Raw genomic sequence first — 546314 nt, 5'->3', positions numbered from 1 at the left:
AAGGCTGTTTTATATATGCAGGCATATGTTACATTTCAATAATAACATCGCATATGAATGAAGGTTGTCATTAATGACAATCATAAAATCATACCATATCATAAAATGGGAACTCTACTATTCTCATACTACTTCCTTAAAAACGAAATATTGTTGATTAAGCAGTCATCACAAGAAAAATCCATGTGTTTCAACAACTGTACGTTTTAGGAGCAAACAAATTAGAAATTATTATGAAATAATGTCTCGTCTCAAAGCTTATGTAAGTCATGAGTAGAGTATCATAAATTACTGAAAACATTGATTTTGTTTTGTCATTGATATAAATGATGTTTATTTTGCTAGTTAAAACATTGAGAAGTAAGATGATTTTGTGCAAAAAAGTAACCCTGACATTCGAACTTTCAGCACAGAAAAAATATGTTTACCGTGGCATAAGCAGGTTTAGAAGAGAATGGCAACAAAACTTATCTCCATGTTGTGTGTGAGCCAATGCACGGAAAAGCAGCATTTTTATCTACAAGAATATTCATACTGAATGTAGGCGCGCAATCAAATTGTTCAAAACTCAATGCATGTAACTATGTAACAATGACTTAGTACATACCCACTAACGCATGAGTCATACCAGGCTAACAATTCTGTAGGATTAATTTAGAACTTATGAGGTAGTGGAATGGCGTAGCTAGCATCTATCTCGCTTAACCTACGCAATTTTGATAGAGCCATAAAGTTAAATTTTTTAAATTGTCTAATGAATACTATAAGGCAACTAGGGCTGGTAGCTATGATATTAGCAAACTAGGGCTTTTTCAGGTCTCAAATAGCTTTCAGTAAAATACTCATGTAGAAAACTTGCATTGATACAAGATTGCTTTAAGCTGGGTCTTTGGTGATAATGGTTGTCTGCTTTTTGCCAACCCGTCATACCCATTATTCAAAACAAAGTGGCTTTCTTGATTTCAAAGCACTTTTACAAAAAAGAATTATTACAAAAGCCATATTTACAGATTATGTTCTCGTCATTTAAAATTATTAAATGACGAGAACTAAATCTTAATCAGAAGTATTTTCGTCAGGAAACAACTCACAATCATCCGCTACACTTGCCCATGAGCAGTAGTGCACATTAATGACAAGTCATGTGCCATACTATCTATTTACAGCATGGTTTGTTGTTCACAGCCAATATTTGTCACGACAAACAACTTTATTACCAACATAATTATGTGTTCATTTAAATTTTCTCTAATTTTTCACACGTGCTTTGCACAACATTGCTTAAATCAATTCAATTGCTGTCTATTAATACGAGCAACTCTATATCGCTATTTTTATAAAGTAAAAGTCAAAGTTAAATACATGGATCTCTTAAACTTGTTTTGTTTTATCAAACAGTAAAAGCCAAACTTTTCCGTTTTTTGCTGCTCTAATTTATGAAAAGAGCTAATTTTTAAATTTTGCACACTGTGTATACATAAGTAATAAATTAAGTAATAAATAAGCTGCAGTAAAGATGCATAGCAGGCAGCAGTTGAATGTACTGTTGTGTAAAAGGCAGATCAGAGGAGGCAAGTCTAAAATAGGTTTTGACCTAAATACAGATAATTCGAAATATCTAAGAAAATTTATTGCTGTATGAAATCTGTAAAATTCTTGAGTGACACTTAATTATGTTCCAATAACCGATAACATGCTAAAATAATTTGTTTTCATAATCTTTGTATATATACATTATAAGTATGTATATGGGTGTATAAGGTGCGCATGCATGTGCATGTATGAGCGTGCGTGTGTGCAGAAAGTTTTTATTTGTTCTATTCAGATCTTACTGCATGGTGTGTTATATTCATTGAGATGTATTTTTTCAAATCAAGAAATAGCAGATTAGTTGGCTAAAGACACTAAATATGTTTTTGTTAATAAACCATGATCTAATAAAAAATGACGTAAGATAGCGACTCACAGCTGCACTCACACAAGCTTTTAGTGGCATAAAATAACAAATCATAGCTGAATTCACGCCTACCAACAAACCTAAAAGGTAAAGCACTCTGAATTAATTCTATCAATATTTAGAATGCAAAAATAACTATTATTGTACATTGTGTTGACCTACTATTTGCTCTTCAAGTTTCAAAAATACAGTAGTTATTTTCAGTTTAAATGGGCTAGGCCAATGTTCAATCAGGCTTTGTTTCTTGCATTCGGCCTCAGAAAGCAAGATTAGTGCTTGATCCAATACAACCTAGCCAGAACATAATAGGCGACCCAGCATTTGATCTAGACCAGCCAAAAAATCAGCTAATACCTGAGAAGTTTTCATGTTAGTTCCAAAAAATTGACTAATTGCCAAATATTTTGGCAGCTAGTTGAGAAGGATTTCAGGAATGTTTGTTACAAAGTAAAGTGAAAATCTGCTTTAACTAGTCACTTGCAAATGTGTACTGAGACCAAATTGTCTTATCACGAATGAGTATGGCTCTCGAGCACCATTGCGATTGCTGAAAACAAATTTTCTGGTTGCTTGCTAAAACTGGTTAGTAGTTGAGCCTAACTGTAGTGTTCCTTTAAATAATTGACTCAGAATGGAACTTTAACGTAGCGTGTTGAACTAGCTTGTTTAATAATTTTCAACTAGTTAAACTAGCTTGTAGTTGGTCAGTTTAATTGTTCTCTGTTTATTCTTTCTACACAATGCTATATTGCAGATGCTTATATTGCAGATGCTTATATCGCAAATGCTTATATCCTTGTACTTCATTTGCAGACTGGCTTAGGTAGCTTTTCAAAAGTATTAACCGGCCAATTTCCCAAAAGTATGCTCATCTGGAATAGAGCTATAGACTGCGGCTTTCATCATATAAAGCTTCGTTGTTGTCGAAAGTAACTCGTATCTTCAAAAATCAAGGAAGTTTACAAATACTTCTAGATTACCCTAATGAGATAGAATACTCTTTGTCATCGTTGGTGTAGAAAGAGTGTCTCACGCATTCAGCAGTGTTCTATGACGTATTTGGCACAGGGCTCAGCAATACCGCTGATCGTGTTTAGTTGTCAACTGGGCAGTCCCTCATTGCGCGCTTCGTCCTTAGTAGAAAGCTTTGGTAGTAGCATTTGAAGTTCGGAAAATTGATGTTTGCTTGCTATGAGCTACTGACCTTGTATTCATTGTCGTCAATAGTAATCTCGTATTACCTCGTAGTTGTCTTAAACACTAGAACACTCAATGTGGAAGTGGTGTGCCTCATATAATTTAGCTTAATTTATTTTGTCAGTGGTTTTCAATTTTCGAGTAATTGAGTTTAATGTTAGTCAGTAGTGCAAGCTTAACTTGCTATATAAGTTAATAGTGCTTTAGCTGAGTGGTTATTTGTAAGATTTTTAATGTCTCCTATGGTTCTAGGTAGAAAGCTGTTAAAGTATTCACTTTTAGTGGCATGTACGAATGATGGTAGTCCTTTATTGTTCGCTCGAGTTTGAATGTGAGGCTAGGATTGGTTAATAAGTTGGTCATATGAACTGTTCAGTGCTGAATGCTTATCCTCTTCACTAAGCTAAGCCTCATTAAAAGTCGTAGTCTGATGTCACGACGTCTCTTTTGTAGTAGCTCAAGATTTTCTTTCGCTTCACTAACACTTTTTCGTTCTTTAAGGTGGCTTATAAAACGTACAGCTTGATTTTGAACAGATTCTATATCTGCTATGTGTTTTTTTAAAACGGATCCCATATTGCTGCAGCAGATTCAAGATGTGGACGACAAAGTGACTTGTATGCCACACAATCGATTATGCTTCACGATGAAAATTTTAAGGGATTAAACAACTTCAATATTATAACATGTACCAGTATATAATAAAACCTAAGTGTAACTGAAAACCCCAAGCGTAGCTAAAATCAAATTATCGTATAAATCTATGAAATAAAACGAATTAAGTTGAAGAATAGAAGTCAGCTGTCTTACACGCCGCGGTGCAAGCATATGGCATTGACATAGTAACTGCTAAATTAGCACGATTTGCTTACCGTATAGATAGGTTACTCGGACGATCCACTACACACGTTAGGCGGTTCTATTTGTCATTAGCGAGGCCATATACTTTCGTTTGTTTGGCTCAATGAAACAGTTTGAATTTTTTTCACTAGTTCTCCCGTATAGCACTCGTTTTTAAGCGTTTTTATGCTAAAAGAAAGGCAAACTAAAGGTTATATATGCAGTTTATTGTATTGCTCCTACAAATTTAAATAATTATTTGACATCTTGAGTTCAACGGTTGTGCAGTGAACTCATACCTGCCAACTCTCACGCATTGGGCATGAGACTCACGCAATCACCCTAAAGAAAAAATAAAAATGCGTGAAGAATGCGTGCGATTTTTGTCCCAATTTCCACAATTTTATAAATACTATCATTGATACATCAATTGCCCCAAAACCAAATCTCATGCATTGCCCCACTCTTGGGTTGGCAGGTTTGAGTGAACTTGTGTTTGCAATTACATGTATCTCACAAGAAACTGCTTAGGTTAAGGATAAGCATAATTGCTGGTTCTTAATATTTGCATGTCAATTAACAATGTACCTATAATGTTTCAAGCTTATCATTCAATAGAAAAATTTACTGTATTTGGATATAGAATGATTGCAAATGTGGTAGTATTGTAGTAGCCATCTAAAAGTCTGTCATTAGCTAGTGCAATGTGTCCATAATGCATGTGTTATAGACATAGAGATAAGCTTTTTATCTATGGTCTTAAATTACGATGTTTCACCATAACCTTGCCTGTGTCGTTGGCTTGTTATGTCTGAGGACAATATTAATCCCCTAATACTAAATGGTCAAGCTTGTATTTCATCATCCTTACTAATTTAGTCTTACTACTGTAATTGTTAAATCACTTGTTATTCAAATAAACTACGAGATACATGTAAAACTCGGACAGCATGGTCATAGATTGCACAACTTTCATTACATTTTACATTTTTCCTTCTTTACAGCAGTCTCATTTTTTCAGCAGTCTACCTTATATAGACCTGAAAGGACATGTTACTGTTTTGTTGCACAAAATAACAAACCATTTTATGAAAATGAAAAGATATGGTGTCTCTTTTTGTAGCTTTTTTGTAATATTGCGATTAACTCTGTTCAATTGGTTATTTGAGGAGATGATAAGGATGAGAATGAATGATAAGTTTGCTTTGAAAAACATGCTTTTTTGGAATAATTGTTTTAATGGTTTAAAAAACTCTTAATCTACATTAGGTTTTTCTTTAAACATTGGCTAGACATTTCTTCGAAGTTTTGTTTACCATGGATTCTAAAGGGGAGAGTAGGGCACATTGCAACGCGGGGCACGTTGAAACACTCCTCAAGTTTCTTGCTTGTTCACATCATTTTAAATTCTTACCTCACTAATTAAAGAGCTTTCTAGGTCATCTTATGAGATATTTTAATTGCATGAAATAAAAAGAACAGCAATTTAGGTGAGCCATGATTTTGTAAAATTTAATGGTAACTTTTTGCCCTTTTATTTTGATATCCAAATTTAGAGAATGGCATATCTTCATTGTGCATCATCCCATGTTAACCCAGTCAGTGGAGGCAGCTATAGACATGGTCTCTTCACAATGCACTTACCAACTTCACGATTTTACATCATCCGGAGTTGGGATGAACATTTTGGTTACTCAGTGTCAAGTGGGGCACGTTGAAACACAAAGGGTAGGCTATGAGGCAATTTGCAACACGTTTTAATGATAAGAATAGAGGGGCAAGTTGCAACGTGTCGCAACTTGCCCCTCTATTCTTATAGAGAGAACAGCTCGAGTTGCATTGAAACTGCTGTTTGATACATACCTTGATGCCGTAGCTTAAAAGTTAATCCTCATGATGAACACTTAAATTTCTGGACAATATTGATATCATGACTGCAAATACTAATATATACGTTGAAAGAAAAGTTTCATTTTTATATCAACACTAGCTGTACTACCTAGCATTGCCAGGGTAATAAAAAAGTATTTGGACGGAAAATTGATTTGTATTTAACATATGACAACATTTTCCATTCTAACTTTCAAACTACATATCATGAGAAAAGTGTTTTGTGTAGTTGAAATAAATTAAGAGAGAAAATACAAACAACTGTCAAGGTTTTTAAACCTTGCCAAACAACTGTAGCTTTCAAACTTCATATCATGAAGAAAATGTTTTGTGCAAGGCAAATAAATTAAAAAAATAAACAACTATAAAAGGGTTTAAATGTAAAATAATTAGCAAGTAATAGCTAAATTAAGTCTGTTTTGCTATGATTACAATAAAAGATGATTCGGTAATGCTATAATACGAACTGAGAATACAGAATAAAAATCCTGAATATATTGAATTAATAATAATAGTTCTTGCATAGAAGTGTGTATGTGTGTATAAAATAAGATTACTGTTGCACTAGAAGCTATCCATCAAAACTTTGAATATGACTACCTCTCGATACTGGTACAAATGTAAAAATAAGATATCGTACTCTCTTTGTCTGACCAAACAGAGAGAGAATGTCGGGGCCCTTCCTTCGGAGACAATACAATTGTTTGCATGAAAAGAGTTGGCCTTGACTGCTATTTTTAGCAATGGAACCTTACGAAAAACCAAAAATAGCAGTTCAAGAAAACATGAAAAAAGCGTTGTTTCAAAGAGTTAATAGAATTCATAGTTTCAAATACATGTAATACATCATTTAGCGTGTTAATGATATATGATAGTCTCTTTGATCAACAAGCCTTGTGTAGCTCAGTCGTAGAGCGCTTGAATTTAAAACTTGTTACAATATCTGTGAGTTCAAATCCATCAGTAAGCGGAATTTTAAATTTTAATAACTATAGCTGGACAAGCGCACAGAAACACATACAGACAAACTTTGAGAGACATATAGATGTATATAGGTTTTGTTTTACTGTAGAAGTTTGTTTGTAGTGATTGTTGTACACAGTGTTTTGAAGTTCATAGTAAACTCTTTTTTAGTTTTCCTTGCTCAGATAATTGGTGGAAATTTGAATTGTTTAGCTGAAAATAAATTCAAGAAAACACAATTCTAAAACTAAAAGTTACTATAAAAATCAAAGACGTTTCAACGTGCTCCATAGGGCGTTTCAATGTGCCCCTACCGGGGCATGTTGACACACTAATTTTGCAATTAGTACTTTTGTGATATTTTCCAAAATATACAACCAGCAGAATTGGCATTTGGTATACAAACGGAAAACGTATTTCCACATCCTTTGTGATTATCTACATTATATTCCAATATTTTAGGAAAACGTTATACCCAAAAATGCATTTTTTGTTGCAACGTGCCCCACCCTCTCATAAGTCTGTCATAAGAGGACACTACCATTTATTTTTGTAAGTCATCTTTCTTTGGGTATCCATCGTTCTACATCGTTCCCACTGTATATTATGTGCAGTTTTTGTAACGCTGCTTCATGCACCATTGTTTGTACACTATTACCATCTAAAATATTGTTGTTTTACTTGAAGGTTGACTTGCAACAAAATTCACATTGCAGTTATTTGGTATCAAAAGATTCACCTTGTCTTACTCTGTTGTGTTGTAAGTGCCAAATATGTGGAAATGTGATTACAAGCTCTTAAAAGCTCAAAAACGAAAAGCCGCCGTAGATTGGGATCTCTTTATTTCGATGACGTAACCACGAAATTTGGTTATCGTCTTGTCATGTATGTTCTCACATGAATTCAAAGGCCAATAAAAAGCTCAATATAAAACTTATCGTAGTACTAGTTTATTACAAACACTTTGGGTTTTACTGAAGACCCCGTATCAAATATTGCTCGGTGCTTTACAGTTTTGTTTCGGCATTATTCAATCGTCAAGTCGTAATCTGATCATGTGACCCAATACTTCGCAAATAATTTTTGCAGCACTTTTCGATTATAACAGGTGACCAACAAGCTCGTCATGATTATCAGACGATGATATGTACTCATTCGAGCTAAGGTTAAAAAGTTTAACGAGTTTTTACGGTAAGTTATAAGATATCAGTGCTAAAACTGACAGCATTACAATGACGATAAAACAGACGCGTAAGAACAATAGGCCTAGTTTTATTGAATGCGTGAAGTATATTTGTAAAAATATTTCGACGAATAAGGTTGCAAGAAAGTGTAAACAGAAACCATCTCTCACAACTACATCACATTTGAGCCATTTTGGAAAGGGAATCCAAACTACGGCGGTCTCGTGTGGCTGCGATTAACTGTTCGTTTTTTAGCTTTTAAGAGCTTGTAATCACCTTTCCACATATTTTGCACCTACAACACAACAGAGTAAGACACGGTGAATCTTTTCATATCAAATAACTGTAATGTGAATTTTGTTGCGAGTCAACATTTAAGCATATTCATCCCGAGTTTTGAATATTTCATGCATTTTCTATCATCTTCATCACCAAGATGTAAGAAATTGTTGCTCCAAGGATGATGCATTGCTAGTACCATATTATTACATATGTTATTATTGATATATCATCAATAATAAAAGAACCAATATTACTGTTAGTCTACTCATCCTACGCTGCTCTGACTTGCTAACCTAAATATAATTTGACTATGAATACATAAAGTGAGAGTTAATGATGTGTTTGTATTATAGTATAACTAACCATAAAAACCTCAATCTAGGACAGTGCATCTGCTTTTTGGTTTTTCTATTTATTATATGTTATAACTTCTCACCTATTTCATGTCTTTGACATGTTTTCGAGGCTAAATTTCCTCATGAGATCGTATAAAACTCATAGGTGGGATCCAAGGGAAAGCAACTCTTTTGGAATTAATAATATGGTCCTTTTATTCCTGCTATATTTTAGCCTAATCTAAAAACCTTTTGTAAATTAATGTTGAAACTTTAAGTCTGTGTTTATTCCAACTTTGTCGGATTTTATTCCTTACTAGTACCCATGCAGTTCAGTACGCCGTGAAGGTCATCATCATCATGTGTACCGTAAGTCCTTATGCTCAAGCCGCGCGGCTTTTGCTCAAAACCAGATGACCTCACGAAAGAAAAAATAATCCTCCAGCAAGCCGCGTTTGCCCACAGACCGCGGCTAATGACCCAGGTTTTGTCATCCTTGACCCCTTCAAGAGCGAGAGTGTTGAGAAGAGTTTCGCTATACCCCCATTCTCTTGAATAAAAAACAGGCTACATCAGTACGCGTGAAAAGAATTTTCTTTTACTTCCAAGTTCGAATTAAAATTCCTAAACCCTTGCATCAAGAACTTACTTGCCATGTCTCAGCTAGATTTTTATTGCACTATTAGAGGCTTCCCGTTTATGGAAAGATGCGGTCAGGAAAGAAACGGTTTTAATGACCTATGACTGTGGTGAGTTAAACATTAGCGTTAAATTCTTTGTTAGTCTAAAGTATTCCATAAACATGACCTTGAAAATAAACGAGTAGCTTGCCAAAATCCTGTACGTAAAAGTGTATCATGGCTGCGATTCTATGGTTTTAGCGCGGAACTGAGCGGAGACCGCATTTATCGAGAAGCCGCCCTAAGCCTCACGTAAGTTTTAAAAACTTGGCTTCTGCCGCGGCCTATGACTTTGAACCAGAAGCCGCGCCCAACGACAAGCCGCGCGGCTTGAGCATAAGGACTTACGATAATCATTATTTGCCCAATCAGTCAATGTACTTCAATGTGGACTGGTGGCGCAGTTGGTAGTGTGCTTGGCTGTAACATTTGAATGCCTGAGTTAAATTACTGTGCAATGCATTTGTTGCCTAATGCTTTAAATTTGGCTCTGGACAGACATATATGGCTCTTGTTATAGTAAGGACTTGCCGAATGTCCTGCGTTGCGCAGGTAATAAAATAATTACGCAATGAATTTGAGTAACTTTACCTAGTAACTTTAGCTAGCAGTAAATAACCTATCTATAAGCTAGTAAATTAACTTACTGTAATAGGAGCTTATAATTGTGCTTATAACCATTGCATTATGATTGTGCTTATATCAAGGCGCCATAATCTCTCACACAATCAATCATGATCTTCAAGATCTTTAGCAGTAACCAACAGTATTTTCGCAAGGGCTTCAAGCGCGTATTTTAACTGGTGTAATAAGTATGGCCACAAATATTCCATTCTGTAGCAATGTGGCTGCTCGCCCTAGTGGTGTAAGCACGCCTGTCTGCAACCCTGGAGGTGTCAAGTTTAAATCCAACGTGAAGCAGATTTTTGGTTACTGTAGCTTTATTGATATAACTCAACATATGAATGACAGACAGACAAACACTGAGATTTATATATATATACCTAAATTGATTAGTTTGATTTTTTGGCAAATTTCATTTTTTTATAGTTTCAACATATTATTCGCTACTCATTGTTCTTCTGTTTTATGAAGTTTTCATCTGTGAAGTAGAACATATAATTTCTTTTTGAGAGTATACTATGCATATCAATAAAGTAATACTATAAAACTATGAACTATATTTGATATCCAAACATGCTATCACACATGCCATTGCTTGTATGTGTGCCATTATCAATAGCTGTTCTTAAAGTTTTATAATGCTGAATAGAAATATGAAATCAGAGCTGATTGTTCAACTTATTTTACCGCAAAATATTTATTATTTGGTGATACCAACACAATTTTCTATTTTTATATACTCAATGTTTTTCAGTTCATATTATATACAGATTTTTTTGGGTAGATTCTTTTGATTTAGCAAGCTACAAAGTAAATTTTATTGATTTTACTTGAGTGAGGAATCGGTGCCAAAACTTTTAGCTGTAAACTAAATAAAATATTGACTATATTTATGAAAAATATTTGTGAACATGGATGGATAATTTTGTGGTAATGTTAGGCGTTTGTTGGTTGGTCAATGAGTTTCCTTGTTAGAATTTTTGCCAATACCTTAGCTGACAACTAAATGATTGCTAAGTTGACATCGATTAGTCTTCTAAAAAAATTCATAATGACGCAAAGATCTTAAAATGCTCAAAATAAAGAATGAAATTTATATGTATTACAGAATATGTGCAATAATGTTGCAAAGTAATTGCGTGAGCAAATGGAAACAGTAACAAGAATATTTATGTGATATATCGGAGCAAATGTAAAAGAGCAATTGCGGTGCTCAGTCAGACTATCCAGTTCACCACCATAGCCGTCTACTGTCAGCTCATACTACCTCACTGCTTTACCTATCAGCTAATGCTGCCTCACTGTTTTACCCATCAGCTCATACTCCCTCACTGTTTTACCTATCAGCTCATACTCCCTCACTGTTTTACCTATCAGCTCATACTCCCTCACTGTTTTACCTATCAGCTCATACTACCCCACTGTTTTACCTATCAGCTAATGCTGCCTTAATGTTGTACCTATCAACTCATGCTGCCTCACTGTTTTACCTATCAGTTCATGCTACCTCACTGTTTTACCTATCAGCTAATGCTGCCTTACTGTTTTACCTATTAACTCATGCTACCTCACTGTTTTACCTATCAGCTAATGCTGCCTTACTGTTTTACCTATTAACTCATGCTTCCTCACTGTTTTACCTATCAACTCATGCTGCCTCACGGTTTTATCTATCAACTCATACTGCCTCACTGTTTTACCCATCAGCTCATACTACCTCACTGTTTTACCTATCAGCTAATGCTGCCTTACTGTTATACCTATCAACTCATACTGCCTCACTGTTTTACCCATCAGCTCATACTTCCTCACTGTTTTACCTATCAACTAATGCTGCCTCACTGTTATACCTATCAACTCATGCTGCCTCACTTTTTTATCTATCAGCTCATACTACCTCACTGTTTTACCTATCAGCTCATGCTGCCTCACTGTTTTACCTATTAACTCATGCTGCCTCACTGTTTTACCTATCAGCTAATGCTGCCTCACTGTTTTACCTATTAGCTCATACTACCTCACTGTTTTACCTATCAGCTAATGCTGCCATACTTTTATACCTATCAACTCATGCTGCCTCACTGTTTTATCTATCAGCTCATACTACCTCACTGTTTTACCTATCAGCTAATGCTGCCTTACTGTTATACCTATCAACTCATGCTGCCTCACTGTTTTATCTATCCGCTCATACTACCTCACTGTTTTATCTATCAACTCATACTACCTCACTGTTTTACCTATCAAATCATGCTGCCTCACTGTTACACCTATCAACTCATGCTGCCTCACTGTTTTATCTATCAGCTCATGCTGCCTCACTGTTTTACCTATCAGCTCATACTACCTCACTGTTTTACCTATCAGCTCATATTACCTCACTGTTTTACCTATCAACTCATGCTGCCTCACTGTTTTACCTATCAGCTCATGCTGCTTCACTGTTTTACCTACCAGCTCATACTACCTCACTGTTTTACCTATCAACTCATGCTGCCTCACTGTTTTATCTATCAACTCATACTGCCTCACTGTTTTACCTATCAGCTCATGCTGCTTCACTGTTTTACCTATCAGCTCATGCTGCCTCACTGTTTTACCTATCAACTCATACTGCCTCACTGTTTTACCTATCAGCTCATGCTGCTTCACTGTTTTACCTACCAGCTCATACTACCTCACTGTTTTACCTATCAACTCATGCTGCCTCACTGTTTTACCTATCAGCTCATGCTGCTTCACTGTTTTACCTACCAGCTCATACTACCTCACTGTTTTACCTATCAACTCATGCTGCCTCACTGTTTTACCTATCAACTCATACTGCCTCACTGTTTTACCTATCAAATCATGCTGCCTCACTGTTACACCTATCAACTCATGCTGCCTCACTGTTTTATCTATCAGCTCATGCTGCCTCACTGTTTTACCTATCAGCTCATACTACCTCACTGTTTTACCTATCAGCTCATACTACCTCACTGTTTTACCTATCAGCTAATGCTGCCTTACTTTTATACCTATCAACTCATGCTGCCTCACCGTTTTATCTATTAACTCATGCTGCCTCACTGTTTTACCTATCAGCTCATGCTTCCTCACTGTTTTACCTATTAACTCATGCTGCCTCACTGTTTTACCTATCAGCTCATGCTGCCTCACTGTTTTACCTATCAGCTCATACTACCTCACTGTTTTACCTATCAGCTCATATTACCTCACTGTTTTACCTATCAGCTAATGTTGCCTTACTGTTATACCTATCAACTCATGCTGCCTCACCGTTTTATCTATTAACTCATGCTGCCTCACTGTTTTACCTATCAGCTCATGCTTCCTCACTGTTTTACCTATTAACTCATGCTGCCTCACTGTTTTACCTATCAGCTCATGCTGCTTCACTGTTTTACCTACCAGCTCATACTACTTCACTGTTTTACCTATCAACTCATGCTGCCTCACTGTTTTACCTATCAGCTCATGCTGCTTCACTGTTTTACCTACCAGCTCATACTACCTCACTGTTTTACCTATCAACTCATGCTGCCTCACTGTTTTACCTACCAGCTCATGCTTCCTCGCTGTTTTACCTATTAACTCATGCTGCCTCACTGTTTTACCTATCAGCTCATGCTGCTTCACTGTTTTACCTACCAGCTCATACTACCTCACTGTTTTACCTATCAACTCATGCTGCCTCACTGTTTTATCTATCAACTCATACTGCCTCACTGTTTTACCTATCAGCTCATGCTGCTTCACTGTTTTACCTATCAGCTCATGCTGCCTCACTGTTTTACCTATCAACTCATACTGCCTCACTGTTTTACCTATCAGCTCATGCTGCTTCACTGTTTTACCTACCAGCTCATACTACCTCACTGTTTTACCTATCAACTCATGCTGCCTCACTGTTTTACCTATCAGCTCATGCTGCTTCACTGTTTTACCTACCAGCTCATACTACCTCACTGTTTTACCTATCAACTCATGCTGCCTCACTGTTTTACCTATCAGCTCATGCTGCTTCACTGTTTTACCTACCAGCTCATACTACCTCACTGTTTTACCTATCAACTCATGCTGCCTCACTGTTTTACCTACCAGCTCATGCTTCCTCGCTGTTTTACCTATTAACTCATGCTGCCTCACTGTTTTACCTATCAGCTCATACTACCTCACTGTTTTACCTATCAGCTCATGCTTCCTCACTGTTTTACCTATCAGCTCATGCTTCCTCACTGTTTTACCTATTAACTCATGCTGCCTCACTGTTTTACCTATCAGCTCATGCTTCCTCACTGTTTTACCTATTAACTCATGCTGCCTCACTGTTTTACCTATCAACTCATACTGCCTCACTGTTTAACCTATCAACTCATGCTGCCTCACTGTTTTACCTATCAGCTCATGCTGCTTCACTGTTTTACCTACCAGCTCACACTACCTCACTGTTTTACCTATCAACTCATGCTGCCTCACTGTTTTACCTATCAACTCATACTGCCTCACTGTTTTACCTATCAAATCATGCTGCCTCACTGTTACACCTATCAACTCATGCTGCCTCACTGTTTTATCTATCAGCTCATGCTGCCTCACTGTTTTACCTATCAGCTCATACTACCTCACTGTTTTACCTATCAGCTCATACTACCTCACTGTTTTACCTATCAGCTAATGCTGCCTTACTGTTATACCTATCAACTCATGCTGCCTCACCGTTTTATCTATTAACTCATGCTGCCTCACTGTTTTACCTATCAGCTCATGCTTCCTCACTGTTTTACCTATTAACTCATGCTGCCTCACTGTTTTACTTATCAGCTCATGCTGCTTCACTGTTTTACCTACCAGCTCATACTACCTCACTGTTTTACCTATCAACTCATGCTGCCTCACTGTTTTACCTATCAGCTCATGCTGCTTCACTGTTTTACCTACCAGCTCATACTACCTCACTGTTTTACCTATCAACTCATGCTGCCTCACTGTTTTACCTACCAGCTCATGCTTCCTCGCTGTTTTACCTATTAACTCATGCTGCCTCACTGTTTTACCTATCAGCTCATGCTGCTTCACTGTTTTACCTACCAGCTCATACTACCTCACTGTTTTACCTATCAACTCATGCTGCCTCACTGTTTTATCTATCAACTCATACTGCCTCACTGTTTTACCTATCAGCTCATGCTGCTTCACTGTTTTACCTATCAGCTCATGCTGCCTCACTGTATTACCTATCAGCTCATGCTGCCTCACTGTTTTACCTATCAGCTCATACTACCTCACTGTTTTACCTATCAGCTCATGCTTCCTCGCTGTTTTACCTATTAACTCATGCTGCCTCACTGTTTTACCTATCAGCTCATGCTGCTTCACTGTTTTACCTACCAGCTCATACTACCTCACTGTTTTACCTATCAACTCATGCTGCCTCACTGTTTTACCTATCAGCTCATGCTGCCTCACTGTTTTACCTATCAGCTCATACTACCTCACTGTTTTACCTATCAGCTCATATTACCTCACTGTTTTACCTATCAGCTAATGTTGCCTTACTGTTATACCTATCAACTCATGCTGCCTCACCGTTTTATCTATTAACTCATGCTGCCTCACTGTTTTACCTATCAGCTCATGCTTCCTCACTGTTTTACCTATTAACTCATGCTGCCTCACTGTTTTACCTATCAGCTCATGCTGCTTCACTGTTTTACCTACCAGCTCATACTACTTCACTGTTTTACCTATCAACTCATGCTGCCTCACTGTTTTACCTATCAGCTCATGCTGCTTCACTGTTTTACCTACCAGCTCATACTACCTCACTGTTTTACCTATCAACTCATGCTGCCTCACTGTTTTACCTACCAGCTCATGCTTCCTCGCTGTTTTACCTATTAACTCATGCTGCCTCACTGTTTTACCTATCAGCTCATGCTGCTTCACTGTTTTACCTACCAGCTCATACTACCTCACTGTTTTACCTATCAACTCATGCTGCCTCACTGTTTTATCTATCAACTCATACTGCCTCACTGTTTTACCTATCAGCTCATGCTGCTTCACTGTTTTACCTATCAGCTCATGCTGCCTCACTGTTTTACCTATCAACTCATACTGCCTCACTGTTTTACCTATCAGCTCATGCTGCTTCACTGTTTTACCTACCAGCTCATACTACCTCACTGTTTTACCTATCAACTCATGCTGCCTCACTGTTTTACCTATCAGCTCATGCTGCTTCACTGTTTTACCTACCAGCTCATACTACCTCACTGTTTTACCTATCAACTCATGCTGCCTCACTGTTTTACCTATCAGCTCATGCTGCTTCACTGTTTTACCTACCAGCTCATACTACCTCACTGTTTTACCTATCAACTCATGCTGCCTCACTGTTTTACCTACCAGCTCATGCTTCCTCGCTGTTTTACCTATTAACTCATGCTGCCTCACTGTTTTACCTATCAGCTCATACTACCTCACTGTTTTACCTATCAGCTCATGCTTCCTCACTGTTTTACCTATCAGCTCATGCTTCCTCACTGTTTTACCTATTAACTCATGCTGCCTCACTGTTTTACCTATCAGCTCATGCTTCCTCACTGTTTTACCTATTAACTCATGCTGCCTCACTGTTTTACCTATCAACTCATACTGCCTCACTGTTTAACCTATCAACTCATGCTGCCTCACTGTTTTACCTATCAGCTCATGCTGCTTCACTGTTTTACCTACCAGCTCACACTACCTCACTGTTTTACCTATCAACTCATGCTGCCTCACTGTTTTACCTATCAACTCATACTGCCTCACTGTTTTACCTATCAAATCATGCTGCCTCACTGTTACACCTATCAACTCATGCTGCCTCACTGTTTTATCTATCAGCTCATGCTGCCTCACTGTTTTACCTATCAGCGCATACTACCTCACTGTTTTACCTATCAGCTCATACTACCTCACTGTTTTACCTATCAGCTAATGCTGCCTTACTGTTATACCTATCAACTCATGCTGCCTCACCGTTTTATCTATTAACTCATGCTGCCTCACTGTTTTACCTATCAGCTCATGCTTCCTCACTGTTTTACCTATTAACTCATGCTGCCTCACTGTTTTACTTATCAGCTCATGCTGCTTCACTGTTTTACCTACCAGCTCATACTACCTCACTGTTTTACCTATCAACTCATGCTGCCTCACTGTTTTACCTATCAGCTCATGCTGCTTCACTGTTTTACCTACCAGCTCATACTACCTCACTGTTTTACCTATCAACTCATGCTGCCTCACTGTTTTACCTACCAGCTCATGCTTCCTCGCTGTTTTACCTATTAACTCATGCTGCCTCACTGTTTTACCTATCAGCTCATGCTGCTTCACTGTTTTACCTACCAGCTCATACTACCTCACTGTTTTACCTATCAACTCATGCTGCCTCACTGTTTTATCTATCAACTCATACTGCCTCACTGTTTTACCTATCAGCTCATGCTGCTTCACTGTTTTACCTATCAGCTCATGCTGCCTCACTGTTTTACCTATCAACTCATACTGCCTCACTGTTTTACCTATCAGCTCATGCTGCTTCACTGTTTTACCTATCAGCTCATGCTGCCTCACTGTTTTACTTACCAGCTCATGCTTCCTCGTTGTTTTACCTATTAACTCATGCTGCCTCACTGTTTTACCTATCAGCTCATGCTGCTTCACTGTTTTACCTACCAGCTCACACTACCTCACTGTTTTACCTATCAACTCATACTGCCTCACTGTTTTACCTATCAGCTCATACTACCTCACTGTTTTACCTATCAGCTCATGCTTCCTCACTGTTTTACCTATCAGCTCATGCTTCCTCACTGTTTTACCTATCAGCTCTTGCTTCCTCACTGTTTTACCTATCAACTCATACTGCCTCACTGTTTTACCTATCAGCTCATGCTTCCTCACTGTTTTACCTATCAGCTCATACTACCTCACTGTTTTACCTATCAGCTCATGCTTCCTCACTGTTTTACCTATCAGCTCATGCTTCCTCACTGTTTTACCTATTAACTCATGCTGCCTCACTGTTTTACCTATCAACTCATACTGCCTCACTGTTTTACCTATCAACTCATGCTGCCTCACTGTTTTACCTATCAGCTCATGCTGCTTCACTGTTTTACCTACCAGCTCACACTACCTCACTGTTTTACCTATCAACTCATGCTGCCTCACTGTTTTACCCATCAGCTCATACTACCTCACTGTTTTACCTATCAACTCATGCTGCCTCACTGTTTTACCTATCAACTCATACTGCCTCACTGTTTTACCTATCAAATCATGCTGCCTCACTGTTACACCTATCAACTCCTGCTGCCTCACTGTTTTATCTATCAGCTCAAGCTGCCTCACTGTTTTACCTATCAGCTCATACTACCTCACTGTTTTACCTATCAACTCATGCTGCCTCACTGTTTTACCTATCAACTCATACTGCCTCACTGTTTTACCTATCAAATCATGCTGCCTCACTGTTACACCTATCAACTCATGCTGCCTCACTGTTTTATCTATCAGCTCATACTACCTCACTGTTTTACCTATCAGCTAATGCTGCCTTACTGTTATACCTATCAACTCATGCTGCCTCACTGTTTTATCTATCCGCTCATACTACCTCACTGTTTTATCTATCAACTCATACTACCTCACTGTTTTACCTATCAAATCATGCTGCCTCACTGTTACACCTATCAACTCATGCTGCCTCACTGTTTTATCTATCAGCTCATGCTGCCTCACTGTTTTACCTATCAGCTCATACTACCTCACTGTTTTACCTATCAGCTCATATTACCTCACTGTTTTACCTATCAGCTAATGTTGCCTTACTGTTATACCTATCAACTCATGCTGCCTCACCGTTTTATCTATTAACTCATGCTGCCTCACTGTTTTACCTATCAGCTCATGCTTCCTCACTGTTTTACCTATTAACTCATGCTGCCTCACTGTTTTACCTATCAGCTCATGCTGCTTCACTGTTTTACCTACCAGCTCATACTACCTCACTGTTTTATCTATCAGCTCATGCTGCCTCACTGTTTTACCTATCAGCTCATACTACCTCACTGTTTTACCTATCAGCTCATGCTGCTTCACTGTTTTACCTACCAGCTCATACTACCTCACTGTTTTACCTATCAACTCATGCTGCCTCACTGTTTTACCTATCAGCTCATGCTTCCTCACTGTTTTACCTATTAACTCATGCTGCCTCACTGTTTTACCTATCAGCTCATGCTGCTTCACTGTTTTACCTACCAGCTCATACTACCTCACTGTTTTATCTATCAGCTCATGCTGCCTCACTGTTTTACCTATCAGCTCATACTACCTCACTGTTTTACCTATCAGCTCATGCTGCTTCACTGTTTTACCTATCAGCTCATGCTGCCTCACTGTTTTACCTATCAACTCATACTGCCTCACTGTTTTACCTATCAGCTCATGCTGCTTCACTGTTTTACCTATCAGCTCATGCTGCCTCACTGTTTTACTTACCAGCTCATGCTTCCTCGTTGTTTTACCTATTAACTCATGCTGCCTCACTGTTTTACCTATCAGCTCATGCTGCTTCACTGTTTTACCTACCAGCTCACACTACCTCACTGTTTTACCTATCAACTCATGCTGCCTCACTGTTTTACCCATCAGCTCATACTACCTCACTGTTTTACCTATCAACTCATGCTGCCTCACTGTTTTACCTATCAACTCATACTGCCTCACTGTTTTACCTATCAACTCATACTGCCTCACTGTTTTACCTATCAGCTCATGCTGCTTCACTGTTTTACCTATCAACTCATGCTGCCTCACTGTTTTACCTATCAGCTCATGCTTCCTCACTGTTTTACCTATTAACTCATGCTGCCTCACTGTTTTACCTATCAACTCATGCTGCCTCACTGTTTTACTTACCAGCTCATGCTTCCTCGTTGTTTTACCTATTAACTCATGCTGCCTCACTGTTTTACCTATCAGCTCATGCTGCTTCACTGTTTTACCTACCAGCTCACACTACCTCACTGTTTTACCTATCAACTCGTGCTGCCTCACTGTTTTACCCATCAGCTCATACTACCTCACTGTTTTACCTATCAACTCATGCTGCCTCACTGTTTTACCTATCAACTCATACTGCCTCACTGTTTTACCTATCAACTCATACTGCCTCACTGTTTTACCTATCAGCTCATGCTGCTTCACTGTTTTACCTACCAGCTCATGCTGCTTCACTGTTTTACCTATCAACTCATGCTGCCTCACTGTTTTACCTATCAGCTCATGCTTCCTCACTGTTTTACCTATTAACTCATGCTGCCTCACTGTTTTACCTATCAACTCATGCTTCCTCACTGTTTTACCTATTAACTCATGCTGCCTCACTGTTTTACCTATCAGCTCATGCTTCCTCACTGTTTTACCTATTAACTCATGCTGCCTCACTGTTTTACCTATTAACTCATGCTGCCTCACTGTTTTACCTATCAGCTCATGCTTCCTCACTGTTTTACCTATTAACTCATGCTGCCTCACTGTTTTACCTATCAACTCATACTGCCTCACTGTTTAACCTATCAACTCATGCTGCCTCACTGTTTTACCTATCAGCTCATGCTGCTTCACTGTTTTACCTACCAGCTCACACTACCTCACTGTTTTACCTATCAACTCATGCTGCCTCACTGTTTTACCCATCAGCTCATACTACCTCATTGTTTACCTATCAACTCATGCTGCCTCACTGTTTTACCTATCAACTCATACTGCCTCACTGTTTTACCTATCAAATCATGCTGCCTCACTGTTACACCTATCAACTCATGCTGCCTCACTGTTTTATCTATCAGCTCATGCTGCCTCACTGTTTTACCTATCAGCTCATACTACCTCACTGTTTTACCTATCAGCTCATACTACCTCACTGTTTTACCTATCAGCTAATGCTGCCTTACTGTTATACCTATCAACTCATGCTGCCTCACCGTTTTATCTATTAACTCATGCTGCCTCACTGTTTTACCTATCAGCTCATGCTTCCTCACTGTTTTACCTATTAACTCATGCTGCCTCACTGTTTTACTTATCAGCTCATGCTGCTTCACTGTTTTACCTACCAGCTCATACTACCTCACTGTTTTACCTATCAACTCATGCTGCCTCACTGTTTTACCTATCAGCTCATGCTGCTTCACTGTTTTACCTACCAGCTCATACTACCTCACTGTTTTACCTATCAACTCATGCTGCCTCACTGTTTTACCTATCAGCTCATGCTGCTTCACTGTTTTACCTACCAGCTCATACTACTTCACTGTTTTACCTATCAACTCATGCTGCCTCACTGTTTTACCTATCAGCTCATGCTGCTTCACTGTTTTACCTACCAGCTCATACTACCTCACTGTTTTACCTATCAACTCATGCTGCCTCACTGTTTTACCTACCAGCTCATGCTTCCTCGCTGTTTTACCTATTAACTCATGCTGCCTCACTGTTTTACCTATCAGCTCATGCTGCTTCACTGTTTTACCTACCAGCTCATACTACCTCACTGTTTTACCTATCAACTCATGCTGCCTCACTGTTTTATCTATCAACTCATACTGCCTCACTGTTTTACCTATCAGCTCATGCTGCTTCACTGTTTTACCTATCAGCTCATGCTGCCTCACTGTTTTACCTATCAACTCATACTGCCTCACTGTTTTACCTATCAGCTCATGCTGCTTCACTGTTTTACCTACCAGCTCATACTACCTCACTGTTTTACCTATCAACTCATGCTGCCTCACTGTTTTACCTATCAGCTCATGCTGCTTCACTGTTTTACCTACCAGCTCATACTACCTCACTGTTTTACCTATCAACTCATGCTGCCTCACTGTTTTACCTATCAGCTCATGCTGCTTCACTGTTTTACCTACCAGCTCATACTACCTCACTGTTTTACCTATCAACTCATGCTGCCTCACTGTTTTACCTACCAGCTCATGCTTCCTCGCTGTTTTACCTATTAACTCATGCTGCCTCACTGTTTTACCTATCAGCTCATGCTTCCTCACTGTTTTACCTATCAGCTCATGCTTCCTCACTGTTTTACCTATTAACTCATGCTGCCTCACTGTTTTACCTATCAGCTCATGCTTCCTCACTGTTTTACCTATTAACTCATGCTGCCTCACTGTTTTACCTATCAACTCATACTGCCTCACTGTTTAACCTATCAACTCATGCTGCCTCACTGTTTTACCTATCAGCTCATGCTGCTTCACTGTTTTACCTACCAGCTCACACTACCTCACTGTTTTACCTATCAACTCATGCTGCCTCACTGTTTTACCCATCAGCTCATACTACCTCATTGTTTACCTATCAACTCATGCTGCCTCACTGTTTTACCTATCAACTCATACTGCCTCACTGTTTTACCTATCAAATCATGCTGCCTCACTGTTACACCTATCAACTCATGCTGCCTCACTGTTTTATCTATCAGCTCATGCTGCCTCACTGTTTTACCTATCAGCTCATACTACCTCACTGTTTTACCTATCAGCTCATACTACCTCACTGTTTTACCTATCAGCTAATGCTGCCTTACTGTTATACCTATCAACTCATGCTGCCTCACCGTTTTATCTATTAACTCATGCTGCCTCACTGTTTTACCTATCAGCTCATGCTTCCTCACTGTTTTACCTATTAACTCATGCTGCCTCACTGTTTTACTTATCAGCTCATGCTGCTTCACTGTTTTACCTACCAGCTCATACTACCTCACTGTTTTACCTATCAACTCATGCTGCCTCACTGTTTTACCTATCAGCTCATGCTGCTTCACTGTTTTACCTACCAGCTCATACTACCTCACTGTTTTACCTATCAACTCATGCTGCCTCACTGTTTTACCTACCAGCTCATGCTTCCTCGCTGTTTTACCTATTAACTCATGCTGCCTCACTGTTTTACCTATCAGCTCATGCTGCTTCACTGTTTTACCTACCAGCTCATACTACCTCACTGTTTTACCTATCAACTCATGCTGCCTCACTGTTTTATCTATCAACTCATACTGCCTCACTGTTTTACCTATCAGCTCATGCTGCTTCACTGTTTTACCTATCAGCTCATGCTGCCTCACTGTTTTACCTATCAACTCATACTGCCTCACTGTTTTACCTATCCGCTCATGCTGCTTCACTGTTTTACCTATCAGCTCATGCTGCCTCACTGTTTTACTTACCAGCTCATGCTTCCTCGTTGTTTTACCTATTAACTCATGCTGCCTCACTGTTTTACCTATCAGCTCATGCTGCTTCACTGTTTTACCTACCAGCTCACACTACCTCACTGTTTTACCTATCAACTCATGCTGCCTCACTGTTTTACCCATCAGCTCATACTACCTCACTGTTTTACCTATCAACTCACACTACCTCACTGTTTTACCTATTAACTCATACTGCCTCACTGTTTTACCCATCAGCTCATACTACCTCACTGTTTTACCTATCAACTCATACTGCCTCACTGTTTTACCTATCAACTCATACTGCCTCACTGTTTTACCTATCAGCTCATGTTGCTTCACTGTTTTACCTACCAGCTCATGCTGCTTCACTGTTTTACCTATCAACTCATACTGCCTCACTGTTTTACCTATCAGCTCATACTCCCTCACCGTTTTACTTATCAACTCACACTACCTCACTGTTTTACCTATCAGCTCATGCTTCCTCACTGTTTTACCTATCAGCTCATGCTTCCTCACTGTTTTACCTATTAACTCATGCTGCCTCACTGTTTTACCTATCAACTCATACTGCCTCACTGTTTTACCTATCAACTCATGCTGCCTCACTGTTTTACCTATCAGCTCATGCTGCTTCACTGTTTTACCTACCAGCTCACACTACCTCACTGTTTTACCTATCAACTCATGCTGCCTCACTGTTTTACCCATCAGCTCATACTACCTCACTGTTTTACCTATCAACTCATGCTGCCTCACTGTTTTACCTATCAACTCATACTGCCTCACTGTTTTACCTATCAAATCATGCTGCCTCACTGTTACACCTATCAACTCCTGCTGCCTCACTGTTTTATCTATCAGCTCATGCTGCCTCACTGTTTTACCTATCAGCTCATACTACCTCACTGTTTTACCTATCAACTCATGCTGCCTCACTGTTTTACCTATCAACTCATACTGCCTCACTGTTTTACCTATCAAATCATGCTGCCTTACTGTTATACCTATCAACTCATGCTGCCTCACTGTTTTATCTATCCGCTCATACTACCTCACTGTTTTATCTATCAACTCATACTACCTCACTGTTTTACCTATCAAATCATGCTGCCTCACTGTTACACCTATCAACTCATGCTGCCTCACTGTTTTATCTATCAGCTCATGCTGCCTCACTGTTTTACCTATCAGCTCATACTACCTCACTGTTTTACCTATCAGCTCATATTACCTCACTGTTTTACCTATCAGCTAATGTTGCCTTACTGTTATACCTATCAACTCATGCTGCCTCACCGTTTTATCTATTAACTCATGCTGCCTCACTGTTTTACCTATCAGCTCATGCTTCCTCACTGTTTTACCTATTAACTCATGCTGCCTCACTGTTTTACCTATCAGCTCATGCTGCTTCACTGTTTTACCTACCAGCTCATACTACCTCACTGTTTTATCTATCAGCTCATGCTGCCTCACTGTTTTACCTATCAGCTCATACTACCTCACTGTTTTACCTATCAGCTCATGCTGCTTCACTGTTTTACCTACCAGCTCATACTACCTCACTGTTTTACCTATCAACTCATGCTGCCTCACTGTTTTATCTATCAACTAATACTGCCTCACTGTTTTACCTATCAGCTCATGCTGCTTCACTGTTTTACCTATCAGCTCATGCTGCCTCACTGTTTTACCTATCAACTCATACTGCCTCACTGTTTTACCTATCAGCTCGTGCTGCTTCACTGTTTTACCTATCAGCTCATGCTGCCTCACTGTTTTACTTACCAGCTCATGCTTCCTCGTTGTTTTACCTATTAACTCATGCTGCCTCACTGTTTTACCTATCAGCTCATGCTGCTTCACTGTTTTACCTACCAGCTCACACTACCTCACTGTTTTACCTATCAACTCATGCTGCCTCACTGTTTTACCCATCAGCTCATACTACCTCACTGTTTTACCTATCAACTCATGCTGCCTCACTGTTTTACCTATCAACTCATACTGCCTCACTGTTTTACCTATCAACTCATACTGCCTCACTGTTTTACCTATCAGCTCATGCTGCTTCACTGTTTTACCTATCAACTCATGCTGCCTCACTGTTTTACCTATCAGCTCATGCTTCCTCACTGTTTTACCTATTAACTCATGCTGCCTCACTGTTTTACCTATCAACTCATGCTGCCTCACTGTTTTACTTACCAGCTCATGCTTCCTCGTTGTTTTACCTATTAACTCATGCTGCCTCACTGTTTTACCTATCAGCTCATGCTGCTTCACTGTTTTACCTACCAGCTCACACTACCTCACTGTTTTACCTATCAACTCATGCTGCCTCACTGTTTTACCCATCAGCTCATACTACCTCACTGTTTTACCTATCAACTCATGCTGCCTCACTGTTTTACCTATCAACTCATACTGCCTCACTGTTTTACCTATCAACTCATACTGCCTCACTGTTTTACCTATCAGCTCATGCTGCTTCACTGTTTTACCTACCAGCTCATGCTGCTTCACTGTTTTACCTATCAACTCATGCTGCCTCACTGTTTTACCTATCAGCTCATGCTTCCTCACTGTTTTACCTATTAACTCATGCTGCCTCACTGTTTTACCTATCAACTCATGCTTCCTCACTGTTTTACCTATTAACTCATGCTGCCTCACTGTTTTACCTATCAGCTCTTGCTTCCTCACTGTTTTACCTATCAACTCATACTGCCTCACTGTTTTACCTATCAGCTCATGCTTCCTCACTGTTTTACCTATCAACTCATACTGCCTCACTGTTTTACCTATCAGCTCATACTACCTCGCTGTTTTACCTATCAGCTCATGCTGCCTCACTGTTTTACCTATCAGCTCTTGCTTCCTCACTGTTTTACCTATCAACTCATGCTGCCTCACTGTTTTACCTATCAGCTCATGCTTCCTCACTGTTTTACCTATTAACTCATGCTGCCTCACTGTTTTACCTATCAACTCATGCTGCCTCACTGTTTTACTTACCAGCTCATGCTTCCTCGTTGTTTTACCTATTAACTCATGCTGCCTCACTGTTTTACCTATCAGCTCATGCTGCTTCACTGTTTTACCTACCAGCTCACACTACCTCACTGTTTTACCTATCAACTCATGCTGCCTCACTGTTTTACCCATCAGCTCATACTACCTCACTGTTTTACCTATCAACTCATGCTGCCTCACTGTTTTACCTATCAACTCATACTGCCTCACTGTTTTACCTATCAACTCATACTGCCTCACTGTTTTACCTATCAGCTCATGCTGCTTCACTGTTTTACCTACCAGCTCATGCTGCTTCACTGTTTTACCTATCAACTCATGCTGCCTCACTGTTTTACCTATCAGCTCATGCTTCCTCACTGTTTTACCTATTAACTCATGCTGCCTCACTGTTTTACCTATCAACTCATGCTTCCTCACTGTTTTACCTATTAACTCATGCTGCCTCACTGTTTTACCTATCAGCTCATGCTTCCTCACTGTTTTACCTATTAACTCATGCTGCCTCACTGTTTTACCTATTAACTCATGCTGCCTCACTGTTTTACCTATCAGCTCATGCTTCCTCACTGTTTTACCTATTAACTCATGCTGCCTCACTGTTTTACCTATCAACTCATACTGCCTCAGTGTTTAACCTATCAACTCATGCTGCCTCACTGTTTTACCTATCAGCTCATGCTGCTTCACTGTTTTACCTACCAGCTCACACTACCTCACTGTTTTACCTATCAACTCATGCTGCCTCACTGTTTTACCCATCAGCTCATACTACCTCATTGTTTACCTATCAACTCATGCTGCCTCACTGTTTTACCTATCAACTCATACTGCCTCACTGTTTTACCTATCAAATCATGCTGCCTCACTGTTACACCTATCAACTCATGCTGCCTCACTGTTTTATCTATCAGCTCATGCTGCCTCACTGTTTAACCTATCAACTCATGCTGCCTCACTGTTTTACCTACCAGCTCACACTACCTCACTGTTTTACCTATCAACTCATGCTGCCTCACTGTTTTATCTATCAACTCATACTGCCTCACTGTTTTACCTATCAGCTCATGCTGCTTCACTGTTTTACCTATCAGCTCATGCTGCCTCACTGTTTTACCTATCAACTCATACTGCCTCACTGTTTTACCTATCAGCTCATGCTGCTTCACTGTTTTACCTACCAGCTCATACTACCTCACTGTTTTACCTATCAACTCATGCTGCCTCACTGTTTTACCTATCAGCTCATGCTGCTTCACTGTTTTACCTACCAGCTCATACTACCTCACTGTTTTACCTATCAACTCATGCTGCCTCACTGTTTTACCTATCAGCTCATGCTGCTTCACTGTTTTACCTACCAGCTCATACTACCTCACTGTTTTACCTATCAACTCATGCTGCCTCACTGTTTTACCTACCAGCTCATGCTTCCTCGCTGTTTTACCTATTAACTCATGCTGCCTCACTGTTTTACCTATCAGCTCATGCTGCTTCACTGTTTTACCTACCAGCTCATACTACCTCACTGTTTTACCTATCAACTCATGCTGCCTCACTGTTTTATCTATCAACTCATACTGCCTCACTGTTTTACCTATCAGCTCATGCTGCTTCACTGTTTTACCTATCAGCTCATACTACCTCACTGTTTTACCTATCAGCTAATGCTGCCTTACTGTTATACCTATCAACTCATGCTGCCTCACCGTTTTATCTATTAACTCATGCTGCCTCACTGTTTTACCTATCAGCTCATGCTTCCTCACTGTTTTACCTATTAACTCATGCTGCCTCACTGTTTTACTTATCAGCTCATGCTGCTTCACTGTTTTACCTACCAGCTCATACTACCTCACTGTTTTACCTATCAACTCATGCTGCCTCACTGTTTTACCTATCAGCTCATGCTGCTTCACTGTTTTACCTACCAGCTCATACTACCTCACTGTTTTACCTATCAACTCATGCTGCCTCACTGTTTTACCTATCAGCTCATGCTGCTTCACTGTTTTACCTACCAGCTCATACTACTTCACTGTTTTACCTATCAACTCATGCTGCCTCACTGTTTTACCTATCAGCTCATGCTGCTTCACTGTTTTACCTACCAGCTCATACTACCTCACTGTTTTACCTATCAACTCATGCTGCCTCACTGTTTTACCTACCAGCTCATGCTTCCTCGCTGTTTTACCTATTAACTCATGCTGCCTCACTGTTTTACCTATCAGCTCATGCTGCTTCACTGTTTTACCTACCAGCTCATACTACCTCACTGTTTTACCTATCAACTCATGCTGCCTCACTGTTTTATCTATCAACTCATACTGCCTCACTGTTTTACCTATCAGCTCATGCTGCTTCACTGTTTTACCTATCAGCTCATGCTGCCTCACTGTTTTACCTATCAACTCATACTGCCTCACTGTTTTACCTATCAGCTCATGCTGCTTCACTGTTTTACCTACCAGCTCATACTACCTCACTGTTTTACCTATCAACTCATGCTGCCTCACTGTTTTACCTATCAGCTCATGCTGCTTCACTGTTTTACCTACCAGCTCATACTACCTCACTGTTTTACCTATCAACTCATGCTGCCTCACTGTTTTACCTATCAGCTCATGCTGCTTCACTGTTTTACCTACCAGCTCATACTACCTCACTGTTTTACCTATCAACTCATGCTGCCTCACTGTTTTACCTACCAGCTCATGCTTCCTCGCTGTTTTACCTATTAACTCATGCTGCCTCACTGTTTTACCTATCAGCTCATGCTTCCTCACTGTTTTACCTATCAGCTCATGCTTCCTCACTGTTTTACCTATTAACTCATGCTGCCTCACTGTTTTACCTATCAGCTCATGCTTCCTCACTGTTTTACCTATTAACTCATGCTGCCTCACTGTTTTACCTATCAACTCATACTGCCTCACTGTTTAACCTATCAACTCATGCTGCCTCACTGTTTTACCTATCAGCTCATGCTGCTTCACTGTTTTACCTACCAGCTCACACTACCTCACTGTTTTACCTATCAACTCATGCTGCCTCACTGTTTTACCCATCAGCTCATACTACCTCATTGTTTACCTATCAACTCATGCTGCCTCACTGTTTTACCTATCAACTCATACTGCCTCACTGTTTTACCTATCAAATCATGCTGCCTCACTGTTACACCTATCAACTCATGCTGCCTCACTGTTTTATCTATCAGCTCATGCTGCCTCACTGTTTTACCTATCAGCTCATACTACCTCACTGTTTTACCTATCAGCTCATACTACCTCACTGTTTTACCTATCAGCTAATGCTGCCTTACTGTTATACCTATCAACTCATGCTGCCTCACCGTTTTATCTATTAACTCATGCTGCCTCACTGTTTTACCTATCAGCTCATGCTTCCTCACTGTTTTACCTATTAACTCATGCTGCCTCACTGTTTTACTTATCAGCTCATGCTGCTTCACTGTTTTACCTACCAGCTCATACTACCTCACTGTTTTACCTATCAACTCATGCTGCCTCACTGTTTTACCTATCAGCTCATGCTGCTTCACTGTTTTACCTACCAGCTCATACTACCTCACTGTTTTACCTATCAACTCATGCTGCCTCACTGTTTTACCTACCAGCTCATGCTTCCTCGCTGTTTTACCTATTAACTCATGCTGCCTCACTGTTTTACCTATCAGCTCATGCTGCTTCACTGTTTTACCTACCAGCTCATACTACCTCACTGTTTTACCTATCAACTCATGCTGCCTCACTGTTTTATCTATCAACTCATACTGCCTCACTGTTTTACCTATCAGCTCATGCTGCTTCACTGTTTTACCTATCAGCTCATGCTGCCTCACTGTTTTACCTATCAACTCATACTGCCTCACTGTTTTACCTATCCGCTCATGCTGCTTCACTGTTTTACCTATCAGCTCATGCTGCCTCACTGTTTTACTTACCAGCTCATGCTTCCTCATTGTTTTACCTATTAACTCATGCTGCCTCACTGTTTTACCTATCAGCTCATGCTGCTTCACTGTTTTACCTACCAGCTCACACTACCTCACTGTTTTACCTATCAACTCATGCTGCCTCACTGTTTTACCCATCAGCTCATACTACCTCACTGTTTTACCTATCAACTCACACTACCTCACTGTTTTACCTATTAACTCATACTGCCTCACTGTTTTACCCATCAGCTCATACTACCTCACTGTTTTACCTATCAACTCATACTGCCTCACTGTTTTACCTATCAACTCATACTGCCTCACTGTTTTACCTATCAGCTCATGTTGCTTCACTGTTTTACCTACCAGCTCATGCTGCTTCACTGTTTTACCTATCAACTCATACTGCCTCACTGTTTTACCTATCAGCTCATACTCCCTCACCGTTTTACTTATCAACTCACACTACCTCACTGTTTTACCTATCAGCTCATGCTTCCTCACTGTTTTACCTATCAGCTCATGCTTCCTCACTGTTTTACCTATTAACTCATGCTGCCTCACTGTTTTACCTATCAACTCATACTGCCTCACTGTTTTACCTATCAACTCATGCTGCCTCACTGTTTTACCTATCAGCTCATGCTGCTTCACTGTTTTACCTACCAGCTCACACTACCTCACTGTTTTACCTATCAACTCATGCTGCCTCACTGTTTTACCCATCAGCTCATACTACCTCACTGTTTTACCTATCAACTCATGCTGCCTCACTGTTTTACCTATCAACTCATACTGCCTCACTGTTTTACCTATCAAATCATGCTGCCTCACTGTTACACCTATCAACTCCTGCTGCCTCACTGTTTTATCTATCAGCTCATGCTGCCTCACTGTTTTACCTATCAGCTCATACTACCTCACTGTTTTACCTATCAACTCATGCTGCCTCACTGTTTTACCTATCAACTCATACTGCCTCACTGTTTTACCTATCAAATCATGCTGCCTTACTGTTATACCTATCAACTCATGCTGCCTCACTGTTTTATCTATCCGCTCATACTACCTCACTGTTTTATCTATCAACTCATACTACCTCACTGTTTTACCTATCAAATCATGCTGCCTCACTGTTACACCTATCAACTCATGCTGCCTCACTGTTTTATCTATCAGCTCATGCTGCCTCACTGTTTTACCTATCAGCTCATACTACCTCACTGTTTTACCTATCAGCTCATATTACCTCACTGTTTTACCTATCAGCTAATGTTGCCTTACTGTTATACCTATCAACTCATGCTGCCTCACCGTTTTATCTATTAACTCATGCTGCCTCACTGTTTTACCTATCAGCTCATGCTTCCTCACTGTTTTACCTATTAACTCATGCTGCCTCACTGTTTTACCTATCAGCTCATGCTGCTTCACTGTTTTACCTACCAGCTCATACTACCTCACTGTTTTATCTATCAGCTCATGCTGCCTCACTGTTTTACCTATCAGCTCATACTACCTCACTGTTTTACCTATCAGCTCATGCTGCTTCACTGTTTTACCTACCAGCTCATACTACCTCACTGTTTTACCTATCAACTCATGCTGCCTCACTGTTTTATCTATCAACTAATACTGCCTCACTGTTTTACCTATCAGCTCATGCTGCTTCACTGTTTTACCTATCAGCTCATGCTGCCTCACTGTTTTACCTATCAACTCATACTGCCTCACTGTTTTACCTATCAGCTCGTGCTGCTTCACTGTTTTACCTATCAGCTCATGCTGCCTCACTGTTTTACTTACCAGCTCATGCTTCCTCGTTGTTTTACCTATTAACTCATGCTGCCTCACTGTTTTACCTATCAGCTCATGCTGCTTCACTGTTTTACCTACCAGCTCACACTACCTCACTGTTTTACCTATCAACTCATGCTGCCTCACTGTTTTACCCATCAGCTCATACTACCTCACTGTTTTACCTATCAACTCATGCTGCCTCACTGTTTTACCTATCAACTCATACTGCCTCACTGTTTTACCTATCAACTCATACTGCCTCACTGTTTTACCTATCAGCTCATGCTGCTTCACTGTTTTACCTATCAACTCATGCTGCCTCACTGTTTTACCTATCAGCTCATGCTTCCTCACTGTTTTACCTATTAACTCATGCTGCCTCACTGTTTTACCTATCAACTCATGCTGCCTCACTGTTTTACTTACCAGCTCATGCTTCCTCGTTGTTTTACCTATTAACTCATGCTGCCTCACTGTTTTACCTATCAGCTCATGCTGCTTCACTGTTTTACCTACCAGCTCACACTACCTCACTGTTTTACCTATCAACTCATGCTGCCTCACTGTTTTACCCATCAGCTCATACTACCTCACTGTTTTACCTATCAACTCATGCTGCCTCACTGTTTTACCTATCAACTCATACTGCCTCACTGTTTTACCTATCAACTCATACTGCCTCACTGTTTTACCTATCAGCTCATGCTGCTTCACTGTTTTACCTACCAGCTCATGCTGCTTCACTGTTTTACCTATCAACTCATGCTGCCTCACTGTTTTACCTATCAGCTCATGCTTCCTCACTGTTTTACCTATTAACTCATGCTGCCTCACTGTTTTACCTATCAACTCATGCTTCCTCACTGTTTTACCTATTAACTCATGCTGCCTCACTGTTTTACCTATCAGCTCTTGCTTCCTCACTGTTTTACCTATCAACTCATACTGCCTCGCTGTTTTACCTATCAGCTCATGCTTCCTCACTGTTTTACCTATCAACTCATACTGCCTCACTGTTTTACCTATCAGCTCATACTACCTCACTGTTTTACCTATCAGCTCATGCTGCCTCACTGTTTTACCTATCAGCTCTTGGTTCCTCACTGTTTTACCTATCAACTCATGCTGCCTCACTGTTTTACCTATCAGCTCATGCTTCCTCACTGTTTTACCTATTAACTCATGCTGCCTCACTGTTTTACCTATCAACTCATGCTGCCTCACTGTTTTACTTACCAGCTCATGCTTCCTCGTTGTTTTACCTATTAACTCATGCTGCCTCACTGTTTTACCTATCAGCTCATGCTGCTTCACTGTTTTACCTACCAGCTCACACTACCTCACTGTTTTACCTATCAACTCATGCTGCCTCACTGTTTTACCCATCAGCTCATACTACCTCACTGTTTTACCTATCAACTCATGCTGCCTCACTGTTTTACCTATCAACTCATACTGCCTCACTGTTTTACCTATCAACTCATACTGCCTCACTGTTTTACCTATCAGCTCATGCTGCTTCACTGTTTTACCTACCAGCTCATGCTGCTTCACTGTTTTACCTATCAACTCATGCTGCCTCACTGTTTTACCTATCAGCTCATGCTTCCTCACTGTTTTACCTATTAACTCATGCTGCCTCACTGTTTTACCTATCAACTCATGCTTCCTCACTGTTTTACCTATTAACTCATGCTGCCTCACTGTTTTACCTATCAGCTCATACTACCTCACTGTTTTACCTATCAGCTCATGCTGCTTCACTGTTTTACCTATCAGCTCATGCTGCCTCACTGTTTTACCTATCAACTCATACTGCCTCACTGTTTTACCTATCAGCTCATGCTGCTTCACTGTTTTACCTATCAGCTCATGCTGCCTCACTGTTTTACTTACCAGCTCATGCTTCCTCGTTGTTTTACCTATTAACTCATGCTGCCTCACTGTTTTACCTATCAGCTCATGCTGCTTCACTGTTTTACCTACCAGCTCACACTACCTCACTGTTTTACCTATCAACTCATGCTGCCTCACTGTTTTACCCATCAGCTCATACTACCTCACTGTTTTACCTATCAACTCATGCTGCCTCACTGTTTTACCTATCAACTCATACTGCCTCACTGTTTTACCTATCAACTCATACTGCCTCACTGTTTTACCTATCAGCTCATGCTGCTTCACTGTTTTACCTATCAACTCATGCTGCCTCACTGTTTTACCTATCAGCTCATGCTTCCTCACTGTTTTACCTATTAACTCATGCTGCCTCACTGTTTTACCTATCAACTCATGCTGCCTCACTGTTTTACTTACCAGCTCATGCTTCCTCGTTGTTTTACCTATTAACTCATGCTGCCTCACTGTTTTACCTATCAGCTCATGCTGCTTCACTGTTTTACCTACCAGCTCACACTACCTCACTGTTTTACCTATCAACTCATGCTGCCTCACTGTTTTACCCATCAGCTCATACTACCTCACTGTTTTACCTATCAACTCATGCTGCCTCACTGTTTTACCTATCAACTCATACTGCCTCACTGTTTTACCTATCAACTCATACTGCCTCACTGTTTTACCTATCAGCTCATGCTGCTTCACTGTTTTACCTACCAGCTCATGCTGCTTCACTGTTTTACCTATCAACTCATGCTGCCTCACTGTTTTACCTATCAGCTCATGCTTCCTCACTGTTTTACCTATTAACTCATGCTGCCTCACTGTTTTACCTATCAACTCATGCTTCCTCACTGTTTTACCTATTAACTCATGCTGCCTCACTGTTTTACCTATCAGCTCATGCTTCCTCACTGTTTTACCTATTAACTCATGCTGCCTCACTGTTTTACCTATTAACTCATGCTGCCTCACTGTTTTACCTATCAGCTCATGCTTCCTCACTGTTTTACCTATTAACTCATGCTGCCTCACTGTTTTACCTATCAACTCATACTGCCTCACTGTTTAACCTATCAACTCATGCTGCCTCACTGTTTTACCTATCAGCTCATGCTGCTTCACTGTTTTACCTACCAGCTCACACTACCTCACTGTTTTACCTATCAACTCATGCTGCCTCACTGTTTTACCCATCAGCTCATACTACCTCATTGTTTACCTATCAACTCATGCTGCCTCACTGTTTTACCTATCAACTCATACTGCCTCACTGTTTTACCTATCAAATCATGCTGCCTCACTGTTACACCTATCAACTCATGCTGCCTCACTGTTTTATCTATCAGCTCATGCTGCCTCACTGTTTTACCTATCAGCTCATACTACCTCACTGTTTTACCTATCAGCTCATACTACCTCACTGTTTTACCTATCAGCTAATGCTGCCTTACTGTTATACCTATCAACTCATGCTGCCTCACCGTTTTATCTATTAACTCATGCTGCCTCACTGTTTTACCTATCAGCTCATGCTTCCTCACTGTTTTACCTATTAACTCATGCTGCCTCACTGTTTTACTTATCAGCTCATGCTGCTTCACTGTTTTACCTACCAGCTCATACTACCTCACTGTTTTACCTATCAACTCATGCTGCCTCACTGTTTTACCTATCAGCTCATGCTGCTTCACTGTTTTACCTACCAGCTCATACTACCTCACTGTTTTACCTATCAACTCATGCTGCCTCACTGTTTTACCTATCAGCTCATGCTGCTTCACTGTTTTACCTACCAGCTCATACTACTTCACTGTTTTACCTATCAACTCATGCTGCCTCACTGTTTTACCTATCAGCTCATGCTGCTTCACTGTTTTACCTACCAGCTCATACTACCTCACTGTTTTACCTATCAACTCATGCTGCCTCACTGTTTTACCTACCAGCTCATGCTTCCTCGCTGTTTTACCTATTAACTCATGCTGCCTCACTGTTTTACCTATCAGCTCATGCTGCTTCACTGTTTTACCTACCAGCTCATACTACCTCACTGTTTTACCTATCAACTCATGCTGCCTCACTGTTTTATCTATCAACTCATACTGCCTCACTGTTTTACCTATCAGCTCATGCTGCTTCACTGTTTTACCTATCAGCTCATGCTGCCTCACTGTTTTACCTATCAACTCATACTGCCTCACTGTTTTACCTATCAGCTCATGCTGCTTCACTGTTTTACCTACCAGCTCATACTACCTCACTGTTTTACCTATCAACTCATGCTGCCTCACTGTTTTACCTATCAGCTCATGCTGCTTCACTGTTTTACCTACCAGCTCATACTACCTCACTGTTTTACCTATCAACTCATGCTGCCTCACTGTTTTACCTATCAGCTCATGCTGCTTCACTGTTTTACCTACCAGCTCATACTACCTCACTGTTTTACCTATCAACTCATGCTGCCTCACTGTTTTACCTACCAGCTCATGCTTCCTCGCTGTTTTACCTATTAACTCATGCTGCCTCACTGTTTTACCTATCAGCTCATGCTTCCTCACTGTTTTACCTATCAGCTCATGCTTCCTCACTGTTTTACCTATTAACTCATGCTGCCTCACTGTTTTACCTATCAGCTCATGCTTCCTCACTGTTTTACCTATTAACTCATGCTGCCTCACTGTTTTACCTATCAACTCATACTGCCTCACTGTTTAACCTATCAACTCATGCTGCCTCACTGTTTTACCTATCAGCTCATGCTGCTTCACTGTTTTACCTACCAGCTCACACTACCTCACTGTTTTACCTATCAACTCATGCTGCCTCACTGTTTTACCCATCAGCTCATACTACCTCATTGTTTACCTATCAACTCATGCTGCCTCACTGTTTTACCTATCAACTCATACTGCCTCACTGTTTTACCTATCAAATCATGCTGCCTCACTGTTACACCTATCAACTCATGCTGCCTCACTGTTTTATCTATCAGCTCATGCTGCCTCACTGTTTTACCTATCAGCTCATACTACCTCACTGTTTTACCTATCAGCTCATACTACCTCACTGTTTTACCTATCAGCTAATGCTGCCTTACTGTTATACCTATCAACTCATGCTGCCTCACCGTTTTATCTATTAACTCATGCTGCCTCACTGTTTTACCTATCAGCTCATGCTTCCTCACTGTTTTACCTATTAACTCATGCTGCCTCACTGTTTTACTTATCAGCTCATGCTGCTTCACTGTTTTACCTACCAGCTCATACTACCTCACTGTTTTACCTATCAACTCATGCTGCCTCACTGTTTTACCTATCAGCTCATGCTGCTTCACTGTTTTACCTACCAGCTCATACTACCTCACTGTTTTACCTATCAACTCATGCTGCCTCACTGTTTTACCTACCAGCTCATGCTTCCTCGCTGTTTTACCTATTAACTCATGCTGCCTCACTGTTTTACCTATCAGCTCATGCTGCTTCACTGTTTTACCTACCAGCTCATACTACCTCACTGTTTTACCTATCAACTCATGCTGCCTCACTGTTTTATCTATCAACTCATACTGCCTCACTGTTTTACCTATCAGCTCATGCTGCTTCACTGTTTTACCTATCAGCTCATGCTGCCTCACTGTTTTACCTATCAACTCATACTGCCTCACTGTTTTACCTATCCGCTCATGCTGCTTCACTGTTTTACCTATCAGCTCATGCTGCCTCACTGTTTTACTTACCAGCTCATGCTTCCTCGTTGTTTTACCTATTAACTCATGCTGCCTCACTGTTTTACCTATCAGCTCATGCTGCTTCACTGTTTTACCTACCAGCTCACACTACCTCACTGTTTTACCTATCAACTCATGCTGCCTCACTGTTTTACCCATCAGCTCATACTACCTCACTGTTTTACCTATCAACTCACACTACCTCACTGTTTTACCTATTAACTCATACTGCCTCACTGTTTTACCCATCAGCTCATACTACCTCACTGTTTTACCTATCAACTCATACTGCCTCACTGTTTTACCTATCAACTCATACTGCCTCACTGTTTTACCTATCAGCTCATGTTGCTTCACTGTTTTACCTACCAGCTCATGCTGCTTCACTGTTTTACCTATCAACTCATACTGCCTCACTGTTTTACCTATCAGCTCATACTCCCTCACCGTTTTACTTATCAACTCACACTACCTCACTGTTTTACCTATCAGCTCATGCTTCCTCACTGTTTTACCTATCAGCTCATGCTTCCTCACTGTTTTACCTATTAACTCATGCTGCCTCACTGTTTTACCTATCAACTCATACTGCCTCACTGTTTTACCTATCAACTCATGCTGCCTCACTGTTTTACCTATCAGCTCATGCTGCTTCACTGTTTTACCTACCAGCTCACACTACCTCACTGTTTTACCTATCAACTCATGCTGCCTCACTGTTTTACCCATCAGCTCATACTACCTCACTGTTTTACCTATCAACTCATGCTGCCTCACTGTTTTACCTATCAACTCATACTGCCTCACTGTTTTACCTATCAAATCATGCTGCCTCACTGTTACACCTATCAACTCCTGCTGCCTCACTGTTTTATCTATCAGCTCATGCTGCCTCACTGTTTTACCTATCAGCTCATACTACCTCACTGTTTTACCTATCAACTCATGCTGCCTCACTGTTTTACCTATCAACTCATACTGCCTCACTGTTTTACCTATCAAATCATGCTGCCTTACTGTTATACCTATCAACTCATGCTGCCTCACTGTTTTATCTATCCGCTCATACTACCTCACTGTTTTATCTATCAACTCATACTACCTCACTGTTTTACCTATCAAATCATGCTGCCTCACTGTTACACCTATCAACTCATGCTGCCTCACTGTTTTATCTATCAGCTCATGCTGCCTCACTGTTTTACCTATCAGCTCATACTACCTCACTGTTTTACCTATCAGCTCATATTACCTCACTGTTTTACCTATCAGCTAATGTTGCCTTACTGTTATACCTATCAACTCATGCTGCCTCACCGTTTTATCTATTAACTCATGCTGCCTCACTGTTTTACCTATCAGCTCATGCTTCCTCACTGTTTTACCTATTAACTCATGCTGCCTCACTGTTTTACCTATCAGCTCATGCTGCTTCACTGTTTTACCTACCAGCTCATACTACCTCACTGTTTTATCTATCAGCTCATGCTGCCTCACTGTTTTACCTATCAGCTCATACTACCTCACTGTTTTACCTATCAGCTCATGCTGCTTCACTGTTTTACCTACCAGCTCATACTACCTCACTGTTTTACCTATCAACTCATGCTGCCTCACTGTTTTATCTATCAACTAATACTGCCTCACTGTTTTACCTATCAGCTCATGCTGCTTCACTGTTTTACCTATCAGCTCATGCTGCCTCACTGTTTTACCTATCAACTCATACTGCCTCACTGTTTTACCTATCAGCTCGTGCTGCTTCACTGTTTTACCTATCAGCTCATGCTGCCTCACTGTTTTACTTACCAGCTCATGCTTCCTCGTTGTTTTACCTATTAACTCATGCTGCCTCACTGTTTTACCTATCAGCTCATGCTGCTTCACTGTTTTACCTACCAGCTCACACTACCTCACTGTTTTACCTATCAACTCATGCTGCCTCACTGTTTTACCCATCAGCTCATACTACCTCACTGTTTTACCTATCAACTCATGCTGCCTCACTGTTTTACCTATCAACTCATACTGCCTCACTGTTTTACCTATCAACTCATACTGCCTCACTGTTTTACCTATCAGCTCATGCTGCTTCACTGTTTTACCTATCAACTCATGCTGCCTCACTGTTTTACCTATCAGCTCATGCTTCCTCACTGTTTTACCTATTAACTCATGCTGCCTCACTGTTTTACCTATCAACTCATGCTGCCTCACTGTTTTACTTACCAGCTCATGCTTCCTCGTTGTTTTACCTATTAACTCATGCTGCCTCACTGTTTTACCTATCAGCTCATGCTGCTTCACTGTTTTACCTACCAGCTCACACTACCTCACTGTTTTACCTATCAACTCATGCTGCCTCACTGTTTTACCCATCAGCTCATACTACCTCACTGTTTTACCTATCAACTCATGCTGCCTCACTGTTTTACCTATCAACTCATACTGCCTCACTGTTTTACCTATCAACTCATACTGCCTCACTGTTTTACCTATCAGCTCATGCTGCTTCACTGTTTTACCTACCAGCTCATGCTGCTTCACTGTTTTACCTATCAACTCATGCTGCCTCACTGTTTTACCTATCAGCTCATGCTTCCTCACTGTTTTACCTATTAACTCATGCTGCCTCACTGTTTTACCTATCAACTCATGCTTCCTCACTGTTTTACCTATTAACTCATGCTGCCTCACTGTTTTACCTATCAGCTCTTGCTTCCTCACTGTTTTACCTATCAACTCATACTGCCTCACTGTTTTACCTATCAGCTCATGCTTCCTCACTGTTTTACCTATCAACTCATACTGCCTCACTGTTTTACCTATCAGCTCATACTACCTCACTGTTTTACCTATCAGCTCATGCTGCCTCACTGTTTTACCTATCAGCTCTTGCTTCCTCACTGTTTTACCTATCAACTCATGCTGCCTCACTGTTTTACCTATCAGCTCATGCTTCCTCACTGTTTTACCTATTAACTCATGCTGCCTCACTGTTTTACCTATCAACTCATGCTGCCTCACTGTTTTACTTACCAGCTCATGCTTCCTCGTTGTTTTACCTATTAACTCATGCTGCCTCACTGTTTTACCTATCAGCTCATGCTGCTTCACTGTTTTACCTACCAGCTCACACTACCTCACTGTTTTACCTATCAACTCATGCTGCCTCACTGTTTTACCCATCAGCTCATACTACCTCACTGTTTTACCTATCAACTCATGCTGCCTCACTGTTTTACCTATCAACTCATACTGCCTCACTGTTTTACCTATCAACTCATACTGCCTCACTGTTTTACCTATCAGCTCATGCTGCTTCACTGTTTTACCTACCAGCTCATGCTGCTTCACTGTTTTACCTATCAACTCATGCTGCCTCACTGTTTTACCTATCAGCTCATGCTTCCTCACTGTTTTACCTATTAACTCATGCTGCCTCACTGTTTTACCTATCAACTCATGCTTCCTCACTGTTTTACCTATTAACTCATGCTGCCTCACTGTTTTACCTATCAGCTCATGCTTCCTCACTGTTTTACCTATTAACTCATGCTGCCTCACTGTTTTACCTATTAACTCATGCTGCCTCACTGTTTTACCTATCAGCTCATGCTTCCTCACTGTTTTACCTATTAACTCATGCTGCCTCACTGTTTTACCTATCAACTCATACTGCCTCAGTGTTTAACCTATCAACTCATGCTGCCTCACTGTTTTACCTATCAGGTCATGCTGCTTCACTGTTTTACCTACCAGCTCACACTACCTCACTGTTTTACCTATCAACTCATGCTGCCTCACTGTTTTACCCATCAGCTCATACTACCTCATTGTTTACCTATCAACTCATGCTGCCTCACTGTTTTACCTATCAACTCATACTGCCTCACTGTTTTACCTATCAAATCATGCTGCCTCACTGTTACACCTATCAACTCATGCTGCCTCACTGTTTTATCTATCAGCTCATGCTGCCTCACTGTTTAACCTATCAACTCATGCTGCCTCACTGTTTTACCTACCAGCTCACACTACCTCACTGTTTTACCTATCAACTCATGCTGCCTCACTGTTTTATCTATCAACTCATACTGCCTCACTGTTTTACCTATCAGCTCATGCTGCTTCACTGTTTTACCTATCAGCTCATGCTGCCTCACTGTTTTACCTATCAACTCATACTGCCTCACTGTTTTACCTATCAGCTCATGCTGCTTCACTGTTTTACCTACCAGCTCATACTACCTCACTGTTTTACCTATCAACTCATGCTGCCTCACTGTTTTACCTATCAGCTCATGCTGCTTCACTGTTTTACCTACCAGCTCATACTACCTCACTGTTTTACCTATCAACTCATGCTGCCTCACTGTTTTACCTATCAGCTCATGCTGCTTCACTGTTTTACCTACCAGCTCATACTACCTCACTGTTTTACCTATCAACTCATGCTGCCTCACTGTTTTACCTACCAGCTCATGCTTCCTCGCTGTTTTACCTATTAACTCATGCTGCCTCACTGTTTTACCTATCAGCTCATGCTGCTTCACTGTTTTACCTACCAGCTCATACTACCTCACTGTTTTACCTATCAACTCATGCTGCCTCACTGTTTTATCTATCAACTCATACTGCCTCACTGTTTTACCTATCAGCTCATGCTGCTTCACTGTTTTACCTATCAGCTCATACTACCTCACTGTTTTACCTATCAGCTAATGCTGCCTTACTGTTATACCTATCAACTCATGCTGCCTCACCGTTTTATCTATTAACTCATGCTGCCTCACTGTTTTACCTATCAGCTCATGCTTCCTCACTGTTTTACCTATTAACTCATGCTGCCTCACTGTTTTACTTATCAGCTCATGCTGCTTCACTGTTTTACCTACCAGCTCATACTACCTCACTGTTTTACCTATCAACTCATGCTGCCTCACTGTTTTACCTATCAGCTCATGCTGCTTCACTGTTTTACCTACCAGCTCATACTACCTCACTGTTTTACCTATCAACTCATGCTGCCTCACTGTTTTACCTATCAGCTCATGCTGCTTCACTGTTTTACCTACCAGCTCATACTACTTCACTGTTTTACCTATCAACTCATGCTGCCTCACTGTTTTACCTATCAGCTCATGCTGCTTCACTGTTTTACCTACCAGCTCATACTACCTCACTGTTTTACCTATCAACTCATGCTGCCTCACTGTTTTACCTACCAGCTCATGCTTCCTCGCTGTTTTACCTATTAACTCATGCTGCCTCACTGTTTTACCTATCAGCTCATGCTGCTTCACTGTTTTACCTACCAGCTCATACTACCTCACTGTTTTACCTATCAACTCATGCTGCCTCACTGTTTTATCTATCAACTCATACTGCCTCACTGTTTTACCTATCAGCTCATGCTGCTTCACTGTTTTACCTATCAGCTCATGCTGCCTCACTGTTTTACCTATCAACTCATACTGCCTCACTGTTTTACCTATCAGCTCATGCTGCTTCACTGTTTTACCTACCAGCTCATACTACCTCACTGTTTTACCTATCAACTCATGCTGCCTCACTGTTTTACCTATCAGCTCATGCTGCTTCACTGTTTTACCTACCAGCTCATACTACCTCACTGTTTTACCTATCAACTCATGCTGCCTCACTGTTTTACCTATCAGCTCATGCTGCTTCACTGTTTTACCTACCAGCTCATACTACCTCACTGTTTTACCTATCAACTCATGCTGCCTCACTGTTTTACCTACCAGCTCATGCTTCCTCGCTGTTTTACCTATTAACTCATGCTGCCTCACTGTTTTACCTATCAGCTCATGCTTCCTCACTGTTTTACCTATCAGCTCATGCTTCCTCACTGTTTTACCTATTAACTCATGCTGCCTCACTGTTTTACCTATCAGCTCATGCTTCCTCACTGTTTTACCTATTAACTCATGCTGCCTCACTGTTTTACCTATCAACTCATACTGCCTCACTGTTTAACCTATCAACTCATGCTGCCTCACTGTTTTACCTATCAGCTCATGCTGCTTCACTGTTTTACCTACCAGCTCACACTACCTCACTGTTTTACCTATCAACTCATGCTGCCTCACTGTTTTACCCATCAGCTCATACTACCTCATTGTTTACCTATCAACTCATGCTGCCTCACTGTTTTACCTATCAACTCATACTGCCTCACTGTTTTACCTATCAAATCATGCTGCCTCACTGTTACACCTATCAACTCATGCTGCCTCACTGTTTTATCTATCAGCTCATGCTGCCTCACTGTTTTACCTATCAGCTCATACTACCTCACTGTTTTACCTATCAGCTCATACTACCTCACTGTTTTACCTATCAGCTAATGCTGCCTTACTGTTATACCTATCAACTCATGCTGCCTCACCGTTTTATCTATTAACTCATGCTGCCTCACTGTTTTACCTATCAGCTCATGCTTCCTCACTGTTTTACCTATTAACTCATGCTGCCTCACTGTTTTACTTATCAGCTCATGCTGCTTCACTGTTTTACCTACCAGCTCATACTACCTCACTGTTTTACCTATCAACTCATGCTGCCTCACTGTTTTACCTATCAGCTCATGCTGCTTCACTGTTTTACCTACCAGCTCATACTACCTCACTGTTTTACCTATCAACTCATGCTGCCTCACTGTTTTACCTACCAGCTCATGCTTCCTCGCTGTTTTACCTATTAACTCATGCTGCCTCACTGTTTTACCTATCAGCTCATGCTGCTTCACTGTTTTACCTACCAGCTCATACTACCTCACTGTTTTACCTATCAACTCATGCTGCCTCACTGTTTTATCTATCAACTCATACTGCCTCACTGTTTTACCTATCAGCTCATGCTGCTTCACTGTTTTACCTATCAGCTCATGCTGCCTCACTGTTTTACCTATCAACTCATACTGCCTCACTGTTTTACCTATCCGCTCATGCTGCTTCACTGTTTTACCTATCAGCTCATGCTGCCTCACTGTTTTACTTACCAGCTCATGCTTCCTCATTGTTTTACCTATTAACTCATGCTGCCTCACTGTTTTACCTATCAGCTCATGCTGCTTCACTGTTTTACCTACCAGCTCACACTACCTCACTGTTTTACCTATCAACTCATGCTGCCTCACTGTTTTACCCATCAGCTCATACTACCTCACTGTTTTACCTATCAACTCACACTACCTCACTGTTTTACCTATTAACTCATACTGCCTCACTGTTTTACCCATCAGCTCATACTACCTCACTGTTTTACCTATCAACTCATACTGCCTCACTGTTTTACCTATCAACTCATACTGCCTCACTGTTTTACCTATCAGCTCATGTTGCTTCACTGTTTTACCTACCAGCTCATGCTGCTTCACTGTTTTACCTATCAACTCATACTGCCTCACTGTTTTACCTATCAGCTCATACTCCCTCACCGTTTTACTTATCAACTCACACTACCTCACTGTTTTACCTATCAGCTCATGCTTCCTCACTGTTTTACCTATCAGCTCATGCTTCCTCACTGTTTTACCTATTAACTCATGCTGCCTCACTGTTTTACCTATCAACTCATACTGCCTCACTGTTTTACCTATCAACTCATGCTGCCTCACTGTTTTACCTATCAGCTCATGCTGCTTCACTGTTTTACCTACCAGCTCACACTACCTCACTGTTTTACCTATCAACTCATGCTGCCTCACTGTTTTACCCATCAGCTCATACTACCTCACTGTTTTACCTATCAACTCATGCTGCCTCACTGTTTTACCTATCAACTCATACTGCCTCACTGTTTTACCTATCAAATCATGCTGCCTCACTGTTACACCTATCAACTCCTGCTGCCTCACTGTTTTATCTATCAGCTCATGCTGCCTCACTGTTTTACCTATCAGCTCATACTACCTCACTGTTTTACCTATCAACTCATGCTGCCTCACTGTTTTACCTATCAACTCATACTGCCTCACTGTTTTACCTATCAAATCATGCTGCCTTACTGTTATACCTATCAACTCATGCTGCCTCACTGTTTTATCTATCCGCTCATACTACCTCACTGTTTTATCTATCAACTCATACTACCTCACTGTTTTACCTATCAAATCATGCTGCCTCACTGTTACACCTATCAACTCATGCTGCCTCACTGTTTTATCTATCAGCTCATGCTGCCTCACTGTTTTACCTATCAGCTCATACTACCTCACTGTTTTACCTATCAGCTCATATTACCTCACTGTTTTACCTATCAGCTAATGTTGCCTTACTGTTATACCTATCAACTCATGCTGCCTCACCGTTTTATCTATTAACTCATGCTGCCTCACTGTTTTACCTATCAGCTCATGCTTCCTCACTGTTTTACCTATTAACTCATGCTGCCTCACTGTTTTACCTATCAGCTCATGCTGCTTCACTGTTTTACCTACCAGCTCATACTACCTCACTGTTTTATCTATCAGCTCATGCTGCCTCACTGTTTTACCTATCAGCTCATACTACCTCACTGTTTTACCTATCAGCTCATGCTGCTTCACTGTTTTACCTACCAGCTCATACTACCTCACTGTTTTACCTATCAACTCATGCTGCCTCACTGTTTTATCTATCAACTAATACTGCCTCACTGTTTTACCTATCAGCTCATGCTGCTTCACTGTTTTACCTATCAGCTCATGCTGCCTCACTGTTTTACCTATCAACTCATACTGCCTCACTGTTTTACCTATCAGCTCGTGCTGCTTCACTGTTTTACCTATCAGCTCATGCTGCCTCACTGTTTTACTTACCAGCTCATGCTTCCTCGTTGTTTTACCTATTAACTCATGCTGCCTCACTGTTTTACCTATCAGCTCATGCTGCTTCACTGTTTTACCTACCAGCTCACACTACCTCACTGTTTTACCTATCAACTCATGCTGCCTCACTGTTTTACCCATCAGCTCATACTACCTCACTGTTTTACCTATCAACTCATGCTGCCTCACTGTTTTACCTATCAACTCATACTGCCTCACTGTTTTACCTATCAACTCATACTGCCTCACTGTTTTACCTATCAGCTCATGCTGCTTCACTGTTTTACCTATCAACTCATGCTGCCTCACTGTTTTACCTATCAGCTCATGCTTCCTCACTGTTTTACCTATTAACTCATGCTGCCTCACTGTTTTACCTATCAACTCATGCTGCCTCACTGTTTTACTTACCAGCTCATGCTTCCTCGTTGTTTTACCTATTAACTCATGCTGCCTCACTGTTTTACCTATCAGCTCATGCTGCTTCACTGTTTTACCTACCAGCTCACACTACCTCACTGTTTTACCTATCAACTCATGCTGCCTCACTGTTTTACCCATCAGCTCATACTACCTCACTGTTTTACCTATCAACTCATGCTGCCTCACTGTTTTACCTATCAACTCATACTGCCTCACTGTTTTACCTATCAACTCATACTGCCTCACTGTTTTACCTATCAGCTCATGCTGCTTCACTGTTTTACCTACCAGCTCATGCTGCTTCACTGTTTTACCTATCAACTCATGCTGCCTCACTGTTTTACCTATCAGCTCATGCTTCCTCACTGTTTTACCTATTAACTCATGCTGCCTCACTGTTTTACCTATCAACTCATGCTTCCTCACTGTTTTACCTATTAACTCATGCTGCCTCACTGTTTTACCTATCAGCTCTTGCTTCCTCACTGTTTTACCTATCAACTCATACTGCCTCGCTGTTTTACCTATCAGCTCATGCTTCCTCACTGTTTTACCTATCAACTCATACTGCCTCACTGTTTTACCTATCAGCTCATACTACCTCACTGTTTTACCTATCAGCTCATGCTGCCTCACTGTTTTACCTATCAGCTCTTGGTTCCTCACTGTTTTACCTATCAACTCATGCTGCCTCACTGTTTTACCTATCAGCTCATGCTTCCTCACTGTTTTACCTATTAACTCATGCTGCCTCACTGTTTTACCTATCAACTCATGCTGCCTCACTGTTTTACTTACCAGCTCATGCTTCCTCGTTGTTTTACCTATTAACTCATGCTGCCTCACTGTTTTACCTATCAGCTCATGCTGCTTCACTGTTTTACCTACCAGCTCACACTACCTCACTGTTTTACCTATCAACTCATGCTGCCTCACTGTTTTACCCATCAGCTCATACTACCTCACTGTTTTACCTATCAACTCATGCTGCCTCACTGTTTTACCTATCAACTCATACTGCCTCACTGTTTTACCTATCAACTCATACTGCCTCACTGTTTTACCTATCAGCTCATGCTGCTTCACTGTTTTACCTACCAGCTCATGCTGCTTCACTGTTTTACCTATCAACTCATGCTGCCTCACTGTTTTACCTATCAGCTCATGCTTCCTCACTGTTTTACCTATTAACTCATGCTGCCTCACTGTTTTACCTATCAACTCATGCTTCCTCACTGTTTTACCTATTAACTCATGCTGCCTCACTGTTTTACCTATCAGCTCATGCTTCCTCACTGTTTTACCTATTAACTCATGCTGCCTCACTGTTTTACCTATTAACTCATGCTGCCTCACTGTTTTACCTATCAGCTCATGCTTCCTCACTGTTTTACCTATTAACTCATGCTGCCTCACTGTTTTACCTATCAACTCATACTGCCTCACTGTTTAACCTATCAACTCATGCTGCCTCACTGTTTTACCTATCAGCTCATGCTGCTTCACTGTTTTACCTACCAGCTCACACTACCTCACTGTTTTACCTATCAACTCATGCTGCCTCACTGTTTTACCCATCAGCTCATACTACCTCATTGTTTACCTATCAACTCATGCTGCCTCACTGTTTTACCTATCAACTCATACTGCCTCACTGTTTTACCTATCAGCTCATGTTGCTTCACTGTTTTACCTACCAGCTCATGCTGCTTCACTGTTTTACCTATCAACTCATACTGCCTCACTGTTTTACCTATCAGCTCATACTCCCTCACCGTTTTACTTATCAACTCACACTACCTCACTGTTTTACCTATCAGCTCATGCTTCCTCACTGTTTTACCTATCAGCTCATGCTTCCTCACTGTTTTACCTATTAACTCATGCTGCCTCACTGTTTTACCTATCAACTCATACTGCCTCACTGTTTTACCTATCAACTCATGCTGCCTCACTGTTTTACCTATCAGCTCATGCTGCTTCACTGTTTTACCTACCAGCTCACACTACCTCACTGTTTTACCTATCAACTCATGCTGCCTCACTGTTTTACCCATCAGCTCATACTACCTCACTGTTTTACCTATCAACTCATGCTGCCTCACTGTTTTACCTATCAACTCATACTGCCTCACTGTTTTACCTATCAAATCATGCTGCCTCACTGTTACACCTATCAACTCCTGCTGCCTCACTGTTTTATCTATCAGCTCATGCTGCCTCACTGTTTTACCTATCAGCTCATACTACCTCACTGTTTTACCTATCAACTCATGCTGCCTCACTGTTTTACCTATCAACTCATACTGCCTCACTGTTTTACCTATCAAATCATGCTGCCTTACTGTTATACCTATCAACTCATGCTGCCTCACTGTTTTATCTATCCGCTCATACTACCTCACTGTTTTATCTATCAACTCATACTACCTCACTGTTTTACCTATCAAATCATGCTGCCTCACTGTTACACCTATCAACTCATGCTGCCTCACTGTTTTATCTATCAGCTCATGCTGCCTCACTGTTTTACCTATCAGCTCATACTACCTCACTGTTTTACCTATCAGCTCATATTACCTCACTGTTTTACCTATCAGCTAATGTTGCCTTACTGTTATACCTATCAACTCATGCTGCCTCACCGTTTTATCTATTAACTCATGCTGCCTCACTGTTTTACCTATCAGCTCATGCTTCCTCACTGTTTTACCTATTAACTCATGCTGCCTCACTGTTTTACCTATCAGCTCATGCTGCTTCACTGTTTTACCTACCAGCTCATACTACCTCACTGTTTTATCTATCAGCTCATGCTGCCTCACTGTTTTACCTATCAGCTCATACTACCTCACTGTTTTACCTATCAGCTCATGCTGCTTCACTGTTTTACCTACCAGCTCATACTACCTCACTGTTTTACCTATCAACTCATGCTGCCTCACTGTTTTATCTATCAACTAATACTGCCTCACTGTTTTACCTATCAGCTCATGCTGCTTCACTGTTTTACCTATCAGCTCATGCTGCCTCACTGTTTTACCTATCAACTCATACTGCCTCACTGTTTTACCTATCAGCTCGTGCTGCTTCACTGTTTTACCTATCAGCTCATGCTGCCTCACTGTTTTACTTACCAGCTCATGCTTCCTCGTTGTTTTACCTATTAACTCATGCTGCCTCACTGTTTTACCTATCAGCTCATGCTGCTTCACTGTTTTACCTACCAGCTCACACTACCTCACTGTTTTACCTATCAACTCATGCTGCCTCACTGTTTTACCCATCAGCTCATACTACCTCACTGTTTTACCTATCAACTCATGCTGCCTCACTGTTTTACCTATCAACTCATACTGCCTCACTGTTTTACCTATCAACTCATACTGCCTCACTGTTTTACCTATCAGCTCATGCTGCTTCACTGTTTTACCTATCAACTCATGCTGCCTCACTGTTTTACCTATCAGCTCATGCTTCCTCACTGTTTTACCTATTAACTCATGCTGCCTCACTGTTTTACCTATCAACTCATGCTGCCTCACTGTTTTACTTACCAGCTCATGCTTCCTCGTTGTTTTACCTATTAACTCATGCTGCCTCACTGTTTTACCTATCAGCTCATGCTGCTTCACTGTTTTACCTACCAGCTCACACTACCTCACTGTTTTACCTATCAACTCATGCTGCCTCACTGTTTTACCCATCAGCTCATACTACCTCACTGTTTTACCTATCAACTCATGCTGCCTCACTGTTTTACCTATCAACTCATACTGCCTCACTGTTTTACCTATCAACTCATACTGCCTCACTGTTTTACCTATCAGCTCATGCTGCTTCACTGTTTTACCTACCAGCTCATGCTGCTTCACTGTTTTACCTATCAACTCATGCTGCCTCACTGTTTTACCTATCAGCTCATGCTTCCTCACTGTTTTACCTATTAACTCATGCTGCCTCACTGTTTTACCTATCAACTCATGCTTCCTCACTGTTTTACCTATTAACTCATGCTGCCTCACTGTTTTACCTATCAGCTCTTGCTTCCTCACTGTTTTACCTATCAACTCATACTGCCTCACTGTTTTACCTATCAGCTCATGCTTCCTCACTGTTTTACCTATCAACTCATACTGCCTCACTGTTTTACCTATCAGCTCATACTACCTCACTGTTTTACCTATCAGCTCATGCTGCCTCACTGTTTTACCTATCAGCTCTTGCTTCCTCACTGTTTTACCTATCAACTCATGCTGCCTCACTGTTTTACCTATCAGCTCATGCTTCCTCACTGTTTTACCTATTAACTCATGCTGCCTCACTGTTTTACCTATCAACTCATGCTGCCTCACTGTTTTACTTACCAGCTCATGCTTCCTCGTTGTTTTACCTATTAACTCATGCTGCCTCACTGTTTTACCTATCAGCTCATGCTGCTTCACTGTTTTACCTACCAGCTCACACTACCTCACTGTTTTACCTATCAACTCATGCTGCCTCACTGTTTTACCCATCAGCTCATACTACCTCACTGTTTTACCTATCAACTCATGCTGCCTCACTGTTTTACCTATCAACTCATACTGCCTCACTGTTTTACCTATCAACTCATACTGCCTCACTGTTTTACCTATCAGCTCATGCTGCTTCACTGTTTTACCTACCAGCTCATGCTGCTTCACTGTTTTACCTATCAACTCATGCTGCCTCACTGTTTTACCTATCAGCTCATGCTTCCTCACTGTTTTACCTATTAACTCATGCTGCCTCACTGTTTTACCTATCAACTCATGCTTCCTCACTGTTTTACCTATTAACTCATGCTGCCTCACTGTTTTACCTATCAGCTCATGCTTCCTCACTGTTTTACCTATTAACTCATGCTGCCTCACTGTTTTACCTATTAACTCATGCTGCCTCACTGTTTTACCTATCAGCTCATGCTTCCTCACTGTTTTACCTATTAACTCATGCTGCCTCACTGTTTTACCTATCAACTCATACTGCCTCAGTGTTTAACCTATCAACTCATGCTGCCTCACTGTTTTACCTATCAGCTCATGCTGCTTCACTGTTTTACCTACCAGCTCACACTACCTCACTGTTTTACCTATCAACTCATGCTGCCTCACTGTTTTACCCATCAGCTCATACTACCTCATTGTTTACCTATCAACTCATGCTGCCTCACTGTTTTACCTATCAACTCATACTGCCTCACTGTTTTACCTATCAAATCATGCTGCCTCACTGTTACACCTATCAACTCATGCTGCCTCACTGTTTTATCTATCAGCTCATGCTGCCTCACTGTTTAACCTATCAACTCATGCTGCCTCACTGTTTTACCTACCAGCTCACACTACCTCACTGTTTTACCTATCAACTCATGCTGCCTCACTGTTTTATCTATCAACTCATACTGCCTCACTGTTTTACCTATCAGCTCATGCTGCTTCACTGTTTTACCTATCAGCTCATGCTGCCTCACTGTTTTACCTATCAACTCATACTGCCTCACTGTTTTACCTATCAGCTCATGCTGCTTCACTGTTTTACCTACCAGCTCATACTACCTCACTGTTTTACCTATCAACTCATGCTGCCTCACTGTTTTACCTATCAGCTCATGCTGCTTCACTGTTTTACCTACCAGCTCATACTACCTCACTGTTTTACCTATCAACTCATGCTGCCTCACTGTTTTACCTATCAGCTCATGCTGCTTCACTGTTTTACCTACCAGCTCATACTACCTCACTGTTTTACCTATCAACTCATGCTGCCTCACTGTTTTACCTACCAGCTCATGCTTCCTCGCTGTTTTACCTATTAACTCATGCTGCCTCACTGTTTTACCTATCAGCTCATGCTGCTTCACTGTTTTACCTACCAGCTCATACTACCTCACTGTTTTACCTATCAACTCATGCTGCCTCACTGTTTTATCTATCAACTCATACTGCCTCACTGTTTTACCTATCAGCTCATGCTGCTTCACTGTTTTACCTATCAGCTCATACTACCTCACTGTTTTACCTATCAGCTAATGCTGCCTTACTGTTATACCTATCAACTCATGCTGCCTCACCGTTTTATCTATTAACTCATGCTGCCTCACTGTTTTACCTATCAGCTCATGCTTCCTCACTGTTTTACCTATTAACTCATGCTGCCTCACTGTTTTACTTATCAGCTCATGCTGCTTCACTGTTTTACCTACCAGCTCATACTACCTCACTGTTTTACCTATCAACTCATGCTGCCTCACTGTTTTACCTATCAGCTCATGCTGCTTCACTGTTTTACCTACCAGCTCATACTACCTCACTGTTTTACCTATCAACTCATGCTGCCTCACTGTTTTACCTATCAGCTCATGCTGCTTCACTGTTTTACCTACCAGCTCATACTACTTCACTGTTTTACCTATCAACTCATGCTGCCTCACTGTTTTACCTATCAGCTCATGCTGCTTCACTGTTTTACCTACCAGCTCATACTACCTCACTGTTTTACCTATCAACTCATGCTGCCTCACTGTTTTACCTACCAGCTCATGCTTCCTCGCTGTTTTACCTATTAACTCATGCTGCCTCACTGTTTTACCTATCAGCTCATGCTGCTTCACTGTTTTACCTACCAGCTCATACTACCTCACTGTTTTACCTATCAACTCATGCTGCCTCACTGTTTTATCTATCAACTCATACTGCCTCACTGTTTTACCTATCAGCTCATGCTGCTTCACTGTTTTACCTATCAGCTCATGCTGCCTCACTGTTTTACCTATCAACTCATACTGCCTCACTGTTTTACCTATCAGCTCATGCTGCTTCACTGTTTTACCTACCAGCTCATACTACCTCACTGTTTTACCTATCAACTCATGCTGCCTCACTGTTTTACCTATCAGCTCATGCTGCTTCACTGTTTTACCTACCAGCTCATACTACCTCACTGTTTTACCTATCAACTCATGCTGCCTCACTGTTTTACCTATCAGCTCATGCTGCTTCACTGTTTTACCTACCAGCTCATACTACCTCACTGTTTTACCTATCAACTCATGCTGCCTCACTGTTTTACCTCCCAGCTCATGCTTCCTCGCTGTTTTACCTATTAACTCATGCTGCCTCACTGTTTTACCTATCAGCTCATGCTTCCTCACTGTTTTACCTATCAGCTCATGCTTCCTCACTGTTTTACCTATTAACTCATGCTGCCTCACTGTTTTACCTATCAGCTCATGCTTCCTCACTGTTTTACCTATTAACTCATGCTGCCTCACTGTTTTACCTATCAACTCATACTGCCTCACTGTTTAACCTATCAACTCATGCTGCCTCACTGTTTTACCTATCAGCTCATGCTGCTTCACTGTTTTACCTACCAGCTCACACTACCTCACTGTTTTACCTATCAACTCATGCTGCCTCACTGTTTTACCCATCAGCTCATACTACCTCATTGTTTACCTATCAACTCATGCTGCCTCACTGTTTTACCTATCAACTCATACTGCCTCACTGTTTTACCTATCAAATCATGCTGCCTCACTGTTACACCTATCAACTCATGCTGCCTCACGGTTTTATCTATCAGCTCATGCTGCCTCACTGTTTTACCTATCAGCTCATACTACCTCACTGTTTTACCTATCAGCTCATACTACCTCACTGTTTTACCTATCAGCTAATGCTGCCTTACTGTTATACCTATCAACTCATGCTGCCTCACCGTTTTATCTATTAACTCATGCTGCCTCACTGTTTTACCTATCAGCTCATGCTTCCTCACTGTTTTACCTATTAACTCATGCTGCCTCACTGTTTTACTTATCAGCTCATGCTGCTTCACTGTTTTACCTACCAGCTCATACTACCTCACTGTTTTACCTATCAACTCATGCTGCCTCACTGTTTTACCTATCAGCTCATGCTGCTTCACTGTTTTACCTACCAGCTCATACTACCTCACTGTTTTACCTATCAACTCATGCTGCCTCACTGTTTTACCTACCAGCTCATGCTTCCTCGCTGTTTTACCTATTAACTCATGCTGCCTCACTGTTTTACCTATCAGCTCATGCTGCTTCACTGTTTTACCTACCAGCTCATACTACCTCACTGTTTTACCTATCAACTCATGCTGCCTCACTGTTTTATCTATCAACTCATACTGCCTCACTGTTTTACCTATCAGCTCATGCTGCTTCACTGTTTTACCTATCAGCTCATGCTGCCTCACTGTTTTACCTATCAACTCATACTGCCTCACTGTTTTACCTATCCGCTCATGCTGCTTCACTGTTTTACCTATCAGCTCATGCTGCCTCACTGTTTTACTTACCAGCTCATGCTTCCTCATTGTTTTACCTATTAACTCATGCTGCCTCACTGTTTTACCTATCAGCTCATGCTGCTTCACTGTTTTACCTACCAGCTCACACTACCTCACTGTTTTACCTATCAACTCATGCTGCCTCACTGTTTTACCCATCAGCTCATACTACCTCACTGTTTTACCTATCAACTCACACTACCTCACTGTTTTACCTATTAACTCATACTGCCTCACTGTTTTACCCATCAGCTCATACTACCTCACTGTTTTACCTATCAACTCATACTGCCTCACTGTTTTACCTATCAACTCATACTGCCTCACTGTTTTACCTATCAGCTCATGTTGCTTCACTGTTTTACCTACCAGCTCATGCTGCTTCACTGTTTTACCTATCAACTCATACTGCCTCACTGTTTTACCTATCAGCTCATACTCCCTCACCGTTTTACTTATCAACTCACACTACCTCACTGTTTTACCTATCAGCTCATGCTTCCTCACTGTTTTACCTATCAGCTCATGCTTCCTCACTGTTTTACCTATTAACTCATGCTGCCTCACTGTTTTACCTATCAACTCATACTGCCTCACTGTTTTACCTATCAACTCATGCTGCCTCACTGTTTTACCTATCAGCTCATGCTGCTTCACTGTTTTACCTACCAGCTCACACTACCTCACTGTTTTACCTATCAACTCATGCTGCCTCACTGTTTTACCCATCAGCTCATACTACCTCACTGTTTTACCTATCAACTCATGCTGCCTCACTGTTTTACCTATCAACTCATACTGCCTCACTGTTTTACCTATCAAATCATGCTGCCTCACTGTTACACCTATCAACTCCTGCTGCCTCACTGTTTTATCTATCAGCTCATGCTGCCTCACTGTTTTACCTATCAGCTCATACTACCTCACTGTTTTACCTATCAACTCATGCTGCCTCACTGTTTTACCTATCAACTCATACTGCCTCACTGTTTTACCTATCAAATCATGCTGCCTTACTGTTATACCTATCAACTCATGCTGCCTCACTGTTTTATCTATCCGCTCATACTACCTCACTGTTTTATCTATCAACTCATACTACCTCACTGTTTTACCTATCAAATCATGCTGCCTCACTGTTACACCTATCAACTCATGCTGCCTCACTGTTTTATCTATCAGCTCATGCTGCCTCACTGTTTTACCTATCAGCTCATACTACCTCACTGTTTTACCTATCAGCTCATATTACCTCACTGTTTTACCTATCAGCTAATGTTGCCTTACTGTTATACCTATCAACTCATGCTGCCTCACCGTTTTATCTATTAACTCATGCTGCCTCACTGTTTTACCTATCAGCTCATGCTTCCTCACTGTTTTACCTATTAACTCATGCTGCCTCACTGTTTTACCTATCAGCTCATGCTGCTTCACTGTTTTACCTACCAGCTCATACTACCTCACTGTTTTATCTATCAGCTCATGCTGCCTCACTGTTTTACCTATCAGCTCATACTACCTCACTGTTTTACCTATCAGCTCATGCTGCTTCACTGTTTTACCTACCAGCTCATACTACCTCACTGTTTTACCTATCAACTCATGCTGCCTCACTGTTTTATCTATCAACTAATACTGCCTCACTGTTTTACCTATCAGCTCATGCTGCTTCACTGTTTTACCTATCAGCTCATGCTGCCTCACTGTTTTACCTATCAACTCATACTGCCTCACTGTTTTACCTATCAGCTCGTGCTGCTTCACTGTTTTACCTATCAGCTCATGCTGCCTCACTGTTTTACTTACCAGCTCATGCTTCCTCGTTGTTTTACCTATTAACTCATGCTGCCTCACTGTTTTACCTATCAGCTCATGCTGCTTCACTGTTTTACCTACCAGCTCACACTACCTCACTGTTTTACCTATCAACTCATGCTGCCTCACTGTTTTACCCATCAGCTCATACTACCTCACTGTTTTACCTATCAACTCATGCTGCCTCACTGTTTTACCTATCAACTCATACTGCCTCACTGTTTTACCTATCAACTCATACTGCCTCACTGTTTTACCTATCAGCTCATGCTGCTTCACTGTTTTACCTATCAACTCATGCTGCCTCACTGTTTTACCTATCAGCTCATGCTTCCTCACTGTTTTACCTATTAACTCATGCTGCCTCACTGTTTTACCTATCAACTCATGCTGCCTCACTGTTTTACTTACCAGCTCATGCTTCCTCGTTGTTTTACCTATTAACTCATGCTGCCTCACTGTTTTACCTATCAGCTCATGCTGCTTCACTGTTTTACCTACCAGCTCACACTACCTCACTGTTTTACCTATCAACTCATGCTGCCTCACTGTTTTACCCATCAGCTCATACTACCTCACTGTTTTACCTATCAACTCATGCTGCCTCACTGTTTTACCTATCAACTCATACTGCCTCACTGTTTTACCTATCAACTCATACTGCCTCACTGTTTTACCTATCAGCTCATGCTGCTTCACTGTTTTACCTACCAGCTCATGCTGCTTCACTGTTTTACCTATCAACTCATGCTGCCTCACTGTTTTACCTATCAGCTCATGCTTCCTCACTGTTTTACCTATTAACTCATGCTGCCTCACTGTTTTACCTATCAACTCATGCTTCCTCACTGTTTTACCTATTAACTCATGCTGCCTCACTGTTTTACCTATCAGCTCTTGCTTCCTCACTGTTTTACCTATCAACTCATACTGCCTCGCTGTTTTACCTATCAGCTCATGCTTCCTCACTGTTTTACCTATCAACTCATACTGCCTCACTGTTTTACCTATCAGCTCATACTACCTCACTGTTTTACCTATCAGCTCATGCTGCCTCACTGTTTTACCTATCAGCTCTTGGTTCCTCACTGTTTTACCTATCAACTCATGCTGCCTCACTGTTTTACCTATCAGCTCATGCTTCCTCACTGTTTTACCTATTAACTCATGCTGCCTCACTGTTTTACCTATCAACTCATGCTGCCTCACTGTTTTACTTACCAGCTCATGCTTCCTCGTTGTTTTACCTATTAACTCATGCTGCCTCACTGTTTTACCTATCAGCTCATGCTGCTTCACTGTTTTACCTACCAGCTCACACTACCTCACTGTTTTACCTATCAACTCATGCTGCCTCACTGTTTTACCCATCAGCTCATACTACCTCACTGTTTTACCTATCAACTCATGCTGCCTCACTGTTTTACCTATCAACTCATACTGCCTCACTGTTTTACCTATCAACTCATACTGCCTCACTGTTTTACCTATCAGCTCATGCTGCTTCACTGTTTTACCTACCAGCTCATGCTGCTTCACTGTTTTACCTATCAACTCATGCTGCCTCACTGTTTTACCTATCAGCTCATGCTTCCTCACTGTTTTACCTATTAACTCATGCTGCCTCACTGTTTTACCTATCAACTCATGCTTCCTCACTGTTTTACCTATTAACTCATGCTGCCTCACTGTTTTACCTATCAGCTCATGCTTCCTCACTGTTTTACCTATTAACTCATGCTGCCTCACTGTTTTACCTATTAACTCATGCTGCCTCACTGTTTTACCTATCAGCTCATGCTTCCTCACTGTTTTACCTATTAACTCATGCTGCCTCACTGTTTTACCTATCAACTCATACTGCCTCACTGTTTAACCTATCAACTCATGCTGCCTCACTGTTTTACCTATCAGCTCATGCTGCTTCACTGTTTTACCTACCAGCTCACACTACCTCACTGTTTTACCTATCAACTCATGCTGCCTCACTGTTTTACCCATCAGCTCATACTACCTCATTGTTTACCTATCAACTCATGCTGCCTCACTGTTTTACCTATCAACTCATACTGCCTCACTGTTTTACCTATCAAATCATGCTGCCTCACTGTTACACCTATCAACTCATGCTGCCTCACTGTTTTATCTATCAGCTCATGCTGCCTCACTGTTTAACCTATCAACTCATGCTGCCTCACTGTTTTACCTACCAGCTCACACTACCTCACTGTTTTACCTATCAACTCATGCTGCCTCACTGTTTTATCTATCAACTCATACTGCCTCACTGTTTTACCTATCAGCTCATGCTGCTTCACTGTTTTACCTATCAGCTCATGCTGCCTCACTGTTTTACCTATCAACTCATACTGCCTCACTGTTTTACCTATCAGCTCATGCTGCTTCACTGTTTTACCTACCAGCTCATACTACCTCACTGTTTTACCTATCAACTCATGCTGCCTCACTGTTTTACCTATCAGCTCATGCTGCTTCACTGTTTTACCTACCAGCTCATACTACCTCACTGTTTTACCTATCAACTCATGCTGCCTCACTGTTTTACCTATCAGCTCATGCTGCTTCACTGTTTTACCTACCAGCTCATACTACCTCACTGTTTTACCTATCAACTCATGCTGCCTTACTGTTTTACCTACCAGCTCATGCTTCCTCGCGGTTTTACCTATTAACTCATGCTGCCTCACTGTTTTACCTATCAGCTCATACTACCTCACTGTTTTACCTATCAGCTCATGCTTCCTCACTGTTTTACCTATCAGCTCATGCTTCCTCACTGTTTTACCTATTAACTCATGCTGCCTCACTGTTTTACCTATCAGCTCATGCTTCCTCACTGTTTTACCTCTTAACTCATGCTGCCTCACTGTTTTACCTATCAACTCATACTGCCTCACTGTTTAACCTATCAACTCATGCTGCCTCACTGTTTTACCTATCAGCTCATGCTGCTTCACTGTTTTACCTGCCAGCTCACACTACCTCACTGTTTTACCTATCAACTCATGCTGCCTCACTGTTTTACCCATCAGCTCATACTACCTCATTGTTTACCTATCAACTCATGCTGCCTCACTGTTTTACCTATCAACTCATACTGCCTCACTGTTTTACCTATCAAATCATGCTGCCTCACTGTTACACCTATCAACTCATGCTGCCTCACTGTTTTATCTATCAGCTCATGCTGCCTCACTGTTTTACCTATCAGCTCATACTACCTCACTGATTTACCTATCAGCTCATACTACCTCACTGTTTTACCTATCAGCTAATGCTGCCTTACTGTTATACCTATCAACTCATGCTGCCTCACCGTTTTATCTATTAACTCATGCTGCCTCACTGTTTTACCTATCAGCTCATGCTTCCTCACTGTTTTACCTATTAACTCATGCTGCCTCACTGTTTTACTTATCAGCTCATGCTGCTTCACTGTTTTACCTACCAGCTCATACTACCTCACTGTTTTACCTATCAACTCATGCTGCCTCACTGTTTTACCTATCAGCTCATGCTGCTTCACTGTTTTACCTACCAGCTCATACTACCTCACTGTTTTACCTATCAACTCATGCTGCCTCACTGTTTTACCTACCAGCTCATGCTTCCTCGCTGTTTTACCTATTAACTCATGCTGCCTCACTGTTTTACCTATCAGCTCATGCTGCTTCACTGTTTTACCTACCAGCTCATACTACCTCACTGTTTTACCTATCAACTCATGCTGCCTCACTGTTTTATCTATCAACTCATACTGCCTCACTGTTTTACCTATCAGCTCATGCTGCTTCACTGTTTTACCTATCAGCTCATGCTGCCTCACTGTTTTACCTATCAACTCATACTGCCTCACTGTTTTACCTATCCGCTCATGCTGCTTCACTGTTTTACCTATCAGCTCATGCTGCCTCACTGTTTTACTTACCAGCCCATGCTTCCTCGTTGTTTTACCTATTAACTCATGCTGCCTCACTGTTTTACCTATCAGCTCATGCTGCTTCACTGTTTTACCTACCAGCTCACACTACCTCACTGTTTTACCTATCAACTCATGCTGCCTCACTGTTTTACCCATCAGCTCATACTACCTCACTGTTTTACCTATCAACTCACACTACCTCACTGTTTTACCTATTAACTCATACTGCCTCACTGTTTTACCCATCAGCTCATACTACCTCACTGTTTTACCTATCAACTCATACTGCCTCACTGTTTTACCTATCAACTCATACTGCCTCACTGTTTTACCTATCAGCTCATGTTGCTTCACTGTTTTACCTACCAGCTCATGCTGCTTCACTGTTTTACCTATCAACTCATACTGCCTCACTGTTTTACCTATCAGCTCATACTCCCTCACCGTTTTACTTATCAACTCACACTACCTCACTGTTTTACCTATCAGCTCATGCTTCCTCACTGTTTTACCTATTAACTCATGCTGCCTCACTGTTTTACCTATCAACTCATGCTTCCTCACTGTTTTACCTCTTAACTCATGCTGCCTCACCTTTTTACCTATCAGCTCTTGCTTCCTCACTGTTTTACCTATCAACTCATACTGCCTCACTGTTTTACCTATCAGCTCATGCTTCCTCACTGTTTTACCTATCAACTCATACTGCCTCACTGTTTTACCTATCAGCTCATACTACCTCACTGTTTTACCTATCAGCTCATGCTTCCTCACTGTTTTACCTATCTGCTCATGCTTCCTCACTGTTTTACCTATTAACTCATGCTGCCTCACTGTTTTACCTATCAACTCATACTGCCTCACTGTTTTACCTATCAACTCATGCTGCCTCACTGTTTTACCTATCAGCTCATGCTGCTTCACTGTTTTACCTACCAGCTCACACTACCTCACTGTTTTACCTATCAACTCATGCTGCCTCACTGTTTTACCCATCAGCTCATGCTTCCTCGCTGTTTTACCTATTAACTCATGCTGCCTCACTGTTTTACCTATCAGCTCATACTACCTCACTGTTTTACCTATCAGCTCATGCTTCCTCACTGTTTTACCTATCAGCTCATGCTTCCTCACTGTTTTACCTATTAACTCATGCTGCCTCACTGTTTTACCTATCAGCTCATGCTTCCTCACTGTTTTACCTATTAACTCATGCTGCCTCACTGTTTTACCTATCAACTCATACTGCCTCACTGTTTAACCTATCAACTCATGCTGCCTCACTGTTTTACCTATCAGCTCATGCTGCTTCACTGTTTTACCTACCAGCTCACACTACCTCACTGTTTTACCTATCAACTCATGCTGCCTCACTGTTTTACCCATCAGCTCATACTACCTCATTGTTTACCTATCAACTCATGCTGCCTCACTGTTTTACCTATCAACTCATACTGCCTCACTGTTTTACCTATCAAATCATGCTGCCTCACTGTTACACCTATCAACTCATGCTGCCTCACTGTTTTATCTATCAGCTCATGCTGCCTCACTGTTTTACCTATCAGCTCATACTACCTCACTCTTTTACCTATCAGCTCATACTACCTCACTGTTTTACCTATCAGCTAATGCTGCCTTACTGTTATACCTATCAACTCATGCTGTCTCACCGTTTTATCTATTAACTCATGCTGCCTCACTGTTTTACCTATCAGCTCATGCTTCCTCACTGTTTTACCTATTAACTCATGCTGCCTCACTGTTTTACTTATCAGCTCATGCTGCTTCACTGTTTTACCTACCAGCTCATACTACCTCACTGTTTTACCTATCAACTCATGCTGCCTCACTGTTTTACCTATCAGCTCATGCTGCTTCACTGTTTTACCTACCAGCTCATACTACCTCACTGTTTTACCTATCAACTCATGCTGCCTCACTGTTTTACCTACCAGCTCATGCTTCCTCGCTGTTTTACCTATTAACTCATGCTGCCTCACTGTTTTACCTATCAGCTCATGCTGCTTCACTGTTTTACCTACCAGCTCATACTACCTCACTGTTTTACCTATCAACTCATGCTGCCTCACTGTTTTATCTATCAACTCATACTGCCTCACTGTTTTACCTATCAGCTCATGCTGCTTCACTGTTTTACCTATCAGCTCATGCTGCCTCACTGTTTTACCTATCAACTCATACTGCCTCACTGTTTTACCTATCCGCTCATGCTGCCTCACTGTTTTACCTATCAGCTCATGCTTCCTCACTGTTTTACCTATTAACTCATGCTGCCTCACTGTTTTACCTATCAGCTCATGCTGCTTCACTGTTTTACCTACCAGCTCACACTACCTCACTGTTTTACCTATCAACTCATGCTGCCTCACTGTTTTACCCATCAGCTCATACTACCTCACTGTTTTACCTATCAACTCATGCTGCCTCACTGTTTTACCTATCAACTCACACTACCTCACTGTTTTACCTATTAACTCATACTGCCTCACTGTTTTACCCATCAGCTCATACTACCTCACTGTTTTACCTATCAACTCATACTGCCTCACTGTTTTACCTATCAACTCATACTGCCTCACTGTTTTACCTATCAGCTCATGTTGCTTCACTGTTTTACCTACCAGCTCATGCTGCTTCACTGTTTTACCTATCAACTCATGCTGCCTCACTGTTTTACTTACCAGCTCATGCTTCCTCGTTGTTTTACCTATTAACTCATGCTGCCTCACTGTTTTACCTATCAGCTCATGCTGCTTCACTGTTTTACCTACCAGCTCACACTACCTCACTGTTTTACCTATCAACTCATGCTGCCTCACTGTTTTACCCATCAGCTCATACTACCTCACTGTTTTACCTATCAACTCATGCTGCCTCACTGTTTTACCTATCAACTCATACTGCCTCACTGTTTTACCTATCAACTCATACTGCCTCACTGTTTTACCTATCAGCTCATGCTGCTTCACTGTTTTACCTACCAGCTCATGCTGCTTCACTGTTTTACCTATCAACTCATGCTGCCTCACTGTTTTACCTATCAGCTCATGCTTCCTCACTGTTTTACCTATCAACTCATGCTGCCTCACTGTTTTACTTACCAGCTCATGCTTCCTCGTTGTTTTACCTATTAACTCATGCTGCCTCACTGTTTTACCTATCAGCTCATGCTGCTTCACTGTTTTACCTACCAGCTCACACTACCTCACTGTTTTACCTATCAGCTCATGCTGCTTCACTGTTTTACCTATCAGCTCATGCTGCCTCACTGTTTTACCTATCAACTCATGCTGCCTCACTGTTTTACCTATCAGCTCATGCTTCCTCACTGTTTTACCTATCAACTCATGCTTCCTCACTGTTTTACCTATTAACTCATGCTGCCTCACTGTTTTACCTATCAGCTCTTGCTTCCTCACTGTTTTACCTATCAACTCATACTGCCTCACTGTTTTACCTATCAGCTCATGCTTCCTCACTGTTTTACCTATCAACTCATACTGCCTCACTGTTTTACCTATCAGCTCATACTACCTCACTGTTTTACCTATCAGCTCATGCTTCCTCACTGTTTTACCTATCAGCTCATGCTTCCTCACTGTTTTACCTATTAACTCATGCTGCCTCACTGTTTTACCTATCAGCTCATGCTTCCTCACTGTTTTACCTATTAACTCATGCTGCCTCACTGTTTTACCTATCAGCTCATACTACCTCACTGTTTTACCTATCAACTCATACTGCCTCACTGTTTTACCTATCAGCTCATACTCCCTCACCGTTTTACTTATCAACTCACACTACCTCACTGTTTTACCTATCAACTCACACTACCTCACTGTTTTACCTATCAACTCATGCTGTCTCACTGTTTTACCTATCAACTCATGCTGCCTCACTGTTTTACCTATCAACTCATACTACCTCACTGTTTTACCTATCAGCTCATGCTTCCTCACTGTTTTACCTATCAGCTCATGCTGCTTCACTGTTTTACCTACCAGCTCATACTACCTCACTGTTTTACCTATCAACTCATGCTGCCTCACTGTTTTACCTATCAGCTCATGCTGCTTCACTGTTTTACCTACCAGCTCATACTACCTCACTGTTTTACCTATCAACTCATGCTGCCTCACTGTTTTACCTATCAGCTCATGCTGCTTCACTGTTTTACCTACCAGCTCATACTACTTCACTGTTTTACCTATCAACTCATGCTGCCTCACTGTTTTACCTATCAGCTCATGCTGCTTCACTGTTTTACCTACCAGCTCATACTACCTCACTGTTTTACCTATCAACTCATGCTGCCTCACTGTTTTACCTACCAGCTCATGCTTCCTCGCTGTTTTACCTATTAACTCATGCTGCCTCACTGTTTTACCTATCAGCTCATGCTGCTTCACTGTTTTACCTACCTGCTCATACTACCTCACTGTTTTACCTATCAACTCATGCTGCCTCACTGTTTTATCTATCAACTCATACTGCCTCACTGTTTTACCTATCAGCTCATGCTGCTTCACTGTTTTACCTATCAGCTCATGCTGCCTCACTGTTTTACCTATCAACTCATACTGCCTCACTGTTTTACCTATCAGCTCATGCTGCTTCACTGTTTTACCTACCAGCTCATACTACCTCACTGTTTTACCTATCAACTCATGCTGCCTCACTGTTTTACCTATCAGCTCATGCTGCTTCACTGTTTTACCTACCAGCTCATACTACCTCACTGTTTTACCTATCAACTCATGCTGCCTCACTGTTTTACCTATCAGCTCATGCTGCTTCACTGTTTTACCTACCAGCTCATACTACCTCACTGTTTTACCTATCAACTCATGCTGCCTCACTGTTTTACCTACCAGCTCATGCTTCCTCGCTGTTTTACCTATTAACTCATGCTGCCTCACTGTTTTACCTATCAGCTCATACTACCTCACTGTTTTACCTATCAGCTCATGCTTCCTCACTGTTTTACCTATCAGCTCATGCTTCCTCACTGTTTTACCTATTAACTCATGCTGCCTCACTGTTTTACCTATCAGCTCATGCTTCCTCACTGTTTTACCTATTAACTCATGCTGCCTCACTGTTTTACCTATCAACTCATACTGCCTCACTGTTTAACCTATCAACTCATGCTGCCTCACTGTTTTACCTATCAGCTCATGCTGCTTCACTGTTTTACCTACCAGCTCACACTACCTCACTGTTTTACCTATCAACTCATGCTGCCTCACTGTTTTACCCATCAGCTCATACTACCTCATTGTTTACCTATCAACTCATGCTTCCTCACTGTTTTACCTATCAACTCATACTGCCTCACTGTTTTACCTATCAAATCATGCTGCCTCACTGTTACACCTATCAACTCATGCTGCCTCACTGTTTTATCTATCAGCTCATGCTGCCTCACTGTTTTACCTATCAGCTCATACTACCTCACTGTTTTACCTATCAGCTCATATTACCTCACTGTTTTACCTATCAGCTAATGCTGCCTTACTGTTATACCTATCAACTCATGCTGCCTCACCGTTTTATCTATTAACTCATGCTGCCTCACTGTTTTACCTATCAGCTCATGCTTCCTCACTGTTTTACCTATTAACTCATGCTGCCTCACTGTTTTACTTATCAGCTCATGCTGCTTCACTGTTTTACCTACCAGCTCATACTACCTCACTGTTTTACCTATCAACTCTTGCTGCCTCACTGTTTTACCTATCAGCTCATGCTGCTTCACTGTTTTACCTACCAGCTCATACTACCTCACTGTTTTACCTATCAACTCATGCTGCCTCACTGTTTTACCTACCAGCTCATGCTTCCTCGCTGTTTTACCTATTAACTCATGCTGCCTCACTGTTTTACCTATCAGCTCATGCTGCTTCACTGTTTTACCTACCAGCTCATACTACCTCACTGTTTTACCTATCAACTCATGCTGCCTCACTGTTTTATCTATCAACTCATACTGCCTCACTGTTTTACCTATCAGCTCATGCTGCTTCACTGTTTTACCTATCAGCTCATGCTGCCTCACTGTTTTACCTATCAACTCATACTGCCTCACTGTTTTACCTATCCGCTCATGCTGCTTTACTGTTTTACCTATCAGCTCATGCTGCCTCACTGTTTTACTTACCAGCTCATGCTTCCTCGTTGTTTTACCTATTAACTCATGCTGCCTCACTGTTTTACCTATCAGCTCATGCTGCTTCACTGTTTTACCTACCAGCTCACACTACCTCACTGTTTTACCTATCAACTCATGCTGCCTCACTGTTTTACCCATCAGCTCATACTACCTCACTGTTTTACCTATCAACTCATGCTGCCTCACTGTTTTACCTATCAACTCACACTACCTCACTGTTTTACCTATTAACTCATACTGCCTCACTGTTTTACCCATCAGCTCATACTACCTCACTGTTTTACCTATCAACTCATACTGCCTCACTGTTTTACCTATCAACTCATACTGCCTCACTGTTTTACCTATCAGCTCATGTTGCTTCACTGTTTTACCTACCAGCTCATGCTGCTTCACTGTTTTACCTATCAACTCATACTGCCTCACTGTTTTACCTATCAGCTCATACTCCCTCACCGTTTTACTTATCAACTCACACTACCTCACTGTTTTACCTATCAGCTCATGCTTCCTCACTGTTTTACCTATTAACTCATGCTGCCTCACTGTTTTACCTATCAACTCATGCTTCCTCACTGTTTTACCTATTAACTCATGCTGCCTCACTGTTTTACCTATCAGCTCTTGCTTCCTCACTGTTTTACCTATCAACTCATACTGCCTCACTGTTTTACCTATCAGCTCATGCTTCCTCACTGTTTTACCTATCAACTCATACTGCCTCACTGTTTTACCTATCAGCTCATACTACCTCACTGTTTTACCTATCAGCTCATGCTTCCTCACTGTTTTACCTATCAGCTCATGCTTCCTCACTGTTTTACCTATTAACTCATGCTGCCTCACTGTTTTACCTATCAACTCATACTGCCTCACTGTTTTACCTATCAACTCATGCTGCCTCACTGTTTTACCTATCAGCTCATGCTGCTTCACTGTTTTACCTACCAGCTCACACTACCTCACTGTTATACCTATCAACTCATGCTGCCTCACTGTTTTACCCATCAGCTCATACTACCTCACTGTTTTACCTATCAACTCATGCTGCCTCACTGTTTTACCTATCAACTCATACTGCCTCACTGTTTTACCTATCAAATCATGCTGCCTCACTGTTACACCTATCAACTCCTGCTGCCTCACTGTTTTATCTATCAGCTCATGCTGCCTCACTGTTTTACCTATCAGCTCATACTACCTCACTGTTTTACCTATCAACTCATGCTGCCTCACTGTTTTACCTATCAACTCATACTGCCTCACTGTTTTACCTATCAGCTCATACTACCTCACTGTTTTACCTATCAGCTCATGCTTCCTCACTGTTTTACCTATCAGCTCATGCTTCCTCACTGTTTTACCTATTAACTCATGCTGCCTCACTGTTTTACCTATCAACTCATACTGCCTCACTGTTTTACCTATCAACTCATGCTGCCTCACTGTTTTACCTATCAGCTCATGCTGCTTCACTGTTTTACCTACCAGCTCACACTACCTCACTGTTTTACCTATCAACTCATGCTGCCTCACTGTTTTACCCATCAGCTCATACTACCTCATTGTTTACCTATCAACTCATGCTGCCTCACTGTTTTACCAATCAACTCATACTGCCTCACTGTTTTACCTATCAAATCATGCTGCCTCACTGTTACACCTATCAACTCATGCTGCCTCACTGTTTTATCTATCAGCTCATGCTGCCTCACTGTTTTACCTATCTGCTCATACTACCTCACTGTTTTACCTATCAGCTCATACTACCTCACTGTTTTACCTATCAGCTAATGCTGCCTTACTGTTATACCTATCAACTCATGCTGCCTCACCGTTTTGTCTATTAACTCATGCTGCCTCACTGTTTTACCTATCAGCTCATGCTTCCTCACTGTTTTACCTATTAACTCATGCTGCCTCACTGTTTTACCTATCAGCTCATGCTGCTTCACTGTTTTACCTACCAGCTCATACTACCTCACTGTTTTACCTATCAACTCATGCTGCCTCACTGTTTTACCTATCAGCTCATGCTGCTTCACTGTTTTACCTACCAGCTCATACTACCTCACTGTTTTACCTATCAACTCATGCTGCCTCACTGTTTTACCTACCAGCTCATGCTTCCTCGCTGTTTTACCTATTAACTCATGCTGCCTCACTGTTTTACCTATCAGCTCATGCTGCTTCACTGTTTTACCTACCAGCTCATACTACCTCACTGTTTTACCTATCAACTCATGCTGCCTCACTGTTTTATCTATCAACTCATACTGCCTCACTGTTTTACCTATCAGCTCATGCTGCTTCACTGTTTTACCTATCAGCTCATGCTGCCTCACTGTTTTACCTATCAACTCATACTGCCTCACTGTTTTACCTATCAGCTCATGCTGCTTCACTGTTTTACCTATCAGCTCATGCTGCCTCACTGTTTTACTTACCAGCTCATGCTTCCTCGTTGTTTTACCTATTAACTCATGCTGCCTCACTGTTTTACCTATCAGCTCATGCTGCTTCACTGTTTTACCTACCAGCTCACACTACCTCACTGTTTTACCTATCAACTCATGCTGCCTCACTGTTTTACCCATCAGCTCATACTACCTCACTGTTTTACCTATCAACTCATGCTGCCTCACTGTTTTACCTATCAACTCACACTACCTCACTGTTTTACCTATTAACTCATACTGCCTCACTGTTTTACCCATCAGCTCATACTACCTCACTGTTTTACCTATCAACTCATACTGCCTCACTGTTTTACCTATCAACTCATACTGCCTCACTGTTTTACCTATCAGCTCATGTTGCTTCACTGTTTTACCTACCAGCTCATGCTGCTTCACTGTTTTACCTATCAACTCATACTGCCTCACTGTTTTACCTATCAGCTCATACTCCTTCACCGTTTTACTTATCAACTCACACTACCTCACTGTTTTACCTATCAGCTCATGCTTCCTCACTGTTTTACCTATTAACTCATGCTGCCTCACTGTTTTACCTATCAACTCATGCTTCCTCACTGTTTTACCTATTAACTCATGCTGCCTCACTGTTTTACCTATCAGCTCTTGCTTCCTCACTGTTTTACCTATCAACTCATTCTGCCTCACTGTTTTACCTATCAGCTCATGCTTCCTCACTGTTTTACCTATCAACTCATACTGCCTCACTGTTTTACCTATCAGCTCATACTACCTCACTGTTTTACCTATCAGCTCATGCTTCCTCACTGTTTTACCTATCAGCTCATGCTTCCTCACTGTTTTACCTATTAACTCATGCTGCCTCACTGTTTTACCTATCAACTCATACTGCCTCACTGTTTTACCTATCAACTCATGCTGCCTCACTGTTTTATCTATCAGCTCATGCTGCTTCACTGTTTTACCTACCAGCTCACACTACCTCACTGTTTTACCTATCAACTCATGCTGCCTCACTGTTTTACCCATCAGCTCATACTACCTCACTGTTTTACCTATCAACTCATGCTGCCTCACTGTTTTACCTATCAACTCATACTGCCTCACTGTTTTACCTATCAAATCATGCTGCCTCACTGTTACACCTATCAACTCCTGCTGCCTCACTGTTTTACCTATCAACTCATACTGCCTCACTGTTTTACCTATCAAATCATGCTGCCTCACTGTTACACCTATCAACTCATGCTGCCTCACTGTTTTATCTATCAGCTCATACTACCTCACTGTTTTACCTATCAGCTAATGCTGCCTTACTGTTATACCTATCAACTCATGCTGCCTCACTGTTTTATCTATCCGCTCATACTACCTCACTGTTTTATCTATCAACTCATACTACCTCACTGTTTTACCTATCAAATCATGCTGCCTCACTGTTACACCTATCAACTCATGCTGCCTCACCGTTTTATCTATCAGCTCATGCTGCCTCACTGTTTTACCTATCAGCTCATACTACCTCACTGTTTTACCTATCAGCTCATATTACCTCACTGTTTTACCTATCAGCTAATGTTGCCTTACTGTTATACCTATCAACTCATGCTGCCTCACCGTTTTATCTATTAACTCATGCTGCCTCACTGTTTTACCTATCAGCTCATGCTTCCTCACTGTTTTACCTATTAACTCATGCTGCCTCACTGTTTTACCTATCAGCTCATGCTGCTTCACTGTTTTACCTACCAGCTCATACTACCTCACTGTTTTATCTATCAGCTCATGCTGCCTCACTGTTTTACCTATCAGCTCATACTACCTCACTGTTTTACCTATCAGCTCATACTACCTCACTGTTTTACCTATCAGGTAATGCTGCCTTACTGTTATACCTATCAACTCATGCTGCCTCACCGTTTTATCTATTAACTCATGCTGCCTCACTGTTTTACCTATCAGCTCATGCTTCCTCACTGTTTTACCTATTATTTCATGCTGCCTCACTGTTTTACCTATCAGCTCATGCTGCTTCACTGTTTTACCTACCAGCTCATACTACCTCACTGTTTTACCTATCAACTCATGCTGCCTCACTGTTTTACCTATCAGCTCATGCTGCTTCACTGTTTTACCTACCAGCTCATACTACCTCACTGTTTTACCTATCAACTCATGCTGCCTCACTGTTTTACCTACCAGCTCATGCTTCCTCGCTGTTTTACCTATTAACTCATGCTGCCTCACTGTTTTACCTATCAGCTCATGCTGCTTCACTGTTTTACCTACCAGCTCATACTACCTCACTGTTTTACCTATCAACTCATGCTGCCTCACGGTTTTATCTATCAACTCATACTGCCTCACTGTTTTACCTATCAGCTCATGCTGCTTCACTGTTTTACCTATCAGCTCATGCTGCCTCACTGTTTTACCTATCAACTCATACTGCCTCACTGTTTTACCTATCAGCTCATGCTGCTTCACTGTTTTACCTATCAGCTCATGCTGCCTCACTGTTTTACTTACCAGCTCATGCTTCCTCGTTGTTTTACCTATTAACTCATGCTGCCTCACTGTTTTACCTATCAGCTCATGCTGCTTCACTGTTTTACCTACCAGCTCACACTACCTCACTGTTTTACCTATCAACTCATGCTGCCTCACTGTTTTACCCATCAGCTCATACTACCTCACTGTTTTACCTATCAACTCATGCTGCCTCACTGTTTTACCTATCAACTCATACTGCCTCACTGTTTTACCTATCAACTCATACTGCCTCACTGTTTTACCTATCAGCTCATGCTGCTTCACTGTTTTACCTATCAACTCATGCTGCCTCACTGTTTTACCTATCAGCTCATGCTTCCTCACTGTTTTACCTATTAACTCATGCTGCCTCACTGTTTTACCTATCAACTCATGCTTCCTCACTGTTTTACCTATTAACTCATGCTGCCTCACTGTTTTACCTATCAGCTCTTGCTTCCTCACTGTTTTACCTATCAACTCATACTGCCTCACTGTTTTACCTATCAGCTCATGCTTCCTCACTGTTTTACCTATCAACTCATACTGCCTCACTGTTTTACCTATCAGCTCATACTACCTCACTGTTTTACCTATCAGCTCATGCTTCCTCACTGTTTTACCTATCAGCTCATGCTTCCTCACTGTTTTATCTATTAACTCATGCTGCCTCACTGTTTTACCTATCAGCTCATGCTTCCTCACTGTTTTACCTATTAACTCATGCTGCCTCACTGTTTTACCTATCAGCTCATACTACCTCACTGTTTTACCTATCAACTCATACTGCCTCACTGTTTTACCTATCAGCTCATACTCCCTCACCGCTTTACTTATCAACTCACACTACCTCACTGTTTTACCTATCAACTCACACTACCTCACTGTTTTACCTATCAACTCATGCTGTCTCACTGTTTTACCTATCAACTCATGCTGCCTCACTGTTTTACCTATCAACTCATACTACCTCACTGTTTTACCTATCAGCTCATGCTTCCTCACTGTTTTACCTATCAGCTCATGCTTCCTCACTGTTTTACCTATTAACTCATGCTGCCTCACTGTTTTACCTATCAGCTCATACTACCTCACTGTTTTACCTATCAACTCATACTGCCTCACTGTTTTACCTATCAGCTCATACTCCCTCACCGTTTTACTTATCAACTCACACTACCTCACTGTTTTACCTATCAACTCACACTACCTCACTGTTTTACCTATCAACTCATGCTGTCTCACTGTTTTACCTATCAACTCATGCTACCTCACTGTTTTACCTATCAACTCATACTACCTCACTGTTATACCTATCAACTCACACTACCTCACTGTTTTACCTATCAACTCACACTACCTCACTGTTTTACCTATCAACTCACACTACCTCACTGTTTTACCTATCACTTCATGCTGCCTCACTGTTTTACCTATCAGCTCATGCTGCTTCACTGTTTTACCTATCAGCTCATGCTGCCTCACTGTTTTACGTATCATCTCATTCTACCTCACTGTTTTACCTATCAACTCATGCTGCCTCTCTGTTTTACCTATCAGGTAATGCTGCCTCATTGTTTCACAGGTAAAGAATAGCTCTTGAGTCAATCAAGGCAGGAATGTCATTTGTGCCGCCTTCCCTCTTCCCTGCACTCACGCCAAGTCAGCTCAACCAGGCTTGGTTCCCCGAGATTGATCAACTATCCGATGAGACAGTCATATCTAAAGCAGAAGAGATGTACGAAGCCTGGAGAGATTTGTATGCTAATCAGGGAGATGGGTATCTTCCTTATGGTACTGCTTTCGCTTATCTTGTGGTCGTCATCATGCAATTAGCATTAAAAGTGGAGTCAGCAAGATTAGCTGTCAACAGCTTACCCAATGACCTTGTTTCATCACGGCTCAATATAAGAATGCTCATGAGCTTCGTCGAAAGTTTTGATCAAACAATTAGTGCAAACTTAGTCTATTAGTTACCATGGTGACGATCGGTGAACGTTTCTTTGCTATTTCACTTTCAAGTTTTAGTTTGTGATGCATTCTTCAAAAGAGTTTTTGTTCTGCAGGTAAAGTAGGAGAAGAGTTTTTGTTCTGCAGGTAAAGTAGGAGAAGAAGCATCTACAGACCAGAGAGAGGAGACAAGCGCGAGTGATAATACATCTGATGATGATGTTGATACAGATGTATTGGATGATCAGGAATCTCTTCATGACGCTGATATAGAAATGACCCCTGTTAATAACAACGTCTCACCTGTTCTCTAATCTCATTTTGCATTACTGCTTCAAGCAATTCTAGTTAACATGTCAACTATATCTATGATTGTCAACCAGTTAGGATTCAACATCTGGTTAGAATTTTTGTCTTCACCAAATTTCACCTATTCAACCAGAAGCTATTCAAAAGTGCTTTCTAAGTTTACCGTGTTATTATCTAAAATCGCTGATCACTATTTTTTTATTTTCTCACATTTGCAGCAGTCCCTTGCATTCAGTCATGTATCTTTTAACCTTCGTGAATATATCGCTCTGCGTAATAAGGATGTTGAAACAGTATACCTATAGGCTAATGCCATGTGATTTTCTTGATCCTAACAACTATGACGATGATACTAAAAAAATGTCAACCGTGTGTGTAAGAGAACAAAAGTAGAAATTTTGCAAAAAGTAACCTTATGATTAGCAACGGTATGAGGCAAAGAAAAACTGTAAACAGAAAGACCTTAAATTCCCATGACTACTAATGTATGAATAAACTTGTTATTTGGTAACTTGGCCATTATGCATTAGATGTAACCAGATTGCATCCCAGGGTTGATACTACCACCCAAAAGGCCCATTAGGTTTTAGGGGGGTTTTAGACCATGGTGCACTGTCAGTGAATTTGCTACTTTAGAAAGGTTTTCACAGCCAAGCCAGTGAAAGGGCCCATGTTTCTCAGTCTTCTTCACACAGTTCAATGGTGATTTTAAGGTCAATTATTTTTATAGTTTCTGAATCATATTAGATGTTCAGCAGGGCGTGGAACCTGGGCGCCCCAAGGCAACTCCCAGTATTTAGTGGGAGCATTTCAAATTGACCAACCAGGTGATTGGGAGTACAATATCCAAGTTTGGGCCTAGCCAGGTGGGTGTTTTTTTCAGAGTATTAACCCTGGGCATTGCATAGCCTACTCTGTTATTAAACATGGGTGCTATCCAGTATTTATTTATTAACACAGTGGTCACAACACTTGCCACATTTTCTACTTCATGTTTCCAAACGAATGTTTTTGACAGTTAATCACAAATACACCACTCCTTAAATTTTAATCTTAGATGGGAAAACTTTCATTGTATAGCTTTGATTTGACTTTTTCACAGCCATGGCTGTTGTATACCGCTGTATAGCCTGTCTTGACAAACTGTTGTTTTTGCGAAGTTGTCCTCCCGTCGAGCAGACGAGCAGCTAAATTTTAGCAATTGGGCCATAATCAATTATCTAAATATAGAACAGCATTGCTGCATGATTGGCTCTAGAAAATAAGCGTTCTGAGAACCTTATCACTTTATCAGTAATAGAATTGTTATGTAGCGTCCCCTATATGGTACGTACTGAGCAAAGCCATTTAGTGTACTGGCACTACACTCAATGGCTCTGTTACTGAGTTGGAGGCTTCGCGAGGCGCATTGGCGCACGAGAATTGATTGCATAACGGAGTTGTCCGTTCTTATAAATATTTCCTAATGTGCGCATGCTTGAAATAGTTGTTTTCGATGGAGATCCTGTTTAATCGAAACTAGTTTCTTCGTGCATATTACGCTTCTGATCTATTTGTAAAACTGCTACGGTTATATATTCATGTAATAGTTTTTTAATAATAGTGGAACGAAGGTAAATAGTTGTTTTATACGTTGCTCGGAAAGTAGTAAGGGTTTATGGAAGTTAGCTATCGAGCACGCGAGTCGGCTGTTACAATCTCGTTTTAAACAGTTGCTGAAAAAAGATTTAATATTTGTCGCTAGCAAAAAATTTGAATGTAAAAACTTTAAACTAAAAATAAGTTTGTTGATTTTCAAATGTGTTCTAACGTAGAGACATATAACTACTAATAAATGAGATCAAATTGTTGCTGTTACTAATTTTAAAATACATGTAGTATGAAAACGTGTAGCCTGTAGGCCTACAACAAGATGTTTTTGTAAAAGACTACAATTCAGCATGATTATTTAGACGAATATATTTTCTGTAGATTTGCTTGTGGTAATTTTGACCAGGTAGTGAGTGGTAAGAATATCAAATTAAAACTTAATAGTCCTTCACTGGACAAAATCACTAGCAACTTGTTTTTTTACCGCTTTCAGTTGCTTAGATTTTATTATAACTGTACTTTTTCAAGTACTAGTTTTTGTACTTTTAATGATTAAGCAGTAGATTTTGACAGCAAAATGGCACCATCTCCACGTGATAGTTCTGCAAACATTCGTAGTTATGCATATCCATAATTTGGTGTATATGTCATATTATAATTGTGTCTTTTGTCCTATTGTTGTAATAGTCTTATTGTAATAGTCTTATTGAGTGTGTGCATCGTATTATATTTGTGTCTTTTGTTTTAGAGTTGTTGTCTTACTCTTGTCTAAAATCATTAGGTTATTATTATTTGTGCTCGAGATTATCTGTTAGTAAATTTATGTGTTATGTAGGTCTTGGTGAGTTCAGTACATTGTAACGGATTTTTTGTTTAGTTACAGACTTTGAGTAATTGTGATGTAGTACCCTCCCTCTGTGTATTCTTTTTGCGATTGCATAACCCTCTTTTTCATTCTGTTGTATATTTATAGCGCATGAGTTCAGTGGGTGATTCTAATACAAGTGCTCAGTCATGCAAGTGGTGTTGATCATTTACTGGAAATCGTAACCACATTGTTTTATCATCAAGTTGCATTGAATTGGATAAAAACAATGATATAGATCAAAACTTTCATTTAACGCAAAAACTAGAACAAAAATCTGCTTCTTTTTCTAACAAAGTATCTGTAGGCAGTGTCTGTAGTGTGTGTGTGTAGACACGGACACAGTCTGTCAGCGTGTTCACACTTGGCAATCTAGTCTCCATGAGCTATGTCGTACTTACTTGACTCATAAAATTTCGGAGTCTCATTCTGAGTAGTAGTATATACCGTACTCATTGCTATGATTGCTCCAGTTAGCTTTATTATTTTATCCATTTTTACTTTTTTTTTGCTTTTTATTTTCTTATTTTGGTAGCAAAGCCGATATTTATCACTGTCAAACATTTAATTGAGTGAACTAATTTTAACTGTTGTAAATTTTTCATTTCAGCACTTCCAATGGTAATGTGAAAATTATTCGTTGTGATCGGACAACTCATACAAGGAGATCAATATGGTAAGCTTCTAGTATAAGCAAAGTGAATTTAAATCTTTTGATATTGTTAGAACATAGCGTTATCATACAATTACAGAACAAAGCCACACTTGTGCAGCACACATGTGTCATGTCTGAAGAGTTTAAATTTTATTCGGTGAACCTATGTATTAATGTAGACCTAACTATATTAAAGTTGTATTTAATGTTTGCTAGAGTCTGGTTAACGCTATTGTACATATTTAAACTTTAGTCAAAGAAAAGCAGCAAGTCATCGGAGTGTGTGAAGGTGATTATTAGGTGTCGTCCTATGAGTGAAACAGAAACTAACGCTGGACATCAACGGTTGGTCTCATTCAGTTAATTTTCTTATTTCCAGTTCTATTCTAACAGGCTATTAAAATGTCTTGTAGGATCCAGAGCTGTGGGATACCTGCATAAATGTCCAACACTCTCACTATACTTGCGATGAGCTACATAAGAATTGTACATTAAAACCACATACTGTTTATCGATTGGTTTATAATGTACATTTTACATCAGCAGCAGCTTGGAGAAGTAGTTGTTTATAACATTGCTGCAGTGGAGAAATTTCTGGAGGTATATTTTTCTAGAGTGGTGGAAATGGACACAAAGCGTGGTATGGTTGGAGTGAAGAATCCAAAGGAGCCACACGCTCCACCAAAAGAGTTCACATTTGACGCTGTCTACGATTGGAAGTGGGTCTACTAACCATCTGTGTCGCTTATTGCTTCAACATTTAATGTCGATACATATGGTGAATAACTTTTCAAATACATTCAGAATAATTTGATGTTTCAATTGTATTTTGCAGTTCAAAGCAGTTGGACTTATATGAAGAGACTTTCCGAGACTTGGTTGACTCAGTTTTAGACGGTTTCAATGGAACTGTGTTTGCTTATGGGCAAACAGGTACTGGGAAAACATTTACGATGCAGGGTATGTCATGGGTATATTTTGCTTGAAATTGTTATTGTAGCTTAATAAGGAAGAAAAATACTCAAGTTGTGTTTTGGTATGTTTCAACATTGAAATATAACAATGTATTTAATATATTTGCATTGCTATTAAAGCTCTGGTAGACCTGAATTACATAATGATTTAGACTCTGCCAAAGAGAGCTAACAAAGGGACAAGCATACTTACTCATATTAGCTTGTGTTTCCCAGGTGTGAAGACAGACCCTGAACTGAGAGGTATGATTCCAAACTCATTTGAGCACATCTTTCAGCACATAAATCGATCAGAGAATCAGCAGTATCTCGTCAGAGCATCTTACCTCGAAATATATCAGGTATTTCTTTCTATCAGGTCATAAATTCTTTATATACTCTCAATGCGAAGGGGTTCTGGATTCTTAAAGATGAACCTGCATCAAAATTTAGTAGATTTTATCAAAGAATGTTGGTCTTTTTCTATTATTTGCGGTTACTTTTGATGTTTGAGGTCTGAACAATCACGAATGAAGGAAAAACACCGATATTTTCTGATAAAATCTACTAAAACTTAGTACAATATAAGTTGATCTTTGTCAGCCTCTGTTAAAGATACTACCATAGTGGGTGCTTCTTACTACTCTTAAGAAATACTACTGTATAGTTACTTCCATAAGATAAGTTTTAAGTTAGATCATGACTGTCAAAATTCATTTTGCATGGTTTTACATGTAATAACAATATTGCTATTGCTTTTTTTTACATACTGTTAGGATGAGACTTCTTTATTACTAATAGCTGATGTTGAGAGATTTGTTTAACCTATGTCACACATTCCTTGTCACGTGATCCTAAATGTTTCTTTTAGGGAGTATCTGCCAACCTTCCTGTTGAATTCAATATTTTTCAAAACTTTCTCTACAGGAAGAAATCAAGGATCTGCTGTCCAAAGACCAGGCTAAACGTCTAGAGCTCAAAGAAAGACCTGACACAGGTGTCTATGTCAAGGACCTCTCTTCGTTTGTGACTAAAAGCAGCAAGGAAATTGAGCATGTTATGAATGTTGGTGATAAGAACAGATCTGTCGGGTAAGAATCATATTCTGGGTAGTCAGTATGTCTCGAAACAATTGTTGTCAAGTACGCATTCTTTTTTATTCCTGCAGTCACAATATTTTCCAGTTGGTTTGTTGTTTTTGCTCATTACTCTTTTACTGCGTTTATTTATGTTAGTTTTGAAATTAGACATGAATATCTTATTTTTAGTGCTGGATAAGTAAAGGCTCCTTAGTGGATGATTATTATAAAAGCAGTTTTTGCAATTGTTTTGCAGTTTTGCAATTTTTTGCTTGCATCAATCTTAGCGTACATCATACATTACCACTGAAATTGGGTTCTACCAGCTCACGTTACTTTGTTTTTTTTTCCATTTGGCTTAAAAGACATAGGGTTGGTAAGATAAGTTGGAGTTATGTTCACCTTTATATAGAGTTTGTCAGTATTTTTTATTATTGCTTGGTGAAATGTCAGACAGTCTTCCAACATCTTAAAGATGTTTTAAGTGAGCTGGGAGGGTGTTTACTTTTACTGTTCATTGTTAACATGTAATAATGTACTTGCAGGCTCTATATATGGTTTTTATGTTTTTTTGCCGAGTCTGATGTTATGTCTAAAGTCTACTAGTTCTAGGCTTGTTTTGAAAATTATAAAATTATTTTTGAATGTTTTTTTTAATTTACGCACTTTTTTATTAATTCTACTTTGCAGAAGTTGGTTTATATGTGCTTGAGCTGCCATTTCTAAAGATCTTTTACACATTCCAGTTGTTATGATCGCGTGTATGAGTAATATCTAATACAAATGACTCTGTTTCAGTGTTATATCACTGTTTTTTATGTTAATCCTTTGGTCTGGTTGTGTATTAGTTGGAAACATGTAGCCTGTGTTATTATATTTTTTTGCTATTATGTCATTTTGTTATATTAGATGCAATCACTTTGCCTAGTAATTCTTTTGAGATTGATACGTCAAAAGCTATGAAGTTTGGGTTTTATGTAAAGTTTTATAACAGAATGTGAGTTTGTTCATACATGTACTGTTGCTTCATTGATTCTTTTATTATCGACTCGATAGGTACTCGTTATACAGACTTCTGATCTAGTTAGATCTATTAATTGGCATCTATGCTATATATATATATATATACATACATGTACATTGATACGCAGAATAATATATATATATATTAATTAGTGTAACAAACAGTTTGATATATATATAGATATATCTACAATCTTATATGTACATGTATATGACTACATGTATATATAATTATAAGTGCTCGTGTATATGGATATAGCTAGATGTATATATAAGTATATATTTTTGATTGTATTTATGATTATATATATATATATACATGTATATATACATTTTTGATTGTATATAGATATTGATTATGCCTGCACCAACCACATACATACATCTACATATAGCTGTGACTTACTTTACTTTTAGGGCAACTAACATGAATCTTCACAGCTCTAGATCTCATGCAATATTTATCATCACTGTAGAGTGCAGTCAGGTAAGACTTCAATGCTTTTAAGTCAATATTGAAACACTTTTAATATTTACCCATTTGTTCTTTTCAACCATTGATTTTTTCATTATTGCTTTTGTGTTTAATAGTATTTAACAACTAAAGTCCGTTTATTACAAATGCATAAGAAAGGACGTTAACCAATGTCTCTGAGACAGAAAGCATAGACATGGATATGTCGCTTTGTTGATACAGTTCACTGTGTTAAATTGAGTAATATTGTTCAGCACAGCTAATCAGAATGTAGCACGTCTTGTTGGTTGAACTCTAACATCTGCTGGTATTATTAGTGATCACTGTTATTGAACCTTTAATAGTATATCTTAACATGTTTTCAACCTTTTTAAGCAAGCTTTATTCCTTACTAGGTCCTTGTAAGGAACATATGCACTTAAATTATTATTTCCATAATTCTGATTTTAATAATTTGAACACCATTTTACTGATTCAATTTGTCATTTGTCACTAAATGTTTAGCTCTTCAAAACTGTGTTATAGTTCATCTATCGTCAAGTCAGTATAACTCATTTCGTCTTTGAACTGTTCTGTTGTTTTTTCGTTAATATACAAGCTGTAAATTTACATTGGCATTAGAAATGCATTCTCTGCAAGTAAAATTTAAGCGTTAAATTTAAGTTGATTATCAACTTAAACATATAATCTGAAGCTTGTAACTTAAGTGTAATATGATGTCATCATGAATACATTGTGTAATGGCCGCTTATTGCCAGTAATATCAGTGATATCATATCAGTGCTTATAGTGTGAATTGAGTCATATTCTTTTTATTCGGAATTACTTTTATCAAAAGTCATGTTCCTAGAATTATAACATAATAGATGTTGCAATCAGAGATGTGTCTTCTGCTTCATAAGCAATTCTCTACGATGAACTAGATAAAGGCAGTATGTAGTATTTATATAGGTTAGGCAAAGTTAGATTAGAAGCAAGAGAGGAGGTGCTTTGGTTGGGAAGAGTATTTCTAATTAAGAACATTTGACCTTAACAGATTACTTTTTAGTGGTTTTGTGAGTTATTTACAATTTGCGATTGTAGATATATGGCATGATAGTTCACTTACGATACTGTTACTGTTAGCGGATGGTCTACTTATTGAGAGTCATGTTAACTCATAGGTCAGCGGTAATACTGAAAGTAATATTATATTTCTTTTATTTCAAGTCTTCAGTTGACCGTTTATATTTTTATTTACACTTTTCATCTATTTTTATGTCAATCATCAGCTGCCATTTCCATCCTTGATGGAGCATAGGCCTATGCTGAAAGAGTACCTTCATAACAATTGTCTTTTGTGTGTGTGTGAACAGCTGTACATCAACTACAGCACTCTGCTGTAAGCCAACTACAACAGTGTATCATAGTTTAATAGGTACAGGCACACAATTTGTAGACTGGAGCTGATGACGAAAATCACATTCGTGTTGGAAAACTCAATTTGGTAGATTTGGCAGGAAGTGAACGACAAGCCAAAACAGGTGCAGAGGTGGGTGGGTTATCATTTTTAAGTTGGTGTTGCTTGTTGAGATAAACGTTGGCTTGGTTTTATTGGTGCTATTTGAAATTGGGACTATTGCTGTAGCGTGTAGCACAACACTTTCGATGTTTTACTGGAACAGAAGCTAAGGCTATTCTAGCTTGAACATAAATCGGTGAAAGGGAATGCATCAGTTGAGATACTAATGCTTTGTAATGGCACAGAGGTTAATGATATTGTCTTGGAATAAACTCTGGAGGTATTTTGTGTCTGTGAAAACTAATGGGATTGTATTGAACCAAGGCTAAAGATATTCTGTCGCTCAAAAACTAATGATCGTGTGATGGCGCAAAGGCTAAAGTAGCTGAACTGGGGGGAAGGTTATATACCATTATGTTCTCAATACAGGGACAGAGGTTAAAGGAAGCAACTAAAATAAACCTCTCACTGTCGGCACTAGGAAATGTAATATCTGCCCTTGTTGATGGAAAGACCACCCATGTGCCCTACAGAGACTCTAAACTAACTCGTCTTTTACAAGACTCCTTGGGTGGCAATGCTAAGACTGTCATGGTGGCCAATGTTGGACCTGCCAGCTATAATTTTGATGAAACGGTCACTACACTTCGGTAAAATAACTTTACCAAAAGTCTTATTTGCATATTCAATCTATTTGCGAGTGTTTAGGTTTATAGAAAAGAAATAAGGTATTTTTTGAAGGTATAATTTTCAAAAACAAGGTTTTATGATTCTCGAGCGCAATATGGAAACAAGTGGAATTGCACATAGAATCACTTCTCAACTAAAAGTTTAAACAGCCTATAGCACTTGTGTAACTAATTACATATGTCTATAGGCTGTCTATAATTCATTACTTTTATTTCACAATAATTATTCTTATTAGTGTGAGGCAAGCATAGCCTTAGCAACAAACTTTATATTATGCTATTTGAGAAAACACATTTTCACTATTTTCCTATCAATGTTTGGTTCATTGCATAGTTCTATCTGTGTTTGCATAAAGAATAATGGTTGTTATATAAATATCTATAATTATATATTTATGTGGGGATTTATGCGGTAAAATGTTGTTTGCTCATTTGGACAGGGAGTGCAAATGTTTACTTTTTACCTGGCAGAGCAAACGTTTAAATTACTAATCTTCAAAATTAAAAAAATGACCGCGTATCAATTTTTACAGGTTCCCAATGTGTCTTTGACTTTTCTTACACTTGGCATATTTCGTTTCAGTGTCTAATTTACTAAGTATATGAGGAAAGCTAATCAAGTGTTGTTCATGCGGGCTGTTTGTGTGGGCAGGTGGGCTAACAGAGCAAAGGCTATAAAGAATAAACCTAAGATAAATGAAGATCCCAAAGATGCGCTGCTTAGAGAGTTTCAGGAAGAGATCGCTCGTCTCAAAGCGCATCTCAATTCCAAGGGGGGAGGTGATGGAAAAAAGAAACGGCGCAAACGAACCAAACGAGGACCGGATGGTAGGCAGTCTTTTGAGATTATTTTATCATAGTGTTATATTTTTCTGTAACAAACACTTTGACACGATCTTATAAAGAGGAAATGTATTAACCGCAGGTGTGAGGAGAGGTTAGGTTTTGCCGAGTTAGGCATTGCTTAGTAACTCACCTGTCACCATCTGTCTGTACAGTTAATCTAGAAATGCTCATGTATTGTGTGTTAGGTAAACGCTATAACGAAGAAGGTAAGGCATGACCATAATGCAGTGCAGTGTATCTACACACGCTTCGCTTTCTTTTCGTTTACGATTCTTTAGTTATTTGGTTACACCAGGGCTTTAGTGTGACAAGAATATTCTCTGTTGTTTAGCGAGTGAATGTTGTTAATGCTGTCATCAATAGCTCAGGTAAGATGCAGCTATACCCTCAGCTGTACCCTCAGGATTGTCTAATCTGTTTCATCTTGCCTTAGCTGCTGTCTTTTTGAGGCTCAGAAAGTTCTATCAGCAAAAAATATTATTTGAGGTTTGGGTAATTTACTGCAAGCATTGATCTCCCCGAGTAATTTTTCTCTCTCAAGCTGTGTAGTGAACAAATGCTAATTTGGCAAATGAAGTAATTTGGCATGCTAGTAGGACTGAGTGATTGGTTATATTTACCATTATATGAATGTTCTTAAACCATGGCTTGACCATTTATTCATCCGTATCATGATTATCCCAGACATAATTAATGATTGTGTCATGTCAATATGTTATTATTTAGCACCACGCTCATTGCTAATGGCTGGCTAATAGTTATTCTGTGTGTTATCTAGGAGAGGTAGTGGAAGTATCAGATGAGGAAGGTGATGAGGAGTCAGCAGAAGACTTTGAAAAGCAGCAGTGGGCCAAATTAGAGGCGGAGAAGGACACCATCATGTCCAATAAAAACATGCTGTCCGAGGTTTGCTAGTTATTTCCTCATTTAGTTCAAGATCATTGTTATGTTGTTTATCATAACCAGACATTATGCAAGTGTTTTAGTCTCTAGCATCGTGAAGGTATTGAAATTTGTTATGGTTATTCTTGATACCTTTTAAAGGAAAAAGAGAGAATTCTAGAGGAAATAAAGCGGAGAGAAGAGACACTGAGATCTGAGCAGGAAGCCAAAGATGCTCTGAGCTCAAAGATTAAAGCTATGGAAGGGAAACTGTTGTCAGGGGGTAACATTGTTGACCACACGAATGAGCAGCAGCGAGCGCTAGACCAGAGGCGTCATGAACTCGCCGAGCAGAAGAGGAAAGAACGAGAAATGATACAGTCATTAGAGAAACAAGAAGAGAAACAAGTTGAAATCAAGGAAACCTTCAACTCCTTGCAACAGGAAGTGGATGTGAAAACCAAAAAGCTAAAGAAGGTAAAATAATGCTGGTTAAAAATAATCTCAAATGAAGTTGACAGACTCTTGACTACGTTCTTGAGTACTGCTAAAGTGTTGAAGAAGTCAAAAACTATTCCGTTCATGTCAACACTCTTTTTTAACTTTATTTAAATAAAATATTGTAGCTGTTCAACAAGTTGCAGCAAGCCAGGCAGGAAATTCAAGAGCTGCAAGAAGAGCATATCAAGGAGCGCCAGGAGCTGGAGCAGACGCAAGAGGAGCTAACCAGAGAGCTCAAGCTAAAGTTAGCTTATTTCCTAATGATTTTATGATTATACATCAGACGGTGTCTCGTTGCATGTGTCATTGACAGCTAAACAGTTGGCATTGAATATGATGAATGGGCGACTTTTACATATTTTACTCTAACAGTCAAAGGATTATAAAATAGTTCTACGGTCTTCTGCATACTTATCTGAGTGGTTCTTTATTCTGATAAGAGGACTTATTTGAGGGGTTCTTTATTCTGATAAGAGGACTTATTTGAGGGGTTCTTTATTCTGATAAGAGGACTTATTTGAGGGGTTCTTTATGCTGATAAGAGGTCAGTCGTGGTCTAGCACAGCTGACCTGCGAGCAACAGATTGAGGTGCGATTCACTAAAAAGGCCACTGGTGGTTACAGGAATGGCATCCAACATTAGATTACTCTCTGTAACTTGGCATGTCTTCAGTCATTGACATGCTTTTGCCACTAGACTTAGACATGTCCAGCCAAGATCACAGAGCCATTGATTGAGCCATTGATGGCTTTTTTAAAAACATGCGCAACCTCTGCTTGCACTAAGCTAAGCAGATACGTATATATAATCTTCGAGGGATTGTCATACATTGCTCACATACATGTCGAAAAGTTCTTTTCCTTCCAGTGTTGTCAGTAAATTGTAAGCAAGCAAATATTTGTGTTTAAAATTGTTTGTGCCATTAATTTAAAACACAAATACTTGCACCAAAATACCTTGGCTACACCTCGAGGTATTGTGGTGTAGCCATAAAGTAAACTATTTTGATGCATTTGTTATTATTATGGACCTTTCTTAGAAACAAGCATATTTGTCACTTCTGTCATTTCAATGAAATTTTAAAGACGCCATTTGGTTTGCTAGACTAGGTTACCCAGCTTATGTAATGTACTAGTTATACTCTTTATGCAATATTTTTGTCTGGTTGCTCATCACATGCAGTACATCGCACTAAATTCTCAAAGATCTTCTGTTAAATCATGCATTAGATATATTATGTTGCAATAAATTATGCATTAGATATATTATGTTGCAATAAGTTATGCATTAGATATATTATGTTGCAATAAATTATGCATTAGATATATTATGTTGCAATAAATTATGCATTAGATATATTATGTTGCAATAAATTATGCATTAGATATATTATGTTGCAATAAATGATGCATTAGATATATTATGTTGCAATAAATTATGCATTAGATATATTATGTTGCAATAAGTTATGCATTAGATATATTATGTTGCAATAAATTTTGCATTAGATATATTATGTTGCAATAAATTATGTATCAAGTAAAACCATTGCAATAAACTATCGATTATGTCCTAGGCACTACATTATTTGTTTCACCTGAACAGCTTTATTTTTGTGTTTAGCTGTAATACACTGTTGCAGAAGTCTACCAAAAAGTGCTTGCATAGAGCAAACTTGTGTATGCATTAAGATTTCATTTGCTGAAATAACAAAATGTTAAGTTTTGAGCCGAGCTGAGAACCCTTATCCGATTTGCTCTATTCAGCACTTTGCACTGATCGAGGGTGTAGACACTGTTTGATTAAGCATTATCATTATCAATCTTTATCATTTATCAAGCTTGATAATGAGCTTTCACCCTAAATAATCATTTAAACATGAGGAAATATCTGTGATCCAGGCTCATCGTTGTATCTATGGCATAGCTTAATAAACACCTACTTCTCATTTTAGAATGCTCATCATAGACAACTTCATTCCTCAAGAAGATAAAGTGAAAGTGCAATCGAGAGCTACATATGATGAAGATGAAGACACATGGGCTTTGTCTCCCTTTACAAAGGCTAAGTACGCTACTAGTCATTCGCTTTGACTAGAAATACATTTTTTGCAGTTTCTACTGCTGTGCTGTTTACTAAATGTAGCCTCCTTGTAGAACCAAAAATCATGTGATGTTTCGAAAAAAATATCATGGAAAGTATTTTTCTTCCGCTAGTAACATTACGTCAAGACAGAATGTCTCCGTGTTTATTCTCACCTATAAGTATCTTAAATTTATACAGCACTGACCAAATGATGAAGAGGCCTGTGTCAGCTCTCAATAACCGAAGACCCGTTACGCAGTACGCCAAGATGGCTGCTACTATGGGTGGGAATCCTCGATACAAGGTTAGTCTCGTTCTTTAAACAGGCACTGTGCAGCAGTTAATTAAAGTCATGCAATGTTTGGGGCTCCTTCATTGCGCTCTTCGACTTATACTTGTTTTCATATGTTACACCACCATATTTTACTATGCCTCCTTAGGTGAATGTGATGTGATGCGCTACTGTTCTGGTCGAATGTGAAGTGAGTCCTTATAACATTGCTTTAAAGTTTAAACGAAGCATGCGGTATAAGTAAAGCGTGTCGTTATTGTTTGTGCAGGGAGAAAACATCTTGTCATTAGAACTGGACATGCCTAACAGAACCACCAGAGACTATGAGGGGCCGTCCGTTGCGCCTCGAGTCCAAGCTGCTATCGATGCAGCTTTGCAGGTAAGGCTTCATTTCAATTACTATGTTGCTAAAACTGCAGAACAAGATATTATAAAGTAGATAGATAATTAGGCCATTTTTGATTAATCTTTTTATGACGGGCACCTAACAACTCATCATCATATCATCAACCTATAATTACATCATCACCAATCTATTGTCATACTATATGTCATACCATCAAATGCTACCACTAAATTGTCACAACATCATCGCTGAACCTTCACCATGCCATCCCTAAACTCTCACCACACCATCACTAAACCCTCACCGCACCATCACCAAACTCTCACCACACCATCACTAAATTCTCACCACACCATCACTAAACTCTCACCGCACCATCACCAAACTCTCACCACACCATCACTAAATTCTCACCACACCATCACTAAACTTTCACCACATCATCACTAAACTCTCACCACACCATCACTAAACTCTCACCACACCATCACTAAACTCTCACCACACCATCACTAAACTCTCACCACACCATCACTAAACTCTCACCACACCATCACTAAACTCTCACCACACCAACACTAAACTCTCACCACACCAACACTAAACTCTCATCACACCAACACTAAACTCTCATCACACCATCACTAAACTCTCACCACACCATCACTAAACTCTCACCACACCATCACTAAACTCTCACCACACCATCACCAAACTCTCATCACACCATCACTAAACTCTCACCACACCAACACTAAACTCTCACTACACCATCAATAAACTCTCATCACACCATCACTAAACTCTCACCACACCATCACTAAACTTTCACCACATCATCACTAAACTCTCACTACACCATCACTAAACTCTCACTACACCATCAATAAACTCTCATCACACCATCACTAAACTCTCACCACACCATCACCAAACTTTCACCACATCATCACTAAACTTTCACTACACCATCACTAAACTTTCACCACACCATCACTAAACTCTCACCACACCATCACTAAACTCTCACCACACCAACACTAAACTCTCACCACACCAACACTAAACTCTCATCACACCATCACTAAACTCTCACCACACCATCACTAAACTCTCACCACACCATCACTAAACTCTCACCACACCATCACTAAACTCTCACCACACCATCACCAAACTCTCACCAACACTAAACTCTCACTACACCATCAATAAACTCTCACCACACCATCACTAAATTCCCACCACACCATCACTAAATTCTCCCCACACCATCACTAAACTTTCACCACATCATCACTAAACTCTCACCACACCATCACTAAACTCTCACCACACCATCACCAAACTCTCACCACACCATCACTAAACTCTCACCACACCATCACTAAACTCTCACCACGCCATCACTAAACTCTCACCACACCATCACTAAATTCTCATCACACCAACACTAAACTCTCACCACACCAACACTAAACTCTCACCACACCAACACTAAACTCTCACTACACCATCAATAAACTCTCATCACACCATCACTAAACTCTCACCACACCATCACTAAACTCTCACCACACCATCAATAAACTCTCATCACACCATCACTAAACTCTCACCACACCATCACTAAACTCTCACCACACCATCACTAAACTCTCACCACACCAACACTAAATTCTCATTACACCATCACCAAACTCTCACCACACCAACACTAAACTCTCACCACACCATCACTAAACTTTCACCACATCATCACCAAACTCTCATCACACCATCACCAAACTCTCACCACACCATCAATAAACTCTCATCACGCCATCACTGAACTCTCACCACACCATCACCAAACTCTCACCACACCATCACTAAACTCTCACCACACCAACACTAAATTCTCACCACACCATCACCAAACTCTCACCACACCAACACTAAACTCTCACCACACCATCACTAAACTTTCACCACATCATCACCAAACTCTCATCACACCATCACTAAACTCTCACCACACCATCACTTAATGTAATTGTACCACTTTTAACTTGTCTTCATTGGATACCAGCCATCTCTAGTCTGTCACCATTTAGTCACTAGTGGTATGTAAAGAATAGCCGATGATAACCCGTAGTTCATGTTTTTGGCGTTAGAGGCTTCTATTGGGAGAAGCCGGTCAGGTAACTGAAGACTAAAAGCATGCAACCCAATGCTTCAGTTAAAGCTCCGCATTAGGTTCGACAATATATTATTAGCTAACGAAATATTTTCTCAAACAATGGATTCAATCGTGATTCAGCACACAACAAATGGTTTCGGGCAATATAGAACCGAAATTTTGGCTCTGAAGTGTGTCTCTGAAGTGTTCGGGCTCTTTGGCTCTGAAGTGTGAAGTGTGATAAGCTTCACTTTTATATTATTGACTCGTAGGATGAAGAGGATATAGACATCTATGGCACTCCATCTGTTGTTACGGGAAAAAAGAAGACCAATTCAAACAAAAGGAAAGTAAAGTCTAACAGCGTTCGGTCATCTAGAACAAATGCAGCAGAACTATTTCCTTCAGCTCGAGGCCTTGTGGGCAAATGATCATCATTTTAGTTCAGTTGTTATTTATCACTATTTATTACCGAGTATGTATATTTTACGTAACTGCAGTTGTCTCCTATCTATCCGGCCCTCGTGAAGCGATGTGTCAGGAGATCAACTGCAGTTGTCTACTATCTATCCAGCCCTCGTGAAGAGATGTGTCAGGAGATCAACTGCGGTTGTCTACTATCTATCCAGCCCTCGTGAAGAGATGTGTCAGGAGATCGGTTTGCTCCAACAAATCCGCTTCATTTATTTGAACCTTTGAATCAGGTTTTGCTCAAAGAGGGTTCAGTTCCTCGCTAACATTACTGTCAGTTATAACAGAAAGTCTTACTGCTACCTATTTTATCATTAATCTGTTTGCTTCAACTGTTCATACACAAAGATTGGTTAGGCAATGCTGGCTGCTCCACACGGTTTAGAATAGTTATACCCTGCGCTGACTGGTAAGAACTAGTTATACTATGCGATCCGTCATAGGAACTAGCTATGCGATCAGTCATAGGAGCTAGCTATGCTGTGCTGACTGGTATGAACAAGTTATGCTATGCGATCAGTCGTAAGAACTAGTTATGTCATGCGATCAGTCAGGAACTAGCTATGCGGAGTGGTGTGAACTAGTTATGCCATGCAATGACTAGTATGAACTAGTGATGTCATGCTTTAAAGACAATCAATTGTCCAATCCCTTTTAAAGCTCACAAGCTGAATGTTTTTACAATATCTGCTTTAGACCTAGAAAGTTCTACATTTACTATTTTTGTTGGTCAGAGACCGTTGTGTTTCCATATACTGGTTTCACATAATGGATGACATTATCATGAACATTATATAAATGTTATTTATACTTTGCTTGTTACAACAAATATAAACATTTATGTGTTATTTTCTGCGTTTCCACTTATAAAGTATTTCCGTTGCTCTGTGACTACCACAATTCCATTCCTATTTGTGCAATCTTATTAATTGCTAATGGGAGATGAATTGTAGCGCAACTACACATGAAATCATCAGCTCTGCATTTTCTGGTTTAAATATGTCAAGTATGTTGCTTTCCACATCATCCTACATAATGAGTAAGTTTTTTGTAGTACGTTTCTCTGAGTCATATCAGAATAAGCTGTTGTCACATCATGAGTTTCATCTATCTCATGATCAGTTGTCAAAAGTTGAAGTAGTTGGCTGAGCTTACTCAAATCTGATTGGATTAGGCTGGTTGCTAAGGCGTGCAAGTTCTCATTTGTGATCAGTAGCTGAAGGAGAGAAGATGTGCTGTGGTAAAGGTAAGTTAAATTACTAGCAGCCATAAGATTAAAGCAGTTGTCAGTGTAACTGTAAATCATGACTCGCAACAGATAGTTTTGCATAGTAAATGTTATCAATGGTAATTGCAGGAGTATTGGGGTTAATCGCCTTGTTCTTTACAACAACCTTTGCTAGCACAGATTTAAGCTCGATTCAGGTAAGATATGGGACTGTGACATACAGCACGACTGGAGAAGATTCCTACATCAGCAATGTCACTCTGACCAATGTTGGTACGGTTGATATAGACACAGGCAGCACGGCCGTCTCTATTTATGCTTGCTTTATCAGGTAATGCCAATAATTTATTTCTTGCCTTCTTTGCTTTCTATGACTGTTCATCTCCCATGTAAAAGGCTTGTTTTAACTAGAAATCTACATAAAAGTAACCATGGACAACTGGCAGGTAGATTTTGGCAGTTGGCAGGTAGATTTTAAAAACTGATAAGATGCTTAGACTCTGCTGTATATGTCTTACCCTAATCTTATGTCATGTCAAAGATGTCTAGCGTTTTTCGTAAATACATCTTTGCGCCAACTAGTTGACGCAAGGGAACTGTTCAGTTATATATACAGTCTCTAAGAGAATACATACAGAGCTTCCAATTTCTGTTTCGTATGTACATGTTTATAAGCTGAATGTAAGCGCTATCATTAATAAAAGCATGTGGTTTTTATTGAAGACGACTCTGCAACGTAAAGAGTTTACATTCAAACATTGACCTTGTTATCAGTATTTGATGACAAGATAAAAAATGATAAGCCTCATCAACACCCTAATGTTGCTAATCGTTGACAAATATTCTACTGTATATTATGTCTGCAGGTCACACCCTGATATTCATTGCGATGTTGAGAGGATATAATATGCCACTAAAATAGTTACACGCGCACACAACTGTAAACCGATTTTTGCTTTGAAATTTTCATGTTCTTTAAAATAGCTAAAAACAGAAGCAGAACTATTGCTAGTGTCCAATACCAGCAAACTGCTTCTAGGGGTAATCAATCACGGTGACCTATTCTCCTGATTGCAACGTATTACTTACTTGCAGGCTGGTCATCGGGTCCGATGCTCAGCAAGGTGTACAAATCAACTCATCTCCTGTGATCACCGTAATGCACTTGGATGGATGCTCGCACAGGATTGTTTTCTCAGCACCATTCAGATTGGCAGCCAAAACTAGTTTCTCGTTTAGTATGACCCAAAAGCATTGGTCTGTGGCTTACACAGATGTTATGAAAAATTGGTAAGACATTGTCGCTGCTAACTTGTTTGTCTCATAGAAAACTCGACAATGAGAAGTGTGCAGCCATTTTAGACACATTAAACTTGCCAGGCAGTGCAACTGTTTGGTTGTGCTCATTAGTTTCTGGTTTTTCATTGTTTTTGGACCGGTATCTTACTCATGTCTACATAATTCTACTAACTGCTGTTGCTATACATTGTTCAAGCTCTTGGGGGTATGGGTGAAGTATAACGTTTATTGAGTGCTCTCAGATACTCATTGAGAAGTCTTGACCTCCAAAATACAATCGTGGCTGCTTCAAAACATTTTTGAAGTTACATGTATTAATGAAACAGTAGCTGGCACTATATCTTTTTAAGAAAAACGTGTTAAAGTTGTAAACATGTCAAAAAGGCCTAGTAGTTTATCATTGCTCAGTTGTGAGGTTTGCTGGCTCCAAAACCCTAATGAAGCAAAGCGTGAAGAGGAATTCTTGGAAAATATAAGCGGATAATAATATAATATAGAGATATAAAGATTGATGATTCATCTATGTATGTATTATCTTTATATAATATTCATCTGATTATCTTTTGCCAAGAACTCCTCTTTACGCTTTGCTTCATTACAGTTTTGGCACGAGCAAACCTATGATGGTCTACCGATTCATACATATGTTGACCATCAGGATTATTGAATTATGAGCTGTTCAGACCTCTCTCTTTTGCAATAGATTATTCTTTAGTTGAAAACCAAAAAATTGAGTTTTGGAATAATAATGCTAAGAGGTCTAATACGTAACAATCTACAGTTTACTTTTTATTAATATCATCCATTAAATAAAAATATTCAGTTTTATTTGTTTACTTCTAAGCTTTGAGACAGATCACCAGTGCTGAAATGCAAATGGAAGCTGTCAAAGGTATTATGAGTTACTACAGCATGCGATGTCGGTATAGACATACAACTTACCTATTGACCACTTGTAGGTACATACAGCTTGGAGATGGAGAACATCAACCAATTACTAACACTGCCCGGGATCAGACTGAGTTTGTGGACCCGTATGACACAGAGACTAAGTACCTGGTGAGTTGCTTAGAGATAAGTCAGGGCAACAATTCATGAGGTTTATAATTTATCACTTGCTGTTTGCTAATAGTTATCCATCATTCTCTTTTGTTTGAAGCTAACTTGGTTACGATATTTCAGTACATAGATGTTGTCCAGTTCATCAACTCTTACAGATCAGTCCGCCAGGGCTGATCATCTATTTCTAAGAAAAATTTCAAATTGTTCAAGTAGGGTCTTATGAGTCAAACTAGTCTCTACTAGTGCTCATAGTTTTTAAAGTTTTGACAACAACAGGTAACCTAGAGTCACAGTGTTGGCTGAAAGAATTTTGGGACCACCCTGAATGTCTTTCAGTGACAGAGAAAATTAGATATGTGTCGTTGTCGCTCAAACTAAGCTTGGCAGATGCAGTGATGGATAGCATTTCAAACGAAACGGCTTTCAATAAGAAATTATGACTGACATCTGATCATGTAGGGACCATTTAGTGTGACACGGTTACAAATTCATCTGTTCATATATACAGTCATGTGCACCAGTTGGAGGATGTGGTGCAAGACTTCGCAATATTAAGAAACAGAAGCGATGGTCACTAACACTGGATGATGAAATAATGAAATCAGAATAACTAGAGAATAACAGATTAAGCCATAGTTAAGCTTCTTGTTTGGTAAGAGGTTGAAAACTAGAGAAGCTTTCAATGTTACTTTAGCCTTAATGCCGTAGTAAGCAGCAACAATGTGAAGCAAGATCAAGGAGCTCATGCTAAAATGTATGTTGATTGGCAAAAAATTATATGATTTTCCATGAGTTGTTGATGTATTAGTCTCACAAACATACTTTAGTATTAATTGTGACTGAGTCCAGTTCAGCATGTAGAATTCTTGTTAACTTGCAGGAGTGTACAACTCTAGTGCCCCTGATATTGCAACCGGTAAACCCGCACAAATATATTGGCATAGAGTTGTACAAAGTTTGTCAGCTAACTGCACCTGATTTGTAGTTCATTCCTGGTTCTGTGTTTAATTTCTCTATTCATAAATACTGAATTCTGATTCTGCTCACTAACAAAAATAACAAATGGCTTGCCTTAGGCTTAGAGCATGTAATCTGGAGCAGATTTTTAGGCTTGTTTATTATTTTCATACGTTTATGCTTGTTATCATAATATTCTACATTGCAGCATTTGTGTGGTGTATTTGTGTATTTTCAGCCTATTACTTGAAAATCATATTAATCTTCTAATAGTAGGTCATTAATGTACATTTAAGATGCATTTTAGAAAAAAGCTGCATGGAAAAGTTTTCTTTCAGAAGGCATCGACTGTAGAATTAATCACAAAGATTCAATCATAATACATAAATAGTTATTGCGTCTTAGTGCTAACTTTGTTCGAGACTATTATACGTGACATATACTTGGCCTTGATGAAATTCTTTTACCTTTGTGTCCTTCATTACAAATATTTTATAGAGAACAAGCACAGACCTCGTTATGCCTTTCACTGTTCAAGATCGACACAAGGAGCATGCTAAAGTGAACCTTGCTAGTGACAGTGACGTTAAGTCACGACTTGTTCCCAATTTGTTTGAGTCACTCGTCAACTCTGACACAGTTTATACCGAAGTTGATATAAACCAAGGTGAGACATGCTCAAAAAAACTTTAAAATAGTATGGCACAAGTTTGCCTCTCGATACATTAAATGGAGAAGTGTGCTGTTCTCAAATAAAACTGCTCTCTAATACACTTATGTGAAGAAAGCTGCATCCTTACTTTAATCACACTCATACCAACATGATTTAATGTACTCATAAAGCAATTTCTAAACTTTTTTGCAGTGACTTTTCAAACAGATGTCAGCTTGAAGAGAGGACAATTCAGGTTTACGGTGAGCAATTAAACACGAATATCCTAAATCTACTCTGTGACAATCTTTTGGATTTGATCTCTTGCAATTATCCGTAAGGCTACAATTCTTTGTTTGTCATTTGCAGGTTGAGAATGGCAATGCAGAGGTGATTATCCACATAATGTCAAACTCTACTGAAGACAAAGGTATTGCTCTGTCCACTATTCAGCAGCTTCTACAAAGATTCGATGGAAAGTTGCCAGTTGGTAGTTTTACATCAAAGCCTCCTCGGTTAGTCCAGTAGATTTATCTGAACAGCTTCTTGGTTATTTATCCTCACTGTGATAGGTTTAGTATTTATCCTTGCTATGATAGGTTTAGTATTTATCTTCGCTGTGATAGGTTTAGTATTTATCCTCGCTGCGATAGGTTTAGTATTTATCCTCGCTGCGATAGGTTTAGTATTTATCCTCGCTGCGATAGGTTTAGTATTTATCCTCGCTGCGATAGGTTTAGTATTTATCCTCGCTGCGATAGGTTTAGTATTTATCCTCGCTGCGATAGGTTTAGTATTTATCCTTGTTGTGATAGGTTTAGTATTTATCCTCGCTGTGATAGGTTTAGTATTTTGCGTAAAATGCGTATAAAATTATACGGTAGATCTTCACTTGCTCAGGTAAACAAGTTTACAAGCTATTTATTCAAATCATCCAACCTTCTTAGAAGATTTATTTCTGTACGATCGAGGTCTACTGATAAATAAGTATTATATAGGACATTTTTGGCAGTTTTCAGGAAGACTTCCTCGAACTTTCTTCGCGAAAATTTTAAAAATAGTTTCAAGTTATATTGCGACATAAAAATTGGCAGGTGTTCATAGCCTAAAAATTCTTAAAACAGTATTTTTGAACAGTATTCAATACTTTCTGGTTTCTTAGATTCAACTATAGAGGCTACATGATAGATCTCGCCAGGCAGTTTCACGATAAGGATGTCATTAAGAGGCAACTTGACCTGATGTACCGCTTCAAGCTAAATGTTCTTCACCTGCACATATCTGATGACGAGTCGTGGGCCCTGGAAATCGAGGGTCTTCCAGAACTTACAGACGTAAGTTGCTTCCATGAATATGATTTTAGAATAATAATAATTTATGTTGCTTCTAAGGCTGAAGATTCGCTTACCACGTCTTGGAGATATTTTGTCAAATGCATTTTGTTACTGGATTATCTACTAGTCTTAGGGCTGTTAGATCTCAAGGAATTTTGTAGCAAGAGTAGAAAAGAGCACTACTCTTTTAAAACTAAATTATTAGTTGTAGTTGCCCATAAGTAGTAGCTCTTATCAGTAGATCTCTTTGGTGGATTTTTGTAAGGCTTCATGAGAAATTAACTCTGCTGCATTTCCATTGAACACTCTTTCTTTCAGGTTGGTTCAAAGCAATGCTTTGACATTGACACATGTGCTACCTTTCCTCAATTAGGGAGGCAAGGTACTACAGCTCAGTATCTTTCCAAGGCAGACTATGTTGAGATTGTGCGATATGCGGACTCACTTGGGATTATGGTAGGTCACATAAGCGGTTCAGCGCATAATTAGGGAAAGTTAACATAATAATCAATAACAATGAAATACCGGAAAGACAAGTACTTTTCATATGGGATGTTAGAGGCTCAACCCTTGGTTACCCTAAAAAAACCTAATGGTCTCATGATGTTGGTCGGTAGAATGAAGGCAACTGGCTGTGAAAGGATTGTTCTAAACTGAATAGACAGGAATATCAAATCTCAAGACTACCAACTGACACATTATTGTGGTTTCTCTGATTTTTGCTAATAATGTTTTATGCAGATACTAATATAGTGCACAGCTTTGTTCTGCTAAAACAATCAAATTTCCAATTTTCTTATATATACATGTATGTCTCGTGTGAGGGAACACTGACATTTCTGTCTAAAAAGTTTAATTGGCCAGTAAATGTGACCATGTTGAATAGGAATAACTACACCATCTGTCCAAATCAGCTTGCTTCTATTATGTACTGATCATTACTAAATTTCAGTTTTTATAAAGACAATAACTAGCCTTCGTGTGGCTCAACATTGAGATGATCGGGTGACAGTTATGAATAACTTAGTAAAAATTTATTTATTTAGTAATTTTAGTAATTTCGGTCTTACTCATGAGTAAACATACAGAAACACTATTGTACCTGATATATAAGGCAAGTCGATAGCATTAAACTATAGTGTTTAAAAATTCGTAGCAAATATGAATCTAGGAGGAAACAACTGTGCATGTAATCTATTGGCATAAAAAGAGGCCGGCAGACTATTGCTGAGCTCCATTTAATTTACACATACCCTCAACTACGTCTGAATACTACATACAACTACACTCGACATAGCTTCAACTGTTATTTTGTGGTACAGATTCTACCAGAAATTGAGTCGCCAGGACACGCGACAGCCGCTGTCAATGCGATGAGGGTTCGACGCAGCAGCCAACCTTCCGGTGAGATGTCTCCTATCACGATATGTCCTAGCACATAAATGTCCTTCATACTAATACTTAGTACTTCGATTTTTTTATAGCTCAAAGTACCTTGACATTTATATTATTAGTAAATAGTATAATTGTTATTATAAGGCTTGTAAGTGCTTGAAAATTTTTCAATTGATGGCAGATGGTAGGTTAGTAATGGTATGGCAACAGATTATAATGATATGCATAGCGATGGTTTAGTGATAGTATAGTAACAGTTTAGTAATTGTATGGTAGGTTTAGTGATTGTATGGTAACAGTTTAGTAACTGTATGGTAAGTTTAGGCGTTGTATGATAGGTTTAGTGATTGTATGATAACAGTTTAGCAATGCCATAGTAACAGTTTGATAATAGTATGGTGATGATTTAGTGGTAGATTAGCGATGATATGGTTGCAACTAGTGATGGTATCATGATATGTTAGTGATTGCTTGGTGAGAGTTTAGTGATGTACAATAAAAGTTCAGTCATGGTGTAGTTATATGTTAGTGTTGATATAAAAATAGTAACAGGTATTGATAAGTTGGTGAAGATATGATGACAGTTAAGTTATGGCAACAAAACAGCCAATAAACTGGTGGTATGAGATTTGCTTGGTAACGCCTCTAGGATTTAAATCTACTAGGGTAAAAAAACTCACAATTTAATTACAGCAGTATAAAAGTCTAACAGCAAAACTTCTCTTGCTGTTATGTAATCTATTTAGCAATAGTAATTGTAAAAATACCTGTTGTGTTTAGTATTGGTTTAAGTAGCAACTATATTGTCATAACAAATCAATCAAACTGCAATGCTGAACTAACAAATTGTAAAACGTTGTCATGTTTTATAAGGTCTAAGCATTCTATATTTTAGTGGACTACAGTCTAGATGATCCTGAAGATTTATCCGAGTACCTGAGTGTCCAGTATTTTACGAAGGGCGCGATGAACCCGTGTATCCCAACATTTTATAATTTTACGGAAAAAGTGATTACAACATTGCAGTCTTACCACGCCGAAGCTGGCCAGAATTTAACCATAGTGCATCTTGGTGGAGATGAAGTTGCCTCGGGGGCGTGGATAGGTTCGCCAGCCTGCCAAAGGCTCACATCAAACAATGGTGAGATTATAAAACAAATTGTTTGCGATACCTACATAAAATTTCACTAGTTTAAAATTTAAAAATTAGGTAAATTTTTAATAAGCTTGAAAAATAAATAATGAAAAGCTCAAGCTGTAAGGATTGCTAATGCCATTTTATACGAGTTACTCTCTGATCATCTGTAATAGGAGTTGTCTCATCTATCTTTCAAACAATCTTGTCATCAAATCCAAATTTACCACTCATCATATAAATTCCACAGTATACAGAGTAAGTGTTGTTCATAATGTTGATGGCAATAGCATGCTAGAATTCATATTTCTCTGAAGTTGTTATAATATTATTAATATAACTTTATAGTTTGTTCTAATATTATTGATGTGAACATTATTTACAACCCGTTACTCTAAACTGCTAGGTCAGGGAATAGGGAATCTGAACTAGTTTTCTCGATGTCATCCTGTTTAATCTGTGCAATCCCATCTGTTGCAGCTGGTTGACCTTCTTCACAAGAGGCCAGCTTTGTTTTGCGCATTTATTAATTGCATCATTTAATAAAGGTTTAATCTGTCATAGAATCAAGGTTTGAGCTTGTAAATATTCCCTCACTTTTCTTTATCACCTGCCTTTTATTGTCTGTTTAACAGAGTCTCTCTACAGCGATGTAAAGATACACATGATGAGCGAACTTGGTCAACTAGCCGAAAGACTAAATGTTGACTTGGCATTTTGGGAAGACGGACTGATAAATAAAAGCTCATCACGGCCATTTGTAAAAGATGAACTATTTCCTAGCACAGTAGAAGTCTATAGTTTTACATGGCAGACTGTTTGGGAGTGGTGGGGAGGAGATAGAGCCTTTATCATGGCTAATGGTGGTTACAAGGTTACCTTATATGATCTATAATTATCTATCTAACCTGATTGGTTTTAGTGAGATTCGTTTGCACGCCGTTAAGTAACAATCTAGTTCATTGCAGCATCTATATGTTTATGACATGGCATGTTATACAGGTTGTGCTCACTCCAGCTACCCATTATTACCTGGATCATTCACAAGAGCCACATCCCAATGAGCGAGGTTACTACTGGGCGACGAGATACAGCAATCTTAGAAAAGCTTTTTCATTCAGACCAATAAATTACTATGCCAACATAGACGGAACCAAGTATGTATACAAAAGGACTTTAGCGCAATATAATTCAGATCCTTGTCGCTCAGCATAAAACAGAAAAATGGCTATGTTGAAACATGATATAAAGGTGGCAGGTTTTATATATTAGCCGGTGAGTCATGATCATCTGTGAATTAAACATTGGATCGTCATCTTCTGTTAGCTTCTCGGTAAGATTCACATTCTTTATCTAGGGTACTTGGAGAGCCAATAGATGAAAAAGGTTGGTGCAACCCCTCTTGGAAGTGCCCAGAATTGACTGTCCCTGAGAACATTGTCGGTATAGAAGCACCCTTGTTTGGTGAGACGATACAATCGCAAGAGCATATAGACAACAACGCCTGGCCAAGGCTGATGGCTGTGGCTGAGCGCGCTTGGTGCGAGGCTGACTGGGAGGAGTTAGATGGGGCCAACCCAAAAGGCCTCCAGACAGACTTTGATTCGTGAGTTTTTGGATATCTAAACATTTTTTCCATATACTTATTATTTCATGTTCTGCTTATTTATTTTGGGTCTCCGCGACTAGTATTCACTTTTCTCTTACAATTTTTGTAAACACCTCTTTATTTTCTCATCTCGTATCTCCGTGTCAGTCTTTTTCCTTCTAGTATGAACTTCGTTCATTTCTTTTCCTACTTTTCTTAACATTTTTCTTTTTCTAGGTGCTCCATAGCTTTCACTCTTCATCGTATTGTTTTCTTCTCACTTTTTTCTAAATTTTTTTCTCTCAGTTTTTTCTCTTACCCTGTCTTTATTGCTCCTATCAGTCATATTTCAACATATTCTTGTCAATATGTTGAAATATGAATGATAGGATTCACTTATCAATAATACACATTACTGTTTGATGTCTGAGGCACTCTAGCTATCTTTGTAGGTTTCGTCAGTCTATCGAGCGGTATGAACTTCCTGAGATTGAGCGGGATCATGGAGTCTTATATCATATCTCTCCTCCTGGAGCAACTATGTATGTGAGCCTAGCAATTTTAAACTTGCCTTATGACAGTACAGCTATTGATATATATGTTTGAGTTTATCATAAATGTTTAAATGTTTCTAAAATTTAAGTTTCTGAAGGATTCTTTACGACAAACAGTTTTACTCACAATATTCTAGTGTACGTATTCACCCTCATACGATTTTGATCCGTTTCAGGGTTGGCATCATATGGTGAAAAAATCATATATCAGGGTAATCGTATCCTGAGGGTACACCGTATTGTTTATTGACCTGCAGCTTGTCAGTTAAAATTTATTCAATTTACAGCTAGTAGGACACTTGTAAAAGGGTGACTTATCACCGCTTAAAGTTATCTCTGCTCAATCAACTTTCCAAATGCTTCGAATCTCATATACCTTCTTATAAGACTTTTCTTCCATAAGCTCACAATCTATCATAACCATTGCATTACAAAACAGCATTGCTAATTTTTGTAATATTTTCATTGGAATATATCTTCTGTGACAGAACCTCTAACAAAAAAAATGTCACAAAGCTAAATCTCAACGTCGAGTTTGAGGGGCAAAGAGTCTGGTGGAGAAAGTCTGGTCAAGATTGGCAAGAAGCAACCGATTTCAAAATCTCAGCCTCACCCGAGGAAATGATTGATCTTCGAACTAGGTATGGACCTCTGTTGCTGGGCTATCAGTTGCACATGTACTCTTATATGCTTGTAATATGCTTAGAAATCACATGGATAAAATATACCTGCAACTCTACTGCAATGTACGTCACGTCATACAAGCAAAAGCTTACACCTATAGATCACTTAACGCATATACAATATGCATGTATAATACGCAGCATGTCTGTTAGGAAATGCAGATTTAGCCATATAGGCTACTGATGACGTGTAATTCTGGTTGCTTGCTGTGTGACCAACTTGTTTGATGTCAGTGTACCTTTCACACACAGTGGCAAGGATTGAATTAAGGTAATCAACCTTAAACGCACTTGCACCATTCCACATGAGTGATAATTAAGGTTTGATTTTTGCAGCAACGCAGCAGGAAACAGATACAGCTATGAAGTGTCCTATGTTATACCTTCATCTTCAACTCCTCTAATTGTACCTTCATCTTCAACTCCTCTAATTGCCACACTCACTTCCACTACATCAGCACTTTTGGTGCTTCTACATTTGATCGTATAGCCATGGAAACCCTTGCTCAGCATGCTTTATCTTATATGCTTACATTACAATAATTACGTTCAATTCAGCATGATATCAGTAATATTTTAGCTAAAATAGTATAATAATTTAAGTGGAAATTTTAATAAGCTTGAATATGCTAAAATAATGTCGTAATTTAAGTGGAAATTTTAATAAGCTTGAATATGCTAAAATAAATACCATTATGTATGTTAACATTGTTGTTCAACTGCATGAGCACTCATTTGTTCATTGTTAGGTATTTATTTCATGGCATTCATAATTGGTAGATCTTGATAAACTGCCATAAAATTGACAAACTAGTGACTAAGGTAAAAACATGCTGTAAAAAATCTTGCAGTAAGAATGATTAGTATACAATGAAATCCTAACTAGCAATACCTACACTTTGCACAAGATATTACAACAAATTAGCTAAGCCTTGTGTCAATACGCTTTACAGAGAGTCAAATCCAGAAGATAGGTGACAAAAGTCTCAGTGAAATCTGAATGCTGTGCTGGTCCGTCATCTTATTGTTGCTTACATTCTTGTTTTCCTTGTGCCTACAAAAAGCATTGAGCGGGCTTAACGGAGTGAGAACAACCGTTCTTCCACAGCACATTCGTAGAGATAGGCAATGCCAGTAGAGCCACAACAACACGGAAGATGGAGCACAAAAAGAACGGAGACTCTCATGCGACAATATGAAAAAAATTATAGCAGAAAATATCACCAATCACATGTGATTAACGTGAACCATCATTTTTGTTAGTTGCGAAACATCGTTATACAACATGGTAGTGATACAGAGGCAAAACATATATCATGCACACAATGCAATCCATGACATTGCGATAGCAGACAAAGCGATGCCTCTTTACATACCACTGATTATTAGAATACTGTCACTGAAACACGGATACACTGTTATTCATAAACTTGCATAAAATAAAAAATCTGATATGAAGACAATGAGAAGACTGTCAAGCGCAAGGTTTCGTCAACTTAACAAACATAACAAAGTTGTTTCTTGGGATAAATGGGTGAATTTTAAGCTAATAGGGCGCTCTGATCAAAGATAACTCTGGAATAAAATACTTAAAGTGCCTCATAGAGGCGCTACTTCACTACCACCCATGAGACAACAACCCCTACAAACAACGATGTACTAAAAGCAAACAAATATACAATAATGCTGTCATCACTATGAATCATCGCAAAGTTTACATTTCACTAGATGGTTCGAGTTAGATATCAATGACAATGCAGACATGGTTTACACATATCTATCTTAAGCCGAGGGTTTACTTTGTGCTCTTTAATTTGTCAAGACACTCTGATTACAACGATTGGTTTCACTTAACAATTTTGATCATGTTTCAAAATTCCATCGTAACATCTTTCATGAATTTTTCGGTTAGCTAATGCCAGCTCACAATCATGTGCAACTATAGCAAGACTAAGGCTTGTAGCAACCTAGAAACCTTTGAACTGGTTACAGCCTATACGTCCTGTCATCTACGCTTTGACACTGATGTATGACAGTCTATTCCTACTGCTTCCTTGTCAAGGAGTACCGCAAAAAAAACCAACTGTCTGATGAATTGGTGTAAAGATGTCTCTATTCCATTACAACTTTTATTTGTGAGATGTTATGTACCGCGCTAATATATTTTATCTATTACATACAAAAGATTCAATATAACACATATTGAGCGGAGAATGCGTATTCTAGAAAGGCGTATGTTGATTCAATAAAATTATCTACCCAATTAACCAGTATACGTATAGCCTGTGTATATGTTTTGTAGGCAAAATGTGGATTGTTGGATGGCATCAACATGCATACATAACGCGAATAATACTCATCCAATGGTATTACATTTGCATTCACTATTTACCGAGTTTTCTCCAGAATCATGCACTGGCTAAGCTAGGAGAACATGGCTTAAACAATAGCCAATCACTTGCATGGCATATTAAGATTAAAAACGCAGTCTCTGCTTCGTTACACTACTACCGTGCAAGCATTTTATATTAAAACAAAAAAGCAACGTATTTGAACAAAATATTATTTTTGAAAACAGTGATATATTATGTTTGTGAATGTCTTCTCGTTAGGATTTTAGTGAATCTATCTTCTTACATTTACTGCAGCTGGATCAAAATCTTCATCATCGTCATCTTCGTCATCATCATCTTCATCATCATCCCCATACTCCTGAACACAAACAGGTTCAATTCAATGGCATTATCATTTGAGCAATAGGACTCTGACATGCAAGAAACCTGATAATACCACAGAGTACAACCAAACCCCGACATAAGTTTCCAACAGATGATGTAAACATGTGCAGATGTTTTACTCCTAACGAATTTCCAAAAGATGACGTTGTTTTTTGAAACTGCGTAGTTTTACATGTTGCAGTGAAGCGGCTAAGAAAACTTTAAAACAAAAACTTAAAAAGCAAAAGGCAACAAAAACTACAAGCTACATTAGTTACCTGGTCAAGGTCGAATAAGTTACACTGAATATGTCTATCAACCTTTTTTACTTGCAGACCTAGACCGATGCATCACCGAACTTGCACTCCCATTCGCTCATTTCTAAGGCAAAGTAACAATAAGAAACTTATTTTTTACATTTACTTTTTGATGTATTTTTATATAATATCTATGTTTTAAGGTGCGTGTGATTACCTGTAGTATTTATTGCAAAGCTTTTATAGGTTTTGGGCTCTGGAACAAATTAAAAAGATCACCATGTATTCATATAGTAATATTTAACACACAAAGCAAGTCTCAAAACAAATTAATTTTGTATGTAATGAGAAGTTTGATTGTCTATATATGTAAGCACAGGGAGCTAGCCTAAGCATACTGATTAGAGGCATAATCGATGTATAGCAGAGATATTTGCTGTAGCTAAACAAACTGGCGCCACTAAACGATGTGTCACATTGACAAATAGTACCAATGGGAAGTGACATCAGTTGTATGCAGACGATGATGCCCTTGCTGGATTTTTTTATTGTTGTTGAAGCATTATCAGCGAATTAATTATCTGTTATGGATAATGAACTAGTTGCGATAGCCGTAACATTTGTGCAGCTATTGCTATTTGCGCTGCAGTACTTTGAACACAAAAAGTATAATCCAGATTAAAAATAAAAATCAATTGAGCACAAAAAGCTCGGCTTCACAAAATTTATGAACTATAGAAAAACTTCAGGTTTCAATAGATTTAATTAGCTAAAGAAATATTTAGATGGTTTTGAGGACAGCTTCAATTGGCACCAGTGGTCTTCACTTATCTGTTACAAATGAGAATATATTTGTCCATATAGCAATGGTTGTTTGTGTAAAGCCAGGCTGCCACCGTTTTAAAGTGAATCTTGAAGAAAAATTAGCTCACGCTAGAAATCAATAAAATAGAATTGATTGTTTGCTGCAAACGAACCCTTTTGGTCAATCGCAGATGTGTCAGTTTATCATCTATGAACGTAGACAAATATGCTTGTTTAGACATAATCTATCAACATCGTAAGAAAATGTTGGTTATGCAAACAACACATTTTGTCAGACTGTAGCCAACCCTCAATAAAGACAGAAAAACGGACACATGTGCTTAGAAAATACAGGATGTTATTTACTATTTGCACATACCTCGCAAGCCTCTCCGGTGAAGAACAGCACCGCTCTTGGTACGACTCTCTCACGGATATAGTGACCAATCTCATAGTCAGCTTGAAGCAATGCCTCTGTTTCCTCATCTATTTCCTCTGATTCTACTTCTGCTGCTGTGAAAGAGTAATGCAGCAGTGCTCATGTTATAGCTAGAGGCCAAACATGAATATAGCAAACACTGATATTATCATTTATGATGTGTTGGTCCTGAGTGATTAAAGACAGGTCTAAGATAGCCTAATGCGTAGTCTATAAAATTCTTGATGTAAGTGAGATGTCTGAGAAAGTAATTTTCACAAGGCAAACAAAGTTGATGTGTACCTTCGGGCGGAGTGAAAAAGTTGAAGAAGGAGTCCTGATGCTCCTGCTTTGTGACAGTGCGAGTCGTACCAGACTTCTGATGCTTCTGCTTCTTCTTCACAGTCCGGACAGATACATTCTTGCCCTTGTTCCAGTTGATTACACATCTGCATGAGACAACAGCAATGGGATTACACATCTGCACGAGACAACAGCGATGGGATTACACATCTGCACGATACAACAGTGATGAGATTAAACATCTGCATGATACAACAGCAATGAGATTACACATATGCACGAGACAACAGCGATGGGATTACACATCTGCACGAGACAACAGCGATGGGATAACACATCTGCACGAGACAACAGCGATGGGATTACACATATGCACGAGACAACAGCGATGGGATTACACATCTGCACGAGACAACAGCGATGGGATTACACATCTGCACGAGACAACAGCGATGGGATTACACATCTGCACGAGACAACAGCGATGGGATTACACATCTGCACGAGACAACAGCGATGGGATAACACATCTGCACGAGATAACAGCGATGGGATTACACATCTGCACGAGACAACAGCGATGGGATTACACATCTGCACGAGACAACAGCGATGGGATAACACATCTGCATGAAACAGCAATGGGATTACACATCTGCACGAGACACCAGCGATGAGATTACACATCTGAGACAACAGAGATGGGCCGTTCATTTAAAATATCCGGACAGCAGTTTGTGATACATCTCAGATTGAGGAGATACACAATCAAAGTATAAGACTATTAATAAATTCCGAGAGTTAAAGATCAGCCTTGATGAATGATTCAGCTGTTCTAGGCAGCCATGTGAAGAAGCCGCAGTCAATTTCAGCAAGCTTGTTACACAAACAGAAACAATCCTTAATGTGAATGTAAGATGAAAGAACTGCTTAGCATGATGCAGCGGAGAACTCAGCAGGCCCAGACACAGTAAACACTAATGCAGTAGATATGGCTCAGGAGTTAATCTAGAGCATTAGGGCAGCTGCTAGTGAAGGCCTTCAGCTCCATCGCTACCAGAACTATGTTAATGCAATGATACAAATATTGGAACTGCCAACTGTAGAGCTGTAGAGTGTTTGTTAACTATCGAATTAATCCATTGAAACAGTATATTTAGATCTGAGTTGCTATTGACTAGCTTTGATGAGGACAACTTGTCAACAGATTGACAAACAAACCAATACTTGATACTTTGACAGCTCAATGTCAAGCATAAGATAACAATCGCTGATTGAACTAACAAATCAAATCACACCTCCACATTTTAAGGACTGTGTCAAGTTGTTTCAGAAATGAATGTCATGCAATATACACGTATTTACATGCAGACTTTAAACAAACAAACATAACTAAAAACTTAATCTACCAAAAGAATTAGGTGTTAATATGTGTGAGGACTCACCCTTGACAGGCAATGATCTCAGGCCCTTCGAATGAAAATGGATCATCTTCATCTGGTTCTGACCGCATCTCATAGCTCTTGGTTAGGACTTTATCAGAAAAATACTCATTGGCCGAAAAGTGGAACTCCAAGGTGAAGCCCTACAGATCAAATAGGCAATTATAGTGGAAGAGCTTACCATGTACCAAAGTTTGTGAGTGATACCAAATAACAAATGTATTTAATGCAATTGTTGTGAAACACATTTCTCAATCATTGATCAGTGTTTCCACATTTTAGTGTTTCCGTGTAATACATTTTAGTGTTTCCGGGTAATACATTTTAGTGTTTCCGTGTAATACATTTTAGTGTTTCCGTGTAATACATTTTGGTGTTTCCGGGTAATACATTTTAGTGTTTCCGTGTAATACATTTTAGTGTTTCCGTGTAATACATTTTAGTGTTAGTTTAGTGGCACTTCTAGCAGGTGATAGCTGCAAGTACAGAGACTAAACTAGAATCGAGTCAGCTGATGTTTGCATAACCAACCAACGAAGGGTAAGTATAATCACGTAAGTAATAATGTAGCTGTAATAATGTAATAATAGTGACAGTTGTTGAACTCAACTATCTTCAGTCAACAAGGGTTTAATCAGGACTAACTAGGACCGAACCAGTTATAGCTGCAACTATTATAGATAATAGCAGTATTATAAAAAGTGCTAATCAGAAATAGTTATAGAAATCGCTTCTTATACATCTATTCTAAAACTGGCTGTGCTACCCGGCGTTGCCCGAGTAATAAAAACGTCTTCGGTCAGACAATTGATTTGTATTTAACATATAACAACATTTGCCAGTCTAACTTTCAAACGACATATCATGAGGAAAGTGTTTTGTGTAATTGAAATAAATTGAAAGAGAAAATAAAAACAACCGTAAAGGTTTTCAAACTTTGTCAAACAACTTTTAAATTTCACATCAAGAGGAAAAGGTCGCGCAGGTCAAATAATTCGAAGAAAATAAAACGACCATAAAAAGGTTTAGATGTAAATGTGAAATAATTAACAAGTAATGGCTACATCTAATCGGTTTTGCTACGATTACAATAAAATATGATTCGGTAATGATACAATTAATACGAACTGAGAAAACAAAATAAAAATCCTGAATATGTTTAATTAATTATAACAATTCTTGCATAGAAGTGTGTGGGTATAAAAAAGGTTACTGTTCCATCAGAAGCTATCCATCAAAACTTTGAATATGACGACACAAAAACGATATAAATGTCCACGTGAGAAGAATTAGCATTGACCCCAGATATAGTAATTGAACCTTACGAAAAATATTGCTTAACAGGGGCATCGTAACGCGTGGCCGCAGCGGTAAAATAATCAGCAAGCGCTATAGCTATATCTATAGCCGGAATGACCGACATACTTTGAGAAATATATATATAGATGGATTCAGGCAGTTAAAATACAAGTACAGTCAAACATGGATAACTCGAACTTCAAGGGACCGAGCAAAAGTGTTCGAATTATCAGAGCATTCAAGTTATCAGAGCACTGTCACAAGTCCATATATTTACTTATTTATTAGTAGATACATGTACATATACAAACTATAATATAAATCAAAAGCACAAATGGCTTGTTTCAAATTAAATGCTTCTAATGTAAAGTTTAAAACGTTTTCATGAAAAAGTATAGAGATTTTTCTATCACTTGAGATTGGTTTGTTGTTTGAGGTGATGTTATTGCCAGGACGTTTTTCAGATCGACATTGGCAAAACTTGATCGTTGTTGAAATGCTCAAAAGAAAAGACATTTTTTTCTTTTGGGGTTTTACCCACGATCAATTTTGCCGTTTTTTCTTGAAGTTTATGCAGATTACCTTACTTTACCTGGGATTCGTTAAGAGCAACACTCCGAGGCAGTTCAATTAGAAGTTTTACGAGGTTTTACGGTACATTCTATATCACTCACGCTTTTTTAATAGATACTTATTGAATGTACACACGTATTCTGTGTTTAGGTCAAACGATGAATAGTTTTTTGTAGCTCAGACAACGTATACGTTTAATTACAACATTTTTAAGACGTTTTAAACATTCAACATTCCGACGTTGATTCAACACGGAATCAACGTCGGAAAACTATTCATCACGGGCTAGCCGAGTCACGCGCTCAAGGATTTTCGCCACGCACATACAAAACAACATGCGATTTTTGTTTTGTATGTGCGTGGCGAAAATTCTTGCGCGCGTGACCCGGCTAGCCCGTGCTATTCATCGTATCGCAGTATAAATCAAATTTCACCAAACTTTTAGAAAAGTCGTTGACAAAAATATTTTGCCGATGGTGGTAATAACGACGCTTATGAATTACAAAAAGATGAAGTTTACCTCTATGACTTTGAATAAAGTGATTTTCTAAAGCGAAAACAACCGTTTCGGTAGCTGTTGGGCAAAAAAACAGTTCGAATTAACAGTGTTGAGTTCGAGTTATCTATAGCAATTTATCATTAGGTGGGAACGGACCAAAGGAAATGTTCGAATTAACCATGTGTTCGAGCTATCCGTGGACGAGTTATCCATGTTTGACTGTACAAGTAATAAGAGCAATACCAAATATCTTATTGTTATGAAGAAACTAGTAAGGAAACATTTCTTATAAAAATTGTTTGCTCAGCGCGTTTCCATAAATGATTGACTAAAATAAGTTATAGTTACAGCTGGTCATGAACAAGCAATAAAATTTAAGTACCTTGTTTTTGGAATAAATAATAATACAGTCATACTTCGACTTACGAGCTTAATGCGTTCCGAGACTGAGCTCGTATGTTAATTTACTCGCATGTTGGTGCAATTTATTTATATATAGAACCATTAAATATATTGATTGGTTTCCATACTCTAAAAAATGCAAATAAAACACTCAAAACAAGATATTGTAACAGAAAGAACATGTTGGTTATTGCCCTAATTTACCAAATGCTTTCAAAAAGCAACAATTAAAAAATGATGCAAGGAAATGTGATTAATTAAAATGTAAAATTAAATACATACAATAGCAGCTAACGCTAGCATTTGCCAGAGAGGGAGATATAAGTTATCCTTCATTAAAACAGTTGACTTTGATAAATTTGGATTTTATCAATGTCTTAAAAGACAAACGTAGAAGCAAACCTGAAAGCAAACTTTCATTTTTAACTTAACGTAATTAAAAAAATTTTCAGCGTTCGTAGTTTGAAGTTTCTCACTGGTTAGCTAATGTTTCCTTTGTTTCACTTTCACGACTAGCCGGCCGTTTTAAGATAATCCTATCTAAAGACGTTTGCCTTTGTCGCCCTTTCAACATGTTGCGATTAGGACGAACGCAGGTGTCGTCACAAAAGGTTAATGCACGACCACTAACTAGCCAACTTGTCCGAATGTCTATTTTTATAGTTTGCTAGATAGCACCGGCCTTTTCATATAGCATCGTTTCAGTTACGCTGTCACCGGCCAATTGTTTATCTTTTATCCAATGCCTGAGCAGTCTCTCCATCAGCTGTCGAGAAGATCGCTGCGCCGTTTAGAAACTATGGCCAGTCCTTTTGCGAACTAAATGCCCTGAATATAATTCTTCGGTTTGATAATTGTGGATGTATTTCTGTCATATTGCTGAGCTAGCTCAATCACGCATACATATTTTGCATATTTTTCAATAATTTTCTGTTTAATATCAACTGTTATCATTCGCTTTTTCTTTGCATTATCTTTCATTTTACGGGCAAACTTTCGGTCAACGCAGAGTACTTTTAATTCACATAATTCTGCACTGAAAATCGCACACAAAAAAAAGCACGGTACAAATGTATAACCTGAGCAGTTGAAAAATACAGAGTGATGCTGTTCTCATAAAACACCTCCGGCATACTTGGCAACTTGACTCACGTGCTCGTATCTCAAACATGGCTCGTATGTTAGTGCTAAAACTCGCTTAAAAGCTGGCTCGTATCTCAAGTTTCTTGTACGTTGGAGCACTCGTAAGTTGAAGTATTACTGTAGAAGGAATTTTATAAGATTTGTAGTAGTTTTCAAGGCACGGAACTCGCATATTTCCGCGGAAAGCCGCTTACAATTTTAAAAGGCTCTAGATTATTAGGTCAGTACTACTTGAGTGAGAAAGTGAAAATACATGACAACTCTTTCAGCTGAGGTGTCCTTAGCCGTAACAACACTAATATTTAATAATGCACCTCATATTGATTTAGATCTGGGAAAGCCATTTACTGAGTAAAGCTCTTCTACATAAATATTTATTGTTATTGATGACTAAAGGGACCTTATAACAGACGATACTTGAACAGACAGGCAATATTGACCCGACTGAAAACTGAGCGAGACAACTCACCAGCAATTACTGAAGGCACTGCTAATGCGAACATAGTACCTTCGCACACGTGTTGACATCTGACACTAAAATAAAGAGATGATGAGAAAACTAATTATAGCCTACCATAGGCTCGGCCGAGAAGTCAACCTTTACATTGGTAAGGTGCTCCAATATCGGTTCATCGTGATCCTGAATCATGCTTGCTAATAACTCCACATTTTTAAATGCCATGAGCCAGAACCCCTGCACTCCCTTAACGTCTGCAACGAGTAAAGGCAGTTCTTCCAGATAAGACTCACAGAATGCAGATGTGAAGCGCAGTTAGATCATTTGTACGATCATTTGTACGAATGTAAACAACATAAGCAGAGGGAATTGTATCTACCACAGAGTTTGATTCAGTTAGAACTACTGGCTCACCATGGGAGTCAAATGACGCAAAAGTGGATGCAAGACTGCAACAAAGACAACCTCAATACCAACTAAACTCATTATATTTTACACTAAATGATTAGCAGCAGCAGTTGCAAAACATCTTAGCAATTCCTGTTCCCAACCTAGATGTCTCAAGCTAACGGAAGTTTGTAACTTTCTTCAGTGACGATAGCAGTTGCTGCACTGGTATCACGTTTTACGTAGGTGAGAGCTGTTAGCATGGCGAGCAGACGATGAGTTCTCACGAAGAGTACCAGCTGTGAGCGAATGTAGCTTGTAACAATGTATTGTAAGTAAGGTGAGCTGAACAGCTGTACCAAATCAATAACCAAAATTCATTTCATGGAGACCATTCACCTTAGTAACAAGCACCTGTCACCAGCGCACTGCACTCGTGCCACATTCCTCCACAAGTTAATTGTCAGAGTATTTTGATTAAAAAGTCAGCTACTGCAGCTCACCCTCACCCTCCTTGTCATTTTCCTTTTCACTATCCTCTATCCTCAACTTATCTGCTGCCTCATCAGCAAGAGACGAATCTTCTTCGTCATCTGACGGCCAGTCGCATTGTTCATCTGTGGGTTCCACTTCACCAGAGACTATCGCTTTCCTCTGTCAACACACAAGACTTCCTCTGCCAACAAGGTTAGCACACTGCACACAAATGTCTTTAATCACCCTCTGCATTCCATTCTCCAACATCAGAAGGTTACAGTAAATCTATAGCAGCACAACTGGAAACAGTCCAGTATAGCTCAAGTCCATTATTAAAACAAGTTAAACACGCCTAGAAAAATGCTCTATGCTCTATTCTCTTTCTTGTCGATAGGATAGAGCAGCGACACCGCTTGTAGTGTCGAAAATTGTGTGTGTACTTGCATGTTCGTTTGCGTAAGCGCTGTGTTTCCACGTATTTTTTGGCCGATTTTGTCTAAACTTCACACGCAAATGCTCCATGCCTTGCGCCAAGCCGCTAAAAAGATTTGGTTTTAAAACTCCGTCAAATTCCTGTTTGTTGTAAACCAGGATATTATCTATCTCTTACTTACATTTGAATGATATTACCATACTTTTCGGACTATAAACCGCACCCCTATATAAGCCGCATCTGCTTTATTTTCCAAAAAACGATAAAACAATACGTTAACCGCACCTTTGTATAGGCCGCAGAACTCAGGACGGTGCTTTTTAACGCGGCAGCAACTTTGCTGTTTAAAACAGAACAGTGCCTAACGGCACTGTTTCGTATTAACCGACGCTTTTTAACCTAATGCACAACGGAACGGTACCGTTAGGCATTTTTTCGTATTTTCTTTTACTGCTAGAGGCGTACTAACCGGAGATTCTGATTAATGCGCCCTAGCGATGAAAGAAAAAGCCACCGAATAGCGCACCCTTATATAAGCCGTATGGTTCAAATCATCAGAAAAAAGTAGCGGCTAATTGTCCGAAAAGTACGGTACATCACTATACACTTTTCATTTGCTTGCTTTCCTAGAAAACACTCTTCACCCTATGCAATAGAGGCTATTTTTAACCCTGAACTAGCAGTATGCTCAGCTATGGCCGGTATTTCTTCCATTTTCAATCAGAATCAGATAGCCTGTGGACTATCTGATTGAAAAATAAGATGAAGAGTATTTTCTAGGAAAGCAAGCAAATGAAAAGAGTATAGTGCAGTAACATCACGCAAATGTAAAATAAGTGATAATATCATGGTTTACAACAAACATGACAAATAGTTTTGACAGACAGCCCTACAACTAGTCAAATGTTAAAATTTTATCTCCACAAGGTATATAGCAATGATGAATCAAGTATAGGCAGGCTGTATCTGCTCAGCTAACATAACTCACAGCAAGAACAGATGTTTTTAGTTCTCCAGAAACGCTTTATATTATATGAACACATTGGTTGAACCCTCACAGACTTTTGCTTTAATTTTATCTCGCAGAATATTTTTTTAAATAAAGTGATTAACTAGGATTACTTTTAAACTACTTTTCATGAGCTCTAAAGTTACACGAAAAATAACAAAGGCACACTGGATCTTTGCTGACTCGACTAGGAGGCACAAACTCTACACAAACCGCCGGTAGAGTTATGTCCTTGAAGTGAATGTTAACTAGGTGACACTAACCAGGTCTGTTGTAGGAGGCTGTCACCAGCAATTAGTACTGATGGAGAAAAAGGCAGACAGTCACAAATATATGCTGTCACACAGTTCAAACTATCAAGTTAGTTCACTGTGATTGAACACACCTAAAGCTGTCAGGCTACCAGACTACAATTTAGCGCTAATGAGCTCTGAAGGAAGAGTAAAATAATCCATAATACGTAAACGATACAACACTTGCTAATGGATCAAATTCACTGCAGCCAAAAAGACTAATTACAAAGTTCAATGTTTCAATAAGGAATGTCAACATCAGACCTTTTGTATTTGAGTACTGATGTGAACAAATGTTACAATTAATTTTTAGCTGACTGTTGTTTTCTTGGTCACATTATTTAGGTAAGCTATCACATCATTAGCCACATTCACTAGAGTGCCAGTAGATAATCGTCCCTCGCTAGGAAGCCATTAACCCTAGTGAGAAAAAGCCAATATTACACTGAATCCAGCCTAGCTGGTTACTCCTACCTCCTCCAGCAGAGGGGAGTACAAGTCGGCGTATTTACACTCGAGCTGGTGAACCTCCTTGTAGAAATTGCTCTCTAGTTTCACCATATCATACTGGAGCTTCTTGAGAGCCTTCACCCTACGTCTCACCGACTTAGGCAAACTAAAAGAATGCATTTAATAGTTTCACTCAAACGAGCGCACATGGCTATTGCCGAGTGTGGTATTCACAGAGCATGGCGTGATAGTGAGGGTGTAGTGAACCACTAGAAGGATGTTCAATGATGCGTATGCATTTGGAATTTGTGGAAATCCTTATGGCTTAAAAATGAGTTCAATGTGTATGAGTCATGGCGGGCGAGCATGAGCACCACCACACTAGTCACGTCACAAAGTGCGCTGAATTTAGTTTAGCGTCAAATGTAGGCTAATGACACCAAACCGCTAGTATAGGGTTCCGCATGCACTACAGATCTGAAAGCTCAACTAGAGAATATTCGACTGCGAAGAGCACAGCTGACCAATGAATAGAAGTGGGAGCCTATGGTAAGTTGGTCGCACCTTTGCATGTGGGCATTGGGAGAGTTGCCCTCAACCATTCCAGCTAACTTGGATTGTACAGCTGAGAGCATTTCTGGATGGTTCATAAGCTGCTGGGCAATGTTGCTTGCTGCCACTGTAAAACAAAGCAAGCTCTTCTACACAGTCTGTACAACAGCAATCAGCACAATAAAAGCATATTGTGGGCAGTCTTGATTTTCAATTCTCACAAATAATGATCAGAATTAGAGACTGTCACATCTGCTGTACAAGAGAAAGTCGATGTTTTAAGTAACTTTACCCAGTGCATGCTCTGGCAACGCTGGTTGACCCAGTCATGCACACTCTTTTCTTGTTCTATGCTGCCACTAATTCGCATTGTCATCACCAAATTTATATCAATGTCCTGTGCCCAAAATAGCCTATATTGTAGTCTGGAAGATAGGGACAATGATTTATGACGCGATGAGTGCTGGCAAATCAATATTTCAATTCTAGCATATTGTGAAAGGAGTCAATATAAACAGGTGTTTATTGTGCCAGGACTGGGCCTCAAGGTGTAATTTAGTTTGCATCATCGATTAGACAGCTACAACCCTACATAGGACTATCTACTGGAAGAAGATCCAGGGGTGGACAGTTAGTCCTTCCCAATGAGTAGGGTCACTCAACCATCATGACCTGAGCTCTCGCGCATCTCATATAGGAACATTATCAAATGACTCTGGAATCAATATATCTTTTTGGAATAGCTTTTCAATCTACTTGGAACTTCACAAAGCCTGTTCGCCAATCGATAGCATCATTCTCACCCGCTCTTAAATATTATAATAAGCATGAGTCCCAATAAACTTACTCAGCTGTTAGGAATACATAACACAGAACACCGTATTGAGATGCAACATACCGACAATTTTGTACATAGCGACAAACCAACTCTTTTTCATGTAAGACTTGACAAGCTGTTACAAGAATGTACCAATCTATTCATAAAACAGAAATATGATTTTAAATAAACAATACAAAGAAAAGTGTACATAAATGACTCCTTGAGCACTTTTATTATGTTGTCAGGACTGAACAGGCACTATTTAGTTACCATCTTCTGGGTGGATTCCATCCCCTGATTCAACGGCAACTGCTTCAACATCGACATCTTCAGCGCTACAACACAACAACATTCAGCAGGTCATCAGACTACTTTACCTTTGCCATGTTTCTTTCTCAAGCTAATAAACATTTTTCGCCACCAGAGCCTTGGGTCTGGTTCATCTAGCTCTAGCATTTCATTCTCTCTGACTGTAGACAAGATGATTTCCCAGAGCTGGGTAAACGTAGCTAGCTTTGGCACAGGTGGCTCCTGCTCCAACGCAATCGAGGTAGGAGCATAACGCTGACGCAGTTTCCCCCACAATGCCTTGCCACCCTGCCCCTGCCGCAGAGTCATCCCTTCTATTGGGGACCGAGATTGAGCTGAACAAGGAGAAAGTGATGGACGAGACACGGTAAGACGATCAGAGCTGTGAGTAGAATAACTCCTTTCAGATCCATGTGTTGTCAACTTCTCTCGTCCGATGCTAGCCATTGTTGCAGCTCGTCGTAGTTCCTTTCTATTGCTTTCTCGAATTCCAGCATTGAGAGATTGTGAAGGAGAGATAATTTTTTTTGGCATTGGCTTGCTGTTGAGTAAATTGTTTTCATGATCATAATTTGCCAACTGCAGTTGCACAGATTTGAGCGAGTTTTTTCGTCCCAACGACTGCAGACTTCCATTTGCTGACATATAAGATTCGGGTACAAAGTCTCCATGACTTCTATTTCTTCGGATGCCAACACTAGGATAAACTTGTTTCGGATCCAGTGGATTTCGCCTCTGTACCACCAATGTATTGCCAGGATCTTTCAGGTTTAAATTCTTTTTTAGTCGATCCCATAAGCCGCTAGACTTTTCTGGAGACTTCTGAAGAGGCTGTAAAATTGCTGCTGCACTCATGTCTGAGTCAATTAAAAATTATGTATAACTAGAATTTAACGGCTTAGCACGTGTTGCCAGGCCTCATGCAATTCGTATTCTACTGATCAGTGGGCGAATATCAGTAGATTTATACGCGTGGCTTTTATGAGATTGACCAATGAGCGAGCAGTGACGCTGTAATGATGTAGCCATGATGATTGATACAATCGAGGATTAGCGCGTGGATGCTTGTCAAGTAAGCCCTATTTATCAAACAATTCGTGTAATAAAAATAATGCACATGTTGACCGTTGAACCTAGTAAAAATTATATCAGTTTCACAGCATACATGCAATACAGGTATTTATGACGATCATTATATGGGAATAAGAACATTCAGGCGAATGATATTTGCATCACTATTATCTGAAACCAGCACTTTTACAGATGTCTATGACTAAATAAGTGTCTATGACTAGATAAGTGTCTACAAGAGGTGAGGTTTCTATGACTATCCCTGTTTTCTTATCGTTAATTACAATAGTCAATGTATGATAGTTATTGACAGAAAAATGAATCATACAATCACCTGACCCTATAGAGCCTTCTACATAACAAAGTTTGCATAACAAACAAGGCCTTATAAGTAGTCTTTTGAAGGATTTTTCAATGAATGATACGTGATACATGCACTTGTAATCTTTTTACACCTCCTGCAATGATCATTCACACTATAATAACAACATTTTAATTAAACTCAATCTTAATTTAGAACAAAAAAACTGATTTTACCAAAGTTTACAGCAGAACTATAACCCTAAACACACTGCTATATTATTAGACATTCGCTGATAATAATATAATGTTGATTTACATGTCGAAACCCACTTACCCAGATAACTGAAAGTGAAGCGTGTCAATTTTCCTTAACTCAAGTACCGGCCATAAAAATTTCTCAAATGACCATCTATTTCAGGGATTATTGAGGCAAGTGGCTAATCCCCAATAGATCAAAAAGTTGTCAATTAAACCTGAACAATGCATACATTTTCTGAAAGCTAACAAAGTGAAGAATCCAACTACACCATAATCCAAGTTGTAGATGTTTAGTAGATAAACTATCTTTGACCATACATCATGGGGAGACAATTTCGTAAAATTTTTCTTCTCTTTTAGGAGTTGTGGAAAAAGGTAGTGTCCTTCTCTTGAAGGTTTTGTTACAGATTCCAGCAACACTAAGTGTAAAAAATATCTGCACAAAGTTTTAAGGATAATCTTCATGATTTTTCATGTTATTTCAGTTTTATTCAAAACCGACAAAGTTAAAAATAATGAGAGAAGACAAATTAATCATATTCGAGTGTACAGACTGCACTAGATGAACGTAAACAGAGAATTACAGTAAATAAATCAACCTTAATTTAGAACCTTTTTGTTAAATATTTTATTTTGCCAACATGGTAACAAAAAGTGCTAAGCAAAAAAGTCAATGTATCTATACTTTGCGCATTGCTAAAGCTATGTGAAGGGGCGCTCGCTACGAAGCTAAAACGATCCTCTACAATTACCCTTACTTTTACAAAACTATTACTTTCCCCACCATCAGAGTCAGTGCTGCTACTTTAATTATCTGGGTAATCACAAAAATCTGAATTGGCTATAATGTCATCAACATGAGTAATTCTCTGTTTTTTAACTGCGGGAGGTACTAAGGAAAGCCATAATAACACTAAATAGTTCGAACATCAGAAATAAAAAAATGTTTGTTTGTTAGTTAGAAATTCCCAAACAAAAATCTAAAACTGCTTCGTGATTTTAGTTTAATTTTGTAGATAAATCTTTGGACAGCACTGTCAATACCACAACAAGTTCAAAAGATCGTTGGTTATGTTGTCAATACTACGCAATTGATTTGAAAATCGCAAAAATAAAAAGCTATTTAATTTACTTACATTCTCTATTGTCCGATTTATAAAAGTTTTCGTAGTAATCATTAGTCTAGTTGGCTTCAAAGCTGCTGCCGTCGAAATCTAAATGACCTAAAACATCTTCCTCGTCCATATTCAGAGTGGCAATTACAATCGTTTTTTTTTAATATTTTTTATTTGCAAAACGAGTAAAACATGTTATCACAAGGACTCCAACTGCAAAGGTATCTGTTTTGTATTCTTACTATTATTGGGTTAATTAACCAGTATGAGCTAACCAGAAAAATCATAGAGCAATTTTGTAAAAGCCGATTTGATCAGCCCGGTCAAAATAAAATCAGCCTGAAAGACCAATTAGATCGGCTTGGTCAGAACTTGGGTTAACTGCAATCAGTGTAAAAATGAATATTTCCAAAGCGAGCATATTAGCTATAAATAACTAGATAACAAAAACACTAAACTGCCCCTACTGGAGATAGATTAGCCTAGCAGAAGACAAAGGAACAAGGACAGCCTTTAAAGAAGTAGCTAATTGAAGGAACAAGATTGTATTTCTTTTGTCGCTGTCATAAAAATGTTATTATTTTAGATTTATTCAAGAGGTTTCAACTATTTCAATGTAATTATTGAAATTAAAGCCGAAGTGGAATATGGTACCAATGACCTTGGCAGTGAAAAATTACTAGAATCGTCCGAGCTTATGATTCAAAGGGTAAAGCTACTTGTGCAATAATAGTGCATAATAATATGCCACTACATTTCTAAGACAACTAATTTGTAAACTAGACTAGCTTAAACTAAAAAAGGTTTTTGCGTAGAAAATTTATTTTTAATTTGCTTATGTTTCTTTACCTAATGAATTTGAGTAACTTGAGACTGTTTTAAATCTTTACTATGATAAGAGCTGTGTCTGTCCCTCTGAAGCCAGCGTCAGGAAAAAGATTGCATCCTGATCTCTCACGCAATCATGATATTCAAGCATGCTCGCTGAAGCATGAGTATTTTAACCAATCAACATTGAAGATTGGCAAGTGTAATAACTACGATGTGCGCAATTGTTCCACAGTATGGCAAGGACAGTGTAGTATAGTGCATAGAACGCCTGTCTGCAAAACGGGTGTATCCAAGTTCAATTCCAGTGCAAAGCAGGTTTTTCATTCCTAGATTATAATCGCTACAATTGGATCACGACAGACAGCACACACTCATATCTATATATTATCACTTTGTTAATACAAGCGATATTGTCACTTTGAAAATAGGTAAAATAAGTTTGATGCGTTATTTCTTTCTATGGATTGAAGCAATAGTTCAAGCTCAGTTATGCGAAAGAGAACCATTAATGTTGGTGTCTGGTGAAAATGTGCGATAGAGCAACGATACAATTCCAAAATATATCACTTTCTCTTTTAAAAACAGCTATTGCAACAATAGTTTTAATTTTGCAAGAAATATCTTTGTATAATTTTACAACTTAGCCAGTTTAAGGTTTTCAAAGTCATGTAAAGTATAGCCCAGAAAAGCCGTTAGGCAGTTGTTTTTTGTTCGAAAAACACAAAAATACTTTATGGTAAAACAGCACAAGAGCTAATAATAGCTAATAACTTTTAAGCACAACTATTCGCCTAGTAACTACAACCACGCAGAGAAAAAAAAGCAATAATTAGGTTTCATTACAATGCTGAGGTAACCAATCAAATGCTAAGTTTGAGCAACTTTTTTGTTGTTTGCCTCTCAATGTTTAGCATACTGAGAAGATTCTGCTCAAAAAAATCTTATTTTAATATTATTGATTTATTGTTAACAATTTGGTAAGTTTGCTGTGAATTAAATTTTGAAAACAGTTGCACTAATTTTTGTGACTGAGTTGAAGTTTGCCCAATATAATAATTTTATGTTTTGCCTTTCAAAACTTTTTGTAGCATCAGCTATGATCTGTGGTAAATGTCAGTTTAATACTTAGACTTGTAACTGAATACATTACGGTTTGTTAAACAAATAACAATACTCTTTTGGAACCAACGAACTTCTGACAAATTTGTGGCACCTAGTACGCCGATGGCCATCACCTTTTTTAAACGGTTTGAAAGCAAAATTGATCTTTGTGAGATTAACAAAATGAAATAATATCCAGTAGCTGTTAGAGTGTATTTCATTGGTTGTTGTAACCAAACAATTGTTTGATAACTGATGGTGCAATCTGAAATTCAACCGCTTGTTTGACAAGGAAATGATTGGCCGATCAAGTTATTGAACAATCTGGTTGATTATGAGCTAGTGCAACACCTGAACAGCTTACGAAAAACTAAGTAGCAAAAGTAATAGGATACTATGCACAACCTATAATTGCTAGAGTTCATGTGAGTATGATGACCAGGGAGTGTAATAAGATCGATTCACTCAGTATTTCATGTGTATGTCATTGTGTATGTGTATGTCTTTCTGACAGTGTAGGTCTTTTTTAACATTGATTGCCAAAGTGACGCTGACAGGCAGATCGACAGCTTCTGAATAATGATGAAATGATTCAAACTTGAAAATGAATTGACATTTTAACAATGTTCTGAGTTTTTTGAAAGTTTGCATTTTTGTATTGAATTATGAATTTCTAATTACATAACAATTTCACAAATCCTATTTTTCAAATTTTGCTATGCTTTACAACCTGGTATTTTAGAGACTTTCTATGAGTCATAGGTTGAGATATTAAATTATTAACTTAATGATGCGAATAAAAATATAAAAGATCATGTTAGAGTCGAATAGAAATGTTAATAATTCTGGCATAAAAAGTGCTAATAAAATATTTTGTAATACAAAGTTGATCGCAAAGAATGAGGCGCTATACCGATAGTTAATACAATGCAGACTTTAGAGGACAACCAAAGCATTAGTTATTAGAATCATGTAACAAAAGCATGGTCTACAAAGATTTGGCATGCGAATGTTGAAAATAAATTTGAATCAAATTCAAAGTGCCAATAAATCCATTTTCAAAAATAACTAGAAAATATAATTTTTTCATAACAGCTTGATATTGAATATTAAAAACTATCCTCTGCCAACATCAAATAATACAGATAAAGAGATAATACTGATTTATGGAAACCGAGTGAATGAAGATAACAAAATATTTATACACTGGGAGACTAATTATTTAGCACCATCGACCAAACTAAAAAGAAAATAACTAATCATCTGGAACCCATATTGATTTCTCACGATTAAGTGGTACATCCAGTGTTGATCGTTTACTTACAATTGTTTCAGTTGAAGTTTAAATTAATGAGGCTGGCATTGGTTGGAGTTGCCTTTACAACATTCCGTGTATGTAGGACAGAGACGGACATTACAAACTGTCTGAGAGTTCTCATCAAGCAGTACCAGTGTTTTGAGCCTGGCTGATGTGATAGTACTTATGGCTACTGAAGCTATATAGATTGGGATGGCTAAGGAGAGTGGGTAACAGTGGTTAGCCAAGCTAATACTAAATAATCTAGACTCAAATTAGGAAAAAAATTTTAAACGGTATACATACCATGTAAAACCTTTCAGTTCGAATTTTTTCCAATATAACATGAATTTTCAAAAGCTAACGGAGAACAAAGTTTATGGCCCAGTCTCTATATTTTTCACTAGATTGTCCAATGTTTTAGTCCAAATGCAATAACTTGTAGAGACAAAAAATAATGGTCAATTTTTCAAGTTTTCAAAGATAAAACAATTTTGACACTCAACAGATTAAACTTTTAGCGTTTTAGGAGTTGTTTGACAGTGAAAAATATGTCAGATATTTTAAAGAAAGAATTTTGGATTTAGGGTTAAATGAGTTCATTTTTGGTGAAGCATTCAATTTTTATTAGTGTGAAGTTCTATTCCCTTTCTTTTTTTACTTTTCTCTATTCTATAATTACTTTAAAAATTAGTTTTTATTTCACAAATTTTTTATTTTGAGAGGGCGCCGTTTCCGACTACAGTAGATGCTCCTATAACGTAAATAATCCGTTCCAGGAACGTTTACGTTATAGGGAACTTACGTTATAAGAACAGTAAAATACATGTAAACTGCCTAATCCGTTGCAAGATCTTTCCAAGCTCATCCCTTAGGTCATGCAAATAGGAAAAACTTTACTCAACTCTTTTAACTTGTGACTGTACCATAACTACAGAATTATTGGTTTGCATCAAAAAAGGTTTCATAGACCATGCTTGCGGTAAATTTACAACAAATTGATAGAGACTGCACATTTTCGACTTTCATTTATTAAGAGTTGCTTATTTTTATAAACAGCAAATTCTATTCTGCCAAGTAAGGCTAATAAGAAATATCTTGTACGTCTACAATAAGGCAAAACAACAAAATCTTTTCATAAAAAAACAGTTTTACCCGTTCGTCGTCTATCACTATCCATTGGTCAAGGTGAGGATAAAGATAATTTTCGACGATACTTCGACGCTGTAACACCTGCACCAGTCGATCGCCTTTGTATTTATGAACAATTGCGCAGCTATCCTATTCGCCTTTTTGTCGACACATTTAGCGATCAATTACGACGAACTAGAATGTCGCAAAAGTTACATATATAAAAACGCCCCTAAATGCACGGCGTCTCTTCTTTCACAAGTGCGGCGAAATAAACTAACATTCAAATCGATTTTGAAAACTCGCCTGACTTGACACTTTACGTTATATGGAAGTTTTTACGTAGTAGGAAGCAAAAACTTCAGATGAAATTTTTACGTTATCTAAAATTTACATTATCGGACGTCTAAGTTATAAAAGCGTCTATTGTACTAGCGAAAATGAGGGATCAGTGTACTCATGTAATGAAAAAGTAATTTTACGTAGCGCACCTCCTGCTCAAGAAACTATTTTAGACAAATGAGCCCTTAAGCTAGTCATCAATTAATTTTGTTTCAAAAGAGTAATATAAGGGGTTAGTAGTAGTCATTGCCCTAACACTATATGCAAGAAAATAATAACTGCAATCAAGATGCAATTATTTGACACGATAATCAGCTTCACCCTAATTGTGATGCTATTCAAGGTAGATTTTAGATGCAATCAAGTTACTATCTGAAGACACCAATAAATACAGAAAATAATGTCTTAACACTACTAGTCCAAAGACGTTATAGACCTTTCTGTTTTAGAACGGCTGTTGAGAATCTCGAGGGGATAAAGACAAAGATGTTTTAAACCAGCAACAAATCACGAGAAGAATATTTGAGTTCCTATTGGCACAATTTTGTAACCAGGTGGTTGAGCGTAGCTTCCTAGACTTTGTTTAGGAAGCCTAGCCTAAAATGTGTTATTTTCATCTATTATTAGCTAAAAGTGCAAAAGTAATTGGGTCTACATCCGACCAGGAATTTCCGGTGTTTTGAATAATAATGTCACAATGAGTTTTTATCGATATTTCTAACCCATAAGATTTTGGTAAAATTATATGTTATTCTACAAGTGAGCTCGATACTGAAATTAACAATGATGAAGGTAAGAAAATTCTATATTAACACTTCAAATTTTACTGAAAATGATAACAAAAGGTGTTAATATGTTGAAACAAATGCAAATAAAGCAGTCTTTTTACTATAAATGGAGTTGGTCTTACAATTTACATTGTCTGAGTGACACTATCATTGCGCTTTTGATAGCTTGATATCACGAGACAGTGATATAATTGATTTCGCAACTTACCTATGGAGTTGAAAGATCACGATGAAAGCTTTACATGCGTGTTGAGATGAACCAACTATTGATGTAATTCACTGAAATGACTAGCTGAAGCAAATAACTTCAAATATTTGGAGGCTTGCTATATAAAGACAGCGAGAAGCATTTTTATTGTTATTTATACTTTTCATTGCTGATAGAATTTCCTAATTATATAAATTATTTTTATTCCGAGTCTGAGGGGCTTCATCGTGTATTTCATGTTGGCTTGCATTTGACTAATGGTGTCAATATTAATCATCAACCTTCATTTTATTTTATTACAATATCATATTTTAGTTTCAGCCTTACGGTTGACAACTTTTTAGAAAAGGTTTTTGATGTGGTACACCGGTTGACTCCAACTGTTCATTTGATTGGTTCAACATTTTGGCTTTCGTTTCACAACTACCAGTGTTTGTGTTTATGATTGCTCTTTACTCGTGTATTACGATTAGATGATTTTAATAAACTCTTAAAACACTTTAGAAGCAAGCCATCGACTGAACATACTTGTTTGATTTTTTCTTTTATAAATTACTAATGTTCAAACTTTTCATCAAATGAATTAAAAACTTTAGCTCTCATTTCATAATTAATTCTTTCAGTATTTCTCATTAATTTTTGCTTGTATATTACATTTTTGTTTCCGCTCTATAACTATCAAAATTATGAACTCATTCACTTTTATTTGAATAAAAACACAAAAACATAAAAGACTGGGTGACAAAACATTTGGTTCATGTATCGGACACACCGATAGATCGGACACACATGTGTATCGCCCAGTCACACACCCATGGCGATGAGCTAGAAAATAGTGAGCCAACAACTTCCAAATCTATTGGATTATGTCTCTAATATATGCAAAACCCTTACAACTCAATAAAACTAAAACATATTTCATTTTATAAAAGTTCCAGACATATTCGAGCAAACAAGCCACATAAGATCATTTTTTATAAGAATTGCTTTCATAATAAATTGCCTGCATCAGGGATAACTATATTTATAGAGGTAAAGGTGAGCATTAGAGGAACAAAAAATAGCAACTGAATTTTGATTTACATCATGCGCGATAGTAGATAAAAATTCAAATGAATACAAATTTGTATAGCTGTCTACACATGAGATTGTTAAAAGTCGATTTGATCAAAAATTGTAAACTGAGCGGTAGAACATTAATCCTAAATAATTCTAAAACTCCAATTGTGAAACACTTTTTAACGAATTGTATTATACCATAGTGACATCTAGGGTATAAATTGTATTATACCCTGGATGTCACCATGTACTACAAATATGCATCACTAACCCTGTTAAGTGTTTTAGCTAGCGATGTTGACAGCTGACCGCACAGTCTTTGTCAATGACCTAGGCATTCCATATTAACTACACTACTAAGGATTAAATAACCTGGATTAAATACCCAGATTCATTTTCGTAAAACACAGACTTTTCTGTATTACATTGTTAAATGTTACCACGTTTTCAATTTACAATGAATGCTATGGGCTTTTGTAAATATCTACAGTGCATTAAAAATCTGCAATTAGTAATGCAATTGTGCTTATGCTCCACTTAAAGGTTGACTTGCAACAAAATTCACATTACAGTTATTTGGTATCAAAAGGTTCACCATGTCTTACTCTGCTGTGTAAAGCCTGGTTTCCATATGACAGCGCAAGGCGCGCAACAAGGCGCACGACGTCGTGCGTAGGCCGGCTGTGATATGGAAACGTCAACGCACGACGATCGCGCGATGTGCGTACGCTGATCGCAAGGATCCAACAGAATGGATCCTTGCGACGAGTGCGCGCGATGATGTATCCCACAATACATCGCTCGACCTTTTCAACCTATCCCACAATTCAAACCGAGGGCTGTTTTCCGAAGAAATCGGTCTCCCGTACGAAAGAGTAAGCCCGGTCTTCATATGACGGCTCAAAATCGCAACAGAAGACTGTTTATCCGAAGAAATCGGTCTCTCCTACGAAAAAGTAAGGAAATTACCCACACTGTCCAATACAAGCATGGCGCCTACACGCGATATGGAAACACTGCATCGCAGCCCAAAAAATGCATCGCGTACGATCACTGGGCCGCGCATGATCATTGCGCTGTCATATGGAAACCAGGCTTTATAGGTGCAAAATATGTGGAAATGTGATTACAAGCTCTTAAAAGCTATAAAACGAACAGTTAATCGCAGCCATCACAAAAACGCTGTAGTTTGGAATGCATTTCTTAACCTACCGAATGTAATATTTGACTAAATGACGAAAAACTAGAATCAAGAATCATTTTGTGTTGTTTTTAACAAAAGCGACAAATAAAACGGCTGAAGTGAACAAGCAAAGCGGTGTGCACCAAAACTGTAACACAGCATGGTAATGGAAGCAACATGATAATTGCTATAAATTTGCAAGAAAATTTAATCAAGTAACGATTTGGACACCTATTTGAATTTAAAAACATTAATTTAAAACATTAACACCACCCGTTAGCCTACTCTACACTTAGATGAGTGAACCTGAAGTTAGTAGTTAACTATTCCAGATCAAACCACCCGTTAGCCTACTCTACACTTAGATGAGTGAACCTGAAGTTAGTAGTTAACTATTCCAGATCAAACCACCCGTTAGCCTACTCTACACTTAGATGAGTGAACCTGAAGTTAGTAGTTAACTATTCCAGATCAAATATATGCAAACAATAAAAATAACTAACTTCAGCATAGCTGGTAAAGATTTAACATAGAAAATGTTAAAGTTGCAAGTCAACCTTTAACATAGAAAATAGTACTTCATCTACTTTAGCTGACAACATATCAAACATAAAATTTGCGACATGCCAAAGCCATTACCATGAGATCATGTTAGGCAAATTTAACTGTATACAACATAATTTTAACTAGCAAAATATAATTTTTTAAGTTGATCGCAAAATCGGTGTGCAATTAAACCACAAACTGAATTGTTAGTATAACAAGAGAAGACAACTTCTGAATATGGCTAAACGTTATTCGTACACAAAGACAGCTTTGGGCAAATGCCTTTACAAGTTAATCACACCATACAATGATTGTGTGTGCCTTACAGAAACCAACTTTAAGCTGTAGAAGTTCAAAATCAATTTTTTTGCAGCGTTAGAAAGTTTTGTAGTTTGTAGTTAAAGCAGATCAACTATATCAGTACTGTTTCAGCTTATTTAGGTTCTTCAATATCTTGGCTTACAAATGAGCTATTGTTTGACACGGACAGACATGGGTTGGTGTTTATAGGATTTACCCAGAGCTCTACCACAGAAATGTTTAATGGTATGTGCTCGCAAATTATGACGTCACAATTTTCATATTCGGTGTTGTGTGCTCTTACCGCTACGATTTATCAAAAACGATAATGACGCTAGTGGCAGGCGAAGGTAGGACAACTCTAGAAAACCAATGAAGATGACAAAAGAATCTCATTAGCTCTCCATGTACAGCTTATTTCTATGATAAATAGCTCAGATTCCAAGCACCATACTATGTTTTCCCGACGATATTATGCACTAGCCTTTTTTTATTGTGATGTTGAGGGGCATGACTGAGGCTAATTAATTTCAAGCGTTGCATAATTTCGCGAGAGTGCAATTTACATATCGTCCTAGGGCCACTGAAGGTCACAATTTAATCAATGTGATTTCATTAGCTTTATCAATGACAGTATATTTATTGAAGCATAATCATATTTAGAAAGCAACATGGAAGGCGATACGAATTCTTCAGACAATACTACTACAACTAAGGATGAAAAAAGCAAACTCTAACAATCACCCGAAATCTATTAACCCAGAAAACGTGTTTGTATTGGTCGGGCGTTAGCACGATCCCCGAGCATTGTTGAGTATCTAGAATCCTAATTTATTATTAGCGCTTTCTGGGTTTAAGAGCACCGATTGTCACAGAAATGGCAGCGAAAGGGATCGACGACCTAAGGCTAAATGCGAACTATGGCATCACATTGTGGGAACCGCAACCAAGTGTTTTTTTATTGCAGGACATACTTTTGACACCCTGTTTTTCATAGTTCTATCAATCTTTGTGTATCGTACATGGCTCATTCGAAAGCCAAGACTCTGAAGTACTGAAATATATGATAAAAGTACTGATATAATCGATGTGCTTTAACAAACATACTCAGTTAGTACCAGATGCGATGGGTATTCATTTGGTAAATAATATTTAATACGGTGTAAAAAAGGCTGAACAAAACATTTTTGCACAATTACTAAAGCAATAATTACTACTGTTTTGACAAATGACCGTTTATGAAATTTGAGATTACGTTATATATATTTTTGGTTTTTAAAATAAACAATAATAACAACAATACAGTTTAACTCAACTTTGCCAATTACAATCACCTTAATGTTTAGAGCAATCTTGAACATACGATGTTTGAAGTTTCTTGAAACATCAGCTTTGTAAATCATTACATACATGTATCTACCCAGTTCTCCTTCACATAGTTTGCTTCTACAGTGTTCCATTAATATTAAAGATGCATTTATGTCATCCATCTTTACTATTAAAATCATGCATCTCAGGAAAACTAATGCAAATGGCACTAGTCCAAAATGAAGAAGGCAATACTTTCCTTGAAATTACAACAAGAAATTATAAAACTACTAGAGCAAACATCTTTAGATGAACTCTTTGAAAAATCTACAAAACATCTAGCAGTTACTGTAGGTAAAAAGTAAGTGATGTGCGGAACAAAAGACTAATACTAGTTCATGTAAATGGGGCTGATCTTGATAGTTATAGATACGGTTTATTGTTCGCCTTACGAAGTGAAGTTCGAAGTTGTGCCGAAGTTCCTCGTTGCACCTTTTTCTCCGCCATACGGCATCATTAATTGGCCATTAAATGACCAATTATGTGAGAGGCCGCTTTGGGGAACAGCATCGCTCAGTTTTTCTTGTTAAATTAGTTTGAAAAAAGTTTTAATTTAATAAGGTCGGCTAAAAGTTATAGTGAAAGCGAGGCGAAAAGCACCAAGCTGGAAATGGACAGGTTAGTAAAAAATCAAGACAATTACGAAATTAAAGTTAAGTTTCATAAATTATCAAATTAATTAATTCATTAAAATTATATTCAAAGGCTATGTTACGTCGCGTCACAAAAGTCTAACGTTATCGCTCTGGATGAGCACGCTGGGTGAATTCTAGCGCAGATTAGCGCCACGCAGCGCGATATCGCTCTAAATATCGCCTAGTGTGTTTATACCTTTACACACGTCTATGGGCCCTAATTAAATTGTTAACACCCACTGAATGATTCAAATGCCAATTAACCAAACATAAAGACAGTGGATAATAAGATAATAAATATAAACAGTGTCTCGCATACCTCTCCTGAATCTGCATTGAAGTTATAACATCCTTAAAATTGGGTTTGTTATTTAAATCCGCACCTAAATCAGATTCTTAATTAAGAGCATGCTTATGAGAGAATACTCAGGTAAAATGAAATACAGTCGCCTTGGAAATCAATCGTCAAATCAATTTTGATTTGTTTAAAAATTATGGGAGCAGAAAAAAGAAATATTTTAGTATGATTAGGATAGTACATGAAGCAATTATGTTCAACTAAAACTTACACATGAACTGTCTTACATAATAGTCGCCTTACATCATAATTGCGTGACCTCATACCAGTCAGTCTACATCTTACTGTTACCAAATGAAACTTGGAAATTGAAATGAAATTTGGTGCCAGCAAATTTATATGCTGTTAGCACGGATGCCACTTTCTGTGTATTAGATACTACTCATAAGAAATTTTAATGAGGTAAATATGTTTAAACAAAACCTCATAGGTTGACATGTTATGAAGAGAACCAAGTTGACTTACTGACTTTTCAACTGCAGCTTAGCGATATCACGAACCCACTTCATAAGCTAAACTACCAATCTAGATGCCTTGGTAGAACGATTAGGCCAACACTCAGGTTTTGAAGCAGGTGAGGGTGATATGCCATAATATATACAAGTTACCCGACTATGTAAATAAAAACATATTTCAACTGCTTATGAAGAGAATATCTAATCAATAACAAGCAGCCTACCTTATTGGGAAATGCTATTATAATCGAAATACAATCTTTTTATCACAATAGGAATACTTAGGGTAGTGAATAAAGACAAGCTCAAAACCTGCAAAATGAAAGCTACTAACATTTTTTCTACAAAAAATTCACTTCAACCCATTCATAAGAGCATGACTATTTTCACAAAAATGTAGTTGCTATGAATTAATGAGTGGATTTTGGAATCGTCTTTTCATTTAACCTCTAACACAATATTTTGGCAACTGTTCAGTTATAACAACCTCAGGCAATGCGTGAGACTTTTACCATGGTAAAAGCTATGACATGTTTACACATATTTATTGGTCCTGATATAAAGGACTGATTAGCTTCTTAAGAAATAGCTATTAGTCTACAAAGAGTATCTATACTTGACATGAATGTTAGTAATCAGGTCTGGCCTCAACACGCTCTATATAATACCTCTAGGTGTGAAATCATTTATCAATCATTGGAAGAAATGTGCATATAGAAATAGGGTTTGCGAAAAGACTCCACTCCATGCTGCACATTACCACTTATACAGTAGATCTACTGAAAGTTTGGTAAGTGAAAAATATAATCTACCAGAAAACCTAATGATTCATGTTTTTCATGTTATAGCATGAATGTACGTATATAAACATGGAACAATATCACAATTATTTTGCTTTTATGATACAATTAGTGTCAGGTTTAGAGAATAACATTAAATAATTCAATGTGATTAGAGTCAGTGAATTATGACGGGAAGTTATCTGCACATGTAAATGTCAAGAATAAGTCACTCAATCTAGTACTGGAACTATGGAGTAAGCAGAGTTTGCTCGCTAAGTAAGTCTTGTTTGCTACAATAGAAACCGGATTCTAAATTTTGATGCTTACAATCTATATACCTACGTTATGATGTTTTTGATTACCAACTGCATAAATTTGTCTCTGCATGAAAACTTTATTAGAGAAACAACCTACAAGAACTAGTTACCTACTATTCAAAGCCAAAGAGCTGTCAATTTCATCACTTGATACAAAATCAACTTTTTTCAACTTCGATTATAAAGAGTAACGGCGATTATAGTGACACACCCACCACTGCTTATCATCTGGTCAATATTGGCAGGTTTGCAGCTCTACCATAGAACTAACAATGGCCAGTTGATACAGATGAAAAAGATTGATTTACCCAGATTTTATACCCAAACTGCTCATTCAGTGTCCAAATGTCAAACTACGCACTAAAGAACCACGTACCATGACTGAACAGCCATGACAAACAGTAACTGTCTTCAGCCATGCATTATTTTAAAAACTCGGCAGAGCAATCCTGTAAACTGTTAACTGATTTTGGTTTCTAAGCTAAAAGCCAATGCTCGCAGGAAAATAGGTACGATGGCCTCGCTTGATGACAGTAAATAAAGAAGGTTAGTAGTTCCGCTGTATTGACAAATTGGAGTTTTTAATACAAATATTTTCTCATCTGAATAGTCTGTGGTAATATCTGTGGTCAATGGTCTGAGATATGTGATAAATGAGTAGGCATAAAATTTTCGTAATACAGAAAAGTGGAGATTTGTTCTCATGCGTTAAGCAACTAACCAAAATAAAATCCTGTGTCACTCATTAAAAGCGTCGCTACAGGAGCAGTGTAGTTTATTCTATAACCCTCCTATAAAAATGGTGGTCTGTGATCCATGATACTTGTGCAAGTATATCTATTATATCATCCTAACGATTCGCCGACATAAAAATATGCTATTTTCTATTGGTGGTAACTTTATTCTGATATTTATGTAATCAAAATGCTGCACATTGTTTTGTGGTCTACACCACTATGTAGCAAATGTAAATTATAGTTGACCCTCATTGTTCTTCTTAAAGCAATTCGCTAACACTTTACGTTATATGACTTGAGGTACGCTTATTGAATCTGAAAGCACACCAAAAACTTATTGAAGGCTACTAACATTCCCTATAAGTGCAGAAACTTTCTTAGATGGTACACGTAGTAGTATTTGAAAAATTATTTAAAGCAAAAGTAACCTGTAGTAAATGAATTGATCGTACTAATTCATAATCCTAGCAGGACATTCAAAATATAATCTATATAGATATACATAATTTGAGGATGATTTAACTTCAACCAGCCACTACTACAGTTGATCAAAAAAATGCAACTTAGTCAACAAGACTGAAGATTTAGAGGAGGTTAAGGCAAGCATACATCTGAGAAAAATCTTCCCAGCATCGATAATAAACTTAACTGGCAATAAAACAGGGAATGATTACAATAACTTATTTAGACAGTTATAAGAGTCACAATATTTTAAAAGAATTTATAAACTACATTACAGACAGCTGAATTTCTAACGAATGACTCATTACACCTAAATTATAAGTTTAGTAATAATGAATTGAACAAGATTGAACATAAACGTGTGAAGTATGGAACAATAGAGATGTAAGAGTGTCGCAACAACTTACTCTTTTGGATTCATTCTAAAGCAGTACTTCGACCCTTCAGACTCTCCTAGTACAACTTCCTGGAAATATTTGATAGCGCGATATGAGTAATGATTAAACCATTTGTGAGTTAATTAGCTTAAATGCTAAGAGATGTGTCTAATGATCAACGTCTAGCAGCACAATCTTAATTGGATAGCTTTTACAACTATTTTAAGGCAGCCATGACAGCGCACGATGAATCAGAAGGGTCTTGAAGCCCTCTGACCAGCAGAGGGCTGGTCAGAGGGCTTCAAGACCCTTCTGATTTAACAACCCCTACAACCCTTTAACACGCGTGTATACATAATCTAGCCATGTGATAAGCAAGTTGCGTTATGCTTATGAAGTTAGTTCTGCTATTAGATCATAAAATGAAGCATCACATGTTTAAGTAGTGTGCACGCTGCTCTGACTCATATTACTACTGGATAGCCATCTTTCGGTGTTTGTCATTTAGTCGGCTTGTGAAAATTTTAATGAAAATCTTTTCCATAATAACTCTTGAAAAGTTTAGAACTTGTTTTCTAATACTAAATTCATCTTTCCACATAATGGAAGACTAGCTTTTTCACAAACAGCTAAATGACAACTTATTTAGTCTTCTAACATGTTGACGTAAGAACTGAGATTCGCCACAAGGAATTATATTAAATTTAGTCAAATCTCAACATGCAAAAGCAATCCTTTTCAATATTTGCTTCTTAAATGAAAAGCGGTCGCAAGCTGATGCAAATATTCTTAAGATATATTTAATATATTTTTAATTTATTCCAAAAAAGTTGACAATAAATACTTTGGGGAATAATAGTAAGCATTACAATAAATGCACTATATTAATGCTATGTAAACGTCTTGAAATATACTTAAATACCAAGATAGTAAGTAACAACACATAATAAGTTTTCATTGTTACTCCACCTTATGTACACTACCTCAGAGACGCTTTAACAGAAATGTAGACCGGGCAATATGTAGGGCAGATGTTGTAAGCGATGAGAAGAATGCATAACTTGCTCGAACATACTAAAGTTTCAATAGTTTATAAATTTTTTATAATTTTTATATTCAGTTTAAATTTTTATTAGCTCTATTACTTTTACTTATGAAACTAAAGTTTAGAGGAATTATTCAGTTGACAGTTATGCCAAATATTTGGTCAAATTTCAGGCCCAAAGTGATAAAATTGCATGTAGAGATGATCATTAGTTCAGGTTTGACTGTATATAGCATATTAGCAAAAAGGTCAAAAAATGTGACGACAAAAGACCAGCAACAGCATAAAGCAATGAGATTTTAAATGTAAAAGCAGCTAAATGCAATTCAAAAGGAGTGATAATGAATGATTTGAGCAAGGTGGGGGGTCCTAACTTTTGTTATAGCATGCAGAAGTTCACACTACCAGACAGTTATAACCAAAAGTTAGGACCCCCCACCTAACTTTTGTTATAGCATGCAGAAGTTCACACTACCAGACAGTTATAACCAAAAGTTAGTATATTCTTTGTTATAGAACCTACGCAAACTGGAACACAGATAATTATAATTACTCGTGCCTAGGCAGTCCCATGCACTGTGAGAGATTGTCATGGGTAAAAAGTATGTAATCAATTATTCTTAGATATGGAAAAGTGGTCGAATGGCAAAGATAACATGATAGTTAGCTTGGATGAGAATCTGAATATTTGGGTTCAATTCCTGTAATATTTTTTCCTAATGCTTTTAGCGTGGCATCGCGCAGACATGCTTCTTATTACAGTAAAGACTGTCAAACCTAAGCTCTACTTCTTTAATTTCATGTGATCGTTGCTTCAGTGTTGTCATTTAAGAATTTTTTATGAGCTAAAATCCACAAGTAATGGCAGTAGCATTACATAAACAGTTTATCATGATGGTACAGGCCCGGAGAGCTCAGAGTAAAATAGTTTTTATTTATATTCAGTTTTTTATATACTGAGACAATTGGCTATGGAAAACTAAAATAGTGTGTTAAAGTATGCCACAGTGACTGCGTTTGAACAAAGTAGAGAGATAAGATGCATGTATATAAAACATTGCTTGTGAGACAGCCAGTGTTTCCATTAATTTATTTCAGAAATCGCGCACATTCAGTTAAGCAGTTCATTCTAGCAGGACACTAGGGTTTATTGTTCGGAGACCAGTCTGATAAATATTACCCAGACAAGGTTGTACCAACGAACAGATCCCTGGACAAGCCAGTAAGAAAATCTTCCCAAGTGTGAGCCACAAACAAATTTTAAGCAAGCCATGCAAGTAGCAAAGCTTTTCTTACTAAAAATGGTGAGCGAAACAAATTGATATGCCTTAGCTTGGGTAATGCTGTAAGAACATAGCACTGCTATTTTTAATATTTCCGTCCTCAATAATTTGTCTTTTAATCGTAATTACGATGAAAAATGATGTGGTCGTTGACAAAACTACCGTTTGAACTAAAGAGGAGAAGCGCACTGCTTTTTTTTCTCACATGAGCAGCCTACTATATCAATCCAAAATGCTTGCTCTAAGATCATTCCAAAGCAAATTTCTTTTCACATGGCACACTCAACTCCTCACACCAATCTCGACAACTACTGAGAAGGTCATGTGACAATGATAATAGACATGTAAGTTTTTTTTCTAACTGGTCAAGCATGATAGCTGCTTTTTGCAATTCAAGCAGTACAACTAGACTATCAAAGAAGGATATCAGCAGGTCGCAAGGCTATATGTATGTACTAATGATTTATTTACGGAGTTTGAGCTCCAGCAAGTAGTGGAAACACGAAGTGAAAGGTCAAGTTGAATATATGATGAGCTTGGCGTTCTTTCCATCTGTAACGGGTGTTAATAAAGCTGACAATACACATGGTGTTTGAGAGTTTTTGTCGCACGTTCGAGCATCCTTGGAAGTCAACCTCAAGTGGTAATATATATCGCAACATAAGAAACCAGATAAACTCAAGATGAATGAGCCATGTGCACAACGAGCTTTAGCTTTGTTCACGTAAAAGGTTCCTTTTCAAGGTAGCCCTTCTCTGTTACCTTCATTTACACGATTGTTAAACCAAAGTTTCATTCGATAATTACTCGTTATAGTAGTAACGTTTTTTACGACTCTACTTGAATGGTAAATGAGCAGGCCTGCCAACCCAAGAGTGGGGCAGTGCCTGAGATTTGGTTTTGGGGCAATTGACGTATCAATGATAGTATATATAAAATTGTGGAAATTGGGGCAAAAATCTCACACATTTTCATTTTTTCTTTGGGATGATTGCGTGAGTCGCACGCCCAATGCATGAGAGTTGGCAGGTATGTAAATGAGTTCATATGAACAACAGAACTGATGTTTTAACTAAGACACGTGTTTATTTTTTTTATTTTTAGACAGATGCAAAATACGTGTTCTCTATAATTATCCATCTGAATTCTAACTAATCTAGGTTTTCATATTATTACAACAAAATTATTTTATAAGCCTTTATCACTAAATCACTAAAGAGCATACGTCTGAAAATACTAATTGAAGAGGCTAGTGCTAAAAGTGCTTAAGTCACAAATTCAAAAAAATTGAGTTGTCATCTTTTGTAAACCTTTCTGGGTGTAATCAACATAGTCCTCACTTGTTTTGTATGAAAAATGTGTCTAAGTCCCTGTTTAAAGCAGTGAGATTATGAGGGGCGGATCCTACTCCTAGTTAAAAGTACTTAAGTCCAAGGATTGTATGCTATAAGTTCATAAGTCCATAGTTGGCCAATCATGTGTATTGTTGAAGTCATGTGACTCATTGTTGATTCTCAAAATGGCTGACAATGTTGGTATAAATGAGAATAGAGAGAATGAGCAGCCAAATTCAGCTAAGAAGAGACGGTATACCCCAAGCAAGTGGAAGAGAAATGAAATAAAAACAGCCAAGATTGCAGGTAATTTGATAACAATACATCCAATGGCTATTTCAAAGCTTTTACCAACCTTTTTGAAACTAGCAATCTGCCTTGTCAGTGTGATGTGACTGTGAGTGTGAGTGTGATTCACTCATGGGCAAGCAAACAAGCTGACTCTTGTTCATCAATCATTCATTACAGCTTTATCTCAGTAAATAGAAGGATGAAATATATGGAGGCTATGATAATGAGCCCTAGAATAAAACCTTTACTACTAATATTATTATATAATTCTGGATAAATTTTTCAATCAATCCTGCAGCTTCCTGTGTCACTGTAACTGTCAGTGCACCTAGTGGAGTGCAGTGTCTGTTTTGTGATTTTTGTGTCAAGTTCATGTTGTTTATATTAATATTAATTTTCTTATATCTGTTCTAGGGAAGCAGCATGTGTCTTATGGAGGCAGAGCAGTGGCTGAAAGAGTCCAGGTGCTGGTGCAGTGTCACTGCAAGTGTAACACTAAGTTTTCGCCAGCTGAACTGTCTAAAATCCTTGAAGACTTCAATGCTTTACCAAATCACAATGGACAAAATATATATCTACGTGGCTGCATATCAGTGACACCTGATGCCCAGATTAGAAGAAGACCACGCAAAGATGACGCCAAGAAGCGCACTAGTTACACGTACTCTATCACATTACCAACATGTACAGAAGATGTCTGCAAGTCAGCTTTTTGTGGCACACTTGGCATCAAAGAGTCACGGTTGAAGAAAAAGGTTCTCGACTTTGCCATAGACATCAAAGATGGACGTGGCAATCATGGAAACCATCCAAAAATTGCAGAAGATATTCGAGATAAGATAAGATCTCATATCAGGCAGTTTCCAGCACGTGAGAGTCATTATAGTCGCTCAAAAAATGAGAATAAAAGCTACCTTGATGCCAAACTCAGCATTGCTGAAATGCACCGACTATTTATACGAGATACGCCAGAGTGTAACAATGTCAAATACTGGCTGTACCACGATATATTTAACTTTGAGTTTAGCATAGCATTCGGATATCCCCGCAGTGATATTTGTGACAAATGTGAAAAGTTCACCGCAGATATTAAAGCTGCCGAGGCGGGTGGGGATCCTAGGAAAGCTAGAGAGCTGACGGCGCAACACGAGCTCCACATTTGAAAGGCAGACGTCTTCAATGTCTAAATGAAAGAAGATTCGGAAGCAGCGAAACTGGCTGGAAATACAGATGTGATATGTATGGACTATGAAAAGAACTTACCACTCCCATTAACTGGAATTGGCCAAGAATATTACAAGCGGCAGCTATGGATACACAACCTATATATACACAGCATGGTTACCGATCAGCCCTACATGTACTTATATGCGGAACATTATGCTGGGAAAGGCCCTAATGATGTAATTTCAATCCTTGACAATTACATATCTAAGCTTCCGGACATTATTACTAAGCTGACCATCTTTGCTGACAACTGCTTCTCGCAAAATAAGAACAGGTAAGTATACGTCATGACAGTGTTAGTTACACATATCTCGTTTTAAAGTGTTGTACTGTTATATTTCTAGTATGAGAATGATAGGCTTATGCATGTGTTCTATTTTTTTCAGATACATCTACGCCTATCTCTGTGGCCTAGTCAACAAAGCTGGATGCACACTCAAGAAAATCGAAGTAAAGTACCCTCTACCAGGACATAGTCGTATGCCTTGTGACCGGTGAGTAGATGTTATTACTGGTTATGTGATTCTAAGTTCACGTTATTACGAGAAAAAGTATATTGCAATCTTGTAATCTTACACGTTCACCAACGTGAGGTGTTTATTATACAGATACTTTGGACGCATCAGGAAAAGAAAAAAGAAAAAGGACCGTGTGACTTCACCGTCGGAGTGGGTCAACCTAATAAAGACGACAGACCAACAGAAACCATTCCGGATAGCCTTTGTTGAACACCCGTTGACAGATGATATGCTACCAGATGACACACCAGTTATAACTGTCATGAACTATAAAGATGCTTACGAGCCCGTTGTAAAAGCAGTAACTGGTACTGGGGCATTTCGAGGGGTTCGATTCCAACTTGGAAAGACGGTGACAAGCCGAACTGCCATGACAGCTAACTGTACCACTCCAGTTATTATCTTGAAAAGAGGAATGAAGATGGTGAATCTTACCAACCCTACCAATCTTTGCCAGGCCTATCCACCAGGAAACTTCCTCGCGATCAAAGAGGCTAAATACAACGATGTGAAGGCGCTTCTCTCCCACGTACATCTAGATGCGAGAGTCACTTTTCAAGACAAACTTAAACCATACAGTGCTGCCATTGCAGATCTAGATAATGATGATGATGATAGGGAGTAGAGCGCAGAACTTTTACTTTATTACATAGTTTCATTTTATTATTTTAGTCACATTATACTCTCCAGGTCGCCTCTATTAGTATTAATTTATCTCAATATTTTAGTCTCATATTCCAGTCATGTATCATATTATCATAATATAACCTCATTATATATTCTGATCATACATTATATATATATATATTCTGATCATACATTATATTGCAAAGTCTCATATTATGTTGGATACTAGCATTTTAGCGGATTGTATTAGGGCACAGCGATATGTCGCGGTGCAAGAAGTACTCAAGTCCGGAATTTGAGTCAAAAGTACCTAAGTCCATAATTAATTTTTTTGCTTACCCGCCTACCGTTTTTAAAAAAACCTTGTAGCTCATGTCAAATGTCAAGTTAACATAGTAGTCAAGAAAGGTGTGAAAGATGTTTCAAAAAAGCTATTAGTATGATTTACCATAAACTTTAAATCTTTAATGAGCTGCTGATGGAATTGGACATTATGTGACTTGGGCACTTTTAGCGCTAGGCTCTTCAATTATTCTATTCACAAACAGGAAATCAAAATTCATTCTGCAGCAATATGAACACAGGTAATGGCGAAGGACAAATGCTAAATGAAGTGAAAAATTATTTAAACTACAATTCAATAAGGTTTCTAGAATTCTGTTTCGCTATTTCAACCAACCTGGCAGCACTGCAATATATCGGCAAGGCTAGCTTCTCACGTGTGATCAAAACGAATCGTTCATGTGAATGATCAACAGCCGCCGAGAACTGAAGTAGTATTTGAACAATGTAAAAGGAGGCTTGGTTGGTTATCAAAATTAAAAGACACCAATGAGAAGACAGAACGATTTGTTAACCATAAAACTAATTTCATGTACGTCGCCAGATGGATGCAGCTGTTTTTAACTCTATGAAAGAAGACTACTCCGTAAACAATGTACCGATACACAAAGTACACGTTTATATGATCTGCATTAATTTTATGGCATTGTATTTAGTACGCTGTTTTACAACTTGGGCACTCTAAAATGGTGCTAGTCAACTTATTCATTAACAAGTCACTTATCATTGTGGTTAGGAGTTGTCTTCCGTATCACTCTATGCTCGGATTCATTACTGATGATTCATGACAAGGATAAAACAGCTGGCTGTCTGGAGATGTACGTACATTGATATGTATGTATTTATGAATATTGATGTATACCAAGTACCAAACTGTCTTTTAGAGTACTCATACTGACCATTGGATCTGTATACCAGTTAGTAATATAAACAAATTTTGGCAAATCAAGTAATATTCCTTATTACACCTACATTATGTTTAAATGCCAACGCATGAAGCACTTGCCGAATGCAACAAACTAGTAAAGACATAAAATAAAACAATAAACTATATAAATCTTGTTATATTTACAAGATACAAATGTACAGATTGTGCACCACCACAAAAAGGGCTGCCATGCTAAAAGACTAGCGCATGAGTATCACAATAACTTGATAAGTTCATCACTAACAGCCGTCGGTGTGAGTATGCCGATGTCGGTGAAAAGCAGGGTGAGGTACTCAGCAGGTGTGTAGTCGATAGATGGATGCACCGCAGAACTGTCTCTGCACTGATTGTTACTTTGATTCTCAGTACTCTGTCAATTTAGAAAGCAGCAAAAGGATGTTGTAAGCGTCAATTCCTAGTTCTCGACTCCAGTAAAAAGTTTTGCTACTATATACTGAGCAAATCAAAGCCAAAAACATGCAAAATTTTATCAACTCTTTGTGCACTCTCTTTATCGAGCAGGTACTGCTGAGTTCTGTACACTTTTGTTCCAACGGTTTTTGTGTTAATTATTATTTATTACCATACAGTTATCGCTATCTACTAGTTCATTTGTTCTATTATTAACAAATAATAATAATAATTGTTTTTTGTCAAAGTTGAACACTTTCAATGAGTGACAAAGTTATGAATGACTGACAAATTAAGAAAACAAATTGCCTGTTGCATTACACAAGCTGCACTAACACTACAAAAATGACAGCAGCACACTAGTGCAGCAGCACACTAGTGCAGCAGCACACTAGTGCAGCAGCACACTAGTGCAGCAGCACACTAGTGCAGCAGCACACTAGTGCAGCAGCACACTAGTGCAGCAGCACACTAGTGCAGCAGCACACTAGTGCAGCAGCACACTAGTGCAGCAGCACACTAGTGCAGCAGCACACTAGTGCAGCAGCACACTAGTGCAGCAGCACACTAGTGCAGCAGCACACTAGTGAAGCAGCACACTAGTGCAGCAGCACACTAGTGCAGCAGCACACTAGTGCAGCAGCACACTAGTGCAACAGCACACTAGTGCAGCAGCACACTAGTGCAGCAGCACACTAGTGCAGCAGCACACTAGTGCAGCAGCACACTAGTGCAGCAGCACACTAGTGCAGCAGCACACTAGTGCAACAGCACACTAGTGCAGCAGATATATAGTGCTACCATTCAATAAATGTAATGGAAAATCTGCAAGAAAACCTTCAAATGACTAAGGGTAAAGTTCAAGGTCAACATAACACAGCATTTCGTAGCATCGGTGCTTAGCCACAACAAACATCCGCTGTTGCATTTTACCAATGAGTGTGGTTGAAACCTTGTCAAGAATACATATGCCGCATTGGTATAATTTTTTGAAGCTGAAAAACAAATACGTAAAAAGTGAGTGCAGCACTTGACTGACTAGTAGCAAGTCTGACTAATCAGGCCTGAAGCATCGGAGTGAGTGCAGCACTTGACTGACTAGTAGCAAGTCTGACTAATCAGGCCTGACTAGTAGCAAGTCTGACTAATCAGGCCTGAAGCGGAGTGAAGGGAGCTAGTAACTTACTAATCAACTCACCGCATGACTTTTGGGCAAATCTTGTTGATTCAATGGATAAAGAGAAGAGAATTTGAAACTTTCTGCTGCTACATAAACTGGTTTGTTGAAAGCTTTGGCAGCCATGGCAATCGAGAATGTACCGATCTGAAAATATGTGGTTTGTGAACGCTAAATCTATAAATTGAGCCATGAAAGCTTCCAAAATTAGTTAAAATATGTTAGTGAATAATAAAGAATTGCACGAGTAACAAAAAATAGTGAAAACCATCTGTACTTTATTAATAATGCCTCCACTGGCCACGACTCCTTCGGCTCCAACAAGCACCAAATCAATTTTCTCCATGATATATCCAATAGCAGCATCAAGTATCACCTCAGCTTCAATGTTACAGCCCCTCAGGTCCTCGGCCATTTCAGTCCTAGAAAGAAAGTGTTTCACACCTTTTAATCAGTTGCTAGAACAGCGAGCAACAATACTAATACAGAAATTAAAAAAACGAGTCAATTTGTACCAAAGATGTCAAACACTGAAAATAAATTATTCTGTGAAAAATTGGGTGAGTATTCAATACAGTTTCATAACAGATCAATCAGAAGTTTATGCCACTGATAGCATTACAGAATGTCATACGCGGCAGCAGGATTAACTGTAAAAATATACATGCCAACAGATAGCTTTAATTGGTGGATATACCTACAAACATGTTGAAAGCAAGGAGTTATTCATTAACACATGAAAAGTAATTGCCACAATAAGACACTTACCCTGACTTCCCTGGCAATGACTCTGTAACAAATACTTTAAATTTCTTGGTTTTGGAGGCTTCAGTTAACAGTGCAAGGACAACGCGAGACCTTGAGTGCGCAAGGATTACCTACAGATAATTGCAGTGATGAAACAAACATATTAGTTGAGGTATGTTAATAAAGATTAACCTACTGACAGAGCTGAATATATAATGATTAGGTCAGGTTCTAGTGGGCCATCACAAACCAGTCTGTACGGAGAAACAGACACAATGACAGCACACTTAATCTATGCTAGAATCAGAAACCTTAACTTGGCATATATGTATTATATGTATATATGGTATATACATGTATGTATATACGTACGGTATATATGTATATACAAATAGTATATAACTTATATATCATATATGTGTATACGTATATATGGTACATATGTATATGCATTATATGTATATATATAACATGCATGTATTATATGATATATATATATATATATATATATATATATATATACATGCTACAGACAGTACTGTTTCGGCTATTGAAGCCTCATCAGTGCAGCTCAGAGCTTAGGCAAGGGACACAAATCCCATTACCAATGAGAGTTGACTTCCTGCCATGAAGCAACTTATAAATATATATACATTATATGTGTATATAGTTGTGACACGGAAACATATAATTTATCTACAATGTACAATGAAGCTGACTTGATAAAGCAAAAGAAAAATATAGGGCAGTAAATAGTAAATCTTGTTGGATTGGTAGCTCCACTCGTCCTCATATTAACAATAAAATCGATGAGAAACTTTACAATCTTTGGCATTTTATTCTTAAATGGTTTATAGTCTTTTAAGCAATGATATTTATTGTTAATGTATTGGTTCATTTTATAAAAACGTTAGCTACTGATCGCAAGTTTTAAGTCGCTAGCTTAAAGTCTGAACAAAAATAAAACTTCTCTGAGCGGAACCCCTAAAAAGTTGTGATACCTGTTACAGTATCTAAAGATTCTTTCTCCTTTTAAATTTGTAACATCTATCAATCGATGGCCGAATATATTAAATTGTTCCATGACTTATGGTTATATTGCGCATTTTTAGATGAAAATGAACTTGCACCTATATAAGTATGTTATGCCCTTAAGCCTTAAGTATATACATGTATATAATTATTATTATTATACTATACATTATAATATATTGTTAATATAATTATTATTATAACATTAATAGTGATCAGCCTCCAAAATGAAATGATGAAAAAAATTATTCCTATGATATTAAATGCTCCATTATTCAATCATAAACTATTGTGACCTTTCTGGGACCTTTCTGTGTGACCTTTAGAGGATCTCTGAAACATTAGGGTTCATTTTCTAAGCAATTTTTCTTTTATTTTTTATTTTCTCTAAATTAGCATTGCAGCAAATCTTATATGCAAATATGTACATTTTTAGGAACTTGAAACTTATTGAGTTGGCTGCCTACAAGACTTACTATTAAAAAAAAAGAAAATTAGTACTAATTTTATGTTTTTAATCAACTATACAACAGTGCAAAAATTTTGAATAAACAAGGCCAAACTTACAGCTTTCTCCTTAATGTGTGGACTTCCATAAGTCGCAATCTTTTGGCGAGATAATTCTACCTTCTTGACAAATTTATCCCCTCTCTCTAACATCAGCTTTTTGCACTCTTCAAAACCCTGTAATACAAACAAGCTGCTAGAGCTCTAGTCTAGTGTTACATAGCTATGTACATTATGATTCAACAAATAGATCGTGACTGAAAAAGCTGATATTTTCACATTGTTCGCAATCTCACCTTTTCTAGTCAGTTATGGCTGAACTACTAGTTGCCATAGTCTATATTGTTAATTTTTAGAGAGATGAATCGAAGATGAATTGAAGATATTATGACGAAGGATTTTATTTTGCTTCTAAATAGCACGAATGCCAGAAACGGAAGAAGGGACTAAACACAAAGGAGTGCTTGTAACAATTAAAACATAGACATAAATAATATCTGTAACACACAAAGTGACATATACCAATGTCTATTAGCTACGGTTTTATGAAAGAATAAAATGGAGTATAGTTGCGGGCTAAACAAATACAAATAAGTGGGCACAACTGCAAAATCTATGGTTGTATATATCAACATGCTCCCTAAAACATAAATTTTGAGTTTACTGATAGTAGTTTGGTGATTTGGGGTAGCGAGCGGTTTCTTAAGGCAGTCAGTGAGATTCTCAGTAGTGTTAATATAACGATAGGTAATGTTTGTTTGTTCGCGTATGAAATGGTATCTGATGTCAATATGTTTGGTGCGACTGTGTGAGATGGGGTTGCCATTACTAATAGCTATCGCGCTCCGATTGTCACAATGTATGATGTTAGCGGTCGGTTGTTGTATATAGAGAGACCGGTAGAATGAACGGAGGTAGATGGCCTCTTTGGTTGCGTCGGAGAGAGCCATGTATTCTGCCTCAGTGGAGGATAGTGCAACAGTAGACTGCTTTCAGGTCTTCCAACTGATTGGAGCACTGTCACCTAGAGAGAAAATATATCCTGTTGCCAATCTGCATCACAGTATCCGGCAAGTTCACTATCAGAGGGTGAGAACATAAGCGAATAGTCGATCGTACCCTTCAAATATCGGAGGACACGTTTCGCTGCTGTGACATGAGTTAGACCTGGTTTGTCAAGAAATTGGGATAGCTTGGAGATCACCCAACTTATATCAGGTCTTGTAGCGTGTAGGTAGATGAGACTACCAATGAGTTTGCGGTATGGAAAATCAAGCACAGATTCGTGTTCGTTACCCGTAGCTTTCATCAGATTCATGCTCTTATCAGCGGGTGTTTTGACTGGTTTACAGTCAGACATTCCAAAACATTTTAGAAGCTCGTTAATATATCATTGTTGAGACATAATGTACGATTTTTCGTTACGAGCGAAATCGATTCTTAGAAACCAGTTCAATGGGCCTCGATCGTTCATATTGGACCGTTGATTTAGTTACTGTTTCACATGATTTATGGATTCCATTTATTTGCTGACGAGCAGAATATCGTCTACCCAAAACAGTATGTATGTGAGTTCATTTACGTTTGATTTATAAGTGCAAGAATCACTAGCGGTAGGTACAAAGTTGCAAGATTTAAGGAAGTCTGTCAAGGTTTTGTGCCAGTTACAGCCACTTTGTTTCAGACCATACAAAGATTTTTTGAGATGACAGGTAAGGTCGGGATTGGATTGTTCATACCCTGGGGGCTGTTGTAGATAGATATCAGTATCTATAGGTGCATTCAGGTATGCGGCTTTAACGTCAAGTTGATGTATGAATATGCCATTGTTTGCGGCCTTGTGTAGGAGGGTTCTAATAGAAGTGAAGCGTGTTGTCGGTGAGTATGTCTCAGAGTAGTCAAGACCATGCACTTGGGTGAAGCCTCTTGCTACATAGCTTGCTTTGTATTGAGTCTGATTTTTCTCTTTGCCCTGCTTGATAGTGTATACCCATCTACCCTTGGTTTCAGATCGTCCCTCTGGTAGAGGTACTAGATCCCAGGTGTCGTTTTGTATGAGCACTGCCATCTCCTTATCCATGGCTGTTTTCCAATGTTTTGCATCTGAACTGTTCATTGCTTGTTCATGTGTTTCAGGGATAGTGGCTAAACCAGCAAATGCAAAGTCGATGGATGCAGTGAAGTAGTAATCACTGAGGTGAGAGGGTATTTTTCTGTTCCTCTGTGGTCAAATCTGGCAGTTGGTTGCGACGTCTCTGGGATATCCTGTGGGGTACTAGTTATTAGTGGTCCTTGGTTGACCTGACTAGCATTTTGCTAACCATTGGCTGGACGATCTGAATTCTGTGTAGTAACAGATTGCTCTGACACTATTCCCTCTGCATGTTTAGCGTTTTAGTATAGATATGAACATCAGGTTCCGATTCTGGTTTTACGTGTTTACAAGCGGATCGGACGATTTATGTATGACAATGTTTCGAGGCATGATGATTCGTTGATTGCCCTCGAGAATGTAATAGCTTTGACTGTCCGTATTGATACCGATGTATATAAATGTACCATGTTTACCACTCGGGCCGAGCTTTGCTTTGGGTTTTTCATTGTAGAAGGTACACAAGGCACCAAACTTGTATATCTTGCGCATGTCGGGTTTGTGAGTCGTAAACAGGTTGTGTGCTGTTTTTGAGGTATGTTGCTGATAGCTGCGGTTTCGGAGATATACAGTGTGTTTTACGGTGTATGGCCATAGCTGCTTCAGTGGGCCTGAGTCAGCTAGCAGGCGTCGAGCCATTTCCATTATACTGCGCCACAATGGTGTGTGAGGAGCAGTAGTTGTATGCTTGACACCTCTCTTGAGTAGAACTGACTGAAAAAACTTACCTATGTACTCACTACCATTATCAGTGTGTATCTCTGTTACTTGCCCTATCGGAGCGATAGCACTGAGAAACTGTTTGAAGGCTGTCGATGCATCATCCTTTGACCTAAATGGGTATAAAAAGAGTATGGATGAGTATCCGTCAATGAAGTTGATTATGTAGCGATAACCTTGGCGAGAAGGAGGCCTTATTAGACCTTGTATATCACTGTGGACTCGAAGGAGAGGTTTAGTGGCTAGAACAGGCTTATCATCCTGAACCTTAGGTTGTTTAGTGATCTTATTCTCTGTACACACTAGACATGTACCGGGTTTGATGAACTTATTGATAGCCATGCCCTTAGTTGCATTAGTAAGTTTGGCTATATCTTCGTAATTCGTATGACCCAGATCGATGTGCCACTGTTCGAGGGTTTTAGTGGCATATGCTGTTGTGGGCTTATCATTTATTAGAAGATAGTATAAATTCATGTCACGAGCGAAGTCGAATCTAGTCTTACCAGCTTGTAGATAGTTGCCGTCTTTCAAGAAGACAACATTTGCTCAATTACCTACGGCTGCACGCACAGAGAATAGGTTAGTGGGAAATGTTGGAGTTAGTAGTGCGTTTTCCAGACATACTTTGTGTGATATGCCCTCTGAATCTACCACATTATACTTCGCATTACCCTTAGTGGTTATTATTTCGTTACTCATGTGTCCATCAGCCACTTCAACAAAATTATTTGTTGGTACGAATGTTTTGTCATAGTTAATGAATCTATCGGGGTCGTTTAGTATATGTGATGTCGCGCCTGAGTCAGCTATGAATCAATGTGTCATAGCATTAGATTTTATTCGATGGGCCATATCGACAAGCTTGAATGAGAAGGTGTCGGCGCCACTCAGTTTTCGCAGTCTGTGGTTTTTGCTGTTCCCATTTCTTAGTAAAGCACGTATCCTCACAGTGATTTGGCTTCATGCAGTATGTGCACGTGAGACTGGACTTAATCGGACACTTATTTACTTTGTGTGTTTTGTCACCACATGGAATGCATGAGTATGAGTTTGGTATGTTATGCGTTGGCCCCTGTGTGGCCTGTTATCGCTCCCTGTGTGGCTAACATGCTAGAGTGTTCTTTCCTCACAGCCTCAGTTGATACGTAATTTCAGAGTTGTACTTTGAACTTGGACTATGTTTTTACTTTGTCAAGTTGCGTGTGTACGACAATGAACGGCCTGTACGATTCAGGTAGACCTTTTAGCAGCATAGCAATAATTAGGTTGTCAGAAATTTGCTCACCTGCTGTTCGTAGACCTGTTGCAGCCCTTTCACCTTTAATTATGTAAATGGTCATGCCTTCATGATCTGACATGGTTATTGTGGTAAGCTCCTTGTACAGCATTAGTACTCTTGGCTCTTTCGTACTTGCGCAGTGTTCACTCAGAATTTTTTTGGGGCTTGTCTACCATTACCCGATGCATTATTCATGATGAGCAAGAGGGATCTTTCGTCTATCACTTGTACAAGTTCAGCATAAGCTGTCTGATTATGTTCATCAAAGTCCTTGTGATCATCAACACTGGGCGCCTTTGGTAGGATGGCTTTTTGGTATAATTTGTTCTGCGTGTAGAGGTAGTCCAGGAATCTTGTTTCCCACAGATGGTATTTATTAGGGTCCCCATCATAATAAGCCCATAACCTGTTAAACTACTAGTTGCCATAGCTATATTGTTAGTTTTTAGAGAGAAATCAAAGATAAGTCGAAGATATTATAACAAAGGATTTTATTTTGCTTCTAAATAGCACGAATGCCAGAAACGGAAGAAGAGACTAAACACAAAGGGGTGTTTGTAACAATTAAAACACAAAGACATAAATAATATCTCTAACACACAAAGTGACATATAACAATGTCTATTAGCTACGGTTTTATAAAAGAATAGAATGGAGTATAGTTGCGGGATAAACAAATACAAATAAGTGGGCACACAACTCCAAGATCTATAGTTGTATATACTAACAGTTACCATCAACAAAGACCAGTCAAGCTGGTCAGTTGGTTTAGAGAATGGAGGAAAAACACATCAACACATCGAGCCATTTCTGAAGCAGTTTTACCTACTATTTACTGCATATGATAACTTAAGAGCCGAAGTTATAGCGATTCTTCGTAGTAGGTATTAAATAGCTTTTGCAGTTTACATAGTTACTCTTACAGAGCTCAAACTTTACACAAACTAAATAATATTTGCCAACATACTTTGTCTCTCCCTTCATCTGTAATATTGCTGATGAACCTCATGAACAGCTCACAGCCACTGTTTGTCGACGTCAAAGTGTCAGTCCTATCTTCTTGAATGATTGTCACAGCACTTTTTAACTGTTCAAAAAGTTCAGCAGAGGTAGATGCTGTAAAGAGAATTTAATATAATGTTCAAAAGATGGTATAGAGTACAGGCTTAATTCTACTCACTATCCAGGAAAGATGTATTTTATAAAATTGTACGTAAAGCAAAGATATACAAAACAGCATAGCATAAACATCTTGCGTATATTTTGCCTTAAAAAGTTTATTCACCATTATTGAAGCTTGTCTGTGAAGTTGTTCTTCCAAGATCAAAATTTGAACGGGCAAACTTGGAGCATAACCAGCTTTTAATGTATACAATATATATGTATACTTTTAATATATGCAATATATATGTATACTTTTAATATATGCAATATATATGTATACTTTTAATATATGCAATATATATGTATACTTTTAATATATGCAATATATATGTATACTTTTAATATATGCAATATATATGTATACTTTTAATATATGCAATATATATGTATACTTTTAATGAGCTAGCTGGATACAAATGTTTTATAATAAATGTGCGCAATATAAATATCTGCAGTCCAGAGGGCCTTCCGATCACAAAGCTGAGAGTTTGATGAACGATTGCGTCAGTGTTATCATAAATCATAAAATGATTTCTAGCAGTGGCTGATACAAATTTATCATATTTCTCACCAATAAAAAAATGCAGTATCCAAATATTTTGAATCCTTTTATATTGTTCATTAAAAAACAACAAATAATTATTATAGGCCGCATGGTCCTTTGAAAATATTATTGGGCATTGAGATTAGAAGGCATTGCAAAAAACTATGCTGCAATTTCCTTCTATTTTAAAAATAAATTCCTAGCATTTGCACTAGCAATAGTGCATACAGATTTGAGACAATATATCAAATAGAGTTTAAGTTTTCATATGAGAATTAGAGTAGCACAGTGCAAAATAAAAGCATCAACTCCTACAGACAGTAAAGGAGCCATACTAAAAAGTAAAAACATAAAAGTTTACAAAGAGAGGTGATGAGATCAAAAAATTTTAATTTTTTTTTTAAAGAAAACTGTTAGAAATAGCTTCATCAAGTAACTTTGCAGCATGCGCAAAGATGGTGCAAGCACAAGTGCACATCATAATACTCATTGCATCAAATAGAGGATGGGTGAGAGCAACAAAGCCTATGCTCTTTATAAAAAACAATTTCAGACAATTTTACCACCATCTGGGGTAAATTCCTCGTGAAACTTTGAATAAGCATTTGGCAAGCTTGAGAGTGACACTGAGTGTGTTGATTTCTGCACAAAGATTTCTAGCATTTATTTTTTAAATAATCAGCCATTAAGAAAGCAGATATAATTATAGTAAACTTCATGCTACTGATAATAATAAGATTTGATCTCTTGCAATAAAGTTTCTTGCTGTAAAAATGTTCTGAAATTAGCAATGTTTGTTGTAAGAATTTCTCCTTGCACTCAAATGCCTAGACATTCACAGACATTGAATAATTTTATCAAGCAATGTTCAAACAGGTGAAAGAAGCGTTTTATGTGTATACTAATAAAATATTGATAATACCCTCAAACCTCTAAACTATTCCTAAACTTCAGTGAGAGTTTTTAAACAGGATATCATCCTGAATGCTTTTTTCTAAATGTTGACATTTTGTGATATTTTTGTACAAAAATTGCTGCACCTTATTTTTATGTTGACGAAACTTCCATTATTAAAAGAAACGCTGTCTAACCTCAGATGAATAACAATTTTCATACAATTTATAATTAAGTGCATTGGAAAAATTTTTTCTGGCAAAAACACTATGAAGTTGATTATTATAACGGATACACAGTAATTAGCACAAATCCTACATATTTTAGCAAGTTCTATTTTCAATAAGTACATCGTTGCTTACTCCCATTTTGGCTTGCTACGGTTTGGTTGACCAAATACTGACACTTCATCCAACACAAGACAAGAGATGGATTTTACTTAGATAAAATTTTCGCTATGGCTGTATTTTTTATAGATTGCAAATTGTTTTAGGGGTGCGCAGCTACAGCTCTTCCTTGACTCACTTATTCAGTAGTTCAATGAATGGAAGAGGGAAAGACTGTCTTTGTTGGTCGACACCTTATAATTGCTGCAAGGTTCAACGACTATCAGATGGATGGTTTGCCAAATAAATTCTGGACTAGTGACTATAGGGTATTGTACAATGGAGAGTTTCTAAGATTCCTGCATCTTTTAATAGTTTCCCACAAAATTCAAAACACATCAGCCCTTCAAAGAGCCTGGTTACTTCAGAACAATTTGTTTTCAAAGCAAGCTTGCTGATGTGATAGCCTTAGCATTCTAGACTTTTAAACTAATTTTTCTTGGCAATAACCAAACTAAGAGAAGCAAAAACATAACCTCACAGGCAATGAAAGAACAAGCGCAAAAATATTCTATTATTTAAATGTGACCTAAATTACACAAAAACTATACCCATGATCTGCAAACTTACCGGTGCTTTCTTTTATTAGTGCCAGCAATGTTTTTATTGCAGAAAGTGCAGACGAAACGTTGCTGCTTTCCTGGTCTTTAAGGAGACGATGCACATCATCTAAAAATAAAACAAAATAATTCAACAATATCGTACAAACTCATTATGATATGATATACCCCAAACTCTGGGTAGAAAATTTTCCTAAATGTAGCAATGCTCTATTAACCAATTATTTTGTTTATTATCAATTGCTCAATAAAATGTTCAGCTTAAAGGTATGTTAAAGGCTGTGTTAGCAAAGTACTTCATAATTCTGCCATCTTTGTGCATCATGTTGTTATACATTATGCACACAAAAATAAACGTATTCCTATGATCGATTCTTGATTGTGCTAATATGTGAAAGATTTTCTAGTGGAGCTCTTTGAGCAATGTTTGAATAAAGACATCAAAACACTCTACATTTGTAGAAATCTTTAGTAAAACTGATATGTTTGACCTTACAGAAGTTGTGCTACTGTAGATTATTAAGAACTAGTGAGTTCTGTGTTTTTATGAATATAATTGTAGGTATATCATTTGACAAAAAAATTATTCGATCATTTCGCATAACTAATAACTTCACTAAATGGTTTTTCTTTCAACCTAAATAGTCACAGTTATTATGTAATTAAACCATCACTTGTTCAACAACACTACACAAAAATGAAATCAATCATTTCTTGTGAGGCTTGGGTTGCAAAAAACCAACGAATAGTTAGAATAATGTTTGTTAGTTTTTATCAGAGTTCTGAAAAATAGGACAAACCCGACTTTTAATCGTTCCTATCAGTAGAACTAAAAGCCAAGCTTATACAAGCTTTACTTAAGCGATTAATAAGTTGTTCCCTATCAAAGCTTTTAAAGTCAGCATAAATTAAATGCTACAAACAATAAAAGCACTCATTAGATTTAGTCAAGATTGCATGCCACATGAACTCTGTATGTAAAACTTTTGCTAATCATATTATTACGGATTCAATAAAAAATTAGTTCAGCAAATATTCTATGGACCATATACAGAATGGACTTTGCAAAAGGAACAAAAATATGCATTAAAAAACTTACATATTTTAGTAAAAATTTGGAGCAAAGAGGCCAACATAACATAAAGCAAACATTAATCATTAAGTCATTAATTGTGATGATTCGATAAAAGGCAAAAAATGTTCAGCAGTTCACCAAACATACATATACCCTATTGCAAGCTATAATTAATTAAACAAGAGAATCAGCTAGTAGCCTTTTAATGCAACCCAATCCAGTATTCAATAATTTTCTCATAGCTTAATAATATAAACAAAAGTATTTGTAACACAGTATTGATAACACAAAGGTTGTAACGACATAGTTGTCAGTCCTTACTGTATCTTTGAGATTATACCACAAGTATAACACATTAGAACTGCAAAATAAATAAATTAATTACCTTTTAGTGTATTCATTATGAAATTTGAGTAAAAGTGTGGCTAGTGAATTGATGCTGTATTTTTACCGTTTAATACTAAACGGTGTTGGCAAACTCAGTTGTGTTGTGTTCTTTCATCAGCGACAGTTGCTGGCAAAACATGCAGTTACCTATTACGGCATCGTCCCGTTAACGTGCTTATACAAAAGCTTTTGTTCAATTTTAGCTATCACAATTCCATTACTTTTATTTATTATATCACGAACTTTACTTTTATTCGTTTGGTTTTTTGTTACTAACCAATTGAATACAAGGTAAGAAAACATGTTTTTCAAGAAACGTAATTATTGGGTCTGAGTTTAGACCGCTTTTTTATATTGAAGGGCGTGAGCTTGAGCGATTAGTCAAACGTGACAACAGCAATATGGGTAAGTTATATGGTAGCCAAATCTCCTTCGGCTTTCTTACAATTTTTTGCAATTGAAATATGTATTAGTAGCTGGTGGATTAAACACCTTCTGCAACAAGTCATCTATTGGGTGATATGACAGTAGACCTGCGCATCATTGAGTTGGTCGCTCACTTACTTATTGGGGCCTGTTTACTACATATTGAATAATTCTGTTTTGACCTTAAAAGTCTATAATACTGAAAAATATTCTTTCTGTTTAGAGTTTTTGTTCATATTCATTACTTGTGTAACGGATAAATGTGTTATAATTAATTACATTATCAATTAAAATGCGACTAATGCTAGACAGCTTTAGTTGGCATCTACAATATACCTATGTAAATTTATGTGATAATTATCTTATGCTTTTAGACATTAAATTGAACTTTAAAACTATTTATTAGCACTTCAAACCTTATTCATTATTTTCTACAGAATTTTTGAACTCAAAATGCCTTAAACTTCATTATAGGTGTCAGAATACACACTTTTTAACAATGTATGTAAACTTTCATTTAAAATTTAATAAAGATAATGTTCATATTATCAGAGACTGATTCACTGTCAAAAATTTTGTCGGTGCTCACCACTATATTTACCTGAATTCTACTTCATTGTAGGACCATTTGAGTGCATGCAACAAATCAATACTAATTTTGTAAAAAAAATATATGACAGCAACTCACTTCGAAATTGTTAATTGACATAACTGTAGTAAAGATGAAACTTGACTTATTGATGGCAATCAAATTTTGCATGTTTTCAGTGTTAATAAATAAATATTTCTTGTAAATTTTGCATCTGTCGGAAGAATTGTTAACAAAAAACTCTTTCAGAACTTAAAGAATTTGTTTTGAAGATTTTGACTTTATTGATTTGAATTACTGATCAATTAGATTAACAGCAAACTTACATAGATAATGGAATGCATGAGAATTAGACAAACTCCTTTATGTTGCCTTTACAAAACTCGCTTCAAACACAAAAAATTGAATGGCCAAATTGAATTTGTATTATGCATGGTTATATAGGGATCCTTTTTTCTTTTTGTTATGATTAATGGCTGGTCATTTCTGCGAATAAGCTTAGTGGAAAGTTAAGGATTATGTGTTTATTGAATGTTAACACAATGAGTTTTGGTCAAATCTATTATTTAGAAGAACCAACTTTCTTTCAATTTCATTTTCTCTAGAGGTGTATTTGGCAGCATATTTCAACATCGTGCTTTTTGGCTATTATATAACACGAGGAATGGTTGTAGCCTTTGATAATTTTGCATGAATTGGCTTTTTAGGTTGTTCATTTAACTTATCTTTTTTACACACCCATTAACCTCCTAAAACGAACTATGGGACAAGCAATACAGCAAAGTGATTCAGATGTTCAGACACCTGTTGAGTATCAATACGCCACCGGTTCATATTTGTTGTTAAATAATGTAAATTAACGGCTTTTTGGATTTTTGTTATATTTAAGAAAGTTTGCATTTGATTACCTTATTAGTATGATGCAATTATATAAGCAGCCATGTTATTTATATTTAAATATATATTATTTATATATTGCTGTTGATTAACATATATGGTTTGTTGAAGCTTAGTTCATAATTATGTTGTGACAAATTTTTATGAGTGTCCCGTGGCCTACATGAGATAAGGATATGCCACAATTTGCTCCTTTGCATCAATTCCTATTAATTGCAATAAATCTGTAGCCAAGTGACTACTAGAAACAACAAAAATAATTGTGGTCTGCTCTGTTTCTCTTTGTCTTGTTCTATTTAAAGCCTAGAGTTTCTTTTTATTTTAAATAATACCATTGCATTGACTCTGCTTCAATCAAATACCCCAATTTAAATGTCAGCGCGCGCCTTACCTCTTTTTCCTTGTTTATAGAAGAGAAATCAAGTCTTCTGGTTCTTGTTATCGATGCCAATCACATCTGGTGGGGAGAACGAGCAGAGGAAGCAGCCCGTCAAACTCACGGCTCCAATGGTCATAGAAACAGAGACATTGCCATATCAGATAGCAGTTCTAGTCAGGTTTGCTAACCTCTCTCTACTTACAAGGTTTAATTCTCATTTTGTTGAAGTTTAAAGATAAAGTGTATTGTCAATGTTTCATTTATCTCGGTACGTGTTATTAGTATTTACTATATATTAATCTTAATTTTCAGTTTGTAAAATTATTATATTCAAGTATGTCTGTCAGCATAGTTAGCTGTGACATATGGAATGGGTTGAACCATTTGAAAATTATTTGTACTGGAATCAGTACTGAACTTTTTGAAAAAATATTCATGTCAGTGCCTAATTTTTATGCAATTATCAGCCTAGTGCATAAGTTCTACTGTCACTCATACATATAGTAGATTTTTAGATAGATATGCTTAGATAGATAGATAGTTGCTTAGATAGATTTTAGTAGATATGCATTTTTCTTGGTTTGCGTACACTTGTAGGTTTATTAAAGTTCATAAAGTCCTCTTATTGATAAGTACACATTTAGGCTTTGAATTGATATGCATTCATGCAGGTTTTCAACCTCTGGTTTTGTTATTAGTATTACAGTACATGGTCTCATAGCATTAGCATCATTTTCTGCACTCCTAATGAAATCAGTAAGTGGTTTCAGACCATACCATGGTTTGGAACAGCTGAGATCTTGTGTTGGTTGGTCAAGCTGCCAGGACCTTGTTAAAAAACAGAAACTTGAGTTGCAATAAGAGGAGTAAGAAAACCTTTATATTTGCACATGCTGACTGTTATTACAGATCACACTAACAGAGTTTATAGACAGTGTAATTACATTCACTAATGCACACCTCCTGACAAACCATAGAAACCGGCTGGCTATAATAGCCAGTCATGCGAGCAAAAGCCAGTATATTTATCCACCTCGGCAGTCTATCGATTCATCCACTACAGTCTTGGGAGCGACTGCTGATACTCTGCAGGTGCTTAAAAACTCAGTCAAGGGAGAGTTGTCTCATCTTCTGTCTGAAGGTAGGCAGATGACTCACAATATATCCATTTGGGCATTTCCAATATTTTGATATTTTGCACCCTCATCAGAGATTACTGACAATAGGAACATGAAAGGCCTCTCAACACTGATAAGTTATCAGTAACCATATTGACCATAGTGATTAGTGGGAGGTTTTGGCACAGTATAACTTTGCAATCATTTAATCAAATAACTTTTTTATTGTTCAACATATATTTTCAGGGGTGTTTTCATTGCAAAATTGACATAGATTTTCATTTTTCCCACATTACCTGTGAGATTTTGCATTTTTATTCACTAGTGCTTATATGTTTCATTGAGTGCAAATATCCCTGTATTTCTTACATGGTGTACATATTAGGCTGACTTATGGGATAAAATCTAAGTAACTATTATAATTGCAGTGCTGTTGATGCTGAATGAGCATTTTTTCACAGTGTTTGTGACAAACAACTTCTGTGTGACGCGCTGTGCCATATTTAACTAGAGTGTTTCTTGTTCTGTTCTTCCGCTTTCAGTTGATGATCGAGAGATGCTGGCAGATTCTATAACAGCTGGGGCTATTAGCATGGCACTTTGTTGTATCCTTTTTCATGTGTCTCTCATGGAACATTTTATACATTTCCACTCTCACTGTTTACAATGAAGTTGTCCCTAATATAATCAGTAATTCAGTATTTGCTCAGAACTATTTATTTTCTTAAAACGTATCCAAACAATCTATGGATCCTCTTGCTATCTTCATAGTCATCTCGTTTCAATTAATATCTTATTGCAAAGTTATTTTCCATAACTGAATATGCAGATATTCACAAACAGAGTCAGCAGTTACTAGTTGGAGAGAAATTGAACTCAAAGATTTTGGTAAGGAAGAAAGTATACTGTTGCTACACGGTGTGTGGTCTCTTTGTGTAGTCTACTAGTTCACAACATACCAACTATGTTATTATTGCTTATTCTAATTGTTGACACACACTCAGCTGTTCTTATTCAGGTCGTAAAGGGCACAGAAGACAGTTCTGAGCAATATATGAACTTCATGAATGCAGTATTCACTGCCCAAAAGAATGTGAGTAACTTATATGACACACAAGGGACCAATTGCTATTTATCTCTTGTGCTGATTGTATTTATAGCAAAATACTGGAGTGTTCAAGTGCTGGCATTTGGTTTAGTTTCACTGCGCATATTTTTGGTGCCTTTCTTTTGTAGCATATTTTGCCACTATTTGTGTAAATCTTTACAGCTGTTGGAATATTTTTCATTTTATTTCATTAGCAGACTTTGACATTTATTACCTTTTTGTATGCGCCTATGTATTTGCTCATATGTCTGTGCATATGTATTTACTCATTTGTCTGTGCATATGTATTCACTCATATGTGTGTGCATATGTATTTACTCATGCCTGTGTATATGTATTTACTCATTTGTCTGTGCATATGTATTCACTCATATGTCTGTGCATATGTATTTACTCATGCCTGTGTATATGTATTTACTCATTTGTCTGTGCATATGTATTCACTCATATGTCTGTGCATATGTATTTACTCATGTCTGTGTATATGTATTTACTCATATGTCTGGGCATATGTATTTATTCATATGTCTGTGCATATGTATTTACTCATATGTCTGAGCATATGTATTTACTCATATGTCTGTGCATATGTATTTACTCATATGTCTGCGTATAGAAGTTTAAGCTCAGAACTGTTAAGCGTGAAAGTTTTTACTGTGACATAAGCTAATGCCAACTGGATTGTATTTTAATTCATCAAATCTGCATTGCCACTTCTCCAACAACTTCAAATGCTCAAACAACTTGGTTCAGATACATATCAGATACATACTTATCTGATCACTTGTGTCTCACATCTCTGACTCTTTTGCTGGATGTTTATTCTATCGTCTATTGCTTTACATATAAACACATTGACTACCGCCTCATGAGTTGCAGAAGCTCCTGATTTGTGTCATAGCCAATAATTGGCTGAATGAACCCTACCAGAACACACTGTTAGAACACACAATAGACTAATTAACCGCATGTTGTGTTGCATGTTGTAGGGAGTTGTGATAGATGCTTGCTTGTTCAACCACGACTCGGGTCTTCTTCAGCAAGCATGTGACATCACCAAGGGTATATACCTAAGGATACCCCACATGAAAGGCCTTCTTCAGTATCTTCTTGTATGTTTGTTTCAATATTTTTATTATGTTAAAGATGGTTTTCATTATTTCATTAAGCCATGATATTTCACCTGGTGAAATGCCAAAAGACACAGTTCATATCTAGTCATACTAAATATGAACTGATATTATAAACTAGATATTCATACTACTATACGCACTGTCGTTGATGTGGTCTATTATACTGTGTTGAATGTGGGTGATTTAGTCTACTCTACTGTGTTTAGTGTGGGTGATGCGGTCTCCTAAACTGTGTTTTTGTGGGTGATGTTGTTTACTATACTTTGCTTAGTGTGGGTGATGTGGTCTACTATATGATGTTTGATGTCGATAATTAAGTTTATTTTTTTCTGTTCAGTGGACATTCCTGCCTGACCCGCAGACAAGGGAAAAGATGAGCATGCCACCAAGATCTCAAGTTGACTACAGAGCTGCCTGTTTCTGCCACAGACGACTCATTGACAGAGGTTACGTCTGCTCAGTTTGCCTGTCTGGTCAGTGGCGTAACCCATACTTAGTGTATCTACTTGTATTATTACTGCTTATATAATACTCGATGCGCTGTAACACCTTATATTGTCGGTTAGGTATTGGGTGGATCCTCTTGAAGTGTTACCTAAAGCCTAAAATATTATTGTGCATTTCTTCTTGGATTCTATTTGCTATGTGTCAGACTTTTATGGTTGTTTTAGTTCAATTTATTTTCAAGAATTTGCAACTTGAAGCTAATTTTTTGGGAGAATGATTGCTGTCATTAAATAAATGTGCGTGGAAACACGAGGATGTTGTGTGTATTGTAATTTACTCATACATGCTTGTCTATATTTGTAGTCTTTTGTGACTTTCAAGCCATCTGCTCAACATGCAGGTAACTCTTTACATTAGCTGGTTACTTGGGTACCTTCTTTGGTCAGTGAATCTAGTTGGTAGCGGCTTGCTCATTCATTTGCTAAAACTTTTTCTTGTTTTGAATATCAATAATATGAAACTAAACTGGAAAGGGAATGATGGGTGTCTAATGTTCTAATGGGATGCTCTATTATTCTGAGTCTTGCATATACTGATGCTCACCGGCTTACTAATATTCACACTGATACTGTCTGCTTGCGTAGAGGCTTCAAAGAGTTCAGCTAGTTTGTTTACCTCCGAGCCTATTCCCATTCCTTCTTTTAATCAACATAAAACTAAATGCCTGCAGCAGACGTAGAGCTCAGTTTAAGTATAGCAGTAGTATCATTAAATACTTTTGTTGCAGATATATCCATGCAGCTGTGCAATAATAGCTCAAATAGCTCTAGCATAGCATTCACGGAGATCATATTGGTGTGCCTTTGTCTTGTGGATTGGTGTCTAAATTAGTTTAGATGACACCCGCAGTGGCAGCCAGCTTCCGAAGTAGCTGGAGCTCGTATGGTGTGTCTATGCGCTAGAAGGTTCTTTTTTTCTGTCAGCTAGTTGTAACGGGCTAGGTGTAATCTGTCAGATGATTTAATTGTTACAACTTTAGCTTTTTGTTTACTGTTGTTTCACAGGGTTCCATTTAAGATTCTGGGAGGTCCTGTACTGCGGAAAAAGAAGAAAGGACCCTGATTGTCTCCTGTCTTGTCTTTTCAAAAGTTACACATGTAAATACCTTGAATTGCGTTATTTATACTTGCTGAGTGTGAATGAAGTTTAACAACTCAGCTTGACTACTCGCGCTATAAAAGTTTCAAACTTTTATTGATAACCTTGTGAAGCTGTGTTACATACAGCGACTAGTTACTAGTCACAACTCAATATTTTTATTAGATTATTATGCAAACTAGTACTGAGCTAGAGTTAAATACGAATACACTTCTACATGCATACACTTTTACATGCATACACTTTTACATGTATACACTTTTCCATGCATACACTTTTACATGCATACACTTCTACATGCATACACTTCTACATGCATACACTTCTACATGCATACACCTAGATATGCATACACTCATACATGCTTACACCTAGATACACATGCATATATATGTATACACCAATATAACATACAGATGTAGGCACCATGTGCCAAAATATATATATAATATTGACAGGGAAAATGACTCATATAATATGCACTTGGGTGCACAGAGTGCGTACACGCTTCCAGGCTCTATGTAAATAAACGGAATCCTTTATTGAATATCTTAAATGTGCTACTCGACTTTTTCAATGGTTTTGGACTTGTTCCTGTTGATTTTGACGTAGCTTTAGATCTGCGGCTGAGTGATTTGGGAAGGCTCCCAGTTGATGAAATTGGTTCAATAGTCATTGCAGAGCTTGGTTCTGCCCTCGAGAATGCTCGTTCTTGCTGTATTTGTTTTATGGTATTATGGAATACAGAATAAACAGCGTTCACATTGCCTCTCGCACTGCTTTCTTGGAAGAGACAGTGAAACCTATCAGCCATTTCTTGCCCTTCATAGAAATCCACTTCCCTGTAGAAACGACATTTATGGAAAGGTGTTTTAATTACAAGTAATCGTCCTATCTTGAATTAAAAAAGGTTCTATTAGAATTTTGATACTATAAATGCTACAGGCTAGTTTGCCATTACTAACTATAATTACAGAAGGGGGCTTTTACTCATCTTTCTTTACAGCACAATCTCAATTCTGAAATTAATATATAATGTAATTCACACTTGTTTATGGCATCATTTACTTGTTGAGTTAATAAGACTGGTGTACTAAGACATCCATATTATGTCCAAACTTCTCAGAGTGGTTAGCAGCAAGTTGGTTAGAGCAAAGGTTAACATCGATGACTGGGTTGACCTGACTGAAGAAAGGCTTGAGATGAGACGATCCCTTCTTACCCTCGTCTTTATTAATCTTTAAGGACGCTTTGAAGTGCTTCGCTAATTTTGAATATGACCAAAACTACTATCAGGAAATATATCACTTTATTGGTAATACTTTCATTTCAAACAGCAACGTTTTCCAATTTTTGCCGTACAAGAATCATAACACACACAAAAAAAGGAGAAAAGTTCAAAATATTGTGAAACCTGGAGCAACATTTTTGGTGAGTTGAGAAACAAATCATTAGATCAATAAACCAAAATGCTACCGGTATAATTTAGGTAATAGTTTCATGCAATCAACATGAATACAACTATCATAGCAAAAGATAACCTGAAGTATGAAGCGTATGCAGCAAGCTTATCAACTAGTTTCTTTACATACCTGTATCTATCAAGATCTCTTTTGTTTCCCACCAGCATGATAGGCTGAGTTTCTAACCCCTTATTTCGAAAATGAACGTGAATATGTTTCAGGTAGGTTTGTGCAGCTTCAAAACTTTCCTTACTCGTTGTGCTGTATACAACTATCATTGCATCAGACCACTTGATATACTTTTCCAACTCTGTGTAACTCTGTGAATTAACAATTATAATGTGATATTCAAAAGATTTGGTCTTGGATAATTTTCAACGCTTTGTAGCAAAAATGTCTACTCATTTACATAATGTTACATATTCAACAGAATGGCATTCAAATTAATCATGAAAAGATAATTGGATAGATTAAGTGATCAATCGGTGTCTGCTGCCTGTATGTCGGCTTATACAAGCTATTAGATAGTGGTCTATTTGAATTATGATTAGTACTCAGATACCACATTATGTGAGAGATATGTCTCCTAATAAAGGTCCAATGGTATTAGCGTAAAAACAAGCCTTGAAAAACTGCTAATAGTTCAGTTAAAATTTAATAACAATTTTTAGTTGTATTCATGTATACGCACCCCAGGATGCGCGTAGGTGTCCCACACCCTGGCAAGAACTGGTTCATGGCCCACAATGTCTAGCTTGCTGTATTTTCCATCTGTAGCAAAAATACTTAAAACAGATAACATTTGCTTGCACATATATGTGAAGGCGCGAAACAAATACTGAGCGTACATGAACACTGACTATTTTTGTAAAGATGTGTGACTGGCTGTTGTAGTCTGTAAAGATCGAGCTTTGTTACAGAGAGACGATAACTTCTAATAAACAACATAGCTTTCAATAACATTGTATTAAAGTTATACTTACCTATGTAGGGGTCGTAATCAGTGATATATTTTTGGGTGAGGTACTTTACAGTCAAAGCTACAACAGACATTAGAATAGACTTAGAGATGTTGGTAGACCATGGAGGGATGTATCAGTGGACTATACCATCTAGTTGATTTTAAATAACTGAATGTAGAGTCATACAGAATTGAAGGTATCTCTACTGAAGTTGCTGGAGGTTTTGAGTAGCGCACAAACTACTAATTGAATGAGACAATGATTTTTATCATGACTAGAGAGTGCTGGACACTTTCTTTTTATGATTATAAATATATTATTGTCTCACTCTTAAGCATTATTATCATCTCTATTACATGTATTATAATGATAATAATAAAGATAATAATAATTATTAAGAGTGAGATAATAATTATATATTATTATCATTATAGTCTTACTCAACTATAGTTAAGCACTAGTTAACTAACAATCAGTATCATATAGCAGAGTTTTAATTATTTCTGATGGCAGCAAATAATGAGTAGTTACTGTAGGATGTACTATTATATTCCAAAAGAGAATTCATAAACTGATAGCACGGCCTGAAATCAATTAAAAGAGAGCACTTGAAAAACTTCATCTCGACAAGTGCTATCAACTAAAAAGTCCAAAAATTGTAAGATTTAGGATAACCACAATATGAATGTGGTTATAGCACAATAGAGGTAAGTAAACAATGTGGTAAGAGCACAATACCTTTTGCTCATGCAGCCCAATAAATAACTAGAAAAGTTAATTTTTATAACCTATGATGTTTTACTCACTACAGGTTTGAGGCATTATACCATACTATCTAAGTTATAACAGCCCTTAGAAACAATGTACATTTGAAGCAAATGCGCACCACAAATTTACTGACTACCCGCTGATTGGCTCAAATCTTGTTTCAACAAAGTAGTCATCCATACAGCTCTTATTAACAGGAGCTATTACCAGTCAATTCGATTAAGCGGTGATTCATGGGCAATGAATTTTGGGTTCAAAGGCTTGATATGGTTGAGCAATGCATTATGGGTTCAAAGGGTTAATATGGTTTAGCAGTGCATTATGGGTTCAAAGGCTTGATATGGTTGAGCAATGCATTATGGGTTCAGAACCTTGATATGGTTGAGCAATGCATTATGGGTTCAGAACCTTGAAATGGTTGAGGCATTATGAGTTTAAGGCCTTGTTACAGTTTTGCAATGCATTTTGGGTTTAAAGGCTTGATATGGTTGAGCAATGCATTATGGGTTCAAAGGCTTAATATGGTTGAGCAATGCATTATGGGTTCAGAGCCTTGATATGGTTGAGCAATGCATTATGGGTTCAGAACCTTGAAATGGTTGAGGCATTATGGGTTTAAGGCCTTGGTACAGTTTTGCAATGCATTTTGGGTTGAAAGGCTTGATATGGTTGAGCAATGCATTATGGGTTCAATTCCATGATATGATTAAGTAATGCACTTGCAAACCCAATAAACCAGTCAATTAACTGAACTCCCAATAAATAACCCAATCAAACAGCCAATGGTTTTGCTGGTTGCTAAAATTCCAAATAGAATAGAAAATACAAATATTAGCAGAACCAATAACCGTTTTCTTGGTATTTTTAGAAAATTGATATATTTATTAAACGCTTTTGGTCTCAAGCAGCTCTCCTTCGAGGTAAACATCAATGCATTTTATTACAAGGCTTACGATAATTTACAACAGTGAGACAATATAAGAGGCTTGTATAATAGCGTATAAATCTGTCTAGCAAAGTCAACAGAGATAATCAAACACTGGTGTCAAGCACTTCTTAAGTAGGAACACTTGTAAACATAGGAGGGTTTATTGATCAGTTACCTGACTTTCCAACACCCAGCGGCCCGAGCATGACCAACCGAAACTTCTCTGGCATCCTCTTCCTTATTTATGGTGAACAACTTTTATACTTCCTTATTATCTTCTAAATATGATGGCCATTCTGTAAAGACTGTGACAACAACCATATTGAGATGCTCTCTGTACAGCGCTTAGGTAGCATAGAAGGAACCCATGAGCCAATATATATCGTTGATATTTAGATATACCTCTATTTTATGTTAATCGATGTGTCACTCAGTAACTGTTACTAACAAGCTTTGGGATGTAGAACTACTTAGACCTATTAATTGTGAGCTTTTACTGACATATTTTTTTAAATTTCGCTAGCTTAGACTGCCTACTCTGTAGACCCGCACTGTTAATACTGGTTAAATATGATGAACACGTTTAGCAAACAAAACATTTCTGTTTTTGTCATAAATCTTTTATGACATCTGACGCACATACACTATTAACCTTTATCAACTATCCAGCTTTATTAATGATTTTCCTCCTTGCATCCCCCAACTGGTCACAAACAACGTAAACACAGCTAACTTACTAACTACTGGTAACCTATTGACTAATTACTAAATCACAAGGTTGGATATGTCCAGGCAGACAACTCAATGCTATCACTTTATAGAAAAACTACAAAAAGCTGTTTTTTGCATCATTTCCTTTTAAAAAAGTTAAACAATCTAATTTTTGAAATAATAGCAAGAAAGATATGATAATTTGAAAGCACTGCAATTACAAGCAGATGTATGCATCTCATGTTTATGATTAATAAAAACAAATGAAATTTACATGTTCTCATATTATTTTGTTGATGATTGCGGATAAAAAGTCAAGCATGCATACATATGAGTAGAAAGTGTCAACACATCTTTGTTGATTGTACGCAGGTAAAAAGAATACAAATCATGTATTTTATAAAAACAATGTACACGCCTCTAAATAGTTCATTATGAAATTAGGTTTAAAACTGGTAAGTTGACACGCTATCAATAGCTTAGCGAAAACTTACCAGAATAAAAGTGAAGTCATCAACCACACAACTCTTTTATAAACACAGACATGTATTACTATAACATTTCAAGTACACCCAGCAGTCCTATACATACCTTATACCGGGTGTGTTAGCTGTTCACAGTTGCTGCTTCACAAAATCACTGATAAGTGCTAAGGCAATTGCCTGCTAGGTGAGCATGGAAGAGGCATAGCAATGATTATAGCAATGTTACGCAGCATCTATTTGTTCTAAGCAAACATTAGAGAAAAGCCTAAGCCAGTTTACACAAGTTGTATCAGTGGATTAAGTTCCACGTACTGTAAATCAATGCTGAGCAACCTTCACCCAGCTTACACACACAAAAGCTAATGATTTTCTCCTTCACAAAAAACAACTTGAATACTGTAATCAGTGATATATGTAGAAGACAGCATGCGCTACGTCACTGATTCAAAAGGCACATTTTGTAACTTTGGCAGCTCTAAAACCTGAGCTGTAATTTACCTATATTTCAATAAAACACCATGGCAATATTCAATAAAGCAAATGCTACGTATAAACTACTCATCAGAATAAAGCATCATAGATGTGAGCAATACACAAGCACGCATAAACTTTTTACTAGCGTCTATAGGGGTAAACACTGCGCTTGATTTTGTCTTGTGCTATCATTACCTGATATCGAGAGTAAGCGTGTTTCAACACGACCACTCTGACCTCTAGTGAATGTTATCTACTAAGACAATACACCGCCTGATCACAGCACCAAACCAGATATGCAATACTCTATGCAACCTATTATCAGTATTTCTCTGAGCCAGGCAACTTGAGATCAAATCTCACAGATTGCTGAAGATTAGCTCTGATGTTGCTCTAGCAGTGAAATGCTTGCAGCCAATTTATAAATTATGTTGCCTGCATTTTTATTAGATTTTGCATGCGGAACATTGAATATAAGACAGGATTGTAGAAGCTGCAAACCCTTGGGATCCTTTTGAACTTGTAAAAGTGACTCTAAAAGTGTACAATATCCATTGGCATACCCCTAATTAATTCAAAATTACCTACTGTGTTCATCCATTATTAATACTTATATTAGCTGGTGTGCGTATTTACACAAATGTACATCCACTTGTATACTTGTAAAATATTTCCAGCAACTACAAATTGTGCAAATTCATGGCAGTAATATCCATATGAACAAAAAAGTAATACATATCCAGTAAAAATTTTTTTCATGAAAACCATGATTACAAAATTTTAAAAGTGTTCAACAAATAGTAAGAAATTAAACAAAAGCGATTTATTAACATTTAAACATATTTACATTTTACTTTCAGCCTTTCATTAAATAAAACAAAATCACAGAAATCTGTTACTTTTGAGTGAAATTCTTCTCTGTACCCGATGAGGCACGTTGTATTTTTTTCCTGTTTCTCCTCAACTGTTCTTCGACCGTGCTCTCTCCAGCATGCTTCGTCATCATTGGCCTGTGTGATATGTCAAAAGATAGTAGAGATCATCAAGAACTGTTTGTCAATTTCGACTTTTGTTCATAAAAAACTGAGAAAACATAATTTCCAAATTTGGTCTCCAACCCATAATATACATTGAGCATATAATGGGCTGCAATATAGTCCTTCAACTCTTTCGCTACCAAAGTAATTTTCTCACCAGAATATACATGTAAATACATATGCGGTAAAACCTAATACGTGATTAAAGATGCATATAAATAGTCATAACTTTTGAACTACAAAACCTATATAAATATTTGATGCAAAATTAACCAGCATAAAATTTTACATCAGCTGATGCTATAAGGCTGAAAATGTGTTGCAGAAACTTTTTCTGCTGCAACCGTGAGCAAGTCTGTCATGTTCCGAGTCGGACAAGTTATCAATATTATTACAGCTTACGGCATTATTATTACTGCTAAAAATAAAATAATCACTCTCAGTAGTACTGCAGTTCAATAGATAATCATTCAGCGTCCATTGACCTTTTGTGAGACCTTCGTAGGTGTAATGCGTCTGACACGATTTCGTTTGTTATGAAGAAATTGCGATAAAAATAAAAATTTTGCAAACCAAAACTACCTTCAGGATGGGATATAAAATATTTTCTACTGGCTCAACAACGCATGCAGATAATTGCTCTCTTTTGTTTATGTACAGATACAATAAGTTAATTCATTAATCACTCATTAATCAGAAGCATTTTGTACAAAGCCTACAAAAGCCGCACTACGCGGCTCGTGGTACGCAAAGAGTTAAAGGATTATGTGTTTCTATAAACGAATAAAAAAAGCGCATCTGCTAGCAAAAAACTAACTTTCCAAACGATGAGCCCTAAAGATGAGTATATGATGAACTACCTCTATTGAGATGCTGATAAATTGCACAGTATAACAGCATTAACTTACGCTATAAAATCATTATCTTTCCCAGCATTTCTACTATATTCCTCGTCTTCCCTTCGCTGCTCCTCAACATAACGAGCAACATTTTCTGCTCGCTGTTGATCTCTCCACGCGGCGTTATCTACCATTTCTTTCAGCCGAGCCTCTTTTTCCTCCGATGTTAGGCTATATAACCATAAAAGATCATGCACTATACAAAAATGTTAAAATGAATAAAGCTCCAATTTTTTACGAACCGGTTCTGGGATGCAAACTTGATTGAGATTAAATACAAAGTTGCCAATCTTAAAATAGACTGCAGCCAACTTGCTATTAATCAGATACAATATTCAAGAAACTGAGTGAATCAGGTGATCATACCGAGCTCGTTGATGGGATGTACTAGACTTCGGTGGTGAAGATTCCTTTTTAATAAATTTTTCAGTTTTAACTCTGCGGTCAGAGTCAGCCTGAGCTTTAGCTTGAAGGGCTGATTCTCCTTTCTATTGAGTCAAACAAGAAGAGATCAAAAGAATGCACATCACCACCATGCAATAAGTCATCATGAATCTACTAGCACACCTACTACTCACTGCCACACCTACTACTAACTGCCACACCTACTACTCACTGCCACACCTACTACTCACTGCCACACCTACTACTAACTGCCACACCTACTACTAACTGCCACACCTACTACTCACTGCCACACCTACTACTAACTGCCACACCTACTACTAACTGCCACATCTACTACTCACTGCCAAACCTACTACTCACTGCCACACCTACTACTAACTGCCACACCTACTACTAACTGCCACACCTACTACTCACTGCCACACCTACTACTAACTGCCACACCTACTACTAACTGCCACATCTACTACTCACTGCCACACCTACTACTCACTGCCACACCTACTACTAACTGCCACACCTACTACTAACTGCCACACCTACTACTCCGTGTCACACCTACTACTCACTGCCACACCTACTACTCACTGCCACGCCTACTACTAACTGCCACACCTACTTCTCACTGCCACACCTACTACTCACTGCCACACCTACTAATCACTGCCACACCTACTACTCACTGCCACACCTACTACTCACTGTCACACCTACTACTCACTGCCACGCCTTTCGTAAAAACCTCCTAGCTATTACATGAGATAAAGATTCTGAAGAAACCCTAGCAAATGAATATAAACATCAATTCTATTACAAATTTCTGCTCTTCCAAACATTCAATATAAAGCACTGCTGTAACTGCTACATCAGCAGCAACTATAACATGTTTCATACATCTATACTGCAGAGATCATTTGCGAATATCCTAAAATGAAATGTGCGGCAAAAATGATTCCTATTACCTAGGTAGCTAAGATGCCATCGTGACACGCTATGGTTAGTTGAACGATGGTATTGTAAAGGTTTTGTGCGACCTTCACTTTTCCTCCACTAGTACAAGACTAGGTGCATGAGTTTATACATATATTTCGGCTTAGTTCATAAGTTGTACAAGAATGCTCAAGTAACAGGCAATGAACAGGCCCAGAACAGCTCAGCTCTTCTACACAACTGTTCGAGCTTATATAGCTAGTAAGCTCCGCCTCCGTTCTACTTGGCTGGACCCGGCACGGCTCGGTCTTGACTCGGCATGGCACGGCTCTGGCTTGGCTAAACTCTGACCTCGTTATTCTGCCTGACTGAGCACAGCCCGGCTCGGCTTAACTCAGCCCTAGGCTTAGCTCTCTGTGGATCACATTCCACAACACTTTCCCCTCCGTTAGTGACAACGGTCTCCAATCTAGACCTTGGGAGAGAGCTTATGGTAGCCACTTGGCAGACCTCTCCTGTTAGGGTTTTGTCCAGGTCCTCGTCATCTGCTTCGGAGACAGCTTCTCGGGGGCAGCTCATGCTGGCCTCAGCAGTTGCCTCCTCCAACTCCTGATCTCCCTTGGGTGCTGCCACACCTACCGGCTCCATTGCACTCAGTGCTTCCTCAGCTTCTTTCAAGCTAGTTGTGACCAAAGTCAATAAATCCTGTAGCGAGGTGTTACCTTCTCTATCCATCTTCTCGAATGCTCTAACGTCGTCCAGAGAAAACGAGTGTTTTAAAAAGAAAGCTTTAGTCGCGTCCGTGAGGACTGTTTTGCTGCCTTCCTGTTCGACCTCCAGACCGTTTTCCGACAATTCCATGGAGTAGCATACCCCATCTCCGTACCGTTCCGGCTTTCTAGTGGTCCGAGCCGGCCTAAGATTGTGCTGGACCGGAGTTGATTGGATTGCAGGGTTGATAGGATCTGGTGTTGTGGTCTCTTCAGTCTCCATCGGGTTTGCTTCAGGTTCTCCCAGAACTTTTTCCCAAGTGGCCGGATCGATTCCCTCGAAACTCGGAGGGCACCGTTGGCTTTCTCCTTCCTCCGGATTTTCTCCCGGAGTTATCTCCTGTCTTCATTTTTCTGCAGCTTCTAGCAGCAACTTTTCCCAGCTGGGGGGCAGCATTATGGGTACAGGGTCTATTCTGACCTTCTCCTGCCTCCTTTCCGGCCTGCTGGGTCAAGCTCCTTTCATGTTAGGACCTCTCCTTGGCTCCAGGGTGGCAGGGGCTTGCCCCAACCTTTCTGGGCAAGCATGATAAGGTTTCAGCCTTCCTTCGCTCTGAATGGAAAACTGGCCCTGTCGTTCCACCAGATATGTGTGGTTCCTCCAGGCCTTCAGGAGCTGGTATGGTCCCACGAACTTTGCCTGTAGCTTAGGATTTTCTCCCCGTCTCCGGCGTTTATCCATGAGCCATACCCGTCGCCTGGGGCGTACAGCGGTGGCTCCTCCCGGTTCTCCTGTCTCACCTTTATCTGACTTTGTCGTAGCGCCTCGTGCACCATCTGCAGCCTCCACTGCACCTTAAGGGTGTGCTTGTGGGCAGGAAAGAACTCGGTCGGTGGTGGGTGGCTTTCGAGCTGGTCCGGCAACCTCAACTCTCGTCCCAACATGAACATGTTGGCTGTCTCCGGTTGCGGAGTGGGGGTGCCTCGGTATGCCTTCATCAGCTGGGGAAGCCGCAGGTCCCACTTGTCTTGTCCCCGGGCCAGGAGTAGTGCCCTCAAAGAGTCTCCGAGTCCGTTCAACAACTCCGTTGGCCTGTGGGTGATAAGGAGTCGTATGGGTTTTCCCCACGTTCCACAGTTGGCACAGTTCGGCCATCAGTTGGCTCTCAAACTGCGCCCCCTGGTCCGTGTGGATCTGCTCGGGTAACCCCAGGTAGCAGAAGACCCACTCATCCAGTGCGTTTGCGACCACCGAGGCCGTGGCATCAGGTAGTGCCAGTGCGTCCTGCCATCGGGTGAAGTGGTCGGTGAGGACCAGCACCCACTTGTTCTTCCTAGGCGTGACCGGAAATGGCCCCACCAGGTCCACGGCCACTTTCTGCCAAGGTCGTCCGGCGTAGAGTCTTCTTTTCCCTCCGGCCGCCTTGGTCCCTCCATGCGTTGCAGCCTGGCACACCTCACAACTCTTGATGAGCCGTCTGACTGTGGCCGTCAGTCCAGGCCAGTACCAAGTCAGCTGGAGGCGGCTTATCATTCTTCCTACCCCAGAGTGAGCCAGGGCATGCGTTTGCCACATCATGGTCTCCCGCATGGCCGAGGGGGGCCAAATGGCGCACCATCTAGCGTGGCCCTACGAGGCCACACATGCTCCCAGCACGCCGTCTTGTCGTATGCGCAGAGAGCCTCGCAGATGATGCAGGATATCCAGCTCTCTGCTCCCGACTTCCAGGTGTTCCACTGGCACCTCTTCCCCTGTGGCGATGGCACGATACATGATAGCCACTGGTCTTTGTTCGGTAGCCTGTGTCCTTGCCAGCTCGCCTTTTGAACCTGTTATCCCTGGTGTGGCCGGTAGCCCCTCGGAGGAACTTCCGGCACCCAGGTTCATTCCCGCCACTGTTGGGGCAAGAGTCCCGTGCGAGTTGCCGGCTGGCCCTCCAGGATATGCGACGTTGCCCAGGGTCGACCCCGCCCTGTCGAGAGTCTCATTCAGGCAACTGGTCGGTACCCACGCGGCTAACGGCCCTTGTTCCCTTGCCAACTCCTTCCGTGAGGGGCCCCCGTCTCTCTGCTCAATGCTCGCGCATTACCAGAGGTCCTCGCAGGTTTGCCTGCTCAACCCATCTGCCTTCCCGTGGCGAGTCCCTGACCGATGCTCCAGGACGTAGCGGAACTCAGCCATGATCTCTAGTCACCGGGCTACCTGATTCGAGGGTTCCTTCCTCTTGCATAGCCACCGGAGTGACGCGTGGTCCGTCCGTAAGAAGAACTTCTGGCCATACAAATACGGCCGAAAGTGCTTCACTGCCTTTACCACCGCAAGCAGCTCCCGTCGGGTGACACGGCAATTGCGCTCCGAGGGGGTGAGGGTCTTGCTGTAGTAGGCAATGACTCTCTCGCAGCCCTCCTGTACTTGGGACAGTACGGCCCCCACTCCACATCCGCTGGCGTCTGTGTCAAGGATGTGCGGCCTCCGGGGATCCAGGTAGCCCAAGATCGGGGCAGTGCTGATACTATCCTTCAGTGCATTGAAGGCAATCTGTTCTCCTTCCGTCCATCTTCAGGGCTTTCCTTTTGCAGTCAGTCGGTGCAAGGGATGCGCTGTAGTGGCGACCTCCGGGATATATTGTCGGTAGTAGCCGATCGTCCCGTGGAATCCTTGGAGTTTTTTCACTTCTATGGGCTCGGCCACTCCGTGACTGCCTTCACCTTGTCAGGGTCTGTAGAGACTCCGTCCTGGATTACTATGTGGCCCAGGTAGAGGCCCTGGGGTTGCAATAGTTTGCACTTGGGCGGCTTTAACTTCAGTCCAGCCTTGTGAAGTCTCTGGAAGACCTTTTCTAGCTGATGCAGATGCGTATCGAAGTTCGGGGGCGATGACTATAATATCATCTAGATATAGTAGCAGCGTTCTCCAGTGGAGGCCGTGCAGAACGCGTTCCATGTGTCTTTGGAAGGTGGCGGGGCGGACGTCAGTCCGAAAGGCAACATCTTCCATTTCCACAATCCGGACCGTGTCGAGAAGGCCGATTTCACCTGCGCCTCTGCATTCAGGAATACCTGCCAGTACCTGCTTACCAGGTCGAGCGCGCTGAAATAGCGGCTGCCAGACAGGGCGTACAGGCTGTCGTTTATCCTGGGTAGAGAGTAGGCGTCCTGCTCGGTGACGGCGTTTAGATGCCGCCGGTAGTCGATGCAGAAGCGCCACTTCCCACCCTTCTTCCGGACCAACACCACGGAGGAGCTCCAAGCTCCTCCGGTTGGCTCGATAAGCCTTCGCTTGAGCAGATCCTGGACTTGCCTTTCGGCCTCCTTCTGTCCGAGTCTGTGGGGGTTTGCCGGGTTGGCCGGGTGCCCTCCCTAAGTGGAATGGAATGTTCATCCTACGTCGTCGTCACCCTTACTGAACACGGTGGAATATCAACTCAGCAAGGAGGCCAACCTCGCCGTTTGACCCGTCTCCTCACAGTTCAGCCGGGCCGCCTGGAACAATTCCTCAAGGTGAACCGGCACTCTATTGATTGAAGTCGGACCGACGTCACACAGTAAGGGATCGTCCGCTTCGACCTGCGGGGTCTCCACTCCCGTGTAAGTGCCGATAGTGGCTCTGGACCGGAACGTCAATGGCCGCTCCGTAGCATTCATGCAGCGGGTGATGACCTGCCCCTTGGGTCCCGGCTGATTCAAGCTACTTGCTATCGGAGGTCCGTCGGGAAATCCTTCGATCAGACCCATGGGGCAGTAATTTCGCGTGGTGATAAGACAGTGTGTAGCCATCTCTGTCCGGGCGGAAACCACTACCCCCTTATAACCTGTACCTTGCTCTGTAGCAGCCGCCCATGTCGATCCGTGCAGACTTGCTGTCTGCCATCCACTTGGACCACCAGTTGCTCAAATTCGAGAGAGAACTGATGGGCCATAAAGAATGGCTTCCGAGTATGGCATCCTCGCTCAGACGGCTAACCACAAAGACTTCCTCTGTCTTTACATCCCTCAGGCAGATGGCCAGACGGATTATCCCGTAGAAGGGGAGCTGTATTCCGTCAGCCAATAGTCCGTGGCTGTCACTCTCCTCGTGTTGGTCCCGTACGGCTCTTGGCAATCGGTCAAAGACCTGCTTATTGATCAGGTTTGTGGTGCATCCTGTGTCTAAAAGAAACTGGATGGGCCGCCCCTCCACTCTTCCTGGGAGGAAATAGCTGATGGAGTGAGGTCGGCTGAGGGCTTGCGCCCTAGTGGTGTCTTTCAAGACATCCTCCGGGAGGCCTGGAAGCCTTCCTTTCTGCGGTGGGGCGAGGTCGGTCCCTCAGGCCGTCCCACGTCCGAGGTAGACCCGCAGCTCCTGTGATTGCCATCCCCAAAGCGGAGAAGGGGTCGGCCTTGCCGCCTTTAAGGCCGGCTTCCGACCATCCGGTCCAGTGGGGGTGGTTCTCGCTGTCTGGGGTGGAGGGGATTTGAGGGTCACCCTCCTTCGTTTCGGGCTACGTCCCTGCCGTTCGCATAGAGGGGTGTAGACGGTGTACGGGAATGTCCAGATTGGCCTCACTCAAAGACTGGTAGTAGTTTCGTGTCTCCACAGGCCTTTCCTGTGCACGAATTTTCCTCGGCCTAGTCCTTGCTGGTTGAGACTAACCGTCGGCTGTCACTGAATCCCGTGTAGTCCTATTGTGTTTCCGGAGTTGTTTGGCCTTGGTACAGCCAGTAGTCGGAACTACTGCTGTGGCCGTTCTTCGTTTCCCAAAGCCGGTTTGGTGTAGCGAGGACAATTCTTCCATGTGCCCCGGTTGCCCACATCCCCAGCAAAGGGTAGCTGGCTGGCTCCTCCTCTCGGTTGGAGTGCGAACCTGCTCCTGGAGCCGTTCCACCTTGTCCGTGAGAGTTTGGACCAGCCGAGCTAGTCGTCCTATAGCATCGGATTGGCCGAGTTCACCTGGTCGGAGGTTCCTCCCTCCAGGGCTCGTACCGAAGATCCGGTGGATTTATGGTCGCCTCTTTGGATCTGGAGGTAGTCGTTCCCGGCCCGTACAGCGTCAGCCAGCGTTGGCGTATGTACGGCCAAGATATGTTGCTGCAGGGCAGGGTCCCTTAGTGAGCTGCAAAAAGTCTCCATAGCCATACTATTTCGGTGTCGATTCGGCAGGTCCCCGTATGCAATGCGTACCAACCTCTGCGTACCGAGTTGGCTTAGCGCCTGCCTGGCGGATAGCCCGAATCTTGCCCGGAGGGCATTGAAAATGGCCTCCTGGTCCTCGGTCCGTCCGCAGTCCTCAGCCTGTTCGCCCAGTACTTCCCGGAGGTGCAATAGGGTTGCTCCTTCCGTTCACTGGTTGGTGTCGGCTACCTCCGTGAAGCGAGCAATGAAATACTCCACATCTCCCTTTCCAGTGTACTGGGGTATCTTAAAACGTGGTGCCGGTTCCTGAGCCCTTGGCATCAGTAGTACCTGTTCTAGTGCCTCGACTAGTCGGTTGGGTCCCTGATCAGCACTTTTGCTCTCCTATTGGCCATGTCTGGCTTTCGGTAGGTTTCTGCTCTCTTCCCAGAGCAGTGCCTCTACTGTGTCCGTTGGCTTCTTTCCGGGTTTCTTCCTGAAGGAAGTTCTTCCAGTAGGAGCTCGCTGCCTCCTCAGGCAAGGCCTGTCGGAGCCTCTAGTAGGTTTCTGCTCCCGGAGCAGTGCATCTACTGGGTCCGATATCGCAGGGCTTTCCACAGCTCTCGCTGGGTTTCTTCTTGTAGGAAGTTCTTCCAGTAGAAGCGGTGTCGCCGTTTTTCAGGCAGCCCAGTTCCTCCAAAGTCCAGTGATCCTCCCAATGTCCAGTGATCATCCCAGTTTCCAGTGATCCTGCTACGAGTCCTGTGGTGAGTTCTTGGGATCGTCAGCAATCCCACCGCTGCCACCAGTGTAAAGGTTTTTGTGCGACCTTCACTTCCCCTCCACTAGTACAAGACTAGGTGCATGAGTTTATACATATATTTCTGCTTAGTTCATAAGTTGTACAAGGATGCTCAAGTAACAGGCAATGAGCAGGCCCAGAACAGCTCTGCTCCTCTACACAAATGTTCGAGCTTATATAGCTAGTAAGCTCCGCCTCCGTTCTACTTGGCTGGACCCGGCACGGCTCGGTCTTGACTCGGCACAGCTCTGGCTTGGCTAAACTCTGACCTCATTATTCTGCCTGACTGAGCACAGCCCGGCTCGGCTTAGCTCAGCCCTAGGCTCAGCTCTCAGTGGATCACATTCCACAACAGTATTAGTCATGCAGGTTTTTCTTGAGTCACCCACAGTTGAATGCATATGATACATTGAGATTGTGTGCTTGATTGATGACATGTCATTGAAAGTGAACATAAGATATTTTTTCAGCAACAGTTGGAAAAAATGAGTGTGTAAAAAAAGGTTCTACAAAATAATTTAAAAAACATGCTTCTCGGACAAATTGTAAGATGTACAATTAACCACTGTCTGGTGGCTAAATAAAATTGAGTTGCTTTTCCTATAGACAATATTGGAATTTTAAAACAAATAAGTAGCTAATTTAAACATTAGTATTTGCAAAATTTCCTTCAGTTTTAATGTAGGTGAATGATGAAAATGTTTACGGTATTTAAAAATCTATTTAATACCAAAGTTGCATACAAATAGATTGGTAATATGTTTGGTATTTCTTCAACATTGTCATCCAATATAAAATCAAAAAAGCTGTTGATAAGCCTACATAGTTTTACTATTTGCAAACTTAGAATACACACAAACTGAAATTAGAACAACATGAACTACACTAAAGAATGATTTCGCCATTACCTTCTACAAAGCAGTAAATTATGCAACTTTTTTGTATTTTATTTATACAAAATAATGTGTTGTATTTTGTACAAAAAGCAAAGATTGCAGTTTTAGATATACTGATAAAAACAAAACTGTGTTACATTTTCAGCTAAAAGAAAACAATTCTGAAAACTAGTAGTAACACAGTTTAAGACCATTTCTCTAACAGCACATATTCATATCTCAATATCAGTTAAAACTCCAAGTTGCAATGCTTTTAATTGTAACTAGTTATATTTTATATTCTCATGAATGTTCCGAAAACATTAAATGGGTAGTTGGTTATAAATCTTCATCTCACCTGACAAGAAACAAAAGGAGTTGATAATATCGGCTGATTACACAAACTGCTGGCTTTTGTGAACATGAGTAATCACAGATTCATACACATTGATTAGCTAAAAACATGTCCATCTGTGAATAAATCCTTGACTACACCAGTAAACAACCAGACAGGAAGGATCTAGCAGTATTTGCATGTAGTTCAACATATGCTAAAAAACTATAATATTATGATGGCCGTGGATATGTCGCTACAGTTAAATAACTCCATCCCACCACTTGGTCTTACGGCAAATAAATCAAGCTTTAAAATTTTACTTAGCATAGAAGGATTGGTGAGTAATAGTCCGCAGGCATATTTCTTACCAATAGAATCGCTCTACTGATTGTCACCAACAACACATTTAAAAGACAAGACATGCATATAATTTCTGGTGAAAGCAATACTTCAGTAGTGAAGCGAAACAAGGTCATGTTGTTTGAGAAGTAATGAAACGAAACAAGGTCATGTTAACATGTTGTATGAGAAGGAATGAAACGAAACAAGGTCATGTTGACATGTTGTGTGAGAAGGAATGAAACGAAACAAGGTCATGTTGATATGTTGTGTGAGAAGGAATGAAACGAAACAAGGTCATGTTGACATGTTGTATGAGAAGGAATGAAGCGAAACAAGGTCATGCTGTATGAGAAGGAATACGTATAAGCTTGATGACAGTCCTCCTTTTAAGAGTCAGGAAAGATGCAACGATATGAAATCTATAGCTGTATAGAACAGATTGCTCCAGAGCGTATTTACATTACGCTGAACTAAAGTATGCCCTTGCCTATGTGTCAAGCATATTTAAATGAAACTCATTAATACATGTAAGTCTCACCGGATGGACGAGGCCATATGCTGGCCGACTGGACAATGTAGCCTGCGGATCATGCTTCTCTTCCTCACGAGTCTCGTCATCCGAGCTACAACTTCTGCTACTTGTTCTGTTGTTAGCAAAGTAGGTAATTATCACAGGAAGTAGTGTACAACAATGAGTGAGTAGAAACTATTCCCTAATAAGGATTGGCTTTGCTCTCTGTAGCTTTTGAGTTGGTTGAATGTTAGACTTTTCAGTAAAATTGAAAATGTAAACAAAAGACGAATTCTAGAGTATTTTAAATGAATGATTGTTAAATCTGAACAAGTGTTTTGCAGAAACAGTTTATAGTTTGTTTAGACATTCAAGTCAGACGGAGACTTTGCAATAGTTCATATTACAAGGGTATATTTACAGAGACTAACCTGTTTGTAGGGGAGGGCCTATTTGGTTTCAGCCTCCTCTTTGGTGAGGGAGACTGCAAACTATCACTTGATGAACTTGAATCGGAAGAGCTGCTAGAGCTAATGTCTGAGCAGTCTTTCCCCTTAGCCTTCCATTTACTTTTGATTCCTTTTCTGTATTAAAATGGATGAACTTAAAGACCCTTCTAGTAGTACCTACTGTGACTTTTATGGGCATAGATTAAAAATGTGAAAAAGCCAAGTTTCTCAAGTGAATTGGAACAATGAAAATTTAATAATTTATGAATTAAGTCAAAGAAGCCTGCTCAAAATATAAATAATGTAAAAAACACTTTTACTTCAAACTGCTGCCATAACTTAAATGCCTATTAAACAAGTAGATCTAATAAACAATAACAAATGCAAAATAAATCACTTTTAAAAATTAATTGGATGCTACCTAAAAGGCAAACGTCTCAATTGGTTTATTGCCAATACCAAAGGCACGTACATACCTGCTTGCCACACCCCTCCTAGGTTCTTCTCTTTTGTGCCTCTGTTCTTTGTCCTCTTCACTCAAACTATTGGCACTGGCTCTCTCTTGTCTGCGAGAAGGACGCTGCTTTCTCTTGCCAGAAGTGCCTCTGCGATAGTCTGCAGAAGCAGATCTGTCGTGTCGATCATTAGATTTATGGTCACGCGCTAATTTCCTTTGTTCCTTTCCACCACGACTCTTCCTATCGCCTCTATCTTCTTCACTTGTGCTATCTGTACTTGCTCTGTGTTGTCTGTGGGAAGTTTGCTGCTTCCTCCTGTCAGAATGGCCTCTCTTATCATCTGCAGAAGCAGATCTGCGGCATCGATCATTTGATTTATAGTCGGATTTTCTATGTTCCCTTCCACGACTGTTTCTATCTCGAGATGAGTAATTAGTTACATATTTCCCATGGTCCCTGTGGTGTGGAGATCTGGAACGGCTGCGTCTAGATGAATGCCGCGAGTATCTGACAGCTTCATGGGAATGTGGAGAATATTTCTCTTGTCTGTCTGTTCTTCTAGTGATATCTAGGTCTGATATGCGTTCCATAGGACTAGAAGAACGTTTATATTTTTCTATATCTTTCATGTCCTTGTCTCTATCATCTCTAGATTCTCGTACAGCACGTATTCTCGTATTCCTTGCAGAAGATCTGTCTTCAAGTCTACCGCGCCTGCTAGAGCTACCTCGTTGGATGTTCCCGTTATACCCTCTGTCTCTTCGATCACTCCACTCTCCTGGTCTATCTTCTTGACCCCGATGTGAAGCACGTTCTTTGCTGTGGCGCCCTTTATCGCTACTGCTCTCTCTGTGTCGTCCTTTTCGCTGGTCATTGTCTTCCTCTTCTGAGGTGTCTGAGTAGAATCGCCTACGACGAGCTTTACCGATCAGCTCTAGATATCTATAATAAAGGATAGCTATATCTACAAAAAAGGATAGCTATAGATATGTATAATAAAGGATAGCTATAGATATCTACATGTATAATAAAGAACAGCTCTAGATATCTAGAATAAAAGATAGCTTTATCTATAATAAAGGATAGCTATAGATATCTATAATAAAGGATAGCTATAGATATCTACAATAAAGGATAGCTATTGATATCTATAATAAAAGACTGTACCAAATAGTAACACACAACTGTGATAACTGATTAAGAGCAGCTGTATTAATGAGTGTAATTAGTTGGCATAGCTTACATAAGCATGCCCATGTCATGCTACAACATATTAAAAACACCAAGTATTTGTCATAAAAAATTAAGTGAAAATATATTCTTAAGTTATGAAAACTATTACACTAGAGGTCCTGTGCGCCGTGAGAGATCTTCATGTATAATCGGTATGTGCACAATTATTTCCTGATGCTGCAAGATGATCCAGTGGCGCAGTTGGTGGTGTACTTTGCAGCAAAGCCAAATGTGAGTTCATACCCCGCGCAATGCACTATTTTTTGTAACGCCCTTAGCGTGGCACCGCACAGACACAGCATTTATCATGGTAATTGGAAATCATCAGAACCTTCAATTTGCTATTAATTTAAGTTTTTTATGAGCCAGTTGAAAGTTATCAATAAGGACCTCAGCTCACACCGGATTCATGATGTAAGACACCAACCTAAGCAGAAGAGACTTATCATCATCTGGTAATTTCTTTTTTTGCTTTTCTTTTGTCGAGCTCACTTTAGCACCTTTAATAGCCATGTATCTAGCTAGAAGTTCATCGCCGTCTTTGCTGCGTCTTTGAGACCTCCGATCCTTCAGCTATAAAGTGTGAGAATAGTCTATTTTGTTTAGGAAGTTGAACTAGGTGAGTCCCGAGGAGACTTCAAATAGCTATCCGTATTTTTACATACACTACCCAAGCGAGCAGGCTATGTGACTTTCCACAATGATACAATTTTCATAGTGACTATGCTTTGAGATGTGCTTGTTGTTTAGAATATTATGATAGCCCATACAAGCAGTTTTACCATAATTGTTTCAGTAAAATATTCGTTGTAACTTACTGTGTTTATGAGCCTGACAGTTCCGCCATGAACAGACTGTCATTGAACATACATTTCTAACAGAATCTTGAGTTGAAGGTTTCATATTTGTAATGAAAGTATTTACCAAGTTTGCTAATAGCAGTGGATAAAGGGAAACCTGCTGTACCTACCGCTTTTTCTAACTGCTTCATTTTCATGGGATTGTTGAGAAGGGACCTGCGTGACTGCTCTTCTCGTTTCCTATATATATATATATACAAACGTGACAGAAAAATCTACTGCCTATAACTGCTGACACATCGAGTAAAGAGACTTGATCAAACACTCATTCGATTACAACAACATGGTTTAAACTGTGCCAACATTTAATTTCTAGATGAGTTTTTCGAATGCCATAGATAATCCAAAACAATTTGGTCTACATTTTAGTTTAAGAATTTAATAAAACAAATTTCTTAGCTATCACAAATTGCACATAGGCAGAAAAAAACAAAAAATAAAAATGTAAAAGAATAAGCTTTCAATGTTTACTTAATAGCAGACAGCGGATCTTCTCTCTCCTTAATCTGGGCATTTACTCTTTCATTATGAATGGCTGGGTCTTCATCAAACTTGGCTCCAACACCAGATTCGCCTACAAGCCAAAATAAAAAACTCCAAAACACAAGTATTAAGTTGCTATAAAATGATACCAATAATAATAATCCATAATGGTTATGATGGCCATCATGAAACTCGGGTACTTACTACGTTCAGGAATATTTTGGCGTTCATAGTTGGCATCAACTCTTTTTCCAAGCAGATACTCTTCTGAATCAATTTTGTCTTTGTAGATAAAGTCTAAGCGCTCAGAACTAGGCAAGCAAAACGTGAAATGCAAGATGAACAAATAAAAAAGTGAGATGTGTGTCCAATACACTATTCCCAAAGTTTTGAGAAAAATGTTACCTCTCCTAGGTGGCTATAGTACAGACCAACCAGGTCAGAATGCCTGCAGAACCTGCCTGCTTTCCAGTAAAATATACATGACGCAAATACACAATATCAACCAGATTAAAAAGTACATGGTCGACATAAGGGGTGTCACTGGGAGTATTTGATATAACAGAAAATCAACAATCCATAATTTCAAGAGCTCAAATTAAAAATAATATCAAGATAATTAAAAACTTAATAATTTCACAATGATCAATTCATAGCATCCCAATTGAGACTAACCAAAAAGCTGCTTTGCATTATCATTAATACAGAAAAAGAAAAGCCACTAGTCTTCAGATCTGTGACAATGATTTGGTCAGTTACTCCTTTATGTACACCAGCAACACCTTAGGTTTGGATGACAACAATTTGTTATAACAACATATAGAGATTTGTACAGTTATAAGCAATATTAAATTGAACCCAGAATTATTGACCCTGTATAATCTCAAAAAACGACCTTGACATTACAACACTAACTGATACCCAGCAGCCCTCTGAGATAACATTAGGATTCTCACTTGTTTTGGGAAGCTTTTTCACGATACATCTGCTTAATCTTTCGTCGTTCCTCGTCATTCTCCTTATCCACATTTTCACTCATTATGAGTTGCTATAAAAAAACACAAATACATTGGAACATCGGTTCTAGAACATAATTCATTCGAGGAGGTTGTTCGAAATCCGAAACAATTTTTCCCATTAGAATTAATGTATGTGAATTTTTAATCGTTCCAAGTCGAGAAAACAACTTCGGTAAAGTAGTTTTTAACATTTTACAACATAAACTGTACTGTATACTGCATACTATAAATAAAAGCAAGTAGATATAAATCGTGTTTAACTTAAATAAAATATTTTCTATTTATGATGATGAAAAAACAAAAACAGAGAGAAAACATTTTTCATGTTTGGCTCTTAAAACATCGAAAACATTAAAGGTTCAGATACAATACCAAAAATTGCAGAAATTGATAATGAAACAGCAAAAAATTCAACGGATCAGTTACATAAAAAATTGTATGAAAAGAAAATATAAACAGCAACAGTACATTTACTTCACATTTTTGAAATAGAATCCTCCTTCAAAACAATTTAGGGTACCGCGACTGGAGGAGTTGTCTCCCTAGCAAATCTCTTCGTTAGAGGAGACACCGTAGATGGTTTATTCTCTTTTGTAAAAATTAATGAAGCGTAACTTGCTTCTCCCTTTGTTTGAAAACCTTTCAAAAGTAGCTCATAACAACATCGAATGTTTCCATGCTGTTCCGAACATTTAATTCTAATGCGCATGCTCAGGTTTTATCGAAAACCGAATTTACGTTCAAAATCCAACACGAACAAATCTCAATTTTTTTGGTGGAACACTGAGTTGGTCGAGAACCGAGGTTCTACTGTAGCTAAAATACATTATTGCCATAGTGATATCGGTAGTCATTTTAAGATGAATGTGACAGGTGTCCAGGGTTGGAAAAAATCAATGATTTTTTGCAAAAAATTGGATTTTTTGTGATTTAAATCGATTTTTATGATTTAAATCGAGTTTTACCATTTTTTGTATCAATAACTGTTTCAGTATCTTGCAACGAGAATGCTAATACAAATTTATGTAAAGAATTACATTTTATTCTCCGATAAGAAACTGATAATTGATGATAATTGATAATAATTGACAATAATTGATAATCTATAGCGAAAATCAGTGTCGGTGATACAGGTCATACAGTATACATTATTATGAGGAGTTCGCAGACTTGATAATACCATAATGTGATTATGTGAGTGAGGGACTCAGTGATGAGACAAATAATGTACTTATTGTACCTATTGTATTATACCAGGGATTAGCGCTGCAGCATGCAGTTCAAGACTGCAAGCCTCTGTAAACTCTCACTCCCTGTAGGTTCCTATTTAATTAAATTCTTAAGTAAATGAATGTTTGGTCAATGAGTTTATACTATCCAGTTAAAAGCAGTACAAAACAGGTTGTTTATCGCTAGACTAAATCTACTACACTAGTGGTAGACTATTTTTTTGAAAAAAAATCATGATTTTTTTCGCGTGATTTAAATCGAATAAAAATCGCCTGATTTAAATCGTGCCAACCCTGCAGGTGTCCATAAACATCAGCACCCATTCAACAGGCAATGAAAAACATCGTATTAAATTAAGCATGAGCTCACCAATAATGATGTCTCCTTTTGTTTCTAAACATTCAACGATTGCATAGAATGTCTCCATCAAAACTTCTAAGTCCCTTTTTATTTAATTATTATCATTTGTTGCCCATATGAAATACAGTAAACTAGAAGACTTCACCAAAGGCAAATTTTTTTTACTTTTATGATATAGACAGCTTTCACTAGATTTTAAACCACTACTAAACATGGCACAAAAGTCATCAATAAGGTTAATGCCTGAAAACAAAAGGATATGTGAAGTAACTAATAGAATTAGACCTGAGGATGTAAGACAGTATTATAAAATATAAGCCAAAACTAGACAGATGAATTACAAGTTTCAGACCTCCGCAACGATGTAATTTCACAGCAATTAATTTGTATCCGTGGCTGCCTCAGTAAAACCATGGTGGCGGATAGCTACGACTCTGTGAGTTCACGAAAAAAACTATTTAGTAATAGTTGATTATTTCTCTAGATACATGCTAGGGGAACATTTAGAAAATACCACAGCTCAGGCTGGGTGTGGAGTTCAGGGGAAAATGTTTTGTCTGTTGGGAATTCCCAATACAGTCATGTATGACAATGGGCCGCCATTTATCTCTAAGCATTTTCAGTTTATGTTGAGGAGGTGAGATGTGCTCCATGTAATCAGTAGCCCGAGGAATATGTAAATCAATGGGATGGCCAAAAGAAGAGTGTAGAAGTTCAAGGAATGTTTGGAGACAAAGGTTTTTCCAACTAGCTTTCCTGTGTTATAATAACAGCCCTATCCTCAACAGATATTCACCAGGTCAGTTATAAATCGGTCGAGGACTGAATTCTATGGGGTGTGCAGTGAATCAACTTGATGACCTGGAAAGGCTTTCCTAATTTGATAGTCAATCTCGGGACAAACAAGCATATGTTTTTAACAGATGCCATCTAGCTGAAGCCCAGACATAAGTAGAAGTGGAAACTCATGTTCAGATATGCGACCACAATGAGAGGTCTACACCCAGTACTAATACGCCAGCCCAGAGACGAAGAGTTGTTGTCAAAACTTCAGAGGGTTTTAGAGACATTGGAAATGAGTTATAACCGCTGGAAATTCTGGGATAGATGCACCAAAGCCTAGTCTCAAATTTGAATGTGGTTGTCAAAACAACTACAATCTTCTCCTGAGGCAGCTACAACAACTATGAAAACAATTCGTCTTAAAAGATCACGTCTAAAAACTTTAGATCTTTAGCAATTTTTTTACTTGTTTTTTTGCTCTATTTTGTCAATTCTTGTTCTCTTCCTCAGCAATCATGCAAAGTATGATGACACTCATCGCTGTTATTATATATATTCGAATCTGTCCAATACGCCCGAGGGCATTATATGAACATATTAAATATTTTGGTGTCTGATTCATTTTATTCTCATCAGTAGTAAACTCAAGATCTTTGAGTAATAGTTTAAAGCGTGGCAGCGCCTACCTGAACCGCCACCACAAGAGACAATGCAGCAGAGATAACTTCAAGTCGGTCACCTTGGCTACAATTCTGAGATGGTGACATCTTGATTTTGTAAGCTCTCTTAATTGTGCTGGAAGAGGGGTATAAGAGTAGGTCAAGGTCATAAAAGGAATCGCATAATTAAGAGAACTAAGACGCCAAGAGCTTAAACGATTCGCTTGCTGAACACGATGGCACTTACGAGTGCTGCGCAATATTACTTGAAATGACGAAGTTGAGGCTGGCTAGACAAGTAAACAGCTACACTTCTACAGAGCAAACACGCCAATTACGAGGTCACATATAAAATGATTTGAACCTTAGTGTCATTGACCGGTCGTTTAACGCGTTAATAAAGTTCTTAGACTCTTTGCCGGACTTAATAAAAATTAGCACATTGCATATTCAAGGACTTGTACATATATGAAGTAATATATCGGTACAATTTGACAACCGAAATGTTAGTAATTGTTAATAATTGAAGCCTATTATACAACAAAAGGCATTTCTTCTTCATATACAGTAAGCAGCGATTTAAGAATCACATGTATACCTGATTCTTTAGCGAAGTTTGATTTGGAAACGGCCAGAGAAGTTGGTGCAAAGTATGCTTGAATGACTTAACTACATTGTTGAGCAATTAAGCGGTTAGTAATATTTTTCATCATTGTGTTACATTGTCATGCTGTCGCGTAACTTGACCAGTTCAGTTCAATGATTCTGTGTAATAATAACGTTTTTGATATATCAAGCGGATATGATAAAAAATAAACCTGCTTGGCGGGCAACAGTCGGTTTTGTCACTAACGATTGCTCAACGCTAAGGCTTGTTAAGTCGTATCCATTTATTTTACGCTAAAATTACTTACAAACACGACAAGAATATTACAGTTGATCCAATGAAAAACTCGATAGCATATATTCCTACGTGATTTTTCGCTAAAAATCTAATGTTAGTATCTCCGAGTAAACCGTTCTCCTACCGAAAATGTTCTGATCAGGTAAACGTTTTACGAAAATATGATTTAAAAATTTGAGTAGGAAGTGATAAACTGCTCAGAATTGAGGAAAGAACGTGTTGATATCATGCAGAAATACATATTGTAAACGTGTTACATTTTTTCTGGTCCCTCGTACTGCTAACGAGCAACAACATAGTTGGTTAAGTTGCTAACGACTATATTTTAATAGTTGTTAGTTAAGAAAGGATAATGGCGGACGCAGCTGATGCTTTTGTACCTCCACCAGAGGCTCCAGTTTTTGAGCCCACGGCAGAAGAATTTGAAGACCCCATTGCTTACATAACAAAAATTCGCCCCATTGGACAAAATGTGGGAATATGTAAAGTTCGACCACCTCCTGTAAGTATAATATATATACGTATGTAGTTGTATATGGTAACAAACCGATATGGTATTCTTGTTAGTTGAATTTTTGTTGAAATTATTGTTTTGTTTCAGTTAGCTTTCGCTCACAATCCTTCATAAAACAAAATGCTGTTTGGTATCGTCATGTTTTATGCGTGTCCGATGGTGTACTATGGTAGAGCATTGTTAGATAGATAAACTCATCTCGATTGGAATACTGCATTAGCAGGGGACTGTGAACGCCTTTTGTGCTCCGCCGTGTACTCTTGCAGTGTTTTGTTTTTAATTGTAATTTTTTTGTTTAGTACACTTTGTTTTTATTGAAACATTTGCTTTATTTTGTACAAACACATTCAAAACGTGTGTGATTGTCTAGGCAACAGAGTAGAGATAAATTACTCTTGTATTACTTTTCGCTAGTTCAATTTAACATCTCACTTTGACAGCAAAGCATAGTTATCAGTTGCTTATTAGTCTTTCAAATTCAGAGTTTAAAAACAAAATTTTGAGAAATTACATCAGGTCTATTGCTAGAGTTAGTCGAAGCATGGCTACAAGATGTTTGCGTATTTGCGTATTCTACTTGCTTAGGAGTGGTTGTAGGTTGTAGTACTGCAATTATTTGCATAGGTAGATAACTTTCTCAGTAGGTGAAAGGCTCCCTAGGCTATAGGTAGGCTTTGCAGCAGACAAAAGGCCTTGCAATTCATATGGTAGCTTGAATGTCTTGCGAGCCATTCCTTCTGACATGTAAGCACTTGTATAGTTGGAATTGTTGCACCCTAACTGCCTACAGAACGGATGAGCTCGTTGTCAATAAGTTTGCTTACCCTTTAGATGCATCTAATCGTTTGCCAGATTTGCATGTCCGTCAGTTCTGTGGGGGTGAACTGCAAATAGCTAAGATGAATGTCTTATCACATATCCTACTTTTATTTCAATCTATAGTATATTCAGGCCCTCATTACAAATGGTCTAAGCATTTACTTCTTCTAAATGACCTTTCAGACTGTTACTAAAATAAAGTCTGCTTAGTTCTCTCTCGGATAGCCTGTTGTTTAGCTTCAGCATGGTCTTGCATGTATTAACAATTATTAGGATATAATGATTGACAGTGACTCTTTATATATTGTTGGTGCAGGACTGGCAGCCACCATTTGTGGTGGACGTAGAGAATTTCAAGTTCACACCCCGGATGCAAAAGATTAATGAGCTAGAAGTAAGTCAACATCTGACTAATTTAATCCATTAAATGTTTTCAAATTGTTAGTTTTTATGTTATGTAATTGGCCACTAAGCTTACAGTTTTGTGACAATATATGAATTGTTTAGTCTGTACTACTTTTTACATGCACCAAATATTTTGCTAGTTATACAAAATTAATTTCAGCTCTGGGCTTGTATATTTACAGGCCACTACACGTGTGAAGCTAAATTTCCTTGATAAGCTGCTCAAGTTCTGGGAGTTGCAGGTATAACTACAAGCCTACTCCTAAACTTCCTTTAACTTGTTTCATTTTCAGTGCTTGTCAAACAATAGTGATAACTTATCTGCCGGATGTTGTATAATTTGCACGTGATTGTATGGTGTATGGTACATGATAATCAATCAATTGCATCAAGCATTATTGTAGTCTTATTAGATGCTGCTGTTTTATATAGGTTTGGTCAGGAGTTCATCAGAATAATAGTCTGTTTCATGCTGATAAATTTATTGACAGGGCACTTCCATCAAGATCCCAACAGTAGATCGAAAACTTCTTGATTTCCACTTGCTTCACAAGGTAAGATACATGTCTGCAGTTCATGGTATAATCTTTTCTCTCTGTTCACGATATTTGGACTGTTTGTGATAGTTTTCCTCGGCACAAAACCAGAATGATTTGATGGTTTTTGTCCCATGATTCATATACCGTGGAACCTCTACTAACGAAATTAATTCATTCCGGAAACCGTTTCATAAGTAGAAATATTGTAAGTAGAAACGCTATAGTTTTACCCTATGAAACCCTAATCCGTTCCAAGCCCACACATAATTCGGACAAGACACTGGTACCAATTATAAATACATGTAATGGTTAAAACCTGGAATAAATCCATGTTAGAATTATATTACTGCGTAATAAGTAGAAAAAGTACACATAGAGACTAGAAAGAACGAAGAATTAATGAATAACAACTATGTTTGTTTGTTTATCTTTGGTGCTGGCCGTCTAGACGAGGTTGAGCGAATATCACTGGTAATGAGAAGACAGCGGTCAAAAGATCTGTGTATTATTGTATTGTTGTCTTGATTGTTTTTTGCTTGGGGTAGCAAAATGTTTTCAAGAACAGAAGTAGAAAGATTTATTTACATTGGCACGAACTGAAAAACAATGTCATCATACAGAAAGCGCAGAACTTGCTAAAAATGAAAGTTGTCCTACTCTGTATGTGACAGATAATAACTCCAAATTATACAATGAACAAAGTTGAAACATTGCTTATTTACTGATGGTAAAATAATGAATGGTAGAATGCGTTTCCCTCAATTTCATCTAACAGATGAAACTGAGGGTTTTGAGGCTCGTCAGAATTTTGGGGCGATAAATTTAGCGCCCTTACGGGCAAAGCGAGTGTTGCCTATATTTTGCCCTTTTTTTACCGGTGGAGCTATATTACACCTTTCGGATGCAATAAATCTGCTAAGGTACCTCCAACTTGTCAAAAATCTCCTAATAAATATGCATTGAGAAACCAAGAGATATCTTTACCAGTTGTCATTGCTTGCAATTAACCTACGATGATATTATAGTCTGTGTCCTGCTTTGCAATTTGTTTGAGCTTTTAATTTTTATTTCATTTTAAATTTGAAGACATATTTTTATTTTATATCTATATTTATCAATGTTGCATCAAAGCGCATTGCACTCATTGGTATGTTTGCAACAGTTGGCAGCCAAAACTAGCTTTTTATGTGCAATAGAAGAGGGGTTACGAGCATCGATCATTGTAAGATCAGATTACTGCAATTATACTATCAAATAATATGCTATAAATCTACAAATTTAGAAGTTATATAGTGATAATCTATCAAATGCTATAAAGATATATTCATGAACAAGTGAAATAAGTGAACATACTCATATTACATGCAGAAACAAAAATTAAGGTTTTTAAAACAAAAATATTTGCATTGTTTGCTCGGATAGCTGCGCTATGATCGCTGTTTTCGATGGAACGACCATCTTCTGGTTGTCCAATACCTTTCACAATGTCTTCGGACCTCAACTCTTCTTCTGCACTGCATAACTAGTCAATATTAGCGTCTAAACAATTTTTGGCAGAGCAAACTTTTACACATTGCATTTAGCACAAATGCAATGCGTTGAAAGTTTTGCTCGCTAAACGTAAAATTTGTACCATCACAAATGTGAACTGTTTTTATATGCATGTAATTTGAAGTATCACAACCGCATTAAACAAGGAACTACTATCAGCCTGAGACAGTTATTAATTATTTCTATGGTTTTGCTTTCCATGTTCTAATGAAAACCAAGCTAAAAGCTTTGGAGTTGGACAACGAGAGAATTAATTGTTACTTTTCTACTGATTCCTTGATATTATGAGTTCATAAAGATCAAAGATTGTCAAATTGGCGTTCAAATGGAGGTGGTGTTCAAATGGAGGTGGCACTCAAATGGAGGTGGCGTTCAAATAGAGGGTGACGCTCTATTTTTCAACCCTTCTCTCATAGTGGCGGTCAAATAGAGGTGGCGGTCAAATAGAGGTGGCGTTCATTTAGAGGTTTTACGGTATATTCAAAGTTTGCTATAGATCATTAGTACTGTATTTGCCTTTAGTCTGTGCTTAGCTGAATTTGACTGTAGCATCTTGAGGCACTGAACTAATAAAAAGAGTTTTTAATTGCTTTGTTATTGTGTTAACAGACAGTACAAGCGGAAGGTGGCTATGATACAGTTGTGCGGGAACGAAAATGGTCAAAAGTATCATTTAAAATGAATTTGAATGATGCAGCTGCAGGAAAATGCAATGGTAGTGTTTTGCGAGGGCACTATGAAAAATATCTCTACCCCTATGATCTCTTTGAGGCTGGCATAACGGTTGATCAGAACGTAAGTTGACTCGCATTTATTATTGTATTTTATTGTATGGACCTCACGTCATTTCTGTACATAATTGACCGTGTTCTGACTTTAACCATCGTAGGCACTGAAAGAGGAGATAAAACACGAAGAGGAATGTGATAAATCTGTAGGTAACACGACTACAAGAAATGACTGCTCCTCTCCAGCCATGTCAATGTCAAGTGAGGCATCTGCCCCATCACTCTCAACTAGCCCTGCACAACGAGGTCGGAAACGTAAAGAAGATAAATTCGTGAAGACTTATGCTAAATCGCCCAAGAAGGATAACAAGGTATGCCATTGCATCTATATACTGTGTATATGGCAAGGCATACATACGCTGTTGTACGCAACCCTATTATGTCTTAATACTACTCATTTAAATAACGATAGTTAGTATTACATTTGTCATTCTACTTACCTCGTTGCAAGGGAGGCTCCCTTATAAGTAATTTATCAAAACTGTCTTATCTAGCTCATGGTATTGTACTCGACTGTAGCTATTTGTGCCACCATGAGAGCTCAATGAGCAGCTCATGAATTTTCTCTACATGGACGATGATGCACTTAAGTCATTATCTGATTTTCAGCAGGTGCCTGACATTGACTACACTGCCAACTCTGAGCTGAAAAAGCTTCAATTCTTTGGCGCAGGCCCCAAGACTGTTGTCCCTCTACAAATATCTAAAGGTAATATAGATTTTCTTTAGCTGATAACAAGGTCCCATTTTTCTTAGTGGCGTGACTAATTGTTCGCCAAAGTCCATTGTGCCTTTTAATTGATTTTTGACCACTCTTAGTAACCATCTTGAAATGGCTAAAAATGAACACTATTAATACACGACTATGGTTATTACTATCATCTGCAGATAAATCAGACTCCACCACTCCAGCAGCAGCTGCCACTGCGGTGAAGCAGGAAGTGGAACCACAAATGTCTGATCCCCCTGCCGATGCATCTGCCAATGAGACGATGAAGGAGCGAAAAGAAAGGAAATGGAAGATGCGCGATAGAACACTGAACTGGCGCACAAATTATGTAAGTTTAATATCACGGAGAATTCTCAAAATATTCCGGTGAAATATTTCAGCTGCTCGATGCGTACCTGTTGTCACGCAACACGCATTAAGGATAAACGTGCCTGTTATCACACAACACACATGAAAGATATACGTTCCTGTTGTCACACAACACACATTAAAGATATACGTGCCTGTTGTCACACAACACGCGTTAAGGATATACGTACCTGTTGTCACACAACACGCGTTAAGGATAAACGTGCCTGTTGTCACACAGCACACATTAAAGATATACGTTCCTGTTGTCACACAACACACATTAAAGATATACGTGCCTGTTGTCACACAACACGTGTTAAGGATATACGTGCCTGTTGTCACACAACACGCGTTAAAGATATACGTGCCTGTTGTCACACAACACGCGTTAAGGATATATGTACCTGTTGTCACACAACACGCGTTAAGGATAAACGTGCCTGTTGTCACACAACACGTGTTAAGGATATACGTACTTGTTGTCACACAACACACATGAAAGATATACGTTCCTGTTGTCACACAACACGCGTTAAAGATATACGTGCCTGTTGTCTGTTGTCACAGAACACACATGAATGATATACGTACCTCTTGTCACACAACACACATTAAGGATATACATTCCTGTTGTCACACAACACACATTAAGGTCTAAGGATATGATGGAATGAAGAGTTTTCTATTTTATATGCTTACAGATGGAAGACTTTGTTTGTATCCAGTGTGAAAGGAACAACAATGAGCAGCAGGTGCTCGTATGTGACGCGTGTGATGATGCATACCATATGTACTGTCTGGTGCCACCCCTCACAGACATGCCCAAGGGTGACTGGCGGTGTCCCAAGTGTGTCGCAAGGGTATGCGCCTTCTCTCTGCTTTTCATGTATGCATTATGAGTGTTTCTAGGGCAACTTACAATGAAACTTTTGTATTAATACTGAACAGAAATGCTTTCAGTTTGCTCCAAAGTTGAAGAGCTATGAGCTCGGATCAGAGGATAAGTTTGGATTGATCACAATATGATCTACTGGAGACAACCAATGCCCTTTTTGTCTAAACAAAACTCTAGTCCTTTTTTGTAATCCTCTCTTCACTTTTTATATTCTTTCTGTACCTATATTTTTCATTTATTTGTTTTTTACCACAGCTTTTTTTTCCAAAACCTTTTTCTCTCTTATCGCCTTTTTCTGTTGACTTCCCTCTCTCTACCTTACTTCACTTCCTTCACTTCATTTTGTCTCCAATTCCTCCCTATATCCCCCTTTCCATCTCCCCTCTCTATCTCTCTTCACATCTCTTTTTCTGCTGTAAATAAAATATTTTCATAAATTTTATTTTTTTGTATTAAACAGATATCGTTACTTGTCTAGCTGCAGATGCATAATGAGAAACTCAAGTTTGAAATTTCAAAGGTTCAAGGTATACCCACACCTGGCATTTTAGGCTCGTAATATGGTTTACTAAATATTTTAATATATTTGCAATATTCGATATACATTTTGATTTATAAAATTATTTAAAATTACTTGTGAATAGTTGAAGTGATTTAGTTCGTACTTTGCTCTAGGGTTGAGGTGTCAAGGTCAGCGATCACAAATGCCAAAATAAATTAAAAATGCTTCTGTCATGGCTTTGCGGTATCTTAAATTAAAACAAATTATTATGCGCTTATGTTATTGATCAACCGCTTTCTGCATATTAACAAATAAGCTTTAGCTTGTCTGTGCTGAGTATCAGAGCAAGTAAACTGTGCAGGATTGCAGACGGGTGTGGTACTTCACTTGCAATGAGATCTTCATGCAGTGTAAAGCAAAATTCTGTTGTGAAAACAATTCAATGCTCAATAGTCAGTAGTGACATAACTTCCATCTGGTAGGATGGAGTTGGTGTAGATGTTGATGGTTTGTCTGTTATAAAGGAGAATGTGAACATTATAATCTATGAACTATCATTATTAACTATGACATTGACCTTAGCGTTATTGACTGGCAACGGTGCTAATTGTAGGAGTGTAACAAACCGAAGGCTGTCTATGGATTTGAACAGGCTAAGAGAGAGTTTTCCCTGCAGGAGTTTGGTGAAATGGCTGATCAATTCAAGACAGACTACTTTCAGATGCCTGTTCATGTAAGTGGTATATCCATTATATGATGTGATAGCGGCAGCATTAACTGAGAACGCTCAGGAGGGCACTCAGCTCCAACACCCGTCAGTCACATGACTAGTAGGTATTCTATTACTGCAGACGGTGCCATGCGAGACGGTTGAAAAAGAGTTTTGGAGGCTAACTACTTGCCTAGAAGAGGATGTTACTGTCAACTACGGGGCGGATATACATGCTCTTACCATGGGGAGTGGGTTCCCTACAAAAAACACCAAGGATCTCTTACCCGAAGACGAGGTAAATCCTTTGTTTAATGCTTGAAATTTGTGTACAATTCTGTTTCTTGAGGCCTTGACAGTAATAAAAATACTCATTTTATTTAATAAAAATTCTTGATAAAAATACTCATACTAAGTTTAAACACCTGAGATTGTAAACAGATATAGCTTAAGGTGGGGAACTGTTAGCGCCGGCATTAGCTACATGTAATAAAACATAATATTATAGAAGTATGTCACAAGCTCTTGGAACCTCAACAACCTGCCAGTGCATGAAAAGTCGATACTCAAGTATGTCACTGGAGACGTATCGGGTATGAAGGTGCCTTGGTGCTATGTAGGGATGTGCTTCAGCAGCTTCTGCTGGCATATTGAGGACCACTGGAGTTACTCGGTCAACTACCACCACTGGTGAGAGTTTTCTACTCTTGCTTTATGACAGCCTTTTTAATGAGAGTCTGTCTGCTAGACCAATCTATATAGCGTTATGATTAGCTCGAATCTCTCTCAGGCCCCATGTAGTTTACATAGTTACAAATGAAACTTGTGTGCTGCAGGGGTGAGCCGAAGACCTGGTATGGAGTGCCGAGCTCTCATGGACAGCAGCTTGAAGATGCTATGAAAAGTCGAGCACCGGAGCTCTTTGAACAATCCCCCGATCTCTTGCACCATATCACTACCATAATGAACCCCAACTTGCTCATGGCTCAGGGAATTCCGGTTTGTATAAAAGATAGCGAAGAGAAAGATAAAAACAAAGTATAGAAAAATATAAAATATATTAAAAACTGTTCAAGCTATGATAGTTTAAAACATATAAGCTAAGTTACCGTAAAACCTCTGATTGAATGCCATGGCGCTCTATTTTTCAACCCTTCCTCTATAGTGGTGGTCAATTGGAGGCGGCGTTCAAATAGAGGCTGGTGGTGTATTTTTTAAATGGCTCGTCAGAATTTTTGGAAGATAATTTTAGCCCTATCACTGGCGAAACGAATGTCGCCTATATTTTGCTCTTTTTTCGGTGGAGCGATATTAAACCTTTTGGATGCAATAAATCTACTAACTTCTAATTTGTCAAAGATCTCTTAATAAATGTGCATCGAAAAACCAAGAAATATCTCTACCAGTTGATATCTATTGCTTGCAATTGACCTGCGATGATACTATAGCCTATGTCCTTCTTTGCAATTTGTTGGAATTTTCAATTTTTATTTCATTTTAAATTTGAATACATCTTTTTATTTTATATTTAACATTATTGAATAAAAGCTCAATGCGCTCACTGATATGTTTGCTACAGTTTGTAGCCAAAACTAGCTTTTTATGTGCAATAGAAGTGGAGTTATAAGCATCGATTCATTGTAAGCCGCTGCAAGGATGCTATTAAATAATATGCTACAAATCTGCATATTTTAAAATTATATAATGATAATCTATCAAATGATACAAATGTATATTCATGAACAAGTGACATAAACGAACCATATTTATATTACATGCAGAAACAAAAATTGACGTTTTTAAAACATAAATATTTGCATCATTTGCTCGGATAGCTGCTTTCTGATTGTTGCTTTTGATGAAACGAATATCTTCTGGTTGTCCAATACCTTCCACAATATCTTCTGGCCTCAACTCTTCTTCTGCACTTCTGAACTAGTCGATATTAGCATCCAAACAGTTTTTCGGCTGAGCAAAACTTTCATGCGCTGCATTTAGCGCCAACGCAACGCATAAAAGTTTGTTTGCTAAACCGTAACCTTTGGTTAAAAACTTGCAAATTTTTTTTATATGCATGGCCTTCGAAATATTAGGACTGCGTTAAACGAGGAACTACTATTAGCCTGAGACAGTAATTATTTCTATATCAATGCTTCGAAAGTTCATCTACCATCGTAAGTATCAGCCGTTTTTTATATATGTAGGTTACTTTGAAGTAGAAAGACTGTATTAAACAGAGAACTGCTACTAAACTGAGACCGTTATTGATTATTTCTATGGTGTTGCTTTCAAAGTTTTAACGAAAAAAACTAAAAGCTTTGGAATTGGACAACGAGAGAACTAATTGTTATTGATATCAACGATTCATTATTAATACGATTTTGTGGGCACTTTTCTACTGATCAGTTGATATTATGGGCTCGTAAAGATCAAATAATGTCAAAGTGGCGGTCAAATAGAGGTGGCGTTCAATTGGAGAGTGGCAGTCTATTTTTCAACTCTCCTCTCAACTCAGGGTGGCGGTCAATTGGAGGTAGCGTTCAAATAAAGGTGGCGGTCCAATTAGAGGTTTTATGGTAGTTTAAACTGTATCTAAGTTAGAGTAAGTTACGCCATGTGTCTCTATAGCAGCATTTACTTACAAACATACCGACATACTGCTGAGCCTACATTATTTTCGTGTGTCTCTAAGCTAAAGTAATAGTAAAAACTTCTCTCGTTTTATATTACTTTTTAATTTAATCTTTTTCATAAAATTTCATTTTTTGTTTTTTCTTTTTCTACATAGTTTTATTTAATTTAATGTGTATTTAACTGCAGCTTTCATTTAGAAGTTATTTTAAATGCTTGGACTAGTGAAGCAATTAAATAAAATATAGTGCATTCTTATAGGAATATTTGCTCCGTAATACAAGGGTAATACTAGGTATGAATTAGATCCGCATGTAGGGATTGGACTGTATGTCTTTTCTCATATTATATATACTTTTTTTATACCGGCGTAGAGGTTCCATGACATTCAAAGTTACGTCTTTGTTTCTACGAGCAAGCACAGCCTTATCTAACTCATTTCAGAACGTTTGTGTTTTTTTGTGTGATTAGATAGTAAGAACAGACCAGTGTGCTGGGGAGTTCATCATAACATTCCCAAGGGCTTTCCATGCAGGCTTCAACCAGGGATACAATTTTGCTGAAGCTGTCAATTTCTGTCCGGCTGACTGGGTGAGTCTGTCTCCATTATTCTTGTCTCTTATAAAATTTAAGGTTACGCCATTTGACATATAGTCAACTCTATTCCATCCATGCTTTTTTTAGCTCCCATTCGGGCGGGAGTGCATTAGCCATTACAAATTAGTCAAGAGGCTTCCGGTATTCTCTCATGAGGAGCTTATTTGCAAGATGGCTGCTGACCCTGACAGCATGGACTTGCAATTAGCAGCACAGACACACCAAGAGCTCCTTGCCATTGTTGATTATGAACGGAAACATAGACGGAAGCTCCTGGAGATAGTACGTCTTGCAAATATCATATGACAATTCTTCTCACCTTCTTTAATTTCTTTAAGCTGCTTCAAGAGCTGCTTGAGCGCTTTTATCTTAGATAATTTTACTATGTGAACAGGATGGCCACAAGAAAGGAAAATATAAATTAACTTTTGGCATAAATCTAAAAGTAAAAACTTTTTGTACTTTTAAAAATTACATCAATCTTTCATTCTTTTTACCGTACTTTTCGGACTATTAGCCTCTACTTTTTTCTGATGATTTGAGCCATGCGGCTTATATAAGGGTGCGGCGAATCTGGCTTTTTCTTTTACCGCTGGGGCGTATTAACCAGAATCTCTGGTTAGTGCGCCTTTAGCGGTGAAAGAAAAAAATGAAACAATGCCTAACGGTACTGTTTCGTTAAGCACTAGGTTAAAAAGCGTCGGTTAATACGAAACAGCGCCGTTAGGCACTGTTCCGTTTTAAACAGCAAAGTTGTTGCCGATGCGGCTTATATAGGGGTGCTGTTTATAGTCTGAAAAGTACCGTAAATTCTGCAAGGCTACTATGCAAGGAGTTGTCTGTATTTTATGCTCCGCTCTTGGAAGTTGTTTATAGTATATCCCCAGCTGGTAGGAAATTTTTGTATCGTTTTCTTTACTATCAAGGATTTGTGTAACGCATCTCCGTAAGTTTAAAGGTTTACTTGCAACAAAATTTACATTACAGTTATTTAGTATCAAAAGATTCACCATGTCTTACTATGTTGTGTGGTATGTGCAAAATATGTGGAAATGTGATTAAAAGCTCTTAAAAGCTCAAAAATGAACAGTTAATCGCCGCCATCACGAAACCGTCGTAGATTGAAATCAGTTTATTGCTCTGACGTAGTCATTACATTTGGTTATTGTTTTGTCACGTGATGTTCTCACGTGATGTTCTCACGTAAATTAAAAGGCCAATAAAAGGCTCAATATAAAACCTCTCGTGGCACTAGTTTATGACAAACACTTGGGCTTTACCGAAGATCCCTTACCAAATATAGACGCGCGCTAATTTACATTTCGGCTTGATCTAATCATCTAGTCGTAATCTGATCATGTGGCCGATAATTCCTGCCAAACAGTGCGAATAATTTCTGCAGTATTTTTCGACTATCACAGGTGACCAACAGGCTTGTCATGATTATCAGAGGATGATATGCACTCCTTCGAGGTGAAGTTAAAAATTAAACGAATTTTTACGGTAGGTTTTGAGATATCAGTGCTAAAATAACAGCATTACAATGATGATGAAATAGACGCGTAAGAACAATGGACATGGTTTTATTGAATGCGTGAAGTATCTTTGTGAAAATATTTCGACGAATGAGGTTGCATGAAAGTGTAAACAGAAACCATATCCCACAACTACATCACATTTGAGCCGGTTTAGAAAGAGAATCAAAACTACGGCGATCTCGTGTGGCTGCGATTAACTGTTCGTTTTTGAGCTTTTAAGAACTTGTAGTCACATTTCCACATATTTTGCACCTACAACACAGCAGAGTAAGACATTGTGAATCTTTTGATACCAAATAACTGTAATGTGAATTTTGTTACAAGTCAACCTTTAAAGTAGTGTTTACACAGCTGTAGGAGTTGTCTGCATTATGTACTCTATTGCAGGGAGTTCACCAGGCGGAGCGAGAGCCATTTGAGCTTATACCTGACGATGAAAGGCAGTGTGTTTATTGTAAAACTACCTGCTTCCTCTCAGCCATCACCTGTAGTTGTAAATCTGGTAAGCTTCTACTACTGGAATTCTAACTTTAGGCTCAATTGGCTGTAGCCCTTATTTTAAAACCTGAAAATTAAAAAGCCATACTTTTATATCTGATAACTCTGTCATCTTCTTGTAATTTACTGCCTCTGTGTGATGTTCTGGCATTACTCGCGTTGCGTTTCTTTATTGTACCGGCAGTCCAGAGGCTAGCGAGTCTTAGCTTATGTCACAGCTTGTGATGATGCATGTATTTGAGGTCTTGCCAGGAACTGGATCACGGGAGTTGCTGACTTTTGTTATGTCAATACCATTCTTTTTATGTCTATACTCATTTTGTTGTATCAACTTGCTTGTTAGGAGACAACTGCTAAAAGACCTGTAATGATATTTGCTGGCTCCCCTTCTGCGGTTTCACTACATACTGTTTTCTGTAGATGGTGTGGCTTGTGTAGAACATGCTGAGCATTTGTGCTCTTGCCCAGGGGCCAACAAGTGCCTTCGCTACAGGTACACCCTCGAGGAGATGCCGCAGATGGTTAAACAACTAAAAAAAAGAGCGGAATTTTATGATAGCTGGTCTCGCAAGGCCAAAGCAGCTCTCGCCGCTACAGCTCAGGATCGATGCAGTAAGTGAATGACTTGCATGCTTTGCCCTTTTTATGATGTATTGAATTCTGAAATATCTAATATACTCGCATTCATTTGAGGGTAAGAGAGACAGTTGACTGAATGTCTTTCAGATCTTTCGCAATGCTTGTAGCGATCGAGGAAATGAAGAAGCTCATTCAGGAGGCACGGGAGAAGAAGTACCCTGACACAAGCCTCATGAAGAGTATGCAAAAGGCAGTGAATGAGGCTGAGAAGTATGCTAGCATAGCTACCCAGCTCGTTAATAAGAATCTCAGGCAACCCCTTCAAACCACAACCAACCTCGGTGATAAAAGGACGAGGCTAAGCTTAAACGAGCTCGAGATGTTCCTTAACCATATCAATCTCTTACCCTGTGTTATTAAAGAAAGTGTTCTGATTGTGGTGAGCTACTCATACCATATCATCTAGCTGTCTTCCGTCTGCGTTCCATGCGCCACCATTGATTTCTTAAAATTAGCATAAAAACACTCTGCTCTGACCTTTTATAATTGAGATGATCAATGTTTAGTTCTATCAGAACTCTTCAAGATCTAATCTTCTTATACATTAATAACGCGTGGTACGCGCTGTAAATGTTACACTAGTAGGCCTCGCTTTACTCTTTATTTTTTTCTATTACAGAACTTTTTAGACAAAATAAAAGAGTTCCAGGCAGAAGCGCAGGCGTGCTTATCAGACGAAATTCCACCAACAGACAAGCTTGAAAAGCTCTATCAGTTTGGTTGCACGCTTGACCTTGATCTTGTGGTGACTCCCAAACTAAAGCAACTGTTAGCACAGGCGCATTGGCTGGATGAGGTGCGGCGAATGCTAGAAACATCGGGCAACTCGCTGACACTTGATAGCATACATAGCCTTATGGAGCGGGCGACGTGCCTCGCGCCCCACCCTATGGTGGAAAAGTCTCTCGCTCAGCTCCAAGAACTGATCAGTACCGGAGAGAAGTGGGAGGAGAAAGCTAAGATATGCCTACAAGCCAGGTGCCTAGCCATTGTATTAACATAATCTACATTTTGTCTCATCTACTGCCATTTTCTCATCTATTCCCACTTATGCTCCTCGTTTGTCTATTAAACCATAACTGTCACGAACAACTTTTATCATATTTACTAGGTAAATCAGACACACTGATTCCGATTTTGTACTCAAAATAAAGATTAGTCCACTAACTTTCAGAGTAATGAAGGCTTTTTTACAGCGTTTTAATATCGGTCTCGAAAACAACACGATCGGCATAACAAGCTCCGCCCATAAATACGTGACGTAACCTAGCTTTTTAGGAACAGAAGTTACGTAGGAATGTTTAGACCGATTTAGAATAATAGAGATGGGTGTTTTAAAATCCATTAATACCTAAATTCAGCCTTAAAAATAATATCAGTCTTTTCTGAAAGGTAGATAAGCTATTTAGCATTGCATATTTAAAAAAAGCGCGATAACAACGCTAGCTTGTGATAAAACCGCACTTTTTGAGCTCATTTTTCTCGGCGTTCAGCCCATTTAAACGTCATGTAACAAGCTACGAGCAATTTTAAATAGTTTATATACCTTTCATAAAAAACTGAAATTATTTTACTGGCTGGATTTAGATAATAATGGGTTTTAAGACATCCATCTCTATTATTCTAAATCGGACTAAACATTCTTAACTTCCGTTCCTGAAAAAGCTAGGTTTCGTCACATATTTATGGGCAGAGCTTGTAATGCCGATTGTGTTGTTTTCGAAACGGACATTGAAACGCTTTAAAAAAGCCTAAATGATTTTGAAGGTTAGTGGACTAATCTTTATTTTGAATACAAAATCGGAATCAGCATGTCTGATTTACTTAATAAATACGATAAAAGTTGTTCGTGACAGTTATGGTTTAAATTTGACTTGCAACAAAATTTACATTACAATTATTTGGTATCAAAAAGTTCACCATGTCTTACTCTGCTGTGTTGTAGGTGTAAAATATGTGGAAATGTAATTACAAACACTTGAAAGCTCAAAAACGAACAGTTTAAAAAACATGGCCGTAGGTTGGATTCCCTTTATTTTGATGAGGTACTCAACTCAACGTGGTTATTGTTTTGACACGTGGTGTTATCTCGTAAAATGAAAGGTCAATAAAAGGCTCAATATAACACTTCTCGTAGCACTAGTTTATGACAAACCCTTCGGGTTCTACCGGAAAGCCCCTATCAAATGTAGATGCTTGCTACTTTACAGTTTTATTTCAGCTTGGTCTAATCATCTAGTCATAATCTGATCATGTGACCCGTATTTTCCGTCAAATGGCGCGAACAACTTCTGCAGCATTTTTCGACCATCACAGGTGACCAACAGACTCCTCATGTTTATCAGAGGATGATATGCACCTCCTTGAGCAAAGGTTGAAAAATCAAACTAACTTTTAGGCTAAGTTCTGAGATATCAGTGCTCAGAAACAGCATTACAATAATAATAATGAAATAGATGCGTAAAGAAAACAGACATGGTTTTATTGAACTCGTGAAGTTTATTTGTGAAAATATTTCGACGAATGAGGTTGCATGAAAATGTAAACAGAACCACATCATGTTCAACTGAGTCACATTTGAGCCATTGTGAGAGGGATTCTAACCTACGGCGTTTTCGTGATGGCTGCGATTAACTGTTCGCTTTTTAGCTTTTGAGAGCGTGTAATCACATTTCCACATATTTTGCACCTACAACACAGCGGAGTAAGACATGGTGAAACTTTTGATACCAAATAGCTGTAATGTGAATTTTGTTGCAAGTCAACCTTCAAGTCAAATGCTCTGTGAGACAGCTCATTATTTTACATTAAATGAATTAAATTTTGTAATGTCTAAGACACATTCCACAATCCACCAACCAAAATTTGTTTTTACTTTTTTATTTGTGCTGATAGTCCTTTTGCAATTAGTAGTACTTCTAGATACAGCATGCCTTGACTTATTATCATTTCTGCACAAGAATTTGTTAACTTACGATAGGAAATTGTGGCACATTTTTGTCTCAACATGGAAAGCAATGTTCAACATACAACTTCTGAAATTCTTTTTTAGACACTACAATTTTGCAAACGCATCTCAAACAGATAATTTAAAAAATAACATGTATAAATAGTAAACGATATAAATTAAGTTGATTTAAACTATGTTTAATTTAAGTAAGGTATGCCGCGTGTGTCTACCACTTAACTTGGTACCACCAGATTAACTTGGTATGTTGAAGTTTGACTGTATTAAATTTTTACCTGGTGACTCATCCAGTAATTACATGGACACGAGTAATTACGTACTCCATACAGCTGCCATGGGCTAAGCTATTTTATAATCTAGCTATCTTAATATCTCAGGCTCTAAGTGTATGCTGTCTTAACTTCTCAAGCACAAAGGTCTTATCTTGAAAAGCAAGGTATTAACCGATCTATCTTTTCTCATTCATCTTGTGGCCTTGCCCTTACTTTCTTTGATTGAAGCCGAATGTGATATATCTATTGTATTGGCCAAAGGTCATAATTTCATGGGTCAAGTTCACATAGCAATCAAGTCATGAACTAAGCATTCAATGCGGCAGACTTATTGTACAGCTAGCAAAACCAGGTAGTAAACTGTTTACACTGTTGCTGACTTTGGTGTCAACATTGGTGTGTGCGTGTGAACCATTACGTCTGATAGTCGAATGGTAAAACATACAGTCAATAGGGAAGCAAAGGTGAAGGTGTATTTAATGCATCTGTTTATATGGCGCTCATCAGCTTTGCGTTGCTGTTTTTAGGCCAAGGCATGTTATCAACACCATAGAGGTTATTATCAGTGAAGCCAGGTGTATTCCAGCTCATCTTCCGAATGTATTGAAACTGAAAGAGGCGCTGACTGAAGCAAAGGAATGGATATCAAATGTTGAGACCATGCAAATGTCTGAGCACTATCCTTACATAGATGTACTCGAGGATCTCGTGAATAGAGGCAGGCCCATCCCTGTCAGACTCGAGATGTTGCCTACGGTTAGCCTTACTCTCATTTTTTTCTGCCCTCCTGTTTGAACGACAGCTTTACTGTAGGTTTTAGTCTCTTCCCAGTGTTCTGTGGCGAGTGATTTACTCCAACAGCACGCGCAACACACACACCACACACACCACACACACCACACACACCACACACACCACACACACCACACACACCACACACACCACACACACCACACACACCACACACACACCACAGCTTTGTCTTTTTGGTTCGGTAGGTTAGTGTAACTCAAACCTCATTCTGCTGCATTTGCTTGGAATATTTAAATCCAAACTCTTCTTTCCTTCAGGCCTTGGTTTGTTGGTTAATTCACTATTGCTTGCAAGTTTCAGATATAATTGAACCAGCAAATCATTTTTAGCGTCTCTGTGTTTTAAGCTTGCAATGTCCTAAGACTCACAGAAATGTTTCTGGTTGTGAAGAAAAACAATTTTATGCATTCAGTAGATCAGACAATAAATGCACTGTATTCCATTTTTTATATGTTTATATTGTGTCTAAATTGAAAGTATGTCTTTTTGCTTGATCAATCCAAATGTAATGCTTTTAGGTTTTTGCTAATCAGTAATAACTAATGATAGGTGATAATAACTAACGCATTAAAAATCAACAGTGTTGTTACAAATAAAGTGCTCTATACTATTGCAGTAATGGAAAATGACTTAAAAAGCAGTTGCATTAGTCGACCCTAATTAAAACGGACCCTGACAGTCCGAATATCGATATAAGACAGACAAATTAGGGTATAACAGCTGCAATCAAAGCGCAGTTATCTGCAAAGAATTCATAGTCAGTTTATAATGAATTTTTGTAAAAATTTAGACATTTATTAAATGTTAGAAACATAAGGCTATTGGAGGGTTTATTTAAATCACTTGCAAGAGTGAAATAAGTTTTAAATAATATCGTTTGCATGCTATTCGACGATTAGAATGGTGAAATATAATTTTATATGAGTTATAAATATATTAGCCAATCACAACATAAGTTTGAATTAATACTAAGCAGTTAAAAAACTTTTCTTGAACGGTAATTTTCACAAATAATTTACTGTTACTGGACTTGTCTAACCTTCATTGCTTTTGTAAAACATTTTGCAGCTTGAAAATATTGTGGAAGTTCTGATTATACAAAGGATTACAACCACAAATTTACACACTAGTGCTCTGCATTTCCAGTAAATATTTCTGTGTTTAGTCTTATTTCAGGTTTTTATTTTTTGCCTCATTTTCATAACGTAAGGTAAATAAGGTAAATAAATATTATTCACTTTACTTTTCGATATTTAAACTAATTTGTTTTCCAGGCTAATATTTTAATGTATGTTTGGTATAGTGCACAGTACATAGTACAGAGTAGATAGGCTTCATCAATGTGACTTCAAGTTATCCTGTATATATATTTATATATATATATCGGTGTTGGTCTGTCGAGTTATAACAATAAAGTTTTAGGAGCGATAAATCCTGGATTTGGAACCTCTGGGTCTGCGGGCAGATGTTCTATCCACTAAGCCACACAGGCTACTTTCATTACAATGGATTAACTGTGCACATAATTATTACCTTGGTTAAAATGAGCACAAAAAAGCTTTTTGGCGCATAAAGCCTGGTTCCCATATCAATTGCGAGACTCCGGCGGTAATATTGTGCAGCAAAACGCTTGCGACGCTAGGTTCGGCGGCTTATGTTCCCGTGAAGCTGCATCGCTAATAACGACATAAAAATGTTTGCTCGCCATGCCGTTTCGATAATGCTAACCTTCACCTGTACAATGCATTTCAGGAAGATTTTGCCTGTGGCTCTTCGCCAAATTTGAACAGCGCTAAACTCTTGCGTTGACGCCCGCAACTACCGGCTGTACCCGGCACGTAGGTGTCCATTTCACTGCTAATAGCCTTCGGTGTTATAATTATAATTGACAGTTGACAATTAGAACAGCTTAAGTTACTCCAATTAGTCAATTTGCTAATTTTCCTATTGGTTAATTAATCAATTTATCCAATGGTAACTACATTACCTGCCACTCTTTATAAGCTGTTTTCATTACACGTGCAACACCAAGCGTTCACCTTGTAGACACGGGTAAGATTTCTTATGAGAATCACCAGATTTTGGAACTTCATAAATATTTGATTGAAAATATACTTTAGCGTGTAAGTTTACAAAAAATTTTTTAATTTTTTTAATTTCCACATTTTGTTCTCTCATAAACTGTACAATATAACAAGTATTAACATAACAATTAAAATTAATGTTTTATTGATCGTTGAGGTAGCGGTGGTAATGCGTCCGCACGTATCATTGGGTTTTTACTGTTGTTCTCTGTATAAAAATAACATATAAATTCCAAAATTTCCTCAAAGAAAAAAGAAACAGCTTTTGCTACGGTTCAGATATAATTCTTCAAGCATTTTAATCTCCAAGCAACAGTTTTACAGTTATTAACACGTACAATGCAGGATCACGTTAATCCTTGGAGCTTGCCGCGATTGTAATAAGCTCGCTTGGAAAAATTATTTTTATTACCTCACTACTCCGTCTACACAACTTGACAAATATTGTCAAGCGAGTGAATTTTTGATTAATGACTACTTGTATGATATTTTGGTAGATTGAGTCGCAGGTCACGGCGGCCAAGTCATGGCGTGAGCGGACAGCTCGGACTTTTCTCAAGAAAAATGTGACGTACAGTCTACTCGAGGTGCTTTCTCCCAGGGCAGATATTGGTGCCTATCCTGCAGCTAAAAAACGGAAAAAGAAAGACTCGGCTGAACTAATTCCAACAACTCTGGAGAACCCAGAAAAGGTGCTCCGTAAACAAGCAGATATTCTTCAGTACCTGCTTTTTATTGCTCTTCTAGCTTTGTCTCATTGAGTTTAAACTAATTATTCACCTGCTTCCTCTTGTCTGTTTCGACAGTTAGTATTTCATAGTCTCCTTAGCACACTCTATTTTTGGTAGCAGTTTGCTGATCCAGCGCAGATGGTCGAGTCATTTAAAAGGCTTGAGGGTATAGAGATGGAGTCGATGCGAGCAATGAGGATAAAAAACATGGAAAAACATCGAGAGGAGGACAGCAGCGAGCAAAGGTTCTGTCTGTGCAGGAAAGGTGCTTCTGGTCTCATGATACAGTGTGAACTCTGCAAAGACTGGTTTCACAGTAAGAGACAGATTCCTTCTGACAATCGGAGAAGCGATCTTTATAATACTGTATCTGTTTGATGCATTTTCACACTACAACCTGCATTAACTGATTTTAATTTTTGGTTTGTAGGTCATTGTGTAGCGATATGCAAGTCGACACTAATAAAAGTTAAGGCCGGTCAAATGGTTCTTCAGAATGGAAAAGATGGACGATTTTTTTGTCAGCTGTGCAACAGATCACGTAGACCTCGTCTTGAAACAATACTCAGCCTTCTTGTTTCCCTGCAAAAGCTCTCAGTCAGGTAGTTGTGTTTTTTTATTGGAAGTGCTACCTCTTATCTTAACCACTACCTAGGTGGTAGTAGTGGTTCAAGACCTGTATACTAGCTGTTACATTGTTCAGCGCACCTTCGGTTTAATTTTTATTTCATATGTATCAGCAGTTGAAGGTTAACTGACGGCTCAAAATATCGTTGCATTAACATTAGCGCATAACATTACATACTGCAGTTTTAATAATATCTGGTGGAGTTTCGATCAAACACCAGGTTTTTTCGACATTCTCAAGTCATGAAAACAGTAAAACAGATTCGCGATCTTTGCAAAGTATTAATCAGAAATGTGTGCGATGATATATAATTATATTAAAATTGACCAGTTTTTAACTAGATTATCTAAGAATTGTCTCATCAATGTCTTTGCTCATGAATGCAGAGTATGCATTAAAAGGTTTTTAAAAAAATTACTTCCGAGAGTAGCTAATCTTTTGGGTAGTTTACAATTTTCCAGTTTTGTGTCAAGGAGGAATTCATTGCCAGCGGAATCTACCAAATGAGAATCATAGTCGTACGCTCGCATCTCAAATTTTTCTCGTATCTCAAAGCAAAAATTTGCTTGGATTTTTTTTGTATCTCAAATGTCTCATATGTTGAAAAACTCGTATGTTGAGGTATGACTATATTGAAGGTAGGCATTGACTGTACCTTTCACGATATCACCTGTATTTCACTTTCTTATACAGGTTAGCCGAAGGGGAGGCTCTTCAGTGCCTGACAGAGAGAGCAATGGCTTGGCAGGACAAAGCAAGGCAGGCATTAGCCACTGACGAGCTGACATCAGCTCTAAATAAACTCACGCAGCAGAATCAGCGAATCAGTGAACTTGCTGCGAGAGAAAAAACTGAAAAGATAATCAATGATGAACTGCAGAAGGCGAGAATTTTTTGTTATTTTCGTGATTAAGTCAGATCTGCACCTTAAATTTCTCCTTAATCATAGTTACCAAACACAACTTCATAGCTGACAGTTTTGTTTGTGTCCAAAAAATTAAGGTTTTGTATTTTTCATCTTTCCGCTACATTTGTCCTTGCGCTGTTTAGCCATTTATGCCTTTAGGACCACTACAGCTTAATTGTTTTTCAGCAGAAGCAAATGGCTATTAAGAACTCCTGACCCAGTTTCCAACACATTGGTGTATTGATGTTGTCACGTTAGTCGTAATATTGTGAGGAATGTAACTACGTAAGGGTTAGTAGTTACCTACTAGTTGAGTGCTTTGATGAGTTACATGACCTGCGATGTAAGGGTTAGTATTAGTTACTAGCTTTAGTTACTACGTTAGTGCTACTAACTGAGTGTTTCAATTGTTTATCAGTGAAGACAGGGCGAGGAGTTTACACAGGCATGACCTTAACTTCGTATGAGGTCAGAAACATGAAATGAGATTGCTTGTGTGAAAAAAGAGCATCTTGGGCGGAGACAGAGTTCTAACTAATATAAACGTTCCTTAGCGGAGACATAAGGCATAGATTGATCAGTATAGAATCCTCTTTAGGGTTCAAATGTATATCTTACAGTAGACAGAGCCGTATAGTTTCACAGAGTCCCGCATCAAAAACCAGAAACAAAAGCGCTTGTTTCCAAACAAACCCGATCGACATACTGATCTCTAATGGAATATTCATACCTCGCTCTCAATACCTCTTTTTTTTGCATTTACTTTACGTTTTTACAAAAACGTTATTATTAGTAGCTTTTTGTAGAAAATTTTGTCCTCTTTCAAATAGTTTATGATACAATCAATTTTAAAGCGACTGCCAATGGAAGTAGTTTTTGTTGATTGATGTTGCAGCCTTTCCATTATAACTTATATAAAAATAGTAGGCATGGCCTGTTTGTTTGGAATCGAGCGAGCTTCTATATACGCTTCCGTTGGTCGCTGGACTCTGTGAAACTATACTGCTCTGACAATAGCTTTATGGGAGCCATTGTCGAAGTCTAGTGAAAAATGACTTTCATGACCAAGTTTGTATGTTCTTTGTAGGCTGCCAGCAACCCTGACCTACAGATAGCGGGTAGCTTTACTCATACGAATGGCAGCTTGTTAACCAATACTCAACAACTCACTCCTGTTAAGAGCGAGCCTTTCGATGTGGAAGCTAATGCCAGCTCCGCTACTTGTATTGTGACCGTCCCAAAGAAACCGGCTCTTGTTGAGCTCAGTTCATCAGTTGATATATCAGAACATGCTTACTCTACTGTTTCTAAGAATAGCCAACCTAGTAAGTATGCAATCATATGCATGCACACGGTAATATGCAGACGAGCAGACTTAAATCAGCTGCGCTGTAGTTTCACACATCGTACTATTGCACTTAAATTGATATTACGATTTAATTGCGAAAGAGACGAATAAAATAACTTTTATATTGGAGTGAAGTGACATCAATGCTCAGGATATTCTCTGTATTGCAACTTATGAAGTTGTAACAGAATCAGTTTCAAAAGATGCATGTAGTTTTGTAGATAGCGTTTGGACTGTTAATCAGATTTTCATAAGATTTGTATTCAAGATAATTTTCCAACTGAGAATTATGAGAAATAGTTTCGTTTTCAAGTTGTAGGTTACACCTTTTGACAATATAATTTCTTGTAAAATCAATTTGAATGCTCAACCATTGTTGCAATTTTGGACAGTGGATAAAATACATGCAGTCGTAAATATTTATATGACATTTCTATAGTTTTTGTACAATCCTATAAGTGTCACAGAGGTAGAATTATTGTTGTCTTATGTTTACTAGGTGAATGCCCAGCATTGCACGGCTAATAAAATAATTACCCAATGAATTTGAGTAACTTACCTGGTAAGCTAGTAATTTGGTTAGTCTAAATCTTGACTATAATAATAACAACCCTGAAGCCAGCTTGACGTTGCGCTTAACGTCAAGTTTTTCAACGCTTACCAATAGTTTTTTGTAAGCGCCATATAAATATGTGCCCTATTGTTCCCTTGTAAGGCAAGGACAGCGTGGTGTATTGGATAAATGTCTTTCAGCTGAGCTGGAGGTTGTGAGTTCAAATCCAGTGCACTGTCGATTGTTTATTCCTAAAACTTTATTGTTATAACTGGACAGACGGATACTGAGATTTATATATATAGAAAATACGTAGCTCTCATAGACGCCTATTATAACTGTCTTCGATGTTGCTGATAGACCCATTGCTGGCATATATATGGCTGTACCTTTCATAGATGTCTATAACCACGATGTAATGTCTATTAATAACTGTCATATACACCTATAGCTCTCACAGCTGCCTATAGTGGTCGTAGATATCTACAATATCTTTCTTGAGTTTCTTGAAAAACTGTAAATTATTAAGTATGTAGGCAGCTCCTTTTCACATAATTTTAATTTACTGTATATAAATGCTTCAATTTGCTTGCTTTGCTTTCCGATGCTTGTTTTAGCACAAATATGACGTGTCAATAAATCTTTTATTGATTAATCCGCTGGTAATTTAATATTTCACATATAATTGACCTTTTATATTGAATGTAAAAAACTATATTTCACATAAGATACTAATAAAACTCAATTTTAGTTTTACACAATTTTATATAATCATTTGTTTTCATGTTTTATCCAATCACCTGAACGAACTATTCATCGATAACTTTTTGAGCTGTTGAATGAATTATATGAAATGCGAAATATTTGTGTAAAAATATTTGCTCCAACATACAATAGGTTCAATCTGCGAAGCTGACTAACTTTTATATGTCGAGGTTAAATCGCATTTGTTCTAGTATAATCAGTTGTAACATCCTTTATATTTGTTGGTTAATTCATTATATGAGAGCTGAGCACTGCGCTTGTGATGAACAGAGAACACGTAACTCAGTTTTCTCGCTCCCTTTTACGGTGCATGTTAGCTTTGTAGCACTATATATCACAGAATGCCAGAGAAATGCGAGAAGCAGGGCCCATTCAGAAACACATCATGTTGTAACATTTTTTGGCAGAAACTGGAGGATCTATTTCCAACTCATCCGTTTCCTCTACTGAATCTCCTCGAAAACACTCTAGAAAGTCCCCTATGATTCCACGAAGTGAGCGTGCCCTTTCCGATGCTTCCTCAACCAAGCCACCTTTGCTCGAGCTCTCAGACATGGCCAAAGCTCAATTAGATGAACTGATGATGGAGGGAGACCTGCTTGAGGTTGCCCTCGACGAGACGCAGCATATCTGGAAGATTCTCCAAGCCTGCAGCAACAAGACCGGAGATGATAGAATAATGGAATTTGAGGTTTGTGTCTAGATGCTGAAGTTTTACTTAAATAAGGGAAATCTTAGTTTAGCGGTATTTGCATCTTGATATCTTAATAATATCAAGGTCCCTTGTAGTCCTAATAGTCCACTCCGACCTCTCTCAAAGTCCATTGACTGATTTGCGCTCTGCATTGTCTTTTGCTTCCATTTAGGACAAAGAGCTGGAATTTGTAAAACCGGTCATCAAAATGAAAAAGGAGAAAAAGAAGCGGATGAAGGTGGAACTGTCTCCGCCAAGACCTCCTCCTCCTCCACCACCACCACCACCGGCCCCTGAGGTTGTTCCCACAACAGTTACGCCTCTAAAGAGACAGAAAAAGGAATCTTTCAAGTTAAAAGGTGATTTTACATGCTTTGAGTTCACTCAGGAGCTCAATGTGTCCCAACACTACCATATGCGCTATCATGCACTTTTAGCTATTCTATTGCTTTTTAGCCGTGACTCACCTTAGCAAAGAGGTTGCAAACCCAAAAAGAAGCATATGATCATAGAGTTTGGTTGTAGACACTAGTTTGGCTCACGTTAGTTAAGATGATCTGTTTCTACTTGTACTGTGATGATATTGGTTAATGGGTTTGGACCAAATTAGAAGAACTACCATTAATATATATTTGTAGTTGCCATTTATTATGCGTTTCATGCTATAGTATCCTGAGTATTTGTTCTCATTCATTTTTAGGTTTTCATAATTCTCTGTTTATCTAGATTCTCGGGAAATGAAATTAAAATTGAAGCTGCCAGTTCCAGGAGCCGAGTTGAAAAGGGGTCCACCACCCAAAGTAAAGAAGGTTAAACGCAAAAAGTTAAAAGCTAGCAAACCACAGAAGAATGTATCTGTTGACAAGATAGCAGGAACGGTGGAGGAAGACGAGGAGTGCTCCGTCGCCAAGTGCCTCAAGCCCTCAGGTCAGAATCTCAGTCAATGTTTCTACATTCTCTCCATAGTTGTTCTATTTTGTAGATTTTAATAAAATAATTTTCTATGTTATTGCAGGCGAGGAAGTTCACTGGGTACAGTGTGACAAGTGCGAACTCTGGTCTCACCTCGTCTGCCTCGGCCTGTCGCAAAGGGATGTGTCTGCAGATGATGACTTTGTGTGTAATTCTTGCCGAGGGCCAGCCATGGACTTGGCTGCCGGTGACCAGGCTTCAAGAGCATTTATCGGTGACAATGAAGAAATAATATCTGTAGTGTCAACTCCGGTACCAAGCGCCTCACAATCTCCGATGCTAGAGGATAGCAGCGGCGGAGAGGCTGGTGATGGGCCTACAATTACTCTTAAGTCTGCCCATCATGACATGGAAGATGGAATCGAGCTGACGTCAGAGATTATCAGGCCTGATGAGTGTAGTGTGGATGTAGATATTGAAGGAGAAGACAAACCAACCAATAGTGACACAGATAGCGCTAGCTCTTCATAATCAATGCGAACTGTTTGCAAGCTTGTAAGAATTTTCATATGAATATGATGTAACTGTGCAGTTTATTATTTTAATTTGTAGTATTGTTTAACCATATGGTAATATTTTTACTTTTGCAGTAAATTACAAGTTTCATTGTATAGAAATTGTATCATGTTGACAGAACTCAACATTGTTTTCTATTTAACAAAATACATGGACATGCATAAAGGAAGCAAACTTTTGATTACATTATAAACAGTGTTTTACACCAGTTCACTATTTTTCTGTTAAGTCATTAGTATAAGGTATTGATTCTAAGGGGTTAAGACGAAATGACCTTTCAGTGTACGGTCTTGAGAATACCTCATCAAGAAAAATGAAAACAACATGTAGGACGAGTGAAAAGACGTATTAGATATGTTGTGAAATATAAAATTTATCCTAAAGCAATACAGACTATTTACATATTAACACATCGCAAGTAGCTAAAAAATGCCAATATAATTGCTCAGAAAGGCAAGTCGTGGCAGTAAAAGCCAAAGCAGTGTTTCCTTATGCACCAAATATACACGTCTAAATGAAAGCATAATAAATTAGGAGCACTAGAGGGTAAATGAAAAGATCTGGCAGCTAGCCATAGCCGTGATGAGCGGTAGCTGTGTTTGAGCCGCTGTGGTGTATAGCCGGTTGTTGGGCGAGAGAGGGCTGTGAGCCCAAAGGTATTGTCACGGTGCTGCTGGTTTTGCTTTGCTGCCTCTGTTGCATAGCGCGAATGGAATTCAGAGAGGATAAGGTGCTGCTGTTAGTAATGGTAAACTGCTGTGCAACCTTTTCACTAGGATTACGCGATTGTATACGGTTGCCTTCAGTTAGGCTGAGATTGCTGTCCGACTTTATATCTGTCAAGTGAAAAGAAAGCTAGTAATATGTACCAAACTTTACATAGTGACTGCCGAGGTCAACAAAGATGCAAAGAGTTTCGAGTTTTGCAAGTGAGTTCTCTACTGCTGGCCCTAGCGAGCCTACAATAATCCAATATAATATTCGGAATACCTTTCGGTCCCTAGTATCCATCTGACCAGAGACAGTTAAAAGCGGCGCTAGACTTGAATACAATACTCACACTGCAGGCTGTTAGTATTGAGGTGAGTAGTTTGAGTTGATGTGTATTTAGGTAGTATCTCCAGCACCATTGCCTGCTGATTGTCTGTCTTTTTCTCAGCTGGAGAAGTCTGCATGACTATGCCATTGGCAGATCTTGAAAGAATATCCTTGACAAAATAAAGAAAATTTTCCTGCCGTGATGCCAAAAATAAAAATATGATCATATAAATGTACATACTGTTTACATATTGCGTACTAGTAAGGTATAGCATGCAACTGTTGGTATGCAGTTGCATGATATAGCTTTCTGAATTTGCTATGCCTTGCTAAATTTGGTGTTTAATTTAATGTTATTAAACATTAAATTAAACACCAAACTAATGAGTCTCTCCCAGGAAATGGTTAGACAGAAATTAGAAACGCGTTTGCTTGACACAAAGACGGTGAAAGTGATAACCAGTTGTACATAGGTAGATTAGTAGGTAAAACGAACGTACCGGTTGTCTAGAAGGAACGCTTGAACTGGTAGTGCCAGAAGCAGGATAGAGAGTGTACGGAAGTCGATCAAGTAAAGTCAAGTGCTTGTTAGACAGAGCGGTGACATTAGATGCATTGACAGGTAAATGTATAGAATTCCGGCTTGCCTAAAAAACAAAAGAATTCAAAATAAAAAAGTAGTTGCTAAAAAAGGGCAAAAAACCAAATTAGTAGAGTTTTAATCAAACTAACATGTATAAAAAATGTCACATATCATCATCATGATACTCATGAATTCTCCAAAATCCAATGTACAGCCAATCGCTCAACTCGTTTGCAGGTATGAGGGCAGACAGAAGGTATGTATTAGCGAGTGCCTCGACAGACAGAAGGTATATATTAGCGGGTGTCTCGACAGACAGAAGGTATATATTAGCAGGAGTCTGGGCAGACAGAAGGTATATATTAGCAGGTGTCTCGACAGACAAAAGGCATATGTTAGCAAGGGTCTGGACAGACAGAAGGTGTATATTAGCAGGTGTCTGGGCCGACAGAAGGTATATGTTAGCAGGTGTCTGGGCAGACAGATTGTACAGAATTGGCAGGTGTCCAGAGAGATCGATGATACATATTAGCAGATGTCTGGAGAGACAGATGGTACACGTTTGCAGGTGTCAGGGTCAGAAAAAACCACGGTTTTTATGAAACAACCGAATAAACCAGGCTTTTTTGGTTCAAACCGGTTTTTATGGTTTATATAATTTTACCAAGGTTTTTTGCAATTTCAAGTCTAATTAACATCACTTACTATAGCTGCATGATTGAATATTGAACATACATATGTGGAATCATCTGTTAAAGATGGTACTGTGGGAGTTGTTATAGAAAAAAAGAGAAAAAACATAATGAAATTTCAGAATGAACCTTTAATCAAAAATGAATGAAGAAATACTGAGCAGAAATCTTATCACATAAAGTGAATATATTACATACAGCTCTATGTAAAAGTAGGAATTTAAATCCTAGTGATTATTTGTGTAGTAGAGAAGAGCAGAGCATTATGATCTACAATTGCAGAAATCAAAGCAACAAATTTGTAAATTCGTAAAGGTAGTAGTAGATACATTATGTGACTGAATATGTACTTAGGCAATGGTCATACGATAAATAAATACAAGTTTCCCAGCTTTCTCTGTGCTCAGTCTATTTCTGACTTTTGAATGAACAAACCCAAATCTTGAGAATAGCAGCTCAATGCTAGCACTAGAGTTGATTTTTTGAAACACAAAAAACCTGATAAACTGAATTCTAACAATCCAACTAATTTGGCTTTTGCTAACTAAAAGAAATATTAGTTTACAAACCTAAAGCTTTTGTCCAAAAGAACTTTATTGTTTTCATTTCTAATTATAAGCAATCCTCTCTCACTAGCTAGACTTGAGAAAGTTTTCACGCATTATTAAAGACGATGATTTCACATGGTTTTCATATTTCATCAGTAAAGGGATTGTCATATCACTTGATAAAGCAATTGAAAATGAAATTCACTAATTCATTGTTGGGCTAGGATTTCATGTAGTTGCAACTTGAGCTCTACCACCATCTAACTACTATGTGCTAAATGAACTTCTACAGCAGATAATCACATAGAATTGCATTTCTACCACATGATAACCACTAAGAGCTTAGAATATTGTTTTTCACAAAAAATAATGAAAAACCATAAAAATCGTTTTTTTTCGGCTGGTTTAATCCAATTGGTTTAAACTAGAGCTGCACAATGATCGCGTTAATTAAACGATTAACGCGATCAATACAAATACACGATTAACTGAGTTGAGCCAATTAATCTTCATATAAAATACAACCGAGGTGGTGATCATGTGGTTCCTTTATATTGTTCAATATTTAACATTTACTTAGCAGGTTACTATCATTTCTTATGACAAACAACACTTTCTTACCAATTATATACAACCACAATGATTTTGCACCCAACTATGAAAACGCAAAGTGAGTCGCTAACATAAAACTTGTTTATACAATGCGATGCGTAAGCACTGCGCCGATCTAGCCGTTAGTGGCCATGTTTCTAGCTGTTCGAACATGTTTCTAAGTAATAGCAACAAAACGATTTCAGTATTATTTAATATCTTTCAGTCTATTTTTTGTTTATGTTTAAAAACTTTCTTAGGTAAATTATACATGTATTTTTATCTTTCAAAAAAAATCACAATCATATTTCGGCTTTAGAATATTAGTAATATAAGATTGACACTTTATTGGAACATGAAAGCAGAAAAATGTCTTCCGTACTATGTAGCACATTTCTGTACGTTGTTGGAATCGTAAACAAGAATGCGAAGTGCAATATATGCCAGAAAAAATTTGCTTACCACCACAGCACATCATCATTAAGATATAATTTAACTAATTCTCATCCTACCGCAGAAATCATCACCAGCTGTCGCAGACAATAACTACTACTACTGTCCCCTGTGAGTGGCTATTCTCTAAAGCTGGCAATATTGTATGTAGAAAGAGGGTATATCTTTATTAGGATAATGTAAATAAACTGTGCTGCCTCAACTCTTGGCTGACTTAATTATAGACTTTAATAGACTTTTTTCATATTCTTAATAACAATTACATTGTAACTTATGTACATTGTACATGTACATAACATGTAATCCTGTTAACAATTGTCTCAAATATAATTAATTTATATGTAGCTGTAGCCTATTATTTGTTTTTGAATATGCAGGTATTTTCTAGATTAGTTCTAAGATTAACTGGTTCAGACCAGTTATTAATCGCAATTAATTTTTATAATCGTTGTGCAGATCTAGTTTAAACCAAGCCAACCCCGGTCAGGGTAAACATTTAATTCCCACAAATTGCTTTTATAAGCTCATAACGCAACTACAGCAAAAGTCTTACAGAATAATCCAGTTCCGTTTACTGTAGTACTTATGAACAAGAAGCAAATTCTAATCGATCTAGAAATAGTCAACTCTCTGCAAGGTTACATAACTAAACACCCTGTATCGTGTAAGCAAAGGATAGACATAAAGGGTGGTCACACGAGCGCCGAACTGAACTAAATGACGCAAAACGACGTCGCTTTCAGCTGTAAAAAGTTCGGCCGAAAACATTTCTGGCCGAAATGAACCTTTTCGGTCCTGCTCGAAATTTCGCGCCGAAACCTTGCTCTTATTGGCTGGTTAAAATTCTAGAATTCTAGCGAGCCCACGTCACATTTCTCCTTACGTGTGAGTAAAGTTAAAAAAGAAATGGGACGATACATTTATTTCATTAAATAAACAACATGAAGCAATTTACGACAAGGTTCACCCGGACTTATGATTGTGTTGCATAAATGTAAGATGTTGCACTTAAGTTTTGCATAAATGTAAGAGAATGGTTGTGATTTTCTTTCGTGTAGAATATAAGTAATGTGTCATATTCGTCCTGATGAAGTATCCTTTGACTGATTTATTTATGTAAAACCACAGTACTATTATAAAGACTGTTTTTGTTTGCTATGTACTCAGCATAGAAAAACATTCATAGGTTAATAAAAAAAAAAAAAATTATGTTGATGGGAAGGGTTGGCAAAATCTTTGTATCGAGTGATTTATTTTGAGCAGCTGAACGATCTTCTGATAAATCTGCTGTGTAATTATAATTTATAATTGTTCTTCAAAGTTTTTTGTTTGCAATAGAAATATTTAACTCAAATACATAAAAACTACTAATGAAACCGTGGCCAACCGTGTCCTGTCTCTATACGTATGGTATCTAAGAAGCGAAGTTACTTCGGTGGCCGTGTGACATGTGCCACGAACCGAACCAGCCTCCGAACCTACGTCGGTTCGGTGCTCGTGTGACCACGCCTTTAAAGGGAAGATATGCCGACTAGATGCTGAATTTATAGTTTACATAATCTATGTGCGTCAGGTGATCACTTTCTTGTGAAAATATTTGCTCCAACATACAATATGTTCAACCTGCGAAGCTGATATCGGCCAGACAGTAGATAAAGACAGTTGAGAACGCGAATAAGGTAATATTTCATTTGCATCTTTCTTGTAGTAAACTCTCCAGCACAAGCTCAAACGAGCAGGAGTAAATAAGGGAGATGTATCTAGCCAGTCACCAATAAGAGGAGACGTATTTAGCCAGTCACCAATAAGAGGAGACGCATTTAGCCAGTCACCAATAAGAGGAGACGCATTTAGCCAGTCACTAATCCTTCATTTCTTCGTGACATCATTTTATTGTTGTCGGCCATCTTTATAGACAATGTTATCGTTAAAAACTCGAAGCTTTTGCAATGAATTGTTGAAAACGATGCTTTTCTTTGCAATTTTTTTATTATCGTATCAAAACAACACCACAAAGTACCATTAAATAAAAGAAAAACGATCGTTTTCCACAAATATGGCGGATTTTTCGTGAACGAGCGCATGTGCAAACGACTTGATGTAAAAGAAAACGATGGATAAGAGGAGAGTATTTAGCCAGTCACCAATAAGAGGAGACGCGTTTAGCCAGTCACCAATAAGAGGAGACATATTTAGCCAGTAACCAATAAGAGGAGACGTGTTTAGCCAGTCACCAATAAGAGGAGACGTGTTTAGCCAGTCACCAATAAGAGGAGACGCGTTTAGCCAGTCACCAATGAGAAAAAAAAATTCTCAAACTACCAGATTAAATACAAAACAGACATAGTCAGAACAAGGGGATGCGATGAAATAGCAGAATTGCTTTTTATTGCTTAATCAAACGACAGGGGAAGTCATAGGAGTCCAAAATACTGACCAGTTTAGCCTTAGCACTATCTGCCACAGTTCCTTTCTGTCTGTTAGTTGACCAGACACCTCCATCATTGAGCAACTAAAATTATATGAGATTAGTTAGCTACAGCCAACATCCTGTACAGCATTGATCGTATATTAAAACAAGCAACAAGTACAGAGCTCGGTCGTACGTGAGATAAACAGCAAGTATGCTGCAGCTCAGTATTCATATGACAAAGAAAGGAAGCAACTTGTTAGCATAGAGAGAGTTCTCTGAGAAGGAGATTGCTACTAACATTGGCACGAATCAGCTGAGTACTGGTTCCATTGGTGAGAAGGTTGATGGTGGAAGGGCCTGCTCCAGCAGAGCCTGACTTCACTATATTTGCGGAATCGGCACGGACTAGACATTGAGAGGGTGATGTAGGTATGCTCGGTGGAGATGCAAGCTGAAAAGTCAACCGAGCCGCAATGAATGATAAGGATACACCATTCTTGCAATCAAAGAGGGAAATATGTCGACTGGTCATATTATCTACAGATATTATAATTCTCCACGACCCCTTTTTTATTAGATTTATTTTGTTTTGATATTGCAGATAGTAATATCAAAATCCCTGCAACAACATGCGCATTCGTAAATTTGTAAAGCGATCAGTTCATAGCTAAGTCGAGCTTTATATTATCCCAAGCACACGTCTGAAAAATCTTGAAGCCATGTTAGCGAGAATTATGTCATCCTTCTGTTTCTTAGCTTCATAAATAAATAGTGATGATGTAGATTTATATGGTCGAAATGTAAAGTAAATGGTAAGAATATAAATCGTAACATACTCGATGAGAGAAAGGAGGATGGATAGTTTTGGCGACATCAGCTGATGAGCTGCGTTTAGCTTTCTTCTTTTTATCAAGAGAACCTTTAACCTTGGCAGTGGACTGGTTGTGTAGCAGCGTTTGACTAGAGGCCGGCAATGAATTATGGATATATTGGTTGCCTTTTATAGCAGCACCATTGACCGACTTGACACTTTTAGTTGAGCAAAGTTTTCTGCAATAACATGTGGGTTACAAGGAACAAGTAGATAGGAAAAACAGTAACATTCCATAAGCTAACTGCAAAAAACACCACAAATTTCTGTACGATAGCTAGATGATGGAGGAAAATATGAAGAAGAGTGCAATGAACATTATATGAAAGTAAAACATACTTGGTTTGTCTTGGTTTTTCAATAGCTTGTTTGAGGATGTTACGCAGAGAGCTGAGCTGTCTGTTGGCTACATAGGAAGAACCACACAATCTCGCCCCATGACACGCCACCTAGAAAATATAAAACTGGGGTTAATTTCTAACTAGCATCGAGATGGCTTGAGATAATTATAGAGGAGAAAATGGTGTAGGTCTAAAAGAGTAGGATGTGTATCAGCTCATGTCAAAGTAACACTAATAGTACTAGTGTACTAATAGTAAGCTACGAAAACAGTCATTCATTAAGTTGGGAAAACAGCTGACATTGGCCTGACCACATTGAGAAAGACTTGGTTCCTCTCCAATAAACAATTGACAACACCAAAAAGCATATTTACAGCTCATATCACAAGAAATGAAAAGGACCCAACCACCTTCAATCTAACAAACCAGAGACAACAATTATCATTGAATTTCAGTGAATGTCAATGGAGTACAACTAGTACTTGTAGCCACTTGTAGACTCACAGCTAGCGGTCGGGGATGAATGACAGAATAGCCAAGACAATCTGTCGAAGCCTGGACAGTATCTGATGTCTCGACATCGGACTCTCCAAACAGCGGTGCTGCCACGGGTGCAGATCGAGGTCTAGATAAACAATACGAGAAAACTCTCAGCATGAGAGAGGAGACGATTAAATGATGGTTCTGCTATATTTATGAAAACTGAACTTGCTTTTAAACTTTCATATTTTGAACTTACTTTTGAACTTTGGTATTCGAGATAATGGAAGACGAAATAGGTTTTTTCCGGTTAACCTTGACCTTACTGAGTTGCAAGGCTTCTTTGGCTTCTCGGTGTTCAAGGAGTAGAGTATCAAATGGCTTTGAGCGGCCTGGCACTTTCCTTCTAAGTGACAAGGCATGGGACTAAAATGAACAACAGCTGTGACGGTGAACATTTGCAGCAGGAATGAAGCAATCTGGGTGGTGTTGAGATATGTAAGGCAGAGAATTGTGACTCGTAATACAAAAACATTGTGAGAACCAATGAGTATGTGATAGAAACCAGTCTGGTATCAGTTATAACATCTTTTAAAACAGTAGTTTGCATGGAGAGTCAGAGAAGAGAGCCTGAGAGGAAAGCGATGTTGATCTCTGTTCCCCTCTGTTGACCTCCGTTGAGAGTGACTGACCTAGCACGACTGATAGCAAGACTAACCTTGCAGGTTAATGATCTTGTGCAATGCTTGCCCCACTCGTCCAACCAACAACCGCAATGGCGGTTTGGATCGTACTCACGGTCTAAAACAATTTGCAACTTATGCTTTACTGGCTAGTAATTGACAAGTCCACTATCATATTTCCAACCCTTTTGATTCATAACATTAGCCAAATGGAGTAACATAAAAAAAACTAAAGATTGCAATGTTAAAAAAAACATGGCAGTGACAACAGTGGCAGTTGTGCAAAACATTCCAGATGATTTGATCTCGATTTTTTCTAGCGCAGTCAGTGAACCCAAGGATATTTTTTACACAACAATTGGGTAGTTTGGGTTTGCCCAATAAAGACAAGATTCACCCTATTGTTTAATAATGCAATGGCCTACTAAACTATAATAAATAAAAATAGCGATGATGAAACAATAATCTTGATAAAATGTATGCACCTAACAAGAATGAACTTTAAAAGTGAAATAGAGAGTCTGATAGATAAAGACATTACCTTTACATGGAATGCTTTTGTCAAAGGTGGTAATCTGATGCAGCTTTGGAGGACTTTTAGGCTGCTTGTGCACGTTAATGAGAGAAGTCTCAGATTCACTTATGCTAAACAATGGTTTTGGAGAATAATCCTCTACCGGCGTGGAATCTTGAGGAGATGGAGTCAATATGGCAGGAGTTTGAGCAATGACGGAAGGTGTTTGTTCATTGTTACAGACACTTGTGTCTTCAATTTTCACTTTCTTTGGTGATTCTGATTTAGGATATGCATTGAGAATAGAATCTAAAGACCTCTTTGAAGGTAACTGTTTACTGCTAGTAGTTGTATGAGGTTGATCAGCAACTGAGTTAGTAATATGCGCAATCTTAGGAGTTAACGTTAAATCATTGAGAGATTCACTTCGCCCGACAATGCTGGATGAGCTTGCTAGCGATTTGCTGAGGCTAACGTCATCAAGAGCAACTACCGGCTGGGCTCCACCCCGTAACTGCTTAGCTAATGCACTGTTGCTTTGCTCTAATGACCCAGGAGCAAACCTGCCACCGATCCTATTTACTGGTGGTTTGGGTAGTTTGTATTTATCTAGTAAATTTGTCTCACAGTTTGCTGTCAACTTCGGTGAGTTTCTAGGAGAATTTTTATTTTTGGCTTTTGAAGACAGTCCTTTGACTATTGGTTTTTCGGTGAGCAAATGTTGAACTGATGAGTCTCCACTGGCCTCCTTATGCCTTTTTTCTACACACACAAAATTTGCGTAAAAATAATATAAGAATAAATAAAAAAATGAGATATTAGTACAGACTTTTGTGCATTGAATTAAGCAAATCACAATTCATATATACCAAACTGCCTCAGGACATAATATTTCAATAAACGAAATTCATACATCATTTGATATGAAGCTGGATATATCTTTCAATAAATAGACATGAAAAACAAGCATTAGATTGCTCGTTTTCCATGTCTACTTTTATGACATCAAAATTTTATGGCTATATGCAAAAGTAAACTACGTTACCGATATGAGAGTAGAGTGCTTGGGGTTTTATGACAGCTCCACATTGATCACATAATGTTAAAAGGCATTCATCCAATGCTGGCCGTAGTCCAAATGTGGACGCATCTATAACAACGAAACAGCACAATAATAAAACTAAAAACACATGCTGTCTGATAATAGAAATATCAAAGACAGCCAAAAACTCATATTGGTTCACATCAAACACATACCTTCCTGATGCAAACGAGAAGTGACATCATAAGAAGAGAGCTTTTGAGATGAAATTTTCGGATCTAAAATCAAAGATTCCTGGTAAAAAAGTTGTTTTATAAAACTAACAAATTTATCAAAATGTTCATAAAATTTAAATGGAGCTTAACAGTTTAGGCTTTAATAATCGGGCACATTATTGGTTAACAACTACTATGTCGCATTATGACTCGAATGTTATGAAACCTATCTTACTAATGTTTATAAGTTTATTTTATTAAATAGCTATTTCTGAAAAAAATCACAATAAACCTATGACGATGACAAGAGAAGCGTTTTGACGACTCACATGCAGTAAAGAACAAAATAAAATTTTGGCAAGGCTATGTAAAAAAAAGCCTGCATAAACAAAATGTGTCAGTATATAATAATGCTTTTTATTTTGATTTACACTATCAGCTTGACATTAAAAATAATAACGTTGATGTTATTGCGGTATGCATGGATATTCCCAAATTAAACCCACTTTGTTTATTTGTAACAGCATACCTATATAATGACATTTGTGTGCTTTAGTTCACATGCAACATTTTTCAGGAGATGACTACTAGAAAAAATATACCTGGAGGTTTATCTTTAATGGCTTTTCGACAATGCTCAATTAAACCTGCCCAAGGCAGGCCGAAATGTTTGGAGACATTTTCTGTAAAATTATCCATTATATCTAATATTAGTAGTTTCACACCAAGGCTTCAGGTTGTCGATGGGCCCTAAAATTTTGTATCGCCCTGCTACGAATTTATCGCTCGTCATCTATAGTATGAGAGCGGGTCGGATCTGAAACATCGTTCTTGTGCTAAGACTGAGACGTTTTGAATAACTTTATGGAGATGAATAACCGCACTCGACATCTAAAGTTGATTTACGCGTAAGCGTAAATGATGTGCAGACAAATATGCATGAGATTTTGTAGCCAAAAACCGCTTTCACAGATTTTTAATTAAAAATACCAAATGAAGTTCAGCGTGTTATAGATGAATTAATTTTATTGCCAGAAGTTCGTACTTACAGCAAAAAACTGCAACTCGTCGGCCCTTTGGAAATGCGATTCGCTAGCGGGAAGAGATGAATGTTACTGAAGGTATCTCATTTTAGTAGTATGCTAATGTCAAGCTGGAAAATATGAAATTTTTATATAAAAAAGAGCGATTATTACCTTCGATCGTGTACTGCCTGACCTGTTAGGATGGTTATTTGGGTAAAATTGATTTAGAAAGTTACATAGGCTGAGTAAACAAAATAGAATAAGGCACATCTGCTATCAATGCGCTCTCAATCCTGTTTAGCTAATACGGCCGATCGACTCGAATACTTATGTAGTACTTTGGTAAGCGCAACAATGTTTAATTCTGTTATATGAAAAAATAGCTATAGTTCAATAGTCAAAACTAGGAGACTGCTGTCTTGCAAAGAGTTTTATTGAAATCACAATCAGCCATCAAAAAATGCAGGCTGTCAATAAGAACGAAGATGGATGCAATCAAGAAGTGGAAACTGACCCTTTTCCTGCATCTTCTGTACCAACTGCTGGAGATCACAAGCAAGAGATTAGAAGTGACAACACATTTTCTGATTTTACCCCTTTTATGCAGATAGTGCTTGCCAGCCAGCTGGTCTAGAAAACTACTCAAGAGGCTTATCTGTCTCCTTTCTAGTAACTGGCATATTCGCAATCTAATCTCTACTTAATGAATCCCTCTGCAACACCAAAGATATTATAATTTAAACCCTTAGACATACCATAGGCTACCCAAAGCATCTATAAATGCCGCAGTTTCTAGATGCTTATCTCCTTTTGATCATCTTACACTGGGAAATGTGCAAAGAACTGGACAGAAGAGCATAAACTCGTGTAACTTTCATTGGCTATTTTTAACCTATCGGTCCTATTATTATTTTGGAAGTTTGTGGTTTTGTATGTGTAAGACGTTGTACTTGAATAAATAAAGATGTATCCTGGACCACTAAACATTTGCATTAATTATAGCCTAACACTTTGGAAGGTCTATAGGCTTAAAAATAATAAGAATCAAGCTTGAAGATTTCGCTTATTGCCAAGTGTGCTATGAGCAGCACTAGAAGATAGTAACTGTTGAACTTGTTAGTAGACGTATTTGCTCTTTTGAAAACCTGTAAAAATTGAAGATGAAGCATTACAAAATTGGAATAAACTTAGATTCCCATGATCACTTTATATCAGAGAAATACAGTTGGTATCACATTCTTGACTGCAAAAGCTCTTTACGTGAAACCTCTTACTGGTGAATGACGTTGTAGAGAGATGTGCTTGAAGACAAATGCGATTCCGACAAGATTAATGAGCCTGTGGTCTGCCAAGTACTTGAAATTTCAATTATTTTAACAGAATCAACAGTTGCAATATTAGAGCATCAAGTTACAATATTTATTTATTAATGTTTTACCAAAATGTAATATAAGATATACTTCGATATTCGCCTGGAATTTTATTGATTTAATGAAGTGTTAACAACACTATTAGGTTTGGCTAACAGTTTCTTTACCAAAAACAATGGACTTATATGATGCATTGCGATGTATTGTTGTTGCTACAAGACTCACAGAGTCTCAAATATTTTACACAAATCATGATGCTTCATTTATTTCTATAAAAAAATTTCAGTTGTTTTACATAAAAGCCTTGCTTACTCATCTCACCGTTTTGCATGTTTCAGTGGTTTGAATATCTTGCTAGGCTTTTACCAAAATTTAACATCTTCCGATTCATCAATCAGACTCTCTGTATTAGTCTTATTGCTTTCTTAAAGGTTGACTTGCAACAAAATTCACATTGCAGTTATTTGGTATCATAAGATTCACCATGTCTTACTCTGTTGTGTTGTAGGTGCAAAATATATGGGAATGTGATTACAAGCTCTTAAAAGCTCAAAAACGAACAGTTAATCGCAGCCACACGAGACCACCGTAGTTTAGATTCGCTTTCTAAAACGGCTCAAATGGGATGTAGTTGTTACAGGATGGTTTCTGTTTACACTGTCATTCAACCTGATTCGTCGAAATATTTTCACAAATATACTTCATGCATTCAATAAAACCATGTCTATTGTTCTTACGCGTCTGTTTTATCGTCATTGTAATGCTGTCACTTTTAGCACTGATATCTTATAACTTACCATAAAAAATCGTTAAACTTTTTAACCTTAGCTCCAAGGAGTACATATCATTGTCTGATAATCATGACGAGCCTGTTGGTAACCTGTGATAATCGAAAAGTGCTGCAAAAATTATTTGCGAAGTATTGGGTCACTTGATCAGATCACGACTTGACGATTGAATAATGCCGAAACAAAACTGTAAAGTATCGAGCATCTATATTTGATACGGGGTCTTCGGTAAAACCCGAAGTGTTTGTCATAAACTAGTGCTACGATAAGTTTTACATTGAGCTTTTTATTGGCCTTTCAATTCACGTGAGAACATCACGTGACGACTATAACCAAACTGGAATGACTACGTCAGATAAATAAACAGATTCCAATCTACGGCGGCTTTTCGTTTTTGAGCTTTTAAGAGCTTGTAATCACATTTCCACATATTTGGCACTTACAACACAACAGAGTAAGACATGGTGAATCTTTTGATACCAAGTAACTGTAATGTGAATTTTGTTGCAAGTCAACCTTTAAAAGTGTTTTCTGGAAATACCTTAATGGTGCACATTTGAGGACAAGCAATTCTCTCATTGGCTATGAGTCAATTGTCACAAATAGACAACAGCTTATGTTGCCTTAACCTAGCCTCAGTATTTAGATACAGAGTCACAAAGTTAGAAGAGAAATTTCTGCTGACATAGGCTGATTTTATATTAATTTTGATTTTTTGTAAAGTAATGATAATACCAAGAAAAATATCAAAACTTTGGTAATCGGCAAATAGAAATGTGTATCAACTTTATGATTAATATAAGTTTTTTGACTCGCTTGACATCTATAACAGCTGAAAAGACTTCGTTATTAGCCTTTTGTTGTTTGGTTCAAATACGTTCCACTTTGGCGTTTCGTACAAAAAAAAATGTTAGAAAGTAATTTTTACTTTTCAAGTTGTTTAATCATGGATTATTAAATATTGCAGATGATGTTAGCAGTTGTCTTGAAAGTAGTTCCAGTGGTTATCAAATGGCAATGATTGATAAAAGCTTTGCTAGCAATTGCTATATTTGGTGTGTAAGGGTAAGCTATTTTGGCTCAGCTTTCAGCATTTCAGTAGTGTTGGATATAGTTGGCTTCACTGGACAATACCATACTCTGGTTTACCATCTTAATAGACTAATGGTGTAGGTAGCAAATTTTTTCATCTATATTAGATGCTTGGTTGGGCTCAAAGGTTGTGTCATAAGGTTTGATATTCATTTAGTTCGAAATTCATTTAATGAACATTGAAACAAAAAGTATTTTTGTATAATGCTTAGTTAAAAAAATTAGTCGTTGAACTATCAGCCAACTCATTCACATTAACAAGAGATGAGAAAGCTATTATCTACGGCTTAAAAGATAGTTTAGAAGTCTGATAGGAGTTATCAAGGTAGGTTAGCAGTAAGAGTTCTAAAAAGTATTAGTTGGTGCAATATCACCAGGTTAATAAGATGAACAAGGTCTATCTGACATTGGGATATAACTAAATTTATTTACGTATAGTGTCTCGGCAAAATATCAAGTAGTCTGAGTAAATAACTTATAAAATAGGATTATTTTTAATGCAGAGCACTGCGTGCTTACAATAACTAAACTTTTAGAAAGTTCATGATTGGGCATGCGCATTCCACATCAGTTGCGCAATCATGAAAAATACATGAGTCTCCCAGTGGTCATACACAGAGCTGATCAAATAAACTGCTGTAGTCATAGCAAACTGTGCTAAATGTCCACAAACATCACAAAGTGCTAGTCACACATAATAAAATTATTAAAAACAAATGCAAAGGTGAATAATAATATAACCACACATATATCTATATATGCTAAATATGTACAGCCAAGCCCAGAATTTGTGACATGCCATATGCGTTTCTATAATTGTTTAAATTGGGACTGCATGTCTAAATAGAAACACTGAAGGTCTATAAGAATGGCACAGTTTGAACATGTTGTATTATGACTAGTTTGAATCGATGCCTCAATCTTTCATGATTAACTTTTCTCTATAGTATGTGCTCACTCTAGCTGCTTCCTATAAATAAATATTTCTCTTGGCTTTTTGGATAATATAAAGACTGATATTGAATACTAAGTCTTTACAGTTGAATGCTTGTTTCTTTCAGCTATGCTGGGATTGCAGCTTGTATTAAGAGCTGATCTTTTTGTAAATGATTTCGCTTATGCAAAAATGTAAATAGAATTTTACCAGTAACAATAAGTACTACATAAAAATAGGATTAAGCTAAAAATGATTAATGTAAAAAATGTGCAACGTATTATATGCTTGCAAAACCATCGGTGACAGGTAAGACTACCAGTTACCGATGACTACCTCTACCTACAGACCTTTGATTAAAATATGGTGTGCTGATGCCAGTCAGTGAGGTGTACATATATGAAAGATATTGCTTAACTCTGTCACACAGGAGTGAATTGTTCCAAAATTTGCAAGGTTTGGCCTATGAAGAAGGCACAGGTTTATGATGTATTTGCTCCATTTACTGTCCTCAGATTAGTGATTCCATAGCGATGTCGGAGATTTTTACTGAGCTTTTGGTATTTGCTAACAGGGGTTGTTTTTTTCGTAACAGGGGATATATGAACGGTGCTTTTGTGGTTGATTTTCCAGTTGTGGTTTAGCTTGGTCCGTTTTTGATAGTTCTATATTATATTGCTGTTTCAAATCTGTCTAATTTCTCTGTTGAAGCTGTAAAATAAAGACTGTAAAAAACTGTAAAGTATTACAATTGGTTACCCTAGTTACCTATATCTTAAAATTAAGCTGGTTCTACATTTATGCTAGTTGTTCATTTGTGAACAAGCTCTTCAACCTTTCATCTACAGATGAAATTGTGAGACGAAAACTATTAGTGGATGGAGATGGAGGAGGAGATGATAAACGACTAGTGCTGCTTCAGAAGTATGTGGTGGATTGGTGTAATGATACTACAGACACTGATGTTGAGAGGTTTGTCATACATTCCGTGTGTTGTCACTTTCTGTCATTCCTAGCTGCTTGTCAAAAATGTCTTTCTATTCTAATTTTATTTTTGGTTGGCTATCTCACGCTGAAGAGTAACGAAGGTGCAACCAAATCTCTACATGCCGAGTGAATTTGTTCCAAGATTTGCTTCGCTTGTTAAAACCGCTATATGCTGGAGTGAATAATCCAAAAAAATACATTAATTTAATTAATTTTTCAGCTCAAAATGCTACAATACCTCCATGTGAAATACCGGAGGTAATTTCTATGGCTTCTGTTTATGCATTATATAGAACTATTTGAAGAGATTAAATGTAAAAAATAAATTACAATTAAACCTTTACTTTGATCACCTCAACATCTGAATTTTATTTCGTATGATGTGAAATTAGGACATGCAAAGTAATCTCCAACATACGATATCCGTAGTTTCTGTATGTAGATGTATGCGGCTCTCTTTTGCATAGTCTGTTACTATATTGCTCATATAATATTAAGCAATCCTTAATACTTTCCTTTTATAGTTTTAAAGATTTGGATGCCAGGAAAACTCGTGCAGATGGCAGTAGTGGTGAAAAAGCAATAATTCTGTGATATTCTTTGTATTAATACAACAAGTTATAGAAAAATATGTACAAACATCTTTGTATCAGTTCTTTAATAGGTTTCTGAAGTTGTCTAGTGGTTATCGAGAAAAGGATGCAAATGTTAAAAGTCAAAAACTAGTGGAATTGGAGAGGCCAGCTGTGAAAATTAAAAATAAAATTTTGAAAAATATGACACAACTAAATATATACTGTATTACACATAAGTTATGATAAATAAAAGTTCATGTATTCTAAGTAAGGCTGTTTCCGCATCTCTATCATTTATCTACGCACCCCCCTTTCGTCTGTATCACCAAGGCTAAATCGTAATTGATGAGTCTTCATTGTGAAGGTGATGTGACAATAACCTTTCGTACTATTACTTAATTTACTGCAAACTATTTGCATACAAAATGGATTTTACATTAAGTTTTGTATGATGCATTTGTTTAAATGGCATATCTATTTACTTGAAGCTGTGGAACTAATAAAATGAAATACAGTGTATTCTTATAACAATATTTGCTTCAACAACAACAGTTTTGATATAAGGAAGAAAACATGCCAATTGACTTTGTATGCAGGGGTTTAAGTGAGTAGACAAAAGATCAAGTCAAGAAAGTAATGGTCAATAAAAAGAGGTTTTCTTGCTTGATCCCGGTGACACGAGAACGGAAGTGTTCGCTCAGCAGAGTATATGCTCAGAGATAGATGTCAGAGTAGAAATATGCCAAGTACCTTACTCTAACTTAGATCTTAACGAAGAACTTGAATCTAAATTTTTTTTTTTTTCAAATTTCACCTACCTTTTATTTTCAGTTACAAAACTCCGATGCTTCAATGAGCTTTGAACACTGCATGTTGGAAATTACTTTAAGCATAGAGCCAAATACCCCCTAAAGATGTTGACAATGTGTACATAAGGTAATCATAAGTTGAGATGTGATTATGTTCTGTTCTAGTGATGTCAAGTATGAAAAGCTGATCTCATCTCTGTGTAACATTGAGTATCAGGCAGAAAAGACTTGGTTGGTTCAGCAAATGGCAACAAGGGAGCAGGAACGATATGACAGATTGCACGATGAGATTGGTATGGTTTTGTCTTTAATACTTTTCTACCATCTATATTCTATGTTTTCTTTGAGTAATCACAACATGCAAAATCATGGGAAAAATGTAATAATTCATGGGGTGTCAGCTCTCAGTTTTACCAATCTATTCTACACTTCAAATTGTTATTCATCTTGTATAATGTAACCTTGCTTTTTGTTTACAGGTGAAAAGGTTCAGGCTGCCAACTCACAGATTGAGAATTGTAAAGAAGAATTGATAAAAGCTAAACAGATTCGAAAAAATAAACAAGGTTTGATTTTTAAAAGCTTTTTCTCAACCATGCCTCAAAAGAACTTTTTTGTTGAATACAATTCTCTATATATAGATAATGAGGTAAACAGGGTTACCCATGCCGGTCTGATCGTAAATTAGCTTCGTGTTAGTTGTCAATAGATGGACGACATTTAATGGGAGTGTTTTTTTAATACGATTTGTAAAACTAGAGGTAAAGTGAATGATCTAACGAAACAATTTTTAAACCGGACAAAAATAAAACAGCAGTTCCTTACCTAACGAGTTCATCATATGTTATCGAACTTTATAATAACAGTTAGGTACTGAGACTAAACTGTCATTTTTCAAGCCATCCAACCTCCCTGAATCCTTAGCTATCTCTATTTGTACAACGGCATTAGTATGTACTAAATTGTCTGTGCTTAGCACTATATGGATACTCTTGATTTTTTTAATTTATGTTAGTAACGTCTGATTGTATAAAATTTGACCGTTTATAACACGTGTAGTTTGTAGTTCCGCTCTTTATCTTGAGGTTTATCTCAAGTAATATCTCTAATATTACTCGAGGGTTAAAGGAAGTGTTCACACCTATGTCTAAAAACAAAGTAATGGAAGCTGAGGATTTTAATAACGTCTTTGATCTCTGCACATTTATCCATTATTGACTGAGATTCTCTAAAGAGTAATCTCCAGGACACACCACAGAGGATGAACATAAAACATACATGTTTTATTTAACTGCTAGGGAAGGGCATTTGTGTTTTCTGTGTTAAATATTATTTTAAATCATCATCATATAATACATTGACTGTTCTTAACGTTATAATGGTGTTGTCATTCTAGTAAATTTTTATGAAGACTTCTTATTTGTCAGTTTGTTGTCCAAATTTTCAATTGACAACCTTGAAGTCACACAAGAACAATTTCTTTACAGATTAGTATGTATAATGATTTGTAAAGGTCGTTGCTTCCAAAGGTCTAATAGCTGTGCTGGATTATAAGGCTTTTTAGGAGTGAGCATTCTGTGGTAACAGAATCATTTAATAATTTTATTGTCAATCGCTAAAGTTGTCTTTTCTTGCAGAGTATGATGCCTGGGCTCAGAAAGTCATGGAGCACCCAAATAGGGAAGAAACTGCAAAGTAAGTATACAGAGTATACTTGCTTAGTTATTAAATTCTTGTCAGGATTTGCTCTTGTATGTATGTGTGTGATAGTACACTTTGAATTATAGTAAACTTGAAAGGGAACATGAGAAACTGAAGGAGATGGAACAGACTAGAGTTGAACTAGATCAAAAGGTACCAATTTTGAAATTGCCCACATTACCTTTCACAGTCGCAACTCAGTGAATTTCATTCTTTAAATGCATGTCATTTGTTTATGGCCACTTCTCTTCGAGCCTTTTCCTGTTTCAAAACTATATGTACTCATTCTTTTCCTCGGTCCTTGGTTTACTGTGTTTATACAAGGCCTTTTTGGCAATTTATTAACCAATTAAAATTATTCATCAGATCTGCTCCTAACCCACTGCCCCATTTTATCATACTTGTTCACTGGCTCTGTAATTCATATCTAGTTGGAGCAGAGGAAAAAGCAATTCGCTGTCTTGCTTACTGCTATACAAGACTTGCAGGATGAGCTTGAAGGTGAGTTCATATTCAGTGATAGTCAAAGTTGATGTACATGAAAAATCTTGCTGCGATTGGTATGTTGGCCTATAAACCAGTACATGGCTAAAACCTTGCTAATTTTTGTAGAGGAGTCAATGGAGAAAGATGGTGATATAGTCATTGATGCCTGCTGACGGTTCCATCAAACGAGCAAAACAAACATGAATGATATAGATATATTATCAAATTGCTGTTTTGTTAGTAACATATGAACACTACCTTATTTATAAATATATTCAATGTGGCAACAAAAGATATATGTAACTATATAATTACACTTGTATTAGAAGTGGGTGGACTTTGTACACGCTTGGTGTAGTTAGAAATGCTTAGACAACAAATTATATATATTAATGTTTGTTACAGATAATCAATAATCAATTTTGGCACAAAATGGAACATGATCATTTGTGTGACTATAAAAATGGCACCTCTGGGCCAATGGGTACCCTAATGGTTGCAAATTGAAAGAAAATATTTTTGTAAAAATACAATAATAGGATAAGAATATTAACACATACATACGAGGAAACTTGACGCAATTGTTGCATATTAATTGCCTAAAACGATTATGCTAGCGAGAATGTGACTGTTTTGTTAGCTTGCGCATTTGCAAACTCTTGATATGAGACACCAGGCGAAACATGGTTCTCATCTGGTATAAGCCTGACCTTGAGGGTTCCATCAGCTCCAGCTGAATAAAGGTGACCTACAAATCACAGGTAAAAACATTAACATCACCAATATGCACCAATATGCAGAGACTTCATATTATTAAGGCTCTACTGTTTATTAAATTATGCCGCAGTTGCCCACCTTGTTTACCTTACCTCCACTGATAGTGTCCTTTAATTACTAGCTTAGCAAGAAGCTAGCTAGCTTCTTCGACATGCATTTGGCAAGCCAACTGCTTCGCTACTATCATGCAAACACCACAGTGAAAATTTCTGCATGAATCTACACCATGATTTCCTAACTTTCCGCATGAAACTGCACATTATCACTAACATTGCAAAACTTGTTAGCAATAATACTTTTGAACATGACTTGCTCAGATATTCTCCTGAGTTACCCGGGTCAGGGTAATTAATTAATTAATTAGTCTCCGTTTTCCGTTAGGATATATCATTTTTAAGACATACAAACATGAAACAAAGAGAAATTGCTAGTACTCCCTTACCATCGTTAGTGACATGTAGTTGCAGCACACCAGCAGTGGGAGCTCGACTAAACATAGATGCTTTGCTGTGTTCGCCTGGATAGGTCTTGATAAGTTGATGCATAGACAAACCCCATATCTGTAAAGACGGACAGAGCATCACTTTCTTGTCTCGTAAACTCTCCATTCACTATCACTTTAAAAAAACTAAAATAGTGTTTATAATGAAAACTGGTTATGGTATTTGCTGTAGAATAGCTAAGATCTTACCTTGATATCCCCATCAGCTGATCCTGTTACGAAGAACTCCTCACAAGGATCGAGAGCCATACATCGTACACTCGACTCGTGAACAGTAAATGTGTGCAACTGTTTCCTCTGCCTTACATCAAAAATACACACATCCCCTTTCTTGCCACCAGCAACGAGCAGTTGATGCTGTGGTGCATACAGCAGCGCTGTGCTCCCGTACTCATGACAATGGAATGCTGAAACAACCAAATTGTGATGAGTATTTACAGACTCGGGCACATTAGCATCATGCGTGAAACTTATTTTTGTTAGCATCAAGTTAGTTATTAATCTATGTAACTTGTATTTGGTATATTCAAGCTACTCACTTGAATTTGGGATGCCACACAAAGAATAGCTAATCACATCACAAGCTAAAAGATATATTGCGATAGTACAACGAATTAGGCAATGTGTAATGCAGAAATGTTCATTTATTCTTTGGTGGAAGGAGCATAAATTTACACAAATTGCTCAACATGAGATAAAAAAAGCTGCATCTTAGCAACATGCATGACCTCAACATTAAGTTTTATTTGTGCTAAGATGGTTAGTCAACCAAAAACTCTTCATACACTGAGGGATACAAAAGTACATGTGTTTGCAGTAGCAACATGTTCACTGTTATCAGTTGTCAACTAACACAACTGACAGCTGCTTGAGTCAGTTTGTAGCACTACAATAGATATCTGCACATAGCTCTAATAGAAAGCTAACTTTAAAAACCAAAGCAATAAAAAACATTCATAACCAGCATGCAAAACAATTCGACTCGTTGCACTTTTGGCTTCAACTTTCTTTGTATGAACAGAAACTTTTCGCGCGCACAGTGGAGCTAACTTGGCCATATTAGATGGCTTGTCATTGAACCTATCCACAGCAAATGCGTTGCCATCACTGCCAACCATGTAGTGCTGCCAGTTCAGATCCATGGCCGACATGCTACTGTGTGATGATACATATGGTAAGTTAGTTTCGAGAATATGCCAGTAAGTATCACTAGAATTGGTTATTGGTACATCACTGTTGATCCAATACCATTTGCTAGAGTAAGGTTCTAGCCAAGAGCATCCTTTGTCCACCCCCTCAACACAGGGCCGCTGATACAATCCTAGAAATACATCAACTATGGCTCCACCCTGCTGAAAAGACGTCTCATTTAAGATGTTCCGTAGATCTGAATATGTATTCATTGTATCAAGTACGAGCAGATCAGCTCCAAGCTCTTGACAAAACAATCGACTTTCATCGAATGTAAGATTTTCAACGCCAATGCAGAACGATTGAGCACCGAGTTGGCTCCATGACCCAGAGCAATCTCCTCTACTGCAGTTGAGTAGTATTGACAGAATGTAGAATTTAGTTGCCAGTGAATTTGACATTGCGCTATCGATGAGGTGTGCTGAAGAAATGAAGACGCAAGATGACACATGCTGCTGGGAGGTGAATTGTGCCATTAGCTAATCTCTCAATGAAGACTGAATATAATTAACATGATAATTAGCAGATAATAAATAATGGGGCTCTCCAATTGGCCCCATTATTTCTCATCCATTACACATGTTGTTTAATCAATATCACCTCTACAAAGTGGTCTTACTCTTACGGCAGAACTTAGGCTAGTGGGGGTTATGTCAGTTTTAAATTTTAAGTCAGCAGCCAAGTTTTGAGCAAATTGACATGGGAGAGTGATAACATGCGACATACTACTAGAGTTCTGAGTATGTATGTGGTTGAATGACTGAGTTGACGAAAACGTATAGGCGACTATTCATGACACATCGAAGTATCGAGTCTAGTGGTCACCATACAATATTTATAAACAAAATATGTTTCAAATGACCAATCTGAAGTGCCACAATTTACTTCCAACAGCATAAACTGTAGAAATTGCCTTTGCTATCTCCTTACCTTCAATAGCTTTTGAAATTTTATCCTTGCCTTTATTTAGTATCAAATTTAGTTTTCAGTTGAAGAGCTGATATACTATATTTATGACAGAGAGCGAACCGTCTAAATACATGCACAGTATCAGAAGCCATAAACTGTGGGTTGTGAAAGGAAGCAGAATAAAGACGCATAATAACCCTGAACTATAGAGTGATGTCTATGACTAGACATCAACAGATTAGCACAAAAAAGACAAACAACTAAATTTTGAAATGAATTACAACCATCGCCAGAAAGGAGAAAACAGTGTTATTGGATCTATCTATTTAGACTATTGAAACTATCTAGAATAGGAAAGTTAGCGGGTCACACTCGAGAATAGCGTTGACTAGATAGGGCATTGACTATACGGACGAAAACATATTCTAATCTGTTCATATGGAGCAATCTTGAGCTGAAATCTCATTTAGTTCATTCTAGCTAGGAATAGGAGTTTGTATGTCTAGAGAGTAGCAGTCTGTAGAGACTGCATGATATCGCACACTATCCTGTTGAACCGTCATCTTACTGCAAGTATCTGTATTAGGGTAGGGATGTATTATCTACTACAAATATCGTTAAGTTACTTACGTTGTAACAAGGAGCAGCGGGGAGGTAAAAGGGTGTCCCACATGACAACATTGTTGCCGTCAGATGAATGTCCGGCAGTTGCCAGAAAACTGCTTGAACCAATAAAGACAAAGTCATTTGCAGACTTGTTGTGGCACGGCATGCGCTGAAAATAGTCAATCAACAATGCTACAAGACATAGAGACAGACATAGAGCTATGTCAAGTATAATGTACTATAAAAACTGTAAAACCTTCATTTGAACGCCATGGCACTCAATTTTCAAATCTTCCCTTAGAATGGTGCTTTATTAAAGGTGACGTTCAAATAAAGGGTGGCATTGTAATTTTTAAATACCTCGTCAAAATGCTGAGAAGATAAATTTAACCATTTTATGGGTGAATCAGATGTCGCCTATATTTTGCCCTGTCCTTTAGGCAGATTGAAATTAACCCTTTTAGACGATATAAATTTGCTAATTTACCTTCAACTTGTCGTAGGCCTTTAAATAAATACCTATTACCTATTTACCTATAAATTGATACCTATTGCTTACAATTAACCTACAATGATCTTATAACCTGTGTTGCAATTTGTTGCAAGTTTGTTATTTCATTTGAAATTTGAAAGGATATTTTCATTTTATAACTATATCTAACAAGGTTGCATAAAAACCTATTGCACTCATCGATATGTTTGATACAGTTTGCAGCCGCAACTGGCTTTTTATTTGCAATAGAAAATGAGTTATGAGCTTTGATTCATTGGAAGCCGAGTTTAGATAAAGGCAATGATGCCATCGAATAATATGCTATAAGTCTGCAAATTTTATAGATGTTATGAAAATAGTCATTTATCAAATGCTAAAAATATATATTCAAAAATAAGCAACATAAAAACCATAATTATAATACATGGCGCAACAAAAATTAATACTTTGAAACAAATACCAGTATTAACATTTTTAAAACAAAAATATTAGCATCATTTGCTTGGCCAGTTGCGATCTGATTGTTGCTTCAGTCTGGAACCATTTCATGTTCTTCTGGCGGTTCAATACCTTTCACGACGTCTTCTGACCACAACCCATCTTCTGCACTGCTGAGCTAGTCAATATTAGTCAAAACAAATTTTTTGAAGAGCAAAACTCTTACCCAGTGCTATCTTGAATTGAAACTTCTGGTGCAAATACAGTAAAGAAAACTGTGTGTAATCAAAATAGCCTCAAAATGTTAGCCTCAAAATACGCAGTAGCACATTTTCCACCATAAATGTGAAAACCTTTTCCCACATACATCGAAGTAGCAAGACCAGTTAAGAAATGAACTACTATTAGCCTGATGCATTTACTAATTATTTCCATGGTGTTGCAATCAAAGTTTTTAACGAAAAGACCTAAAGACTTGGAGTTGAATAACGGACTTCAATACGAACAGAAACAATGAACGAATTCATTATTATTGATGTAATCAAGTCATCATTAATACGATTGCGTGGACACTATTTTACTGATCATTTGCTATTGTGAGTCCATAAAGATTAAGAATGTCAAGCCAAATAGAAGCTGTCAAATAGAAACGGCGTTCAAATAGAGGTGGCGTTCAAATAAAGGTGGTGTACAGTAATAGTGACAATTACATGACAGAAACATCTGTCTGAGAATATAAATGACAAGAGTAATTATGCCAACTGAATCTATAATAACTGCTGAATTGGGTTCAAAGGTATAGAGCGCGTTGTCAAGTAACATCCTAGAGCGCACTATGGTATAAAGAAAATCCATAAAAATATATTATCTGCTGATTCACTGGCCTCTGAACGAACAGCTCATTACATCCTCTCCATAGCAACATACACATGGGGTAACTCACCAGATATGATGTTGTTGTATTGGTGCCAAAGCCAACTTGGAAGAGACTCAAATTTCCCTCCAAATCTGTCACTCCAAACTGTTAACAATACAGTAAACAATGATAAAAAAAACTTGCTAAGGCCACCGACTGCCCAAAATTAGCCCAATCTGCTCAGGGCTGACCTAAATGACATCGAGTCATCGACTCTGTTCAACAACAATTATTTATCAACAATACAACTCCTCAAACATACAGCAATCCTGAAGCCATACTACAACTTACCATAAAACAAACACTATTTACATGTTGCACAAGTCAGAATCATCCAAGTACAAAATTGATATCACTATTTAAAATGGTCTTCACCATGAGAAGTTCAATTTTCAACTTTCCTGGTGATGACTGATTGATTTTGGCCTTACTTTAAAGATACCCTCCTGCAGACAGTTGATAGCTTTAAATATATTTGATTAGGAACACTCAAAAACTGTAGACTATATATCAGCAAAAACAATGAGCAAAGCCAACTTATTAGTAAAAATAATTCTACATTTCCTACTCAAACCATAGGCATTAATTACACTGATTCAAACAGGCGGGGCATTTATTGCCTACTATAAGCATTTAAAAAATGATACCATAGCATAAAATATTAAGGAGTTCTGTAAAAGTTGGAGGATTGTGTATTGAAAATAGCATGTACAACACTGATAGCAAACTCCATGAGAACATTCTGTATATACAATGATGGAGATAATTTATGGCAAAGATACCTTATTTCCTTGAGCATTGAACTGTATCCTGGTGGGCCGTGGGGTAGTACCAGCAACAATGGGCTCCTGTATGGGATGGGCGTGTCCAAATTCATATATTCTTACTGCCCCATCATTGCTGCCACAGAGGTCTGTAGTATAATATGATAAACAAACTTAGAGAATGTTTCTTTAGTAAGTTTGAGTTATGCGAACAATTTTACCAGTAATTACAATTCTTTTTAATCATGTTTTTAATAATCCCATGACCAAACACAAGCGAAGCGATTGGTTTGGGAGATTTATGATAAATGCACATGTGCACACAACTCCCGAAAAATTATCCGTTAACAGCCGTTACCAAACCCTTGTAACGAAATCCTATCAACAAATTGAACTATTTTTCAGTAGTCGTTTAAGTATAATAATAATACAAAACGCATATAAACCTATTTAAATATGTTACCAAGCTTTTGAAAGGTTACCGCAAATTCCTAAAACTAACCCATCTGATCGGATTATACATAAATAGACAGATTTGGCCGAAAATCTTTATTAAAACTTGCTAAGCCTCACTTTTATCAGAGTTAAGACCAGAAATTAAAACGCCGAGCGACAGAGAATAGAACGATTAAGTCGTGCGCATTTCACGAAAAAAATAACATGCACGTTTCACCAGTCTATAGCATTGTCGAATTGCCGAAGGTTTCTGTAATTAAGTTAGGAGTACTGAAATCGTTTCATTTTTGCTGATTTAAAAGTAACTGACATTTTAGACAATTTGGAGTACTTTGGTATTCTAACTGATGTCCAACGCAGTGTAAGTAAAGAAAATGACGATGATATTTTTTCTAATGGTTCTTATGAGATTATTACAATAACTAATTATAAGTTTGGATGACTACAGAACAATGACTACGTAGTACAGAATTTCTAAAAATCTATATAAATATCACAACTTCGTGATATTGTTAGCTATGACGTTTTGAAATGTAAACAAAATTGTGCATTGGTTTTATATTATTACTATGTTAATAATATTGGTTATTCTAATAATATCAGTGCATTTTATTTCTAGTATTGGCCAATATTAGAAATACTGCATTTCTCCTATTGCAGGGGAGAGATATAAACATATAATCTTTTCCTTTCATTATTGCTATTTGTTGTATATAATAACACCCACACCCAGTACATTACAGCTACCATTGCAGTTATCCTATTGCACTGCAGTGCCATTTGACTGCTAATATTGCATTTCTCAACCATCAGTACCCTTTCTTTTTTTCCAATATCACTTTGGTCGTGGGCTGTATGACAGTGGAATTTCTAGTTTATTTTGAAAAGCTATTCACACTTTGACGTAATCAAAATCTACGATTATAATTAATAAAATAAACGTAAGCAAATCATCCAACTACCAACTCCACAAAACAAAAATGATAAAAGAAACAAGTAAAACATAGCAATCTATGCCACAAGAAAAACACCATTAGTAACGCTTTGAAGGAAATCCTTTTACCGGTTGCACAAAAAATATCTACGAGGTTTTTCAACTTCCTGAGCGGTTGTAGAAACCTTGAACATAACTATCCTACAACTAGTGCTGTTTGTTATTTGCCATTATAGTGGAGCAGCAAAATACAAAGTTATCCCTGTTCATTTTGTATTTTAGTCGAATCATCATAAAGAGAAAAAGCATGCTTCACCTATGTTAAAAAATAAAAACCCTGCAAGTGTTTCTGTAATACTTCCGAAACCTTCATGTTAAAGCTCGTCAGTTATGTAACAAAAAATGTTTGTTGCGATGTCTTTAATTCAACTGGAGCAACATTTTGTAGTTTGTGGAGAGTAAGATATTAAAATGTTTTAATTCAGCTTTTAAAAGGCTTCAGTACAATTATTTTAATCAAGAATGATATGCATTGCAACTGTTATAAAAGCTATTTGGTGACACAAATTTGTACCTGCAACCTAAAATGATTACCTGCATTGCATTTGTTGTAGCGGCACTGTTTTATTGATATGATTTTGATAACAGTTTGCACTACATGAATTTGTGTCGAAAAAATGTGGCATTGGTAATAGACCTTACGGATACATTACAATGATAATATAATCAATAAATAAACACTAATATAACTAATACACTAGTACTGCAAGGTCTAATATGCCTACTAATGGATTGATACATACAATATGGAAACATCGGATGAGCACCCATTCTTTTCACGTCTGCAAATGGATGCTTCATCGTCTGTAAAAGAGATGATTGTAGGCACTATCATTGGCATGGCAAAATAATACTGATGTAAAATTCAGTGAGAATCTATATGGTAACTCATAGAGAGCATTAACTGACAAAAACAAGAACCAAATGATGTCTTTCATGAAATCAGGTTGACTGTTTGAGCAAGTAACACAACAACAAATACAACATCAGTTTTACCAGATATCGATTTTTTCTTTTATGCTGAAATGCATAAAATTAAGATCTCATATTGAGATAGACCTGAGGTTTCATTATAAACAAATATAAACATAGATCATGCAGCTAGAATGTTGCATGCAATAAGGTTAGCAGCAATGAATATGCATGCAGATGCACTGAGGAGTAACTCTAAAAATATTTTTATTATTAGGCATAATGTTAAATAGCAACACTCGCGAGTAAGTTACCATGATCGTGCCGCGTCCTGTCTGTGAAGAACCAATCATACTAGCTGAGGACATGCTAGATAGTATCTCCGACTTCCTCTCTGGGATATAAACGAAGTCCGAGCTGCGTAAAAACAGAAAACAGATTAAAAGTTAAAAAAAAATTTCTTGTGCAGCTCCAACTAATGCCTTTAAATGTGACACTTACCTTTCATTACCCTCTTCATCGGAGTCATCCTCCATCCAGATAGGAGGATTGAGCAGAGTTGAAACATTTAATTCAATAATCTCCTTGTGAGTTGCTGCAGCAATCGATGCCTCGGTGACGGTGTTGAGACAGAAGGCATTCACCGCCTCAGGGTCTTTGTGAATGACCTTCGCCTCAAACTTCTGGGGGTCAAACTGTAAATAAATACTCTGTGTGAGAAGCTTATAAAGTGATATAAAACTTCCTATAATTGGTCGTACTAGAAAATAAGGAATCTGGTGATGCAAGTGAACAACGAATTTTTGGGCAAGGGGAACGAGTGAGCTTGGCGTGCATATATACTTGTTACATTAAGGTGAAGATAACAAGGAATCAGCAGATATACAAAGAACCTGTAAGTACTACAGGAGGCTATTAATACCTGCAGGTACACAAGGAACAACAAGAGTAGACACATAAGGTAAAGAATAGCAAGTTTCTGGTGATTTTACAGAATAACTCATGACAAATGTTGGCAACAAGGAAACTAGTGAGAAAAGTCACCAGATTTATGTTTTAAGACATTGAATGTTTCGCAGCTCATCAGCCGCGCAGGCCAACTAGAAGTGCCCGGTGACACGGCAGTCTCACCACTAGAGTTAGGTCATGGTTTGTTTTTAGCTAGTGACTAAACTGGTTGTACTATTTATTCTTGTCTATCTATGGTTTGTTTTTAGCTAGTGACTAAACTGGTTGTACTATTTATTCTTGTCTACCTATGGTTTATTTTTAGCTAGTGACTAAACTGGTTGTACTATTTATTCTTGTCTACCTATGGTTTATTTTTAGCTAGTGACTAAACTGGTTGTACTATTTATTCTTGTCTATCTATGGTTTGTTTTTAGCTAGTGACTAAACTGGTTGTACTATTTATTCTTGTCTATCTATGGTTTGTTTTTAGCTAGTGACTAAACTGGTCGTACTATTTATTCTTGTCTATCTATGGTTTGTTTTTAGCTAGTGACCAAACTGGTTGTACTATTTATTCTTGCCTATCTCGATCAAAAAACTTTAAGAAATCTTATGACATGGAAAAATTCACATGAACTGCTTTAACCAAGCAATTATCTAGGGTAACTATAACAAAACATCTGTGGGCATCTAGCAGCAAATAACATCAGACGAGAACCTTGTCAAATCAAATATTATCACAGATAATATGCCAAGCTATGCTTAGCTTATACAAGTAACGCTACATGTCAATGAGTTGTAAAGCTGGAAATCTATACACACCGCTTCACTTCCTGTTCGCATGAATTTCCTCCGTTTGCCAAATAGATATTTAATAAATAGAGACTGGAGATGAGGCTGGTTCACCAGAAAGAACCAGAGACGACGGCATGGCAGAGCAGAGTGCTGACTAGACCTGCAACAAGTTTTCACATAAACCTTGCAACCAGAGGAATGTTCATTCGTTGTTAGGAGTTGGATGAGTGCTTAAGTTGGCCTAAGTTCCTTTGTTTCAAGGTTGACTTGCAACAAAATTCACATTACAGTTATTTGGTATCAAAAGATTCACCATATCTTACTCTGTTGTGTTGTAGGAGCAAAATATGTAGAAATGTGATTACAAGCTCTAAAAAGCTCAAAAACGAACAGTTAATCACAGCCATCACAAAACCGCCGTAGATTGAAATCAGTTTATTTCTCTGACGTAGTCAATCCATTTGGTTATTGTTTTGACATGTGATGTTCTTACATGAATTGAAAGGTCAATAAAAGGCTCAATATAAAACTTCTCGTAGCACTAGTTTATGACAAACACTTTGAGTTTTACCGAAGAGCCCATATCAAATATAGATGCTCGCTACTTTACAGTTTTGTTTCGGTTTGGTCTAATCGTCTAGTCGTAATCTGATCATGTGACCCATACTTCCTGCCAAACAGCCCGACTAATTTTTGCAGCATTTTTCTACTATTACAGGTGACCAACAGGCTTGTCATGTTTATCAGAGAATGATATGCACTCCTTCGAGCTAAGGTTAAAAAATTAAACGAATTTTTATGGTAGGTTTCAAGATATCAGTGCTTAAAGTGACAGCATAACAATGATGAAGAAACAGACGCGCAAGCACAATAGACATGGTTTTATTGAATGCGTGAAGTATACTTGTGAAAATATTTCGACGAATGAGGTTGCATGAAAGTGTAAACAGAAGCCATCTTGTTCAATTAAGTCCCATTTGAGCCGTTTTGGAAAGGGATTCCAACCTATGGCAATTTCGTGATGGCTGCGATTAACTGTTCGTTTTTGCGTTTTTAAGAGCTTGTAATCACATTTCCACATATTTTGCTCCTACAACACAGCAGAGTAAAATAAGGTGAATCTTTTGACACCAAATAACTGTAATGTAAATTTTGTTGCAAGTCAACCTTTAATAGTTAATCAACTACCTCACTAGGAACCTGCTTATATTGTTTATGAACAAAGATTTGAATGGAACCATAATTCACTTTTATATAGAATTGCAGCAGGAGAAAAACAGAAAGATCTTTAATTTGAACCAACCGAAAAGGGCTGTTGTCAGAGTGAAGCATGGAACGATATTTATTTATGGAGGGGCCAGTGGCGGTATAATCCTTGCATAGCCCAGGAATGTAGTCAGTGGTTGGAGGAGGCATACTGTCCACCTCATTAACCAACTGATTTTCCCAGCACTCCAGATTTCTCAAAACGGAGTGCAAGAGAGGCGAACAGCTTGGCAAATCTTCAATAATATGTTACAGCTTGTAGGAGAAAGAGTAAAAATCCACATTAGAAAGTGCAAGAAGAATAAATAAGATACCACCAGTTATTAGAGAAAATTTCATATACAATTATATACAGCATATCAAACAATGTATGCTACATAAACAGCAAGCCAGGTATCAACTTAACAATGTATGCTACATAAACAGCAAGTCAGGTATCAAATTAACAATGTATGCTACATAAACAGCAAGTCAGGTATCAAATTAACAATGTATGCTACATAAACAGCAAGCCAGGTATCAAATTAACAGCCAACCAAAAGGTTAATGCATAAGCAGAGCTCACCGGAGGGCTCAAAGCCGACAAGAGAGAGGAATCTGTTTAGAGAGTGGATAACGTGTTTGATTATGGAGAGTCTAATAAGATACCAGGAATAGGAATGCGGGTCTATATGCTCCTCATTCTCTCTGCAAAGACCAAATAATTTGCATGATATGTTCATGGGCTTATGCAGCTGTCAGATAGTAACAAAGAAGAACCTCTGTTGTGAAACAGACTATGATAAGTGCGCCCTAAAATAAACTATTTTCTTGAACTATATCAATAATAGATTTAAGTGAAACCATTTAAACCATGTAATACGTTACATATTAATTAATGTGTCATAACACTTGTTACAACGTTTAACTGCTTCGTACAGTAATACTCATAGGTAACTGTCAGAAGAGGACACCTATCAGCTCCTCTCCATCTATTCTCAAAAGTTAATCTTGGTCATTAAAGATCAATGATTAATTACATTAATTACATGTGCAAGTATGTGCATGGCTATTCTGAATGCATTAGGGTGAGCGATCAGCGCAGTTGCTACCTATTATTGATTAAAATTTGACTAAATTGATCAGGTACAAAATCAATATCAGGTGCTACCAATTTCAGGTAGTACCAATACCAATATCAGGTAGTACCAGTACCAATATTAGTTAGTACCAATATCAGGTAGTACCAGTACCAATATCAGGTAGTACCAATATCAGGTAGTACCAATATCAGGTAGTACCAATATCAGGTTGTACCAGTACCAATATCAGGTGCTACCAATATCAGGTAGTACCAATATCAGGTAGTACCAGTACCAATATCAGGTTGTACCAATATCAGGTAGTATCAGTACCAATATCAGGTTGTACCAGTACCAATATCAGGTAGTACCAGTACCAATATCAGGTAGTATCAGTACCAATATCAGGTAGTACCAGTACCAATATCAGGTAGTACCAGTACCAATATCAGGTAGTATCAGTACCAATATCAGGTAGTACCAGTACCAATATCAGGTTGTACCAGTACCAATATCAGAAAGGAAATTTCTTAAAATCTGAACTACTTGAAACAGCGTAACAGGAAAACATCTTTCTCTAGCCAGTTGGGACCAAAAAGAATATTTTTAATAACAATTCTAAGTCATTGCACTAAAAAATCTATAACAAAAATCAGCTTTGCTAATCGTGAGATCAACACAAAATTTACAGCTTTTGTAGATTAAGGATATAATCCATAGGATTAAGCAGGCAATATATCATGTTTAGTAAATGATAGATATTGCAAGGACTCACACTGTATTCTCTCCACAGGTCAGCTCATCCTCCTCATCATCATCAAGCTCGTCAGGGTCATCAGAATCATAACCTATACCACATGATGCCTGATCCTTGCTTGGCTTGCTAAACAGGTAGTTGACCTGTAATGGATAAAACAAGAACTGGGGGTTCAACTGCCAGGCTTCAAACTATCATGTGTAAATACTTTGAAGTCACCTAGTTACTGCAGTCAACCATCTTCAAGAGTTTGTTTTATTTGTATGTTAAAATCATCACACGTAGGACTAAATATTCCCCTAAAAATACACTATAATTGGTTTAATTGCTTGCCCGGCTTACGTGTGAATACAGTATTAATAAATAATGCAATTACACATAGGCATAAAATAAATGTACTATTGAGAGATGTAAAGAGAAAAATAAATCTCTGCAAAAGTAATTAACAATATTTTTGTCATTACTTTAGAAATGTAGACTTGTTGATACAAGAAAGGAGCAATGATAGACTCACAGCCTAAATCTTTCTAACCTAGACTAGGTGAAGGTTAAACTTATTTATTATTTATGATTATACATTTTTTACATTACTTTTAAATTGTCGCTTTCATTTTCCTTATTACAAAACTGTGACGGTTCGGGAAACTTCACACTTCATATGTTAAAATTTACTTCGGGTGCAGAGTTAAATATTTAAATATTTGCTTGAATTTGACATTGCGCATTAGAAAGAGTGTATGCCAAAGTGATCGCGAGTAGAGGTGTGACTGTGCGATAAACAATGCAATGCATTATGTAAAAGATAGTTGCTATGCCAAGTCGGAGAGGTCCCAAAGCAATGTGTAGGAGGAATTTTGAATGAAATCTGAACAGGGGGCTCATTCATACATAGTTTAGTGATAGGAAAAGTCCAACCAAAGTGAATTTTAGCATATTCTACTGTAAACAATTTGTAGATATAAGTAACTAGTGCTTCACGCTGTGACAAACAGCCGTGTAGTGTGCTGTTTGATATTCCAAAGGAATGCAAACTACTCACCATGCTTATCTTTGGTGGTATAAACTTTTCACAGTAGTTTGGTTTATTGGCAGGTCGAGCGGGAGTAGGGCTGGACGTAGGCCCTTGCACCACCTTCCTTACAAGATTTGCTCTATGCTTGTCCATCTCAGCATTTGGCACGGGCGCCTGGCTATCTTTTAAAAGAATTATCATATGGGTGAACAGCTCATAAAAACGGTACACATAAAAATTGATAAACAAAAGATTTTCTGAAAAAAAATGCCAAGAATACTTACTTTCGGATGAAGAGGTCGTGCGAGGTTTGATTAGAGTTTTGAGCCCGCCTCCAAAAAGGGTGGACCACATATCTTCTTGCAGCTCATGTGCCACGAGCCGGTAGAGCACATTTGTCTCATAAAAAGTCAAGGCATGGATTAGTACTGATAGATAGACTGAGAAGAAAGACTCGCATAACATTAGAGATAACTTGGGCGCATCGCTGTCTCGCTCCCGCATCAGCATTGAAGTCAACTGTGTCACGCCTGGAGAAATGTAAAAATGAGGAAGGTTGAGAGAAGAGTTGAAAAAATAACTCTATTAAGAGAAGGATTATCGCTGTCTGTAAATTACCTACCAGGCCATTTTGAAGGTTGTGTTGTGGGAAACTCTTCTTCTTTATACTGGTGTGATTGATGCTTGCTGCGAGCACCAGCCATCAGACAACTGTCCTTGTATACAACTGAAGTACTGATCCTAGGAATAAACCATGTCTGTTAACAAAATGACTGTTGCTTGATACGATCACCACAGCTTCAACTCAAGTATACTTTTGTACTTTCAAAGTACACAGCAAAATAATTAATAACTCGCACTAAACCTTGCTAATCTAAATTCTACAAAAAAATTAAAGTTTTGTATTTGTGGCTAAATTTGTTGGGAAATTTCATTTCTCCAATACCTGCATATGCCTGCGTGTGTCTGAACCATAAAAGCTGCTTAAAGAAACCTGTGATAGCGCTGCCTGACCTATCCAAAGCCCTAACAAGGATTAATGACCTGAATAAAATAGTGATTCCTCAAAAAAGCTCTGCTGACACAACTTTTTTAAGGAAATTGTTAGAAACTTCAGCACTAACTTCCAATCTGGCTAGCAATTTCTTCCACTAATTATAAAAAATACAACGAAGTACATGCAGGAAGTAGACTACAATGCTATATGGTTTAAGGGAAGAATAGGCATAGCCCATAAAAAGAGATAACTCACTTAGTGAAGCCCTCAAGTCCAACATCACTGTTAACCTTGCTTACAACAATGCTGTCTGAATCACACAGACACTCGTATATGCAGGATGAGAGAGCTGTACTCAAGTTTCTGTAACAGACACAGAGGGAGGTTATCTGAGCTAAACACTGATGATTGTTTGTGAAATAAGCAAGCACAAATGCTCGCTTTTCTACATTGTTTGGCCGAGTTCATTCAAATTTCACACGCTTATGCGCTGCATCTTCCACCAGGTCGCTAAAAATATTCGCCTGTCTGGTGCCTGAGAATCAGCCTCTTAAACAACCACCTGCGGGCTGTCTGGTTAAAAATGAGATAAATCTCAGGCTTCACCAGGCTTATTGCTTGTATTATATAAATATAAAACTCTGTGCCGCACTGGCTATTGTAATTGTAAACAAGCTATGTGACGAAAAACATGTAGGTGTATACCTCGACCTCTGAACACTCGAATGTAAGACAGATTATGTAAACTGACTCATGGGTTTACTCCACATATACATAATATAAAAATTAAAGAGATCTGTGATACAGTTTCGAAAACTATATCTATCCTAGAGCAGCGAAACTATAGCTAGCAGAGTTCAACAAGGATATAGTTAACCGAGCGCGAGAAAGATAAAGCGAGCAGAATGTTAAAGTTATACAGCTAAGAATGTTAGAGTTATATAGCTAAGAGTGCTAGAGATATATAGCTTGACACCTTAGGGTAACGACGAGATGCAGATTTCCTGTGTAGTCGGGCACCTGCTGCACTGAGAGGATGGTATTAAGCATCTCTTTAATAAAACTCTGAAGATATGATATGGGATCAGCCGTGACAGTTTTGCTCGCTGCTACACTAGCGGAGAGCAGAGGAAGTGTTGTGGGAAACGGTAGAGGAGAGAGCAGCTGCTTCTGGGTACGGTCTTGCTGCAGTTCCTGCTCATTGCCATAACGAAAAACAACCTATTTTAGCGGAGTCTGTTCAGAGATATAATCTCTAGAAAAGATAATGCTATAAACTTCTCACTTGGTAACGCAAGAGAACAGGCTATTTGTAACCTGGCTACTGTGAAGCGTAACCCATTTAATAACTTTGAGCATAACTAAAACGATCTCTACGGAATAAACTACACAGCTTTTTCAATGAAGGTAAAATACACTATAAATCACAATAATTACTGTATAGGTTTCATCTACAACAACACTTCAACTAAACCTTAAAATACCTAGTTTGTGAGTATACCTGCAACAGTAGAATAAGCTCCATTTTGATACATGCGAGGCCTCCACCGCTCGCCCCATACAGACTGCAGTACGTTAGCAAGGTTCTCAGCAGCTGCTGGTTTCTTCTCAGCCAGTGCTTCCTTCTAGCCATTCTGAGCTGCTTCGCTTCGAAGTCAAGTCTGTCAGCAGTGATCACCTCATGCAGGTTGGCTCGCTGACCCTTTCACAAAGAGCTCAACCCATGAGATATTACAGTATTTTATAGAGTGGCACTGCTTTAACTTTCAGTAATGTGTCAGTTGATGGGACACCAAATCAACAAACACTTATCTTCTATATCTCTTCATATACACATTCACATACAAGCATAGATACATTCATATACATGTACAGGCATATATACATTTATATGCATATATACATTCACATACAAGCATATATACAACGAGAAATTCCCCTGTCATACAGCCCACGACCTAATAATGGAATAAGTGATAACGGAAAAAAAAAATGGCAGTGCTGGTTGTTGAAAAAGTAGTTGTCAGCAGGAATTGACAGAGTATAGTGTAAATGAAAGTTGTTCGAGATGACATAAAATAAATTTGAGGGAGCACGACTTCAAAAAGGTGCAAATAACAATTTCAACAAATATAGAAAAGTTAGATAAGTTCAGCGTTCTGTTAAAAGTCATGCAATCTATTCTCCTCTCTTTTACGTTGTAGGATTTGGTCATTGATAGCTAATCGAGTGATGCAGACCCTAGCGAAGTTGTTAACAAGTAAGTCATTAATGTTTCGAACTTGAGAGAGAGAGCAACAAACGATATTCCAGCGGTCATTTCGTGGTGGCCTATATCAATGACAGCCTTAGCCATGGTAAGACCTTGACTCGTTCTCTATGTTGAGGTTGACTATGTTCTCGTCATAAAGGGGCATTGTTGTTTGGCCCTAGCTTGTACATAAGTTGTAAAGAATTTCGGCTAACATTTTAAATAATTTAATGAAACCTTCGGTGATGGGACAAAAAAACATAGGCTGATAACTGTGTACCACAATTTCGTACCTGTAAATCGGTCTACACCTCAAACGGTCTACGTTTATTACAGAAACCTTCGGATAAATTCGATTACAAGTAAACAATGCCACAGACTGGTGAAATGAGCACGGTTTTCTCGTGAAATGTGCACTGCTAAATAGTTGTACTATCTGTCGCACGGCTTTATTGGTGTATCGTAGGTCGGTCTTAACTTTTATTAAACCTAGCTTTTCAAGCGTTTTGCAGCGATTTTCGGCCAAATTAATCTGTCGATTTGTGTATAATCCGATCAGATGGGTAAGCTTTAAGATACTGTCGACAATTTACAAAGACTTGGTAACATATTTAAATAGGCTTATATGTGTTTTGTATCGTTATTATACTTTAATGACTCTACAAAATGATGGTTAAATTTGTTGATGACATTTCGAAACAAGGGTTTACGACGTTGTTGATGAATAACTTTCGTAAGTTGTGTGCACATGCATTTATCATAAAAACTCTTAAACGCTCGCTCCGCTCGTTTGGTCGTGGGATCATATATACGTACATATACATATATACATTCATATACATACATATATACGTACATATATACATTCATATACATATATACATTCATATACATACATATATACGTACATATAAATATATACATTCATATACATATATACATTTATATAGATACATAGGTACATAGAGAAAAGACCACATCCTTACAACTGACAGTGGCTGAAGGCAAGCGTTTCTTTAAACTATTTTCATATAAATACATATATGCATATGCATACATACATGTATATACAGTAGAAACCCGGGATATGGTGGCCCTAGGATACTTTTATCAGGTTATGATGTGTAATACGATGTTTTTGGCCCCTGGTTACAATATTTTCCCGTCCCCTTACGGTGTAGCCAAAAATGACTTGAAGTCAAAAGTGGCTTGAGGTCGATATGAAGTGTTATCCATTGTTTACAGCGAGCTAAATGAAGAATCAGCAGAAGGTTGCATAATTGTTATCTTTTGTGAATGTTTACAATATCGCATTTACGTTGTGCCTTGTACTACTTACATCTAACTACTTTGTTAGTTATGGTTCCCGAAGTTGTTGGTTCCCAAGCAGATCTAGAACTAATAAAACGATACAAAAAAAGGTTGAGGTAGAATCAACGTCATCGGCAGAAATAAGAAAAGCTATTGATAAACCTTGCTAAATTTATTGCACAAAACACCTAGGAAGATACCCACAAGTCGTCTCATGGACAGTGTTGATGGACAGTGTTGATGACAAGTGCTGGCCCACTTCAGAAATATTTTGAGCAGTCACCAGAAACAGGCTTCTTTGCATAAACATTTCTCAGTAATAGAAGCTTCAAAAAGCACATGTGTTAAGAGGACCCGCCATACGGCGATTTCATCTTACGATTCAATCCAAGAATGCATAAACACTGTATTCCTTGGTTCTACTGTGCATAGATATAGATGCATACCATCTGAGGTGTAGAATGTGCAGAAACCAGAGCTGACTTGCTTGATGTATCATCATTCGCAGACAGCTTGTCATTCTCTAATGCAGAAGGTACAAAAGAAGATTTACGTATCGGCATCTCACTCTCCACTTCATCTAGGGTCTCACAGTAGTTGCATAGTGACTGCATAGACAAGGAAATCATAGTGCAGGGAGAACACGTCATGACAAGGAGTTTTGAGATTGGCTACATGCCCATGTCTGAAAGTAGCGATAACACCATCACTTACTTCCAGCACCTCTGTCTGCTTTTCCAGCCAAATATAAAGTTGATACCGTAGTTGTCCGCCCTCAACCTCAAAGCCAGTAGCGAGAGTAGCCAACTCCTCCATTGCCACTTTGAGGCAGGCGATGAACTTGAGTTGTTGTGCCATGATATCAAATTTTACTTTACATTGCTCATTATCTTCTGGGTCATCATTACTCTAAAATATGTGACAATAACACGTATGTATGCCACAAAAAGAATCATGACACACTTTTATATGTATATGTAGGTTATGAAATCGCAACCAGCTTGAAAATTTCCATATTAATGCATGAGAGTATAAAGGTACATTTACGATTAAATAATATGTACGTTATAAAATATAAAGCTGTCCACATATGAATTCATTCAGCTAGCCATGCAAGCATCTTAAAGTATCAGTTACATAAAAATAAATACCAGTCAGTAGATAAAAGAATGACAAGAGTAAACACAACGGCTAACCAAAGCATTATGGTTGAGAGGAAAATCTAGAGTACCTGAGATAATACAGGAGTCCCTTGTAAAAGCTTAGACATACATCTTACTCTAATACATACATCTCACACTAATCATTGTATGGAAAATAAATAATGCAAATTTTCCAAGATTAGTTTTGATGCTAAACTTTGTTGTATCTGACGACTTGAGGAAATTTATTATACAACAAACATCACAGCCTATTAATGGCGCCTCATTAACTCATTATCAGCTCCTATTAGGGTTGTATCAGCCCCTATTAGGGTTGTATCAGCCCCTATTAGGGTTATATCAGCTCCTATTAGGGTTATATCAGCTCCTATTAGGGTTATATCAGCCCCTATTAGGGTTATATTAGCTGCATTATAATTACTTTAGGATAACTATCTAGACATTAATATTTCCAACAATATAAGCAAGGTAATGCCTGGTATATTGTTGTACATACAAACTTTGGCACATGTTAGTAATTGACAATAACTAAGTCTCATTGGGAGTTTAAACACACGCAAGCTTGTATGCAAGTAGTATCTAGCCTTAAAAAAACTGCATTTAAATGAAAATAATGTACAAATTATGACATAGACTCCTGAGTTATACACAGCACGGCATCTGCATTGAGTTCAAGGTTACCCGGAGTGAAAGTTAAGTGTTAGAAAAACTGGGTTGCTGTTTATTAAACCAGCACAGAAAAGGTATAAAAGAACATTCGTGAATATATTAGTTGGACATACAAGCATGTTGTTAGAAGGCGAAGCAAAGAGGTTTGTGGGTCTTACAGCTTTCTTTGGTTCCAAATCTTCCTCCGCTGTCGATACAATCTGTGAAGTCAGGAAAAGTTGCAAGAAAACCCTTCCATAAGCCCCATTGAAATGTTATATAGGAAAATACCTCTCTCATGTAAAATACCTCTCTCGTGTAAAATGAATCGAGCAACAATGTTAGCCAAACCTATAACAAATTTTGTGGCATTCTAGAGACTCTGGTAGCGTAATCCTACAAATCAGCTAGAACACCAGAGTATTGCATATTTCACATTTCAAAACTAACAGAAATTGTTATGAAGGTAGAGCATAAAAAGGAATAGCACACCAAACCAAAGCAGACATCGCATGATTGTCCAAAGTCGGAACAGCAGCAGCTCGATTGCAAAAGTAAGCAAGTACATAGTGCCTACTAACCAGTAACTCCTTTGTAAAGATAAACAGGCACCTACCAACTAGTAACTTCTTTGTAAAAGTAAACAGGCACCTACTAACTAGTAACTCCTTTGTAAAGGTAAACAGGCACCTACAAACTAGTAGCTCCTTTGTAAAGGTAAACAGGCACCTACTAACCTTTTTCATGACCAGACCTTCTTCATCACTACTGTCACTATCATCATCAGATGACAACAGAAAGGAAGGAGGTTCCTCCTCTTTCATCCTGCTTACGGGAGCTCCCCAATCCATACCTATAAGTACGGAAAAGCATTAAAACAGACAGAGTTCGCTATTGGCATAAATAATTCTGAGCCTGGTGTTGAGCTATCTATGATTCGGTAAAATAACCCAAATTTGAAAAACTGCGTAAAAAGTGATATATAGATATGTCACTAATTATGCCCAAGGTAGGACAGAAGACAGAGAAGTAAATATGAGATCCGCCAAACCGCTGATAGCGCTAGCAACTAGTAACACCTACCAGAAGCTGGAGCTTCCCAATCCATGGTATTTGATGTTTGAGAGCTGGCTGGTGCACCCCAGTCTATGTCATTAGATTTCTGGCTACTGACAGGAGCAGCCCAATCAGTGGAGTCCCTTGTATTGATGCCATTGGTCAATGCCGGTTCACTGCTGGGCTTGTTCTCATTTTCCTCCTCTTCCTCTTCATTACTGATATCGGCCATCTTGCAATTCAATAACTCCTTAATTCTGCTATGCCATAGTTGTATGTAGTAAGTGTCTCATGCTATTGCTAGGATACAGTTGCCATAGTTACAACACATTCACCTACTGAAAGGCTATGGTTGTGTGATGGGTATTGTTACGTTATAGTTGCCATGAATACATATTTAGACTTATCGCTAGGATACCATCACTTGTGCTATGTACATTTAGCTGTGGTGAGGCTTATATTGTGAGTAAGTTACTGCTGCTACTGCTAAGTGATAGTGACCAAAAGTAAGTACGTAAAGCTACCATTAGGTGATATATGTCATCATAAAGTAAGTACGTAAAGCTACCATTAGGTGATATATGTCATCATAAAGTAAGTACCTAAAGCTACCATTAGGTGATATATGTCATCATAAAGTAGGCACTTGTTGCTGCCATTAGGTGATATATGTCATCATAAAGTAGGCACTTGTTGCTACCATTAGGTGATATATGTCATCATAAAGTAAGTACCTAAAGCTACCATTAGGTGATATATGTCATCATAAAGTAAGTACCTAAAGCTACCATTAGGTGATATATGTCATCATAAAGTAAGTACCTAAAGCTACCATTAGGTGATATATGTCATCATAAAGTAGGCACTTGTTGCTGCCATTAGGTGATATATATCATCATAAAGTAAGTACTTGTTGCTACCATTAGGTGATATATGTCATCATGAAGCAAGTACTTGTTGCTGCCATTAGGTGATATATGTCATCATAAAGTAAGTACCTAAAGCTACCATTAGGTGATATATGTCATCATAAAGTAAGTACTTGTTGCTGCCATTAGGTGATATATGTCATCATAAAGTAAGTACTTGTTGCTGCCATTAGGTGATATATGTCATCATAAAGTAAGTACTTGTTGCTGCCATTAGGTGATATATGTCATCATAAAGGAGGTACTTGTTGCTGCCATTAGGTGATATATGTCATCATAAAGTAGGCACTTGTTGCTACCATTAGGTGATATATGTCATCATAAAGTAAGTACTTGTTGCTGCCATTAGGTGATATATGTCATCATAAAGTAGGTACTTGTTGCTGCCATTAGGTGATATATGTCATCATGAAGTAGGCGCTTGTTGCTACCATTAGGTGATACAGACGGTTCCCTACTAACGAACATACGAGTTACGAACAACGGTACATACGAACGCATGTACGTTGTTCGTAACTCGATTAACTTTCGAATTATTTGTTTGAACTTTGTTTGAACTTTACATACGTATTGTAAAGAGATTTGCCGGCCTTTACTTGGCAAAATCTCTACTAATAAATAAAGATAAGAGAGTGCATGTAGTTTTATTCAGCTTTTAATCAACGAGGGAAATTTCACCAGCCGAGGAGCATACGGCTATTTGCTCTGCTCAACTAATAAATAAGCGCACTCATTTATATACAATAATATCAACCGTTCCGGCTAACGGTAAACGGTAAGAACACCGGCTAACAAGGTGAATGAATAGGACCGCTAGCGCGTTGGTATGACAACAATCTAAGTGACGATAAGTGATGGTGTTATGACGGTATATCAGATATAACAATAGCATAACGAGTGAAACAATGATATAATAAACGGACAACACATACAAAAAATAAGACAACAACGATAAGTGATAGCATAACGATTAAAACAACATTATAATAGAAAGGACAACAAATAAGAAATGCAGTGTCATGGCCCGGCGTCCACCAAAGTATTATTTCCATTTTATTAAATTTTTTTTCAGTACAAACCAATACAGGTTAATTATACAAGCCTTAAACATACTTATATAAACCTTCAATATACTTATATAGGCCTTAAACATAAATTATAATACAAAATATAGCACTGAAGCAACTTACGAACAAATTCACCTTACGAACAATCGTTCGGAACGTAACGCGTTCGTAGGTTGGAAACCGTCTGTATATGTCATCATAAAGTAGGCACTTGTTGCTACCATTAGGTGATATATGTCATCATAAAGTAGGCACTTAGTGCTGCTGCTGACAAATCCCATTTCCAAATTTAAACGGAATTTTTAATATCATACAAAACTTGAAATAGAACATTTAATATTGAACTAGCACGTGTCACTAGCCAGCGAGTGGTATGCACAGGTATAAACACATCGCTGAGGCAAACAAGTAATGCTTGACCTGCAAAAGAACTTACCTGGGGCAGTTTGGTTAGAACTTCTAAAGCGAGGGCAGGACAACCAGCTTTAAAATGCTCATGGGCAGTGTGAAAATAGAGACTGCGCTCAGCAGGAGTAATCCTTTCATTCACAGTCACTACCTTCAATAATAAATTCACGCCTGCCTTAACACACTTGCCTAGAGACAACTGATATTACGCCACGCCAGACCAAATTCGGTATAAGCAATTGTCTTCTCTTAACTACGACTACACAGTTGATGGTTGTTGTATCAGGCAGACAGTAGCGAGCCATCTCATTTAGTGACAGCTGATATATGTTGATTGTGATTTTATTTATCAAGAGAATGAGACACAAAAGACAAACCTTGTCAGACTCGACGGCAGCATGACTAAAACCAGAAAGAACTGCTGCTGCTCTCATGCCTTTGTTGTTTGCCTCTGAGGCAAGTTTTTGTCTAAGAAGGAGGGGATGCGTCCTGAGGTAATTGTAGAAGTTAAAGACTGACACGTTTTCCTGACCTGCAAGAAAATGAACATTAATCTGCATAGTTCATATTGCAAATAGCATCAGTATAACATGAATATGAAAATAAAACTCAAATTTGTCGATGCCAACTAACACATCCCTTCGCATCAAAATGATATAATAAATAAAAGGAAAGGCAACTTGCAAGCCGCCTCATCTATGACGCTGATAGTGAATATATCCCTTCTTCATAATAATCTGAGTATATCGACTATGATCAGCACACAATGACGCTAAACATGGCTACATGTACAAACAGATAAAGAGTCTAAAGAGAACTCACATATATACTGCTGGTAGGCTGGGTGGCCCACTCCTACGTCTCTTGCAAGCAAAGTTGAGAGGCTCTTCTTGTGCTCCTTGCACGTCCAAAGTGCCATGCTCCTAAGGAATGGGTCAGGGTGGCATAAAAGCTCATCATGTTCCGCTCCTCCCAATATCTGTGAGAATATTAAAAGAAATTTGTTATTGGCGACAGTAGCCTAACTGGTATGAGCTGAGATATACATAAAGCAAATTCAACCTTCTAAAAAGTAACAAGATGCATACAGACCTGATCGTCAAGTATGTCCTGGACAGCCTGAGAAAGTCCGCTTTCCATGAGGTCACTAGTGTAGAGCTTGGATATGACAAGTGCCAGCTGCAAGTCATTCAGCTTGTTGATGCAAATCTACAAGACAAGTTGCTCGGTAACAAAACTAGCTTCAATGATATTCAAATGCAAGATCAAAAGCTTTCTTGATTTAGTTTGATTTTCTTGACTTAGTTGATGATGAAAATAGGTGTGTGTCAATGATAGCAGCGATCACCATAACAACACAGTCACCTCTGAAACGCACAGCTATCTGGTTGAATACATATATAGCCAGCATTGAGAAAGTCACAGAACCATTTTACACTATTGTAACATCAACAGATGTGGGTATGCCAAAGGACCAAAGGAATACACCTGGCAGCCATTGAGATAACCAACTATACCTGATGATGCCACTACCAATACTGCCAATATAATGATACTGCCACTATGATGTTGCTGCCTGCCACTATACCGATGCTGCCAATATAATGATGCTTGGCAAGTATGATTATTATTTCAACACTCAACCACAAAAAAATCCAATGTTAGTTTATAACTTGGAAAAGAAATAAATTAATAACTTGTAAAGATTGGCCAGATTATGACTAGAGGTAAGCCTGCACATTCCTAACCTTCAAACAACATCAATTGGCTATTACCTATGCTAGCTTTATGTAACACATAATGTGACAGTTTAGGTATAACTATGGTTATAAAGTAACTATCAATGCATCTTAGATTATATTAGTCTTATTAATATTCTCATATTCTCCATATAATTATTAATTAGTGATCACTCCATAAACTTGTGTGTGATTTCGCAATTGCATTAATTTTAAGGAAAGCATGACTTCTGTTATCTCATTACTCATGTACAACAAGGTATGAATGTAATGTTATGCCTTTGTCAGAGTAAGGTAAACTGCTGGTATGGCTCAACATTATAAGGCTGTCGGCCACTAGAATGCTTGTTCCATTCAGGGATTGGATAAAAACAGGAGCATGAGGGGTGATCAATGCAGAGCTTAGTAACCATTCAGGGATTGGATAACAACAGGAGCATGAGGGGTGATCAATGCAGAGCTTAGTAACCATTCAGAGATTGGATAACAACAGGAGCATGAGGGGTGATCAATGCAGAGCTTAGTAACCATTCAGAGATTAGATAACAACAGGAGCATGAGGGGTGATCAATGCAGAGATTAGTAAATTAAATCATCTCACATCAACTGCATCCTTCAAAGAGCCGGCCAATAGGAAAAAGGCAGCAGCGTGCAAAAATCTCTGCAGGCCTAATAGCTGGTAGGCATTCTTGAGTGCTGCTTTCCGCCAGCGATCAATGTTGAAGTCATTTTTAAAGAACTTCTGCATCTTCTCATTGTTGATGGACCTGAACAAAGTCACATAATAGAAACAACTACAAAATTCCTCTGTTATGCTTTAGCTTATTAAAAACTGACAAAGGACAGTCTTTCGCACACCCGCTTTTCTTCCTAGACTCTCATTCACTATGGTTAAACTCTCTCCATGCTACTTTGTGTTCATTGAGTAGATAATCTATCAGAGTAACTAACCCTAAGCTTGAGCACAGGTGAGCACAGGGTTGTTAGCATGCCCTTGTTGCTCTCGCTGCTACCATGTTGTCTCAAATTACCGATCGGAAATACGAGATACGACGTAACATAGTTGTGAAACCACAAGCATAATTCCTATAAAAGGTCTAAGAAGCATAAATTACAGGCATCTATAATAGCATCGTGGTTCACTCCCCTTTTCAACAATCACTATTAACGCTGCATACGCTCGCATAGTTTGCCATAATGTAAATAAATAGCCGATTGGTTTTAGAGAAATAGGAAACATGTACACAAGAATATTCATATCTACTATGATATCTAGCAAAGACTCATTGCACAGCATGCCATCCCCCTCTTTAAAGACATCATGCTCTGTTGTCTCTTGCGCAATAGTAAGCGCTGAACAAGCCTAAAACTAACCTGTACAAACCCCACAATATCATTTTTTTCTTCATGGCCAGATAGAAAATGGCCGAGTCCATCGGCTCCTTGCTCTTCTGGAAAGATGTCTTGGCTATCCTCTCCACAGTCCTTCGCAGTAGATTGATGTTGCTGATAATCCAACCAACCCCAAACGTTCGTGCCTCCTCCCATGTTGGTTCGTTTTTGCTGAAGCTTGGAAGAGAGTTTACCATTTCCTATATATACAAAACTCTCCTGTCAATGGCAAGCCTGTATAACGGCATTGTTGCACATTTAATGTGACGCATGAGTGTGACACACAAGTGTGACACATGAGTGTGACATGTAAGTGTGACATACAAATGTGGCACACGAGCTTGGCACACAAGCTAAACATAGAAGCGTGTCCAATTGTTATTCAAGGGTGGCACATGAATGTGACATACGAGTGCAACACACGAGCTTGCTTGACACCCTCATATCTCTTTCATTCATATGTCAAATGTAAGATATGGTTAATGTGAGATACGAGTGTGAGGTACGAGATCAACATAGGAAATGTGAAGCGTGACAAATGAGCAAATGTGTACGCAGTATTGGGTATAGCAAGCATACAATATGTAACATGGTAGCTAAACAGGTGAAAAAGCTGAGTAAAAAACAGTCACCTCTTCTGATTCTGAATGGAAACCCCATATTATGTCTGAGAACGAGAAGCCACTCTGCTGAAACTTTAGCCTGTGGGCTGGTGAGAGAGTCTTCATGAGGTATGTGTCATGGCCAACCGCAAGGACATACCTTAGACCACAGTCATCCATTGCTACAAAATACAGTTACAATGTGATAAAAGGTTTGTTAAGCATCAACAGGAACAATGAATATTTGCATTTCACAATACATCAATATGCATCAGTACGGTCTTAAAGGTATTAGTCAGCAAGAGAAGACGACTACTCACCCTTCTATGAGCACCTCAGCTTAATATTTAGCCTCAATTGGCATGTTACGTGTACTTGGTAGTCACAGGAACATTACATAATACAACGCATAGGAGCAGACAGGCTGATCAGGTAACAAATAGATGAGGCCAGAAGAAATGTCAAGGTTTGGCCCTCGTAAAGACAAGTACCGCTATCCAATAACCAAAGACATAGAGAAGGTGACTGACTAGAGGGCTGAACAACATCTGTGAGAGAAAGAGAGACATTCCATAACCGTCTGCCAAATCAGAAGGAATGTTGAGGGTAATCAGAGGAGACATCAAGGAGTAGAAGTGTTACAAGGAAGTGGCAATTATGTTTACAGAATATGAGCGAAATGCGTGAAATGAGATCAACAAGAGACCAATACACAACACTAGACTTCGTAAGCTCGAGTAAAGTAACCTATAACATCCGGTACAGCGATGATGATGCATGCTCCTAGGTCACAGACCTATGCAGTAAAATTATTCTCACAATGCGCACAAAAATACTGATGTAAGTAATTATAATATCGCGAGTGTGAACAATCACATGTGATGTTTAGAAAAGAACAACACGAAGCAATAGATAGATTCTACTGAGTACAATGTTACCATCCTGATCGTCGTTCATCCTTCTAGCTGTATTCATAGAATCATGTCAGGTTAGCCAGTAATGCTAAATCTGCGCTTTAGGAAGCTTATGAAAAGTTTAGTTAGAAAAAGTAACACACGTGATGTCTCACATGGATCTCACAATCAGTTGAGAGTTGAGCAAGAACTCAGTATGGTTTGGAATATAGAGTAAAAACTAACTCTGACTACATATGTATAGGTGTTTCTAGGAGGTCTCCACTAACAGCTGCTCATAAAATAAAACGGAAAAATAGAACAACACATTTGATGCTGAAGTTTTACCAAATTTTTACGAAGTATTTTTAGCCAAGCGGCAAAATATGGAATAGACTCATCTTGAATGAACGATGGAAAAATGGGAAATGTTCACACAGACACATATGTAACAGAGCAATAAATCCCACTTTGTCATTGTGTGTGCATGTTGGTCCGCATAGACGCAATGCCTTTTCAAATTTTTTGCCCAATTTCATCCAAACTTTCCCCGTATAAGCTCCGCAACTCCGCTAGGTCACCAAAAATCGGTTACAAATTTCTGTCTGGTTCTTGAGAAACGGCTTTTTAAACACCCACCTGATTAAAAACTCAAGAATGTGGCTGCGCATACCATAGACCTATTAACTATACTAATATATACTGTATATACTAATATATATACTGTATAGTTAATAGGTCTAACAATGGTGCATACATTAAAGACGTCCTCAATGAACATATTCATGTTATTGTGAAAGAAGTGTAGCAATTCGCGTCAAGAATCTACACGCATGCTGAGGGCTAACTTTTTGAAAAGTACAGAAATCCCAGACAATCCCCGACAGGCTTACAACTAGTATGAAGTAAATATAATTAACATTTTATATAATAAGTTAATTTCTTCTGAGATATATTCCACGTTGCAACGCTTGTGTTTTGGAAAAAATACTTCCATGACGATATACATACTTTAATTTGTTCCTGAGCCCAAACACCTATGGTAACTCATTTAACACTTTGTGTGTAATTATGATTAGCATTAAAAAAATACATTATATAAAAATCAATAAGGTACTTCAATGAAAAAACAAATTAATAAAGTAATAATCAACAAAATGAAGATTTATTTCTGTTATAACTTGGAGAGACGCGAAAGTGTTGGGTCAGAGATGCATAGGTTCAGTGATAGAGACTCGCAGCACAACGTACTACTATAGACTAGGTAAAGCTAATCTAGCATATACATTGTAATATTGTTCACTTTTCCTTTTAATATATGCCTCTTTACTTTTACTTACACGGATGTCATGTTTTAAAAGAGATTTTAACACAGTATGCTGAAAACTACTTCACATGTCGATTCAAATACAGTGAAACTCGAATAACTCAAACTTCAAAGGACCGAGCAAGTGTTCGAATTATCAGAGCGTTCAAGTTATCAGAGCAATGTCACAAGTCCATGTATTTACTTATTTATTAGTAGATACATGTACATATACAATCTATAATATAAATCAAAAGCACAAATGGCTTGTTTCAATTAAATGCTTCTAATGTAAAGTTTAAAACGCTTTTATCAAAAAGTATAGAGATTTTTCTATCACTTGAGATTGGTTCGTTGTTTGAGGTGATGTTATTGCCAGGACGTTTTTTAGATTGACATTGGCAAAACTTGATCGTTGTTGAAATGCTCAAAAGAAAAGACATCAGTACATATACAAACTATAATATAAAGCAAAAGCACAAATGGCTTGTTTCAAATTAAATGCTTCTAATGTAAAGTTTAAAACGTTTTTATCAAAAAGTATAGATTTTTCTATTACTTGAGATTGGTTCGTTGTTTGAGGTGATGTTATTGCCAGGACGTTTTATAGATTGACATTGGCAAAACTTGATCGTTGTTGAAATGCTCAAAAGAAAAGACATCTTTTTCTTTTGAGCGTTTTACCCACTATCAATTTTGCCGATTTTTCTTGAAGTTTATGCAAAGATTACCTCACTTTACCTCACTTCCGAAGGGTGATCGCTACGCGGATGTTTGGTATAAATCAAATTTCACCAAACCTTTAGAAAAGTCGTTGACAAAAATATTTTGCCGATGGTAGTAATAACGACGCTTATGAATTACGAAAAGTTGAGGTTTACCTCTATGGCTTGGAATAAAGTGATTTTCTAAAGCGATAGCAACCGTTTCGCTAGCCGTTGGGCTAAAAACAGTTCGAATTAACAGTGTTGAGTTCGAATTATATAGTAGAGATGCCCCGATTCTAAATTCACCAGCCGATTCAGATACCAATCCGATATACCGATCCTAATTGAAAAATAATCCGATTCAGATACCGATTCAGATCTTTTGTGTTGCATAGATAGTAGCTCATTTTATTATGCAAATACAAACATAATGCAAAGAAAACATGAATATTATTGTATTTATTTGTTTGCATTTATGGAAAAAAATATATACATATTCACATACTGACATACCGTGCATGTAGTAACAAAACAGTCCATGTTTCTTGTAATTTGTAAATAAAGGTAATTACTGTTAGTGGTACAGTTCTATCTGTGATAACGAAGTCCCTCTTCTATTGTTGGATAAACTGCTGTGCCTGTACAAGTTTAGAGCAAATCAATGTTTCTTTTAAAAACCGTTAGTGATTCAATTATCTCAGTAAGACGTCTCTTTTCTTCCATCATTATCAATGTAGCCGAGCGTACTGAAGGGGGATACCCTTGCAACAGATGTTGGAGGACAGGCTACATACCGATACGCCACTGGGGTTACCGTTTTTTGTACAATACAAACGATCCATTGTATCGTCAGGATCAAGAGAGTGATGGATAACTTTATGCGTCGACTGTTTAAATTACTTTCGTAATGCTAGTAAATAGAAATATTACACTGCGTTCTTGTTTCCCACTTTTGTTATCTTGTTCGTGATTGCTTGCAATAAAACCTATCGCTGTAATTGGGAAATACCACACTTTTTGTTTACGTTCTGGCTAAAAAGTTTCCTTCGCTGTGTTGATCAGGCTATAGACATGAAATAAATTGTGTGGCAGGCCTGAAATTCATTAAGTAAAAGTAAGAAGCTTACAGCTGATGATTTTTTATTAGTATAGCAGGCTAAAATACAGTTTTCTGCTAAATGGTTGATCTGTAAAAAGTATCGGAAGGTTCAGATTTTTTAAGAAAAGATCGGCCGATACCGATTCAGATACTTGACACTCATATCGGCACCGATACCGATTCCGATACCAAAATCGGGGCAACTCTATTATATAGAGCCATTTATCATTGTGTGGGAACGGACCAAGCAAATCCATTCGAGTTAACCATGTGTTCGCTATATCCGAGGGCGAGTTATCCATGTTTCACTGTATATGCTGAAAGTTTACATTGTATGTTGTGAATTGGTGTGTTAAGGTCGTGTAAAGGTCGAGCATTAAATTAGCACTTAGGACTTGAAACTAATTAACACTTACATTAACATTCAAGTCGAGTTTTAACTGTATATAAATGCATGTACAGTAATTTCGCAGCTTCGCTGTACTGCAAGCTTTTAATGGTCTTTATTTGTATATGTGTATACACTGTCCCCTTGTGGCTGAAACTGTTTATGAATTAGACATTGTGACAACTGAGAGTTATCTCCCCTCTCTCTCATATTTACAGATGTATAACTTCTTTCTTAAAACGAACCCAGTTAATCACAAGCATGAATATTCAGACTGATCGAGCCCATGCGTAAGTGTCTTAGCTAGCTTAAAATACTGAGACAGAAGTTGAAATATAAGCTGAAAATCAATCAAGATAACTTCAATTTATATGAATGCACTTTTTATTTATAAAACTCAGACAATTTGCTTTAACTTCAAAGTAACTTTAAAAAGCAATTGAAGTTTTCAAATTATGGTTCATATTTAAAAATCTTAAGAAATACTTAAGACTGATAAGCTACCAGGCTTACACACAGCTCAACAGCTCAACATGACAATGATAAAAAAAGGTGATGTTCATCCCACATCCATAATTGCTATGAAATATTACAGTTTAGTCTCTCACCTGCAGTGCTCTGTTTGCTGTCAGTAAACTTGTCAGAAAAGTCAGTCTGTGTGTGTGCTACTGTGTTGGCTAAGGCCATTAGAAACATCTGGTCAAGATTGTTCAGGCCAGGCAAACTCACATGAGTCAAAGCTTTAGCAAATGTATCCGATTCTGAAGGTCCAAACGTGAACCTATAAAAATATTTCAAAAGGAACCTCAACAAATAGCGATTGGTAACATAAAGCGATTGGTAATATGAAATTCACTAATTTGTAAAGTCACGCATGTTGTATGTAATAACAGCCGTAAGTAGAATAAATCTGCTGAATATATTGCAGACGTCAAAAGTGGGAAAAGCTGACCTTGACCGATAGCCAGCCGAAATTGAGTCATGTCGCTTAGAACCATCAGTAGAATCTTCATCCTCCTCATCAGAAAGACCAAGATCGAGGTCATCGTGACTTGGATTGTAACCATCAGAGAAGAGTTCGTTGTAGTTTTCCTTCTCCACTAATGGAAAAAAGTGACCGAAATTGTTAAGATTGATAATCTAAATATTAATGAGGAACCTTTTCATTAACCTTGCGTGTCACGCCGGAGATGTCAGATATTGAAAAGAAACAGTTCAAAATTGCTGAATCACTGTTCGTCACACTTTTATCGCTATCAGCTGACTGAAAATGTTCCGTGAGGCATTTTAGCGCTCTTGTGAACGGCTAATCGATCGAGGTTACTCAATAACCTGTTAATGTAATAAGTTCTTAAAACAAAACCTTTTTTAGCCTAGGATTTGTTAGAAAAACAGCACCGGGACCAGCTCTCACCATCTGAAAAAATTGTGAACAAAAACAAATGTAGATGGTTGAAACAAAATATTAGTTGGCATAACCAGCGTTAACTGCTAAAGCAGAAAGCATATCTTACATTATGTTACAACCGTTGGTTTGAGTCGCTCTTAGAGACTTTTTATTACAATGAGTAACTTTTTGCAACGACGACCTGTGAGGACATAAACTTCTGTTTTTATTTGGCTTTGAAGGCAGAACCAGAGAATAAAGATGACAATCCAAAACTGACAGCTGACTTCATAAGAATAATTCATGAAGCATTGCTGCTACAAGAAATCTCTAGAAACACCCAAGAACAAATGGCTGGCTCCCACATTAGTTTTAATCAAAGGCTGTAGAGATTAGTTAGCATTTATCTAAACCAGAGTGTTGCGTTTGCAATACAAAAACCCAAAATAAGTTTTCAGTTACTTACAATTTACTATGTTTATTGAAGAGAACTGGCTTCAGTGTTGACTTCTACTACATGTATAAAACATGACAAGAAGAATACGACGAAGCTGCTTCAGTGACATTATGAATGCTGGTAAATGCTACCGAGTTGGTTTTTGTAACTCTGAATAGTTCAATAGTCACCTTTAATTGTGCTGTCGGTAGCAACGGGTATGAGCTGGTCATTATCCGCGGCCAGCAAACAGTAGAGAGGCAGCGGTGGTATAGAGCTAATATCCACAAAACTTGTTGTCTGAAACATAAGAACAGAATATTGTAGGCTGCCGAATATTGCACCATCGGAGTTGTTTTTTGACAATTTCGGTGAACAGACTAAGTCTTTTAATTTGTTGCATAGGCAGGAGTTTGTATCTAATCACAAGGTACGGTTGACAAAACTACTGCAGGTGATAGGAAAAATGATTGAACAAAAAGACGAGAGCCGGTAGCAACAGCAAGTTTACAACCAAACAATAAAAGAGTGGTAAGGATGTTTCACAATACGATAATTAATTTTTTATATTCTAGTAAAATACCACCAAGAAAACTATAAAAATGTATGAAGCTATTTAAATTCCTTGCGATGAATAAATAACTGTAATAAGTACAAAACAATTAAATACACTACGCTTGAGCATTGTAAGAAATATATTATTGCATTTTATTTGATGATTTCCAGTTATTCTAAACTGTTGGCTTTTGTATTGTTAATGATTTTTGGCAAAAATTTATGTTTTCGCCCAAAAATATCATAACCCGTGACACTGGAACAATCTAAAAATACCATAACCTGTGACACTGAGACAATCTAAAAATACCATAACACGTGACACTGAGACAATCTAAAAATACCATATATACATGTACCATATATATCATACTCGTACCTCCTCGGAGACTTGCACCTTGCCTTTGGATTGGGCCACCTGATGGACAGACATAGCTCTTGTTCTATGCATAATGTCTTCACTGAGCCCAGAGTCTGATGTGTGAATGCTGATACAGTGAGTGAGATGAGCTAGTATCGCTTTCACTCTCTTAACCTATGAGTGAAAACACTTCATCAGACACTAGAAATCACTAACATGGTTTTGTGATTGTAGAAGGTTGGTGAGGAGTTGCAATAAGATGTTAAAACACATTCACACTAAACATATTCACACTATTTTGCAAATAGAGGAAAAATTAGTTACAACTTTAGAAGGTTTTTCTCCATAACCCTAAGAATAGGCCAACAAAGGAGTGCAGAATACAATAAACTTAACAAACGCCAAGTTTTCTCATCTTGAAGTTCTAGTAAGTTATGCTAAGGTGGAAACTGAGCATGCGTTGTAAGTGTGAGCAGTGCTCAGTCAGCTTCTCACCTTCCCAAAGTTGAGTAGTTCGAGCAGCTGCTTTGGATGGTACTGCGGCAACACCGGGTTAGTAATCTGAACGGCCTCGAACAAACCACACTCCTGTTGAAACACAAACAACAATGCAACTGATTAGCAAGTAAAATTTAACCTTCACTATTAGGTAAAGTTATCTATCTTTAACTGAGACCTAATCTTTCAAAGACATCTTTTCTATTTTGCAGAAAAATATTTAGATTTGAACCATATCTACAAGCTCTCATCTGGCTATTCAAAATGCAGGCACACAGCATATGCATGATCATACGTATCAGCACAAGCAATGAAAAGCTTCAAGACTATGATGAGCATGGAGGGTAACATAGTACGTATAGTGAGGATAAGGTGATGAGATAGATGTGCCTATATGCGAATTGATGAGTGATTAGAGTAAGATAGGAGGGTGTCGAAGTGCTGACAACAGCTTGTTAGTGGACTGACGATGTAGGCGGGCTAGTAATGAGCCAGTTCTAACAACAACAATGCATTTCACAATAGCAAATACATATACACAAACATGAGCTACAGTGAGTTTCTGAGCCGAGGTGGGTCAAATCGATGTAACAAAAGACAACATAAATTACCTGTCCTGCCTTTCCCTAGAATGGTTAAAACTGTACTTAAATACAATGACAGATGAAGACTACTACGTAGTACGGTCAAGCATTAATTTACGATCATCCAGCATAAGAATGTTTTGACAAACTATGTTTAATTTGAACAAATATTTTACTCAACATCTGAAATAACATATCAGTAGAGTTAATTTAGATCATACCTAATTCATACATATTTCAACATTGAATATGAATTAAGTGAGTGAAGTGTGCCAGCTATTCTTATTACACTCATTATTTCTGAATCTAGGGATCACCACAACTGCTTTTCCATAATCGTGTCTCCATAGTAAAGTAACAATAAAAAGCATTTAATTGTTATAACTTTAGTCTCTTTTTAAATATAATTTAATTTTTTACATTGCTTCTATAAGACAGTGGTTGAAAATCTACATATAATATAAAATCATCTGAAGTATTTATTGTCAAATTTTGAGCTTTATAACAAATTAAACAAAACAAAGTGTATTTTTGTGAGTTTTTTCCAACATACAAATATTTTGACGGATGAAAAAACTTTTGAAATAGATTAATTTCGTGTGTCCATGTTTGGCAATGTAACTAATTTAATGTAAGTGAAGTGCTATCAAAGATACATCAGTATGCTAATGGTGCCGAAGAAAGGTTACCTCAAGCATGGCTACTAGAGGTGGTTCAGATTCTGCCGTAATAGCTGTACTGTTTCTACGCAGAAGTTCCTTCTTCTCCCTTACCTCGCCTATCTTAGATGAGATGAGACGGTGTAAATGGGGCACCTAGTGAGAAAGGCAAGGAAGATGACAAGTTTACAACAATGAATAAGATACACACCAAGCATGCAAGAACAAAGTAAGTTACAATGTGGCACCTGCAGCTATGCATGTCTACGCACAACTAGCTTGAGCAACCGCACAGACGAGAGAACACAACTCACAACACCACGTTATATACTGTAGTATCTGATTGTACAAACGAGCTTACTGAGCGACTAATACGCAAAGTGCTGATTTTTGAACTGCTGCCGTCATGAGTTAGCAAGCTAGCGGCAACAGTGCTGACAGTCTTCAGGTTGGCACAGCTTGGAGCGTGTAGTTGTGACAGACCTGACACGTCATTGTATGTCTGTGGTCCATGCCATTGAGAATAAACATGCATCTCATTGTCCATACCTACAACAATTATACCTCCAACAATCACCAGACACTATCTTACACAAAAACTAAAAAGATCTACAGAGTGGACTGCCCTAAATAAATGCTGACAGCTTACTCGCGAAACTGTAAAATATCACGCCCATGGTTCTAAAACTAGTTTAACTAATGTGTTGGCCCATTACAGATCTAGGATAGCCTGTTTCCTTTCTCTCATTGTTTATTTCAAACTTCAAAATACGCGAAGCCAACAACAAAAATAAATACACAATACATTTTGCAACACTGAAGCTTACAATAATGTTAAAATTACCAATAATTTTCAGCACATACCAACTATAAGCACGCCATCTTTAGCCCATGACACATGCATCGGCAGAGGAGGCAATCCATCAGCTGTGGATAACTCCAAACTTCTCAGCTTCATCCAAGTGAAAGAGGTAGACTTAGTTTTCTGTACAGATATGCTGACTGTCTTTGATAAACTGGGTCTATGAGGGTGACCACTACTCGGCATGTCCACTGCAACCCCAACAAAGCACTGCTACAGACTAAGGTTACAGCAACGGTGAAATTTGGTGAGCTGAAATAAGATAATGTAGTAACAAGGATAAGTGAGATAATCGGTGCTGGACCATATGTGTAAGTGTTTAAGGGCTCGCAAACCTGAAGAATCTAGAGGAACATTCTCAGCCATTTCATCGCTAACTGGGGAAAAGAAGAGAATTCTAGAACCAACGGCAACTGTAAGTATGTGAGAGCCGTCTTCTGTGGGAGCCCAATCAAGCTGCACCAAATGCTTCTGTTGAAGTACTCCTGTTTTATTACCCGTCTGAGCGATACACTTCTTCACACTACAAATAGCATCATCTCAACTATGCCAAGTGGTCCAATGCTTTAAGCTCATACATAAAACATAGATCAATGGCTAACACTAACTTTTTCTACAGATATTTTCTTCAAACAAGTGGTTCTTGAATTCATTTTGGGGTTGGAGAAGGGGGTATATGCGAATTGTGATTTTCTTTAAATCAGTTTTTCAGCAGATTTTTTTGTTTGAACTCCAAAGTTTTAATATTGATTTTTATAGCAATCTACAAACAACTAAAAATTTTTAGCCTTTATCAGAGAACTAACAGCCCGTACTCAGCGCATACGGAATTGTTTTATTTTGGTTGCAGTGACGGAGATTCAGAGGTGAAAGCTCTGGAACCGAGTATGACCAAGTGATTAGGAACTCATTTGACTTAAATGTACATGTATTGGAATGATAGAAGTCACCCGCTATTATTTTACCATTGAATAGTTATAGACCAGATTGGAGTGTTTAAACTTGCAGATCTTTAATTTTTCCCGATAAAAAATATATTTTGACACCAGATTGAGCAGCTGTAAATACACGCTAACAATTCAGCTCGCTTCACATTGAGTCATTGACTTGCTGGCAGACCAAAAGGGTCGGCAGTCTGTTTAGAAAAGCCTGACTCGCTCAGACTTTGTGGCGCATACCATCAAGTTGAGAAGATGATTAATATAAACTGAAACCTGTGACAGTCATCACAATACAACATACACATTTAGAAGTGGAAACTATCAAGGTCCAAACACACTAGGCGATTTCCTCGCATGCGTCATGAGGAACACGGAGATATCCCTGACATGTGTCTAAACACACTTGAGCGATTCACCAGCAGACAATAACGCTGGCAATAACAATAACTCACAAACTGCCAATAAAAATCTATATCATTAGTTTCTTCAGAGTTGTTAATAAATTTAGGTAAGGCAATATGGCGCCATCGAGGCAACGATGTAAACAATTTCCGCTTTTGTTATTAGGCCTATCTCACTTTCATAGATTGTTCTGTACAAGAAGACATAAGGAAAAGATGACTCTTGTATTTTTAACAGTACAATTGTACGCTTTTTATATATAGTTTACATTATAGTAGTTTTTTATTTTTAATACACTAAATATTTACTATTCTCAAGATAGTCAACCTGCGCAACGATCGACTCTCAAATGCTGGTTTTTACTGAGTTTCTGAACATCTGAACAATTCGGTGTTCGTTTTGATGTTTCAATCGTAACAAAATAGCAAAATGTTGTTGCTGTACGTGGGCGAACATCAATACAAAAAATTCCCAGTCATAGAATTGAATTCTGAAAAAACCAACCAATCGAAACGCATCTTTCGCATGATAAAGTTGTAATAGAAAATGTCTAGCATTATCGCTCTGCATTAACTCGCCGAGTGAGTTCTACGAAATCACACTAAATATCGCTTAGTGTGTGTGCACCTTTATTGCAACAGATTCCTGTAGAGGAGTAGGTATCATACTCCTAACAGGATAAAGGCTATACCAAATTCTTGGTAGCAAACAAACCACCAGTCAGCAACTTTTTCTGTAATTTAACAAATTTTAGTGAAAAGTTATGGGCAGTGTAAATGTAAATAGACAGTCTCACATATTTAACGATAATTTCCCATTAGCTGCAAGCAGAATAAAGAAACTTCAAGCGAACATCATGCCTTCATATTATACAGCAGCATTCTAAAACCCTCATGATGATCCCTCTACGTAGCGTCATACATCAAAATGCTGAAACCTCTGCGATTATCCCTCTAGTGTCAAGTCGAATGACAAGATAAAATAATATGATATCAGAGCAGAGTTTATATCGGAAGCACTTCCAACTGACAGCGAAAGAGTAGCCCCTCACCTCTGTATGGTACTAAGGCTAGGAATGCTCGGCACATGAGGTAGTTTGGCAAAGCTAGATGATGGGCTAACAGTGAGAGGTGAGGGAAGGTGTGGAGAATGTCCGTAAGCTGGTTGATGGTGAGAACCAAGTTGCATCTACAACATAAGGTTCTGTATAATACTCGAACCTTCTGTATAATACTCGAACAATAACAGTGGCCAATACATACGATTTCATGGTATGTGTCATGATGGCTGGTACAATCTGAATATGCAGCCTTGGCTTATTCATCAAAACAGTATACCGTAAGCCTGGTTCCCATATACATCGCAAAGCACCCGCGATAGCACCGCAGGCTATTATCGGTGAAATGAGAACCTACACACTGGGTACCGCCGAGGACCGCCGGTAGTTGCTGGTGGCAACGCAATAGTTTAGCGCTGTTCAAATTTCGCAAAAGGCCACAGGCAAAACCTTCCCGAAATGCACTGTACATGTGAAGGTCACCATTATAGAAACAGCATGGTAAGCGAACATTTTATTTGATTACGCGATTATGTTTAGCGATGCAGCTTTATATGTGAACAGATGCCGCCGAGCATAGCGTCGCAAGCGTTTTGCTGCGCAAGTTACCGCCAGAGTCTCGCAATCGATATGAGAACCAGGCTTAATGAATACACACCTCTTTCCCATCTAATGTCACCTTTGTCTGCATAATTTGTTCCCAGTCAAGAAGGAAGTAGCAGCTAATTACATAACAGTGGCCTCCAAAGATCTTAGTAGTTTAGGGAAAACTATTGTCAATATATCGAAGCTGAAATATTCTATCTATAATGAGCGTGTATTCAATAATATTTCTCCAAATGGAGCAATGGAGAGTCATACAGACAGACATTGAGATTAGCCAAACAACTTGCAGAGCGTAATAGCAATGATTTCTTGTGCAGCGGAAAGAAAGGCGGAGAAACCTAGATATACAAAAATCAGAAGTACAATATTGATGTTTTAAAAGAGACAAGTTGAGTGAGAACATTGATGATGGCTAGGCCCGGAGGCTAGCTAGCTCTACAACGATTCAGTGCCTTAAGCAGATAATCTAAAAAAAGAGGTAGCGGCAAGGACAAGGCTTGGCTAGGGAGTTGGGACTCGGGCTATCTAGAAACAGCTGTTTAACAGCAATTGCCAATGTTAGCATTTGAATGGAGGAAGCGCATACCTGAGAGCTGGTCTGTGGGTAGACAATGTTTACACAATTACACGCAATGCCTCATGAAATTATACACCTTTGCATTACACTCTACATTCTCATGCAATTTCTACACATATCTCAAATATTCACGAGACTATTTGACATAAGCGCAGAAATAATAGAACCTTTATTACATGGTTGACAGAGAGCTAAATCTAATAAGCGCAAGGATACATACAAGCACTAACTCATGGAAGTCTCACAACAAAAAACTAACCGGTTACAACTGATTGAACATCATCAAAGGTAAATCTGTACAACACACTGTGACTGGATTGAACATGGTAAAGATGTATGCCCAACAAGATCTACCTTGAAAAAGTTTTCTGAGGATAGCACTTGGCTAATCTTTCTCTCAGTACCGAGAATACAGGACAAGTCGATCTCCGCCTTTGGATCAGGTATGAATATGTTCTTTAACTCGAGGATATCCTCTTGGACCCACTCAGAGCCCCCTACAAGCATTTGTACATTCACTAAGTACATTATATGTATTGCTATGTATCATTATTACTACAAAAGATGTGCCATAGATGTGAATAAATATTAATGCCAAGCGTTGTCACTCATGACAGACGCATGCCAACACTAACATGCATCTATTGAGAAAAAAACAGAAATCCTCACGGTCAGATATATCTTCAGGGGCAAACATTGTAAAGGACTAGATAAGCTCTTACCTGTAGATTCACACTCATATATGCTGACGTATAGGTTGACGTATTTATTACTAGGGTTATCCTTCGCAGCCATTATCTCCCCTCGACGATATGCTACCGCCATGCGTCCGGTAAATGCACAGCTTATCGAGATTGGGCGTCCTTGAAAATAAAATACTTTTCAAACGCAGGTACAAACCACTCATAGAAAACTATATCAGTAAGCAAGACAAGTAAGGATAACTCAATATCATTTTACATGTATGATGTACTAGTTTTGAAAAGCTGCACCGAAATTCTCACTCGAGTTCTCAACAGAAGGGCATAGAAAAAAACCAACCTGCAGTTTTTGTATTATTTATGTTTTCTACATACACTCACTGATGGTTAAGAGTCACCTCTCCCAAGTACATGTATAAATAAGCATAACAACGGAATGAGGGAGCATGAAAAACATTTTATAAAACTTTTGCTAGACAATGGGAAGTTTTTGTCATGCACCTGGCACCATGAGTAAGCTTGTCTCTAAGCCAGGCATCTTCCACTCCGCCCAGTGGTAGTCTGCGCCCACTACTCGACAAGCCCAGAAGCGGACTGAGCCATCACTGCAAGCTGTAGAAAAGACATAAGGTGCGAGGCAAGCTGGGTAGACGGTAGACGAACTGAGATGGCCGGCAGCCGCTGTTGCGTGTAACACCTGCACTCCATATGGTAGATTCAGCCTGTTGCTGTAGACCTGTGTAGGCAGAAGATCACTTTTAAGGCACGCGAGTAAAAGCATCTACATGTTGTGAAGAAATGCAGCTAATAAAAGCTGTAACTTTTAATTCAAAATAATTTTTGATCAGAATCATGTTGAGCACATCATCGGAATGCGTGTCTCGCACTTAGACCCTGCAGTTAACCAGAGGAACATGGTGATGTGGAATATTACAAGTTTGCTTGGTTTTTGGTAATTGCACTATGATGTTGGCTGACTACTGCTAATGAACACCTAGTCATAGAGTAAACACCTAGTCATAGAGTAAACTTAAAGCTCAACTAACTTAAAGTTGTTTATACAAGTTTTTTTGACAAATGACAAAATCATTTGTGGTATACTAAGTTAATTTTCAATATACAACGTCAGAAAACTTACACAGCGTCACAGTTTTGTAGATGCGAGAAAAAATAAAAATAAAACATAGAAAAGTAAGTTAGTGAAGCTAAGCTATGTACTTTATCACTTAGTCTGCCACTAAACCTAAGCTTTGCCGGTCACATGTCTTTACAATAAACAATAAAACATTCTGTATGTTTATTTTTTACATAGTTTTATGTAATGTATTTGTGTTGATGATCTACAAAATTAACTATTTTCAGTATTTTTTGCACTTTGAAACGAATTAAACAAATTACAATCTACAAATATAACTAGAAATTCCCCTGTCATACAGCCCACGACCAAAGTGATATTGGAAAAAAGAAAGGGTACTGATGGTTGAGAAATGCAATATTAGCAGTCAAATGGCACTGCAGTGCAATAGGATAACTGCAATGGTAGCTGTAATGTACTGGGTGTGGGTGTTATTATATACAACAAACAGCAATAATGAAAGGAAAAGATTATATGTTTATATCTCTCCCCCTGCAATAGGAGAAATGCAATATTGGCCAATATTAGAAATAAAATGCACTGATATTATTAGAATAACCAATATTATTAATATAGTAATAATAGAAAACCAATGCACAATTTTGTTTACATTTTAAAACGTCATAGCTAACAATATCAAGAAGTTGTGATATTTATATAGATTTCTAGAAAATCTATTTAAAAAAGTGTTTGGTCATGACAAACAGCAATAATGAAAGGAAAAGATTATATGTTTATATCTTTCTCCCTGCAATAGGAGAAATGCAATATTAGAAGTAAAATGCACTGATATTATTAGAATAACCAATATTATTAATATAGTAATATAGTAATAATAGAAAACCAATGCACAATTTTGTTTACATTTCAAAATGTCATAGCTAACAATATCAAGAAGTTGTGATATTTATATAGATTTTTAGAAAATCTATTTAACAAAATTATTTAGAAAAAATAATAACGGTAACATATTGCCCATCATCAATGTTGTTAGTGTGACTATAACACTTCAATAGTCATCCAAACTTATAATTAAATATTGTAATAATCTCATAAGAATCGTTAGAAAAAAATATCATCGTCATTTCCTTTACTTTCACTGCTTTGGACATCAGTTAGAATACAAAAGTACTCAAAAGTTTCCAAAATGTCAGTTACTTTGAAATCGGCAAAAAAGAAACGATTTCAGTACTTCTACGTTAATTACAGAAACCTTCTGCAATTCGCCAATGCTATAGACTTGTGAAATGTGCACGTTATTCTTTCGTGAAATGCACACGACTTAATGGTTCTATTCTCTGTCGCTCGGCGGTTCGTTTGCCGGTCTTAATTTTGATAAAAGCAAGGCTTGGCAAGTTTTAATAACGATTTTCGGCCAAATTAATCTGTCTATCTGTGTATAATCCTATCAAATGGGTAAGGTTTAGGAATATGTCGACAATTTTCAAAGACTTGGTAACATATTTAAATATGTTTTTATGTGTTTTGTATCGTTATTATACTTAAACGACTCTACACAAAAATGATTAAATTTGTTGATGAGATTTCGGTACAAGGGTTTGAGACGTTATTGATGAATAATTTTAGTGAGTTGTGTGCACATGCATTCATCGTAAAACTCTCAAACATTCGCTCCGCTCGTTTGGTCGTGGGAAAAGATTTATATATGAAGCAGACATTTGAAATTAAACACTCGGTGTGTCGTAATTTGACTGTACTTGTAATATTCCTTTTAGTCTGTACCTTGCTAGTGTCAATTTTAAATTGAGGCCCAGCTGATTTATGATCGAACTCAGGCTCAGAGGATGTGTCACTTTCCATGCCTTCTTCGATGTTTGGAGAGTAGGTCTTCCCTTCCTCCGCTACTCCTAGATTTATCAGAAATACTGATCATCCCTTGTGACCTTTTAGCTATGCATATTGGCTAACTCAATAAAATCATTTTAAATTATTGTCACTTTATAAAACTATACGATTGATTGATTGTAAATAGTAGGTCTTTGTGTTTCACTAGTTGGCAAGACCCTTAACCTAATTTTGGCTATGCACCTCCAGTTTCTGTATACAGATGGACTAACTATTAGCAGGCTAAGTAGAAGTAACTAACTACCTTATGAACATAAGCACGAGGTAAAACCATCTCATCTACCCACTCTTTGCATTCATAGCAGAACAATTTTGGCTTGCTTATGGCGTTTAGGCAAAAGACAGGAAGGAAAATACCACTTGATACACTAAGTGGTATTTTTCTTCTTGTCAACAAGGCACAGTAACAACCCTTTGAGGCTAAAGTGAAACTGTTGTCATAATGCACTGCTACGCGTTCATCTGCTAAGAGTAGACAGACAGCAAGTACCCTCGTGTGATGAAGAGATGATAATCTCCCACATATGCAGGTAGGAATTTTGGTCAGCCGCGTGTTCCAAAACCACGAGATAGAACTTCTCGTGAAAAGACTCCTGGTTTCTAAGGTCCACAAATGCGCCATCCGTGTGGTTCTGAGCTGTCATCCCTGTGACCAGCTGGCCCTGATACACATGCATCAGCTGTGTGTTTGTCCAGTCCTGTAAATCATCCCGATTAGGGTTTGGCTTATTAGTCATACTTTGCCCATCGAAAACAGGGCCTCTGAGCCTCAGTTTGAGTAGACAAAAAACCTTTCCCAGTGGTGAGTAGACCAAGGCTGTGTTAGTACGAGTGACAGGAAAAGAGACCATGTGAATAACTACTATTAGCTATTATACACACTTTACATTGTCTGACAAATGAAAGAGTGTGGGTATGAGCAGTGAGGGGAGATTCGAGACCAACCACTATTCTGATTAAAGAAAGCATTGTATTAAGAATTTAGTTGAAATGGTTGAATTGCTGCAGGCATGTTACCTGCAATGTTCTGTCACACGGATGTTGCTGAAATGAATAGTTAACAGATTTGCTTTTCATCACGAGGCGAGTACATCATCATTGCCTCTATACTGCGGCATGACTTACCAGAGCAAAAAGTAGGTAGTATTTTGAAAACGGTACTTAACAGTATATGTACATGTGTCATGTCATAACTGAACTGTATGTAACAAATGCACAGAAAGACAAGTATTGACTTCTAGCATTGCATATCTAATAAAGCTGCTGTACAGCTGTGCCATTGGACATTATAAACCATACATAAACGAGTATTACAGAATGGTATTCTTGCACCACGATGGACAGCTGTAGCTCGACTCACATGCTCAGCCGATCTGAGAGCATCAAGTTCAATTATGCAACCGGGTCGAGAGGTAGACTGCTCGCTGACTATGTTGTACCCAGCAAACTGCTCATTTATCTCCTGTGCATTAAAAGAACTGCTACTGCTTGTCGGACTCAAGGCGACCTACAAAGAATACAACAGTATGCTCCATTCTTGCACGTCTCAAGATGAAACAATCAATTTTATTCAAGTGATGGGTCAGTGAGCATAGCAATAGCATATTAAAGTTTGAATGTACAAAACAACAAAATCAGAATCTGCTAGACAAGCTTTGTGTACGCATAAATTCAAAAGGATAGTCTGTGCTCATACTATCATAGACTAAGTGCCATAAGTACAGAGAGTAAAGAAATGTATGTCAAAGTATGCAGGCTTGAGTTGGGAAGGAAGATGAGAAAGTCACCTGTCTAGTCTACCGAGCTAAGACTCGAGAAACTCACCTTGGCATCGGCTAACTGGACAGAGTCAGCGGAAAGAAGACCCCTAGCGTCTATCACAGCCTGGTAAAGCCTCATATTTACACCATCGGAAGCCACAAAGAGGGAGCTAGATGAGTTAGCTGAGGATCCTAAGGCTGAGCTGGTAACAAAAATGTTGCTATCTTAAAGAAAGAAGGCATAGAATGAGCAAGTATGCTGTAGCTGACACGGTGTATCGCTGTTTATTGTCAGAGTGGGTATTGAAATGACTCACTTCATCTACACTTGAAAAAAACGTTTATTCTCTGAGCCTCAAGGTTGTATTTCATTACAACAGCAACACAAGTGTCTATGCCAGTGTTAGTCATCAGCAACTAGAATGTCCATTCTATTCTATATGTAAGCTCATTACTCCATATTTCATTAAATGTAGACGGGAGCAAAAAAAAATTGAGAGTGCAGAAAAGAGATGGAAATGAGGTTCAGGCATAATGGAACAGATGGAAGAAAATGTCAGGCATTATCTGGATTAAAAAGGAAAGGTGTACAGCAAGACCAGCAATTCTGTACGATAAGGAGACGAGAGCGCTGACCAGAAGACTGGAAGCAAAGTCTGATGTGGCAGATTTGAGAATGTTTAGGTTTGTAAAGGAAGTGAGGATGAATACAATAATAAATAATTAGATCCGGGGGACAGTCGGTGTTCAGCAAATGAGGAAAAATTGAGTGCAACATGGTTGACTTGATACGGCCATGTCTTGAAGAGGAGTATATAGGAAAATAGCTGTTGGAAGTGATCCAAAAAAGGTTTATGGATGCGATAAAGGAAGACATGAGGGGTCTGAGAATGCCAGATGAAGACGCAATGACCGAACAAAAGATGATAAATAAAAGTTCGCTGTGGCTACACTTAATAGAAAAATGGTGAGAATTGGTGAAATTTGAATACCTTGGTAAGAGTGTAGGCAACCATGCTACATTATCAAATGCTGAAACAATGGGCGAGTTGACTTTAGCCAGTTCCGTGAGTCCACCAGCTAGAGATAAGGGGCCAATGGAATCTACCCTCCATAATATCAACTCACTAGACAGGCCTATGGCAGGGTCAAAGTCCTTGGACTTGCAGTCATCTGCAGCCTATACAGATTTTTATATGACTAACATACAGACATAACTTCATAGTTCACTATTTAATAAAAACTAACATATTTCATATAATAATGCAAAACCAGCCAAACTTACTGAATAATCACAGCAATGTTAAGAGTCATTATATTCATGTGATAAAAGCTTGTCGAGATTGGTTGATCCCAACAAGGTTTACACTTGCAGCAGCGTACTATGATCGGGTTTGTACATGCAAAAGCAGGCAAAGAATGTAGCCAGCATTTCTGCTAGGCAACTATTAGCAAAGCTTCATTAGTCCCCTTAAAGACGTCGATAGTTAGATATGGCGCTAATGATTTACGGTGTGTGATGACAGGTAAAATGGTTAATGATCAGAAACTATTTGAAAAGATATTTTATGGAGTTATTTTATAAGACATTAAAACAAAAAGAAAAATATATATTAAGATAATCTAGTGGACATAAGTGAGTGTAACAAATACCTTCACCATAAAGTATACGCAAATGTTTTTTGTACTGAGGATTCTTCCAATGGCTCAACTTTTGCACAAATTATTTGACCTCGTTTTACAAATTCCTAAACAGCCACAAACAAAATAAAAATATTTGGCTGGAGTTGAGGTGGTTACAGCTCTAGCTATAGTCAAAAGCACATTTTCATATTTCCAATTCATGCTATTATTAATTCTATTATTATCAATAAAATTTCAGTTCAAAATGGCACAGTCCTTGAACATCTAAATGGTTCAGTGATAAGGATGCCAACATGACCACTAGATCAGTCGTCAGTGATCAGTGTACACAACGACAGTTGATGGGACCAGAAAGGGCACCAAACCACAATGGCTCCTGTGCTCCTTCAGTTCAATGTCTGCAGACTCTGCTCACAAAAAGCCCTAAGAGATTTTCTCACAGGGTATCAGACAATTATCAATCTGGAGTTCAATTTAAATATCTAGAGAGAGAGAGAGACTCCAGCCAAAATTATGAATAGATCAATAGACAACATTTTGTAACTGTAAAATGAGTAATACTATTTTATTGATTTTAGTTTTTAAAACCTTTCACAAATAGAAGTTATATTTTAAATATTATAAAAATAAATAAATATACTAAAATGGTGCAAGTTTCTTCAAACTTGTATTAAAAATAATAAAGAACCTGGCTACAATTTGTATTTAAAATTAAAAGACAAATCTAAACCTGTCACGCGACTAATAGACTAATAGACAGTCAGAATAGACTGTCAACATTCAATTATAACATTGACAAGGAATGTAGTGTAAGTCAGTCGTATTCTCATTGTTGATAGGTGCGCAATAGTTGATGTAGTTAGTTACGCCAGCTCTTGCAGATTACTAACAAGAATGCGGAAGCAAACCAGGTGATAGCACAATCCCATGCAAGCAATGCTTAAGGGAATAGGAAGAGGTATTCTGATGCAATGCACAATAAGCCAGAACCTCTGGCAAAAGAGACAAGGGGCTTATGAAGTCACAGCAGTTTTGGTCAAAACGTGGTTAACAACTCTGTTAGGAGAACAAACACATCAAAGTGCTACAGATGATGTAGCAATCACACCTACCTCTTCAGCTATATCATCTATGTACTAAAACATCGGCAGCAACAAAGTTTCTCAATAAGTCTTGTTACGATCACTTTATGAGTCTTGTTGCGATCACTTCATGTGAAGTCATGCTTAGACAGAAGGTGTGAGTTACAAAAATCACAATACAAATTTCTACCATAACATCAATGTAACTGTATCCATCCATAGTTAAACCCAGGAATTGCACCCATAAATTTCATTCATAATATTGCATTCGTAGATTGCTTCAGTAAATTGCACCCATAGATTGCATCCATATATTGACCGATAGATTGACCCATAAATTGCATACATGAATTACATCCATAGATTACATCAGTAGATAGCGCTCGAAGATTGCATCCATAGAATGCTACAGATCTGGGTATAAATTTCAATTTACACACAGGTTTTAGAGCAGATTTTAGAGCAACAAGTTTTTTACTACACTATTTGAGGTTGATTTTCATTTAGTTTAGTGTTCAACAGATCTACCAAGCCCTTCAGTATAACCAATGCACCTTATATACATATTACACAAAGCTAACAATTCACAGGGATAAACAATAGTGGCTAGAAAACTATTCTCAAGCAATCTGACCTAGATAAGGGTTATATCTATATATTTTTTTGCCGGTAAATATGTTTTTGTTAATAAAATGAACACCAGCCAGTACAACTCTCAACCTCACAATGCCAACAATAAGACTTACTTGTTTGGAGGAACTCGGCTTATGTGGCAAGTTATGGTGGGATGTGGTAATGAGAAGAGGCAGCACCGGGTGAGAAGAAGCAGAGTTGGTTCTAAACCTGTGCCCACAGGCTCGAGAAGTGTGTGACACATTCACGCATACACTGAATTTAGAATTCTCTGTGAAGTTAGCCTGTAATAACAATTGTAAATCCATAAAGATAAGTTGCATTGTCTAAAAAGAAAATCTACAGTCATACCTCGACATACGAGCTTAATGCGCTCTGGGACTGAGCTCGTATGTTAATTTACTCGTGTCTCAAGTCACTTATTTCCTAGACAAAATAACTAAATACAAATTAATCCATTACCAAATAAAACAGGATATTACTGTGGAAAAAATGTGTTTTTAATTGTTGTACTTCACTAACTAATAACTAAATACAGATTAATCTATTGATTGACCAATTAATGGATTGATTGACAAATTAATCCATAATTGACAAAACGCTCGCTTCGCTCGTGTTTGGTCGTGAGAAAACCAAATAAAACAGGATATTACTGTGGAAAAAATGTATTTTTAATTGTTGTACTTCAGTACATACGCTAACAAAGTTACAAATACCTATTTACTTGTTAAAAGCTGCAATAAACTGTAATATTATTATATCACTACCATAAGTTTTTACCTTCGAGACAAGTGTAATGGCTAACAGCAGTCTGAGAGAGACTTGACAGCAACGCGTTCGGCGCACTAAAATTTTGTGACACTACGTAACAGAAACTTTGAATTTAATTTAAATTAATTTAGCTCACTAAACACACACTTAAAGCCAAGTGTTAATCTTTTACTAAACGTACTTTGATTTTGTTAATTTTTTATTATCCGTTTCCAGTTTGACAGTTTTTGTATCTATAGCTTTTAGCCAACCTTTTAAAAACTTTTTCAAACTGATTCGAGGGGAAAGACCGAGCGACAGCTATTCTCGACAGAGGCCTCTCGCATACTTGGCAATTTAGTGACCGTCAAGAACCAGCTCGTATGCTCGTATCTCAAAGATTCCCCGTACCTCAAGGAAGAAACTAGCTTGAAAATCTGCTTGTATCTCGATTTTCTCGTATATTGGTACACTCATATGTCAAGGTATGACTAATGATAAGCAATGTATACGTCGCCAAAGCAAGAAGTAGTCACCTTCCAGAGGTTAAGGCTTCCATTGAGGTGTTTGCTCAGCATATAGATATGAGGTAAGAGATTGTACTGGCCTGACTGAGTGCTGCCAGCGCTAGCTAATTGGCAGCAGTTCTCCGTAGGATTATCTGCAAATGAATCGTCTTGGCAGATAAACTGATACAGACAGTCATTTAAACACCAAAAAACTAGCATTCTTTTAGCAACACGAAAGGTGTTGAAATAATTTGATTTGGTATAAAAATAACTTGGTGTACAACCAGCGTCAGCAGATGTCACCTGTCAGCAGATGTCACCTGTCAGCAGATGTCACCTGTCAGCAGATGTCACCTGTCAGCAGATGTCACCTGTCAGCAGATGTCACCTGTCAGCAGATGTCACCTGTCAGAATGATCTGGTAACCTACGGTGTAAAAAGTCTAGTGGACTATTGCCGCTGTATGTCAGAACATCTGCAGACATGCTCATGGCATCACCAAGAGGAAAAACATGAGGGAGACGCGAGCTGAAGGTGACTTGGGCCTGTCTAAAAGAACCCGGTTCAATCTCATCTAGGTAGTCGACGGACCTGCGATAACAAACCGACGTTACACGTTCACTTTGGTAACAATATGTTACAACTCTAACTAACACATATAATTGCAAGACAACAACAAAAATAAGACCAGCATTACAAATCAAAGCAGCGAAGCTTTAGAACAAGCATTGATATCCAATCACAGCACTACAAGAGGTCAGTAAACCAAAAATGTAAATGTTATTGACATTTTAAAAGAATTCCATAATATCAACATCGCCTAAGATTTACCTATCTCTGACTGTTCTCACCCCATCAATCTTACGTCAAACAGCAATACGACAGCCATAGAGGCTTAAATGGATGTAGCTGAGATTCACTAACAAACATTAATTTATGGCCTTGTGAAATATCATGATGAGCGTGGTAAATCACAAGTAGAGAGGTCTACACGTATCTTCTAACAAACTGTCATAATAAATTTATGCATTCCGAGTTATATTCGTGACAGATAAGCGGACAAAGTTTTTACTGGTAGTCATCATAGTAAGGGTTGTGTCATGACGACGTTACAGATTTTAGGATAATAACTTAGCTGTCAACACAAGATGGCTTTATCACAAAATTAAACTTACATAACTGTAATGATGCTTCTTTTCATTATATTACATTATCATATTGATAATATGATAATGAAGATGTGTAATCCAGTAACCGATTTAAGACACTAGAACAGTTCAGACACACTATGAAACCATTAATATGGTAACTCATCAGCTTCCTAAAATACAGTGAACAATAAATTCGGTAGTTTACTGCTCATCAAGTAAATAGGCTATATTCATACAGACCAAACAAGAAGGCTGCCGTCTGTCGGGTGGATACTGAATAAAATGTCAGCAGAACTGTGCCAGTCTTTGAGCATCCTTTCAATACTCCTGTCAAACGTATTGTCAATCGCCAACTACAAAATAAATATTGCAATGTCAAGGAATCATAATGCCGCTGTTCATGACACATAATTTGAAAAAAAAATGTTGACACATTAAAAGTGGCAGTAGCTAGCGCAATTCAATGCAAATTGGGTATGACCGGTAAATGCACAGCACTTAATACATATGATATAGCTCAGTAGCTGAAACGTAAAGCCATGGTTGACAGGTGGTAACACACAACAACTGAAGGTCAGAAATAGCACCAAAAATAAATGAAGCGCGCAAAGAGCACATAAATCCAATTATTGCTACTTTAGAAATGCTTTTTAAAAAATGTTTAGCTTTAGATGAAGACAAGAGATCAAACTTTTCAATATTATGCACGTTCTAAATAACACCCAAAAAACTCTAAAAGCATTCCTTTTTACACTCGAAATCTAAAAATTCTAAATTTTTTTGCTAATCAAATCTACCTTGAGAACATTTTGATGGTCCTCAGGATGGTTTACACTTTGAAAGCTACTTTGAGTTTTCTGCGACCAGGCCTCAAGAGACGCTGTACTCTGGCTAGAGTGGCCAAGCCCCTCCATGCTGATGTCACCATCGCTCTCGATGCTTGAGAGTTTGGAGTGTGAGGATATCCGATTCCAAAAATGCTTTTTCTTCTTCTCAGCTGAAAAAGCGGAGAAAATAAATAACAGGCATTTGAAGGAAGAGGGCTTTATGAGCGCATTCTAGCTGTTATCCATTGCATATCTATTGGAAGCGGCTTAAATTGAACAACTGAGGAGATAAGATAAGCTGAATTACTGTTAAGATTGAGAATGTGAGCAGCATTAGGCAGCCATTAAGTCAATCTTGGCCACTAGAAGTTACTACAGCAACCTGATCAAACACAGATGTATTAAGATCAATAACTCAAGCCACAGAAGTTAATGTATATTTGTATTGCGTGTGGCCAATATTATCATGGGCTGGTAGAGCAACCTACAGTCAGAAGCAGCTTACAAGCTGCAAAAGTTCAATAATGTAATTTTTTAAATACACTATTTCATTATTCAACACACAACACTGAAGCCAAAGCACGGATATACGTGCTACTATATCTGATATATATGCTCCGCTATACAGCATCATTGGAGATCCTTTAATAGAAACGGAGGAAATGAGATATTATCAAGAAGGCTTGTACCTGGATGTGAAGGTTCTGTGACATTAGACTCTGTATCATCCTGGTCCTCTCCCAGCGTCGTACGGCTGTTTATGTCATTCATGAGTTTCTCTGACTCAATGGTGAACTGCAACTCCTTGTTGTTCAGCCAATATACCACAAATCCATTGTCAAACGAGGAAGTTGATGAAGGCCCCAGTGGAATATCTGTAATATATCAGCTTATGTTCTTTGTGGCATATAGAGTGCCGCAGCAATTATTTTTATTACTCCACAACCAGCAACAAGAAAAAACTGAAGCGACTATTGATATGCAAAAAGGTTGCACATTTCACAACAATAACACTGAGCTAGTTAGTACATATGGGTCATTAAAACACTGGTGTGCAGGCTTTTCAACCATAACAACATAATCGGTGAGACTTACGACAAAGCTGACTGCTGTTTTGCTGCTGACCAGACAACTGTGAGGTATGTCAGACATATTTGCCTGACATGACAATCCCGATTCACCAGCATATCTTACATACATGAATATGACAACCCAACTCAAACCCTAAACACTGAACAATAGAGACCATGCAAGAGGGAGAGCAAGGTATCAGACAGCTAAGAACAACACTGAGCTTCTATTAGCTGACTTTCCACGTCATGTCTCCATTAAACGCTGCGTGAATACCAACAGGCTCTGCTTGAATAATCCTCTTTAAGACTCAGGGGAAACGCAGTGTATATGCAAACGACTCTATTCATATTCTGTGGTTGACTAGATGGAGGGTATAACATAGCTTTATAAATACTGATTCCCTAAGTAGTCATGTTAAAATGCGGAAAATTGTGACGATGTAGCATGAAATCTACATTGATAAAAGCAGGTAGAACACAGCAAACAAACAATTCAAGGCTATTTATTTGATAAAGAACAATGGATTTGAATCAGTTCCATACTTACGCCATATACCTATTATGGCCTCTTATTGATATTATGATAATATGGTAATGGTATTATTAGACATTTTATGGTGCAATGGAAAATAAGGCGGCTGTAGTATTAGGGGAGAAAATAAGTAGAATTAAGGAGTATTTCGTGGAGAGTCAGCAATAGTTGGGTAAAGCAAGTCTTGCAGTATCACTCAGTGCGAAGTGTCTGCCTGAAGACTAAACTATTCACACAACTGTGAACCTTGGAATAACTTAGAAACGTGTTTAGGTTAAGGTCACTCCGCTGCCACCATAAAACCACTGAGCTAGACTAACTAGTCATTAGGCAACCGAAGAGAATTGTTATACCTGACGCATTGTAATGATCCGCTAAAATACACAAAGAGAGGGGTAGAGCCAAAAGGCATCAGTAGAGGAACAACATTAAAAGACAAGGCAGCTGGTTACCTGCTCTATTATAGATATACAGTATCTGGTGATTATAATACTTAGTCATACGACGACAACATACAACAACAAAAGCTTGAAAAAACATAATTTCACATCAGGAGGCCCGAAAATGAATGAGCGTGTCCCATAAAGGTGAAGGAGGCAAGTATTGGTATGACAAGCAACACTTGGGGTATGAAAAACAAACTTACAGACATGAATAAGGGAACCATACATGCCTGCTACAAGAGAATCAGAAGATGCGGAAGAGGGGAGAACAAGCAGTGAAAAAAAAACATCCCTGGAAGTGAGCAGAGCGGAGGAGCTAGGATTATAAATAGATAGTAACATTGAGCTGATCACTGAGGCTTACGGTCAGTTACGGAGGAGTGATAGAGGGTTAGTATGAAAGGCATGTTAGAGGAACAGAATTGGCGGAAAGGTAACAAAGCAATGAGAAAAAAAAACTTGTGAAAAAAAGAAGCTGATGATAAAATTGCAAAATGAAACAGGGAGAGGGTAAGGAGTTGAGAGAATTGACTAAAGATGCAACAAGCTATTTCCCACAACATCGTAGTCACCACAGCGGGTGGACGAGGGGCCTCTGCCTGCACTTACATGTATGTAAGCAACTCAGCTAATTTCAAGACCTTTATCAGCTGCTTAACTAGTGCAGTAGTCAAACACTTCCATGTCCTAGGTGTGCCCACTTACTGGTCAATAAGGCAGAAAAAACTAATATAGCAATTGTTCCACAAGACTAGTTGCTTTATTACAAATGCGCGATATAATACATTCATACCATACGTAGCTAGCAAGCTTACCAGTAATTTAAAATATTACAACGTAGTAGCATCTTAAAAATGTTAAAAGTGGGCTCACCAACAGGGAGCTGTATGTGATTATAGATGAATTATGAATGATTTCTAGTGTTTTTTAGTAGAATAGTTTTTAGTGAATATAGCTCTAGGGTTATTTGATAAGTGATGACCCGCCTGTTATAGCGATAAGAATCATCACTCTATCAAACCCATTATATGTACAACAAATGAAAGATGTTAGAACACGACAGAAAAAGTACGAGTGACGTCAAAAAGCTGTGCATCTCTAGTTGATCAGCTACATACATGTATGTTTAACATTCTCAGAGAGAAAACAACAATACATCAAATATTATCACTTCCATATGTCACCTGTTAACATGGAATACATTTTATTATCACTTCCCTATGTCACCTGTTAACATGGAATACATTTTATTATTACTTCCCTATGTCACCTGTTAACATGGAATACATTTTATTATCACTTCCCTATATCACCTGTTAACATGAAATACATTTCATTATCACTTCCCTATATCACCTGTTAACACGGAATATATTTAAATTCCTAGAGGCATTTTATCTAGTCACTATTATAACATAAAATTAAAATTTTATATTAATACTAGTATATTATCACCAAACATGAGCGATTGTTTGGGAGCTTTATGATAAATGCATATGTGCACACAACTCACGAAAATTAATCATGTTAATGTAATTCATGGTAATATACACAGGATGGGGGCTGTAGATCATTGGTCATAGCAACCAATATTAAGAAGTTGTGATATTTATCTAGATTTCTGTATTTATATCTAAAAAATTATGCTGAATTTAAAAATCTAAACATATTTTAGCTGGTTGTCATAAAAATAAATGTATATCTATAAGAAAATGTAGGCCTATTACTTAATTTTGCAGATATTAAAAACGGCTTGGAATTACCGCGATATTGGGCACAGCCGTAGTATCATCAACAAAATCTTTAGAAAAATAATAACAGTAACATTGTGCGCACCATCGGTCACTATATACTTCGATCTTGTAAATTCGAATGATTATTCTTACAACTAAATCTCATAATAATCTTATAAAATTGAATAATTATTCTTACAATTAAATATTGTAATAATCTTATAAGAATCGTTAGAAAAATATAATCATCATTTCCTTTACTTTTACTGCTTTGGACATCAGTTGGAATACCAAAGTACTCATTATAAGTGTCCAAAATGTCAGAGTCCTGTAGAATCGGCAAAAAAGAAACGATTACTTTTCAGTACTTCTGCGTTAATTACAGAAACCTTCTGCAATTGGACAATGCCATAGACTGGTGAAATGTGTCGCTTTGTCGCACAGTCTTATCGGCGTTTCGTTGGCCGGTCTTAATTTTGATTAAAAAAGGCTTGTCAAGTTTTTATTGCGATTTTAGGCCAAATTAATCTGTCTATTTATGTATAATACGATCAGATGGGTTAGTTTTAGGATATTGCGTCAACTTTTCAAAGACTTGGTAACATATTTAAATATGTTTATATGTGTTTTGTATCATTATTATACTTGAACGACTCTACACAAAAATGGTTAAATTTTTTGATGGGATTTTGGTACAAGGGTTTGGTAACGGCCGTTGATGGATAATTTTTCGGGAGTTGTGTGCGCATATGCATTTATCATAAAGCTCCCAAACAATCGTTTCGCTCATGTTTGTCGTGGGATCACTTCCCTATGTCACCTGTTAACATGGAATATATTTTATTATTACTTCCCTATTTCACCTGTTAACATGGAATACATTTTATTATCACTTCCCTATTTCACCTGTTAACATGGAATACATTTTATTATCACTTCCCTATATCACCTGTTAACACGAAATATATTTTATTTGAAACTAGCTGTGCCTCCCGGCATTGCCCGGTATTAAAAACCAGCTTATAAACAATGTGAAGTGATGAAAGTTGCCTACCACTTGCTATTAGCCTAGCAAACTGCCAATGGAAAATGGTATTAAAAATCAGCTTATAAACAATGAGAAGTGATGAGAGTTGCATACCACTTGCTATTAGCCTGGCACATTGCTAATGGAACATTCCAGTAAGCTAATTAATAAGCGCTAGGCTTCTAATGACGGTACGGCGTGACGTTGCGTCAGCGTTGTCCAGCTACAGCTATTCTAATAATAGCTATAGCTGGAGGGACACACATACATGTACATACTTTGAAAAATATATATATAGATAAAATGCTGGACTGACTTAATATGCCTCTACTCAGCTCAGCTAAATGGCTGACAAAATAAAATTATTGTATTAAAAACTTAGATAAGCATGTTGCTGCAGTGTAAATACATGCAATGAATCCAGTACTGAAGCGTAGATACACGTTATGAACACAGTACTGTAGTGTAGATACGTGTATTCAACACAGTACTGCAGTGTATATACATGTATTGAACACAGTACTGCAGTGCAGATACATGCATTGAACACAGTACTGCAGTGTATATACATGTATTGAACACAGTACTGCAGTGTATATACATGTATTGAACACAGTACTGCAGTGCAGATACATGCATTGAACACAGTACTGTAGTGTAGATACATGTGTTGAACACGGTACTGCAGTGTAGATACATGTATTGAACACCATACTGCAGTGTAGATACATGTGTTGAACACAGTATTGTAGTGTAGATACATGTATTGAACACAGTACTGCAGTGTAGATACATGTATTGAACACAGTACTGCAGTGTAGATACATGTAATGAATATATTACTATAATGCAGATGCGTGTAATGAACATAGCCCAGGTTAAATTCTTTGCACTTTTGCAAACATATGACTTCCTGTAGCTTTAGTATAGTCTATACCTAAAGTAATGTCACAGAATGAAATAGCGCAATATACTTATAATACACCTACACTTACCTGATGCAGGATTAATGGAGGCAGCAAGGTGAAAGTGCAGAACTGGAGTAAGGCCATTTTGTTGCATCCAATACTTGTGAAAGTCCTGCGTACTCTCAGAGTTAGACAAAGCTGTTACCCTCAATCCTTGTGATCGGCCCTCTTTCTTGTGCTTGCGTCTTTTGTGCATTGCATGGCTACCATAGCAACAACCAATGACAGCCAACTACACAAGATGAGTGATTCTTCTAGCAGGGTTAAAAACGTCTCGGTAACCAAAAAACAGAAGCATTGTAAATACTTAAGATACAAGCTCCTATTGCATTAATGGATAACTGACAGTACAACAGAATCACACCATAAGATATCAATTTAATTATGTTGTTTAATTTGCAATGGCCTAGCTAACATAGGTTGCCGTAAAAATACATATGATATACACAGAAATGTTTGACTAAAAACAAACTAAACAATTTTGTCTGATGGTAAGTCTCTTAAACATAAAGTGCGACTGATGTGAACCAGGCTTAATGGTCGACTTGCAACAAAATTCACATCACAGTTATTTGGTATCAAAAGATTTGAACCATTTTGGAAAGGGATCTATGACGTTTTCGTGATGGCTGCGATTAACTGTTCGTTTTTGAGCATTTAAGAGCTTGCAATCACATTTCCACATACTTTGCATCTACAACACAGCAGATTAAGACATGGTGAATCTTTTGATACCAAATAACTGTAATGTGAATTTTGTTGCAAGTCAACCTTTAATAGTGATTTTCACTTCGGAAAAGTTGTTGACAAATTATAAAAGTAGAAAATTTAACAAAGCAAGATTTATGTCCTTTTAAAGTGAGAGCAGTTTGACCATAAAACAACAATTAGCTAAAGAGGTGGTTAGGAGGTATATGTTGACTAGCAAAGGAACAGTTGTGACAGAGCTTATTGTAATTTTGTTAATTTCTTATGAATAGGACTAATTTGGTCATTTTACCTGCGCTTTAATAGTATTAGTTAGCCACGGTTGATACTAAAAAGCAAAATCAACTTGTTTCAAGTAAGAGCCGTTAGTTTGAAAGCTGATATTGAAAGAGAAAATCGCAACGAAGTTGAAGACTTACAACTATTGTTCCTTAATATTTACTAATGCTGCTCCAGCTTGTAGAACATAGCTAACTTAATGAACTCGATAACCATAATAATCAGATATTAGTAATTAAGTAGAAAGTTCGAGCAAAGTGGGCGGTTTCTTTTTCCGACCATTATTCCACTTAGCCTGATCCTCGCGTATCCTGAATGTCATATTTATGCAACTAACATGAAGAAGTATTGAGAGCAGACAGTTCCTAGAATACCACGCTCAACATTGACACACACATGCACTAATATAGGGCCAACATTGATACACACACATGCACTAATATAGGGCCAACATTGATACACACACATGCACTAATATAGGGTCAACATTGATACCCACACATGCACTAATATAGGGCCAACATTTACACACACACATGCACTAATATAGGGTCAACATTGATACACACACATGCACTAATATAGGGCTAACATTGATACACACACATGCATTAATCTAGGGCCAAAATTGATACACACACATGCACTAATATAGGGTCAACATTGATACACACACATGCACTAATATAGGGTCAACATTGATACACACACATGCACTAATATAGGATCAACATTGATACACACATGCACTAATATAGGGCTAACATTGATACACACACATGCACTAATATAGGGCCAAAATTGATACACACACATGCACTAATATAGGGTCAACATTGATACACACACATGCACTAATATAGGGTCAACATTGATACACACACATGCACTAATATAGGGCCATAGCTGTTTTTGGCTCATATTTTAAATATTTCTCAGGCATTTGCAGGTCTACAATATATTGTTAAACAACATTTTTTCGTAGCAATATAAAAACATTACTGAAACACCATTTAGTAATTTCAATTAAATTTAAATCGTATGGTGTCCGCTAACCTTGGGGCACTACAGCTGTCATTGTAAGCAAGAGGTTTAGATCAGTAAGCATTGATCAGATGTAGTTGGCAATGCTTGGTACATGAAATACAAGAACTGACCGTATATGACCGATCAGATGCAGTTGGTAATGCTTGGTACATGAAATACAAGAACTGACCGTATATGACTGAGCTTGTGCACGAATCGTTTTTTGTGTCTCGTAGCATGTAGCTTTGGATCCTGAAAAGCTTTCAAATCAAACTGTTGCACATCAACGAGTCCATCATCAGGAAGAACTGTTTCACTCCAGAGTCGGCAAATGTTGTCTTTCGACCAAGTCATCAGTACATTTGTGACCGTGCCCCTAAACCGCAGCATGTAACCATAGTTAGAAATAGAAAGGGAGCGATGACACCGCCCTAACACACCGCAGTTTGGCAGATGAGGTGACAGCGAAAAGCTCAGCTGATTGTGGATGTTATAGCATGAATTGTAACACCATTTTGTCATTACAGGGCACCTCGCCATACGACATTTTCGACCATACGCTACCATACAACAATTCGTTACGGTGTTGGCATCGTAAGGCGAAAATGTCGTATAAAGGGGTATGGAAACCCATAATAATTATCTAATGCAAACACGTCCTGATGAAAACATCAAAACTTCATTTACATGTACGTACGGTACACATTAAAAATGAATAACACAATAGTATATTAACCTTGGTAACTATAGCTACCTTTAGCAACTTCAGTGTGTTTAGTGGTTATGATCTGCAATAAAATGTAACATTTCCATGTACAGTACGTACCGTAGGAAGTTCTTACCTTCAAGACAGACGGATAACAGAGTCGAATTTAACTTAAACGAATTTAGCTTACTAAACACACACTTAAAGCTGAGTTTTAGTATGTATTTTACTAAACGAAAACTTTAATTTTGTCATCGTGTTAACCTTTTTTACCTGTGTTCGGTTTCACTAGAACTTATACTGAATAATGCTTGACTATTGTTTTAGCTATAACTTATACCGAATGATGCTTAACTGAGAAAAAGCGAGCATTTTCAATATTCTTTCAGGCGTTGTGGGAGGGATTTCGGCAAATAGCATATTGACATCTTCTTTATTACGACGTATGCATCACATCAAACACCAAATTTGAATTTCAAGAAACATTTTTGATGATGCCGTATGGCGAAAAAAACGCCATATTGCGGGGATTAGAAAACATCGTGTTGTAGTTTTTTCGCCTCACAATGTTGTAAAAAAACCCTACAACAGAGACTTCGTATCCCGGGAGTGCACTGTTACAGTAGTTGTTATGTTCAAGGTAACAAAGTGCAAAAAGGTTTCTATAATGTATCTATTGATAAATGCTCATGTTATATGAAATGTTAAGAGATGAACAGCTGACAGATATTTGCTTGGTCCATTACCTAGGAGACCATTACATCACGCAAACAGTTCTTATAAGTGAGTTGTATTATTGACATAGTTTTTCAGTAGTTGAGATTGGCCTGCCTGCCTGCTAAGAGAGCAAAACCGGTTTTTCTCACAAGCTAATTAGCCCTTGTCATACCAGGCTAGGAGCATGCCAAGCTGGGATGTATGGCAAGCCAGGCATTTGTTGAACTTTTTATGTAATAATTCAAAATATTAACATAATCAGTTGATATGCTGTTTATGTCGACTATGCCATAAAACACATGAGGTCAGCAAACGCATGTATATCTAGCGATATCTACAATCTGTCTTAAAAGCCGAGTACCATATAACAGCTGACAGCAAACTTCACGATTTAAAAAAGTAAAGGACAGAAAGGACAAACTAAAAAGGCTCTAAAACTAATGAAGTGAAAGGTAGGCAAATCCAATAAGCTCGCCAAACCAATTAACTCACCTTGGCATGTATTTGCTAATTCTCCTCCATGAGAAGTCAGTCACGGGTTCTGGGTGAGCGATGTAGCAGAAGCTGTAATCTAGTGCCTCTTCCACACCCGCTTCATCAAACATTGAGCCTCTCAGCATCTGACCTGTTCAGATACATGCGCATACACGAGCATCTCTCCTTTACAGACAAACTCTCAACTCATCAAAAAACTCCCGACAATGTATAACCTGCTAGCAGCCTAACCATGAATGAGAGGTCAATGAGAGGTCAATTTAGCAAACAGCAGGGTATAAAAATTATTGATGACTCTCATAACAGTGCTATAATAGAATATGGTGCATATCCGTGACATCATCACGCTCTTGTCCAATATCACATCCCTAATAAATTTATATTTAATCTCTCATTGGAAACTGGAAGATATGTTAAAATACCGAATGGTGATGTCACATGATAGTATCGTGTACCATTATAGTATAAAATATATTCAACGCATCACCAGTTAATGATATTAGGTAGAAAACCATATATGTATACTTACTCTTCTTATTCTCATACCAAACCTTCACTAAACGATCGCTCTACAAAGATACAGTAAAATTAAACCTCAATTATTGTGCTATTGTTTAGCTAATAAGTCAAACCATGATCGAGTAGCTGGACTGTACAATCAAAATTTAAAACAGGTTACATTTCATAAAATGCATTACTATGGCACTATTCTTACTGAACACAAATGCACAAATTGAGCAATCCTTCAATTAGACGGGGAATTCATTATTTACTATACTAAGTCATCTAAAGGAAAAATCTTGAATTCATGGTTAGATAATGGTATCTCTGGTTAGTTATTTAATCCTTTCCCGTTACATGACAGTTTCTTTACTCAGCTCTCAAACTGATACAGTTGTAACAGTTCCTATGAGCAGGTACAATTCCTGTAGCGTGCCTTCTAAGGAATGCATTTTTAAGCTATATTCATGAGTAGGTTGTGTGGAGTTACTTAATTTTTTATGTCAACATTTCCATGGTAAAAATATTACAAATGCAATAGCCATTCATAGTGAGTTTTCACTGAAGTCAGGCACATGGCATTGCCATTAACCTAAAGTACGTTGAATTTTGTCACTGAATAATCTAGTCTATCAATAAAAGGAAATCTTCAACTGCGGACTAATTGCAAAAAGCTGTCTAATAGACTGCAGAAAATCAGACCTGGTCCACTTTTCTTTTCTCACATAAAGTTATCTACTCGTTTAGCCCCTACTCTCCAGCTGCCAGCTCGTTTGTGGGGAGCTCCATAAAAAATTTCGATGTCACACAGCCCACTCTAATCTAGGTCACACAAGCCGGTTATAATTATTATGTAACCATTATATGACCTTGCTAGCTCCAACTATCAAACCTAACCTATAAGAAAATTGTCAATATTTATGTTGAACCACTGATTGTACTGCACTAGAATAAGAATTCATCATGAGGCTGCATTAACTAAATTGCTTGCACCAGTGAGTTGAAGATGATCAAAGTGAAGGATGGTTGCGGAAATCTTGCGATGAAATCTGTTAAAGCGAAGTGGCTAAAAACCACCGTCTTGAAGTGAGCATTGTTTTTGGAGTCGCAACAGAGTGAAAGGATAACTCCCAAACATCAACTAAACTGCAGCGAGAAGGTCAAACTGAGAATATAATTATGAGAACGAATGTCCTTATTGACTATCTTATCTATACATTGATACTGTACATATATATGCAGCAGGGTTGTGACCATTATGAAAAAATCGTAAGTGCGCGTTGATAAGTACTCGCTGATGCCCGGATGTAGAATGTCTAACTGTTGCAGTAAACTACTGTGTGGATTCTATGTAGTTGCATTAGCACTGCAGTAGTATGTCACAGCCATGCAGTCTGCAGTATAGTTGCAAAGTGTACCTGTACTACTTACTGCGCAGTACGCGGTATACATGCGGTATACATGCGGTATACATGCGGTATACATGCGGTATACATGCGGTATACATGCGGTATACATGCGGTACAACTATTTTCTAATGTGTAGTAAGCACTAAGTAGTATTGGAGCAGTGGTAGTACCATGCTGCACAGTATGCAGTGAGAGTGTTACTAGTGCGCATTTAACAGTATTAGATACAGTAGGAACTTTTGCATAACATTGTACATACAAATACTTCACCTTTTCGTGGAAGCACCACAGAATCGAGTAATTGAGTTGACTTTGATGCAACCGCAATGCAATTGCAAGATATGACTGTTGCTCAGGCATTAGTATGAGTAGGCAAACAAATTGATCAATCAGCGTATTGCACGTGTATGGTTGAAATGATAATCTATTACGTTGTATGTTTATGGTTTAAATAATAATCTATTACGGTTTGATCAAAATGAGGATCAATGTCTGCGCTCGGTTGTATGTTTGCTTTGAATTAGCTCTCCCATGAACACGGCATACTTGAGCATATCATAACCGCTAGAATGAGGTAGACCAAGAGGGTTGAAGACGATTTTTTAAACACAAAACAGTAGTAACACAGATGGTACTTAGTGAATGGCGATCAAACCTGAAGCTGTGCATGTAATCCAGTTCATTTTTTAATTTTTAAAAACCATCAATCGTGGTTGAAAACTATGGGTAATGGCAGCGACAGTGAGACTGCAGTACCGTTGCTTGGAAAGTCAGCAGTGTCAGTTGATCCACAGTATCAACTCATAATGATGACCAGTTGCAGTAAACATGCAGCTTCAAGTGTTGAAGCATGCAATTTTGCAGTATGCATGAGTTGCTGTGTTTCAGGTTGTGTTATGAAAATGAATGGGCAGGAGGCTATTCACAATAGGAGCGCAGTTGCGGTAGCAGCAAATGGCTACTGTGCTTAGAAAGTTGTTACGTACAGCAAAATCACTGCGTACTGCAATGACTGACGCAGTACAGTTCTAATGTGCTGCAACCCTGTATTGCAAGTATATATTATGTGTTGTAAATCAGTGAATATTGGCACATTTGTATTCTAATCAAACTTAGAGGTTGAGGTCAAAATATTTGTAGCCAGATAGTACGCATCACAACGCATGCGGCTACAATGAACAGGAGGTTGCATCAATAATCTTATGTGAGTCTGAAACCAAACCTACAGCAAGCTAATTTGTGGATTGATATAATCTTGTTGTCATTAGGAGGTTGACCAAAGCAGTGACTGGCGGATTACTGCAAGGCTACGGAAAGGTGATAAGATATAAGCTGAGCTACATGATTGAATTTTCGTGTGTATGTAATTTTCACATGTAACACATTAAGAAGTAGCTCTCGAGGCAGTTCGAGGACAAACGTTATAAATCTCAATAGGAATGGATAATTTAACAGCGACACAAGATGTTTGAAATGATTTGAATTCAATTTCACACGCGTGTGATAACAGGAAAAATGCCAGCTGAAAGTGTATACCAATCTGTAGCAGTTTAATCAACTTCTCATCCAGTTTATAATTCACCAAAAATCGTTTAACTCATTCGCACCCAGGCGCGAGTTAACTCGCCTATTTATAACGTTGCTAAGCACCATACGCGAGTTAACTCGCATTCGAAATCTACCGACTCCTTGCATCGTTATTTTCAAATTATAAAAAATAGTTTCTGATTGGTTAGAAAGAAAAATTTCTGGCCAATCAGACAAACTTTAAATTATGTCTTTATGACGTCCCTGGCAAAAGTTATAACCAAATTAGTACACCCATCTCAATATCTACCAAAACCGGAAATCACCGTGCTGACTTGAAAGTCTATCGTTCGCGATCATTTTTTTTCAACCCCAGAAGTAAATATGCAGATTCTGAAGTGGTAAGACATTGAAAGAATGCATAAATTAAAACATTATTTTTAATGTTTCAAAGTTTTTATCAACTTTTAACTTTGCCAAATTGAATCGTTATGCTCAAATAAAAATGTAATCTTCAGGCTGCCAGCCGCAGTCAGACTAACGTTATCCTTCAGTTTCGATAAGATCATATTGATTCTTAGAGCTGTCTATGAAGTTTGAAAAGTCAAGTACAGAGTTGTTGAACATGTTTTTATTATTTGAAACACTTTCATGACGTTTTATTTGAGTTATAATGGCATATAGATTTGCTATGCTTTTGTTTGAAGGATGATACTCGTGAGGAAAAGTTAGAGTTTCATGATTTTCATGTCCATGACTAACTGCATATGTATCAATAATACTCATAACTATGTATTGTGTGTAATAAATAAGTAATTTCAGTCAAACTTTGTATATTTTGCAACTTTTATGGTGCAAATCTAACTTTGTTTCAGCAAATTACAATTTTTTTTAAATTGGAGATTTCCTGAAACTACCTTCCTTGAGGCACGAATCTACATAAAAGAGATATGAGTTATCTATATAAATATAATATAATTTGAAAGAAGAGACTTGGCTAGTTCTTGTGAAATGTGAATGAGTAAATTATCTCAAGTCTGTCTCCTGTAGTAGTAATTTGAATTACGGCAACTTCCTGAAAAATTAGCGGTTTTTGGGGCTAATCGCCTAGAAATTAGTCGGGTGCGAATGAGTTAAGAATCGATGCGGACTTGCTAAATGGATAAGAATATTTATAAGAATCCCATTTACAAGGAGCTAAAATCATTTAGAACACAAGTTGACAAGTAAAGAATTAGTACAGTTACAAACAATAAAAGACATCTGTTGCAGTTTACAATGGACAGGATTTCCCTAGCCTAATCTTTACAATATTCATGTCTTCTCTAAAACATTGGGTCTCAGTATTGCATCGAATACAAATAAAAAACACAAATTTGAACTCGGTCATGCAATTTCATTTCATTCAAAGATATTAATTTTTATCCTGGGGCTGCAGTATAAGCTAGCAATTCAGTCGGTATATAGCGCTTTTAAAGAAAAATATGAAAAGTAGAGTTACTCAACAAACACATATAGCTTAGCCATTTTGAATTGTTCTTTTTGTACTTGACTAGATTGATTTGTTATCAGCAGCAAGGCCATGTCTCAATGAATTAAATAAAGGTTTTGATATGTGTAAATTATGAGAGTTGAACATTTGATTGCTATTTGATTTGTTAAATCTTTTTGTAGTAAAGGAGTACATTTTTAGTATATAAATACTTATGCCGTGCACGTAGTAGGCCTACAACAATTAGGTATATATTAATATACCACGAAATGGTTTGTGAAGTGCATTGCAGCAATATTTTAAAAGTTTTTCTTAATAAACGAAAACATAACGCATGACCTAGTCATTGTTCCCTGTGGCATTGGGAAATGGCTGGCACTGAGAAGCATTAGTCTAATAATTGTGTGTTAAGCTATTGCTCTCTTTGCTTTCCTTGATTTCTAAAGAAAACATTGCCTTCTTCCTATTATTTTTAACAATTCCACTTGTTTTTCACTAGTTTCCGTAGCTTTAAAACTACAAAAGGTATGAAGTACGTTTAATATTAACCACATACCGTAGTATTAAACTGTGTAAAGGGGAACTGCGTATAAGTGTATTTATTTTCAAAACTGAAATATAATGAACACGTTGGGCGTAGGATGCGGAGACATATGCTCCATGTCCCACACTCACATTCGTTTTGAAAACGGAAAACAGTCTTATTAATGCACGAAAAAGAGTGTACCAGCCACCAGGATCGGTGTTGCCGAAACCCGGGATCGAACCAGGGACCTTTAGATCTTCAGTCTAACGCTCTCCCAACTGAGCTATTTCGGCCGGTGATATCCTAGACATTACAGCAGCTACTTGGATCGACGATCAATTGTAGCGCAAAGCGTGATTTTTATTGTTGGTTTAAAATCGTATACAGGGGAAGTCGCTATTATAGTGAAAATTGTTGTCATTAATTACAAAGTATTGCATGAATTGAAATTCAATCAAATTATGACGTTTAAAACAAAACTTTTATTGTGAGAAAGTATGATAAATAACTTAGTTCAATCAGTCCAGTCATTCTAAAAAATAACAAGGAGTTCACAATCTTTTAACAACCTACTACAATGCCACTTCAATATGCTCTTCAAAAATGCACGCAAACTAAGAATCAGTTATGTGTGCCGCGTTTTTTGAAACACTAAATTTCAAGTAAACTGCCGTTTCTGTCACAATATGCTCATCTGAATAACATCTGATATGAAATGTTCAACTAGCAGAAATGTATTATACAAGGGCCAATTTATAAACAAAATATTGCAATGAAAATTCATTAAAAAAACTTTGCAAACAAACCATGCAGCGGATCCGATTTGATTTATGTGTCAGTAGACTTTGAATTTATCACAGACACGACACGAATACAACTCATGTTTTTAGATCATCCTTATACCTGTTGTTGACAATGGTAATGTTAAGCATGAGTAACCACTCGAGCGAGCATAACAGACTCCAGGCATACGGATAAGCAACATCTTTTTCATGTTTGACACAGCCAAACATAGTGGTAAGATTCGTAATAATAAATCTTCCAATACTCCTAATATCCACGATATATGCCCGCTAGCGGCGGATGATAGGTACAAGGGAACATACCTTGCTCGCAGACGCAAAGAGCAGTCCATCTGGAGAGAACTTAAGATGGTAAACAGGAGAGGCGGTTTCACAGTTCCAAATGCACTCCCATTCTGGATCGTCACTCTCAATATTGCCAAGCGTAAAGCCAACATGAGTCGGCTCATTCGAGTGAATATGCTCTCCTTCCTCGGGTGACTGCCACAACTGAATTCGGGAGCCGCCTACTAACAGACGCGTTCCTTCCAGGTTCCAAGAGAGCGCATTCACATGATCCTCACAGCTAAGCTCCGCTGTCTGGTACCACTGATAGTCTAATTTCTACAATAATAATAATACCGATGAGGGACCAGTGAGGGATGGAGATGCATCCTAGTATAGTGGAAAGCGATACAACAATAGATCGGCAAGGAATGGATATGTACCCTAGAGCAGTTAGACCATCAGTAAATGAATTAACCAGGGGCGGAAGCCACAGACTTACGTGAATGCTGTTGTGGCGAAGAAGTGGTGTCGGTTCAAAGATGAGCACTTGGTTATCATAGCTTGCAGCTATCTGCAATAATCACATTCACAGTAGTTGTCATACCTTACTATAGTATAATAACTAAACCCTTTTTACTTATAAAGTAATTTTTAATAGAAGATTCTAGTAAATCTGAGCATTATAGTATTCGTATGCTCGAATCCAATGAGCCAAGAGTCTGATTAAAACAAATAGCAAAGCCATAGGATCATACATACTCGAGGCTGGTTTACACTATATCGTCGTATGTCAGCATTGTCCTTTCGGCGTTCATCGTCAACGAGGTGCACTGTAAACTGATATCATGGACGAAGCAACGCAAATACGTCGAAAAAGTTTGCAGCTGTCAAACTTTCCTGATATTTCGCCAAGCGTCGACAACAGTCTGTACAAAGCGCACATTTCGGTAATGTCATTTATCTTTACCATTCATTCACTGTTATCATTTCATTCGTTGTCGTGGATAGCGTGATTTATTTATTTACGTTTATGATAGTTGCTGCGGGACTAGTATTTGATCGAGCAAGCGACAACAAATTCCTTCGAGAAAATTGAAAAAAAGAGAACACTACGTTGCAAATTATTCGCTGGTGCAAACGCTGATGTTTATGATAATGTGAATATTGTTATCGCCGAAGATCACCAAATTATTGTGGCAACAACGCCGAGATACGGTGACATGGTGTGAACCAGCCTTTAGTCGGACAGTTTTGCTGAAGGCAAGCACTCTAAAGCTTACATAACATGCAGCAGTTCTTCAAAGGTTATAATCTAGGGAAATAAGTCCTCATTTTGCAGCTAGATTTCCAGTGATATATTTGTACAGACTGATTAGAGGAGCTCATTCAACAGGTTAGGCAATACGTGGTCTCATTCAATAATGTTTCTAATTGTAAGTTACAGGTATAAAATACTGTCCTTCATGTTTGTTCACTTTTAAAATATACTGAAACTATTAGTGAAAATTGAGAACTAACCGAATGCTGGCAACAACAGATTCAACTGATCAACTTAACACAAGTCATTCATAGAATAAGTGAGTGGTAGGAGATGATGGCAAGTGAGCCCAGTTATGCCTGCCTATGACCATAACTTCATTTTTCTGATAAAAACTGAAAACTATTTTATTGCTGTGAAGTTGTGGAGTGGGTAATTACAGAGTAATATAATGTAATGTAATATAGTTAGTGATAGGATTTGATTGTCATAATTACAAGTATTACAAATTAACCAACAACTCACAATTCAATATAATGTTGCAATTATAACCTACAATTTCAGGAACTAATTGAGAATCATGCTTAAGATCCGTGCTTTAAAGAACTTCATAATAATAAAATGTAACTGTAAAAGTAATTACTATAAACTATATGGTTACTACTGGCCACAAGCCAACCACGAGTAACAAGCCATCATTCTTTGCAAACTGGAGCCGAGAGTGAGCAACAAATTCATTCTTAATTCCATAAGCTAATAGCCAATAGAGCAGGAGGCAGCATAAACATGAGAAACGTGGAAAGCTCTTATGACAATCTTAGATGGACGATATTTACACATCAGTTCAGATGATGTAAAACAATTACAATCAGAAAAATTTTAAATTGGCAGCTTTCTCACTGAATGTAAAGTTTTTCATATTGTATTCTTTATACCAATAATATGTATAAGTAAAGATTAACAGGCCCTTATGTGTTGACTCAAGCCAACTCTATCATCTCGTATGCTGGTTTTAGAGAGAAAAGAAAGTGGTTTAGGCCCGCTATATGTACCTTGCCAGTGTCCGAGCTACAGTTAACACATTTGATCTGAATATTGCCATGAGTAGCGCCCGGTATGATTTGGACTCGCTGAAAGTCACTAGCCAATATGACTATATCACATCCTGCAGCATATGCCTACAAATGGACCAATACAACATTACTCAGCAAGACTTGGGTCTCCTGATCAGCAGTGGTTAGTAATGGTCGGTCACGCTCAGTAGCCTATCTTAATTGCTGGTTATTTAGCAATCTTAGAGTATGCCTGCAGTTCTTTTCAATAAGGTTATGCATAAAGCTACAACAGTAGCATCATTATCGATGTATTATGTTATGTAATCGTATCAGCATTAGCTTGTCCAACAAAGATCGACCTTCTCATAGAGAACTGTGATCTCCACTCTCTAATCTGCCATTGCTAGTATTGGCACATAAAGTTACCGCCAATGCATGAAATAAATGTCAGAGTTAATGACAATTCTCATTACAACAGATCTCTAGTTTTCAACTTAGACAAACGCTTTTAAAAATAATAATATGAAAGGGTTACACAAAATTGTAGCAACTACAATAATTAACAAAATCCTGCAGCGCAGAAAAGCCTACAGCTCAATGTTACTCAACAATTTGGTCTCAACAAGTAGGCTGGCAATATTACACCCCATATGCGCGTGATAATAAATCTCGATAGCCAATTAGCTGTTCAAACTGTGAAGAATAGTAACAAATGTTTAGATCAACATAAAAATAATACCCTAGTAGTTTTATAACCTCGAAATTATTTTGGACTGACGTCATACCATCACATTCAATAAGATGAATAAAAATTAAGAATTTAATTCCAGTTTTTTATCAACATTGTTGCAATGCTACCAGTTTCAGGTAACAGCTTTACTGTGTTCATTTTATTGAATGCTACTATAAAGTGTGAGTTAGAGTGTCTGACGTAGTAGCTAAGTAGTGACTAAGTAGTTAGCGTTGATTATAATGCTGCAACTGAATAATCAATATTAGACCTACTTCAGCGTTGACTTGCTGACACAACATTCAACGAAAATATTGTTCATGCTCAATGTGCAGTTAGTTAGAACTTACAAGTATTTATTTCAGAACCATAAAATTCAAAAATAATATGTTTTGATACAAACATTACTTAAAACAATTACATGGTTCTTATTTCGTCATACACGAACTACTGAATAACTTCAATAGATATTTAAATAAGAACACTTGACTGCATACCAATATTATTGAAACGTCTACGCATTTGCAAGGTAGCACAAAAGCTTCGATATATATCAGTATTGTGCTACAGCGTCGTTTTATGGCAAACCAGTCAAGTAAACTACGAAAAGCTCCATTTTATATTTTACTCATTGTCGTTTATCTGAGGCCCCTGCTTAGAATTTTTTTTTTTTGCTTATTGAAAATCGTGTAAACGAAAGCAATAACGTTTAATAACATTTAAATGTTACATCCTTCTAGGATTAAGCTTATGATATTAATGTATGGTTTAATGTTGGCCTACCGTAAAATGAACACCCTCGACACTTCCAACGCTAAAACAAGAATCTCCGGAGTTCACAGCTCCAGTAAGAATTTGGTGGCGGTTCATCACTCGCAGCCTGCCAAGATATTGAATATAAATTTATGTAATCGACATCTCATCATATTCTAGTTGAGCTCAAGTCTCATCCGCAGGCAATTTTATATAACCACAGTTCCAAGTGTCTTCGATCATTTAAGGTGAAGGTTAACTATTTAGCTTCCAAGTAACAAAAGGCGATACAAAAAGACGTGATAAATATTTTGAGAAGAAAACTCCTATTCACATTTACACCTAAAATGAAAATGCATGTATTGTATACTCTGTTCATTTTGTTCTCTAAGTTGAGTAAGTGGTTTGTAAAGTCTGCTTACAATAAAAATAATTGACTGCTTTATTGAGTTTTTACCCATTTTTTTAGTTTCCTGTAAAGAATTTCATCATTATTGCTTGCATTTGGGTGCAGTTATTAAAAATCAAAAAACATAAAAAACCTGATAGCCTACCAAAGTCCTACTTTGCATCAGTATGGCTGCTGCTAGCATACAGGTTATTTTATAAATTTGTAATTAAAAATAGTTAATAAAGCTGTAAACAAAACAGTGTATTTTAGAAAACAAACATGTGAGTTTGTATAGTTAACTTTAGAAATTATGATAAAAGCATTTTAGACTGCTTAGAAGTGGTGGCACTAATAGGATAAAAACTTAAGTGACATTACCTAAATAAAATTCATAAACAGCTTGCTGCCGCTAGCTAGAGAATGCCAAAAATACGGCTTTCTCACGATGGAACGAACAAGCGAATTACAATAAACATTAATGTTTGTGAAACAGTTATGTACTTAAAGAATGGTGATGCGGCTATGCTGGACATGTTTTTATTGGTTTTTTACACAAAGAACGATCTTGTACAAATCTTGTACCAATGGGCAAAATCTTGTACAATCTATTATGGGCAAGTATAGCCAAAACTAATTTTAAACGGTTTTTACTTACAATGTAAAACCAGCAGTAAGTAACAAAAAGGATAGCTCTAGGATGATTGGTCTTTAGCTAACTAGCCTTTTTTTATAACCTGTAACTATTTCTACAAACCTCATACGCTTGACCCAGGTTTCTGAAACTAAAGAACACTTAAATCCGTTGCCACCGCATGCATTCCTACTACTCCAACACTTCAGATGAGGAATTAATGTTTTTAAATGATGATACAGTTGAATATCTGTGCTATCTTAAAAGGACCATGTTTCTGAATAGGCAAAATTGAGTTCTGATGATGTTTCTTTATCTTAACATAAAATTGGTTTAACTGCGTGTAGCTGTGAGTTGAGATATTATCTTCTGTAATTCATTTATACATGTATATTGAATTATCGTGATAAAACTGAAATCTTTTCATTAAACTTACCAATACATGTACTCTTTCACAAAGGTTTTGGCTGCCAGTTATGAACCAAACTTGCTTGTCTAACCTTAAGCACTTTAAGATATTCCTACACTGTAAATAAAATTGAACAGCATAGGATGAGTTATGATTAATCTTGTTGGCTAGCCGTTTGCCATTAGCTTTATGGCTAGTGATATCAGGAATTAATTACAACAAACGGGTTTTGAGCTGTACTCATTATAGTGTATTCATTGCTGATTAGTAGAATTGTCGCCCCACAAAATGACAACTGATGACTAGTAAAATGAAGTTCTATAGTCAGCGCTGACAGTAGATGACAAGATGACCACATAAAACAATCTTTGCAGAAGATAGCATAAGTTATTGACTGACTCTGCTCAGGTCGTTCCTAGACACTTTCATCAGTATATTATTAGTGTATGGTTGTCATTAGGCTTTCACATGTAGGTCGTCTAATTTGCTTCAGTATTGACACGAACTTTTTGAAAGTGTCACCATCTTGAGAGTCAATTATCTGCAAATTCTATTTTATAACCAGCTTAAAAAATATTTGTTAGATAATAGCTAAATATGACATCAGAATAAGAATTTTTTCTAAGTAACGGTGGCAGTAAGCAGGAGTTGTCACTAGTACCTTGATGTTATTTATCGTTAATTTTAACAGAATCTCTAAATTCACAGATGATTGTGATGATGGTTCACAGATGGTATCATATTTAAGTTCATTCTATTTAAATATAAGTCAAAGTTAAGCAAGCATCTTTTTTCTAAATCTATTAATTGTTTTATAACATCATACCCTAATGGCTAAGTTGTTCAATAAAGCATGTTTGGTATTATTCAAAAATCTACTAATTATTGAATGTTAGTAGATTGGAATGTAAATGTCGATTACACTATTGATGCACCAAAGAGGCTGGAAACAAAACTCCAACATTGTATAAATTAGCAAACTCTAATATTTGTATTGAATTTCAAACTGAAATTAAATTTAAAATATTCAAACAATAATTTTTTTGACCAGATAAACCACTTTGGTGCATAGTTAGCGGTTTGTGTCAGGCATGATGAAAAAAGTGCACAATTAGTAATATAAACCAGTCATTAGGATTATAACAAAATTGTCACAGCAACGATAGGAATACATTGAATAACCTAAGTGTGTTGTAATACAATCACAAGACGTCAAGTTAGCAGCAATTGCTGGAATGATTTTAACAACAGCTGATGAACTTTGAGCTTCTTTTGACTTTTCCTCAGAGTGTCACAAGCACGTGCCAGCAGGTGACCCGTGACCTATATAAATGTGTTATCATTGTGAAGTAGATGCTAGCCTAACGCTCTTACATTCATGGTCATTACATACACGCAACTTGAAGGAACTTCGAAGGAACAAGGAACTTGAAGTTGTCTTATTCCGCATGCATTTTGGTGACTTTAAACAAAAGAAAGAATGAGTCACGTAGGTGTGAAAGATCTGAGGTGTATATAAGCAGTATGTAAACTTGTGAAGAATGAACTGATGACTAACCATTGTTATGGAGCTACATGATGACACTTTAGACTGATAGCGTGTTTATTCAAGTTAGGAAGCTATGCTAACGAACATAATACTCTGGTATATGCACAATCTTATCTTTGAGGTTTGTCATTAATTTCTTAACAGCGAATCTTGAGAAATGTGTATACAGTTCATCCAGATATTCAGATGTACAAGAAGTAACTTTGGTTTTTCATTTTCTAAAACGCTCTATTGCCAATTGTCCCACTTGTATCATCAAAGGGTGCAAAAAAGCGCATGTTGAAACTCTACACAAACCTGTCGGTAGATGAAGAATAACCACAATAAAATGACAATACGTTAGACAAATTTCAGCTCTACATATACGAAACATGGGAGAGTCACTCCTGTATATGTTTCGCTGTCTATTGTCGACTCCACCTTCATTTGAACATAAATTTAATATTAGTAATATTATTATTATTATTTTTGGGAAGATTTCCAAGTAGTCATGCCTCAGTCAGTAGCATGCCTCAGTCAGTAGCATGCCTCAGTCAGTAGCATGCCTCAGTCAGTAGTCATGCCTCAGTCAGTAGCATGCCTCAGTCAGTAGTCATGCCTCAGTCAGTAGCATGCCTCAGTCAGTAGTCATGCCTCAGTCAGAATTCTGTCAAAATCCCATGACATTGACTCTGGGAATACTATGGTGGTTTCATTTGATAGATGAGAACTGTTTAGAGAATCCCGTGTGATCTACCAGTTTTAGGTTGTTTACAGCTGAGGTCACTCCTCTAAATGTCAAAATATAACGAGGCTGATAACCTGAACTTGGGTGAGTGCATGTCAGCTGTCGTGCATGTCAGCTGCCGTGCATAGTCTCTCTCTTTCCTTATATAATCCTATCATGCATGACTAGTTACAGATCCTGTTAGAACTACTGATTAAAGACATGTGTCTATTAAATCTCATGAATGAAAAGAAATAACCACATCTATGCATGCCCAGCATGGAACTTAGGGTTTAACTGTGTCTAGAAAATTAGCTACAGTAAAAGGGGAGCTTGTTCAGCAATGTCTAATTCACAAATACAAACACGCTTTAGATTGCTGCTGCCAAATAAAATTAATAATTAGCTTCTTTCACAGCGAATTAGATATTCACCCGCAGCTCTGATGCTGAAACTAGACAAGTTGATACTCAATATTTTCCTTCAGCTAACTGTCATTAGAAACCATCAAATAGTCTCTACAATGTGTTTGATAAGTCACTGGTTTATTAAAGTTGTCAAACTCTTTGACAATATAACTCCAACTTACATTCAAATGGATAAAAATTTCAGTATACTACAATAGAAATAGTATTGCATTCCTGACACAAATGCTGTTTTAATAAAATATCAATTACTTATAGAATTTTAAAGAATTGACTAATACTTGGCTAAATAATATAATACTTTAACCTGACGGCATGTTATGAACATATAGCACACTTAGTTGACGAGTTGGGACCATAGGAGAGTCTGAATAGGTAATATACTACTGACATCAATGTATAGTATTTGAGCCAGAACATCAGTGACTATTGGTAGGTTGAACTCAGCACAGATCGTATAATAAGGTCTCCGACAGAAAGCTTCACCGAGACTAAGATTCTCTGACGATATTCAATTCTTCCTGTTCGTTCTTCTCTGACATAGCATTGCCAACATTCTCTAAGAAGCGGTTGAAATCCTGTTTTACGGCTTCGGGCTCTCCATCGATGTTAGATTTAATGCTGGTCATCTTGGAGAAAACTGGAGCTAAATATACATCGTATTAGCTACAGAAACGAAATATCCAAGGCTAGCATTGCTGTACAGAATTATAGCAGTAATTGAGAGCTTGCAAAAACGTACGCGTGATACACTTGTATATAAAACTTTTGATGGCTAGCAACAAGCATTCCTAGTTTTTACAGTTGGTATGCATACAGCGGTAACATCGAGGTACATATCAGTGTGTTACCAGTAGTTTCGGGGTGTGGCTGCAACTGCCAGTTGAAAAATGAAAATAACTTTGCCAGAAGTACATTTTTAAGTTCCTCATGCAGCTGGGTACGCTGGCAGCATGTATATGATTATTGTTTCATTGATCTAGGGACTATGCGAAAGTACCCTGGACTCTTAAAAAGTAATCAAAAGTTTTGATTTCATGTCGCCACAGAATCATCCAACACACAACCTTCCGCTTCACTCACACTTCATCTATTCTGAAGCAAGAGCAAAACACCCAGACGGCATTTTTCTATTATCTTTGACAAAAACAAATTTAGATTGTATTCTATAGTCAGCGTTGCAAATAAATAGATTAAAATAGCTTGAGATATTTTTAGTAAAGATACAAACACCCAGAAAGCTTGCAGTAAAGCGGTTGTTTTGTCATCTTCAAGGTCATTCATACACCAACAGACTATCCATGTTATAACAGGAATCAAACATGAATTGTTTCCAACACAAATGACACAAAACTAGAAAAGTGAACAGAAAACTACAAAGCAAGAAAAAGAAAAAATAACTTATAGAAAGAAACCACTCTACTCACGGAGATAAGATTGACCTTGACTGCTGCTAGGATTGCTGAGTGACCTCGCGGCCAATACACACTGACTGCTTTTCACCTTAGACGCGCCAGTAAAATATGTGTGCCTGTGTGCAGAGAAAGCACACTCAACTAATAATGATATGAAAGAGAAGCGCCACCGCTGAACCCTAGCTACTGATTAGATGGACAATCAAGGGCTCCACGCTCTACATGGTGTACAGAGTGCTGTACACCATGTTTGGTAAAAAAGTTTGGTTCATGGGAACCACAATCATTCAAGCAATAAGTGCTTAATGCAAGCATGTGCAGGACTAGAAATGTCCCCAAGATTTATATAAACAACTTTTATAATGATCTCCCTAAAGGATGCAATTGACTGATGGTGCCGTAACAAAACTTTCTATCGAATAATCAAATATATAGTCAAATTTGGATACATAAAGTTAATTCGTTCCAATGTTTGCTTTGTATGTTGAAGCAAATATTCATATGAGAACGGATTGTATTTTATAACGTTATTCTAGAGCCAAAAACATGACAGTAAACACTTCAAGTAAATAAATATAAAGTTAAAACAAATGCACAACCTAAATTACATGTTAAACCTGAATTAAAATAATAAATTAATTATTGAATTATTGAAATTATCAATAATAAAAAAGTTTTTATAATAAAAATATTTTTATTATTACTTGGCTTAAAAACTTGTGAACAGAACTGTAGGCTTTGCAATGCGGAGCTTGATAGAAGACCAAGAAGTAGAAATACGCAGCATAACTTACTGTAACTTACACTATACTGTATATATTTTAAATGACTTAATTTACATATTTTTATTATTTTAATGTTTAAATTTCATGTTTAACTTCTCGGGCATTTACTTCTACACACAATACGCAATGCTTTGAGAGAATTTGAATGTTGTTTGTTGGAAATGAGATGGTATGTAAAGACAAATATTTGCTCAAAATTAACATCGCATGTCAAAATATTTGCATGAAGAGGTTTGACTGTAAAGTGAAGCCATGCAAGCAATCAATAGAAAAAAACGTTTTTAAGGAATGTTTAATTTTGATAGGAGCAGCTGACTAAGTGATTCCAACAGCTGACTAAGTGCAGAGCTGGGCCCTTCTCTATGTATAATGATGCCTGTCACCATACAGAGGTTTTAATTTTATAAAGTGTATTTTATATGCGAAATGTATACATCCTAAGATGATGGTTTTTCTGTCTCAGGTCACTACCGCATGAGGTCATAAACTAATAATCAGAAATCTGTGATTGAATGAAAACCAAAGTGGCCGCACTCGCGCAAGAAATAAGACATAAGATAATAGCCACTACTACTTGCACTAAAGCAAATCATACACACGAGTCAAGGCTACCGTCTCAAATCATAGGAAGCTTGAAAGAAAAAAAAAGACCAACATCATTGCTTACGCAATTTTATTCGTACGACAGATGTAAAGCCTGGCTTAGCATGAGCGACTGCAATGGTATGAGCTGGTTTCACACCGGTTGTTGGAATCAGGTAGCTGAACCTAGGCAACAAGACAACTCGACTGCTTCATAGTGATAAACTAGTACAGACATAAGCGATAGAGGGCTGGCTATACAAGGATGTTTCAGTATATTAACGTTCAGAAAAAGGGGTGCAATAGCGGTTACACAGGCTAACCATATATGGTGATGTTTTCCTCATGATGATATATAGATGAAATAGTCAGGTTCCAATAATTTACTACAGCAATATTCCGTTTACTGTTTCCCAAAACAATTCAAATTGAAAAAGTCTGCCCTTCGCTACAAGAATCAGCCAATGAAATACGAGCATAGTACAGACACTCTGATCAAACACCAAACTGCTAGATCTAATGCAATGTTATCCATCAGTAGCTACATCACATGAAGTAAGGGCTTACATAACCAGATTTTTCTTAAGATATTCAGGAATTAAAGTGACAATGCTAGTAGCCATGTACATTGTAAATCATTATGTTGCTATTCACTTTTGCTTACCATGATTCTAGATCTTTCTCTTGACTTGGCTGGTCAGGATTGTAAATAAAGACAATTCCACTAGCATCCTTAGCCATTGCCGCCCAGCAACCTTCGTATCTGCCAATGAGAATAGATAATGGTGTTAAGTTGAATCAGCACAGGGCTGACAACTCTAACTTTGATTCAGTCGGAGCTCAAATATGATAACAATAATTCCTTTTATATGCTACTAGTATGCTGGTGTCCTGCGTGCCGTGAGAGATCATCAGGTGTAATAACTATGTGCACAATCATTCTTAAAGGTGGAAAGGTGGTTGAGTGACACAGTTAGTAGAGCCTTGGAAATCCGAATAGCCTGGTTCGATTACTGTGCGGTGCAATCCTTTTTTCCTATTGCTCTTAATGTGGCTTTGGACAGACAGACAAACACGGCTCTTATTATAGTAAATATTACATTTTATCTGCCAAAATTATAAGTGATTTTGCAAAATAATCTACATAAGATGGTATATTATGTTACATAAAATGACCTACAAAACTGTTAAATTTAATTTAGTACTATTCCTTGGTCGTCTATGAAGCAAATTTGAAAATGAGTGACTTTCCATCATGCATGAGAACATGAACAATCTCACGATATCATGCACCTCCATCACAGATTCAATTAAGCTGGAACAAGGAAATAACTAGGCCAGTAGTAATATCCAAAATATAAAGTATGCAAATGGTTGACTTACTTATGGTCACCGCTGCAATCCCAGAGTTCTACTTCAACACCACCAGAGCGACCTTTTAACCTCACATCTCCACATTCAAATTCTAGAATCCTACAGAGATGCAATAAATCATTGGAAGCACAACTAGAAAGTTAAGCGGCAACATTCCAGCCATGGAGACACACTAATTTTGTCGATTGGATATGGAAAATATTACTTTCACTTTTGAATGCATGTAAAAAACTAATCCATGTGGTAAACTGGCTATGCTATCCTCGCAACCAAAGAATATATAGGCGTGTACTAAACAAGCAGCATTCAGGCAAAAAGTCACACAAGCACAACATTTTTATTTGAGCCATAGATATGGTGTATGCAAACAAGCAAATAACGAACCTTACACCCTTGGTTGGACGGTAATCTCCCATAGTGTTTTCACTTTGATCAGCAACAAAATTAGAGAAAAAGGTTTTACCAACCTAAAACAGCAAAAGTTAAACCAATTCGTTCATGACATCAAATACAACAATAGTAAAATGAGCGCCAGAGAAAGAGCTTGTGTTTGCTTTTGGTCTGCTGTATACTTGTCCAGGTGTGCGTGTAAGGAGATCATCTTCACAGACTCTGACTGACTCCGAACTCATGACTGAACTGCCTATCAACTATCATAGATGTTGTAGAGTTGACAGACTCTGACTGACTCCAAACTCATGACTGAACTGCCTATCAACTATCATAGATGTTGTAGAGTTGACAGACTCTGACTGACTCCAAACTCATGACTGAACTGCCTATCAACTATCATAGATGTTGTAGAGTTGACGGACTTTGACTGAACTAGCCATTGGATATTAAGATAAAAAATTTGCAATAAAATATGTTTAGAAGTTATATTGTTATTGACCTTGGTGAAATTGCAATGAGACTAACGGTCATCCACTAATGGATGAATCATGCTATAGTGTTTCGTGGTTCCATCTCATACAACAAAGGAATTACAAGATCACTCCCTAGAAATAGGTGATCGCCTTGTAAACAAAAATCTCTTGAAACAAAATCATTTGCTTATTTTTGGTAATGAGTGCAGGAGGATAGTGATCTGTCCCATGTTCATTCGAGTAAATACTATATAATAAAAGGTGTTGTATTCACTTGTATAAATATGCAGTCTCCTGATGCCTCGAGCATCTCTTCTACACCACTCAACAATATGGATGAGTAAATAATAAGACTTTATATGGCTGTTAAACCTTCAGACTTACTCTTTTCAGTTCAGAGTCATTTTAGACATACTACACTGTAAACTTACACTAATAACACACTCTTATCTACATAAGTTTCTAGACAAAGGAGCTGCCTATTCACTTACATATTAGTGCAGAGTGCTATGTACATATTAGAGATGGTTATGTATCTAGTAGAATAAACAGTTATGGTTTGTAACAGCATGTATGTATAACTTTCTATTGGCATTAATCAACAAAATGTTTTTCATTACATACCAGATGCAGAACAATAAAAAAAACAAAATCAGCAAGTATTAAGTGAGTTGAAGATATATGTTTTAAAAGTTGGTAATCTACTAGTTTTGCGGAGGAGTTAGGATAGTGAATTGAATGTTATAATAACAGAAAGTGCACAAACTGAAGCATACAATGGTGGACGTAGTATTTTGGTGTCACGAAATAGTGAATGATGTTGGTACAAGTACACAAAACAAAAAGTTTATCTCTACAATATTCACCTCACAAGGTCCAACCACCAGTATTTTAAGCTTGAGCATGGTGAGTTTTATAACGCTTTATGACTAGCTCAGACTCCTTAGTGACCTACAATAATAAAAATAACACGATTGCGGCGGGCAAAAATAAAAATGCGATAAATAGTGGGTGAGAAGGAAAATCCATTACAACTGAGTTTAGACATGAGCTTTCAATGGTTAAACAAAAGAATGTAAATTGGCTATTCAAAAAAGTCTAAATACTATCTATTGTAATGATTGGTCGTTCACTTAGTTATCAACTGAGAGTTGATAACTACCTAAGTTTATGATCAACTAGCTCATCAAATGATGGTCTGTGATTGTGTATAGTTAACCTTGGCTGTACAACATTGAGTTTGTGTTCTGTATCAGATTACTAGAAGGTTACCATAATCCTAATTGCTCTATTTATTTATACATGGTTAGTCAGTAGTTTGTGTTACGCTGGTTTTATTTGAAGTTTATAGCATATCTAGCAATCCTGTAAAACAAAACATGCAAAGCACTAAAAAACAACGCGTTGAAGTCTTTTGCTCTCTTGCATGACTTTTAGTTAACCAATGTCACATCACCACATCCATTAGTGTGAATGATGAAATAGATGCGATTCTTCTGACAATATTTTGTATACTCGGAGTACAATATGTATAGCTAGATACTTGTTGACAACTGGTTTATCTAGCAAGGAAACAAAGCATTTACTCAGTTCCACCAGCGGATTAAAAGTTTCATAAAATAATTGTTAATGGCACCTATTACATGTCTATCAAACTAAAAACAAGTTATATAATGTCAGGTTTTGTATGATTAGATGTCAAAAACACTTTTTATTCCCACTGCTGTAGGTGCCTTAAAAAGCAAAGGAATGAATGAGCAAACCAATTATGCTACATAGAGATGTGTTTGTGAGTATTGGATCCTAATAATCAACCAAGACTTTAATTGTGTTACATAGAGATGCGTTTGTGAGCATTGGATCCTAATAACCAACCAAGAGTTTAATTGTGTTACATAGAGGTGTGTTTGTGAATATGAGATCCTAAGGATAAATCAAGACTTATTCTCAATCTCTAGTATTACTCTGGCTGATACTTATCGACTTACTTATTGACATACTTATTACTTATTGAGATACTTATTTATCTCTCTTGTTGACAGTCAGGAAGCTAGCAGTACACTTATCTACTTCAACACAGCATCTTCAGAATCAGTACTTTTTTTTAAACTAGAAATGTTAAAGTTATTTATTTACAATTTTAAAAACAAAGTTTTGTGTGATCTTTGAAGAGGGTTAATACATTAACTTTGAATGTCCAAAACTCACAATTGCATAACAAACAACACAAGAGCCTCTCTTACTTTGCAATTTGAAAATAATAATACAAATATTAGAGATTTTTTTACAAGCATTTGTGTTGTTAGCTGAACTGCCTGTCAGCAGATCTACTGTTTAGCAACCTCTTTAAAGCGCTGGAAAGAAACATGTCTATAGTGTCGAATATTGGCCTTTTTAACAGAGTCAAATTTTTGTATCAATTTAATTTGTATATAAGTTCATTGTTGGCTCAGATTGTAAACTGCTTTACACTGTGTTTTATGAGTTCTGGCGGCTATATAGCTTTGAAATGGCAGAGCCAAAAGTATAATCAATGATTTTGCCCCAATGCTGTGAAGTCGTTGGTTTTTGGCCAGCGTACAGAGATAGCTAAACAATGTCTCATGTAAGTAATTCTAGTCTAATAAAAATCATTGAAACCAATAACATCCTTAAAGCCATCTGATTTTGCCCAGACTACTTTCATGCATATCTCTACATATGCGTGATTGTGAAGTGTGCCATATTGAACAACTAATGTATATTTGTTCTAGTAACTACTCAAGAGAAGGTAAATTGGCAAACAAACGGCAAAGCATTCCTTTGTGAAACCAGCTGCCAGCAGTTTAATGATTGCAGCTGCTCTATGCATTCACTTTTTTAGATTAGTATGTATTGTTCAAAAATGTAGCTACTTTCATGAATATTCAAAGTATTTTCAAATTGATATAAAATACACTCAAAGTGAAAATGAATTTTTAAAATTGACCAAATATTACCATCAAATTTTTAATATTGCCCAATCTTTCTATTGGTTAACCAAAACAACCATTTTATGTTCGGTTTTGAACATCCACTGTGACTCATCAGACAATGTCAGTATAGGCATTTCTCTATTGAAATTAAGAGATTTAGAGTAATTCTGATTTTTTTGATATATGCATGATATTTTCATGAGTTGTTTTTGATTTCAAAATACCAATTTTTGCCATTCTATAGATCTCAAGAGTGTCTTTAAAGGTTGACTTGCAACAAAATTCACATTACAGTTATTTGGTATCATAAGATTCACCATGTTTTACTCTGCTGTGTTGTAAGTGCAAAATATGTGGAAATGTGATTACAAGCTCTTAAAAGCTCAAAAACAAACAGTTAATCGCCGCCATCATGAAAACGCCGTAGGTTGAAATAATTCTTCTCTCCAAATGCACATGATGCAGACATCTTTTTGCCATTCAGTAAAGTCCATATACACTTTCTTTACATTACTTTTGATAGTGTCTGTAAATCTCAATCTAGACCTACGCTGATTGGACTTTTTTCTACTAGGGGTAGGTGATTATGATCCATCCTCTAAACATGTGTAAGCCATCGCAAATAAATTTGAATAAGAATGACTTTAAATGATGGTATTGCTGCTATTTTCACATTGTGAATTAATCCTTCCATGGTATTTCTACATAGGATATTCATGATAAATCCTAAATGTCTCATCACATGTGCTTGCAGTCTAACAGTTTGCAAGCTCTAAGCAGTTCATGTACAGCACCACACAGCAAAGTTCATATAGTCACGTGAGCTCTTCTAACATTCGCTAGTCAAAACACAATAAAAACAAACAGCTTCAAGGCTTCAAGTTAAACATTGTTCTTCTGAGCAAACACAATATATAGCTTATGAATAAATAGCTAAGATAGGCAACACGGTATAGCAAAAGCAGTAATACTTTGTGCTACTTCTGATACTAATCTATAAGCAATTAACTTTTTTTGTCATCATTTGTTTTCTGCACTAGCATTTAAAGAAGCAACAGTGATTTACTATTAGTTTGCTGGTCGAGACGTTCGCATGTGGTCTGAGCTATCATGAATTTATCTGTATAAAACTACACTGCTAGAACAATAAAAAATTAAATAAACTGAATATAAAACATTAGAAGTAACGTAGGAAAAAAATCCAAACTGATTTTTAAAGATTATGTCCATGCCACAACGTTGATTAGCGAGCGAAATTCGAACTTTCACCTCATGGTTGTCAAATCATTATTTACAAATATTGTAACTTGTACAATTCAGACCAACGACGTGCAGTTCACTGATACTATAAACTATTGAACGTAGATTCCAATAAATGCAGTAAAAATTGCACAATATTGATCTAAGAATTTCAGCACGGATCCTATCTGCTCTATAGTCTGGTCAAGCAAAACTTTTGTCACCCTAATACAAACGTACATATATTGAAAAGAAAACTATGAAAAAGTTGTGTTTACTCTAAACGAAAAGAAACAACAGTGTCATATGCTTTGCGTGAATTATTCAAAATCTATATAAAACAAAAACGGTAATGTGCAATAATGAAAAACTTTGAAGTACTAAGATGTTGAGCTAACATTCTTGTTTATTGGTTGCCACTTACGAGCTTGGTAAAAATGTATCTACTAATCGGCTATACGGTTTATGTAAATTAGTATTTTGATTGTAATTTATTTTTTTCTAAATAAAAAATGTTAGAAATATTTTAATTATAATAAAACACTAGTAGTTTATTTCAACAGTATCACAATTACCTGTTGGCGACTAACTAATAACCGACTAACCGTCTGCTGTGATGTTTGCGGAGAGCATTTGGGATTTTATATTTCCCGTAAACAATAATTAAGATCAATTCGCGGTGTAATAATCTATTCTGGATGTTTAGCTCTTATACAACTCGCCAATATATTAATATTCGCCATAGCACCCAACGCTTAGGTGTAATAGTCTTTCCATCAGAGTTATCTCCTCCAGAGTTGTCACAGTTTGGGCGAATAGTATCCATAATATCATCTATGTAGTTTGGGTGCATAATATTATCTGCAAAACCGTTGATGAAGCAAAAGGCAAAATGATACCGTTAACCCGCATATTCTCATTTATATTATTACTGTCTTGTCTTATCGCTCTTTCGACTGCGCATACTTCAACAGAGGGAGCAAGTCATTTTTTTAAAAGCAATCACACTAACAACTGGGCAGTAATTGTGGACACTTCGAGGTATTGGTTCAATTACAGACATGTTGCCAACGCACTGTCGTTTTACCGAAGCGTCAAACGACTAGGAATTCCAGATAGTCAGATAATTTTGATGCTTGCTGATGACATGGCATGTAATCCTAGGAATCCGCACGCTGCAACAGTTTTCAACAACAAAAACGAAGCTATTAATGTTTACGGAGACGATGTGGAAGTAGATTACCGAGGATACGAAGTTACCGTTGAAAACTTTATCAGAGTACTCACTGGTCGACTGCCAGAAACAACGCCTAGATCAAAGAGATTATTGACAGATGAAAGAAGCAATGTGTTAGTTTACATGAGTGGCCATGGAGGAGACGGTTTTCTGAAATTTCAAGATTCTGAAGAAATATCCAGTGATGAACTAGCAGATGCCTTTGGCCAAATGCACGAAAAGCTGCGTTACCATGAACTGTTATTTATTATTGATACATGCCAAGCTTCGTCAATGTTTCAAAAGTTTTATTCACCAAATTTAATTGGCATTGCATCTAGCAAAGTAGGAGAAGATTCTTTAAGCCACCACATTGACCCTGCTATTGGAGTGTATGTTATCGATCGTTTCACATACTATGCACTAGAGTTTCTGGAAAGTGTTACTTCACAAAGTCAAAAAACCTTAGCACAGTTTTTTCAAACGTGCCCAAAAAGCAAGTGCCGCTCAACAGTCGTTACCAGAACCGATCTATTTATTAGAGACCCCAGCAAGGTGTTGGTTACAGATTTTTTCGGTAGTGTACGTAATGTCGAATTTCTACAAAGGCCAGCTTCAAAACAGCGTAAAAGAGAAGAATTCATGGATTTACAGCCTAAACTTGATCGTGGTAGTTTCACCTATCTGCCACAGTTCCCAAGATTTTAAGAATGGTAATTTATGTCATGCGTTTCGTATTGCTATGCATAACAGTTATGGTTTTTAGATTTAGCAATAATCATACTTGTATGGTTTTACGTCTGTATTGTAAATATAAGATTATCCTTTGTAGATAAACATTATATCTGTTAATGATAAATGAGACTACATATACATGTTGGAGTAAACCATTATCAACGAACGTGTGGGAAATGAGAATTAGAAAATCCATGAATCATTTACACCATAAAACAACCACAATATTGATTAGGGCCTTTTGCTATCATGGGCCTTTGACAACTCCTACCAGTGCAGGTCGAAGAACTCTGTTATTTAGCGTATAACCTGGCTTAGTAACCACAAAAATTGTTCCTGGCTCTTTTTCTGGTAATGGTTGCTGAAATACTGCTTCATGAAGATTCGGATCAAAGCGTTCTCCTTCTGGGTCACAACGATCGACGCCATGTTTATTGAAGACTTGCAAAAGCTGTGACTCTGTTAATTTCAAGCCATCATGCATGTTTTTTACAACCGAATTTTCCAATTGTTCTACTGGAATCTTGTCAGTGGCTAGCCTGAGTGTGTCAGCTACCGTAAGAAGATCTTTGCAAAATTGTTGTATTCCAAACTGTTTGGCATCATCGACCTGTCAAATAAAAACCTAACTTCGTGATGCATACAATAAGCTGCTTTAACATCAATATTGGCTCATATTTGCAGGGCAAAATCCATAAATTAGCATATATGCCAACCTGCTTTTTCATTCGTTGCCGCACATTTTCCGTTTCTGCTAAAGCTCTGATGTATTTTTCCTGCAAAAGAATCAGTATTATTCAGCGTCATATGCATCACTTGTTTCTACGAAAAGCGTTGAGAATTCACTCCTTCACTCATTCTTATTTGAAATTTTATCCCCCCTCATCACTCAACTTACACTAAAACCAGTCACAAAATTGTGTAAAACCGACACACGTTGCAAAATTTTGCTGTCAAAATAGGCAAAAATCCTTCCTAAAATCTATGATGAAGATCTCCATCGAATTAAACTCATATATATTCAGGTTGTACGCATCCAAGTCTCAGCTCTCTCCTGAAAATTAAAACTGTGTCCTAAGCCATCAGCATAAAATATGTGATCTGAGCATGTTGTTCAAGTACATAACTTACGAAGATTGTTTATAATTGATTTGTTCACATCTATTTCCAAGGATATTTACTGTGCAATCTTTTGAATAAAGCATTTAATGGAAGCAGATAAAGCATTTGTGTTCATTTTTTCAAGATATAAGACTAGCACTTTGCTCTTAGCTCGATTTGTTTTACATTTGAATAAAAAATTGTCTTGATGACTTTGTTTCACATTAATGTGATGTTAGTAGGTGCCCGTTAAGGTTTTTTCCAACTGTATAGTACAGAAAACTTCGGCTTTCAGACATTGTTGATAATGATGGGCATTAAAATGAACTCTCTGTTCACCGAAATAATTGGCCAGCACTCAAAGCCAAGAACTACCCCTGCCATCTTAATGCAACCACAGTGTGCACAAAGAAGTTAGATTAGTTTTCTGACTTGATCATAGCCATGATGCATTGCATGTCAGCATAAATTGAAAATCTCAGAACTCCATTTTGGAACATACTATACGTACCTTGTTGGCACACTATGTTAGTAGTATTTGGTCAAATAAAAACAAATGTAACATTTTGATGAATGTTTTGCAACACCGAGGTCAATATTAAACTAAAACAGCACCTTCCTTGACATAACTCTAGAATCTTATCTTTTATCTTCTTGGAATGTTTTTTTTATAGATATAAACGAATTGTTGGGCTAGCTACTCTTGCATCAGTTTTAACATCCAGAAAATGCCGCATCGACTTCCATTTAAATCGTTCAGTTATGGCTAAAACTAATACCATAAAGTTAGGAATAGTTTAAATGTTACATCTGGACAAGTATAAATGGAGTGGCTTAGAACCTGGTCACTTGACGAGGGAATTTTTTGTTTTTGTCACATGTCTTGCACATGCCCAATTACATTTAATCATGTATCATGATTAATATTAGACACTGGCCACAATGATATATTCTATCACAGCAATATTGCAATAACCCACTACTAATAACCCAATACTGTTAAATATAAGATAAGATATTATGCAAAAATGTGCATAAATAGTTGCAGAATCTTGCATAAGATTATTGTACACAGGGAGGTATTTGGAAAATGTATAGAAAAATAGAGAAATGTATGAAAAAAATACAAATCTCGAAAAAATTGGTAAGATTTGGCATGAGATATTAAATATTGGACAAAAACAGAAAATTCCCCCGTCACGTGACCAGGCTCTGAGCCACTCTAGTTATACTCGTCCGTTACATCTATACACAAAATGAGGGCCTAGGAAATTTAGCATGTCAATTTCTTTTTATAAACATAGGTCACCATAAATGTGACAAAGGATGTTGCTGTTTAGCAGAAGCCATTTACATGTTCCAATGTTTCTTAACATCAAACTTACAAACAAAGGCTTCAACGAACACAGTTGTTTTAATTCGTTGCTCAAGCTTGTAATGAATTTTGATCGCGTTCATGTGATTTCGGAAACCTATTTGAGTTGCAGCGGTTTTTGTAAAATACTCATGAGGTGAAATACATTTTTCAACAAGATAATGGGTGTGCTATTTCATATCTGGGATGGAAAATTATAATTTACCAATATTTATGAATAAATACATATTAAAAGGCTACAAGTATTTTAAGCAGTTCAAAGTAGTTACTTGTTTGATTTTCAATAAAACGAACTGATGCTTCTTAAAGCAATTTTAATTTCCTTTGGCAGCAAAAGGATAAACAGATTAGCTGAAGCCATCTATGTCTGAAATTGACAAAAAAAACTATTGACTAACTTCTACTTCCTTCACTTGTGCAGTGAGCTTGTCATTACTCTGTGAGAGTTCAGTGAGCCGATCATCTGCTGCAGTTGATTGGTCCGACTCTGATTGCTCGACAGGCGGTTCTTTAGCATCATTCGGAGACGCACTTGAGCATAAATATCTTGGTTGAAGAAATATACATTTGCCTTTTTTGAACGGTCTAAAATTTACAATAGTATGACAAACCAACTTTTCATTCCTAAACTTAATGACCGGTACACTGACCCATATGCTCCAGAACTAGAGTGGGAAAACTAAAGCCTATGGGACACATCCAGTCCATTGGCTTTTTTAATTCAGCTGATAGATGATTGAAACAGCATAAAAATTAGATATGACTGATCATATTTGTAATTTACTTTGACTTGTAATGACAGATATTTTAACATCTGGTGGTGCAGTTTTTTGGAGTTTGTACTATCTCTGGTTTATGTATTTGTCTGATTAGAACCCATCTAGATAGTGTTAAAAACAACTTGACAGAGAGTGCCAGGTGTTTAAAGGTTGACTTGCAACAAAATTCACATTACAGTTATTTGATATGAAAAGATTCACCATGTCTTACTTTGTTGTGTTGTAGGTGCAAAATATGTGGAAAGGTGATTACAAGCTCTTAGAAGCTAAAAAACGAACAGAAAATCGCAGCCACACGAGACCGCCGTAGTTTGGATTCCCTTTCCAAGACGGCTCAAATGGGATGTAGTTGTGAGAGATGGTTTCTGTTTACACTTTCTTGCAACCTTATTCGTCGAAATATTTTCACAAATATACTTCACGCATTCAATAAAACTATGTCTATTGTTCTTACGCATCTATTTTATCGTCATCGTAATGCTGTCACTTTTAGCAGTGATATCTTATAACTTACCGTAAAAATTTGTTTAATTTTTTAGCCTTAGCTTGAAGGAGCACATATCATTGTCTAATAATCATGACGAGCTTGTTAGTCACTTGTGATAATCGAAAAGTGCTGCAGAAATTATTTGCGAAGTATTTGGTCACATGATCAGATTACAACTTGCCGATTAGACCAGGCCGAAACAAAACTGTAAAGTAGCGAGCATCTATATTTGATACGGGGTCTTCGGAAAAACCCGAAGTGTTTGTCATAAACTAGTACTACGATAAGTTTTGTATTGAGCTTTGTATTGGCCTTTCAATTCACGTGAGAACATACGTGACAAGACAATAACCAAATTTCGTGACTACGTCATCGAAATAAAGAGATTCCAATCTACGGCGGCTTTTCGTTTTTGAGCTTTTAAGAGCTTGTAATCACATTTCCACATATTTGGCACTTACAACACAACAGAGTAAGACATGGTGAATCTTTTGATACCAAATAACTTTAATGTGAATTTTGTTGCAAGTCAACCTTTAAGAAAAGATGTCCAAGTGCTTTTCACTGAAGTCTGGTTTAAGACAGCCAGCTAATACAGCTTTCTCGATTAGTCAGGAAACCAATGCGATTCGGAAACAATACTTTTCCCAAATATGCTAAATAAACCTTTCAACTAACACCATGTTGTCAAACAAAAGGTTTTATGTAAAATCTTCAAAATTCATGCCATTTGAAGCATTCATTTCTTGTAGTTGGCTAAAATGAATATGCATACTTAGCCACAGTTAGAAAAGCAACTACAGACTTGACCAACCATTTGATGACGTATAAGACTTGCACGTTATTGTTTTGGACCAATGTTGAAGGAAAGGTTTGAACGGCTGGCATGTTAAAAACTTTACATATAGAATAATCAGTGCAAAGGTGAATCCCTCAGTTATGCTATTAAATAAAACTAAAACATTTTGAGGCAGATAAAATATGCCTTTCACTTGCATCTTCTTCGATCGCTTCTAGTAAAAGATCTTTACTCCGCGAAACATGGTTATGTAGTTCACATTTAATGTAATTTGAAAATGCTGTCAGTTAATCTATAATGTGACAAAAAAATAATTTTTGATTATGAATTTGTTGATCTAATATTTCACATATACGTTAATTTTATAAATTTAGTTTGCGACATAATTTTATCTGCTGCATTGTCTTAATACTATGCATTGTCTTAATACTATGCATAATTACTTTAAATGCATTAAGTTTTTGAGCTGTGGAACGATCTAAACACAGTGCAGTTTATCTTTAGAAGAACATTTGCTTCAACTTGTGATGGGCATATAAAGCAAATGTTGAAATGGATTAACTTCATATATCAAGGTTTGACTGCATTTTACAGTTCAATGTAAAATTGTCAATAGTACAACTCAAAATGGAACAAATGATATGATGAAATGACAACTGAATAATTACGTCTCTTCTCGTTTGGTTTCTCTGAATAGTAAGTCTTTCTTTTTCTATCTTTAAAGAAGATCACAAGAATAAAATTTTTCTCATTCTCGTTGCTATCAACCATTATTGCTATAATTTATCAGTGCAACACTAATTATAACTGCAGTGTTTCTTTCAATTGTACTTTCTTGTCTTTGGAACCAACCAGAACCTAGACTCCTTTTTTAAACATAGAGCACTCACTTTATAAGAATATTATATTCTACAACCAAGTAAAATATCAAATAATAAATAAGACAAGACTTCCTTTACTGAAGGCCATAGTATCATCAAACTGACATTTGTTTGCAAAACACTGCTTTTATGTGCACTAAATATGCATCTTCAGAATCAAGGCTGCAACTTTATAAAAGTGTTCAGATTCATATCATTTACTCTTACTACCGCATTTCAACTACTAGTTTACATATTTTACTCTGTAGGTACTATGTCCATTTCTTGCAGCTTTCATTCGTCTTGTCCTTTAGCTGTCTCTGTATAGTAGGGCTAATTTCTAAGCCACTCCTTTGAAAGCATCATAACATTTGTCAACTTTAGACCTCATCGGTCGAAGGTAACAAAAGTATATCAAAGGTCACATTGATGGAGAATACCTTCAAGATGACAAATGAAGCTATCTGCCACCATCATTCATTCATCTTGCTCTCCATTTGTCTAAATTTTCTTTTTATTTGTGTTGACTTTCTTTTACTTTTGACCACAGGTGTCCTTTAGTGGAATAATGCCGAGGCCTAGCCGTAGTCTACACACACACAAAAACAACAAAGGTCCACATAGTTATGAGCAAAAACAAAAGTATCCATACAAATATCTCACCAATCAGATGAGCAGCACTCACAAAAACTAACCCGATCGACGGGACCATCCATCATGTCAAAATATTCCAAGTTTCAAGTCATGTCTTGTACAACTCACCTTATGGTTTCTCAAAACTTGTCCCTAAGTCCCTATTAATTAGAGACTGTTCGATTGCTGTTTTTTACATGGTCGCTGCTTGCCTAGCCTAGCATCCTGCTTCAACCCTCAGTAACTATCAGGGAAAAGTTCCGGAGCAATCAGGGATGCCGCGATAGTTACTGAGGTGTTGAAGCAGGACGCTAGGCAAGCAGCGACCATGTAGAAAACAGCAATCAGACAGTCTCAAATTAATAGGGACTTAGAGACAAGTTTTGAGAAACCATAAGGTGAGTTGTACAAAACATGCCTTGAAGCTTGGAATATTTTGACATGATGGGTGGTCCTGTCGATTGGTTTAGTTTTTGTGTGCGCTGCTCATCGGATTGGTGAGATATTTGGATGGATACTTTTGTTCTTGCTCATAATTACGTGGACCTTTGCTGTTTGTGTGTGTGTGTAGCCTACGGCTCAGCCTTGGCAATATCCCACTAAAGGACACCTGTGCTTTTGACTCCACATATTTAGGGCCTCCACTTATTATGGAAGTGAATATTTGAACTAAACATTTTCAAAACGTCCTCATGCTAGCACATTACAGTTTATGAAAATTTGCAAAACTTGTTTCGTCTGAATGAATTCCAGGTGAATTAGACTTAGCTTTAGCCCAGCTGACTTCAACCAAACACTGGCCTTGAAGACTGAGACCAAACGTTGACGCAGTAGGTTTGGATCAAATGGTAGCTCAGCAGGATTGAACTAGATGCCAGCCAGCTAATTTAGAATCAATATTTTCCTAGCTGTTCAAATCAACAGGGCTGCATGCCCTGTTGATTTGAAGCCCTACGGCCACAAAAACTTGGATAAACTATAAAACAAAAGACGGTCAGAGAAACTTTTGGGATAAAGTAAAACAAGATAAATTATTGTAATCGGTACAGGTAACAGGAGTGAAAATCTCACTATGTATTCCAGCGCCATTGAGTTGTGACGATTAAAGAACTAATTCAGAACGCCTGTCAATTTTTATGCACACGGAAAGGAATGCAGCTATGACTTATTATTCAAATATGTCAACTTTTAATTGCACCAGTAGTTCACACGTTCAAAAACTTGAAAATGCAAAGAAGTTGAGAGATAACGATTAAAAGCCTAGGCGTTACGTAATAACAACATCGATAATACTATGCGCATTGCGAAGGGCCGCCGCTGTCTTTCGCAACGCGCGTGTTACCCATGAACAAAACCTATTTTGTTGGTCAAGTATTCCGATTACAAACCTGCGAACAGAAAGCTATTTTTGTTTTATTTAATAAACGTTTAAACTAAAATAGTATCAAGGTAACAATATATTTTCATAGGTGATTTAACATTGAGTAAAACCGGAATAATATAACTAAATTTATTGTTATCAAGACCCTTGGAGCAGTTTCACACATTAGATGAATTTTAAGCGCGACTCGAATGAACACGATAAAATTGTAAAAACTTACAATCCATAGTATAACTCCCTTTGTTTGCCGGTACGCGTCGCCGGCAAAGATGCTACACGGCAACAAAATTTAGCTAATGAAGTCATGCTTTCGTCCTCCTATAAATATTTGCTCTTATTTTAGCTCCATTGTTAGCGCTTTACAAATAACAACGTTATTACTTATCTTGCCTGCAAGGCTATTGTCAAGATTATAGCCTAACACTCGTTACAAGTTTCGACGTTTTTAATCGCCTTTTTGATACCGTAATTTTACCGACTGTTTACCATGAAATATTGCAACTTGTATACTTGTTCCTCTATTGATGCGTCCATCGCCTTCACTGTCCTTCGAAAATAACCAAAGAGCGGACAACTCAATGAGTTTTATGTGGCATGGTACTTCCCTGAGACAACGCAGTTGATCAGATGTGTCTTGAATAATTAAATAAAGGCAACATAGGAAACAAAAACTGTACTAAATTGTGGTGTCATTTTTAATGTAATTATTTTCTACAAGTGAATTTTTCCTAACTTTTTCTTTGCACTAACATTCAAAAATGCTAAAATTGAAGAAAACTCGCAAGAGTGGGGTGGGGACAACCCCTAGCTCTAGTTCTCTGCGCTTTAACCAACGCTACAACCTGCTGAACTCAACAGGAGGGAGCTGAAACAAACTCATTTATGCTCTGCTGAACCCAACAGAGTGCGCTGAACCCAACGCTGCTGACTGTACAACCTGCTGAAACCAACAAGTGGGAGCTGAACCCAACTCACTTCCGTTCTGCTGAAACCAACAGAGTGCGCTGAAACCAACGCTGCCAACTGTACAACCTGCTGTACCCAACAGGAAGAAGCTGAAACCAACTCACTTGTGCTCTGCTGAACCCAACAGAGTGCACTGAACCCAACGTTGCTGACTGTACAACCTGCTGAAACCGACAGGAGGGAGCTGAACCCAACTCACTTGTGCTCTGCTGAAACCAACAGAGTGCGCTGAAACCAACGTTGCCAACTGTACAACCTGCCGTACCCAACAGAAGGGAGCTGAAACCAACTCACTTGTGCTCTGCTGAACCCAACAGAGTGCGCTGAAACCAACGCTGCCAACTGTACAACCTGCCGAACCAACAGGAGAGAACACAACTCTTGTAAGGATAATTATTTAATTATCCAATTTAGTTGTAGTAATTTTGTGTGAGCTTGCTGTTAGTGATAATTATAAACGATGGTTTTTCAACAATAACGACTTTATTATGGTAATACTAATCATGCGTCTAATTCAAGAGTCAAACCCAAGCTGAACTGCCTAAAAATTAGTGGCAGTATTTATATTACATAAGCGATTGGCCTAGAGATTGACGGTTATTTTTCAAACCGACCAATCATATCGTCTTGCTGACTGCTGACTTTCTAGAAATATTCACACTCGTAACAATAAAAAATTATTGTTAGACAATGGGTCATTGCATCGTAACAATCTAAACACTAACAAAAAGCCCAGAAAATTCTACTTATAATCGGCAGCGAACAGTAATTGTAAAAAAACCATAAGACATATTTCGATAACAAAAAGGGCTAATTACAAAATCTTATTTCGAGAAAACGTACAACAAAAACGGAAACAATATGGTGTAAGTAATCTTAAACCACTAACAATTAATTATACCAGAAACTTAGAGTATTTTGGCATGTAACCATGAACATAAAAAATGTCTTTCAATGAGTGAACGATAAGAAATAAATTATAGAAGATTGTTCATTGCGTAAAAATTTTGATACATGGCGTCTGTTATCTTTTCTAGGTCAACCACTATCCCAGAAATCCCTTCTCTATATATATATTGGCTACGTCACCTTTTCCCTTTGATCAGTTCATCATGTTTTTCTGCGCCGGGTGTCCGAAGCGCCTTGATGAGCCTGACCTCCATGGGACCGATAGCATCCAAATAAGACAATTCTTCGGAATTATTCTCCCCACGGTCCTTTTCATGGCCACCACTCCTTTCATAGAGTTTGTTCTTTAGAGTATCTCGCTTTATTTTTACGTTTACAACAAAATATTGCTATAACAAAAAGAAAAATAGTGAAGTAAATTTTACTCGACAAGGATAGACAACTCCCAACTCAAAAGCGAGTTCACGCACACTTGATGAGTTGATAAACAGACTCGTGGGTGAGCCGATAAACAGACTCGAGAGTGAGCCGATAAACAGACTCGATGGTGAGCCGATAAACAGACTCGTGAGTGAGCCGATAAACAGACTCGATCTTTTCTCAACTATTACACCCTAGTAAGCCAAGCGCAATAATTCTTGATGTTTGGTCAATAGCACTTATAGTGAATGCAGCTCTGATACGCTGGCTAATATCACAATGTTAAAGTCAGAAACAGTGACAAGAATTTTATACACTATTTGCTTTTGAAAATCAAGCAGAGCTATTGTAAAGAACGCAGTATCTGTATTGGTGTTATATCTCACAGTACCAAGCAGTAACACACCAGCAATGATAAAACTGACAGGTTATATAGCAATCCCAGGAAAAAATCTACAATTGATTGGCTGCACAGTAATTAGGTCAACCATTTCCACAATAACATATTTCGAATACAAAAACGATAACATTTGTCACTAACTAATCACGCAATGCAAGTATTAATAATTTTTTAGTGTTTGTGTAGTAACATGCAAATCTTTGAACAATATGGTAATAAATGGTTAACATAAAAAAATTGCTAGTACAACCCTTACATGTACACTACATTGGACAAGTGTTAAGCGTGCGCCTTGTAAATGACTATTCAAATTTGTCTGAATTGCGACGAGCGTAATATAGATCCATTGAGTCAGCAATTTGAAGCTGCCTGATTATAGGCTTAGAAAAGACGTCATCAACTCTCTTACGCATGCTGACTGTCTATAAATACCGGTACACACTGATTGACAGTTTATTCGCTCCCACAAGCATGAAGCACTCGTGTACTTTTTGCGATTTTTCTTGCAACAAGGAGCGTGACCTACAGAGACATGCTCGTGTACGCAGACACCGCTACTCCTCCTGTGATGAGGTGTTCACCACCCAGCCTCTCCTGCAAGCGCACGTCTCTGCTGAGCACCGAAGAACACAGTCTACCCAGACTGAACCCCAGAGACCGAGGGCGTTTTCACCCCGTCACCATCACCGAGGGCAACGCTACACAAGGCCACGGCAGGACCGACAGCCGTACTGGAGGCCAGCCCGTGACGCTTGCCTACTCCACGGCATGAAGTGGAGTCCAAGATTGTTCGCCCATCGGTAGACCCTATCGGGGACGACAGTGATCCTCTCAGGCTACTAGACTCACCAGTCAAAATTGATTTCTGAGTGCCAGTACTTCCACCAACTACCTCGGCCCTTTTCAGGGCTATCATTTCCATTTTAAGGGTTTTGTTCTGCGACGACAATGGTGGAAACTCAGTGTCATACTTATCATCCACTTTTTTTATTACATAGTTCGATAGGCAATGGAAAAAGACTGTTGCTTAATAAAAAAGTTTATTATCACACTGACTTTTGCTGCACCGCTTGCACTAATCAACAGAGATTGTGAAAAGGTATTAGAGTTGATCATATCTTTGCCTTTTGAACCTCTATTACACAGAAGGTACATGTCAGCCAGCTGTGCAGGAAAACTACAAAGAAGCATAATCTTCTTACTGGTTACTGACATGTTTGCAGTCTGAGCCCTGTCTAATGAATTTACCTTGCATCTTTGAATATATCATAGTCTAAATAATTGAGTTTATTAAAGGCTACACCAAACATCTGTGAAAGACGACAATTTCTAGTTATTCATCCTCTTTTGCGAAGAACTGCGCAAAATGCTGTTCACAAAAGGATGTAACTTTCATTGACCATTTTTAACCTTTTTACTCTTACTGCTAATTTTTAGTTTTACTAATTTGTATATATAAGGTGTTGGACTTACAGCAATAAAGATGTGCCCTTTACAATTAGGTACTTGTATTAATTACAGCTCAACACTCAGACCTGCCAACCCAGAAGTGGGGCAATGCGTGAGATTTGGTTTTGAGGCAATTGATGTATCAATGATAGTATATATAAAATTGCAGAAATTGGGGCAAAAATCTCACGCATTTCTCACGCATTTTCATTTTTTCTTTAGGGTGATTGCGTGAGTCTCACGCCCAATGCGTGAGAGTTGGCAGGTATGACAACACTCTCATTAGCATCTAAACCAATACATATACTGATCAATTAGTTAATACAACCTAAAAAGCCACACAAACTGAAAATATTCACAGCAGAATATAATGACAAAGCAAATTCAACACTGATGTATGTGTACATGTAAAAGAATTGTGTATAACATAATTTCTTAAAAACACACAACAATATGTTGAATGTCATTGTAGCAAAGCAAATAGACAACGTGCCATTTTTTAACTGAATTGTTTGCTTGTTATGTTAGAACTTTGGTTACTAATATAAATTTAATATATTATATAAGGTTTTTACTGTTGCTAGTAAAAACTGATAGCCTCAAGCATTGGTAGAATAGTAGTTCTGTAAACTGTAAGTTAGCTAGGCACGAACTGCCTGTTTTATAGGAGTATAACTCACATATGCCCCACATATGTTTTTGGTTATCAACTCTGATAAGAGGACCAAATGAAGATTAAAGGAAATCTATTTTGCTTACAAGAACAAGTTTACATAGTAGATAAACTATAAAAGTCTAAAAAAACAATACTATACATGTTTGTAAGGCAGAGATAAAAAATGCTCAAGTATGGATTTTCAACAGCAAAGCCTACTGAACACGGATGCATAAAACCGACACTGGTACAAAAAGGTAGAAAACTTAAATATATTTCTATATTTACTCATTACATATAGCCTGCTACATTTTAAAACAATTGCATATACTTGTTTTAACAATGGTTTTATTATTTGCACAGTAGCAAACTATTTACATATTTTATTAACATTAATGAATAAACATGTATCATTCTATCAATAAATTAAAAATTGGATTTGCCTACTTTTATTAAAGTTAGAAAACAACTCCAAACTCAATTCAATCGAAGCAAATTAATAAATGCTATTCTTGCTCAAGATTACATGCACCAAAACATTAATACAATCTGGCTGGTGAGCAGGAAAAAATAAAGAAAGAATAGATGAGTTAATGCGAAAAATAGATGACTTTATGAGAGAAATAAATGAGTTTATGAGAGAAAATAGATGAGTTTATGAGAGAAAATAGATGAGTTTATGAGAAAAAATAGATGAGTTTATGAGAAAAAATAGATGAGTTTATGAGAAAAAATAGATGAGTTTATGAGAGAAAATAAGCCTATTAAGTTCATATGAAACATAGTCTTACTTCGGTTTTTAAAAAACCTTTCATATCATTTACTGAATTATCCAACACGTGTTAGGTAATCAAGGATAATTACAAAATAACAGTGAAGTGTGTATCTTTGAAAGGCATGATTTACAAGCTGTCTAGAAGTGCTTGGTATAAGCAGATTATTTTGCAGTCACCAGTGTTAAATTTAAATACAGCATTGCCAATGCATCGACCATCACTTTTACAAATCTAATTACTCGCTCCTATTTCAACTACATGCAACTCACTAAATAATCCAAGTGCGACAAAAGTGATAATCTCTATGAAAAAGTTTGTGATAGTGAGATTATAAGCTTTAGCACAAGTTCATATTTTGGAGCAGTTTAAAGGTATTATATATATATATCTATGTAATAATTTTTGACATATATAAACATGACTAAATCATATACATTGTATAAGATGCGCAAAATCTCAGGTTCAATTTATAAAGACTGGCTGCAGATAGTTCATCATTTGAAAGAGTACATATTTCTATTCTTTGAGCTAATAGCACCTATAAGTTGGCAATGAAGTTAAATTACATGTGCAAGCTATGTACTACCTATTAATCTGCATGGCTTATGGGAATCTTGAGGAGGTAAGTAACAACAGCAGATAACGATTCTCTGTGTGTTTGGAGTGGATGGTTTTAACAATATGTACTCAAACGAATCACAAGTGTAACAATATGTTGATATTGTTCAGCTTGTTATAAGATTGCAATACTAATTCTTACAGACAATAAAATCAGTTAGAAAGAATGGCTTTTTAAAGTTCTGTATTGGTGAAAGTATTGCGGTACACAGCCGTTAATGATGGCAAAATAGTTTGCTGCAACGATGCCATCAGAACGTTTGATGAATATTAAATTCTTAGAAAAAGGGAAAACCCACTTATTATATCATAATTTAAATAGAAAATAAATGCTTCAAACAATTTTTGTTTTGTGACAATAAATTCTCGCCGTGCTGTAGTGCTATAAGTATGGTTTTTTTATAGCTTTTCTCAGTTTTAACTGAAATCTATAAGAAGTTCTTCTGGTTAGGATTAAGTGTGTGATAATCACCATGCTGGATTTGAAAGTTTTTCAGCTTATCACATTAATGACTCGCTTAGATATATTGCTTTGGAGTCTAAGCTTTATCCCGTCCTTTTTGTTTTCTTGGAACACACTTATGAGACATTAAGGCTGTGCAACTGCACTCCAAGATCAATAAATGACGAGGAAGATTGTGTATTCAGAGTCACAGATATATTTATATATACGCGTATATGTATATGCCAATTGAGCTATCTTGTATTAATGTATTATTTGAAGCTTTACAAACTGTTTATACATACCATAAACACAGCTAGAGGCAAAGTTATTAATAAAATAACATAAACATAATTAACTTGTTTCATGTCATGCACACTTTAAAATAAATCAGTTTTAGAATGGTTGTAAAAGTTGCTAAACAGCTTGTTGGCATCTTAACATCTATTCTCAAACTCAGTTGCTAAGGATTAAACTATATAAACACTGCGGAGGGTCAAGAAGAGAGAAGAATAAAATAAGTGGCCAACTCCAAGATCTTATTGTCTTTTGGTTTTGTAAAGTACAAGATCACAATACAATAAGGTCAAAGAGTTAGGTGATTCAACTTCATTGCTGTACCTATACATTTGCAAAAGGTTAAAAAGCTGAAAAACTCTAGTTAAAATGCAAAAAGGCACAAAATGAATGTTGGCCTATGGCTTTGTCAGCATCAATAAATATATTAACAACTTGATTCATTATTATTATTATATACAGTGTATGAAACATGTAAAATCTTAATGAATATCTATCTTACCCCAACTCTAAAACCAACTAGATTTAATTTGCCAAGAACATTCCTACACTATTATTACTATTATTGTTTTCCATTCCAAAAATTAGCAGCACATCTTTAGATTAGATTGTAAAAAAAATTCCTCTAAACTTTTTTAACGCATCGAAGTATTAAACACACAGGGCAGGAGAGCACCTTAACTGCAAAAATGTTAGGTGATGAAAAGATCAACAAAAGAAATATGAAAAGTGTCCAGGCATGTAGTCTAATGCAACAAATTGAACATCAAATGTTTACAAAACTGAATTTCTATGACAACTCTCTCATATGACAATATTCTCAAAAGCGAGTTTTTGTCCGTACAGATATGAGCCTCAACAAAGATAACATCCATAGTAATTAATAGTTGGGTATGCTCTTATTCCTTAATGACAAACAAGCTATTTGCGTGTAGATTTTGGAAAAGAAAAATCAGTGTTGTTACCATAGCTAGTCAGTTAAAAAGACACACAAAGACGCTCTTGCCTATAATTATATTCAGTTTTCTGTAAAATCTATTGTGAATGCCTTCATTGCTTTTGGACACAGTACACTGATATCAATTGTATCTAGCTACTAGATCCCGTATCGATTACTCGTCAGATACATGTACATGACAAGTGAGAAAATTATCTTCGAACAATTTATAGAATACCTGGTGTTCAGCCGGTATCAATAGCCACTATCTAGCTTGCAATCACACCACTGAACTAGAGTGACTCATCTTTTAGCTCATTGCATAATTAAGAAATTTTTTATAATTATATCTTTTTTTAAATTTTTTTGGTGGTAAGTAAAAAGCGGATAAGTGAGAAACAGTGTATGACGCGAGTTAACAATATACATGTCTTAATATAGGACACAGGTGATCTGTGATATGTAATGTTGACATGTTGTGATACAATGGAACAGGCTTAACTTTCATGTTTTGGGAATTTTCATGTCTTCAAGGTCTGCATATTAACAATACATTATGGCAACAACGTTAGGATAACATGGCTGACTGAGTTAATAATAACAGCGAGACAATTTTCCTCCATCATTCCTTAGACGGAAAGAAACATATAAATAACATTCACGGAAGACAAGTATACATACTTCATAATAAAGTAACACATTCATTTAGACCGTCCGTCACACGGTATACTCAAAACACATGTAAACCGTAAAAAAACTAATAATACAAACTAAATTTTATACATTATCAACACTGCAAAGCAACTAACACGACGGAGTCAAAATTGCTCAATGTGTACATGTATGTTTGTGTATATGAATTCAAAATAAAAAATGTATATAATTACAAATAACATCAATAAGAATAATGTGAATGCTCATGTATCGATTGCAATAGAAGCTACCCATCAGTAACCTGTACGACTACCATGGGTGACTCGTCACGTGAGTGAGTCCTTACATTCTCTGAAGATTGTGTTAAGTTACTGTAGCTAGTTTTAATGGTCTGGTGTGAACCTTGTGTTGAGCAATTTAAATGTGTGGACGAAGGAGAATCCTTATTGGTTAACGTCCTATGATTCTTATAATATTGAGCTACAGGAAGACCAGAGCTGCTATCTTGACTATTTGTGATACTATCTTTTGTACTAGTGTACTGTCCGGAGCTGACTGTGTTGAAATTTCCCAACTGGATGGTATCGGTTTTTGGCCAAACGGCCTGCTGTGATACAATGAGAATTGAGGGGTCATAGTCCATGGCAGCCGTACCAGGTACTCCATTTGTTTCTTTATAGAGACTAGCAGTTTGCTCTGTGGTCACTGCTTTACGCTGCTGCCCCATGAATGCTATAACAAAGCAATACAAGATGTGTAAAGAGCGACTTGTACCCTCAATGTAGGCCAAAACATCGGCTATCAACAAATCATGCATAAAATATAAACGTTCAATTATAAAGCTCCAACATCCCACCGATTATTATGATGAAAGAAAATGGCAGAATAAAGTGCTCACATTTGGAAGATGAAGATGCGAGGGCAGCTGGAATAGACGAGTGTAACTGTGGTGATATGTTAGCAGGACTTGCATTTGCACTTTTAGATGTATTCGTTGCTTCATCTGTTGTGCGCTTGAAGAAATTGTGCTGAAAAATTGTGCTAAGTTATACAATTGGCAACGAGATCTGAGTTATTACAAGTAGCAAGAGTTGCAGCAGAGAGCAATAGCATGGGTAACAAGAGGCATTACGAACAAGACTGAAAGGTAATAAACCAAGTCATAAGCAGTACCTGCGAAACATGGCAAAGTCAACTTCGACATGTGAATGTTTCTACAAGTCGACATAAAAGTTTAGCAAATATTTTTTTTGAGACACAAAATCATTTCTAACATACTATATATGAAGCTGCTTACAACATTGAAATTTTGTAAATCAATACATACACAGTGGACCCTCACCATACAATTTCAATTTGTTCCAATGTTAGCATCGTAAAGCGAAAATTTTGTAGAGGGGTATAGAAACCCATAGTAACTATCTAATGCAAACACCGCCTGGAGAAAATCATCAAAATTTTATATACGGACTGTACATATTTACAATTAGTAGCGAAATAACATGTTAACCTTAGTAACTATAGTTACTTACAGTAACTTTAGTGTATTTAGTGGTTATGATACGTAATAAAATGTAACATTACAATGTAATATGTATCGTAGGAAGTTCTTACTTTCGAAGCAGACGTATAAAATAGACGATGAACTTAAATTAATTTAGTTCACTAAACAAATACTTGAAGCTATGTTTTAGTATGTATTTTTAACTATTTTACAGAACTTCAACTTTTTATCACTAAAATGTTATTAACGATCTTGTTTTTAGCTTCGTTTTCACAATAACTAATAACGTCGAACAGAGCGAGATCAAGCATCACATCTCTCTCCTTCGTTGATGAAGGGATTTCGACGAATAGCATATTAGCATATATTTCTTATTCCGACATAATCAGCACACCGACTGAAATTTGAATTTCGAAAGAAATGTTTGTTGATTTTGTGTAGAGGGAGGAAAATCAATGGGTTCCACGTTGCATGACGAAAAAAACCGTATAACAGGGTCATCATAACTCGAGGGTGCACTGTATAAGCAATTTGCCTTCACTTAGTTTGGTTCCACAACACTCAAACAATAGTAAAATGCACTTGCTACCTTCCTTTTTCTGTTATAAAATCATGGATTCCGAGACGACTAGCATAAGTGGTAGTAGTGGTGAAAAGCATAAGTAGTAGTAGTGATGAGAGGGAAGGAAATCCTTAAACATGAGAGAGTGGAGAGGCTGGCAACGATAAGTCTAAGTGACATTGAATATGAAAAGTTGCATAAGACTAACTCCACATCTCTATAGTGACTTCTACCTACCCACCCTCAGTCTCATGTATCAGAAAGGCTACAGTTCAGTTTGCCTGTCTTAAATGTTAAGAGACAATTTAAACAAAAAATTCTTACTAATGATTGTCACGTTGGATAGCTATATATATATATATATATAAGTCATGGCTATATATAATGTATAGTTGTATATAATGTATAATTATATATAATGGATAGCTATACATAATGCATTTGTTTTAATATTATATGCAACTACCTGAAGTACTACTTAGTTTGACTTTTAGCCGCAGAAAGAACTAAATAAAGCACGATGTATTATTATAAGAATATTTGCTTTAACATCCAATCCAATGGTTTCCAATAAATACCAGAGCAGATTAACTTTAGACCAAGATTTGAGTGTAATATGAAGTTTCACCAGCAAATTTGCACTCTTACCTGCAAAGCATGGTAAGGAGTTATACGTGTCTTGGGATCATAGTCCAACATCTTAATGATTAGATTTCTGAACTTGAGATAATCTTGTAAGGTATGTCCACTCTCTCCCTGGCGTCTTCCGCCGGGTCCGCCACGATCTGCCCCCAAAATGTCATGCAGCCGACGAGTTTGGGGACTTTTATACTGCAAGCAAAAATGGTGTATTTGTTTAGCATTAAACAATATTCATAATATAAAAAATATGATTTGATCACTTGTAACTTGATTGTAACTGGTAGTATTTTGTAGATATATCTGAGCTTGCTATCTGAGTTTTTCATTGGCTCACAACTTCAATTAAGAATGACACGAATAACCTCAAAATACATACATATATAAGAAAGGATACATAGATAAGCCAATGACAATTGGGGACTGTGCCCATCTAAACCTTGTTAGTAGTTGATTAAGTAAACCATATTGTAGACAAGATAAATATTGTTTTCATTCCATTGCATCAGTTAACAAGAAACAAGGTGGTCATGAGTCGAATAGACTGGCTGATTGCTTAAGGCCATACTGCCTACCCTTTTTCCATCTTTTGGCTTTCTGCATACATATGATTTGTCAGGCAATTGGTCGAAGAATTTTCGAGTCTTTGGAGCCTTGTCAAGCAAGTCTTGTGGAGGGATGCCAAGAACTTCAACAATCTTCATCATTTGATCAAACTAAAAATCACCGATTTTATTATGGTCTTGGTTGAAGTAATACAATCAAACTAATCTTTTAACAGCGCAAAAAAATATTAAAACAAAAACCTCCATAATTTTCACCAATTGTCTAAGAAGTTTCCTAGTTGTACCATAAAAAGTCTGCAGTTGACGTTGTAAAATACAACATTGCAATTAACAATATGAATACAGTAATGCAAGACATATTTTTGGGGTTGGTATTACTAGCTAATGACCTCTTTTATGAAAAGATGCAAGCTTTCAGCAATATTTATTATTATTTCACAATGAAATAGAATACAACGATAATAATTATAACAATCTTGATAATTTGATTAATAAGAAAGAAATTCAAATAAACAATAGCAGTTATTATTATGCTCTTATTGATACTGTCTTTGTATTGTTTATTCAAATTCTATGATTAAAAAGAAAGTGCCAACATATAAATTCGCAGATGTAATCAGCATATCGCAACAGCTAATTAAAGTTTAAATAACACAATGTGAAACTCAATGCCTTAAACATGAACTTCCAAAAACTTTAACAGATTTTATTAGAAAATATCAGTATTTTTCTTTCATTTGCAATTGTTTTTGATGTTTGAGGTGATCTTCCTGCGAGGATGTTTCAGATTTAAAATCAACAAAACATGATCGGCTTCAAACCCCTCTGAAGGAGAGTGTGTGCCAAAATGACGTCACAAGTTGCACGGATGCCTGTCTCTCTTATTATTGACATCAGCTATTGCGCTCAAGTTGAAGTGGTACACGTCTCTAATCTATCACTCTCTTTGCTGAGGTACAACTACAGACATCATAATCACGCGATCGCTTGAATCCGAGCGTTTTAACCATGATAAAGTTTTGTTGATTTTGAAGTTTTGATATGATTTAACCATATGTAACTTGATTGTAACTAAGATTATAACTTGTAACATTTTGTAGATATATTTGAGCTCGCCATCTAGGTTTCCTTAGCTTACAACTTCAATTAATAATGACATGAATAACCTCAAAGTACATACTGAGGATTTTCAAATCTTGAAACACCTCAAACAGCCAAAAAATTTAAAATACAAAAATACAACACTTTCTGATAAAATCTAGTAGTTTTGTGTAAGGTCATCTTTAATAAGATAATCTCCACAAGTGCCTCCATTAGAGAGGGATAAAAGGTTAGCAACCGACACTTTGAAAAAAATCTAATTCAATGCAAACTGGCTGCCCTGTATGTCATACTACCTCGTTAGAACCAGCAAATAATGGTTCGCCAGTGTGCATTTCCAGCAAGATACAGCCAAGAGACCACATGTCAATTCCTAAATCGTATGGAATTCCCAGCAGCACCTCGGGGGATCGGTAAAACCGACTTTGAATATATTGATAAATCTACAGAACAAACGGAAGTGAGACAAGTTACAAACAAAAGAGATGTTCAAGGACAGACAAAAAGAAGTTAGTAGGAAACACCTACTCGATTTCCAATCTGACAAGAACTTCCAAAGTCGATGATTTTTATTGCACTTCGTTTAGGATTGCAGAGGAGAATGTTCTCTGGTTTTAGATCACAATGGATGATGTTCAACTCTGGCGTGGCAAGAAATAGGAGGGCTGTACACAGCTGCTGAGCAAACTTCCTCGTAAGGTTGAGAGAAACACCTCTAAAGTTTGTGTTGCGTAGCAAGTCGTAGAGATTGTAGGAGAGGAGCTCAAACACCAGACACAGATGGTTTCTGAACATGAAATGCCTCTTCAGACTCACTGCAATTACCAAAATCATGGATAAGCAAAATAAACAGAAAAGTGAGATAGGAGAAATACTGTCCTTAGATTATAATACCATGAGGTGACGACTCATAACACTAATTAGAAAGACATTCATTTAACTCTTTCATCACTAAATTGCCTACATAGAACAAGTGTGTTTAGAGGTGCTATTGGCTATGGTGATATGAAAGTATCTGATAACATATCGTGAAGACTTTAACATAACTAAACTCCATGCCGCTTGAAGCATTACATCTTGTAACACGATGAAATTTACATGACACGTGTAACCACAGACTCTGAAACTTCTACGGTCTCAACAAACTAACCTACATATAACTCCAAATCCTATTTTGATAAAAGTGAATCTAACTTCACTATTTCAAATTGTTATGTATGTTATCTGTTTACATGTTAAACCTATTAGCAAAGGCGATGCTATATAGCCAAAAATGGCTAAAAATTGGCTTCTCGACTACTTCCCTGTTTCTATAAGAGAGAAACAGTAGTTAAAATGCAAGTGTTGGTATGACTAGTAACAGTTGGTGTCTTTTAACGACTTGTTGGAACGTATTCCGATAACCAATCTGCTAACGTTTCGTTGTTGAAGGTTCTATTGGAAAAATGTAACGATTTGTTAAAGATGTGGTTGCGTCAAAAAATTCAATTTAATGAAATTAAGACCCATTAAAGGCTAAAACATCAGCTACAATTTGATGCCATTTTTGTCTTTGTAGACCGACCCTGTCCAGAGATATATGCGTTTGAATGAGGCCCTCTTTTAAAAAGCTCACGTTCCAGCGGGTGCCTCTTTCGTGACGTCACAAGCAAGGTATCTGAAACGAAACCACGAGCAATAAATATGAGGTCGCTTCGTTAGCCAATCATGCGCGCAAAATTTTTATATAGGCCGTAATAAATGTTATCACTCGTAAAACGCGTTGTCTGTGATCTCGAAGATTCTCGTAATTAGATAATTCATTCTCATAGTTACTGATTCAACGCGTTTCAACAATTACTAAGTTATACATAGTTTTAAAATGGCTTCAAGTTCGAGCGACCGCTACTCAAAGTTATCTGAGCAACTTTTAGTAAAAGATTGGAGTAGACAGCCTATGGTCAAAGCTGACAGGCGTCAGCAGCGTTTTGCTGCAGAGGAAGACAGAATGGAGGTAAATTAACTTAGAGTCTTCTATACCTAAGTAAATGTAATATTTTTTTAGTCATAAATACATATACCAATTAATAAAATGATAATTCTTTGCTATCTCCAATCATCGTTTCATAGCTTATCTGCCGTTTTACCTAGCTATAAATTTTTTTTCGAATTTTCTTTGGTAAATTAGAGTCATGATTACAAATTATTTTCACTCGTAGGAAGTGGGTAAAATCGATTGATCATTGCAAATCTTTAATCTCCAGAACCAAAGCTTCGAATCGTTGGCTTGGCGTACTTGTGCCTTTATTAAATGTTTATTCGTTTTTCAAAATTACACTCGCAATCTCCAATTCAACTTGCAATCCAACTCCCAATTTGGAAGCTGTCAATAGATACGCTTTAGAATGACATATCTATGAATGACATATTTTTTGCATTTGTTTTACTGATTACAGAATGTTTATGTCGTCCCACCAGCCGAAGAAGCTTTGTCAGTGTGGAAACTGCCATAAAGGGGAAAGAGAGACTTGAATGCGTGCTGCATAAGCCATGATGTTTTGTTTGAGTTTGTTGCAGTAGATGAATTTGTCTTATTGTATCAGCTAATACTATGTGAGTGGCCACGACTTGATGAATATTTTTAATAAAAGCTTCATGCCGAGATGAAAATATTTTTGCTTGTAAAATTTATATAATAAAATAATATTGTTGAAGATAATGCAAAACATGATTTGCAGAATATTGTAGTGAATTTGATATGGTATATGGATGTCCGCAAAACTGGAGAATGTGAGTTCAAATCCAGTTTGCAGCAGACTTCTCATCCTTAAAACTCTATCCCTGTCTATATTCTTTTCAAAGACGTGGCTTGCTCATTTCACTTAGGTAATATTCGGTAAGAATACTACTAGTAAGAAACTAGTACGTAGACGGTGTAGGCAATGATATACAGCTCCGCCCCAAGGATAGGCGACATAATGTGGGCGGGGCTTATGGGAGGCTGTATATCGTTAGCATGGGTAGCTGCTGAACTGTGCTGATACAAAGACCGCGTTCTACATAAGTGACTTGACAGATTTACCGTAGACCGGTAGAATTGGTAGTCGGTACCCAAATGTTTACACAACACTTGGAGAAAGTGAGTAGAACAAATTTTCAATTTTCGTTATTTGAGGCCTTTGAAACATTCATAATAATGCATCTGTAGCAGGATTTAAAATTTTATTCTAGCCAACATGAGCAAATACAAAATAAGATATATGCCAATAGAGCCGCGTAAGACTAGACTTTTATCGCAAATACCCGATGTGAATACGAGAGATAGAGACAGGTTGCCTAACGAGTGACATCATTTTGGGCAAGTCTGGGCACGTTTTGGTGGCCTGAGCGTTTTTACGGCGATCAGATTTTTTCGGTTTTAATCTTCAAATATCTTGGCAATGCGATCACGTAACACAACAAACAACATATCAACTGATAGAGAAAAAAAAAATGCTTTCTTTTAAGATCAACTTAAATTTGAGGGAACTACATCTTTAACACGATATAGTTAGGCGGAGTTATTTAAATTTACCAAACTTGAGGCCATTCAAACCATCCGGTTTTTCGTAACTGTTTTTAATTGCTACTCGTCTAGAAAAAGTCATTACCTAGACATTGGTAAATAAGTCTTACAGAAGAAAGGGCATGGAAAATAGACATTACTTCTTTACCTTGGATTCTTGACTTGCGCACACAAAGTACAATGTCTAGGCAATTTACCTTATTTAAAAAGGATATGACTATAAGATACGCCCGTCATACATGCTTGGAGGATTCGTCTCTAAACCCATAATTACAGAGAGAGAACAACAGAATGTTCAATTCATGTACTTAGCTGGTCTCAAAATGATGTTTATACACAAATTCCATACCTTCAAAAAGTCAGAGAAGACCTAATTGAACCGAAGATAGCTACTAGCAATAAAATCAAACAATCTTCACTCACCTATATAGTACTTGTTATCCTGATCATTGTTATTCATCAACTGTAACAGCTTGATCTCTATATGCGCCTGGTTTACAAATGCTTTTTTGTTCTTAATAATTTTGATGGCAACACTCTCCTGCTCATATGTGTCAAAGGCTTTGACAACCTAGAGAATAGAGCAAGGACCAGCTAAATACAAATATTATCATGAGTGATTTCTTTAGATTAGATAAGCTTTGACAAATATGCCTTCGATATGACAATGAAACATGGTGCAGTAGATAACAACTCATTGATCAAACGCTACAAATACACAATGATGGCATACTTGACCGAAAGAGCCCTTGCCGATGAGAGAGTCTATCTGGTAGCGATCCATCCAGACCTCTCCTGGTTTGATAATGTAGTCGTGATTCTCATCATCATAGCCATCATTGTGATTATAACGAGCCTCTTTTTTATGTACGCCCTCTGTCAGCTGTTGTTGTTGTTGCTGAATTGCTCGACGTTTTTTCTTAGCATAATATATCTAAAAAAAGCACAGATTTCTAAGACTTATTCACTCAAATCAATCCCTCAAGAGATGAGGAGAGAGAGAGAAATGTGGCAGTGCAATGGAGAATGACGAAAATAGTCATAAAATAAATCAGAGGTAAAAACATGACCTTACTAATGACGCTGATGCCTGTTATAGGTACTATGAAGGATCGAATAACGCCGCTATTGGGAGTCTGAATGAATCAGCTGTTATATAGCACTTGACATACCATTGCTGTTTACATTGAATTAAGTAAGGAATGTGAATCATCCGCATGAATGATTTCGCCAGGATGAGTGTGCAAGGGAATACAGCAGTTATAATGGCGCAATAGCAATGACCTCAAATAAATGAACCCTATACAGTAGTAGTCTGATACCAGAAGGAACGCTAGCAGTACAAAAAGGTCACAATGCAAGCACAAGTGTTTAACGATTTCATTTGCAACCAGGTTGTTTGTAAAAACACACGAGCTTTTATAACAAAGGTTTGGAGAAAAGATTGTAAATTTAAAATAATTAAACATTATCATACATAGTAATGATTTCCTTGGTTAAGACTTACGCAGAGGCAAAACTTACACAGCAGTTGCAGCCTAGTAGATGAGATGAAAGTGAGGCATACAAAAACGTATAAATTACTGAAAGAATGAATTTGGCCAATTCAGTCCCGTTACCTCTTCATCATAAGATGATGAAATAAGGAAGAAATATAACAGATTAGGTAGAATTAACTAAAATGTCTTATTGATTTCTTAACGATGTGGTTTCCACACTTTTCAAGTTTTATCTATTCTTGCGGCAAAATATTTCTACAGGATCTTAAAAATTCAAATCATTAAATTTCTACAAATATATATTAAACCAAAACCGGTTTTGCGAGTTTCGGTTTTAAATGGAGCACAAGTCAATTTTGTAGTAAGCTGTGGTCTGTAACGGGTAGTAACATAAAAGCCACACAGGTATACAGTTTTTTTGTAGAACCACAAAGAAAATTGATCGATGGAACCTGTAATCTATATTAGTAGACTACTCATATTTGAAGCCATGACCTCACAGATTTAACTCAAGTTTGTGGTGATAGCTTTGGGAGGATGACTGTTAGCGTGTATCCTTGAAAATCGGTTACACGATCACATTTTGCAGAGATAAGCTATGTTACCAAAATCGTCGCTACAAAAATTGTCTCACTAAGAACTCCAATAACCATTGTGGGTGATCGAGCTTTGTTCCACATTAAAACTTATTGTCACAAAAAGTTGATAGAAAAAATACTTGGAGCATTATTAATCAAATAGAAACTGAACTTACGATGAAACCACAAAATGGCATGAAAATAAGAATTAATTACTGTGCAAAAATGCACGCATGGCTACACACACCCATGAATGGGAGAACTGAACCAACAAGTTGTCTGGAATACGCTAAAAATAATGAGCCTGTTGTAATTGTTCATAAGTGAACTGGAAATTAAATGGAATAGTTTAAGCCAAAAATGCATTAAACAACAAGTCCATGCAATGGCAATCAACTCCTCCAGCTGATAACTGATACACAAGTTGCAAATCTGCTAAAGATTGATGCTTTCCTTTGAGACACAATACGTCATATGGATGCATCGCATCCCAACGATTTCTGAAAACGATGCACATTTTGATGCGCATAACCCATGGCTTCAAATGAGATGTAACCTTAGCAAGGTCGAAGCATTTTATGAAAATCAACTTTATTTGAAAATGGAGCAATATTATTGTGAAACAATACTTGTTTGGCGTAAGAAGCGTGAATTGTGGTGATCATTCTTCTGCCTTCCCAGCTTGCTGGTTCTGGTCAACAAAAATCTATCCCAGTTCACAATTGATAACTATGATGCATAAAAACTAGTATAAACCTGCCATAGCTGCAACATCACAGTTCATAATCCATGTTAAGGCATCTACTTTGGTGCACTATTCCAACAGTGTTCGGTTAAAATATCATATGACCATTTATCACAGAAAGATCATAATACTTAGTCACAGGAGTTACATTTAAGATAATACCCTCCTTAGAATTATGTACAAACTCATATCAACGTGTTTCAGAATGTTGAGTATATACATAAATTCTGTAAAACCTCTATTTGAATGTCACCTTTATTTGAACACCTGATGAACGATGATAATGATGAACGATGATAATACTCTTCAAGAACACCGTAGGACGTAATAACAGCTATTGTTATGGCGTATTCTAACTTAAAAACATTATGTCCACTTTCTAACTCCAAAGCTTTACATTTTTTCTTTTAAAAATTGGAAGGCGACACCATCGAAATAATTAATAACAGTACCATGCTAACATTTTATAATCAAAGTAGTTCCTTGTTTAACTCGATCTGATACATTGATGTATATGAAAAACAGTTGAGCAAATATGCCGAGGCGTATGGCATTAATGTCCATTCGTCCAAAGGAGAGTGCAAAATCTAGGTGACATTAGCATCGCTTTGCCCAAAGGGTTTAAATTTATTTTCCCTATTTTATGGCAAAGCGAGTCAAAAAGTACAGGGCCACCCTTTATTTGAATGCCACTATAGGGGAAAGGTTGAAAAATAAAGCCCCATAGTGTTAAAATGAAGGTTTCACAGTATTCATCTACCTGATTATTTAACATAAGAATTGAGCCTAAAAACCCCAGTCTACAAGCTTTTAACTCTTTGAACCCCGGCAGTTCTTGTCAATGCATGTCAGTAACCCTGGGCAATATGTCCAACGATCCAAAGCTTTGAAGCTTTTATTAAATATATCTAAATTAGCTCATAATACAATGATATTTGATAAGACACTAGTAAAAAAATCGACAAAATGTCATCAAACAGAAAAAAAACAGTATTTCACCATTATTCGTGCTAAAACTATAACAATTCGTTTGATTTTAAAAACTCGTAAAAATATTTACAGTAGTATCATATCCATCGAGCATATCTTCACCATCATTTTATGACTCATAATATACTGGAAAAATATAATTAATATCATAAAATTCTTCATTTGCACCACAATCATTTATGACCATCCAACGTACGAGTCGAATCGATTTTTTTGAGATATCGTTCTAATAAAACTTGTTATTATAATGAAAGACATAAAGATATTTGAAAACTGTTACAAATAGAAGTGAAATTTCTGATCTAAGGTCCTGTGCAAAAATTTAATTTTATTGATTTACGCTGTTACTTACAAACAGTTTTTGTAAACAGAGCTACGGGTATGCCGGTATTCCGGCCGTTAGGATTTTTGATACACCCTACGCAATGCCGGAATACCGGCTGTTAGGGTTCAAAGGGTTAAAAGCACAAAAAGCAAATCGTGGATTATGTTTATCCTTTGGTTTGAGATATATAACAATTTTATCGAGACAAGCAGTTTAAATGTCATCGCCTTGTATAAACTACATCTGAGCGATTCTTGTTGCGCTAAATAGATTGTTTTGAAACTATTGTTGCCATTACTACCTATTGATGTTGTACAACACTTATTAGGAATCCATTAGCCTACCATGTTTTTTTCTAGACCTAAAACTTGATGATAACACCTAAAACTTGGTGATAACACTTAAGTTAATTATGCAATTATAATCTCTAATAGATTTAACAAAATGAGAAAAACAGCGCTTTTGTTTTGTTAGTAAAATAAGTTTTTAATGCTTATTGTTATACACATTTATTTTTTATAACAACGAGTAATGTTATGGTCCTGCGACACTAGTTTAAAGCTTTTAGCAAAAGTTATTTCCATTATTCGCTGAACTGGCCATGACAGTGGACTAAAATTTGCAGTTTACACGGTGAGAGAAATAGGGTTGACAGAGGCTACAGCGAACAAATTAACTATGTCATTAACAAGGATACTGCCATTTTAAACAGCCATATGTTAGCATATGATAAAAACCTTTGCAGTTTTGGCTCGACTGAAATGTTTTTCTTACTAAGGCAAAAACTGACTAGTTTCCAATAAATAATAATAATAGTTCAATGTAAAACAAATAAATTATTTGGATCCATTACCCAAATATTAATATTACATAAAAAAAAAAATCGACAACAAACACACAAACTTTGATGATAAATTTACAAAAAGTACATATACCCCTAAAAATTTACCATCTGCAATGATTTTGGTTGTCAAAACTTTGGAACGTTAGGGTGGGGTTTGCACAATTGTAATTAGGCATATACCTCATTGATGTGCTTGTATGACTTGATCAGGTCAACGCTTAACTTTCTCAGCGGAGCTTGAGATGGGTCTCTATATCCCTGACCCCCAGGGAGAGCTGCCATGACTTAAAATATTTACACTCCTGTGTATTTGCAAGCTGCAAATAAAACACAAATGTACATTAATTTATAAACACCCGTAAGCAAAAATGTAAGCTAATCATAATTCTATGTGACCTATGCATCCAGAGCAAAATAATGTTCAATCTATACACAACTTGTAAAACTTGTAACATTGACAAGCTTAACACACTATTTTGACCATAAAATGTAATGATGCATTTTAAATTACAGAGATACTTCTAGATCAGCATAAATAGATGATACTGTATTTCAAAATTGAACAAAAAAATTACGCATTACGATTGACAACTTTAAGAGTAACATAAGCTTTGTATCAGAAGTCTATTTAAAAATTAGGCCTGCGAACAAAAACGTCCACCCATGCACAAAAAAAACTGAACAACGTAATAACTCTGGACAATTAGAGCGACTTATTATAAATACACCTGAACTGCGCGCGATGTTGCAGTCATTGAAACGAAAACCTTCAATTTTACATCAGCTTTTAACCAAGACATGCATGTTCAGATTGAAAGGAGGTCGATAGCTTGCACTTTGTTAGAGCGGGTAATAAATACGACTCCGTAACAATTATACATATACAAACACGGCCAAGTGAATACTAGATTGAAGCGATGTACATATATTGGAAGTCGCTCTCAATGTATACGCTATAAACAAAATTATACAATATACACAATCGGCATTTAAAGATATAAATTATGATACTTACGGTTTCACCACTCTATAAGCAACGTATTACTGCTGAACAATTCAAACGGTAATGGTACTACGATTCCAGCGCGAAACTCGGAATATCAATCATATAACTGTAGCTGGCACGAATTATGCACAAAATAAAACGTCTTTTAGCAGCACATACATAAAGACAGCGCACGAGATTAAACGTTATCCACAAAAACAACTAACATGTGAAAAATCAATAATTTGTGTTAACACACAAAAAAACAATATGGCGGAAATAGAATGGCTCCCTTTTCGTGTTGCCCAAGAGACGTCATTCAAATGGCGACGCCACGCCTACATAAATATTCTATTGGCTTTACAGATCTAGGTCAACCACATGACGCCAAAGGCTACTAAGCGCGTGACTGAGAGACTATACATGAAAAGACAACTCCAGATATATGCCTAAAACATCGCGATCAGACAAGCTAGTGGAGGCGCCTTGAATCAACAGCAATGATCAGAACAACCACCCCTTATAGTTTATCGTTCTCAAGCAGCTAAATTACTTCGTGCAGCCATTGTATTACAGAACGACTGCAAAATGTTAACCAGGATACAAAATTTAATTAAATCGGCAATGCATGATCTAAATACAGGTGAACTGGCAATGTAATATTTTAGCAGATTAATTAATATCATGTAATTCAGGAAATGCTGCTGTGTGAAGCTTATCAAGGAAATTATTTAAATGGCGCATGAGTGATTATGACCTGGTGGTACACAAGTGGCTTCAGGTAACAATGACCTCACATATTTAAATGTAAACAATCTCAGATTCAGTGAATGGTACAGGGAAATGAACTCGGTAACGATATTTAATGCAGTGATTGCAAACATGTGATTTTTTTCTTTGGGCCATAGGTGCTTTCACTATAAAATATAATTCAGTAAAGACATGGAATTAATTGAGCACAGATATATTTATTCAATCATACAACAAAAACATATCACTGCCTTTACGTAACCTGTGCTCAAAATTTTGCGATGTTTATAATACAGTGTTTGATATGCCATCAACGTCAGAAATCCAGTACCTGCAACAGTAACACATCAAAGCCACATAAAAAACACTGAGATTTTGAAATTTTTTCAATTGCGAAAATTCAGTTAACCAGCATACATTACCTAAACATTAAACTATGGCTTAATATTTAAGTAAACATTAAACCATGGTTTAATGTTTCTAAACTGTTCAGAATTAGCAAGAAAACTGAAGCCGAAAATAGGAGCAAAAGTCTTACTGCTCGCATCCTGCATGCTGCTTAATTAGGCCAACCAGCACGCAAAATAATCCCGTTGTCGGACGGAATGTGGCAGTCTTAATAAATTCAACATCTTTGCACTACTGAAGTCTGCATGAGACATGAAACAGCAGCAAGTTGAAAAGAAACACTTGTGCACTGATGTCTGCCATATCATTACAAAAAAACAATAACTTGAAAATAATGATAACTAGTAAAGACAACTAGTTCTGTGCTTGCCCTGAATACACCCAGAACAAACAACTAAACTGTGCAAAAGTAATTAACCAAAATAACTCCTCATCTTTGATGTAACTCCACAAAGAATACAAATTAATGAGATCAACCATCAACAAATGAGAGCAGTAGAAACACAAATCTTGCAGAATTCCTCGTGAACTTTTGTCAATGCTCATCATGCTCTCAAAAAAACCAATAGGCATCGTTGTTAAGTTTCGCTGCTTATAAATGCCGATTGCTAGGATGCACCAGTCCTATAATCATTGTAACATTGTCAACATGGAAGAGCCATTTATATACAAATCAGAGTGCCAAAAAATTGGCTAGTTTAGCGAGGGGAAGAATCGCCGGCACTTGGCTGACCTTCACTATCATCAGGTGCTTCTGAATGATGCTCAGCCACGTACAATGCCTTGTCTATAACCTTTGGTATAGGCTTTATTTCAGTGCCAAGCTGCTGCTCGATCTGATGCAAGGTAAATCTGTAAAGTGGTGACAAGGTGAGTTAGCAAGATACAATTGTCAAAGAGAAATTGACAAATGAAATAAACTGTAAACATATAAGGAGCGGGTAAACAAATCTTTATATATACCTACCTATGTAAAAGTCTAAACAAATAGCAATTTCTAGAATTATTTATTGGTGCAATTAAAGTGAAACGTAAGGAAAGCTAAAACGAGTGAAAGTGGAGACCGGACAGGGTAAATGGAAATAAGATGTAAAATCTATTAAAAATAAAGACAAAACTATAGAGATAAACTATGTTTATTTAAAAATAATGTAGTCAATGTTAGGCTAACTCTAACATAACACTACGCATTGTGCACCGATATTGCCAATACTAACTACCGTAAAACCTATAATTGGACGGCATGGCGCTTTATTTTTCAACCCTTACTCTTTAGTGACGGTCAATTGGAGGTGGCGTTCAAATAGAGGTGGGTAGTGCATTTTTCAAATGGCTTGTCAGAATCTTTGGAAGATAAATTTAGCCTATTTTATGGCGAAGCGAATACCATCTATATTTTGCCCTCTTTTTTCGGTGGAGCGACATTAAACTTTTTGGATACAATAAATCTGCCAACTTAGCTCTAACTTGTCAAAGATCTCTAAATAAAATTTGCACTGGGAAGCCGAGCAATATTTCTACTAGTTGTGATCTATTGCTTGCAATTAATCTGCGATGATACTATAGCCTTTTCCTTGATTTTTGTTAGAGCTGTTAACTTTTAATTATAATCTAAACTTGAAGGCATGTTTTGATTTTATATCTTTACTTAACAATGATGAATGAAATATCATTGCACTAATTAATGTTTGCCAGTTTGCAGCCACAACTAGCTTTTTATATGCAACAGAAGAGGAGTTATGTTAAGCTAATCGCAAGGATGTTATAAAATAATATGCTCTAAATCTGCAAATTTATAGGTTTTTGGATCTTTTGCTCGGATAGCCGCGTTCTGATTGTTGCTTTCGATGGAACAAACTTCTTCTAGTTGTTCAGTACCTTTCACAATGTCTCGTGACCTCAACTCTTCTTTTGCACTGCTGAACTAGCGATATTTAGCACAAATGCAACGCATAAAAGTTTTGTTCGCTAAACGAAACCTTTGTAAATGTAAACCGTTTTTTATATACATGTACTTCGAAGTATCGACACCGCGTTAAATAAAGAACTTGTAATAGCCTGAGGCAGTTATTAATAGGTTCTATGGTGTAAGTTTCAACGTTTTAATGAAAGTAAAACGAGAAGCTTTAGAATAAAACACCAAAAAAAATAATGTTATTGATGTAAATGATTCATTATTAATAATTTTGTGAACACTTTTTTACTGATCAATTGATATTATGGGCTCGTAAAGATAAAATAATGCCAAAGTGGTGGTGGCATTCAATTAGAGAGTGGCGCTTTATTTTTCAACCTTTCTCACTGAGTGGCGGTAAATTGGCGGTTTTACGACACACTTAAACTAACCTATTTTTTATGTAATTTTGAAATGAAAACCAAAACCTTTTTCATTGACTACCACTGTACTTTTCGTTTATCTAGTTTCTTCATACATAATTCAGTTAGCTTTTCACTCAGTTTCATATAATGAAATGGTTTCAATGCGTTATGTAACTGCCTGAAGTATTTACCATGTATTTTTTGAGCAGTGAACGAACAAATGAAAATAAATAAAATGTGCTATTATAAGAACATTTAGTTTGACTGTACAAGCTTTTTGCAAGTACATACTGTCGAAAAGGCTATCACTTACTTCTAATACGAAACTTTTGGACTCGATTAATTGTATCAAAAGACCAGAGTTGCCAGCAAACATTCTGGCACGCGGCGAATAAGTCGTTAAGATATGTTAGCAATATCTTACAACCTGAGATATTGTGGAGGCAATGCTCTAGATGAAACAAGACTGGCAATGAGTCATATCAACGTTTGCAAATACTGTAACGCACAGCAGAATTATTTCTTAGCCTGCTCTGTATTTCAAGTAGAGAATCTAACAGATATAATATAAATTTTTATTTTAACGCAACAATTTATGTTGCGTTGACTTTTTTCAAACCCACAAGAAAACCTAAAACCTTAAAGGTTGACTTGCAACAAAATTCACATTACAGTTATTTGGTATCAAAAAATTCACCATGTCTCACTCTGATGTGTTGCACATATGTGTCATGATCACAGAAACCATGGTTAAGTCGAGATTATAAGATTTAGAGTTATCTGCATTAACAGAAGGAGAAAATTCTCAGTTATTTTGCAAAAAAATTTTGACTCTAGCTTAATTACAGCAGATTTTATGGTCAATAAACTGAATGCATGTTTACTATCAGTGCGAAAACTTAGTTCCGAGAAAACTTTTGTTAAAGTCTGAGAAACGAAAACCGACGCAAAGTTTTGTTTACATTTCAAAACGCCATAGCAACCAATATTAAGAGGTTGTGATATTTATCTAGATTTCTGTCTTTATATCAAAAACATTATGCTGAATTTAAAAATCTAAACAGATTTTGGCTGGTTGTCATAGAAATGGCTGTATATCAATAAGAAAATGTATTACCTAATTTTGCAGTTATTAAAAACGGCTTGGCAGTGCCGCGATATTGAGCACAACCGTAGTATGATCAACAAAATGTTTAAAAAAAATAATAACAGTAACATATTGCACATCATCGGTCACTCTATACTTTGAGCTTGCAAATTCGAGTAATTTTTCTTATAATCAAATCTTATAAAATCGAATAATTATTCTTATAACTAAATATTGTAAAAATCTTATAAGAATGGTTAGGAATATATCATGGTCATTCCCTTTACTTACACTGCTTTTGGCATCAGTTGGAATACCCAAGTACTCATTATAAGTGTCCAAATTGTCAGAAGTATCCTTCAAATTGGCAAAAAAGAAACGATTACGTTTTTCGGAGGCCATTTTTTAGTACTTCCTGTTTAGCATAGCAACGGTTTTAAGGGTTTTTCCCGAGGTTTTAAGACATTTATTATCTAAACTGACTTCAGATTCAGAAAGATTACTCTTTGATTGGTCCAGAAGCACGTGTTACAAAAATCCTTACCAAAATTATAAATTCAGTTAGTGCAACTTTAAAGTCGAATAACTCAACTTCGTGATTTGCGACTTAACCATGGTTTATGTGACTGCGACCCATATAGGTGTAAAATATATGGAAATGTAATTACAAGCTCTTATAAGCTCAAAAACAAACAGTTAATCGCCGCCATCACAAAACTGTCGTAGATTAGAATCTCTTTCCAAAATGGCTCAAATGGGACGTAATTGAACAAGATGGCTTCTGTTTACACTTTCATGCAACCTCATTCGTCGGAATATTTTCACAAATAAACTTCTTACGAGCCTGTTGGTCATCTGTGATAGTAGAAAAATGCTACAAAAATTATTCGCGCTGTTTGGGAGGAAGTATGGGTTACATGATCAGATTACGGCTAGACGATTAGACCAAGCCGAAACAAAACTGTAAACTAACGAGCATCTATATTTGGTAAGGGCTCTTCGATAAAACCCGAAGTGTTTGTCATAAACTAGGGCTATGAGAAGTTTTATATCGAGCCTTTTATTGGCCTTTCAATTTACGTGATAACAGCACGTGTCAAAACCATAACCAAATGGATTGACTACGTCAGATAAATAAACTGATTCCAATCTACAACGGTTTTGTGATGGCGACAATAAACCGTATGAGTTTTTAAGAGCTTGTAATCACATTTCCACATATTTTGCACCTACAACGCAGCAGAGTAAGACATGGTGAATCTTTTGATACCAAATAACTAATGTGAATTTTGTTGCAAGTCAACCTAAAACAAAAATTACATAACGGTTATTTGGTATCAAAGGTTCACAATGTCTTACACTGCTGTGTTGTAGGTTCAAATAATGTAGAAATGTGATTACAAGCTCTTAAAAACATCAAAAACGAACAGTTAATCACAGCCATCCCAAAAACGGCCGTAGGTTGGAATCCCACATTTTGATGACGTTTTCAACTCGACGTGGTTATTGTTTTGACACGTGATGTTATCACATGAAATGAAAGGCCAATAAAAGGCTCAATATATAACATATCGTAGCACTAGTTTATGACGAACACTTAGGGTTCTACTGGAACGCCCTTATCAAATATAGATGCTTGCTACTTTAACAGTCTTGTTTCAGCTTGGTCTAATCATCTAGTCATAATCTGACCATGTGACCCATATTTTCTGCCAAATGGCGCAAACCATTTCTACAGCAATTTTTGACCATCACAGGTGATCAACAGGCTCCTCATGTTTATCAACGGATAATTCTCCCCCCCCCCCCCCCTTCGAGCTAAGATTAAAAAACTAAATTAATTTTCAGACTAGGCTTTGAGATATCAGTGCTCAAAGTGACGACATTACAATGATTATGAAACAGACGCGTAAGAACAATAGATATGGTTTTATTGAAGGCGTGAAGTTTATTTGTGACAATATTTCGACGAATGAGGTTGCATGAAAGTGTAAACAGAAGCACACTGTGTTCAACTATGCCACATTTGTGCCGTTTTGAGAAGGATTCCAACCTACATCTGTTTTCGTGATAGCTGCGATTAACTGTTCTTTTTTGGAGCTTTTAAGAGCTTGTAATCACATTTCCACATATTTTGAACCTACAACACAGCAGAGTGACACACAGTGAGCCTTTTAATACCAAATAACTGTAATGAAAATTTTGTTTCAAGTCAACCTTCAACAAATACTGCAAGTAATCGTATGACTATAAAAAATTACATTATATAAAACTCGAGAAAGCATTGAAAGTTGAGAACAAAATTATACGTACAAAGAAACCAAATTCATAGAGTAAAATTCAATAACAAAAGTCACTATTGCTACTCCACCTTAGAGACATGTGACTGGAAATGTAGACTCAACAATGCCTGGGTTCGGGTTACAAGTGGCATGACATACGAGTAACTTTTTGCTAGCTTCCAACTTTTACTTACAAAACTATGAAGCTATGTAAGAAACTTTAAACATTGTACAGTGGAACATTGGTTCTGGAACGCTTCGGTTCTTGACCAAAATATTTGTTCATCTCAGATCTCGACCATAAACTCGGTTCTCGACCAAACTGGAGCAGGCACATTGGAAATAAACGTTAGGAACAGCAACGGAAACAGCATGTTTCTTCGTTTAACGACGTTGTTATGAGCCACTTTCGGAAGGTTCTCAAACAAAGGGAGAAATTTCGCGTCATTAATTCTTTAAAAAAGGAGCCATCTGGGAGAACGTCACCTCTATACAAGATAGTTTTCAGGGACAATACTCATCAAGTCGAGCTGTCGAGTTACCATAAATAGTTTTGGAGGAGGATTCTTCTTCAAAGATGTGAAGTAAATGTGCCATTGGTCTTTCTATTTTCTTTTTCACACAACTTTTGATGTAACTGATGTGTTGCATTTTTTTGCTGTTTCATTAGCAATTTTTGGTATTGTATCGTAACCTTTAATGTTTTCAATGTTCTAAGAGCAAAGCATATGAAAAGTTAACTTGTTTCATCATCATAGATACAAAACCTTTTATTAAAATTAAACACAATCTCTATCTACCCGTTTTTATTTATAGTATGCAGTATACAGTAGTCTATGATGTAAAATACTACAGCGAAGTTTTAAAATCGACTTGGAACGGATTAAAATTTACATACATTAATTCTAATGGGAAAACTTGTTTCTGATTTCGAATAACTTAGTTTTCGAACCTGGAACGTATCGTGTTCAAAAACCGAGGTTCCACTGTATGTCAAAAATTACTTGAGATGTAGAGCCAAATGTTTACTAGCATTTCATGGGACATGATGAGAAACTATGTCAAAACGATCATGAGCAGGTTTGATTGCTGTAAGTTGATATGTTGAAGAAGTATGAACATTACAGAGTGAGGGACTTGTGAAAGCCATGTGTCACCATTACAACATACAACTAATATTTACACAGAGGACCCCGTCATATCACATTCGTTCCAACAATTAATTTCGGAGTTGGCATCCTAAGGTGGGCATGTCGAATAGAGAGAGATAGAAACTCATAGTAATTATCTAAGGCAAACCCTCCAAGGTAAAAAACATCAAAAATTTTATATTTGTACGGTAAATAATAAAAGTTAGTAACAAAATAGTATTTTAACTTTAGTAACTAACGGTAGTTACCAACAGTAACTTTGTTGTACAGTCAAACATGGATAACTTGCCCTCGGATAGCTGGAACACATGGTTAACTCGAACGGATTTTTTTGTCCGTTCCCACGTAATGATAAATTACTTTAGATAACTCGACCTCAACTTTGTTAACTCGAACAGTTTTTTGCCCAGTGGCTACCGAAACGGTTGTTATCGCTTTAGAAAATCACTTTATTCCAAGCCATAGAGGTAAACTTCAACTTTTCGTAGTTCATAGACGTCGTTATTACCATCATCGGCAAAAATATTTTTAGTCAACGACTTTTCTAAAGGTTTGGTGAAATTTAATTTTTACCAAACATCTGCTTAGCGACGGCCCATCGGAAGCAAGGAAAAGTGAGGTAACCTCCGCGTAAACTTCAAGAAAAATCCGCAAAATTGATCTTGGTTAAAACACTCAAAAGAAAAAGATGTCTTCTTCTGAGCATTTCAACAGCGATCAAGTTTTGCCAAATTTAATCTAAGAAACGTCCTGGCAATAACACCACCTCAAACAACAAAACAATCTCAAGTGATAGAAAAATCTCTATACTTTTTGATAAAAATTTTTTTAAACTTTACATTAGAAGCATTTAATTTGAAGCAAGCCATTTATGATTTTGATTTATATTATAGTTTGTATATGTATCTACTAAAAAATAAATAAATGGACTTATGACAGTGCTCTGATAACTTGAACGCTCTGATAACTCGAACCCTTTCGCTCGGTCTCATGAAGTTTGAGTTATCCATGTTTGACTGTATTTAGTGGTTATGATCGGCAAAAAAAGTAACATTACATTCTAATATGTGCACCGTAGGAAGTTCTTACTTTCAGCGCAGATACATAACACGAACTTTGAATTGTTTGTTGATGTCGTATGACGGGGACGAACAACTATTGCGTGTGACATAAGGCGAAAAACCATACAACAGGGCCATCGCAACAAGGGATGCACTATATATGTAAATCTAGGTGTCTAGCTGTCGTTATTTGTATGTCGATTATAGTGATTGGTTAAAATACGCATGCTTGCACTACTAGAAGTTCGCTTGAACTACTACGAGAAAAATACAAACCCAGACTTCCCAAAAAGCAACGATTGCAGTCTGATGCGCTGTGAGAGATCACGATGTGTAACAATTATGAGCATAATTATTACAAACCGTGGTAAAGTGACTGCATGGTTAAGCAGTAGTGCGCGCGTTTGGCATAACATACGAGCATTCGAATGTATGGGTTCAATTCCTGTGAGGGACAATTTTTTTTTCTTAACAGCCAGACGAAAGGGCATACCTGGCTCTTATTATAGTAAAGATTTAGACTAGCTCAAGTTACTCAAAATCATTGGGTAAAGAAACTTAGCCAATGACAACTACCTTACAACTATATTACCTGCATCTGTTTATAAGCTGTTTTAAATCATGAACGAATGTGTAGCATAAGAATTGTTTTTAACAATCTGTTTTAGCTATGCATCGAGATTTCAAATACTTGAATTATGTACAGGCCGGACACACAGAAATAAACAAACAATTTCAAAGCTAGAATGGTAAATGTTGAATATATTAAAAATAAATTCATGCAAAAACCTTTTTCTTACCCGTGCAACGGTCATTCACCTAGCATTTTTAAAACTGTTACCATAGTTACCTTGGGCTCGTTCAATTTTGTTGTCCTCTTCAAAACTGGCGTTATTTGATTTAAAATAGTAAAGACCACACCTACAAATTACCTGTCCTCATAGGTCATAAGATTGATGGCTATGCCAAGATGGCCATAGCGTCCTGATCGCCCAATGCGATGTAGGTAAGTTTCGGCATGCCGAGGAAAGTCGAAGTTGATAACGACATTGACAGCTTGAATGTCGATTCCTCGAGTAAACAAATCTACCAAGCAAATAGATATGTCAATCAGAATAAGGCTGCAACTAGTAAGGTGATTATAACTTCGTATTAACAAACCTATCCAATACCAACATGCGCCAATGAGAATAATACTATCACATGGCTAACACAAACATGAAACTTCTATGAAACCTAATATGGAAACTAGTTTGAGCCAAAACTATGGGTCGTTAAGGGTTTGTGTTGATCAAATAATGTTAGGTTTTAATGAGAGGATCAATACGGTTGGGTAATTGTACAGGTTTTGCCGCCTCCTTATTGCATGATGCTGGATCTACGCTGCTGGTCAATTGTTCATGAAAAAGTAGTAATATTTAGGCTCGCCTGGTTCAGTTAACTTTCGCATTGAATGATTGGGCGATTCATATAGAATATTCAGAACTTTTTTTAGTGATATGTAACCATCCAACGCAACTAATGTTGTTTGTTTTTAGGTTTCGTTGTCAATTCGAGCTAGTGTGGAGTGGACATATAGCCGGTTAGGTGATTACAACTACCTCACAAAATTTGAGGACTATTTTGAAAACCGCAACCATTAAAACCAGCCCATATGCATAGGGCTCATTGTACCTTATTTCAGCTAGTCATGAGCATTTGCTATTAACTACGGCGAATAAAAGACAGAAAACACTGGCACGTTAAAAGAGGCTGGCGACAGAGCCTTTCAGTCTAGAATTTTTGTGACGTTGCAACTTAAAAACAGAACAAAAATTGACAAAAAACATATTTTGAATATAAATGGTAAAAGACCAGCATAAAAAAAACACATCTATATAACATAGCTTAAAAATGCTCTAATGCCTTGCATTAACTGTTAAAATATCAAACGATCTGTCATTGAAATGAATTTTACCCAAAACGTAGGCTGGCTAGTAATTGCAAATGCAGCGAAACCTCTACCTACAAAAGTTACAAAATGAGCTTTGGTAGAAATTTTGCTTTGTGCTACGAAAGATTTTTTTCTAGATAAAAAAGGCCTTATATATTTTGACACGTTCATTTGTTTTGCATCTTGGCTGGTTTGCTTCCCTTGGGTGCAACAGACAACCTGTCTCATTTAGGGTTATTTACAAGTGAAAATCAGTTAATGACAAGTGTTTTTTGTTTGCTGTATATTTGAAGTTGCGATATATCACATACAACATAGTAAAACTTTTGATTTTAGCAATGCAAGACCTGCATTTTCTGTAACATGGCAGTTGTTCAGCTAATACCGATGTATATAAATCATTTTACTACATTTGTTTTGTATTTTGGCTGGTTTGCTTCCCTTGGGTGCAACAGACAACCTGTCCCATTTACGGTTATTTACAAGTGAAAATCAGTTAATGACAAGTGTTTTTGTTTGCTGTTTATTTGAAGTTGCGATATATCACATACAATATAGTAAAACTTTTGATTTTAGCAATGCAAGATCTGCATTTTCTGTAACATGACAGTTTTCAGTTAATACCGATGTATATAAATTATTTTACTTGCGTACTACTGACCTACAATAATTCCCAGCGGTATTAATTTAGCCTCATCTAGATAGCCAAAGCCAAACAAACAAACTGTTCATATTTTTTATTCGATATTTTTGTTTTCTTTTTCCATATGAGCTATTCATTTGTGTTCGTTACAGGTTTAATCATTAAATGTAGTTATAATTTGAACAAAGGTTATGTCTGAGTTTTCTAAGGACTTGGAACAGATTATAGCATTTATATGGTAGAATCAGTCCCTAATTGCGAATTTCACTAATTTTTCCCTTAAAAACGACTTCCAGAACGAATTACTTTTGTAAGTAGAGGTTCTGCTGTACACAGAAGTGAAGTGGTACTTGCAGTAACGATGACGTGAAAGTTATTTATGATCGACATGTTTTATAAACAAAGTGTTAGCGTATACCTGAGCAGACAAGGTTTCTGCATAGACCCTGGCGAAAGTCATGAAACACCCTGTTGCGATGCTGCTGATTCATGCGAGCATGGATATAGAAGCACGAGTAGCCCAGCTCAGTGATCTTTTTGGCTAACAGCTCAACACGAGAAGTGGAGTTGCAAAATATTATGGACTGATTTATTTGAAGCTGCAAAAAAGATAAAGAACATCAGAATATTTAGGATAGCTTTTAAATGAAGGATGAGAGAATGGAAATTGAAAAATGGCTTTTTCTAATATTGTATAGATTGAATATGTGAAACAATTACTCACTTTGGAGAACAGGGTATTCAAACAATGCACTTTCTGTTTTTCTTGTACGAAGGCATAGTATTGTGTGACACCTTTGAGCGTTAGTTCATCCATCAAGTTGATCTCATATGGATCTTTCAAGTGTTTTCTCTAAGAAACAGCAATGTTAAATTAGCTTAATGGATCAGATCAATTTGTAGTTCAAAATTGTACAATTTGACCGGATCCTTAGAGACAGCTCACCATGAATGATTCCACTGTCAATGGGAAGGTAGCAGAAAAAAGCATTATTTGTCGACTTCTGGGTAGATGCCCTATAATATTGTCCAACATCCCTTTGAAATCTTGAGAAAGCAGCTTGTCCGCCTTTAATAACAGATATATTGACAAAGCTAAAAACACTGCTGCTATATAACATTGCAGCCATCAATATTCGTTTATAAAACATTAGCTTGTCATGTTCACCCAGTAGATTTCCAGTTTAAGATACCTCATCTAAGACGAGTTTTTGACAGTGGTCAGTCTGGACAAGGTGCTTGTTCATCAAGTCCAATATGCGCCCAGGAGTCGCAATGATCAAATGAACTGCAAGTGGTTGTATATGTTGATATATAATGCAGATATAGGGATGTATAATGCACTACAAAGTTATTCTTATGAATAATTGTCATAAAACAAAACTAACTGATTTTGTGAGATGAACTTGAATTAAACCTGCATTTTTCATACACATCACTCGGATTTGTTATACCAACCTGCATTAAATGCTCCTGTTAAAGATATTGTATCTTATAACTGCTCAATGAGGGCAGAAATATACCTTAATTTGTTAAAACAATAAAATCTACCGCCAGTTGTAAATGAGTGGAGGGAGATGAGTGACAGAACAGTGGTAGATAGATATGACCGAATGACAACCTGGCAGACAAAAAACACGGCCATGGATGTCATCTCAGATTATTATAACCATTTCATGCATCTACAGGTCACATAATGGCAATACTCACTAGTCATTACTTTAGGAAGATCCAGAAAGCAAACCATCTAATTTGAACCAACGGAAAACTAATGACGACGAATGCAATAAACCGACTAGCTGGAATTGCAACAATTTTAGCTTTTAAAACATCCTTAACTAGCAAACACAAAAACTAGAAAAAAAATTTGATACCGATAAATGACAGGCTATTTATAAAACAAATTCAGTGCGCATCTACAAAAGATAAACGGGCAAAATGTGAACTTGAAACCAAAATACAGGCACGGAGATGAACTTGGGTTGACGTGGTTGACTGCAACAAGGTTGACTTGTAACAAAATTCACATTACAGTTATTTGGTATCAAAATGTTCATCATGTCTTGTTCTGCTATGTTATAGGTTCAAAATATGTGGAGATGTGATTACAAGCTCTAAAAAGCTAAAAAACGAACAGTTAATCGCAGCCATCACGAAAACGTCATAGGTTGGAATCTTTCTCAAAACGGCTCCATCGTCAAAATATTTTTACAAATCAACTTCACGTATTCAATAAAACCATGTCTATTGTTCTTACGCGTCTATTTCATTATCATTGTAATGCTGTCACTTTGAGCACTGATATCTCAAAACCTAGCCTGAAAATCAGTTTAATTTTTAACCTTAGCCCGAAGGGGTGCATATCATCCTCTGATAACCACGACGAGTCGGTTGGCCATCTGTGATGGTCAAAAAACGCTGCAAAAATTGTTCGTGCTAGTTAATGGAAATATGGGTCACATGATCTAATTATTACTAGATGATTAGACCAAACTAAAAAAAAACTGTTAAGTAGCGAGCATCTATATTTCATACAGGCTTTTCGGTAGAACCCGAAGTGTTTGTCCTAAACTAGTGCTATGAGATGTTTTATATTGAGCCTTTTATTGGCCTTCCATTTCACGTGATAACATGACATGTCAAAACAATAACAATGTTGAGTTGAGCACGTTATCAAAATACAGGGATTCCAACGAACGGCCGGTTTTTTTAATTGTTTGTTTTTTAGCTTTTAAGAGCTTGTAATCACATTTCCGCATATTTTGAACCTACAATACAGCAGAGTAAGACATGGTGAACATTTTGATATCAAATGACTGTAACATAAATTTTGTTGCAAGTAAGCCTTCAAGAAAAACTGTTTTGAGAAACTGAACGCACCAGGGTCATAAAGTCTCATAATGTCATCACGCAAGTTAGTCCCGCCTGTTGTGACCATGACCTGTATGTCCAGATGCTTGCTCAACTGTTTGCAAATCTGACTGGTTTGAAGGGCAAGCTCTCGTGTTGGCACCATTATTAACGCTGCAAAATAATCAACAAATATTAATCTCACTGGTCACTACTGCCATAATAAAATTGTCAACAGCCAATATTATTCTTGAAAATACAGATACTGCACTGAACAACTGAATCCTTGAACACCTCTTACTAACCTGTTGAAAACACGAATCAAACATTAGAACAGACTATGACTGGACCATCAGCTGGTTAGTGCAAGGTCAACAAGCATAGCAATGTTTTACAAAGTTTGCAATTAGTAGCTGGTAGGAACTCACCAATCAAGAATAATTTACTCGCTTTCAACCAGGGATTACGTGTTTGTCACAATTTCCATAACATTTCCATATTATTTCCATTTCCATAATTTATTTCCATTTCCATAGTTTTTTCCATTTCCATATTATTTCCATTTCCATAATTTATTTCCATTTTCATAATTCATTTCCATATTATTTCCATTTCCATAACATTTCCATATTTTTTCCATTTCCATATTATTTTCATTTCCATAACATTTCCATATTTCTAAAATAAAATTTCCATATCCATGAAAATATGGAAATATTTATGTTTATGGAAATGGAAAAGTAAGCATTTCCATAATATGTTTAGCGATCCCTGGTGTGTACGTATGTGCGCGCGCTTGCGTGTCAAATGAGCGTGTGTGTGCAATCCTCAACTATTCCCGAACATGTGATTAATTTATACATAATATGAATATGATATTTGCTTGCTAATATACTTTATTTAGGGTCCAGGCAACATCAAAGCTGTATGCTACCATTGCCTATAACTAAGCCAGAGACGATTTGAGATAGTTTCTTTCAGACTCCCTTAAAAGTTTCTGTAATACCACGGATGTTAGCTGGGTTTGTGTGTTACTATTGTCTATACATGTAGCCGAGCAAGAGACAATTTGAGTTAGTTTCTTCCAGACCCCTTTAATAGTTTCTGTAATACCACTGATGTTAGGTGTTTGTGTATTACCATTATCTATTCATGTAGCCTAGTCTATACAATATAACTCAGCTCTGTTTATATCTTGGATTACTTGTATGTTACAATTTCCATAATTCATTTCTATATTATTTCCATTTCCATAATTTCCATATTATTTCCATTTCCATACCCTTTCCATAATGTATTTCCATTTCCATATTTTTTTCCATTTCCATAACATTTCCATAATTTATTTCCATATTTTTTTTCCATTTCCATAATTTATTTCCATTTCCATAGTTTTTTCCATTTCCATAACATTTCCATAATTTATTTCCATATTATTTCTATTTCCATGATATTTCCATAATTCATTTCCATATTATTTCCATTTCCATAACATTTCCATATTTTTACCATTTCCATAACATTTCCATAATTCATTTCCATTTTTCTAAAATAAAATTTCCATATCCATTTCCATAAAATTATGGAAATATTTATGTTTATGGAAAAGTAAACATTTCCATATGTTTAGCGATCTCTGCTTTCAACTCTATATCCAACCCCAGAAGCATACCCACCCAAAAAATAATTATTTTGTGAGATGTTTTACATTTTCAAAATCCTACAGCAAAAAAAAACACTTGTGGATAGTTTAAACAATTTATTGCAATTAATTAAAAAGCTGTAATATTTTTTTACATTTATTCTTGTTTTGATTTTTAGTCATTTTCAAATGCAGACGGTTATTCAAAGCATCAATGCTTTATAGCCATAAGATGTTACATAGGAGTCCTTTGTCATCGAGAGTCAGCTTTCACCAAAATAGTTTCATTTTGAAATGACATAAAATCTCACACAAATATATGCCAATTAATCTTCAACATTTTCAGAGAATGGTGATAAGCTAATTTGGATGCAAACCATTTTCATACAGAGGGAATTTACACAAAAGAAAGTTGAGGATTGTTAGCATCTGGCTTCATTTAGGAAAACAAAAACCTTCTAACTTCCATTTGCTATAAAACCTAAGGATTAGATGGATGAAGTAACCAAGACTAAGCATGCCGGATTAACTTACCTTGCACAGCGTTTTGTTCAGAGTCAATTCCCTCCAAAACTGGAATAGCATATGCTCCAGTCTTGCCTGTGCCATTTTTTGCACGGGCTAAAATATCACGACCTGATAATGCAATAGGGATGCTAGCTTCTTGTATGGGCGAGGGCACTTCCCAGCCTTGTTCAAAAATTCCCATTAGAAGTTCTCGACGCAAGCAGAAATCTTCAAACTCATTGCCTTTTGTATTTGTTACATCCTATAAAACAAGAGAAGTCTGCTGATTTTTTTGGAATAGAATCAAATTAGCCTGTTGGTAGAGAGTCGAATAGCTTGCTAAAACTTTTTATGAGCTATTTACAGAGGAAACAATCTGTTAACACCATGTTGTACACCAGTCTTTTCTGCAGTTCATTAAATTTCACACCATTTAAGCACTGAAACTTTAAGTTGACTTGCAACAAAATTCACATTACAGTTACTTGGTATAAAAATAGTCACCATGTCTCACTTTGCTGCGTTGTATGTGCAAAATATGTGGAAATGTGACTACAAGCTTTTAAAAGCTCAAAAACGAATAGTTAATCACCGCCATCACGAGACTGCCGTAGATTAGTATCTCTTTCCAAAACGGCTCAAATGGGACGTAGTTGTACAATATGGCTGCTGTTTACACTTTCATGCAACCTCATTCGTCGAAATATTTTCACAAATATACTTCAAGCATGCAATAAAACCTTGTCTATTGTACTTACGGGTCTATTTCATCAACATTGTAATGCTGTCATTTTGAGTATTGATATCTCAAAACCTACCGTAAAAACTGATTTAATTTTGTAACCTTAGCTCGGAGGAGTGCACATCATCCTCTGATAAACATGATGAGCCTGTTGGTCCCTTGTGATAATAGAAAAATGCTACAGAAATTATTCGCGCTGTTTGGGAGGAAGCATGGGTCACATGATCAGATGACGACTAGACGATTAGACCAAGACGAAACAAAATTGTAAAGTAACGAGCATCTATATTTGATACGGGGTCTTCGGAAGCCTGTCTTGACAAACTGTTGTTTTTGCGGAGTTGTCTCTCAGTCGAGCAACACAACAGCTTGTCACAAGACGTAGTGCACCTGATGCATCAGCTGCACTTATAGGGAGTTGTTTTCTTCCGTCTATGCGGCTTGGCTGCGATGTTATGGCAGGCGCTCTATTGGTAATCATAACGGACTTCGCGCAAAAATTTATGTAGAAAAAAATAAGATCACAACGTTTAACTAAAGACCAGTTTCTGTTGTAAACTTTAGTAGAACTTAAGAATAAAATAAATTGAAAATAAAATCCATAAGAACAAATAAAACTGACTGATACAAAAATAGAAATAAAACTGACTGCGCGCACAAATAAGGACATGTTTAGTGGCTGTTGTTGCTTAAGTTCTCAAGTTCTACTAAAGTTTACCGCAGAGACTGGTCGCTGGTTAAACGTTGTATTCTTATTTTTTTCTACATACATTTTTGCGCGAAGTTAGTTATGATTACCAATGGAGCGACCGATATAACATCGCAACCAAGCCGCATAGACGGAAGAGAACAACTCCCTATAAGTGCAGCTGATGCATCAAGTGCAGTACGTCTTGTGACAAGCTGTTGTGTTGCTCACCCGCTCGACGGAGGGGACTCCGCAAAATCAACAGTTTGTCAAGACAGGCTAGGTCTTCGGTAAAACCCAAAGTGTTTGTTATAAACTACTGCTATGAGAAGTTTTATATTGAGCCTTTAATTGGCCTTTCAACTCAAGTGAGAACATCACGTGACAATCCAAATCTAATGACTACGTCAGAGAAATAAACTGATTCCAATCTACGGCGGCTTTTCGTTTTCAAGCTTTCAACTCATTCGCACCCAAGCACGAGTTAACTCGCCTATTTATAACGCTGCTAAGCACCCAACGCGAGTTAACTCGCGTCTGAAATCTACCAACTAGTTGCATCGTTATTTTCAAATTATCAAAAATAGTTTCTGATTAGTTAGAAAGAAAAATTTCTGGCCAATCAGAGAAACTTTAAATTATGCCTCTATGATGTCCCTGGCAAAAGTTATAACCAAATTAGTACACCCATCTCAATATCTACTAAAACCGGAAATCACCATGCCGACTTGAAATTCTATCGTTCGCAATAATTTTTTTTCAACTCCAGAAGTAAATATGCAGATTCAGAAGTGGTAAGACATTGAAATACTGCATAAATTAAATTAAAACATTATTTTTAATGTTTCAAAGTTTTTATCGACTTTTAATTTTGCCAAATTGAATCGTTATGCTCAAATAAAAATGCAATCTTCAGGCTGCCAGCCGCAGTCAGGCTAACGTTATCCTTCAGTTTCGATAGGATCATATTGATTCTTAGAGCTGTCTATGAATTCTGAAAAGTCAAAAACAGAGTTGTTGAACATATTTTTATTATTTGAAACATTTTCATGACGTTTTATTTGAGTTATAATGGCATATAGATTTGCTATGCTTTTGTTTGAAGGATGATACTCGTGAGGAAAAGTTAGAGTTTCATGATTTTCATGTTCATGACTAACTGCATATGTATCAATAATACTCATAACTATGTATTGTGTAATAAATAAGTAATTTCAGTCAAACTTTGTATATTTTGGAACCTTTATAGTGCAAATCTAACTTTGTTTCAGCAAATGACAATTTTTTCAAAATTGGAAATTTCCTGAAACTGGAAATTTGAAATTTCTTTGAGGCACGAATTCACATAAAAGAGATATGAGTTGTCTATATTAATATAATATAATTTATAATTTAAAAGAGACTTGGCTGGTTCTTGTGAAATTTGAATGAGTAAATTATCTCAAGTCTGTCTCCTGTAGTAGTAATTTGAATTACGGCAACTTCCTGAAAAATTAGCGGTATCTGGGGCTAATAACCTAGAAATTAGTCGGGTGCGAATGAGTTAAGAGCTTGTAATCACATTTCCACATATTTGGCACCTACAACACAGCGGAGTAAGACATGGTAAATTTTTTGATACCAAAAAACTGTAATGTGAATTTTGTTGCAAGTCAACCTTTAACATACTCATGCAAGGTTGGCCACAACTTGAGAAACATCCATGATTACATCAAGTCATTTGAGGATGTGTTTAAACCGATGAGCCAGAGTTCAAAAAATGTTAATCGAAATTTCTAAATGATGCCACTAATCAGGATCATCTTTGTAATAACAATTGCTTCTACAAACAACACAACGGTAATGTAATAACACACAGAGCAGGATAATGCAGTGAAAGTAGCATATTGATTTGACAGTGAACAACCAAAAATATTATTAATAATTATCTAAGGGTATGCACAAACAGAGGCAGTACTGCATCTGGCTTGACAAGAATCTAACTCTTATTCACCAGCATAATTGAGATATTCAGCTACCAGTTTTACACTATTGTTGGATAAGTTGACAAACTGCCAATTTATTGGTCAATAATTGCTATAAGGAAATGCACGCAAGGTTACTCATAGACCATAAATGACTGATCGAGATTATAAAGGTCTTAGAAGTTGTGCGCAAAAATCCTTGTCCATTTTAGTGAGCTAAAAGACAAAAACTATTTTTTAATTCAAACTTCAGATTGGTGATAATAATGAAAGACTGCTGCAATGCACGATGTTAAAGCAGATCAATTATATCAGTACCGTTTCAGCTTATTCAGGTTCTTCAATATCTTTGCTTTCAAATAAGCCATTGTTTGACATGGTGAGACAGACATTGGTTGGTGTTTATAGAATTTCCCCAGAGCTCTACTACAGAAATGTTCAATAGTATAGGCTCACAAATTATGTCACAATTTTCATATTCGATGTTGTGTGCTCTTACCACTTATTTATCAACAACGATAATAACGCTAGTGGCAAGCGAAGGTAGGACAACTCCAGAGAACCAATGAAGATGACAATGGAATTAGTGTCATTAGCTCTCTATGTACAGATTATTTTTATGATAAATAGCTCAGATTCCAAGCACCACACTATGTTTTTCCGATGATATTATGCACTAACCCTCTCTTTTTATTGTGATGTTGAGGGGCACGACTGAGGCTAATTAATTTCAAGCATTGCGTGATCTCGCCAGAGTGCAATTTACATATAGCCCTAGGGCCACGCCACTGCAGGTCACGATGTAATCGATGTGATTTCATTACCTTTAACGACGACAGTATATTTATTGAAGCATAATCATTTAGAAAGCAACATGGAAAGTGATACAAATTTTTCAGATAATAATACTACTACAACAGCAACTACTTCCACAACTTATGGTTCTAAAGGCTTATGAACGAAAGGATGAAAAAACAAACTCTAACAATCACCCGAAATCTATTAACCCAGAACATGTGTTTGTATTGGATCCTCGGGCATTGTTGATTATCTAGAATCCTAGTTTATTACTAGCGCTTTCTGGGTTTAAGAGCACCGACTGTCACAGAAAAGTGCAGCCTCAATGGCAGCAAAAGGGATCGACGACTCAAGGCTAAATGCTAATTATGACATTACATTGTGGGAACCACAACTATGTGTCTTTTTATTGCAGGACATACTTTTGACACCCTGTTTTTCATAGTTCTATTATTCTTTGTGTATTGAATATAGACTCATTCGAAAGCCAAGACTTTGAAGTACTGAAATATATGATAAAAGTACTGATATAATTGATGTGCTTAACAGACTTCTTTTACATGAACATAGTTCAATACAATTTTTAATAGCTAGTTTGAAGCAAAGGCGATCATCTTAAGTGCTAAAATTATTATCTAGATTCTGTTTTAATAAAGTAAAATGAATCCATAATGAAAATTGGCTTACTGCAGTTTTGATTCTTCGATCCTTTTCTGGTAGATCAAGTTTGTCCTTCCATGATGTGCCAGTCTCGGACTTATTGTTTGAGTGATTAGTGCTTAACCTTTGTTCCATAGCTAGATTGGTAGGTGTTGCAGCAGCCATTTCGATTGAATCTCACTTAACAGTTTGCCGAACAGATAAGAATAATGGGGAAAAGTAATATAAATGAGTCACTGGCACCTCTCTCTTGGAGTTAAATGAGTCACTGTCTCAAAAATTGACTAATTTATATTGTCAATTAAAATTGCAAAGGCTTACGAAGACCGAAAATGAAAACCAACTCTTGCTTCTCTTCACATTCGGCAGACCTCAAATGCTAAATAAATATTACCCGTTGTAGTAGATTGGACCTAAAATAATGAGAGATATGGAAACAGTGAATAACATGACAGTTACTGCTAACTGTATGCACAAAATTGTTAATTACCATACTTATCGGACTATTAACCGCACCCCTATATAAGCCACATCTGCTTAATTTAAAAATTAAAAAAACCATAATAAAACAATACATAGACCGCACCTTTGTATAGGCCGCAGAACTCAGGACGGTGCTTTTTAACACAACAACAACTTTGCTGGTTAAAATGAAACAGTGCCGTTAGGCACTGTTCCGTATTAACTGACGCTTTTTAACCCAGTGCCTAACGGAACAGTACCGTTAGGCATTGTTTCGTTTTTCTTTCACCGCTGAAGGCGCACTAACTGGAGATTCCAGTTAATGCGCCCTAGCGGTGATAGAAAAAACCACAAAATAGCCGCACTCTTTAATAAGTCGCACGACTCGGAACATCAGAAAAAAATAGCAGCTAATAGTCCGAAAAGTACGGTATGTGTGTCAAAAGTACCACAGCCTGTATCCTCAAAATCATGATCCTGAAAGATGATTAAAAAACCACAGTATAATAGAACACCTAAAACTAGAACTCCGCGATTGTTCTAAAAACGATGACAAATGTAGCAATTGCACAGCCTGATACAGGATCAAAATTATCAACCATTAAGAGTTTCGTAGCAATTTAAAATTCTACAACATGAATGTTTTCATATTTAATAAACACTATTTGATTTTACTTTAAAAATAAACCGCTCCTCCTTTTTTCCTTGAACAAACCAGGTTTGAATGGTATGGTATAAAAAATAGCTTTTGAAAAAGATTCTGACCTTTCAATTTTAATAATTCACCTATTTTAGCATTACATCGTTAAATCTGTACTCTACAGAAAAGCAGTATATTAAATAAAATGGTGAAACTGTAAAATCATGATTAATTTATTCACAAAATTATTCAGCGTGTAGTAGCATAAATATAGCTAAGTATATAATGCTGCCATAAAAATGTAGAATCGGTGACAGTTATGATTCCAATATTTTTCTTTTACACCAACACAACTATTCTTGAAGGATAGTTTCGTGAACAATGAAAATATCTTAATTGAGAGAAATAAAAACACAATTATTACTACAATAAACTTGTTGGCTACTGTGAACAAAGACTTGCATATTTCACCAAATTAACTGGTATTTATTAGATGTGGTATAAATTCAGCATGAAAACTACCAATGTCAAATTCATATAGATTGCATCATTTAGATATCAAAACTATATTCAATTTTGATCAATCAACATCAAAATATTCAATGCTTGAACAGCGGTAAAAGAAACATTACTTGCTTGCTGCGCCATGAATGAAAAAGCCATCAACATAGCAAGTTTGTATTTGACAAAATGCTAGCGATATGTGGCTAATTAACCCAATGTGGCTTAGCAGTCAAATTATGCTCCTCCCTACAAGCCAATTTTTTATTGAAAACAGTGAAGAAACAAGACTGGGCCGCAAATAGGGCAATAAATTTCTTAGCCTACTCTTTTTAAAAAGTATTTACGAGAACCGCAGGGTACTGGAACATATGGACAGACTGTACCTAAAATGCATTTCAGTTTCAACCCAAATTCTCATTGTTAGTAAATGTTGAAGTTGATGACAGTTGAAAGTTGCTTGATGGTGCAAATGTGTAACAGTTAAATACCCTGAATAAGGTGTAACCATATCATTTTTTAAATGTTGGGTAGCAAATAAGTAATTAAACTTTGAGAGAATGAATATAGACTGAAACTAATGCCATAAATGCACATGTTCGATTCATCAACCAGAAATTCATGCTTCTGGCACTAGATGTTCACAACACTGGAATGAAAGCATAGTAACATACTTAACACTTATACTGACAAATATTCATGGAAGCATTGACATTTAACTAAAGTTAAATATAGAACCCACAAAGAATTTTGTTTGAGCCCATTTTTTACATTTGTGATACACCTCATCTTGTGTGTTACTTTTCTGTTGCCATGTACCATGCCATGATACTGTACTATTATTAACAAGGCAGAAATTTCTGCCTAGTTAAACTTGCTAAGATAACTTAGATATGGATTAAACAAAAGATAAAAGGTAGGGCCTCTCTGATAATAAAACGTTGGAAAAACTACTTTAAGTACTTGGTGTACATAGTGCTGCACATGGCTGGTTGTAATTCAAAAAATTAGTTCAAATATTCATTGGAAATCAAAAATCAGTAACTGTAAATCCTTACTACCGTACAAGAGAGTTTGAACGCTAACAACTAGAGATCAGCAAATGACATTTTTGCGGTTAAGATTATATTTATTAAATGATGTTGAGAATAAACAGGCTAAACCTGTTCCATGAAAGTCTTTTGAATAAAGCCCAATTCGTTGTATGTACCTGCATATATGTTACATATAGTAATAGTGAAAAATTTTTGGTAGCTGCTGGGACAGCCTCACACTAACATTTTCTCCTACTTATTGCTAAAATACAATTTAATAAATTTACGCACTAGTCAAACAAATTTTTATTACCTTCGTAATCCACTACCACTGAATGAGCTGATTAACATTGCTAGTTTTTGTTAAAGTTGGCAGTATCACAATTACAAAAATAATGGATATGAATCCATCACGATACGAGTCACTTACTATCATACTTATAATAGGACATACACAGCGAAACTATAATCGATTGCCTTAGCTTCACTTATCCACGCAGATTTGAATGCGGTAGTTAAACTTGTTTAGGATATGTACATCGGACATTCATATGTACATCGGACATTCATACTTTCCACAGTTTAGTCACTCAAAACATTGTAGTTGCTCATTTTACCTCATTCAATCAATCGGCGAAGCAAAGGACGATTTAATAATTAAGTTGTGCAAAATTTGAATGTACACCCCTAGCCTTCAGAAATGTATACCTCAAACAGGCAGACCAGCAGCACGCGAAACTAAAAACACTCCAACTTTACCAATTACATACTAACAAAATACGCAATTATATCATTAGCTCACAAGCGAATAAAAAATGAATCGTATCTTTTTCTAAAGACTGTACAAATTGAACAAAGTATTTCAACTCAGTTTATGTCCGAGTCGTTTTTGCCAGATACGGCATTCATCTTAGCTGTATACTGATGTAAGTTATCATAAGCACCTTATACTGATTTTCAGTACCTCACAGTTATAATATGAGATAGTGAGAAGCCGATGAGTACAGATTCTATAGTGTTCACAAAGTTGTCGCTGTACAAACAACTCACACGTAAGGCCAAAATGGAGTGAACCAATATAATGTTTGTGGATTCAAACAATTAAAAAAAATTTAAAAACAATTTCTAATTTATTAATTTTTAAATATAATAATTTATTTGTAAATGGTTTGCTTTGATTTTTGGAACACTTTGGATTACTGCTCCGCAGCTGGTCCTAAAATCGACCAGAAAGCATTGAAAAACCGAACTATTACTTAACCATCTGCCAGCTTCAGTTTCGTTGAGTCCTCTCTTGCACACAGGCGATGTCATGAGCTCTATACATTTTGTACTTCACACAAGCTCTGAAAACGTAGAAAACTTTCATGATAAGTATGTTTAACGATCACACGATTTGTTATCTACATAGAAACTCTAACCATTGATGTGGCTCGAAGTATATACTTAATAATGTTCTGATCACTTGACAGATAAGCTGTATTTCACTAATTTCTTATACGTATACATATTTTATTTGGAAATGTTCTAAATAGGTGTAAATCAAAATCACGTTAGAGAAGACAAGCCGTTTTGTGTACAGTTTTAGAGTCCAAAAGTTCATGTTCCATGATTTCTTTCATACTAGGTCATTATTTAAGCATGTCCGACTTTTTGGGCTACTGATTCCAAAACTTACATTATTTTTCCTTACGGCGCTTTTTAAACTGTCGTTTGGCTCTAGCCGGGTAGCAAACTCGTGAGACCACCTATGTTTGTTACTTATTCCAAATTTGAGCAGTTTGTTGTTTGTTATATGTTTAAAACAGTCTTTTTGTATTCTAGAATTCGAGATTTATCAGCAAACATAAGCAAGAATGGTTACAAGGGTGCTCCAGTATTTGAAACCCTAGGAGCGGCGCTGATCTCACATTGTGTGCTGTCAGATAACCATGTAGCTCTTCTTCTTCAGGTACGTGATCCATTATTCTACTTGTTCAATTTTGCTTTTTGTCTATGATGTGCCTAAACTTTAATTCACTCAGCAACTTGGAAAATCATAGAAAACCTAAGGTGATTTATTTTAGGCTTACATAGAAATATAAGCAGTAATGTAGTGCTACCCTAACTCTCCCTAACTAAGTTATGGTTAGAATATTTGTGTGTTTTTCAAGTACAACTATAGTTAGAGTTAAAAAAAGCCCTCCAGTGGGGTTCGGGCCAGACCCTACTGGGGGGCTTACAGGGCCCCCAAGCCCCCAGCTGTTTCAACTGCCACGTAGTGGCGGTGGAGTCGTGTTGCGACTCTTGGTCGATTACATCCACTTATCTCAACTTTAAGCTACAGTTATGGTTAGAAAAAGGTTAGCACTACATCACTGAATATAAGTAGAATACCGTGAAACCTCTATTTGAACACCATGGTGCATTCTGTTTGTCAACCCTTTTTCTATAGTGGCGTTTAATTTGAGGTGACGTTTAAATAGAAGATGGTCTTGTATTTTTCAAATAGCTCATCAGAGTTTTGGGAACCCATTTACAGACGAAGCCAATGTCGCCTATATTTTGCACTCTCCTTCGAGCGGAGTGATATCAACTATTTTGAATGTAATAGATCTGCTATAACTTACCTCCACCTTGTCATAGATCTCTAAATAAATGTGCATTGGGAAGCTGAGAGATATCCTTACCAGTTGACATCTATTGCTTGCAATTAATCTGCGATGATATTATAGCCTGTGTGCTGCTGTGCAAGTTGTTGGAGCTTTCAATTATTTGATTCTAGATTTGAAGGCATACTTTTTTTTATAACTATATTTAACAATGTTGCATGCAAGCTCATTGCACTCATTGATATGTTTGCTACAGCTTGCAGCCAAAACTGGCTTCTCATGTGCAATAAAAAAGGATATTCAAGCATCGATCTATTGGAAGTCAAGTTTAGATAATCACAATGCTGCTATCAAATAATATATATGCTATAATAATGCAAATTTATAAGTTATATAATGATAATTGATCAAATGCTACAAATATATATTCATGAACAAGTGACATGAACGAACTATACTTGTATTACACGCAGAAACAAAAACTAGCGTTTTTAAAACAAAAAATATTTGCATCTTTTGCTAGGATAGTTGCATTCCGATTGTTGCTTTCGATGGAATGAACCTCTTCCAGTTGTCCGATACCTTCCACAATGTCATCTGACTTCAACTATTTTTCTGCAAGACTGAACTAGTTGATAAACTAGCGTCTGAACCATTTTTGGTAGAGCAGAACTTATGCGTTGCATTTAGCACAAATGCAATGCGTAAAAGTTTTATTCGCTAAATATAGCCTTTGCCTAAAACTTGCAAACCATTTTTTATATATGCACATGGAAGTATCAAGATCGCGTTAAACAAGGAACTACTATTAGCCTTAGACAGTTACATTGTATTAATTATTTCTATGGCACTGTTTTCGAAGTTGATCTACCATCGTAAATTTAAACCGTTTTATATGTGTACTTAAAAGTATCAAGACTGCGTTAAACAAGGAACTACTATAATTAGCCTAAAACAGTTAATTATTTATATGAGGTTGCTTTCAAAGTTTTAACGAAATAAAGCGAAAAGCTTTGAAGATAGACAACGAGAGATTTGATTGTTATTAATGTAACCGAGTCATTATTAACACCATTTTGTAGACACTTTTTTACTGATCTCTTTCTATTATGGGCTCATAATGGTCAAATAATGTCAAAATGGCGATCAAATAGAGGTGGTGTTCGATTAAAGGGTGGCGCTTTATTTTTCAACCTTTATCCTATAGTGGTGGTCAAATAGATTTAGCCTTCAAATAAAAGGGGTGTTCAATTAGGGGTTTTGCGGTATGTTTTAATGCTATGTAGAAGCCGGAGTTTTTGTCCTTTAAATTATGAGTTTTAACTTCGATGGCTTTTGTCATGCACTTGACTTCTTTGGTGGTCAATAAATTGTTACTGGTGTACTTTCTATTTTACTAAGATTTTATGCAAAATCTACACTTAATTTCAAATTGGTTAATATACCTATTAGATTGTTTGGTAGAGGTTTGGCTCACTGGTGTTGCTATTGTCATACGCTAAATTGATATTTTTTGTATTTCTGGCTGTGGTTTATATACAACTATGTCCGAATGCTACTTTACCTCTGCTGAATGTTTATTTTACTTCAATTAGAAGTTTCAAGATCTTTCATGGTTTGTGTCATACTTTTTCACATGACAGTTACAGGTTTTTAACTCATTTTAACTTACGCGATATGAACAAATTGCATACATCCACTCCAATTATTTTGAAAATATTCCCAGTTGCTTTAAAAGTTGACTCGCAACAAAATTCACATTACAGTTATTTGGTATCAAAAGATTCACAATGTCTTACTCTTCTGTGTTGTACGTACAAAATATGTGGAAATGCGATTACAAGCTCCTAAAATCTCAAAAACGAGAAGCCGCCGTAGATTGCATCTGTTTATTTCTCTGACGTTGTCATTACATTTGGTTATTGTTTTGTCACTTGATGTTCTCACGCGAATTGAAAGGCCATTAAAAAGCTCAATATAAAACTTCTCATAGCACTAGTTTATGACAAACGCTTCAGGTTTTACCGAAGACCCCGTATCAAATATAGATGCTTTACAGTTTTGTTTCGGCTAGATCTAATCATCTAGTCGTAATTTGATCATGTGACCCAATACTTCACAAGTAATTTCTGCAGCACTTTTCGATTATCACAGGTAACCAACAGACTCGTCATGATTATCAGACAATGATATGTACTCCTTCGAGCTAAGGTTAAAATATTAAACAAATTTTCACAGTAGGTTGTAAGATATCAGTGCTGAAAGTGACAGCATTACAATGACGATAAAATAGACGCGTAAGAACAATAGACATGGTTTTATTGAATGCGTGAAGTATAATTGTGAAAATATTTCGACGAATCAGGTTGCATGAAAGTGTAAACAGAAACCATCTTGTACAACTATGTCCCATTTGAGCCGTTTTGGAAAGAGGATCCAAACTACGACGGTCTCGTGTGGCTGCGATTAACTGTTTGTTTTTTAGCTTTTAAGAGTTTGTAATCACATTCCCACATATTTTGCACCTACAACACAACAGAGTAAGACATGATGAATCTTTTGATACCAAATAACTGTAACGTGAATTTTGTTGCAAGTCAACCATTAACAATCTTCCACTTAATATCCATTTTCTTAGCAGAGAAATGCATTTTAAACACTGTTTGTCAAACTATTTATTCGATTTTAGTGGCTGATATCCTTTATTTCTTTTGTTTTATTATTGTTGTATGACATAATTTTTATTTAAAGTGAAATTATTGCCAATAAAGTATAAATAAATATAAATGCAGTTTTCATGGTATGTAGTTATTGCTAATAACCTTTTTCTTTCAGGATGGAAGGGTGTGCAGAACATCTTACAGTCTGCTTACTGACAAACTTGAACTTACAGCGAAAGTTCCGGATTCTAAAAGGTAGAGATTATGTCAAAACATTGAACAACTTCTTTAGTTTTGTTTTTAGTTTTGGGAGCTGTAGTTGTATTCTTGATGTTTTGAATGCGAATCATAATGATCCAGTTTAATTGACCCGTATGTATTTTGCCTTGTTTGTTTGGCCACGGCTCACTCCAGGCACATCTTTGTGACAAATGCAGCATACAAAGTTTGATTAAAGGCTAACTAGCAGCACGCAGTTCTATTGCGTCGACAGCAGCTGATAATATAACAGGTTGTGGTTGGAATAATATTTTTGTGAAATTTCAACCAAGTACCAGGTTTTATCAACATTCTCCAGTTTTGAAAATGGACAGAAACATTTGTGATCTTTGCAAAACATAATTATACTACTGAATGCTCGCTGTTATTCAGGTAATAAAAAAGTCTTTGCACAGAAATTTATTTGTATTTAACATATAACAACATTTACCATCCTAACTTTCAAACTTCATATCATAAAAAAGTGTCTTGTGCAGTGCAAATAAATTAAGCAAAAAAATAAAGCAGTTGTAAAGGTGTTTAAAAGTAAAATAATTAGCAATTAATGGCATTGGCTACATAAAGTCTGTTTTCTACCATTACAATTATATGATGTAGAATGATACAATTAATAAGAACTGGAGAAAACGCAATAAAAATCATGAATATGCTGAATTAATAATATTAATGCGAGCATGGAAGAGTCTGTATAACAAAGATTACTGTTGCAGCAGAAGCTATCCCTCAAAACTTTGAAAATGATGATACTGGTACCTCTCGATACTAGTACAAATGTGAAAATGAGATGTCAAACTATTTTTGTCTGATACTTAGTCTGACCGAATAGAGAGAGAATGTAGAGGCAATCCCTATTTTAGATAATGCAATTGTCCACTAAAAAGTATTTCGCCTTTACAGATTTAGCGATTGAAATTTTTAAAAACCGGAAATATGAGTGTAAAGGCAGATTTGAAAATTGAATGTCACATTCGAAAATTATGAATAAAAAAGTAGGTAATGGTAAAAAGTTTCGAAAAAAATTCTTAAAAAATACTAACGCAAAATGTAATATTAATTAATAATAAAAAGTGCACGTTTAGCTTGTGCATGGGCGGAAAGGATATACAGTATATGGTAGGAGCGATGAGAATGATAGAACTAGAGTTGCTCCGATTTTAATATCGGTGCCGGTATGGGTGTTAAGTATCTGAATCGGTATCGGCCGATCTTTTCTTAAAAAATCGGAAACCAGATACTTTTCACAGATCAACTATTTAGCAGAAAACCGTATTTTCGCCTGCTACATTAATAAAAAATCATCAGCTGCAAGTTCCTTATTTTTACCTAATGAATTCCGGGCCTGTCACACGATCTATTTCATGTCTGTAGTCTGATAAACATCTACACAGCTGAGGAATCTTTTGGCTTTAGTCAGGGCGTAATCACAAAGTGCGGTATTTCCCAATTACAGCGATATGATTTATTGCAGCCAATCACAAACAAGAGAACAATGATGAGAAACAAGAATGCGGTGTAATATTTCTATTTACTAGCATTATGAAAGTAATTTGAGCAGTCGATGCATAAAGTTATCTATCTCTCTCTTGATCCTGACGATATGATGTGTCGTTTGTATCGCATAAAATAACCTCAGTGGCTTATCGGTATTTAGCCTGTCCTCCGTCATCTGAGGCAAGTGATTGCTTCTTCAGTACGTCTGGCTACATCGATAGTGATAGGAGATAGAGACGTCTCGCTGAGAGAATTGAATCACTATTGGTAATTAACTGAGAAATTGATTTGCTCTAAATTTGTACAGGTGCAGCAGTTGGTTTAGCAATAGAAGAGAGACTTCATTATCACAAAGAAAGCTGTACCACTAACAGTAATTACCATTATTAATAACAAATTACAAGAAACATGGACTGTTTTGTTACTAGATGCACGGTATTTCAGTATGTGAATATATATACATGTATGTCTTTTTTCCATAAATACAAACAAACAAATACATCAATATTTATGTTTTTTGCATTATATTTATATTTGCATAATAAAATTTACAATTATCTATGCAACACAAAAGATCGGTATCTGAATCGGATCATTTTTCAATATGAATCGGTGTATTGGATCGGTATCTGAATCGGCTGGTGAAATTAGAATCGAGGCATTTCTAATAAGAACGGCTTAGCCATGTGGTTATGTGCCCTTGTTAGTAGACTTGCGATTTGAATGTCGCGAGTTCAAATGTAGTACGAAGGTGATTTTTTGTTGCTATAACTTTTATCGCTTGTTATAAACAGACAGACAAACATTGGGATTTATATATATACCGTAAAACCTCTAACTGAACGCCACCTCTATTTGGCCAGTAACTCTATTTGACTGCCACTATATTAGAAGGATTGAAAAATCGAGTGGCACCCTTTAATTAAAAGCTACCTCCATTTGACCACCACTTTGACCTTATTTGATCTTTACAGACCCATAATAGCAAGTGATCAGTAGAAAAGTGTCCACAAAATCGTACTAATAATGGCTTGATTACATCAATATAACAATTAATTCTTTCATTGTTTCTGTTCATATTGGAGTCCGTCTTCCAAGTTCAAATTTTTTCGCATTTTTTGTTAAAACTTGGAAACCATCACCACAAAAATCATTAATACATGTAATTGTATCAGGCTAATCGTAGTTCCTTGCTCAACACGGTCTTAATATTTTGACTTATGTAAAAAACTTTACTTTTATAATAGTATATGAGTGACTCTTTTAGGTTAAAAGTTCTGCTTAGTGCCCATCGGGATAAAAGTTTACCATTATTTGTGCAAAATGCAACATGAAAAGTTTTGCTTTGCTAATTAATCATTTGGACGCTAATATCGACTAGTTCAGCAGTGCAGAATAAGAGTAGAGGTAGGAAAACATTGTGGATGGTATTCAACAGCCAGAAGATGTTTGTTCCATCGAAACTTACAATCAGAACGCAACTGGCCGAGCAAATGATGCAACTATTTTTGTTTTAAAAATGTTAATTTTTATTTCTGCATATATTATAAGTATGGTTCATTTATGTCACTTGTTCATGAATATATATTTGGCACTGTAATGCCCTAGTTGAGGTTTTGTGTTGCCTCTAATAGCTTAACAAAACTCATTCTTTTGGTGTTATAACGGATGGCAACGTTGTGGATTAATTGAAACATTTCGCTAGTTGACTTTCATTATTGCAGTAGCTCCAATGCGTCGACTCCAGCTCCAAGCTCATATAGTGTAAGTACCAGCTGTGCTAATGTGCGACATGAAAGACTTGCGAGGCAAGAGTCTTCCACAGCTTCCTCTCTTGCCACCTTAGCCTCCGCAGCTTCTGCCGTAGTCACTCGACCTGTGGCCGGTACAATAGCTGTGAGTGGAGCGGGCAGCGCTTCGAGTAGAGGATCTCGAGCTAGTAGAATACTACATGCAGTTACCAGTGCTGGTTTGTACTGTATAATTTCTTATGGTCACTCATGGTAGTTAGATTAGTTGTATCTACAGTAGTTCAGCATTATACATGTATATACAATACAGCTAGTTGCATAGGTAACATCAAAAGGTCCTACAACTCGCTCTGGCCTGTTAAAATCATTCTAGTTAGAAGCTTGATTAAAAGGCACGTGTATGTGATATATATATGCAGATTCGTACAGCTACAGTTAATGTTGCATGTAGATTTATAATACTAAGCCCGCCGCTCTCTTGGAAGCAATAAAACATGTTCTTGGTTATGTCTCCCTAATTGAGAGGTCTTTTATAATAGATCACTGTTGCAGGAGGGAGACCAGCCGGAGTGCTGCTTGGACGTCCTCCTATACCAAGCTCTCTGGTTCCCAACGAGCTGGTAGACCAGTGTCTTTCAGTGCTTCAAGGAAAATCTCGCAGTTTGATCATACGTGAACTGCAAAGAACGGTAAGGACTTTTGTAACAAGCATTACAACATCATGCTGTACAGGTTGCCTTCCTCCTCACTAGTTGTTTGCTTCTGTCTGTCTGTGCGAACTATTGAAGATTGCTGTTCATTTTGTATAGACACTTTCTGCTCTTCGGTACCAGTTAACCATACATAGTTCAAACACATGTTTATAAAACCTCTAGTCTAACTCCACCTCTAGTGGCCCGCCACCTCTAGTTGAACAACACCCTTTTACTAGAACGTCACTTAGGCTAGAATGTCACTTGGCTAGAACGTCACTTGGCTAGAACGTCGCTTGGGTTACAACGTTGCTTGGGCTAGAACGTTGCCTGGGCTAGAACGTCGCTTGGGCTAGAACGTCGCTTGGGCTAGAACGTCGCTTGGGCTAGAACGTCACCTTTGTTAGAACGTCACCTTTGTTAGAACGTAACGTTTAATAGACCGTAACGTTTAATAGACCGTAAAGTTTACTAGATCCTAGCGTTTAATAGATCCTAACGTTTAATAGATCCTAACGTTTAGTAGATCCTAACGTTTAGTAGATCCTAACGTTTAATAGATCCTAACGTGTAATAGATCCTAACGTGTAATAGGTCCTAACGTGTAATAGATCCTAACGTGTAATAGAACGTAACGTCTAGTAGACGGTAACGTCTAGTAGACGGTAACGTCTAGTAGACGGTAACGTCTAGTAGACGGTAACGTCTAGTAAGACGGTAATTATTGTAACAGAACTCTAATAGATTGTAACATCTAATAGAACGTCACCATAGGAAAAGAGTTGCATAATACATCGCCATGGCGCTCAATTAGAGGTTTTACGGTATGTCTAGTGCTGTTGGTTATATTCAGACATGTATGTTAATATTATGTCAAGTATCATCTCTGCATACAAGCTGCTTATATATACAATATGTATGTATCTCTGTTTGACATTTGCTATATGCGTGTGTGCTTATCTATTTAATTCTATAATGTATCTCCTATACAGATGTGTGCTCATGTATTTAATTATATAAAGTATCTCCTATCCAGATGTGTACTTATGTATTTAATTATATAAAGTATCTCCTATACAGATGTGTACTTATGTATTTACTTCTATAAAGTACAGTGAAACTCGGATAACTCAAACTTCAAGGGACCGAGCAAAAGTGTTCGAATTTTCAGAGTGTTCAAGTTATCAGAGCACTGTCACTAGTCCATGTATTTACTTATTTATTACTAGATACATGAACATATACAAACTATAATATAAATCAAAAGCACAAATGGCTTGTTTCAAATTAAATGCTTCTAATGTAAAGTTTAAAACGTTTTTATCAAAAAGTATAGAGATTTTTCTATCACTTGAGATTGGTTCGTTGTTTGAGGTGATGTTATTGCCAGGACGTTTTTTAGATTGACATTGGCAAAACTTGATCGTTGCTGAAATGCTCAAAAGAAAAGACATCTTTTTCTTTTGAGCGTTTTACCCACGATCAATTTTGCCGATTTTTCTTGAAGTTTATCCAAAGATTACCTTACTTTACCTGGCATTCGTTAAGAGCAGCACTCTGAGGCAGTTCAATTAAAAGTTTTACGAGGTTTAACGGTACATTGTATATCACTAACGTTTTTTGAATGGATACTTATTGAATGTACACACGTATTCTGTGTTTAGGTCAAACGATGAATAGTTTTTTTTAGCTAAGACAACGTATACGTTTAATTACAACAATTTTTAAGACGTTTTAAACATTCAACATTCCGACGTTGATTCAACTCGGAATCCACGTCGGAAAACTATTCATCACGGGCTAGCCGGGTCACGCACTCAAGGATTTTCGCCACGCAAATACAAAACAAAAACAACATGCTGTTTTTGTTTTGTATGTGCGTGGCGAAAATCCTTGCGCCCGTGACCCGGCTAGCCCGTGCTATTCATCGTATAGCAGTACGTATAAATCAAATTTCACCAAACCTTTAGAACAGTCGTTGACAAAAATATTTTGCCGATGGAGGTAGTAACGACGCTTATGAATTACGAAAAGTTGAGGTTTACCTCTATGGCTTGGAATAAAGTGATTTTCTAAAGCGATAGCAACCGTTTCGGTAGCCGTTGGGCAAAAAACAGTTCGAATTAACAGTGTTGAGTTCGAGTTATATAGAGCCATTTATCATTGCGTGGGAACGGACCAAGCAAATCCAGTCGAGTTACCCATGTGTTCGCTATATCCGAGGGCGAGTTATCCATGTTTCACTGTATCTCCTATACAGATGTGTACTTATGTATTTATTTCTATAAAGTATCTCCTATACAGATGTGTACTTATGTATTTAATTGTATAAAGTTCCTCCTATACAGATATCTACTTATGTATTTAATTCTATAAAGTATCTCCTATACAGATGTGTACTTATGTATTTAATTATATAAAGTATTTCCTATACAGATGTGTACTTATGTATTTAATTATATAAAATATCTTTTATACAGTAATTCTATAAGTATCTCCTTACATATTTGAATAAAATATCGCCTATGCAGATGTGTGATAATGTTTTTACGTAGAATCTCGATGTGAATTTGGCTGTGAATAATCTCTTGAGCAGAGATGACGAAGGAGATGAGGATGATGACAGCCAAGATGGATACATGCCTGGTGGTTAGTTGCTCTTCTCGCTCTGCTTTTGTTTTAGTAGCTCCAAATACACTCTAAACTTATATTGCTTATATTTCTGTGTTTTGACGGCTGTCTGACACGCGATTGCAGATGATTTGATGTCTCTACTGGATGGTGGCGCACCTGGTGATCACAGTGCTGTCCTTATGGATGCCGCTGAGGCACTGATGACTGATGATCTACTCTCTTACCATCCAATCAGGTCTCGGGTTGCCGGCAGACAATCACAGGCAGCTTCATCAGCTTCCACTAGTAAGATGTTATTGACTTGTGCCACGCTGGTTTCCATGGCCCTGTGTTCACAATTTTAGTTCTCTGATTTCACGAAGTTCTCAAATGTAGATGCTGTCGACGCCCCCAGTTCGGGATCGGCTGCATAGTTTAAAGCATTGCTGCAAATATATTTAGTAGCCGCCGATCATTAAAATTAGATTTCCTGTTTTTCATTGTTTGAGCTGTTTAAAAGGTTAGCGAGTCAACTATTGAACTCCTAATGCTGTCAGACTTCGACACACAAAGTTAACCCATTCCGACATTTGCCTCCAAATGTCAAACTTGTCATATGCCTAAATGATATAAATATAAATGATATTATGAAAATGTATTATTTTTTGTTCAATTTATTCTATAGCCCTAAAAATGGTGATAAACATTTGGGGTAATTAGTTACATCTGCCGGATGGTCTGTTGCCTCTTCACCTACATATTCCTAAGGCTTGAAAAGTTGACTTGCAACAAAATTCACATTACAGTTATTTGGTACCAAAAGATTCACCATATCTCACTCTGCTGTGTTATAGGTGCAAAGTATGTGGAAATGCGTTTACAAGCTCATAAAAGCTCAAAAACGAACAGTTCACCGCAGCCATCACAAAAGTGCCGTAGATCAGAATCCTTTCCCAAAATGGTTCAAACGGGACGTAGTTGAACAAGATGGCTTCTGTTTACACTTTTATGCAACCTCATTCGTATAAACATTTTCACAAATATTTTTCACGCATTCAACAAAACCATGTCTATTGTCATTACGCGTCTATTTGAGCATCATCGTAATGTTGTCACTTGGAGCACTGATATCTCGGAACCTACCGAAATTTTTTTTAAATATTTTAACCTTAGCTCGGAAGGAGTGTATATCATCCTCTGATAAACAAGCGAGCCTGTTGGTCGCCTGTAATAGTCGAAAAATGCTACAGAAATTATTCACGCTACTTAGCAAGAGGTATGGGTCGCATGATCAGATTACGATTAGACCAAGCCGAAACAAAACTGTAAAGTAGCGAGCATCTATATTTGATACGGGATTTTCTGTAGAGCCCGAAGTGTTTGTCATAAACTAGTGTTACGAGACATTTTATATTGTTCCTTTTATTGGCTTTACAATTCACGTGATAACATCGCGTGTCAAAACAACGACCAAAATGTTTGAGAACGTCATCAAAATAAAGAGATTCCAAACTACGGCGGTTTTGTGATGGCTGCGATTAACTGTTCGTTTTCGAGCTTCTGAGAGCTTGTAATCACATTTCCACATATTTTGCACCTACAACACAGCAAAGTAAGACATTGTGAACCTTCTGATACCAAATAACTGTAATGTGAATTTTGTTACAAGTCAACCTTTAAAAGCGTCAGTTTCTTATTGAATAGCAAACAAGTTATCGCTTAAACTTTCTCTAAGCTGTTCATCTCAATTGGACCATTTTTGGGATACTTACATTTGTTTTAAACGGACTTTTGAGATACGACCACTGATCACAACTTTAAAGCGACCTTCAATTGATCGTCGTTGAAATAAAAATCCAGAAAGTTCAGTTTCTTTTTGTACACTATTGCTGACCTGTTATTTCATCAATTATTGACAAGGAACTTTGTTACGGAATGGGAAAAGCAAGCGGTGCTTTTGACAAACTTCGAGACAGGTTGTGGAACAGCACCTATGTTTCCATAAAGGCAAAGTGGAAAGTCGATGGAGCAATGATATTATCAACTTTCCTCTATGGATCAGAAAGCTGGATAGTAATACAGAACTTGGGTAAAGAAACTACATGTGTTCATGATGAGACAACTGAGGAACTCTATAAGGATAGAGTGGTACAACAAGCTTACAAACGGAGAGGTTCTTAGACGCGCTTGCCTGCTTTCAATTGCCGACATCCTTGTCAAAAAGAATCTTCGTTGGTTTGGCCGTGTTTACAGGATGGAGAAAAACGGACTCCCCAGACAACTACTCACAGCTCTGAGGGAAGGAGAACTCGGGGAAGGCGTAAGACTCGGGATTCAAGGATGTAGCGAAATGGAATATGTCCTGGAGAAACATCTAGACAACTTGTTGGCAAACAACAGCAGACAACAGACTGTCCTGGAGAGCTTTTAGTGAAATCAAAACAAAGCCATAGTATGGTCTTAGTCGCTTCAACTGACTGCAAGAGAGAGATTTCGGCAGTGGGAAAAAATGTGGTGCAAAAAAATGCGGAAAGAAATAACTAAAAGCTATATCTGATGAGAGGTTTTAGTGTCACTTCACCTTTATGCATTATGTTATAGACTTAGTGGTGCAAGAGACGGAGAATGTGCAAGTAGAACTCACCATCGAGATATGGATGTAGTTTAACATAATTTATATTTTTGTTTTTATATTTGGTCTTTAGTTTTATTTTGTCTTTATCTTGGCTAGCATTTTTATTTCTGTTCATTGCAGGATTTCTTATCTTTGCATCACCTTCTTTCCATGATAACTACTAGACTGCTCCAGAGCTCTTAAAAAATTAGACTGCAAATATTTGTTAGGATTTTCTATAATTTTTTATATTAATGCTAAGGGTAGCATCGCCTTTTTCATTTTCCACCACTCGGATTTATCTTGTTAGGAAGGTATGATGCACTGCTTAATATTGTTTGATTGTCGTAGAACTGAACTATGTATCGATTCACATATAGTAGTGTTTCGAAGTTGCGTACTTCGTATGTTGGAATTCACTTCCTATGTTGTGACAATTATTTGCTCAAATAATTTTAGCAAGTTTAACTAGATTTTGTAAATGGAGACAATTAGGGCGATTGTAAGCGAAGATCTGACTGTATTCTAAAGGGCTCCACGTTAGTAAATTTGGTGAATAAATTTTTTGTTTGTAAAAACTGTAAATAAATGGTGGGCATGATTCGAATGAGCCAGCAAGTAAGCCACTGAATGTGAGAATCCAGTAAAAGCCAGGATATTGAACTATTCACAAGTACATGTAAAGTTGTGTAATGTAAGAATAATCCTTATAAAACAGCTACAGTGATGGTTTACTAGAGTGGCTAACTGTTGTCAGACCATAAATATTTCTGACTTTCCAATTTCACTCAAATTGTACCGTATTTCGCTGTCAACACAACTTACATTATTGTTTTCATGATCTGCGTGTTAATGTTCTCTCAATAACGAATAATATTCTAGTTGATAGATTATGTTGTGTTAGATAACATCACGGCAGTTGCCGAAAAATTTCTTATGTCGGTAGTTGTTAAATTGTTAATATAAATAACTGTAGATGCCTTTTTCTTGCATATCAACTTGTTTTGGGGGACAATTACTACAATACTAAGAGCTTTGAATCTGAGCCATGTGTATAATGGTAAAGATAGGTAGCCTACAGTATGTGATATCACAAAGGGCTACTTGATTGATTACGTTGTTATCACAACAGATAATATATCAAACCAGCAATATGATCCAGTCACACACTGTAGTCCATCTGTCTGTTCTGATTTTATATTGTGATCATGTTTCTGTTGTCTACCGCATTGACTAAACTAGCAAGACTTTGGTAGATCTATGTGTGCAAGTGACCTTGACTTTGCAATTTAGGCTAGGAACTATATCATTAAATAGTCCTGTTTTCATTGATTTCCATAATTACATAATTACACATTTTCAGTCAGTAAATGACTCATAGCCATCATGTACCTCAATGGAATCATTGAATTTCTCAGCATTTTCTAATTTACAAAACTAAGTACAAAATATGATATTCTTAGTATGTTAGTGTTAATGATATCAGTGTTTTGTTTTACCCTATTACCACTGCGCATAGTTTTGAAAAATTGTAGTCGGTGCTGCAAACTTGTCTTTTTTACGTTTGTTTTTGCAATTAATCCGGTTTTGCATTTTGCTTATTGTGTATATTTCATATCATGGTTAGACTGTAGTATTTATCTGTTGTACCATGATGTGTAATAGCGTGTTAGGCTATGCAGCCAGCTCCTTGTTCTTAATCTATTTATTTTGAATCCTGGTTGCTTTTGTCAATCTTTTTGTTTCATGTAGATCGAACAACCCTGGCTAGCTCTTCAGCCGATGAGGAGTCTGTAAGAAGTGAAAGAGAACCGTCTTTCATGAGGTTGCGGGAACGGAGATGGCTGGATACAGCTTTAAGAGAAGAAAATGCTGACATCAGGTCATCTGTTGAGCGGGTACTAAGCTTATGAATGAGTTCAGCTGAAGATTTTTGCTGTCATTTTTTTGTCCTGAGTCAACTTCTTTCTAGAATATTGGAAATATCATTCTTATGGAGGTGTGTGCATGAGTTAGACATATCGATTGTCATAGGCAAGATGGTGTCCTTTAGCTTCTAAGACTTCACAGTGGTCTTGTCTTTCAGTGCTTCAATCTGATGAGAGGAGGATCTTCGGAGGCCGGCTCTACCAGAAAGTCTGATACCAAGTCTGCTCGCAACTCCTACTCGTGTCCTCAGCCTACAGCACCTGACAAAACTGCAAGCAAGGCTACTACACAGAATCTGCAGAATGTTCTAAACTTTGGTGATCAGCTGCAGTTTATGACAATGCCGGTGTGTGCCAAGATGTTTCACTGTTTTGGATGGGCATTAATAGATGGAGCTTTTGTCAGTATTGTATGCTGGTAGTCATTCTTACTAACGTAAACTAGCTATTTCGTAAGGTAATGTTCAGAAAAAAGTGTTCTGTCACATTAATCATTTGATCTACTTGTGAACTCGGCTAATAGAAATATTTGGACAAGTGAGAAATCAACTATGGTATGTTATGACACTATGACCATGTCTGAACGTCAGCCATGTATCTCATGATTGTTTGTAACTGCTGCAATGGTCAGCAGAAAGGTAATCTGGTGAAGAGGCCAGATGAATCATTATCTGCCACTAGACCGAATATTTAAATTCTTTTTCCGTAAGCATCTCCCAAATTCACCAACATTTCTCGGTTGCAGGAGAGTGGCGCAGTCTACTGCCAGATCACGGCTATGTACTCTGAACTCCTTGTACTCGATACACATGGAAAATTACATCAGTGGAAGTGGACAGAGCAGGACCCTTACACATCTGCCGATGTATGCAGTTTCAGTAGCTTACTATTCCATTGTATCGGTTTTGGTTGTAGCAAACAAGGTATCATAGGAACTTGTCTCTTGGGCCTAGCTACATAGGAAATGATTGATGATGATTGCTAATGTTTCTTTTACAATTGTTGTATACCAAATGATGGTTTTAAAGAAACCAGGATGATTTTTATAGCGGCAAATGAAGTTGCAAGTTGTTAGTTTTTCTGACGCCTTTTCATTCTACTCTACATTTAAGTTTCCCAAAACCGCGGTAGTTTAAATTCTCTTAATGCTTAAAATGCTCAAAGTTAGCTCTTGGCTAACAAAGACTGAAATCAGAAATGGTGTCAATGCTGTAGAAAGCATGTACCAAATACATCAATTGCATGCATAGACATTAAAGAAAAACCTACTCCTTTCTAGCTGGACTTGACTAGTTCCTCTTTAAAAGGTGGCTTAACACGTGACATCACCCCCTCCTTGGAGAGTGAATTGATTTCCGAGAGTACATGGATCTATTAGTCGTGAACTGCGCTATTCACACGGCTGCTTAGTTGCAATAATGATTACACATACACTTTATCCACGTACATTATTCTTCAAGACCATGTAACTATATACAATGGGGAAGGTTCTCTCTGCTACAGTGTCCTGGGGTGCATCACCCAAAGACGGTTCCTCTCTTACTTAGTAATGAAAAGGTTGTTGGAATCTCATCAAGTCTAGTCAGAGCGTCCGCTTGGACAGAATCTTCCAAGGTAATGTACAAATTTTGTTTGAATATGCAAGGGGCTGATGACGTATGCAAGTGGCTGATGACGTTTTCACATTCTTATGTTTTAAATATAATCACGTGTTTAGCATCTTTTTTCAGGTTGCGGTGTGGCCGGATGAGACATTAGCTCTTGTAGCTAATAAGTTGGAACATGCAGCAATAAACTTTCCTGAGTTTGAAAGCAACTCCATCAAGCATGTCTATACTAGCTCACTCTATACCTGTGCCTGGCTCGAAAATGGCTGCCTTTACTGGTGGTAGGTCTACCGTGTTGTCTTGTTAGTCAAAACAACACGTCTGTCATAAATCATTCTCATGAAGTTATTTGTTTGGAGATAGTATCTATAACTCTTGATTTCTAGGGGAGTGTTACCAACGCCTCTCAGGAAAAAGCTCCTGGAAAGAGCGCATCAAAAGAGCAAGAAATTCAAAGAAAAAGATCGTTCGTCAAATGATATCGTCACCGGCCAACAGGTTTGCAGTTCACTATTATAAAAAAGTTGAACCACAAATTTTGCTATAAAAAAATGTAACTTCTCCAAGTTGACATGAAGAGTTTATTTTAGCAAGATATTTGTTTTGCAGGTGTGTATGAAATCGAATCCATTATACCACCCTGGTGCTATAGCCTTCAATCTAAGTGGTTCTATGCCCAAGGTTGGACAACTCATGGCCTCTTCATGGTCCTGGTCAGACGTCTGTCGGTTTCAACTAAAGAAAAAAGCAACAGCTGCGTAAGTTGTAAAGTCCATCTACAGAATTTGTCATATAGAGATGTTTTGAACTTTAAAATCTTAGTGGTTTTTACCCAAATTAATCAGAGAGTTATTTAAACACCGCCAGTGGTTTCTGTAAAAAAAAAAACTGCGCTGCTACCATACTCTATGAACTTGCCTGGATAGTTTTGAATTTGTTTTTAGTCTCAATTTCAGTCTTGGCTAACTTGTTTGCTCGCTATTGCCAACCATGTCCCAAGAGGCGGATGATTCGTCTGCAACATACTGCTTTGTTCTGTTGTTTAGTGAAGTGAAGCAGGAGAAAAGGGGAGCTGATATCAACTTTGATATGCCACCTCCACCTTCTCCTGCTAGCTCTACTTGCAGTGAACAGAGTGGCCCTATCTTGGTGAGCCCTGGATCTGCTACCGCTAGTGAGTCATTTTTACTACTGAATCTGTCGTGTTTGTGTCGTAGTTGCCATCTGCTGTGTATATTTTTTTATCTCATTTGTGTCGCCGCATTCTATAGGGCAAATTTCAGTGCGGGTTCTCTCATTTTCACAGAACGCAAGCGGCAGCCGACTCCAATCAAGGAATTGGACAAAGGAGTGTGTGATGAGGAAGACTGGAACATTAAAGACTGCATAGTGATTGAGGATGGAAAGGCAGCCAATCCAGTTGGTAGAGTTATAAAGATTGATGGCTCATTTGCTGCCGTTAAATTCTCTAACACTAGTGATCCTGTTGATGATCCACTGCACAATGTGAGACTGCTCCGCAAAGAGGACCTTCAGGTGATCATTTCTGCCTCTTTCTGCATCCTTGTTTTCTGATGGCTGAATAATTGGTAGATCATTAATTATTGTGTCATTTGCAAAATCTTCAATTCTCAAAATCTGCTCTTTTGTGGGTTAATTTATGCTGAAAGCGAATACAAAATTTGAGAATTTGAGAATTGGTTGATAGATTCCTACATGTTGGTCTAGTGCGACACAGAAATATGCTAAGGATGACTGGTATTAGATTTTTTGCATATCGTAATAGAGAACAGCGGTATCCCTGGTGTTTGTTGATGCAGTTATGGCTGCACCATCACTGATCTTTATATCTATATATATTATAACCGCTTTTCTGCGATACACTTTTGATAAGAGTTCAACCATAACGCAACTTTGAAATACTAAACTGGTATATTTGCTCCTGTAATGTTGTCTGACCACAAGAATGTGCCAACACATTTGGTCAGTAGACTGACTTTCTAACCAGTCATGTTGCAGCTCACATGATTTCATTTGCAGATGTGTAAAATTATTTTGGTTCAGCTTTCAGTTGGCCAATGAAAAATCCTGTCATAGCCAGCATACTAAATCAGTAGTTATGTTATTGACACACATCATATTTGTTTATCCATGATAGATTGTGCGCGGTGCTACTGCAAGCAAGTTGCCAGAAGTGTTTCAGATGACTCCTCGGAAGGTGTCATTTAGTCAAGGACAGTGTATGGCTGTCTCGGTACTAGAAAATGGTGTGTACATATTCTTCCACATATATTTTTTCTAAGGTTGTTTGGCTTCTTCTGACTAACTAAAACACTCGACTGCCCTCAAGTCTTTCTGGTCATGCTGACTTTGTTGCAGAATTCCACATGATTGTACAGAATAGCAATACGAGTACTCTCTCCTATGTGACATACGATATGATGTCAAACCAGTTCAGCGAGCCATATCTAATACCAGCCTACCACAACGCTATGGTCAACAAAAAATCACTTAATTTGTTCAAACACCTTGCTGGTGCTGACAGTTCATCAACCTCCTGGTTAGTTTTCTTGTTATTCTAACACCAGATGTTTGATGCATTGCTGGATATTGTCGTTAGGAATGACAATCAGTTGGCACATGGCTATGCTATTGCTTTTAACTACCGCATATATGTCGAATATAAGCCGACCCTAGAAAAACAGCTTTGAAATGGTGAATTCACAAAAACTCGGATTATATGCGAGGATATACATTAAGTATTAGCTTTAAAAAACTCATTTTCTTGATATCAACATCAGCCATTCAAAGATGTCACACAGCCGTAAATGTGGGATGCTATTGCATGAATAAACAACCCTACTGTCTTGCAGTGATGGCGGTATAACACTGCTTCAAGATGGCAACAGCACTTTGTACCCTTTGCTAAGAAACTCCACGCAGACTCTGACAGACCCTCGCTGGTTTGACCTGTTACCTATTCAGAGCCTTGCTGCTCACAGTGAATCCTTGGCCATTGTTGGAGAGCCTGTAAATAAAAACAGGTTGACTGTTGTCGCCTTGGCATTGAAGGTACTTTTTATAGAAACTCTGAATATGAAAATAATGTGTGTATTTTTATTTTTATTGAATGCAGTTGGACTACAATGGAAAATGCTGTGCGGGAGTGTAAGATGTTCATTATAAATGTGACACCCTAGTTTCTTTTTTATCAGGGGGCTGACATGATTCGTCACATTCTCAGATGTGATATCGGTGCAGTAGGGACTCTCCTCTCCAATGTTTCTCAAGAACCAAGCGGCATACGACGTGGGAACATGGTTCAGGAGATTGTAGATGAGATAGCCGATGGTGGGAAAAACATCTTACATCTCTGTGTCAGTTTGTGTCAACCGACGAGCAACAAAGAGGTTGAAGAGGTTACCACTGGCAGTTTAGGTGCTGCTTTGGATGCTTTTAGTGCTTGCAATCGACCAGACGACTTGGGGTGAGTTTTATTATTTTTATTGTTATAATTATTGTCACCGTTCACAATATTTAACCAGTGAACTATAATCTAAATAAATGAATGTTGTTTTTCAACCACCCAGCAGGTATCGCGAGATGAACCCAATGATGAGGAGGCCCATGGGTACTGCCCCTGAAAAAGACTTCACCTTTGCGTGGTCGCTGCTGCATGATATGGGTGCAGCAGCATCTGGTCAAGCTCCTGTACCAAATGCTAGTGTGGGTAGCATGTGGTCTATGCCCCCCGCAACTGTTACTGATAAGGACAGGCGATATAACGCCACAGCTATATTGAACATGTTATGTGAAAGCCCATTGTTGGAGCCAAGTCTTCGCTCTCTGCTCTCTGCAAGGTCAGCAACTTTGGTCTAATGCTTTAGTTCATCGGTATCAGTTTCAATTTTACTGAATCAATAGCTGGACTAAAGATTTGAAGTTGTCTGCAATCTCATATTTTGTAATTTTCAGAGTCAGACCTATATTTCAAGCCATGATCGTTTGGAGGCTAATGTCACATGTGTGGCAGCTTTATACTATTAGAGTATTTGTGTATGTCAGTCATTTGATGCAATGCATTCTAGTCGTGTTTTCACTAGTAGTTAAGGAATGTTTGTTGTTGTGTAGGAACACTGATGGACAGACACCTTTTATGCAGGCTGTTAGCACAAGGGCTTACAGCATAGGGATTCTTCTTTTCAATGTTGCCAAGCAAAATGCCATGGTAGGAGGCTCTTTGGATGATGATGCATTCAGAAACATGCTTTATCCGACTGGCTGCAGTGCTGATGACAATCCATTTCTGCTGCTCTGCTGTAACGATACATGTAGTTTTACATGGACAGGCACTGATCACATCAACCAGGTAGCTGGTGGTTTCCTCTCAGGTTCTAACGATTTCGGGAATGAGTGTCTAGTATTTGCATACTGCACACTTGTGTGTTTCTAACCTAGAAAGTAAGGTTGATAGTTATTTTCCTTGTTTTCAACGTTTACAGGTGAATGCATTTATCTGTGTGAGTTGATGGAAAGAGTTTTGTGGTTGGGTGTACAGTAGATACGGTAGTTGAAGTGTCATCTCCTCTTTGTAGGACATTTACGAATGTAAAACCTGCGGCCTGACAGGCTCACTCTGCTGCTGTTCGGAGTGCGCGAGGGTCTGCCACAAGGGACACAATTGCAAGCTTAAAGTTACTTCTCCTACGGCATACTGCGACTGTTGGGAGAGGTGCAAGTGCAAGGCCTTGATAGCCGGCAATCAAGCTGCAAGATTTGAGCTGCTAAACAAGTTGTTGCTTGAGACAGATCTGGCAAAGAGGCCCAATAGCAGGTACATATTGTTTTGAGGACAGTTGTAACTTAGTTTGGAACCACAATCTCTTCCAGAAGACTGGTCCGAAAAACAATTTCTTTCAGTTTGCAAACGATTTTTTCCAATGCAAATGATAATTTTATTTTTTCCAAAGCCATTTTAGGATGGGAAATACATTCCAATATTTTTAGTGGCTCGTACCCCAGTCTCATTTTATTTTTGTGTAAAATAAAAACTAGAAATAACTTTACTTGCACTTGTTTTCTTTGGAGGCACATTCAGTGGTTATACACTACTAAAACAGTCGCTATTTTTTAAATCACGCTGAAGACATCTGCATACAACAGTTTAACACTAAAAATTACGAGGGAGAGCGATCAGTTGTGTAATCTAGTCTTTTCGGTGTATCTTGGTGTTTAAGTTTCAAATTTTTGTTTGGCATCTGAAATAGCAGGATTTAAAACTGCAGAAAAATTAACTAAAAACTACCATTTATGGCTACTTACACGTAGTTCCTTTGTCTCTTGTTGGCTGCTCTGATTCCTTTTCTCTGTTTTCTATTTTATGGTCTCGTTGATATATTTGCTTATTGATGAACACTTGTCTTTTAAATGAGAATATTTTAGATTGACCTATTATGGATTGTAGAGGTGAGGATGTTCTGCTATTTCTTGTTCAAACATTTGGAAGACAGCAGCAAGAACAAAAGCAGCACACTCGCCGCCCTCGGTCAACAGTTGTGCGCAAGTCAAGTCACGCATCAGCAGATACAGACCCTAACATTCCTGAACATGATTTGGAACCACCCAAATTTGCTAAAAGAGCGCTCGAGAGAATCCTAAATGACTGGAATGCAGTCAAGTCTATGCTAATGAATGGCTACAGTGAGCAGCAAGAGGAGGTGTCGAGGTAGGGAGTGTGTATGAGTGTCATTGGACTACTTCAGTATATGACTTCTATATCTCATTCGAACATATCTTTTATTGGCTATTGTCACAAATTCTCTACAAATACTGCACTTTGAGGCACACTCTTGATGTTTGATTTGTGTACCAGCCGCATGAATATAGCCTATTTTGTTTTATCTGGCCGTCAATGTTGTATTACATGATCTCATACTAAACAGTTTGTGCTGTTGCTAGTGGAGGCAAGGCAGCTGAGTCATTTCTGGATGACCAATCTTACCTTAAGAACCAAAGTGGCACACATCTCTTGGATAAGTTCAGCCATACACTTCTCTCAAAGTGTGGCCAAGATGTAAGTTGCCATTTGTGCTACTGTGATTAATTGTTGTAGTTACTGTCACGCTGTGCTAATTTTCACTGCAATCCGTTATTGTTTATATAAAGATGTTGGATGCTCTGCTCACAACACTTATAAGAGAAATGCAAACTGTGTCAAAGGCGGAGAACAAACGTGAAGCTTTGCTAGTGGCACGCAGATTTATAAGATCAGTTGTGCGGATATTTGTGGTGCGAAGTGTGGAGAATAATTCAGAAGTGACGATTCGATCCAACAGCAATACCAAGAGGTATGCTAGTAATAATTCTGAACCCATCATGTATGTTCAACTATGCATGCTGTAGTAATGCGTCAGATCAGCGCAAGTCCTTTAGATTAACTATCTCTAATATATTTAACAGTTCAATGTTGTTTTTTCTGTTGATCAACATGTCTTTAATAGCTGTTTTTAAAGATCTTTGTTATGTGATTGACAGTCTAATAGAGTTACTTCGTTGTGAAGATTTTAACATTTTTGCTACGCATTGAGTTTTTAATGACATGTTGAGGTCCATGCAACTATTTTGAGCTAGTGTTAGGTAAGCATTGACTAACTAGGATTAATTGTAAAACAAAACTGATTTTGGTGGGCGTTAGTTTTGAGTGGGCGTTAGCTTTGATGTGATATCCAGTGTTTCTCCATTAGACTTACAATGAATGGTAATAGAAAACCTACTTGCCACTCTTGAGTAGAATGTACTTCATGATTACATTAGCCTGTTATTTAATTAAGAGAACATCACCGATACTGTTGTTGTGTACTGGAGTTGTCTTTTCAATGGTGTCTCAACTCTAATCTTAGTGCCACTGTAAAAAAGGACAATGAAATAAACATGTTCACTTGATAATAATTGAATTGTAGTAGTTGTTTACTCCTTGAAGTTGGAAGCAAGGTTAGTTGAGTACATTGTTTCCTGTTCTGTTGTAGTGCATACGCGATGAATTCTCAGACGCTCTCTCGGTGCAAACAAGCTTTTCAGTCAGTCGTACACATTGCTGTGCAGGAACTTTGTAAGGCTGCCAATGCTCTCGTGTTGCCTGTCACTCTTGGAGTTGTCAAACCCACTACATCATTCTCTCTTCTTACCAGTAGCAGCTTGGAGGTAAGTATTGTCTCTAGTTCAGTTTATCTATAAAAACGCCATTTGCGATTAGCGGTTTACTGGTCTACACAAATGCCCTGCTTTTGTGTAGACCACAAATGCCCTGCTTTTGTACTATATCGGTACACTAGTGTACCGATATAGTACACTAGTGTACTATATCGGTACACTAGTGTACCGATATAGTATACTTCATCAGTATACTGATCTCCATTACTATGCATGTCTGTGCTAATAGTGTATTGGTGTAAGTAAATATACCTTCCATGTTAGTTGTACTGATGTACTGACCCAAGGTGTCCCCAAATAGTTCTGCCCACAATTTTTGTGAGTATCTATGATTAACTGGTTTTATATTTTCGATAGATGGTGCAAGACAATGAAGATATATTCTTGGCTGACCCTCTTCCCCAAAGGTCAAGTGGTAATGATCCAGCAGCGCACCATGTTCACCTCGATAACACAATTCAGAGTGAGATGGCTGACCGAAGTGCCTTCTATGATGAGGAGGAACTGGACACTATGGCCAGAGAGCAATATGAGCCAGTCAGTTTTCTCAATTAATTATTAGCAAGAGCAGGATGTGTTCTCATTTTACAAGTTTTTATGTAACTTTTGGTGTACTTCTGGCACTCTCACAATATTTGCTAGTATTCTCACGGTATATTTTATAACTTGTCCACTACTTGCTGTAACTTGCCCTCCACTACCCATAGCCGAGACCTGGACCTGTTGATCTTGTCATCAATAGTTATTACTAGTTGATAGCCCATAGTTCATCAATTAGTTGCTCTGCCTACAGCATAATTACTTTAAAGCTTGCACATTGTGAGAACATTGACATCTGTTTGCAGACAGAAGGACAGATCAGTGCACCAAGTGGAGAGATGATTCCATTAGCGGATGCTGCTGAACTGGATATGGATATTCCTGAACAGGAGCCCGAATATGGTAGATAACATTTCCTATGTCACTCATAAAATTGTTAAAAGATTGTATGTTCCGCGAGTAAGACTAAACTTCATTCATAATAATAACCATATACTTTGATTGACTCGATACTAATCTGTGCCTTGGAATGAAAGCTTGCGATTCCTATTTTAAATAGTATCAGTTTTTGCTTACTTAGTAGCGTAGTACATAATATTTTATAACTAGTTAAAATATTGTCTATCTGTAGCACCTGACACTCCTGAGGGTGTAAGTGACATGGACCTTGACCTGCTCGCAGAATCGGACTCAGAAAATGAGAGTGTGCATGGAGGCAGCACTCACTCGGTGGGTGCATACGAGGAGGGCGCGCAGGGGAATGCTAGTCGCAGTGCTACTGTACAAATTAACTCTGCTGAAGGTATGTTGGTAGATTAGCTGGCTAAATATGGCATAGCTGCCAACTGTAATGATTGATAGTAGTTATGAGCATGTGTTATGAATGATTGATAGTAGATATGAGCATGTGTTATGAATGATTGATAGTAGTTATGAGCATGTGTTATGTGGATGTAGGTATGCAAATGGCCTTTTTCTCTGAGGACGATTCCAACTCAAGCGAGGAGGAAGTAGACAGCGATGATGGGCAGGACAGTGACCAAGAGTATGACAATGCTCTCGATGTTGAACAGCTTGAGCGACGCTCGACCGGTGGGTAGCCATGACGATCTGTCAACTGAACGGTGTAAACTAACCATACAAGGATCTAGTAATATGAAGAAAAATTAATGAATGACTCTTTAACCCATCATTGTAAGGGAGTGCACAACTCGCATTGACTGCGTGTATTGTAGAGTCTGGCGCAATGTCTCATAGATCCCACCAAGCCCCACAGTCTATGCGCTGGGCTTTGAGACAGCCATCTACAGCTGTTGCTAGTGGAGCTAGGGCTTCCGCTGGCGCATCTAGCGCTAACCCTTCTACTGCCGGAGGTCTGATTTACCTTGACCATTCCTCTTTGAGAAGAGGTAACACGGCATCAGTGCTGTCGGCAGCTGCTGCACAGACTGCCTCAGTACCAATGACGCAGCAGATGGCTGAAGGCTCACCTGGTACCCACAGTGTTACTTCTACTGCAAATAGTCTTACCAGGGCTTTTGGAATCATCATGCGACAGGTGAGTGATCTATAGTTGAATATACGCAACGGAATCCAACAAAGCTTTTTCGACAGACGATTATTAGCTAGTAGGAGCAGACAAAGAAAGTAATCCGAATAGCATTGCATCCTCATATGAGGTAACAGGGACTTATTGACTAAGGATGCGCACAATGTTTTTTTAGATTGCTGATCTGATTAATACTGTTAAGGACTACAGAGCTACCGCTCCAAACCTCTCTAGAGTTTTAGACTATACAGATAGAGACGTCCAGCAGCTACAGGTATTGGCAACTCGTTTCCCATATGCTCGGTTCCTATTCGTTTAAGTTTTTCAAATTGCGACTGTTGTTTGGATAAAGCACATGATTCGTTGATAATGGTCTTTGCAGGCGCATGTCGAAAGCCAACTACGCCTACCTTGGAACTGGTTGGTAGGAGTTATGGACTCTACGGAGGCGCAACTTCGATTTGGCACAGCTTTGGTTAGCACCACTGATTCCAGCAATCCCAATCATCCAATGAATCCAAGTTATGGTAGACAGATGGAACACCTAACTAATAGGGTTACTACCGCCAGCAGAGCGAATCAGGGCTGGTCTCAAGCCCACAGACGCCAGAGACTGCTCGCTATTGGTTGGTCACATTGTCTTGACTATTCACTATTGAGTATTTGTCCTACCTGATTATTTTTCAAGTAGTCTTCCATTAGTCACAATTTGGTGTGACTCTAGTTCTAAAGAGTGGGCACTGCCATTCCAAATTCGACTGCTTGACTCGACAAACTTGCATTCTAGTGTTCTTGTCACGGGCTGTTTGTACATGTCTGTAGAAGCTGGTAGCGGACGACAAAACTTTCTGTCCTACATTCTATCCCTGATGAGATCGCATAATGATGAACATGCAGGATGTGTGCCCAGTGTTGATGTGCTGGCTCTGAAGCATGTGGCATACGTTTTTGACGCTATTATCTATTACATGAAGGCTATTGATGAGGAGCCAGAGGTTGTACTTGGCACTGAGAAGGTTGCTGTTCAATCATGGCCTGAGCAAGAGGACGAGGATTCAAAGGTATTTTCCTGTCCGTATTGGTGAGGGTTTATTAAAAGCATATTGGCCAGGTTATTTCTTGATGCTTACAAATTTGTTGTTGATGGGTTATGGGCTCTCTGCAATTTTACTTGTATTTAGTTTGGAATATATACTGGCGTATATGGTGTTTTGGGTATAGCAGACCGTAATTGTTATTCTATTCTACAGTTTGAGCGATATTTTTCATAATAAAATCTGCTGCTTTCATAAAGGAGCTAATTGCTGTGTTGTAGATGTCTGCTGATAGCTTTGTTCCTGAAGATCTGACCAATACGTCCAATCGTCATCCATTCTTCCACAGATCTGAATCTACAACATTTATAGGATGCATATCTCCCGACCCGATACATACACCTCTTAGCCAAGCACTACCTTTAGCCGAGCGTCCACAACTTCTCCATCCGTTGGCGAGAAGGGAGGAGATGTTTGGTATCTCTAAACAGCAGGCTACAAGGAGCCAGGTCAACCAGTTTAACGTCTGTCATAGTAACTTGTCTCGGCTTGTGATTTCTCAAATTATTCACTAGCTCGTCATAGTCCTTGACCTGTTTTCTCATTTGTGCTGTCATAGTCTATGACCTGTTATAATTAGCAAGTTGTAGAATATGCCAAGGACACCATAACACTGGAACAATTTATTATCATTTGGCAGGCTCTTCCATTAGTAGAAACGCGAGTCCAAGGCAAAATGTGAATTACTTACATGTAGCTTAACAAATAAAAACTATACTATGGGACCATTGTTATCACACTTAATTTCTTGGGTACACATTGCTCAGAATTTTAGGCCAAATTTTCTTTGGTCAATACGAGTAATATTAGAATAGCAATAATTTGAAAGTCGGCGAGCTTATATATGTTTTATATATTGCCAAAACAGTTCTTACAAAACTTTCTATTTTTAGTAGCACCAGAAATTGAAAACAGCCTATTTGCCCATTTTTTATTATATGCCCATATATGTACATGTATGAAGCATAGCTTTCATAAAATATGCATTTACCATAAAGTAAAGGGCTTTCTCCCAAAAGCTAATTTAAAGCTTGTTTAAACATTGTACAAAGGTTAAAGCTACATGTGACATGTTACCTGATGTGACATGTTACCTGATGTGACATATTACCTGATGTGACATGTTACCGTATAACATGTCACATCATGGTTGTGGACTGCAATAGATCAGTCATTACATGTACTGCTGTTAACTCTATCTGGTAAGTTTAGAGGTTCAGTTGCGTCAAATGGTTTGTATGAAACTAGTAATAGATGATGGTATGTGACTGTAGATGGGAGACAGCAAGTTTACTGAGCTGCCATTACATATGGGCCTAAAACACCTCGTGGGCAAGGAATCGGAGACTGGTACAAATCTGGATGTGATGGGAACCTACACGACTGAAGATCCACCACAGGATGAACCAGGTGTGTTTCCTTCTCTCATATTTTTATGTTCAGCATTTCCCCTACTCGCTATTGCATACCATGTGGATTATAGCGCATACCATAGCTTGTCATTGAGAACTGCAATAAAATATGTTATGCTGTTTTCTTGTTTTTATAGAATTAACTGCTATTCAGCATCTCTTCAACAACTATTATTGCTATTCAGCATCTCTTCAACGACTATTATTGCTATTCAGCATCTCTTCAACAACTATTATTGCTATTCAGCATCTCTTCAACAACTATTATTGCTATTGAGCATCTCTTCAACAACTATTATTGCTATTCAGCATCTCTTCAACAACTATTATTGCTATTCAGCATCTCTTCAACAACTATTATTGCTATTGAGCATCTCTTCAACAACTATTATTGCTATTCAGCATCTCTTCAACAACTATTATTGCTATTCAGCATCTCTTCAACAACTATTATTGCTATTCAGCATCTCTTCAACAACTATTATTGCTATTGAGCATCTCTTCAACAACTATTATTGCTATTCAGCATCTCTTCAACGACTATTATTGCTATTCAGCATCTCTTCAACAACTATTACTGCTATTGAGCATCTCTTCAACAACTATTATTGCTATTCAGCATCTCTTCAACAACTATTATTGCTATTCAGCATCTCTTCAACGACTATTATTGCTATTCAGCATCTCTTCAACGACTATTATTGCTATTGAGCATCTCTTCAACAACTATTATTGCTATTCAGCATCTCTTCAACAACTATTATTGCTATTGAGCATCTCTTCAACAACTATTATTGCTATTCAGCATCTCTTCAACGACTATTATTGCTATTCAGCATCTCTTCAACGACTATTATTGCTATTCAGCATCTCTTCAACAACTATTATTGCTATTGAGCATCTCTTCAACAACTATTATTGCTATTCAGCATCTCTTCAACGACTATTATTGCTATTCAGCATCTCTTCAACAACTATTATTGCTATTCAGCATCTCTTCAACAACTATTATTGCTATTCAGCATCTCTTCAACGACTATTATTGCTATTGAGCATCTCTTCAACAACTATTATTGCTATTCAGCATCTCTTCAACGACTATTACTGCTATTGAGCATCTCTTCAACGACTATTATTGCTATTGAGCATCTCTTCAACAACTATTATTGCTATTCAGCATCTCTTCAACGACTATTATTGCTATTCAGCATCTCTTCAACAACTATTATTGCTATTGAGCATCTCTTCAACAACTATTATTGCTATTCAGCATCTCTTCAACAACTATTATTGCTATTCAGCATCTCTTCAACAACTATTATTGCTATTCAGCATCTCTTCAACAACTATTACTGCTATTGAGCATCTCTTCAACAACTATTATTGCTATTGAGCATCTCTTCAACGACTATTATTGCTATTGAGCATCTCTTCAACGACTATTATTGCTATTCAGCATCTCTTCAACAACTATTATTGCTATTGAGCATCTCTTCAACAACTATTATTGCTATTCAGCATCTCTTCAACGACTATTATTGCTATTCAGCATCTCTTCAACAACTATTATTGCTATTGAGCATCTCTTCAACAACTATTATTGCTATTCAGCATCTCTTCAACGACTATTATTGCTATTCAGCATCTCTTCAACGACTACTATTGCTATTGAGCATCTCTTCAACAACTATTATTGCTATTCAGCATCTCTTCAACAACTATTATTGCTATTGAGCATCTCTTCAACAACTATTATTGCTATTCAGCATCTCTTCAACGACTATTATTGCTATTCAGCATCTCTTCAACGACTACTATTGCTATTGAGCATCTCTTCAACAACTACTATTGCTATTGAGCATCTCTTCAACAACTATTATTGCTATTCAGCATCTCTTCAACGACTATTATTGCTATTCAGCATCTCTTCAACAACTATTATTGCTATTCAGCATCTCTTCAACAACTATTATTGCTATTCAGCATCTCTTCAACAACTATTACTGCTATTGAGCATCTCTTCAACAACTATTATTGCTATTGAGCATCTCTTCAACGACTATTATTGCTATTGAGCATCTCTTCAACGACTATTATTGCTATTGAGCATCTCTTCAACGACTATTATTGCTATTCAGCATCTCTTCAACAACTATTATTGCTATTGAGCATCTCTTCAACAACTATTATTGCTATTCAGCATCTCTTCAACGACTATTATTGCTATTCAGCATCTCTTCAACAACTATTATTGCTATTGAGCATCTCTTCAACAACTATTATTGCTATTCAGCATCTCTTCAACGACTATTATTGCTATTCAGCATCTCTTCAACGACTACTATTGCTATTGAGCATCTCTTCAACAACTATTATTGCTATTCAGCATCTCTTCAACGACTATTATTGCTATTCAGCATCTCTTCAACGACTACTATTGCTATTGAGCATCTCTTCAACAACTATTATTGCTATTCAGCATCTCTTCAACGACTATTATTGCTATTCAGCATCTCTTCAACGACTATTATTGCTATTGAGCATCTCTTCAACAACTATTATTGCTATTCAGCATCTCTTCAACGACTATTATTGCTATTGAGCATCTCTTCAACAACTATTATTGCTATTCAGCATCTCTTCAACGACTATTACTGCTATTGAGCATCTCTTCAACGACTATTATTGCTATTGAGCATCTCTTCAACAACTATTATTGCTATTCAGCATCTCTTCAACGACTATTATTGCTATTGAGCATCTCTTCAACAACTATTATTGCTATTCAGCATCTCTTCAACGACTATTATTGCTATTGAGCATCTCTTCAACAACTATTATTGCTATTCAGCATCTCTTCAACGACTATTATTGCTATTGAGCATCTCTTCAACAACTATTATTGCTATTCAGCATCTCTTCAACGACTATTATTGCTATTGAGCATCTTTTCAACAACTATTATTGCTATTCAGCATCTCTTCAACAACTATTATTGCTATTGAGCATCTCTTCAACAACTATTATTGCTATTGAGCATCTCTTCAACAACTATTATTGCTATTGAGCATCTCTTCAACGACTATTATTGCTATTCAGCATCTCTTCAACGACTATTATTGCTATTCAGCATCTCTTCAACAACTATTATTGCTATTCAGCATCTCTTCAACAACTATTACTGCTATTGAGCATCTCTTCAACAACTATTATTGCTATTGAGCATCTCTTCAACGACTATTATTGCTATTGAGCATCTCTTCAACGACTATTATTGCTATTCAGCATCTCTTCAACGACTATTATTGCTATTGAGCATCTCTTCAACGACTATTATTGCTATTCAGCATCTCTTCAACAACTATTATTGCTATTCAGCATCTCTTCAACAACTATTACTGCTATTGAGCATCTCTTCAACAACTATTATTGCTATTGAGCATCTCTTCAACGACTATTATTGCTATTGAGCATCTCTTCAACGACTATTATTGCTATTCAGCATCTCTTCAACAACTATTATTGCTATTGAGCATCTCTTCAACGACTATTATTGCTATTCAGCATCTCTTCAACGACTATTATTGCTATTCAGCATCTCTTCAACGACTACTATTGCTATTTAGCATCTCTTCAACAACTATTATTGCTATTGAGCATCTCTTCAACGACTATTATTGCTATTCAGCATCTCTTCAACGACTATTATTGCTATTCAGCATCTCTTCAACGACTACTATTGCTATTGAGCATCTCTTCAACAACTATTATTGCTATTCAGCATCTCTTCAACGACTATTATTGCTATTCAGCATCTCTTCAACGACTATTATTGCTATTGAGCATCTCTTCAACGACTATTATTGCTATTCAGCATCTCTTCAACGACTACTATTGCTATTGAGCATCTCTTCAACAACTATTATTGCTATTCAGCATCTCTTCAACGACTATTACTGCTATTCAGCATCTCTTCAACGACTATTATTGCTATTGAGCATCTCTTCAACGACTATTATTGCTATTCAGCATCTCTTCAACGACTACTATTGCTATTGAGCATCTCTTCAACAACTACTATTGCTATTGAGCATCTCTTCAACAACTATTATTGCTATTCAGCATCTCTTCAACGACTATTATTGCTATTCAGCATCTCTTCAACGACTATTATTGCTATTGAGCATCTCTTCAACAACTATTATTGCTATTCAGCATCTCTTCAACAACTATTATTGCTATTCAGCATCTCTTCAACGACTATTATTGCTATTCAGCATCTCTTCAACGACTATTATTGCTATTCAGCATCTCTTCAACGACTATTATTGCTATTGAGCATCTCTTCAACAACTATTATTGCTATTGAGCATCTCTTCAACGACTATTATTGCTATTCAGCATCTCTTCAACGACTATTATTGCTATTCAGCATCTCTTCAACGACTATTATTGCTATTCAGCATCTCTTCAACGACTATTATTGCTATTCAGCATCTCTTCAACAACTATTATTGCTATTCAGCATCTCTTCAACGACTATTATTGCTATTCAGCATCTCTTCAACGACTATTATTGCTATTGAGCATCTCTTCAACAACTATTATTGCTATTCAGCATCTCTTCAATGACTATTATTGCTATTCAGCATCTCTTCAACGACTATTATTGCTATTCAGCATCTCTTCAACGACTATTATTGCTATTGAGCATCTCTTCAACAACTATTATTGCTATTCAGCATCTCTTCAATGACTATTATTGCTATTCAGCATCTCTTCAATAACTATTATTGTTATTCAGCATCTTTTCAACAACTATTATTGCTATTGAGCATCTCTTCAACGACTATTATTGCTATTCAGCATCTCTTCAATGACTATTATTGCTATTCAGCATCTCTTCAACGACTATTATTGCTATTCAGCATCTCTTCAACGACTATTATTGCTATTGAGCATCTCTTCAACAACTATTATTGCTATTCAGCATCTCTTCAATGACTATTATTGCTATTCAGCATCTCTTCAATAACTATTATTGCTATTCAGCATCTCTTCAACGACTATTATTGCTATTGAGCATCTCTTCAACAACTATTATTGCTATTCAGCATCTCTTCAATGACTATTATTGCTATTCAGCATCTCTTCAATAACTATTATTGCTATTCAGCATCTCTTCAACGACTATTATTGCTATTGAGCATCTCTTCAACAACTATTATTGCTATTCAGCATCTCTTCAATGACTATTATTGCTATTCAGCATCTCTTCAATAACTATTATTGTTATTCAGCATCTTTTCAACGACTATTATTGCTATTGAGCATCTCTTCAACGACTATTATTGCTATTCAGCATCTCTTCAACAACTATTATTGCTATTCAGCATCTCTTCAATAACTATTATTGTTATTCAGCATCTTTTCAACAACTATTATTGCTATTGAGCATCTCTTCAACAACTATTATTGCTATTGAGCATCTCTTCAACGACTATTATTGCTATTCAGCATCTCTTCAACAACTATTATTGCTATTCAGCATCTCTTCAATGACTATTATTGCTATTCAGCATCTCTTCAACGACTATTATTGCTATTCAGCATCTCTTCAACAACTATTATTGCTATTCAGCATCTCTTCAACGACTACTATTGCTATTCAGCATCTCTTCAACGACTATTATTGCTATTCAGCATCTCATCAACGACTATTATTGCTATTCAGCATCTCTTCAATGACTATTATTGCTATTCAGCATCTCTTCAACAACTATTATTGCTATTCAGCATCTCTTCAACAACTATTATTGCTATTCAGCATCTCTTCAACGACTATTATTGCTATTCAGCATCTCTTCAACGACTATTATTGCTATTCAGCATCTCTTCAACGACTATTATTGCTATTCAGCATCTCTTCAACGACTATTATTGCTATTCAGCATCTCTTCAACGACTATTATTGCTATTCAGCATCTCTTCAACGACTATTACTGCTATTCAGCATCTCTTCAACAACTATTATTGCTATTCAGCATCTCTTCAACGACTATTATTGCTATTCAGCATCTCTTCAACAACTATTATTGCTATTCAGCATCTCTTCAACGACTATTATTGCTATTCAGCATCTCTTCAACGACTATTATTGCTATTCAGCATCTCTTCAACGACTATTATTGCTATTCAGCATCTCTTCAACAACTATTACTGCTATTCAGCATCTCTTCAACAACTATTATTTTCTCATCTGTAGCCGACTTGAGTATCCCGCGCGTGGAAGCCAACAAGGGAGGGCCCAATGATTCTCCGTCTAAGCCTTCATTGGTGCAAGGAGCGCATGATCCTAGTGTTCTCGGGCTGGTGCCCATCGCTAGCAAGCCTACAAGCGTTATTGTCAGCAATCAGACACTCCTCACAGACCCTTCCATCCAACCGTCTTCCTCCATGACTGAGACATTCGCAGAGCAGACTATCAACGCTGGTGGTAACAGGTAATTATTTTATTATTTAACCTAAAATGAGATTCATTTCAAGTTGCATTTTTTGTTATAACACATGCTAAATTGCATTATCTTATGAAGTTGGAATCAAACTTGCTTTTTCTGTATGCATTAATGTTTGGTTTTATGATTGCATTGTCTAAGAAAGCTTTTTTCAGTAATAAAATTATTTCTCCCTGAAATACATCAAATTTTTCTGCTTTTTTTGGAGGTTTCTGCTTTTGCGTTTAAACCTGATGGTTCTCTCTGAAAAATACTAAGACTAGAAAACTAGCTTAGTAAGTGCAGTTATATACTATCTGTGCTCTTGTGTCCTGGTGTTGGTCTTGTCCGAGCTCAAACCCATTCATTTCTAGTGTTTTAAACTATGTAGCAGTGACACGCATAGAATTGTTAATCAATTAACAAGTGCTGTTAATTATGTTAGTTCGATTAACATAATTAATATCCAATTATGTTACCTGTTGCTCATAAAATCGCAGGCTTCATCTGGAGCGCAGACAACTAAATGCCAAGATATGACTGTAAGTTTTATGTATGCATTGCTATAGAATGACGTTCTTTGGTGAAGCCATCACATATGAGTCGCTGGTAGGACGTTGGAGACAAACTGTACAGATGTTTGGTCACATATTTTGTGATGATGTTGGTTCGGAACCAGGCTCGATCATCAGCGAGCTAGGTGGATTTCCGGTAAAGGAAAGCAAGTTTCGAAGGGATATGGAGAAACTGAGAAACACACAACAGCGAGATCTCTCCATAGAGGTTTGTAAATTGTTATTATAGTTACGGCCTAGTGCAAATAGATTAGATTTCAGTGTCAGAGCTGGCCCATCTATGATTTTTTTGTAACTGTTTAACCAACTGTGCTTGACTTGTTGGCAAAAGCCTGGTTTTAATAACAGAATTATTTTGGCCGAATTATCTCGGTGCGATGACATCTAGCTTGGTCCCCTCTGGTATTTTTACCCAGTGTGGTATGCCTTATGCTGCTGGCTTTGACTTAATGATTGTCTAAGTAGTCAACCCTTGTTCTTACAGGTAGACAGAGACCGGAGTCAGCTGCTTATCCATACTATTAAACAGTTGAATGCACAGTACAGCAAGAGGGCTCATTATGGTGGCCCTTACTCGCCTCTCTCCGCTCACAGAATTAAGGCTACGTTTAAATCTGAACCCGGGGAGGGCAGCGGGGTAGCCCGTAGCTTCTTCACTGATTTCGCTAAGGTATGCTACTAGCGCTCTAGGATATTTTAATATTAGTGCCACAAAATAGTTTTTGCAAATATACAAAGTGCAGTAAAATAAAATTTTGATGTTTATAAATATTACTTCTAGTTTTTCAACTTAATAAGTTGTGAGTTTTTGATTATTACATTCTTTTAGCTATTTTACAAAATCTGAAAGGTTTACAAACTCTATAAAACGATGTATATCTTAGATTTAAGAGTATAAAGACAGCGGCGTGTGATATATATATTAAATAGACAGAATATACTAAAGTAAGTTTTTTATCACGCAGTCATACTAATTACTGTTAAGTCATTTGTTAAAATAGCTGAAATATCATTGAGTAAAATAATATTGAGATCATTCAATGAGGCATACAGATACCACAGAATGCCCATACATGTATGTTCATGGTGAATGGAGCAGTCACCTTTGTTGATGGTATTTTCAGTCGATTTGTTTTTAACAGTCGAACATGAGGTAAGCAATAGTTACCTGTTGCTCACATGTTTTATATTGGTCAAATGATTAGCCTAGTATCTCCTCTATCCACCAATATGATTCATTACAATTGGTCAATGTTTCGTGCAAGGACACTTGCCACAAAATTCACCTCCGAGAACAAGTCTATAGACGTACAGGCAGTTTCGGTCATTTGAATTAACTTACTGTAGTAGTTGAACCTGCAGCTTGTGATAGTCATTACATTATGTTCTTTCGTTCTTCCGTTTTTCAATACACTTTGTGAAATGACTAACGATATGATGATAGACATTAGACAAGCTGTGCCACAACAGTATCCACAATAGTATGGATCTAGTGTCAATGTTGTAGATTATTGAAACAACATCATTTACAGGCTATCGCAGCGCATCGCCTTACTCTAACAGCAATATAGCATCGGTTTTAGCAACCCTCATGTAGCCATTACTATAGAATTGGGCAGTTGCATTTGTATGTCATATTCTGAGGCTATTTGGCCAATTTAGGAAATATTTAGAAAAATTAGATCTTGGTAAATTTCACAATTGAATAATGGATGCTAACAGCCATCTCTATACAAACTATTAATGTATGGTCCTGATTTTCAGAGGATATATTCCTGTAACATTTTCTTTGAACAGTCAAATTTTCTTTGAAAAAAAGTTGACTTTTTTCAATAATAATACCTGTAGCAATAATATAGCAACACCAATAGCATTTTCAATTATTATACCTGTAGCAATAATACAGCAATAATATAGCAACACCAATAGCTTTTTCAATAATAATACCTGTAGCACTTCGTATTATCTTAGACCGAAACATTAATTTTTGTAATTTTCAGGCTGTAACATCGGGTGAGAAGCTGCCTAATCTAGACACAGTCAACACTGTGAGTGGCAAAAAGTCAACCGGCAAGCAAATGACTGCTTCCAGGCGTACTAGTTTGGCAGAGTCCTCATTAAAGATGGGTCGTCTTGGACAAGACATAAAGCGCACGACTATGTCTGCCAGCGCGGCGCCTTACCACCCAATGCTGTCTGGCTCAGGTGGACAAGATATGAATAGTTCTCTGGCTCCACCAAGACGTCACCTGGCAGAAAAGATTCATCCTCGTGTTCAGGCGATGCAGCCGGTGAGTGGTGCCTTTGAGACAACAATGACTTGTAGCAACAGGTTGTCTAGTTGGTTGATGGTTGGAGTTCGTCACATTTGGGTGCATTTGCTGTCTGCATTTACTGTTCACATTTACTGTTCACATTTACTGTTCACAAATCCAGTTTGTTTGTATTTTTAGGATCACTTTAGCAGACAAGCAGCAGTCTATCAGATTATACGCATTAATAATATTTTTCTATAGTTGTTCCTACTTGCGAGCCATTACAGCTATAGCACCTTAGAGATGCTTACTCAGTTGAGTGTCAGGAGACATGGGAAGTCTTACTACGTATCATAGGAATATATACATAGTTAGTGGTAGCTTCGAGAGACATACACAGCTGGATGGTATGGAGCGTTTATGATAAATGCGCAAATACTGTCTCTAGTTCTGTTCATGGTGGATCTTGGATGACAAATATTGCTTCGCTGATAATCACTGGGTTGTTAAGGTGAGTAATGGTGTTGGCCGTGTTGTGTGCAGGCGATGGCAGACAAGGTAACTGGCATGTTGTTGGAGTTACAGCCGGCACAGTTGCTATCCATCGTGGCCAATGACGGAGCTCTCAAGGAGAGAGTTGATGAAGCTATGAGTATTCTCACTGCATCTGGAGAGGGTCTCAGGTCGGCACCAGGAAGTGGAACAGCACCTGGGAGTTCTAGTCAGCCCGAGTCTTCCAGCAGCCAGCAGTTAGGTGGGGCTGCCACAAGCGCTTTCAGCGCTGTCACCAGGTGAGCCAAGTATTGAATTTAGTGTTACATAGTGTGGTGTTCCTTTGCTTGGATGTGGTATTGCGGTAATACAGTGTATAGCCTTTAAGTTCTACCAGTCTTTCTCATTAGCTCTTGCATTACTTTACGGGTTTGTACTGGGTTTTATTGTTAATCTCGTTATAGTTATATCTTATAAACAAATGGGTTTTCTTCACTCTTCATGTTAAAAGCTAAGAAAATTGTGTTAGACCTTTAGTCAATAGACTTTTTCAAATCAACTAGAGGCGAGTCATGCTATATATGCTTTGACATTATACAGCTTATATGCATTAGCATAATAGTTTGTATCTATCAAAATCATGTGGTCACTGCTAAAAATTATTGTTTGCTTTCTGTTGTATCGTTAGTTTGTAGTCATGTACACATATAGTTTCATGGTTGTTTGTACTGTGTCATGTCACAGTTGCATCATTCATTTAGATGTTTTGTTTGCAGAAACAAGGACAACAGCGCGTCCAGCCAAAAGACAGAACCGGTAGCAGAGGTAGACTTAGAGCGGATGCCCCTTTTTCACCAGCCAGGAAAGCAAGGATACTATTCTCCTTTACTAGGCAGTGGTTCTACGACTCGATTAAATGCCTTCAGAACTGTGGGAAGGTAAGTTCTCGATAGGCATGTGAAAGCAATTCCTATTTTTTCAGACTTTACATTCGTTGTAAAGTTGCCTCCTATCAGCATGTGGAATTACTGCGTAGCTATTAAAGGTTCCCGAGTGTGCCATATGAGAAAGTTGTTCTGGAATCTTCTTCGAGTGCATTGACCATCTGGTGTGCACCATAATGAGTGTACCATGAATGCGCAGCTGCACAGACATTCTTTATTTTATAAAGCAGTGTTATTGTCAACAAATGCTATTTTTCATTCGGATTAAGTTTAGAGGACTAAATTTTTATTGGCTGAAAAGAATTTAAAAGCTCATAATAATGAGAGAGATAAGGTAAGAGTTATTAACCCACAATGCCTAGGCAATAAGAATAGCTCTATGCCATTCACATGGCTTAAAAGATAGCAGTGAATCGTACTTTGCAAGATTTTCCTAATTGGTAGCATCGCTAGCGAGCTGCAGTTCTTGCATAAATGGCATTAATGGCTCGGGCAATACATAGGCTGGTGATGAGACTTGTGCATTGCTTCTATTGCATTAAGTAATTCTAAGGCTGCTTTGGGTGTTTTTATAAGATCAGGGTTTTATTATACTAATCTAAGGATTATGTAAACTTTGAACATACAACTTCATGAGCCAGTTTACATTCCGTGTTGAGATAATTAAAAATAGCGCATATTTGCCCATTAATTTATCGACGGTGAAAATGAATCGATGAAACAATGTCGCCTGGGTTGTCAGCCTTTCAGTCAGTTATCTAGCAATGGAACGTGTAGGATTCAATACTTTTTCAACACTCCTATCCTCTCAGGACTTCTAACCACATGTCAGCCTATCAGCGCTCATACCTCTTTAGTGCCAACCTTTCGACCCTAGCCGCATCAGATGTTATAACTTGGCAACCTACAGTAGTAATACGGTGTAGGTGATACCAAAGATACCAAAGAATCATTCTGGACACTGGCACGGGCTCTTGTTTTATGTTACAGAGTTCTAGGGCTCTGTCTACTTCAGAATGAAATTTGTCCCCTTTACCTATCCCGTCCAGTTATCAAGTACATCCTAGGCCGCCCTATTCGATGGCATGATCTTGCATTTCATGACCCTGCCCTCTATGAGAGTCTACGTGGACTGCTGGCTGACACAGAGCTTAAGGATGCTGCACAAATACTCTCTGCTCTTGATCTCACTTTTACCATTGATGATGAGGTAGGTTTTGTTTACGGCTTCCTTGAAGCCTGGATACACTTGGTCAATGCCTACGCTGAAACTATCAGCTGACTACACTTAGTAATGTCTACACTGAAACTATCAGCTGACTACACTTAGTAATGTCTACACTGAAACTATCAGCTGACTACACTTAGTAATATCTACACTGAAACTATCAACTGACTACACTTAGTAATATCTACACTGAAACTATCAGCTGACTACACTTAGTAATGTCTACACTGAAACTATCAGCTGACTACACTTAGTAATGTCCACACTGAAACGATCAACTGACTACACTTAGTAATGTCTACACTGAAACGATCAAGTTCTGCCTTCGAAGCTAAACTAAGTGCCTACGTTTGCTTTGCAATCATAGCTTTTGTGGCTTTGTATTGTTTGAGGTGTTATGTTCCTGACTATATATAATTACTTTTAACCATTTCTCTGTATGAGTTGTCCTCAAATTATATATTTAGTTTTGTTATATTTGTACATGATTTTTGATCATTTTCAATAGTGCAAAATACTTATTCGACACATACATACTTAGGGAATGCTATATGAGTGATGCTAAAGTGTTCCAAACAAAAATGAACTAATTAGACATACTGGTTCTACCAGCAGAAACATGGGCTGTACACATCGGTGTCTGTATCGAAGATTTGTCTCCCTTGTCTCTTCTTCGCCTGGTCAAATGTTGAAATGCGTTCTGCTATGTAGTTTAATTACTGAGTATGCAATACTTCATGTGTGTAGAGGTAAAAATTGTGCTGTTTTATAATTTTTAGTGCAACTAAACACTGAAGATTCTCCATGCGCGGTTTGTGTTAAATGTTGAATTTAGTTGAGTTTCAAGATATAGCAACAGTACATACATATAACATTACATTAGTGATAAGACTCATTTTTGTGACATTTACTAGGCTAAAACGAAGCTTTGCTAAAGCTTCGCAAACATAGAATTACTCTGTAATAATTCATCGCCTAGATCATTAGCTTTATTTAGTTGACTAGATAGTCCGCTCGTAGCTACAAGACTTTGGTCTTTCATTAACATCCTCACTATTTGTCACCAGGCGTCGTAAACGATGAAGTATTTCGTGAGGTAGTTAATCTTGATTAAAGTAAAGTTGTCTGCCCTTTAATGATTGTTTCATAGTGAGCCTTGTGAGGAGTGCTGTAACAGGAGTAAGCATTATAGTCACCTCATTACAGTTGACATGCAGGGATAATAGTTGTAAGTCTTGGTCTGATATGGCTTTAGTCATATGGTCCTTCCTGGTCCTACCTAGTGAAAAACAAGTGATTGAATACCAAGAGGTGCACTTCCTACTTCAGTTAATTGTAAATTGCATCATGAACAAAAAAATTAGTTACAACATATTTGCTAAAAAGGATAGTTCTCATGGGAAACTGTTAGACTGATGAGCTCTGTAAAAGATTTACTTGCGTTAACGGAGTGACTCGTTTGTAGTTTAATGTTTTGCAATGGTATGATGATGATTCCTTTGGTTGAAATATTTTTACTATCTATTCTGAAAAAATGACCAGAGAAATGCAAAAGGTACATGTAGCTCTAGTTGAAATTCGTTTGCTCTAAAATCCTGTGATTTAACTCCTTTGGGAGCTCTTTCTTTTGATATATTTTATTTATGCTCTAGTTACAGATAATTGCCATTGTTAGCTATCATTGTTGTTCCACCATTAGTTTATATAACTCGGCATACCAATGACATAGTGTAGTGTGTTAGAAATAAAACTGCTACATTTATGTAGGCGTCACATCAATATTGGATAACTTTTCCTTCAGTCACAACAAAGGTTTACAATTGGTATTAAAATGATTGGACATACTAAATTTTGTTTGAAGTCCAAGTTACAAAATTAAAGCTGATTTGCATGTTTTGTTTACATTGTATGCTCCTGTTCCATGCTAATGTTTGTTATATCGTATTTCTATGTTCACGATTAATCATGACATATTAAGGATTTTAACATACTATTTAATTACAATAAAAGACACTTAAAATGTTTCATGAACGATTTCAGTGCATACTAGTGGCTTTTTATATATTTTACAAGTAATAATATATATGTCCATATATAAATAGTTGTTAGTGTAAACCCTATTGTCATGGTCATTCAAAAGCTAATCATGAATGCATTTAGCTTGCATTAGAATTGAATAAAATTGAATCGAGATTGCTATAACCAACAATTTCAGCTATTCACAGTTGCGTTGGTATTAGCTCTACCGATGTAGACCAAAATGTTCGTTTTCAAAACAATGCAATTACAACTTGTTGCTGACATGTGGGCTTTGTAAACAATTAATTTCATCGGTGTCTAGCCACACCTTAACGTAGTTGGTGCCAACTTATTTCATGAGCATGAGTAAATTATTGTTTGTAGAACACGGCTGCTACCCATGACCTAATACCTGGTGGTGCTGATGTTTCCATAACTCCCCAGAATATTTACTGTTACATCAGGAAGTATGCTCACTACAAGATGGTAAAATCATGTGAAGGAGCCCTCCAGGTTTGTCTCCTCTTTGACTCATCTCTTTGCCTCTTATGTTCATACAATTGTTTGTTAGCCTTTGATTGTTTATTACCGCTGAGCTTGTTAAAAGAATGGAGTGCTTCTAGGCTGTCTACATAGGTGAGCCAGTTTTGTGGGTATTTTTACAGTAAATAAGGTTGCGTGCTCAAAAGCTTCTTGTTCTTAAGCAATTGGAAGTTTTTACACTCGTACAGGGGTTCAATCTAGGGCTTTCGTGCGAATGTATATTGACATTGTTCTGAGGGCTATTAATAGAGGTATAACAATTCTATCAGTTTATTAGCATCGCAGCTATGATCTCCCGGATGGCGTTGCCTACCCGATTTTAAACAAATGTCTTGGCTGGCTATATCAGCTTTGCTTAACAAGTTTGCTATTTACAGAATTAGGAGCGACATTTCGTAAGAGATATGTCTAGTTTAAATTAGGTGATAAAGGTTTGTTAGGCCGTGGCAGTTTGACTAACTAATGCTTTGTGTGTCTCATTATCTCTTTCCTTTTTGCATTGACTAGCAACAAGCCTTTGACAAGCCAAAGAGAGCCTCGCCTATGCACACACTCCGCGCCGCTATAAACTCATTTGTACGCTTACTTTGTGTTTAGAGAAACATGAGCTCAAGTGTTTTAGATTGAATCTTATATTGACCTTTCTTAGGTGCTGCAGATAACTTTGTTTTAATATCTGTCTAATCAAAGAAATGTCAACAAGCATACAAACAAGAGTCTATGGAAAGGACCTTTACCTTATTGCCATTATTAAGCTCAGTTTATACGCCCTTCACTTCCCATTCCGGTCATACTCGCTTTATCCGCTAGTTATTAGGCGCAGTTCACGATGAGCTCATATTTTCTGCTTATTTTAGCAATTGAAGTCAGGTGTCCATGATGTCATTCCCAAGAATTCTCTAGAAAGCCTGTTCGCTGAGGACTTTAGACTTTTGCTAAATGGGCAGAATGAAATAGAAGTCCAAACTCTCATTAGTTACACTTCATTTAATGATGAGAGTGGTGAGTCTTAGATTAAGTCCTATTACCAGTACAATCATACCTTGACATACAAGCTTAATGCGTTCTGGGAAAGAGCTTGTATGTCAATCTTGTATCTCAAAGCACCGTTTTTTATACACAATAACTAAATACAAATTAAATTGTTCCCATACTATGAAAAACCCTATAAAAACAGGATATTACTATGGAAAAACTTATTTTTAATTGTAATTCACTACCTAAGCATCACAAGTAATAAATACTTATTTAGTTGTTACGATCTGCAATAAAATGTAACATTACTATGTACAGTACTTTATGGAGTTCTTACCTTCGAGACAGATGTAGTGGCTAACAGTGATGGGAGAGGGAGACTTGACAGCAACATGTTCGGTACACTAGACTTTCGTGACGTTACGTAACAAACTTTGAATTTAACTTGAATGAATTGAGCTTACTAAAGTGAACTATTAATCTTACTAAGCTCCAATTTTGTCTTCGTTTATTGTTATGAAATTTTCGATTTAGCGCTTTTACGCTAGCTTTTAGCAAAAAAGACTGAGCGATGCTGAGCGGCCTCTCGCATACTTGGCCATTTAGTGGCCATCCAGAACCAGTTTGTATGCTTGTATCTCAAAGTTATCTCGTATCTGAAGGCAGAAACTTGCCTGAAATTTTACTCGTATCTCGATTTTATCGCATGTTAAGGCACTCGTATGTCAAAATATGACTGTACTTTAATGTCCTTGTAAACTCTGGCAGTGAGCTTGTGGCCTGCAATAAACCTGTATGAGCTTGTGACACGAATGCGTAAAAGTTAGACCAATTACCAGGTCCAGTGGTGTGATGAAAAAATCTAAACCCTTGTCAGCTCTATCGCTATATCTTTCTGTAGTTTACCTATTGTTTACTTGTATTGACTGGTATTCAAACTTTTTAAGATCAACACTGATTATAGTATTCTTATTGTCTTAATCTTTGAAATATTTTGTGGTACAAAAGATCTTTTTCATGGAGTCTATGGAAAGAAGTTTCAATGGCTATTTAACATTTCATGAATGTTTAACAAGCCAACAATTCTTTTTGATAATAAGGACTGCATTGCATTACGTTGCCATGGTTCATGGCAAATCTTCTGTAAGAAATTTTTTTTATAAAAGGCTGTTTTTGCTCCTTAAATACTTCATGAGGCAATCGGGCAATCAGTTAATCAACTTGAGTAATTGCTCCACTAGCAGATGGTTCAAACTGATGCCAGTATTGAGAAATTGGGCACACTGCTTCAATAACATGCCATATTGCTTACTCAATTCTGTAAATCGGCATTTTGCCAGTTTTTTAAAGCTGCAGACACAGCAAGTCTATTGTCATTATATTTTTGTTGAAATTGAAAAATTTAGAAAGGTTAGTTGAATAATAGCCTTGGCCCATGAGATATTATTATTCTCAAATTGATGGTAAAGAAAAAGGTCATACATACTCTGCTCAGTTACCCACTGATACACATTGGCCCCTTGCCCAATATCAGTACAATAGGACGGGAGGCTTTGTAGCTAACCATTGCTTTCTCCAGATCAGGAGAAGGGCATTACAGCCTCTAACATTGTTGTCTTTAACAGGAGAGAGCAGCAATGATAAGGTGCAAAAGTTTAAAAGATGGTTCTGGTCTATAGCAGAGAAGATGAACAGTCAAGAAAGACAAGATCTTGTAGGTTTACTACCATCCTTTTTTCGCCGAGTGCTCCCTTTCATTTCTGCCACACTCCCATTGCTTCCTCTTCATCCTTTCATTTTGCCCCATCCTCTTTCTAACTGCCTCATCATTTGCTATTCGCCATTATCTTGCTGTCTGTTTTTTGATAATACCTATTATTGGTTTGCCACTAGTGATTGTAACTCCTCCTAACGACTGGAGTTGTGATGAGCTCGTAGATTGTGCTTGTAGGGTTTTATGGAAGTCGTTAACCGCCATGTCATGTATCTAGAGAGTAGGAGGTAATTAGCATGGGATCTGATTCACAGGCTTTTGTCTTGCTTGATTGAGCGCTTGGTCCCATCAACCGCATTGCCTTATAAAGTTATTTATAATAAATCCGGCTCTCTCAATATTTGTTCCGTAAGTCAGATGTTGAAGTTCAGGGCGAGAAAAAATGCCTGTCAGTTGAATAGTGACAATAAATAACTACTGACTATCATCTGGTGTCTGTAGGTTTACTTTTGGACCTCAAGTCCAGCCCTACCTGCCAGTGAGGAAGGTTTTCAACCGATGCCTACCATTACCATTCGACCAGCTGATGACAACCACCTTCCAACAGCCAACACTTGCATATCCCGATTATATATTCCACTATACTCTAGTAAACAGATACTCAAGACAAAACTCATACTGGCTATCAAAACTAAAGCCTTTGGATTTGTATAGTCTAGTGTTGTGCTATGGGGCGTCAATGACACCGATGCCAATATACCTCAAGTTTTCTGGTTAAATGTGCAATAATTTGCCTTTCTAATTTGTACAATAAATTTGTTTGTGCCCATACACTATGCGAGCATGTCATTTATAGGATGGTTTTCTATGACTTCAACAATTGCTAACTTGTATCGAGAAATTAATATAATTGACATTTCGAAGCTAATAAAATTCTGTTTAATCAGCGTATATTTTTCTTTTGCACAAAGCAAGTCCATCATGTAATCTTCTCCATAAGCCACTTGCATATATGCAGCTGATCTGTTTTTACCACAGAACTAAAGTTGATGTGTGAATACGAAGCAATCACACAGGAAGCATTTTTGTCCTTGCAAATGTCAAAGGTTATCATCAAACTCGAGGGACATGACCTTGCATACGGAGTATATTATAGAATGTAAGCCAGGAATTTTACCGTTTACTCTCAGGTTACCGGATAGGTCAAATGATGTGCTAGCTTCAATTACGATTAAAGCAAAGTACAACGCTTCACTGACAATACTGATGAGGGATGTTATGTTAATTTGCTCCGGTGATGCATACAGACATTTGCTTTACGACTAGCAGGAAATGTGTCTACATAGAGACAAAAGTTGCTGCGGCTTGTTCAAGTTTCACAATACCACATTGGACTAAACGTATTATAATTGCTACTCAATACAAAGAGAGGGGGTTTGGTACTTGACAGAACTGAAGGCGTGTAGGTTATGAAGAGAAGGTACCAGGTAAGGCATAATGCTTGATATTTAGGGATCCTAGTACTACAACACTGGTGTACTGCAGTAATTTTTAAACTGCTGCATTACTTTAACCTTTAGGCAACGTTATGAGCTTCAAAACTATGTATATCAGCTTATGGTTTAACTTTAAATCAACAAATAGTTTAAGATATGAGAACACTGTGGAATTATTAGTAAGTAGATCGGCTCGCTGTAGGATTTTAAGACACTACCAAATACACCTTGAGACATTTAAAACTCTGCACTAACATTTTCTGTAACAACTAATCAAAGACAATGAACCACAAAAAACACCACCCTTTTTATCACAAGCATGTTTGTCTGTTGCCAAGCTGTCTAATGCCGATATTTTATAAATGTTTGCTTTGTGATATGGTGATTAACTTTATTAGGACTGAAGCAAGATATATAAGAGTTTGGCACTCCAGCCTAGAGTGGAGGCGGTTACGAGGCAAGATATGTTGTGGTGTACGTACTTGGATATCAGCAAGTTTAATAGCTTGTTCAAACACCTGACATATCTCACGCTGCACAGGACGTTATCACCTTTGTTCTGAGTGGGCTATTGCAGAATGTTACTAAGGGACCGGCAAAGAACACTAGCATTCCAGGTTATACCTTCGTTTGACTAGCTCATAGCTTATTATTGCTCAAGACACGGTTGCTGACAGACTTTAGTTGGAGGAAAAGGCTTCTGCTATTTGCTTGTAGGAATAACTACATTGATATATAGGTTAAACTTTTTCGTTAGTTTTTTTGTAGTGCGATTCAACAAAAGTACTTTCTTCGTCATAGTTGTATAGACTTTAGGTCTGATACATTGAAATGGGATGTTGGTATCCTTGTATTATTGTAACCCAATCAACAATGTTTTGGTGTTCACAAATGCAAGCATCTCATAATTTGCTTACTCTATTGTTTCATATGACATCATAATTGATGCAATGTTGAAATCATTGTTACTCATATGCTTTTGCATGAATGAGGAAGCAATGAGGTGTTACTTTGTGAAACACCTTGACTAGCCGAGGCTAGTCTACATGTAGGTTAAGAATTTACTAGTGACAACTTACTCGCTGTTATTAAACCTTTTCTTACACTGTTTCTTATAAGCTCATGTCGTTTAATGGAAGCTCATGTGTAGAAAGTCTTCGATGAGGAAAACGCATAGTTTATATCATAGTAGCGTAAGGTTGTGCGATTTGACCATTTGATATTACTTTTGATAGAAAGCAGCACATCGTGTAAATACAAGACTAAGTATACCGATGTTTCAACAAGAAGTGCACATACGTCTGCTATCAGTGTTCAGTTTTCGGGGATCTTGGTATAATGTTGTAAGCTATCCTAATATTATGCTGATATTCACGAGATTGAGAACACTGACTAATACATCCACAATGAGCAAACTAGCAGAGACACCTTGCGCCAACTATAAAGACCTTCCCCAATAGCAGGTATGGGTCTAATCTAAATATTTACACTGGAAGGCATTTTTAATTAGACATTGATCTATCGGTGAATGTCTGGTTTTCGATTTGGCTGAGCATGTTAGTCAATTGTGAAGAAAGCTGACTGCATCAGAATGGGTCATCACCTAATCTGGTGTTCATCTGTCTTATATGAGTAATAAACCTTTTGACAAATCCGATCATAACAAAGGGTGATGATGAGTGAGTCAGGTAGTAGAGTCTACTATTGTGTGGTCTATATATTGCAGAGCTTGAAGGTTGGCCATACGAGAAAAACTCTAAGTAGCTTTCAAATGTAGCTTTATTACAGTTACATGAGAATATGACAATAGAATTTCTTTGTGTATATAACAATGTCATCGGATTACATAAAGGCTTGATAAAAACAGTTACCTTGCAAATGTTAGATATTGGACAAGTGATAACAAATAGGTATTTTTCTCCAAAAAATGTGACTTTTAAAAAAATTCTTGTTACCACAATGGAAACGCATACGAGAGAGGGGTGTAGACTGAATCCAAGGAGAAACCCTGCTGCGGCATAACAATGATGACATCGGTCTGGACAAGTTGAAAGACACGTCAATGAACACTTGTTAGGCCAAACTGCAGTTGGCAGCAGTGAGGTATGCTTGGAGGTGTTTTTGGGCATCAGGTTGGAGACTGGTCCGCATAGTTGTTGCCAGCTGATAAGAAAGCAAGGAATGAATAATACTAACTCTTTGGCAAAATTTAATCAAAGAAATTATAATGATCAAAACAGAGTCGTGGTTAATCTTGTTTTTTTTTAATTGAATTCAAATTCGTAACATCAGGTGACAAATGGGAAAACTCTAAGCTATGGGAATGACTCAAAGCTGCACACAGGTCCCAGCCACCCTAGCTAAGGGAGTGACTTACGGTGCACACGGGCAGCCGCCCTAACTAAGAGAGTGACATAGGGTGCACACAGGCAGCCACCCTAGCTAAGGGGGTGACTTATGGTGCAACACAGGCAGCCGCCCTAGCTAAGGGAGTGACTTACCGTGCAACACAGGCAGCCACCCTAGCTAAGGGAGTGACTTACGGTGCACACAGGCAGCCACCCTAACTAAGGGAGTGGCTTACGGTGAACATAGGCAGCCACCCTAGCTAAGGGAGTGACTTACGGTGCAACACAGGCAGCCACCCTAGCTAAGGGAGTGACTTACGGTGCACATAGGCAGCCACCCTAGCTAAGGGAGTGACTTATGGTGCACACAGGCAGCCACCCTAACTAAGGGAGTGGCTTACGGTGCACATAGGCAGCCACCCTAGCTAAGGGAGTGACTTATGGTGCACACAGGCAGCCACCCTAACTAAGGGAGTGACTGAAGGTGCACATAGGCAGCCACCCTAGCTAAGGGAGTGACTTATGGTGCACACAGGCAGCCACCCTAACTAAGGGAGTGGCTTACGGTGCACATAGGCAGCCACCCTAGCTAAGGGAGTGACTTACGGTGCAACACAGACAGCCACCCTAGCTAAGGGAGTGACTTACGGTGCACATAGGCAGCCACCCTAGCTAAGGGAGTGACTTATGGTGCACACAGGCAGCCACCCTAACTAAGGGAGTGGCTTACGGTGCACATAGGCAGCCACCCTAGCTAAGGGAGTGACTTACGGCACACACAGGCAGCCACCCGAACTAAGGGAGTGACTTACTTGCACACAGGCAGCCTCCCTAGCTAAAGGAGTCACTGAAGGTGCACACAGGCAACCACCTTAGCTAGCCATAACCCGCCTATCTGATTCATCATCTTATACCATTTTATAAGTAGTTCATGCATTTTGAGATAGCAGATATGATTCAGTGCTTGAGGAATATCTAGCCAAGCCTTAATTTTAGCTGAGACTTGATAAGAGATAAGCGGCCATAAAGACACAGCTAGACTGGCTTTGAACAGCTTTTGGCTGACAGACAGAATCAGAGACGAGCATGAATGTTATTAAAAATACAAATGAGTTGGGTTATGGTATTGCCTTTAAAAACTTATCTATATAATGTAATCGTTCCATAAAACAAACAAAAACTATAATTTTAACAAAAAACAAGCTATAAAATATTAATACATTATAGCCAAGGTATACACTGAGACACTAAGGAAAGCTGGAAGTAAAACTATGTCATATGGCTATCCTTTTAATGACATGGGTGCAGGCCTTGTAAACAATGAGGTAGTAGAAGACTGAACCCTCATAGAACTAGTCTGAATAACATAAGCATAACTACTAAAATGTAAAAACTTCTTACAAACCAATAAGGGACATGTCTGAGTAGGGAATGAAGTTGCATATCATGAAGGACTTTTTATGGCCAGCTGCGATGACTAGTGATAAAAAAGACGATCAGCGCTGAAGTCGTTAACACCCTTCGAATAGCCTACGCTAAATTTTCTAGATAAAGGTCATTTGCCGATTGGTTAAATGCCAGTTTAGTTTAAAGTAATTAATTTCAAGCAAGATCAGGCAGTAACGAGACAAAGCCACCACCTTTGCCTTCTAGTGATTACCTTAAACGTTTGTGACGCAATCAATTATTGTACAAACCGCCCATTCTTTTTTTTATAGATTATGCTACTAATAGGCAAAACTTATGGTTGCGGCAGATTGAGACTCAGTTGACAGCAACCTTGTAACTGCTGACTGAGCGTGTCCAATATCAAAGCTGACTCTCATTCGGCCGTGAGCAACCAAAGATTTATAACTTTTACAACTTTATACAATTGTCTCGATTCTGTCACCACCTATCAAGCCAAAGCTGTCGCAGAGAAAATTTTACTCAATTAAATAGCCCGATAATACGAGATCACAAAATCAACCCAACAAAAATGCTAACCAGAGTTTCCTCTGCACCAAGTGAGATGGTTCATAGACGTTTGAGCATTCAATACTCATGAGGAAGCAGTGATTAAATGGTCACTAGTTAGACATCAAGCTGGTTATTTGAGCTGGTTTTTGCGGTAAGATAAGGTAACCAGGTAAAAGAACAGACAATTCATAATACCTTGTGTTTCTAATTTATTCGTCTCTGTGTCACCAAACTAACAATATTCACCTTTGCGCTGCATACTAATGAGCCAGTGACAACATTCCAACCTAAGCTCTACCCGCTAACACCTTACACAAGCTAAATTCTGACACTTCCCATCCAATCTGTCTTTTTCTAGCCATGGGAGAATAGTGTAATACATATATACTAACTTGTTCAAATCTGCATTTAAGCCCAACTGTGTCAAGGTCACTGCGCGGCAATTGAAAAACAACCTTTTTTGACTTACATGTATGTCGAGTACCCAAAGACGATGCGATAGCCCCAAAGCCATGCATTAAAAGTTTCATTACATTCACAAGGTTCTCATTCATGAGAACCTTGTGAATGTTACCCATGCTGAGCCATCATGATGGCTAAGCATGATACAAAGACATTGCACAACCTTCACAATTTATGCAAAAGTGGAAGCCAATTTCCATGCCATGCATATCTGTTGACAGCCTAGCGGTCGGCCCTTTACTAAGTCAAGGAATATAAACTGAGCCCATTAAATTTATACTCATTAAGCAAACAGCAAACAGCCTTCAGTCGATTTAGCAACTCTGGCAAATTGATCCTTCATGACCATGTTGCAGTTTTAGTATCATGCTATCGGTCATGCCTGTACAATAATGCTGAACGTGCTAGTGTCAGGTGGCACATAAAGGTTGCAAATATAGCACAATATTGAAAATTACATAAATAGTAAAACCTTTTCCAAAGTCTCAAAAATGAAGAATTTCCTACGGCGGCAAGTGAGAAGCATAGTTTATTTTAATGCATGTTTGGAATAGAGCAGCTGTGAGCATAATATAACACTTGAGTTATGATGACTATTACAATTAGATTTGACTAAATTTCTCATTGTTTTTTGTGCTTTAGAACGAATTAAACATAATGCAATGACTTCTAATATGGATATTTGCTCTAACCTATGACAATTTCGACATACAATATACTTCACATGACGAGAGTGACTACATCTATATATTTCTCAATGTTGGTCGTATGTGTGTAGTTCCAGCTATAGCTATTAAAATGTATCTTTATTCCAGCTATAATAGCTGTTTTTTTGGAATAAAGAAACCTATCGCAGAAGATTTGATCTTAGACCATCCGCTTCACCAGTCTGACGCCTTACCAATTCAGCCAATCAAGCTTGATGTATTCATTAGGCAAATATGTCACTATATAGGAGCAAATAGACTACCGCTCTCCGTCACGACGTCATGAGAAGCAGTAGTTCTTATCCATTGGCAATGTGCCAGGCTAATAGCAAGCGGCAGGTAACTCTCATTACCTCTCACTGTTTATAAGCTGATTTTTAATATCCGGGCAACACCGGGTAGCACAGCTAGGATACTTGTTTAACACTGATAATGTATAAAAAGAAAAAAACACAAGCAGCCTGAAAACATGATCCTCTTTTGAGGAAATGCTAGTCAATTTATTTACTTAAAGGTTGACTTGCAACAAAATTCACATTACAGTTATTTGATATCAAAAGACTCAGTATGTTTTACTCCGTTGTGTTGCAGGTGCAAAATATGTGGGAATGTGATTACAAGTTCTTAAAATCTAAAAACGAACAGTTAATCGCAGCCACGCGAGACCGCCGTAGTTTGGATTCGCTTTCCAAAATGGCTCAAATGTGACGTAGTTGTGGGAAATGGTTTCTGTTTACACTTTCATGCAACCTCATTCGTCAAAATATTTTCACAAATATACTTCACGCATTCAATAAAACCATGTCTATTGTTCTTACGCGTCTATTTTATCGTCATTGTAATGCTGTTACTTTTAGCGGTGATATCTTATAACTTACCGTAAAACTTCATGTAATTTTTTAATCTTACCTCGAAAGAGTACATATCATTGTCTGATAATCAAGACGAGCCTGTTGGTCACCTGTGATAATCGAAAATCGCTGCAGAAATTATTTGCGAAGTATTGGGTCACATGATCAGATTATGACTAGACGATTAGACCAAGTCGAAACAAAACTGTAAAGTAGCGAGCATCTATAGTTGATATGGGGTCTTCGGTGAAACCCAAAATGTTTGTCATAAACTAGTGCAACGATAAGTTTTATATTGAGCTTTTTATTGGTCTTTCATTTCACGTGAGAACATCACGTAACAAGACAATAACCAAACTGTCATGACTACGTCAGAGAAATAATCAGGTTCCAATCTACGGCGGCTTTTCGTTTTTGAGCTTTTAAGAGCTTGTAATCACATTTCCACATATTTTGCACCTACAACACAACAGAGTAAGACATGGTGAATCTTTTGATACCAAATAACTGTAATGTGAACTTTGTTGCAAGTCAACCTTTAAAATTAGTTATAAGGCCAGTATAGCAACTCACCTACATGTCAATTATACAGTGATGAGAATTCCGTATGTTTACATTTACTAAAAACTTGGACAGACATTTGATGAAACAAGACAGATGAAACAATGGCTCCTCGACTCTCTGACATAGCTTTTTTTTGCAGTAAATAAACTTTTGTTTTTGTTGACTGTCTACCCGGGCTCTGCACCTCGGCTAGCTACGCTATTGTGCACGTGGGCTCTCATCATTAAATATAGATTGTTTTTTCTATTATGTTTTTTTGATTCTTTGATGAAAATACAAACAAACAAACAAAGACATTAACTTTATTCTCACTGATCAATGCCTGCAAAGGCAAATGGGATCAAGTGCAGCTAAAAAGGAAATTGAAAGATGTGAAGAGAAAACCTTTTTTGCGCAGAGATGTCCTGTATTTTGCTTGTGCTAGTGGTATGTGTCTTGTTTTGCCCGTATTCTGTTTAAGTAGAATATACTGCTTTAACGGATGCTTCCGGTTTGAGATCTTTTAGACAGCAAATGTCAAGGTACACGGAAAGCTCTCGTAAACCGAGGATAAAAAATCTTTGATCTTAGCCTAAAATTAATGTTGTTATGTCTATACTACTACAGCCATAAAACCAATAAAATTTGGAGTTGTCCAACCATTTGAGTTTATTAGTGTAAACCTACAACTTCAGTGCGTGTTTTCTTATTTCATTTATAGTAAATTAAATGATTTAGTAAATTAATTAATTTATTTAAAAAGATGATTTTATGCCCAACTAGCAGACAATGGCTTTAAAAACGGTAGTGACAATTACATGTACATTATGGTCTACAATTCTAGAATGAACATTATGAAAGTTTCATTCCAGTCTTACAGATGTGCACCATTTTATCCATGATATTTTTACAAGCCATTAACGAATTGAAATCACATTTCAACCATAGCTATTTGGATTCTAGAAGTAGTGTTTTTAGGTTACAATCTTGGCTAGTATTTCCTATGCATAATGTAGAGACAGTCAAACATTGATACAGCAGGTTAATTCCATAAGATACCGTAAAACCTCTAATTGAACGCCACCTCTATTTGAACGCCATCTCCAATTGACCGCCACCCTGAGAAAAGGGTCGAAAAATGGACTGCCACTCTCCAATTGAACGCCACCTCCATTTGACATTATTTGATCTTTACCAGCCCATATTATCAAATGATCAGGAAAAAAGTGTCCACAAAATCGTATTAATAATAAATCGTTTATACCAATAACAATTCTCTCATTGTCTAATTCCAAAACTCTTCGTTTTTTTCGTTAAAACTTTGAAAGCAACACCATAGAAATAATCAATAACGGTCTCAGGCTAGTAGTAGTTCTCTGTTTAGCGCGGTCTTTCTACTTCGAAGTAGCCTACATATATAAAAAATGGCCTAAGTTTACGATGGTAGATGAACTTTATAGAAATAATTACTGTCTCAGGCTAACAGTGGATCCTTGTTTAACGCGGTCCTGATACTTCAAAGGACATGCACATATATAAAAAAACGCTTTAACTTTACGATGGTAGATGGAACATTAGAAGCAATGCCATAGAAATAACTACTAACTGTCTCAGGCTAATAGTAGTTCTTTGTTTAACGCGGTCCTGATACTTCAAAGGACATGCATATAAAAACCGGTTTGCAAGTTTTGGACCAAAGGTTACGTTTAGTGATCAAACTTACATGTGCATTGGTACACTAAGATTGGTGCTAAATGCAGCGCGTGAATGTTTTGCTCTGCCAAAAAAATTTTTTGGACGCTAATATCAACTATTTCAGTGATGCAGAACAAGATTTGAGGTCAAAAGATATTGTGGAAGGTATTGGACAACCACAAAATGTTTGTTCCACCGAAAGCAACAATCAGAACGCAGCTATCCAAGCAAACGATGGAAATAGTTTTGTTTTAAAACGTTAATTTTTGTCTCTGCATGTAATATAAGTATGGTTGGTTTATGCCACTTGTTCGTGAATATATATTTGTATCATTTGATAGATTATTATGGTACAACTTATAAATATGCAGATTTATAGCATGTTATTTAATAGCATCCTTGCGGCTTTTTTGCTACGCTGAAGCTATGCCGAATAACTTGTAAAAACCTTGAATAATTTTGTAAAGTTTGACGCAATGGCAATAAAGCTCGAAGCCTGGCGATGATTTTAAAGAAGTTTTGGAACTCGGCTACGTTTAATACTTCTGCCTCGCGGCTATTTTCGCGATGACGCCATTCTGCATATCTTGTGACAACCTCGAATAATTCTGTAAATAAATGTGATGCATTGCCAACGGTGTTAGCTCAAAGCTCAGGCAAGGATTTTAAAAATGTTTTGAAACTCAATTACGTTTAGTATTTACATTAAAAACTAAGCTAGCGACTAGTTTTCAATTTAATGCAGTAGTTATTCTCTCTTGTGATTAAAAATAGAACTAATTATTCACTGAATTTAATAATTCGCGGGATTGACTGTTTGTGAAATCGCGAATTTTTATGACCAACGAATATTTTCATCCTGTAGGGTAAGTGAGGATTTGAAGCTAGTGTAACTACATGAATTTCAAAATTTATTTATACTCTTTAAATGTTTACTTTCGATGTTTTACATTGTGTTTCAACTTTCTAATCAGTTACACCAGTTTAACATGTGCAAAGTTTTTATATCACTTTTACGTTTTCCTTGTGATAACTACGAGCTAGATTTAGTGATTGCTTTAAGAATTCATCCGGAGATGTTTGTTCATGTTTATCAAAAATTTCTCGTTTTGATTCTAAAAAGTTTTTGTCTTTGTTTATGATTTCTATAATTTACACTAATGTTTTTGGCATCCATAAGTCTCAAGTTCTGAAATGACGACAAAAAGGACCGTCTAAAATTATTTGAGCAACCTAAAACCAGTCCATGTGAAGGAGAGCTAACCTAGAACCAGTCCATGGTTCTAAGATAATGATCACAAGTCGATGGTTTAATGTATACTTCCACCCTAAAGGCTGACGTTGTAAGCTTGTACTTGAACTCCATAAATGACGGATCATTATGTTTTTAATAACCAGAATAATTTGTTCAAGTGAAACACACCAGCATTCAACAGGCCTACCTGTGCAGGAAAAAATCGTATCATATCAGGAAAAAATGACATATCAGAAATACTGGCAGCATGTGTCGTTGACCAACTACACTACTGGATATCAGCCTACCTGCCCAGGATGCCTAGTTGACATAACGCTAAGTTGCTTGGCAAGATTGAGTTTAGCAGTTTCCATGTTTCCCTGGACTATATCTCGTTCCTTCTTGCTGGCAAAGGCGAGCTGGGAATAAGCCCCGCTGTATTCTACCAATAAGAGCAATTGTAGGTGTTGTCATGTTTCAGGTAAGTAATGGTCTGTACACCAGCAAGTATGACCAACACGCAGAAACTCGTGATATGGATCTATGAATAGCATAGACAAATGAAACCACTAAAGTGAACAAGCGAATATTTAAGAATCAAACTGCACATTGATTGGTACATTGTTAAAGGTTTACTTGCAACAAAATTCACATTACAGTTATTTGGTATAAAAAGATTCACCATGTCTTACTCTGCTGTGCTGTGGGCGCAAAATATGGGAAAATGTTCTTACAAGCTCTTAAAAGCTCAAAGACGAACAGTTAATCGCCACCATCACGAAACTGCCATAGATTAGAATCTCTTTCCAAAACGACCCAAATGGGACGTAATTGAACAAGATGGCTTCTGTTTACACTTTCATGCAATCTCATTCGTCGAAATATTTTCATAAATATACTTCTCGCATTCAATAAAACCATGTCTATTGTTCTTACGCGTCTATTTCATCATCACTGTAGCGCAGTCATTTTGAGCACTGATATCTCAAAATCTACCGTAAAAATTCGTTTAATTTATTAACCTTAGCTCGAAGGAGTACATATCATCCTCTGATAAACATGACGAGCCTGATGGTCACCTGTGATAATCGAAAAATGCTGCAGAAATTATTCGCAAAGTATGGGTCACATGAACAGATTACGACTATACGATTAGACCATGCCAAAACAAAACTGTAAAGTAGCAAGCATCTATATTTGATACGGGGTCTTCGGTAAAACCCGAAGTGATTGTCATAAACTAGTACTACGATAAGTTTTATATTGAGTCTTTTATTGGCCTTTCAATTCACGTGGGAACATCACTTGTCAAAACAATAACCAAATGAAATGACTACGTCAGAGAAATATACTGATTCCAATCTACGGCGATTTCATGATGGTGGCGATTAACTGTTCGTATTTTAGCTTTTAAGAACTTGTTATCACATTTCCACATATTTTGCACCTACAACACAGCAGAGTGAGACATGGTGAGTCTTTTGATACCAAATAACTAATGTAAATTTTGTTGCAAGTAAACCTTTAAGTAACAGTTGAATGTGACTGCCAACAAATGTGTCTGCAGTGCTCAACCTTTTAATGGCACACCATGCATCCGAGTTTAACCGAAGAGTTTTAAAACTGAATTGTCAGTATTGCAGTGTTGAAACAGTGAGTATGAATAAATGTCAATTTAGAAAGTACTGGTTCAGAATTGATGCCAGTAAGCATTAGAACTGCGAAAGTGTCAATAAGCTTGACTGTAGCACAGCACCCTGTCATGGCTCTACTTGGCCTCGTGAACTCTTATCCGCCATTCTTGTCATAATCTATTCCATTAAAATACTCAGTAACCTATAAACATAGCCTGCTTCCTGTAAACTTGTGAAGCTGCGATTAAACTTAAAACAATTGACATCGCATTGACAAATGCCATGTCAAATTTTGACAAATATGCAGGTATATCACTATTGTAGCAACCAAGGATAAGGATAATGGAAAGACATAACAAATGCTGATGTCGCCATTATATCTATAATATTTTCTTTTCATCAAATACTGATATATATATACAGTCAAACATGGATAACTCGAACTTCAAGGGACCGAGCAAAAGTGTTCGAATTATCAGAGCATTCAAGTTATCAGAGCACTGTCACAAGTCCATATATTTACTTATTTATTAGTAGATACATGTACATATACAAACTATAATATAAATCAAAAGCACAAATGGCTTGTTTCAAATTAAATGCTTCTAATGTAAAGTTTAAAACGTTTTCATGAAAAAGTATAGAGATTTTTCTATCACTTGAGATTGGTTTGTTGTTTGAGGTGATGTTATTGCCAGGACGTTTTTTAGATTGACATTGGCAAAACTTGATCGTTGTTGAAATGCTCAAAAGAAAAGACTTTTTTTTTTGGGGTTTTACCCACGATCAATTTTGCCGTTTTTTCTTGAAGTTTATGCAGATTACCTTACTTTACCTGGGATTCGTTAAGAGCAACACTCCGAGGCAGTTCAATTAGAAGTTTTACGAGGTTTTACGGTACATTCTATATCACTCACGCTTTTTTAATAGATACTTATTGAATGTACACACGTATTCTGTGTTTAGGTCAAACGATGAATAGTTTTTTGTAGCTCAGACAACGTATACGTTTAATTACAACATTTTTTAAGACGTTTTAAACATTCAACATTCCGACGTTGATTCAACACGGAATCAACGTCGGAAAACTATTCATCACGGACTAGCCGAGTCACGCACTCGAGGATTTTCGCCACGCACATACAAAACAACATGCGATTTTTGTTTTGTATGTGCGTGGCGAAAATTCTTGCGCGCGTGACCCGGCTAGCCCGTGCTATTCATCGTATCGCAGTATAAATCAAATTTCACCAAACTTTTAGAAAAGTCGTTGACAAAAATATTTTGCCGATGGTGGTAATAACGACGCTTATGAATTACGAAAAGATGAAGTTTACCTCTATGGCTTTGAATAGTGATTTTCTAAAGCAAAAACAACCGTTTCGGTAGCTGTTGGGCAAAAAAACAGTTCGAATTAACAGTGTTGAGTTCGAGTTATCTATAGCAATTTATCATTACGTGGGAACGGACCAAAGGAAATGTTCGAATTAACCATGTTTTCGAGCTATCCGTGGACGAGTTATCCATGTTTGACTGTATATATATGATATATACACTATTTCCAACAGTGCAGGATAACTATGGATTAAGTTGGTGCATACCTGTATCATCTACCTCTATGAAGTGCTCCCCAGCGGGCAGCTCATCATCCTCTGGGAGCTCAAACAAACTAACAAGGGTTTCCAGGAGAGAAGCCCTACAACAAACAACCAAGGTAATAGTAATCGCAAAGGCAACATACGTATTCACATGATAAAAAACAATATCATTGCAACGATGTGACAGATGTGACGAGAGTGAGGGATGTGACAGAGAGTAGGGTTGATACGCATCAGAAATGTGACAAGAGAAAGAAGGGTTAGAATACAAATCACTATCAATATGAAAAGGGAATACGGTGAGAATCAACTCTACAAGCAGACAGTATAGTTGAAGCTCACCAAAGACTAGCATAGACTCCTCCAGGTGCAAATTGAGGGGTCTCCATCAATATTTTAGTTATACCGACACAACAAATCTTCCTCTCAATTGATCCAGATACCTTCTGCACATCCAGTATATACAACCTCTCAACCACCATTGCGAACATCCTGCAGGTAGTTAGAACCATATCAGCCCTTGTCTAACCATCAACTACTTATATCTATGAGCAGGTAATTATGGGCAAGTAATTAAAGACAGGTAATTATGGGCAGGTAATTACGGGCAGGTACTTACGGGCGCGTAGTTACGGGCGGGTGGTCACAGGCGGGTAGTCACAGGCGGATGGTCACGGGCAGATAGTTACGGGCAGGTAGCTATGGGCAGGTAGTCATAGGCAGGTAGTCATGGACAAGTAATCATGGGTGGGTAGTTAGGGACAGGTAGCTATGGGCAGGTAGTCATGGGCAGGTAGTTATGAGCAGGTGGTTATTGGCGAGTGTAAAAAGGTAGCCACTTGACAACCAAAGTAAAGCTTCTGAAGTCGGAGGCTTCTGTTGGGAGAGGCAGCTGAAGTAACTGATGTCCAAAAGTTGCAAGCAAATGATTATGGTCAAGCTCAATTTATTTAGCAAGCTGCGACCGAATTGCAGTTTGATTAGACACTCAGGTCTGATTGGACAACAATTCTGATCCAGCTAACCATACTTTTCAAACCTTGGTTGCTTACAGCAGATTCGAATCAATTTCCGAGTGGGCACAATTTAAGTGCCAACATTTGATTGAATCATGTTGCAACTCACTACTAACATTTATAAACAGTAAACATACACCAATGGTTGCTATTACTAACTACAACTGAGCCGCAAAATCTTGTCAAGCAAGTTTGTCGACTATGAGCAGTACAGACATCTGAGGATTTAAGACTCTAAAAAATTTCACTCTATGATAAAAACAATTTCAATATTCAAGCCAACCTGATAAAAGCTAGAGGATCACACGAGATAACTATTTACTAAGCACGAGTGTCGGAGAGATGTTAAAAGCTGGCAGGTCCCAGGTTACAGATGTATACTCTGTGTACCTAATGAATTCCTTTCAAAAACTCCAATTGGCTGACACTTGAACCATAACTGTCACGTACAACTTTTATCATATTTTCTAGGTAAATCAGACACGCTGATTCCGATTTTGTACTCAAAATAAAGATTGGTCCACTAACTTTCCGAGCAATGAAGGCTTTTTTACAGCGTTTTAATATCGGTCTCGAAAACAACACGATCGGCACAACAAGCTCCGCTCATAAATACGTGACGTAACCTAGCTTTTTAGAATGGAAGTTACGTAGGCATGTTTAGACCGATTTAGAAAAATAGAGATGGATGTTTTAAAATCCATTATTATCTAAATTCAGCCTTAAAAATAATCTCAGTCTTTTCTGAAAGGTAGATATGCTATTTAACCTTGCATATTTAAAAATGAGCTCAAAAAAGCGCGATAACAACACTAGTTTGTGATAAAACTGCGCTAAACTGATAAAATTTTGAGCTCATTTTTCTCGGCGTTCAGCCTACTTAAACATCATGTAACAAGCCACGAGCAATTTTAAATAGTTTATATACCTTTCATAAAAGACTGAGATTATTTTACTGGCTAGATTTAGATAATAATGGGTTTTAAGACACCCATCTCTATTATTCTAAATCGAACTAAATATCCCTAGCTTCCGTTCCTGAAAAAGCTAGGTTTCATCACGTATTTATGGGCGGAACTTGTAATGTCGATTGTGCTGTTTTCGAGACGGATATTGAAACACTTTAAAAAAGTCTAAATGACTTTGAAGGTTAGTGGACCAATCTTTATTTTGAGTAAAAAATCGGAATCAGCGTGTCTGATTTACGTACAAGATACGATAAAAGTTGTATGTGACAGTTATGGTTTAATGCTTGGTTGAGCGCCATTTTGATGAAGCCGAAAGCACGCCAAGTGTATGTCTAGTTGCTCGGGTCAGATTAAGATGGTTTGAACAGCTGCCTTTCATAGTAAAAATACTAGTTCATGCAAATGAAGTGGACGCTTTAACCTAAACTTTACTTAGAGGTTGACGTGCAACAAAATTCACATTACAGTTATTTGGTATCAAAAGATTCACCATGTCTTACTCTGCTGTGTTGCAGGTGCAAAATATGTGGGAATGTGATTACAAGCTCTTGAAAGCTAAAAAATGAACAGTTAATCGCTCCCATCACGAAACTGCCATAGATTAGAATCTCTTTCTAAAACGGCGTAAATGGGACGTAGTTGTACAAGATGGCTTCTGTTTACACTTTCACGCAACCTCAATCGTCGAAATATTTTCACAAATATACTTCACGCATTCAATAAAACCATGTCTATTGTTCTTACCCGTCTATTTTATCGTCATTGTAATGGTGACACTTTCAGCACTGTTATCTTATAACCTACCGTGAAAATTCGTTTAATTTTTTAACCCTAGCTCGAAGGAATACATATCATTGTCTGATAAACATGGTGGGTCTGTTGGTTACTTGCGATAATCGAAAAATGCTGCAGAAATTATTCGCAAAGTATGGATCACATGATCAGATTACGATTAGACGATTAGACCAAGCCGAAACAAAACTGTTAAGTAGCGAGCATCTATATTTGATACGGGGTCTTCGGTAAAGCCCGAAGTATTTGTCATAAACTAGTGCTACGAGAAGTTTTATATCAAGCTTTTCATTGGCCTTTCAATTCACATGAGAACATCACGTGACAAAACAATAACCAAATGTAATGACTACGCCAGAGAAATAAAATGATTCTGATCTACGGCGGTTTTGTGATGGCTGTGATTAACAGTTCGTTTTTGAGCTTTTAAGAGCTGGTAATCACATTCCCACGTATTTGACACCTACAGCACAGCAGAGTAAGGCATGGTGAATATTTTGATGCCAAATAACTGTAATGTGAATTTTGTTGCAAGTCAACCTTTAATGTAAAGAATTTATGTAAAGTTTTTGCTTCGTAATCCGTAAGAAATTCCATATAACGTAAAGCGTCAAGTTTGGTGCAAGTTCTCAAATTCAATTTGAATAATGAGTTTCATAGTTAGCTTTAAAAATGTCATTTTTTCTCTTACCATTCTCGGGTGAAAAAAGTATAGGAGTTATATATATATTTATATATATATTAGTACCCTCGTAGTACTGCGTGCCATGAGGGATCCTCAGCGAAGAGAATAAATAGCTGCACAATTATTCAGAAATACTTTGAGGAGGTCAATTGGTGCAGGTGCTAGAATGTTGGTATACCAATCTGAATGTCACAAAGTGGAATTTCATTGAAATCAATCGTTATTAATTAATTAATTAATCAATTATAATTTTTACAAGCAAAAAGATTTTCATCTCGGCGTAAAGCTTTTATTAAAAATATTCATCAAGTCGTGGCCACTCACATAGTATTAGCTGATACAATAAGACAAATTCATCTACTGCAACAAACTCAAACAAAACATCATGGCTTATGCAGCACGCATTCAAGTCTCTCTTTCCCTTTATGGCAGTTTCCACACTGACAAAGCTTCTTCGGCTGGTGGGACGACATAAACATTCTGTAATCAGTAAAACAAATGCAATAAATATGTCATTCATAGATATGTCATTCTAAAGCGTATCTATTGACAGCTTCCAAATTGGGAGTTAAATAGATTGCGAGTGTAATTTTAAAAACGAATAAACGTTTAATAAAGGCACAAGTACGCCAAGCCAACGATTCGAAGCTTTGGTTCTGGAAATTAAAGATTTGCAATGATCAATCGATTTTACCCACTTCCTACAAGTGAAAATAATTTGTAATCATGACTCTAATTTACCAAAGAAAATTTGAAAAAATATTATAGCTAGGTAAAACGGCAGATAAGCTATGAAACGATGATTGGAGATAGCAAAGAATTATCATTTTATTAATTAGTATATGTATTTATGACTATAAAAATATTACATTTACTTAAGTATAGAAGACTCTAAGTTAATTTACCTCCATTCTGTCGTCCTCTGCAGCAAAACGCTGCTGACGCCTGTCAGCTTTGACCATAGGCTGTCTACTCCAATCTTTTACTAAAAGTTGCTCAGATAACTTTGAGTAGCGGTCGCTCGAACTTGAAGCCATTTTAAAACTATGTATAACTTAGTAATTGTTGAAACGCGTTGAATCAGTAACGATGAGAATGAATTCTCTAATTATGAGAATCTTTGAGATCACAGACAACGCGTTTTACGAGTGATAACATTTATTACGGCCTATATAAAAATTTCCCGCGCATGATTGGCTAACGAAGCGACCTCATATTTATTGCTCGTGGTTTCGTTTCAGATACCTTGCTTGTGACATCACGAAAGAAGCACCCGCTGGAACGTGAGCTTTTTAAAAGAGGGCCTCATTCAAACGCATATATCTCTGGACAGGGTTGGTCTACAAAGACAAAAATGGCATCAAATTGTAGCTGATGTTTTAGCCTTTTATGGGTCTTAATTTCATTAAATTGAATTTTTTGACGCAACCACATCTTTAACCGCCTTGCGCAAATTACCAGAATTATAATTACTTGGCACTGAATTACCAGGCAAAGCAAAGCTACTAATTGAAAGGTACGCAGAGAAGGATTGTATAGCCTCAGCACGAGTGGCAGCATTCATGTTGGTGAGAAATGAGGGCAGCAAGTCCAAAGTATAAAGGTCCAAACACACTAGGCGATTTTATCGCGAGCGTCATGAGGAGGGCGGAGATATCACTGGCGTGTTCCTAAACACACTCGAGCGATTCCCTAGCGAAATAGCGAACAATATAATGGGCACACTCACAAGCTGCCAATAAAATTCCGTATCATTAGTTTCTTCGGAGTTGTTAATAAATCTAGGTAAGTCAATATGGCGCCATCTAAGCCCCAACATAAAAATCTTCCGCTTTTGCTATTAAGCCTATCTCACTTTCACGGATTGTACACTGCCTACACTACAAGAAGACACAAGAAAAACGTTTATAGTATTTCTAATTGTAATATTTAATGATTTTAATAAATATTTTATTTTGCAGTAGTTTTTTATGTTTAATATATTAAATACTTACCATTCTCAAGATAGTCAACCTGCGCAACGATTGACTCCAAATGTTGGTTTTCAACTCGGATTTTTTGTAATTTCTGTTTGTTATGGTGTACAGGACTGGAAATGCTTTTATTAAATCTATGAACAATTTAGTTTTCGTTCAGAAGATGTTTCAATCGTAACAAAATAGCAAATTGTCGCTGCTGAACGTTGGTGAACACCGATAAGAATTAATTACCCGCCATAAAATTGCATTCTGGTAAAAACCAACCAATCGAAATGCATCTCGCTAGTGATAAAGTTGTGTAGAGAAAGTCTAGCGTGATCGCTCTGCATGAGCTCGCTGACCCAGTTCTAGCGCAGATTAGAGCCACGCAGCACGATATCGCTTTAAATATCGCCTAGTGTGTTTTCACCTCAAGGATAAAAGAAGGCGAGGGCAAGCGCATTGGATACAAACTGACTAACTCACTTTGGTTGTATGGAATCAATAAGAGAGATAAGATTCTCAGCTCCGCATTGCACGCAGTAGAAGGAAAAGAAAACCAGCAAACCTGTGAAATAAGATTTAACAGGTACAAAATAAGTCAAATAGGTATGCATATCAAATGGAAAATATAATTTTCCTTATTCTGATATACGTTGCTATAACAGTACAATGTAAGTAAAATTACATATTGAAAATATGTACAAAAAGTGATTTGGGAAGAATTGCAACTGCAATGCATGAATTAATTTATGGTCAGGACATAGAGGAACCACCAGTATATAGTATATCATTATGGTCAATATGTAGACACATGAAATACTGGTCTTGAAACGCTGCATCCTGTAACATACTACATATTACTATAATATATATACAATGTATATGTTATATATATTAATATAATATATATTATATAGTCATACTATATATTACAAATACATTAAACAACCGTTGTTTAATGTATTTGTAATATATAGTATGACTAGCTGAATGCCCCGTGTTGCACGGGTAATAAAAAAGTTTACGCATAAAGAATAAAATTTTAATTAGCTATGTTGATTAATTAAGCTTTAATTAGCCAATGAATTTAAGTAACTTAAGCTATTCTAAATCTTTACTATAATAAAAGCCATTATTATAACTTAAGCGTTAGGAGAAATACTGCACCATGATCTCTTATGCAATCACGACCTTCAAGCGTGCCAGCTGCAGCGTCCTATTTTAACCAATTGGTAATAGAGATTAGCAGTTGTAATAAGTATGACCATAATTATTCCATTGTACAGCAATGCAGCCGCTTGACCCAGTGGATAGACACACCAGTCTGCAGACCTGGAAGGTTTGAGTTCAAACCCAGGGAGAAGTGCATTTTTATTCCTACATGTATAATTTTATCGCTACAACTGGACACACGAACGACAGACAAACACTGAGATTTATATATGATACAACAGTCATCATATGTAAGCACATAACAGTGGGATACAGTATGGTACAACGATCATCCCATCTATACATTCAGCGGTGGGATACAGTATGGTACAATATTTCTGTAGCGTATACACACAACAGCCTATTAAAAATAATTTCAAGTTATTTTCAAAATATTACGTTTAGATTTGTTTAGGTTGAAGAGCATTACCTTTAACATATTTGGTTGTTTTGGAACTGGTAAGACGCTGGAAAAGTAAGACGAAAATCTGCTTGTTATATTGAGCCATCTTAGCCCTGCAACAAAAACTATAAAATGAGAAAGCCAGATTAGATAAAGGGAGCACAACTCCGCACTCTCTATCAAAATTGTGCAATAATCATAGCCAAGTATAACAACCAGGAGCACTTACGGTTCAGCCCTGTGAATTATGGTGCTTAGCAAATCAAATCCATGGTTATCATTGGTTTTGGATGCTATTAGCTTTTGAAATACTCCGAGTAGCCCGTCCTGCATTGGTGCAAAAAAATATATATCAGTTGACCTCCACTGATGAATCTCACAGGCAACAAAACGAAAGGAAACTTTGCTAATAGCTAATTTCAGTACTACCCACCTATAATTGCTGGTGACTAGCCACAAAATCAAATATAAACTTACTTATGAGCGAATAGATGGGTCAATACCTTACTTATGAGCGAATAGATGGGTCAATACCTTCCTTATGAGCGAATAGATGGGTCAATACCTTACTTATGAGCAAATAGATGGTTCAATACCTTACTTATGAGCAAATAGATGGGTCAATACCTTACTTATGAGCGAATAGATGGGTCAATACCTTCCTTATGAGCGAATAGAAGGGTCAATACCTTCCTTATGAGCGAATAGAAGGGTCAATACCTTACTTATGAGCGAATAGATGGGTCAATACCTTACTTATGAGCGAATAGATGGGTCAATACCTTACTTATGAGCGAATAGATGGGTCAATACCTTACTTATGAGCGAATAGAAGGGTCAATACCTTCCTTATGAGCGAATAGATGGGTCAATACCTTACTTATGAGCGAATAGATGGGTCAATACCTTACTTATGAGCGAATAGATGGGTCAATACCTTCCTTATGAGCGAATAGAAGGGTCAATACCTTCCTTATGAGCGAATAGATGGGTCAATACCTTACTTATGAGCGAATAGATGGGTCAATACCTTACTTATGAGCGAATAGATGGGTCAATACCTTACTTATGAGCGAATAGATGGGTCAATACCTTACTTATGAGCGAATAGAAGGGTCAATAGATGGGTCAATACCTTGACGATTGAAAAGCCATGTATAAGTTGACGCACAAACAGAAAGCAACGTCTATGACTAGAAGAGCCTAAACTTCGCAATTCTAATGGTAACATGGAATGTACACATACCAGCTTAGTGAAGATCTGCTCCCCTCCTTTCTCTACATACGCCATAAGGAGGCGAACCAGCGGAGGCACATTGCCCATCCTTTCCCACAGCACAGGAGCGAGTAGGAAGGAGTAGAGGCCGGCATAGCTTTCTGGAATTGCTGACTCGTGCATCTCGAGCATAAGTGAGAGTATTTGGAAAACATATGGGATAAACTCTAAAGCGAAACAGCAAAACCATACATTACAATTGCTAGTGTCACCTAGTATTAGTTATTGGAATCTTGGTTAAAATTCTTCAAGGCTACAAGAAGACTTATGAGAAGGTTATAAGAACTACATAAACTTGGGAGTTATAACACCTCGTAATTCCATTACAACTGGTAGTCTTTTACGAATGGTGTGAAAGCAAAACCTTCTCAACTCCAACCTTCTCGACCACACGATTTTATGACTAATTGTGAATAAACCAGGGCAACGGTCTAGAGCCACAACTTATAGGTGCCTGCTGGGAGTACTGCCAAAGTAGCAGTGTGTTACAGCATCCAATGCTAGTCAAACACAAATAATATACGTATATCATAAGGGTTCCAATGAACTCTGACCAACTTAGTACGTAAAAGGTCAGATTATGAACATTGAATAAATATCTAGCTTTTGAGTTCGAAAAAAAGATTTCCATTTATAGGTTCACATCTAGCTCTGAGTGATCGATCAATTGAACAGAAAGTTTCGTTGAACATAGACTTCATAACCAGCTCACACAACAGCGATGTTTTATCTACTACATAGTAAACTAGCATCAGTGTGTGATATTTTCTTAAATCAACTGAAAGAATAGCATATTGTAAAGGAGAATGTGGTGGAAACATTAGGTAATAGAAATGTATAAAATATGGAAGATACAACTGTTAGCAAGCAGAGCTGTAGAGTTGAAATCGTTCCGTATAACAACGTTTAACAGCAACTGGATGTGAGGTTACTAGTTATTGACTCAAACCCAAACCAATCGAGATGATCACAAACAACTGGGTAGCTGACGCTGTTAATAAAATACGTTACATTCTAACCTGTCACATCCTGCTGCAAAATCTGTGTGAATGGAGGAAATAAATTGGCTTCAAATACAGACACTTTGGATTTATCTTCTCGGCACACGTTTCTAATGCACAGACATATAGACTCAAACAAGTAGTGGTTGAAATGTGGCTTGCTCGGATTCTGCAAAAAACATTTCAATGCTCTACAACAAATGAGTAGAATCAGATTGGTGGTAGAATGGAGGACACGGCTCCCTAGGGAATACTGGGCATAGATAAGCAATTTACTTCAAAGTTTTACCTTTGCCACTAATAGCAGCTTCTCTGTCAATGAGGCCACAATGATCTCAACATATGGAATCGTTTTCTCCTGAAGGATAGACAACGTCCGCATGATTGACTTCATGATGTACTCGTTCTCCTCGCTGCCCTTATGACTCATGGCACCAAACAGATTACTCAACAGTGTCTGTGTGTGCACCTCGAGAAACTCTTTTGTTACCCTGCCATTAAACGGTTATGTATAGCCTTAACTCCCGCAATGCAATTTTAAGATATAGAGCATTGCTGCAGTGTAGTGCTGGGCACGAGCACTTTTTGGCCAACGAGTTTAGACTCGACCCATTCCATTCGAGTTTTTCAAGTATCGGGTAGATGGTAGTGCTTGGCACGAGTACTTCTTGGCCATAAGGTTTTCAGGGTATAGGGTTCGTTGATACGGTTTTATGTCTAAAATTTCCAACCATCAGACATATTCTAAAATTTACAATGCAATTATAATTCTATTCAATTTATTTATTGTTTTTTACTATTTTCTAACGACCGATATTCATGCTCGCAGCCTTTACCCTTTGAATTTTGAACCCCAACTGTCGGTTTTCAGACATTGCGTAGGGTGTGTCAGAATCTCTATCGGCCAGAATTCCGGCATTCGCATGGCTATGTTTACAAAAGCCGTTTCTAAACAACAGCGTGAACCAATCAAATTAATTTTTGCGCAAGTTATTAGACCAGAAATTTCATTTCCATTTGTAACAGTTTTCAAATATCTTTACCTACTCCCTTTATTTTAATAACAAGTTTTATTTGAACGATATCGCGAAAAAAATCGACACGACTCATTCGTTGGTAGGTCATAAGTGATTGTGATACAAATAAAGAATTTTATAATACTAATTATAATTTTCCGGTATATTTTGAGTCATAAAATATGATGAACATGTGCTCAATGGATATGATGCTATTGTAAATGTTTTTACGAGTTTTTAAAATCATACAAACTTTTATAGTTTTAGCCAGAATAATGGTAAAGCACTGTTTTTTCTGTTTGATGATATGCGCTGTGGGTTGCCCGACCTTTTTACTAGTGTTTTACCAAATATCATTGTATTATGAGCACGTTCAGATATGTATAATAAGTTTTAAAACTTCGGATCGTTAGACAGATTGCTCAGGGTTACTGACGCCCATTGACAAAAAGGCCAGGGTTAACAGGCGGGTTATCAAACAGTGTTTAGAGCGCATGACGCAATAGACCGAGTTTTTGTGCAATTTACTCGACGGATGCGTGTACCAAAACCCGAACTCGCAAGCCAAAGCCCGAACCCGCAAGATCGGAATACTCAAAATTTCTATTACCCGAGACTCGAGAGAAGATAAACTCGCAAGTTTTATAACTCGTGCCCAGCACTACTACAGTGCCTAGAACATCTAGCTTCAGTACATATCACAAATGATAGTCGTAACTTTCAATGCATTGCAAAATCTTTATGATAAAATGCTAGCACTGCATATGATTGCTCTGCGCACCTAGATGAACGCTTTACAGAATGTAAGAAAGCGACTCACAGTGTGGAGTTCCCCAACCTGATGGTGAACACCTTCTCGAGGCAGTGAGCGCTGTAGCTGTGCACAACATAGCTGGAGGAGGCCAGCAGGTGAATGAGTTTAGGTATCACGACTGGCCAAACATCTCCCGGCAGCTAGAAATATTACACTTTAGAATTGTAAGCTAAAGAAGCAGCAATACCACGGCACCCAAAGCCTTAGCAGAAGATGGAAGGTATTCTTGTACAAAATTCACGCCATGCTACGCAATGTATAACATCTGAGATACCATTTTTTTACATAAACCGAATTACTATATGAGATGAAAACTTACTTAAAAAGTGACAAGAGAGCAGAATCATCAGGATGAGGTAAGAGTTGACAAATATACTCACAAGGCCGCGAAAGGTCATGGTGTATTTTATACAGTCAGCTCTGAGCACAGGAAAACTGTTTACATCATTAACCTCCAGTTCAGGAAGGATGTTGGATTTAAAGAAATCAACGATATTGACTAGTTCGCTCGTCTGAGTAATGCCATGCTATGAAATAGACATAGAACATAGACGTCAGACTTGTAGCGTAGACAGAGGTCATTCATAGAATACATTTTTGAGAGGTAGTAAACATTAAAGCAGACTGATATGAAAAGTTTTATACAATTGTACTAAAATACTATATATAATATCAATTGTGTCAAAAAAGACAAAAACAGCAGGACACCTAACCATAACGCCGCCATCACTAACAGCGGTAAATCTGGGCCACTGTCAAGGAGGTTGTCAGGTACGGCTAGAGAACACCTTGTCCATGAGTCAACACGGCTGTTCAAGAGGCAACACGGCTGTTCAAGAGGCAACACCTAGTTCATGAGTCACGAGTTCTAACAATTGGTTATTGTTAGCTTGACACGGTAGAGAAGAATCAGAAGATTGACAAGTTTAGCTGATAATTAATGTCATTGCAGTGAGTCTAAAGTGGTGAGTGTACTCTTTACTAGGGCTCTTTATTAGGACTCTTTATTAGGGCGAACAGAAGAAAACTATTGCGAGCAATGAAATTAAAAGCTAATAAATCTGGCAGTTGCTGAAAATCTTAGTTTCCTGCAGGCTGGCAGTGTACAACGCACTATCGAAGATGGAACAAAGTTAATTAAAGAATTCATAATCCACTAACTCAGAATAGGAGATGACAACTCTCTACGGTTTGCGCAGCGGCACACGTCATTTAGATACGAGCGATGCGTGCATACATTTCATCAGCATGTAGAATTACTGTCAAAAATAGACTTGAATAAAAAAATCATTTATTTAGACAGAAAAGTAAGGCGTTCCATTTGCACATGACACTCTCGCAGCCGCCGACATGAGTTAAAAATGAGACGAGATGATAGCAGTGCAGTAGGCAATAAACTCAGGCAAGAAATAGAGGATCAAATTGCTTGGATAATTAAGTGGGAAATAAAAGAACTGAATTCGCATAAGGCTAAACTACCTTCTGTGTTTGAGCCTTGGCTGCCAGGGTAGTTATTAGGTATATAGCTGTGTCCTTGCATTTCCAGTTAGCCTTTTGATCTTTGCTGTACTCGATGAGCATGGCCTGCACATACTGTGAGAAGTTCTGTATAACTGGACCTTCAAACTGCTTGATGAGTGCCCGTACAAGATCACACGCCGCTCTTCTGCGTGTATCCACATCTACACAGAAACAGCACGACTAGCAAAAGCGATGCTAATTGTCGAGTTAGTGGGTGTTACAAACGAAAGCACCGTGATACTAACAATAAGTGTACTATAGCAACTAGACTCACCAGAGCCCTCGATGTCCCTCCTGATATATTCTTCAGGGTTATCCTCAAACTGTTCCTCATCCTGACCTATAACAGAAATAATGAAACTGTGGCATCTTGAACCAAGTATACTTATATACTGTTAAGGATAATGGGTTAAATTGAGAGCAACAGATTCTTTACTCCTCCCAGCAAACGAACATCACATCTAGAGTTACCCCAATTTTGATACCGGAATCGGTATCGGTGCCGATATGGGTGTTAAAGGTTGACTTGCAACAAAATTCACATTACAGTTATTTGGTATCATAAGATTCACCATGTCTTATTCTGTTGTGTTGTAGGTGCAAAATATGTGGAAAGGCGATTACAAGCTTTTAAAAGCTAAAAAACGAACAGAAAATCGTAGCCACACGAGACCGCCGTAGTTTGGATTCACTTTCCAAAACGGCTCAAATGTGATGTAGTTGTGAGAGATGGTTTCTGTTTATACTTTCTTGCAACCTCATTCGTCGAAATATTTTCACAAATATACTTCACGCATTCAATAAAACTATGTCTATTGTTCTTACGCGTCTGTTTTATCGTCATCGTAATGCTGCCACTTTTAGCATTGATATTTTATAACTTACTGTAAAAATTTGTTTAATTTTTTAGCCTTAGCTTGAAGGAGTACATATCATTGTCTGATAATCATGACGAGCCTGTTGGTCACTTGTGATAATCGAAAAGTGTTGCAAAAATTATTTGCGAAGTATTGGGTCACATGATCAGATTACGACTTGCCGATTAGACCAGGCCGAAACAAAACTGTAAAGTAGCGAGCATCTATATTTGATACGGGGTCTTCGGTAAAACCCGAAGTGTTTGTCATAAACTAGTGCTACGATAAGTTTTATATTGATCTTTTTATTGGCTTTTCAATTCACGTGAGAACATCATGTGGCAAGACAATAACCAAATTTCATGGCTACGTCATCGAAATAAAGAGATTCCAATCTACGGCGGCTTTTCGTTTTTGAGCTTTTAAGAGCTTGTAATCACATTTCCACATATTTGGCACTTACAACACAACATAGTAAGACATGGTGAATTTTTTGATACCAAATAACTGTAATGTGAATTTTGTTGCAAGTCAACCTTTAAGTATCTGAATCGGTATCGGCCGATCTTTTCTTTAAAAATAGGAAACTTCAGATACTTTTTACATATCAACTATTTAGCAGAAACCCGTATTTTAGCCTGCTACCTTAATAAAAAATCATCAGCTGCAAGTTCCTTACTTTTACCTAATGAATTCCGGGCCTGTCACACAATCTATTTCATGTCTATAGCCTAATAAACATCCACAGAGCTGAGCAATCTTTTGGCTTTAGTCAGGACGTAATCACAAAGTGCGGTATTTCCCCAATTACCGCGATATGATTTATTGCAGCCAATCACGAACAATAGAACCATAATCAGAAACAAGAATGCGGTGTAATGTTTCTATTTACTAGCATTGCGAAAGTAATTAGAGCAGTCGATGCATAAAGTTATCTATCTCTCTCTTGATCCTGACTATATGATGTATCGTTTGTATTGCATAAAATAACCTCAGTGGGCTTATCGGTGTTTAGCCTGCCCTCCATCATCTGTGGCAAGCGAGTCCTTCTTCAGTACGACTGGCTGCATCGATAGTGATAGAAGATAAAGGCGTCTCACTGAGATAATTGAATCACTAACGATAATTAAAAGACGCATTTATTTGCTCTAGACTTGTACAAGCGCAGCAGTTCGTTCAGCAGTAGAAGAGAGACTTCATTATCACAGAGAAAGCTGTACCACTAACAGTAATTACCCTTATTAATAACATATTTCAAGAAACATGGACTGTTTTGTTATTAGATGCACGGTATGTCAGTATGTGAATATATATACATGTATATCTTTTTGTCATAAATACAAACAAATAAATACATCAATATTTATATTTTCTTTGCATTATATTTATATTTGCATAATAAAATTACCAATAATCTATGCAACACAAAAGTATCTGAATCGGATTATTTTTCAATAAGAAACGGTATATCGAATCGGTATCTGAATCGGCTGGTGAAATTAGAATCGAGGCATCTCTAATCACATCTCCTTAAAACTCAACTTGCGTTACAATTAATAATACAGCGAAACAAACACGATAAACAAGAGCTCTTACTTCTAAACTCTATGTTGGGAACTACGACACTCTGACAGATGCTGTTGATAGTGTTGTCATCTGCGAACAAGTGTTTATTGGCAGGTCTTTCAGCCACTTGAGCGAGGAACTGGATGGCGTTGCTCACCAACTAAACAAGAGAATCCAAAAAATAAAACATGGACAGTATTCAGTGTTTGTACAAGTTTTTTGCAGGTACTGAGCATTAGTTACAGCTCATACACATACAGCAATACCTTGAGATACCTGCGTCCTGACATACGAGCAATTTGAGATACAAGGAAAATTTTGAGCAAAATTTAGCCTTGAGATGCAAGACAAATTTGAGATATGAGCATACGAAATGGTTCTTGATGCGGCTGCTATGTGGCTGAGTATGCGAATAGGCCGCTAGTGAGAACAGCAATGTTCGGTTTTTCTCGTCAGACCAGTTTGTACAAAATCTAAAAAGGCTGGCTAAAAGTTAAGGTGAAAGCGAGTCAAACCAAAAAGAGACAAACTAGAAACGGAAAAGCAAAATAATGAGAATGAAAACAAAATTAGAGTTGGGTTTAATGTAACGTAAAATTATAAAACTTATATTTAAGTGTGTATAGTAAGCTAGATTCATTTAAGTTAAATTTAAGGTTCATGTTATACTAAGTGTAATTTGCTGCCGTCAAGTCTCTCCCACAACGCCTTTAGCAGCTACCATCTGTCGCGAAGGTACAATCTCCATACGGTACATAATAATGTGGCATTTTGTTGCAGATCATAACCACTAGATGAGTAATTGTTACTTTGTGAGCGTAGGTGATGAATTCGAACATTTAAAATCACGTTTTTCCGTTGTAATATCCTGTTTTAGATGATTTTTCAGAGGATGAGAACGGATTAATTTGTATTTAGTTTTATTATATTGGAAACTTTGATTTGAAATTCAAGTTAATTGATTTATAAACTCGGTCCTGGAACATATTAAGCTTGTATCTCAAGGTATTGCTCGCTGTACAAGCCAAGAAAAAGCAGAGCTCACCAGGTCATATTTGAGTTCTTGACCACAGGAGATGAGCAGGTTCCACACATCAGAAACAAGGGCAGTCAAGTGAGGAGCAAACTCTTCATCATATTTCTGTGCATACATCGCAAGGTTTTCACAGATCTGCGACTTGCACTGCTCCATCAAACCTGCCTCGTCTTCATTCTACAAGGAAAGACAACCATATTACAATCCAGCCACGGACAATTGGTTTAATACCGATTAGTCCAAAACCAAATGGTCTAGACCAAAACAACTAATGCTATGATTGATCCAATGACACCATCGGTCTCAAGCCGATTGGTCCAAGTATATGAATTTCTCTAATTATTGTGCCAAATTTCTTTTTTTACTATTGTTAATGTTCTCGCTGAAGGGCTTACCACCGAAGTCCTTCGTTCGACTAAAAAATTATTCAGAGGTAAAGTTTGTAGAGTATTGGTCACGAAATGCGGTCTTCTTTTTTTCCACTTTCATTATGGTCTGTACATGACAGGATGGAACTTAGTGTTCCAAGAACACAGAATAAAGTCAAAGTATTACATCGACAGTTTGAGATAATAAGATCTGCACATATAGAAATTTTAAGCTAATTCCCGAATTACAAAAGAGCAAAAATGTGTAGGAAGAGCAGATTGAATGTACGTATTATTAGGAAAGAATCTGTAAAGCTCAAAAGCAAAGATATTGATGTGAAGAGAACCTTGATTGTTTTTAGCAAGAACACTAATAACGATATTTTAGAGCTTCTACGAGCTTCTACGCTGGCATGTAATTTAAAATTTTGAGCCAGCAGTATAACTACATATATATTATTTTAATGATGCTTATTATTCTATGTTGTTAAATTTTTATCCTCTTTTTGTATCTTTTGAATATTCTCTGTAGACAAAAATTACCTAAATTTACATTTAATCCAATAAAACTTTCGCTATTTCTACTTTTGTGGATTATATACTAGCTATATATATACTGTATGAATCAGTTTTAGACTAAATGTCTTTGGATGAATTGGTTCATTAGACTATTGACAATCCATTGAAACCAATGTCATCACATTTACCTGCTGGCGCTAACGCTATCAACCTTATAATATTTGAGTGATTGACGTGACAAAGTCAACTGAACCTCAGTCTCTAATTTAAAAGACTAGTAACCTAGAAATGCTATTAAACAGATTCACTAGTTTTAAGCTGCAATGCGCACCGATTGAGCTATAAAGACACTAATATACTGTATTCAGGTATAATAAAAACAAGTTAGATGCAATACTAAAATACCAACTGGGTTGGATACAAAGCCCTGGTCCATTGTGAGGAGGGTATGGAACTGGCCCATCCACGTGTGCATGTTGTCCTCAAAGAACTCCGGTAAATCCTATATAAACCAGAGAGAGGTTGTTATTTTTGTAAATGGTACTGAATTATATTTGCAAGAGTCCACAGTATTGCACTCTATGCGTGTCCATTCATGATAAAACATGCCATGACTCAATGCCTATGTGCTAGAGACATAGCGGAGACCAGAGAAAAATATCAACTAATAAAAGTTAAAGTGAATGTCAAACCACCTGCCAACAAATGTCAGCCAACAGGTTTACCCCTAGCAGACACACAGGGTAGACAAAAGATACAGTACAAATACTTAACGGAGGCAAGCGATAAATGTACCTGAGCATTGAGGCTGTTGAATATTTTACAGATAAAGACGATGGAGCTGAAGAGAACACGGAGCACTGATTGGTTGTTGGAGTGCTGTGCCACAAGCTTCATTGTCTCCTAGGCAACAAGCAAGCCAATATGAGTAAATACAGTTTAAATTAAGGTTAAAAATGTTTTAATGAGAAAGCAGAAAATGAAGTTATTGGATGTGTAAGTGTACCGAAGCTTGTTCAGTCATTGGTACTAATCACATTTATGAAAATTTTATGAAATACCAATATTCAGTAAAGTTGAGGATATATTTTTTAGAATTAAACATTACTCATTAAGCAGTTATGAATATTAGAACTAAATTAATATTGCACACATTTTTATAATTTTGAAATAGTACGATGCTCTAAGTGGTACTAATATATTTTCAAAACAAAGTTTGCATAAAAATTTATTTTAAATTGATCAAATGCTAAAAGATTCACATAAAAAAGTTTGGGAAAGTTTACTAAAAATTATTTTTAAAACAATCTGTTGAGTTAGGTGTGGTTTGTGCAAGTCGCACGATGCAGCTATCCAAAACCTCAATGGTTGTATCTCCCACACAAAGTTTATAGCTCAGATACCATATTTGAAGCAGCATTGAAGCTGACAGAATTTTAGATAAAAAATCATGGAGAGTTACCAGTTATCTACCTCTTGTCTAATATATGCCCTACCTATGGTAGCAGTAAGGTACTAATATATGCCCTACCTATGGTAGCAGTAAGGTACTAACATATGCCCTACCTATGGTAGCAGTAAGGTACTAATATATGCCCTACCTATGGTAGCAGTAAGGTACTAATATATGCCCTACCTATGGTAGCAGTAAGGTACTAACATATGCCCTACCTATGGTAGCAGTAAGGTACTAATATATGCCCTACCTATGGTAGCAGTAAGGTACTAATATATGCCCTACCTATGGTAGCAGTAAGGTACTAACATATGCCCTACCTATGGTAGCAGTAAGGTACTAAGAAGCAGTCAATGGCTTTTAGAAGATATAAAAATTCTAACTCATTTGCAAGCAAATGCCCTCTTGAATGTGTTGATAAAAAAGGTCTAGTTTGAATAAGACGAAAAACTTTGAGTTTCGGGTTTATGGAACGTCAAACGCTCGTTGATTTCGGAAGATGTTTCAAGTAGATGTTCACATATTGAATAATTAACTCAAATGATGACCAAATGAATATTTTCTTTTAGTTCTATGACAAAGATATTTACAGGTTCAGTTTGCATATACTGAATGTAATAACCTCTTGAATAAACTGAAGTATCTACATACATTCAGTAAATCTGTGAGCGGCTGTGCAAAATGGTCCAGCACAAACTTGATCTCCAACCAAAGTTCATCACATTTGAACTCATGTCGGTATCTGCAATAAAGTTGAGTAAAACACTCCAGCAATGTGCAGCTCTCAATAGCCAATAAACTACATGTAGATAGATAAGTCTGGATAGAGCAGTTAGAGGGGAGACGATTTGAAAATGAAAAAGCTTCACATACCTGCGAAAGACTGAGTGAGCAGTACGAAGTACACCGTTGATCACGTGAAAGTTACCAGACTGAATTTTGGCGACCATGTCAGTCAGGAGTGATGGCCACTTGTTAGGAAAATCTTCGCGACCAATAATGCTGATAGCGTCGCTTAGCTGAAACAAAATCTATCTTACCAAACTGATATGTCAGTAACAGATGGTGGCAGATAAGATTTCGATATACATGTACAGTCATACTTCAACTTACGAGCTTAATGCGTTCCGAGACTGAGCTCGTATGTCAATTTACTCGCATGTTGGTGCAATTCATTTATATATAGAACAATTGAATATATATTGATTGGTTTCTATACTCTAAAAAAAGCAAATAAAACACTCAAAACAAGATGTTGTAACAGAAAGAACATGTTGGCTATTGTCCTTATGTACTACATGCTTTCAAAAAGCAACAAATAAAAAATAATGCAAGGAAATGTGATTAATTAAAATGTAAAATTAAATACATACAATAGCAGTTAACACTCGCATTCGCCAGGGAGGGAGATATAAGTTATCCTTCGTTACAACAGTTGACTTTGATAAATTTAGTTTTATCAAAGTGTTAAAAGACAAACTTGGAAGCAAACCTAAAAGCAAACTTTCATTTTCAACTAAACGTAATTAAAACTTCTTCGGCGTTCATAGTTTGAAATTTCTTGCTGGTTAGCGAGAAATTTTTCCTTTTTTTCGCTTTCACGACTAGCCGGCCGTTTTAAGATAAACCTATCTAAGGACGTTGCCCTTGTCGCCCTTGCAACATGTTGCGATTAGGACGAACACAGGTGTCGTCACAAATGGTTAACGCACGACCACTAGCCAACTTGTCCGAATGTATATTAAACAGTTTGGATAGATAGCGCCGGCCTTTTCACATAGCATCGTTTCAGTTACGTTGTCACCGGCCAATTGTTTGTCCAATGCCATCAGCGGTCGTGAAGATCGCTGCACCGTTTAGAAACTATGGTTAGTCCTTTTGCGAACTAAATGCCTGAATATAATCCTTCTGTTTGATAATTATGAATGTATTTCTGTCATATTGCCGAGCTATCTGAATCACGCATACACATTTCGCATATTTTTCAATACTTTTCCGTTTAATATCGACTGTTATCATTTGCTTTTTCTTTGTATTATCTTTCATTTTACTGGCAAACTTTCGGTCTACGCACAGTACTTTTAATTCACATAATTCTGCACAAAAATCGTGCACAAAAAACACGGTACAACAGTATAACTTGAGCAGTTGAAAAATACAGAGTGGTGCTGTTCTAATAAAACACCTCTGGCATACTTGGCAACTGACTCAAGTGCTCGTATCTCAAACATGGCTCGTATGTTAGTGCTAAAACTTGCTTGAGAGCTGGCTCGTATCTCAAGTTTCTCGTACGTTGGAGCACTCGTAAGTTGAAGTATTACTGTATAATCAATTAGCTAAGTGTGCGAATAAATTTGCCTCTGGAAAAAATGCAAATTATTTGATAATGCATATATAGAGTAACACACACTTCATTTTATAGGCAATCTATCAGAAAAATTTAGGTTAAACCTCAAAAGTATGGCTCCAATTGATGTTTTTATGATTCTGGGCGCAAGTGTATTACCTCATGATTTATCACTGTCATTGCAAATTCTTTCTTCTTCACTCTAGTTTGACTGCTAATATTGCATTTCTCAACCATCAGTACCCTTTCTTTTTTCCAATATCACTTTGGTCGTGGGCTGTATGACAGTGGAATTTCTAGTATATACTATAGTTTCTGTCCATTTCATCCAAAACCAAGATAAATAAAAAGAACTCGCTATTCTAGAAACTGCAAACAAGTTCTGTTTAAAAATATTGAGATTCTCTGACATAAAAACTGTAAACACGAGGCAAGTTACTCAGACAATAGAACGCACTTGTTTTTGCAGAGATTCTGGACTGTTAAGCATCAATTCTACTATTCTCTCACGAATCAAGTTTCTGTCATCAACATGAACTTTATCTTCCTGGTCATCAACCTGCATAAATGAAGGCAAATCATCACTGAACTGCCGGGCTGCAACAATGCATTAGACGAACCTAATTGGATAACAAGCCATTGGATGATCAATGCAGTTTATGTGACATACAGTACTTACCACTCTCCAATTTCTCTTGACAAAGTTTTTAAAGGTAATGGCAGCGCTAGCTCGAACGTGCATTGCCGCATCACTGTTGTCAACGAGCATCAACAAAAGCAGAGCATAATTTTTGTTTCCTTCAACATACTCTAAGTATTTCTCTGCAGCTCGTCGTTCAGTGGCGTCATGACTTAAAGTCTGTTGGAGGTACTTAGACAGGGCTTCCATATTCTCAACATTCAGCTCCATGATAGTTACCGATCTATAGCAAGCATTCGATATTGAATGCTATAGTTACCGATCTATAGCAAGCATTCGATATTGAATGCTATAGTTACCGATCTATAGCAAGCATTCGATATTGAATTAGCAACAACCAGTGCAGTTTTTATGCAAATTCAAAACTGAAAGTTTTGAATTTGAAAATATTCACACTATTTGGGTATCACACAAAGTACTCTATAATTAATTGCTTTTTCTAAAGTTAATTGGGTAAAAACCTTTCATGTTTATTCAAATTATTATCACCAGTCACATTTGTTAACTATCAAATTGAAAATAGTTGTGCATGCAAACTGGATTTTTTTTCACAAAAAATATTTAAAAACAACACACTTATTTACTAAAAATTGAAGCACTTCTCTACCAACATGACAACTGTTTACAGTTATCCAGATTATGCAGAAGAAATTAAAGTAACAAAAGTGCTTGCGCCATAGCTAGCACTTAGGGTAATATAAACTTTGAGAAATAACTTTACTAATATAAATAGATACAATACCAATAATCTATTATTTATAAAATAAACTGAAAAGGTAATGGTCAATACAGCTATCTAGAACTATCTCTTCATCTTTAAGTATGCTGCCCACATCTTTGTAACATGTCTATAGATTACATACGAGCCAGAAAGAATGCAAAAAAGAGTGCAACACAGACACCTGTTGCATAATAGACTGGATTTACGATAGCAGTTTATTAAATGAAAATTTGGATTATGAAAGAATATAAATGTTGCAGATTTTTGCTCGATAGACCGGACATAGGCCAAACAGACATATTTTATAAAACTTGATCACGAAAAGCACACCTGTGTCAAGCAAATAAAATTCAACTTCAACACAATGAATTTAATAAAATAGGGTACAAAACAAAAATAAATAGATCAAACAAAATGACTCCACAAAATCCCTAAAAGTGATAGAATGCACAGGAATACTTGCCGTCCATTCCCGTTTAGCTACAAAATATCATTGAACATATGGGTCGCGGTCGCAGAAACCATGGTTAAGTCGCAAATCACAAAGTTGAGTTATTCGACTTTAAAGTTGCACTAACTGAATTTATAATTTTGGTAAGGATTTTTGTAACACGTGTTTCTGGACCAATCAAAGAGTGATCTTTCTGAATCTGAAGTCAGTTTAGATAATAAATGTCTTAAAACCTCAGAAAAACCCTTAAAACCGTTGCTATGCTAAACAGGAAGTACAAAAAAATGGCGTCCGAAAAACGTAATCGTTTCTTTTTTGCCGATTTGAAGGATAATTCTGACATTTTGGACAGTTATAATGAGTACTTTGGTATTCCCATTGATGCCAAAAGCAGTGTAAGTAAAGGGAATGACCATGATATATTCTTAACCATTCTTATAAGATTTTTACAATATTTAATTATAAGAATAATTATTCGATTTTATATGATTTGATTATAAAAAAAATTATTCGAATTTGCAAGATCAAAGTATAGAGTGACCGATGATGTGCACTATGTTACTGTTATTATTTTTTAAAACATTCTGTTGATCATACTACGGTTGTGCTGCCGGTACCGCGGCACTGCCAAGCCGTTTTTAATATCTGCAAAATTAGGTAATACGTTTTCTTATAGATATACAGCCATTTCTATGACAACCAGACAAAATCTGTTTAGATTTTTAAATTCAGCATAATGTTTTTGATATAAAGACAGAAATCTAGATAAATATCACAACATCTTAATATTGGTTGCTATGACGTTTTGAAATGTAAACAAGACTTTGCATCAGTTTTCGTTTCTCAGACTATAACACCAGTTTTCTCGGAACTATGTTTTCGCACTGATGGTAAACATGCATTCAGTTTATTGACCATAAAATCTGCTGTATTTAAGCTAGAATCAAAATTTTTTTTGCAAAATAACTGTGAGAATTTTCTTCTTCTGTTAATGCAGATTACTCTAAATCTTATAATCCCGACTTGACCATGGTTTCTGTGATCATGACACATATATTGACAGCGAGCTGTTTTATTAGTGCATGGTTGATTTAATGATTTTAGTACACTATAAAACAAAGGTCACGCTTTATGCCATATTAATTTAATTTCTGCATTCATTTTCTTGCAACTGATACCTGAATCTTTACTTAAATTTTGAAACAGTGTTGGAAAAAACCACGGTTTTTATGAAAAAAACCAGGTTTTTTTGGTTTAAACCGGTTTTTATGGTTTAAATCGGTTTTTATGGTTTTTATAATTTTACCAAGGTTTTTACAATTTTAAGTCAAATTAACATCACTTACTATTGCTGCATGATTGAGTATTGAACATACACATGTGGAATCATCTGTTAAAGATGGTACTGTGGGAGTTATTGTGGGGAAAAAAGAGAGAAAACATATTGAAATTTCAGAATGAGTCTTAAATCAAACATGATCAATGAAATACAGAGCAGAAATCTTATCACATAAAGTGAATATGTTACATACAGCTCTATGTATAAGTAGAAACTTTAATCCCAGTGATTTGTCGTGTGGTAGTGTAGAGCAGAGCATAATGCAGATGCATTGCTAGTGTTTGAAGCTGTGGCAGATGACTCAACTTTTATCACTTGGATATTAGCATCACTGTCTAAATTGGTGTTTTCAGCTTGACATTTTGCTATGTGAGCTTTAAGCCTATCTGCGTGACCTCGCGTTACGACAGCACACCTATTACGTTTTGCCTTAAAACCTTTGCCTTTCAAAACTTTCCAAAACACAACAAACTTGATAAACTGAATTGTAACAATCCAACTACTTTGGCTTGTGCGCAATAAATAAAATATTAGTTTACAAACTTGAAGCTTTTGCCCAAAAGAATTTTATTTTTTTAATTTCAAATTATAAGTAGGCCTAATCCTTTCTCACTGGCCAGACTTGAGAAAGTATTTATTCATTATTAGAGACGTTGATTGGATTGGTATATTTCACATGGTTTTTATATTTCATCAGTAAAGAGATCATCATATCACTTGATAAAACCAATTGAAAATGAAATTCACTAATTCATTGTTGTACTAGGATTTCATGTAGTTTCAACTTGAACTCTGCCATCAATTTGCTACGGTGTCCTAAATAAACTTCCACAGCTGATAATTACATATAATTGCATTTCTACCACACATGAACCACTAGGAGCTTAAAATATTATGTTTGTCACAAAAAATAATGAAAAAACCGAAAAAACCATAAAAACCGGTTTTTTCGGGCTGGTTTAAACCGGGTTTAAACCACTCGGTTTAAACCATTGGTTTTAAACCGAGCCAACCCTGTTTTGAAATCATTGTTTTTAGAGACATTAGTAAAGCAGATTCGATTTTTAATACACGATTTTTTGATTTATCAATAATACATTTTTATCGACACTACTCACATAAATAATAATTCTGTTTGTTCCATTTCATTTGTTGACTTGTTTTGCAACTGCTGACGCATTTTTATATTATTTGCATAGCGATGGTTTCAGCTAAAATCACAATTTTTAGAAGAATATGAATGTAACTGATGGTTTTGAAAAAAGGATCTAAAAATGAGTGCCTATATTTGTACTTTGTTTCAATATACAGTAAAATTACATGCATGCAAAAAGCAAGTCATACACTTTGCATCACAAACTTAGCATCCATAAAAAACACAATTAAATTGTTGAGAGAAAGTTGAAAAAATTAATTAGGAACATTTAAGACAAGATTGTTAATATCTTTAGACAGTTCTACTCTCATGTTTTAATGCAAGTGTAGTTATCTTCCGGTGTTGCAATGTAATTTACGCTTTGCCATTCGAAAGTGAAGTATTCGACTTTGCGAAAAACATGTGCAACAAGAGTGTTCAATATCTACAAAAATAATTTGATCAGTTACACATTACTTTACCAGAGAAGTGAATGGTGTTAACAAATTTTTAGTTTCTTTGATTTAACCGGGGAGATTTGTAAATGTATACAGTGAAACTCGGATAAATTGCCCTCGGATATATCGAACACATGGTTAACTCGAATGGATTTGCTTGGTCCGTTCCCACGCAATGATAAATGGCTTTAGATAACTCGACCGAAACTCCGTTAACTCGAACAGTTTTTTGCCAAACGGCTACCGAGACGGTTGTTACTATCGCTTTAGAATATCACTTTATTCCAAGCCATAGAGATAAACATCGACTTTTAGTAGTTCTTAGGCCTCGTTATTACCAACATCGGCAAATATTTTCATTAACGACTTTTCTAAAGGTTTGCAAAAATCAAATTTTACCAAACATCCGCTTAGCGATAAGCCCTCCGAAAGCAAGGAAAGCGAGGTAAAATTTGATTAACTTTAAAGTAATATCGGCAAAATTGATAATGGGTTTTTAATAGTAAAGCAGTTTTGTAATAACTGGCTTACTGCAAAATTGATCTTGGTTAAAACGCTCGGTAGAAAAATACGTATGTATTTTTTCTGAGCGTTTTAACCGCGATCAAGTTTTGCCAATTTTAATCTGAGAACGTCCTGGCAGTCACATCACCTAAAGCAACAAACAAATCTCAAGTGATAGAAAAATATCTATACTTTCTGATTAAAAATATTTAAAACTTCACACGAGAGACCCTTTAACTTGCAACAAGCAATCTATGCTTTTGATTGATATATAGTTTGTATATGTACATGTATCTACTGATAAATACGTGCACTTATGACTGTCCTGATAACTTGAACGCTCTAATAACTCGAACACTTTTGCTCGGTCCCTTGAAGTTTGAGTTATCTGTGTTTCACTGTATATGTCAATAAATATATAATAAAAGTAAAACAAAAAAAAAATAAATAGAAGTAAAACAAAAAAAATAAATAAAAGTAAAAAATTAAACCAAAAAGGTTCTTGAAACTGAGTTTTCACGTCTTTTTGCCTTTAGAGGCTCTCAGTGAGAACAATCTGATCTGAACAAGTGACCTGCGATTGGCGGGCTTTGTCAGGTGACGGACAAGTTGTACACGTTCTTTTAAAAAAATGAGACAAAAAGATAAAAAAAAAACCTTTAATGTTTGTGTCTTCATAACGTATTTTAAACAAAATAAACGACTAAAACCTGGTCTCGCCATGGGTACGATGCTTTTAGAATCTCGTCATATTTTAGGTCACAGTAATCTTGACTACATACTCTGGTCAGATCATTTGTCAACAATTACCATCCTAACACAAGTATGTGCTAGACCTCTATTTTTAATTTTAAAAAAGTACAGTACATTAATATGCACGTCTAAATCTTAATATAAATAACTTAAGATTAAAGTAATACGGGCCAGCATGATAACAAGGGTAATCTAGGAAGCTGACACGAACGGAACTATTTTGATATAGGATATTATAGTAATGATTTACAGCATTCTTAAACACCAAAATATCTTTAATCTTGAAAATGTGAACACCTAAATAAATTTAATCAACAGTGGCTATATGTGATAAGTTTTATTCAAAAAAGTGTGGCGGAGAATGGTGAAAAGTGTGAGAAGTGGAAAAAGGAAATCTCTGGGTAGACTATATCTTCCGAATAAGAGACTTTTCTATTATCGATCTACAACAAATGACTGTCGCCCAAAAGTCCAGTCACCGAACCGAAAATGTCCGAGGCTTTTAGACGTTACACAAAAACGGATTGTTTTAAACCAAGAGAAGATAAATCATTGTCTTGTAAAGAATATAGCGTTTGTTCCTGACAGCCAAATGTAGTTCATATAACCCATAATAGGAGATCGTACCCAATAACAGGGATTAGGTGAGCTCGTGTCCATCACTTCCGCTGTTTGCCACTGCGACATACATGTAGTACCTATATACATGTATGTCTGTATTGTTTTTGCTCTTCGGAAATGGAACTGACAAACAAAAACCCACTTATATTTTTCATAATCAATACTCGTTTGTTGATTGTAATATTGTTTCACTTTGCTTGTGTATTCGTTATCCTGTATTGCTAAAGTAGCGTTTCTGTTTCGTTATGGATCTACCGGTTTGAATCTTGTAGTTCTAACGGTTTTGTAGACCAAAGATTTACGCTAGTCTGATGGGAATGACAAAACAGCTTATTTTGAGGATATGGTTTCTTTATATGACAATAAGATATTTATTACGCATTATTCATTTTTTCTTTCACTTGAGAATATGACATGCTGAAGACGAACTCATAAATTTTGTCTTTTGACGAGACTGTATGCTTAATAAAAAGTAAACGTAACTGTACAGCTATCTCTCAAAACAGAAATCTGCCATCAGCGTTTCAATGCTTCACAAAATGCCCTACATCGTGTTGACGTGATAGCTGGCAACGACTCGCAACTTTGTCCACTGTCAATGTATAAAATGACATTGACATTGGGTCGGAGCTATGTGTATATTTTTTGTAATTTTGTTAGCGTTTTATATTTTCAGTGGTAATAACCTAACATCCTCATTGTAGTAGCAATAAAGGTTAATTATATGGTGTTGACATAATTGCAAATACAAAATATATTTACTATTTAGAGGTAGATGATGTTTGATGACAAAATTGTTGTCTGGAGATAGCTTTGGTGTAAAGTGCTTGTTTCTTTACAAACCCGCTGAGTAAAATGCAGAGCAAAAACAGGATGCAAGATATGATAACCCTCACAAGACTACTATTTTTCTATGTGATAGGTTAGTATTGGACCAATGTTAACAAAATCGTAAACCAAGCAATATTTTTTAGGGATTGATACCAATGCCAAACATTTAGTTTAGATGAATTTGCCTTTTATTTTTATAACTGCATTTCATAGTTTACTAAGAGTTGCTCTTTGAGTCGTTACGTAATATATATTTGAGTGTCTAGTATCCATGCATTTTTAGTTTATAAACTTTAATGATAAAATGTAAGTTATTGCCATGACATAAATAGTTGTCATTATATCAAGTTCTTTCATAAAGACGCAATGTTGTAAAGATCAGTGTCATATATACTAGGTGTATTCCGTATTTTCAATGTAACACAAAATGACTACGATTGTTAAGAGTTCGGTTTTTTGTGAGGTGTTTTATCAGCGGTTGCATGGCTGTGTCGCCACTACAGGCTTATCTAAAATTTAACCTGTCTCATTACTTTGAATTGAAAAAAAAAACAAAAATTAACGTTTTTAAAACAAATATTTGCATCGTTTGCAATACCTTCCACAATGTCGTCTGACCTCAACTGTTCTTCTGCACTGCTGAACTAGTCGATATTAGCGTCCAAACAATTTTTAGGTTGAGCAAACTTTCGCTTTGCATTTAGCACAAATGCAACGCATAAAAGTTTTGCTCGTTAAATGTAACCTTTGTACCATCGTAAATGTAAACCGTTTTTTCAAACAGTATTTTGAAGTATCAAGACCGCGTCAAACGAGGAACTACTATTAGCCTGAGACGGTTATAAAATATTTTTGTTTTTTTCAGTTTTAACGAAAAACAAGCTACAAGCTTTGGAGTTGAGCAACGAGAGAATTGATGGTTATTGATGTAAACCATTCATTATTAATACGGCTTTGTTGGCACTTTGCTACTGATCACTTGATGTTATGGGTTCATAAAAATCAAATAGAAGGGGCGTTCAAATAGAGGGTGGTGCTCTATTTTTCAACCCTTCTCTCGTAATGGCGGTCAAATAGAGGTGGCATTCAAATTGAGGTGGCGTTCAATTAGAGATTTTACGGTATGCACTTCTGTAGTCTAAGCTGTGTAGGGACGGGGAGAGAATGGAGTTGAAAAAAGGTAAAGAGATGAAAAAAATTGTAATTCGTATGAATTGCTGTAGTTGAAATGCACTTTCAAGGTACATTGCCATTACAATTGTTTAGCATCTTCGTAAGGAATTTCAATTTTGAAAAAAGTTAATCCTCGCCCAAATACTAAAAAATTGCTGAAATTGACAAGAATATTGAAGATTGTAGCACTGGCCAGAATCACTCATAAAAACACTAGAATCGCTCATGAGAGCCTATCATCTCAGCCTAAATAGTGGCAAGGGTCTTTTATTTATTAGACCAGGTAATTATTTTTATTTATGCAATGTGCATCAGGTGTTGAACATAAGTTGTAGCCAAGCATTCAATGTGAGCACGTCTAATTTCTCAATATCGAATAAATAGGCAATTTCTGAAACACCCAGGTAATTCGTTCAACGTATCAAATACAGAATAACCGTTGACTTGGCTTTTCACCACACTTGTCAAAATCGATCAATCGCTGACATGCTATCAGTAATGTATCCACGCTGAGAGTATTATGTGGATTGTTGTGCTTAGTGCATACTTCATTGTGTTAAGATAATTTTGTAACAACAGAAATATCTTTGATGTCTTTAGAAAGACTAACTTGTTTAATGAGTTTGTTTAGGCCACATGATCTCCCACATGGTGTGAGATCATGTGGCCTAAACATGGTGTTAGCTTTGAAACATATGACAGCCATAACGCATGCATTCTCTTATGGAATAGGATATTAATTCTATAACGGTGTAAGCTTATTTGAATACTTTCTTTTTCATTAAGAGTCTCCAGTCAGAAGCAATGGGTAATATATTTGAGAGAGTTTTTACTGGACTGTTTGGCAAGAAGGAGATGAGAATCCTGATGGTAGGGTTGGATGCGGCTGGAAAAACAACCATTTTGTATAAACTGAAACTAGGAGAAATAGTCACAACTATTCCTACAATAGGTTTGTACCGCGTACTTAATTATTAACAAATCTTAAAACAAACCAGGAGCTATTCCATATGTTGACTCTGACAGTTATATTATTATATAGTGCTGGTCTGAATGTGCAACAGCTTGGTTTTTTTATAAAGTGAAACAAATTTCATTTCAGAGTTGCGTCATCATGTCTTTCTGCTAGAATAATTAAGCGATTACTTTTACAGTTGTCTTCCCATTATAGTGTTAAAGCCTTTGTATGACTTTTATGATCATTGCGTGTGCGTGATTTCATTGTCACAATCGCACTCTCAGGACTTTATACATTTTTTAACAGTCTTCAACATTATGATACAGTAGGTGATTTTTAATTTAGACTAAGAGCTTTACTCTTTATCATTCTTGTTTCTTTAGTCAGTCTATTTTATCTCATTGCAATTCTCTTTACAGGTTTTAATGTAGAAACAGTGGAATACAAAAATATAAGTTTTACTGTATGGGATGTCGGTGGTCAAGATAAGATTCGTCCATTGTGGAGACACTACTTCCAGAACACACAAGGTATGTTAGCGGACACATATCTGTCTCTTAAAATAGGTGTTATCAGACAATGCATTTGATCAGCTATCTCAACTAAAAATTGATTAGTATTGGTTGGCGCAATAGAGACATCTCAAAAGTAGACTTTTCATTGAATGTAAGGCGTACATAATGTATACATGACATATATATATAAATGTATATAGCGCATTCTTAAATATAATCTGACAAGAAGTTAAGCTAATCTCTGAGCAAAAGAACTGACAGAGTGCAATGCTACGAGTTGAATGATTTCTGTTGGCACTTCTTCTTGCCTAGATTTGCTTCTGAACTTGTATGCTGAACCTTTGTCTCACTCCCATGCATTATTGGTATTTATTGTAGGTCTTATCTTTGTGGTGGACAGCAATGACAGGGAGCGAGTTACAGAAGCTAAGGAGGAGCTGAATAGAATGCTTGAAGAAGATGAACTAAGAGATGCGGTTCTTTTAGTCTTTGCAAACAAACAGGTTCATTGAAGCATGCACTTAATTTGTTTTTCAATTTTCTTGTTTGGCGTGTTCAAAATTCAGACTGAGTCTTTAATCAATGTGCACTTGTGAGTAGAACAGTCAAATCATCACTTACAATCAACATAATAATTTTGAGCAAATACTTGTATTCACATCTGAAGTAATTTGCTAAAGCATCGTAGTTTTGTGAATCTGTATATATATATTCATCTAATTTGGTTCTACGGAGCTCGAATACTATTAAACAGTGTTTCCTATTTTTTCAAAGCTTTTGTAGTTTTAAAATCATGGATCTCAAAAAGACTAGTGCGGGTGATAGCAGTTGTGAAAAAGAAGGAAGAAGGCATAACTTTTCATGTGAATAAGACAACAAACAAAAAAATAGCAAACATCTTTGAATCAATTTTTTACCAAGTTTCTAAACCCATGTAATAGTTATCATAAGGAAGAAGGTGAAAAGGTGAAAATGCTAAAGTTGTAAAGAGCCTGAAACCAGTGAAGGTAGAGAGTCTTGCCACAATTATTAAAAATACGATGTAAAGATACTCAATATACAGTGCGCCCCCAAGTTACGATGTCCCTGTTATACAGCTTTTTCGTCTCCGCCGTACAACATTATTTCCGCCATACGACATCAATGAAAATTTCTATTGACACTCAAATTTGCTAGCCCATGTGCTGAATATGTCAGAATAACAAAGATGCCGATACGCTATTCGCTGAAATCTCTCCCACAAAGCCTGGAAGAGATACGATGCTCTCTCTCTCTCGCTCTCTCTCCGTTCAACCGTTATCCATTATCTAGTGAAACTGAAACTGGTAACAGGTAATAAAATTTTAAACGATGATGAAGTTTAGTTTAGTAAAATACATGCTAACACTTAGCTTTAAGTGTGTGTTTAGTAAGCTAAATTAATTTGAGTTAAATTCAATTTTTATGTTATACATCTGTCTCAAAGGTAAGAACTTCTTACGGTACAGTCTGCGCATAGTACATTGTAATGTTACAGTTGGATGCAGATCATACCCACTAAATGCACTAAAGTTACTGTAAGTAACTATAATTACTAAGGTTAACATACTATTTTGTTATTAATTTTCATATGTACGTATATAAAGTTTTGATGTTTTTTACCAGGAAGTGTTTGCATTAGATAATTACTATGGGTTTCTATACCTCTCTATGCAACATTAACTATCAACACCGGAACTAAATAATGTCGTATGGCAGGTGGTCCATTCTAAAAATTTAGACAAACTGCCAAACTGTGTAGTAAAAATTCATGCTTTATGAGGAAGTTCACTCATGACACACGTCCATCTAAAGAAATTTCACAATTTTACGTGCAATGCACTTCTTGTTTGAAGGATTTGCCGAATGCCATGAGCCCGTCAGAGATCACAGAGAAACTTGGCCTATCAAGCTTGCGCAATAGAAAGTGGTACATTCAGGCAACCTGTGCTACAAATGGAGAGGGTCTCTACGAAGGTCTTGACTGGCTGTCGAATGAACTTAAGCATTCCAAATAGTGACCAGCCATGCGGTATCTTGCATCCGTCAGTGGGTAGCTATCACAGCAATTGACCACATATAAGGATATAAATATACTTGTGATCAGTTGTAAAATCTTGTTGCAGGTGTGTCAGCATTTGTATTTATAAATATTCTACTACATCTGCTTCACATTTATACATAACAGTTCCTTATCTGTGTTGGCTAGCTCGTTTATGCTCTTGAGAAAACTAGTGATTTTATATGGTAACGTGATTGCTACGTGCTTTTTTCTTATTATTGTATGAATTGTCACAAAAAAGTGCGATGTTTGTTGTCCTGCTTATTACTGACAATAAAGTATATAAATTAGTATATTTTTGAGGATATGTTGTCTAAGCAGCAAAGGCACAAATGGCTAGTATGCAATCATCCATGTAATATATGGGTAAAGGTTAGCAGCAATCAAATCCTTTGCTTGTGAAATGTTTTTCCAACACTGTTTAGCTCAGTTTTATATTGTTCCATTTCCTCGTCTAGCAACTTTTTCAATGCTGCTCGCCGCACCTGTAATTAAAATATTCAAGATGGTTAGCCTTTAAATAGAGGATGCACAAATATGGTGGTTAATGTTTGCCTGTCCATTCAAGCCATGTTGAAGACACCTTAATGTTTGCGTATATAGATATTTTGCTGTTTCTTACCTCTACCAAACATTTGCCTGCCAATTTCATCTCTCCACGGATAATGGAATCACCGGCTTTTAGGCGTTTAAACTCTGTTTTAAGCTGTAGTTTTTCATCCCAGTCGGCACGTTGGTTGACTTTATTTTCCCTAAAAACCAAGTGTTAAAGGCAATCATATTCAAGAACTATGCACTGTACATGTACTTAATTGTTTATCATGAAGAGGAATTAAGTTGAGTAGAACAGTTGTCTCACCACTTGAGCTGCTTTTCCATTGCCTCAAGCATCTCATTCTCCTGTAAAAATGACATAGATAACAAGCATAGCCTATGACTGTAATAAATAGCAATTGTTTGTTGAAAGTTTCTCAAGATATCTACAACCTAGAGCAGTGCTTCATCGCTGTATTCTATATCGTAATCACATTGAAGCGAGGAGCTGGAGGTGATAAGTTTGTAATAGGAGGTAGGGAAAAATAATTGGAGATATCAATAAACAACACAAAGTATTTGCAAGTACGATAAAGTATAAAGTGCTTTAGGAGAAGGATGTGCAAAATTATGTGTATTTGCACAAGAGAGTGCTATTGGTTACAATTCGTGATTGTTTGCATGCATGATTGCCATACCGCTTGCTCTGAGTCCCATGGATCATTTCTTCCCTGCATTTGCTAGAAGAATGACAATTTTGTTTTTATAGATACATTCCTCCAAAACGCTATTGATTTATTTTGAAAGTTCCTATATACAGGTACAGCAGGGTTGTTATAATGTATTTAGGTGGTAATAACAAATGGCCTTAAGTTCATTTAAGTTATAAATGTTAGTGTATTCAAGATCATTTGTTTATACGTCAATAGTTGATGCAAAAACTAATAAATCAGGCAATATTATAAGCCACCAAATTACGAAGTACTTCGATAGTTTGCTAAAATTTGCTCACCTTTATCCTAACGGCTTGGGCGCCTGTGTTAGCCAATGTTCGTGCCTTTGGCTGCATAACTTCGTACCTGTATGATGTAGCCTCTAGCATTTTGGTTGCATGTAATGTTGATATAATAATAAAATGTTAGTTAATTATTTACTATAACTTTGTTTTCGAAGATCAAGAACTGATATTACCAACAAATAGGAATACTGACGATTAACCAAGTTTATAAACACTACTCCGCAGTAAAGCAGTTACTCTATCATTGTCATCAAAAATACATTACAAAGTAAATCAAATATTTAACATACAATTTTTATTATTATTGTTTTTAATTTTTACTTTTTTTACTTAGTTTACACTAACAACCTGAAATAAAATTACACATTCTGTCGTTATGGTAGCGAATTAATTTTTCTAACTTCCTTGTTTTATTAACTTGTTGGAGTCGCTTTGCAATCACGTGCGAATTGTGTTTACAAACAGCCCCATGCTCACCAGTTTTTATGCATTAGCAAAACTTCAACCATTTTTGTGAAATCCAATTGCCACAACAGCAATGCTTTTATAAATTCTACGCGATCACTAATATTTAATTGAAGCGTTCAACTGTTCCAAATGTTTGGATCTTTCATACTGTATAAAAGTGCAGTATTTCTCTAAGCAGGTGATTACGTAACTTATTCGCACCAATGATATACAGCTTCCATCATGTGGAGGCTGTATAGTATGTATACCATTGTTCGCACGTAATATGATTATGCATCTTTTCACCGATCTGTAGACAATGTGTGTAAGTTCACGCTGCTTATTTAAAATTTGTTTAGATTAAATACACTATAGAATACATAATCCCCTTTTGCTGGGAAAGTCTGTGGCATATGATTGCTAGGGCTTTTCGCTCGTTTAGTCCACAAAATGACACTTAATCATTGTTTGTACTTTATTGTTTATATAGGTAATTGAATTTTGCAAATTTTATATTTTTAGTACATACGTTAGACGTAACGTTACGTTGTAATAAACATAAAAATCATTTTTTCTTACATATGCTGTACTCTGTCTATGTGCCGTAAATACCACCGGTACCTTTATTGTTTGCAGAAATCTAAAAGGAGACTTCCTATATCACGGCTAGATCTAACTGTTTCCTGGACGGTGTTCGTACCCGTCATACGTTGCTAAAGTATTTGCAGGCGTTGCCATGAATATAGATACTGGATAAATTTTCACCTTTGCTGCGCAACTTTCTCTACTTATACTACATATACTAGTCTAGTGGCTCTGCTGTAAGTACAACATGCTTTTGTTCTGTCTTTAACCACGACCAACATGTAGTGGCGTAAACTGGCTTAGGCATAAATTGCCATTGGTCACCCATAAACTGCATTTATGTCCACAATGCAAACATAACCTTTTTATTAAGCTCGAATTGCATTAGTAACTTGTGCCTTTTTTGCTGTCAACCAAACCTTGTGTAAGTAAATTGGTCTACAAGGTTGGATTACAGATAAAACTTTATCTAGTAAGTTTTTTCTTTAAGCTGCCTATTTATCTGTATATGGCTAGATTAATATGTGTTTGGTTCTGCACAGCATACCGTATATCCTACCTGATTTCAGCTCCACGGAAGCTGCAAGGGATGCTTTTCATTATTCTTCATCACAAAAATTTTTTAATTCAGGGCCTACACTAATTTTACCGTAATTCATTTTTTAAGTTTTGCATTCATTCACGTCTCACCCTTCAATATGTTGTAATTTCACTGCACTAACTCTGTTAGTCCTTTTGTAGGACCAAAACATGACTATCTTCGTGAGTGGTCTCTGGCCACTCTTCATTACCGGAGGAATTTTACTTCTAATCTGTTTGGTATTCTGTCTGTACATGTATCGTCTTCGGCGACTCGGGGATGCTGAACGCGGATTTTCAATGGTAAGTGTGGCTAACCTCATTTTATTTTTTAAATAAAACACCGTAGCGACAACAGAAACTCTTGTTCACATTTCTAAAATATTCAGTCGATATGATCATAAAGCTCATTCCAGTTTTACTATTTATATGCTGGCAGACTTATTATGCTCACATGTTTACAATGCTGTCCTTGTGTAGGTCTATTGATCTTGCTGTCTATCTAAATAATGAGTGATGTGTAGCTTGGAGACCTTTCAATAGGGTTACGTTAAACCAGCAGTGAGTAACTCCTAGCGGTAAATAACTCCTAGTGGCAAGTAACTCCTAGCGGTAAGTAACTCCTAGCGGTAAGTAACTCCTAGCGGTAAGTAACTCCTAGCGGTAAGTAACTCTTAGTGGTTAGTAACTCCTAGCAGTTAGTAACTTCTAGCAGTAAGCAACTCCTAGCGGTAAGTAACTTTTAGCAGTGAGTAACTCCTAGCGGTAAGTAACTTCTAGCAGTGAGTAACTCCTAGTGGTAAGTCTGGCGATGCCCGTGGTTTTTTTATTTATAATCAGACAGAATTCAGGTGGTTATGAGGCTGGTTCTCAGGAACCAGGTGGAGTTTTGATACCAAATATTGTTAGCAGCCCAGCGGGAGGCGTGGCGCATATGCGTGGGAAATTGGGACGAAATCGGTTCAGCAATTTTGAAACGAGTAGAACAGCTATGGACAAATGGGGATCTAGATCCGGATTCGGATCTTCGTAGTTTTTTATGGATCTTTCAAGTTGGCTGTCGGAAAGATTTTTTGAAGTATTTTTTTAATCTGTTATAAAAAAGATTTTTGGAAACTTTTCTCAAAATTTTGGTAAATTCGTTGTTTCCAGCATTGAATTTTGTAAAAAGTAATCATAGAACACGGCTCACAAGTACTCCTCTTCATGAACTTTAAGAGTCGCTGTAGGTAGCAGAAAATTGCGTTTTGATAGTATTGTGAAGTCAAAGCCCGCTCCTCATTTTTCTCACTGATATCAGACATATCTATAGCAGCGCAATATTATTTATATTGTTATATTATTTATACATTTATATTATATATTATTTATTCACTGACTTTTAGTCAAATTATGTATACAAGCAAAATTTTGTGAAATTGTATTTGACCCCTTGTTCAAGATGGACATAACTAATATTAATTGCATGTTTATGTAGGATTAGAAATAAAAATACACATCTTTAGCTTGTTGTGGATCTTTCATTCGTCAGATTTGTCTGTAACGGATCATGGCCAAAATTATTTGGCCATCCTTGGCATAGAGTTTACGCAGACAAACAGACACACTATGATAAAGTGGGATTGATTAATAGAGGTACTTTTACTCACTATGTCAGAGATGGAGCAACCAGTAGCAGCCAGGACATAACTGATAATCTTATGCCACTCTATACAAACCTGAGTGGCGATGCAATATTGTACTGATCAGCTGATTATTTTCTGTGGTTTCCGAAACCTGCAGGTTTAAAATCTTTTTAATGTCGGCTTAAATTTTTAATTGCTGTTAGAAAGTTAATTTAATGAATATCACTGATAGGTTGATATACAGGTCTATCAAGTTTACAATACAAAGTGTGTCAGTGTATTTATGAAGGCGGTTCTATTATCACAACACAAATACCTTACAGATCACGTACTATAAGTAACTAGTGTTTGTAAGAAGCCAGTATCAAGCATTATATTATGTAGAAGAGATTGCAGGTTGGCTATCATACTATCATCAAGTAAACAGTACTATTCACCATGGTTTGTCTTTGTCATGGTGTGTTTTATTCATCGAAAGCTTTCACTAGATATCAAATTCTTAGATGGTACTTTTCATATTTTTATCCATAAAATAATAATTCGTGCCATATGAAAGTGAGATTGCAGTTTACCGCGTAACCACGGGCTTTTATCAGCAATTTTAACTTGTAAATATTCATATATAATTATTACCTGCATATATATGTCAATAAATAAATATGCCAAAATATAACATTCACATAAAAAATAAGTATAAATTGAATTGGATTAAATTATATTTAGAGTAAGTTAGACCATGTATTTCTATCACTCACTCAACCACTGAGCATATGTACTGCTGAGCCTACACTTCCATTCACACCTCACTAATAAGGTAACGATATAATAAGGTAACGATATAAGAAGGTAACGATATAATAAGGTAACGATATAATAAGGTAACGATATAATAAGGTAACGATATAATAAGGTAACGATATAATAAGGTAGCGATATAATAAGGTAGCGATATAATAAGGTAACGATATAATAAGGTAACGATATAATAAGGTAACGATATAATAAGGTAACGATATAATAATGTAACGATATAATAAGGTAACGATATAATAAGGTAACGATATAATAAGGTAACGATATAATAAGGTAACGATATAATAAGGTAACGATATAATAAGGTAACGATATAATAAGGTAACGATATAGTAAGGTAACGATATAATAAGGTAACGATATAATAAGGTAACGATATAATAAGGTAACGATATAATAAGGTAACGATATAATAAGGTAACAATAAAAACTTCTTTTTATTTCTTATTTTTTTAATTAATTCAGTCTTTACTTAGTGTTTATTTTCTGTTTGTTTACATTGTCTTAAATAATAAATGTATAATGCTACGTAATTACTTGAAGTATTTATTATTGTTTTTAGTGTCTGGAACAAATTAATAAAACAATTATTATTTTATTAATTTTGCTATTTTAGTAATAACAGTATTATTATTTTACAACCACAAGAAGTAATAGAAAAAAATTCTTATAAGAGCATTTGCTTGAACGCGTGATGGTTTTTATAAAAGCAACAAGTATCGCCATGGATTAAGTTCATATGTCAAAGATTGACATCACATCCGGTATTAAATTCCAACTAAGTCGAATCCTTCCAAAAACCATGCCTGTATTCGTGAACTGCTTCCTACTGATGGTATTTTGATATCTTGTTGTAACACTGTTGAGGGTTTATCAAAAGTCAACATGTTGTTTAGGAGACCCAAGAGAGGTTGTTGCTCAGGTCAGACTGCATAGCTTCACTTATTTGTTGACAGTTTTGGTAGTTGTAGCCTTAGAACTAGAATAATACACATATAGTCTATGTATCTGGTAGCAGTGCATTTGTACTTTCTAGTGATAGGCTAGCTATAGTTATTAACTATTTAATATTTGTAATGGATAACGATCATGGTTTTCTGGTGGTCCACATGTTATTGTAAGCATTGTAAAATCCCGATACGGTCTAGTTTACACACAGGATATGTATGGCATCCTCTCAGAACAAAGTGAGAATGATTATGTGTTATATAGACTAGTACGCTGTCAGTCCCATGCGCTGTAAGAAATCGTCATGTGTAATAAGTATGGGTACAATTATTCTTAGATGTGGAAAGGTGTTGGAGTGGTGCAGGTAACAGTGTGCTTGACTGGGAATCCGAATATGTGGGTTCTATTCCTGTGTGGTCCAATCTTTTCCCAACGCTCTTAGTGCGGCGACGGACAGACACAGGTCTTATTATAGTAAACACTAGTACGCTCGGCAGTCCTGTGCACCATGAGAGATCATCATGAGTAGTTAGTATGTGAGTAATTAGCTCTTCCGCTACCAAATTAATTTCTCTACGGCGACACAATTACGTATTTTGTAAGACGCAATATTTGACAGGGGCAGTATAAATCGGCATAAAATTTGAAACATTCCGTCTATAAAAAAATATTTTGATACCAAATTAATCATCATAAAATTTTATATCAGCCGGTGCCATGAAAAATACCACAAATGTGGTGCAAAATGAGACTGAAGAACACTTTTCAGCCATTTTTGACAAGACCATGACCATATCCGAGCCCGACAATTTATCAATATTATTACAGTTTTCGGCATTATTATGGCTCATAAAGTATAAATAATCACTCTCAGTAGTAGGCCTACTATTGTTTTTTTGTAGTAAAGATTTTAGATGTTAAGAATAATTTTAAAATAGTATTACACTAGTCTACACTTGCCCCTCTTTGTATATAGCCTTTTCTCATTGCCACAATATCACAGATCACTAGAGGGTGGGTAGTCTGTTCCACTACCTAATATTAGGTATTTTTATTACGGTGATGCTTGATATTGGGTATCTTTAGCACATGCTTATCCATTTTGGAGGATCTTTGTACATGAAAGGAATATCTAATGTATGTCATAGTTTAAGGAACGTTGTGAAACAGCAGACATATCACTCAGCTGGTTTCCTATAACTTGTGCAATTTGTTATGTAGGCCTACATTGTTATGTACAGTTGGTAAAAAGGAATTCACTTTTAGTTTGAGAATAAGCATTGCTTACACTTTTTTGCCTGTGATAATCATGTACCGAATTATTCTGCCTGTGATAGTCATGTACCGAATTATTCTGCCTGTGATAGTCATGTACCGAATTATTCTGCCTGTGATAGTCATGTACCGAATTATTCTGCCTGTGATAGTCATGTACCGAATTATTCTGCCTGTGATAGTCATGTACCGAATTATTTTTTAGTGTAATTTCTTCGCTTTTATGCAAACATATTGCAAAGCTAAATATCTGGAATTAGACAACTCAAGTATCTGTATCATGATTCATATCTCTCTGTGCTTTATCGCAAGTCTATGAGTCATCTGCTAGGCTCTCATGGCCTGAACTTGTCTCTCAGCCGCAATCACCGCCTTCCTTTGTCTCGCCAGCCTTTGGTTGCTTATCGCTATAGATAGTCGCCAATGCATGAGTATAATCACCTGCGCTGACCACATGACCACACTGACCGCAGTGCTCTTGGTCAAGGCTCAATGTAATTATCCCCTGGCATTTCAGCTGGCTGCCAACACAACTTTGTTGCGTTTACCTTGGCTTGTTTTTTGCTGTCAAGATATTTCAAGCATTTGTTTTGAAAAGTGGTTCATACTGTTTCTTTAAAGGATGTCTACTGCCAGGTTTTGGCTTCCACAGTTGCACGTAAGCTGTACAAGGTCCAAAGACAAGTGTTATTCAAACGTCTTCATAGAAACTGTTTGAAAAGGTTTACGATATGCACTCTCTACCTGGGAATTGTTTCAACAGTTTTTCATGCTCAACATTTTGACTTGTCAACAACCTGTTTTTGCTTCAAGTCTGGTTCATATTGGACATCCATACACCATCACAGTTAGCATCTGTCTATTAAGGCAACAGCATTTTTGTTGGTATCATAATTGCATTATATTAAAATTGAAACACATATTCTGACAATTTTCTGTTAGTTACTGTGTGAACAGGCCTCATGTGAACACAGCCCTACGTGAAGACGGTATTCTGTGCACACGGTCCCAAGTGAACACGACCCCATGTAAACTAGGATTTACAACGCAGGCAACTTCTAAAACCATATGGAAGGTCATGTGATGTATTACCAATATAAGATGTGTTTGAGTTTATTGTATATCAGGTCAGGGGGTGGAGTTGCTAAGCATTATCGCCACACTCAAGTAATATCCATAAACATGGTTAGCCACTTCATACCATCACTTTAATAGTATATCATACGCCATATGAATCTGTCAAAGAGAACTTTTTTTTTTTGATTAATTATTTTTTAAATTTGTTAGGTACTATTAGTTTTAATCTTATAGTCAGCAGTCTGATACTCATAGTCAGCAATCTGATACTCATAGTCAGCAGTCTGATACCCATAGTCAGCAGTCTGATAGTCATAGTCGGCAGTCTGATACCAATAGTCAGCAGCCTGATACTCATAGGCAGCAGTCTGATACTCATAGGCAGCAGTCTGATACTCATAGGCAGCTGTCTGATACCCATAGTCAGCAGTCTGATACTCATAGTTATCTACAGATAGTGATATTTGAGGCTCCTATAATGACCGCTAGTTATTGTTAGCTGCTAGAACATGAGAGATTTGGCTATCAGCAATAGCCTGATAAGCCGCATGATTCCCAGCAGAGCCCATGAACTGAAGATAGATAATGCTGTCAATTGTTGTTTGTTTTCATTGGTCTGTAATCTTGAAACCGCTGATTAACAAGTGGAGCTGATAGGTTTAGCAGTAGCCAGAAGCTTTTTTATTGGCCCCAAAATACACACACCATCCGCCACCTATATGTATGTGTATATGTGTCTTCGTGTTTATCCAGCGTTGATAGCCTCCATATTGCTTTTATTTTAAACAAGGCCACTGTTTGTTGATGCTGATTAATAGTTCTTCATTGGATATGGAGCTACATGTACAGTAGTTTCATAAACACCATTGAAATTATGTTCTAGCATGATTGTAGCAAAATATTTGTGTAAATATGGTTGAGTTTATGATAATTACGCATGGTTTATGCCCTATGCTATGTATGTTCCAACTGATTAATTGTATCCGCGCATGCGCTGTCATATGAATAACCTTGTATGCACCATCGTATGAATAACCCTGTATGCACCATCATATGAATAACCTTGTATGTACCATCATATGAATAACCTTGTATGTTCCATCATATGACTAACCTTGTATGTACCATCATATGAATAACCTTATATGTGCCATCATCTCAATAACCTTATATGTTCCATCATATGAATAACCTTGTATGTACCATCATATGAATAACCTTGTATGTTCCATCATATGAATAACCTTGTATGTTCCATCATATGAATAACCTTGTATATTCCATCATATGACTAACCTTGTAGTTTCTATCATATGCATAACCTTGTATGTACCATCATATGAATAACTTTGTATGTACCATCATATGAATAACTTTGTATGTACCATCATATGAATAACCTTGTATGTGCCATCATATGAATAACCTTATATGTGCCATCATCTCAATAACCTTATATGTTCCATCATATGAATAACCTTGTATTTACCATCATATGAATAACCTTGTATGTTCCATCATATGAATAACCTTGTATGTTCCATCATATGAATAACCTTGTATGTACTATCATATGAATAACCTTGTATGTACCATCATATGAATAACCCTATATGTGCCATCATATGAATAACCTTATATGTACCATCATATGAATGATCTTGTATGCACCAAAGTATAAATATTGTTTTGTACATTTTTTAACTGTGCATGAGTTCAAATTACTAAAAGGTTCCCACCATTGATGCATTTCCATATTGGAAATTACAAAATGGACAGTCAAATCTCAAATTTTACCAAAACTCTGCCTAGCCTAGACAGACTAAAAAAGTTAGTTCATCTTACTTAGTTTTCTAGTCTTTATCTCTCATAGTTAATTTCAATAAGGTTGAAATTGTACAAACTGCCGTAGTTTCACAAGATTCTCAGAATGTGTGCATAAAATTGGTATATGAATACTCTGCGTGTATTAGCTTCACCTAGTTATTCTATTCTACTCAAAAGGAAAATTGCCTTTACTTGTTAAAACTTTACAAGAGAACATAATTATTACAATTTCAATGACCGGATTTATTAGTTTATTTTTGACTCCTACGGCAGAAATCTACTACATACCGCGAGATCCTTAATATATCAGTGTTTAGATGAATACCTTATGCTCTCCCTAAATTGTGCTGTAATTATTATTTATGCTCTGTCAAACTTTGCAGTGATATTCTTTGTTTTAATGCTGTAAAGTGCTTCTTTTTTTATGATTGAAAGCTAGACACATTAATCATTTGAAGAACTCAGGGAAACCTAAATGCACCTCATATGTTTTGGTGCCTATTCTACTAAATGGAGTTTCATATTTCTTTTTTGGTCTGGACTAAACATCAGGCATGTTCATAGTAATTATGGCCATACTATTGATGAATTCCTTATAAACCGCACTAAATATCTCCAGCTTAGTTTAGATGCAATGTCTTGAGCTGCCATGTACATGTAAGATATTAATTGTTACTCGAACTTGCTGTTCTACCTTAGCGGAGTATAAAAACATGGCACCTTAACCTCTACAAGTTGGCCCTTGCCTTAGAAGGAGGCTTGTAAATAAACAAGGTGTTTGTATTATTCGACAGTTATAACCTGTATGACACCTTATGACACCTGTATGACACCTTATGACACCTGTATGACACCTTATGACACCTGTATGACACCTTATGACACCTGTATGACACCTTATTTACCTAAGCCGGTAGAAGATGTGAAGATTTCAAGAGTTGTAGCAAATATCTCCATACAGCTTGAGTGTTATAATGTTGATGATATAACAATGTTAAAGGTTGACTTGCAACAAAATTCACATTACAGTTATTTGGTATCAAAAGATTCACTATGTCTTACTCTGCTGTGTTGTAGGTGCAAAATATGTGGAAATGTGATTACAAGCTTTTAAAAGCTCAAAAACTAGCAGTTAATCGCCGCCATCACGAAACCGCCGTAGATAGGAATCTCTTTCCAAAACGGCTCAAATGGGACGTAGTTGTACAAGATCTGGCTTCTGTTTACACTTTCACGCAACCTCATTCGTCGAAATATTTTCACAAATATACTTCACGCATTCAATAAAACCATGTCTATTGTTCTTGCGCGTCTAGTTCATTGTCATTGTAATGTTGTCACTTTCAGCACTGATATCTTATAACCTACTGTGAAAATTTGTTTAATATTTTAACCTTAGCTCGAAGGAGTAGGTACATATCATTGTCTGATAAACATGACGAGTCTGTTGGTCACCTGTGATAATAAAAAAATGCTGCAGAAATTATTCGCGCTGTTTGGCAGGAAGTATGGGTCACATGATCAGATTACGATTAGACCAAGCCGAAACAAAACTAAAGTATTCCAACTGATGTCCAAAGCAGTAAAAGTAAAGGAAATGACGATGATATTTTTCTAACGATTCTTATAAAATTATTACAATATTTAATTGTAAGAATAATTATTCGATTTTATAAGATTATTATAAGATTTAGTTACCTATAAGGATAATCATCTAAATTTGATAGATGATCATATATCTATATTTGATACGGGGTTTTCGGTAAGACCAGAAGTGTTTGTCATAAACTAGTGCTACGAGAAGTTTTATATTGAGCCTTTTATTGGCCTTTCAATTTACGTGAGAACATCACGTGACAAGACAATAACCAAACGTAATGACAGCGTCAAAGAAATAAATGGATTCCAATCTACGGCGGTTTCGTGATGGCGGCGATTAACTGTTCGTTTTTTAGCTTTTAAGAGCTTGTAATCACATTTCCACATACTTTGCACCTACAACACAGCAGAGTAAGACATGGTGAATCTTTTGATACCAAATAACTGTAATGTGAATTTTGTTGCAAGTCAACCTTTAATGATGTGATATCAGCTTGTGTTACAAAAACATAACCCATTCACTGTAGTAAGTTTACACCTGATCTAGTGATCAGAGTGTGAATGTCATGTATAGGTTTTGAAAGTCAGTATTCCGTAGTCCATGCTCTAGTTCAGTATTTAGCCGCAAGTTTGACTGCCCGGACTAAAAAGTTGCCAGCAGACAGCTTTACCTTTGAAATTTTACTGAACACTGGTTCAAACATTGGGTATCAACATAAGAAAGCTAGTTACCGTATTTGATTTAATTATTTAGAAAAGCCAGACAATTTGTGAGCGACCTTGCTTGCCTCAATTAGTAGGCCTACAAGATGATAGTTAAAAAATTCCATTACATGATTCTCTCCATCCTTTAACGTTTCTTATTGTTTGACTAAGGTTTAAATTAATAATATATGATTTTTTGTAGCTGTAAAAAATGTACAGGTTTTCTGCCACAATACCGTAGTGTTCCATGAATATTACATAATTTCATGCAATAATATTTTGTTGATAAACTCAACGAGGTGCAGTTTTCGTGAGTTTAGAAAGTAACTGGCTGACTATTTCTTTTTATCCATTGCAGGATTTGGTGAAATTAAAACTAAGAGCCTTTGTTTAATTTTTATTATCTCAACGTTATAATATTGCTAATGATAGTCTCATTTGATGGCATAATGGAGGCTTTGATTAAACCACATACTTTTATGTTTGTCATTTGTGATTTAAAGCCTTAGCTGTCTCAGCGTATTACCTTTGAGAAAAAATCTACTTGACCTTTTGATGACCTTTCATAAGTTGGTGTGTATTGAAACTGAATTAAGTAAGTGTGCCCCAATCTTCTATCAACTCGCAGTATAATAATATTGTGCTGATAATTTCTCAAATGAAGCAAGTTTTTAAATGGAACAAGTTTTGTAAATAGTTCGAACTGTAATGAGTGGTTTCATATTCCTTACAAATACACTAGACAAGAATGTATGGCAAAACATCAAAAAAGAAAACTACCTTATTGTAGAATAATTGCAATAAACATTTGTTTAGTCATATTCATAACTTTCTTGGAGTTATCTGCTATATGCCAGTTTTAGCACAATATGACTGACACAGGAATTTCTCTATTAGTGGCCTGCGAATTAATCCAATAAATTAATTAATTCAATAAAACACTTTTAGTGTTCAACTAATGCATTTTTACAAGGCAAGCGTTCAGCTGCCATAACCTAAAAACATGACAATATTTATAAGGATCTCAGTCCACAGCTTTTGCTGATGCGTCTGCCCACCCATCTTTTTATCCACGACTAATGGCCTTTATCATGTTCTATCGTGCACCCCAATCAAGACAAAACCTACCATATTCTATAATTGTGAGGAGCATGTGGTTGGATTCCAACCCCGCACTTGTACCCAATCATCTACCTTCTACATATATAGGGTATCCACCAGTACCCAACCACCTGCCCTCTACATATAGGTTATCCACAGGCTCTTCCATTCATACGCTCCCAAGAGCTACTTTGTGTCAGGATCTTGCTCCAGAATTTAGAAATGGAATATAATTTTTTCTAGTTGCATGAGCAGGTTTGCATTACTCCTTTGTACCACACACTTGAATTATATATTCAGGTCCAATTTTTATTAAGCCTGTTAATGTTTCCTGCCTAGTTTGGCACTGAACCATGACAAATGTTGGTTACTTTCTATAAAGAAGGGATATTTAAGATATAGTTAGATAAGTCGACCTTTAGGAGTTGTTCATTTTGTTTATTGTTACAACCTTTGGGGATGGTTTCATTTTGTTTATTGTTACAACCTTTGGGGATGGTTTCATTTTGTTTATTGTTACAACCTTTGGGGATGGTTTCATTTTGTTTATTGTTACAACCTTTGGGAATGGTTTCATTTTGTTTATTGTTACAACCTTTGGGGATGGTTTCATTTTGTTTATTGTTACAACCTTTGGGGATGGTTTCATTTTGTTTATTGTTACAACCTTTGGGGATGGTTTCATTTTGTTTATTGTTACAACCTTTGGGGATGGTTTCATTTTGTTTATTGTTACAACCTTTGGGGATGGTTTCATTTTGTTTATTGTTACAACCTTTGGGGAATATTTGGGGCGAGGGCTACCTGGGTGTCCTAAAAAAAGTAGGCCCTATTGCAGTCTTTTAATATTTATGTGTAGATTTTCGCTGAGTTGGTTTTTTGGTACTTGATTTTTTGTTATGATTTTATATCAGTAGTTTATATCAATAAAATGTTGCAAAAGCAATAATTGTTGGAAATAAGTTTCCACTAAAGGTAGGTTTATATCATTGACAATTGTAGCTGAATACAATTACCTCCTGACCTAAAGAGCTGTGGGGCCCTCATTTTTTCTTTTTCAAATGGAGCACTTGCCTGGTTGGGGACCCTTACAAATTCTTCTCACTTGAAGCGCCACGTCGTAACAACTGTATGTAGCTACAGCTTGTAGCGTCTGCACCTGGGAAGATATCTGTAGTAAAAATGGTGTTCTTTAGTGAACACATTCGTATGCAAACAATGCTGTATCTACCTCTTGTGTAATAATGAGTAAACACAATAGAGCAATATAACTCGTTAGGTATGTGGTCTGGGTCCTTCATAGTTTTTGTGTTACTCATCTGCTACTCAACAACTTCGGCTATCTTAATATTTTTAAATACTTTATATTCATAATGTGTTATCAATTTGATATTGTTCTGCTTATACTATTTATTATACTATTTTATATTATTCCCAAAATTATTGTGATTTGTTACTGAAGTATTATCCTAGTGGCCAGATTCAAGAGAACTGAAAGCCCTCAGCTAGGAAAGATGTTTTGGGGTGTGTTGGTTCAGAAATTTAGGTGATGTGTCTTAACTTTGTGTGTCATTCTGTCTGTAGACTAGATATGGGGCATTCGCGGTTTTCTCCACCCAAGCTCTGTGTCCGATATGTCTCGAGGACTACAGGCTAGGAGAAAAAATAGCTAAGAGCAACTGTGGCCACTCCTTCCACAGCCACTGTCTGCAAGCTTGGCTCAGGCAGCACAGCACCTGTCCCATGTGTAAGATGGACCTGAAGGCTCCACCCCGTCTTCGGTCTCCACTCGCTGTTTAAGTTGGTAAGTTCCTTTTTGACTAATTGCAGCACTTGCATGTACAGTGGATCCTCGCCATATGGTTTTAATTTGTTCCAGTGTTGGCATCATAAAACGAAAATGTCATATAGAGGAGTATAGAAACCCATAGTAATTACCTAATGCAAACACCTAGTAAAAATCATCAAAATTTTATATACATACTGCTGCACATATTAAAAATTAGTAACAAAATAATATGTTAACTTTAGTAACTATAGTAACCCACAACAACTTTGAACTACATAGTGGTTATGATCTGCCATAAAATATAACATTACAATGTACTATGTGCAGTAAATACCATAGGGAGCTCTTATCTCCCAGACAGACATATAACGTAGATGTTGAATATAATTTAAATGAATTTAGCTCACTAAACGCATACTTAAAGCTAAGTTTTAGTATGTATTTTTAACTATTTTAATAAACTTCCACTTTGTCATCGACTAAAACTATATCACCTATCTGTTTCCAGTTTTGTTTTCATTAGAACTAATAACGAATAACGCTGAACTGAGAGAGATCAAGCATCATATCTCTTTCACGCGTTGTGGAAGAGATTTCGGTGAATAGCATATCGGTATCTTCGTTATTCCAACATATTCAGCATACCGACTGCCAAATTTTAATTTTGAGATAAGCTTTTGTCGATAATGTGTGGCAAAAAATTTTTCATAGGGAGAGGGCGAAAAAAATATCGTGTTCTACATCGTAAGGTGAAAAAATCGTAAAACAGGGTCATCATAACCCGAAGGTGCACACACTGTACATTTTACTGCTGCTAAATCAATATTGTAGTTGTCTTCTTTTAGTCATACACTGATAATGGCCATTTTGGACATGAATCTACCAAAATTAGAATATCAAAAGTAACAATTATGCTCACATGAAAGCAGAATAAACAGCTATTGACTAAAGCAAGCAGGTACTTGTCAGAAGTGCGGTTAACGATAATGACAATGAAATGTGAAATATTAGCCACATAATAAAAATATAACAATGTCCTTTAACTTTGTCTTGACTATAAGCTGTGGAGAAATGTTTAGAAGTACATGTATGTGTTTCTATTATTGCTCAAAATCCAATTTTAAGTACTGATGCATGTTCAAATTGTGCCTGTTTTTTTAGAATAATAATGGTACTAGTATATGACTATCTATCCCCCAATTATTTAATATTTTATTCATTTCAAGATTTTTTTTCAGTGTATGGAAGTGAGTTGTTATGTTGAAAAAGTGTCTGGTGAACCACAACAGGTCTTTCAACTGCGTGCATCGAAGAGCTGCATTCATAAACACTTACAGATTGTAAGCAAAGGCCTTTGATATAGGCTGTAAAGTGTATTTGATCTGATATAACTGTCAAACTGATTTCCAATAGATTTTAATACTCACTAATAATCTGGCATTTTTTATTTATTGCTCTTAACACATAGGAAACTATCAATTTATTAGCCAAAATATGTTTTTGCAGAGAATTTGCAGTTGTTTGTTACAACGCTGACTAATACAGCAATGTCCCTTAGTTTATAACTGGTCCCACGACCAAACACGAGTGAAGCGATTGTTTGGGAGCTTTATGATAAATGCATATGTGCACACAACTCACGAAAGTTATTCATCATCGACTGTACCCAAACCCTGCTACCGAAATCCCATCAAAAATTTAACCATTTTTGTGTAAAGTCGTTCAAGTATAATAATGATACAAAACACATATAAACCTATTTAAATATGTTACCAAGTCTTTGAAAATTGTAGACAATATCCTAAAACTTACCCATCTGATCGGATTGTATATAAATAGAAAGGTAAATTTGGCCTAAAATCGTCATTAAAACTTGACAAGCCTTTTTTAATCAAAATTAAGACTGGTCATCAAAACGCCCATAAAGCCGTGCGACAGTTGATAGAACCATAAAGCTGTGCGCATTTCACGAGAAAAGCGTGCACATTTCACCAGTCTATGACATTGTCCAATTGCCGAAGGTTTCTGTAATAAACGTAGAAGTACTGAAAAGTAATCGTTTCTTTTTTGCCGATTTTAATTTTGGATTTTAATTTGCCGACATTTTGGACACTTATAATGAGTACTTTGGTACTCCAACTGATGTCCAAAGCAGTGAAAGTAAAGGAAATGACGATTATATTTTTCTAACGATTCTTATAAGATTATTACAATATTTAATTGTAAGAATAATTATTCGATTTTATAAGATTACCTTATTATAAGATTTAGTTACCTATAAGAATAATCATTTGAATTTACAAGATCAAAGTATATAGTGACCGATGGTGTGCAATATGTTACTGTTATTATTTTTCTAAAGATTTTGTTGATGATACTACGGCTGTGCCCAATATCGTGGTACTGCCAAGCCGTTTTTAACATCTGCAAAATTAAGTAATAGGCCAACATTCTCTTATAGATATTCATCTATTTCTATAACAAACAGCTAGAATATTTTTAGATTTTTAAACTCAGCATAATTTTTTAGATATAAATACAGAAATCTAGATCACACCTAAATATCACAACTTCTTGATATTGGTTGCTATGACGTTTGAAATATAAACAAAATTGTGCATTGGTTTTCGTTTCTCAAACTTTAACACCAGTTTTTTCAGAACTATGTTTTTGCACTAATGATAAACATGCATTCAGTTTATTGACCATAAAATCTGCTGTAATTAAGCTGGAATCAAGTTTTTTTTTCAAAATAACTGAGAATTTTCTCCTTCTGCTAGTGTAGATAACTCTAAATCTCCCAAACCCGACTTAACCATGGTTTCTGTGACATGACCCATTTCTTTATTTTGCTCCAATTTGCAAAAAACTTCCAGACACACGGGAATGCTAATGCTTGCTTTCTGATACAGATACTGTCAAAACCATTCTACATTCAACACAACCAACTTTCAAACTGTGTATATTACACAGCAGCTTGCCATTTTACTTCTAATATTGCATTTCTCTTATTGCAGGGGAGAGATATAAACATATAATCTTTTCCTTTCATTATTGCTGTTTGTTGTACATAATAACACTCAGTACATTACAGCTACCATTGCAGCTACCATTGCAGTTCTCCTATTGCACTGCAGTGCCATTTGACTGCTAATATTGCATTTCTCACCCAGCAGTACCCTTTCTTTTTCCATTATCACTTTGGTTGTGGGCTGTATGACAGTGGGCTGTATGACAACTTATCTTATTTAAAAATGTTGTTAATAGAGTTCTACCATCCTCTAGAGCCAGTTCTATGTTTATACCGCTGTAAAAGTGTGAACAGTGGCAGTCTACTGTGTGCATTTTATGCAAATACAAAGAAATGATATTTTTTAGAATAATTTATAATCAGTAGGTGTACTTTTGCACAAGCAGTACTCTAATTGTTGTCATGTCTAGCTAACCCGAAGAACTTAACGTTATCAGCAACACATTCTTACGGCATCATTTTTGAATGTCCAAATCTTTTGCAGAACATCTTTTCTGATGATTTATTTATATTTGCCACAAAAACATTTTACAAACAATGTAATTCTAGACAGGAGAGTTTTGTCGATGGCAAAATTTGGGCTACGAGTACGGATTCCACAAAATCGTTTCTGTTCTATCGCTAAAGATGAAATTTACTTTTGAGTTGGAAAAGATTAGGTACTTTGTTAAAGTTCTGTTTAATTCAATTCATTTCTACGATAACAATACAAAGATAGTTAGCCAGTGCTCGCACTAACAGCTGTTTATAGCCCATATTTTTATGGAGCCTTGACTATATATGGTGCTCAAAGTGTGCCAACTTTTCTACAAGGTCATAATTGGAAGCAAAGATGGAGATACTGGTAGGAAGGAAGGGGTCCAGGGGTGGGTATCGTGCAAGCTCGCGGTTGCAGTTTCTTCAGTATTTCTGAACTGCGGATTGAATTGAACGAATTACAATGCATTGATACAGGAGTATTTGATCCTACATATGATCGTGTTAATATACAAAAATGTCCTACGTTTCACTGCACTATACTTCATTGGAGATATTACTTTATGGGCACAAAGCGCTTCCAAGATGAACCACAGTTTTGCATTGCTGAGTGAAGGAATACCCAGGAAACTACTTGTAATGTAACATGAAGAGCACTCGCACACTAGCTACTAGCTACTAATAAAGTACTCAAGTTTGATGTACAGAGATGCTCTTGGCTTGTCACGTTGCCTGCTGTATTAGGGGTCGTTATTCATGGCAATAAATACAATCTGTAGGCGGATCTAGGTCATACGATGAGCTGGTAGAAATTGTATGCGAATACCATTCCTATCTGTCATGAGTGGGCGTATGAAGTCATGAATGGGCGCATGAGGTCATGAATTGAACTGATAGAATTGTAGGATGCTGATGGGCTGAAGGTTTTAAAGATCAGGCATTAATTATAGGGTAGAGTTTTCTTTTCATACCACCTATCCGTAATAGTAGTTGTAGGGGGACATTCTTTCAGTTGGAAGTTAGACCTTACAGCTCTCAGTTATATAACCAGATTTGTATCTCTTACTTAGTGAGCGAGTCAGTTTTACATCATGAGGTATGCATGCTACGCACACCTAGCTTGTATTCTATGATTTTATGTCTGTCTGCGCAGCCAGTAATGATCTGTTCAATAATGATATGTAAAGCATGATGAACATATAAAAGTTGCTCCAGAGGCGAGCATGCTAGGTTGTGCTCTGTGTTTGCAGGCAAACTATATCAAATAAGCAAATTATAAATAAAGTGAAACTGCTTTATCCCTTGTATTGTTAATAAGGGTTGAGGGTGCGAGCATTTTACAAGGTCGTGACTTATTATGGTTGTACATTACTAGCGAGTTACAGTGTAGACGACTCCTTTTTAAGAATATCTGTGTTTAAAAGTTTGTAGTAAGTTTCAGAAGTCATCTATGTAGACCTATTTCATTTTCAATGGTGCTCATTACACCAGTCTGCCCTCAATTTCTACTAGTTACTCTGATAGAGCATGGCTTCCTTCATTAAAAGAGATGCGTGTGTCTAGATGGCATTTTGGGAAGTGTTGTTGTTCTCATAATGTTCCCATAGTACTACTAGAATCTTTTTAAAGACTTGAATTACAATAACAATAATTTTTAGCTCTGATGCCACCATGTGCCTTCTTGTTATTTCATACTCTAAGCTATGATTCAGCTACTTCCTGTTAGAACAGGAGTAGCTCTATGCTCCTGTTAGAACAAGAGTAGCTCTATGTTCCTGTTAGAACAGGAGTAGCTCTATGTTCCTGTTGGAACAGGAGTATGTCTATGGTCCTGTTAGAGGAGGAGTATCTCTATGTTTCTGTTAGAGCAGGAGTATCTCTATGTGTTCCTGCTAGAACAGGAGTAGCTCAATGTTTTACTACACTTGCTAATCTGTCATACAATCTGTATGTATTCATTCATCATGTTTAACATTGCTTGCAGGTTCCTTTCTGAGGAAGCAAAATACTTTCTTCTATGGGATTTCTTTCAGAAAAACTCATTATTAACTATAATAGTTATATGCCAATGATATGGCTTATAAGCAACTGATGCCAACAGATGACAACTCCCATTGTTTCATTGACTACCTGCTGTTAGACTGTGAGGCTGGATGCTCGCCCTCCACGACTTCATTTTTTCGTACTATATATATACAACCTTACGTTAGCCTCAAGGCATGTAGCTAATAGGAGAATGGTTGCCGATTTCCTGGCAGCCTACTCCCCTTGCTGAGTGCATCTTTGGGCAACTATTTCTATAGCTGACAAAACATGCCCCGCGAGTTGGACCTTTTTTAATAGTTTTGCTTCGTTCATGTTGAGGTGTAATAAGTTGACTCAAATCAACTTACAATTAAGTTTTTGCAGATTTGATGATGCCTTCCTTTTTTAAAATTTATAATCTAAGTTTTTATATTCTTTTTACAATTGAGCTAGTATAGCTCAGTGCATTCTGTAATTATTATATATACCGTATTTTACTCTAAAGAATTATGCTACATTTTATCTTCAAATGGTGGGTACAATACAATGCTGCTCAACAACTTGCATTTCTATTCTCTCTCTATATTTACAATCGGCTTCAAGACCGTATTAATTAGCTGAGAGCAAAACATAATACAGTTCCTCCGTAATCGGTTGTGACCAGCTAATTAATGGAGCGATCAATTCTTAGTTTGTTATTAGCAGCATTAGTACTTTCTGAAGTTAACCAGACAAAGTTAGCTGAATCGATTATCTTAAAATCTATATGCATACAGTAGATGAAAGTTTGAGATAGGCAATTATTCTCTCTCGACAATCATTGGCTTGAATACACATACATGTCAATGGCAGTCATTCATGCGTGGTGCCCTCCTTAGTCGGAGCCGTGATTCACTAGCGGCTGGAGCCTAGCAGCTATTTAGACAAGATAACAGTTGGTTTGGTGTTGACTCTACTAGTCGCTGTCGCACAACATTCAGCATGACTAGCAACGGTGTGACAGCAGTGCTGGTTCTGGTTACCTGTCTAGTGGGTAGGTTCAACTATACCTAGCTTTATTTCATACTCTTGCTTCACAGAGCTATCTTAGAAACTTGTGATCTACGCACACTGTGTGAGTGCCTTAAAAACGGTTCTCTATTAGCAAAAAGGCAAGCAGCTGCATTCTAGAGCTAGTTAGCTGCAGGCTAGAGCTAGCTGATACTCTACACCTAGCTAAAGTATGAATAACGTGACATTGACCTTAGCAAATAATTTCATCTCATACTTCCTCGTATCTAGTAGCTGGTTGGCCATCTACAAGTGGCCTGCCATGCAGCTATCAAGCATCCCATTGTCTTGTGGTGACTATGTGTTTGTAACTTCAGACTTCAGCTAACAATATGCTCACTTGAGTTTTTCAACTGTGGTCACCATGTATATGGCTGGGTTTCTTTAAATTCAGGTTTATCTCTCTATGGGCAATACACCTGACCAAGTTCGATAAAAGCATTCAATGGATGCATTGATACATTACAGTTAGATCAATTCTGAATATTGTTTCCTCTACAGGACACACATTTCATGCCTTCTGGTGAAACAACTAAATTGCTGTTACTAAAAATGAATAGTAGAAACTGCTGATGAAAATTAGCATGGTGGCAGCTGAGGGATGGTTTACGGATAGTCTTCGACTCCATAACAAGACAGCATTGGTTGTAATATGATGATGTGCTCCTCTCATATTCGTAAGATATAAAACCTTTAGTCGCAGCCATAAAAGTGAGCTCGAAAGCTTTAAGCCGGTTTTTCCATACTTTGTAGGGAAGTAAAAGCACAGCCCCTCGAGTAACTGAAAAAGTGAAAGCTAGTGACTGTGTTAGCCGCTCCATTATCAGAATTAGCAAACCAAGACTTGCTGACTAGTCTCAACAGCTAGAGTATTATAGTAATTTACTGGACCGTTATAGGTAAACGCGTTATAGGTAAATTTAGGAAGGATACACCAGCAGTCAGGTTGTGGACAAGTATTTTATGAGTAACCTTTGGTCTCATAATATGGTACATAGGCTGTCAAATAGCCAGTACAGTATATTTGATTAGCTGGCCTCAAGCTACACACCATGTATGGCACAGTCGTATATGAACTGATTACAATTCATCTATTGTTAGTTATCCATGGCAGGTCGGAAAGTTTTTTTGTATCTATGGACTAGATTTATCAATGATGTTCTTGTTTGGAAAACAATAAAAAAAAGATTTTAACTTTAGTTCTGTTAGCCACATATAACTGTTGGAGCAATCCACATTCTTTTACACAGTTTGTATTTACCATGATTTGCTCTGTTTTAGTGACTTGCGATGCCACATCTTATGGAGTGAGCATATCAATATACAATGTGAATACGGAAAAAGTAAGAAAAAATTGAATGGTTTCCTATGAGGCTGATTTCTCCTTAGCACGTTGCACTGCTATAAAGCTTGTTTATAATTGGTCTTTATTTGAAATTCAGCTTACTTTTAAATGCTACTGGGCTGCCTTGTTTCTAGTTTAAACTATTTGGGCAGCTCCTTTTGCTAATATTATGTTTTCTTTTGCTATATGTTGATGTATTATCTCATTATAACGTAATAAACTCACACACACAGTTACTACCGATTAGGGCTCAATGAACTGGCAAAGAATTTAAAGTTTTCTTATCTTAAAAGGTTTTGAAAAACTCGACTCGCCATGACCATTTCTACCATATTTCGTAGTACTACGACAAGTTTTCAAAATGCGTTTCATCATCAGCCATTTGTTTTTGTAGCTCACTCAAATTGTGGCTGATTCTCAATTTGGAGACGCGATTGCGAAGGAGGCATCGACGTACTGTGCTGAGAACTGTGATGATCCATTCAAAGGGTAAAGCATTTTAAATCTTGCTATTTAACCTAGATTATGTAAAGTGTGTAAGTACATATATATTTGCATATCTCTTGAGTGTCGACATGTAGATTAACCAGCCTTTGTACAGATCATCTGTCATAGAGTCTGGTTAGCTAACACCTCGGCTTAAAGGTTGACTTGCCACAAAATTCACATTACAGTTCATTGGTATCAAAAGATTCACTATGTCTTACTTCGCTGTGTTGTAGGTGCAAAATATGTGGAAATGTGATTACAAGCTCTTAAAAGCTAAAAAACGAATAGACAATCGCAGCCACACGAGACCGCCGTAGTTTGGAATCTCTTTATAAAACGGCTCAAATGGGATGTAGTTATACGAGATGGCTTCTGTTTACACTTTCACGCAGCCTCATTCGTTGAAATATTTTCACAAATATACTTCACGCATTCAATAAAACCATGTCTATTGTACTTACGCGTCTATTTCATCGTCATTGTAATGCTGTCATTTTGAGCACTGATATCTCAAAACCTACCGTAAAAATTCGTTTAATTTTTCAACCTTAGCTTGAAGGAATACATATCATTGTCTGATAAACATGACAAACCTGTTGGTCACCTGTGATAATCAAAAAATGCTGCAGAAATTATTCGTGAAATATAGGTCACATGATCAGATTACAACTAGACGATTAGACCAGGCTGAAACAAAACTGTAAAGTAGCGAGCATCTATATTTGATACGGGGTCTTCGGTAAAACCCGAAGTGTTTGTCATAAACTAGTGCTACGAGAAGTTTTATATTGAGCCTCTTATTGGCCTTTCAATTCACATGAGAACATCACGTGACAAAACAATAACCAAATGTAATGGCTACGTCAGAGAAATAAACTGATTCCAATCTATGGCGGTTTTTTGTTTTTGAGCTTTCAAGAGCTTGTAATCACATTTCCACATACTTTGCACCTACAACACAGCAGAGTAAGACATAGTGAGTCTTTTGATACCAAATAACTGTAGTGTGAATTTTGTTGCAAGTCAACCTTTAAAGCTGGTTCACACAGTATAGCAGTATGTCGGTGTTAATCCCACAATGCATTGGTGATCGTTTGTGATAACATCGTTCACTTCATCACAAACTCATCCTCGTTTAAATATGTGCATAGTCTCTGACATATTCTCCTCATTACACAATGTGATCGGTGAAACGATGGAATACTAGTCCCGCAGCGACTATCAAGAAGGAAAAATATAGATTAAGATCAAGCAATCGTGACAGCCGCTCACTCATTGCACAGATCTAGACAGAAAAGTTTGATAGCCGCGATGTTTCCGGCACATCCGCATTACATCAGTGATATCATCAGCTTACGATGCACATAGCTGCCGAATGATCGCTGAGAGGACAACCCTGACATAAGGGGATACAGGGTGAACCAGTCTTTAGCTAAGTGCTAGAGCATTTGAAACAATTAGGGCCAGAGGCTATAGAAAAGTATATGCTAATTGTGTCAAGAACCATTCTTCACATCACCCTGGAGGTGAGACATGTCTTAGAAACTTGTCATCAGCCTTTCTGCTTTAAAGCTTTCAGTAAAATTTTAATATTTGTCTTTTTTAAATTGATTTTCAAGCTACACACTTCATTGGTTAATTGATTTTAAGAAATACATTCATATGAGCCAATCATGACAAACTGGTATGTGTATGTGAAAACATTGGACATTGCCAAGCCCTCTGTTGCTCGTACTTTACAGAATATTTCCATGAGAGCTTGTCAACTTGTCAGAATATTAACTTTACAGAGAGAGAGAGAGAGAGAGAGAGAGAGAGAGAGAGAGAGAGAGAGAGACAGAGAGAGAGAGAGGGGGGGAGAGGGAGGTAGAGAGGGGTAGAGGGGGAGAGAGAGAGGGAAGGGGGGAAGAGGGGGGGGGGAGAGAGGGGGGAGAGAGACAGCTGCTGTTATATAGTACTAGTTACTAATCTCGGTACCCTCCTTGATTAAGGCAATTAGTCTGGCTAGAAACACTAAGATACATGCGTAGCACCAGCTGGTAGTTTGTCAGTGCTGCTAGTAATGCTAAAATACCTACTAGTCAAATCATGGCTTCTGTTGGTCTGTTTAACAACTTTTCCTAGAGTTTTGCAGATGCATATGACCATGTACAATATTTAGGCGCAAGATATGCCATAAGTCAGCGGAGGTAGTTACAAATATTTAATATGTTCTACCATGAATATCACAAAACTGAAAGTAATAAAATAATTATATATTTGAACAATATTGTTTGCATATTTTACAGTTAGAGTAAACCATAATCTTAGTACGTGAACCCCTGCCTCCTGTGGGTGGCTAGTATCTTTAAACCAGGGATGTCTTGGTTAGTGATAGTGGAAGAAAGTGCTCTTGCAAAATATATGAAGGCTTACTTACACTGTAGGAGTTTTTACATAAACTAGTACCCTGGCAGCGTGGTGTGCCATGAAGATGATCAGGTGTAATAAGTATACATACAAATGTTCTGAGTTTTATTGGCCGGTTGATTAGTGCAGCTGTCGGAGTGTTAGTCTACCAAGCCGAAAACTGCTAGTTCAAATCCTATTGAAAGCAATTTTTTTCTAACCTGTAATTGTGACTTCAGATGGATGACACAGCTCTTATTATAGTAAAGATCTTTAAAATGCAACTAGCCACCACCTCATGTGTTCATCCTCTCAGCTGGTGGCTTACTCGCCACCACTTCATGTGTTCACTCTCTCAGCTGGTGGCTTACTTGCCACCACTTGATGTGTTCACCTTCTCAGCAGGTGGCTTACTAGCCACCACTTGATGTGTTCACCCTCTCAGCTGGTGGCTTACTCGCCACCACTTCATGTGTTCACCCTCTCAGCAGGTGGCTTACTTGCTACCACTTCATGTGTTCACCCTCTCAGCTGGTGGCTCACTCGCCACCACTTCATGTGTTCACCCTCTCAGCAGGTGGCTTACTTGCCACCACTTCATGTGTTCACCCTCTCAGCTGGTGGCTCACTCGCCACCACTTCATGTGTTCACCCTCTCAGCAGGTGGCTTACTTGCCACCACTTCATGTGTTCACCCTCTCAGTCGGTGGCGGCAATTTTAGGAGAGCCTTAATTTAATATGGGCAACATTTAATCTGGGCTGCCAGACTACATGTATAACATATGTATGGCTTTAACACTCTTTAAATTTTAATGTCTAGTTGCATTTAGATATGCCATTGCTGCCTTTCAATGCATAGAGAAGAAAATGAGGCGTGGTGTCAAGCTATTTTACCATGGTAGAGCTTCACACTTTGTATACAAAACATTATCTCTTCAATATATCCAATTTCAGTTGAGTTTTGCACTTTCATTAAATTAGATATTCAATGATTCTGCAAAGCCTCAAAACAATATTGGCTTGTTCCTTAGCAACCTCAGTGTGGAGCTGACAGGCGTTATAGATGACACACCCAATTCCAATGTCACCATCACAATTTCATCAACTTCTGGTGATAAGCTGAGTGTCCAAAAAACTGAAGGTATGTATAACCAAGAACTTCATAGAGGTATACATAGAAATATAAGTTAAAAATATAAATGTCCCACTGCTAACAGAGCCTACAACAATTCAGCTCATATAAACCTGTTCAAAGAAAAGGGTGCGGTAAGGGGCAGATACTGCAACTCCTGCAGCTGGAGCGCTGGCAGTGTTACATAGCCCTAGTGGTTCCAGCGATGTATCACAAAGTACCATTTATTCTTCTATCTGCGAGGCGAAGGCCAAGTTATGTTCATTAGTGATTTGTATTCAAAGCTGTCTGACTAAGAACTGTAAACTAACCGTTGCCTTGACAACGGACGGAAGAGATCGTCAAGACAACTACATGTCTGGCGGACTTTCTCTCAAGTACTTACCAAGGATATTCTATTACCATCAAATGTAATGCCCTACATATAACAGCGAGCCCTGGAGCAGCCATGTTAAAAACACTGAAGCAATTGTAAACAGGGTCGGCATTGAACACCGCCGTAAAAGTCGGCACACAAAATATATTTCACCAAGATGATTAAAAATGTAGCTCTAAATGGGTTTTTTTCCAACCTTCTTAGCTGAACTTGAAACAATTATATCCTCATGAAATTTCTCAACGATGATGTTAAATAGACTCGTAGCCATCTAAAAGGTGTCTGCGTTTATGGTAGCTTGTCTACCTTTTTACCTTTTCTTTAATATTTATACTTGTATGTACGTATGTATGTACATATGTATGTACATTTGCGCATATGTACGTATGTATATCTTTTTAATGGCATTGGTAATTATCAACAAAATGATGGTTTTTGTTATGTCAATAGAAAGACAGAATGAAAAGAAAATGTTTGAAAAACTTGCTGTTGAGTCATTTTTGTGAAAGTAAAAATTCTTTAGGGAAAAATGGCATACATATTGACATTGCTCTTGAGCCAACCAAACTCTGCATAACTTGTAAAGCTGTTTGTAAAAAAGTGTCTTAGCAACATGCAATTATGCTGGCGGTAACGTGTGAGATTTAAATTCTGCTTTTGAAATTATTGCTCGTTCTTAGTAACAACTTTTTAAAGCTATTCCAAAGATAGTAGCAGATAGTGAGCATGCGAAAAAAACTAACAAACACGCACATATATGGTATACCATATATAACACCAGATGTGCTATATACGGTATGCCGTACATAACACGTCTGGTGTTATATATGGTATACCGTATATGACACGTCTAGTGTTATATATGGTATACCATATATAACACATCTGGTGGTGAAGTTTATACTTTGCAAGTCTAGAAAAGACTTCTACATGTTCCATGTTTATTAAAGTTATACATTTTTTTGGCCTTTTCTTCTTTATAAATAATTTTCTTTAATTTTTCTTATTACTTTTGACTGGGAGATAGTTGAATAATTTATATATTATCATATAGAGTATTATCAACTATCATAATAAGCATATACTTTAACCAGCATAAACCATCATTTCTACTTTATTCTTCTCGAATTGCTTGTCATGTCCAGTTTTTGCATTGTTCAAAGACTCGCTTAACTCATTGATTCACATATTTTTTAAAGTCTGCGCTGTTTAATTGCAGCGATTAAAGCTACCCAATTAGACTGCTAAATATTAATTTGTTCAGTCGAATTTAATTATGTTGTACCCAAATCATAATTTCACTCAATTTTTCAGCAAAATTTTCACACCGATTCTGCCGGCACCATTCTAACTTTATCAGTTTCTGTTCTGTATATCACCTGAAAGATGAAAGTATTGCATTGACTACTTATTGAGGCTATGTGAATACAACTCACTTGTTATGTTGTCCAATTATAGAAATGTTTGAGGCCCGAGTCGACAAGATAAATGAAGCAACTGGCCAGAAGATTACCAAGGCTGGAAAGAAGTTTTTTGGTATTCCAGCTGATAATACTACCAATCTGGTGGTTACCATTGTATTTTTACTATTTACTCTCGTCTTTTTTCTTGTCGTTCTTTACCTCGTTCGTCACAAAGTCAACCACGAAAAGGAACACTACGAGGAGATGAAAGAACGAGAAAATAGCGCTGATGCCGAAATCGCGACTTGAATGTTTATATTTGAGAATTTAATTATCTGTTCAAAACAGATTATAGATGTGAGAAACTTAGATGTAGAGATTGAATATTGTCAGAACTCAACAAAGCAGTTTCAAAGTTATGCTTCCTTCACTTTTTCTCTATCGCTGTCTCTTGCCAATCTAGTATCTTACAACATTTTAATTCTTAAGCCTGAATAACATAGTAGCTGCTCTAGCTATATTGGAGTAACTATTATAAATAATCTTTTCTAACCAACTAGTTAACAGCAAATAAAATACAATTTGCTATTTTTATGATGTTCCGTATGCTTTTTTCAATAATTTAACTTCTAAAATTTGCTAAACATGCTATATAGTTGCAAAGAATGATATCATTTTTTCTTTTTTTATGTTCTAAGGCTAATCTGTACTTAACCTGCAACTAATTAATCTCTATCTAGTCTAATAAAGTATTCAAACAAATTGTCATTTTCTTAGTTGCATCGCTACATGTTGTCTCGTAAACATGAAAGACCAGTGCCAATTGATGACATTACAAACAGCTTTTAAGTATTCGATTAGATCCATTCAAGTGCTTTTGAGGCAGCAATGCCCTACATCTGTATGCAGAATGTGCATGAAAAGTTTACATGTTACCAACTTTTTCATGTTCATTGTTTCATTTGTTTCATTTCAATGTTTATTCAACATTCCACTGTTTACTGTAGATAGACAAAAGATTTAATACACTGTCAGGTTACCTCAAATGGACATAAGCGTTATACATTTCTAATATACATGTAAGAGAAAATGCAATAAGTCATTTGCAGTGTATTTTTGATTTAGTATTAGTGTTATCTGTTCACAATTTACACTTTTCTGGATCGCAAAATCAAACTTGCTATTTATTGAAATAATAATATAATAATATTATACATAATAATATTGTATCTGAAATAATAAGTTTGTTCAAGTTTAACTAATGTTGAAGCAGTTTTTGAATCACTGTTAAATCCTTTTCAACTGAGGATTAAAAGAGTTGATTATAAGCGTATATTTGTTTTGGCTTGCCTTCTTTCAATACAAGCGATGCTAGCTTAATGGTAAGTCACGTCCAAAAAAGTTTTTTTATTAAGTTTATTTAGTTTTTATTAAGTTTTTTTTTTAAGGCAATTTGTCTTAAGCTACTGTGTATTGTCTGCGTGAAATTCTATAATGGTGGTAATGGTTTCTAGCTTATACGTAGTCTTTATTGCTGTTAAGTAGAAAGTGTACTTTCACATTTCTTGATAGCGTAAAATATACTTCAAAGAGAAAACAGGTCTTTTTCAAAAAAATCCATAATTCATTATGTGCCAAACCGTGTGGAGCTAATAACATGAAAATATCTAGAAAGAATGACAAATTAATGAGTTAAATAATGATCTGAATGTTTAGACACTTTTGTCTGTTCTCCATTTTTATTATTAACAGTCAGCTACAAAAAGTTTCATTCTATAAATATTTAACATAAAATACAAAACATCCTTACCATTGTATTGAGCATTTTATTTAGCTAAACTTCAGTTTATTAAAACTGTTTGCATTAGTTGTTTAAACGTTTCATAGCTGTAGTGAACTTTAGTTTTGTCCTGAAGTTAAAGACAATTTTCATTATAAATTGGTAACAAACTTTTAATATATTTGTTGCAAAAATGTTTTGTTCAAATTAAAACATATTTGGAGTTGTCACTAAAATCATAAACTCTTGAACGTAAGGGAAGACAACATACACTGTTTTGTTTAATTTGTTCGATAAGTTTAATATTGCGTAGCCACAAATTCATACGATAACTTTTGCCTACCCACACACAAATGCTTCTTGTTTATCGTTTTTTAATAGCCAAGTAATTGCGCGAGCAAAACGCCTGTTAGAGATGTTAGTGAGCGTCGTAACAAACCTTTCATTTACTCTTTTAAAAACTGCGTCTGCTTACCATATTTGCTGTGTTTTTGTATGATTAATTATTTGATTCCTAGAAATGGTATATGCAACTGACATTTGACCTTTTTTGTAAATAAGTTATTCGTCTCATTCGGTCATTGTCATTTGTGGTTACTCGCTTTTCTTGCTGATTGCATTTGTTAAGATACGGCCTAACGTCTTTTCAGTCTCCTGATTTTTGTGCGACGTTACCCTGCGAGTTATAAACCACTTTTTTCATACATAAGTACACTCCTTAAGAGCTAATAGCCCCCTGTTTGGTGAAAACTATATGGTAATGCAGTGGTTGAATGAAATGGTAATGAAGCGGTTATACATTTATTTATATTAAACCTGACTAAATAGGGCGTGGTAATGCAGTGTACTGAAAGCAGTTATACAATTATTTATATTAAAGCTGTCCAAATAAGTGTATGCTTGGCTTAGGTAAGTAAAGGACTAGGTGACCTAAATACCAGGCCAAGCAACTTGACAAAAAATAACCAATTGACTATTTTGAAAAATTAAATTGAAAAAATGGTTTTTCCCCTGTCTATGTAGGCTACCATTGTCAATCTGATAAATCTGATAATCTTGACATTTTTACATTTATACCTATATGTGTTACAAAGATGGTTCTTCTATCTCAATAAGCAAGCAGTCACACTACTAGCAACAGGGTGCGTGAGTCAAAAATACAAGCCATAATATTACATAGGTTAATTGAAAGTCTATATTTTAACAAGTTGCGAGCAAAAATGTCTAAAGTCGACCGGAAGAAATTTCTCAATAACTAGCATGTTTAAAGTTTTGCTAGCTTTCATCTTATATGCTCACCTTTCTCACAAAACTGCAGTGACACCAATGTAGTTATCGATTTAATCAACTCTCCATGTTTCCCTATCATGTTCCAGAAGAAATTGTATATTCAGGTTAAGCATGTCTAGCTTCTTCTTTAAGCAGCACTTTGTAAAATATGTGATATGCAATAAGTAGAGCTAGGAGATTGTGAGTCACCTTGATTCATTACTTAGTCAAGCTGCAGCTCTCAATCATGAAAGTAGTGGGTCAAACTCCATAACTCACAATGCAATAAACAAGTTTTTTGCTTAACTACAGTTGAGTTTTTTTTTCAGTTTTCTTCATTTCCCACCCCTAAAGGCACCTGACCAAGTTTATAGAACTTACTGTTGCCGTGTAAATTAATGACACATTAGTCATGTGCAGCTTCTGCTTGCAATAAGCATGTTGAGATAAATATACATTGCAAATTTAATGAAATTAGCGTACCCATCTTCCAGTCTTACTCGAATATCATAAAATGCCATATACTTGTGTGTTGCTGTAGATGTCAAGTGAAATTTGTTGCTAATGACAATTACCAGCTATGTAGATTAGTCATCAGGCTTGCTGATATGGAGAGTATTGCTTTGAATTAGTACCATTTTGGTATTTTATAGCATTACCATATAGAACATTGCACACTCTATATCGTAAAGCCTTTTGATTTGCTTAGATTTAGTGTAGGGATTTTGAGTTCAGACAGACATTTAAAGTTCTTACATCTTTTGTACACTTTTACCATGCTCTAGATATTAAGCTGACGTTAATATACAGATGGCATCTGCTAAATCCTCTAAAGACGCCCCTAATGCCGGTGGACAAGTAGTAGATCTTTCTCAGCTTCCTATTCAGCAGCTGAATCAACTTACTCAAACTCTTGAAAAGGTATGTGAATGTCATAGCAGATTTTCACATCTTTTAAACTTAAATTCAAATGCAGCAATGTTTTTATGAATCTACTTACACTCATTGTGAATAACACGGTGTTGAGCAATCTATCTTTTCCTGATGTTTTTCATAAATACTATTGAGTTTGGAATAAATGATACAAATGTAGTTACTACTTTGTGATGGAATTCCCTAGCCTTTATAATAAATGTGTAGTTTGTTGTTCGTTTACTTTCTGTGAAGGAGGTGGAATATCTTCAAAAGTCAATGCAGCAGATGAAAGATATTCAGAGCAGATTTCTCTCTTCTCGTAATACGCTCACATCCGTGAATTCAGAAAATGCTGGGAAGGAGATCATGGTGCCTCTTACTTCATCTGTATCCTTTATTATTCAATTTTTGATTGTTTTATTTTCATGGCTAAAGCCTAAGTATTTTAATTGAAATTCTCACCTGGTCAGTAAACCTAAAGCGGTGTAAGATTGTTTACTATTTGTTGTGGTTAAGTTTCAAAATGCTCCAGTAACATCCTTAACTGCCTATTAAAGTTATACGCAGCTGGAACTCTGGCTGGGGACAATAAAGTTTTAATAGACATCGGAACAGGCTATTATGTGGAAAAGGTTAGCTTTGCTTACAAGTTACCTTTCCTAGCTTTCATTGAGTACTTATTAAGCACTACTCTATGCACCATGATTACTCTATGCACCATGATTACTCTATGCACCATGACTACTCTATGCACCATGACAAGGTGTCCATTACGCAGTTCAACATAAACCTTCTCTGCCCGCATTTACTTTAAACTAATTAATAATGTGTCATGTAGACAATCAACGAGGCTAGCCTGTACTTCAAGAGAAAGATGGACTTCATAACGAAACAAATAGAACTGGTGCAGCCTCAACTTCAGGAAAAGTATAATATGAAACAAGGTCAGTGCTTATAGTTGTCTCTGGAAGATCTAAAATGATATCAGGTATGGTCAGGTTACATATACTCGGTGGTGAATATTCTTTGGCCATATGAAATTAATGTATTTTGAGCTCTGTATAAATTATTGTTATATTTGCTCACACAAATATGAAGCAAGCTTACAATATACGAGTGTCCGTAATGCTATTGTATGTTTACTTTGTTGATATTTAAACTAGTCTAGCTGGATTTATACATGTTCTACTTCAGCTAATTTCCAAAGCAAACTGGTGATGCTATTTTTCAAATATAAGCCATATTATCATTGAGGCTAACGATAACTTACGACAACTATTTGCATTGCTAATAGAATATCAAGCTATTTTGGTTTATGCAGTAAATCTGTATACATACTGACATTTGAATAAGCCATAAATTTGTGGAAGTCTTGTGTGTTTATCATTTCAAGCTTGAATTTCTGTAGAAATACTGGAGCTCTACTGGTTTGCAATTTTGCAAAAGAAAACCATGAATTATGAACATATACACGTATTAAGAAGGCTGTGTCAGATTTTAGATGCAAAAGAATTTACTTTGGCTGTTTGCTATACCGTAAGTCCTCATCCTCAAGCCGCGCGGCTCGTGCTCAAAACCAGATGACTCACGAAAGAAAAAATAATTCTCCAACAAGCCGCGTACGCCCACAGACCGCGGCTAACGACCGAGGTTTTGTCATCCTTGACCCCTTCAGGAGCGAGAGTGTTGAGAAGGGTTTCGCTATACCCCCGTACTTTTGAATAAGAAAACAGGCTACATCAGTACATTTGAAAAGAATTTTCTTTTACTTCCAAGTTCGAATTAAAATTCCTAAACCCTTGCATCAAAAACTTCTTGCCATGTCTCGGCTAGATTTTTATTGCGCTGTTAGAGGGCTTCACGTTTATGGAAAGATGCCGGTCAGGAATAAAACGGTTTTAATGACCTACGAGTGTGGTGAGTTAAACATTAGCAATAAATTCTTCGTTAGTCTAAAGTATTCCATAAACATGACCTTGAAAATAAACGAGTAGGTCGCCAAAATCTCGTACATAAAAGTGTATCATGACTGCGATTCTATGGTTATAGCGAGGAACTGAGCAGAGACCGTATTTATCGAGAAGCCGCCCTAAGCCTCACGTAAGTTTTAAAAACTTGGCTTTAACCGTGGCTTATGACCTTGAACCAGAAGCCGCGCCCAACGACAAGCCGCGCGGCTTGAGTATAAGGATGTACGGTACCCACAATAAGAATGAGTTATATAATGTTAACTTATAGAAATTTGTATCACGTTAGGATCAAAGGGAGCAGCCATCGCTTAATTATATAATGTGCATCACTGGGGACACCAAATTGTGATTCTATTCCATGAAAGGCCACTGGTGATTAAACTGGTCAGACCACTATTTTTAAATAGAAGCATTCCTTGCAATACACATACTAGCTCAATTTGGTGGATTAAATCATGCCAATATTTGCCATGTACATAACATAAAGCTGTTTTATCTCAGTGTCAGCTGTTTTATCTCAGTGTAGATTTTTAAACCGTGGACTGTTTAAGAATCTACCCCGAGTATCATGGTGCTACACAGTTATAGAGCTGAAGGATGATGTTGTATTACACTTTTAGCTGCCATGGAAGTGCTACAGATGAAGGTACAGGCTGCTATGCAGCAGCAGCAACAACAGAAGGCCTAATATCTATGCTGATGTAGATGTTTTATTCTGTACTTTTTTGGTAAATATTATACATAAATATTATATAAAACATAAAATTCATAAAAATCGTGTACTGCTATCTAATCATATGACAAGTGCATGATAAAGTAGTCGTAAAATAAATAATCTGGAAAATGCTTATAAAAGTAGAGCGAATAGGACGGATATACTGTATGAATGAAAAGGTATCTGAGAGGTAATATCACAGTCTTTGAAGCCGTAGACGGTTACTGAAGTAAAACAGTTACTGAAAGGCACATGATTGTAAATCAAGTAAGTTTGGGACAGAGCTTAAGTTCTCAAGGGGGAGGTGGGGTGTTCACTCAGCTGGCAGCGCCATGCATGTCTATCAGCTTCTTTACAATCATCCCTTGACCAGCAAATAGAATAAGGTCTGAAGAGGCTTCAACCCACGCGACTCTGCTAACTTTGGAACCAGGCTGAAACAATGATCACAGCATGATAGATATATGAAGTCCCTGCACACTATTCACTGATAGCTTTGTTTTACCGCTAACCAAAGTGTGCCGTAAATCAACGTTGTCCGGCACCTTGTAAAGCTGTTTGCTTAAGCTTTAATTTCTGCCAGTGTCTCAAACTCATCGTATCACACTCAACCTTTTAGGAGCTTACATCTCATGCTGCCAAACATGTGGATAACAAGTATACCTTAAGCTGTAGATCTTTGGTAACCTCATTAGTGTCATCATGAAAGTTATATACCAGGGTTTCAACCCAAGCGTTGTCTGTGTTTCGAGGGTCATCGCAATAGCCTTCGTAGATCTGCAAGTACGTCCAGTAGCAGTCATCAAATAATAACAATAATAGGATTAATTTCATCAAACATGTTGAAGACTGCATATTCAGGGCCTCATCTGTGGCATTTAGCTGGAAACCAAAGAACGGGCTATAAACTTTGACAGAGACGCATAGTTATTGATATTTTCCATATGACCCGCCTTTATTTCTAGACTATATGTAAAATTAAAGACATAGAATGTGCTAGCATGACACCTGCTCCAGTGTGTCTACTCAATCCGACACACTGGAGCAGGTGTCCAGTGTCTGATTGAATAGACACACTGGTAGGTTACTGAGGGATTGATGAGATTACTCATGTGTTTATATTGTAATGTTTAATAGTGAAAATAAGATATGGCAGAGCCATGGGTGATATATCACTTTTGGATAACCTTATAACTCACTATGCATGGATTAGAGATAGACTCGAGAGCAGCCTTACAGTCTGCTGTCATACAATCTCCGAAGGCTTTGTCTTTGATGGCTGCCAAAGCAACCTCTTCCTTAGCATCCGCGCTTTGGTCCATCATCAGCTAAGATATACACGGAAGTTTTGAATATTCCACTCAACTAAACCCATTACTGCTGCATTCTGGTGACAGTGACAAAATAAATCTGCTGTATTCAAATGTCACAAGATCTGATTCAAAACAATTTGAAGTTTTGAACACTGGCATGCAGATATCAAGTATAAGAAGCTTAGGGTTCTGCCACAAGGCTGATGAGAATGAACATGGTGATTGTGAAGTTAGAATACCAGCTGAACAGGTGAAGTCATGACAGCTTTTATAAGGAGCTGTGCACTGACATCGGCAGACTAGACTAAACCCAATGTCTGGACACAACAGATTTACAAGCACATGTTTAGTCAAGCCTCTACTCATTATCATCACAACAAGCTTTTAAAATAAGATGTAAAATTTGAGCAAATATTCAACTGCACCCTATGTAGTTGTTACCATACTGAGTTTGAAGTTTCTCGAAATAGTTGATAAGTAAAAGTGGAAGCAAAAGTTAATTTTAAAACAGGAAAAAATAAAAAGGAAAAAACATGTAAGCTAAATTAGTTTAAACTTTATTTAGTCCATGTTAAAGTAAATGAGGTCATACATTTCTGTCACCATTTCTACTCCGAACCAATGCATTGTTAACCTTACACTACCATTAACCTGTTTCCAAGGTATAGGAATATAACAACAGAAGATTTTGTTTGTATTAATTAATTACCAGAGCTTCATTTTATCAAATATCACTTTATTAACTCAGTTTGCTACATATAACTTAATGTTTTACATTGAGTCTGTTTCACAGTTTTATGAAATACATCTGTTTTAATAATATATATGCTAATCAACCCGCTGTATTTATTAGTAAGTTTTTAGGTTTTTCCGCTAAAAAACTAATTAAATGAATTGCAGTATATTCCAGTATGAATATTTGCTACGACATGCAATAGTTTTAACTTGCAACGGCTGATCTCAGAATGAGTCAACTGTAGTTGTAGAGGTTTGACTATACTCTCAACAGTAGTAAATAAGCAGAATGAACTTGTACAGTTTCAAGCAAACAATCTTTGGCTGTACTTTGAGCACCTTACGATGGCAGAGATTTAGTTAGCAGCAAATAATTTTACTAGGAATTAATATGAAGCCTTAAAAAGTAACGATAAAGCAAACCAAACGCACTTCAGGTTGTGAACTTACCTTTCTCCACACCTGACTGCTTTCGTACAATATCTGTAAAATGTTTAACATAACTTTAATTAGAAGCTAAAAGTTGTCAGCAACTGTTACAACAACTGCAACGGAATGTCGCCGTTTTCAATTATGCTGCTAAAAACAAAACAACCTACCCCTGGCAGCGACCATTCCTCTACATCTGCTCGTTTAACGGCTATAAACTCCAGAACTTTTTTCTGCCCCTTCAACTCAAGGTCTCCGTCAGCGAATCTCTTCCATCTTGAGACGATTGCATCCAAAGCATGATTGGGGCCCCAGCGACCCAAATCTCCTCTTCCTGTCAGACCAGTTCTACCAAATGGGTTGAGGGGAAGTCCATTCTTGTCTACAACATACGACCTTGCTGATTATTTCTATGATAAGACTAGCCGAATGCCTGGCGTTGCACAAGTAATAGAATAATTACCTAATAAATTTTAGTAACTTACTTGGAAAGCTATATCTACTAAAATGTTTACTAAAACAATACCCGAGCTTGGGCCACTTAACAATTGTTACATCAACAGTGCTAGTTATTAACCCCAAGCAAGCGCTGAGAGTATCTTAACCAATTTAATGACTATTTGCCTAATGGTCCCATTGTTATCTGTGTAGCTTAATGGTTAAGTTTTCCGCCTCCAGATCTGGAGGTCTCGAGATCCAGTGTCATGCGGGTTTTTTATAGCTAGATTTAATTGCTATAATTGGAAACAGGGTTTAACAAAAAGACAAACACTGAGATTTATATTTAGAATAGTAACATGCATTAGCTAAACATGCCATATTTTAGATTACTAAAAGGGGATTCAAACTAGATCTATTGACTTGTTTAAAATTGTGGACAAAAGCTGGAAACTATGGAAAAATTTTCATTCACCCAGTAGAAGTTCTTTATAATAAGTCAAGTATAATTTTTCATAGCAATATTGAATAAACTTGTAAAGAAACAACTCGTATGAATTTCCATGCTTTCAATTTATATCACTTATATCAATAGTATCAATTTACATTCAATATCTGCGCATCTACCCAATGTAATGATTGAAACTTATTTGAAAGGAACTTACCAATTTGATATTTGCCATGAAAGCTTACTCTGCAGACATCACCATCTTGAACATTAAACTTGAATTCAGCTGGTATATTCTTTGGTGACCTGAAAGTTAGAATGAACTAACAAGATATATATTTCAATAAGACATCACTGGCTGCTTGAGTTATGTAATAGTCCGCTATGAAGATACCAGCACTAACTTTTCATGTCTGTTCCATTTGCTGACAGGAAGTTCACCACCACAAGGTAGTGGGCTCAAAGTAATGGTGTCCGATTTTTAAGCTGTGATGGGATACTTTTGCAAGGTGATTTTTTATCAAAATCAAGTTAGGATCTGCTTGTGTTGGTTTGTGAGTCACTCGAGGAGACATTTAAGCGATAACTGCTGTGTATTCTTGTGGCTGCTTATGCTATACGCTGCTCAAGTCTATACTATGCAGAAAATTAACTACGCTTCCGCAAAATTCTATCAGTCAAATATGTTTGAATAAAATAGTGTTTTGTTTGACTCAGTCTGATGCTTTGATGTATATTGAAAGCCGATTTTAAAAATGCTGATGCAGGCAATATGAATATGTTGCTCTGCTCATGGGAGGATGTGAATATAAGCGACATAACCGTTGTTACGCTTGGCAAAGGGTTAAACTGGTTTTGTATTTTTCGCTTAGAGCAAAAAGTTTTATTTTACACGTTGAAAAAATTGAGTTTAATAAAAAAACAATAATAAAATGAGCCCTAACAAATTTTGTGGGCTATAAAAATGTTGGAATGACAATATAAACATGTATTATGGCGACTCGCACAGTTTATGGCACAAAGAACTTCAATACTTTTTCAATTCACAGTAAGACTTGGCGAGAGAACAAAGAACTCAACTCAATCGGTAACGATAATTAGCTACTTAACTAGCACATTGTAAACATGGCATAAGTCTTGGAGAAAATCAGATTAAAAAATTACTAACATGTCTGTCTGGAACCACTAACAAACATGCGCTATTTGATAATACTACATTTCTTTTAGTTGGCTACTTGCATTTACCTTTATGCTGTAGAAGCTTTCTGGAGAGCCTCGCTTAGCTTGAGGACATTATTTAAAACCTTTCATGTTAATGAAGGGTGTAGATCAATAGAAAACAACCCTCAAGTATTGCTATAGAGATACAAACATTATTCTAGTACACAAATTGGGGAGATCAAACAATTCATGAAGCTTTATCGTATTCAGAGAGCCCCAAGAACGAAATTTTGATATCAGTTAGTTGAGCATTGAATCCTAGATAGGAACGTACCGCTATTTAGGAATCCTAATGGCACTCGTACTACATGTGAGACTTAATAGAGCAGTTTGGTCTTTTTTCAACCTATTGCAATTAGACAAAGTCCAGATCAGTTGACTAAACTTACAATTTGAATATGTCTTTATCTGTACCAGCTTTGTCAGAGAGAATCTCGTCTGATGTATATCGGACTGGTTGATAGTTTGGCCAATCAATCTGGTAAAAGCATATTTATTGCAAAGCTTGAAACAGAACTTCATCACATGTTACACAACATCAGGCAATAGATTTTTCATATTGATTCGGTATGTATGACACCATGTCAATAAAATGCTGCAGAATTCAGCAAAAAATGATTTAGAAGGTATTTAGGAAATGCATAGATCTTACCTCAAAATACACCTTGGTATTAGGTACTGGAAAACGGTGAATTTTGCTCGCTTTAAGATAGGGTGATGATCTACACTTGATGTGAACAAAATTGTTCTTTTTGGCTTTCCATTGATTAAATAGCTTTTCTTCAGCATCTAGCACTTCCTGTCTCGTCACGTCATCTTCAGCGAGTTTCAAGAGTGGAGGTTTACCTTTGCCCATCTTACTGGAAGACAGCGCTTCCATGATCCAATTCAAAGCCTCACCCGTGTCATTAAGCTGAAAGTCAGAGATCGGGCTATAAACTAGCCAAAACATAATTGATGAATATGTCACTATGCTGATAATAACTGCACCTACCCTTTCTTCAACCATGTCCATTCTTTGATACATGTGAGGCAAGTTTGCTATCGCATTTGCATTTTCCATGATTTCATCCAGATCTGTTTTACTCTTGCTGACCTGCCAGTAAGAAAAAGCAATATTTATTAGGAAGGGATCAAAAGCTGCAATCTGCTGATATAGATCACGATCTAAATAAAATACAACACGGACAATAAAAATTCTTTGTGTAAAAAAATTCTTGACCAAAGGAATTTGTTGCCATGATTTAGCCATCGACTAGTGCGTGCAGTAAACACACACATTTTTAATATTGGTATGGCTTGGTTGGTATTGAACGGGAGCACACAACTTCCTTGTTCAATTTAAAAATGTCTTCCTACCTTATACTCGACACTTTCCTTCTCATCTCTCTGTTTCTTTTCACAATAGTCCATAAAGTTGAGTCGCTCCCAAACTGCCAATTGCTTTTCAGGCTGATCTTCCAACATCGTTTCTGCAAATGTGACCATCGTTTGAACACAACATAGGCCTTTCAATTAGTTGCCTCAGTCATCTTCAGTACATATTTAATATATTTAATGACTTAATACTCCTTTGCAGTCATATAAAGAGAGCAACAACAGCACCTGCATCTGTTGTCACATTGTTCAAAACATGCACTTATTTGCAACTTATTACAACTCTCGAAAGAAGAGTTTTTCATGAAATACTACAAAAAAAAACTGTAAAAACTAGCTGAAACATGCATTTGAACATTATCAGAATATTCTCACATCATGATATAATACTGCATTAATTTGCCATACTGAAAGCATTTCCGACAAATGTTTCCGTCCTTTTGCACTTCCTGTAGAGATATCGAATGAGGAGGCCAAAGTGGTTGATGACAATGAATGGAGGTGGTAATGGCGGCCGTGTGTAGTACTCCTTTACCATAGCATACTGCTGAAATTTCCAGTGTAAGTCTGTGTTTTCTTGTACCAGCGTAAATGTGTAACTACAAAACATTCATCCCTTTAGCAAAACTCACACAAGTAAATTGCAAAATAGTCTTTAACATGTGGAATGATAATGCGTGCGGGTACGACATAAGAAGGAAGTGAGGTCACAGGCTTGCGTAAAACAAGTAATAAATTACCTACCTGAACATGGCGATGAGCAGGTTAAACATGAGAATCTGTGTGAAGAGAATGTAGACACCCAGCATGACTGGAACCACTCGATTCGCTGTCGGGCACCTGTCCAGGTCATTGTCACAGCTAGGAATGCCTCCTGAGCTGTAATCATAACATGGCATCCATTTCATGTTTCATTTTTTCCAGACTAGAGGAGCTTTGGTCAACAGGAAATAAGAATTACTACATGCAAAAACCTTTTACTTACTGGTAGTAAACCTCAGGTTATGTAGGAGTTGCTGAAGATACAAAGTTAATTGGTGCCTGAGAAACACTGTGAGGAAAACGAAGCTCGAAAAATTGAGCCACAGTGCCATGCAACTTACTCTGTACGTGGGGCCATGTAACTTACTCTGTACACTGGGCAATGTAACCCACTCTGTATTAGGGGTCATGTAACGTTCATACTCTGTACATAGGGACATGTAACCTAATCTGTACATGAGGCCATATAACCTACTCTATACATAGAGCCATGTAACCTTCTCTGTACATGGGGCCAAGTAACTTACTCTGTACATGGACCCATGTAACCTCTCCTATGTGTGGGCGTATTTTGATATTCTGAACTAGTGTAATACCTGTCGTTGTAGCAGAGGTACATTCGATCATCTGGGAATGCAAATTTTGGCAGCCCATCAGGCACCATTGTGCTGTTATAGCAGGAGATTCTTGAGCCATCGGCGCATGTACCAAGATCATCCAGAGGGTGTTGCCCATTCTTGCACGTTTGAGGAAGGCTGTGTTTCTCAAGGAAGCTTTTTGTCGCAGTGCAATACTTGTCCTCAGTGCAATTTGTTACACACGTTTGCTGTTCTTCTCCTAATAAAATAGATTTTTACATGCTGCTCATTTTGGGGCATCTATAGTGAGACAGGGCAAGCCAAAATAGACGTATTAACCCTGAATTGTATAGCGCAACCGCAACTGATCACAAAAATAAGTCTGGAAGACTTCAGATAAAAGCTCTATCTAATACAAACAACCCTTTTTAAATTGTGGTTGGTAAGACTGGCAAAAGCCAACGCAAACAATTTATTATTAGTACAGTTTGCTAGCAACAAGAGTTATCATCAGTCAGTTCACGGTGTATAAGTGAGACAGCAGTGCTTGCTACAAGAGTTCTCTATCAGTCAGTTCACGGTGTATAAGTGAGAAAGCAGTGCTAGCTACAAGAGTGCTCTATCAGTCAGTTCACGGTGTATAAGTGAGATAGCAGTGCTAGCTACAAGAGTTCCCTATCGGTCGGTTCACGGTGTATAAGTGAGAAAGCAGTGCTAGCTACAAGAGTTCTCTATCGGTCAGTTCACAGTGTATAAGTGAGATAGCAGTGCTAGCTACGAGAGTTCTCTATCAGTCAGTTCACGGTGTATAAGTGAAAAAGCAGTGCTAGCTACAAGAGATCTCTATCAGTCAGTTCACGGTGTATAAGTGAGATAGCAGTGCTAGCTACAAGAGTTCTCTATCGGTCAGTTCACAGTGTATAAGTGAGATAGCAGTGCCAGCTACAAGAGTTCTCTATCAGTCAGTTCACGGTGTACAAGTGAGATAGCAGTGCTAGCTACAAGAGTTCTCTATCGGTCGGTTCACGGTGTATAAGTGAGATAGCAGTACTAGCTACAAGAGTTTTCTATCAGTCAGTTCACGGTGTCTAAGTGAGATAGCAGTGCTAGCTACAAGAGTTCTCTATCGGTCAGTTCACGGTGTATAAGTGAGATAGCAGTGCTAGCTACAAGAGTTATCTATCCGTCAGTTCATGGTGTACAAGTGAGATAGCAGTGCTAGCTACAAGAGTTATCTATCCGTCAGTTCATGGTGTATAAGTGAGATAGCAGTACTAGCTACAAGAGTTCTCTATCTGTCAGTTCATGGTGTATAAGTGAGATAGCAGTACTAGCTACAAGAGTTCCCTATCAGTCAGTTCACAGTCTATAAGTGAGATAGCAGTACTAGCTACAAGAGTTTTCTATCAGTCAGTTCACGGTGTATAAGTGAGATAGCAGTGCTAGCTACAAGAGTTCTCTATCAGTCAGTTCACGGTGTATAAGTGAGATAGCAGTGCTAGCTACAAGAGTTCTCTATCAGTCGGTTCACGGTGTATAAGTGAGATAGCAGTGCTAGCTACAAGAGTTCTCTATCGGTCAGTTTACTGTGTATAAGTGAGATAGCAGTGCTAGCTCCAAAAGATCTCTATCAGTCAGTTCACGGTGTATAAGTTAGGTAGTAGTGATAACAATTTTAAATCCTGTTCTACCAACTGCTAGTATGATGGGGTAGTTGCATATGTCATACAATATTTAATAGGAGTAATTACTTAAGAATTCAGGTTTATAAAACTGTATTATGAAGTGTTACACTTTTGGTTGTCTGTTTAGTATTGGATCTTTACGGTCGGTTGACAAAGGATCTGAATTTTTTATAAGGAAAAATACATACAAGGTTAGATTTCAACCCGAGGCTAGTAAATCAGTATGGTTATTAAAGAGATACCGAGAGACCTGGCAAAGCACAAAACAGCTAACAGGGTACTTGACTTGAATGAAACGCCATTTAAGACGCAGCAGACTGTCTACCTTATAAAAAGATGTTTGAAAGTTTGGTTTTAACTTTTTCAATCACTATCCCTAAAATAATTTTTTGAAACGTGGGGGAGTTTTTTTAAGCTACCTACAAACCGTTATGTAGGTAGCTTAAAAAAACTTACACTTAAAAAAAGTTTAAACTACATAACCTTATCATCTTCAATCATCAATCGTCTCTACCACCATACACTTATCATCGTCTCTACCATCATACACTTATCATCGTCTCTACCACCATACACTTATTATCGTCTCTACCTCCATACCCTTATCATCGTCTCTACCTACATACCCTTATCATCGTCTCTACCTCCATACCCTTATCATCGTCTCTACCTCCATACCCTTATCATCGTCTATACCTCCATACCCTTATCATTGTCTCTACCTCCATACCCTTATCATCCTCTCTACCGCCATTCCCTTATCATCGTCTTTACCTCCATCCCCTTATCACCGTCTTTATCTCCATAGCCTTATCATCGTCTCTACCTCCATACCCTTATTATCGTCTCTACCTCCATACCCTTATCATCTTCAATCATCAATCGTCTCTACCACCATACACTTATCATCGTCTCTACCACCATACACTTATCATCGTCTCTACCTCCATACACTTATCATCGTCTCTACTTCCATATCCTTATCCTCGTCTCTACCTCCATACTCTTATCATCGTCTCTACCTACATACCCTTATCATCGTCTCTACTTCTATACCCTTATCATCGTCTCTACCTCCATACCCTTATCATCGTCTATACCTCCATACCCTTATCATTGTCTCTACCTCCATACCCTTATCATCCTCTCTACCGCCATTCCCTTATCATCGTCTTTACCTCCATCCCCTTATCACCGTCTTTATCTCCATAGCCTTATCATCGTCTCTACCTCCATACCCTTATCATCGTCTCTACCTCCATACCCTTATCATCGTCTCTACCTCCAATCCCTTATCATTGCCTTTACCTATGTACTGTCTGTCTCCTGCATCGCCAAGGATGCACCTCACTTTTTAGAATTTCAAGGTAAATAGAAAGTAATATCTACCTTTATCTACCTCTACAAATACCTTTTGGCAGCTACCTCAGAGCTGCCAGTTGAGTGAACACCACACCTCCCCTTTGAGAACTTAAGCTCTGTCCCAAACTTACGTTTTGGGTATCCTAAATATTTAGCTCTTAAATATAATTTAGTTTATAAATTGTTTTCGTTCATAGTTTTATAGTGCGCTTGTTTTAATGCTACACGTAACTAATTGAAGGCTTGTAAGATTGTCAGCTTTAGAATGGTCAAAGAAGATACCATAATTTTTGCACGATTATTTGCTTCCACATATGACAATTTGATTATTTGCTTCCACATATGACAATTTGATTATTTGCTTCCACATATGACAATTTGGACAAACATGGAATTGGACTAATTTTGTATGCTGAGGTTTGATTACAATACAAATCAAAACCTGAATCCAATCAGGAAACAGAGTTTATTAGTAACAGAGCTGTTATTGAAGTGCAAAGTCTAGGGACACGTATTTGTTTGATGACTAATAACCATGCCTTTGACTGTGCATTGTTGAACAACCGCTCAGGATTTCACAGCTATGTGAAAAATATGACTCGTAACAAACTGCACTAAAGGAAATGAGATGGCCCTGACCTTCTAAATCCTCGAGGAAGAGTTCACCATACATCTGCCAGTAGGGTCGTCGCATGACGTTATAGATAAGGACTCCCGATGGTGGTTCATTTGGGTACATAATAGCGTGTTGGGCGATGCCAAAGGCTGCCGTAAACACTGCTAGAATTATTCCAAATGATAGCAAATCCTTTATCTGCAAAACATTAAGATTATAGGATTTGGTACTGATCTGAGATGGTCAAGCGTGCATGTATATTAAACTGACTGACAAGCCAATAGGTAACAGGAAACTGGTTGTTCATTAAAATATTTAGAAAAATTAAAAACTATGAATGCTACATGAATGTGATCAAACAATCTGATTATAGACTAAAGCAACAACTTGCATGACGGCAAGCTACCTAGAAGGCAGGATATAATTTACATTCTTCTATATAGATCAGCGGTTCCCAATCAGAGAGGAATTCCCTTCTAGGGAGGAATTCGGAATATACAAGGGGGGAACAGAGAGGTATCTGATTTGTTAAATTTTTAATTTATGCCCGGCAGTGCCGTGTGAGTTTGGGTTTCATCATTTAAAATTTTGGTTTTATCTATAACACTAGTTGCTAATAATGAGCTACTAGTCAGAATCCAGATATATGTGAACACATCCATCAGGAGTTTGATTGGATAGCAAGTCAACCTAGTCATAAACCAATTCACCGCCATGCCGAAGGTCATGTATAATTGCTGTGTTGTATGCGTGCTGTATAAAAATTAATAATATGTTGTTATATGTTTAGATAAGTACAATAAAATGAGATTATAATTTGTATCGGTTGTTTTTAGTCATGTGAGATAAAAGTGTGTGGAGAATCACATTTATGAAAAGGCATAAGGGGAACTGAATGAAAAAGGTTGGGGACCCCTGATATAGATAATGATCAGGTGGTAACCGGCCAATGTTAGAACTCCTTAGGCTACGCTCTAGAAAACTTTATCCAGGGGTCAATAGGCAGTTATAATGAACATCATCAGGTATATAACAAAGGCTTCTCACATAATAAACCAATGCTTAGTCTAAACTAAAGCATTCCACTGTCAGCATGAAACATACTTCATTAGGCTACGCTGCGCTTTCCAGTGAGTCATCAGTTCCAAGTGTGTAAGAAATGATTCATCGTGAAGTAGAACACCACCATACATGTTCAGAAGCTACTGTATGTAACGCATGGGCAGGTGATATACAATGCATGTAGCAATAACCAGTTTTCATAGTGCATTGTGTGACAGGCTAAGAATAGCATACCATGCGTCCGATCATGACAAGCTTGGGTCCGAGGATGCGAATGACGGAGAAGATATGGAGGATCCTGCACCAAAAGACGAGCAGCGCGAGACTGAGTATAACTCTTGAATAGCTTAGCCGGTTAGCAACTGCCTCGTCCTGGTCTTCCCTCATGTAGATGTATGCATCGTAGCTATATATGTTCTCTTTCAGCAATGTTTCTTCATGGCGAAGTCTGTTCTGTAGAAATATCCCAGGCAAGATATAGTACTAAATTTTGGTACAAAATAATAAATTTTGTTACGACTAGTGACCAATAGTTTTGTATTATTTTATCAAATTATTATACAAAATAATAAATTTTCTATAATAATTTGGTAAAATAATTTAAAGCTGTTAGTCATTAGCCGTAACACACTTACAAAGAAATATGTAAATACTGGTGTGTAGTTCACCAAATAAACCCTTTGTGAAAAAAATCTAAGACATGCCATTCAGAATTAGGTATTAATATTTAATAAACAATTTAAAAACTATATGTGGCATACTGTTGTCTGTCAAATTTGAGGAACATAGGCTAAGATATTTGTCTAACCTGGGTAACAATATAGTTGTGATCAACCATTCTGATGACATAGCCGATGCCGTATAGGATGACTGTGCCGATATCGACCAGGTTCCATACATCACTAAAGTATGTTACCAGCTTCATATGAAAGCTACATGCCTCCGTCACCCAAAACTAAAATGATTATGGATCACTCGCTTTTTCTACATCTATTATAGCGAAAGTTAGAATAATGCAAGATGCTAAGCTAATGAAAATATTAAAAATATGTGATAACAGCTAAACAAAATATTCAATTCAACTTGTGAAAATGTTTGAGAAGAGCGGATGAAATTAGCTTCATGATAACTTGATGCAGTTATGTCTAAATAAATATTAACAAATAAACAAGATCAGATAAAAGTTCAACTTGGCAGCAAGGTTCATACAGCAGATCTGTCTGAATCACACAACTAAACACTATACAGGTAGCGCTGTTATGAAGTTAAGACTTGTGATGAGATCAGTAGAAAGAGAAATCAATGAAATATCCAGCAGCACCTTATATGGTGGCATTGATATCTGTCTGAAACTAAAACGTCACTTCACTTTTTTCTTGTCACCTGCAGACTTCTTCAGTACTTCAGTATTTTTGGCATACAAGATGAATTCATGACTTTCTCACCTGCCTGACCTCTTCAATCCACAAAGTAACGACCCAAATAGAAACAATGATCTCTACATAAGAATATTCATTGATATTCTCTGGATGGAAATCTGACAGCATCATGTAGGTGAAGAGCAGAAGGAAGGCAGCATAGAATGCCTGCAAAAAAGATAGCAACAGAGAGTAAGGTAATACTTGAGGTCTGCTGAGGGCAGCCTAAAATAGTGGATAAAAAGATCAAAATGTTAGTGATTGGGGCAAACTGTCCGTCGGGTCGGATAATTATTTTTACAAAAAATTACGAGTTCTTTTAAATGTATAAATATTTAGGTTATACGGAAACCAACAAATCAACGTAATATCGCATACAACCGAGCTATTGATCCAAAAGAAAGGCATACAGTATATATATATATATATATATATATATATATATATATATATATATATATATATATATATACATATATATATATATACCGTAACTGTCTGACTTATTACCTCAGGGTCTTACGTCTCCCTGTACTTAGAACCACGTTCAGCAGATTCAGTCCGACTCAGTTGTTGAGTAGACATCCATATGGAAACTTATACCATACTTATATACTATAATTTGTACACTACACCTTTGCCATGGTACCCAAGAAAACACCAAAAGAGCAAAAAAAACAAGGTGTACGGTTGAGGAAAGATCAGTCCTACTGTGTAGGTGATATGCAAGCAAAAAGTGGACTTTAGTTTTGTTACAAGCACATTTTCTGTTTTATATTTTTTATCTTTGCATTAATTTGTAGTTTCAGCATCTAATGACAGTCATGTGTAATATATTTTCTTTCTTTACCCAACCCTATTAATTAATGTTAGTTTATTATTTTGTATAATATATTAATTTTATAGAAAGAGTTTGTAATGTTTTGTCTTTTGAGAATCTTCTACAATGAGGTCTTAAATGAAACACTTGAGCAGGATTTTTGCTCTGCATCATGCCCTTGAGTATACACCTCAAATGTACCTGCATCATGCCCTTGAGTATACACCTCAAATGTATCTGCATCATACTCTTGAGTATACACCTCAAATGTACCTGCATCATACCCTTGAGTATACACCTCAAATGTGTCTGCATCATACTCTTGAGTATACACCTCAAATGTATCTGCATCATGCCCTTGAGTATACACCTCAAATGTATCTGCATCATACTCTTGAGTATACACCTCAAATGTATCTGCATCATACTCTTGAGTATACACCTCAAATGTATCGGCATCATACTCTTGAGTATACACCTCAAATGTATCTGCATCATACTCTTGAGTATACACCTCAAATGTATCTGCATCATGCCCTTGAGTATACACCTCAAATGTATCTGCATCATGCCCTTGAGTATACGCCTCAAATGTATCTGCATCATACCCTTGAGTATACACCTCAAATGCATCTGCCTCATACTCTTGAGTATACACCTCAAATGTATCGGCATCATACTCTTGAGTATACACCTCAAATGTATCGGCATCATACTCTTGAGTATACACCTCAAATATATCGGCATCATGCCCTTGAGTATACACCTCAAATGTATCTGCATCATACTCTTGAGTATACACCTCAAATGTACCTGCATCATACCCTTGAGTATACACCTCAAATGTATCTGCATCATACCCTTGAGTATACACCTCAAATATATCGGCATCATGCCCTTGAGTATACACCTCAAATGTATCTGCATCATACTCTTGAGTATACACCTCAAATGTATCTGCATCATACTCTTGAGTATACACCTCAAATGTATCTGCATCATACTCTTGAGTATACACCTCAAATGTATCTGCATCATACTCTTGAGTATACACCTCAAATGTATCGGCATCATACTCTTGAGTATACACCTCAAATGTATCTGCATCATACTCTTGAGTATACACCTCAAATATATCGGCATCATGCCCTTGAGTATACACCTCAAATGTATCTGCATCATGCCCTTGAGTATACACCTCAAATGTATCTGCATCATGCCCTTGAGTATACGCCTCAAATGTATCTGCATCATACCCTTGAGTATACACCTCAAATGTATCTGCCTCATACCCTTGAGTATACACCTCAAATTTATCTGCATCATGCCCTTGAGTATACACCTCAAATGTATCGGCATCATACTCTTGAGTATACACCTCAAATGTATCTGCATCATACTCTTGAGTATACACCTCAAATGTATCTGCATCATGCCCTTGAGTATACACCTCAAATGTATCTGCATCATGCCCTTGAGTATACGCCTCAAATGTATCTGCATCATACCCTTGAGTATACACCTCAAATGTATCTGCCTCATACTCTTGAGTATACACCTCAAATGTATCGGCATCATACTCTTGAGTATACACCTCAAATGTATCGGCATCATACTCTTGAGTATACACCTCAAATATATCGGCATCATGCCCTTGAGTATACACCTCAAATGTATCTGCATCATACTCTTGAGTATACACCTCAAATGTACCTGCATCATACCCTTGAGTATACACCTCAAATGTATCTGCATCATACCCTTGAGTATACACCTCAAATATATCGGCATCATGCCCTTGAGTATACACCTCAAATGTATCTGCATCATACTCTTGAGTATACACCTCAAATGTATCTGCATCATGCCCTTGAGTATACACCTCAAATGTATCTGCATCATGCCCTTGAGTATACGCCTCAAATGTATCTGCATCATACCCTTGAGTATACACCTCAAATGTATCTGCCTCATACCCTTGAGTATACACCTCAAATTTATCTGCATCATGCCCTTGAGTATACACCTCAAATGTATCGGCATCATACTCTTGAGTATACACCTCAAATGTATCTGCATCATACTCTTGAGTATACACCTCAAATGTATCTGCATCATGCCCTTGAGTATACACCTCAAATTTATCTGCATCATGCCCTTGAGTATACGCCTCAAATGTATCTGCATCATACCCTTGAGTATACACCTCAAATGTATCTGCCTCATACTCTTGAGTATACACCTCAAATGTATCGGCATCATACTCTTGAGTATACACCTCAAATGTATCGGCATCATACTCTTGAGTATACACCTCAAATATATCGGCATCATGCCCTTGAGTATACACCTCAAATGTATCTGCATCATACTCTTGAGTATACACCTCAAATGTACCTGCATCATACCCTTGAGTATACACCTCAAATGTATCTGCATCATACCCTTGAGTATACACCTCAAATATATCGGCATCATGCCCTTGAGTATACACCTCAAATGTATCTGCATCATACTCTTGAGTATACACCTCAAATGTATCTGCATCATACTCTTGAGTATACACCTCAAATGTATCTGCATCATACTCTTGAGTATACACCTCAAATGTATCTGCATCATACTCTTGAGTATACACCTCAAATGTATCGGCATCATACTCTTGAGTATACACCTCAAATGTATCTGCATCATACTCTTGAGTATACACCTCAAATATATCGGCATCATGCCCTTGAGTATACACCTCAAATGTATCTGCATCATGCCCTTGAGTATACACCTCAAATGTATCTGCATCATGCCCTTGAGTATACGCCTCAAATGTATCTGCATCATACCCTTGAGTATACACCTCAAATGTATCTGCCTCATACCCTTGAGTATACACCTCAAATTTATCTGCATCATGCCCTTGAGTATACACCTCAAATGTATCTGCATCATGCCCGTGAGTATACATCTCAAATATATCGGCATCATGCCCTTGAGTATACACCTCAAATGTACCTGCATCATGCCTTTGAGTATACATCTCAAATATATCTGCATCATACCCTTGAGTATACACCTCAAATTTATCTGCATCATGCCCTTGAGTATACACCTCAAATGTATCTGCATCATGCCCTTGAGTATACATCTCAAATATATCGGCATCATGCCCTTGAGTATACACCTCAAATGTACCTGCATCATGCTTTTGAGTATACACCTCAAATGTATCTGGTCCAAGTTACGACCGTGTCGATTTATGACTGGTTGGTCGGAGCCGATTTAGGTCGTAACTTGGATAGTAAGTTTACATGAACACAGCGTTGAACTTACCGTGTTGGCAAGGAAAGTGATTTTAGGAGCATTAAAAAATGCTGCGATCATTCCAAAGCAAGACAGCTCATCTTGTATACTATCATCTGTATCATCAACTGCCTCCGCATCGTAATTTGAAAATGCAGATGCCTTACTCTGTAGAGCGCTATACAATTAGTAAAAGAATGAATGAGAGGACAAATCTTCACATAAATCACGGAATCCCTATAGCTCATTGTCAAAAATGAACAGACCGACGGTGAAAATGTTTATAAAGGAAGTATTGGTGAAAGTAAAACGTAAAGAACACTTCATCACGGATAAATGAATCCAATAAAGAAAATATTTAAAGGTAGTCTACAGAGCTGCATGCCATGATACTTGGAGCTAAAGGAAACCCAAGCGTGAACTAATATACGTCAATATAGATGAAATAGAGAAAACTAAAATATGACAACTCGTTAAGCATGAACATAAAATAAGACAATCTCTAAACTTGAAACATGTAAATTTCTTGTATAGGAATAATAATAATAATAATAATACATAGCTGATGTACCCTTCATTGAATGTCTGTGTTGTGAGCTGAGCCTTGTTTTCTTTTGCCGTCTTTTTTTGCTGAAACACAAGAAATAGAACATATGAAAAAACCAATTATACAATAACAAAGTATAATAAAATTAATAATATCAAAAATACTCGAATAAAAAAGGATAATCTAATACGCATACTAAAGAAATGTATATATCAACAAGAATATCAACTAAGAACACCACACAAACAGAAGAAACCATGTAGACAACAGATGTCAAATAGACTACAGACGTCACATAAACTATAGAAGTCAGACAGACTACAGAGGTCACGCAAACTACAGAGGTCACACAGACTACAGAGGTCACACAGACTCACAGGTCACACAGACTACAGAGATTACTCAGACTACAGAGGTCACACAGACTACAGAGGTCATGCAGACTACAGAGGTCACACAGGCTACAGAGGTCACCCCGACTACAGAGGTCACTCAGACTACAGATGTCACGCAGACTACGAAGGGCACTCAGACTACGGAGGTCACGCAGACTACAGAGGTCACTCAGTATACAGATGTCACACAGACTACAGAGGTCATGCAGACTACAGAGGTCACACAGGCTACAGAGGTCACCCCGACTACAGAGGTCACTCAGACTACAGATGTCACGCAGACTACGGAGGTCACTCAGACTACGGAGGTCACGCAGACTACAGAGGTCACTCAGTATACAGATGTCACGCAGACTACAGGCGTCACATAGACTACAGAGGTTACTCAGACTACGGAAGTCACGCAGACTAAAGAGGTCACACAGGCTACAGAGGTCACGCAGACTATAGAGGTCACTCAGTATACAGATGTCACGCAGACTATAGAGGTCGCACAAATTAAGGACTAATGTTGTGAAACATAAATTCAAAACCGCACAATTAAAATCATTCAGAAACTTTCAAAATGCTAAATTACCTTTCTCTTACTTTCTCCTCTCAGTTTTCGCCTTTCTCTCCATTCCTGCTCATTACGAAATTGGACAAGAGCAAACAGCAGAGGAGGCATAATCAAACTCACCACCAGCTACAATAAAATTAATTTGGTTTTTTGTAAGATTATTCTATAATACGAAACACATCAGAATGCATCTTCTATGGTATGAAGTACCTCATAATGATTCTTCTATGATATGAAATACGTCATAATGATTCTGCTATGACATGACGTATGTCACAATGATAATGAAGACCATTGTAACTCCTTTCACAAACAGTCTTACAAGCTATTTCAATGTCCCAAGTCAATTGAGGAGGCAAAGTACACATAACTAGCTTACCCTCCACTCTCCTTGCAGTTCATCCATCTTTCCCCACCAGATGTCGTTTAGCAAATTCTGGCAAGCTTGGTGGCTTACAAACTCTCTATTGCCAGCTTCAACAGCTAACTGGAGAAGGGTTGTCTCCCCATAGCTGGGAATAAGTCGGACGAGAAGAATCTTTGATTTAGACTCGTCAGCTGCGAAACATTCACCTAGCACGCCTATTGCCATGTTTTCAAACTCTCTGTAACAAACAAACAGATAAACATGGAGTATTTACTTAAAAGCGCATGCTTCAAAGTGGACATAAGAAAAACAACTCAATGGTATTATGTAAAACTTGAAGCCAATTTGGAGTATAAGCACTTTGAGACAGAAAAAATGAATGAGAATGCAGAAAATATTGGCTTGATAACTATTCGCAAGTTAGGACATTTTGAGTGAACACACATAGCAGAGAGTAAAATGTACCAAATTTACAATTAACTAAACAAAGCCATGCCATCAATCTTATTTGACTTTTTTCAAAACCTGACAATAGAATATTTGACTTATTCAACATATTACTCTATAGTAATAAGAGTAAAACAGTTTAAAGCTCACAACTTTTAAGGCCTAAAATTAAGAATAGCGACTGATAAAATTGACACGCATCAACTGCTCACAATCCATAGAGCTTGTACACAATCTATAGAGCTTGCACACATTCCATAGAGCTTACGTGGCCATCGCTTCTATCTCCTTCACAACCTCTGCATCAATGGCATACATCTGGTTAGTCATGTTCCTCAGCGTGATGGCAGCTGCCAAAGCAGGAGCGATCGCGTACTGCGTAGGAATAGAGGATATAGTAGATGAAACCCATAGAATATTACTATCTACTAATAAAACATGGAAGTGTAGTTGTAGATAATGACCAGTAGACAGTGGCATCACTTCAAGTTACAGTGTCAATGAGCTAACAGGTTTAGCCCTAACTATAGGTAACTATACAAGAGTGCAACCAGTTTTTAAAAAATTAAAAAAACTTTTTTCTCAGACTCAGGTCCTTAGTCATAACAAAAGGAACTTTAACCTACCTTTTCCTCTTTCAGAAAGAGAAGAGCGAGGTCTTTTCTTCTCATCAGGATACACCACATAAAAAGTTCTCGTGCGGGCCAATCAAATTCATATTTCTCTGAAAGCAACCAATTATAATTTGAAATTAATGCATACAACGCTTGCTGTACACAAATAAATTATATCACAGCAGACTAAGAGGTCAATTTATATACAGAATTAAATGTCTTCCATGGTATAAGCCAAATAATAATCTAGATTTTGGTGAAATTTTAACTGTGACTCACTCTTAGACCGAATTGGAACAGGAGCTACTTGGGTTTTGTTCTTAGCTTTTTCAAAATGTCCAATCGCTGCTCCAACTCCCGATGATACTGCTGCTGTGTCTCTTGGTTCTTCATCCTCGCTGTCACTAGCATCCAATATCCGAGCAAGAGTGTTCTACAATATCGTCAGCATTTTTGAATTGGATGTCTGAGCCAATTCAAAGCTGGTCATGCATAGTTTGTCCATAGGAATAAGGGTAATGGTACTTCTTTGAAACAAAACTATCAAAATTAATTAAAGCGAGATATGTAGATATAGAGACTATAGAGGTCGGGTTATGCTATCTACTTATTTAATGAACACATTTAATTAGAATAATTTTTGAAAGGTAAAATATCTCCATTTAGTCATGTTGCTTTCCAAGGCTTGTAAACAATAGATAGCTGTTGCATAGGTTACATTGTTGCTATAGGTTGAACTGACCTGTCGTAGCCAACGAGCAGTTCCTTTACGCGCAGGCTTACTCGGAGTTTGTTTTTTATTCAAAATGGCGTCTGAGTCCAGTTTGTTATAGCGCGGATCCCTTTTATAGAGAGGATTGTAAAAATCTCCAATGAGATTCTGTATAACTTCTCCGACTACATGCAGGGACACAGTCATGTCCTACAAAAGTATTCTTTGGTGTGACAGGAAGAAACAAGGGCCGACTCTGAAACATTGACTATTTTACCTTATCTAGCACAAAATTTGACTTCTTTTTAAAGCGTTTTACCTCTCTATGTAGTAGTCAACTTTTCTTAAAAAGCCAGTGAGTAAATGCTACACCAAACTGGCATATGCTTCAGACTTAATACTGTACTTGTTTGGAAAAACAATGTAACCGTGTTAAGGATATACATTGACAGTTTCAGGTATCCAGCTAAGGCATTGCCAAAGTCATATATTGATTGAAATACATACAGCATATATGTCAGTATATACAATACTACATACAATGTATATAGTACATACATTGTATGTATGTAGTATATAGACCTGTATGTATATACCTATATATAGGTATATACAATACTACATACATACAATGTATAGTACATGCATTGTATGTATGTAGTATATAGGCCTGTATGTATATACCTATATACTGTATATGTATATGCAATACTACATACATATGTATATACCTATATATAAGTCATGTGTAGTAAGATTAAAAATATACTGCGCATACTTTTCTTTTGTAAATTAGTTTTAACGCTGATGACGTAGACCATCACTTGCCACCAGCAACCCAGTAAATGTCTGCTAAACTCAACACCTATAATTACGCTACTGTAAAAAAACCAAACAAAGAAAGGTCACCTTGTTGTCTTTTTTAGCCATGAGCATTCTAGAGAGGAGGTGGTTCCTGGGGATACCATTGTAAAGCTCGAGCATGCGTTTAATCGTGGCGAAAGCAGCGAGGTGAATGTGGTTCATGAGGAGCTCAACAAAATCGATCTTGTTCTGAATGAGGGCTGTCAACAAGATGTCCTCCAATTCTTTGCTCTGCCACACAAGAAGGGATGCAAGACATGCATGCTATGAGGGCAAGCTATATACACATGTTATGTATGCATGCTATGAAGGCAAGCTATATATGCATGCCATGTAGGTGCTTTGTGTGAACATGCTATATACGCATGCTATGTAGGCGCATCATGTGAACATGCTATATACGCATGTTATATAGGCGCTTTGTGTGAACATGCTATATATGCTTGCTATGTAGGCGCATCGTGTGAACAAGCTACATGTATATACGCATTCTATGTAGGCGCTCTGTGTGAACATGCTATATACATATTGTTTGAAACTTTTCTATGTTTTCTTGTTCGTATGTTTGCAATTGTATGTACTATATATTTGATGAAATAAATCACTCACACACACACACACACACACACACATGCGCGCGCACACACACACATATGCTATAAAGGTGCATCGTGTGAACATGCTATATACGCATGCTATGTAGGTGCATCGTGTGAGCATGCTATATACGCATGCTATGCAGGTGCATTGTGTGAACATGCTATATATGCATGCTATGTAGGCGCACCGTATGAACATGCTATATATGCATGCGATATCGGCGCATTCTGTGAAAATGCTATACACGCATGCTATGCAGGCGCATTGTGTGACCCTGCTATATACGCATGCTATGTAGGTGCATCGTGTGGACATGCTATGTAGGCATGACATACAATCTGAACAAACTATAGAAGCATGCTAAGTAGTCATTCTGTATTAGTGCTGCATGATAAAAAGATATTGCACGATAGGTGTCGATTTTGTGTGGGACGATATCATTTTGGGGCGTTTTGTAAGTCGATTCTGTAATCGGGTATATCGACATTTTCGATATCATGTCAAGACAATAAATATCTGTGTTTAATTAGCAGAACTGACATTGAATATCGCCGGCTTTCATGACTCAATATCGGTACAGCACTAGTTCCTGAAAACTTATTTGCGAGCCCGCGAATTTCCATCATTTTTGAAAATCCTCTAGAAACGGACTGGCGAGGTAGAAAAAAGTTTTATAAAAGTTTCTTAAATAAAGTTAGAAAGAAAAGACATCTCCTAATTTTTTTGTATTTGGACACAATAATCGCCCTTGTATTTCTGTCTTTTTGGTGAAACGTCATAATAATCTATATCGAGAGAACATAACTCCAAAGTTTTGATACTGACCGGTATCGATAGCTCACAGGGCTAATATATCGTTTTGGCATGTAGTGTCATATCGCACAGCACTATTCTGTATGTGTATGCATACCCATACGTGTATGCATACCCATACGGGCAATGAAAATATGATTAAAGTTATAATAAAAAACCATGTTCAGTTACTTAGGCATAATATTTTATTTAATCATATACTGTGAATGTGGTGAACATGTATCCTGTGGAAATAAGCTACGTAAACATGCTATTTAGACATGACGTGTACATATGCTATGTAGATATAACACGCTAATATCCTACATGTATGTAGATACACTAAGTCAATGCACTACGCATGCGTGTCTAAGAAGGCATGCCACATATGCACTAGGATATGCTATGTCACTATGGCAGCATAAGTGGTCTATCGCCCTTTTACCAGAATTGTATAATATCCATTCTGTCTTATGCTGTCCCAAGCTGTATCAAAGACTGAAAGACAAATTAGGATGCTTAAGAAATTGTTTTATGGTGATGCTACCATGTATGGACAGATATGACCGATGGTGAAGCTACCATGTATGGACAAATATGACAGGCATTTACATTTAAATGCCTTTAGTTCTGATGAGCTATTTTATCAGATATTCGCTGTCTAAAATACTCTGATTACACCTTCAATCTGCCTGACCATCCATTAAATTTGTACTTGCCTAGAAAACCCACTACATCTTATACCCAACACCAACACCTTGTTAATCCAGACTATAGAACAGAGTTATGCAAAAAGAGCTTTGTTTTAATTCGCATAATTTTACTTTACTGCTCTTTATTTTCTATCTCCTGGTCTAATTTACATAGCATACAGTTTTATACTTATGAAAGTCTAATTTACATTGACCAGCCTTGACTGGTAGTAGTTAATATCATAGCATACAGTTTTATACTTACGAAAGTCTAATTTACATTGACCAGCCTTGACTGGTAGTAGTTTATATCATAGCATACAGTTTTATACTTATGAAAGTCTAATTTACATTGACCAGCCTTGACTGGTAGTAGTTTATATCATAGCATACAGTTTTATACTTATGAAAGTCTAATTTACATTGACCAGCCTTGACTGGTAGTAGTTTATATCATAGCATACAGTTTTATACTTATGAAAGTCTAATTTACATTGACCAGCCTTGACTGGTAGTAGTTAATATCATAGCATACAGTTTTATACTTATGAAAGTCTAATTTACATTGACCAGCCTTGACTGGTAGTAGTTTATATCATAGCATACAGTTTTATACTTATGAAAGTCTAATTTACATTGACCAGCCTTGACTGGTAGTAGTTTATATCATAGCATACAGTTTTATACTTATGAAAGTCTAATTTACATTGACCAGCCTTGACTGGTAGTAGTTTATATCATAGCATACAGTTTTATACTTACGAAAGTTTAATTTACATTGACCAGCCTTGACTGGTAGTAGTTAATATCATAGCATACAGTTTTATACTTATGAAAGTCTAATTTACATTGACCAGCCTTGACTGGTAGTAGTTTATATCATAGCATACAGTTTTATACTTATGAAAGTCTAATTTACATTGACCAGCCTTGACTGGTAGTAGTTTATATCATAGCATACAGTTTTATACTTATGAAAGTCTAATTTACATTGACCAGCCTTGACTGGTAGTAGTTAATATCATAGCATACAGTTTTATACTTATGAAAGTCTAATTTACATTGACCAGCCTTGACTGGTAGTAGTTTATATCATAGCATACAGTTTTATACTTATGAAAGTCTAATTTACATTGACCAGCCTTGACTGGTAGTAGTTTATATCATAGCATACAGTTTTATACTTATGAAAGTCTAATTTACATTGACCAGCCTTGACTGGTAGTAGTTTATATCATAGCATACAGTTTTATACTTATGAAAGTCTAATTTACATTGACCAGCCTTGACTGGTAGTAGTTAATATCATAGCATACAGTTTTATACTTATGAAAGTCTAATTTACATTGACCAGCCTTGACTGGTATTAGTTTATATCATAGCATACAGTTTATACTTATGAAAGTCTAATTTACATTGACCAGTGAACATTGAACATTGATACAGTTTTACATTAATGAAAAATGTCAAGGCATAGAAATGTGTTGAGCTGGTGCTACTATGGATAATACTATATTGTAGAGGTTGATACATTCATCCCACAAATTTGATTCATGTTATTGTCAGCTTGTCAACATTAGTGGCTATAGAAACTTACATCCCACGACTTGTCATCGGTGAAGATCTCATCCTTGACGACGTCGATTCTATTCCAGGCCAGAGCTAACTTCAGTTGGTTCATCGCATCATTCTTGTTAGCTAATACGACAAGACACACGATTTCGATATGAATATACTCTATAGGAGAAGGAATGTTTTTAGACTATGATATAAACATCTAGCTAATCAACAGCCAAGCACGCTAATATGACGACTAACCTTTCATGATGGCGTGTAGGATTGCGATGTCCATGTCCTTCATGGTATTCTTATCATCTAAAGAGAAGACAACTATGAGATGCCTTCTCATTACACAGTGTTTTATCGTCTCCACCAGATGATCTATCTGCAACACAAAAATAATAAGTCTAGAAGGGAAATACTATGAGTAGTTATGACATGTATGAAAGCAGTAGCGAAATAAACAACTAAATGAAATGAAAATATAAAAACCAAAATGAAAACTACATGAAAACATTTCTCATCTTACATTTTTATTAGGCCAAGCATCCAAGACCTTTTCCCTCAGCTTCTTCTGAATCTCATCAGGGAGTCTGGGAACTTTCTCTATAACGGACTTGCCACGACTGTCAAACGTCTCGACTTCCTCTTCCTCCGTATGGTTATAAGCATAGGCTAACATGTCTGCAGCTCTTCCTGACCCCTTTAATCACACAACTTAGCTTGCAATCCCCTTGATATGCTTTTGCTAAATCAGCCATAAATTGACACAACCATTATGCAAATAAGCTATTTATTAGCAGTTAAATGATGACACTTATTAAAATATCTTACTGAATTAGAGACACTCATAATTATTATAAAACATCCGCTTGCTGTAATAAAATAATCCACAAAACCAAACTCAGATTAGCATTGCTCATTAGCATAATAATAATAATAAGAAAAGAATAGACTTTGCCAACCGTTCGCTATCTTTCGTAATCCTCACTATAATAAACGGATGGGAAAAAAGATTCCATTGTGCAGGATTTGCACCCATGACATTGGGCTTTGCAGCCTGGCGTACTACTGCCTGCCTGCGCCAATTGCTCACAGTCCACAACTTTAAAATATTTGTGCACATACTTATTCTCCTACGCTTGATCTCTCAAGCGTAGGAGTATAAGTAGTAGGGTACTAGTATATATAATAGAGATCTCTCACGTCACACAGAACTGCCAGGGTACTAGTATATATAATAGAGATCTCTCACGGCACACAGAACTGCCAGGCTACTAGTATATATAATAGAGATCTCTCACGGCACACAGAACTGCTAGGGTACTAGTATATATAATAGAGATCTCTCACGGCACACAGAACTGCCAGGCTACTAGTATATATAATAGAGATCTCTCACGGCACACAGAACTGCTAGGGTACTAGTATATATAATAGAGATCTCTCACGGCACACAGAACTGCCAGGGTACTAGTCATTATAAAAGAAAAGCAACTGTAAAGTTATGTTTTTACACTAACACTTGCTATAGTTCAACTGTAAAGTTATGTTTTTACACCCAAACATGCTATAGTTCAACTGTAAAGTTATGTTTTTACACCCAAACATGCTATAGTTCAACTGTAAAGTTATGTTTTTACACCCAAACATGCTATAGTTCATTAAAAGTATTTTTTACCAAAGCCTTTTGTTACGCGTATGTGTAATATTTTTAGGCCATTATTTTGTATTGCAAGTCCTTTGAAAAAGTTAAGTTCTTTTATGAACTACTGAAATTGACAAACTACCGGTAAGTATATTGTCAATGACTAAATTTAAAAGTTATCACGCTTCTACAGAAATATCTCCAAATCTGTAGTTGTCTAAAGCAATATTTTGCTTGCGTGTTGAGCTGATACAATGGTTGCAGCCACTCACGACAGGCGCTTGCGGTGCGGAAAACACTTACGTCGAGGATGACAACGGGTGTGGCATTGTCTATAGCAGCTCTGACAGTTGTCAGCGTTCCGGGGCCTCCTTCAACTACCACACACACTACAGGAACTTTAGCATCCGCATCTGTCACTGTCTCAGAGATATGCTTCTCTAAAACACCTCTAAAGCCTATTTCTGTGCCAAACTTGCTGTAGGTGCCATTGTCAACTAGAAAGAAGTGTGTATGGTTTGGGTCAAGGTTGGCGTTTTTTGAGCCACTGTTGTACACCTCATCCCTGAGTTCATAAAATGCTGGCCATACACCCTGTAAAAGTAGATTCAACCTGATTCAATCATGAAGGTTTTAAAAATGTTCGTTGGCACACAATAATTTGAGTGATTAACAAAAAGACTGGCTGGCATTAGCAGGTCAAACAGCTTTGTAACCGATAAAATTTGTCTGTCAACTTAGTTTATATGTAAATAACATCTACATTGACATCTATGATATTTGACAACATCTTGCTGAGAAGGTCCAACAGCGAGTTTACAAATCTTAGTGAGACCTTGTAAGGAGGTACTCTAACGCTTTGACTACTGAGGCCTTGTAGGGAGGGTACTCTAACTCTTTGACTACCGAGGCCTTGTAGGGAGAGTATTTTAATTCACTAACTAACGAGGGCTTGTAGGGAGGGTACTCTAATTCACTAACTATTGAGACCTTGTAGGGAAGGTACTCTAATTCACTAACTACCGAGGCCTTGTAGGGAGAGTACTCTAATTCACTAACTACCGAGGCCTTGTAGGGAGGGTACTCTACTTCACTAACTACCGAGGCCTTGTAGGAGCAATACTCAACCCCCCAACCATTAAGGCCTAGAAGGAAGAGTGATCTAGCTTACTCCCTACTGAGGCCTTGACGAGAGAATACTTTAACTTACTGTGAGCTAAAGTGAGTAATTTACTTTAAAAATAAAGCTATCGGAACACACATTGCCTAGCACATGAAATTGTTTGACGTTACATTTACAAAGCAATGTTTTGAAGTTGATGAGAGACCTAATATTTTTGATTATCAAAGTCGCAATGCACAGTTAATGAAGAGAAAACCATAAAACACAATTAATTGTAGGCCCACTGTACTATTAGCAGAAATGACCGCCATACCTAATATGAAGTCCTTGCTTTAAGCTGTTGTGGTGGAAATGAACAATTTCATATGGACATAGCAGTAGAAAGAAACAAAAATACAGTCACAAGTTGTTGCAGAGAGGTAGTTTGCAGACTAGAGTCAGGCAGTTAAAATGTAGTAATTTAGCCAAAAGAAACATAGAGATACAAGGTTAGAAGGTGCACGCTAAACCTATTGTATTCTTATGTCATTTGCAAGCTATTATTACTAACAATGGCAGACCTTAATGGAAGCTGAAGAATTGATTATCATGCATATCAAGTCATAGATTGTACAGCTATTCTAGAATTCTTATATAGGCTATTCTTACAAGTGAAACACAGGCTACTGCAACTCCCAATTGCATCAACGATCAGTGGTTTGTTCAGTCGCGATGAGAAACGGAACCAATAATAATACTTTGATCAATATTTCAAAAGAATATAACAAAAGACCAAGTGAGAAGAATTTGCAGTGCAAACAAATACTGTAACGCGTCATATTCAGCATCAATAGCCTTTCTTGCGCAATGTCATTTTCATTCACTAGTTTGTAGGATCACAAAGCTTCACCGAATACTTCTAAGACCTTGTAGCCTAAAGTAGGCTTTGTTTTTAAATTGTTCATTTATTAGGTGACTTGACTTGAAAACAAATAGACTTTTTTGGATACCGACAGATCACCAAATCAGTGTTGTTAATTAGGAAAGAGGCAAGTCTCTCATGTTATGATTCTCTCCAATAGCTTGAATCAGACTTTTTTTGATTTTTTTTTAAAGATACTGAGGTAGTCGGTTTCCCATTGCTTGCCTCAGGTTTTTGTCAGGAATTTTTCTTTGCGCACGAGCAATTTAATAAGATGCCATTTTTGACATTCTGCAGCAGGACTTGAACCACTGACCTACCGTTCAACACTCCTGAGTGCTACCACTACACAAGTGACAAGCAAGCGATATTTCACTGATTAAAACCAAAATGACTTTGGTTGATGAAGATAGCTTATGAGAACTTGTAGTGTTTCCCAATGAATTATACGCTAGAATTAAATTGCTATTCCTTGAATCGCTCTTATTCATAAAATTATGTGATCAGCACCGCTATTGCTAATATAGAGTTTGTTTGCCTGACAGCAGTTTTGATTGAATGGGTAAATATCTGCTGACACAGGCAGCTAAACTCTACAGCAACTTATCTACTAGCCCTATCAGCATGAATAGAGTCTTTAGACTATACGTAATTGTTAGCACTGAGTAAACAACTCTCATTATAATATCAAAAACCAGCATCATAAGAATGCATTGGTCTATACATGTGTCACCATGGCAACATCTAAACACAAACTAATAGTCCCTAAGCGTCAATATACTAAAATGTCTATATTAAGGCAGATGTAAGTAATGGCAAATACGAAAGCATAATCGTTCATACACACCTCTGCGGAAGACAGATCTTTCTTATTGGCTACACAGCCCCACGGGGCAATGCCAAATGCGACAACTTTTCGACTAGACTGAATCATATTTACAGCTTCCCCGACATACTTCATCACTCCATCATTGTTGCCTCCAGACAAGATCCATGCCCCTACAATGTTCACACCAGCCAGCCTGTTACCAGTATTTGTCACACACAGATTCCAACAATATACCAAAATGATCAAATTTTAAACGTGCATGCGGTACAACCCTTTCTTGCCCCCGATATTTTCACCCAAGAGGTGAACTACAGGTCAGCTCCGGCTACCGGGGTAATGTTAGTAAACATACAAATTTAGACTTCATTTATACTAACCAATTACATTGTTCAAGGGTGATGGGCGAGACTGAAGCTATACATTAAATCATTTAAGCTAGACTTGTCCACTCTCATGCAGGCCTAAAACCGTACCTGTAGTTTGGGCTGTTTTGAGGAGACCCTGCTTAAATGCATCCTTGAGTGTCTTAGACATGGAGATGTGCTTAGCACCGCCAGTGACAGAGATGAGAAGATTGGGACTCTGCAGACCCCAGATCTCTTTGAGCAAGTACATCATCTCATCCATCTCAGTGTCGTCAGCAACTCGAATAAACTGCGAATAAACATGTTAGGGAATCACTACTTTTAAATACCACTGAACCAACTCACTAGTTGGTTCAGTGAGTTGATTCAGTTGCTCAGTTCAGGAAATGTTTTAGGAGATGAATCATATACCGTATGAGTCATACACCTATTTAATGCATGGTATGGCACATACCCAATTTACTGTATCATTTATAACATAACACATAATATTATAAATCTACCATACATAATGTGACGTATGTACATACGTAATAGTATGTACCTAATATAATATTATATAATCATAATATTGTACATAAATACAATAATATTTATGTATGTGCATAATATTACATAAATACGTAATATCATATATGTATTACTGTACATAATAATATGTATGGTATTAGTTAGACCGTACTAATTGCCAGCAGAATGGTACAATAATCAGAAATGCATTTCATTCACGCTAAGGAGTAGTTATGATTATCAAGCATAACCTAGAACAGTATACTTCCTATAACGTAAATTCTACATAGTGTAAATAATTTGTGTAGAGTGTTTGTTTTGTACTGCATAAAAATTCCATACAACATGAAATGTTAAGTCAGCGCAAGTTTTCAAATTTGATGTGAATAACTCACATCTCGTCGTCAGTCTTAAAAATATCGCTTTTTCTCTTGCCACTCTTGAGAGAGAAAATGACATGTAAGGTCATTACCATATATACCATATAAGCTCTATTACCATATATATACTATGCAGAACCTAAACAAACTAATTCGCCATGAGAAATCGTCAGGTCTGTCGGTAAAGCACGGATAATAAGTAGATGCGTGATTATTTGGCATGAGTGTCCATCTGAGTCGGAGTATCGTAGAAAGCTATCTTTTATTATAAGCTTGAACCTCTTCGACAGATAGACGGATGGAAAGATAGACACCGCTCTTATTATAGTCAAGTTATATTTTTGACTTACTTTACTTTAGACATATAAAACACTTTTATTGTTTTTCTTTTGCAACATACACCTTGCTGTCTAGAATTAAAAAAAACTCGAGGTAAATTAACATTGAAAGTGTGCATTCTCCATAACTTATTGTAAAATTACCGCAATCATGGACCAGGAACTGAGAAAAAACTGAGAAAAATGTCAAAAGTTATCAATACAAACCTATAATACTACAGTTACGGTACAGTTATCAAATTAAAAATTTCAGTCTAATTTTTTTGTGTGAAGGACCAAAGGGATGAGTTTGGGAAGATCTTAGAATGAATTAGGCATTTTACATAAATTTTACTGTTATCAGTTTACTGTTGTCAGTATAACATAAAATTCCTGTACCATAAATGTTTTGAAAATGGATTATTTACATTGTAGGAGTATTTACTGTACATAGTACCGCTATAACAGGAAACTGAGAGAGTCAGCGTGTGACGCTACTATAATCTGCTCACAACTGCGATCACGATATCCCTGAGTCATCTATAAATACAGATGTCAGCCGTGATAAAAGGATTATAACTGATAGAGTGTATACACCTTAGCGATGTTAGCATTCGGAAACTCGATCTCTCCATAAGCAGCAGTTGGTAAAGTCTCAACGCAGTCATCCATATCAGCACTCCATGATGCTTCACTGGTATTAACGAGAGCCTCAGGTGTGTGGTCCTTTGCCTTCCTTCTTCCACACTGACAGATTTCTCTACAATATACTCCATTCACAACAATCCTTGCTACCTTTTAGCTCTCAGCAACCAGTCGATGATTTACAGAGACGACTCTTGAATAACACCTCAAAATCCCTCATCAAAATGTTTATCAGCTTTGTCATCCGGCTAATAGTGAATAAAGAGGGAGTTATGCTACCTCTGTGCATGAGTAATACTTGACAAAAACAACAACCAGAAAAACAGTTTTTAGGCTTTTACCATGTTTAGACGTGTTGATATATTGCATGCAGTTCTATATTATAAAATTTATTAATGATTTTACTGTGTGTTAATGAGTCATTGTCTACAAGATCTCTTTCAATCCATTAGCCTTGCACTAGTAGCCAATCAGATTTTACTACTAACAAAGGTTTTACTTTAAATACATACTATGGATGACTAACCAATAACAGCTGCGTTAATACCCCACCGTGATATAACACCACGTGTGTGCCATATCCATGTGTGCCGCATGAATATGGCACACTCGTACAGGCAACTTTAGCAATTTTCTCATTTGCTAGAGTCAATCATTCTTATGAGTTACTCCAGTTCAGCGTTCTCCCAACTATTTATGACAATCAGAATAGGTCTGGCAAGTTCTACACTAACGTAGTCATACTACAATGACATATCTTAAATGGCAAAACTGGCAACAAAGAGAAAAGTATCTCTGATTTCGAACACTCGTTACAAAAAAACCCATACTTGTCTTTTGGTGTTGGTCGGAAGCTAGAGCAGAGCTTCATTTTGATGTTATTTCGAATCCATTTTCTTTCTTTTTCCTGTTAACAAAAGCAAAGCAAATGGTGACCAAGTAATGTAAATGAAAAGGGCATTATTCAGCTTAACATTGATGACCACTTGCTCTTCTGATTAATTGAGGAATTGTGTTCTCATTCTTTATAAAATATTTAAGACCTAAGAGTAAAATGAAGCCTATCAGTGATTATTGTCTGAGTGTTTGAAAAACATCAAAATGCAAAAAGTGCTTCTAAGACTCAAATCCAAGTGGCTGTGTATAATCCACTTATATAATGATCTTACATTCTTCTAAAAATCATCTTCACACACAGTCGAACATGCAGAGGTCAATCAGATATTTATGTTGTTGATAAGATATGATTAATAATTGATTAATAAAATGATTGAGATAATAACGTATTTTTGAAATCGATGGCTATATGCTAGCCACTGTAAACATGGATAGCAGAGTAAATTTTACAAGCTGCGATCACAGGGTTCCCTTAGCAATCATCACAGGCTAAGACGATAGCCTGTGGTCACTAAAAAAACTCTAGGTGGTATTGGGTGCAAAACACTGTTGAGAATGTAGAAAAGGGAGACAGTATTTAGTCGAATCTAGATTGATGCAATGACCGCAAGTTTGGACAATTCATGAAAAATTTGTTTGTGCATTTAAAACTTCAAATGCTGGGAGAAGACTACATAAGTAGACAATCTCCTTCCCAAAAGCAGACAAATATGTAATTTATGATCTATTTAAAGATGTGAGGCTTTATTGTGCAAAATACTTTTGCAGCAGAGAGTAGAAGGAGAGAAAAGTTGCCATTGTTTGCCTTTGACATTTAAAAATACTTGGACTGCAATCTTGGCAATAGCATGGCAGTCATTTAACGACAATAAAAGAATACTGAGGAAATGGAAAGACAAAGGCTGTATACCATAGCCCTCTCCGAGGTTGCAATACGAAGATATAAAGCCAAGAATCTGACAATGAACTAAGGATTATTGATGTATCAGGCTAGACGTGGAGATGAGCGATACCGTCATAAATTGTACAAGAGCCCAGTAACTTGACTTCACAAATGCACATGGCATCAGTTGATATTTAGCTAACATCTTGCTCTAAGGGAATCATATGCAGGTATAACTAGATAAGTCAATGAGGAGACTTGAGTCTGGTGTCAATTGATTTTGAATAAGAGGCATCATGGTTTACCTTATCACCGATGTGCTGCCTCTTTTGCATTGACAGCTCCACGCTAGCAGGATTGGCAGTCACGGCTGAACTGCCGAGTTCATTAACAGTGGTAGCTGTGTCCAGGTGTCCTATCAGTGCAGCTGTATTCTTAGTTCTTTTTAAGGCCTTCAAGAAATTTTTTTGAGAAAGCATAATGCACTGTAAAACCCTTGCTAAATCACAATAGACTGGTTACAATTTTTTAAAATTATTCATTACTTACTGCATCCCGATGGGCATGAGCCTGATCTGCCATCTTTACACCACTATTCTCTCATTCGCTTAGAATGCTCAGGCTTCCTTCAAACAGAGTTTTTTTGTTATTTATCGGTAAAGACATTTAAATCTATAAAATCCTTCAGAAATGAGCAAATATAGATTCCCTGTTTACAACAGATGTATTAATAATTGACAAGTAGGTAAAGCATTGTAGCTCATGATAATAAAACTACTTGTTGTCCCGCACGCATATTTTCATGATTTGATATGCAGCCTTTTAGAATTGACTGTTGCAGTTTTCCAAACCAACCTTCTTACCCAATAAATAACAATGTAACCTTAGAGCGATATGTTACTGGAACTTATATAAGAATTAACAACATCTAAGCTCATTAACACATTGCTTTCATAACTTCTAGCATCACAAGCAATCTTTAATTGCAGTTTGTTGAGCAAATAACTCAAAAAATATATACATTCTAGCATTTTTGACTGTAAAGACTTTTCTGTTTCACCTCCAATTATGGTTCTTATAATCCAATTTTTGTTAATTCATACGTTGTATTTATTTGACTACATTTTACATAATTATTTCACACATAATTTTAGACTAACGGATAAAAGAACACTCAAAAACCTCTTTCAATAAGCAGGTATTGATTTTTTCTGATAACTATAATAGCGTTATGGATTTGCCAAGTTCAGCCTTAGCCTAATTAGCCGGTTAATACTACACAAGGATGAGCACAAGGGTAAGGGTGAATTCAAGAATTACTGTACCCATGTAAACATCCACGATCTCATGTTTTGGGAAAAGAAGAAATGAATAACCGAAGGCTACATTGAACTAAATTAGAATTAACTATCTTAAAGAATGCTAGTACTACAGTACATTATTAACATTTGCTCAGTTCTATGCATACACATAATGTACATATTTTACACCCTCGTACATTTAAAAGTAGAACTGTTTGGGTAGGCCCTAATTGTTATCATTCAATACTCATTTCAGCAATCCACTTGGGTGCATTTGACAGTCCATGTATTCAAATGCTTTCTGCCTGCTCCTCTCTTATTGTAAGGCTTGACACACAAACAGTCCTAATAAGCAACTAGCCAACTTGTTTTCACAAAAGCAAAACTGGTTTAGACTTCATTTGTATTCAGAACCCATTTGCAAGTCAAAGTAGTCGACGGGTCAAAGCAGACTGCCTACTAACTTCGGTAGTCACAAAACTAGCCACAATTTGAAAATACGGCATTCTGCAAAACTATTTAAAAAGAATTAATTTTCACACAGTTCATAAACTTAGCATAA

General features: G+C 37.2%; 25 protein-coding genes, 1 long non-coding RNA gene and 1 other non-coding gene across 36 annotated transcripts; 13 read left to right on the top strand and 14 right to left on the bottom strand.

Moving 5' to 3' along the window:
- The first annotated feature begins 73833 nt into the window (after nt 1–73833).
- Nucleotides 73834–74779, top strand: LOC137394197 (anaphase-promoting complex subunit 15-like). The gene is made up of 2 exons (XM_068080920.1): nt 73834–74037; nt 74341–74779. Exons 1-2 carry the CDS (start codon nt 73863–73865, stop codon nt 74505–74507), a joined length of 342 nt encoding a protein of 113 aa, XP_067937021.1. The 5' UTR covers nt 73834–73862; the 3' UTR covers nt 74508–74779.
- A 1243-nt stretch (nt 74780–76022) lies between these two features.
- Nucleotides 76023–91759, top strand: LOC137394076 (kinesin-II 95 kDa subunit-like). Its single transcript, XM_068080798.1, has 18 exons — nt 76023–76115; nt 77568–77633; nt 77866–77957; nt 78227–78331; nt 78448–78572; nt 78803–78927; nt 79493–79656; nt 81085–81154; nt 82581–82673; nt 83073–83293; nt 83985–84160; nt 84957–85084; nt 85223–85537; nt 85687–85805; nt 87517–87630; nt 87846–87951; nt 88208–88318; nt 90719–91759. The coding sequence occupies exons 2-18, from the start codon at nt 77631–77633 to the stop codon at nt 90875–90877; spliced, it is 2226 nt and encodes a 741-aa protein (XP_067936899.1). The 5' UTR covers nt 76023–76115; nt 77568–77630; the 3' UTR covers nt 90878–91759.
- Nucleotides 91760–92052: 293 nt separating this feature from the next.
- LOC137385639 (beta-hexosaminidase-like) lies at nt 92053–103510 on the top strand. The gene is made up of 17 exons (XM_068072143.1): nt 92053–92163; nt 92275–92476; nt 93241–93435; nt 94404–94503; nt 95962–96130; nt 96329–96378; nt 96485–96630; nt 97278–97449; nt 97768–97905; nt 98772–98853; nt 99740–99985; nt 100615–100853; nt 100982–101136; nt 101337–101585; nt 102020–102109; nt 102610–102762; nt 103141–103510. The coding sequence occupies exons 1-17, from the start codon at nt 92148–92150 to the stop codon at nt 103292–103294; spliced, it is 2556 nt and encodes an 851-aa protein (XP_067928244.1). The 5' UTR covers nt 92053–92147; the 3' UTR covers nt 103295–103510.
- A 31-nt stretch (nt 103511–103541) lies between these two features.
- LOC137385640 (nucleosome assembly protein 1-like 1-B) lies at nt 103542–141962 on the bottom strand. 4 transcript variants are annotated; one of them, XM_068072147.1, is made up of 12 exons: nt 141877–141962; nt 134903–134961; nt 117810–117874; nt 116732–116846; nt 116192–116333; nt 114009–114159; nt 113236–113372; nt 108749–108888; nt 107304–107449; nt 106962–107095; nt 105442–105516; nt 103542–103858 (listed from the first exon to the last, which is right to left on the bottom strand). In XM_068072147.1, the coding sequence occupies exons 2-12, from the start codon at nt 134914–134916 to the stop codon at nt 103826–103828; spliced, it is 1152 nt and encodes a 383-aa protein (XP_067928248.1). In that variant the 5' UTR covers nt 134917–134961; nt 141877–141962; the 3' UTR covers nt 103542–103825. The 4 variants fall into 4 exon arrangements, with proteins under 4 accessions (XP_067928248.1, XP_067928247.1, XP_067928246.1 ...); XM_068072146.1 differs by lacking the exons at nt 117810–117874; nt 134903–134961; nt 141877–141962 and adding exons at nt 104181–104203; nt 117917–118765 and having other exon boundaries at nt 103650–103858; XM_068072145.1 differs by lacking the exons at nt 117810–117874; nt 134903–134961; nt 141877–141962 and adding an exon at nt 117917–118762 and having other exon boundaries at nt 103650–103858; nt 114015–114159.
- LOC137398563 (uncharacterized) lies at nt 138813–141195 on the top strand. Its single transcript, XM_068084743.1, has 4 exons — nt 138813–138840; nt 139240–140326; nt 140439–140546; nt 140661–141195. Exons 2-4 carry the CDS (start codon nt 140013–140015, stop codon nt 141193–141195), a joined length of 957 nt encoding a protein of 318 aa, XP_067940844.1. The 5' UTR covers nt 138813–138840; nt 139240–140012.
- Nucleotides 141963–142433: 471 nt separating the features above from the next.
- LOC137404056 (translation initiation factor eIF2B subunit alpha-like) lies at nt 142434–155645 on the bottom strand. 2 transcript variants are annotated; one of them, XM_068090216.1, is made up of 8 exons: nt 155504–155645; nt 154054–154152; nt 151463–151611; nt 146402–146518; nt 144824–144933; nt 144333–144477; nt 144077–144202; nt 142434–142837 (listed from the first exon to the last, which is right to left on the bottom strand). In XM_068090216.1, exons 1-8 carry the CDS (start codon nt 155517–155519, stop codon nt 142682–142684), a joined length of 918 nt encoding a protein of 305 aa, XP_067946317.1. In that variant the 5' UTR covers nt 155520–155645; the 3' UTR covers nt 142434–142681. The 2 variants fall into 2 exon arrangements, with proteins under 2 accessions (XP_067946317.1, XP_067946323.1); XM_068090222.1 differs by having other exon boundaries at nt 142434–142828.
- Nucleotides 155646–155853: 208 nt separating this feature from the next.
- On the top strand, nt 155854–163546 carry LOC137402259 (general transcription factor IIH subunit 3-like). Its single transcript, XM_068088758.1, has 10 exons — nt 155854–155910; nt 157829–157974; nt 158706–158937; nt 159457–159519; nt 159744–159802; nt 159933–160007; nt 161012–161134; nt 161493–161628; nt 161966–162002; nt 162667–163546. Exons 1-10 carry the CDS (start codon nt 155907–155909, stop codon nt 162722–162724), a joined length of 933 nt encoding a protein of 310 aa, XP_067944859.1. The 5' UTR covers nt 155854–155906; the 3' UTR covers nt 162725–163546.
- Nucleotides 163278–167111, bottom strand: LOC137398475 (ras-like protein family member 12). Its single transcript, XM_068084626.1, has 5 exons — nt 167057–167111; nt 165207–165263; nt 164915–164994; nt 164353–164543; nt 163278–163602 (listed from the first exon to the last, which is right to left on the bottom strand). The coding sequence occupies exons 1-5, from the start codon at nt 167109–167111 to the stop codon at nt 163278–163280; spliced, it is 708 nt and encodes a 235-aa protein (XP_067940727.1).
- A 1940-nt stretch (nt 167112–169051) lies between these two features.
- On the bottom strand, nt 169052–188770 carry LOC137405249 (uncharacterized). The gene is made up of 12 exons (XM_068091478.1): nt 188627–188770; nt 184934–185025; nt 184182–184288; nt 183966–184068; nt 183605–183674; nt 183062–183207; nt 181420–182343; nt 180926–181078; nt 180522–180627; nt 170854–170975; nt 170497–170658; nt 169052–169561 (listed from the first exon to the last, which is right to left on the bottom strand). Exons 2-12 carry the CDS (start codon nt 185014–185016, stop codon nt 169447–169449), a joined length of 2091 nt encoding a protein of 696 aa, XP_067947579.1. The 5' UTR covers nt 185017–185025; nt 188627–188770; the 3' UTR covers nt 169052–169446.
- Nucleotides 188771–189268: 498 nt separating this feature from the next.
- LOC137385437 (lysine-specific demethylase 5A-like) lies at nt 189269–216416 on the top strand. The gene is made up of 29 exons (XM_068071887.1): nt 189269–189434; nt 190582–190659; nt 190853–190912; nt 191162–191224; nt 193370–193555; nt 193650–193859; nt 194158–194257; nt 194437–194606; nt 195331–195489; nt 196640–196759; nt 196878–197033; nt 197244–197425; nt 197572–197734; nt 199838–199957; nt 200051–200245; nt 201889–202003; nt 202420–202611; nt 202746–203017; nt 203258–203616; nt 206406–206634; nt 209273–209467; nt 209624–209822; nt 209937–210108; nt 210828–211017; nt 212129–212366; nt 214115–214398; nt 214574–214760; nt 215128–215328; nt 215417–216416. Exons 1-29 carry the CDS (start codon nt 189285–189287, stop codon nt 215842–215844), a joined length of 5373 nt encoding a protein of 1790 aa, XP_067927988.1. The 5' UTR covers nt 189269–189284; the 3' UTR covers nt 215845–216416.
- A 40-nt stretch (nt 216417–216456) lies between these two features.
- Nucleotides 216457–227068, bottom strand: LOC137385438 (ataxin-7-like protein 2). The gene is made up of 14 exons (XM_068071888.1): nt 226956–227068; nt 226354–226416; nt 226142–226246; nt 225124–225858; nt 224618–224700; nt 224159–224325; nt 223924–224044; nt 223418–223527; nt 223044–223257; nt 222506–222658; nt 222232–222306; nt 217428–217574; nt 216950–217097; nt 216457–216725 (listed from the first exon to the last, which is right to left on the bottom strand). Exons 1-14 carry the CDS (start codon nt 227050–227052, stop codon nt 216457–216459), a joined length of 2487 nt encoding a protein of 828 aa, XP_067927989.1. The 5' UTR covers nt 227053–227068.
- A 273-nt stretch (nt 227069–227341) lies between these two features.
- On the top strand, nt 227342–236412 carry LOC137410365 (THO complex subunit 7 homolog). Its single transcript, XM_068095797.1, has 8 exons — nt 227342–227474; nt 232411–232534; nt 234099–234226; nt 234413–234499; nt 235571–235628; nt 235721–235787; nt 236066–236135; nt 236247–236412. Exons 1-8 carry the CDS (start codon nt 227459–227461, stop codon nt 236291–236293), a joined length of 597 nt encoding a protein of 198 aa, XP_067951898.1. The 5' UTR covers nt 227342–227458; the 3' UTR covers nt 236294–236412.
- Nucleotides 236413–236561: 149 nt separating this feature from the next.
- Nucleotides 236562–310072, bottom strand: LOC137398415 (dmX-like protein 2). The gene is made up of 63 exons (XM_068084542.1): nt 309918–310072; nt 308402–308527; nt 306591–306662; nt 306128–306427; nt 300096–300135; nt 299564–299696; nt 297839–298024; nt 295663–295838; nt 290543–290734; nt 289830–290029; nt 289273–289385; nt 288312–288472; nt 287909–288033; nt 286703–286906; nt 284256–284443; nt 283328–283466; nt 282864–283010; nt 281994–282201; nt 281381–281505; nt 279004–279238; nt 278524–278664; nt 278156–278298; nt 276613–276749; nt 274554–274741; nt 274221–274409; nt 273718–273905; nt 273387–273512; nt 272111–272200; nt 271634–271789; nt 270891–270999; nt 269829–269976; nt 269485–269657; nt 264514–264665; nt 263864–264081; nt 263091–263256; nt 261843–261959; nt 261573–261729; nt 261128–261282; nt 260779–260901; nt 258374–258578; nt 258028–258143; nt 257425–257511; nt 256194–256388; nt 255926–256087; nt 253419–253619; nt 252894–253111; nt 252173–252280; nt 251543–251661; nt 251205–251450; nt 250948–251102; nt 249927–250051; nt 248656–248777; nt 248128–248326; nt 246852–246984; nt 245580–245773; nt 245393–245495; nt 244910–244970; nt 242735–242865; nt 241980–242057; nt 240130–240274; nt 237589–237806; nt 237340–237457; nt 236562–236868 (listed from the first exon to the last, which is right to left on the bottom strand). Exons 1-63 carry the CDS (start codon nt 310002–310004, stop codon nt 236729–236731), a joined length of 9612 nt encoding a protein of 3203 aa, XP_067940643.1. The 5' UTR covers nt 310005–310072; the 3' UTR covers nt 236562–236728.
- Trnaf-gaa (transfer RNA phenylalanine (anticodon GAA)) lies at nt 305242–305314 on the bottom strand. The gene has a single exon. It is a non-coding gene; the product is annotated as a tRNA-Phe (tRNA).
- A 4027-nt stretch (nt 310073–314099) lies between the features above and the next one.
- On the bottom strand, nt 314100–320207 carry LOC137408216 (intraflagellar transport protein 22 homolog). Of its 3 annotated transcripts, XM_068094644.1 has the most exons (7): nt 320183–320207; nt 319887–319971; nt 318539–318621; nt 318164–318253; nt 317445–317543; nt 315426–315529; nt 314100–314644 (listed from the first exon to the last, which is right to left on the bottom strand). In XM_068094644.1, the coding sequence occupies exons 2-7, from the start codon at nt 319923–319925 to the stop codon at nt 314490–314492; spliced, it is 570 nt and encodes a 189-aa protein (XP_067950745.1). In that variant the 5' UTR covers nt 319926–319971; nt 320183–320207; the 3' UTR covers nt 314100–314489. The 3 variants fall into 3 exon arrangements, with proteins under 3 accessions (XP_067950745.1, XP_067950755.1, XP_067950736.1); XM_068094654.1 differs by lacking the exons at nt 315426–315529; nt 320183–320207 and adding an exon at nt 316866–316966 and having other exon boundaries at nt 319887–319994; XM_068094635.1 differs by lacking the exon at nt 320183–320207 and having other exon boundaries at nt 319887–319994.
- A 3877-nt stretch (nt 320208–324084) lies between these two features.
- On the top strand, nt 324085–325143 carry LOC137386046 (GPI-anchor transamidase-like). Its single transcript, XM_068072701.1, has one exon. It carries the CDS (start codon nt 324106–324108, stop codon nt 325135–325137), a length of 1032 nt encoding a protein of 343 aa, XP_067928802.1. The 5' UTR covers nt 324085–324105; the 3' UTR covers nt 325138–325143.
- Nucleotides 325144–325400: 257 nt separating this feature from the next.
- LOC137386047 (grpE protein homolog 1, mitochondrial-like) lies at nt 325401–332918 on the bottom strand. Its single transcript, XM_068072702.1, has 4 exons — nt 332800–332918; nt 328039–328225; nt 325881–325940; nt 325401–325774 (listed from the first exon to the last, which is right to left on the bottom strand). The coding sequence occupies exons 1-4, from the start codon at nt 332883–332885 to the stop codon at nt 325412–325414; spliced, it is 696 nt and encodes a 231-aa protein (XP_067928803.1). The 5' UTR covers nt 332886–332918; the 3' UTR covers nt 325401–325411.
- An 8048-nt stretch (nt 332919–340966) lies between these two features.
- On the bottom strand, nt 340967–355277 carry LOC137385454 (dual specificity tyrosine-phosphorylation-regulated kinase 1A-like). The gene is made up of 10 exons (XM_068071915.1): nt 355015–355277; nt 354180–354316; nt 349752–349952; nt 349442–349589; nt 346003–346289; nt 345771–345917; nt 344383–344523; nt 343817–343999; nt 342001–342130; nt 340967–341834 (listed from the first exon to the last, which is right to left on the bottom strand). Exons 2-10 carry the CDS (start codon nt 354279–354281, stop codon nt 341389–341391), a joined length of 1785 nt encoding a protein of 594 aa, XP_067928016.1. The 5' UTR covers nt 354282–354316; nt 355015–355277; the 3' UTR covers nt 340967–341388.
- A 661-nt stretch (nt 355278–355938) lies between these two features.
- LOC137396297 (ATP-dependent RNA helicase cgh-1-like) lies at nt 355939–380162 on the bottom strand. Of its 3 annotated transcripts, none has more exons than XM_068082506.1 (10): nt 380051–380162; nt 376497–376882; nt 371645–371879; nt 369499–369642; nt 367812–367906; nt 367565–367687; nt 367343–367471; nt 367037–367217; nt 364975–365128; nt 355939–356994 (listed from the first exon to the last, which is right to left on the bottom strand). In XM_068082506.1, the coding sequence occupies exons 2-10, from the start codon at nt 376632–376634 to the stop codon at nt 356841–356843; spliced, it is 1353 nt and encodes a 450-aa protein (XP_067938607.1). In that variant the 5' UTR covers nt 376635–376882; nt 380051–380162; the 3' UTR covers nt 355939–356840. The 3 variants fall into 3 exon arrangements, with proteins under 3 accessions (XP_067938607.1, XP_067938615.1, XP_067938625.1); XM_068082514.1 differs by having other exon boundaries at nt 380071–380156; XM_068082524.1 differs by having other exon boundaries at nt 376497–376649; nt 380051–380119.
- A 256-nt stretch (nt 380163–380418) lies between these two features.
- On the top strand, nt 380419–427326 carry LOC137398347 (E3 ubiquitin-protein ligase UBR5-like). Its single transcript, XM_068084481.1, has 48 exons — nt 380419–380480; nt 380931–381057; nt 384533–384612; nt 387852–388096; nt 388431–388567; nt 391126–391219; nt 391328–391489; nt 395550–395695; nt 395884–396072; nt 396471–396590; nt 397229–397339; nt 397456–397613; nt 397719–397830; nt 397942–398090; nt 398379–398506; nt 398639–398868; nt 399491–399599; nt 399712–399892; nt 400206–400404; nt 400548–400819; nt 400923–401192; nt 401464–401701; nt 401928–402166; nt 402797–403057; nt 403291–403405; nt 403498–403679; nt 404358–404532; nt 404899–405078; nt 405387–405483; nt 405713–405883; nt 406039–406173; nt 406317–406639; nt 406806–406904; nt 407013–407256; nt 407453–407691; nt 407946–408173; nt 408999–409134; nt 415402–415639; nt 416200–416413; nt 416690–416875; nt 418206–418496; nt 419004–419251; nt 419729–419890; nt 420887–421106; nt 423528–423656; nt 424544–424688; nt 426287–426375; nt 426877–427326. Exons 1-48 carry the CDS (start codon nt 380419–380421, stop codon nt 427087–427089), a joined length of 8478 nt encoding a protein of 2825 aa, XP_067940582.1. The 3' UTR covers nt 427090–427326.
- A 2327-nt stretch (nt 427327–429653) lies between these two features.
- On the bottom strand, nt 429654–462634 carry LOC137385399 (exportin-2-like). Its single transcript, XM_068071851.1, has 22 exons — nt 462396–462634; nt 462174–462275; nt 460243–460388; nt 460021–460111; nt 458709–458816; nt 458323–458415; nt 457036–457203; nt 456021–456150; nt 453842–453907; nt 453526–453728; nt 452427–452573; nt 452053–452186; nt 450506–450707; nt 450235–450385; nt 449186–449382; nt 448169–448266; nt 447967–448052; nt 446808–446889; nt 441245–441394; nt 440906–441000; nt 437979–438112; nt 429654–430034 (listed from the first exon to the last, which is right to left on the bottom strand). The coding sequence occupies exons 1-22, from the start codon at nt 462624–462626 to the stop codon at nt 429945–429947; spliced, it is 2904 nt and encodes a 967-aa protein (XP_067927952.1). The 5' UTR covers nt 462627–462634; the 3' UTR covers nt 429654–429944.
- Nucleotides 462635–471188: 8554 nt separating this feature from the next.
- LOC137401686 (ADP-ribosylation factor 2) lies at nt 471189–474250 on the top strand. The gene is made up of 4 exons (XM_068088148.1): nt 471189–471354; nt 471780–471890; nt 472254–472378; nt 473750–474250. Exons 1-4 carry the CDS (start codon nt 471207–471209, stop codon nt 473909–473911), a joined length of 546 nt encoding a protein of 181 aa, XP_067944249.1. The 5' UTR covers nt 471189–471206; the 3' UTR covers nt 473912–474250.
- Nucleotides 474154–475682, bottom strand: LOC137385421 (cilia- and flagella-associated protein 141-like). 2 transcript variants are annotated; one of them, XM_068071876.1, is made up of 5 exons: nt 475502–475682; nt 475188–475229; nt 474815–474855; nt 474578–474707; nt 474154–474440 (listed from the first exon to the last, which is right to left on the bottom strand). In XM_068071876.1, the coding sequence occupies exons 1-5, from the start codon at nt 475589–475591 to the stop codon at nt 474339–474341; spliced, it is 405 nt and encodes a 134-aa protein (XP_067927977.1). In that variant the 5' UTR covers nt 475592–475682; the 3' UTR covers nt 474154–474338. The 2 variants fall into 2 exon arrangements, with proteins under 2 accessions (XP_067927977.1, XP_067927978.1); XM_068071877.1 differs by lacking the exon at nt 475188–475229.
- A 275-nt stretch (nt 475683–475957) lies between these two features.
- Nucleotides 475958–489810, top strand: LOC137402881 (uncharacterized). Its single transcript, XR_010979500.1, has 4 exons — nt 475958–476153; nt 476591–476775; nt 477281–477421; nt 489673–489810. It is a non-coding gene; the product is annotated as an uncharacterized lncRNA (long non-coding RNA).
- Nucleotides 489811–496286: 6476 nt separating this feature from the next.
- On the top strand, nt 496287–504362 carry LOC137407707 (uncharacterized). Its single transcript, XM_068094090.1, has 5 exons — nt 496287–496443; nt 497742–497803; nt 498200–498294; nt 501715–501824; nt 503650–504362. Exons 1-5 carry the CDS (start codon nt 496392–496394, stop codon nt 503901–503903), a joined length of 573 nt encoding a protein of 190 aa, XP_067950191.1. The 5' UTR covers nt 496287–496391; the 3' UTR covers nt 503904–504362.
- A 1360-nt stretch (nt 504363–505722) lies between these two features.
- Nucleotides 505723–510345, top strand: LOC137385694 (prefoldin subunit 5-like). Its single transcript, XM_068072221.1, has 6 exons — nt 505723–505791; nt 507429–507564; nt 507811–507945; nt 508116–508190; nt 508397–508502; nt 510149–510345. The coding sequence occupies exons 2-6, from the start codon at nt 507454–507456 to the stop codon at nt 510214–510216; spliced, it is 495 nt and encodes a 164-aa protein (XP_067928322.1). The 5' UTR covers nt 505723–505791; nt 507429–507453; the 3' UTR covers nt 510217–510345.
- Nucleotides 510346–510539: 194 nt separating this feature from the next.
- LOC137398277 (transient receptor potential cation channel subfamily M member-like 2) lies at nt 510540–545033 on the bottom strand. The gene is made up of 36 exons (XM_068084407.1): nt 545001–545033; nt 544757–544903; nt 543502–543578; nt 542624–542786; nt 540928–541108; nt 540473–540624; nt 537905–538195; nt 536483–536656; nt 536212–536338; nt 535991–536091; nt 532355–532540; nt 531476–531655; nt 531013–531166; nt 530746–530843; nt 530388–530494; nt 529685–529910; nt 529324–529431; nt 528376–528434; nt 527835–527982; nt 523715–523855; nt 523090–523224; nt 522504–522623; nt 521231–521405; nt 517563–517803; nt 516949–517083; nt 516613–516803; nt 516187–516299; nt 515822–515923; nt 515480–515740; nt 515217–515305; nt 513824–513912; nt 512891–513102; nt 512742–512774; nt 511443–511571; nt 510907–511020; nt 510540–510677 (listed from the first exon to the last, which is right to left on the bottom strand). Exons 1-36 carry the CDS (start codon nt 545031–545033, stop codon nt 510561–510563), a joined length of 5109 nt encoding a protein of 1702 aa, XP_067940508.1. The 3' UTR covers nt 510540–510560.
- Between the last annotated feature and the right edge of the window lie 1281 nt (nt 545034–546314).

Source organism: Watersipora subatra, chromosome 1 (genome assembly GCF_963576615.1).
Source record: "Watersipora subatra chromosome 1, tzWatSuba1.1, whole genome shotgun sequence".
NCBI classification, from domain to species: domain Eukaryota; kingdom Metazoa; phylum Bryozoa; class Gymnolaemata; order Cheilostomatida; family Watersiporidae; genus Watersipora; species Watersipora subatra.
Note: the sequence above shows the minus strand (reverse complement) of the source record. Positions and strands in the feature narration are given on the sequence as shown.

Bases quoted from the DNA above. Each gene is read 5' to 3' on its own strand.
- LOC137394197 (XM_068080920.1), top strand. From the start codon at position 73,863: ATGTCATTTGTGCCGCCTTCCCTCTTCCCTGCACTCACGCCAAGTCAG. The intron at 74,038-74,340 runs GTACTGCTTTCG...TTTGTTCTGCAG, and splicing joins AGATGGGTATCTTCCTTATG to GTAAAGTAGGAGAAGAAGCA.
- LOC137394076 (XM_068080798.1), top strand. The intron at 81,155-82,580 runs GTAAGACTTCAA...CACAATTTGTAG, and splicing joins TCACTGTAGAGTGCAGTCAG to ACTGGAGCTGATGACGAAAA. The intron at 87,631-87,845 runs GTACGCTACTAG...AAATTTATACAG, and splicing joins TCTCCCTTTACAAAGGCTAA to CACTGACCAAATGATGAAGA.
- LOC137385639 (XM_068072143.1), top strand. The intron at 101,586-102,019 runs GTGAGTTTTTGG...CTATCTTTGTAG, and splicing joins CTCCAGACAGACTTTGATTC to GTTTCGTCAGTCTATCGAGC. The intron at 102,110-102,609 runs GTATGTGAGCCT...CTTCTGTGACAG, and splicing joins TCTCCTCCTGGAGCAACTAT to AACCTCTAACAAAAAAAATG.
- LOC137385640 (XM_068072144.1), bottom strand. From the start codon at position 118,703: ATGAGTGCAGCAGCAATTTTACAGCCTCTTCAGAAGTCTCCAGAAAAG. The intron at 114,160-116,191 runs GTAGGAGTAACC...GTGTGTTGACAG, and splicing joins ACTCCCCTCTGCTGGAGGAG to AGGAAAGCGATAGTCTCTGG. The intron at 108,889-113,235 runs GTAGGCTATAAT...TTTGATCTGTAG, and splicing joins ACTTCTCGGCCGAGCCTATG to GGCTTCACCTTGGAGTTCCA.
- LOC137398563 (XM_068084743.1), top strand. From the start codon at position 140,013: ATGAAAGAAGATTCGGAAGCAGCGAAACTGGCTGGAAATACAGATGTG. The intron at 140,327-140,438 runs GTAAGTATACGT...TATTTTTTTCAG, and splicing joins TTCTCGCAAAATAAGAACAG to ATACATCTACGCCTATCTCT. The intron at 140,547-140,660 runs GTGAGTAGATGT...TTTATTATACAG, and splicing joins AGTCGTATGCCTTGTGACCG to ATACTTTGGACGCATCAGGA.
- LOC137404056 (XM_068090216.1), bottom strand. The intron at 151,612-154,053 runs GTAAGTTTGCAG...TTCTCTTTACAG, and splicing joins ACTAATAAAAGAAAGCACCG to CATCTACCTCTGCTGAACTT. The intron at 144,203-144,332 runs GTACAGATGGTT...ACATATTTTCAG, and splicing joins GTGGAGGCATTATTAATAAA to ATCGGTACATTCTCGATTGC.
- LOC137402259 (XM_068088758.1), top strand. The intron at 158,938-159,456 runs GTAGGCAGATGA...TTCCGCTTTCAG, and splicing joins GTCTCATCTTCTGTCTGAAG to TTGATGATCGAGAGATGCTG. The intron at 160,008-161,011 runs GTGAGTAACTTA...TGCATGTTGTAG, and splicing joins TATTCACTGCCCAAAAGAAT to GGAGTTGTGATAGATGCTTG.
- LOC137398475 (XM_068084626.1), bottom strand. From the start codon at position 167,111: ATGCCAGAGAAGTTTCGGTTGGTCATGCTCGGGCCGCTGGGTGTTGGA. The intron at 165,264-167,056 runs GTAACTGATCAA...TGTCTGTTGTAG, and splicing joins GCTGGGTGTTGGAAAGTCAG to CTTTGACTGTAAAGTACCTC. The intron at 163,603-164,352 runs GTATGTAAAGAA...TCGTTTCTACAG, and splicing joins AGAGATCTTGATAGATACAG to GGAAGTGGATTTCTATGAAG.
- LOC137405249 (XM_068091478.1), bottom strand. From the start codon at position 185,016: ATGAGTGAAAATGTGGATAAGGAGAATGACGAGGAACGACGAAAGATT. The intron at 170,659-170,853 runs GTATGATCACCT...ATGGTTATATAG, and splicing joins ACATCCCATCAACGAGCTCG to CCTAACATCGGAGGAAAAAG. The intron at 169,562-170,496 runs GTAAGTTAATGC...CATATCACACAG, and splicing joins AAAGATAATGATTTTATAGC to GCCAATGATGACGAAGCATG.
- LOC137385437 (XM_068071887.1), top strand. From the start codon at position 189,285: ATGGCGGACGCAGCTGATGCTTTTGTACCTCCACCAGAGGCTCCAGTT. The intron at 190,913-191,161 runs GTATAACTACAA...ATTTATTGACAG, and splicing joins TCAAGTTCTGGGAGTTGCAG to GGCACTTCCATCAAGATCCC. The intron at 215,329-215,416 runs GTCAGAATCTCA...ATGTTATTGCAG, and splicing joins CAAGTGCCTCAAGCCCTCAG to GCGAGGAAGTTCACTGGGTA.
- LOC137385438 (XM_068071888.1), bottom strand. From the start codon at position 227,052: ATGGATAATTTTACAGAAAATGTCTCCAAACATTTCGGCCTGCCTTGG. The intron at 225,859-226,141 runs GTAACGTAGTTT...TTGTGTGTGTAG, and splicing joins AGCACTCTACTCTCATATCG to AAAAAAGGCATAAGGAGGCC. The intron at 224,326-224,617 runs GTTAGTCTTGCT...TGTTCATTTTAG, and splicing joins CAAGATCATTAACCTGCAAG to TCCCATGCCTTGTCACTTAG.
- LOC137410365 (XM_068095797.1), top strand. The intron at 232,535-234,098 runs GTTTGTCATACA...GTTCTGTTCTAG, and splicing joins ACAGACACTGATGTTGAGAG to TGATGTCAAGTATGAAAAGC. The intron at 234,227-234,412 runs GTATGGTTTTGT...TTTTGTTTACAG, and splicing joins CAGATTGCACGATGAGATTG to GTGAAAAGGTTCAGGCTGCC.
- LOC137398415 (XM_068084542.1), bottom strand. From the start codon at position 310,004: ATGAACCGCCACCAAATTCTTACTGGAGCTGTGAACTCCGGAGATTCT. The intron at 250,052-250,947 runs GTGAGTAGTTTG...TATCCATTACAG, and splicing joins TACCACCAAAGATAAGCATG to GTCAACTACCTGTTTAGCAA. The intron at 244,971-245,392 runs GTAACTTACTCG...TCTCTTTTACAG, and splicing joins CAGGACGCGGCACGATCATG to ACGATGAAGCATCCATTTGC.
- LOC137408216 (XM_068094644.1), bottom strand. From the start codon at position 319,925: ATGCTCAAGCTTAAAATACTGGTGGTTGGACCTTGTGAG. The intron at 317,544-318,163 runs GTAAGTCAACCA...TCTCATTGGCAG, and splicing joins GATTGCAGCGGTGACCATAA to ATACGAAGGTTGCTGGGCGG. The intron at 315,530-317,444 runs GTAAGCAAAAGT...CTCTGCACACAG, and splicing joins GAGAAAGATCTAGAATCATG to GCACACATATTTTACTGGCG.
- LOC137386046 (XM_068072701.1), top strand. From the start codon at position 324,106: ATGATACCGTTAACCCGCATATTCTCATTTATATTATTACTGTCTTGT.
- LOC137386047 (XM_068072702.1), bottom strand. From the start codon at position 332,885: ATGACTTCATTAGCTAAATTTTGTTGCCGTGTAGCATCTTTGCCGGCG. The intron at 328,226-332,799 runs GTAAGTTTTTAC...TGTAAATTTTAG, and splicing joins AGGGAGTTATACTATGGATT to ACCGTTCAAAAAAGGCAAAT. The intron at 325,941-328,038 runs GTTAGTCAATAG...ATTCTTTTGCAG, and splicing joins CACAAGTGAAGGAAGTAGAA to GAAAAATACATCAGAGCTTT.
- LOC137385454 (XM_068071915.1), bottom strand. From the start codon at position 354,281: ATGGCAGCTCTCCCTGGGGGTCAGGGATATAGAGACCCATCTCAAGCT. The intron at 349,953-354,179 runs GTATATGCCTAA...TGCTTTTTTTAG, and splicing joins CATACAAGCACATCAATGAG to ATATATTATGCTAAGAAAAA. The intron at 345,918-346,002 runs GTAGGTGTTTCC...TTTGTTCTGTAG, and splicing joins CTTGTCAGATTGGAAATCGA to ATTTATCAATATATTCAAAG.
- LOC137396297 (XM_068082506.1), bottom strand. From the start codon at position 376,634: ATGGCTGCTGCAACACCTACCAATCTAGCTATGGAACAAAGGTTAAGC. The intron at 369,643-371,644 runs GTAAGTTAATCC...ATTATTTTGCAG, and splicing joins TGAACAAAACGCTGTGCAAG to CGTTAATAATGGTGCCAACA. The intron at 356,995-364,974 runs GTAATTTGTAGG...ACCACTTTACAG, and splicing joins CTTATGACCTATGAGGACAG to ATTTACCTTGCATCAGATCG.
- LOC137398347 (XM_068084481.1), top strand. From the start codon at position 380,419: ATGAGCTCTATACATTTTGTACTTCACACAAGCTCTGAAAACGTAGAA. The intron at 398,507-398,638 runs GTGAGTCATTTT...TCATTTTCACAG, and splicing joins CCCTGGATCTGCTACCGCTA to AACGCAAGCGGCAGCCGACT. The intron at 406,905-407,012 runs GTATTGGCAACT...TGGTCTTTGCAG, and splicing joins GAGACGTCCAGCAGCTACAG to GCGCATGTCGAAAGCCAACT.
- LOC137385399 (XM_068071851.1), bottom strand. From the start codon at position 462,626: ATGGAGCTGAATGTTGAGAATATGGAAGCCCTGTCTAAGTACCTCCAA. The intron at 453,729-453,841 runs GTGAGTCTAGTT...GTTTCTGTGTAG, and splicing joins GAGGGACATCGAGGGCTCTG to ATGTGGATACACGCAGAAGA. The intron at 446,890-447,966 runs GTAATGCTCTTC...CTTATTTCACAG, and splicing joins AACAACCAAATATGTTAAAG to GTTTGCTGGTTTTCTTTTCC.
- LOC137401686 (XM_068088148.1), top strand. From the start codon at position 471,207: ATGGGTAATATATTTGAGAGAGTTTTTACTGGACTGTTTGGCAAGAAG. The intron at 471,891-472,253 runs GTATGTTAGCGG...TATTTATTGTAG, and splicing joins CTACTTCCAGAACACACAAG to GTCTTATCTTTGTGGTGGAC. The intron at 472,379-473,749 runs GTTCATTGAAGC...TCTTGTTTGAAG, and splicing joins TAGTCTTTGCAAACAAACAG to GATTTGCCGAATGCCATGAG.
- LOC137385421 (XM_068071876.1), bottom strand. From the start codon at position 475,591: ATGCTAGAGGCTACATCATACAGGTACGAAGTTATGCAGCCAAAGGCA. The intron at 475,230-475,501 runs GTGAGCAAATTT...TCATTCTTCTAG, and splicing joins CCCAAGCCGTTAGGATAAAG to CAAATGCAGGGAAGAAATGA. The intron at 474,708-474,814 runs GTGAGACAACTG...CTTGGTTTTTAG, and splicing joins ATGGAAAAGCAGCTCAAGTG to GGAAAATAAAGTCAACCAAC.
- LOC137407707 (XM_068094090.1), top strand. From the start codon at position 496,392: ATGACTAGCAACGGTGTGACAGCAGTGCTGGTTCTGGTTACCTGTCTA. The intron at 496,444-497,741 runs GTAGGTTCAACT...GCTCTGTTTTAG, and splicing joins TCTGGTTACCTGTCTAGTGG to TGACTTGCGATGCCACATCT. The intron at 501,825-503,649 runs GTATGTATAACC...GTCCAATTATAG, and splicing joins GAGTGTCCAAAAAACTGAAG to AAATGTTTGAGGCCCGAGTC.
- LOC137385694 (XM_068072221.1), top strand. From the start codon at position 507,454: ATGGCATCTGCTAAATCCTCTAAAGACGCCCCTAATGCCGGTGGACAA. The intron at 507,946-508,115 runs GTATCCTTTATT...TGCCTATTAAAG, and splicing joins TGGTGCCTCTTACTTCATCT to TTATACGCAGCTGGAACTCT. The intron at 508,191-508,396 runs GTTAGCTTTGCT...TGTGTCATGTAG, and splicing joins CAGGCTATTATGTGGAAAAG to ACAATCAACGAGGCTAGCCT.
- LOC137398277 (XM_068084407.1), bottom strand. From the start codon at position 545,033: ATGGCAGATCAGGCTCATGCCCATCGGGATGCA. The intron at 542,787-543,501 runs GTATGGGTTTTT...AGTATATTGTAG, and splicing joins CGACCAACACCAAAAGACAA to AGAAATCTGTCAGTGTGGAA. The intron at 540,625-540,927 runs GTACGGTTTTAG...TGAACATTGTAG, and splicing joins CAAAACAGCCCAAACTACAG to GGGCATGGATCTTGTCTGGA.